At 37.9% G+C, this 486,226-nt stretch overlaps 3 protein-coding genes and 5 long non-coding RNA genes across 51 annotated transcripts; 6 read left to right on the plus strand and 2 right to left on the minus strand.

Moving 5' to 3' along the window:
• The first annotated feature begins 7,056 nt into the window (after nt 1-7,056).
• On the plus strand, nt 7,057-41,271 carry PNPLA8 (patatin like phospholipase domain containing 8). 2 transcript variants are annotated; one of them, XM_064422406.1, is made up of 10 exons: nt 7,064-7,244; nt 8,257-9,467; nt 10,389-10,538; nt 11,753-11,904; nt 12,653-12,747; nt 16,151-16,322; nt 21,027-21,084; nt 23,231-23,425; nt 38,379-38,574; nt 40,403-41,271. In XM_064422406.1, exons 2-10 carry the CDS (start codon nt 8,346-8,348, stop codon nt 40,675-40,677), a joined length of 2,415 nt encoding a protein of 804 aa, XP_064278476.1. In that variant the 5' UTR covers nt 7,064-7,244; nt 8,257-8,345; the 3' UTR covers nt 40,678-41,271. The 2 variants fall into 2 exon arrangements, with proteins under 2 accessions (XP_064278477.1, XP_064278476.1); XM_064422407.1 differs by lacking the exon at nt 10,389-10,538 and having other exon boundaries at nt 7,057-7,244.
• Nucleotides 19,530-30,802, minus strand: LOC135301899 (uncharacterized). The gene is made up of 3 exons (XR_010363637.1): nt 30,746-30,802; nt 19,695-19,812; nt 19,530-19,559 (listed from the first exon to the last, which is right to left on the minus strand). It is a non-coding gene; the product is annotated as an uncharacterized LOC135301899 (long non-coding RNA).
• Nucleotides 41,272-42,160: 889 nt separating the features above from the next.
• Nucleotides 42,161-57,857, minus strand: LOC135301898 (uncharacterized). The gene is made up of 2 exons (XR_010363636.1): nt 56,597-57,857; nt 42,161-53,218 (listed from the first exon to the last, which is right to left on the minus strand). It is a non-coding gene; the product is annotated as an uncharacterized LOC135301898 (long non-coding RNA).
• Nucleotides 57,858-58,303: 446 nt separating this feature from the next.
• NRCAM (neuronal cell adhesion molecule) lies at nt 58,304-200,466 on the plus strand. 39 transcript variants are annotated; one of them, XM_064422434.1, is made up of 34 exons: nt 58,304-58,445; nt 103,742-103,837; nt 122,325-122,436; nt 133,944-134,132; nt 136,493-136,510; nt 138,494-138,599; nt 140,044-140,240; nt 141,150-141,272; nt 141,658-141,828; nt 142,268-142,324; nt 144,300-144,411; nt 145,978-146,162; nt 147,636-147,767; nt 155,384-155,527; nt 156,576-156,687; nt 157,017-157,183; nt 157,267-157,414; nt 157,972-158,096; nt 159,389-159,418; nt 160,786-160,887; nt 163,647-163,844; nt 163,956-164,026; nt 164,672-164,897; nt 165,186-165,301; nt 168,823-169,027; nt 169,187-169,309; nt 170,345-170,521; nt 171,611-171,646; nt 179,041-179,106; nt 179,655-179,780; nt 180,823-180,975; nt 184,477-184,608; nt 187,674-187,752; nt 197,168-200,466. In XM_064422434.1, the coding sequence occupies exons 4-34, from the start codon at nt 134,042-134,044 to the stop codon at nt 197,403-197,405; spliced, it is 3,966 nt and encodes a 1,321-aa protein (XP_064278504.1). In that variant the 5' UTR covers nt 58,304-58,445; nt 103,742-103,837; nt 122,325-122,436; nt 133,944-134,041; the 3' UTR covers nt 197,406-200,466. The 39 variants fall into 39 exon arrangements, with proteins under 39 accessions (XP_064278504.1, XP_064278480.1, XP_064278479.1 ...); XM_064422410.1 differs by lacking the exon at nt 197,168-200,466 and adding an exon at nt 189,463-196,535 and having other exon boundaries at nt 58,304-58,493; XM_064422409.1 differs by lacking the exon at nt 197,168-200,466 and adding an exon at nt 189,463-196,535.
• LOC135301904 (uncharacterized) lies at nt 165,520-168,805 on the plus strand. The gene is made up of 3 exons (XR_010363644.1): nt 165,520-166,046; nt 166,191-166,346; nt 168,407-168,805. It is a non-coding gene; the product is annotated as an uncharacterized LOC135301904 (long non-coding RNA).
• Nucleotides 200,467-201,934: 1,468 nt separating the features above from the next.
• On the plus strand, nt 201,935-234,026 carry LOC135301902 (uncharacterized). 5 transcript variants are annotated; one of them, XR_010363641.1, is made up of 10 exons: nt 201,935-203,925; nt 210,830-210,999; nt 211,865-212,482; nt 213,674-216,302; nt 218,399-218,652; nt 219,181-219,313; nt 225,606-225,765; nt 226,810-227,182; nt 230,592-230,778; nt 232,230-234,026. It is a non-coding gene; the product is annotated as an uncharacterized LOC135301902 (long non-coding RNA). The 5 variants fall into 5 exon arrangements; XR_010363640.1 differs by lacking the exon at nt 232,230-234,026 and having other exon boundaries at nt 213,674-213,818; nt 216,114-216,302; nt 230,592-231,469; XR_010363638.1 differs by lacking the exon at nt 232,230-234,026 and having other exon boundaries at nt 230,592-231,469.
• An 836-nt stretch (nt 234,027-234,862) lies between these two features.
• On the plus strand, nt 234,863-444,061 carry CNTN1 (contactin 1). The gene is made up of 24 exons (XM_064422452.1): nt 234,863-235,072; nt 292,440-292,481; nt 368,491-368,623; nt 378,173-378,302; nt 380,914-381,086; nt 383,036-383,131; nt 384,003-384,209; nt 385,452-385,548; nt 385,704-385,885; nt 386,973-387,097; nt 389,107-389,224; nt 390,846-390,996; nt 391,467-391,594; nt 392,880-393,055; nt 404,423-404,543; nt 407,697-407,855; nt 411,068-411,217; nt 414,550-414,620; nt 417,707-417,941; nt 421,447-421,550; nt 427,360-427,546; nt 428,920-429,032; nt 430,061-430,217; nt 441,506-444,061. Exons 3-24 carry the CDS (start codon nt 368,509-368,511, stop codon nt 441,583-441,585), a joined length of 3,075 nt encoding a protein of 1,024 aa, XP_064278522.1. The 5' UTR covers nt 234,863-235,072; nt 292,440-292,481; nt 368,491-368,508; the 3' UTR covers nt 441,586-444,061.
• An 11,079-nt stretch (nt 444,062-455,140) lies between these two features.
• Nucleotides 455,141-463,540, plus strand: LOC135301903 (uncharacterized). Its single transcript, XR_010363643.1, has 3 exons — nt 455,141-457,292; nt 457,385-457,719; nt 460,714-463,540. It is a non-coding gene; the product is annotated as an uncharacterized LOC135301903 (long non-coding RNA).
• Nucleotides 463,541-486,226: the final 22,686 nt, after the last annotated feature.

The following is a 486,226-nucleotide window of genomic DNA, read 5'->3' on the forward strand; positions in this document are numbered from 1 at the left end:
TCCCAAATGAGTAAATTAATTGTGTATTTAAAGGAAGAGGGTACTACTTTAGTAAAATTAAAGGCTACATCAAATCAAATGCAGGTCTATACAGCCTTAGAATGTAAGACTGCAACACATCAAACTACACTTACTGTTAGGCAATATTTTGGAACAAGACCTTTCTAAATTGAGTGCATCCTCCAGCAGGAATTAGTCACAGGCATGAAAGCCAGAGGGGAAAAAAATGTCTATGAGCCCCCTGTGACTTGTAACTAGGCATGTCCCAGATACTCACCACAAAACAGTACCACTAACTACGTAGAGTACTACGCGCCTCTTTTTAATCCCCACGGAGATTACGTCTGAAACAATAACTTTTTAATCTGTTTTAGCAAGAACTTTATTATTTGTTGTTGCCAACCTCATTCTTTAGGTAAGTTTCTGATTTTACAGCTGTTACTGACAGCAGTGAATGAAGGTGCTACTGGGTCCAAAGCCTCGAACCAGTTTGCTTAATTCATGTTCTTATTATGGTGCTAGAATTATCTTCCACAATTTGTAAGCCATTCTCTAAGTAATGCTTTTTTCCTATTGCTGCTGTAAAATTTCATGCAACTTTAATAAAGTGTTTCCCCATAGAATACAGAGCTTTTACTCTTTCTTGTACAACTTCCATCAGGCTATTTTAAGACAGAAATAAATTGTTATAAATCAGTTACACAGGTTTCTGCCAAAAACTGTCTTTTTCATTTGCAGTATTCCAGACAGTCTGGGTTCTCTATTAGGATGTTAAATGGCCTGATAGCTCACCTGCCACCAGGGTTGTGGAAAACAACTGACAGAAAAGGAGCTTCACCAAGGCTGGTCAGAGCAAAGAAAAATGGAGAAGTAATGTGTAACTTTAGGAGAAGAACTATGATGAACTGGTTTGGATGAAGAATTACAAAACACTTTTTCCACAGATGAGAAGTTAAAAACAGAGCTTTTTATTAAAGAGAAAAATGCTAAGATGGTACCTAGTACAATACTGAAATGTCCAGATCAACCACATCAATAATTTAATTAAAAGACAATGTAAATAAAAATGACAGTCAGTCTCTCCAGCAATACTGAGTAAGCAGTTGCAAACACTATGGACAGTGAATCAACACCAGCACACCTAGAGATTCTGCATTTTGATCTCCTTCCATTTACACAAAAAACCCTTGGGTGACACTCATACAATCATACACTGAACCAGATGCTACAGTAACAAAATTCACATCTATCACTTATTGAGTGATGAAAGGTAACAGAATGCCTCTTATAATAATCACAGGACGCTGAAGAGGAATTTATAATATGACCTCTAACACAAGTTGATTTTTAAATTCTAAGTAATCAACTACATTATTCATATCTAGTTTATAATTATTATTGATTGGCACACTCTTGTTTTGGCAGATAGATTTATAGAATGCACAAAAGGGCAGAGACCATCAGCTATGAGCAATGTAGACACAAGAAATCAAGCACTGAGGAAGAAAGACAAGGTGGGTTTTCATGGGTTTGTTACAGTTCTAGTGCTGTGTATGCACCTCACGATTAGCTAGAAGAACAGACATTTCAGAGTGAGATTCAGAAATTTGGGGATTCTGACCCTTCTTTTTTGAAGGATGTATCTGGGAGAGGAAGGGGATAACAATCCAAAATATTCACTGGCTTTTAGGTGAACTGATTACATAATGTTTGGCACACTATAATATTCTTTGAAGAGAGTTGCCCCCTTAGCAAACATGTTACTTACAAATTATTGTCTAAGATTCAATGACAATAAGGAGCAAAGCAAGCCAATTACTTTGGGTAACTGAAGCAAAGCAAAGACACTAAGCAGCTGCAATCTAAGTCTTACATCATTTCCTCTTTGGATTTACAGAAGACAATTTCACAACGATGTGACTACCTGGCAAGGACAGTTTTTTTGGAAAGTTTGTCTTTTATTTGAGTTGCTTAACCCTTTCTAAAGCTCCTAGAATTTTTAGCTGTTTGACGAGATCAAAGTATTGAAGGGAAGTAACAGATAAAAAATATTAAAATAATGCAGAAAAATTCCACTTGATTATTTTCAGTGTTTGTGCCAAAAACCACATCCAAATGAAAGGTTGCAGAAAGATCCATCCTGTCACAAGCATGTGTTCAATTGTCTTAATTCTTTTTACTTTCAGAGTTTTCAGTGAATATTCATTCAAGTTGGAAATTAATTAAATAGTCTATCCCTGAAAACAATGAAATGTTTTCCCATTTTTGTCTGCCATCTAGTGTTAAGAGGCAGAATACTTGTGTTTGCAAAGCCTAAAATATTTGCTAGCACTACACAGCTTCTGTCCATGTCATATTATGCTGATGAAAATACAAAACGGTGTTTTCCCTGCATTATTATTAGCAGAATACTGCTCTACCAATATACGTTAACTTGTCACAGTGCCTTGAAATACTTTTAAAATTTGTTTGAGTCTCTTAGGTGATAGTTCTGTATTTTCAGAATAGCATCCATAATCAATATGACAAGTAAAAAGAAACTAATGCTATATATAAAAATGCTATTCATATAATAGCTTTTTATCAAACATACAGTGAGAATATATGCAAAACTATTTTCTCAGAATAAAAACTTCCACATTTCATAGATCAAGAGTGAGAATTGTAGACAAACAAATTTTGGAACCATTATTTCTGGTAAATATCAAACTGCCTCATAACCCATTATGACTTTCCCTCCAAGCAGCAGTCCAAGGCAAACATACAAATATGAATGTTAGAAATAATTAATGGCATTGGAAAGTACAGCATGCATATAAATGAACACAGCTAACTCACCTGAATTATTGCACCACAATACTTGGTTATAACATGACAAAAATCACGTACACCAAAGAGGTAAAAAGAACTCTCTTTCTTTAAAACAGGAAGGTTCACCACAACTGATGTGCAACTTGATTTACAAGATTTCATCCTACCCATAAAAACATGTAGTAACAGGTATTATGAGAAAATTATTTTAAAGCCTTTGATGTTTTGAATTTAGTAACAGAGAAAGAATAAATTAAAATCAAAATCAAACTATTCTCAGTGTTGTCCTAAACTGAAAACAATCACGTTTCATGGGACCACTCTGAAAGAGCTTGAGTGCTGGGTATGCAACCTAATAGAGATCAACAAAAACCCATCAATAATAATAACAACAGATTTCTCTCTTGATACTTCCCACGGAAACCACTGAAATGGAAGTATTTTTCAAATAGCTAATATACATCCTAATAAAATTTAAATATATCTCAAAATCATTTAAATGAGATTATATCGATATTAGGTGAAAACAACTACAGAGTTGGCCACTGTCTGACTACCATATGTGGATTTATCTCTCTTATCTAAAAAGTAGATATTTAGTCAAACACAATTAACTCATCTTTGACTACTAAGAGAGCTTATAAAAATAGTCTGTCTTTTAAACAAATTTGAGATAATTTCTTCTTAATGTCATGACTACAGTAAAGAGAGTACTAAATTGTGAAAATGTTTGAGAAGGTGCAGAATTTGTGCCTGGGAATAGATAAATTTATCTTTTCCTGTCCTGTGTTTTTCAGCTTTTGTATTGATTCATGGTTGTTTTGAGAAGCTGATGGATCATGCATCTCTGAACATGCCAGATCAGACAGGTCTGCCCATGCTCAGGGACAGCGATACAGCAAGAACATCCGGGTTTGTGACTGGACCAGAAATGTGAAATCTTGAATCTCTTCCTTAGCAAAGATGTGAATCAACACACCATTCATTGTACATATCCCAGTGGCGAGACAAATGTCTGAGCAGGCACAGGAGAGGATTTTACAATGAGATTATGGGATAAAGTGTGACTGTTTAGGAAGGAACCATGTTCAGCTAAAAGGGAACAGTTGCTTCCCACCTCAAATACCTTATTTGCCAGTCAAAAAGAGAGGCAGGATGTGCCCTGGCAGGATGAAGCTTATCCTGTCCAAACTTCCTTCTTAGTGAAGTTGTAGATCTTGTTTTGCCTTAGTTTTTGTTGCTGTAAGAAAGCAAGCTACCCTGCTTAAAGCCAGCTCAGACTGTGGCTTCAGATGGGTGACTGCTTCTTAAGTCATCTGATGAGATGCAACTCAGTTCAGCACACTGGCAAAGGCACTAGAGCCCTGGGGCTTACAGGAGAGCAAACACACCCAGGGAAGCTGCTTAAGCTGACACTGCTGCACATTCTAAAAGTGTCTGTACTGTGTTGCTCTCATAACAGTATTCAGGCTTTTACATGAAGTAACTCATACATCAAGAGGTAGTGAAAACTCCCTCCTTAGCTGCATCGGGCACTGAGGGCAGACCCCACTACTGTTTGAAATACTTGGTTTAAAAATTAATTTATAGCATATATAATGAACTCCTGTGAAAAATTAAAGAATAGTAAATAAATCTAGAAAACATGAGTATACCACCATTGGATAATGCAACCAGATTTGTATTAAGCTACAAATAAGGCAGGCAGACCATACCAGCAGAACAGCACAGAAGGCAGAAATTCTGAAAACGTTTAGTAGGGAACAGATGAACACCTGGGTATGAACTATCACTGTACTGTGCAAAAGGATCCCAATAATACATAGCTTGTGAGTTATTTGTGGCCACTGAGTACTCACCAAGGAAGTGACAAGACATGAGTGTAAAATTGTCATTGCATTGGGTTAATGTGACAAGGTTTTGGTGGGGAAGACTGGGGAGTGGGACTACAGGGGTGGCTTCTGCAAAAATCCATCCATAGGTGCCTCTGTGCTGGAAGGTGTCAATTCCAGCAGGCTCCAAGGTGAAACTGTCACTGGCCAAAGCTGGGCCCATTCACAATGGTGGTGGTGCTCCTGTGATAACATATTAAGAAAGGGTAAAAGCTTCTGCACAACAGCAGCTGGGAGAGAGGGGTGAGAATATGTGAGAGGAACAACTTTGAAAGCATTTGGGTCAGTGAAGGAGGGGAAGGAGGTGCTCCAGGTGCTGGAGCAGAGATTCCCCTGCATGTCCTGGCAGACCCCACACCAGAGCAGGCAGGTGCCAATGACCCCATGGGAAACCTGCACTGGATCAGGATCTTGGCAGGAGCTGTGGCCCCATGGAGACAGGAGTCCAGGCAGGAGCAGGTTTGCTGTCAGGACCTGTGCCCCTGCAGGAGACCCACTCTGAGCAGCCTGTTCCTGAAGGCCTGACGCTGAGGAAGGGAGCCTTGCTGGAGCAGTTTGTGAGAACTGCAGCCCATGGGAAAGACTAACACTGCAGAAACTTGTGGAAGACTGTCTCCTGTGGAAGGGACACTACACTGGAGCAGGGAAATGATTGAGAAGTCTTCTCACTGAAGAAGAACGGGTGGCATAGACAGTATATGTTGAACTGACTGTAGATCCCATTCCTCATCCCCCTGCTCTGCTGTATGGGGAGCAGGAAGAGAACTTGGGAGTGAAGTTGAGACTGGAAAGAAGGGAGGGGTGGGAGGAAAGTTTTAAGGCTTGATTTTATTTCTCATTACCTTATTCTGATTTGATTGGTAATAAATTCAACTAATTTCCATAAGCTTAGTCTGTTCTGCCCCCGATGGTAAATGGTGAGTGATCTCTCTCTGTTCTTATCTCAACTCACAAACCTGCTCTTCTATTTTTTCTCCCTGACCAGATGAGGAAGGGAGTGACAGAGTGACTTTGGTGGGCACCTGGTATCCAGAAAGGGATGTCCTGCTCTGGGAGATGTGGAGAATTTAACCTGTGCAATTTATAAAAAATACATGCTAAAAATTACAATATGTAAGGACTATAAATTTTCTTTTGAGGAATAAAATGCAAGGCAATAAAATCAATTTACTTCTTTATTTGTGAGGAAGAACAGTAGCAGACAATTGGGATCTGAAATCTGTGATGCAACCCTTCTAACCCTCATGGTAAAGCCTCCATTGTTCCACCTGGGCACACAGCGCATCCATCCTCTCCTGCCACCTGAAGTTTTGGCAACTTCATTAAAACTGTGTTTCAGACAGGAATCTCAAGGCCTGCTGCTGCTCTGAAGCCTGGCTGGGAAAGACCAAGGTGCCTCCTAACCCTGTCCAACCCATGAAAAACATGTCTGTCATTGTTCCCTAACCATTAAACAGGAGATAGGGGGGAGCATATTTCCAAGGCACCTGCACTGAGGAGCTACAAAGGCGGGGTAGGGACCCTTCTATTCCCAGGGACTCCCCAGGGTGCGGCATCAAGAGCCCAGCGCTGGCAGCAGCGTGGGGCACAACCCGCTCTGCTGTGCCCGACCTGAAAGCCAGACGTGTCCTGGGCTGCACCCAAAGCAGCACGAAGGGAGGGCATTCTGCCCCTCTACTCGGCTTTGCTGAGACCCCACCTGCATCCAGCTCTGGAGTCCTCAGCATAAGAAGGACATGGACCTCGTGGAGCAGGCCCACAGCGGGGCCATGAAGGGAACGGGAGCACCTCCCCTGAAGGATAGGCTGGGAAAGCGAGGGCTGCTCAGCACGGAGAAGGCTGTGTGGGCACCTCAAAGCTCCTTCCAGCGCCTGAAAGGGACCGACACAGGAGCCAGAGAGGACAGGACAGTGAGTAACGGGCACAAATTGAAAGACGGGAAATTTAGGTCAGACATTAGGAAGAAATTCTTCACTGTGAGGGTGGAAAAGCACCAGACCAAGCTGCTGGCCCAGGGATGTGGATGCCCTGACCCTGGCAGCGCCCACACCGCGGCTGGGTGGGGCTCTGAGCGGCCTGCTCAGGCGAGCGGCGGGCTCCGCACAGCCCCGCCGGCGCGCTCCAAGCGCCGCCCTCAGCAGCCCCGCCCTCCCGCGTGCCGCGCCGCACGTCGCCGCCCGACCCTGCGCAAGCGCAGGCGCAGCAGCCCCGCCCCGCCCCGGCCCTGACCTCGCGCTGCCCGGCCCCGCCCCGCCCCGCCCCGCCCCGCGAGCCGGTCGCGTCACTCGCGTCACTCCCCAGCTCCCCCTCCGCCCCCCCCTCCCCTCCGGCGGCGGCCCGTGGGGCGCTGGCGCGCGCCCCAGCTGTTTCCGGCGCGTGGGGCGGGCGCAGGCGCAGTGCCGCGCGCCGCGGGTGTTGTGCCGGGCCCCGCCGCCTCCCGCCCGCTCCGCCGGGGCGGCGCCGCTCGTGAGGGCGCGGCCCCTGCCTGGCGTTCGGCGGCGGCCCGGGGACCGGGGGGAGGCGGGAGCCGCTGTCCAGCAGGTACCGCCTCCAGCACGGGCCGCATCTCCGCCGTGTCGTGGGGCTGTGTGAGGGCGGGGGGAGCGCGATGAGCGCGTGCCGGGCACGCGGGGCTCGCTCGCGTAACGGGAGGTGGGCCGGGGACAGCGGGGCCGGGACTCGGTGCTTGTTTACGCCGCCACTCTCGGCAGCGTTTCGGGGAAATGGCGCAAGGCAGGAACAGCGGCCGCGCCTGCCCCCGCGGCCGGCGGCGCCCCCGTGCTTATATAGGCCGGCCCGGGCTGGGGCCCGCAGCCCGGCTGCGCGGCGGTCACCCGGCGGGACAGGCACGGAGGAGACTGTAAGTAACGACGGCGCTGCCGCCGGGCTTTCCCTCTGCTGTCACTGGGAAGTCGGCCTGCTCAGGAGCTGGCCTGCGTGCCTGCCTGGCAGCCCTTCTCGGCATTTGTCACTGGCGCTGGAGAAGCCTGGGCTTACTTTTTCGGCAAATAATGCATTTGCTCCTGCGATGTCAGCACAACTCTGGTGTGCTGTGTAAAACGCTCCACCAGTTGCACTTTTCTTTGCAGAGTAAGGATTATATCCTACCCTTGGCTCTTAGGATGGGCACGTTTTGTTGAACTTTGGTCAAAGTATTGGTGTCACTTCTGCCCTGTGAGGAATTCTGCTAAGGGGTGGTAATATAATGACGTTTGAAATGTTGTGTCTGCACAAGATAATTTGCTGAAGAAACAGCAATCAATTTTCTGTATGTCATTAAGTGCTTTTGAGAAGTGTCACGTATTGTTCAAGATGAGCTTAAACTGGCCTTTAGGGAGTAGCATGTTGAAATGTTGGGGTGAGCTACCTACCAAATGTCTTGAGCAGTGGATTTTCCCATGAGATTATTCGATTTGATTTGAATGTTTGTCTTTACTAAAAGGATACACAAGCTTCATCTGTTCTAAACAGCTCTGTGATTTTAATTTAACTTGTTTCTGGTTTGGGGTTTCCGTTGTTGGTTTTAATTTTGTTCTGGTTTTTTCTTTTTCAGACAACACTACATTACGGGATTTACTTATTGACATATTTTTTGGAATGAAGTAGAAAGCAACATAGAAAAGGTGCAATTATATATAAGTTATGACAGTTCATTTATCCTTAGATGCATATTTATTCTTTTTGATTAACCCAAAAAATCTTTGGTGGAAGCAGAGAAACAAATACCTGTGTTTCGGTAGACCTAAAGCCTGCTGGAGGATAAATCATGCTGCACACCTGAGAGTTTTTCATACAAGTGAGCCTTGGTGTAAGTGGGCCAGAAGCAGAACATTTTGGTATAACAAGTACATTTATAGCCATGAGTTTTTATACTACAGAGTTTCCAAACTTTTAACTTCTTCTTCTAAAGGACTTACAAAGGTGAGCATTCGCATGTCACGAATTAAGAATACTATAGAATCTGTTTCAAAGGCAGTGTCTGGCACTCACAGTGAGCTGGTGTCACGAATAGCTCGATTGAAGTCCCACTCAGGTACTTTGGGTAAAGCAAATAAAAGTAGTGCAGATGCAAATAACATCAGCACAAATCTAGAAAATGATAAACAAGTTACAGATGTCAGAACTCAGGACGATTGCAACAGCAGCCCAGCTGCAAAGAAATCCACTTGTGCAAGTGAAAACTTGGAGTCTGTGTTAGTAAGTTCAAGCGGCACTTGTCAAGATACTCCAGAAGTTTCAGCATCTACTAAAAGCCACCTTTTTCATGTAAGCTACTTTTCTACAAACTTTGGAGAGACTTACAACTTTGTAGCTGATCATATCAACTCTTACTTTAATAATTCTGTTATGGAACAAGGAAGAAAAAGGAATGCTTTATTACAGGACTCTGAAAGTGAAGAGAGGAATAAGCTTGATTCATCAGCAAATACTGTAACAAGCGAAGAAAAGAGAGTGAATTCAGCAGGTGCTTTAGCTCCTGAAGCAGAGATCTTGGGTAGTGAAAAGACAAATACTGTTCTCCCTGTTTCCACTAAAAAAAGTATTGCAGACTTTCTTTCATATCCCAGTAACAGCGTACAGGCATTTGTCGACAGCTATATTGGTGGGTTGGTTCCAAAGTTAAGATCAGATACAAAAGTTGTTTCACCAGAAAAGAGTAAACAGCAGGAACAAGAAGTGTCTGAGAAGAGTGATGCGGACAAAGCAAAAGAGGCCAAGACTGCAGAAGAGAGGGAAAAGCATCTGTCTCTTCAGAGAGAAAAGGCAAGTCTTCGTTTTTTGTTAATTTACGTATTATTTCTATGTGTATTTTGTACAAGTGTGTATATATGCTACACTAGTGTATATACCTGTATTTAAGCATAGACACACACACATTTACTTATGTAAATAAGTGTATACCCGTGTATATATTTGCATACAGATGTACACATACTTATACTTACATAGAAGTGTTTGTACTTCCATGTAAGTATATATGTGGTGTTCCTGCCCACAGCAGGGAGCTGGAACTAGATGATCTTTAAGGCCTCTTCCAGCCCAAATTGTTCTCTGATTCATTCTGTGCACTTTTATAAATGAGTACATATATATAACTATGTAGATTTTATATATTTGTATGCATAGTATATGTAAACTTACATATATATACATGTACTTAAAATTAGGTGTAGATACATCTGTGTTTAAGTATTAGATGTTTCATGCAGGTATAGATCTGTTTATGCAAGTTTATATATGAAGAGTGTATGTGTAGATATATACACACACCTCTGTGTGTGTGTGTGTGCTGTAGGTACATGTATTTAGTTCATATATGCCTAGAGTCCGTAATTACAGACAGATCTAAGTTGTAGTATTTTCTGTGGTTATAGTAATTTTACAGTTTATGGTTTGTTAGTGGCATTTGAATACCAGAGAGTTGCCCTGAAAGTCCATCTGAATACATATTGACCTGTTTGTTTGGTGTATTCTTGCTGTAAACTTTACTTTGTTTTCTACTAAATAAAGAATCAAAAGGTTTTTGTTGATGATTTAAGCAATGCTTTCTTAGAACCTTTAGGAGATCTCTAGTACAGCATGCTGTTCGTTGCTTCTGAGAAATCTTAAAATAACATTTTGAAATTAGTCTTGACAAATTTTACACGTTTCTCAGAGTAGTTTTGTGTTGTCTGTTTTATTTAGATCATTGCAAGAGTGAGTATTGATAACAGGACTCGAGCTTTAGTTCAAGCTCTGCGGAGATCCTCTGATCCAAGAGTCTGCATCAACAGGGTTGAAGAACTGACCTATCATCTTCTAGAATTTCCAGAGAGCAGAGGAGTTGCAATTAAGGTGCAAATAGTTTTTATGTGTACATAAAAATCAATCTGAGAAATTATTGCTATAGAACAACATAAATCCTCCTTCTGTGCTTTTCTGCACTAGTCATATTTCCTGTTTGCAAGGATTGTAGTTTGAGTGTCTCTTTTTATAACTTTATAGCTGGTTCAAGCAGATTCATATGCAGCTACTGTGAGTTTAGCTGAAGGTTCTTAAGACTGCAGTGTTTAATTTAGAAGCGTACGGCATGGTCATGTGGGTGGGTAGTATAGCTTTTTCCAGTGGTAGATAAAGGTCGTACACTGTGTCCCCTGTGGCAGTTGACAGATGGGAATGTGCTGTACAGTTGATCTGTAAATGCACAGTACTTTCTCTGCTTGTTTACATGCTTTCTTCGAAGAGAAGTGGCAAGAGAACCATCAAATAAGTTAATGTAATCTAGTCCTACTTGTTTTCTTCCCTGCATTGAGAGGGCAGGAGGTGGGTGGTAGGCTATTCTAGAAGTACTAGCTAAATCACAGCATTTGTCAACCTTGTGCCTTTTTCCACAAGATGTGAAAAACCTGTGACACGGATGGTAGAATTTCTGGAAGAAGTAGCCTTTGGGAATGGAGTGCAGGCCAGATGAATCATCTGGGCAGGGTACAGGTCAGGCATTCACATAAATATATGTGAATTACTTTATTATGAAAGAGTGTATTCACTAGTCCCATTTTGATTATAATGCTGTGTGTATCTTTGTGGTAATGTCCATTTAAAAAATACTCTGTGTGGGAAAGCATTTTAAATTTTGTTTTGGTATTAGTGTACTTAGAAGGCATTTCTTGTTTTGAAGCAATGCAGTACTTACTAAGCAAATGTGGGGTTTTGCCTGTACTTGGTGTGCCTCATACTGGAGTCTACACTTGGCTGACGTGATACTAAGTCAATAAAAGGAAAGTGGTAAATGTAACTTTCCTAGCTATTAAAAATATTTACATATCATCTTGTTTGTTTAATTCTGATAGGTAGTTACTATAGCACTGAGGTGTGTACAGCATAATATTGACATCCTTTCTTTCCCTGGTTAGAGAAAGACTTGGGTGAATACAGATTTGAAGACATTTTCTTCCAAGTTTGACTAGTATATTACTTCTGTACTTTAATGCCATGCTAGTAAATTTAAGAATATATTCTTTTGGTTTAAACATATGGTTAGAATTAAATATCCTTGTATTTATCAATAGGAAAAATTAATCCCATGCCTGTTGCGACTGAGACAGGCTAATGATGAAAGTCTTCAGGCTGCTGTTAGAGAAACTTTAGCTCTGATTGGCTACACAGACCCTGTGAAAGGCTGGGGAATTCGAATCCTCACCATTGATGGAGGAGGAACAAGGTAAAACTTCTGGGGTTTTACATACTTGTAACCTTTTTCATACTGTAACCTTTTTCGTACTGTAACTAGAAGTAAAATTTCAGTCTCTCTTTGATAGACAAATGCCCAAAGAGGCAATTTATGAGTTACATTTCTGTAACATTTGACTATCTAAGGGATGGGTATTGTTTTTCTATGCATTTCTGCTTGAATGGTGTTCGTTTTGGTGCTCATTTTGCCATACACAGTTATCTCTCTCTATCCCAACAGAGTTCACACTGCTGCACTCCAGATACTGTTTTGTGATGGAGAAACACAAATCTGATGGTCTCTAATTCATCTCTCCCATTATTTCAGATACATTGAATTGAGGCCAAGTAAACTCCATACTGGAAAATACTATGCCCCAAGGGGCATTATATAGCCTTGTGAAGACCAAAATTTAAGTGTAGTGGGAATACAACTAAAATCTATCCTTAGTCTACATCCACAGAAATTGATCACCCCCCAAGCCTTTGCTGTAAAACAATGTGGCTGTAGCTGTTGAATACTATTTTTGGTATGCTGGAGTATGTCGTTCATATTTAGTATTCATCATTCTATTTTAACTGTGTTCTGCTGCTCTTTTATTTCCTGAAATATTCAGGATTCTTACTGTTGCAGCTATTCAATTATAATTAGTTATAATGAAGCAAAGGTGGTTGAAAAATGATTAGAGCTATGTAAGATAAGACCACCATTGTATCTGAAGGGGAATTTTGTGTTTCAGGGGTTTAGTTGCACTTCAGACTCTACGGAAACTAGAAGAATTAACTGGAAAGCCGGTTCATCAACTTTTTGACTACATCTGTGGCGTAAGCACAGGTAATTATTAAGTCACAAGTTGGAGTTTTGCTATCAATGTAGTAAAAGAACATCTGAGAATAAATATAGATTTTGCAGTTTCTGACTTAGTCTAAGCTGGGAAAGTACAGTTGTGATTTCTAGAGTCTTTCTTTTTGCTTCTGAATAAGAACTTTGGGCAGTTCATGACAAACTTTTGGCTTTAAACTGATTTGTCATTTTTTTCAGTGTTTATGTGACATCTTCGATTTGCACATACAAACAGTTATCTTAGGTATTTATGGAGCTTTGCAGACTACTAAGATAATAGCTCTCAAGAACTGATGCTGAGTCAGTCGAGTTTCCTTTATTAGGTTAACAGCAATGTTTCATCTTTATTAATTGCCTGCCAGAAGGACAGAATGTGCCTGTAGCAAGATTTTGAATTATCTAAATTGGAGGAAGTGGTCAATGCTGTGGTGCCCTTCCTTTATATTGGTCTGTACAGGATGGAGAAATGGCTTGGCAGGTTCAGTAAAGCCAAATACAAAGCTTTCTGTCTGAGGTGGGCTGACAGCCTAGAAACCAGCTTTGCAGGAGATGACCTGGACTTGTTTGGAACAAGTTGGACATGAATCATCACTGCACTCTAGAGCAAAGAAAGCAGACCACATTGGCTTGCATGGATGAGAACGTACCCAACAATTGAAGTGTCTCTGTTTGGCCACAAAGGTCTTGTTATGGGCTCTTCTATAAACCCTTAATCTTTTGGATGTGTTTTTCTACTGGGTGCATCTGGCAGAGAGCCAGGGTGCTGGAGCTCTTGACATGTAAAGGAGAGAGTGCAAAAACTGGTTTATTTAGCCTTGAGAAGGCGAAGGGTGGGCCTGGCCTTTATCCTGGTTCAGCTAATGGGAAAATATAGAGAAGATGGATCTGGAATAATTTTGAAGGTGTACAGGGGTAGGACAAAAGCCAGCAGACAAGTTGGAGTATGGGAAGTTCTAATTAGGTACAGGATCATGTTTTTCTTGCAGGGGCGGTCAGACACTGGAAGGAGTTTCCTGTTCAGACTTTGTAATCTCTGTCCATGGAGATACTCAAAATTTGGCTGATCAAGTCCTGAGTAACCTATTCTAATTATACCTGTTGGAACAGGAGGTTGGACTAGATGATGTCTACAAGTTCCACCCAGACTTATTTACACTTGTGACTCAGTGATAAGTTACTCCTCCCTAGAAAGCAGGAAACTCCAAAGCATAAGTTTCTCCTTTAAAGTAATCTCCTTCAGAAATTGTTAGACCAGTAGCAGCACAAATATGTTTTCTAACATAGGAGGTATGCTGTAGTTTACTAGCTCAGTTTCCTGAAGGAACCCATATTCTTCAAATTTTTTGTCATACTTATTTTCAATCCGAAATTATATTAAACACAGATCACCCTGAGTGGAAGAAGTGTGTTTCAAGAGATTTGCTTAATAGACTCAAAATAGTGGAGGAGAGTGTTTAGGTCTTCTAGACAGAATTTGTTTGTAGCCACAATATAGTTCCCTGCTTTACATTTTTAATAGTCTTCCAAATAAATCCTTCATTAGTTACTTTAGCAGTTAAGTGGTTGTTTCTTTGGAAGATGGTTTCCCTAAAAAACACTTCTCCAGTGTTGTCTTCAATGAATATAGGTGTTTTTACCTTGAATAGAGAGGCCTCCTGTTCTTAATTTACTCCCACTACTGTCACTAAAACTAACTTGGTTTTTAATTCTTCCTCAAATTTTGGGACTTATGACTGCTAATAAGTACTTAGCAAATTCTTTCAATTTTTTTTTTACGCAATTAAGCTTTTGTCTGCAGTTGTCCAGTTTGCAATAATAAATGGAAAGACATGGCTGGATGAGGCTGTTCTTGTCTGCCAGCACTGCTGGCAGTTGTGTTTGTATTGACAGTACATATGCCAATAGTCTTGCCGTTGAATGAATTGTGCTTCACGAGAGTGATGGATTAAATGATAAGAAGGATGCCTCTTGTGCCCTGCACTTCTCTTTTCTGCTGCAGTTTTTGTATTTCTTACTACTTTTCAGCTGTTTTGCCTTCGAAGTTGGGAAATGCCCTTGCTGTGAATTCAGCATCACTGTCTTTGTAGTTATCTTCCCCATGCTTCTCTTCACTGGGGGTCAGAGAGTGTAAATGCAGGCAGTCACAGAGAAAGATCATTGCAATGATGCTGTAATAGGCTCTGCATACTTTGAATCTACTCACCAAAATAGCAAATGTATGATACTGTAGAACTGGTGCTGGAGGTTTAGAGGAAGAGAATGTGACAGAGGATTTGCATGACTCAGGAAAATGGTGTTTCTCTGCTGCTAGGTGTTAAGTATGCGTTGAATTCAGGCATCTGGTGATTTGGCAATTGAGATAGTTTCGCTTGATGAAACTTTGTGTCAAGTATGATGAAACTTTGTGTCAAGTAAGACCAGGTTGCCTTAAGTGTGTGTGCTGCCTTTTAAGAAATTGAGGCCATCAGTCCACGAATGCTCAGCTATCGCAGTTGGTGGGCGCTGTGAGTGAAAAAGGGCTGGGAAGTCTTGTTTCTTTTAAAGCTATCTGTAACTTCCTGCATGTAGCTTTTTTCTGCTCATGCATTGTACTTTTACTCTTTTTCAAAAATTGGCACCTTTTAAAATTAACTTTATTCAAGCCTATGGCATTTATTTCCAGATTGAAAAAGTCATGTGTCCTAATTATTTCTAATGTTTAATTACATGTTCTCACAGGCGCAACTAGATTTAAAGGTTTTGTGCGTCCCTTTTGATTTAATATATCTGAGAATTGTAGTAATGCATTAAGTGTATTTTTGTACAGTCCTTTTAATGGTATTTAGCAGCAATGCTTTTTTGAGTGCTATTATTTTGTTCCTACAAGGGTAGGTCATAATTTTTGTTAGGGACACACTAGATGGCAGCATGTATGAAACTAATTATAAATGGTTGCAACCAAATGTAATCCAAACTACTGGAATCTCCTTTATTTTTGAAGAATTTTCCAAGAATATTTCTCGACTTAAGAGCTTGCAGAGTAGCAAATATTGCTCCAAATAAATTTTTAGTACCTACAGCATAGATTTCTCTTGCTCATTTCTCTTTCCAAGTAAAGTAGTGGATTTCATTTGCTTTCTGCCATATGCTTGTTATAATCTGCAAAATGAAATAATACAATGTTTTAACTTCTCATATTTCTGCTTTTGAAAATAGACTTTTTCTACATGTATTGTCTTTTAAAGCATGGTTTGTGATCTCTGAGCAGGAATTTAGTGAAATAAATGTCAGTTGGTCTTGCTGTTTCAAGACAGATATTCTGTTAACCTATGAACTACATTAACTGGTAATCCATCTTTGTAATCTTACTCCAGGATATGTTTTTGTAATATTACAAAATATTTGTTTTTTTCAGGAGCTATATTAGCTTTTATGTTGGGGCTGTTCCATATCCCTCTGGATGATTGTGAAGAACTGTACCATAAGCTAGGATCAGATGTTTTCAAGCAGAATGTCATTGTTGGAACAGTCAAAATGGGCTGGAACCACGCCTTTTATGACAGTGATATATGGGAAAAAATGCTCAAGTAAGTAAAAGATAATCAGATGAAAAATAATTAGTGCAATGACTGAGTGCATTTGGTTTTGTTCTTGCTACACTGGTGTACAAATTCTTAAAACAACTAGAATGAGAGTATACGATAATCCTTTCTTTTGAAATAGCTGTTTTCATATTTACCAAGATACTGGAAGCTTTTAGTGTAATGATTTATGTTTCTGGGGAATAAAGTAAGCTTTACTGCACTGATTTCTGATTATATTCCTGTATGCTTGCCAGCTCTGCTAGATCTGACTCGTTACAGATTTGCTACAGATTTTACTAACCACCTGCTGTGCCCTTTTTAGTAAAGGAGATTGGTGAGAAATGAAATAATGTGCTGTAGTGGGGATTTTTAATGTTTGCTGCTATACTGGAGGGCTTTGTCCATTGCCACTTTCTTTGAAAGGGAAATGAGCTGTAAGGGTTGCAGTGAAAGATTATCTGCCGTGTTAGAGTTGCCTGTGAAGTGTATTCACTTGCCTTGAGGGCTATTCAGGAAAAGCCGCTAGAAATAATTATTATATTACAGGTTTTATTTCTTAGCTTTATTCATCTGTATTTATATTGATAGCTCAGTTGTTTATAATTTTTAGCAAACTAATGCCACAGCTTCCCAACCAGCATAAGTTGACCCTGCCACTGAAAGGACTGCCACTGAAAGAACTGACAGTGTAAAATGGTAAAAGGTTCCTTCTGATAAGTAATAACAAGTTCCTTTGAGAATGCAATTACTGTGTTTTATGAGATTAAAAGAGTTTTTATGACATAATAGTGGGAATACCAGTAATGTCTGAATTTTAAGCATCTTACTTCTTCGATGAAGTAGAGGGAGAGTGTCTAAGCACTTCTCTGTGCTCTTGCATATTTTTAGAAATAAATTTATCAAATTGATATCATTAGCTTTTCTTCTCAGGTATCTAAAGGTCTTTATTTAAAAATTGGATTTTTCTCTGTCTTCCCTCATTTCATTCCCCACCCAATTAAATGAAGTCTTGTGAAGATCACAATAACCTAATGTGAAAGTATTTTACATGGCTTTAATTAAAATACTACTGTTTTTCTGCAGCTACTTGTAGCATATGAAGGAGGTAAAAAAATCTACTCCTGTGCAATCGACAAAAGCAGGCAATTAATATATCATCCATAGAGTAAATTAAAAATTAAGTGTGCTGATCAAAAATGACTTCTTGGTCACCTGCAGTGTTGAAGGGACATGCTATGCCTGCACAGCATTTTGTTGCAGGGATTCCTAGAGGCTTCCCTGTGGTGTGGGGGCCTGGAGCTGAGAAGGGAATTGTAAGGTTATATAGTATATCTTTACAGCAATATTGAAGGTCAGGTTATTGTTATAGCATGGGGAAACTGCTGTATGCTTTGTTTTGAATTTAAAAGCATTACTTGTGCTCTGTTTTTGTAGTTTAAATGGTAACTTGTCAGCCTTGCTTGAAATAGAGACAATTCCCTGACAGCGTACAGACGTGTAATACATGTTTAGTCCTGCCACAACATCAGTGGTGGTATTTTCTGTCAGAAGGTATTCTTGCTGAAAATAATTAAGTTGATGTTTCATCAGTCTAACGTTCCGTGCATTTATGGGATATATTATAAATTGCATTTCAGAAAATGACAACTAATTTTGGTTAACTGACATTTCATTCAGAGTACTTCAGGAAATTGGTTTCATGTGTTCTATGTATGTCTGTTTTAACTCTCTTATGTAGCAATTTGAGGACTGGTTTTAATGATTTACGTTATGCAGAAGATTTTACTTACAACATGTCAGTATATGTAATGCTATATTGAATTGCATTTGTAAGAAACTGGCTTATAGTTCTGACTTCTCTGTTTTCTTTTGACTGTTGTTGACATATACAATTTTCTTCTTGCATGCTGTCTTAAGAAACTACTGGAGAAATTTGGTGAGCAGCTAGGGGTTTTCACAAGCTAGCTAAAATCTCACGTTGGGAATTTATAGTCTTGAGAAGCAATCAGTCACTGTATGAAGTGTAGGATAAAAATTACATGTTCTCTTTTGGTAGGAAAATGGATAAAGCGTGTGTTTGGGAATACAAGTAATAATACTTCAGTATTTGTTTTGAGAGTGAAATATAAATTGATGCTGCTCTGTAGTCACTAGATGGGTAACACATTCCATACATGGTATAAAAGTCTCTTCTGTAGGTTTGGTAAAGATGTCATAGTTTTCTGGTATTACTGTTGCTGTTGGAAGAGGGTGAAAGTTACAATTTTGCCTTTTGCATTGAGTGCTCTTTCTCCAGAATATTTGCATCACTGCTGTAGCCCATTATAATGTTTCCTCAAGCGTATAGTTGACAGTATGTTCTTCATAGCGTTATTGAAGTAAGTGTTGCAATATTAGTGACTCGAAGCAATGAAAGAGCAATGTTTGTGAAAGAGACTCGTTGTTTAAGTAGGTCATGTCTACAGGACATAGGTCACAGACAGACTCAAACAAAGTAGATAAATGGAAAAATAGGATGGCATAATAACCAATGAGTGGAAAAATGTAAAATGCTTACAGGATTTAAAGTAACTTTAATATCAGAAGTTATTTGGGTTGTCATGGACAGTTTAATGAAACATCTGTATGCTTGTGGTCAGACAAGATGATTCAGTGTGTGACAGTTAGGATTGAAAATACATAAAGTACTATAATGCCGTTACATTAATTCACAATACAGTTTCATTTAAAATATTATTTACAGTCCTGGCTTCCCCATTTTAGACAATATTGCTGTTGCAAGTTTGGGGGACAAGTAACCAGTGGCCTAAAGACAACACACATTAAGAGTCTTTATTATTAATAAAAGCAAGCAAGTTAAATTGGTAATTTGAGATAGTAAGGCATCTTGGGAATTACCTGTTTCTTCTTTTCTTTGATAACAGGGGACTATGCAATAAAATTAGAAGACTTTTTTTTAACACAATATGTGAATAAACTGTGGAATCACTTCTGCTGTTACTTCATAAAAGAAAATTAAACAGTGAGACAAATACATTTATTTAATATGCAATTACAGTATTAATGGTAGCAACAGAACTAAACTAAATGTGGAGGTGATACTAAGCTTTTCTCCTTACACTGTAATGTCTGAAGTTGCACAGTAGTTGAAAGGATTTCTTGTACCTACTCTGGAGTTATCAGTTTCTGCCCTTCATAAAAAGCAGGATGTGATGAGGTAGTTATTCAGTTTGATGGTTCCTATAATTAAACAGAGGATATTGCTTATGCATTTTTTTTAATCTTTGCATTCTGGGTTTGGGAAAAATACCTAATACAGACATTTCAGAAGTAGATAAAAGTGATGCAAATCAGTAGATGTCTTTGATATCTCACCTCTGTCAGTCCCATTTCTTTTTTTCCTACTTTGTGGTTCTGTGTGCCTTCATCTCCTTCTGTAATCAGTTAATGAGTGCAGATGTCACTCTTCCCCTTCTGGCTGGCAATTCTGAGACTAGAATCAAAGCAAAAACAAAACTGTGCTACAGGTACAAGAATTGTGTTAGCAGGAGTTTTCCATCATAGGACTGGAAGCTGTCTCCCTTTCTTCCTCCCTGTCAAGGACATGTATGCAGCCATCCTTCAAGCACAAATACCCACTTGAAGAGCAAATTGTCCTAATTGCACATACAGTCTACTGTCTGCATGGAGGACTGCTGCTATGGTAGCCTTTAAAGTTTCTTATGTCTTCTGACTGAGTAGGTCGATAAAGACGTTGTTTTCAACAGTGGAAGGGCTACTCTCTCCTGTCATGGGTGCAAGTGTAGATGGATGATCTTGTAATAACAGCACATGGAATATCTTTACTTTAAACGTGTGTCAGTATGGAAAACCATAATTGCAAAATAGGACAGATGCATCACCAGTGTTTGGGTGGGCTGTTTTCTTTGGGGGGAAGAAAGCTTGCTGATTTAAAGGAAAGCCTGTTTGGAATCATAATCAGTGACCACCTACTCTCTAGGAGTTTTATACCTTTATTGTGAGCAAATCGAATTTGAAGTAGATGATGAGGTGAATCACTGGCTGGTATGGTAGTTTGCTTCAGTCTCCTCTGCTGTGCAGAAGGGCTATCTTCTAGTTTACAATGGGAATACTGACCCTGATATGATCAGAAATTACATGCTTACCAGTAGTGTGATTTATGAAAACGTATTCATGTGACAAAATATTACCTCAGAAAGGAATAGTACGTGCATATTGGATTACTGTTATAGAAGACTACATGTAGATGTTTTAATTTTCTTCTAAATCATACAGAGTGCCATCTTTCTCTCTGTAGCTTTTGTTCTTTTTGTTCTTTTGTTCTCTGTAGCTTCTGTAACTACAGAAGAGTGATTTTTCATTACTGTACAACCATTTAATAAGGATGTTGATTTTTTGATTCCTAAATGTGGCAAAGCATTTTGTCTAACTATGTTGAGTTGACTAATTGTAATGATTTATGGTTAAGTTTGTTAACCGAGTAAAAAAGACCGCTTCAGACTTACTTCCAACAGACTAGAAGGTTTGAAGTGTCAGTCCATTGAAGTCAATTGTATAAATGGGATTGTTAAATTGAAATACAAACATTGCTTCTTTTAAAGGTCTCAGAAATAAGGATGATAAAAATGTACATCTTGTTCATGCTAAACTGATAGAGCATTTTCAAATTTTTCCACTTTTTTTTAGAGAAAAAATGGGCTCGAATCTTATGATTGAAACTGCAAGAAAGTCCAAATGTCCAAAGGTAAGTACAGTTTTCTAAGGTAAATATTAATTGTATATTTCACAAGTACTCTTAAGAGTTCTGAGTAAATTCTATACCTAGAAGAACATTGGATAGACAGCATGAATGTTGAAGTGCTCTTCAGGCTTTTATATGTAATAACCCATGCTTTTAAAGGATACAAATGAATTAGATTCTTAAATTTCATCAGCAGTTTCTGATATTTTTATTACTTCTAGTTGCAATATATTGCAGAGAACATGTAAGCATAGAAATACTGTGTCAACATTTTGGGGTTGTGCTAAGCTTGTTTTTTTCATGTTAGAATTCTAGTGGAGATACTGGAGATTGTATCCTGTCAGCTGTGGTCTGTGTTAACTGTGTTGCAAGGGGGCAGGGTTTCTTCTCACTTTGTTTGGGGTACCTGGTTTTCTCCATTCATATTCTTGGGCCCCAAGATCTCTCCTCTTCCTGTATGATAGAAAAGGCACTAAGTCATAGGAGGGGTGTTACATGCAGCAGCATGAGAGTGAAAGATGAGAAAGCATGGGTATTTTATTTTTGGTGAAGGATAGGGTGTGAAGAAAGAAGAGAAATATAATAGGATATATTTCAGAACAATCTGTAATTAACAGGTGTTTTGGTGTCCTAGCACTATATTCAATGCTTTGCTGTTAAATGGAAGATATTCACATTTTTCTAAACATAGAATCGTGTGCCTTACTGACTGCGTTCCTAGTCCGTGTCTAAAACAAGGACATGAAAAGGCTGGTGTGGTATGTTGCTTTCTGAGAGAGAAGCTATCCTGTGTTGACTTGAAAGTTATCTTTGAACTGGGATCTTTGGCTTCCTTCCATGTTCTTCAGTAATAAAATGTGAATATAAATAGAGCTGAAACTAGCTGTTCCCACTAATCTCTTTATAGTGCTGTCAGTGGTGGTACTCTTTACAAGGCACAGCAAAATCAAAATAAAACACACAGTTCTGTGCTCTGCTGCTGCTAAATTCATGACAAGATGGGTTTTTCCAGAAGGTGCCAAGCACTTTGCAACATAGACTGCATCATGGAGCATATATGAGTATTGCCAAAAATGAAAGCATCCTTTTAATAATTTCTATTACATTTTCTTTCTTGCTGCTTCTGGTAGTACTTAGAACTAAACCCTTCTTTTCAGAAAAACAGGAAACTTCCTCCACCAAATGATGGAGTGTGAATCAGGCAGTTTTGCTTTTGCATTGTAATGTAGTAGTTACACTTTGGTTTTCTATAAGGATGAATTTACAGTGAATAAAATTATTGAAATTAAGCAGCTGAAGAGTGAATATGCATACAGTGATATCACAGCATCAGCTGTGCTGTTGAGTAATATTTCATGAAAACACCCTACTCTATAAAACAGTAAACAAGATAGAATTGAGCACCCACTTGGCTGCTGAAGAGTGTTGTTCTGACAGTGCCAGCCAGGCTGGCTGCATCACCTCTAAAGGTCTTGCACTTTCTAACACTCATCCTTAACTACAAGTACTTCCTCCTTGTGATTAGATCTGTAAGATACATTCTTTTTGTTGTCATAGTTGGGGTTTTTCAATGGAAATACCATTTTGGCTTTTCACTTAGATGAACATATGTGATTTTTGTTACTGACATTTTAGTATCCTTACAAAAAAACTTTGAAAGACTTTGATTCTTTTGTAGGAGAGATTCTCACTACAATTCTTTAACTTTAGTTGCAATATAAAGTAATAATTTTCTTGGAGAAAGAAATTGATTGACAGTTCTGACATTCATATTTAATGGCAGTGCTGTATTGCTGTTTACAGACTTCTGAGAATGAAATACAATTTCAAAAGGATAAGTATTTTAAAATCATATAGTTGATACCTGCATTTTGTTTAAATATCATAGATATTTGTAGAAACAGAATAGCCAGTGGAAACAATTAGTTGCAGATTAAAAATAGCATTATCTTTAGAGATTTTTACTTTCACTTTTTAAAATTTAGCTAGACATTTAAAAAATATAAATAAATAATGAACCTAGTAAGATTCCAGAGGGGCATTAATGTATACATTGAATTTCATATGATGGAAGCTTTCATTCTCATATTATGGTTATCATCATATATATATATATAAAACACTAATTTTTTTCCTCCTCATTTATTAGGTAGCTGCAGTAAGCACCATTGTAAACAGAGGAACACCACTGAAAGCATTTGTGTTTAGAAACTACAACCACTTTCCTGGCGTTAAGTCCCATTATATTGGAGGCTGTCAGTATAAGCTGTGGCAAGCAATTAGAGCATCATCTGCTGCACCAGGTTACTTCCAGGAATATGTTTTGGGCAGTGATCTTCATCAGGTAAGTTGAAATCTTCTCCTTGAGTCAATAATTTCCAATTTTACAGAAAAAACATGGTCTGAATCTCTGAATCAAAACTAAGCAAATAAGTTGGTTGCACAAAGGTAATCTAGGACAGATGGGGTAAGAAAAGATATTTTTAGCTTCTATAGCCCTCACAGAACTAGAAAGGCTTAAAAATCTTAGTCTTCTCAATACAAACCTAAGCTCTTCTGCTATTGCTTTCTTCTCTGCCTGGGAAGAAACCTTATATGAGTTGTAAATTGCCTCTGACTTCCTGCTTGCAACTGGTATTTCGCTGAGCATTGTTTCACTGAATAGGTGGTGTAACTTAAAAATCTAACAATATTTAAAATGTGAAAAAAACAGATCATACACTTCAACATTCTTTTTATTAGTGCACAAACTCAGTTTATGGTCTACTTTTTAATTCTTTCCGTTGATAGCTTATTGAGCTTTACCCTGGTTCTGGGCTAGTAAGAAGAGTAAGAGATGCCACAGAAGTAAGATTAAACTCAGGACAACTGCAAAAGAAATTCCCTTGAGGATAAAGCAGTGTCTCCTATCATCACCGCATGCTATTTTATTATATTACAGCCTCTGTTGGTGACCCTGATAAGTAAAGAACAAAGCAGATTAATTTCTTTAGTGGTTTTTTAACCATGGGTTTTTAGTCCTCCAGTGCCCCATAGTATTCTGCAGTCCTTCAGGTTTTCAAAGAACACTTCTTGGAATGCATACTAATTTAAAACTATTTGTATTTATTTCAATGAATACCTGATGAAGATCTGTGGCAGAAAAGATTACAAAGAGAGACTGAATGAGAGACCTTCAACAAAGAGAGCACAGGATTGACACTTAAGTTTAATGGAAGCATCTGTTGCATTTCTGTTGTATTAATTCATATGATGGCATTAGCCTCAAATACTGGAAAAAAAGGAGCATATTTTGAGTAATAAGATGTACCTGGATCACCTGCAGAATTTCTGATGGTGTCCATTAGAAGACTATGTAATATCCTTAGCATTGTAATGTGCTTGAGTAGTATTGAAATTTAAGGCTAACAGGTAAATGAGTATGAGATGAAATAGAGAAAAATTCATTAGATTAAGAGGTAGTAGAAAACCCCCTGTGTGGGTACAAGCAAACAAACAGCTAGAATATTATCTGAATAAAGACAGCATATTTCCATATTTTGATTCAATATTTATAAGGTGTATAAATAATTCAGCTATCTAAAATCTGCATAGAAATTAAGGGTAAAGGGAAAAGGCTCAGGTTCAAGAGATTCTGAAGTTTCTTTCACTGTATTGTTTCTCATTTTTGTTTAGGATACTCTTCCTTCCTCCCTCCCTCCCTTACCTGACTGCCCCCCTTCTTCGTACAGTGTATCTTGTTATCCTCAAAACATTTTAATCAACTACTATCTGAAATAAGCAAATAAGTTTTCACAGGTTTTTAATACTAAAAGTGGAGTAACACATCAGATTCCAGGCCAAAGCACTGCTTGAAATCCTGAAATGTGTTCATCTTCCATCTGGACAAGCAAAACTGGGAAGGGAGCTGGTTTAGCCTTGGGAGTTGTTCCAAGCTGCTCCATAACTGATTGGATGGGTCAGTGTTAATCTATGTAAAGAAGTTTTCTTTCTGTTTTCATCTTTCCACCCCTTCTTTCCTTGAATTGAAAGTACTTGAAAATTGATCTATGCTTTTAAATGAAGGATAGCTGAATAAACAACATGATTTTATAACTTCTACACAGTGCTTTATGCAATTCTTCATCTTAACATAGTTTCTGAATTGCCAGGCTTCTGTGAAATGCAGTAAGGCTGGTACTTATTTCATCTATGTTCACTTTTAAGTCCAGTTTACCAGACTAGGGAATGTATAATTAGTGTTAATAGAGATCAAATTCAGTATTTTCAGACACACAGGACTGGAATAAAGTCTACCTTTTTTTTTTCCTTACTCATGAGTCTTTGCACAAAGCCCTTCCATCTGATCTTACAAACCCTGTTTCCCAAGTTCACCATTCTTCTGTATTTGATGTATCATAATTACTAGAAAATTCACTTTGTCAGCCATAAAGAAGTTTGTTGTAGTTGAATTAGATGCTAAATTTTTGGATTCAAGCTTTTTCATATAATCTGAAAAATCTCTTCTCCCCAGCCAGGAATGTTTAAACATTTGAATTCTTATAGAAACCACCTTTCCTGTCTGACATGCTTTTCTTTCCCCAGATTACATTTTTCTTACCACTTTTCTTACCACATCTCTTATTTCCATAATTACCTAGTTTGTATGGGGGTACTTGGATATCCAGGTACCAAGTTACATGGCAAATGCTCCATAACTGTCTGCATGCAGCTTTCTAGCAGAGATTATAGATCTCCTACACACTCTGGAACAACCTTGAATTGCCTTGTTTTAACTCTGGGGTAAGAGCCTCTGTGCATGCAGCAGACTGCTACTCTTATTTCCTGGGAGTTAATGGTACCTCATTGGAAAAGGCAAGATATTCAAGAGTTTTACTTCTACTGAAATACCCAACATGAATTAAAAGAAATACATATGCATAAATATATTTTAAAATAGAATCCTAAATGCAGTCATATTCCTTCTTAAAATAGCTGTCTTATCAATATGTTAATATTGGTAACTCTTTGTTCTTATAGTTCATCTCATAAATAGGGGAATAGTAGATTCTTGTTAAGCATCTTTATTCTGAAAATGCACTTCAAGTGTAATTTCAAGTTCCTTGGCCAGTAGTATATATGTAGTGTATATGGAAATTCTTGCTCTTTTCTGTGTGTACACTAAGAGATTGAACTGCTTTTGAACTACATGAATAAATGAAGCATAACATTGTTAGATGTTTTTGATAATACTGTGATTTTTGAAAAGTGCATCAGCACAGTGTGCATTAAGTGTAAATAATAATTTATGCCAAAGGCTTCAAAATTGCAGTCTAGTGTCAGAAAGATGGTGTTTTAAGAATTTTTTCATTGATTGGGTACTGCCATTAATCACCATAATCTGTTTTCTGAACATTAACTGTGCTAGTTTCTTACTAGTTTATATATAGCCTCCCTCTGAAGTGATATTTCTAAACAATTCCAAGAACAGAGTTATCTAAAATGTGTGTGAAAATTCAGAATACTAAGTGCAATATTTGTTTGCTAGCTTTGAAGTTTGTGACTCTTTAAGCATTATATAGAGACCAGGTTCCATATTAGCTTTCAGTTGTACATTTAAATCTGAATGAGAAACACTCTGGCAGTTCATCTGACTGAAGACTGTTCAAATGTGTGAAAATATGTATTTTGATAATGGAAATTTAGTAGATTTTTTTTAGAGTCATCCTGCATATTCATGTCTTATGTTATCAAGCTTTTGTTAGAATCAGAGTCTGTTCACAAACTGTATATAGTAGCTGAATGAGAGTTATGTGTAGGGTTGAGGTGAATTCTTAAAGTTCTTAGGTATGACTCCAGGTGTCTGTGGTGGAGATGTGGCTGAACGGAACTGTTGGCATGACTCGCTTTTCCGAAATTGTGGAGTTACACCTGCATGTGTATTTGTGTAGACACACATGCCCTTTCACTGGAAACATTTCACTTTGATTTCCTCTACTGGGCACTCTCAATGTAAAGCGTGTTATTTTTTAATAAGGTTATAAATCAGTTTTACAGTTTTTCTGATGTCATTGTTAAGAAAGAGGTTTCTAGGTGCCTGAACACTAATTTGTGCTGCAGGTGAGCTGATTACTTGGTTTGTTAAATTTCTGCAAAAAGCCATCAGTTGTTGCAAACAGCAATATTTACATTCAGGTCAATCGTGCCATGCTCTCTGGTTCCACTCTGTCAAGTAAGAAAAAGCAGTGCAGCTGTTGGTAGATGAGGGCGAGTAGGATTAATATTCTTTGTGGTTCAAAAGAGGAACACATTAACATTCAAAGGGATTTAATCCCTGTAACATGCTTCTCCAGGAGCCCTGCAAGTTAAGACAGACCAAGTCATGATGTTACATTATAGAAGCTGTATTGCCACATGTCAGTTCCTTTATTTTAAAATGTATTTTTGAAGTACTGAAGGCTCTTAACCTCTCCCCAGTCCTGCTACATCCAGCGACTTTTTTTCCCCTCTACTTCCCTCAGAGGGGTGTTACTTCTTGCATCTGTTTTTTCCCTGTACTGTGAAAAACATTTGAGGTACTCAATGTCACTTCAGTGGACAATAAAGTATGCTGAGGAAATTATTAATTAATTAAAAGAACAATTGAGAATGTAAGAAAATCATTATGCACACTTCATTTAATAGCTTTTACAGTAAAAACTAAATTCGTCCCAAAGGATTAATTCAAAGGGCATCAGGCATTGTGTATGTGATGGTGGTAAATTCAACAAAGCCACAGATTTTTCTCAAATAAAATACACCAAATTTAATACAAAGGACTTAAAAATCTTTTTCTTGACACCTTTCCACGAATCCATTGTTGTATTACAATGCCCTTTATTATAGTGCTGATGTTGATGTATAATATTGCTCCAATAAATGTGGGGTTTTTTGAGCAAGGTCAGATAGGGAAGCAGTTAAATTGGCACCTAGTCTGTTAGTGGAGTTTTGATAATGCAGGTGTAACAGGATGTGTGATGAGAATACAACCTAAAAATAAAAAATGTATGTTGTACAACAGTTGTAACTAAAATTTGAAGTCACACCTTCATTGGAAAAAGATCATTCATGGTTTCTACATATTTTTCAAACTTCCCCTTTCATTTTATAGGTAACAAATCTGTAAAGCTGATTCATCTTCATAGCTTGTTACAGGAGAGGCCTTCAAAAGTGATTTGCTTAGTGCATCCCACCCTAATTGGTTTTACATGGTAGCTTTTAAAATTAGATTCAAGGGTGCTTCCCAGGCTCTAAGAAGACATAGAATATAGGTCACATTGAAGTTCTTCTCATTCTTAGGATATGCCACGGTGATCAGTATGCGCCAGGGCTTGTGCAGGCTGCAGTTTAATAGGGGTATCTTGTTCTCACAATGATAGAATCAACTCTTTCTTTGTTTCTCTGTCTACTTTTTGCCATACATGTTTGCCTACAGCCCTCAAGGCAGTGTTGCTTACTGTTTAAGGAAAAGGGTATTTACTGGCACATGTAAGTTACATGGATATCTGCGTTTCTCTTTCTTATGGATTCCATAGGTTTGGATAACAGCTCTGAAGGTGGATGTGCACGGTGCAGTTAACAGCCTTTGTGAAATTGCTGTGGTTACTGTACCAGTATTATTTTGCAGAGCAGACTTCTTGAAAGATTCCCTGCAGGGGCTTGCTAAGTGACATATTATTGGCAGATGTGTTTAGTATAATGAAATTGAGAGTGTCTGTTGTTTAGGCATTTAACTTGGAAGCATTCTCAGGGCTTATTTAAAAGAAGAAACAAAACCTTGCTCTCAAATAAGCTGTAATAATTCAACTGGTTTTTTGCTTAGACATTTGAGTCCATGTATCTTCAGTGACACTGTTGACCAGCTAATATTGGCTATAGAACAAATCTTGTAAGATCAGAGGAGGCTGCATAGAGTGTAAGATTGTGAACAGAGTCCATTCAGTAATCTCTGTACAGACCGTGTAGGTTCTGCACTCATGTTCTGATGTTGCAGCCACTGCTTCCTAGATCAAAAAGAAAAATTTTTCAGTTCTTTATTCCCTATCGTTTTTATTTTCCTAGGTTGTGTATTTGTCAACACTGACTTAAATGGGGCCATATTTCCAAAGAAAATAGCTTTGTGATGTTCATTGCAAATAAAAGCCCAAGGATGTGGTGTGGTTATTGATATACTTTTGCCTCTTCCCTCAAGGAAAGCTTGATTTTGATATATAGTGGTCTGGTACTTAATGTGTCTGATGCTTATATAAAGACACTTATCTTTTTTTAAAATTTTCTTAGTCTAAATATGTGAATCTGTTTCTGTTTTTCAAAACAGACTCTGTTCTCTTGTTCATCCTAATGGTCTTCTGCTGTACCTGCTGCATTTTGAGTAATCTTTATTGCAACTGAACTATTCGGTGTGTTTTTTGCATAACACAAGACACATTTTGCAATGTTGAATCATATATTGGAGTCAAAATTAGCACTTCTAAATCAGAAACAAAATTCAGAGGTGTTAACTTGGTCAGACTGGAACATGGGTTGCCTGAACAGTATGATATGTTTCCTTTTTCAGAGGAAGATACAGCTTAGAATTACACTTGCCTTTATATGTTGCCTTGCAATTTATACCTTGGTGGTTTTAATCATTGTGTAATAGTTCCCTACTCAGAGCTTTTTCATGATGGTTCTGATACCAACTGTATTTTGTCATTTAGCCATATACTTCTTAATTTAGGGGACTTGTGAAAGTGCAGAACTTTTCCTTCAGTCCTTACTCGCCATCCACCTGCCTCCACTGTGGATACAGGTACTAGGTAGTTCATGTCCAAATCCTGAATCCTTCACAGCAATTATCTTCAATGAATTCACTTTATTTCATATATTTTGTCTATTTTAAGATTAAATCCTTTAGCTGCAAATACACCTCATTTCAGTTGCAGTGAAATGAAATGTAATATTTGAGTCAACATGTAAAGAATAAAATTACTTTTATTACTAAATTACTACAATTACTAAAATTGTCTTAAGAAATTTAGTTAGCTTGCATAATGCTATAAATAAAGGGATATAAATGGAAATCCAATTTTAGTTTGAAATTGCAGTGTGAAAGATAAAAAGAAATTAGTGGAGTCTGTAATACATTTAGATTTGAAAGTTGACTGTAGAGTTAGCTTTCAGCATTGATTGTTATTTGGTTTTGAACAGACGAAGGACCAACATGTTTTAAGTAGCATTTTTGAGTGATATATCCAATAATGAGCCACCTACATTCCCTATGGGGCACTACTAGTCTTTCTGTATTTTTCTCAATGCATTTTGAAGTTCGTGACATTTTACTGTTGTTTAATAAGCTAGCAGCTAAAATGTGGACCAGTTAATTGAGAAAACTAATACAATGTAATGTAATAGCAATAACATTGATCAAGTTACTGAGGTAAAAATGTATTGAGTCTAAATATTTCCATTGTTATCTTGGGAAATTAAATTTAAAGAATTTAGAAATTCTGAAAATTTATCATGGTCATATTTCATTAAGTTTAGGGTCTCTCCGTATCTGGGATTCCTTGCTCAGTTGTAGAGGTTTTATATTAATGTAATTGTTTTGTGCAGCTTTCTCCTTAGTCCAGTGTATTCTGCCATAGCAAATAGAGTATTTACATACCTCCTAAGTTGAATGTTGTCAGCAAGCACAAAACTTCTAGACTTGAGTATCCTGGAGTCATCTGAAAAGAGAAGGATTTTATTAAGACCCATGGGTTTAGGGGTTTTGTTGGTTTGTTTGGTTTTGGGGTTTTTAACTGTACTGTTAACTTAGCTGTGCTTCACAGGTATCAGAAGAAAACCCGAGTTTGAGTCTGTGTCTGAGGTCAGTGTAGGTTCAGCCATGGGCCCATTTTCTTTATTAGGTTACAAACTCTGATCTTTGCTTGTAATATTACAGCCAATTCATCATTTGGGAAACATGGTTAAAATACATACTGTTTATGTGATGTGTGCTGTTGTTAGCTGCAGAATTAATGTAATTAGATCTGTCATGCACAACTTATGCTTTTAATGAAATATCTGACAATATATTATATTGCCAAACAATTCATCCTTTCATGATGTCTACTAATATTTAGCAAATTTCCTCAGTACCCTGTAAGCATACATTTTCTGTATGTGACATAAACCCATAAATTCAGTGATGTCTTCAGAACAGCAGGTCATTTTCTGTGAATTAATGACTCCCTAGGATAAGTTAATAATTCAAGATAATCACCTAGAAGTCTGCCTCAGCCAGGCATTTGTTCTAATGAATGTAAAATATATTATCAAATGTTTTGCATATAAGACCAATAATATTGACAGTTCTTGGAAGCACTGATCATGACATTTGAGTGTATGCCAATTGTATTGTGGTGTTGCTAGATTTTAGGGGGAAAATGATAAATACTGTATAGGAAAACAGTTAAACTGAAAAGGAAGCTTTTCAGTAAATTTTCAAATGTTATTATATATATTTTTTTTTACTTTGTTGTGTGATCTCAGTATAAAGTCTCTGTGTAACTGGTGTGGCAGAAGTACAAATATAGCTAATGCACCTTCAGATTTTCTTTAAAAAAGAAAGAATGTAAAAGAATGCAGTAATGGAAATTTAATATTGGTGTAATTCAATAATATAAATACCAATGCATTTAATTTTCATATTCTGTACAAATGTTTTCTCTAGAATTTTTCCCAATGCCAGGTCAAGGGAAATCCCACTCCTTATGACAAGTAACTTAAGTGTTTCTTTTTCTAGTAACTTAAGCATTTATCTTTTTATTTAAAGATAAATCATAATTTTGAGACAGCATTTCAAAATAATGAGCACAAGGTGTTTATTTCAGGAATCTAAAGGAGCACTCTGGCTCTTCCTAAATAAGGGAATTGGTTCTTTCTGCAATTGTCAGAAATCTGGTGTGTAGGAGGATGGCATTTATACCTGTCACCAATTAGGGCCTCTGCTGGGAGTCAGCATAGTGCAGAATATATTATAATTGTATGTAGTTGACCCCAGTAGTCTGCTTCTTAGCATGATTATAAAGCAAAGGTGAATCTTCCTGAATAAATTGGATTAAATATTTGTATAAGGAGACAACTGTAGGTCATTGTATACTTTATAAAAAAAGACTGAAGTTATTTAAAAAAATTTCTCACTCAAACAGCAAAGTGGAACATACAGTTAGAATGAAGCGAAAACAAATTGCTCTTGGTCACTATACATTTCAGACAGAGATTTGTTAGAAATATTGACACCGCCATCCATTGCTTGTCAGCAAGAGGAAAACATTCTGCTTCTGTCCTGTTTCATGTTTATTAAACTTCATATATTTTGCTAAATAGTTTGTTAAGGAAAATAAAGATTGCCTGTCTTACTGGGAGCTCCTTTTCATGAGTTTCATCCTCAGTAATACTGTGATCGGTCTGACTGATTACTCCCAAGAAGAGAGCCATAATTCACGTATATTTCAAACATATTTGTATATATAACAGAACAACATAATCTTTGTATTGAAAAGGTTATGTTTGTGCTGAAGCTATAGGGGGCTCGTTTATTGTATAGTTAAATCTGAATGTGTAGATTTCTTTTTCACAAAGCACTTAACAAAAACTGTAACTTTTTAGCCCAGTGATGCTTTCCTGAGCAAGCCTTAAAGCTTAGGGTACAAGTACTGACATTTTCATATTGACAATGGGTGCCCAGAGCAGTGAGAGGTCTAGGCTGGGATATGAATCTTGAAGTTACCTGTATTGATAGACCTTACTACCTTAGGTTATTGAAAGAGTTCTCCCCTTTCTCATGCCTATCTTCTACTCTGAGGACATTTGCTGCTACATACATAAATGTATTGAGATGATTTTATAGAAGGATTTTGCCCATTACGCTGGGAAATAAAGTAAATGTTGTTAAAGTAGCTATTTTAGTTTTACTAAGTAACCCCTTATTACTATGCAGCAACTCCTCAAACTCTTAATTTGCAGCAGTTAGACTTATCCTGAAGCTACATGTTTGTGATATTTATGTTGACTTTAAGCATAAAATTTAAAAAATACTTTTCAGAAGTCCACTCAGAGTCTTAGCCTGTCTTGTCCTGTGATAGCTTTGTACTAATTCTGTCTCTGCTTTTTCACAAAGACAGTGAAAGTAAACAACAGAGCAAGTCTGTAAGAGTGAACTAAAATGCAAAGCATGTCTGCATAGGCAGTGAGGTGAAGTGGTTACTATGGAGCCAACAAACTCAGCTTCCAAATATCAGACTTGGCTTTCATACATTATATATCCTTCATTCAGTGCTGGATTATTTTATTCACAAAGTTTAGGATAATTTAAATGAAACTGTGCAGGCACAAGGTGTTATACAAAACAGTTACAAGGCTCAACTTGAGTCTGACAGAATTGGGAAACGCGATGAGAGCCTATGAATGTGGAGAATGTTCTTGTGAGAAACAACTGCTCTCCCATGGTGAAGTACAGTATGATTTTTGAATTTTAGTATCTTAATTTCAAATAATTATTTCCAAAGTATTGACTTAAATATATCACTAGTGACTTCATGCCCATTCACCATAATTATTTAAATACGACAACATTTTCAGAAAGTCCTGTGCTACCAGGCTCCCACGTGCTCTGGAACACTTCCTCGCAGACTTCCCAGTCCATTTTCCTTCTGATTGTTGAATTTGCACCCATCTGTTTCACAGTGTTTAACTTTGAAAGGCCTTTCTTTACCTCTAGAACTGTAAAAGCCGGACATCTCCATCAGAGGGGTTTTTTTTGAGCATTTGTTTACAAAAGGTGCATTTTTCCTGCTTTAAGTAATTGAAGATCTATAAGCCAAGTCACAAGGGAGCCTTGCCTGACCATTTTGCAACAATCAAAACACTGATAAAAAATACTGTCTACAGCTTTAGACTCCTTGTTACCTACCAGCAAGATCTAAAAATATGGTTACTGTTGTATTAAGGAATTTTTGTGAAAAAAATCTGTGTGAAAAAATTCATTGGCTTCATCTGGGAATAAGATATTTCATAAAACAGAACAACTGCATGTTTACCACCTGGAAAGCATTTGAAAAAAGACTGAAAATAATCTCCCTGTCCCTGAGTCCACTGCTTTGCTATGACTAGCAGTTTTGGGATTGTATTATTATTAAGTTCCATTTTAATATTCCATTTTAACTTGATTACTTCCACTATTTTTAATTTAGAAATATCTATTTTTTATTTAGAAATTTTTAAGAAGCCTTTTTATTTGCTGCTTGCCTGCCTGATGACTTTGGGAGAGTTATGCCCCCTTTTCTAGTATCTCCTTGCATTAGCATTCCTACTCCAGCACTTTGAGTTTGGTGTACTGCCAGCAAATTAAGTTGACTCAAGTATAGAATGGTTTTGCAAAGTTCAGCAGATGAAGCAGTGTCTGGCAGTTGCCACTGCACTGAGCGTAGCAGCAGAGAAGAGAAGGGATGACAGATGTGTGTTTGGGAAGTGAAAAAGAGTTTGCAATTGGATTGAGATCTAGCTAAATGAGAAGAGAGGGTGAAATGTAGGGAAGGCCAGATAATCCAAGAATGGGAGAACAGAAAGAAAAAGGGATCTGCCCTGGCTTTTTGCCTAACACTGAGTCCTGAGTCAAAGCTTGGGCCAATTCCACTTGTGGATGTAGGGCAACAGTTTCGTCATTTGTGGAGTTCCTGTAAGTTGCCCTTTCTGTTAAAGATTGCAAGGTGTGAATCATAGACTCATTTATGTTAGAAAAAACCTACAAAGTCCAGCCATTAACTTAATACTGCCCAGTCCACCACTAAACCACGTCACTAAGCACCACATCTGAATATCCTCTAAATACCTCCAGGGATGGTGACTCCACTACTTTCCTCTTCAGTGTGTTCTAATGTTTTTTGGTGAAGACATTTTTCTTAAATGTCCAACCAGAACCTCTTCTTGCACTACAAATTTTGCATTTTCCACAAGACTGAGACTGGACTGACAGAATTCAAATTCTAATGAGAATGGATTTTGAGATGTAATTTTGTTTTACAGCTAAAATTAGATACATCTGTGATTCATGCAGTATTTCTTTAAATAGAGTAGAACCTTAGGAAAACTGGAGGAGGAGAGGGCCTCAGGTGGTTATCTGGTCTAACCTCCTGCTCAAAACAGGCTAAACCTCAAAGCTGGGTTGGGTTGCTCAAGACTTAGTTTTGAAAATGGCCAAGGATGGAGATTCCACATCTGCTCCAGCTCTTGCTCTGTACTTTTTGAAAGAATCTGGCTGTTTCTACTTTAGATAGTGGAACCCTGTGATTAGCTTCCTCCTTGGCCTTCTCTATTCAATGGGGTAAGCAAACCTACTTCCATGCCTCTCGTCTCGTATGTTATGTGCTTCAGACCCCAAACCATCTTAGTGCTTCTTTACAGTATGTGTTCCAGTTCTTCAGTGTTTTTTAACTGGGTGTCCAAAGCTGTACAGTATATCTATCCGCAGTCTGGCCTTGTGCATTATTGAATAAAAGGGGATAATCATGTCTCTTGATCTATTGGTTTTGCTTTTAGACCCAGTGTATGTCAATAATGGTTAATTTATTGAATATTCTGTTCATATGGACCCTGTTGCACACAGGCAGTACCGTTCCATAGGGACATAGCTAACAGTGTAGAGGAAAGGACTGACACATTGAAGACATTCCAGCTGTCCAACAGGAACTGATAAACTTGATAGGAACCAAAAAGGTTTAGGGCTGCACATAAAGTTAGCAATGCTTTTTAGAATTTGATTTGTAGCTTGAAGTTATAGTATCAGTTAAAATATCACTTTATATCAACAAGATTTTTACACCATCGTATGTGGTATAAAGAATCTTATTTTGTTTTCATTATTTTGTTTTGAGATAAACAGGGATTGACATTGTATCTCTGCAGCCGTAGATCAAATAAATTTGCCTTGCTTACTTCTAGTTATTTAATTGAACAGAAGTTTAGAGTGGCAAGGATGCTCATGGAATCTAGCATGGATGAGGAAGCTTTTGTTAGTTACCAAGACATTCCATACTATTTGAGATCATTCAGTATTTATGTTTATTGCATTTTGTACTTTTATAAATATATTTTAAAAGCCCAATGCTTACAATAAATATTGTAATTAGTAAGTTATAAATAATTTAGATGAGTTTATATAGTATTTTATAGCTATAGAATAAATTCAATAGCATGAGAAAAAAAATGAAGACAGCAAATTTAGCAGTTCTCCAAAACAAGGATCAGTGAAGTTTCTTGTGATCTCAGTATCTTTTGTACAAAACTCCAGAGTCAATCATGTGAGAATTCTGTTCCTGTATCTCAAGGGCAAGCATGGAGAAGGATATGTCATGATTTCTTAAAATTAATTTAAAAATATTTATATCTAGCTTTCATATTTCTGTATTGCTAGTTCAGTAGGCATCTTGGGATGGGCTTTTTCTAGTTTTATGAAGTTGGAGGAATTAGTCAGAATCAGAAGGGTTAGTTTCTGTTCTTTAATGTTCAGAATGGAAAATTCTTTGTTGTTTACATTTTCTTTGAATGCACATAAATGAAATCATAACTAATTTAAAAAATGGTGAAAATAGTTTTTCACAAGAATTTCAGCTTTTTACACAATCATCTGTATGATTTCTGGAGCTGCAGATTTAAACAAATTACTGCAGTATTTCCTTCACTGAGTCCTTAATAGTACAGTTTAACTAATAGCATTATTTACTCCTTTAGTAGTTGATCATTGTAAGCAAAAGCAGTGCAATGAACATCACTTTTTTAACAGATAATATTATTTGAAGTATTGATTAGGATGTGATTAATATCGTCCATAATCTCTTTGGAGGAGAAGACACAAGTCAGTTGCCTTTCTTAGTCCTGCTTCTAACTTTCAAAAACTAACGTGTCTATTTCGTGTATAAATGCTAGAAGTTGTGTCTAAATTGAAAATCATTGGGAATTTACTGTTATTACAATAAACCTAAATTGGAGAATGTTTAAATATAGAAATCATTGCACAAAGCTGTTAATTATCATCACAAACAGATTTGGTATGTATATTTTATGTTCCTTTGATCTTTTATTTGTCAGTATTACAAACATATTGTAGTATTCTAGTATAATATACCCACAAACTTCTGATAACACTAATTTTCCCATGGTGTAGCATGTTTAATTATATTGACAGTATCAGTGGAAATTGTTTTGTAAGCATGTTTTAAATCTAGGGTTTAAAGAAAGAATTAAGCCTCACTCTAACAATTATTAAGATTTTAGATAAAGATTAATGGGGAATTATATAATGGACAAAAACGTCCTTGTATTTAGTTTTCTAGACTAAACATGAGCAAAGGCTGATGGGAACTGAAGAGACCATTCATGTTAGCAGTGTATTTAGTGTTTTGAGCAAGGCGGATGGTATCCAGAAAGGGTTCAAAGAGCTTTTTGTAGGTTGAAATGAAGAGTTAATTAAAAGAAAGCAAACTCAAAAAACCCAGTGATCCTGGTTTTACTGCTCTAGCACAGCTGTAGTTACAAGGAGTTTCTGTAAAATGTTTCTCCTCTCTAAAACCTTTTTTATTGTAAGGTATTCCTGGGTAGAGTTGCTTTTCCTTATTGTTCTAGTAATGTGATGGTCAGATATGGGATATAGCGAATTCAGGGAACTTTAGAATGTAGGGAGTGCTTGCATCATACCTATTATAGTAAATACTGTCTTTCTTTTATATTTTACTTGTTTGTATAGATTCTGAGTGGATACAGCTGTCTTCATCTCTGCTATTGGTAGTGTTCTCAACCTTAAGTTTTACCTTTATAACTGCTGGTTTTAAGGCATTCCCAGGGGAAAAAAAAAAGCTCTGTTCAATTCAAAGTCCAAGTTAATCTATTTCTTGGTTGGAGTGAAGGTCATTTTACTTTCAGGAAGTGCTGAATGTACTTCTTGAGATTCAGTGGATCCAAATCTCATTGTCTGAATGCTTCTCAGGCTTACTGTCATTCACACTGATTCTTATTAGTCTTGAAGTATTTTATCCCAGCCTTATCACCTACACTTTTAAGATGTTGCTAGCGAAAAATGTCTCTCCGCAGTTCCAGAGTAGCATTTGTTCCTGGTAGTATTGGGCTGAATTCTGATCTTCAGACAACTTCAAGAAGCCTCATATGCCCAGGGCTGTGCTAATTTAATTGACAGTTGCAGTTTCTTTTGTGACCGTATGTTATGTCTAGTACCAATATTTGTATTTCTTGTTAATTTACAGGATGGAGGTCTGCTCCTAAATAATCCTTCTGCGCTGGCAGTTCATGAGTGCAAGTGTCTCTGGCCCAATGTTCCATTGCAGTGCCTGATTTCACTGGGCACTGGCCGGTACGAAAGCGAGGTAAAGACCAATGTCACACACACCAGTCTGAAAGCCAAACTGACCAATGTTATCAACAGTGCAACTGATACAGAAGGTTGGTGTCTTAAGATACACTTGTACTGTGACTGTATTCAGTTTTATTTATGGCTCTTAGATCATAGTTCCAATTCAGAGAACAATCTTCAACCTTTTTTCTTTCCTCTTCTCTACCAGCCCCATGAAACTGAAGTGTGTCTCTTTGTAACCTACTGTGTATAGTTTTAGTACCAGTATTACAGGTTTTCTGGAGGATAAATATTTCTACTTGAACTTTAGGATAAAAGGCATATTCAGGAATTAATTTTAAAATAATATTTTCTTATATTTTGTTTGTTTTTCCCATAACACAGAAATGCCTAATAGTTAATATAGAGCATTTCTTTTCAACAGCTTCAGTAAATACACTTTTATACCTTTACTTTTCCCAGGATTGTACTGTATCTTCCAGTGCTGATGACTTCTATTGCTGTCAGGAAAAACCAAGCATCTGTTTTCTAAAATAAATTCTGTTCCTAGATGGAAGTGTACTGGAACTCTGTCACTAGCAGTTTACATCTGTTTTATTTTTGTAAACAGGAAATAGTGATACACAGACAATTTCACCTCCCATTACAAAGGAAAGTGATACTGCAAAAAGCCAGGGAACAAGAAATGGTCTTATGGTCTAGATCCCTTGCTGTATAGTCTCTGTCAGCTGACTGTCACTAGTAGGAAAAAACTAGGTTTTTGATTGCCCTTTGGTTTTTGCACAGCTCTGGAAAGGCAGTGGGAATTGTGGGAAGGAGATATGTGCTGTCTACTTTCTATCAAAAAGTTTCATTGCAGCTGAAAAATGGGGCAGGAAATTTGAAGGGAAAAGGAAGAAAGGAAAGTTCATTGTGGGACCAAAGGAAAAGAAACGGAAAGAAGAGAGTAGATTGGTGCAAATGGGAACTTGTTTTACAAAGGAAAGAAGGGAGGGTATTAAATAGGGCAAGAAAGACTGGATGTGGCGAGACAAGAACAGACACAGCTGAGTAATTTGCAGGAGGAGAGGCCAAGACAAGTCTATTTCAGATTTACAAGAATCTTTTGCTTTTATCTTATACCTGATATCTTTTTCACTTCAAACTTTTTATATGACAAGAGGTGTTTAAAAGAATGGAGGAACACATTAAGAAGACAAAGAAGATAGAATGAATGCTGAAGGAAGTGATAGAAATGGAATCTTAAGTGAGCCAAAAAAAAGATCTAAAGGGAGAAAGAAACAGGTTATAAAAAAGACCATATAAATGCATTACATAGTTTTTTTTATCTTACTAGTTAACTGAAGTAATATAATTTAACTTGAATATTTCAAATTAAATGCATGTTAAATTCAAACCTCAAATCTGTAGTAATATATTAAAAATTTATTAATAGTTGTAAACAAAATAAAGCTTTAGTCCTACATATTTTTACTTTGAGATTGCAGAAGAACATACCTGTTGTTTTCATAATACGTACTTCTGTTACTACCAAGTGTAACAAATCACAGGTATCCTGAAATGGGAATATGGAAGTTACATTCCTGCTCTTCAGGATATGCTCTTACTTGTTAAGGAATGGAATGTAATTAAAAATCTAGATAGCTACATAGCTTACTTAATTGTCATACCAGTGAAGTTGTCTTGGAATAAAAGATGAGTCTTTTCCAGAGTAAACAGAGTTACAGGGTCATTTATAAACCGCCTAATGAGAAAGGGGCTTTGATGAGGCAGTGGTGGAAAAATGTTTACTCAGCAAAGCAGCACATATTTACTCTTACTGTGTGATTCCAGAGCAGTTTTTGTTCAGATCACTTGCAGAACTGTTCGACTCTCTCATGTGAATTTAACTGTTTTCTTCATTTGTTTTCAATACAGAAGTTCACACCATGCTTGATGCACTGTTGCCTCCAGATACTTATTTCAGATTTAACCCTCTTATGAATGAAGACATACCTCTGGATGAAAGCCGTAAAGAGAAACTCAATCAGCTGCAGACGGATGGAATTCGTTATTTAGAACGAAATGAAGAAAAACTGAAAAAAGCTGCAAAAATATTAACACAAGAAAAATCAGCTTTGCAGAGGTTTCGGGACTGGATGAAATTAAAGGCTGACATGTATGAAGGCTTGCCGTTTCTTTCCAAATTGTGAATAAGTAATGCATGAAAGATAAATGTAAATCTTGTTCCAGAAAATCCATTTGGTACTGTAAAGGAAGAACGTTGATTCAGGGTAAATAACATCTTTGGAAAGCTATCAGAATTCTATCAGAATTCTGGTGAAAGCCATTCAGGGTGGCTGTTTTGTGCACACTCATTACAAGGTTTTATGGTGTTAATTATTTTTGGAACTTAATGAACCTTACTGTTGCTCTACCTTAATTTCTAAAGTCGGTAAAACTGAAAATTATGGAAACAATTGTGCAATGCATTTTTGGATGTATGTGCTATGATTGTGGCAGAAAACCTTTATTTATCAACTACCAGGCTTATTCAAAGTTAATTAAAAAACAATCCTCATTCACATTAGTGTAGGCAGTATACCTGTTAGGCTCTTATGTAGGCAGTGAATTTAATAGAAATGTAATATTCTTGCAAAAACTCTGCCTGTGTTAATTGCACTTTTACATCTGAAAGATAACATTTAAATTTGTTTTTTATTTTAGTGGATTTTGTACATAACAGTATTGAGTAAAATGTTTGGATGACTATAAATGGCCTATTAAATTATCAACATTAACTGGTATTTTTAGAACTTTCTGATTATTTTTTTTATGGTAGTAACTTCAGATTGATTAACTCATTATTTGAAAGTAATCCCAAGCCCCAAAACTTCACTTAAGCAGCTATTCCAGTTAAAGGATAAAGGAAAGAAAATATTGAAATAGTTCATATGAATGAGAAAGTTTCTTATGGAAACTTAAGTTTTGGGTGCCAGACTTGAAGTGTAATTCCAGTCAAGAAGAAAATTAGAAGTTGCAGCATCAAATTATATAAATTTCCTTTTGTCCTCCAACTTTCATATATGCATTCTCCTGAAATTATGTCAGGGCTGTGAAGTTAACTTTTAGGACATAGTCCAGTCCTATTGCCCGTTCCTTTGGGTGTGCTTCCTGCATATGCCATGAGGGATGCCGTGAGCTGTGACAACCCAGTGTCTCACACAGCATTCTCAGCAACAGGAAGGTACGTGGGAGCTCTTCAAAACAGTGCAGTGAAATTTGAGGTGGACACAGCTGCTGTCACGTGTTGACATGTACCTGTTAATAAGATTGTTTGCCAGGTGCCTGGGGGAATGTTTGTCTTATAGTAGACAGCTACAGTGCATGAGAATATTGACTGGATGAAATGTAAGCTCTATGCAGTAGCTAAAGCATCCAGTTTCACCAAAATCAATGCATTTGTCACTTTGCTGTTTGGAGCTAATCACCTGCCATTGCATTATCTACTAAAAATAACATTTATTATGATAGTCACCTTCTGTACTTATTTTAAAATATTGAAAGTGTTATTAGGCTTCAGTTTGGAAAGAACTATGAGGCAGACAGCTGAGATTCTTGGAGGTGCTACGTCGTATTCAGAATGTGAAAGAAAACATTTGATTGGGATGTTCTTTTTTCTTATTTAATTCGATATATTTTTAATTTTGACCTGTGTCATTTTACTCAGATATTCATCCTTTTCATCCCACGTTCTCTCCCTTATGTTTGCCACACAAGGCAGAGATTTATGATCACAATCCAGTCTCTCTTTTGCATTCCAGTTATTAAGAACTGAGTAGAAGAGTAATAAGATCAAATCTTTCCCATAGGTGTGAGATGATTTAAGCATATACAAAAGAAATGTCAACATTTTTCTGATAGAGCTACTTTTGTACAGAGTTAAACCGTGTTGCACCATAAGTCAAAACAAACAATATCAAGTAGTCTCATGGAATAACACACATTGCATACTTCTCTGGCAAAGAGCACAGTCCACAGCATCGTCCATGAGATATCAAAAGCATTATCCTGAATTCATAATTTTCCAATCACAGTTTTTTGGGGTAAGTATTATCTAAGGAAACAGGTACCTTTAGTGAACAAAAGTGATAACGTTTCCATTTATTTCTTTTATATAAATAAAACCTCATGTTCTGAGCATTTTATTTCAAATATAGGGTAAAATCTGGATTTGTGACGATACTGTTTTTGCTGGAAGCTGCTCTCATATCTTCATTCACCTCTTTTTCCCCTCCTCTTTATTGCTATAATAGTATTTTTCTTAAGTGTGGCTTTTAAAAGTATATATGGAATTTGGTTGAGCTATAGAGTAATTAATTCAGACTGTTTTAGGCCTCTGTGTACATAAATTCACAAGGTGCTTGTATTGAATGCCTTCAAATTAACTTGATCCTCGGTATTGCAAGTGGTGCACTGTCATCAGGCACTAATGAGTTTTTTCTCTGTAAACCATTTTGAAATGTGGAGATGCAATAGGTATTTCACTTGAGCTGTAATTAGTTTTTAGTTACTTCAAAAAAAAATCAGCAATCTCTCAGAAATCCTAAATAGTATGGATGTGTTCCTGCAGTATAAAGTAAAATTATTTTCAGGAAGTTTGAGGCATTGGCTGTGGAATGCTGCATGATACTTTAACAGCAGAAAATGGAATAAGAGCTGTAGTAGAATGAGATCTCGCTAAATTAGAAAACAGAATTTTAAATTAAAGGGGTTTATTGATAGGGAGCAGAGGAATTAGCACTGGGTCAAATACAAGCAGGTTTTAACTGATCTTTGTGATGGACTGAAGAACATGATAATTCTCTTCACAGATGAATCTAGGAGGGATCATGAGTATTTTGAACAATATGATTTCAGTGCAGCATGGATTTGAGAAGAGACTAGCATGAAAAAAGTGCCTCTGAAGAATAAAAATGTTAACAATGGGAAGAGGAATACTCTACTGCAGAACATCATGTTAAAGGAATCCTGCTTTGAAAAAGTATCCCTGGGAATGCTGTGGGGCTATTCAGTTAAAAAACTGAAATCGCTTCAGCAGTCACAGCTGCTAAAATAACTGTATCACTGCACCAGAGAATTCCCCAGACAGGAAAACGTGAGCAAACCTGAAAAAATTACATGAGTGTGAGTTTTGAATTTAGAATAATCACAAGAAGAGCGTAAGTAGATAAGCATTCTAGGTAACTTGTGCATTCAGAGACGACTGCAAGGTTTGTCCGACCAGATGAGTGTTACCATTTTTAAATGTGCCTGTATCCTGGAAATAAAATCAGGAACTATTGGTGTCCCTGCCCACAGCAATAGGGATGATCTTAAAGATGATCTTTAAGGTCTCTTCTAACCCAAGCCTTTCTATGGTTCTGTGATGAGTTTAGGCTTTAGTTGAGAAAGGGAAAATACCAAATTTGCAAAAGTGACAAAATGCCTTTGATTTTGAAAGGCAGAAAGAAAGAGTGCAGACTAGGATATGAAAAGGAATAGGCATAAAATAATCTCCTTTTATGCAAAGTCAGAAAGAGAAAAGACTCTTAGGTTTTCTTAGATGCCCTCTTAGGTCACCTCTTAGCTTCTAATTATCTGTGCAGAGGGAGATGTTAATTGAAGGAGCTTTCATTAACAAAGGAAGGAAAATAAAAGTTTTAAGTGTCCAAATGTGACCACGTTAAGATACTTCCTGTCAGTGTCCATTCCAGCAGTGAAATGAAGATACTGATTCTATTGCACAAGCTGCAGGCAGCCACAGTTGACTATAATTATAGTTTTGGTCAGTGCTATTAGAGAAAGATATATTCAGACTAAAACAGATGCAAAGAAGGGCTGCCAAAGGGAAGATTAGGAGAGTGTGGTTTGTTTCATCCAGCAAAACAAGGGCTCGATGGAGGGAACCTGCTGCTCTTTAAAAATACTTCAAGAAGGAAAAGATGATAGGCTAAGGGACAACACTTGCATAATACCAAAAGTGCTCAAACTTAGAAAGTAAATTTAACCTGAAAGTAAAAGGTGCTAAACCCATGAGGAGCAAGGTTACAGAATGGTTACATAGAATCAAAAGAGCAAAAGAAACTGATTTAATGTGAATTTTAGAAATCAACCTCCTGAAGGGGATTCTATAATGCATTGTGCCTACCAGATTCCATGGCCAACTGAATCCCTTTAACCTCTGTGGCAGGTGAGAGCTCATTAATCCCTCATATACAGCAGAATCCATAGGCTTGTGGAAATGTCTAACAGCTTCTTTTCTTTGGTTCTAATAGATAAGGATTATGTCTTGTCTTTGATCCATTACTTATATTTCATTTATTTTGCTTCTCTTGCTGAGCTGGTAAAGGGAGCTGATACAGGCTGAAGTAGTACAAGACAAATGAAAGGTGAAAGAAAAATTTGGTATGTGCTTACTATTTATTGGTCACATTAATTTTTCATCAGAGATTAAAGTACTCATATTCTGCTGGGTGAACAAATAGTGCTGGTTTTCTTCCATTACAAGATTGTTCTCAGAATGACACGTATTAAATACAAACATAGTCTGTTGCAGGGGAGGGTATGTTAAGGCCTCCTCTGAGCTTAAGGACTGCACCCCAGGCCAGCTGTGATACAAACCCTTAGACTTTTATGTTCAACTACATAAGGCAAGACAGAAAACCCAGTTGTTTGGGTTTTTTCACACTGTTGCTTAAACAGTGAGTCAAATTTTCAGACCTTGCAGAACTGTTTTGTTTGAAGGACAGTTTGCTGCTAGAAGTAAGATATATTCTTAGTGCAAACATATTCTTTTATGAAGAAAAATAAGCATGCCAAATGCCTCTTCCTCAAACTGCAGGAACAAGATAAGTAGGCTCTTTCCTTGCTCCAGCTGCATGTCACTGAGGTGTAAACTCAGGGAGGTGCTGCCCCCCAATTCCCCTGATCGCTGTTGAGCCTCCTCATTCCCCTACCTGCAGTTGTGTCTGCTCCTGGTACAGGACTTTTAATTCCCGTGTGCCACCTTGTCCAATACTTTACTGATGGCCTTCACTGTTTGCAGATACTTGTATTATTTAAATTGTTCTTTCTTCAAGATTAAACAAAAACAATTATTTATTTTAATAAAGCTGGCAGTTTTCAGTAAGGGGGAACCATTAGCAATTTTCAATATACTGTAAGATTCAAGAAGCAATGAAATCCTGTATTACTTAAATCCCTGGTAATGCATATTTAATTTATGGAAACAGTTCAGTTTTGCTTTTTATTTATGATTTCATTTTATTTATTAATTTCTTATATCAATATCAATAACAGCTATTGCCGTATATAGTTGCAATAGCATAAAAACTATACAGGAGCTTTTTGATATCTTTACCTTTCAGGAAGAAGCTGTAATATAACATTTTCACGTAAAACTACAGAGGCAAACTGGAACCTTTGAAGAGAGACAAACTAATACCTTTGAAGTGAAATGCTGAGTTCAGCAAAGTTATGCTGCTAGCACTTAAAATCTCTTTTTTTCTTTTTAAAGACCTTGGAAACTGAAAAGGGAACAGATTTTTGTTCTTACACCATTATTTTCTAATTGAATGATGTAATAATCATCACACTAATACCACAGGGAAATGGTCTTCTAGAATGTCTCAAAATTTGGATAGCAAATCCTCAAATGTAACTCCTTAAAAATCTGGCATGTGTCCAGGGTGTCATTTCAACAAAAGATGCTGTTCCATACTTCCTCACTGGCTGCTCTGTGGAAACCAGAAATATGGTCCTGTTGTTTTGTAAACCTCGTTTGATTGTATTTTCAGGCAAGAGAGTCAAGGAGTCAGAAACCTTGTAACAATGGGACAACAGGATCTATATTGCTAAGAAAAAAGAAACAGAAATGTTGGAATGTTTACAAGCTGAGTAGGGAATGTCTACATCATCCTACAAGGAAGGGTAGGTATTTCAGGTAGAGTTTAATATGAGGAGTCAAAGGGCAAAATCATTGACACTGCTAAATCTGACTTCATAGCATTAATTCATAGAATCTACTAAGACATAAGCATGCCATAACTTCTAAACCTGAGCACCGTGTCCATTCCAAGCAGGTCTCAACAATCTAGTTATGAATACATTAGTAAAAACAATAATAGTTCTATACAGAATAAGTTTTAAATAATTTGCACTAGATACGTCAGAAATCATTGGGAAGAACTGCAGATTAGTAAAGAAAGCTTAGATGAGATTGTCAGGAAGCAAGTGTGCTCTGGACAGCTGTTTATTGCGTGGGTTCATGTATATATATGGTTGTGTATATTGGAGATAGTAAAGAAAAAAACAAAATACTTCCAGCGTGACATTGTTCCTGTATCTTTTATGCCTGGTCTGTAGAGCGCATCTACTTCAGATAGAGAGAAATGGAAAGCTTTTCCTCATCCATTATGCAGGGCTTAGCATACTGCAGCCTCTCAGGTAAACACTACATGTTTTCAAACCAATACATTTACAGCATCATAATTCCACTTAAAAGAAACACTGTTAAAAAAAAAATAGATTGGTTTCCTGAACTGCATATATCCAGCACGTGTTAAATCATGACTGTGGGATTGCTGCTGCCTTCTGTCAGTATGAGGTTACTGGTGTGAGGTCCTGTCCCTGTGGCACACCCAGAAAGCAGCATCATTACCACACAGTTCTGGCTGCATGGAAGATTGATCATCCTGCAAATGGCCCTGCTGGCATAGGACACTGCAGCTGCTGGACATGGGCAGCAACTGGGCATTCAACATACTTCTCCTTCACACTGGAATTGGACCCACTTCATATTAGTGATCTTTCTGACCAATCAGGCCTTTAAAAAGTCAAAACACACAGAACAAGATAGTTCTCTTTCCATCTGTGGATAATGAGGAAGAGACTTAGTTCATTATTACCATCGAGGACACAATGCCTTTGCTTTCCTCCCTCACAATAGCTCCTTGTAAAGAAGAAGCTCTTGCAGCCAGGCCTCAGAAAACAATACTCCTGGTCAAAATAGCTCACAGTCAGCTCAAAGTCACTAAAAGCACTGGAAAGGACAAGTTCTCAGGTCCCCAAAATACTTGAAATGTCTGGTTTCCTGCTGGACTTAGAATGCCAAATCCTGAAGGCATTGTGAGAGTCTTAACAGTGTCAAGAGGCCCCTCTGCAGAGGTTCCAATGGTAAATTCCCCATTGCAAAAGCACTTCAGGGATGTGGAGTCTCCAGAAGAAATAAAATCCATCTGACAGCAAGTACCTTGTTCTAGTAACCTTTGCTATGGAGAGTATCCCTGACAGACCTGATATCAATTGCCCAGCTGACATACAAGGATGTTTGTGAAATAAGCAGCTATTCTTAGCAGGAAGATGGTGCCAAGCCTTCTCCTTTCTGCCTGGGACAGTTCCTCAAAAGAAGACTCCCATGCCAGCGTTCTGTCCCAGAGAAATCTACTGTACAAGAGACATAGTTTGCAAGCCAGATTCAGCGCTGGGCTGAGGGGTGTTAGATCAAGTTCTCAGATGTGTGTGGAAAGGAGTGTTTCCTGAACAAGCCAAAGGATCAGCACTGGTGCTGCTCTGCTACAAACCACTTGTATTACTTTGGTTGTCACCATGGGGTGACACAGGGATAGGCAGGCTGTTACTCCAAATTTATTTCTCTATTGTGTGAAAGGGCACTCTGCTGGTGATGTTGGTAAAACCTCATTGGTCCCAATATGTGCCTGTGCTGCCATGCTTTTCCAGAGAAGTGCTATCTGTGACTCTATGAAAGCACACCGCATGGAGGGGGTATGGAATATGTGCTGGCAGCCTCAAATCACTGCAGGGCACAAGGAGGTGTTCTGACCAGAACGGTGGAAGTCATGTTCCTTGGGGAACATGGATCCTCTGGACAAAAGCTGAGTCTTTCTCCAGAGCCTGGAAGCATTAGGGATGCAGCCAGAGGCATTCTAAGGGAAGATAATGAAGGAATATGAAACTGTACAAAACAGAGCCAAAGCCTGTTCAAAGTAGCAAAGAAAACTTCTAATTAGGTGCTCAGAAGTATGTACTTTTTTATGACAGTTTCTGGACAGCTTTTCTTCTCTAGTTACCTAAAAAGAAATGAGAATAAAGAGCTTCTTCAGAAGGTAAGTCACCTTGTCAGACTGTATTTGTAAAAGCCAACAAACTGAATCTCATAAACCCTTTCTCCACAACAGTAAACAAAGATTAGAAAATTATTGAATGCAGTTAATTTTGTAATCTGATGCAGACATGCTCAAATAGCTTTATAGAGACATAGCACTGCAGCCTTCCTTTTGCTTAAATTAAACAATAACTGCTCCAGCTAGCCTATATTTTAGCATTAACCTCTGCTCTGCAGTCACTGCTGTGGAGGTCAATGAATCAGATCACAGAAGGCTGAATGTCAGTGTTTTACATCTTCATCCAGGTACATGTGCTAGAGCTGTGCTTTCTCTCTAAGCATATGTCTATCATTACTAAAACAAGGTGTCATGGTAGATGGTGGCAAGTAGTCAGCTGTGCACTCAACTACATCTACCCTTCCTCATCACGGTGAAGATGTCTATCATTTAAAGTTTTACTCAGACAAGCCACCTTGCCTTATTCTCATCTTGCTTTCAAGGTCTGGAACAATAGCTGTTGTGAATCCAGCTCTGGGTTTACTCCCCTAGGGACAAATGGTATATAGCATTTCTGTAGGAGTTCTGACCCAAGTACTGTTTCAAGATGTTCCCTTTTTCTTTCCCAAAATAGATCAATTTTTTTCTATGTCATTGTTCCCCATTCTGAAGAACTCATATTTTTTTTGCTCTGCCCTGTGGAACTTGTCTGACTTCTGACACCCTTCTACTTCTAATGCTGTGATGTAAAGTACTGTCTTTAAAGATCACATACCTAATCTTGAAACCCAATGCTGATGTTGTAAACAATTGTAAATGGTTTATAGAACAACCTCTGTGCTCATCTTTTCCTCTGTTTATTTCTGGAAAAGAGTGGACTTGCCTAAGATAGCTCTCTTCATGTTAATTCTTGAATTTCTGCCATAGAATGTAAAATAATGTTACAGTGTTACAAGTATACTGCAAAAGTGTTACAGAAAAAAAAAACCCAATAGTTCAAAATGTCAATGTTACAGCATTTCTAAACCTTTGAGTCCAGCTCTAATGTTTCTTAGATCAACAGATGTTACAAGAAATAAGAAAATAATTATTACATAGCTACAGTGACAGAAGATCATACATAGATTTAAAAGTCACAGAATCAGTTCCCTAGGTCCTAAGGTTGGTTGACCCACATTGTCCCTTGCTACATGCATGAGAGCCAGTGCCAGCCTGCAGACCACTTTGCTCATCACCAGCTGGGACTTTCAGCACCAAGGAGCAACAAAACTGCAATGTTTTATGTTTTTAGGCTTGCTTCCCCTCTGCCTTTATTATTGAAGTAATCAGAGAATCATAGACTATCCTGAGTCAGAAAGGCCCCAGGAGAATCATTAAGTTCAACTCTGGGCCCTGCACAGGACAGCCCCAAGAGTCACACCATGTGCCTGAGAGTGTTGTCCAACTTGTCTTGCACTCTGTCAGGCTGGTGCTGTGACCACTTCCCTGGGGAGCCTGTTCCAGTGCCCAGACACCCTCTGTCTAATCGTTCATGCCATTCCCTTGGGTTCTATGGCTGATCACCAGAGAGGAGATCAGCACATGTCCCTCCTCTTCCCCTCATGATGAAGCAGTAGGTTGCTATGAGCAATAGGTTCCCTATTCCCCTCTAGACTGTTCCCCATCTCTGTTGCCCTTCTTTGGATGCTCTCTAACAATTTAATATATTCCTTGTATTGTGGTGCCCAAAAGTGCACACAGTGCCTGAGCTGAGGCTGCACCAGCACAGAGCAGAGTGGGACAATCCCCTCCCTCAACTGTTTGGCAATGAAAAAAAAAGAAAAAAAATCAGTTGGTATTAGTATGAGTAAACCAGGAAAATCTTTTTTCACCACTCTTGGTGAATGACACAATTATCACACAGTCTGTGCTCTGTGGTCACTTCAGCCATCTGATTTGAGACCATATAGCTGATAAGTACACTAATTTGCTTCTGAAAGTTTTCAAAATACTCAAAGGAACTCCTGAGCTGAGGAAACTGCTGGACTCCTGTAGCAGTCAGCATCACAGCAAGCAGGGAAACAGGTTCTGGCACTGGAAGAGGCGAGTGATAATTCTTTAAATGTGAGCCCTGCCTGAGCACTTTGGAAGGTGTAAGGGTATTTACAGAATGAAAGTCTGACAATCTTAGAACAAAAATTGGAAAAGGGGCTCACTTCCAGTGAGTGAACACCAGGGATCGTAATTACAGGGTGATGTGTATTTGAGTGACACACAGCACAGAAATGGTATATACCCAAACTTTGTGATAATTCTGTATGTGATAGTAGCTCTTCCATTAAAGTGTAAATAGTGAGACAGAGAAGAGTAATTTCCAGTGTTCTTAGAAACTGTGTAACTTTCCTCTAGTTTGTGAAAGGAAAATGATATGCTCTTGCCAGAAAAGAATGGAAAAATAACAAAGCTCAGGGTCTGTGTGGCAAAAGGCAGAGGGTTAGGGGGGATCAAGCAGAAGAGGACATAATAAAGCATTTGGTGCTGTACTGAGGAGTGCTATGCCAGTAAACCATGAACTGGAAATGATTAAACAAAATACAAAAACACAAGCAGAAGCCCATCTGCTAGAGACAAAATAGTAAAAGTAAATAGTTATACTTGCTTTTTATGTATCAATGCAATTTTCTGTTAGGAATGAGGAAATAAAAGAAAGGTATTCCTTCTGTTTATGTTGATGCTCCCACTGCACATGAAACAGACTTTTGCAAATTTGTTGTACAAGTCAATCTTAAAAGCATGTGGAAATTATGTCTACCAGTATGTTACCTGACAGCATTTGGAAAATCTCAGCATTTTAAAATCTTAAAATTCCTTTAATTTGTTAAATGTGTCATTACATTTCTTGTGATGCACAAATGCATTGGGTTTAATTAATTTCTTATGTTCCCCAATTACCATTTTCAGCCATATTTTTTCAGAGTAATTTAAAGTATTTAATTAATCTAAGGCAGATTTCTTGAACCCTTCTAAATTCCTAGTTCATACCTAGAGGCCCATACAACTAGACTATTCCCCTGGGATCTCAGCTCCTCTTCCTGGTTTCCAAAGGACTACTGGTTGGCTGTTCCAGTGATCATCAATCACATCTTCTAAACACCATTTTGTGCCTGAACTATGACAGACCCTAGGAATTATTAACTAATCTCAGCGCCATTGAAAGCTGAGAATACTCGCATACCACACAACAGTACTCACTGTGACTGAGGGCATGGGCTGCACAAGGATTGCTTTTCCTCTTTCCCTGGGTCTTTTGCCAGTGTGAATTGTACATTTTCCGAGTCAGAAATCAGGGGCTTTCTGTTGTATTTTGAACAACAATAAATAAAACCATGAAGAGTAAAACCTTTCATTTGAAATAATGTTAGTTTTCTGGACCTTTAAAAATACATTTTTATCCTGATATCGTGACTAATACAAGAAAATCTTGGAAATATGATTGATTATACAGAAAAAATAAAGCTGATTGTTCACTGTTGTCTGCTTCAGAAAGCTACAAGGACCATGACCTGACATCTCTCTGCTGCAGAGCCAGTCAATGTATCCAGAGATTTTCTCACTGCTAAAGAAATCCAAATATAAGCCATTAGGGCAATGGTGTGTTTGTAATTGAAAACTAATTTCATTCTCAGAAGGTACAGCACATTTAAAGAAAAGGTGTATCCTAAGCAAGCAGACTAAAGCCCTTTGGGTATTTTTGTAGTTCAAGACTAAAGACTAACTTCAAAAGGACTTAATTGATAGAATTTTTCACAAAGTTTTCCCTCTCCGTGTTCTCAGTTTCCCAGGCAAAGCCTTAGCTTTTTTCTAAGGCTTATACATGTGATCAAAATTTATATTCATGTATTGGAAAAAGGAGCAGCCCTTACTTTTTCACCAGCTTTGCACTTTTTCTCTGTTATCACAAAAGAGTTCAATACATGCTCAGTTTTTGAGTGTGTGTGAAAATCGTTAAGTTCTTTCACATCACAGATATGCACAATAAAGAAATGCATTAATCGTTGGTGGATAGGAATAAAGTTTCACTAAAGTAAAAGTTACAGCTCTAATAGTTATTATTAGGCATTTCCAGAATCTTGGCATTTCTTCCTAGATCATTTCTGTAATGGAAAAATCTCCACTGAAGACAAAGGTCCTGAACACTTTGCTGAAGGATGAAACAGGTTAAATCATAACATCAAGCTTGACTTTAGGCTCCTGCTTTTGAAAATGGGGCTGCTTAGTATTCCACACTTTAGAAGTCCTTTGGACAAACTGCCTGTGTCTGTCGGCTTTTGATCTTTGTGGAGTAGTTTTTCAAGAATCTTGAACCTTGAGTTATGCTTCTGAGAGATTTTTAACTGTCTCAGCCAACCTCTTCTAATGGAAAATGTGAAATCTAATTATACATACAAAAAGTGTTTGGTGTTTGCAGACAGTTTAATCCCACTACGTGTGAAGGACTTCCTTTATTTACATAGCAGATAAAACACTGGTCCTGTTGAAATTAACATCAAGTTTCCATTGACTTTAGCCATTTCACCATGTTGAGCACAGCTGTCAAAAATAGATGTAGTTTCTGTAATATGACAGAAAATTGGTATTAAATACAAATTTTATAATACTTTCTCTCTCAAGTTTCTGAAAAGTTCCAATTGTCCTTTATATCCCTTGAAATCACCTTTTGAATAAGGACAAATGTACTGTTGTCTGCATATATGGTATCTGCAAATGTTGTGAAAAGTTCATCTCTCCATTGTACCTGAAAATTTTGATCTCTTAAGCATTCTCAGAGCACATCCACCTGATCAAATAAACTTGACACAAAACCAAGCTGATGGTACTGTCTTCTGCAATTAGAATTGTTCAGGGTGTTTGACATATGTTTAACTCGTTTTCCCAGCCTTTGCTAACTAGCAGTTAAGAAATTGAGTACTCCTAAATAAAATGGTGTTTCCATCTCTCCTTCTGAAGGCATTCCACTTTCCATGGAATTATCACATACTCATATGCACAAGAGAGAATGCTCTAATCATTAGTCAAGGTACAACCTAGACACTCAAGCCACTGGGGACAACCGAGGCCACTTAAAAATCTAAAACAGCAACAAAAAAGACACGAAAAAAGAGCAGTGACATTCATTTAGACATAGGGTTAAAACTCAAGTTTCCCACTAAACAGTCAAAGATATCAATTACACTTTTCTTGCTTGTGTGAGATGTATTTTATGTGTGTAATCTTACCTTCTCTCAGTGTTTAACTATCCTGTAAGGGTGGATTGAAAATCTATCTTCACCCTCAGATGTTTTGTAAAGTTTGTGGCCTGAGAAGTTGAAACTCATTAAGTGAAAGAAACTTAGCTCAGTGTTCCTGCTTTCTTTATACGCACTCTAATGCTCAAGCTAATGAAAGATGGGGTAGGTGACAGCATCGACAGTTCCCCCTCTCCACCCACTTCTCAAATAACAGAATCATGTCCTTTCATTTTTCATTCAAGCTTCTAGTTCCTGAAAGAAGTTTTCACCCTGTGAATCCCTGGCAGTATTTGCCACCAGCTTTCAATAGCATGAGTCCTACATAGGCATGATTCAAACCATGGCATTTCCACGTGGCTGTCTCCAACTGGCTCTTGGCTTAGCCTGCTAGCCTTGGTTTCCAGGAGAGCTCTGATTTCTAGGTGACAGCTTATCGGTGCCTAGGTGACAGAATCACACACGGAAGTACCTAACTAGTCACAAATTGTCTGTTGAGAGACTAGCTCTGAAAACTTATTTTTCAGTTGTTGACAGCGCATCACAACACTTCTGTGCAATGTCTTTCCTGTACAATCCCTAGCTCTCAACATATTTTACATAAAGCATCCTCTGCCTGGTGCTCTGTGAAAGCTGATTTGTTACTGTTACCAAAAAGTGCAGCTTTTAACATTAGACATTATCAGTTAAGCTTTTGAGCTTGTCTTTGGTCTCTTTTCTGCTTAGAAATATTCTCATTTTATGCTGCTGTAGTAAATAAAGAGTTCTGAAGAGTATTAGTCCAGCAGTTAAGTGCATTTACTTTACTAATATAGTATAAAAAAACCATCCAAAATACATATGAAGTGCCCATAAACAAACTAGATTGAAATTAATCTCAAAAGTTGTTCAGTATTAGATTGTGGCCCCCAAAATCTACTGAATATGATTAATCTAAATTTTATTGACTTTCAATACATTCAGTGGAGTACATCTCACTCTTTCATTTTGTAAAGTACTTTGCAGGCTACACCATGCTCCATTCACCATTGTATGACCTCAAGACAAGTGAAACAGTGGGACAGTGGCATAACTCACGTTAAAATCACATGGAAGGCATTCAGCTGAGTGCATGCAGACTCTTACAATGTAGACATTTACAGCTAAATGAGACACCCGCTGGTCCTGTTACAGTCAACGGAGAGAAAGAGGCATTTCTAGGATGCAACTTGGCTTATTCTAATGTAGACATCTAAAATAGGTTAGATGAATCACTCACTAGAAGCGCCTATTTCTGGTTCCCTTTATGCTCAGTGGAGAGACTGACTAGCTCAGATGCAGACATTCCCATAGTAGACATCTAAAGTTAGGTGAGATGAACAACCAAAGATGTCTTTCCACATCTCTTTTAAATGTCTGCTTTAGGAAGAAAATGTCAAAGAATTATTTTCAGCTAACACTAGCCTGTGACAGCAGTTCTCTGGCCACAGAGAGAAACACAACTTTCCCAAGCATTGCTCTGGGAAAAGTCTGTGAGAAGATCAGAGAAAAGAATGAGAAACAATTCTTAGCTTAACTTGATACACCTGATATTGTGAACATGTGGAATGTGTTATGGAGATTTGTTTGCCAAATGGTGGCTTCTTAATTAGCTAATAGTAATAGTATTTAAATTGGAGGACCAATTAGGTCCACCTGTAGCAAACTAGGGTATAAAAGTATGGGTTTCTAGATAAAGATTACTGATCAGCTTTCTGTAAATACATGGAGTCTATGTAACTTATCACCCAGTGGGGGGCCCCTTACAATGACCCTAGCCTTTACCACAGTATCATTTCTCTGGGTATTTTATTTGTAACCTCTTCCTACAAACACTTTTCAAGCTCCAGATCACAACTGATACCCATTACAGTCAAGTTTTTGATTTTTTTCTTTGCCACAATACTGCAATTGTGAATCAATTTTGTATTTCAAATAAATGTGTTGTGTACCTGATCAGTACTCCCCTAAACAGAGACTACAAAAACTCCAGCAAATGAATATAGAAGAAAGCAGTAGATGATAGCTAATTAAACCAAGGTTGGTAATAAAGGAAAATGAGGACTAAGGCTATGCTTGGAACTGCCCATCCATGGATATAATTGCAGCAGACAAAGTGAGAAGAAAGGCTACAAAAAATAGTATGATGACTACAGAAAAGATGCAAGGCAGCAGAGAACTCTGAAAGCTAATATCCCTTCAGCCACAAAACTTCTGCTTGTCACAAAGGCTGTTGCTGTCTATGCCACCAAGCTCACCTGCTTCTTTTTGCTTGGTGTCACCATCCTACTGCCAGTATGGGTAGCAGTCACCCAGACAAGCAGAAGCCATCACCAGTAGCTCCTAGCTGTATAAACCTTTGAATTTACTTGTTTACGAAGAATTATGCCACAATTTGCTATTGAACGTGTATATCTGTTTATCTATGTAATATTAAAAAAATATAGATTTAAAATTCTGAGGGGAATCACAATGGTGTAATCATACCAGCTGCAACACTACAGCTTCACCCTACATCAGTAGAGCTGTTTATTATATCAGTGTAGAGTTGGTTTTTACACCCTCCCTGCCCCAGTAAAATCTCTTCATTTACATAGGTCTTGTGGTCAAATTTCCTCCAAGTTGTTTGCCACAGCCCACTGGTTTGTGCCTATAAAGAATCGTATGCTGGCCACCCAAATACTAACCAGATCTTTGATCCTACATTTCAAGAAAGGTAAACTTTCAACTCAGATCTTTCCCCTCAAGTGTCCTGCAGTTCTACAGTCAACCTCCTGAAGATTTGGCTCACCAATGGAATCCATCAGGGATACAAACAGACAGGTAACTTCTCAGTGTTCTCTCTGCATTTTATACCTACATTTTCACAAAGCCAGTAATGGCTGCACTCCTGATGGGAGACAATATCGTGGAAGACAAGTCAGGCAGTATCCTAGCATTTTAAAGCCATCTGTGTATACACTGATGCACATTAACTTAGCCTGTAGTGTTTTGTAGTTAAGTAAATCAGTTGGAAACATGGGAGATGTATAGCAAAAAAAAAAAAAAAAACAAACCAACAAAGGCAAACAGATGAAAGAACATTGGAAGACCTCTCTGTATATAAAATGGTTTTTCTTCACATTCATCTAATCTTCTTGCATATTCTGGTCTCAAACATTAATATCCTGGTTTCAGATTGATAGGAGTTTGAATATCTCCAGTCTGAAGCAGTAATGTCTGACTTATTGTTTAACCCTTGGATATTTATATTCATGTGCTATATCATTTACAGAATCTGTTATTTATCTCAAGTGTTGTTTTCAGAAGGTCAGATGTTCAGATTTAACTTGTCAGAGTTGTAATGTGGTTTCTGCAGAGATGCAGAGTAAGGGCTATTTGCTCATCTCAGGCATTGCATTTTGCACTATTAAATTATCACTGTAGAGTTCACCTTGAGAGCTGCTCCCTGAAATGTATAATGGTTAACAAAAGTTGCCACCTTGCAATGCACAAAAGGCTATTCCTACAGCGGCTGATCCAAAGGCAAATTCAGCAGCAGCAGTTAATCACATTTACTATGTTATAGTAGGATTAATTTTGAGCAATACTAAGCACAGCCCATGGAAGTCTCAAAGTTACATTAAAATAATTTCTGATGTCGTTCATTAAATGAACTGTCGTGAAAGGGAAGCAGAGCTCTGTGAGAGGTGTGCTCAGCAGAAAGGTTTAGTTGGAATAAGCCCCGTTCCCGACTCTTCTCCAAATGGTGTCACGCAAAGCTTCCCTTTCAGTGATCGCATCCAAGCGCCCGCCTTCCTGAACTTGTGAACTGCAAATTTAACGAGTTCAACAGGACAATTCTCGAGTGTAAAATAATATCCTTGTCTCCAGTTTGGGAACTCGCTGAAACCATCTATTTAGAGGGGCACTGCCTGGCTAAAATAATGCGGCTATTTAAAACACCGCCCTTGCCGGGGGGGGGGGGGGGGGGGGGGGGGGGGGGGGGCAGCTCCGGGGGTGCCGCGGGGAGCGCTCGGCTGTCCCCAGCCGGGGCAGGGCACAGGCGGCACCCGGGGGCCTGCGGAGCTGGGGAGGATCAGGGCCAGGTCGGTCCGGGAGCCCCTGAGCGGTGCTGCAATGGCGATTCCAGCCGGGTTTTAACCCAGGTGGCGGAGGCAGGGAGCGAAAGAGGGAGGCAGGAAGGGATGCCCAAGATGGACGCGCCCCGCGCCCCCTCAGGTGTGAGGGACCCGCGCCCCGCCCCGGCCCCGCCCCGGCCCCCGCGCCGCGCGCGCGCCCACCCCTGCGCGACTCGCGCAGACGCGCGCGCCCCCCCCGCCCCCCCCCCCCGCGGGAGCGCGCCTTCCCCGCGGCGCGGCGGGGGCGGGGGCGGCGGCGGCGGCGGCGGGGAGGGGAGGGGACAGCGCGGGAGCGCGCCTGCCGCGGCTCTTCTCGCCGGGCTGCCGAGCGGGCAGCAGCAGGAGCAGCGGCACCGAGAGCGCGAGTGGCCCCTGGACCCTCTTCTCCCCGGGCAGAGAGGGGCCGCACCTTCCCGTGAGTACCGACTGGCCGTCTCTGTCACCGCGCCGCGCATCACGCAGGGTGAGCTGCCGCGCCCGCCGTCGCGCCGGTGTCACATCCATCGCCCCGCACCGCCGGTGTCACATCCATCGCCCCGCACCGCCGGTGTCACATCTCCCCGCACCGCTAGTGTGACATCGCCCCGCACCGCCGCCTCGACGGCGAGGTGCCCGCCCCGGCACCCTGTCCCCCGTGGGTGCCGGGGCTCCTCCGAGGGGCGGGCGAGGAGGCGCGGGCTGAGCCCGGTGCCGCGGCGGCCCTGCGGGGCTTTGTTGCGGCGGCGGCCGGTGGCACCTCCCGGGCCGGGCCGGGCGGAGACGCTCCGCGGCTGCGGCGCGCCCACATCCCGGGCGGGCTCGGTCGCCATTTCGTGCGCTGCCCGGCGGGGGCGAGGGCCGGGCGTGTGCGGGGGAAGGAGCTGTCGGTGCTGAACTGCCGCCGTCCGCGTTTCGCCTCTTGCGCCTTTATTTATCACCCGTACTTTTCTTTTTTTCTTTCCCCGCTCCTCACAGTTGTGATTTTATTTAGATATAAAATAGCTACAGTGTGTCTGAATTGCGGGCTTTTCGTGTTTTCCCTATTTTGGCTTCTCGAAGGCGATTAATGCAGAATATCGTGGTGAAGTCTGTGCAGCGAGTGCACTTGTCTCTTTGGTTATAAACTAATAATTAACCAAACCCTCAGCTGTCGCTGAGGTCTTCAGCAGAGATGTGCTAGTTTTGAAGTCTGAAATGTGTTTAAACCAAGGCTTTGGAGTCTAAGTGTAAACAGTACCTGATTAATAATGCCAAGCTGTTTAAATATTTAAGATCATAGTGTGCTTCAACCCAGTTAATAAGGCTGTTCCATATTGACAAGTACTCTGTGAAAAGAATGCTGTTGCTTAGCTCTCTGTGTAGTTGGATAAAACAATGGAAAAATGTGATATATAGCTCTGCAATGAAACCTATGGATCATGACATGATGTTCTTTTATCCATAAAGGTCCAGCTTTTGTGTATTTATTCGAAACAACCTCCTACTGAGTGAAAAAGGCAGTATTAAACACCTGGGTTTCTTTTTTCTGATGTTCCCTGTCTTTGTGCATTTCTTTCTCTGTCTGATTTTGATTCTTAATTAAATATATTGTGGAAAAGGTAGATGAAACCTGAAAACTTTATTGTATCTAATAGGTGCACTATTAATAATTTCAACATCTCCCATAATTTAATGTAATGGATATGATAATTTATGGATAGTAGTTACATGGGTCTGTGCATAAAACAGGTCACTGTATGACATCAGAAAACATCTGGACTGTCTTTTGATTTTGAGAGCAGCTTATATGCCAAGAGGCCAGTCTTGCTGCTGTTCTTTGGCAAGAGATATCAGCTGGAGAGAGAAGGGTAGTTCAGTGTTACACAGCTCAAAGGACCTAGAAATCAGAAAACTGACTTGCAGGTGCAGCATCTTCTTAATAGTTGTCTAATCTGTTTGATGTTATCATTTGTGTGAACACACCTCAGGCATTTGTTTAGTTTTGAATAGAAATTGCAATGCAAGTGACCAGAGCTCCTAATGAGTGTGATGCCAAAGTCTGTGCAAGTTACTTATTTGAATTTCAAAGTACTTTGAAATTCTCTAGTGTGTCTAAAATTAGCTGTCAGACTATATCAATATAGAACTGGGAAAGTGTTACATTCTGAGAATATTTAATGTAAAGAAGCAAACCCAGAAGGCTGCTTGGTGGTGACAGAACCTGGGATCCATTGAATGAATTCACATTCTGGGCTGTGCAAAGGCAGTGTAGCCAAAGGCAAACTGTACAGTTGGGTGGTCACACTGGATGGTGGAGTAGTGTACAGTAGCTGGTGCTAAGGATGGAGCTAAAACCTGCTTCACAACTCACAGATAAATCCACAACTACTCGTAATAGTATCTTAGTTCTGTCATTGGCATTACTGGCCACAGTAGAATTATTCAAAAGTAACAATGTTCAAGGTGAACGAGATCACCAGAATCTGAGCCTCGGATACTGTTCCATATCTTCTTGGAGAAAGCATATTATTCATCATGTACACCACAGCTTGTTTGACAAAAAGGGCTGTAATAAAAAAAAAATTGGCTATTTTTAATGGTCTTTATTTTAAGAAAATGAAATAAATCCAGTGATGCATGCTGATACCTCCTGCTAGCTTGTTGTACTGTGGTGTTTCTCTTTGGTACTCAAAAAGGTGACAGCAGAAGCTTTAGTAACCAAGTTAGGAGTTTCTTGGGGTTAATAAGATGTCTCTCTAATTGTCAGATTTTATTATTTTGAGGATTAGAATTTCAAGTCAGGTAATGCATGTTGCCTGTTCTTCCTGCTTTGGCAAAATGACTTGCCATGGTATCTGGACATAAAAGATATGGAATACACTAAGGGTTTGGCATTTTTTGAGCATTTTGATTGAGCTCAAATAGCTCAATCAGCCTAAAATTTAAATCTGTTTTGCCTGCACCTGTGAAATTGCTGTTATTCTGTAGTTTTGTTCATCTGTCTCAAATCACCTTGAATCGTGATTACTTAACTTCCATTATATTGACATAGCTCAGTAAAATTGTGCTGTTCAGTTTTCACTGGACTTGGTAATTTTTTCACGTTTTATGAACAGAGTTGGTAAAATGGGAAGTCATACAGAGGAAAGTATATCTGTGTAATGAAAGTTGAGGGAATAATGTAGGAGGTATTGTGTTGGGCAATATGCAATGAATTTGATTTTGCCTTCCTGAGTGGGCTGATAGTATTTAAAAAATTCTGTTAATACTTTCTCTGCAGTGATAATTTGTTGCATTTTGAATTGGTAAGTGTGTGTATTGCCTGTTCAGTTCAGTATTAAGGACATTGCTACTGCTGCATTTGTGAATACTGTCTCATAAATGTGATATTAAGGGAATTTGTAGAGTTAATCTCTAATAATAAGATTAACATGATGCACCGTAAGTTTTGTCCTGCAGTTTGTTAGCCAGGAAGCGATAGTTGCAAGCTAGCTATCTTGCTTTCTTCTGAGCTACTGGAGGCTGGCTGAGCTTTCAGTTATTTACCTCAATAGAAAACTGAAAGGGAAAAAGTGAACAAAGGAGGTCTGTTTTGCCTGTCCCACTTGCTGGGCTGTTGTCTTTGCCCTTTTCAGTGAAGGAGGGGGTAGAGCTGGGTCAGAGTTGAAGAACACTGAAAAGGAATTCAAGTCTTATAGTGAAATGTGAATGATAGCTTAGTTTGAGTACCGAACACATTTGTTAGAATTGATGTTTTTCTGTCTGCGGGAGCTTTAACTGACAGATGGTGATGGACTGGCATATAGACTGCTAGAAGGTACAGCTAGATATGTGTTCAGATCCTGATTAGACACTCAGTAAACAAGTGCATTTCTGATGAGACTTTTAATACTGGAGATACTGATGCTAGACACTGCGTGACACACTAGACATTTGATTGTGTGAATTAAGGGCAGACCCCTGCAGCTGGCATACATTCAGGCTTACTTGTCTAGCCTAATTGCATTGCAAATACTCCTCTGGATTGATCTTTAGCTTCTCCCTTCTAGTAGATGTTGAATAAGTACAGAAATGTTCGTCTGGATCTTCTATTAACTGTTGTTAAGAAGCTTTCAATTTTTTTTTTTTGGGTTTGCTGTATGAATTGGGATGTATCTTAGCATTCATTTTGTGAATACACTGTTTTCCTACACTGTTTTGGTTTTGAAATGGCTCAATTCATAATGTGGCTACAGCTTTCCCCTTGTTAACTTTTTAGTATGGAAGCATAACATCTTGAATTATAAAATGTTTCTGTAAGAGCTCACAGTACCCCCATTCTCCTTTAAGCAACTAAACTTTATATAAAAAAAGCAGCATTTGATGCAGAGCATTTCAGATGCACAAAAATAGCCAACAGAGGAAAAAAAAGGCTAGTTCAAGTTATGAGGACGTGATAACTTTAAAAAACAGCCTCATTAGAAAGGAACTAGCTGTCTAAATTGTCAGTTACATCCGACAGAATTGGTACAGATGTTGTCTCTCTAAATTCTGTAAATACTCATGTAAGATTTCTGAATTTGGATGCATCCCAATGGGAATTGAGTTGCCCTTACACTTTGTCCGCATCACTAGGTACACACGGGTTTTAATTTCCTTGGGTTTAAAGTATGTAATTGTTACTGTTCAGCAGCTTGTTTGAGGAAAAAAACCCTGATCCATAACTTCCTGGTAGCATGAGTTAGTCTTTGGCCACTAATTAGGTTTTTCTGGACAGCCAACCAAAAAATTGCCATACCATTTTCCTTTAGACTGTTACCTAAGTGAGGATGTGACAGTGTTTATACATGAGTACAATTGACTTTTCCTGATCTGTGCCTCTGACTTCTAACTTTCTTTTCTCTGTGTTTTCAGTGCTGCTGTTTGTCCAGCATGATTCTGAGGGTTCATGTAAAGGACTGCCTTTACAATGTCACAGCAGTGTAGAGCTCTGTGTGTCTCTGTGTATTTGCAAAGGTGCTGTGTAATCAGTGAGCACAGGAGTCAGCCTTTCAGTACCAGCTCTGGAGTCAGGAAACAGTTCTGGCGCTGGAGGACAATTCCATGGAGTTAACTGACCAGAGCACAGGGGCTGGCCAAGGGGAGGCTTCCCTACTGAGTGTTGTAGCATGGGCAGGGTAGTAGAAATCAACAAAATTCAAAAGACAAGGAAAAATAAATCTTGAAAAGGACCACTTTTCAAGAGTTTTTAAGAGTTCAGTGGTGTTCATCAGTGGGCTTGTACACAAGTTTCTCTTTGTAACAAGATCAATGGTTCTCTTCACTGTTTCTCCATTTAGAAGGACTTAAAAGTAGAGTTTCCCACCCTTCTGTTCATCTTATCTCCAAGACAATCAGAATGCAGAAGGCACTTGATGTGCATTCCTTCTTAGAATTTTCAAGTGATAGCAGGAAGAGGAAAGCTTGGCCACAGCTCTTCTTTGGGTGTGATAAACAGGTTTAGTGACTTGGTTACTGCCACTTTGACTAAGCTGGAATCTGTGGATCCCTCCACCCAGCCCCACCACCACCTGTAGACTAGTGCTGTGGTCTCTGGACAAACTAAATATATAAAAGGAAGTTAAATCCTCTTTTATTGGTGCTCTTTTGAAATGGAAGTAATTTTTAAATTGTGAGATCAGCTGAATTTGGTATATTTTGTGAAATTTGTTACATGGCAACAAAAAAATCAAAACTCAGTTTTCCTGTTGGGTGAGATGAGATGTTGATAGGCTGCGCTACCATTTTACTGATTTTTCATCTCTTCTGATTAGGTAATTCCTACTGAAGCTCAGAAAAGCAAAATATATTCCTTTTTGTTTCCCATCCTTTCAGAACTGTCCAGGATTTGAGTAAGTTTGCAAGAGAGAACTCTTCATTAAAAGAGAAGAGAACAAAACTGGAGGTTTTGCTTGCAATGCCGAATACCTTGAAGCCTCTAGGCATTTTGAGTCTTGGAACTGTGAGTTTTGTGTTCTGGTCCAGCTGCTGTGAAGAGCTGTGTTCTCTCCACGGAGGAAGTATTTTACAATGGGAACAATCAGCCATTGGAATAATCTCCCAGGCAAGTGGTTGATTCCCCAACACTGGACACTTTTAAGATGCATCTGGACAGACTTTTGGGACGTCTTGTCTAGACTGTGCTTTTGCCAAGAAAAACTGAACCAGTGGTCCTTGAGATCCTGTGGATAGATAGAAGGCAGGAGACTAGAGATAGTGGTGAAAGTAATCTCACCCCTAAAGAGTTACAGCTGTGCCAATTATCAAGCATTAAGAACAAGCCTGCCCTTAATAGGCCACAGCTGGATCCAATTAAGAGGGGTATTGTAAAAGAGCAGGTTGGCTGGGTGAGATGGAGTTTGTTGGCTGTGCTGAGAAGAAGGAGTCAGTGCTGTGAGGGGCTGCGTGTGAGAAACCACTGAGACGGTATGGAACCTTGGCAATAGGACAGCAACAAGGTCCTTTTCCAACCTGGTGTTTCTGTGGTTCTGACCTGTGTTCTTGAGGCTCTTACAGACAATCCAGAATCTCCCAAGCTTCTTTCTAATGCAGGTGTCATTATTATTCCCTTGGCCTAGGTTTGGCTAGGGCATAGAGGCAGATAAGAATTATCACTATTGTTGCAACTCAGTCTGAGTAGTACTACAAGGGTGTTTGGGACAACTTTGGGCTTGTGAAGGAACTCATCCTTCATATTGGAGCTGTATGTAGCTTGTGTAGTACTTTAATTTGGTTTGCTTTTGCCTACTGTAGTGATGTCTTTATAGAAACTTCTATACAGTGCAGCTCTGACACTTGTAATGTGAAAATAATCTTTCAAATATCCCTGTTTTCCCTCAGAAGCATTTAATGTGTTGATGGACCTTGGAGTCTAGTAGACAATATTTCAATGTATTACAAAGTGTAACTTCTTTCCCAGACAACACCAAACTTATAATCTCAATATAAATTGAAAATTCAGATTTCTTGTTTTCTGCTTTTCTGTAGCTGGAGTTATATGTAAACTTGGTTCTAGACAGGGACAAAACGAGGAATATCTTAATTTATATGTGAGCTATTTCTGCATGATAAAGTTGAAATGTAGGCAGTTGACTAACTGGAAAGCAAGCCAGTCCAAGGTGACTAAAAGCTAAATATCTATTAGACCTTGTAGGTGATAGCTGTATAAAGTGCATTTTTAACTTAAAAAGGGATAAAAATGTTGGAACATAAGAGTGTGACCACCAGAGGGCAGACACAGTGTTTAATGACTCCAACCCAAAATCCTTAGATAGGAGTCTATGCCTATAAAAATGCGGTGAAATAATGACTGAATAAATAAAACACTAAAAAGGAACAAAATTTCATACACTGACAGAAATATAATACTGTTTAGTGTTTAAGATGAAAGTAAATATATCTGCTTAGGACTTACCTGGGGTTTTGTATTTCTACAGTGGAAGTCAAAATAGTTCATCAGATCTTGCAGTTGACCTGTAAGTAATGAGTTCTTTAACTTAACTCATTTGCCTTTATATTGAGTCCAGTAATTTTAATTTGAGCATGTTTTTCATTTGGAAATGAAAAGTAGACTCCTTTCTCAATAGTTTCTCTCTTGTAGTTAAAAGAATAAAGAATCTCTCTGAATTAAATTTCATGTTTTCCCAGATATACCCCAGGATTTGCATATGGCTTTATTTTATTAATAATATTTATGTCCTTTAAAGTGTGTAATTTTGCTCTTCAAAGTATTATGGAAAATATTTAATGTTATGGACCTTAAATACTTCAATAAAGTGGCCTTTTTCAGGAAAGCTGTAGTGTAGATTTTAGTGAAAACTGATGTCTAGTAATTTTTAATTAGCTTCCTTAATAGGAATGTAGGTGTTTAATTAAAGTGAGTTAATATTTTGGATTTTACTGCTCAGGCACTGTCTCAACTTACAGTGATGGTGTCTTTTCATTGAATTATTTTCCTCTAAAACCTAGACTGGTTTTGTGAAGAAAGAAAAGCCTTTAACCCATTGTTTTGAAGCCACAGTATTTTTTACAATCATGCCTTAAAAGACCTTTGGTTGCTCTCTGGGGGTCTCAACTCTACCAGTTATGCTGGTGCTTTTTACTACTAAAGTTTTGTGTAATTCACAACCTTCTCACCCTCTTGGCATTGAAGTACAGGAGTAGGTTTCTCATCACATCCAGAATTGACAGGATCAGACATTTGAAAGGGTATCATGGGAATAAATATGAATATACAAAACTTAATAAATCATTCACTTGAATAATTCACTAGCTTCCCCCCACCCCCCCAAGTCTAGAAACCTAGAAACACCTGAAAATGGAATGAGAGTTGCAGTTAATAATTGGTTGATTTTTGAACCTTTTAAAAAAAAAAAGGAAGACTAAAGTTATGAGATTTGATAGCTCTCTACAAGGGCTCAACTCTGTCCCTTAGACACAGTGACAGAAACACTATTTCTGAGAACATCTGCAGCATCTGTTGGATGTGAAGTGGCTTCCAGGGCTAATGCAAACATTCACATTAATAGGAAGATTAGTCTTTGTGTTTGTTGTGTTATACAGACACTTATGTGTGTTTTTTTTCCTGAGGTAAAGCTGTCCTAAAAGAGTCAAACATTCCTGTGAATTCCCCTGCCCACTTAGTTTAACTGAGATTATATTGCAAGACAGCCCAGCAGTTCCTATCCATACTCAAGACAGCAAGCTAAAATAAATAAATACTTTTATTATTATTATAGATGGGAAAGTTCAAATTGCAAACTAGTAGGTAGCTTCCTTGTTTGACTGTCAATAGGAAGACGTTTATTGAAACAGAAGAGAGAAGAGAAGAGAAAGTGCTGAAATCAGAAGAAAATGTGATGATAAAGTGAGGAGAAACAGAGCAAAGAGAAGAAACCTATTTAATTACATACTAATAGGTACTATGATTTCTTGTTTACCAAAACAAAACCTCAAACTGTAGTTTTAGTGAGTGATGCTCATAACTCTGAAGTATTGTCTGAATTAGTAAAGAACTAAGTTTGAAAAAAAAAAATTGTAAGATTCTTTTCATAAAGACTTTTCATCTGTTCCTTTACTTGCTGCTCACAAGTGGAAAAATGACCTTTCTGTGACAGTCTCTTGATGTATGCTCCAGTGGTTATTCTGCACACATCTGAGTTGTGACAGAACACTGGAATGAAAATTGCAAAATAGTACGAGAACATATTTTTCTGAAGATGCAGAATAATAATGATCCCTGAAGCTGAGTGCCTGGATTATCCTAGATATTAGAGGATGGAGTGAGACTTCTGTTTCTGAAAGTATATTTAAAAATAGGTGAATATTTGCTTTTATTAGTCAAAGATAAATATCTGTGGTCTTGGGAAATAATTTATAACTCACTATGGTGAGCTAGTGCAATACGTTAATTTTGGATCCTTTTCAAAAATAGAATTCAGATTAGTGGAATTAGGAAGTGTTTGATTATAATTTCAGTATTTCTCTCCAGTTTTAATATTAATTTATTTCTATAATTAACAGTGAAAGGTACTGAACTGATGGTCTTGAAATATGACTTGGAATTTAAACATTTTAGTACTTTTCAATATATATCCATTCAAATATTACTATGGGAAATAAAGGTAGTGATAATTTTTAACATTAAATATCATTGGAAAGAACAACCTATTCCTTTTTGGAGAGAACTGAAAATGTAACTCAACCTTAGTAATGTAATTCAATTTCTGAACACTAATCCTCTAACAAAGACTTGAGCAGAGCCCAAAATTAAACACTTGCAAGTCTATAAGTAGGACCCAGAAGAGCAACATTTTTTACTCCCTTTTCTTCTTTGTCCCTTCATTGCTTTTTCTACCATCCAGTGATAGATTTTTAAAGACCTGCTATTCAGGCCCAGACAAGTAATTAGTATGTAAATCTTACTTTGAGTGCAATTGAGGGTTAGTAGGCACAGAAGTGTAAAGTAAAACTTACAGTTGCCTTTTAAGAAGGCTTACATACTTTAATATAATCAAACGGTCAGACTTTGAAGTATCTTAAAACCTTTGGTGTCTAATGACTTCTGATTTTCATATAAAATTATTTTGCAGAGTTCTGTGTGTTCTTTGAGTCTGTGGCTATCTGTCCATACGTTACCAGTCCTAATGAGATTGTAATGTATGACTATACCCTCTAGACAGAATTGATGGGTACTATGCAGTACAGTTTTTTAACACTTAGGTTTTTCAACAGTATTAAAGCCTGCTCCACTAAATAGATTTATATTGGTGACTTTTGTTACTATTTTATTATGTCACTGTTCAGTACCACAGTTTAAAAATGGTATGTGAAAGGACACATGGTTAACATAAGTATTCCACTTGCAGAAGCACTTCATGTAGCATACCTTGCTCATGAAAAGTTTCCTTTGCTGTCAGCAAAACTGCATTTGAGGTGATTAATCTTATTGGTGATGTAGAAAGGAAAACTTAAAGTAGTTTAATTCTGAATAGTGCTTCAGTAGCTTCAGTACTGGAAAGCTAACAACTATACTGTAAAGAAAATGTAATATCCTGTAGATGGCTGAGGATAATGCCACTAATACTGAGCTTGGAGAACCAGCATGGCCAGATTATCCTCACTGACTTCAGCATGAATGGATGATACTCTGTTGTATTGAAGTTATTGATTAGGTACAAAGCTTGATGACAAAAGGTGATTAGTTTTGAAATTTCATTCATTTTTGTTATACTTTGAAGCAGAGGGTGTGTTTGGCTGGAGCTTCTTTTTACATCCAGCCAACTGTCCCAGGAACTGGTAGTGGTTTTAATGTTACACTGGCAAGTTGCAATCATTAGAAGTATCATCATACAGTAGTTTTAAATAAAGAGCTTTCCATTATGTGTACTTCTGTTGCTTCTCCAAGCTGTGATTTCTGCTAAGGTTATTTCTATTTATTTTTCAGGCTAAGTATTAACTGTGCTGTAAATGTAGAAGTGTTCTAAATTGACTTCTTGTGAGCAAACATAGGTAAGAGAGCAGGAGAGTAACTTTTTGTGCTGTGCTGTCTGATCTGAGGTTGGTATTCCTGAAGGGATTTGTGCCCATTCATGGTCAACAGTCCAGCTGACTTCCTTGACGTGTTACACTGCTGAGTGTTCGTCTGTAACTTACTCTGTGTATGCATGGGTTGTCCCTGTGTCTTTTTAAAAACTTCTAATAATTATCTGATCCCTTTACTGCCCTGGATAATTGAAATAAAAGTATGCTTGTAGGGAAGGAGATGGGGGTGGGAATGACACCTTCTGGGTGATGATTGTGCTGTGCGCATCAGCACCGGCTCCCAGCTGGTCCTAAGGCGTGACCTGTGCTTGAGGTTACTGCTGCTCATCACTGTCGATTCAAAGCAGTCATGGCTGATCTTTAAGGAATTGGAAAACTGTTGGAATTGCCCATGAGTGCATATGAAGAAATCAAACTAAGAGCAAACTTGTGTGTAATGGCTGGGTTTTTTGAGAAGGCAGAGTTGTGAAGCTGATCACGCTTGGACTGACTGAGAACCTCTAGTGTGAGTGCTAGGTGCAACCTTCACTTGGGAAATACTGTTCTGATCCTGTCTGGGTAGTAATTTAAAGTACTTGCAGGAACTTGCAGTGAATTCACTTCAGCTATTTCAGAAAAATGTGTGAGAAAAGACACATATTTTTCCATATGGTGTCGTTATTTTAAAATTCCATGAAAATGTCTCAGTGTTACTGGCTTTTTCTGGTCTGCCATGTATGTAAAATGAGAATAATGCCTCTAGGATTGATCTGAAGCTTGAATTACAGTTTTGATCATTTGCTATCATTTAGTTCAGTGCAACTTTGATAAAACAAGTATTTCTAGGTACTATGCCAGAAACCTAACTTTGGAAACAATTAGGGAAGACGCACAGATGCAGATGGAGTAGGTTTAATGTATTGACAAATTTTGTGAGATGACCGTAGTGTTACCTTGAAAAAGACAATGTAATCCCTTGTCTCCAAATAACTTTCTCAATATTGTTGCACAGTCAGACAGCTCTTTGTTTAAAGAACGAATGGGAAAGGTAACCAAATGGTTTCTGTCATAATGAGTAATGCTCTTTTGAGGGATCTAATCTCTTTGTTAGGGTCTAATGGTCCTTTATCACATGGGGGTGGAAATCTCTTCATCTGGATTAAATGAGACTCCACAAAACGTTTTCTGCTGATTAATCACGATCTGTTTCTTTTGGTTTACCATCAACTCTATTCCATTTTGTATTTCCTGGCTGTCTTGCATCTACACAGGAGATTGCCATGTAAATAAGGACAGTTTCAGCTGCCTCAGGGAGTCTCTGGAAATGTTGGATTCTTGACATCAGATGCTATTCATGCTTGCAAGCAGCTCCAGTTGGCCTGTGCACAGCTGGAGCTGCCTAGGGAAACTTCAGGGACTGTCCATTATTCCCAGCTGAAGAGGTCCTGTTTACCAGCTGCCTTGTTGTAAAGGGAGGTGAGAGTTTATTCAGTCATCATGCTGTGCAAATGCTACAAGGGACTGATTTGAGATATTTCAGTTGAATAGTTCCTGGTCCATGCTGGAGACTGGTGAGTAAGTGTGCTGGGTGTGCACACAGACACAGCCATGGTAACTGTATGGTGTTTTGAATTTGATTTTGTTTTCCTCCACAATTATAAATTCTGTATATCTTGTTACAATATAAAAGATACTGGTTTAGACCAAAATTTGGTAGTAAAATCAGGATAAAAGAAAGCTTGTAAAATGTGTATGCATTCTGGAAAAAATTTGTGGTATTGTGCAGTTTTCCTGGAAGCACAGTATGTCTTAAGTAGTTTCTGTGCTAGTGTTAATTGCTGATTTTCCAGCCATTGCCACTAACAGCATGTAATGTTATCAAACAGCCTGCTCGAGCTTCTGAAATGGGGTGTCTTTATCCTGATGACAGCAAGGTGTACAAATGTTAGTACTTCATCAAGACTGTATAGCAGTAGAGTTGGGCAAGGGGAAATTCCATCATGCCTCTGAGCTTTCAGGTGATGAAGGCTGGGAGGGTATTGCCACAAATGTATCCTTTTCCCTCAGGCATCTGCTTTTAGCAACTATCAGAGATGAGACTTTGGGATGCTTGCCACTCTGCTCAGTGTATGCATGGTAGGACATGCAGCACTTACATTTTAAAATTTGAAGAGACCGTCAGACTGAACTAAACCAGAGCAGGGCTTGGAACGCTGTTGGACTCTAGGATATTTTTCTGACAAATGTTACTGTAATAATTGAACTTATCTGTAAACAATGTGTTCATTGTGTGTTTATGCATAATAAATTGGAATCCTGTCTTCATAACTTCAACTCAGCTGTACCAGAATCTGAACTATTTGGTATAGGGTAGATCTGCCCAACAGAACTTTGTTTTTAGCATTTTGCATCTTGTTGAAAAATAAGAACTCTCTGAAGACCAATCCAATGAAAACCTTGTCTGTCTTTCCTTAAAATATTAAGGAATCATTAGGACATTGTATCTAACTTTAAATTAGTTTCCGTGCTAAACAGAGTGGGAGGCAAAGGTTTAAACCAGGTGACTTCCAGAAATTCTTTCCAACCTTAACTACTCTAATTATTCTGATGTCTTTTGTCCATTTCAGAACAAGTTTAGCTGTTGTTCTTCTGTGGACAAATGTTTCAGAGTAGTGGAAGAAACAACATTTTTTTTTTATCCCCGTTCCCCAGTGACTGGGTCACAGAGGAAGTGGAGGATCCTGGTTCTGTTGTGTTTGGTTTGTTGGTTGGTTGTTTTTTAGGTTTATTTATGTTTTGTTTGCGTTTTGGTTTTTTGTTTTGGGGTTGTTTTTTTTTTTTTTTTCCTGGGCTTCATGGGATCTCAGTCACTTCTGTGCTCTGGGTTCTGACTGCCAGGACCCAGAGCATGTTACATGAAAGTTTCCACCTGCCCTGAGCCCCTGTGCAGCAGGGAATGAAAGGCTGGCCGAGACTGTATGCCAGATTATACTCTCCAAGGAGCCTGTATTCTGTAATAAACCATCAGCAGCCCTGTTCAATCAGCCCTTCTCATGGGGAGCTTGAAGTTGGATCTCCCATCATTAAGTATGTGCTATAGCCACCTGGCTGAGGAAGAAGTCAGCAGAGTTATCACTGTTTTCTGCTTCTCAGGAGTTGTGATCCCTGCCACATCTGACTTTTGAAGTTCTTCAAGAGAACTCTTGTAGACTTCAGGTTCTTAATCACATCTACTTAGAGAGCTGTAGAGTGCTAAACCAAAGACAGGTTTAGTTTATCTACTCAGAATATGTGTTGTGTGCACAGCTGGGGGAGTGAAGTTGACTCTCTAGGAACTTCTAAGGCTCGCGTGGGACCTGTGCTGTGTACTTGGGTATCTGCCTATTCTGGGACTTTTTTATGCTACAAACTAAATTACTGTTCAAAATTTAAGTGGGTAAGGTGAATTAGCATAAGGTTTAGTATTAACTCCCTACCATAAAGTTATGTGTTTTATTAGTGGCAAAACTTTGTTTTATTATCCCATCCCATGGATATGCGTAATTCACCAAAGTGGAACATTAGATTCTAGTTTAATTTCCAAGGATGAGTGATGATAACTCTCTAATTTAATTTATATTTGTACTAAAATACTAAACTTCAGTTCATACAACTGTGCTGTTTATGTATACCACAAATGCTATAAAGACTATTCATAAAATAAGGAAAAAGCCCCAAACCAGGTCTACTACGTGAGTCCTGGTTTGGATGTTGCATTTGTGATTAGAAGACATTGATTTGATGTCACAAGTATTTTTAACAGGATTTACAAAATGCAAATAGCATTATGTAAGACAGATTACCTATGGCTTTAATACAGGATTGTTTTTAAGCCAGAGGCTACATTTTGCTGGGTTATGTATGTTTAAAACTGAGCACATTAGGATTAGGCTTGGCAGAATACCATTTTCCAAATCCTTGATATTTTCAGGTTAGATTACTTCAATTTTTTAATTTAAAATGTAAATTGAAAATCTGAATTTTGATTGGTTTTTTTAAGTAATTTCAAGGTGGATAGCTTCTTGAGTCAAGATTGTTGCAGTCTGATCTGTGTTGGTAAAATCAGAAATTTCTGTAGTCCATCATATCCCCATAAAACTTTTTTCTAAGTCAGAGGGCTACTTGATTCTAAAACCAGCAGAAAAGACCAAATACATTTCTTGCATAGCAGAACATATGTGGATAACATGTCACATTGCCAAGCAAGTCAGTCAAGTGTTGGCTTTGCAATGAGCCATGAGGAAAATCTTACAGGCACTTGAACTCCAAATAATTTCTCAAAGGCCTCATATGTACAGTATCACAAGTTCTTGACCTTTAGGTGAATGAAATTTCAGGAAACTTACGCAGCTGGTGTGGAACAACTCCATGTGACTCTGCATTGTTGTCATTGCTTTATGCTCTGAATGCCTGAAATATGGCCCTCCCTAACACACAGGCCAAGAAAGTCTCTTACAGTGGTAATGTTTCCTGCTGGAAAGCTAAATTGTTTGATGTACTCAGCAGCCAAGGCTCCCTATTAACAGACTTAACTGGAAGGATGCCTTTCTGTGCTCCCAGAGTAATTTCAGTTTTTCTGTTTCACGTAGCGTATGCCTGGTTTCATGCAAATATGTTGACATCTGGTTTGTTCACCAGATTTCTTCCAAACTTTTATTACCCTAGTGTTTTTCCCGGGGAAATATTTGGCAGCATGTCCTGCATTACAAGGTACATTTAATATATAGATGCCAAAGAAGAAAAAGTAGAAACTTAAGAGAGTAAAAAAATATTTTAGCACTTGTGAAGTGCTAGTATTGCACATAAATATGCAAGAAAAAGCCGTCAACCTGTACTTTGCCTGTAGATAGTTTATTCTTTCTATTTTAAATAATAAAAGTTCTTGTATTCTGTGACGTGTATTTATATATCTTAGTACAACTAGATTGTTTTCCAATTAGCTTAGTTGTAATTTCTGTGGAACTCTGTACTCTGAGCACCAAAATACAGCTCCCAAATGCCCCAGGCCATAAGAATTTAAGTGATAAATAATCAGAGCCTATCCTTTTAGAAGATAAATTCCTGTAGTATTCTCCATCTGCCATTTCTAGGGAGCATTCAGATAGATATTGATGTGCTCTTCAGTGGAGAATTATGATTATTTCTGAGACTGAAAAGTGGATTCTGAATTTTATGATGGTGATAATTTCTGATAAAAATTGGCTGGAAGGCACCTTAAGAAAAGCTCCTTTTAAGTGATTACCAACAATTTATGTTCACAGAGATAAAAATACAATGGAGCCTGAAGCTTGGTATTTCTTAAATACCAAGGAAGCAGCTGGAAAAGCCCATGGCTTCCTGCAAAGCTCAGCTTTCCCTGTCCCCCTCAGTTTTAAGTAGACAGGAATTAGTCCTGGAGATAATGTCCTCAGCTCTTAGGTGACAGCCTGGTCAAGGACATTCTGGTGTTTTGCATGTGTTTTAAACCTCTGCTCTTGAATAGGTCGGATTAGCTTTGGTTCTTGGATTTTACAGTATGAGGGGAATGGGTGTGAAACAGCTCTGTGATGGAACAGCAGTGATTGCTTCCTAGAGTGACAGTGCTGCAGGGAGAGATGGCCCCTTTCGCCTGTGCCTGTTGAGCTGCAGGGGTCGGGTTGTTTTTTTTCCTCCAGCAGATTCCTTGTTACCCTCTGTGCTGCCTTTTGGTCAAGCTGTGCAGTCTGCAGAGCACATGTGCCACAGGCAAGCCTAGGATGAAGCATGATGCAAAGGGGAGGTTTTATGTCCTCCTGTCAGAAACTATTTCCTTTTTTTTTTTTGGATTGATACAGGAAAGGGGTAAACATATACCTGTGTAATAGATACACCTTCAGAGTGACACCTGCTAGCCTCCACCATGTGGTAGCCTTACCCCATAAACTCATTTAAATGAAAAAGAGCTCTTTTCATGGGTACAAATGAGCCAGAAATTGCCAGGGAATTGTTAGGCAGTGAGTTAGCTGAGGCAAATACAGCACATGTCTAGCAAGTTCTCTACTATCACCATCTCACATTAGTACATAAACTGAGCTGTTTCCTCAGAAAGCAGGAGGGTGCTAGTCCACCTGGAGAGGTAGAACTGCTGGTCTGGCAGCTCTAGAAAGCTCAAGTTCTAATGCCGAGTCGGATCCTCCTGCGTGCTGGCTTTCCTTGAAGAGGCTGACATGGCACTTTACGAAAAGGACACTGGTTTGTTTTATGCTGGGGATGTGAGCAGGGTGATGATCTAGCCTTCTGTTTTGCAAAGCTGTATTAAGCCAGTGTGGCCCAGCCTATGTTACTGCTTGCTCAGCCTGTTCTAGGGATCCAAACAATTAGCTGTAGATAATATCACCTAATTCCACTATGAAATAAAACAGAATGGGTGGTCAAAAACCTCCTGACAAGAGCTGTTTTGCTTTGAATAATGCAAATTAAGCATCCTAGCCCAGTGAGCAGGGAGCTTTTTGCCTGTAGCCACAGGTCTTTGTTCCCATTTCTGACAGACTGCGTATCCATTCATCTCTCTGATTAAAAGAGCTACTGCCACAGTCAGTCAGAAATGGTAAGTGTGTGTCTAGCTGATGTTGGTCTCTCTTGCATTTAGGAAGTCTCTGCACAAGCACATTTAGCTGTCTTTATGTTTGGGCTTGTTAATGGTGACAAGTTAATATAAATTAATTTACAGATCAGTGCTTACTCGAGTCCCTTTGTCAGAGATGTGAGCAAAAATTGGTATCTCTACATAATAGAAGTGCTAAATGTATTGCAAGAAAGGGAATACTTAACAGAAAATACTTTTTTTTTTTTTCCTGGAATGTAGGATCTTTAATATGATCTCTTCCATAACCATTTTGAGAAAACAGAAGCTGGAGTCCATTAATTCATCATGGGTTTTGGTGAGTCTTAGTAAGAAAATATTTGTATCCTAAAGCCAGTTTTTTAGACCTCTATCTATTTAGAAAGCCATCTATTAAAATTATATGTGCTGTTTATAATTAGAGAGGTAACAATTTCTATACATGAGAAAAGAGGCAACTGGAAGATTGTTTTCAAAACTGTTTCCTAGTGTGGCTGTAGACTTTTTTTCTAAGATTTGGGGGGGGAGAAAAGGGGTATTTGGAGGAAAAAATAAACACCGGATGCAGGTGGAGCTGAATTATACCATAAATATCTGATATGTATATAAAATATACATTTAAAAAATGCTCTTCTGTTTCTGTGTTGTTTTCCCAGTTCTTGGTTGGTTTTTTTTTTTTCATCCCGTGATGAGCGTTGCACTGACTTTGGTCTAATCTTAAACTTAAATAATGAGCATAAATTCAGTGTTTCATCCTAGATATTTTTGACAAGGAATTCACAATTCATTATGTAGCTATTTTTTGTCTGATTTTTTTTTTTTTCTGTTTTATTGTCTTCTGTTTTACTGCAAGGCCCTTCTTCAATTAGTTGTAGCCAGTCTTTGTCCTTACAGTCACGAGGATTTTGGAACTCTTGAAGGCTCAGAGTTTGCTCCTTTTCCAGGTCATTTCTGAATACACTGAGCAGCATAAGCCTGAACATGGATCCCTGCAGGACTCAGGATAGCTTCCCTTCCCTCCAGCATGATTCCTAGCTAGAATTTTAAAGCTCCCCCTTTCAAAATAAGTAGAATCTGTAATGAAGGCTCCAAGCTTGTACTCCCACACTTAATGCCTGGTCTGCGTTTAGCAACCAGTGTTCAGTGGTACTGCTGTCAGAATTTCTCTGTCTACTGGTTGCTGTGGTTTTAACCTGCTTTGGTGTCCTAAAATTCAGGCTTATACTGTGGGACACCACTAACTCTAAGCTACTGGAACTTGGAATAGGGAACAGGGGGAACAGTGTGTAAAGGGAGGACACATTTTAAATCTGTTTTAGGCATTAGTTGATTGGAAATAGTTGGGAAGAAGTTCATAGCTGACTACAAATCAGTCCTTTTTTTCAAGGTGTAGTACTGTACTGTGTGTTAGGATTTTAAATTATTTTTAAATAAAGTAAATGAAAGTCTGATAATGGTTTTTTTCCATCTTCAACAGCAAAACATCAGTTCTGCTTTTGAAACAACCTTTTTATAAAACGGATATGGATACTTGGACTGAATTACAATTATTGTTTTAATTGCTTGTGGTATAAATGCAGAAATAAAACCATGTTACTTCTCTCTCCCAGAGATATAATAATTTAATGATAGTCACAATTTTGCATAATTTTCCATACAAACACTTGTCCCTCTTCAGTTGCAGATTCAATATATGAATTGACAACTGGTGACAGTTGAAGATGAGGTCATAATGAGTTCAATCCATTATCAAATGTTACCTTTGCATCATAAAAGCAGAACTAAAATGTATCACATTTGCAAAATGGCAAGTTGTCTGTGCCGTGATGGGGTATTGTTTTGGGTGTGGGAGCAGCTGCCAGGTTGCAAAACCAGGCTGTAGCGGTGGGGAAGGTGGCAGCAGAGCTTCTTGCCAGTGAGAGGGTGGTATGACTCAGTGCTCTCAATGAACGTGCTTGACTTCTGAGTGCATTTCCAGCCTTTTCTTGGTTCAGAATAGCTGTAACTTTGGGACAGTCTGATAACATTGCCTTTCTGTGTAGTCATGTTGAGAAAGCTGACTGATTCAGACTTCTTTTTAAATAGTTGCATGTGTAGTGGCTTTTCTGGTTTAGCAGTGCGTTGGTTGTTATGTGCTGAGTTGGACTAGCAGTAATTCCTTGCTATAATATACTCTTTTGCATGTGTATTTTTTTCTTATGATTCAAGTTTCCAGTAAATTGGAAATAGCCTTCTTTGTTCTGTATTTCTCCCCTCCTTTCACTAGTCAGTGTCAGTGTAAGGGTTTCATTGGGCAGGACACTAAGAAAGGACAGACAGTTGGAGGCGACAAGAAAATGAAACCTCAGAGTTCTCAAGGGATGATAAGTGACTGGTGGTGGCAAGATAGCAAAAGATTTCTTTAAAAGAGCTGTGTGGAAGAAGCAGAGAACTAAAAGTGTTTTCAGCTATATTGAGAGAAGAAACAGATGGCAGACTAGAAAACTAGGGGAAAAATGACAGGAAAACCACATGGAGAGGACTGTGTTGTCTTGATGGCAAAATTCAAATTGAGAACAAGAAAATAACTTTACATTGTAAAATCATAGGAGGCCATCAAATTTCTCAGGCAAAACTTGCTCTTAGTGGAGCCATGCTGGCTGTCACACATCACCCTCTTCTTTTCCATGTGCCTAAGCATAGTTTCCAAGAGTATTCACCCCACGATCCTGCCAGACACAGCAGTGAGATTGGCCTGTGTTTCTGTGGGCCTTCCTTTCTTCCCTCTTTTAAAAATGGGGGTTATATTTCCCTTTTCCAGTCAGTGGGAACCTCATGGGACTGCCATGACTTCTCAAACATGATGGTCATCTTAGCAAGTCCATCTGCTGGTTCCCTGAGAGCCTGAAGATGGATCTCATCAGATCCCTTGGCCTTGTGCCCCTTCAGGTGCCTTGGATGGACTCAAACCCCACAAACCCCATCTTCTCCCAATCTCCTTCACTCTCCCAGTCCCTGCCTTTGCCCTCTGTGATGTGGCTGATGTGCTTGCAGCAGTTGCCAGTGAAGATTGAGATCACTGAGTACCTCAGCCTTCTCCATATCCCAGGCAACCAGGTTTCCTTCTGGTGAGAGCCTGCATTTTCCATAATTTTCCTTTTATTGTGGATGTACCTGTAGAAGCTTTTTTGTTGCCCTGGACAGATGTAGTTCTATCTGGGCTTCAGTTTTCCTAACATGGTCCCTGGTTGCTTTCACTATTGCTCTGTATTCCTTGGAGGCTCCCCGTCTCTGCTTCCACCATCTGTAGACTTCCTTTTTGAGTGTGTGAGTGTGTCCAGGAGCTCCTTATTCATCCATGCAGACCTCCTGGTGATTTTGCCTTCTTTGTTGGGCATTATTGCTGAGCTGTGAGGAAGAGATCTTTGAATATTAACCAGCCTTCTTAGGCCCCTCTTCCCAACAGGGCTTTATCCCATGGTACTCTATGACGCAGATCCCTGAAGAGGTCAAAATCTGCTCTCCTGAAGTCCAGGGCAGTGAGCTTGCTGTGTGCATCCCTTGTTGCCCCAAGGATCTGGAAGTCAGGGTAATCTGAGGTGGCTGCTGTTGCCCCTGTGGCATCTTTTGCTCCCTGTGGCACTGTTGCTCTCAGGCTCATGTTTATGTACTTTGAAAGGGAATATATAGAGTCCGCATTGTCTCTAGGGCAGTGGCCTCATGTGTAAGAAGTTTACCCTCAGTCTTTTTCTTATCAAAGAAATATGCAATTAGAACACAACAGTAAGTCCTCCCATACTCTTTTTCCTGGGCTGCATTCATTAAATAAATAACAGGCTGTTGTAGCACCGTCTCTGTGATCACAGACACGTTGGTACAGAATTGAGCTGACAGATGAAGGCAGCACAAGGCACTACTGGAGAGGAGTCTGTCCCAGCTCTTTTTTTCCCAGAGTCCCTGAGGCAGTTCATCTCAGCACAGTAACCTATTTCAGTCTTGCTGGGCTGTGCTGCAAATTTCATTAAAATACAAGTAAAATTATATTTTAAAAAATTATAAGACAAGCTTGATTAGGAGATGAACTGTAAAATTCATATTACCCTTAAGTGTTATTTGATAATTATAATTTTTATTTGAATTTGAGAGCAATTATCTGTTCTAAATCTTGATTTCTAAAAAAAAGGGATTAAAAAATTGAATGTTTTAGTAGACATAAAAATCTTAATTTTCGTAGCTGATTTGTATCTGTTAGAGCCATAGCTTTTACTTTTCTGTTTTTAAAGTCAGACTGTGTGTAATATTCATCTTCTGAATTGACATGCCTTGGATACAGTTAGAAATAATGCTGAATCTTCAGTTGATCCTTGAGGTCAGTCTTACACCCTTGTAATGATAGTAAATTTTTCGGATTGACTGACTGAAATGGGCTTGTGTGTTCATTGAAATGGGTTCAATTATTCTACCCCTTGGCTTCTGAAAAAGCATAAATGCATAAGATGGGTGTGAAACTCCCGTGTTTATAAGGGATATGTTCTAGGAAGCATCTGTGAATGGAGGGGAACTCAGGCTGTCCTGCCTGGAGATGCAGAAGTTCAGGCCTGAGGAAATGGCACTTTGTTTTGGCTCTGCCCCACGAAAAACAGGCTTGTGACCTTCCCCCTCTATTTCTTTCTCACACATTGTGGGTTCTCACCTATGTCATGCATTACATCACAAATTCAGGTTAGACAAGACCTGTTTTGTCAGACTGAGCCCTCATTCACCATCTGGGAGGAGAGAGTGAGTCTGAAATGGGCAAAGAGCCACCCAGACTCCAGTGGGCAAACATTAAACACTACTCTTGTGTAGATCTAGTGGTTAACACTGTGAGGCTCCATTACTTTCCTGGTGAGATACCTACCTGTTTTCATGGATTTCCATGGACTGGATTATTCATTTTCAGCAAAGCTTGGAGTTCACAGAAGGGGAAGTTGATACTTATTTTGAGCTGATTTTAGTCATCCTCAGAGATTCCCTTGTATTTATCAGTTCCTCTTTCCATATACACTTGCCAGCACCAAGATTTTTATGTATGTTCCTAGGTGTTTGCATGTAAAGACACTTCCATTAATACTTCGTCTATTACCTGTCTTAATGCTTGTTCAGTTTGGCTGGAATAAAGAGGCCTGGCAATCATACTGTGATCTAGACCTGCCTGTGATCCACTACATTCTGGAATTCTAAGAAAACTTACTCATAGATTTATGAATGTGCATGTGCTAGAAGTCATGGTGTTATCCAGACACTGGGAATTTACTTACGATTAACTTCACCAAAACATTTATTTGTTTGCTACTGAAAACATTCGGTGTATGCTCTTATCGGTTTTGTTCTGGCTTGACCTTTAATACAGAAATCTACTATTCCCCAGTGCTGGTGATTTCAGAGTAGGAAAGCAGTTCAGTGACTCATGAACATGCTCCCAGAAGCATTTGTGGCTTATTATGTAAGGCTTCATTTTAGTGATACTCAATTTTGATATTTAATACTGTGTTTCAGAATAAACATAAATGGGTTTTTTTCAGCTTTTTGTTTGTTTTCGAGTCGGTTTTTTTTCCTTTCTTTTTGTTGTTTGTCTAATTAATCAGTAATCTAGGAAAAACATGAAGGTGTTTATCTAAAAAGTGCTAATCACTGGGAAGTAATTTTACTGCTCCTAGTATTATACCGGGAAAACCTGCTCTCTATCATTCTCAGTGTAAAACTAAATTATGTCTGTTCTTGTATGGTTAATTGCATAATGACCAAAGGTTACTACTCTCTGAAAATTCTGCATACCTTGGCATTTTTTGTTTGTGAGATCATAGCAGCTGCTCCTGGTGTGGATGAGTGTTAGCCTGGACAGTAGAGAGGCTGAGGTACCCACCTGAAGTGGAAGGCTGGATAAGCTTGGTCAGGGAGGCACAAAAAGTTCCCTCTCAGTGCCTGGCACTGGCCCTGCCTGGACTTGGGCTGTCTCCAAATAAGGCTTTTTTTGCTCTGCCATCCTCAGCAGGTGCCAGGAGTTTGGCTTAGGTTCAGTATTAGATCTAAGCCAGCCTTATGAATTCATGCATTAAAAGGGAAGCTGACAAGCTCTCTTGGAGTTCAGGGTGCTGGGTGTGTCTAAACTGATTCCAGTAAGCAGCCAGAGATCCCAGCATGAGGTTGAGAGACCTAGTCTGACTGCTCACAGCCTTCCCTCTCGAGCTTGGCAGGGTTTACTAGCCCGGGGCCAGCATGGAGAGCCTGAGTGTGCTGTTCCTCACACGGTATCTGAAGCTGGCTATATGCAAATGTTCATACAGAGCTGCTTTACAAGGCTGTGGTGTTGCTGAGCCACCTGTACCACACTGCCTCTGGTACTGTGAGCAGCAGCACAGACCTCAGAAGAGGCCAGCTCATCCCTGTCATCACCATGGGGGTCAGTGCTGGGTCCCACACTGCCCTGGAGGTGGAGGTTTGTAGCCCTGAGCTGTGTCAGGTGTAGCTGTGCTGTACAGTGTCTGTGGAGACCCATCGGCAGACATAAAGCCTTTGTTTGAGACAGTCTGAGGCTGTCTCAGTTTTAATGGTTAGCAGGAAAGTATGGATCACTTGTAACGAGTGGGGGTGGAGGATAACAACGAGTGCTAATAAAAGAGAAGTGTATCAAAAATGCATCTTCACTTGTGAGAGAGGGGAGTTTCTCTAGTGAAGGAGGAGAGGATGTGAATAGTAAGGTTATCCAGTTGTGAAACCTGGACTGTTTGTTGTGTTTCCTGTTGATAGAGGTTTGATAGAAATTATTCAGAGCTAAACTGTGTGGTCTCTCCTTCAAGAGAAATATCTTGGCACAGCCCTGTGTCCTAGGCAGCAATAAAAGGCACCTTCTGGACCTGCTGAGTGCCCTGAGGAGGAATATCTGCCGCCTCCTGTACCAGTGACTGTGTGCTGGAGCATGCAGTGACCCATGTACAGCGGAGGAGATGACACTGCCCTCGTACTGGCTTCATGTGGCTGAGATCAGTGCCCTGAGAACAGGAACAGGGTGGGTTATGTTCTGACAGGGAGGAGTGGGTGTTGAACCAGAAATGCAATGGTCTTAAGATAATTGTGGTTTCCAACAGGTTTGGATCCCAGATGATCCCTGCTATCCCATTGCCCAGCACCAACTCCAATAAAGAGATAATGTAGTGCTACTTCACTGGGCATATGGAGGGGGAAGTTCTTCCCCTCCTATGAAGTATTTACCTGAAATATAGGGCAGAGGTTTTTTCTCTGGTGTTCTTAGAATTAGAGTTTTAAATTTCAATCACATAGAATTGGTTAAACACTTGATTGCCTAAACAAAACAGGGAAAGAGAAAAATCCTATCTATTTTTTTCAGTTCACACCAAAGGGTAAGTTTGTCTAGACTTTCCCATTCTACATATCTTTAAGAGTAGGAGTTGCAATGTAATTTTTTGTTTGTTCCATGCTTTTTTTCATTTCTGTTATTTCATTATTGTTCATGCAATTACGTCTAAGAAACTATCAACTCCAATAAGGAAAGGGGTTTTAGATAGAGAAAAGTGATAAAATATGTATTTTAAAAGATTTGTAAAAGCTTTAAGGTATGCATTTGTAGTTGAAGGTTGAAGAGTGGAATATTTTTTATGCTATGAGAGGAAGGTGTGGTGTTTCAGGGTAACCTTCTTTGCCATACAAAAATGTAAAACTTTCATTTCACGTTTATTGAAGTATGGAAAGATAAGGAAAACAGAACTTGGGTGTCAGGCTCAACAGGGATTCTTAGGACCTCTTTTCATGTTTCCCTCCTGCTTAATCTCTCATAAATCAAGAGAAGTACCTTGTTATACTTTCATATAATGTCTTAGTTTTTAGTCATTATTAGTGTGCTTGATAAGCATTCTTATTTCTTCAGTAATTAATAATGAGTGTCTAAAAATGTTGGATTTTTTCCTCTGCTACATTTCATATGCTGCTTCTTAGGGAAAACTATATGGCTTCACTGCTTTTGGCCTATTTCAGTTGTCATCATTGCTCTGTAATTAATTCTAGGATGCAATGTTATCATTCATTTAAGTTTTTTCCTTTCTCTGTGAAGACAGGCAAAGATGCCTGTGTATCAGAACCACCTTTGTTGAAATAATCAATGAGGCTCAAGATGATTTATAGAAAACAGTGGGCGATCCCCCTTTGTTGGAGGGTCCTTTGTAATCCTAAGGATGGCACGTCAGCCTGGTATGGCAATGAGTGGGATCTAAAGAGCAAGGGTGCAGATGGGGTGATTCATGGAGTGCTGAAACAGGATGATTTCAAGTGAGGCTTTTCTATGTTCAATGGCAAAATGCAGAGAAATGTTTTCTAGGAGTACAAATGCTGTTTGGGAATATGTGAAATAGTCATTATTTTGCATTTCATTTAATGTAGTAAACCAGCCCGAGACAGTTCTTGAGTTTGTCTCTGCTTTCCCTCCCGTTGGTAAGTGCACTGCCTCATTAACTTCCTGGCCTAACAATAAAGACCTTGGAAAGACTTTTGTGTATCGCCAGACAGATGATGCAAGGCATAAATACAGCCTTGGGAACATCTTTAGTGTCTTTCTTAGTGAAACCTGAACATAAAGGTTGGTGTTTTTGACTGGCAGGATTTCAGTAGACTTGCATCACTGTTGGAGCCTAAGTAATTTTTTTTTCTTGCTGTACTCTTCAAAGTGATGTAATGGGGGAAAGAAAATTGCAGTATTTCACAAGGCAAGAAAGAAAATCATATCTGAGTGATGGTTTTGGCACTTCTTAGTGTGAAGGAGAGTGATGACAATAACCTCCAGTTCAGATAATAATTCCCAGTTATAATTACTTGTGAGAATGTGCTATATTAAGAATTCTATGCTTTCCTGACATAATTTTCAATTAACTTAATAGCTGTTAAATTTGACTGAATCTCTCTATGCCCTGCTTAACATGTCTTGCTTTGGAAGGCCTTGTTTTCCTCATTAGCTGTCTGTATCCTCTGTTATATTATTTCTGCCTTCAGCAGGATTGTAATTTAGTTTATTAGATGTTCTAGCATAGAGTGATACCTAGTCAATTGTCCAATGCTGTTTGACAAACTTAGCACTATTTCCCCAGATGACCTCTCAAGGAATTATGAAGCTGTGTTGCCTTCTAACAGTGGACTTATAAACTATTTTTCAAGTAGAGTGAAAAGAAGAATTTAGTCATGGTCTAAGAAAAAGCATACCCAGTTTCCTTTTTACACAAAATACTTGCACGGTTTTTACTGGAGAAGATACGTTGCTTTTTCTCCTTTTACATAAGATGAATTTACACTGGGTAGTACCAGTGTTATTCAGATGTCACTAGAAGATAATAACCCAGAGAAATGAAAAATGCAAGAAACGTGTCAGGCAATGTTTATTTTTTTAATTTGGAGGCTGTCTTCCTTTTAGAAGGAATTCTTGATGAAGAAGTTTTTGCTCAAGGGAGCATGATAATAAATACAGTATTCAGTTACACTGCTGAAGGTGCTCATCCTGTAGGAAAGCAAACTACTGTTGTCTGTTCTCATTTTTATGGAATGTAGAACATTCTGTGGAATATTCTATGGAATGTAGATACTCTATGGAGCGTCTGTGGAACTGTTTTTCAGTTGGGTTTTTTAAGTGTCATTTAAAAAATGTTTTGCGGTTTTAATTATTTAACATTTTTAAAGTCAGTGTCTTTATGTCAGCAGATAAACTGGGAAACTTAGTATTCTCTATTAGGGGGTTAAATGTTTTAAAATGGTGAAATAGATTGAAATTCTTGTTTTCTAGAGCACGTTGTTAGCCCTCACATTGCAAATTTCCTTTTGAGGCAGCAGTGCTGGTCGAGAAATTAGCAGCATTTATTTAAAATACAAATCTCCACCCACCATGCTTAAACTGTCAAATATTCAAGTGCCCTTTTTAAAGGCTTGTTGCATAATTGAAGCAGTCATATGCTTTTGTTTCTAATAATTGATCCATTTAACTTGTTAAATGAGTTCACACAGAATGTGCACAGCTGTCTGACTTGTATGGTTGTGCTGATCAGTGTGTGCTGAAGTGTTCCTTATGCTTAAAAATATTGTATTGTAGGTATGTGGTGGAGGTTTGCTTTTGTTAAAGTCAGCCACTTGGGAGTTCTTCGTTTGGTGAATCATGTAGGATGGTGCAGTGATTAGATGCCAAGTCACGATCCAGTGCTTTGAGCTAATTTTACTTCCAGTGTGCTGCTTTTGAATTAAAAGCTCTTCCTACTGGCGCTGTTACGTTTCAGGCAGGAAAGGAGCTGTCCTTTAGCTGCTCCTTGGAGTGGGGTTCCTGTCAAGGGGTGTGTGCCTTGCAGTGCAGGCTGCTGGCTCTAAGGATCCCAGCTGGTCTCCCACTTCTTCTAGGGGATGGCATGTATGTGTGTATAGGAGGATGCTTCTGCTTCTGCAGTCCTGAATACAGAGTAGGCTTCTAAGGATGTGGGAACACAGAACCAAAAGTCAAGTGTTGCTCTGAGCAGACCAAACATTCCTGAGCCATCTGAGTATGCTGTGTGCTGCACCAGATCTGGATGCAGCTTTTCTTCCAGTTGCTTTTAAAAGTGGTTGAGAACAACTTCCTAATTTAAACACTTGAAAGGAAATTATACCTGAGAAAACTGTTACACAATACTGAGCTAAAATTAGAGCTCTTCAAATCTGGAGATTGATTTTTGTTATGCATTCATTTCTGTTTTTGAGTCATTTTGGTTCATACATATGGGTACAGTTCTACCAAATTGCATGAAATAAATATAACTTTTAACAGTTGGTTATGTCTCACCCTTTATCATTAAGGGAGGAATTCTTAGTGCTATCTGGTTTTTAAGCTGTCTGACATTAGTGTTTGCTGCAAGCTAGTTTTGTTTGAAAAGCTTCAGCCAAAGTAATTCAGTCACTTCTGAAGATGATGACAGAGTAGAAGCTATTAAAATAAAAAAGCCACAATTTTTACTTAGAAACCTTTCCCTTCCTGTCATTGCTGTGACTAATTACTGGCTGAATTAAAGAACCTTTGATATTTCAGCTTGTCTGTTTTCAGTAGCAAAGCATAAGATGTAACAAATACTGTAACTATACTGAGTGCATCCCAGATCATACCTGGAGGTGTCTGACAAGGCTTTGTATTTATAGAAATAAGCTATTGGATCTGGCCAAGTTTGGGACTTGGCAAAAGAACCAGCTGCTTAAGGGGAAAGGAAATTTGCCCTTTGGTTTATAATATTGTTTGTCAGTAATTTTGAGGAATGACTAGCTGGTAATGTGGAAGAGCAAGGAGAAGTCAGCAGGAGGGTGAATGGTTAGGCCCAGACTCTGTGAGAAGTTGTGAAGCTGGGACTTGGAATTGCTAGGCAAGAAACAGATCTTTCCCTGTTAAGCAACTGGATTAAGGTGTCTGTCTTGACACTGGAAAGTGCTGCTTCCTCTAATGGCCTGGACACTTCCACACTGTGTGCTGTCTCCTTCAAGTCCTGTGTGGTAATCCTGTGTCTATGATCAAATCATATTTTGGAAGGTTCAGTTCAGTGTCTGATATAATACCAAGACTGCCAGGATCTTCTTTTTCATAGCATGGCCTTGGTTATGTATGTTGTGTGTCCTGAGGAGCATAAGACCATAAAAGAGCCAGCAGCTGCCTAGGAAGGTCTTGGAGCACTGTTGGCTAAAATAGAAATGATGCTGTCCACTGCCAGCAGCCCCCAAGTGAGGTGATAATTTGAAAAGCCAGCTGAGTGAACCAAACACTATGGATGGTCATGTAGAACAGTGCTTAAGCTCCTGCACAGATCTTTTTTGTACTCATGTGTTGTCATGTCATGATGAATGTGGCAGAGATTAGGCCTCTGAAGTTGGGGGATTGAAAGAAGCAGATGGACCTAAAGGACTGGAAGCTTGTTTTTGTGCATGTGTTGGAGGACGGAAAGGATGGGTGCAGTAGGTAAGAGTAACAGCTGGAAAGTGAGAATATACCAGGAAAAACCCAAAGGAAAAGCTGAAGCTTGGATAGCAGAGAGCATGAGATGAGGTCAAGGTGTAGCAGTGTAAGAAGAGGTGGGATACAGATGCACAAAAGGTTCCTCTAGGCTGAAGTGTGCTTTGTGAACAGTATTCATTGCACAGCTTCAAAGGTTGACTCCAAAATTTTGGGGTCATCCTTCTGTTGCTGTGTATTCCACTGCAAAAGCCTAAGTTGTCTCTTCCGCTGGTGGCGTTTTGCAAAGAAAAGTTTTCTTTTTTAAAATTTTTTTTCTCTTTAGATCACTTGTGTAGAGGTGAGAGTTTAGATCACTTGGAACAGATCTGAAGTTCCAGTTCTGCTTTTAAGCTATGTCATTATTTATAATGAGCAATAGGTAGAATTTATATTCCCAAAAATTTCTCTGAAGATCTACTATGAAAGATTTGCTGAGAGAAATAAAAAACCCTCCAAAATAAAGCACTCAATAGAAAGATTAGAATAAATTTGCGAATGTGGTTAAACTTTAGTCTCATAGTACATGTGCATTATAATCATTACATGATAAGGCATGCTGAAATTGGTGTAAATAATCATCTGCTTATATAAGGGGTAGGGCTGAAATTGTTGCTGGAAAATTTAATTATTGTTATGGTTATAGAGATCAGTATAAAGATAAACAGTACATGGTAGGATGAACTGTTATGAAATATACATGGAGTTGGATGGAGGGGAAGCACATGTAGAAAGAATCAACAGGCCACTCCCAAAGTGTTAAATATCAAAATTTTCTGGAGAAACATTTTGCAGAAGCTCCCCCATTTCCTAGGACTGAATTCCCAATTACTTGTAGCATGGATGAGTTGTCTATTTTCAGATACCCACTGATAGTCTTGTGGGTCTTTCTCCCACTTTCTTCTCCTGGAGTTCGTGCTTGCAGCGTGACTGAAGCCCCAGCTTCCAGGCTGGTGGCAGTGCTGTCATTGTGGTGCTGGCAGGTGATCTGTCAGCTCTTTTGCTGCCAGGCAGGGGGGGTTTGCAGCACACAAAGCTCCAGTTCCCACTGCCTGTTGGGAGAGCAGAGAACTTGGCAGCTTTAATCGTTTGCCAGCTCACAAAAATACGTTGGGTTTTCCAACCTTGTAGCTAAGATCAAAATAATTTCTAGTGGAAGTTTGGTTTTGTTAGTGTTCCTAGCCTCTCTACTTGGGGCAAAAGCAATTCCTAGGTATTGTAAGGAAAGAGATACGGAGTTTATTTTCTTCATTATCTTAGTTTTGCTTCTTATTGGAGGAGTCAGGTGGTTACTGTGGATTGCTCACCTTCTCAGCAGGTGGTGAAAATCAGTTTAATGCCCTGTGGTTTTGACAGATGTTACCAATATGTGTACTGGGTGCAAAAATGAAAACATCTTACTATCATTCTAGACTGTGTTGTTATCAGTTGTCACTCTAGTTCTGTTTCCAGTGTTCAGGCACCAATACCCAGGTGCCTGAACTAGCTTCCTAAATACAAATGAACTTTCCACGTTCCTCTGATGTATAAAAAGGGTAAGGACATATTCCACAGTGATTTCAGGGAATGAAGCAGAGCTTAGTTGAATGGGAGGCTGATTTAAACTGTCAGATACATTTAGCTGAAAGTGTAACATACCATTTATGCAGGTACATTACAGTGTTTGTTGAAAAAGGGGGCATAATTTGTGAAGGTTCTGGGCACTGCTGACACTTACTTGTAACATGACAATTTGAATTGAATTGGGAACTGGGGTCAGGAGGATTGGATTGGGGAGAGGGTGCAGAGTCCTGGTAGCTACAGAGTGAGAAGGAGACAAAAAGCAGAACCAGGTAAGTCTGGGAGGCCCTTACATAACACAATGAAGAAATCTCTTACTGTGATCTTGTTATCACCAAAGTTTTTTTGTGTTCTGAAGCTTGTGTGATTGCCATACTGGTGCATATCATCTGCTCTGTAGCCCTGAGTCATTTCAGCTCTCAATAGACAGCAGCCAACTTGACTGTGCCGTGTTAAGTAGTGATTTGCAGCTTGTAGAATTCTCTCTTACATTTAAATCTATATTAAAAAGATTTTTCTGAAGCTTTCATTTTCCAAATAAGTGAAGGTTCTTGTCCTTCACTTTATTTGTGGCCATATGAATTTTATTAGCTTCCATATTAACACAGAAGGGATGAGGGACTATCTCATTTCTTCTACTGACAGGTCCTGTTACTCTGCTGTTGGCCACCTAAGTTAATCAAGTTCAACATCATTTATCAGGTTACATGGAGGATTGTCATGCCTTTGTAAGGCTGGCAGAAAACTGAGCTCTTTTAACAGAACTGCCCTTAGCATGAGGCTTCAGTGGGTTTAGTTCTCGTTCAGTTTAAGTATAAAACCAGAACGACATTCTGAAATTATCAAAAGCCATTGTTATTTTATGAAGATTTTTGTTTTCAAAATAGGTTTTGATGTTGACTTAGTTTTATTTTTTTTTAAATCCAGATACCATCATTGAGTTGGTAGTGTTGTAATTGGCATGAAGATCCAATTCTTCAAATGTCCTCAGGAGCTGAGGAAGCTGAAACTTTTGCACTCCATGCTTTAAACCTGAATCTCTATCTCAAAAGAGTTCTTTAATGAATTTTTTATTTTGGTAAAATAGACATCTTGTCAGTGTTTAAAGTCAAAACAACATTAAATGTTAATAATGTCACAGCTTTAACTTGCTGTGTTTTAAAACTACCTTAGTGCTTCAAAGTCAGTTGGTAGCACTCAGTGTTAACCTCAATCAATATATGCCTGTAAATCCTTTTAAAGAACCTGCAGTGCCTATTTTTTCTTATACTCTTTGTTTGTTTGAGTTTTTTTTTTTCCTTTAGCCTGTTTGAATTCCAGTTCCCGTCTTGAATTTGGCTTTGTCAATAGTCTCACTTAGTCTCTTGCTGTTCACAGTGTTTGGAGAGTAAAAGCATGTTTTTGAAGCTGTTTGTTCCTTGTGGTCCTTGCCCAAGTATTTTATCTTTTCTGATAAGGGAGAGCTATACACATATACCACCACTGGCTGTTGTGATGGATTATCCTAGACAAACTATGACACTATGGCAACTGCAGAAAATAAAAACAATCTGATTTGCAATTGGAAAACAGTTCTACAGCAACAGCAAAATAAAATATACTTTTTATTTTATTTCCTGGTTTACTTAACATGTCTTCAAGTCTCCAGGTTTTCTATAATCATCCTTGAAGTATTTTTTTTATGTACATCCTAATAAACTTTACTGTCCTTTAAAGGAAAATGAAGTAGTAGCTAAAGTAATTAATATTAAATGGTTAATTTTAGGTTTAAGTATATTTTCAAATAAACCCCCCCAAAGCTTAGCAAGGTGAAAACAGTTATTTCTGTCTTTGTAGAAAAGAATTGCTAAAAGCTTATTTACCAAGTCAAGAGGCCTGCTTGAATAATCTCTTAAGATGAAAAATAAATGTTTTCAGTGTTTTGAGGCTAAATCACAATTTTTAATAGGCTATGTTTGCTAAGGTAATTCCAAATATGTTTTGCATAATTTCAGTAGGACTTGGGTTTATCATAAGTAGGCATTTCACCCATCACAGATCCTGAGCCAAAATATTCCTTGTTTAAAAATGAGGTAACATCTCTATCATCATGCTTTCAGGAAAGACTAATAATATATATTGACATCCACAGACCATAATAGCATAACTAAAACAATCAGTTTTATTTTATCTATTTACTGGTTTTTCCGGTAAATAGTGAAGTTAATACTTGAAGTGAAGAAATATTTAAAGTGAAGAAATACTTGAAGATTTCTGGGAAGAAGTGTGACTCATTGGAACTGGGGGTTTTCTTAATACGGAGAGGTGGTACTGAGAGAGAAGTGAACGAGGAGACCTTATGATGAGTGGATGTTCAGGCTTTAATGGGGTATTCACAGATCCCTTCTATACCACGATTTTTTTTGTGTGTCAAAACAGTGGCTAATATTAGTATACTGAATAAAACAGCATCAGTTTTAGTCATGGCCTTAGAAGTCCCTCAAAGACAAACCCCTTACTTTCTGAGTTCCCATTTGCTTACTGTGTATGTTGTAACTCATCACCATTTGAGGCATGAGGCTGTGTTTGTTTGGTGCATGTGCTGTCTTTACTTCTGGGGGAGAACACAGCATATTTACCTCAAGCACCTGCTGGAAGTGCATTGGTTTCCTGGGTATAGCAATTTGGAAAACAGAGTTGCAGGCTCTGGTGTAAGTAAAACCTGTCCTACGGATGGAGATTTCCACTGAATTTGTAAAACAGGTAGCTATTTTGCAATTCTATATATGGCATACAATTTGGTAAGCAAAACAGTGCTTTAAATGGATTATATTTAAATACAGAAATTATATGTAAATTATATTCCTCCTTCTACAATTGAAAAGTAAAATAATTTGATACCTTCAGACTTGCGTCATACACTTCTAATGAAAGGAGGAGATGGTGTTATTGCAGAGGGACTCCATGGCCTCAGGAGGTAATCTAACATAACTGTACCTGCTGGTGTCACAGCTGCTGGAGTTCCAGCTGTGCCATTCTCCCAACTGCTCCACTTCTGTCTGTGCAGCAGTTCTGGCTGCTACAAACCAGGTTTGCTGTACAAAAGGCAGTTTGTAAATAACTGAACTGGATGTTTGGCAACTCCAGCAGCCTCCTATGTGCAAAATTATTCCAAACACCTTTGCTATCCAAGCTGCTAATAAAGGAGAGGTACATCTGCTGCTCATGAGGTTGTTTGATAACTGCAAAACAGGCTTCTGCAAAGTTCAGCTTCTTGTAGAGATTTCTAGCTTTTTTTTTTTTAAATCCTGTAGGAAGTCATTTGACAAATGTGTGAAGCAAGGAAAAACCTATAAAGGGCACAGCTTCTTTGGGGTTTTTAAGCAGTGATAAAGCCAGTTTCTATATGTGTGTGAATATTTCATCTCTTACTGCAGAGAAGACAAAATCATGCAATGCATGCGCATCAAAACCTGGACCTGCTGTGAGTTTGGATATGTGGTAATTTGGCTGTAATAAATATGACATTAATTATTTTAATAAAAATTCCATATTCTAATATTTAATGATGGGTTTATTTCTACATGAAACCTACCCTTCTTTCTTGGTCTTTTGGATACTATATAAAATATGCTACTTTCTTCCTCCACTGCTGGTATCTGTATAGTGTATTTTCTTGCTGAAACTATCTTTTGAATGTGTGATTTTATTGCTTAATTCACCTCTGTTGCCATATAGTTTTACTGTCTTTAAAGGAAATACGAATAGTTCATTTTTTTTATTGCAGAGGTGAAAAAGCTATTATGCTTGTGTGGCTCCTGCTTAATGCTCCCACAGTGGCTACTATAAAAATGAAATATTTATTCTATTCATGCAACCCAAATTCAGCAGTTAGTTGCTACACTAAAGCATTTGACAACTTGCAGAATATTAATGACACAGATTCTTTGTAAAGATGTGAATGGCACATCTAGAGACAATACTTTGAAATCACAAGTATAATTACAAAGAAAAATTTCAAATGTCCTATTTCCATAAGTAATGCCAAATTATTCAAATGTATTTAAAATCAAATGTTGTTCTTACTGGACAAGGAATGGTTTCAAGCCTTTGAGTGTTTTTTTTTTTTATATCCAGGTCAATAGTTGAAATTCGTTCTACATCAGTAGTCATGAAAATTAATTTGCCTATCAGAAGACTGACAAAAAATCTTTTTAAAATTGAGACCTTGAAGTCTTAATTGTATAGTATGGAAGGGCTTTGCTGCAGTGAAAAACTTGCTATGTTTAAGAAGTTAAACCTGGAAGCAGTTTAGTGTGTGGTTTTAGGATAGATATGCATGTTTAGTCTCAGAAATAGAAACCAGGTTTAAAGTGAAAGTTTGTGAAAGATGAAGCCCAGAAATGCAGTTATGTTCAACTTTTCCCTTTTGAAAATGGTCAAATTTATCAAAATGGGGACATCCACACCGCAGCAACTGTTTCCAGTGTGGGTGTGCATGATCACGCAGGTATTGTGTGTAGCTGCTCAGTTTTTAACACCCCCTTCCCTTCCCTTCCCTTCCCTTCCCTTCCCTTCCCTTCCCTTCCCTTCCCTTCCCTTCCCTTCCCTTCCCTTCCCTTCCCTTCCCTTCCCTTCCCTTCCCTTCCCTTCCCTTCCCTTCCCTTCCCTTCCCTTCCCTTCCCTTCCCTTCCCTTCCCTTCCCTTCCCTTCCCTTCCCTTCCCTTCCCTTCCCTTCCCTTCCCTTCCCTTCCCTTCCCTTCCCTTCCCTTCCCTTCCCTTCCCTTCCCTTCCCTTCCCTTCCCTTCCCTTCCCTTCCCCAGCTGTGCATGGCAGTGGTGCCTTGAGAACTCTCCTCTGGGGCCAGCAGTGTGCCCTGGGAAGAGCTGGGACACAGCAAAACTGGCACAGAATCAGGAGGTCAAGAGGTGTCTCCATCTGTTCTTTTTATTAAGACTGCTTTAATGCTGAGTTTTGGTTTTTTTGAATGAAGATCTTGCATTTGGAACTTCCTGGAAGAATTATTATGGATTTTGTGCCTTTTCCAACAAACAGCCTTGACTGCAATACTTGCTGGAAGAGAGATTGGAGATAAAATGTACCTTTTTGCTAAGTAAATGCAAGCCCCCATGGTTTGTCTCTGAGGAAAATCCCTATTCATTGTGTTTTAGGATTTTTGGATAGTAAGGACAAAGGGGTAGAAAAGAGGTTTGTTGTTTTTTGGGGTTTATTTTACTTCAGTATGTTCCTCAGATGTGATCTGTGAGTAGGGGAGATTGCTTCAGAGGCACAGCTTGTTTAGAGACAGGGAAGACAAAGTGCTGAAGACTGAGTGAGCCACAGCCAGTGCTGCTCAGTGTAAGGAGAAAGCACTGCTACACACCACGTTCCTCTTGCTTATTTAAAAGCAAATTACAGCTGTCTGTGCCAGTGCTTTGGGGAGCCCAGTTCTTTTGTATGCTTGGCATGCTCTGTATGTACAGCCCTTAAGGAGTTTCAGGTGGCTAAACTTAGTTTCAAGATGTCAGTCAAGTTATTGACACGATTGAAGCAGACAGCTTCTAAATTCTATCAAAATGATACAGAGAAAAAATGGTAGATAGCTGGAGAGCATTCAAGTAAAGTTTAAGGCCCTGATAATTTGGATGTTTCTATGTGTGATGATAGATGAGGGTGGACAGAGAAATGTCAGCAGCTGAATGTGGCCTCCATTCCAGCCAGAGTCTCTTTGGGTGGTGCAGGCTCAGGTATAGCACATATAGCACGTGCAGGAATTCAAACATGTGCCTTACCAAGAAAAAGTAAACTCTTGGACACCTGAAGCATCCCAAAAAGATTTCTACATGCAAAGGAAACTCAATTTAATTACATTTTCCTTCCCTTGAGAACAGAGAAAATCTTGATTCTGTCTTGTTGGGATTTTTTTGTTTGTCTGTTTGAATGTTCTTTTGAATGATGCTTTTTGTTTTGTGTTCCTATTTGGTTGGTTTGGGATTTTTTACAGAATCAAGATTGTAACCTCACTGTGTAGTGAGATCATTTTCTGTCATCTTCTTCCTTTTATCTTCTTCCCTTTCTTTCACAGGCTTGATTCTGTTTAATTTTTTTTTTTTAATGTGTAGTTGATGCAAATTCATTTTGGCCATCCACTTGATGTCTTTAGTTTCAGTAACTTCTAGTTAGCTACAGGCACTGCAGCACCAGCAGATATGTTTTGTTCCTGAAGCTGCAATTGCTTTTCTAGCTGCTGATAAATCTCCTCATCCTGAGGTTGGGAAGTGCACATTTGTCTACACTTAGACTGTGTTTCTGTATTTTTAAGTGGCTTTAGGCATCCAGTAGTCAAGGACACTCATTGTGCCTAAAGGGGAAGGGCAAAGCATTTGTACCACTATGAAAAGGGATGGAGAACAGTAGTAGAGAAAATCTTAGTATAATTAAAGTTAATGCTGTGAATCTTATTATGGAACTTCCTCATTAAAAAGTAGCGTGAAAACATAAAGCCTGTGTACAATACTTAAATGGATGTGGTGGTAAAACAATAAAGTGAATGAACTTTGAGTTATTTGAAGAGGACTCTTCTTAGTCAGCTGTGCTGGAATTGCTTTGGGGACATCTCACACTCCTTGGCAACTTCTCTGTGTGATAAACAGCTTATGTGTCTTACGTATGTGAACAAAGGCTCTCCCTGAAAAGGATTAAGAGAAATGGGACCTGCGTGAGTCTGCATCCCCAGAGCATGTGAGAAGGGATTTTCTGTACTGGCAGATATTCTGCTTTGGTTGGTACAATGAACTTCAGGAAAATGTGGAAAGGAAACAAAAATCTAAGAATTGTGATCAGGACATACAGGCTACAATTATTTTGGAACAAAGAATAGTTATTCAGGTCTAGTTAAAAATTACTTAACCTGCTTTCCCTACCATTTGTTGGTGACTGGTAAGAAGTAACTGGCTATGTTCTTGTATAGAGCCTCCTGTTGTTTGTAGGAAAAAAAGGCAAAAGAAATAAACAATTACTGAAAGAGCAAAGCAATGGGTTTAATTAAAGTATGTCCATGAAATTTCAGTGGTAACAGCTTAAAACCAGTAGAAGTGGCTATGATGAAGATTTAAAGTAAATAAATAAATTGTATAATCCTTAGAGGATCCTACTCTTCACAATTCTTACTTTATAATATCCTAGACTTATTAGTTACGCCTTAAAATTCATCTCCCAGCCCAAGTACTTGGGTTGAATTTTTGGGATAAGGATACATGGGTGACAGTGAATAATCACCTTGCATATGTTGTTATCCCTGTGAAACTGTCTTTTTGAATGTCATCTCCATTTTAAAGTATTTTCAGACTCCACAATCATAAAGGTATCTTTCATAAAGAAACTCAAAATTTTTGCACACAAAATTATGATTGCTGAAAACTTTACTGGTAAATTGAAGGAAATTGAAGATGGAAAATGAACAATTAAAAAAATCGAGTTTGTGTATGCAAAAACATGGCAAAGAGAAGATGAATCTATCAAAACATGTACAAGGAACAAAGCTAAAGCAAGACTATGCATTTCTTTAAGTCTTATGGACTTTTGACTCTTGATTTTCAAACAAACAATAGTAGTAGTAATATGATCCAGCATGCCTAATCTGGGTCCTGTTATAATCATCAAGTTGAAGTACCATCTTTGTTGCATGGACAATAATGGTGTACGTTTCAATACTGAAGTCGGTACTCTAAAAATTATAATATTAACATGACTTCAGTAGTAATTGTTAGGCATACAAGAGGTTTAAAAACATTCAGTGTACAATGTAACAGGTAAAAGAAGCAGCCCATTTTATTATCATGCTGTGATTGTGAGCCTTCCATCTTCATTGCCCTAACCTAACTGCACGAGCAGCTTTTATTTTGTGTGTTCCTTTGCTCCATTCCTGAGTCATTGTGAGCCATGCTGCATTTCTAGAGTTACAGATCCCATATGTGGTTGCCCAGTCCAACCTCCCAGAGTCCAAAGCTTGTCTCTGGGGTTAAGCTGCACCTTGAGGTTAGCTCTTCAGCTGCTTGAAGGTCTCAGATGAGTGTTGCACTAACTGAATTTTGATGAGAATATGACTTTGACCTCAGCATAAATGATTTGTTTCTTTTCCTGGGTATTATTGTGTCTGGAAAAAGTTGGACATTTGGAAAGGCAAGCCAAAAATGTGTTCGATATTTCCTAGATGTATGGACAGTTCCTAGATATTTCTCTGAATCTTTTTTTATATTTTTCTAACAAGCAGGTCTCAAAGTAAGGAATTGTGTGCTGTATGTGCATGTCACAGTTTTTTCTGCTTAAACAGTTCAAGAGGGCAAAAAATGGTTTTGTTAATAAGTAAATTGTGCACTAAGTCATTCCTAGTGATTATATTAGCTTAAAGCTTCCTGAGGCTAAAATGGTACTAAGATTTAAAAGGGTAATATTATGATTACAAAAATGCCTATCTCAGTGAACATTTCCAGAGGCAGACATGATTATTTTTGTTAAAGAAAAAAAGTTATTGTGATTGAAAACCTTCTCCTAATAGAAATGTATTGGGAAGTAAGGGAACTATATCAAAGGCTTCTTTTTAAGTCTCCACCACAAAGAGCCTGTTTATTATGATAGCTGCTGTCCTAGCATTCAAGTGACAGATTTTGCTATGGGTTTTGAGCTGTCCATTAAATATAGCACCTCCATTTTTTGAATGTTTTGAGTAGCCCACAGAGTAGCTACTGTCTGAAAAATGGGAGTCACAGTGGGAAGCTGAAGGGGATGGGCTTCTGAAGCATTTAGTGTTTAATGGATCTACAGCTGTAGTGAAGCAGTGTGCAGAAATAATTCTGATTAGGCTTGGTCAGTCAGATGACAAAATGAGCCCTGACCCTCCATCATTCAGCTCTGAAATTCAGGGGACAATTTCTGCTTAAACCCAGTTAAACACAAAAACTCTGGTCAATCAGCTATATATGAGCTGATATAATATTCTGTCGAAGGCAGAGGGGAGCAAATAGTTAAGCTACTTCATTACTCAAATAGTTTTCTTCTGGGACTTCGATTTGGAAGGAATGATTGAAACCATGAAAATAGCCATTTTGAGAATTGAGCTTTTCCGAGAACTAAGTGTTACTAAGTAAAAATAACAGATTAATACTGTGCCACGTTTGTGGCATGGTAAGTAGCTTCTTATTTACAGTTTCATGTCTGCTGTTGTTTTTTGAATGTACAGGTGTAAATGTGCAGTTAAAGATTGGTAAGTGAATGGCAGAGGTTTTGCCTAAACACCATACTATTTGATGATAAATTTCCACATAAAAATAATGATCTGTAACGGTAATTAACCTCTGGTTTTTTTTTTTTATCCTTCTCAGCTAAGTCTTTGCAGCTCTAGAATCAAGACACATATGTGAAGTGATAGCTCATATTAGCATACTCAGGTTCTATTTTGCCAAGTTTAAGAGTTCAGGTGGATGCAGTCATTACTGAACCTCACTGGCAATCTGCTTTGAAGCTCATGCTTTTGTCAGGATAAACATTGTTCTAAGATGCCTTAAAAACAGAATAGGTTTCAAAAGGACCAGATGAAGTTATTGTTCTGAACTGGTTTTGGTGCTAATAGAGACTGACAGAATTCATCCTGCTAGCCATAATAAGAAGCAAAACCCTTAAAGTTAGAAATGTTTTAACTGGTCTTAAAACCCAAACAAACAAAAACCCCAAAAAACACTCCCCCTCAAACAAACAAACAAAAAAAAAGAAAAAGAAAGAAAAAAGACAAACAAAACCAAACCAAAAAAGAAATCAATCAATCAAGTAAAAAGCCTCGAACCAACCAAGCAACAACAAAAAAACAACAACAACAAAAAAAAAAACAACCCAAAAAAACCCACAAAAAAAACCAAACCCCACAAAAAACCAGAGGGAAACACCTGTATTTGTAACAGAAGAAAACAAAGTTTGTAAACAGGGTTTCTTTCTTAAGGAGTTGAGAAAAAATGTTAGTTTTCTGTACCAGTGTTACTTCAAGGTAGTTCCTTGGAAAGGAAGGGTGGTCCAGAGGCTCGTGTGGCGTATGAGATCAGTGTCTTTAGGCCTGTGGGCCAGCACATTTGACTCTTTAAAATGTTTTCCTTTATTTCTCAGTATATTTTTATATTCTTACACTGGGATTTCACCACTGAGTACAGATTGTAGTTTTTGCAGTGATCTGTCTCTTAGACACCCTGTTGCAGATAGAGGATTGTCCCACTGGCAAGTCATCAAGTAGAATAAATGTAAAGGAGAAATTAAACTATATCTCAAAGTAAATAGACAAGTCACAGGTAGCTGCTTGGAAGGAAATTGTGCATAATATAAGATCTGGAGAAAAGTCTTAATGTTAATTGCATTTTCTATGCACTACCTAAACAAAACACTAAAAAACCTATATATATTTTTTCTTGGTTTTTAAAAAAAAAATTAATTACTCTTAAAAAAACCAAACAAATGGAAAAATGCCCTAATAGTGCGGGCGTAATTTTATTAAAAGGTTCATGCAGCTAAGCAGATTTAGCTCTGCTTTTCTATAAATACAGGGAAATGTTTAACCCCTATTGTATGGCCACAAAGGCTGTGCTGATCACACAGAAGCTCGGGAGGGCCGAGGACAAAGCGAGGGCGGCTGGAAACGGCCCCTCTTGTGCGTGCCCCTGCACACAGAGCAGCGGCAGCAGGGCTTGGCACCAGAGTTTTGTCAAGCTTGCAACATGAAGGGGAGCAAGGTACAAATTCTTACCAGTTACTAAAAGGAAGAAAGGAAAAAGTAACCCGCCAGAAAAGGAAGAGGACCATGACAGCTGTATAGCTACGGGCACAAGGTAATGGCTGAGCTCCCTTCTCTAGCCTGGTACTCCCCACTCACTCAAATAGTTGAGATTTATGTGCCTTAGTGTTAGTTGGTTTGATTTATTGGAATGAAGTATCATGAAAAAATTCAGGTTATAACTTTGAACAGGAAAATAAACCTATGCTATGTAACTTACTGAAACATTTAACTTTGATTAATAGTCTAGGAAGTGACAGAATGAGGTTAGCATTTGTATCCATGGAGGAAGGGCGTGACTTTGCAAAATATTTAATATCAGAAGAAATCTGTATTTTGTTTTGATTAGTATAATATGGGTAAAATTTGGGCATTGTCCTTATGGATGCTAATATAATCTAGGCTGGACTACCCACTCTAGGAAGTGTCTTCATGAGGCTGTATCAGAAGTGAAAAAAAACCCAAAAAACCAAAACAACTGAAAGCTACATTTATTGTATTTCCAGTGTATTTTTTTTTTCCCATTATTACTTTGGCAGAGTGGGGGTTGGGCACACCCAGAAATAAGATAGATATGACAGCAAGATGGATCACTGCCCCCCTCAACCAACCAGGGTGGTTTCTCCTTTTCTAAGAGCTCTTCATTAATCCTTAGCTCTGAAAGAAGAAATTACACAAGGCTGAACAATGGAGCTCTGCAGTACTGGACTGCAGAAAACTGTGCTTAAATATGTTAAATATCACGAAGCAAATACTTTATATTAAAGAACTTTGCACAGTATTGTAAAGTAAACAGAAATTCAATTAAATATATGTGTATATAGATACATTATTTATTTTATGAGAAAGCTGCATATTGTCTCACCATTGCTTTTTAAGGTTGCATTACAAATATTAAAGTGTCTTGACATTTTAAGGACTGTTTTTGAGTACATTTAATGTAAAACCATTTAGCCAATCTGATTATGAAATAAAAAATGGATGTTTTGTATTTTGGATTTTTTACATTTGAACTTTTTTGCATAGTTACCTATTGGTATCTGTGTATTATTTCTTTTTCTAAACTTAGCTTCCCTGAAGTCTATAAACACTTTTACAATAAAAGCAACAATACTCTGTAAGTTGTAGTTATTTAATAAATATCTGAACAAATAAGTATACAGTAAGCATAATGTTAGGTGCAAAAAATTTAAAAGTGTGCTTTACATTTCCACAATATGCTAGGGACCAAGCAAATTAGAAGACCACAAATATATCTCATAAATTTTAAAACCTATTTCATCTAATCTATGGACTTTTTTTGGAACCATCATTTTTGCCCTCCTCCTTGATTTTTATTTCCTACTCATTTTCCCCCTTCTTTTAGTGCATCTTAGAAGTCTTGAAAAGATTACCCATGGTGTCAACAGAGCTGTGGTTTTCTGCTGTATATGAGGTCTTATATAAGTCATCCCTGGGTTTCAGAACATGCCTAACTTTTAAACAATGCCTTTGAGGCTACAGATGTTCTTAAATGGCAAAAACAAAAAGACAGGGACAAATACCTGCCATCAAGGTAGGCTGGTTGGCAAGGGCTGGGCTACATCTGCTTTTTAATGCATTAGAAAGTGAGTCTCTTGAAAAAGAAGGCTGGCCATAATCTGAATGTGGTTTGGGTGCTGTGGTGTTCCTGTAGCCCTGATAAGTAGCTGGTGTCTTTTAGTGCAGAGTACCTGGGATACTGGGAGCTGTGTTGCAGCCCACCAAAGTCATGAAGGCACAGGCTAATACTGCAAATCCTGGGGTCTGCTCCAGTGGGTCCCATGGAGGCAGGCAGAGGCTGCTAATGAGGATGCAGTGCCTGGCAGGTGAGAACTGCAGGGCTGTCAAGAGTGGAGAATCAAAACTTAAGGCAGTCTTACCCAAGCTGTTGTTTGGAAGGATTCTCCAGGCTGGAACACTCCCTAAAGCACACTCAGGTTTTGTCTTGGAGACGGCTGGGGGATGGAACCAGCAAGGAAGCAGCAAGAGTGGCGGGGTGGATGCAGCTGGTGTAATGGGAACTGTGTGATCACTGTCAGGCTGTGCTGTGGTCAGTTAGGAGCTGCACTCAAGTTCTGTGTTGGCTTTGGCTCATCCAGGTCCTGCTGGTTTGCAGGCAGTGTTTCCAGCTGAATATAGAGGCAGGGGGTTCAAAGTGGTTTGAGTGCCTGAATAAAGATTAAGGCAATTGAAGTGAATCTCCAAAGAGAATTTCACCCCAGTGAAATAAATTATGGATGTATGCCAAAACTCCTGATGTTACAAAGATAATGTATTGTTTCCAATGTTTTATTATGTAAGAGCAACAAGTTGTTTTGGAAGAGCCTGATAAAAAGCAATTTATGAGAAATGTTGCTTGTTACTGAAAGAAATAGCTACAAGAGAGTTCTAGTTGACAGTTAAGGTTTGGCCAACTTGCAGGCCAATCTAGCAATAAAAAGGCTTAAAAAATTATATGGATAAAATTGTATGACTAAATTATCAATTTGATGAGAAATTAAACTGATCTTCCTGTATCAGGATTGTAAGCTGAGATATTGCAATCTCTCCTGGTTTTCTTTACAAAACAGCGCCAATCTGCAGTTAAGACTAAACAAGGAACTTTAATTACTTTCTTAAAAATAAAATGTATATACTTCTGTGTACAGGACACAAAATAACAGGTGCTGCAGTGATGCTAATTTGTTGCTGTTTGCTGCAGTTCATCACCAGTTCACTGAAATAAGGACAGCATATTGTGGCAAGCATAGCTGACTTTGCAGATAAGCAACATGTAAAGCTAAAAGATGATAAGGGGAGTCCTCAAAGTTTTTGAAGCTCACTTTCAAAATTCCTGGTCCTACTTGAATCTTGCTTAGTTGAAATTCAACTCCTCCTGTGCACTACCATGGAAAGATAGGCAACTTGTCCTCAACAAAACATTAAATGTGTTTAAAATAGCTTATAGTAACAAAAAGTAAGAGATTAGAGGAACTGGCTGCAGAATTCTTGTCAAAAAATGAAGAAGGTAGCAGCTGAATTCAAAACAAGCCTCTCCTGCTGTCTTCTCTTTCTTTGTTTTGTACTTTTAAACTGGGGGAAGAGGGGAGTGGGAGATGTGAGTCCCACCCACTGGAATTTAGGATGTTCTCCTAGAAAGTAGGAGTTAAGGCAAATTTCTAATTTGTCTTAAGCCACAGCCCTCCTGTTCTGGGCAAGTGCTGTTTCTGACCAAACATTTTCATTTTGCATCCACTTCTTCCAGTGGATGTCTTTGGAATTTTGGGCACCCATAGCCCAAAGAGCACTGAAGTGTTTTTAGTCCTGAGGTACCCAGTGTGCCTTAAGCTGGGTTACTGATCACTGGAAAGAAGTAGTTGAGCTTCCTGATTGTCTTGCTCAAGCTTTGTGGAGCACTGACTGGTTATCACTAATGGTGCAGTGAACCTGGATAAACCATGGTTGCTCTAGGTTGATCTAAGTGGTTATTTTGGAGAGCTAACTGCAAAACACAACTTTGAAACCAAAGGAGCTGCTTTTCTTTCTAGTGCTTCTTTTTTTTTTTCCTTTGGCTCAACATATATTAATTAGTTACTATTAAAATACCATTTCATTTGACTTAACTGAATTTAGTATTGCAGCTTTATCAAGACATATATGAAGTATTTGTTGTAATTTAAGAGTGAATGTAATTATCTACCTCTATAAATATTTCAGGTTGCATGTTATTTTTTTCAGGCAAGGCAGTAACATAAAGACCTGTCATAGAGGAGATAAGAAAAGGAGGAAAAGAAAAAAGAGATACCAACTTTCTCAGAAGTTATTTGTACAAAGGTAAGATAATTTTCCCTCTAAATTTTATTTTCCCGTGCGAAGTGGAGAAAAAAAACCCTAACCTACTGGCATTGATTTTCTGTCTCTTAAGTTTCCAGGATAGTCATATAAATGTTACGCATTTACCTGCATTTTCATATTTGTTTGAGTTAACAGTCTGTGATTTATGTCAATTTTTTTTTTAATTTCAACTCAAATTTTAACTGAAGGGCATATCAAAATGTGTTAACTAGAAAAGCAGCTAAAAATATTTCATAGTTTCACATAATTGCAGGTAGTCTTAATCATCTCTGATGTTCTTTACTGGTGTCAGGGCAAGTCAACTAGTGAAACAGTCAGTCTGGAAAAATGGACTTCGAAGGAATGTGAAATATTGTACCAAAAAATTGAAAGTTTTTTTTCTTCTAGCATAGACCACAAATTTAGTGATTCTTATCCATGAACATTCTGAAATCTTTGCTCAAATGGTTTGATTTTTCCCAATCCCCTTTGAACTCCTCCCTGCTCTTGTGTTTGCTTTGTGTAACTCTCTCAGTGTAAGAAGAGATATAGCTTTACTTGAAATGAAGTGAATAGTAGCTGCTGAAGACTCATCAGTGGTTTAGTATCTGATTTTCTTTAAACTAAAAATCTGATTTGGGGATCTCGAGTGTGGTACAGTATGTAGTTCAGTAGAACAGAACTCTTATCTTTTACAGTATGTAGTTGTGGATGGTTGTAAAGCATTTTATCCCTCATTTATGTGGTCAAGCAGACAGAGCCCCTGAAAGCATCAGTAATACATTTAAAACAGAGAAGGGAGGAGATGGTCACTGAAGCATTTTGACTTCTGAATTACTTGCTGGCACTATTACTGAAAGTAACATTTACAGCATCTCGCCCTGCAATGAAGATACCTTGTTTGCTTGTTTGTTTTTTACCTCTTCTGAAATTGTTCTTGTGTTAGTCACTCAGGAGTTAAATGCTTCATTGGATAAAGAGAACTGTTACTGTAAGGTTTTTAAACTACACTGCTCTGGAAAAAAAAAAAAAGACCATTGAAGACTCTGAAAGGCTTTTTGGATGGTAAACAAGTTAAGGAAGCTCTGAAGTTCTTTGGCTTTGCTACTGGCTGCTCTCACTCACCAGGATCCTGGCACCCTATCACTGTGCCTTCGTTGCCTCCATTGCTCCAGTTCTCCTGTCAGGGAATGCCACCATACAATACATCCCCTGGGGCTAATTGGATGAGTGACAACCAGCCAGCTCCAAAGTGACAAGTGTTTGAATGCCTAATTGGGTCAGTGCACAGGTGCCTGTTCTTCATGAATGAGATGTTCTAGCTTTCCTCTGTGACGTTCTCTTGGTTCCTCTCATTTTTCCTACAGTTGTGAAACAAAATTGTCAATACTTTGATGTGAGAGAAAAGACTTTATCAAAGGAGAAGGATGATTTCCCATTGCCCTGCTTTGGTTAAACTAGCTTTACTGCTTGAGTACTGGCTGGAGGCGACACACAGAAATTCATTAAAGTGACAGAAGTTTGCTGATACAAATGGACATTTCAGTAGACAATAAGGTGAATGATTTGACTGGTAAAGGCCAATATATTTCCTTAATCTCTATGTTAGATGGTTCTCATACTGTTTTAGACCTATGGGCTTGGGTATCAGAAAAATCATGGGAGAGAAAAGAACTTATTTTGTTGTAGTTGCACAGTGAGGCTTTTCCTTAGTCAAACAACTTGCCTTCATGTAATGAGGTCAGACAGAGGTAACTGTTTTGTCTAATTGAAGGCTTGGTGTGTGTGTAGAAAATAGTGGACGTTTAAGCCCACAGTCTGTGTTATTTAGATGAATTTGCCTTCTTTTTGTCCCTTCCACAAAGAACCATAGGATACCTGATTAGAAAGGGTGTCTGGAAGTTGTCTTGTCCAACACCTGTCCTGATCAAGCAAAGCAGCTTGCTTCTTGGACAGCTGTTGAACAACCAGAGAGTAGAAAAGGGTTTTCTTTTGTTTAGGTGGAATTTCATCCATATTAGTTTGCGCCTATTGCCTTTTACCCTGTTGCTGGGCACCACTGAGAAGTGTTGTTTACTTGTGTTCCCCTCAGGTATTTATATGCATTGATAAGATCTCTTGCAGCCTTCTCCAGGCTGGAGTCTCAATGCTTTCAGGCTCACCATGTCACATGCTCCAATCCCTTAATCATCTTGGCAGTCCTACACTGGACTGCATTCTGGGATGTTTATGTTTGCTTGTATTGGGCAGCCCATGAGAGGGCACAGCCCTTCAGGCATGTCTCAGCAGTGCTGAGTGGAGCAGCATGATCTTGATCCTGACCTGCTGACAACATATTTTCTTAATTCAGTAAAAGATGCTTTTGGACTTCCCTGCTGCAAGGGTACCCTGCTGGCTTATGGTCTTGCTTGGAGCCCATGAGGACCCCCAGGTGTTTTTCTGCAAAGCCTCTTTCCAGCTGATCATCCCTCTTCCTGCTCTGCTGCTTGGGGTTATTCCTCCCTAGGTGCAGGACTTTGCATTTCCCTTTGTTGGACTTAATAAAATTCCTGTTGGTTTATGGCTGAGCTTTTCAAGGTTCCTCTGAGAGCAACCAGCTGCTCTGTGAGCTGTTCTTCCCAGTCGGTGTCATCAGGAAACTTGCTGAGAGCGCAGTCAGTCATCATCCAGGTCATTAATGAAGTAGTTCAATGGAACTGGCCCTAGTACTGATCCCTGGAGTACACCAGCAGACTTTTCTCTAGCTAGACTTCATGCTGATCACAACCCTTTGAGCCCAGCAGTTCAACCAGATTTCAGTCTTATCTCACTGTCCATTTCTGTAGTTTGTACTTTATCAGTTTGTCTATAGGGAATTTATGGGAGACCATGTCAAAAGCCTTGCAGAAGTCAATATAAACAACATCTGCTGCTCTCCTGTCACTCAGAGCCTGCCATTAGCAGGTTTGTTCCGCCCAGAGTGTCTCAGTCCCAGCAGGTGCTGCTGGCAGGGTGGCTCCAGGAAATCAGTGTCTCCCCAGTTGAAGGTTTGTTTAAAACAGAATTCTCACTTTAGCTTTGGCTTACTTGAATGTGTGTTTCTAAAATAATGCTTTTTCTTTGGTATATATTTAAAAGTGTGAAGAGTTATTTAAACATAGTCAAGTTCACACTCTGAGTGGTGTGAAGTCAGCTAGGTAGCTACTGTCAACACTGTTTATACAGCAACTGTTTATGTTCCTCACTGTCCTTACTAATAAAAATACCTGCTGATAGAAGTGGAAAATAAAGAGAAGAAAAGGCTTGACATGGCGTCTCACAGCTGTTTAAGATAAACAGACTAAAAAAAGGGTGCTTTTAATTGCAGGAGACAGAGGAATTGTTTATAATAACAAAAGTGCAATTTTTCAAGTTTACATTATTCCTCATAAAATCTTATTGTGGAAAATGCCCTCATTCTAACAAGGCCGGCATATTATCTAGTTAAATTTAAGAAACTTGATAGGAGAAATTGTCTGGAAAAGAGAAGCATATTTCAATAATCTGTAGTTTCTTAACATCAGCAAAGAAAGGATGAAGAGAGTTTCATATTCAAGAATCAAAATGTAAGCATTTTACATGACAGAAATTATCCCCAGAGATCAGTGACATTTTTAACAGATTGGAAAATGGAAGGGTCTAGAAAGAGAACCCTTCTGGTTTAATGTATGGAATTTATATATGTGAAAAAATATGTCACAGGGCTTTCATTTATTGTTAATAAGCTGAGATGTTTCATAAATGTGTTTACAGCTAAAAAGAGTTTAAACAGAAGTAGCTGTAACTCATGTAGGGATCACAGCCACTTTAGTTCTACTGAAGCCTGCACAAATGTAGTAAGTGTATGGTGTTCATACAAAACATCAGGTTTTGCCGAGCTTTTTTTCTCACTTCATAATCTCTGATTTCCTCATATATAGAGTAAATTAAGTGGACCTCTTTAATCACTTGTTCCTTTTTTAGGTGTCTTGCTATGTGTTTTTTTCAATATATTAAAGGAGTCTGTAAGTTGTGAGTTTCCTGAGTTTCTCAGCTACTGATGCATGCTCATTTTACAAGAACTTTAGGTGATGACTTCTGTGGGATAAAAGTGATACTCCTACATCACTGCAAATTTGAGTCTGTTCCTGTGGTAGCTGTGCATGCAACCACTTATGCCATAAAGAAACATTTTATAACTTTTTTTTTTACGTAATGTTAAAAGGGGAGGAATGGTAAAGAATATAAAAGAAACATTAAACCAGGTTTTATTCATTTGAAACTTTCTGGGTCACTAACAGCAGCAATTAAAAACGCTTTAAATGTTATGAAGTCCATGACATGCTTCTAAATATACAATCAAACATTATCTGAGTGCATCACTAGTTAGAACCAAAAGCAAGTTGCAAGTTTCCCAAGTTGACAGTACTCTCTGTAGCTGATTTTACTTGAATTACAGACAACTCCTAGGTTACATCTAGTTCTTGCTTAGTTAATGGTTCAATAGCTTGGGTGTATCTTTGTTTTATAAAGAAGCATGGAGGGAAAATAGAAGAGAGGTATTGAAACAGGAAAATTCATAAATCTGACCCAATTTATGTGCAGATACTCTATGACACAAAAGATGAGCTCACAAAATCATTCAGGAAAAGACCATTGGAAGGGATTACAGCAAAATGTAGAGGACAAAGGGTAACAGTTCAACATAGAGAGGGATAAATTCTTTTTAAATCACTGTTGGGTTTTAAATTACTATTTTTTATTACTGTCTATAGTAAATGAAGAAAAATATGCAGTTTCTCGTTTTTATCATAGTTATAAAAAAGTTAGAAAATATTGTCAGCATACATAATATTATGGGATAATCTGGATAGATTTATGCATCAGAAAAATGTAACGGATGTAATGAAGGCAAAAAATGTGCATTTTAATATCTGGAAGACTTCAGCCTTTGCTGAAGGCTGATTTTTTTGTGGAGTCTAAATGACCCTTTAATTATCTTCATATTCTTCTAGTGTTTTGCAGCAGGACTGTATTATGTCTAAAGGTGTATGAATATTTAAGTGACTGATACAATGTAGATCTCCATTTTAATTTTGTACTACTTCTATTAGGGAATTAATATTCTAAAAGTGTTAAGACAGGAAAATAATTTGTGTGTTGTTGATTCAGCTACGTGTTCATCTCTGCAACAAGATGTTCATGTTATCAGTGTTACAGACTGGTAGTACATGGAGAGGTAGCTGGAATGTGTGGATTTATTTCTAAAAATGTAATATGCTAGCAAATCTAGATCTGTGCTTTAGAAAGAATGAATAAGGCAAGTAGTGTGTTGTAACTAATTTCTCCCCTCTTAATTTCCCAATAAATTTCTATGTCAGCTAGTTCTCCTGTATCAGAATCATATAGTAGCACCAGGGGAAGGCACAGAATGGATAGAAAGTAATTTACTGCTGAAAATAATAGTAATTGCTCTACTGAATGGGCTTTAATCACAATTTGGCTGCAGTCTTCAAATTTTGAACTATGTTTTGTTGATCAGTCTCTAGGAAAAAATATCAGTCCCTTCACTGTGATCAGAATTGCTTATGATTTCAGAGCCTCAGTTTCTTCTGAGTAAACTGAAACAAACTTCTGAAACTTGCAGAATTGTTCAGAGTAGCCAGGTAGAAGGTGCATTTATTCTTTATGCCCCTCAGTGCTCCCAACAGGGCATTTGTGTGTACGTCACCCAGAATTAATTCCTCAGTGACCCCTATTGTCTTCAGAGGAGGATGAGGCGGGTGCCTGACCTCAGGAGAGTTTTCTATGAGGCTCTTTGCTTCTTCAGTAGAGGAATTTGGCCTCTTTGCAATTCAGAAGCTCAGCAGGGGCAGAGAAGCACCTCTAGTATCTCTGGCTTGTTTTTATGAACAGAGAGAGCACTGTTGGTGCACTCCAAATATGCATCACATGTGCTTCTGCAAGCAGGTCAGACCAAGCTTATAATAAAAATTTAGCTTCACTATGATTCTTAAGGCTTATTTTTGATTAAAACTGAAATAAATGCCATTAAAGTTAACCCTTCATGATGATGTATTCCAGCACCATTAGCAGGCCTGAGTATCTTGTATGTACAAGTCTTGATTTTTCTGAATTGAAAATGTAAAGAATATTCACTAAAATATTAATAATAAAATGTGTCATGAGTGATTAACAGCCTGTAGTCTAGCATAAACCTTTTTTTTATTTTTGTAGAGGACTTGTTTCCAAACAACAAACCCTAAATGGATAATTCATTCTATGCTAGGCATTATTGCATCTCAGTGGTACCTCAGTTTACATTTTCCTGACAGATAATAAAGTTTCCAGAACTGCATGAGTTATATAATTTACAGTATTGTGAAATTAAGTCAGCACTTTTAGGATTTTTGCCAAAGTTATTTGGCATTTTCTTTTAAAATAAATGTTTGTGGTTTAGCCTCCATATTTTCTGTCTTGTAAGAGAGTCTTTTTGCTTCACTATTGACTGTTATTTATTTTGAGAAGGGTTGAATATGAGGCTCTAAAATTGTTTCAGTTACAAAAAAAAAAAAAAAAACAACAAATTTTGTTAACTTCATGTTCCTCTTCACTGTATTTCTTTTGTTGTGTCATCATTTGAACCTTGCTGACCTGAAATGTATGGTGCATAGTCAATTTGGAGGACCTGCCAAGAATGGAAGAACTGTATAAAGGGGCTGAATAACTGCAGAAGTTTAAATTTCTAGGAAGACACATATTCAAACAGGAAACATTTTACTTGTATTGCCAATTAGTTAGACACTAATTATCTGACTATCCCAGTTCTCAAAAGTATTGTTCCAGTGGAATGTCAGATTCCACTGAGAATGGTGAGAGCTTCTACATCCTGTATCTAGGCTGTATTTAGCTCAGTAAATCTCATCCAGTCAAATATTGATTTTTATGACTGAAGGGCAACTCTGCTCTCCTCACTGACTGTGGAAAGATGAATTTCAGGCTGTTTTCCCAGGAGTTTCCAAGGCTGATCTACGCCTTGGAAATTTTGTTGGCAATTTACTGGGCAATTAAATTCCCAGGAAGTACTTCAAAGCAAATGGATCTTTGGCTGGCAGGAGTGGATGTTTTCCAGCCAAAGAAAAGAGAAAAATGTTGCAAGAAGATTTAAACCCTGTAGGTATATATTAAATAACCTACCACTAACTGTCAGGTCTTTCTACTAGCTCAGGTGTGTTCAGACAGGTTTCTCCAGCAGCTCTCAGGCCACACAGGTTTGGAAGACATTGAAACCTTCACATCTAGAACGGCAGACTGCAGAAGGATGATCTGCTTCCACCCATTAATGTCATTCAAACAGTTGTAAAAGTTGTGAAGTAGAACCATATATTGAATGATGGTGTGGAAGAGGATAAAGCAACCAGTCATCCAAACAGGATTAGTTGCCTTGGACTGCTTGCAGAGCCCTGAAGAATCTGACAGCTTCACTTCATGCAAATTAAATGGATTAAGTTTCCTACCATTTATTTTAACATTTTTTTTCCACTATACTTCTCCATGTCTCATTGATTCAGGTAGTAGAGTGTTTGCTGTTGAAAGAGTAGACAGTAGTTTGTGGGTTTTGGGTCTCTGGGATCCTTTCCAGAGCAATGAGGTGGTTCAGGAATGTGGAAAAATGATATATTAATGAATTATATTAGTTGATATTAAATGCTGGAAAAACACAAAATATTCATGCAGGCTGAAGATACTAAAGTGGTTGTGGGATTTAATGGGAACTATAAAAGAGTTATTTCTCTACATTAACATTTAAATCTTGTTTCTTTCCTTACACAGTTGCCACAAAACACTACCTGGTGTAAAATATGATTGGGATTCTCAACATTTTCACATGAATGCTGCTATCAGCTTTTAACTTAGTTTATAAATAAGGTTTTAATCTGAAGGTTTTGTAAAACAAATTTGCTCACTACAGAAGTATCCTTTGTTTAGGCAGTTGAAAATGAACACAAGTCAAGAAAAGCTGATGGAGCATTTTTTTGACTCCTTTTTGGAATTGATACAGGAAAGTGATGAATAGCTTATGCCTAAACTATAAGGAAACTGGATCCACACCTGTTATTTTTAAAACCAAAGTAGTTCTTCCAAGGTGTTTGATGCTTATTTGCTGGTATCAAAAGAAGTAAGTTATGAAGAGGATTTTGAGACTTGATTCTTCATACTGCTATTCCAAAAATTGTACAGATAACGTGTATGAAGTTGCAGAAGGATTTCTGATTGATGCATTTTATTGGTGCAACTGTTTCATTAAAGATCCAAGAAGAATTCTTAGTTTTATTCTACTCATAAGCACCTTCTAACACAGTTTATCTGTTCTTTAGCGAGTGGGACAAAGCACTCATAAGGACCAAGAACTGCTTATGTGTGAAGTTACCATCCTTGTCTGCTTGGTACAATCACTGCCTGTGACATGTTGTGTCTGGCAGTGGCTTCTCTGTGAAGCCTGTGAGATAAGGTTAGCACAGCACCTTTGATTTCAGGCACTCTGTTGCACCCTGCTTTCTTCTCACAGACCTCAGGAAAGCTGATTACTTGATCTGTACTCCTCTCCTAAATTTAAATCACATTCGTTCAGCCCACCTTCTGTTGTCTCCAGGAGGAATCCACTTTGTACCAGGTTATGTAGCTCCTTTGTTACTTGGGTTCATCCAGGTGATAACCTTATTGTTTTGGATACATTCATGTCTAATTGAACTTAGCAGCAGAATTCCTATTGACATTACTATGTTAGGATATAATTCATTACCATTGGGTATCTGTGGTGAGGTTGCATGCCTGGTGATATATGAAAACTGATAGAATTAGGTTCAGAATATTTAATTTACTTCTCTAGTTGATTTCTTGAAGCTGTTTTCATTTGTACTAGTCTACACCAGTAGGAAGATCCATGGAAAGATGACTATGCTTTATTCAGTGTAATTAGTTTGAAAGGAGAGTGGCCATGACAGCATATGGAAAGCTTTCTGTGACACATTATGCTCTGACTTTGCTTGAAGAGAATTCATTGTTTTCACAGAGACGGTATGGGGCTGTCTTTTGGATTTGTGCTGAACACAGTGATGGTAATACAGAGATGTTTTTGTTATTGTTGAGCAGGCCTTACACAGACCCAAGGCCTTTTCTGCTCCTTGTTCTCCTAGGAAATTGGGAGGAGATGCAGCCAGGACAGGTGACCAAAGGGGAGATTCCATATGATATCATGCTCAGTATATGTAGAGGGGGGAAGGAGGAGGAAGGGGGGTGGAATATTTGGAATGATGGTGTTTGTTTTCCCCAGTAACCATTACACATGATGGGGCCCTGCCCTCCTGGGGATGGCTGAACATTGCAGAGCAATGAATTAATTCCTTTTTGTGCTTTGCATGGGTTTTTGCTTTTCCTATTAAACTCTCTTATCCTGTGTACATGTGAGGATAGAAAACTGAAAGTTCTGGCCCTAAACTTGTTAGACAGAGGCAGGAAGAAGGACCTCAGCTTTCAACAGAACTGAGGTAAAATCTCACTGACCCTGTAATGTAGCTAGGGCACTATCATCAGAGGGGAAAAGTGCTTACAGTATCACTTGCTGGCATTCACTGGGGATCAGTATTGGAATAGTACAAAGTAGTAGGTGATTTCAGACTTCTAATTAAACATCAGGGATTGCACTCCCTCTGTTGCAAAAGGTGAAGTCTAATATTAGTGATATGAAAAATTCTCCAGGTATGCCTTTTTCTGCAACCCTTGTGAGTCTTTTGTGAAATAGAAAAACTATTACATTGCAAAAGCATCTGTGGAGCATCTACATTTTCAGGCTTTTATTAAATGGTTAATCTATATGGGATTTGTGGAATCCAAAGCAAAAACACTGTTAAATAATGCATGCTGAGGAAAACATAATCTCATGTATCCCACAGAGGCTTTTGGTTTTGTTTTGGGATTCATGAACTCTCATGGGCCTTCTAAAAATTAGCAGATCTGAGTACTGTAACAGCTCAATAATGTAATCAGTCTGGCATCAGGAACCCACTTTTGCAGAAGCTAAGTGTCTTTTGATATGTGATGTGGTCTGATAATGTTTTAAAGCTCTCTGGCTTCACCAGAGAGTAAATGACTGAGTATCAGCAGTTTGTAAAGCCTTTTAATACTGCTGAAAGAATAGATAATGACAGTGTACAGTTCTAGAACAAAACAATGACTGGGATATACAAAAGTTGATGGCCACTTGGATTCTAAAATAATTACAGTTCATGTGGTTTTGGCTTTTACAGCTTTTGAGTATAAATTCTCTTTCTTTTTGTTTAATTTCTATGACGTGTTATTCAGGAAACTCATGTCTGCAAGAAAACCATCAAATGTTTAGCCACAGAAAGCAAAAACAGTTCTTTGAAATCTGTCATCTAGTCATCTGTCTGTATATTCATTAGTTTTTGAAATGCAACCAAAGCAGACATGAATTAAAAATGATAAAATTGTTTTGAAAGATGATATATCCTTCTCATGTTAAAATTTATACTCGAGTTTTGTAAGGAAATTACTGACCTAATCTAGTGGTAAGATAACAGAAGAAATTGAATATTCTGCCTGGCAAAATACAAAAAAAAATTTGAATCCATTAATTACTCACAAAATGCTTTTGTTTTGTAATTCCTTTAAAGCAGATCATGACAGTGTAGAAAAAAGGATGGGGTGACTCTCTGGGAACAGTAGAAAGTCTCTTTTGTGTCCACCTACTGCAGTGCATTCTGTCAAGTGGCCAAAGGAAAGGCTCTACCTGCTGTCACTGCCAGTACCTCTGTACAAAAAATGTGCTTTCTTTCATGAGGGAAGGTTAACATGCTTTTCATTGCATTCTGTAGTCAGTAAGATGATGTGTAAATTAATTTTTAATTTCTGAGTACAGCACCTTTAAACCTACAACTAGCTTAGTAGAAAACCTCTTGCAAAAGTTCTTGTGCCCATTGACATCCTTCTATTATTGTTAGTAACGCATGTGGTACTTCTTTCATGTCTAAAGTACCTGCCTACCTTTAGAGAACAAAATAAATGGTGGTTTATTGCTATGAGATAGAGCTTCCTGATGCTGATAGACTGACTTAGCTACTGCTGTTTGTCTTGACAGAGCTAAACTGAGCTAAGTGCTTTTCCGCTCAGAAACATTTGTCCATTTCTCTACAGAGAAACCTCCAAAAAATAAAGGATTCCTACAGATTTGAAAAGATGACAGCTGGCATGTGTTCTCACTGACAATGCTGAAAGAGAGGGAGAAGCTTAAACAGAACCTGAAAAGTGTCAGTGGCCTGGGCAAAGTGAAGGCAGTGAACTGCTCCACCAGGGTGCTGCCTGAAAAGACCATGAAGCTTTGAGCACAAAAATAGCACTGGATTAATTTTTGAAAGAATGTCAGATTGGACTCTCATAGATGAATTAAATGTATTTTAAAAATCTCCTTTTTCAAATAACCTACAAAGTGGGATGCCTCCTGGCCAGCATTCATGTCAAAAGCAGTATTTTTCTTCTTTTACTGTATTGACAGTGTTTTGAAAGTCCTTTTTTTTTATTTTTTTTTTCTTCCTAAAACGATACCAACAGTTGAAATGAAATTAGTAGCCAGAACCTTCTGCAAATCTTCATTCTCTTACGAGCTTTTCTTTAACATGGCACACAGTTTTATTGATTATTTGACAAAAATAGATTTTAAATTCTGATATTAGCTCAGTGAGTTCTAATGGAGAATGTTGGGTTAGTTCTTCCTCTTTGTCACATTCCAGAATATTATATTAACCTAACAAATTTTTTGTCAATAATATGTCTTTGTTTGCACCCCTTTTTCCATAAATACCTTAAACATAATTTTTCATATTCCTTTTTAATAGCCGATTTGACTATTGGGTAACAATGATATAATTTGCGAACTAGTGTGCAAATAGAAAAGCTCTGTTGTGCCAGAAGCATTTAAGATTCAGTGAGCACAGAAATTGCAATCAGGGTGTTTTTTTTAAATAAGTGTACTCATCAGAGCAACAAATTCTCATTATGTTGAGAAATATAGCTCTAATTTGTGACAGGATGAACTAAATATTATTTTCATATGTGTACGTGTGCATATGTATACATATACACATGCATATATTATTACTTGTATAAGTATATAAAGTTAGTAACTTTATCACTTACACCATAATTTTATACAAAAATAGTATGGTTTGGCTTGGAAAGGACTATGGGCAGGGACATTTTACACTAAACCAGGTTGCTCAAAGCCCCATCCAGCCTCTCCCTGAACACTTAAGGGATGGCACATCCGCACTTTCTCTGGGCAACCTGTTCCAGTGCTTCACCATATTCACAGTAAAGAATATCTTCCTAAAATCCAGTATAAACCTCCCTTCTTCCAGTTTAAAGTCACTCCCCCTTGTCCTGTCAATACTCACCCTTATAGAGTCCCTTTCCAGTTTTCTTTTAGGCCCCTTTAGGGGAACTTGTGAGTCTCCCCAAAGCCTTCTCTTCTTCAGGTTGAGAAATCCCAATTCTCTCAGCCTGTCATCACAGGAGAGGTGCTCCAGCCCTCTGATCCTCTTTGTTACCATCCTCTGGATTTGTTCCAACAGGTACACACCTTTCTTGTGTTGGGGCCACCAGATCTGCATGTAGCACTCCAGGTGGGGTCTCATGAGGGCAGAGTAATAGGGGGGAATCACTTCCCTTGCCCTGCTGCCCACTCTGCTTTCCTGCAGCCCAGGACACTTTTGGCTTTCTGGGCTGCAAGTGCCCACTGCCAGGTCATGTTGAGCTTCTCAACACACCCAAGACCTCTTCAGGCCTGCTCTCAGTCCGTTCTCTGCCCAGCTGTACTCGTGCTTGGGATTTCCCTGTCCCAGGACCTTGCACTTGGCCTTGTGGAACTTCATGAGGTTTGCACAGACCTCTCCCTCAATGCTGTGAAGGTCCCTCTGGGTGTCAGCCCTTCCCTCCAGCATGTTGACCACACTACACAGCTTGGTGTCACCAGCAAACCTGCTGAGCTGCACTGGATGACAGTGTCTGTATCACTGACAAGATGTGACACAGTCCTGGTCCCAGCACTGACCCCTGAGGTACACCACTTGTCACTGGTCTCCACTGGGACATCGAGTCATTGACCACAACTCTCTGAATGTGGCCATCCAGCCAATTCCTTATCCACTGAGTGGTCCATCCATCAAATCAGTTTATCTCCAGTTTAGGGGCAAGGATGTTGTGCAGGACAGTGTCAAATTCTTCACACAAATCCAGGGACATGATGTCAGTTGCTCTTCCCTTATCCATTGATGCTGTCATCCTCTTGTTTGCTCTTAGTGAAACCATGTTGACTGACAGCAATCATCTCCTTACCATCCATGTGTCTTAGTATTCTTTCCTGGAGATTCTGCTCTCCATGATCTTGCCAAGCACTGAGGTGAGACTGACCAGCCTGTGATTCTCTGGGTTTTCCTTTGTTTCCTCTTCTAAAAATGAGGGTTATATCTCCTCCTTTCCAGTCAGGGAACTTAACTGGGCTGCCACAGCTTCTCAGATATGATTGAGTGTCTTAGTCATAATTTTCCTATCTTTAGAAATAAAAGCCTTCAGATACAAAATTTATGCTATTTATAAAATACATTCTGTTAAATATATGTGAAGGATGATACTATATTAGAATTATTTTGCAGGAAACTGCATACATTGGTGTATGGTAGTTGCCTAGACTTTCTTGAATTATTTTATTCCCGATAAACCAAATACAGTAATTTATTCAAGTACGATTTAAAAGGTTGGTGGATATAAAACTCAGTCAGAGAAATCCAATAAAGGCTTGACATTCCTTTTTGCATGACTTACGAAGTCTGCAGAATATATTGCTTCTCTTCAGAATTAAAAATTCACATATCTAGCAGCCTACACTAGGAGCAATGCTGCAACTCATTAGAAATACAAAGACATACTTTGAATCATAAAGATGGGGAAAATAAAATGTCAGTGTTTTTTAATAAAAATGTACAGTGAGATTTATGAATCCATCTGTCATCTTATGAAATGTGTCTGAGACATGGTGAGAGAAAAATCGGTACAGACTTTATGGGCTGCTCTGTGCTTGTGATACAGACATGTCACAGGAAGTGTGTGAGAGCAGGAGATCCAATTCTGTTCTCTTCTTCCCTGTGTGCTTTAGAAGAAATTCTGCAGAGGATCATACAATTCTGTGCATGTGAAGCAATATAAATAAAGTAGAACTCAGTCCAAGTTAGTGTTCTTTTTAACCAAATTGTTACAACTGAAATCGGTTTTCTACGAGGCAGAAATTTTAGTGCAGGATTTTTCATATTAGGAGTACTGTAGGATTGTTTGTGGCATCCAGCAGTTGAATATGTTTAAACCTGAAAGTTTTACAATCTGGAAGGAAATGGGATGCTATAGTGCAAAGCAGTCTAAAAAGAAAGCATGGCTGGGAATCCCAGACACATGGGGAAACTGTGTCCTTGCTAAAGGTCGTGAAAAAGAATGTCTGAATGAAAGTCATTCAGAATAATCAGCTGTTCAAAATACTGGATGGCTGATTAATCTGAATGAAAAAGCCAAGCATAAACAAAATTTGAAGACTGTGACAGAATTGTTTGGGAAAAGCAGTAAGTCTGCAATTCTGAGAAGTTCTTGCAAAGTAGGTGAAAAGAAAGCCTATTTGGGAGGCTGTCTTTGAGGAAAATATTTTAACTTTTATATACTTGGTAGTGATTTGAAAAATCAGTGAATGTTGCTGACTCACTGTTCATTGAGTCAAATGGATTAAGTCTAATACTTAGATAATAGGATACTAACTAAGATGTAACTAAGATACTAGGATCTTTATTTATTTTTTTAAATTAATAATACATATCTATTTTCAGATGTTTGACTCTACTTCAGAAGGAATTGTTCCTGGCTTTGCAGAGTGTTTCTTGCCAATGCTTAAGTAGGAAGGAACAGAGTCAGCATAGAGTGATGGGAATACTTCAGTATTGCATTCACCTCACATCCATGAAGACTTAGGCTGGAGATACAGTTTCGCATGCTGCTTTACCTTGTTTAATTTCAGGCTGTTATCCCAAAGAGGTAGTTCCTTTGAGGAAATCCCTGTCATGTCAAAACCTAATCTTTTCTTGCAGAGGTTTGCTGTCTCTTGGATCAATGAACTGATGTAGCTCACTTGGGATGCTACAATTCTTAAATGTGAGGGGAGAGGGCAGGAGTTGCAGTGAGGAGCAGAAAAGCTCAGGACCTCTTAATATCTTCTTGACAGCTACTTCTCTTAGATCAGAGCAAGTCTAGTGGGAAAATCCACCCTTACATAAAGTACCAACTTTTTCATTTAAGTAAAAAGAAATGCTGGAGAGAACGCTGAGATCTGTTCTTGCAAAAAGAAGGGAGTATAGCCAGTGAATGGATGGCCCTAATTCCATCCCTTCACACACACACACAAAGGTTCTATTTTAATTTGTGGAAATAACTTCCCTACATAATTCTGTGACTCCACCCAGCCACTCCACCCAGCCACCAAAGAAGAAAAGTCAGTGTTCAAAACTCTGTGAACCTTCCTGTTTTTCATACCCGGAGTTGTTTAGCGTACATGAAAGATTTAAGTACTGAAAAGTACTTTCTGATAAAGTACTTCATTGATCAAGAGATTACAGTGATTGCTGGCAAAAAAAGGGGAAACTACTTTTCTAACCTGGCCCTTAATGCTTTTATAGTTGCAAAACCAGTTGTATAGATGAATTCATTTACAGACCCAGCAGTCAAGTTCATTCAGGTTTAATTTTATTCATTTTCTGAACTCAGATTTTTGAACTGGGGGATTTTTTGGTGCAGGTGTCTTGACTCAAATACACTGAAGTGTTCATTTTGTTAAAACAATAGTTTAATACATTTCTGTCCATTTTAAATATTTGAGTCTTTCCTTCCTCTTTCTGTTTTCCCCATGACATTCAATATCTCTGCCAAACCAGCGTAATGACTTAGGGTAAACATCCTCTGATTAAATATGTGAGAAAACTTACGTGTGAAGTTCAGAGAGTCTTGGTCATGCCAGTCTTGATTTTATGGCTGGAAATACTGGTTTTTGACATTAAACAAAAGGTGTATCATACTTTTCCCAGCATATACTGATGTGAATACATCTTGCAGCATTGAAAATAGCCAAGATTGTCAGCTGCTGTGGAAAAAAAAAAAAGGAATGTGGTTTAATTAAGCAGAAATTTAGTATCTTACCTGGCAACTACCCAGCAGCAAGCATTATATGTGAAAATCCTTTTAATGTGTTGGACCCAGCCTTATGCTGGGAACTCACTATCAAGATTAAAGAAGAGTGAGAAAAGATCTTATTTCATCTTTACCTTCTCTATTATTTCATTGACAATGCTTCCAAGTGAGTCCTTTTTAAAGAAACCAGCTCCTATTAGAGAATGAGTTGTGAAGTTAAAAATGTGTCATGAGTATGAATGCAGAGATCCCTGTGATGTGCTGTGAAAACTTGTACACATTTTTAAAACAGTGATATGGGGTACAAAAAGCCTGGTTGCCTTTGTGTTCCATTCACATTTCAAATGTGAGAAAACCAAAACTCTTCATGATATGAATCTTAAAGAAGACATAGATTTTTTTCTTTTTTCTGTTATTCAGGTTTATAGGAAAAGTATTCATATGTCCTGCTGAAAATCTGTAAATATGTTGATGCCTGTTTTCTGCTTTTTTCCTCTGGGAAGAGGAATCTTGCAGTGGTTTCTTTGCTCATTGCTGTCTAGTGACTGCTGCACAGGCAGCCAGCGTGATATACCTCCTTTCATAAATTTGATCCAATTCTGTATAAAACTCAGTGCAAAACCCCAACAAGACAAAGAAAACCCCAACCAAACCCACGAATGTAGAAAACCTCAACACATTCCCCACACCCTCATCCTTGGAACTTTTTTATATATCTTGAATGAGATATTGTTTTCATGCATTTAGAGATGAAAGTTGATTTGCTGCCTTAAATTTGACTCTGACAGAAAGTGAAGCTTTTAATTTCAAGTTAAATGTTGCCTGGAAAATTTGGATGTAACTGAATTGTAGAATATAGTTATGAATTTAACTTGTTTAAGCTAGAAACTGGTGAACTACTTATCAAATGATTGCAGTGAAACAGCTTGAGTCGAGTTCCTGTAAGGAAAGAAGGAGGACTAGGAGAGGGGCTGCCTTAATTTTGCAGACTGGATTTGCCAGCCAGCCTTAGCTATTGTAACTGACTTCTGTGCAAGTGTATTATTGATTTATTATTTTATTATTCTGACTGTAAGAAAAGCCATGTCTCAAACCCTCTTCTTCAGTATGAGGTAGACTGTTCTTATTCAAGGTCTGATTAAGGTTTTTTCCCATGTTGGGCTTTATTTCCCATCACCCTTCCTTGTCATAGCTGGCTGCACTCAGCAGTGTGGAGAATAGCTTTTCTGTCAGTCTGGTGGTGCTGGCTAGCTTACAGTTTTGTGAAGGAGGGAAAGGCACCTCTTTTCTGTCTTCTGGAAGGAATGGTGCTTAGGAGAAATCAGGGCTAGGGAAGGAGGGATGCAGTCCATTCACAGCTGCTTGTCTAAGGAAGGTCTTGTCTTGATTTCTTGCTCCTTTTTAGAAGGAGGCCCTCCAGTTCTGTAGTGTGCTCGTATGGTGGCACCTTCTTAAACATCAGAAACCTACCTGGTGGGTAGAGCTGCCTTTTTCTTTGTGCAATGTCCATGTGGTCTGTGAAGCATTTCCCAGGAGCCCTACCTTAGGTTTCAACTTCTTCCCATAGAACATATGGAAAATTTGGTAAGACATCCCCATTTCCATATGTTTTGATTTCTAGAAGTACTGCTTTGAGATACATTATTCTTTTGAGCAAATCTGAATTGGGAATTGAAGCTGTGGAACCCTAGGGAATAATGCCTGAAGGGAAGTTAAAGGTGAGACTGCAAACAAGGCTGGTTTCAGAGATGTAAGAGTAGAAGATCAAAAATCACTTTCTTCCCTATGGTGCTGTAGTTTCTACATGTCCTTACAGACCCAATTAAAATAACATTTGATTAAAATGAATACAACAAAGCACAGTTTTTAATGGTACTATATCTCTGGATAAATTGAAAAACCACCAAAATTTAATTATATATTAAAGATTAAAGAGTACGTTCTGGTTTTAGTTATATTACAGTTTCTCTAGTGTATAAGCAGTAAGGCAATTTTATGTAAAATTTAAAATCCTGGGACAACACCTTCTCTCTCAGTTCAGATTAGCAAGTCTGAGTAATTTTGGCCTTTAATGTTGATTTATAGCAATTTTTCCTTCTTTACGTGCTGAAATCCAAAACAGTGTTATGTTAATATGGCTGTATTACCTTCAGGTGTTGCTTGAGAATTGAGTGAACAGTCCTTTGTATTTTCTTTGAAGGATCAATATTTCAAGATGTGTGAAGGAGAAGGGTCTGACTGACAAGCTGCCTTGATATACACTGTTATTCTGACTATGACTGGATTGACTGAAAATTGCCTCAAAGAGTAAGGTAATTTATAAAAACTATAAAGCGTAGCCAAGTGTTTGAAGTAATCAAAGTTAATGATCAGTGATTTATTTTCGCTTTTAAGGTGCCTTCACTGTTATAGTTTCTTGAGTTTTTCTTTCTGAAATGTTCGTATTTGATACTGCATTTGCATGAAAAAGGTGTATTAGATGTTACAACTCCAAAAAAGATTAGAGCTGGCAAAATTGAATGAAAAAGTTTTTAATAGTTGTGCTGTGATAAATTGTTCTTAGTGTACCTGGGTAATTGAAGAGAAATCAGATTTTCATTTTTTGTGTATGTCCAGAAATTGAGCAAATAACCTGGCTTAGGAAAAAAATGGTAATTTGGGAAGAAGATGTATACATAATTATAAACCAGTGCCTTTTCATGAAATAGGAATTCAATTCATTTCAGTACTACCTAGTTTCTCTGCCTAGACATACTGTCATAACAAGCAGGTATTACTTTGGAAACCTCATTGTGTAATACAAATATTATATATGTATATATGTAAATAAGCTCTTTTTATTTTTGAATCATTAAATGTACTCCTTCTCTATAGTGGATAAAATAATATGCATATCAGTTTACTGTTACCAATTTACAGTCGGCTTTCCAAGTTGTGTAGTGAAGTGCTTTTCAGTACTAATGACAGAATTTCAAGAATATTTTTTGTTGTTATTTTGGGATTTTGTATTGTGTTTTCCTTTTTCCTTCACCTTGAAGAATCTTTCTGTAATTCAATATTTGGTATTTCGTGGGAGGATATCATATATGTTTAGAATAGTATTCATATGAGGTAAAGAGTACTTCTAATGGAAAAAAGCTTTTTGTCATCCATCGGTGTGAAGAATATGATGGGCTTAATTTACACAGAAAAAAGTACTATTCTTGCCATGTGTGCTGTTTGCATTTGAGATTTTGAAGTAGAGGATAAATTAATTTTAAAAAGGTCAAAGAAAATACTAGTGAACACAGCAATAGGAAAAAAATTCCCTTTATCTCCTCAGTGGTAATGTGAATGTGAAATTCAAATGTAAGTTTTTTCATCAAAGTGTTTACTTACATAATAGATCTAAAGTCTTGGGTGAAATTTTTTTGTTTCATTAATTAATAGCATAGACATACAAAAAAAAAAAAAGAAAAAAAAAGGTTCCTAGTTAGGGAACAAACTGGATTAACTTCTTGATGAATAAATGAGCTTTTTTTACCCTTAAGGTTTAAATTAATGATTTTATAAAAAGGCATACTCAGGCTCTAGTTACTTGCTTTGTTCTATTCTGCTTGCTTAAATTGCACCTGAAATTACATTATTTCTGTTGTGTTAAATGCCTTCTCTGATTCCTTTAAATGAGAAATTGAAAATATTTTTAACATATAAAATGTATTTCAAATGAAAGAGCACCAACATGGAAATGTAGGTTAGCACATCCAATTTACGTTTCAGTTTTTTAATGATGTTTTAAAACTCTATTAAAGATTTAAGATTTATTGTGAGAATTAAGCCACTGGGTTTTATTTTTGATACATTAAACTAAAAAATACATTCATTTAAAAGCCATACTAATCCTTTAACATCATATTAGCAGAGAAATTGTTCACATTTACATAAATGTGAAATGCATAAAGATAGACATTAATTTATGTTTTTGAATAAATTCTCTTTTTCTTGGCCTTTGATAAAGAAGGTACAAGAAAATGGCTGGAGAACAGAAAGTTAGCAGAATCATCTGCAGTAAAGATGGAACACATCTTAATCAAACCAAGATTTAATTAAGCCAGATGAAGCCAGTCATAGATTTGATTGAATAACACTGGCAATGTTATTTAATCAAATCTATGATTTGAATGAAGGATGAATACTAAAAATATGAATTTTAGTAAACTGTATCTGTTACTTGAAGCCTTCCCACTGAAATAACATAACAACATGTGTCTATCCATTTGAACAGATGTGATTTAATAGTCAGTGTCAGTAAAACTGGCTAAAATCACATAGTTTCTTTTAAACAAGAAGAAAAATATAGTCATAAATCGAAAGCTTTCTGGATAAGAGTAGACTGTGGGGGTAAGTAATAACAGGTGCAATGCTGTTTCATCCAAAATGTCATCTGTGCTTCTGAAGTTTTGATCCAAGGTACTTGCCCTGCTCTGAACTGAAAAAGCTCATTTTTACAGAATAATAATATCACAGAATGGGTTAGGTTGGAAAAGACTTCTAACATCATCACATCCAGCCATTAATGCAGCACTGTCAGATCCACTACTAAACTATGTCACAAAGTGCCACGTGTACACGTCTTTTAAGTACCTCCAGGCATGGTGACTAAGCCCCTTCTCTGGGCAATCTGTTCCAGTGCTTGACTGCCCTTTCAGTGAAGAAATTGTTCTAATATCCAATCTAAATCTCCCCTGGCACTACTTGAGGCAATTTCCTCTTGTCCTATCTCATGTTACTTGGGCGAGGAGGCCAACCTCCACCTTGTTACAACCTCTTTTCATAAGGTTCCACTTTAGCCTGCTTTTGTCCTGGCTAAACACCTCAGCTCCTCCTCATCAGATCTGTGCTCCAGAGCCTTCACCAGCCTCATTGCCCTTCTCTGGAAAAGCTCCAGTCCCTCAATGTTTTGCTTGTAGTGAGGAGCCCAAAACTGAACATGGGATTCAAGGTACAGCTTCACCAGTGCTGAGTACAGGGGAAGGAGCAATCACTGCCTGCTCCTGCTGGCCGCACTACTGCTGATACACGCCAGGTGCCATTGGCCTCGGCCACCTGGGCACAGCTGGCTCATGTTCAGATGGCTGCTGTCCAAAAGTCCCAGATCCTTTTCCACCAGGCCACTTTCCAGCCACTCCTCCCCTAGCCTGTAGCACTGCCTGGGGTTGTTGTGACCCAAGGGCAGGACCTGGCGCTGGGCCTTGTTGAACCTCATGTGATTGGCCTGGGCCCTCAATCCAGCCTGTCCAGATCCCTCTGCAGGGCCTTCCTTGCTTCCTTCCTGCAGATCAACGCTCCCACCCAGCTTAGTGTTGCCTGCAAACTCACTGAGGGTGCACTTGATCCCCTTGTCCAGATCATTGATAAAGGTACTGAACAGGATGAGCCCCAATACTGAGCCCTGGGGAGCACCAGTGGTGACTGCCTGCCAGCTTACTGCCATTCACCACCACTCTCTGAGCCCAGCCATCCAGACAGGCTTTTATTCAGCAAACAGTATGCCCATCCAAGTCCTGGGAAGCCACTTTTTCCAGGATAATGCTATGGGAAACAGTATCAAAGGCTTGTCTAGTAGACAACATTCACAGCCTTTCTGTCATCCACTAAGTGGGTCACCTTGTCGTACAAGGAGCTCAGGTTGCTCAAGCAGGACCTGCTTTTCCTAAATCCCTGTTGGCTGGTCCTGAACCCCTGGTTGTCCTGTATGTAACACATGATGGCACTCAAGATGATCTGCTCCATGAACTAACAGTTCCAGACATTGGTGAGGTCCCCTCTCAGCTGTCCCTTCCCCAGGCTGAGCAGGCCCAGCTCCCTCAGCCTTGACATGTAAGAGAGATGCTCTAGCTCCTTAATCATCTTTGTCACCCTCTGTGGGATCTACTCCAGGAGCTCCCATGTCTCTCTTGTCCTGAGGAGCCTAGAACTGGACACAGCACTCCAGATGTGGCCTCACTAGGGCTGGATGAAGATTCAAGAAAAAAAAAAAGAAAAACAAAGGCAGTGGAGAAAAAAGAAAACTTGAATTCCAATCTTCCCTGCTTTATTTTATCTATAGAATTGAGGTGTCCAGCTGCAGCATGAAGGTGTTCTGATGGCAATGAAGTTAATCAGAACTTTGTGAGTTGTTATGAATTATTTGCGAATGAGGAGAAATTACAGTTGCTTTCTTAAAGATGTGGTAAAAATTACTTCAGAAAGTCTTGAAATAGGCAAATTGTTTCTAACCATTGTTAGGACACTATTCATCCCTGCACATATGATCCTCAGCAGCATTCCTGAGGGTAGTGACCTGGTTATGAAATGTACCACAAAACTGGTGATATCTGCAAACAAAGTATAAGTTGGTTCATATACTTAGGTCTCATATAATTCTGTTGGGAGCATGGCAGGTTGAATTAGTGCTATATAAAGCAGGCACAGACTTGATTTGCACAGCTATAGTATTGTGAAATTATCAACTGTTTTAGAAAGACTGGCAAGAATATTTCTATAGTGTTGAAGTGTTTGTATCACAATTCTCTGTTCATTACAGTTTTTAATGGTGGGCAGATTACAGGTGTAATTGTAACTTCTTTAACATAATTATTTAAAATTAAATGAGCAAACAGGCTAACTTTTACCTGTTAAATAGGTGTTGCACATAGGTGGCTGGTTCCTAATGCCCATCACTAAAAAATGTACCCAGGGCAGCTAGTTGGTACAGTTTGTTCCCTCTGTGCTGTTTACCCTCCTTTGTTCATGCACTTGTTAGGGTTTTATATTTGACAGAATGCCTTAGTCCTCCTTTTCTGGCAATGTCCCTGTTCTGAGTGACCTCCTCTTTAGCATAACTATTCCAGCATGTCATGCTAATATTAGTGGTTTCTGCTCTACTTCCCCAAGGGAGGAGTTGCCCTGTCTGTGAATCATATCCTAATCTTCTGCACAATATGGTTTTCTCAAGAATGTCTCCAGGACTGCAGGAATACTTCTGGACAGTCAGTGCTTTTGGGGTTAGCTGTAGGGATGCAAAGAAGGTAATTAATCAGTGTCATACAGAGTGTATTACCTTCTCCTTAGGTAGCTCTGAAACCCCTGCACTGAATTCTGATGGTTAGGAAAAAATTAGGAAAATAGAAAAAAAGTCCATTTCATCACATCTCCCAGGTAAAGAAATTAATTTTTCAGGGAGTATTTCAGCTGAGCATCCTCTTTGCATATTTACAAGGACCTGAACTGGCAGTCTTCACTAAGGGTATGGCTTCACTTACCACTTCACTATGGTATACCTGTCAAAGCAGGCTGATGATACATTGATATTTTTTCTTATAAGCACTGTTTTATTCTATTGCAAAACCTTTCAGAGGGAAAGAGATGGGCTACTTGAAAATGTTTGTCTTGTTGAAGTTTGTGCTGAATTATTTGTACTTAAAGAGCGATGAGATCATTTGCATGCTCTAAAAGTGTCAAAGCATGAAGAGCTATCCTAATGATACCATCATCTAGGTACCTGTTTTTACCATCCATGAGCTGTAAAAATGTGTTTTCTTAGTTTATTTTCTCTCACTCACTTTGAATTCTTTCTAACTTTCTGAGAATTTTAATGGTCAAGCAGAATTCTTTCCTCTTCTTGATCGCCATATTTAGTGATTTGCTCCAAGCCAAACTAGCTCTCTCTAAATCGATGCAAGTTACATTGTCGCTCACTCCTTTGTAAACTCATGGTCTTCAGCAGAATTGCAAAGTTAGACTCAACATCTCAACCAAGTCTTTGAAAGACAGTAAAGTATGTATATGTGCATAAGAGATGTTGTGTATTTGTTCAGGCTGTAATGACTCTAAAGGACTGCTGAAATTGATGTCACTATACCATTAGTTTTATGCTCGATTCCATCATTTTTATGTGAGGGGATTAAAAAGGTAAAAGAATATTAATCCAGTCACGTATTTAGGATACCTGAAAGGACCCAAGCAAGACTGAGACATCTGTTTAAATCTTCAGTACAAAAGTCCTGTTCAGATGCTGATTTGATTCTGGGGGCATCTAAACTTGCCAGGCTTACTAAGCTTACCTACCTATTTGAGAGTTATCCACAGCTTTGCTTGGCCATGTCTATAGTCATCCCAGCCAAAGCAGTTTATAATTAAGCTGAGCAGGATCTAAAAAGTAAATGCTGCTCTCTTTAAATCCTCAAAAGGGCCAAATCCAATATAGACCTTCAGGGAATATGTAAAAAGCACAGATTAGTCTTGCTTCAGTATTTTAAAAATCAACTCTTAGTGGCTGCTTTAAGGATTCAAGTCTGTGACGCATGACTGAATTTACAGGCTTACCTGTAGCCCTTAATTAGATATTTGACCTCTGTGATTAGTTGTTTGGGTTTTTTCCTCTGCATTTTTTGGTGCTCATAGGTTGTATTTCTTGAGCAGACAGTTGAAATAAGAGTGGAATTTTGAAGGAGCCCTGTCTCTGCTTTTTTTAGCTGTGTTCCAGTGTTCATATTGATCTACCAAAGAGATCCAGTTAGCAACTATGAAATTTTAGGCATGTTCTCATGGCAGATGTGTTGGTCATTTTCATGGTGGAGACAAGCAGGCAAATATGTGGATTTTTTTAATAGGACCAAGTCTTAGAAACTGAAACACTGTCTTAGAAAAAAGAAACACTGTTTTCTGATGATGTTTTATTATTTAAAGTAACATGACTAATTGGAAGAAAAATTGTGATATATCATATTAGGATGGAAAGCCTCTTTAGTCCTAGTAGATATTGAATAATACGTGTTAAAGATATATAATTTTATATCATTCAGCAAGTCTTGGTGTCATGGGCCTACCTGTGAGCTCCAGAGGTGCCAGTAGGGAAGATATCTGGTTCACAGGTTTTCATTTTTAATATATTCCTTAAGACTGGAAGAGAGTTGGTGTTCTGCCCAGATTCAGAATAGACAAGCAGATTGAGCAGAGTAAGTATAGCCTGATATAAATCACAGTGAACATATGGAAAAAGCTGATTGGGGGCTCAGCTGATAGGGAATTAAAGGCCTTGAGTAAAATTACTTTCCATAAAACTCTGAGTAGAATCAGAGCTTGTAAAACAAATGATTGACAAAAACTTCATTTTAATATTTTAATATCTGGTAAAATTACAAGTTTGATAAGATGATGGTGTCAGTGTAAAAGACTTTGAAAAGCATTTCACTTACTGCCACGTGAAACCAATCAATAAAAACATGAATTGAACTATGTAACAAAACAGACCAGACTTTGATGAATAACAAACCAGTTGGCAGGTCTTAATGTAGCATTGTCAGTAAAGAAGTTTCATGGACTAAGTGTCTTTCCCATAGTTGAAAAGAGAAGGTGACGGTAGAGAGACTGTAAATTGTGTCTGGATTGTGGAAAGGAGGGAGACCACCATGAATGCTTAAGTTCATTCTCAGAGGCAAAACAGTAATGCTGAGTGTAATGGGAGTTCAGGAGTGTAACCAGGCTGATGATTTTTTGCTGTATATAGAATTGCTGAGAACATTTAGAGTGTGGCACACAAGGCCATCTGCCTTTGTCAAAATAGCTTGAAAATGGTGAAGTGCATATAAACACCAAACCCTAATAAGTATCTGAACCATGTGAATTAGTCCTGAGGAGATCTTGTTGAATTCAAGAGTTCTGTGTAGTTTATTTTTCATCCAGTTCTCTTTAAATGGATGTCCCTATAACATTTACAATGTAGCTAAATCCAAAGCAATGGGCTTAGGCTTCATCAACAGGAGATCACAGAAGATGATTTAGTATTCCGTGATGACTTTAAAGGATAGATTTATAGTAGATAGTGAAAAATTAAAAACTTGGAGGAAAGCAGTGTGGTATTTTCCAGGGCTCTAAAAGATGAGGAATATTTCTAATGTGGTGTTGTCAAACCATGACAAACCTGTCCTGGATTGACAGGTGTGCTTTTAGAATGTTTTAAAAATTATTTCTTTTTACTGGCACCTCTATTCAGACACTCTAAAGCTATGTGTCCTGTGGTGAGTAGATTAAGACGTGCTATCTGAAAATTGACCCTAGCTTGGATAATTTACATCTAATAGGTAAGAGATGGAGAAAGCAAACCAGTTGGGACTGAATTGACTACAAGATTATTTAAGAGCAGAATTTTGAGTACTACTTGGGTCTGACAACACATACCTGGGTGTTTAGTCTATTATGTCATATTACCTCCATAAAAACTGTTAGAATTATTCTTGTTATATAGCATTATTGTTTCTAGTAGTGCTGTGTCTTTGCTGCTTAGGTAGTGTAATGGTAAGTGCATCTCTTCCTATTTGAAAGATTTAAATTAAATCGTTGTTTCTAATTAGAGGGTTTTTTTAATGTGGCCTATTATTGAAAATACTAGATAACCTAAAAAAGAAGTGTGAAATTTGAAACCATTTGTTCAAAAATATTTTAAATCATCTTATTAATACTTGCATAGATAGCATAGTTGTGTAAAACACATAAGGCCTGTATAGACCTTCCATTAAGTGATAAGGGTATTGCTGTTGTCCTCTAAAAAGCATTTTGTGCTTTTTGATTATAATCTTCAACACTTTTTTAAATATAAAAATCATTAAATACATTTATGCCATTTGAAATTGCTTTTCGTTTTTCTGTGGATATAAGACTGCTATGAAACAAATTTCCTTGAAAACTGTTTATTTTTCCTATATTCTAATTATATCTGTCTTTCACTGTGAGAAAAAAAAAAGAGGCATTAGACAAATGAGGCAGAGGAAGTTTTTTGCTAAGTAATAGTTTTTCTCTAATCTCCAGTGTCTAACGTGTACTGCATTAATTCAGTAATGTTTATATAGAAGATAATGCTTTTTTTCCTAATGTGTATGAAGTATTCCAGTTGTTCTGTCTTGCAATTTAATAACCCTTTCACATTTTTTACACTGACCTTGGTTTCTGTTCACATTTCTAAAGACCTTTTTGTCTTAAAAATAATGTAATTGAGTAGAAATGCATAATCAGTGGTGCATCAAATGTCTGTGAAATAATATTGAGTTTAGAAAATGCTGTCTAACTTTGCACTAGGTTGAATTTCAGTAAACACACTTCCTTACACTCTTACATCCTAAAAAAAAAAAATATTGCAGCAGCACTTACAAGGAAACTAAACTTGTTGTATGCTTCTGTTGAAGATAGCCAGAGGAAAAATGTGTCCTCTCTGTCATTTGGAGCCTCAATTGACTCAGCTGTTGTATTCATATTAAATTATGCCAGATTTAATCTTGAATATATTCAGCAAGAGCACCCAGTTGTGCTGACGAACCTAAAATAATTTGCAGTAATATTCTGTCGCAAACCCTTTGGGCCCATTGGCTCTCTGAGGTTGAAGTCCCATATTATATCCAAACATCCCAGCAGTAGATTCAATTGGTATCCAACTGGAACTTTGCAGTAGCAGAGGTAAACAATATGAGACAATTTCTCAAGAGTATTACTTTCCCAATCATTTTAATTGCCCCTGCCTGATTCATCAGTGCTTGTGTGTTCATTTGTACTTGTTCAAAGCAAATGCAATTTGATTTTACAATACTCTCAAATCATTGCAATACTCATTTTACATGTTGAAAGAACAAGACAATAAAGTGGATAATCAGGTTTTCAGGGTTTTGGAAGGAGAACTGAAATGTTGCACAGAGAAGTAACAATAGAAGTCAAGGTTCACTTGTGCGTGCAATACTTCAAAGAGTAAATCCCAGGTCATGGCACAGAGAGGGCACCTTGATAATTGCAGTGATACTGTAACGAGGAGACGACATATTAATCAGGAGAACAGTGGGTGAGAACCTATTTTAACTGAGAAGAGTAGACAGCTGTGGTTGCTGGAATAAAATCAGCTTTTCTGGAGAGCACTTCACTGCAGGAAACATGCTGGAGTGTTCTCAGGCACTCTTGACAGAAGCTCTACTCCTTCCCTTGCTCACTACAGCAGGAGTGTAGTAAACTGTATGTGCCAAAATGGGATAGGGAAAATACTTCTCACCTTTTCCAGATCAACCCCCAGCAATTTAGGGTGCTTATTTAAAATGTAGCAAAGGTCAGTTTGTTTTTCTAGGAAAGTCTGAGTATTTTTCCTTCTATGTCTGAAGCCCTTTCTGAGTATTTTAGGTTTGCATGCCACCTTGACTGCTTGTGCAGTTCGAGTTTATATAAATAATTATACGGAACTATGGTGTCCTCTCTTCTGATGTGTTTTGTAGTTTTTCTAATCTGCCATGATAAACAATTAGTCGTTACATTACAGTATGCATTCCTAGAGATAGTTTGGAATGTCAATAAGCAGCCTGCCCTGTCCCATGATGCCCCAGTCAGCAGTTCCCAGCAACTCCAAGTAGTACATGTCTAGAACTTTAACCTACTGGAATATTCTTATTTTGAAAGAAAAATCTGTTTTGCAGATAGTGACAGTAAGAATCAGGTTAGGACGGGAAATAGAGCTCCACATCTCAATTCTAGTTTCTAATTCCAGTCTCGCTCAGAGGACTGTACAAAGAGAAAGATAATTTACAGCAGCAATTAAGAGGCATAATTTCTTCTGTAGTCTGAAAATTGAGGGAAATTCTTACCATAGACTGGCTTAAGTAACTTCAAGAAGCACAAACAACTCTTAATTTAACATTCATAATGCAGCTGCTTATTTGCAGCTTTAACTCCTTGTGGATAGCTTTGTGTTTCATATCTGTAGCCAGAGCTGAGCAAGTGTTCTCTTCAAGGTGAATTAATGCTGGTCACTGTGAACTTTCTGATCCGTCTGGGAAGTACTTTCTCAGTGGATGTTCATTCACTGAGTGCATTGTGCAAGCACCGTTTGGATTTTTACAGCTGCATAGCTCTTTGTAGGTCACTGGTGATGCTCATGGGGCTTGCAGGCAGATAGTTTTCACTGCTCCAACATTTTCAGCTAGAGCTTGGTCCTGAACGCAGAAAATAAGAAGGGAACCAGAATCATTCTGCATGGCTAATGTGATCTCTCATGCTTGGCTGAGGGGGGAAATCTAACCCTTTTCAAAGAACTTAAGTTTCATTTCCGACAGTTTGTCACATATGAAAGGAGGAGAAGAGTGTTTGAGAATATGCTGACAGTTAATTATATTTTGATTTCAGGCTAGAAATGACAAAGCATTTTGATGTTACCTATTTTGAGTGGAATCAGATATCCAGAAATAGGAGCCTAGGTACAGTACACGATAGCACTTTCATGAAGTCTTGTGTATTCAGTCTACAAATGTCTTATTAGAAAGAGTTCCAAAGTGGGGAGAAACTGGAATACCTAACTCAAAGGTGAAGAAAGATTCCACAGTTTACTTAGTAAATTCATGGCTTGACGTGGTTTCATTGGAGTTGATGCCTAAAATGCCTCTTTCCAAGAATGGTGCAGGGTGCTTGAAGGAGAGACTAGGTGGGCATTCAGAGCTTTAATCCTCTAAATCTCTTTAGAGGACTGTTATCTTTAGTATATACTCTTTTTTTAACTAGATGGACTGATTGATGCTTTATCCTTCTTAGGAGAGGCATTTGTATTTCCATTCAGTAAGGTTGTAGGAGTTCTTCACTAGCTTCTTTAAGAAAGTGTTACGATCTAGATGAGCTAAGAACTTAAGAATTTCTTGGATTTCAGTAGAATACATGGTGTAACTCTTATCTTCAGATATAGTATTTAGACTGCTTGTATTTCATAATATTATTAAGATGCATGTGATCATTTAACTCTCCATTATATCTGCATATCGTTCTTTTGTTTTTTATTTATCAGGTTTCTTGTCTATACTTACATAACTACTGCAAGCTATCTAGTCTTACCAAGTTGAACTTCATTCTTCAAGTGTGATTTACTCAGTACAACCCAAAATCATGATGAAAAAGATGAGCATACCTACAAGCAAAATTTCCCTGGTCCTCTTTCTGTGCCAAATTATTTCTGCACTGGATGTACCTCTTGACTGTAAGTACTAACCTGATAAATAAGTGCAGAATAATGGAAGAATAATTAAATATTTTCTGTAGGAAGCTGAAGATTAGTCCAACATGGAGCTAAAAATAGTGTGTTTGGTTATTTAATCAGGACTTTATAAATATTTACACTGACTTACTAAATATTTTCAAAACCTGTGCATATAAAATGAGTTATATTGTTCAGCTGAGGAGGTGTAACACAGGATTCTCGCAGAATCCTACTTACACTTCAGTGTGCTTTTGTGTGATCAAACTGAAGAAGGCCAGAAAAGCCCTGCTAAATGCTAATTATTTGTGAAATTAAGATAATATTGATAATTTTCTAAGAATCCCAGGACAGTTCCTAGTGGCTGTAGGGAATCACTTACCTTCAGAGAAGAGGTTCACAGGAGCTGGTATGAGAGCTAGTAAAATATTCAAATACCTAAAATTCAGACACTCAAAGCATCTTTTTTTTTTTTATGCAAAAAGGTAAGTAAGACTCTTAGATGTCTTAAGTAGTGCCTGAAAACAGTTAAGAACTTAAAAACATGTTAGAAATGTGCTGGGCAGGGAACTCCAGCATTAACACATGAGGAAACTTCTGGAGGCGGGGAAATCCCACAATCTGAAGTTCTTGTCTGATATAAGACTCTGTTAGTGGGGAACCTTGAAGATAGCACTCCATGCTGAAGAGGAAGCAATGGTTGCTGCATTTTATATTCTCAATAACTAATTTTATTAAATCACTAGTGTTTCAGGTTGCTGTTTTCTTTCCAAGATGAACATGATCACATTTTCAGAATTCAGTGAACCATGTTGCACCTCTCAGTCACAATTCATCTGTTAAACTAATTTTCAGGGAAGAGAACATTAGGGCTGGGGTTTAATTGATTCATTAATACATCAGTAAATTTGCCTGTGATTCTAATCTGCATGGTTTTCTTTACCCCTGTGGTTTTGATACCTTCCTGCCTTCCAGAAGTGCATGTTTTTCTTTAATAATCATTGACATATGTTGCAAGTGCTTTGGTGGTTTTTTTTTTTCCCTTGCATTTTACAAGCCTATCAAACCAATGACCTGTATTTCTGTAACAAAATCAATATATCTGAATCACATCCAACTTGTTGTGTTGTAAATGCCCTTAGAGGAATAAGCTGTGGGTTAAGGAAGGCTTTGAAAGTTTGATGAATAAATGAAGGTGTTATTTTTGAAACTTATTTTTTCTCCTTAAACATCTTTGCAGGCTATAAACAGTCTTTTAAACCTATCTTGTAGTTTAGCAACTAATATAAATTCTGCACCTCTTTAATATTGTTGTCTTAAGAGCAAGATTTTGGGTTAAATTTAGCAGAAATGCATCAATAGATAAAAATGAATAGCCTTTCTGGATGTATCATTTTAATTCTGTACTGAGAATTTAATTCCCTTCTACTTCATGCTTAATAATTTTGTGAGGTCTGATAAAGTCACATACTTGAATTTTTAGCCAGAAATTACATCGAGAATGATGGTGTCTCTTTCATAAACAATGGTGAGAATGGTCTCTGGGAAAGCACCACAAGGGAAAGACTTAGATTTTTTTGTGGGTCTTCCCTGAATATCCACCACAGAGATCTGTTGGTGAGAACATACTTGATTGGTTGAAAATTTAGATTTCATCCAGGTTAGAAATTCCTATTCATACCAAGTTCACTTGGTCAGTATCTCCTCAAAGCAGGCCAGGAATGACTGAAAGTGTAGGGGACTCAGGGACATTTGACCTATTGATAAAGAGACATAATTTTTTGTTTATGCAAAACATTGGAATTAAGCAATAAAGATCTGACAGCTAAGATGAATTTTTTTGTTTAGTTATTTTTCAAACCAAAAAGAGTTGCAAGTCTATTGAGTAGAATTAGATGCTTTTGTTTTTAAAGAGTAATTTTAACCTGAGGCATTCTCTTTGCTTTTCCATGTGATCGTATGGGTGGATTGATTTTGACTGCAGCATGAGCGTAGTGCATTCCATTAATTCTGATTTGCTGCTGTCACCTCAATATTATTGTTTTATGTCCTTGCAAGGCCAAAATCACATAGCATGGTTGCCTTTAAAAAGTCAACACTTCAGGAAGGTTTCTCATGGCAAAAGCTTTAAGATAAATGTAGTAATATCTGACACAGTGGAAATTGTGGTTGGAATTTCAGGCATTGCTGCATGAGTTGCAGCGCTGAATGTTTTAAATGTTTTCTTTTTAATGGTGACCAATGTACTTGTCAGAGATACTTGTCTTCCCTCTCAAAATTGCTAACTTTCTCTTCACTAACAAATGTTTCTCTTTAATCTCCATTTGTCCATTCAACTGCTGATTCTGATGTGGGAATAAAAGCAAAACTTCTAGAAGACTGTAAGTTACTCTTCACTAAAAATAAGCTGTGTGCTGCTGAAAATTAATACAGATTGTGCTGCAAATTGAATTTGCAGTCCAAAAATGTGTGATTCTGACATCTTGTTGATAATTTGGTTTGCTGTATCTAGATGTTTTGTGCATGCAGTGTTCAGAAAATACTAATGTACATAAAACAACATTCTGATATTCTGAATAAATTAATTGTGTGATTTTTGATGGTGTGCTATTTTAACATTAAAGTCTTCACTCAATAGCAGCATGTGCAGTGTTTTATTACTACTTTCAGGAGTAAATATATTTGATAAAAAATTTATTGGAATATAGGTACTTTTGTACTATTTTACATATCTGATTTGACGTATTTTTATATCCACAGTGGGTATAGCTATTTAAGTAGACCTCATATTTTATGGGTTCTAACTTAGCTTTAGTTTTATGGTTAATTTAATCAGTTTGAAGTGCAGTCCATAACACAGGAGTGGAGATTGCAGGTCTTTGATGTGCATCAGATGGAATATCCTGTAGGCTGGGCAGTGTTTGTGTCATATCCTTTTTCAGAGTGAATCTGCTTTTCCCAAGTAAGCATCTGATATATAATGACCCTGAGAAATGCCTCTGAGAGGGAAAAGGATTGCCTTCAAGTACTCCTAAAGAAATACACACAAAGGCATCATGTAAAAATGTTGCCTTCCTCTGTCAAGGGTTCTCCCCTGTGCAGTGAGGAGCAGAACCCAGTTCTCTCTGGCCTTCTCTGTTCTGCTTGGCTGCTGTGTTTTGTTATGGTTCCATTTCTTTTCATTGCTGTTTCTTGCAGATAGAGTTTTACAGGCAGCTGCCTCTGTCTGTGCAAAGGAGTACTTAATGTGTAATGGTATCCTTAAGCAAGACTTAAATAAAAATCCCAGTTGTAGAATTTTAACTGTCTGGAGTGAGGCATGAGAACACAGCTAACTCTAATGATTGAAATATTTATTCCAGTGACTAGAAATTACCCCAAAGCACAGGCAAAGGGTATTGCTGGACAGCTGATTTACAGCACTTAGACAGGGATGTTCATGGCTGTATTATTAAACAGGTTTATTTAGGTGACACTTAAACTATAAACGAATAATGTTGAGGAAGACACCTTTCTCACTATCTTAATATCACAAACAGTGTTTTTTAATGCAAAAATGGGCATAGATAATGGTAATAGGTTATAAATTACCATAGGTAGACACCAACTACTTTGTCAGGTGAATCAATTTTGTTCTGTGCTACTTGTTTTATAGTACTTGAAAAATGACAGATGTTAAATGATTGCTTCTCCTGGGACACTTCACAAGACTATATTTTTAATGGATTTCTTAAGGGGTATTGGTGCCTTAATTTTCCTACATGTTTACTTTATTTGGAAGCTAAATACTGTTTTTGTCATTTTTAACAGTGTATTTTCTTACAACACATTTTTTACTCCTGAAAAGTAGTTCTTAAAAGCATGCTTTGTAGATTAATGCAATATCGTAAGCAAAATAAATGTGTGGAGAGGTTTCACCCACAGAGAATTTGGAAATACGCAAAATATTTAGAAACACAAAGCAATGTATATTTTTTCCTCCTGTGTGGTAAAAAAACATTTTGTGGAGGTTTATGTCTTGCGACTCCTGATTTCAGATTTGTTGGACTTAGAATTTTTGTCCTTTGGTTTTATGAAAATCTTTTGAAATCTGAGGTATAGAAATGATATTTTCATTAAATGTTTTGGCCAAGATCTTCATCCACTGTAAATCAGGATAGCTCAGTTGGAAGTTAGTATAGCTACACTGATTTACAAGGATAGAGAGTTTCAGCCTCCTGATACAAAGGATAATTTAATCCTACTCTTCTGTCAGTGATTTAGTTCCTAACTGCAGTTCTTCTTTCTCTGCTTACAAAAGTGTCTTGGTAATGCTTTGAAAATATTGTTGAAATCATCTCTCTTTGTTGTATTTCATAATGAAGTGTCACAACCTCCTACGATAACTCAGCAATCTCCAAAAGATTACATTGTTGACCCTCGAGAGAATATTGTAATACAGTGTGAAGCCAAAGGAAAGCCACCTCCTAGGTTAGTAGCATTTTTTAATTTTTTTTTTTGCTTTTATTGACCTAAGAGTATGGAAGAACTAGGAGAACATGGACTTTCTCAGCCCACAGTGTGAATTGTGTGATATCAGTGTGATAACTTCTTATTGGTGAGAACACCTGACATAAAGGTTTGTGGATGCAATGCTACCTATAGCTAGAGCAGCAAAGACTGTCACTCATCTCAAATTCAGGGGTTTGTTCCACTTTCTCCACCTCTCATTTGAATCCACATTACACTTTTTTGCATTCTTAATATTGTTGGTAATGGAAACCCCACATTCTGAAACTTCACCCGCAAAGCTGTAAGAAAGAAGTTCAGTTAGTTCATGATCCATGGTAGTCCTCCCAAAAACACTGCGTTGGGGTGCAGCACTGCTGCAGGTCCAGTCCTTCTCTCCCCCAACACAAGGTGCAAATATCATGTCCAGTCCTGCTGCAGAAGGTCAACGCGCAATTTGAGTCTGTTAGAATTTGAGCTTTTCTAGTGCCATTTACATTTATACTTTAGGAAGCATTCTAACCAGCATAAAAAGTGTTTGTGCTTAAGATTCTGAAGCTGAAATGTAACAAGTACAAAAACTGCTGTTCACGGTGTTTGAAGCTGGAAGCGCTCAGCACTTCATGGGTGTTAGTCAAGTTCTCTGTGACTATACTTCTGACCATAAACAGAGCATAAGTAAGAAAGTGGTGTTTATGGTCTAAGTTGTAAACTGTGAACCTCTGCTTCTTGACAATTTTTATGAGTTGTATGAGTCTTCATTTTTAAAGACTATTTTCAAAATATCTATTGTTTTGAGTAGTATTGGTATAAATTTACTAAGTCAAGTAAAGGCTCTCAGATTATATAATTTCTATTAGAGAATTATGTTTGCATTAGAATAGTGAAAAGGACTCAAACTCACCACAGTTTCTAATTCACTTGCATAACTTCAAAATCACCAAACCAATTAAAATAAATGGTCTCCTGCTGGGCCTGAGATGACACATTTCAGCCCTTAGCAAGTTTTAAAAGACAGGGTTATAAACACTTTCAACAATAGGTTTTATAATGGAAATGCTAATGCAGCTTTAGCAATATCAGTTCTTGCAGATGTTACTGCTTCATTTTGAGTAGAAAGAAAATCAGTTATTTTCCATGTATGATCAACCTCAGAAATTTTAATTTATTTTTTTTTAAGAATTAACTTTGAAATAGCTCTTGTAAATATGTTCAGCCAAATCTTTTATCTTGAAATACTGCCAGATTTCTTATAGCAAAATTTCTGTACTGCTTTATTAGTTAATTTAGTTTGGGAATGAGTCTTACTTATCTGCTAATGAAAAAATAATATGTATTTTTGTTATTTGCTTTTTCTTCTTTTTCTTCATACAGTCTACAAAAAGCAGCTAAAAATAAACTTTTCTTTTTGTTTTTATTGTTTTAGCTTCTCCTGGACACGCAATGGAACTCATTTTGATATAGATAAAGATGCACAGGTAACAATGAAACCAAATTCAGGGACTCTTGTCATAAATATTATGAATGGTGGGAAAGCAGAAGCATATGAGGGAGTTTACCAGTGTACAGCAAGGAATGAACGAGGAGCAGCCATTTCCAACAATATCATTATAAGGCCTTCTAGTAAGTAAAGCTCTTAATGTTCATAAAGTGTGAAACACTTTGGTTTTATTTGCTTATGAACTTTTTGCCTTTTTGTTTTCCTGTCTTAAAATTTCAGTCATCCAAATGACCATGCTAGAAGTTATTGCCTATTTTCTAATACTCAGGTATACTACTGTATTACAGGTTCTCTCAAGTGTTTTTTTACAAAAATTTTATTTTAATTTTTGAAATTTATTTTTAATTTAATTTTTTCTTGATACATCTGGATAACCTTATAATGTTTAAAACTGAATTGTATGTATGACACTAGCTGCTAGAATAAAATATTTAAATCTGTAAGGCTTTAGGGATAATTTGTTGACATGGGTGACATAATTGATGACCACAATTTTTTTTCTGTTCATGAAGTCTGTACTCCATAGTTTTTGTAATAGCTTTAAAGCATAACATATCTGAAGTATAAGGAATCTAACATTTTTTTACTAATGGTAGATTGTTTCTACAGCTTTTTATGAGCTTTATCTCAGTTTAGTTTCCAAGCTTCTCAGCTTAATATGTGCTGTTCTCACATCTTAAAGACACTGTATAATACTGCTTCAGAAATGTCTACCTGTTTTTCTATTTTAGCACATCACCTTTTTATTCAGTATAGTTAAAAATTTGCAAGATACTGTTATAAAACCTTTAGTGAGCAGACAAAATAATTTGAATCAGTTGATTATACTTTCAATAAATCATAGGTGTACTTTTCTTCCAAGAAAACATAAAGAAGAACAAAAATAAAAACTTAAGCAAACATGAAAGGACTTAACATTCTGATGGATGTAGTTATTTCATTTCTCTGGAGTACTTTGTGCATTTTCCCTTTAAATTTTCGAGTTTTTGCCAATCCAAATTTTGTGTGTGTGTCAAAACCACTTTCTGTAGGATCGCCTTTGTGGACGAAAGAAAAACTGGAACCAAATCATGTTCGCGAAGGTGATTCACTAGTACTGCACTGCAGACCTCCTGTTGGCTTGCCACCACCTATCATATTTTGGATGGATAATGGTGAGTTTGTTTCTTAAGCAGTTGACTTTTTGCAGTTTTTCTATGTAGTACATCATTGCTTACCAAAACCACAGATGGTGAAGTTTCCCTCTAAGGTAAAATCCAGTGAATTTCCATTTCTGTAGAACAGAGGAAACAAGCAGCCATACAGCCCAAAAGCATGAAGCCAAAAGCAGCTGGAGATCTTAACGTAAGTTGTAGATTAACCCACTGGGGAAGAATGGGTAGAAAAGGGATCTCATTAGGAAGCTTAGAAATGTCTGTACATGTACCAAAGCACAAACAAGTGTAATTGAATGAATTGAATGTAATGTGGAGTCTGCAGATCATAATAATAGAGTGTGTCAATTATATTTAACATAAATGTGTTCTTTCTTTCCCTTAGCTTTCCAAAGGCTGCCTCAAAGTGAAAGAGTTTCCCAAGGTCTAAATGGAGATCTTTATTTTTCTAATGTACAACCAGAAGACACTCGGGAGGACTATATCTGCTACGCAAGATTTAATCACACGCAAACTATACAGCAGAAACAACCCATATCTGTAAAGGTCCTTTCAAGTAGGTATTGCATCACCAATCAAATCACATACTTACACAGTATTTATCCAGAGTTCTCAAGTTACATGCTAAAGTAGTATTATGCTAGGGAATTTTGTCATTTAAATTTTGAATAAGAAATTACATTACTGTATAGACTTGAAGTGTAATTTCCAGTTTTCTTGATATATAATTGATTTTAAAAGCTATCATTTTTCACTTTATAAGGCTTTGTGTTTTGAAAAAATGTTTAAGAATTTATATATACAATGTTAAAAAAACCAGTTTTCAAATGTTTTTCCAGTGCAAGAATATGAAGTGATTATAATTATTGTAACTATTGAAGCAAATTAATCAATCACTTGATTAACTCACCGTGGCCATGTCATCACCTTTTGATTCCCAGAACTTTTATTTTTCCCTTTTTTATGCTTTCTTCATGATATTCTGTTTATTTCAGTGGATTCATTGAATGACACTATAGCTGCTAATTTGAGTGACACTGATATTTATGGTGGTGAGTTACCCTGGTCCCCACTGATACTCCTTGTTTTACAGTAGCATTTAGTTAACTAACTTCACCTCCATGGCTACTTAATCTTTTGCTTCTTTTTCAGTTTCTAATAAAGGTATCAATTAGTGCTGGTGATAATACATATTTTGCAAAGGGACTGCACAGTGTGATGCTTTGAAATATTTAATTTTTCAATACTCTTGTAACATACAGCTCATAGAAAATATAAACACTTCTAATAAGATCACTTTCACACTGGTGCAGATTTTAAAAACTACTCTATACTGTGTTGATTTTTAATATTTTTCTTCCAATTTACCTAGTAGTTTGATTATGTTCATTATCACTAGGACTATTCAATGTCATGTGCTGCATAATAAATAACAACAATTAAGCACCTAACAGATCCACTTCACATTTAATATCTTACTGAATGTACCAATAAATTCCTAGCGGTAGGATAAGTTTTGTTTGTTTGGTGTTTAAGCTGGTCTTTCCATTAATCTCTGTTGAATGGTCTTTTGTATGTTCTGAATTAAATCCTCCTGAACAGATGTATGTGTGTTTAAGAAGGCTGACTTTGGAGCACCACTGATTCTAGACTCTCCACTTGATATTGGGTGACATAGACAGAACTTTTATTCCAGATATTTATTCAATATTTTTGTCTTTTTCTTTGTGAAATGGGGCTTTGTGCATATTTGACCATAACTTATATTAATCTAAAATAAAACATGGGCACAGAATATTTTACTTCTCTACATAAAAATTACATCTTATTTAGGAGGGACAAACAAGAAATAAGTACCTGAACACAAAACAATGTATTAGCTACAATTAGTGAGGAGAGCACTGCTGGGTTCGCTCTCAGCTCAGAACCACCATGGGTAATTGTTCTGAACACTCACAGTCTGGCCAAGTGAGTCTGCAGCCCTTGGCAGTGCCAGCACTGGGTAGGTGAGTTGTTGCTGTGACTGCTGGCTGTGTTCTTGACTCTGGACTTCTCTGTTCTCCCACAACTTTGAGTTGATTGTGTACGGGTTATTAAGAAATTCACTGCACATACTGGATTAAGATGAAGTGTTGTATTTATGCTAATGTATCAGTCAATATTGTACCCTAACAAACTTTGACTTTATTATGTTTCTAATCCTATTTTTAAAAAAACAAAATGATTCACTGTAATGATTTTGACTCTTACAGCACTTCAAAGCCATTTAGTTCTATATATTAATATTGCTGCAAGAGAACATTAGACTATTCACAGAAAACACTCTATAATTACAGAAAACTCTTATTCTGAATTCCATGAAGGCATAGGAAATACCATATTCTTCAAAAGCCAACAGAGTATATCAGAAATGAGTCTTATATTTATAGCTGCCTGCTTACATGTTAATCAAGATTCTGTATTGCAAGACCTGGGAAAAGCTTAAATGAAATATATAGTAAGAGGAAAATACTAGGATTAATTTCTGATACAATGCCTCACATTGTCTAGAAAATATTAAAACACATTCCAAAACACCTTTCACTTACTTGGTTTATATTTCTGATTAAAAATAACTTTGCTTTATTTTTATTTTGATGGAAGGCCAGAAATTTTTAGTAACACTCAGTCTTGCACTGTACCTCACACCAGTGTCCTTACTCCCCGTTATAGTTCTGTTGAACAAAACAGCAGCTACTTAGGATTAAGACTGCACAGTTGCCTATGTAAAAGCTTTGTATCAGTTGTTCCTGTCTTTTAATAATAACATTTCTCTTCTATGTGTTCAAAATTGTGGCATTTAACAGATGTGTTACGTCTGTCCAAAAGCTAATGTGTTCAGCTTTGTAGTTGTGCTGCACAATGACTTTTAATCAAATGGCCAATGTGGAGCAAAATCTCTGTTCAAAATGTTAAAATGGGTGTATGCACTTGATTGATATCAGAATAAAATTTAGAAATTAATTGTTTTACTACCTCTTGTTCTAGCAAAGCCAGTTACAGAAAGGCAGCCAGTTCTTCTAACACCAACAGGTAGCACAAGTACCAAAGTGGAACTCAGAGGAAATGTGCTTTTGTTGGAGTGCATCGCAGCAGGATTGTGAGTCACTTTTGAGACTTTTTTTTCCTAAATAGAAACAGAGGGAAACATTTCAGAGATGCATAAAAACATGACCGCTGTATAAACGTACGCGTTTCAAAGAAGCAGAAGTGTAAGATGGAAAGAGCATTTTTAAAGAACTCCACCATTTACTTGGGCATCTGCAGACTGAAACTGGCTATGAATGTGTATGGCCTCTGCCTTCTCATATCCCCAAACCCTATGCACAGGATATGGGTTGTGCCATTGTTTTTAAAGGACACAGGCAAGAAATGCTATAGACTGATCTCAGGCATATATCCACAGATTTGCAGTCAGGAATAAAGCTTCTGTTGTTTTCCTAAGTTTACCGTCATTAGGTTCTCAAATTATATAAAAATAGATAAGAATTTGCTGTTCTAATCCAAGAAAATTGCTTATATGTGTTAATAATTACTTAGTGCTAGGTGGGAATTTTTAGAACAAATCTTCAGGTCCTTACTTCTAATTTCTCATTGTAATTGAGCTTAATTGGTACTTGTTTCTTCAATGCAATGCAAGTTTGCTTCTGCTGGTTATTGTGCAAAAAGAAAATTACTGAGAGCAATTTAACTTCATGAGTTATGTTGACCTTTAAATCAGTTTCATTCTCAGGAAGAAATCTGATAATAGATTGGTTATAGAATAGAAGCAGAAAACCTTTAGTACCTATTTCAAGAACTGTAAATATGTTTGCAGTGCTGTCATGTAATTAAAAAAACAAATAATCAGTGAGGGAATTGTTGTCTACAAAGGGCCAGATTCAGATTTTATTTGAAATAACTACTCTTAATCACTGACAGTATAATTAAAAGTCAGCTTTGCTAGGTGTCTTGTCATAAAATATGTGATATTAGACTACTAAGGGAACATTTGCTTAGAGCCATTACCATTTGAGAGAGGACATTGTATTCAGTAAGCAAAAAATGGCAATTTCTTGTCATTTTCAAAGTATATCTCCGTAACACAATTGTGTTCAAACACAATTGTGCTTGAGCAACTTTCAGCTTCAGTGGACAACATGGAGCATAGCCAAGATTTAGACTCAGTGCAGTGGCAAGTAGCTATACTTGGCTCAGCACTGACATTTTTTTCCTGATTTCTCACAATAAATGTTTCTATCTCCTTGCAGCTCTTTTGTGAATTTTATGATGTTCGTGAAGCATTAGGATATTGCTCACACAAAGGACAATTATAAACTTGTCATTTTATGGAAGCTACCTATAAAAGCACCATGAGCATCACTTTGATAATAGAAGCTTGTCTTCATTTATTAACCATCAGGTTTTTTAGGTTAATCAGCAGACAAATGTATTCTGTAATTATTAATCCTATGAACAGATGGCCATTGACAATGTTGGTGAGACTTGTCATTTCCTAGAAACAAATGCTGGCAGATATTTCATATTTGTTGGATGTGGCCCAGAATCTGGGTAGAGGCTCTTAAAATAATTATTTATAAAACATATATTAAAAATATTAACGTATTGAACTCTTCCCTTCCTTTTCTTCAGTCCTGAAATTTGATCTGTGCTTTTACTTCTCCAGACCCACACCAGTAATCCGCTGGATCAAGGAGGGTGGGGAACTGCCAGCCAACAGAACATTTTTTGAAAACTTTAAGAAAACTCTCAAGATTATAGATGTTTCAGAAGCTGACTCTGGGAACTACAAATGTATAGCAAGAAATACTTTAGGTTCAGTTCATCATGTCATTTCAGTAACTGTGAAAGGTAATACTAAAATTATCCTTAATGTAATGTTGTCAAGGGTCCAGAATGCAGGATGGAAGCAGGCTTTCTAGGATAAAGTCTAGCTAAAAGGATGATTGATAATGGTTAAAAATCACCCTGAGGAAACATTCAACTGTCTGAATTCTAACACTGGAAGGGCTTTGCTGTCTATAATATCTTTTCATTTTTTGATGTTCCTTTGGAAAGCATCAAGCTAAACTGGTATTTTACTGTGACAGTAGTAAGGCAATGCCTTAGTTTGCACAAGTACTACATTTATTTTAGATCCTTTGATTATCTATCATTAGACCACTTCTTTCTCTTGCTTCTCTATCTTCTTCCTTCTCTCTCTTCATCATTTCATCCTCATTTTCTCCATTTTTCTTCATTCATATAGCCCAGATTATTTATTTCCTCTGTTTTGCTATTGCCTTACAGTCTTGTTTTTCTTCCTTTTTCTCTTTTACTGATATTTCTGTTCCTATCTTCCTCATGTTTTTTACCCAAGATGATGCCTTATACTTCTAAAAACATTTACAACATGTTTGTCTAAATAGGAATTGTAAGTATGCTGTGAATACCATGAAACAAAAAACTGTAATGACAGTTAATTAGTCATTGAAATAATCAGCTGTATTGCTTACTTTGCATGCTAAATAGTCCCTTATTTTGTTGTAGATCAGCATCTTTTTATGATCACATTTAACTTCCTTTCTATGAACAGAAGTTTAATTTTCTGTTTGCATCTGTCCATCAATCCAAAATCTGAAAATTAATTGCAAGATGTGATAATATATGCTGTTTGTGGTTATTTATTGTAGAAAAGGATGGAGAAACGTGTGACTATCTTCTAGTAAGGACAGTGTTTCACCCATTTTGATCTCTTATATTTTTATCTGTCTCAGGTAAACATCTGACCCCACTGCAATTAGCCATTGAATTTAGTGAGACCAAGGATTTTGCCATTTTAAAATTTCACCCTTGATATGGAATCTTTTTTTTGTAATCAAACCTAAATTAATTCCTAACAGCCTAAGAGCATGGATATCTGTGAAATTAATCAGAATACCACTGTAGTGTCTGCAAATGCCATACACAGATAAATTTTGCTTTCTTCAGGAAAGGCAAATTAGATTCAAAGCAGGCAAACCTAAATAAAACAAAGATCCTCTTGTTGTTTATCTCAGAATTTTAATGCAGTGGGTGACCAGGGGGTCAGTTTGGCCAATGTATGATCTATCACTTAATTGAGTATCGCATACATACATATATATAGATATATAAATATCTATATTTATATATATATATATACACACACACACATATATATATACATATACAGTAACAGTATAGCTGTAAGTCTGTATCTAGACATAGCTTGTTTGAATTGTCTTCTGATTACCATGCCTGTGCCTTATGGTTTTCTGTACATAATTTTGGAAAGTAATTGCCTTTTTTCTTTTCTTAAACCAGCTGCTCCATACTGGATAACAGCACCCAGAAACTTGGTTTTGTCTCCTGGTGAAGATGGAACATTGATCTGCAGAGCTAATGGCAACCCAAAGCCTAGTATAAGCTGGTTAGCAAATGGTGTTCCCATAGCAAGTAAGATTCTTAATTACCTTACAGGAGCACGAGTAAGAAAATATGAGGAGTCTTGGGGTGGTTTTTGTCAAATAGATGTGAAGAGCCTGTATTTGTGTAGCTTTTGCCTGACAGGTAATGCTAAATCATAAAAGATGTCATAAAATACTGTGGTTCATAAAAGCTGAATGACAAAATGTGCCTCTAACGTGTTTGAGAGAACTAAAATGTGTAATCATGCTTCTGGTTCTTCTGTCTGGCATTCTGCTGGTAGCATCTTTGTGAATATTGGATGGTCCCTCTCACAGGGCCGTTGCTGGGATGTCATTGTTACCCCTGTGTTTCTGTGGCAGTCATATCTGCTAGGTCTCTCCTTTGCTGCCCCACTGCAACTCTAATGTTGCCTAGGAATCTTAAATGTGACATAAAGTGAAGTCCCCACCCGTGGATATACAGAGCACTTGCAGGATTTGCAGTACACTGCAGGATTTGCAGCTTAGTGTATGTTTGAGCCTTCCAGGCTTCAGCTCTAAGAAGCTGCAGCAGCAAAACTGTCTGAATGTGTCAGCAGCTACCTGGCAAAACAATTTGTGCCAAGTAGGTGTCAAAGAAAAAAGGAACCCCCTGAGGCAGTGGAACAGCTGTTTCTGTGTGCATAGGTAAGAAAAGCAGCCCTGAACTGGTGATTGAGCCACTTAATTGCTGCAGTGTTAGGACTGGCAGTGCTGTATGAGAGACACAAGGTAGCTGCTATACATAGTACAACTTGCCTTGGAAAGAGCTTGCTGGAGGACACTGCGGTGTGTTGTCAGCTGGGTTTGCACTGAGCATATCCTGTACTTAAAGTCACACTTGGTTCTTCTACCTTTATCCTTTCCCTTTCTCAAAACAATAATAAAAAGCCAGACAGTCTCACCTGTTGGCTTGTGAGAGGTAATGTGCTCTAAAATTCTGATCTCTTTAAAGTGTGACAGTGTCTCTTCTGTCACTTTTACAAGTTTAGGAGTTAAGTCTGTTGGCAATATGTAATTCACCCAGTGTGGGACATGGAGAAGGATTGTCTATGGCCAGGATCTAGGTAATAGCAAGAAGTAAACAAGAACCCTCATTAGATATATTTGAACACTATTTGGTATACAAAAGAGAGTAAACTTTTTTGTAGGGGAAAAAAAAGACAATGTATTGAAACAAATAGAAATATTTAGCAAACAGCCTGTTTCAGGAATTCTAATTAAATAGAATGTGACATCTACAACTTGAAATTTAAAATGAGAAGTTTCCATTGGTAAATAAGTTGTGTAAACTGACATTAATGACCTCATGAAACAATGGTAAGACAGGAAAACAGGAAAATATCAATGTAATTTTGTACAGTATATATTCATAAATAAATATAATGCATATGTTGTCATCAAAGTTTGGTACCTGTACTTCACTTTTCATTCTGGGTTTTTGGTGGTCTCATCTTCCTTTGTTGTTTTCTGTATACTCACCACTCACTTTTTGTTTATTTGTTTGGAGGGGGTTTTTACCCTGCAGTTCTTGTAGTTTAACTATTATTTCAGGCCTCCAGACTAGTAAAATCTTTTTCATCAGGCTATGACAGTCAGTTTTGCCTTGCTTTTCTTCCTTATCAAAATTGTAGGAATGAGCTGTTCAAATGACCCGCAAATACATTTTCCAGAAAAGCAGTGGTGTGTTCTGCTTTCTTTCACAGTAACAGTAAAACATTAAGAAACAGAGTTTCCAGAAGCAGCTCTGCAGGATGTCACCAAATTTCCTAAATACAAGGCAGCATATATTGGACTGGCCTTGAGGAATTGGTACACAAAGTCTTGTTGAGGGTATTCAGTAAAAATTAAAAGACTTTAATTAAATTACCCACTCGAACTTAGCATGGAAAAAAAAAAAGAAAAGAACACAGGAAATAAGCAAGTGGGTAGCTCAGCCTTATATTAAAGGTCACTTTCACTGCTGAGAAAAGCTGAAGTCTTATCCACATTAAATATTTAAGTGCAAGTTGATTGGATGCTCTAGTACACTGCATCTGTCAGGGCATTGATGAGAGGCATCATGATCACAGAAAATGCAGTTCTTAAGATTCTTGTGATTTTTTTATTATTCTGGGTTATCAAAGCTGTTCTGGAAATTACCAAGTACAGTGTGTCTTTTTGTTCACTTGTTACTAAATTATAGAATTGAGCTCCTCATCTTCCAACTGAATGATTAGGAAATCACTGTAAAAGGAAACTAAAGCAGCTGTTTCTGCTTCAGGGCAGTGCTGAGAGAGCTACACCCATGGCAGGATTTCAAAGAAAAAAAGCTACATTTGAATTTCAAAGCCCTGCTGTCATCATATATCCCACAATGTGCCTCTTGTGGCCTAGTAATCTGTTTGCAATACTTTAATTTTCTGGTGGAAAGCACAACTGGGAGATACTTAATTCTTCCGGTTTTGTTTTTCCATAATAGAGTCAGACAAGGAAGAGGGAATCTTGAAGAAAGAGCCATTCGTCCATATCTCAGTCAAAGACTGAGGTTTAAACATCTATAGGGAAAAGGCAAAAAAAAAAAAAAAAAGTAGTGTGTGTTAGCAACTGTAAAATAAACTTGCAATTGTGTGAATTTTGTTCAATACTCCAATAATCTCAGTAAAAAAAAAAATTAAGTAAGACTTTAGGTTTCCTTGAAATATTTCTAAAAAAAAAAAAAAAGCTGCTTTAGACATGTTGGAATGGTAAGGACCTAACCTCCTAATGTTTACTCACAGGAGTATGTTGAACTTACATGCCCAGTCCCACTAAGGTCAATTAGAATTACTTTGGCAAGTAGCAATTGACTCTGTGTTTCTTGTGCTTCAATTAACACTCAAGATCTGCATTATTTTTATCACTGCATAATCCATTGTGTCTTACTGCTTAGATATTCAGCATGGTTTTACAAAAGGGAAGCCATGCATAAAGTGTCTCAACTTTTAAGAAAGTAACAACCCAAATTAATTGGGAAGGGGAAGCGCTTTCATAATTGGACTTCAGAAAGGCATTGCAAATACTGTACAAAAGACTGATTTTTTGGTCCAGTGGTTTATGGTTCATGGTGAGCTATTATATATTAGATACAGACACTTAGATTTATACAAAGTAGCGCAAAGGTGCTGTTTATCTTCTTTCAACACATTCTTTTCTTCTTATATTACATTCCACATTGAACCTCTAGGTTTGAGTTAGTCTCTGTTAGTACTTACACTAAATTTAAGGGAGAAACATTAGCCCTTAGATTTCTTTCATGAAAGGCCTTGATACTCTATGGCTGAGAGATTCACCATCGATCATTTTCTTTGAGAGTACACACCACAAGCTGTTCACTGCAGCTGTGGGAGGGAGGGGAGAAATTTGCTGACCCTAATGCCCCCAGTACTTCAGTCTTGGAAAGAAGACTGCATGGGAAGGTGTTTATCCACTGCTTCTCTGTCATTGTGTTGGAATTTTGCATCTGGCCTAGGAACTTCAGCAGATTATCAGGTTTTTTTCAATTCTGCACAAAATAGTCGAGGATGATTATAGTTAGTGCAGGTAATGCTGTGACTTTGAAGACAACAGAACTGTCAGAATCAGAAACTCAGGAGGAAAAGCATTTCAGTGGTCACAGGAAAATAATATGCTGAGGAGCAAGCAAGATTGATAAGAAAATGAAAATTACATTCCTTTACCATTTCAGTTATCCATGGGGTTTTTTATCGAGATTTTTTTCCCTTCCAGTTTTAACTACTTCTGTTCAGAGAGCATGTAATTCTGTCTTTTTTTCAAGGAAAAAAGTAACATACTAGAAAAAGTAATTACTTAGGCTGTCAGAAGTTTATGAAACATTTAAATTAACAGAAGTTACTCACAGTGCTGATCTCTAACTACAATAAGAAGTATCTGATGGAGGCCCTGCCTTCTCTGTTTAGGAATATGCTGAACATAGCTAGAGTCAAGAAGCTGTATCATTGTACAATGTGATGAAAAAATTAGATTAAACCAGGTCTTTGTTCAGAAAGGACCAAAACACATTCATAAGCTGAGATTCCATGTTATTGGGAGCAAATGTTGGCTGTTAGATGGCACATGTTCACCTGTCTTTTTACAGCAGCCGAACTCCTATAGCAAATCCTTGTAATTCATTTTCCTGTTTGTAGAAGCTTATTTTAAGTTTTATGTAGGTTTTTGCTATTTTGCCTATCAGTGCCAAATTCAGATTTCTCTAGTATGTCAAAAGCATTTTCTCTTTCTCATGCTGCTATCATGTAATGTGACCAGAATATTCATACATACAAACAAGCAGTGCTTGAGTGGCCCTGCCATCACTCCTTTTCCTCAGAAAAAGATATTTAGATTTTTTTTTTTTTAATGGTAGACTGGTATATGGAAAGGGCTGAAGTACTGCATGCTATTTTTCCTTAGGTTTTACTAGCAGGTTTGACCTTCAGGAACCCCAGGTCCCAAAGACCAGGGAAAAGACTAGAATGAAATGTACCCTTGGTGGAAAAGAATTAGGTCAGGAGCAAACTGAAAATACCCAAGTGTGTGGCCCCTGGTGGGATGCAGCCACAAGTGCTGACTGAGCTGGCATATGTCATTGCAAGAACAGTCTCCATAATGTTTGCTTGATCATGGTAACTGGGAGAAGTGCCTAAAGATGGAGAGAAAGCAAATGCTACTTCTGTCTTCAATGAACCAGAAGGAGAAACCAGGGAACTACAGTCAGCTTTATCCCTATGAAGGTGATGGAGCAGCTAGTTCTGCAAACCATTTTGAGGCACATTAAGGACAAGAAAATTTCAGGACTATTTTCATGGCTTCACCAAGGGGTGACAACTTCATATGTTTCTATGATGAAATGATTGGCCAGATAGATGAGGGCAAGGGTAGTGGATAATGTCTGCCTGGACCACAGTGAGGCCTTAGGCACTGTCTCCCATTAGTTCCTCATGGACAAGCTGTTGATGTATAGGCTGGATAAACAGCAGAGAGGTGGATAGAAAAATGGCTGAATGGCCACACTCAGAGAGGGTGGTCAGTGGAACAAAGTCCTGCACCTGGGGAGGAACAGCCTTAGTGCCAGTACATGCTGGGCACCATCCAGATGGATAGTGCCATGGCAGAACTGGACTTGAGCATCCTGGTGGATGCCAAGTTGACCATGAGCCAGCAATGTGCCCTTATGGCAACAAGGCTAATGTTATCCTGGGCTACATGAGACAAAAGTGCCAGCAGGTAGAGGAAAGTGATCCTTCCCCCATCTGGACACAGTTCTGGATAACTGGATCCAAGTGGCCCTGCATGAGCAGGGGGTTGGACCAGATGACCTCCAAAAGTCCCCCTTCCAAGCTCAATGTTTCTGTGTCTGCGAGTGCAGCAGTGGGTGCTTCAGACCATTAAAGAAGCTGTATTCAACAGACAGTTAAATAGATGCCTGTCTTAACAGGGAGCTTTTGAATCAGTGCCCTTCAGCATGCAATTGGCTAGACCAATTAACAGAAAGCACCAGCTAACCTGACACTTGTGCCTTCTTTTCTCTTGGGACCCCAGCTTGAAGCCCTTTTCAGAAAATAAGCACCTCCTTTCCTTCAGATAGCTGAAAGGGGATATCTCCTTTTTTCCTTCACTACAGCAGTGGGAAGGGAGGGTGCTGTCCCTCATTCTATAATAATTTAGTGGTTAGATCATTCTTTTACAATGCAGTTCCTTCAGCCATAGAAGATTGAACTAATGGCTTCCATCTCTTAGGAGGGGCCCTACCATCATCCTGTAAGGGATTAGGTGTTGGAGTGTGTGTGAGGGGGCCAGTCTGTGCACCCATTCATGACCCACCGGAGTGCAGAAAGTGCTGCAGGATTCAGAGGGCATGAGTGGAGGGAAGAGCAGAGCCCAGGGCTGGAAGCAGCCATGCTTGGATGGCTGTGGGCAGTGTTCCTTCCTCGTGGGAGAGCAGTTGTGCCTGTCTTCTGTTTAGCTGTGATTTGTATGCAGAAACAGAGTGCTTCCCGCAGCTGACTGGTCTGCCTGCTGGGCTGCTCACCTGCTCCGGCTATTTTCAGCCCATGAATCTTTTAATGAAAATGGCATTTACGCAGAAAAGGAGGCAATGTGAAACACGGAACACAATAGGAAGTAAAGCAAAAGAGAGAAAAATATGTGGCAGAAGTCCAGAGAATAAACACTCAAAATCTCAGTAGTGCCTTTTATTTCCTTCCTGAAATTTTTGGATTTGTGATGTTGATTTGAACTCAGAGTGATGGAAGATGAGAAAAAATGGAAATGGAAATTGGTTCTTGAGGCAGCTGTTTGGAAATGGAGGTATTTACATGAAAAATGGCCTTAGATTTCATCCAAGCTGGAAATATCCTTAAGCAGAAGCACAGAACTGTGGTCCTCTTTATCTGGTTTCTTTTGTAGAGAATTCAGTAATACATGCTTTAAGAAAATGCAGGAGAAATGTCTCCATTTTCTTTACAGATGAGAACTAAGGTAGTGTCTGAATCAAAAGATTCATTTCTGTTCCATAAAACTGATGTTAATTTACTTGATTGATCTCTTTTTATGAATTCAAATAAGAATTTCCTTGTATGAGAATGTGTTCCACAAATATACTTTTTCAAGCTTCAGTAAAGGTGTAAGTTTTGATTATGCAGTCAAACTATGATGCATTTATTTCTGTATAAATACATCTATTTTCCATATTAGTAGGTTAGTAATTTTATTATTAATTTTCATTATTAATAATACTTGTATTTTCAATACAATAATAATATATCTGGTCTTATTTAGTATGTTCATAACATATTTAACTATAGATTTTGCATTTTTATGCAGTGTGATGTTACAAGCTAAGTTTTTTCTTCATTATACTTCTTTAATGCCATTCAGTTGTATCAGAACTGACAGCTATTATTCTTAATAAGTATTTTCTTAGAATTTTATTTTCATTTATGTCTTGGGTGCTTCTGTGATGCAGAAGCTGTTTGACAGCTCAGGCCACTCCAGAGCAGTTGAGGAAATGGCATTGTATAATTCTTACATAAGGGAAAGAGTGCCACCTACTGAAGTACTAACTCTGCTCTTGAGAAGATTGTTTCTTGACTTTGTTAGAAGGAATGCTTATTCTTTACTCTGAGATGATTTTCAACTGAGTGTGTCTATTTTTATATTTGGAAAATTATTTGTGGTATAACAATCAATTTGAAACTTTAAAGTCACAGAGGACTATTTCACTGCATCAGCATTTTCTTTGACAGAAATATTTCTGTAATTTTCTAAATATTGACTGTATTTGCCCAAATCTCATAATAGTGGTATTTTTCCTCTGTATTCTGTGCAAAATAAAATCTCAGCTTCACTTCCTTGGAAAACGAACAAATAAGGTCTCAAAAAATGGGAACCCTACCATCCTGAGTTAATACCTGTAGAATGAGAAGAACTTTTTAAACTGTATTAAAATCCACATTTTTCCTAGTGATTAGTCACCCAGGGGAAAAAAAACCCCAACTTTTAAGGGTATATTGGTCTTTCAGATTCTTCCTTCTTTTCAGAAGTATGAATCTTGTAGTCCAATAGCAGTTTGGGAAAAGCAGTAACTCTTTTTGTTTGCACCAACAGTTGCCCCAGAAGATCCTAGCAGAAAGGTGGATGGTGACACCATTATTTTCTCACACGTGCAAGAAAGGTCAAGTGCTGTCTATCAGTGCAATGCTTCTAATGAATACGGATACTTGCTAGCAAATGCGTTTGTGAATGTTCTGGGTAAGAAAAAGACTTAATTTTTTTCTGTTTTCTTGGGTATTCAGTTGTCTCCTGCTAACGCACGGACTCTGCTCAAGCCTTGCTTGAGGTCTTCGTTGGGAATTGATCTGTTTCCTGGCCCCTGTAAAGAGCAAGGGTATACATACCTTTGTTTTTTGCTAGGGTATTCCTGAATTTCACTTTCATTGTTCCAAAGTGATAAGGATAGATGTGAAAGCTGGGAAAACTTGGAAGAAATTTTATCTCTCTTGTTTTTTTTTTTGTTTGTTTGTGTAAGTCAGTCAAACAGAAGCCCAACAAAGAAGTCAGGAATTAGTATTGCTTAAGTTAGTACATTTCAATACAGTTTCATTGAGTCTGGATGTTTTGGATTAGTGGAATAGATGATCTCGAGGTTGCTGCTGCAAGGGGACCTGATTATGCATTTGTCTCTAAGGCTTCCCTGGCATATGTTTCTGATTACAATATGTTGTGGCCCCTCTAATTCTTCTCACTGAATTAAAAAAACCTAGTAGCAAAATCCTAGGCAGAATGGCCTCTAGTGACTCTCCTGCAGGAACTGCCAGATGCGTTGATTGACACTGTCATTTAAAAGAAAGAAAATGTAGATGTTACACCACAAATGCATCCTAGCTTCTTTCTGCCTGCAGGTTTGTTTGGAACTAGATAGTTCAGTCTGTACCCAGGAGATTATCTTCTTGAAGTATATACTGATTTAAATTTTCCAGTTGAAATCATAGCCTTTGGTGCCCATCACTATTACTTGTAAATAGGCAAGAAACAGTTGTTTTTCACAAGATAATTTCTTGTTAATTATTGTTGTTTTTCACAAGATAATTTCCCTGCATTAACTTTTCCTCAGGCTAGTACCAATAGAATGTATTTGAGCCCAGACTGAAATCCAAAATCATCCCAGGGAAAAATATTTTTATATAATTCTTTAGGCCATTTTTAATATCTTTGTATTTTGTATTTGTAACTATACATTTTACTGTGTATTTACTATTTGTAACTTTGTAACTATATGCAGATATCTTTGTCTTTTCAGCTGAGCCACCAAGAATTCTAACTCCTGCTAATAAACTGTATCAAGTCATTGCAGACAGTCCCGCATTGCTAGACTGTGCTTATTTTGGGTCACCTAAGCCTGAAATTGAATGGTAAGCTCTAGCTGTGCTTATGTTACAGAAGATGAGCCAGTTGTATCTATGGAAACAAACACTTGAAGCTTTAAAACTCTTCTTAATCTATTTACAATTTTTAAATTATGTTTTCAAAATAAACGCTGTTTACAATTTGCTAATACAATATTGCATGTACTTAATGGACCAGCAGTAAAGTTACACCTACAGAGTCAAGTTTAAATTTTTGTGAGTGCTTCTGTCTCTATTTTCCAACGTGGCAGTCCTAAGTTTGTATTTTTTTTGATAATAAAACCATACAGAATTTAAGTGTGGTTCTGGCTAATGGTATTACTTCTTATACAAAGGTTTAAGGGAGTGAAAGGTAGCATCTTGCGTGGAAATGAGTACGTTTTCCATGATAACGGAACCTTGGAAATTCCAGTGGCTCAGAAGAATAGTGCTGGTACATACACATGTGTAGCAAGGAATGAATTAGGAAAGATACAAAATGAGGTGCAGTTGGAAATTAAAGGTGAGAAATTAGTCATTCTTTCATCACTGATTAGTACAGAATTTCAGACTTTCTGGGTATCTAATTTTAATTTTAAATTTCAGATCCAACGATGATCATTAAACAGCCAGAATACAAAGTGATTCAGAGATATGGCCAGGTTTCTTTTGAGTGTATAATAAAACATGATTCTACCTTACTACCAACAGTTACATGGTTGAAGGACAATGATGAACTGCCAGATGATGAAAGGTAAGGACCACATAGTTTTCCTTTATTTTTAATTTTTTAGGTCCTTTTGTCTGCTCCTTTTCCTGATCTTTGAAACAAACATACTGACCTATTGACATATTTTCCAAAGAGGGCTGATAAACATCATGGCTATCCACTATTTGGTGACTAAAGGACCTACCTAGTGTGATGAAAATAGCAAGATAGAATTAAAAATAAAATGATAGGTAACCATTTATACAAACTGTGCACACTGACCTTATAGATTAAGTGTAAGGTAAAGATAATTGACTTAAGAAGCTAAAGAGATAATAGAAAACTATTTTGCTTTGCATCACAAATATTTAAAATTTGTTTTAATAATTTGTAAAGAAAAGCACATTAGAATAAGAGTCACTGTGGGAAGATGGTGAAGAGCAAATAAAAAAAAAAGATTATGTTGTCCCATGGCTTAACTTGGGTAAACATAGCTGTTTAGGTATGTTCAAGTATATGGGATTTGATAATGTTTTATGCAAGTTTCTTATAACAGTGCCAGTTATTGAAAAAATCAGCAGCTGAATTTATTGTATTTACAGGTTTCTAGTTGGTAAAGACAACTTGACCATTATGAATGTAACTGATAAAGATGATGGAACATACACTTGCATAGTTAATACTACTCTGGACAGTGTTTCAGCAAGTGCTGTGCTTACTGTTGTTGGTAAGAATATTCTCAAATTTCTACTGTTAAGTATGAAAGCAGCATTAGATTTAAAGTGAAAAGCACAAACATAGTTTTGGTTTTTAGGACAGGATAGTGTAAATGCCACCTAGGTGTCAGTGTGTTTCAGTTTTTAAAAAATGTAGTCTCACCTTACAGTTTGCATTTGAATCAGCTGCTTTCCAAATGACTGAGCAGCTACAGGGCAGATTCGTGCTGTATAGCTTTTTATTTTTGCCCCCTCTGAGCTACTACAGGAAATTAAATTTTGCAGGGTATTTGAACATAAAGATGGTAGAATCACAGAATGGTTTGGGTTGGAAGGTATCTTTAAGCTCATTTAGTTCTAACCCGCCTGCCTTGGGCAGGGACACCTTCCACACGACCTGCTGGGCAACCTGTTCCTGTGCCTCACCATAAAAATTGTCTTCCTAACACATAACATAAACCCAGCTTTAGCTAAAGCCATTCCCCCTTGTCTTACCACCACATGCCCTTGTGAAGTCCCTCTCCAGCTCTCTTGGAGTGAAGTCCCTCTCCAGCTCTCTTGGAGCCTGTGTAGGTGCTGAGGACTGCTCTAAGGGGTCCCCAGAGCCTTCTTTTCATTGGGCTGAATAGTCCCAACTCTCAGCCTGTCTTCATAGGAGAGGTGCTCCAGCTCTGTGGTCACCTTAGTGGCCCTCCTATGGACTTCTTCCAACAGGTCCATGTCTTTGTTGTGTTGGGAAAATGTTTTCTCAGGAATCTCTTCAACAACTAAATCATGCTTCAGAAAGACTGGGAATACTTGGTTGTATGACTTCTCATGGATTGTATTTTTAGTTTAGTTCTCTGTTAAGTTTTTATGATTGCAGATTCTTGCCAAATGTATTACTTTGCCCCTTCTCCAATTTCTCAGAAAGTTTTAAGTAGATGTCCTGAATGATTCTGCCATGAATTCAATCTGAGACTCAGAGCAAATATGCTTGTGTTTTAAAATTCTGCTGTGATCTTATGCCTATTCAGGAATTATCTAAGCCAAAAAACTAGTATTTATTTAGGCATTTTGTAAGATGGTTTACTTTATTTTCTTGATCTATCCTTATTTTAAAAAATGAATAGAGTAAAATATTCAAGAATACTTTTTTAGCTCCCCAGTGAGAAATTATAATGTGGTTTTTTTTAATTAACCATTTAATCTAAATAAGTTAACTTTTCTTTGTCTCTTAATATCTATAGTCTTTAACTACCTACAGGCTTCTGTTTCTTTGGCTACTAACTGATTAAATCCTTTATATTAATGTTCTTTTCAGCTGCTCCCCCAACACCAGCTATCATTTACGGTAAACTAAAAAAAGTTCTCTTTCTACATCATCAGGCAGATATATTGCTCATTTTCCTGTTGCCATTTTTTTGCCTATTTTTTCCCCTTTTCCTCTGTGTGTGTGTCTGTGTCTGTGTGGTTTCATCCCATTTTACCAACTACTTCATTACTGTAGCACAGAACTTTGGAATGTTACAGTACAGGCTGCTTTAGATTTAGGGAATAAGTGGTTTTCAGAGATAAATTACTTCTAATTAAGATTGGGTATAGGATGGCAATGTTTTTCTCATAGACCACACTGTAACACGAATTAGTTATATAATAAATGAAATATCTAAAATGTAAATCCAACTCTTTGGTGAAGGGTGATTCACTATTAAAGACTGCACCAACCAAATTATGTTGTATGTTAACATTGGTTTTACAGCCTTGCAATCCTGCTCTATTTTATTTCATAATTTATCTTAATTTTACTTCACTTTTAAGATGAATATGATCATATTGACCAGTTTGACTTATAATTGATTAAATCACCAAAATTTTAAAATTTAAATGAAAACTTAAAAAAAAAAATCTGTTATTCAGGCATAGTCTTATATTTGATGGTATAGAGCCTTTAATTTAGTAGAATGTTTTTGAATTTGGGGGTTCAAGTGCAATATAATAAACTAAAATATTTTTAAGTGTAAAGGTTTTAAGCACTTTTATGTAAATCCTGTCTGTGAAAATGCTTATGTATTCTTACATGAACCTACTTATTAGTTGTGTATTTTGTGTAGCAAATCATACAATAAATTACCTTCATGAATTTGGAACAAGCAATTATATCTTTATGCATTATAAGGATGTATAATAACAGCTTGCCTGGTATTTCTGAATCTTTTTAAAAGAACACCAAAAAATAAATAATTTAGTAACCTGCAATTAGTTTTTGTTTGAAGTATACTTGTTTTGAATTCACATAAAAATATTTGTAATGGTTCTGTAAAAGCTTCTTTGATATGAATGCTTCTTTATTTTCCATGTTGTATGAGGTATGTTTGTTACAATAGATAACCACCCATAATAATTCAAAGATAAACCGAACATGCATTTCATAATTCCTTGCATCTCATCACATTTTAATATCACATTGCACTCAGACATAGATAAAAAAAAATACCAATTCTTGTTAATGTATAGAAGTTTCCAGGTTACATCAGTTCTCCATTTTTGTCTGTTTTGTAATAATTGCATGCTATTAGTCTTTAAGTCATACTTACATAAGTGAGTAGACCTGCCCTGCTGTATTTGTGGAATTCTTTGATTGGAATGTAAGGATTTTTTTCAAATATTAAAGTACAGATTCTGGTGTGGTTACTTACTTTGTGTTCATTTGATTTACAGCTCGGCCAAATCCACCCTTTGACTTGGAATTGACAGGTCAGCTAGAAAGAAGCATTGATCTCTCATGGATACCAGGGGATGAAAACAACAGTCCCATTACAAGTATGTTTGATTGTATCTACTGCACTGTGTTGCAAGTGCTGTTCTAATTGTTCTCAAATTCCAAATATTTCAGGAATAAATTTTGTGTGCAGCGTGGGAAAATGGTAGATTAACTCTCTACCTCTCTAGTTGCCATTTATTTACATAACATACCCTTAATAACTACTGTACAGCCAAGCAGGAAGACTGGAAAAACTGGGCTTTTTTATTCACAAACTTGTGCTAGATAATATAGAAGTTATATATACTGATGTGAGGCCTGTCTGACAAAGTCCAATTTTATGAATATGTAGAGAGCAGACTTGTTGATTGCTTGTATGCTTCTGAAGGAGAGAGTTACTAACATCTTGCATTAACTCTTTTGTAATTATATGAATTTGAAATAGCATTAGTACTACCATCATTAGTGATTAACCATCTCTACTGGTGCAGAAGTTTATTCTTCATGAAAATATAAGGTAGATAGTTTTTCTGGTTTTTTTTCCTAGTCCAGACAGTTAAAAGAATAAACCAAATCCATTAAACTAAACAATTAAATATCTGTAAAATTTTTAGGCAGTAAATTTATCTTAAATGCTGTTATTCTTCCCAGTAAAACATAATGAAAAGTCTTATATTGAGCAGAAAGGATGGGGGGGTGGAATTTAGGAGCAAGGAACAAAGATATTTTGTTTTCCAAAAAATCATAGGATCAGAACGACTTTTTGGCATTACTCTTTCCCTATGAGCAACTTAATTCAGCTATTTCGTTATTGATGCAGGGTGATTTTAGATAACTGCCACAAATTGCTGAGTGCAGATATTATGTTTGGAACTAATTAGTTAGACTGACTTACTGGGTGTTGTTCTCCAGGATTTGATGCTGGGTTGTTCTCAACACTGAAAACAAACCATAAGGATCAGGTATCTGGAAAGGAATACTTGTTAAAAACAGAATTTCACAAGTTTCTGAAAACATCAAAGATCTTGACTGCATTTTAATGAAACACTAAGTGATTTTTCTGAAATTTTACAGTCTCAGGCATCTCTAATGTATATCAACTAGTAATATACCTTAAAATATAAAATATGGAAGATCAATGTAAATAGTTGAATATACATATTTTTTTATTAATAGTCTCATTTTTTTCCATGCCAGAAGACAGAAGTGTTGTCTTTCTGTAGGAATAAGATCACACTGTAGCAAAAGATTTAGTACTGGACAGTGTTGTCTCTTGTAGGTTTTTCTAGAACAAGATTCTGCATGCACTCGCATAGTGGAAACTGAACTCTTCTAACTAAATAATGCTGGGTTTAATTATAATACAATTTATATTGCTGCATGGTCTTCTTAGAGGCTGTAAAATAAGGCATTTGCTTCCTGAGTAAGCCTATTTCTTTTGCTGCTGCTATCACTTCAAAGTGCAGATGAAGACTCAAGGATTGCACTTCATTAGGAGTGTTCTGTTTGTACAACACGACTGACATGCTAGAATCTCTCTGAAAGCTCAGATAGTTTTTTCCCTTTGAAGTTGCCTATAAATTATTCTACTGGAGTTGCAGGCAGAAGGCTAGTGGCCAGGGAAGCAAAAAGCAGTAGTGAACACCTTTTTGGCATATAATATTCTCACCTTTTCAACAAGGCATTATCCAGGAGACATCACATCCCAAGACCTGTATCACTGAACACACAAAAGCAGCAGTAGCTCAGACAGTAATTTGGGGTCAATTCCCCCTCTTACTACTTAGGTCAGAATGAAATCTGCCAGCCTTAAGTACAGAAGGCTATGATTAGTACTACTTATCTCTTTTATATTTTTCTCCTCAAATTGTTGTGTATTTTTCTATGTGGTGCTGTAAGTATTCTAAGAGAAATTTTTAGATGCCACTCTGAATTTTTTTAGTAGTCTGAACAGAATCAATCTTGAGTCATATTCTGTCTCCACCCACACATGAGATAGAGGAAAATTCTTGTTACACAGCACACAAATATTTGATGCTCCAGGTTCTGTGGAATGTACTCAGACTGTACATTCTTCCATTTATTTATGGTGTCCTAAAAATTTCTCCTAAGTCTTTCAGAATTGATATCTCATATCTTACAGCAAGGTTTTTTGGCTGTTTCACATCTGTAAAAAAATATCCTTTTGTCTTTCATAATGAATATGATTTTTTTTTTTGAATTCTAGAAACCTATTTATCCCTGAGGTTATATGCTTTGTAGGGTCTTGACAGTAATCATAATGTTCACACAAAGTGCTCTCAAGAAATTTAGTGTCTGAATATACATTCCCTGATTTAATTTGAAGTTAATGAAAAGTACTCTCAAACACCTTCCTCAAGTGTAGATTCTTGACTTTAAACACATTTTCATTATTCCAGTTTCATTGGGGAAAATGGAATATACAACTAAGAACAATGTATTTGGCAGTGAAAATCCACTTCCTTGCTGTGATAGTTCAAGTGCTCCCATTAAATTAAAATCCAGTACCTGACAGAGAGCTCTTGTAAAAATGTGTTACCTGAGAGATGGCTGCATTAGTGACAGCAGCAAAGGATAAAATTAAGGGTTTATTTTTTATATTTCACCTTTACTTCTACTTTTGATATCCACATTGTAGATTTGTGTTAGATTTATGTATTTACATGTCAGGTTCCATGATTTTTGAAAGCACTGGCTGGAGCAATCCCTTCTGGCTAGCTCATTCAGAAATGCATATATTTGTCGGGGAAGCTGTTTTGAGTTTTGACATAAAGTTGGATGCAATTCCTGCTTGCAGGCTTTGTGATTGAGTATGAAGACGCGCTGCACGAACCAGGAGTGTGGCATTACCAGACGGAAGTCCCTGGCACTCAGACAACAGTGCAGCTGAAGTTGTCTCCCTATGTCAACTACTCCTTCCGTGTGATAGCTGTCAATAAGATTGGCAGAAGTCAGCCCAGTGAGCCATCTGAGCAGTACCTGACAAAATCTGCAAGTAAATAATTATTGCCACTTCCCAGTGATTGATTCCTGCTATGAATAGCATTGAGATTGCTTGGAATCACACAGCAGCCATTCTTGTTCACTGTAAATGTTTTGTTTTTAGGCCCTGATGAAAATCCTGCTAATGTGCAGGGGATAGGCTCAGAACCTGATAATTTGGTAATAACATGGGAGGTAAGATGGGTCTTTTTTCAAGGTTTCATTTGGTTTTGGGTTTGTAAGTAGCCTTTTTTTTGTTGTTGTTTTGAGAACCAATGATGAGAATACCGAATTGCCTGCTTACAATATTCTTGAAAAAGAGCTAAATTCATACATTTCCCCATCTTCATTTTCATTCAAAATTTTAAATAAGTTGAAGCGGGGATGCATATTTCCTTGCATGTTTTCTCAGGATAAGCCAATAATTAGGTAATACAGGATGTTTGCTGCCACTTTAGGAAAACTTCAAAATATAAATGGATGTTCATTTTGAGTCTAATTTTTAGAGTGAATTCTAATGTGGATGTTACTTCTACTGTCACCTTTTATGATAAACAAATATTGTGCACTTTCCCATGAGAAAACTTCTGTTGAAGTTTTAGTGACCAATATCACTCAATGTGCTTTTTTACCAAAAAGTGAAAACTGAAAAAAAAAAAGGACAACTGAAGTGACCTCTTGTAAAAGCTATATTACATATCTTTCAGCAGTGCTTCTCTGTTGCAGAATACAGTGGTAAATTTTTGGTGACATTCTATAAAAAGAATCAATGTATTTCTTTCTAAGTTGAGATTTTTCAGATGCTTCAGAATATTTTAAAAATATTTCTTTTCATTTCAGCCTTTAAAAGGTTTTCAGTCTAATGGACCAGGGCTTCAGTACAAAGTCAGCTGGCGCCAGAAAGATGTTGATGATGAATGGACATCTGTTATAGTTGCAAATGTATCTAAATATATTGTGTCTGGTACACCAACTTTTGTCCCATATGAAGTTAAAGTGCAAGCTTTAAATGACTTGGGGTATGCACCAGAGCCATCAGAGGTGATTGGACATTCAGGGGAAGACTGTAAGTTTTGTAGTTTGACTCAGTTATCCTAATTAAAAGGAACTAAACGTATAACCTGAATGGGTATTTAAAATACTGAAATATTGATAAGGGGGATAGTAGTTATTTTTTTTAATTAAAAGGAAGCAATTTGGAGATAGTAAAGGCTTCATACTACTCTGTAGTATCAATCCTGAAAGCATAGGAACATTTTAACCTGCTAAGTACAATGCAAAGTCTCATACTAAAAAACTATGTTTGTGTGGTTTCTAATTCTAACTAGGTGCTTGTTGCATCCTTTCCACACAGTGCCAATGGTTGCTCCAGGCAATGTGCAGGTTCATGTTATTAACAGCACATTAGCAAAGGTGCATTGGGACCCAGTTCCACTAAAAAGTGTCCGAGGACACCTTCAAGGGTACAAGGTAAGTACAGTCAAAAGCATTCTCTTCCTTGTTTATTAAAATAGATCAATCTTCCTGTATGAGATTGTATCCAGATTGTGTAACTGAAATGTAAGAGGACTCGTGCTTTTCAGTGAGCTCCCAAGTTCTGCTGACAAGAGCAACAGCTTTGATGCAATTCATACAGAGTTCAGCAATGCTCCAGCCTTGTAGCTTCCTGTGACATTGTCCTGAAGAAAAATGGCATGTGTTTGCAATCAAGCTTGCACATGTTAAACAGGTTAAAAAATGATAACAGATCGTTTTCCAAAGTAATCTGGAGGATGTGAAGAACTACTTTTGTAAGAATCTCTTCTAGGTCTGATGCTAATATTACTCATTTTCTGCTTCGATATGATTAATTGTGTTTTTAATTCAGAGTAATGGGCACTTACTAGCATATGCTGGGTTCTGTGTCTTTTTGGAGGCCAGGAAAAAGCTCAGTTTAAAAGCTCAAATTAAGGACATATGAAATGGCAGAAGATTCAGAGTGCCCATATAATGGAAGGAAGCTTATTGTAAGGTAGTGTGCTGCCTTTGGTCATAACTGAAAAGGCTGTGCTGGAGAAAAAAGACTGCAATTTAATAGAGAAGGGGAGACACAAGGACTTCAAGATTTGAAACTGGTATCCCTGGAGGATAGGGAAAAGTTGCTTCAGTGAGGGAACTACAACACCCTGCGTAACAATTGAAGAAAATCAAAGTAATTCTTTTTTTTTGCTCCTCTGTAAGTATTCTCATAAGTGCGTTCTAACAAAACGGATTACTTAGCCCAAACTAGAATAAGACTAATTTGAACTACTTCTTTTTAAGTGAAAGGAGGTAAAAGCCCAAACTAGAATAAGACTAATTTGAACTACTTCTTTTTAAGTGAAAGGAGGTAAAAGAAATATTGGAAAAATTAAAACAGTAGAGAGTATTTGGAGGAGAATAAATATGCACCATACTTATGAAATGGAGCAGTCAAAAATGTTGAAACTGAACTTCAGTGCTCTATAGCTGGTTAGCACATGAATGTGAATTTCTGGTATGTGAGTATCTCTTTCCTAACAGAAAATACCATGATCCAGAGAGACTTACACTAATTCTGTATGACATAGTGTGAATGTTTTTAGTTTGTGTGCTGCTTTGCCACACTAACACAATAAATTCAGCTGAGAAACAGGACTTCACTAGTCTCTTGAATGTTTATCTATTAGATGACAGCTTTACATCCATCTGATATTTCATGCAAAAATGGGCAATCAAAGGAAAATGTCTGTTATGCGAGAATTAAAGAGTTGGAATCTAGTAAAATTAGTGGTAGTTATTAATCAAGTTACAGCAACACTAAAGCTCTTAATCCAAATCAATTTTCTATTAAAGATCTATAACAATACCAAAACCAAAATCCATAGACACACTTCTGCTTATATATCAGGTGTTAATTTCAGCAGTGAATTGTTGTCATCCAAAGTTTAGATGGACTTTTCTTGTTTCCTCTGACTTTCAGTGTCTGAGGGTTGTCTTCTGTCCTGTAATCACTAATGGGATCACTTTCCTTTCCATGTGATCTAGGGGGTTAGTTATGTCATGACCATTTTTATTTAATTTCTTATGCTTTCTCTATATACAGTATAATTAATTTTTTTTCTGTGGAGTGGGTGGAGAGACACACAATTACACAATGCTACGCAAAACTGAAGGTCAAATAAGTTACTTGATAATGATAATTAAAACAAGCTCACAACCACAGGATTGACAGCAGACCAGACCACTGAGTAGTTTTGCTGTTCTGGCTAGGACAGATGTGACATTGATATATCGTTGAATAAGTTGCAGATGCAGCAAGAATACCTTAAATAATTTTTGCAAATACAGCTAAATCAAGCTAAAATAGATTCAAGGCTAGACAAGGCATGAGAAATCATAAGACCTGGTGGGTAGCTATTATTAAAAAGCTTTCTCTCAATACAAACTGAAAACTTTTCATGGATGAAGTAACCTCATCATTGACGTAGCTTTACAAAGCACACGATGAGCTCTTTGTAAAAGCAGAAGCAAAATCCTACTAGCACACTCAGGCTTTCCTAATTAATAAAATTCTTTCTGTCAGTAGCCCAATATACAGTGTTGCACTGGGGACAGATTTCTTAACAAAGAGAGAACTAAGAGAGTGACTAAAGAGTCACGTCTTGAAGGCAAAGCAGGAAGATGTGTAACTAAGCAGCAGTCTACAGCACATAATTCATATTTTGCTCTTGTATTAATCTAGCTATTACTCAATACACTGCAGTACTATAAAGCTTTTCAAACTTAGGAAGAAAGTATGGAAAATGTGGTGCACTGTATTTTATTACCGCTTCTGAGTTTCAGTACCAATAGTACCAACATTTCAAGTTTTGTTAGCTTGTAAATGATTTTCTACACTAGCTGATGAGAGCTATAGGATGACAGCTGGTGATATTGAAAAACATTAACTCAAACCATGTAAAACACAGTGGCATTTAAAAGTGATTGGAGTGAAATGGTATGTTGAAAACTGATCTAAGTGCAACATTGCTTTATAGCTATCTAGCTGGGCTTTGCAAGTCTTAACAGCCCCTTTTTTTGAATTCCTATGTGAAATCCAGGCTTCCTTAATTGAAGAGGGGTTTTACAGTTGGCCTGAATAGGAATAGATTTTTTATTAATTTAGATTTCGTAATGATTTTTAGCTTGTGATCATATGTGTATGAAAATGATGCTGTGAATACAAGATTGTCACCTTCAAATACAATTATGTATTTGAAGGTGACAATCTTAGAAGTAACACAAGTCTTTTGGAGGGGCAGCTGTTAATATCTTTCAAGTTACCATGGTAGAGAGACTGTGTAGTAAAGAGAGTGCAGGGAAAGCATCTCTGTGGCTCATATGTGGTTTCTTAGAAAGTCAGCTCAATGGACACCTGAATCAGCTTTCTCATCAGATCAAATTGTCACATAATTGGAGGAACAGTGTTCCCATCTCTGGGTGGAGATCATTCCAGTACTATAACCTTAGATTAATTTCAGAACTTGTGTGTTTTTCTAGCCAAATCAAATCTTTTGATTTCTTCCCCATTTATAGGTAACCTGACATCAAGGAATAAGATGGTCAGGGATGTGATCTAACAAGGAGGCAAAGTCCAAATCTGCTTTGGAAGGCCTGTAGACATGTTACTGAATGAATAGATAACTTCTGCCTCTCAGACTGGATAACAGGAGAACAATCACAGACCAATGTAGTTCCCAACCAGAACTTGTATCAGACTGGTTTTGAGCATTAGCAGAACTGGCAGGTGATAATCTGCACTCGATTGTGTAGACTGTTTATGGACAAGCTCTGTTTCTGGAGCAGGAAAGCTCTATGTTGTGTTTAACCTGAGCTTATTAAAATTGGAGTTATTTCTTCCTATAATTCATGGACACTTATGGAAGAGCTCAGAGTTTAGAAAATCAGAACATCTAAGCACTCACTATTTTTTTTTGTTTGTTTGTCTTTAGATTTACTACTGGAAAGTGCAGAGTCTGTCCAGAAGGAGTAGACGACATGTAGAAAAAAAGATCTTGACTTTCAGGGGAAACAAGACTTTTGGAATGTTACCAGGGCTGGAGCCCTATAGTTCCTACAAGCTGAATGTTAGAGTTGTTAATGGTAAAGGAGAAGGACCAGCAAGCCCAGACAAAGCATTTAAGACCCCTGAAGGAGGTATGAAATGAAAAACCTAGATATTAAACTTAAATGGGGTTAACTTGGACTTCATAAAATAATAATCTCTCTCAATACAGTAATATTCTTAAGAATTAATAATTAATGACCTGTTTTAAGTTAATCCACTTTGTACTTACTCTATGTTCTTTTTAAAAGTTCCTAGTTCACCTTCCTTTCTGAAGATTACTAACCCAACATTGGACTCTCTGACTCTGGAGTGGGGCTCACCCACCCATCCAAATGGTGTTTTGACATCATATACACTGAAGTTTCAGCCAAGTAAGTTCAATATTAATATATTTTGGGAGTTGTACTTCTGATCTTTCAAGTCCTTTCCAATGCAAGCCATTATTTGATTCTGTGATAAAACTCTAACTTGGACAATGTATCTACCAAATAATAATCCATTTATGAAGAAAAAATTATGTTAAATTTATAATGTACAAAAGATATGATTGCATTTTAAATGTCAAGTTTGAAAAAGACTAATATATTTTGATCATATAGATGACTGTACTTGGAAATCTTTTCTTGCTGTACTGCAAGGTTAACATTTTTATTACTTTCATTGCTTCAAACCATAATTCACAGACAAATGGAGGTGAGGTCCTACAGATAAGTGGCATCCAAGTTAGATGCAAGGTACTATTACTTACCATCTCTATATTCTATATAACTGCAGAAAAAATGTCATTAGAAGTAAATCAAAGTATGCCCAATTATATTTTCTGCTTTTCCCATTTTCACAGTATTATAATCTTAAAAAGAAAAAATTATAAATGTGCCATTTACTCATCTCAGAGCTATTAAATCACTTCTTTTGGATCCCAGTTGCTTACTTAGCCCAGAAATTTCTCAGCAGTGACACTGGAAAGGAAAGAGTTGCATATGCATGGAACAGATAAAGGAAATTTACCTTCTTCCACTTCCCAAATCCATCCCACTGTTCTTTGACATTAGGCACAAGTAGCTTCAGTGTTTTCTTTTCCTAAGCATACTGAATTTAGAGTTTCAGAATTTTTCCATGGTGAGGGAGGACTTTAACACTGTATAAATTCAGATGGTTTGAACTGAACTCATTTGCCTTGGATTTATGAGAATGAAATTTGATCTTAAAAAACTTGCTCGTGTTTCCTATCTGCCAGTTGGATTTTGGCACCTTTACACAAAGGTGACTTTCTTTTGAAAGTGTAGATGCAGCAGACAAGCAAAAAAATTACATACAAACCAAAAGCCTTTTAAAATACAATGACAGTGTATGCAAGCTTCCTAATTTTTTTTTCTTTTTTTTTTTTCTTTTTTTTATAACAACAGTCAACAACACACATGAATTGGGTCCCTTGATAGAGATAAGAATTCCTGCCAATGAGAGCAGCTTGATATTAAAAAATTTAAATTACAGCACCCGGTACAAGTTTTACTTTAACGCACAAACTTCAGTTGGATCAGGAAGTCAGATAACTGAGGAAGCAGTAACAATTATGGATGAAGGTAAGATATGTATGAATAAGGAAAGCCCTTTGAGTTTAAAAACCACTACAGATTGTATTAAACATCTGTATCTAAATGTAGCAATTGCTTCCTTCCACTAAGGAAATAGGGCCAAGTGATTTTTTTTTTTTTTTTGTAGAGTGTCATACACTAATAAAATATTCTAAATCTTTTTAAAGAAAATACATGTAAAGGCTTTCTGCTGTAGTGGGAACCCCCAAAGAGGTATAAAGCCTCTTCTTTTAATATCAACTCACAAGCTCTAAGACAGACATGGGCCTTTCTGAGCTTCAAGTTTCATGTAACTTTACATTTTTAGTGGTTATTGCCTATTCACCTATTCTGCATCATTGACCAGCTTTGGTCACAGAGAAAAATACTGGAATGATGCAGGTTTGTGATTAGAGGAGGTTATTTATTTTTTGTAGTATGTGACAGCTTCTGTGAAATCTAAATTGCTTTCGCAGAACTGGCAAAAAACTGTAAAACTGTTTAAATAAATTTGTCATCTATGGCCCCAAGTAACTGTATAGTATTTAAAAACCACCAAGTATATTGATAAATCCTGTCACTATTGATTTTTATATTTGTAGCCATTTTAGAGCTTTGTTAAAGTTGTTGTTTTAATTAAATACGGATGCTTAACAAAATAAGAATAATTTAAAGCCAACAGGAAATTTGAAACTTTTTTATAATTTTGATCATCTTAATATTAATAAGTCTATTTTGGTACCATGTTTTCACATGTTTTTGTGCTCATTAAAATGATGGTTTATTGGAATTGCCATAGATGAGTTGCTATTCAATGCAACTTCTCTGATAGGGTATTAAGTTTGCATATGAACTGCATTTAGTTTAAATCTTGCACCCTAACAAGCATGAGCCATAAAATTTTGTAAATGCATGTACAATCATTTTGTCTTGTAGTAGTCTGTCAGGGTTCAGCATAAATGGATTGTTTCTAATTTATTTGAATGAATACATTTTATCTAGTCTGCATGTTTTTTGTAGTCAAATTATATGTGTATGTTTCCTTTGGTGTTGTATCTAATTATGTAGTGTTCCTATTCTTGTTTTCCTCCATTAAAGCTGGTATTCTCCGTCCTGCTGTAGGTGCAGGCAAAGGTAAAATGAAACTGCATGATTTATTAATGTGTGGATTTACAATAGTGTTGCAAATGGGGAAATTGCAGTGGTAAGGACAGAAAATCTTGGACTACATATTTTTGTACAAAGTATAATCAGGGCTGGAAGAAAACAGTTGTGGAGGATTTTTGTTTGGGCTTGTTGGGGTTTCTTTTAAGGAATACAGAATGCTTATTAATACCTTTCATCTGTTTATTTTGCCACAGAGTTCCAGGGGAATTCATTAGCTTTGCTTCAGCAAAGTCTAATTATTTCTGAACATTTAAGAGATGTATGTCACTGTCATAAATATTCAGGATCCAGGTGCACCAGCACTGATTAGCTGGAGTAGAAAAAACAGCACTTTTGCGAAGGAGATTCATTTACTGCTTGTGCCATATGCAATTTTTTATTTTAAATAATATCTGCACTCTTGTTCTCACTGTGGATTACTGCTACCCACTTGAACACATTTACTTAATTTGCAAGCCAACTGTGCATAGGAGACAAATGACTGACAATACCCTATGTCTACTTCTCAGTTTGAGTATCAGATTGAATATACAGGCAAATGTCTTCCCACTGCTTTAGGTTCACAGATCTTGTGAGTGAGTACTTGAGGATATTTCAGTGAGTACAAGCTAGTATCATTCTTATTAATTAACTTTGGTAATATTCAGTTCTTTATGATTCAGTTTTGCACAGTTTTAATGAATTTTGATGCCTTCATTGTCAGAAGCAAAGGTTGTCGTGAGGTAGCTCAAACTCAGGAATGTCTCTCTGTACAGAGGTGTCATTGAATGACAAGTGTTATTAACACTAATGAACACCTCTGCTTCAGATTCTCAGACCATTACAAGTAAAAATCTGTATATGAAGGACCCAACGTTTTTAATAAACTTGGAAGAGACGGCATAAATTATTTTACATATAGTTTCTTTTCACTTGATTATCGGGTGTTGTGAATGATAGCCATAATAAAGATATTCATTCACTCAGTCTGGTATAAATCAGACAATATATAAATATATGTATGCCTGCATTTGGGCATACGTATATATATATGTATGTATATATTTATATGTATATATAAGTGTATTCTGATATCAGATATGTTTCTGGCAAGTGTGTGTAGTTGTGGAATTATTTTGATGTCAAGTATTTTTTTACTATTTTAGTCTAGTCATAGCTGAGAAGTCAGCACAGATTGGAACAATCAAACTGACTTTAGTCCTGGACATGCACAGCAGAAATGTAGATTAAGTTGTCATTATTTATAGCTGACTCTAAAAACTCATGCAAGGAAAAATGGATTCTCTGTGTGAAACTGAGGTCTAATTATAGCTGTATGTGGCTATCAGAAAGCATCTTATTTGTAAGATTAGCTGGAGCAGCTCACATTTCAGAGCTGTCATCTCAGGTTCTCTGAAAACTAAGCAGATGTCTTTGTTTGGTTCCATGTTGTTTATGGTTTCAAAGTTTTCACATATTCCTGTAGCATATAGCTCTTGCAATTACAAAGAAGACTTTGGACCTGCAAACAGCACGGAACTACAGCCATGACATCTGTTAGGACATCTGAGTTGCTGCAGGTCTGAGATGAATGTTCTCAGTGGTTGCTACAATACCATGTTAACTGCTTTGCCACTGATCAGGGACCACAAGTAACGAAAAGGAGGATCATATTGTCAGTATCGAGCACCAGATTAGTTGGTCTTATGAGTGGGTGGATTTGGAAGATAGAAGTGCTCAGCCCACTCAAAAAGTAGCTGTACCCAGCAGTGAACTTTCTATTTTCTATTAAGTGCAGGAGGGCCTATATGTCTATACAGTTCTTATTAATTTGGACCCAAAGCCAGAACAAATTTAGACCACAGCCATTTTGTGGTCTATCAAAAACATATCAGGTTTCTAATTTTGAAGGGCAGAACTTACCAGGAAAATGTAATTATCCTTTTTTCTTTTGATTTGAGCACACTGATCCTGGAATTTAAGTAGACAGTAGTTCCCAGATTCAGCCAGCCTAAAATGCTGAACTGAAATTTCAGCATTTGGTGTTTTCTACTGGATAGCTGCCTGTGAAGACCTGACCTTTGGCCCGTCATATACTTTAGACACATAGTCCTGGAGGACTTCAAATAATTTGAATCTTAGTGAGCTGTGCCACTTGGGACATATTTCACTTCTCACAGTAAAACTATAAATTAAAAGGCAGAGGGATATATTGCTGTGGTAAATCTAAGGATCTTAATAGATTCAATATTTTTTCTGTCACAAGCTTACATGAGTAAATCATTAGATGTTATTTACTGGATGAAAAAGCTATTATATTATAGTTGATAATCCTATTTGACTTGAACTGTCATTTTTTTCTTTCTAATACTGTGATGTTATGAATTACTTAAAATTGATCAAATTAATGGTACTACAAAGAAAAAAAGAAAGAATTTTTTGTAGCAACCTATATTCTAAATGTGTCTGAAAACGTCATATGTAAAATAGAATTTATTATACCTAATATTAGATATTAAGCATGCCCTGGTATTGCCATTTATATATTGGCATCTAACCACAGGCATGAGGTAACAGAGGTGTGAGAAAAAATGGGGGAATAACCCAATTACATGAATAAAATAATTATAATAGCACCTGCAAAGTGACTCAGGTGATCATAGGATCATGTTTTTTCTGTCCTTTTCCATTAGAAGTTTCAAATAACTGCCCTATAGAGGAAGGAAGAGAATTCCAATTTGACCAGTAGTAGAAATGAAAGTTGCTGGTTAAAATAAAGAGTCATAGGGATGCATGTTTTTTGTAAGCTGAAGTATAGGGAGTCATGGCATGGCATGTCAGCTTCATTCCACAAGCCTCCTCATTTCACTTTTTAGCTTCTTTTTGATTTAGTCAACATTTATATTTGAAAGCAAGGACTTCTAATCTGCATGCATGCTGACACTGGTAACTGGTAGTCTTGAAATAGAATTAAAGTAAGTTTGTGAGATCACAGTAGCCTTTAATGGTAGTTAGTGCCTCCTGTCACTGGTACTCGATCTGGTCTGTCTTCTTCATGTGAACTTCATATCTCAAGTACTAGTGACAAATAGTACTCCCTTTTGTTACAGGTGGGGTAAATAAGTAGTCTGTTCTCTGGGTTTGAAGCTATTCTTTTGGGATTTTAGGATGAAACACCAGTATGTAGCTCCTCACCGTAGGCTGGAAATCAGTTTCAGCAGAGTTTTTATCTCTGATCTCTTTGTAGATCATCTCAGTTTTCTTTGTTCTGTACAAAATGTAGTTCTTTAAATAAGTTTCTCTGCCCACCATCTGTTTCCCCTTTCTCTTGAATAATTTCACATAATGTCTCCATGTCTTTTGCTAACAATTTCAAGCTGCTTTTACAGTCAAGTTAAGTGTAGTATTTTTATATTGCTCCTTCAGCCACTCTCCCCCTGTGAACTTCTCCATTATGTATTTGTGTGATTCTTTCAGTACAGCCTGCTATGCAGAGCCACTCTTTTGTCCTCTTTTAAGTTCACTGGGAACAATGCTGATGCTTTGCATGCTAGACTAGAGAAAATGATTATTATCACTGTGCAAAAATTCCTGAAAATGCCTTTTGCTTTGTGGATGTCATGCTACATGCTCATCAGTGACATAATTTTTTGCATTTCTTCTTTGGCTTTGTATTTCTTACACTACAGAAGTGCTCTTGCAATTGACCTAAATAATCCCAGAAGTGACTGATGCCCATTTCTCACTGCCAGAAATGGAATTCACTCCTACTGTTACACTAAAGCTTGGATTTCATACTATGAATGTTAAAAAGGCAAAGGAAAATAAACCATTTTTCTGTGTCTGACAGGCTCTGGCAGAATATATTACCTTTGTCCTTCATTTTTTTCTTGTGTGGGTGTGGGTTTTTTCCTTTAAATTAACTTTTTTCTTAATATATGCCTTTTAACTTAATTGTCTATGATGTGTTGTTTTGTGGGGTTTTTTTTCCCCATTTGATATTAATCTTCAAATCTGTGCTTGGCACTCAGCCAATATTTTTTCCTGAATATCAGGTGAATTCCATGAAAATTCCTAAACTTCAGTCACTTTGGGGATTATTTGATTTATTGTTCTTCTGGACTAAATATTGAGAAAGAGTACTATTTCATGGTTAAAATACCTTCCAATGTCGTGTCCTGTCTTATTAAAATTTATTGATTCTGCAGCCTGGCTATAACTTCTTTTTAGGAACTGTGTTCCTGAAAGGCTGAAAAGTTAAATAAAACTCTACCAAAAGACTCCAGTAAAAAAACACTGGAATTAATTTGAAAATAGAAGACAATTTTGCTTTGAGCCTAGGCCTCTTTCTTGATTGGCAAATTATGTGATACTACAGGAATAAAACCATACTTGGAAATGCCAGCTGAATTTTGCATTGTATCGAGGCAGGAATGAAAAAGCTTAATTTTCCAGAGGTAGACGCATAAGAGTGAGTCTGTATAAAACCTGTAGCTTACCAACAGTCCATTCCCATGATTTTTGGAGTGATGCTTTTGCCAGCACTGCTGCACAGCGTGGGGCATGGTTACAGATGAGAGAGCGCAGTGCTCTGCTCTCCAGGACAAAGTTTCCTGCCCGCCCCTCTCCCCCCCTTTTTCCCAACTGGCGCTTGCACATGCTGGGAGCTTCTGCCAGCTGACAATTACACATTTGCCATTTGTGAACAGTGCTGGGAAACATATTGAAGAACTGAGAGGTTAATTATAATTAGAGGTGTGGTGATTGAGAAGACAAAGACTCTGGGTGGATTGACTACAAGCTTTAAATGTCTTAAGCAATTCACCTCCAGGCTTTTATCACCTCAGGATCCATCAGCCTTCTTTTGTCTTCTTGTGTGTGTAGTCATGTTGCAAATATGGCACATTTAACAGACTTAAGTAAAACTTGGCAGGCCTGATGGCAAATGAGATCAAGTAATAATACAAAAGAGGATAATTGCAAAAATAATAATTTTGCAAAGAAATAATGCTACTGAACAAATTTCCTGGTGCACCTTATTCAATAGTTAAAACCGACAGAATTTAAATCTGACCAAGTACTACATGTGGGTAAATCTGTACAGCTATTGGTAAGAATCAGATATGAGTACATTTGATAAAAATAAGCATAAATTAGTCACTTGAGAGAATTTAGAAGTAAGATAGCAAGGAAATTACAGTAACTTTCAGAGCAAACTTGATTGTTTGATCATATGAACACGTGATCAATCATATGAACAGAAAGACTTTTACCAGATACTTTAATGTAGCAGGCAACTCTTTAATGAGAGCAGAAACTGGAAATTGGAGATGGAAAAATACCCCACAAGATAAGATCAAGCAATTATTGATTTTGCTTAGTAATTCAGAAACTCTGTCTTCTGGGGTCTTTCACAGAAGATGAGACAGTTTCCTTCATCCCCTAGTGCTAAGGCATGAGAAGGGAGAAGTTAGGAGTAATGCTTTGGCATCTGTTTGCAGGAGTATAAAACAGATTTTTGCTAACAGTTTTTTCTGTCTTTAATATTGTGACAAAAACCAGTCGTACGTTTGAGCTGCTAATTGGACAACTTCCATGGAAGACCAAAATCCAGGACAATATGGCTTTGAGAAAATACAATTAAATGAAACAAAACAAAGTCATACTTCAAATACAAACCACTTGTTTTCTTGGCACAGCACAAATGCTGAGATTGTTATTGAAATAAACACCTGTTCCTATGTCTAAATCAGGAAGGGAGTTTATACATCCTGTCTGCAATCTCAGACTCTGCACCCTTCTAAATTTAGAGACTACTTTTCTTTCCTCTTGCTACCTCCACAAGTGGCACAGAGAAACAGAATCTAATCCCCTTGCATTACCATAGTGTATATCATTACATGCTAGATTTCCCATAGACAGCTCTGGCTTTGGTATTTCTTAGGGTGGTTGTTGTGACTTAGAAACCTAGATGGCTTGCAGTTTTTTGGTTGTTTTTTTTTTTTTAATCTAGTGTTTTCTCAATTATTTTGTTCAGGTAGTTTTAACAGATTTAGAAATTAATCTATTCTTTATTATTTAAATCCTATATTCCTTATTATTTTGGTTGGTGAAAGAAATTATATATAAGGACAACTTAGCTATAAAAACATCAGATGGGGGAGTAGTACAGATTGAATTGTTGAATGAGTACTACTGGAACAGAGTTAAGAAGAAATATCTAATGCAAATATGGGGATAAAAAATTATTTTGTAAAACATTGTAATAAGAATACATTATCAGAAGAACTGATGGAATTTGCCTAATTTAGGTATTTTTAAAAATACTCAGAAATTACAGTTTTCTAGACATGGTACTCATATTATTTCGTCTGTTCTAGGGGCCCAAGTAAGCCATTTTCTCTGTGCATATAACTTTGAACTTTTTCCAGCTGGCCAAATGGACAAAGCCAGCCTGTTAGAAGTAGAAAGTAATTTAAGTGGATAGGTAAATTCTGTGTAGTCTCTTCTGCCTTGATAACAGACTTTTGCTCAATTTATTTTCTTGTGTAGGTGAAGGCATTGGAATTCTGTCCTTTGTCTTTACTGAGACTAGATTTTTACCTCTTATGTTTCATGGTTCTTTGAGAAACATTTTTAATATTTGTAATAGAAAAGATATTTTTAGCAAGATAGAAAAGTCAGTGGCAAAGTGAAGCATTTTCAGTTAAAACTGATTTCATACCTCTGAGGAGCATCCTCTTTGTATCTGCCCTATTACAGCATTAGAACTATTAAAATCTATTTTTTCATTAGTCTTAGGCAAGCAGAGACACTGAGCTATATGTCCATTTGTACCAAGCATTACTGGAGCTAAGGTATGAAAAAAGAACAAAGGTCTGAGCAGAGAAGTGGCTAATTTCAGAATGCTGAAGCTCTTCTTTCCACAGATGTGGGCATTCTGCATGTCTGTGAGAAGTGCTGTTGTCTAACCAGAATGGCAGCAGTGAGACACAGTGCCTTACAATGGGCAGCTCCTTGCATTCCAGTCCTTTGCGTCCTTCACTCCAGAGTACTTTCACATTGGCTTTCCCATACCTCATATCTAGTTTTGCAGTGTCTAAAGGGGCCACGAATGCATAATATTAACAAAAGCTGATTTCAGGAATGTCCTGTGAAAGCAAAGCTGCCAGTACATACATCAGTTTGTTTTCAAATACATGTGTATTACTTAGCTGTTTCATATTTTAACTAGTAAACTATTTGAAACCTGCATGATCTTAGAATGTGCATGTGTTATTTGCTTAACAGGTAAGGTTTTACTGTATTAGTTAATTGCTACCTTTTGATGCAAAATGTTTTTACTCTTTATTTTTTCTTTCCTACTATCTCTGATGGTGAAGGATATTCAGAAATCCTTTTTGCAACTTCCCCAGTCATGCATACTGTCCGTCCAACATTCTATAAGGGTATTGTCTTCCTTTTTTATCACTATCCATGCAATAGAGCCAAAATCCTATAAGGGCTTGCACTTGGGGCATTTGCAGTCCATTCAGTGCCACATGCCATAAAGGGAGGTGCGTACCACCTTCATGCCTCCCTTCTGTCCTACCATTTCCCATTACCCTGACAATGTTCTCATCTCTTTCCAGCTGTCTGCATTTTACTTCCAGATGAATAGAAATAATGTTTTTCAGAATTTTGGCAGTTAGGTACTTTTTAAGTATTTGGCAGTTTTTGTGGTACAGAGCATGCTCAGTAAAGTACATAGACTTGACTTTATTTCTTAGTGTAGTAACTGCCTGAGATTAAATTTCAAAATACAGTACTTTACTGGTAAAATACAGTACAATACTGGAAATTACTTCACTAATTTCCAGTAATGGAACCAATGAAAAATGTGTTATACTTTCCCTCTATATGGTCTAAATTAACATAGTAACTTCTTTTAATATTTTTTTTAAATGTATGAAGTCACAACTGCATATTCTGCTTTGTTTTTCTGTTGTGTATTTAGTTCAACCACTTTATCCAAGGATCAGAAATGTTACAACAGCTGCTGCTGAGACCTATGCCAATATCAGTTGGGAGTATGAGGGACCAGATCATGCGAACTTTTATGTTGAATATGGTGTAGCAGGCAGTAAGAAGTCATTTAATTAAATTCTGCTAACGTTTTGAGATGTATTTTGAAAGATTTTTATAGTAAATGGGGTCTTAAATTGACCCAGTGTTAATGATAGCTCTTAAATGTCTTAAATTATTTTATAATTTGATCAGGAAGATCAAATAATTTTCATTTTAAAAAACATCAATGCTTAGCAGGTTTTTGATGAATAGATAAATATGAACCTTTGTTCCTTTGTATTATTTTATAAATTCTTTTGAACGTGAACTTCTGAAAACATAGTTTGCATGAAGTTGTTTATTGTGAAGTGATTACATGTGTAAAAATATGATTACTTGCATTAAAATAGGATACAAGGATTTTCCTAAATTATGCCCAATTCAGGAAAGAAAAAAGATTAAATAATATATTCTTTGTTAAATTAAACCTTAAAATAAGATATGAAACGATTTATGTGCTCTTATTGCCTAAAACCAGGTTTAAAACTTTGATAATACAGGTAATAATTAGAACAAAGCTAATAAAAGCAAGATACTTATTTTCAAATACCGCATCCTTCTAAAGTTATGACTAAAGGTGACTAATCTGAAAATTGGAATAGAAATGCATTTTTCTGGATATTGGCCAAAGAAATAGCTGAGACTGTCCTAGAAAAAAGATATAAGAGAGATTCAGACTTTGAAGTAGAGCTTCTTGACCAAAATAAATATGGACTGAAACTGCAAGTGTCATTTAATAAAATGACTAAAATCTATTTTAATGTATCTCATAATTACAACCTCAATAAGCATTTTAAAAATAAATTAAATTTGTATTCCTTTAGTACAATGGAACAAATGTTTAAAATAGTTTCATAATTACTGTACAATAAATTCTTCAATATGTTGCATGCAATTTATTACTCATAATTTTATATAATTATTTTTGAGAGAACAGCTATTTTTCTCAGATGATCCATAGTTTAGTCAAGTAACTGTCAGTAGTATTTTGTCTAGAACTTTCAGTAATACAGATAAAATTAAAATACCGATTTGTTGTTTTCCTAAAATTTTTATAGGCAAAGAAGATTGGAAAAAAGAAATTGTAAATGGTTCTCGAAGCTTCTTTGTCTTAAAGGGTTTAACACCAGGAACAGCATATAAAGTCCGGGTTGGTGCTGAGGGCCTGTCTGGTTTTAGGAGTGCAGAGGATGTGTTTGAGACAGGTCCAGGTGAGGCGTACTGTACCGTAGTACATTTCTGTATCCCAGCCAAAATCGTGTTAGACCAACTGCTGAAATGCCAAACTGCTTCTAGCCAAGAGATGTTGCAGCTAGAATCTTTGCATGTTCCTTTCATAGACCAATGTTAAATTATTTTATAAATGCCTAAATAATAATGCCAGTTTATTTGTGTTTGAATTATGAATGTTTCCATCCTTTCAAATCACTCTACTTGACTGATGTTTGTGCTAGGGGCAAGATATGCCCTGCCCACACTCCCATCTGTGTGCTGTGCACTGAAGATGACCTATTTCTAATATTTGTAATTAGTATAATTTCAGGGCTGTAATTAAATAATGTTGCTTTTTATAGAGCTAAAATATTTGCATAATCAGAAAGTGCAGATTCAATTTGTTGTCTCATGTAATCTATTTATATCAGTGTTAAGACATTCCTACTTGCAAATCTCTCTTTTCCTGCCATATAAAAGTTTTATATGGATTTTGATGTTACACATACATCCTGGGAATCAGTAAGGCTGTTTAAGTTCCTTATGTTCATACTGCAGTCCTATTTCTTTGTAAGCAAATCAGCAATGCCTGCCAATTACACTCAGGAAAAAGGTTCTATTGGAAGGTTCTTTGATGTTGTGCTGAATATTGTGTTGCCATCACATGCCATGCCATCATCATGTTCTTGGTCAGCTGTTATTATTTTTGTCTTTGCTAGCCACTTCTGCTCATTCCAAGCATTTTAGCCAGTGCATAGTTATACAGCAGTAGCCCCATCAACTCCAGAATGTTATGTTATAAGAAAGTAATTTAAATATGAAAATACACTTGAACATTATGTTATAACTATCAGACAACAACATTGGTAATGGGTATGCCGGTTTGAAAGTGAGCACTTTCTAAAATCATAATTTTTTTGCTTTGATTTGTTCCATTCCTGTTCACAGTTTATCATGTTGCAGGAAGGTTTGAAAACATGGTGCTGAATAGCAGTGCCAGGCAAATATGTACAGGCTGAACACAAAGCCAGGAACAGCTAGTGGTACAAAAGCCTACCTGTGAAATGTTATGCAAATACACATCTGAAGCCTAAAGTAGCAGTAAACAAGGATCAAGACTGTAATATAATTCAAAACAAGCTGCATGGAAACCTTTCCAAAAGCATAGTCCTGCATAAAAAGTACTGAGCCAGTAGATAAGGATTCCTGTACTTACCCAGTCGTGTTTACTCATGCCCCTGTGTAATTAAGGAAGAAGGGACTTTAGACACTCCTTTCTGCTTCTTGGTAATGGAAAGTTTCAATGTTCAGCATGAAATTATAAACAGCCTATTTCTTACAAAAAAATCTTATGTCACACTGTGTTCAACCTAGGTGAAAGCTTTTAAACACTGCAAAAAGGTGGAGTAGACAAAGAGGCAAACACTGGAATATGTCCGTATTAGGAATGAAACTTTGGTATTTCAAACATTAGGCTTTTCCCACATTTTTTCTTTGTCAAGCATTCCTACAGAGCATCTTCAAAGTGTGCAGGCTTATCCTTTTGGGCATTCCTGGTACAGTGCTCTTCATTGACTCCTGCATTAGTGGTTCACCAAGATGCAAGGTTTTTCTGCCTGAAGCAAATAATTTGCTTAGTGTAGGCAGGAAATGTGCATTTTTTAAAGATGCACAGAGATTTAGAAACCCTTTCCTACTGGAAATGCTGTAAGTTAATACAGGAAGCTGCATAAGTAAGTTTTCATCTTCCCATCTATCTTGCATATTTTTATGAATGAATTTTTTGGCTTGATTCTATTTCTTACTACATTTGAATGTGAACTGTGCTTTTGCATTTTGTTACAACATCTAATGTCCTATTATGGATGCAGATGCACAAAACTCAAAATAATTTAAACCTTAATAGGAAAACAAAGTTTTATTTTCATTTGTAGTTCAGAGGAAGATTCCTTTTGTGATTTTTTAATTGACACTTTTTAATATTTTTATATATATATATATATATATATATGTGTGTTTATGCATATTTATATGTGGCATAAAGAGTAGAAATATTTAGGTATATAAACTATATATGACATGTAGAGACTTTGATGCAAAAACAGTTTAAATTCTTGTGTGTATGAGAGTCACTTTCTAAAATATCAGAAAACATAAACAAGGACTGAGAAATCTTCTGATTTTCGCTCCACAATAACCAGGCACATTAACTCACTGAATTATTTAAATGAAAATCAAGTCATAGCTTTACCCAGAAAGACCAAAAATAAGCATTTAAAGAGAATTAATTTTATCATAGTACTTCTGAAGTGGAAGACACTGGTCTTCTGTATGGAATGGACTGGAGATACAGTATCCAGACATTGGAAGTACTTTCTACTTTCTGTAGAATCCCTAAGGATTGTGGGACCATGGACTGCTTTTCCAAGATACCTGTCTCACACTCCTTAACTAGAAGATGACACTGAGACATTGGCTTGAATTCTGTCAGTTGCGCAGCTCTTCACAGAGTTTCATACTCTTCGGTTTTGGGTGTGGAGAAGAAGTTGAAGAATGAATAACATAGGTTTGGATGGATGTTCATCTTCCTTCACTTCATATTTTTTTGTTTGGAGCATGTATCCCTAACTCCTCTCACTCTTCCCACTTTCTCCCAGCAGCTAATCCTAAATCAAGTTGCCTGTAGTGTGTTTCCAGCAGTAGAGCAGAAAATAAGCTTCACCAGAATAATCCTCCTACTGTGTTGGAGATGAGTAGATGCAGACCCTAGACCACATAGTTAATTCCTTTTCTTATTAGTGCTTGTAGTGTTTTCTTTGTAGTTTGCTTATTATTTACATTATCTTCCAGCTAGAGTCAGCATTTGGAGAGAAATAATGCCAAGGGAAGGCTTCCCACCTCACTAATGCTAAATCATGGCAATCATGATAAATTAATTGTAGAATGAGGTATGGGTTTGAGTAAAGAAAGAAAACCTGATGATTAATAAAGTTTTAAAGGATGCTTTATTGTTGATTTTTAGTTGAAATTTAATGTTAGGGCCCTTGAGTGATCTGTCTGTGTCCCCATTTCAGAATGATGGAAGTGCATTAGCTTATCAGTATTGGCTTTTAATTCATTTTGAGAATGCAATTGACATATTTGTGTGAACTATAATTGGCAACTTCATTTCAGGAGTTTAATTAATTCAAAATGGTTGAGAATAGTTTTGAGGTTTGTGGAAAGCAATGTAGTATGTGCATAGATTTTGCAGAGTAGTTGCTAAGCTTAAATGTTAGCAGACTTTTTATATACTGAAAACCAACTTCTGTGCATAGGTACTGGGAAATTTTCTAAATAATGGAAATACTCAGAAAATACAGAATCACTGTTTCTGTTAATGCTATCCATTTTTCACAGTGAATGTTATTCTTTAATGAACATTATATTGTCTATTATTTATCTGAATTAGCACAGCATTGAAATGCAGCAAAATGTAATTTTTCTTCTTTTATCCCTAGCAATGGCAAGCCGGCAGGTGGACATCGCTACTCAAGGATGGTTCATTGGTCTTATGTGTGCTGTTGCTCTTCTGATCTTGATTTTACTGATTGTATGCTTCATAAGGAGGAATAAGGGTGGCAAGTATCCAGGTATGCTCATCTGTTGGTAACCCATTAAGAGAGATCTCAGGCTTACCTGTTTAAGTAAAATTATATTTGCTGCTGCTTTACATTTACACTGTGTATATGGCAAATCAGTCTTATCATTTGGTGGGCTTGGCAGGAGCCATCTCCCTGTTGGTAGGAAACCTACATCTATTTCAGCATAGGAGAAGGACTTACTTCTCCGAGAGTCCTCAGTGCATGATCTCTCTAGAGAGGTTTGAGCTTTGTTTGGAACATCACCACAAGTGCACATTCCACTTTCTGAAGTCAAATGCAGATGGGTTTAATCCACTAACATGAATTGAGTTAGAATTTATTTGGTCAGAAAGTCCAAATCATAGCTACTGGTTACTTTAAGGTATAGGGAATACATGTCATAGGACAAATCTCTTCCTATGTTATATTGTTTCCAATTCCTTGAGTTCTTCCCAGAATCTGTGTCATCTTCAGCCTCTGTAGTTTTGCGGCTAAGTTTAAAGTTACCTTCCTTCAATTAGGCTGGGGTTTTTTCTATATTTTTTTCTTTCTAAGAGGAGATGTAAAATAAATGGTTTTTTATAGTATATCTAGGAGTGGCCAAGTATGTTTTATAATTTTTCATTAAAAATGGTAATTACACAATGTCTGCCTTCTATCAAAACATGCATCCCTCCTGGTGTGCATTACAAAAGGCATGTATGTATGTGTGTGGACATATAGGTATCATATATATCTTTCCTTAGTGTTATATTTCTTTCTATGGAGTAGCTCCATAGGCCAAAGCTCTCTTGAAAAGGATAGTGAGAAGCAGTTTGCACAGTACTGCCAGAAAGTACTGCCAACACGGCAGCTGCTGAGGTGTGAGTGACTATGAATGAACTTCAAGTGAGCATCCAAGGATAATCTGATTTTTCATTCTCTTATTCTAGCTGCAATAGAAAGTACAGTTGCTAATTTTCATGTAAAATCTTGATTTAATGAAAAAATTGTTTTCTCCTAAGGTTTGGGAATAAATATCTAGACTCTAGAATGCTTATTTAAAGTCAGCTCAAACTTCTTGAAGTTCATACTGTTAATTTGGGCATGAAAAAGATGGATGCATTTAGAAAAGTATAAAAGAAAAAGCCACTATGTTTTGTTTTCATCTGCTTATTTTGATCAGTGAACTTCTAAAAACTTAGTGTCAGGGAACACTAAGAACTTCAGGTCTTCATAGGGTAATCTGCTGGAATAGAATAGCAGATGATTTTTATGAGAGAATCACGTTATTAAATACTAGAATCCTATTCTACCCAATCTAACTGTTAGATTGTTTTACAGAGAGAGCAAAGATTTGTAGTGACAGCAAAAATTAGGTAAGAGAATTTTCTGTTCCAACTGCATATGCCTATGAATAAAACAGATTATTAAGGAATACATAATGTTACATAGAGTTTTATGACAGGCTGCAGACACCATCTTAGGGGGTTTTGCCTAATATTTGGATTTTTTTAGAGGAAATGAGATAACAGAGGATATAGAAAAAGTGATTCAGATGACTGAAACAAGTGAAGTGATGAAACTGAAAAGAGTAGGGAGGACATGGAGTGAACCACCATCTAGAGGAGGGTAAAACAGACATTTTAAATAAAAGTGTAGAGGGCAGTTGGATGCTAAGGTTGTCATTACTTTGTGGATCCTTGATATTGCTGCTTCTGCAGAATTATTAGTTGCAAGGTATACATTTTTTCATGCACAGATACTGATGCATATACAGACACGTATATAAAGGGGAACCTGTACTTTTTTTAAGATTTCCAGAATCAGTATGTACTGCTGTTTATAGCAGTGAATTTGTATTTCTTGGGCCATTGCAAATGTACTGTTCCACAGGTAGTGACAAATGGAAAGCACTAAGTTATAAAATCTATGAAAATTTAAGTTGTGAACTCTTTCATCATCATTTTTGTGTGTCATTTTGAGGTTGCCTGTAGTTTGTAGGAAGTAATCCATTACTTCAGTATGAAATTATAGCAGCCTGATATGTCTCAAGATGTTACGTGTTATTGCAATTATGGACTTAGTAAGTACTGTCAGGAATGATTAATATCCTCTTAAATAATGGCACACAAATCAGTGATGTACAAATAAAGTGTGGAAATTACCAGAGTAAAAGACAAGAGATTGTGTATTGGATTATATGACTGTATCTGCTAGACAAGGGAAAGATTTGAATAGATGCCAGAAAAACAGAAATGAAAAGGCAAAGGGAAGAACCATAAATAGAATTCTTACAGTCACTATATTGTTTTGTCCTGTCAGCAATGTTAACTTATAGGAATATATGTCATCTGAAAATATCTGACTCCTCAGGTGCTAGTGGGTTTCTGTGTCAATGTGCTACATTTACTATGTTACAGGGAGAAGTTATATGCCTAGATTTATTCCTACCAGGGAACAAGGATTAAACCTAAAACCAGAATGTGCAAGAAATACAATTGTGTAAAATTTAGGTTCCAGTGTATGTGACTTTGTGCTGGGTTTGATCACATTGTAGAAAAGAAGAAACAAACCATGCCTAGTATTTTGAGAATTATTAATAATGGAAAAAAAATCTTAAATTCTCTGGAGGCTAACTACATGAAATTAAAGCAGAAAATGTACAAACTGACAGTGAACAAAAGTGAATCAGATTCAGTTTTGTCAATCAGTATGAGAAGAATATCAAGAAGAAATAGAGAGCATTGTTAAAAAGAACTAAATAATTCAAATTTGATTAAGCAGTAACTCTATTAATAGTCTCAGTAAATAAGTTATTTTAGTAGGATTTTAAACAATTTTCTCTCTTTAATGCTAGAAAAAAAAGAAAAAGTTCTGCTAATACAAAATTACATACAGTCATACTTGAATGAAAATAAAACCCTATAACTAATTAACAGATCTTTTTCTTAAAAAAAAAAGTAATATCCTAAGGCCCCATTTAAAAAATAGTTTTTATTCAAAAGACAAATGCGATCAGTTTGAGAAATTAAGGTCTTAGACTTTCTCATCTTGCAGTTTCATTGTAAAAATTAATATTTCAAATATTTTAGTGAAGGAAAAGGAGGATGCACATGCTGATCCAGAAATACAACCTATGAAGGAAGATGATGGAACGTTTGGTGAATACAGGTGAGCAGCTTATGTGGTTTGTCATGTTCACTGTTCATGTCACACAGGTACTGTTTATAGTATGACACTTATTAATTGAAGACTAACTTTTTTTTCCATGTCAAAGATTTTGTATCCAGTGTTATTTAGAACTAAAAATAGCATTTCAACCACACCATTAAAAAAAATTATCCAAGCTTAGTATAAGCCATTTGCTAATGCAAGGTGAAAACCACATTCAAACGCAATTGTGTGTGTTCAAACACAATTGTATGTGTTCAAATGCCTGATGCAGTGTCCTTTCAGTTAGGGCACCATGTGAGCATTATAGGTTTTGAAAATAAGTTTCTAACTGAAGCCTAACAAAGACAATTTGGTGTTAATTTGACTGAAAAACAAATGCATTTAAAATACCTGCCAGTACTAACATCTAATCCAATAACAGAGGTGAAGAAGTGCCCTACAAAAAAAGAAAAACTCCCCTTCATGTATTTCAGTACAAGATATATGGCAAGCAGCTTCAAAGCATGCAACACAGCTCTTATTCCTGACACTCTTCCTTTATACTAGCCAAATCTGACATTACCAAAAGCATGCCTTGGCAAGAATATTAATACAACAACTATGAATATAGCTTATTAAATAAGCAATTTATTTGGTTTTTTATTAGTACAAAAATAATGTTTTTATTTTCTAAATAGGTCAATATGATTGTATTTTATGTGGCTATGAAATAGATTTTGTAGTGCATTCTTGTGTCCGAAGCAGTGTAGAAGTTCTTTATTATTGCAAACATTTGGCATTTACAAATGTATATAGAAAAAAGCAGATTTTTTCCCAGAAGAATCTACTTTGTTGCCATAGCTTCTTCACAGAAGGAAAAGGTACATATTGATCTGACGGGACTAGATGTACATTTCTGAATGCTAAGGAGCAGTTTCTGTTTATTCTTCTTTGATTAAAAACAATGTACTCCATTTTTAGGTTAATGAGTTCAGAGTAGTATTTTATTACATGTGTAAGTGCATATAAATTACCTAAATTCACCTGATAAAAAGGGAAGTATGAAGCAATCTTTGGAATAGAGTTTAAAAAGTACTATATAAGTTTTCCTGGGAAGCCTAGTTTGCATACTCCTTCATTGCTCTACTGGTTCTTGATACTTGGAAACTGACCTTTGTACAGAATTGTACAAATGATATGACCTCAATGCATGTTTTCTCAGGCCTGGAATAAGTATTCAAGCCTGCTTTCATGTGTGACCTATAGCAAGATTTGAATTTACATCTTCATATTTAAGTGGCTTGAGTTAATCTAAAGAATGACCTAGAACTTTATTAAATTATTTTATAATGCATTTATTCACTCATGTCTAGTGAATATGGGCAGATGCATGCCAAGCTTTCACACTTATTCACACGGGAGAGTTCATTCTATGTACCCTGCAAAAACTCCTTTTTAAAATGTATTTCTGTGTAATTAGTCTATATTGGGCTTTCCTCTTTTTTCCTTAGAGACAGGGCAGGAGCAGCAACCAGTCAGATTACAGAAGATACCTTGTCATCCTCTCTGCAGCCCAGCATCACTGCAGTCACTCAGTTCCCAGTTTGTCTGCCTCACATGATGCGGTGCTTCTTTGAGGAAAAAGGGTATAGGGTTTCCCTTGGGAAAAAATGTAATTTTTGAAAGATCTAGGAATTCGAGTGTTTTGAACTTTTTTCATCACTTCAGGTCCATGTCTGCTTGGACAGGAAAGAAACTGGACAAGGAAAGGAGAACAAAAGGTAGCTGTGCCAATTCTCCTGAAGCAAACCCTCTCTTTACCAAAGCAAAGTCTGTGAGATCTGACAGATCCAACTTCTTCAGAAGGTCAGGGGATCAATACTCCAGCACCAGATCAGAGACCTCCTACACCAGGAGGAGGGCTAGGCAGTCTTCAGAGCTTACAAGGGTTAGTTCTGTCTCTGCTTCCCTCTGCCGAGAGGAAAAGAGGTCAGACGGATGGAAGTACAGGCATGGCTCTAGACATCATGCTTCTGAGCAACACATAATGGGGTCGGAGGAGGGCTCAGATTCTCAGGCAGGACAGCCATCCCCTTTCCAGCAACCCCTCAGCTGCAACTCAATTGGTGGCTTACTGGGAAGGCAGCATTCTTCTCTCCAGCACTGGTGCAGCCAGACCCCAGACTGCAGCTCAGATTCAGAAGACACTCAGAGCTCCTGCCACAGGAAGGTAAGACCTTCTACTGCTACTCACTTCTCTGAATCTGAAAAGAATTCACTAATGAAATCTATAATCTTGCCTGAGCTGGCCACTGTCTTAAAGGATGCTTTGACAGCAGCCAGACAAAGCATAACATCTGTGGCACAGGCTAGGTCCCATTCAGTGAAGCATCCCAAGGTACCAATTGCAGAAGTTCCACTGGTTCCTTTAGAAGCATCCGGGAGCAGTTCCCAGATTTCTGAGTTTGATCATATGGACAGCTTAAAAGATCAAACAACTTCTGGGAAGGAGAAACCTGAGGCTGACAAGGCCTGGGAGGTTGAATCAGCCCCTGAAGACGGGGAGGTGGCATCTGAATCCCCTACAGAAGATCCAGAAGGACCAGATTCTCTACGTAAATTTGACATAGAGAATCAGAATTACCTTTTTGAACACATAAAGAAGGTGCTAATGCTAAAGTCTTCCAAATCTGAATGTGCCTCTGAAGAAGGCAAGGTAGATAATGCACTTCCTATCCATTCAGCTGTGGAAGATCTTGTCTGCAGGATTTGGGGAAATCCTGAAGCCAAGCATGAAGCCCCACCAGTCCTACATAAGCTCTATCCTTTTCCAGTGGATAAAGCTGCTTTGTGGGGGACCTTGCCTGAGGTAGACAGAGCATTGGTTACTGGTAATTGTGTACTGTCAGTGCCTGATAATACAGATGCTCTCCCTAAAGATCCTACTGACAGAAAGATTGAGGAAGCAATTAAAAGATCTTTCAAGCTAGCTGCAGCCCAGCTTGGAGTATCTATCTACTGCACTTATGCTTCTAAAGCTTTGCTAATATGGTTAGAGGAAGAACAAGCTAGATTCAAAAAGAAGTGGGTCCCATCTGGTGCCATGCAGAGAAAACGCAGGCTGTGTAAAATTGCAGCTAATTTTATCCATGATGCAGCTGAGGATTCTCTTAGACTCACTGTTAAAAATGTGGCATGCCTCACTGTAGCCTGGAGAGCTCTCTGGCTGCGTCCTTGGAGCTCATCACTAGATCTGAAATGTAAGCTGCTGTCTTTACCATACACAGGGGGCAAGCTGTTTGGTGAATCCTTAGTCCAGATCATGCAGGATGCCTCAGAACACAAGCACTCCTTACGTCAGATGAAAAAAAAGAGCTCTGTTGGAAGCTCTTCATGTTCTCACAAGTGTCTGAGCTCCTTGCGTTCTCCTCCAAAGTTCAAAGGAGGGAAGGGAAAGTATAAGGTCTCACATTCATTTCATGCCAAGTATGAAAAGACATCTCACTTTCAAAGAGATATCAGACCATCAAGAGGAACTTTCTAAGAACATAGACTTGCTTCCTAGTTTCACAGGAACTGAGAAGAGTGAAAGACATGGAAATGTTTCAATATTTCTGAACAAATAAACCCAGCGCTTAGAAAATTAGTTGTTCCCAAGTAAGATTTAAATTATGAAGTTACTTAAATCTTAATGACTAATTAAGATATTTTAGAGAAATCATAGCTCTCAAATCCCTTCTCTTTAGGGGAGGGTTTTTTACATTAGATTTCTAGTCTTTCTAGTGGTCTTTGGATGGTTTGGATTTGTTTGAAGTTTTGCACTCCTCAATTTCAACTGAGAGAATACTTTCTATGTGAGAGTTGGCTGGTCTGTAGGACCAGACAACATCAGATTTTTCTGCTATATTGATCTAATGAAAGAAATAATGCTTTAGGAAATGCAGGTGTTTTGGGAACTAAGGAATTACTATGGCTGCTATATTCCTGTGACTGGATGGATTCCTTCATTTTTACATATAAGGGAAAACAGTGCCTCTGTAGCAATCTGCTCTGCACCCTCAGTGGTTTTCTGAGTTGTAGAAGACTGAGACAGTAAATTGTGGACAGTCATTGTCTACACCAAGAACCTGCAAGCAACAGAAGAAGTACCACAGATGTGTGTTGAGATCAGCATAGGTGTAAATAAGCCTAAATTTCTCTTCTGGTCCATAAATGGAGAGAAATTAAGAAGTTATGACAGCTACAGACCTGTGAGTTCATGGGTAGGAAAACTGGAAGCAAGCAATTACAAGGGAAAGTTGGAAGTCCAGTGGTCTGCAGAATGTTCTTAGGAAGATGAAACAGGACAAGGCAAATACAGTAGTGGAATTGCTGCTGTGGTAACTCAGGATATTTGCACATTTTGGTGAATTATTTTGCCTCTTTTCTTCAATATTTTGACACACACTGTTTTATCTAGAAATTCTAGGATATGCTGTGAGTCACTTTGGCAGAGAGTTCTGGGATTGCTAGATAATATATTACTCTTTCTTCTTTTTCTGAGTTGATTAACAATTAAAATAAAGTTTGTAACTACAAGTGTAGGGTTTTTCTCTTGTAGTTACTTAACTTGCAGCTTAGGTGTGTTTCCATAGGGACCTAGTCATGATTTGTGCCTCAGGACTGTAATTCTAAGCTTGGTCCCTTCCAGGACAAGAGATTATCTCAGTGGAGATTATCTGAAGAGCTGAACAGTCCAACTGGATTTGGCAGTGGTCTTACTGTGTTCTAATTTACGCACATGTACTTTCTTTGACAATTCTTGTTTTAATTCTGGAATACTTGAGTGACTAACAACTTTCAGTACATTGCATTTTAAAGCCAGAGCTTCATCACCCAGTTTTTCCAGCTTCTGCCAGGACTGAAGATTGAGTATTACAGATATGCTAATGAAAAACTACTCAGAAGACTGATATAGTTGTGCTTAAATAAGAAATAGTAAAATGGCTTGAAGTCTGGATTGAATGTAATAATATTAGGACTCTCAGTCCTAATAATTTAGGAGTATCAGCGGAAACCTCTTAGGTGTGGGAACAGATTCTCCTGGAGTATGCAGAGAAGCCACAGAGGAAGGTATTTCTGTGGCTTTCCCTGATATTTAGCTTTTATTTAAACATTTCTGGGCTATTGACCTGAGGTCACAGAAAAAGGAATTTAGTGCCAACCGTTTTCATCTTCTGCATCCACTTTCTGTGTCTCATAGCCCAGAATGTTTTACCCACTTTGTTTCATGTTGCCTTTCACTTGACAGTTGTGCTGTAAGGAAAAGTAGTATATTGCTAACCATATATTGAGTCTTTTTGCATGTCTATGAATGTGGCAAAGTTTAGTTGGGAACTAGTTGCCTGCTGGACTGCAGAGGCATCATAAAAGTTTCTTCCCCATTCTGACTGGTTGCTGCATGTACCCATATCTAAGGAAGAAAAATTGAAAAGTTGAAAGAAGAAAGGAGATTTCAAGGTACATATTTCTTTCAATAACTGATAAGCTTGTGAAATGGAATTACTTTTTTAAAACAAATAAATTTGTATTTTGCACTTATGGTATTGTTACGTTCATACTTCTTATGTCTCTTAATAACTAACTTCAAGTTTGATATGTGTTTCATCAAACTAAGAAGAGAAACATTCATATAATAGCAGTCATTAATGATTAATATTTAAATCATGCTTTTAGAATATGCTTTAATAGTAAATGCTTTTCTTACTGAAGTGTATGTGGTACATATAAGTACTTATCAAAATGAATGATACATATAAGTCTTCTTTGTGAAATTTTCATCCCTAAAAAAATACTAGTATGGAATTTATTTTTACAGCAAAAAATAGTAAAAGTATGGCTACACTTAATTTCCATGGCTCTAAATAAAGCACTCTCACCTCATGTTTGGTTCCCTTCCAGTATTGTTTTCTGACTATTAATTAGATGTGCTGCATAAATGAAACTTTAAAAAAGCTTCTTCAATTTGCCACTGTAATTTTAGTCAACACAATTGACTCATTTTTTAATATTACAATATTACACTAGGTACATAATAAAAGTCAGCAAGCAAAACCACAAACAGAAACAAACTGATTTATCCTGATTGCATTTTGGAATAGTTTTATGAGCAGGTGTAAGCAAGGTTGGCAAACCTTGTGGGTACAAAATTTATGGCTTTACCATGTTTTTGCAATATAATATTATAAAAATTCTACAGCCTAAAGTGTTCTATAGCTCTTCCTAATGTAATTCAGCAGCTTTTGCAGTTTGCTTCTTGGCAACAAACAGATATTACATTCATTTTGCCAGACCACCAGAGCTCCTCCTCTTTTTTGAATCCCCAGGGTAGCAAAAGTGTTGTCCAAAACATTGATATGTTGACTTTTTTCTCCTTCTCCTATTTGGTTGGTTTTTTCATCTTTCCTCAATTCTTTCTTTTCCACACAAAACACTGTGTTAATTTAAGAGTCATAATCCAGTTTGATACAGAAAAAATGGTACCATGGCATATGTTATCTTTTCTGAACCAGGAGTGTAAAGCATCTTGGATAATCCCACTTGTTTTTCCACTACCAGAGTCATGGCAGAACCTCTCTCTAGACTTATATAGTGCAACAAGTGAAGGAATCCCCGGGTTTGATTTGATTTTTGGATTTGCTGTGACTGTGCTCTCACACCAGTGCCCACTTCCATGTACATACACTGCTGGGTAAATCTGCAGTTGTTTTTGCTTTTAATTATAGAGATTGTAGAATTCACATCCTGACTAAAATATAGAAAAATCTTATACTCAGTGCAACCCACTGTGTAAGTATTTCTTCATTGTTTGTCTTATGCATAAACTTTGTTTGCAGAAATATAAATAAGAAAACCAGAAGAGCAACACAAAGCAGAAGTTCTCATACTCAGATTTTTCTGAATTGTAATGGCAAATCGAACTTCTCATTGGATTAAAATGTTGGTGCATTTATACAGTAGAGGCATATTGTTTATATATGTATATTCCAACCTAGTGAATTACACTGGCTGGGGTCATACTTTAGAATATTTGCACAGAGATTCATGACCAATCAGAATATGATACAATTGCAATTTTCATTTCTTTTAATTTCTTTGTATTGTGGTGTAAAGAATTATGAAGTTATTCACCTGAAATTAAACAATAAACCGTATACCCAGTGCTCTTTCCTTAACAGTCTAACCCAGAAAGCAGATCTTCCCTGGGAGTAGGACTGGTTACAGTTTCAAAAGAAGGGCCTGGCCTTCATTTGATTTGTGCAGCCTGCTTTAATGACTGTTAATACCTTCTGATGGAGGCATTGGAGAAACTACAGTGTGTATGAGTATTAAATACTGGATTCCAACTTCAGCCTTCTAAATACGGGGTCCTTCCAAAATGAACTCTCTTCAGTAATGTCTCTGTGATCTGCTTGTGTTCGCAGTGTTACAAACATTTTCACTCTGCTGCTGGATTCTTGAAGTTTTGGAGTACGGTCTTTTAAATGTTACTGGCCTGTGTGTTTGCAGCACCAGTGAGCACAGATCAATGACTTTTATCCTCGTGCCTTATACACCACAATAAGTAAAACATCAAGCCTGATACAGTCACATTTGGAGGTTTTGCTTTTGTGTGCTTTGAGCATGAGGATTTTCTTGCACATAAATAAGAGAGATATTCCTACCACTTTTTTTCTGCTGTATATGCAGAATGATAAAATCTCTGATATGCTTTTTCTGTAAGTATATGCATATTAGAGTTGTCCTTCTTTTAGAATTTTTTAACTTAGTGTTTTCCAAAACAAACAAACCAAAAAAAGGTGATGAGGAGAAATGGCTTGATGGAAAATGGGTGTAATGGTTTTCTAGCAACAGTTTCCAAGAGAGCTTTTGTTGGCTAACTATATGATCTGATGTGGCCTTGTACATCCTATGATTTTATATATATATATATATATATATATATATATATATATATATGTATGTATATATATATATGTTTTCTCTGGGTGCTTAAAAGTATTAATTAGAAAAAAATTGCATTATTTTATAAGATATTAGGTTTTAGGAAATAGAGGGTTAAAATAATTTGCTGAGTATATATTCAGCCTAGTATTCTAGAAATTGCAAACTGTAATTTTGTTTCTTTAATATTTTATATATGTTTCTTTATATTTCTCATAAACTGTGAATCTAAATAAAAAGCCCAAACTACTTCCTTTTTTTGTACCCTATATGCAAATCAAGTCATATGTTCTGTTTAAGACAAAGTAAATAATTGCACCCAAAAGTGCAGCTGGCAATAGTGGATTTCAATTCAAAATGCTTTGGAGCTGCTGCTGAAATCCTCATCTTGACACTGAAGTGCAATGTAAAGGATTCTGAAAAGAGCCCAACTATATCTATTTCATGAAATACAAGCCTACCACAGTTGCCAGTTTATTTGAGGGTGTTGATGGTGCTGCAGCTTTTCCATGGACAAAGGAAAGACCACAGTACTTTGCTACAGACATCTCCTCTATTGGCCTTTCTTTCCTTTCGTTTTTGTGTTGTCCTCCAAATCACCATCATCATTGTCAGAGCATTATTGGTCATAGAGTAGGGTAGGGAGATGGATCTGATAAGAAATGAAAAGACTAAGCATGCTCTCAACTCCTCAATTCTAGCTACTGTAAGCTAAATTGTTGCTTTACCTGTAACACAGTAAATATTGTAGAAATTTTAAGAGCTACTTATTATTGATACAATACTGATCACTATCAGGATATGGACTTTGCTTTTCTTCTTAGGCTATTTTCATTTGTTTCTTCTGCACCCTTTTAATGGAATATGTAGGTCTCTTGAAAGGTAAGGTTGAAAATTGCAAGTCTGGCCTGCATTATGTAACAAATTATTTGAAATGCAGCACTTTTATTTTCTTTATACTAGTAAAGAAAATCAGTATATTTCATTTAACCAAATTCATTCTTCATTCATTTTCAAGGAGTCAAAGAAATTAAGAAGTTTAACAGACTAACTTCACAGCACATCATAAGCTTGTTCCTTTGGAGAACAAACAAATTATTTTTTTATAGCTTTACAACCCACTTCTTAATGCTTGCAGTTGCATCTACATGGCCTCCAAGCCAAGGGCCCAGGTCTTATCACTGAAAAGCCATGCACGATGGGGAAAAAAAAAGTAAAAGAAACCACAACTCCCCTTCCCTCCACTGAAGACATTCTCTGTTTAAACCATTCTTACACCATGTTTTCATATGAACTACATCATATTGATTTGTCTCTACAATGTGATGTGGGTTTACTAAAGGATTATAGGGCTGCACACATGCTTTTCATAAACTCTGCATGCATGGCTGCTCTTGTCTTAATAAACAATACATCCGTTAATCCCATGTTTGTTTGTTTGTGTCTCCAGCGATGCAGAGGACCATAAACCTCTAAAAAAAGGAAGCCGGACACCTTCAGACAGAACTGTGAAAAAAGAAGACAGTGATGATAGTTTAGTTGACTATGGAGAAGGTGTAAATGGTCAGTTCAATGAGGATGGCTCCTTTATTGGACAATATAGTGGTAAAAAAGAGAAAGAACCTGCAGAAGGAAATGAAAGCTCTGAGGCTCCTTCTCCTGTAAATGCCATGAATTCATTTGTGTAACCACAGAACTTGATCCCCTTGTATCTCCAGTTTGCTTAAAGCACTTGTACATCCTCCTTCTCATACTATGAACACACAGGTAATGGAGCTCCTCACCACCAGATGTTAACGCTATGAGAATATGCAGGTTAACACCAGTACACAGCATAATGACACAGTAAGTGGTATGTTACTATGAATCAAAAAAGAAAATTCAAATTTTGTTCAAAACTTGGGTATTTTTACTTTTTTTTTAAAGGAACTGACACAAACGGTAAAAACAGCTTGTAATTTTGTTTCCTGTTGAAAATACAGTATAATGCATGGAAAAAAGAACCCCTACACAACTCACAGATAATCTTGTGTACACTATAAAGACATGGTTTGACAATTTGTTATGCAGTCCTCAGCTGAATCCCTGGATATGAATTCCGTTCTCAATGTCAGAGTGTTATAGTAGTATTATATAGAACTTCAATGTCTTTGTGGACATTGTTGTGAAATTGGTGACTTAATGTCTAGCTATCATATGTCTTTTTGCAAGACAGTTAGGAACAGTATGTACAGTATATAAATGCTAAATGATTTAAGTATGACACTTGCATTTGCTGATGCTTAATGAGACCCTATTATCTGCTCTTTGCTCCTATTACTTTATAGCCTTTTTAATCTATCAAGTATTACAGCAGTACAGTGTTCTATTTTTACATCAAAACATACTGAATTGATTTTAGGGCATAAAAAATATGCATTGCGATGCATTTTGGAATTTGTACAGTCACTGAAAGAAAAACTTTAAAAATTAAGGAAAATATTCCAGAAAACACAGGGCAACATATACATTCAGTGCCTTCATACAATATGCATTCCGTAATGTGCTGTACTGCTAAATCAGTTGGTGCAGTAAACTGTGATTAGCAGACTACTGTCATTGCCAAATAAAGGAAAAATGTGAAGAAAAAGAAGTGTTATGAAAGTGTTGTGCTAAAAATGAAAAGTTTAAAATATTTTAAATTACATAAAGAAGAGTATGATTTTTTTTCCCTTTGAAAAAAGCTTCCTACACAGTTACAGCACAACATGTTTTCATGGCCTTAGAATACTTAAAACAAAAATGAAAGCAAACAAACAGAAAAAAAATCCCAAAATGCAACCAAAGCTAAATTATTTACTAACAAAGCAAGGTGTAAGCTCTTGTAAAATAAATCATTAAAAACCTAAACCAGCTGACTCCATCGGTGAGAGCACATTTCTCTCTGTGTCCCAGCCTGATCAGTGCGGCAGCTTTGTAATTATCTCCAGCCTGAAGCAGTGTGGGGGTTACCACTCAGAACCACAGCATTCCATCTGACAAGTGCTAATACGGTTTATTGGTAAAGGATTACCCTTATCTGTTAAAAAATTATTTTCTCGCATACTAAATCAAATGTTTACCTCCAAATATAAATTCTTATAACAACCTATGGTTGAAGGAATGCTCAGTTTCATTTGCCAATAAATTGGTTTTTCATAACTTGCATCAAGTTTAATTTTAAGTAAGCTTTTTATATGTAGATATTTTGTTGAATTTGTAAATACACTTAAAGCGTAGATGCTATATGCTTCTAGGTGTTTCAGACAAATAAACCAAGAAAGCTTATGTTGTACTGTGTAAGAAGTACTATAGCCAATGGTGTGCATGGTATTTTAAAGCATCTACTTAATTTTTCTTTTCTTTTTTTTTTTTTTTTGCTGTGAAAATAAAATAGTGATCTGCTCATTTACTGCAGATTCCAACTGAAACATTCAGAGCTTTTGCCAGTGCACTACATTAGCCCATAGGACACTTTGCAGCTTTCATGTATATATTGTAGGTAAAGCACAACTGAAGTAATCCCAAATGTAACCCAGCTGTAATAAGCTTCTTTCGCACCTTTGAGCTTTCCATTGGTCAGTTTTTTAATGGGAACTGAAATACAAAATGAATTATATGAACACTGATTACAAAGCACAAAGAGAACATTTCTTCACAGGATTTGCCAATGGTTTTGGTAAAAAAGAAATATCATTTTACTCTTATTTGATTGTAGATGCTGAATTATCTGTGCATGTGGGGGTAAACATACAGGCTCACTTCTGTAATAGTGCAACAGATTTTGTATTAAAAATAAATGTGGTTTTAAAATTTCACTGTTTGTTCTGTTTACACTAGCAGTAAAAATCACTTTGGATTAGTCCTGTAATTAAGAATTCAAAGTAGAAAAACAGCATGAAGGGGCTCTGAAAGAAGTTGTTCCCATTACTGCCACCAAATTATATACAGAAAGTCGCATACCTTCACATGCTACCATTTGAAAAAATGGCAAATTTGTCTGACCATTTCCCATTGAAATCTGTGATTTGCATTTTACTTCCATGGATGTTTTTATTTATTTATTTATTTAGTCACATTACTGCAAAGAAAAGAACTGAAATAGTCGTGTTCCATACCTGTAAGAGTGAATAAGAGAAAATAAGAATGTTGATTTGAAATTTAAGAGCCCTCAGATAGGATCCCAAATAAGGATTTTGTATCCTAAAGGAATTGTCTGACATACAAATTTATGGTTATCTGTTTTTAAATAGTGCATGAAGTGAGGAATTTTTAGTCATCATCTTTTACAGTACACAAAGTCCATTGCAATGCTCTTTTCATATATTTTCTATCCTATATATGAATGGAAACAGACTGGGTAGGAGGGCAGCTGTTCTGCATAGAAGACTGCAGGAGAGCCACGGATTCCAAGAGATGCGGGTGCTTGAGGAGATGTATCCAAAAGTTGATGTGTGGGCATGATGTTTGAAAGAGGGATCTTATCACTGAATCAGAAGCCATTCTGCCAGCCATCCCATATGTATTTGGAAACTCCTGTCTGTTTCAGCTCCTGGCATCTGCACAGACTCAGTTCTGGCACTTCTATCTTCAGATATCTTCACACTACCTTCAGATATCAGCTGCCTTGGTTTTTGTACAGGTACCTGTTGATTTTTGCAGCAATGTAAACTGTCTGGGAGATATGAAATACAGCTGTTTCTGTTTCAATTAAAGAATACTTCCTGAAAAGAGAGGTCTGAGTTCCCTAGGCTTAGTTGGGAAGAAGGATTTCATACAGTAACAATTTTTGGAGACACACACACATAATCTGTTCATGTTCCCCAAAGTGTACTAATACGTATAGTTGCTACATTTTTCTTTTACTGATATACTTTGCTTTTGATTTTATTCTCACTGAAGTGATTGTATAAATCCTGAGGGAATTAAAGAGGATACCCCAATGGTAATTTTTCTTGTAATCTATTCTCACATTGTTCCTAGGAAAATACAATTTTCCTCATGGTTCCACATAGCAGAAGCAAAGTGGCAAAAGATTTGTGAACCAAATTCTCTTTTTATGATGTCTGATCTATTTTAAAACAGAAACCCTAGGAATTAGATATGAAGAAATATTATCTACCATATAGAAATGTCTTCTTTTCTGAAAAGAATGAACTGGGGAGAAAATCAGGAAGAGAATGAGATTCCACTCATTTCTGAAAAGCAATTGTCCTTGGCTGTGTTTCTGTCCCACTCCTTCTCTTTTTTTCCCCTTCATCTACCTTAGGAAAGACCATTTTGGAGACTTGGCAGAAGCGGGAACTGGTTTTGTGGGAAGATGGAAATAACTGAATGTGCTACTTGTAGGAATCTACCCCCAAATTATGCCCCTAGAATGAAAGTAAATCCAGCTGGCCATCATGTTTTAATCTCTGAAGCGATCTCTGGCTGCTCTTTGTACATGAGAAGTGGAAACTTTAGATCAAGCTGTCAAGATAAATACATGTCAGCAGGACTATGACTGACAGTAGATGTGATCTGTTGTGACTGTAAGCAAGGAGAAAAATGGTGATCCCAGTGTTCTCATGAATTTTGGCAGCAAAAATAGAGACGGCATTCCTTACTGTGCTCACATGTAAATGAACTGATAAAAAAATGGTGATCATGTTTGATACCTGAAGGATGGATTCTTCATTTGGGGTTGGAGAAGTTTGTGCTATTGTGAATTTGGCAGCACTGGCTTTGTCCCTCCAGGAAAACTGCACAGGATAAATTTGAAGCCAGCTGGCAAGTAATAGGTTTGCACATGTTTAAATTGGAGAGAGGCAGGACAGGAGACAGCTCCTGTCACCTGGACCCAGCCAGCCTTTTGACCTGTTTTGTCTTGCCCTAAGGTGCTCAAAATAAAGAAGTTTAGAAGGTAGCTTTCCCTGCCAGCTGAAAAAAACCCCATGGCATCATGTCAGCAATCTAAGCCAGTGCGTAGATTTAATTCTGCCTGGCTTTCTGTCACATTTTGGATATAAGTGATGAAGAGGAAACATACCTGGTCCATGCTGTACAAATATGGGTTTCAGACTTGAGCTTTTAAAGAGGGAAAGTTTAGGTAGTCCAGTTCTGGTGCCAAACTTATTTAAAATTCCCAGGTCTTGCACTACATTGAGGAATGAACTACATTTACGTTGGACAGTAAACAGTACTTGATATGTATCTTCCAGAGGGTGCTGCTATATTTGCCATGTTTCCAAGACTTCAGAAGAGGGATGCTTTGTCTTTGAAACACAATATCTTACCTGAGAGAGGATAGCAGCCCATTCCACTGCCCTGTGTTTGCAAAGATCGAAAGGGCCTCAAGACTTCACAGGACTAAGGGAACAAGTGAAGTTTTCTAAATGGCAGTGTTCAGGATATATTTCAAGTAGATGTTCTGCAATATATGTACTGTAGTGAAAGAGAGTTATGGTCATGCTGGCATGGAAAGTTTGCCTTTTGGTGTGGCAAGAAGAGGTAGTGAAAATGGAAAGGTTGGGACAGAGAAAATGCAAGAAAAAAAGTATAATATGTGAGGTTTCTCAGAAAGAGTTGAGAAACAGCCAGTAGGATAGCTGGCCTGAGTGGTGAAAAGAGAAAAACAGACAAATGGCAGAGGCAGCGGGAGCCCTTGCTAGTGTGGAGCAGCACAGCCTGCTGGGTGCAGACCAGACTATCTGTTGATGACAAACAGTGTAAAATAGATCAATAGGACATCGTTCTCCTTCCAGAATTTTTAAATTATTATTTATTTTGTTATTTTTCCAAGAGACGTAGAAAGACTTAATCTTAAGACATCTTTAAGACAATCTTAAAAATGTCTGTCAAACAGTTGAGAATTGCCAGGAAGTTTGTAAGTTTGGCATAGGGGAAGTACTAACCAGCTGGACAATCAAACACACAAAGCAATTGCTTTAAATTCCTTACTTTTTGAAATATACTAAAACTGTCTCCTGGAAAGCACCCACTTTCTGCAGGTATAGGACAAGGCAATCTGAAGAGATACTTTTCCCTGTTCTTAGGAATTTGACTAGTGGTGTTCCAGTAATATGAGGAAAGTGGGCATTCTCCTAGCTGTTGAGATAAGGAAGATAAAAGGGAGCCATACAAACCTTTTGATAGATGAAGAACCTACACAACGAGGTCTCCAAACATGGAATACCAGAATTAATCTTTTTAAAGAGATTCTTCAAGAATAAAACTGAAAAGGGCGGGGAAAAAAAAAAGACAGCTAATTGCAACAGTTTCTGGACAAGTCAGAGGACAGATGAATGTAAAAGAATGCTGGCATGGACAGGAATAGTTTGATTTCCAGTAATGAGAGGAAAAATGGCCTTTGCTAGGCTATGTCATGGCCCGTAGGCACAAATACCACATGAAAAGCACAAGAAAACAGGTTACCCTGCCTACAAGTGAATACTATGGCTTTTATTTTCTAGCATTACAAACCACAATATTTTGGTGTAATTATATCACTTGAACAATTAGCCAGCGAGAACTATTTAGCTGAGAATGTTTTTCTTTTCTGTCCTTTTCTGTCCTTTTCACTACAGGTTCTTGGTTCCAAAGTTTTGCTTTAATAAGGAAACAGCCTGTGGAGTTCTACTACAATTAGATAATGACCATAAACTTTATCAAAAGGGAAACTCATATATATTTTTTTCAAAAATAAGCTGATTTGTCTTTTTTATAATGAGAGGTAGACGAGTCTTCAATCGCTAGCATTTAAGCAACAATTGGCCACTAGAGGGAAGTTACAATTGTTGGTTAGCAGAAGTTCACATTAAGTTAATGTGAACTTAAAGTTCACATTCCATGTTAATGCATAAAAAAGTGTGTGTGTATGTGTGTCCCTATCTATAGATATAAAAGTACTATAAAATAGTGGTTAAAAAGAATAATACACGAGTTCATAATAATTTATGCTTGTTCTGCATAACACATTATATCAGTTTATCTGTGCAACAATGACCTTATTCTAATTCAATCATTTGTTGTTATGATTTTAAATTGCAGGGACATTTAGGGCAGAATTGCTGTTTGAAAAGTAAACTGGCAAGAGCTATGGGTCAGGGATGCTTGGTCTGAAATTCAGCAGATAGCCATGTCCCAAAGGCTTTTCCGAGGCAGAATCAATCAGAAGCCAGATGAATGTCTTGTTAGGCTGTCAGTTCCCAGGTATGTGTCTGTAGGTATGTGTGCCTAGCAGCTGTACAATAATAAAGATTTTTAAAATGCTGTTGACCTGGTTGGTGTGTAGCCAACTAGCTCAGTTTTTGCAATTGATGTGAAGCCTACACTGCCACAATGGGTTTGGAAAAGGCGCTGCCTGGTGCTGCTGAACCCGTGCAACTGGAGGGGACAGGTTCCATGAGAAGCACAGGAGTGCAGCCTGGCTGGCAGTCTGTAGGGCAGCAGGTCATCTCACTGAGGTACCATACTTGATCTGCTTTTGAATTTGTCAAGATTGCCCTTAACCTCTTGTGTCAAAGAAGAAGAGCTTAAGGTCTTGCTGCAGGAGGATGGGAGCATCTCGTCAGGCAGCAGATTGCTCTCCGGCGGGAGCAGGGCCTGCTCCGCGCCCCCGGCTCTGCCAGCCTTTGGGCCGGCCCTGGGAGAGCGTGTCCAGGACGGTGACCACCATTAAGTGTTTTGATCAGGATGGGTAACACACGGCACATTTTCAGTGTCGCAGCCCCAGGAGTCCTGCTGCTCTGAAATGAGATAAAGAAATGCTGAATTGATTCACGTTGTCAGACAGCATCATCTTCAGAGGGACTCTGCCTGCGGGAACCAGCTCAGCACGTCAGGGCCCATTCGTGTGAGGAGGACAGAAGCTCTGCCCTCTGGCATTGGCATCGCAGCATCCTTGTGGTGGCAGTGAGGGGTGGAAGGGGGAGGCATCTGCAGGGTGTGCAGGGTGTGCATGGCTTTGTAGATGGAGACTTGTTGCTTGGATTGAGGCAGCAGAATAAAATAGAAAGCCTGAGGTGTTAAGAAAATAACAGAAGCCTTCAAAACACTACTATAGAAAAGTCATTGTATGTCTGCATCATACCAAACAAATAGGTGCATGCTGCTTTAGAGATGGAAATGCAGCCAGAGATTAATAATGAAGAAAATTTAGCAAGTTTTTTTTTTTGCTGGTGGTGAGAGCAGAGATGCTGAAAACTGGAACCCAGTACAGATGTTTTAGATGGAGCAGGCAGTCTCTACCCTGACAAAGCCACTGAAGCTGCTTTCATTTACACCAGCTGAGACTAGTGCTTGTGACATTTTAGGCAGGTCTTCAGGCAGAGTTTTGATTATAATGAATATTTTTTAGTGAGTAACTGTCTAATAGAGTGTCAGGGTCTCTCCACTAATGACAGTAGCCTCAGCCTCCAGGGGGGACATCACAGCCACTGCCAGTTTACGTGTTGGAGACAGTCATCTATCAGAACTGATCTGTTTTTTTCTAAATCACATTTTCTAAATTCAGCCTGCAACTGAAAAACATTCTACTAAAAATACAAAAAAAGCAAAATACTTAAATTATATACCTAATTTTGGTGAGATTATTATTCATCACTTGTTTACTAACAATTTGAAACAATAATGAAAATAATGTTACAGGCCCATTACAGAAGCTTAGTCTATGTTTTTATGAGGCTTGCTCTTAGGGCGTACATTTTAATTCTACACATAAAACCTTGGAGAAAATCACTGCAAAATCTTTTTTTTTTTAACTTGTAGATAAAAGTTTCTATTTTAATGGCTGGATTTTGTTGTTCCATGTGAAAAATACAAGAAACAGGATAAATTTCACTATCACTCATAAGCTTTTCTGCAGGTTTAGTTCTGGTTTTTGTTGTGTGTCAGGATTTTTTTTTTAATATGTCTAGCAGAATAGGTTTCAAGAGCAATTTGCATCAATTCATCACTGGTTGATGAGGTTTTCAGTAATATGTTCAGAGAAAGATTATTGTATACCATCATGTCTGTCAAAAAGCTGATGTGACAATCAGTGCAACCTAGTCCTGCATTTAGCAAGTCCTTCCCTGTAACTCAGATTTTAATGTCAAAGCAGCTTTCCATGTCAGACTTGAATTGGTATAAAAATACACAAATACTGAATTTGAAATATTCAGCTACTTCAAGTGACAAAATAAAAGCTAATGTAAGAAACACATGTATTGTTCTAGTTCTATACAGATGAAAACCAGTAAATTATGGGGGGTTTAGGGGGTTGATTTATATTGAAGATAACAGAAAGTTAAGCATATAGAAGCAGAAATTATAGCCTTGCTGAAAGTCTTGCCATTAGTTTATGTTCTGATCTCACATCAAGAGCTACAATTCCTCCACCCCACACACAGCCTTAAGGAGCCAGCTCTGATCTCAGGCAGGACTCTTACACAGGGCCAAATCCTACCACCATCACAGAGAGGAAGAGTTATGGGTGAGAAAAGTCACTTAAGGAAGGCTACTCCTTGAAGCCCATTTGATTTTCCACTCCTTCAAAGTGCTAGATGAAGGACTCACACAGTAACCAGGCATGCACTGGAAACAGTTCCTGCAAGCAGGGTGGCTGTGGCCACTTGGTTTAAATTTGTCTTAACAAACGTTTCATTATGTATTTTGAATTTCGCTTTATAAAGAACTGACACATATGGAGTTATTTATATGAAAAAAAAGGGAAAGGAATACAGAATAAACCAAGGTTTTGTGCACCTTTAATTCAGGCCAGCAAATACAAATAGACCAGTGTGTTACCACGTAGAAGATCAAAGACACATGAACATGCCCACCTGAGTTGGCAGGATCACCCCTTTCCTTACACAGGGCAGAGACTTGCACTGGCACAGAGATGAACATTTACCAAGGTTAGGAGAGACCAGTCTACCCAGTGTCATGAGGTTCCTCATTGTGGGAATGGCCCTGAGCCACTTTTGCACACTCAAAGAAAGTGTGCAGAAAGCATTATTTCCAAAGAATAAGGTAATGTGTTCCTCTGATAGCATGGGAAGAGCCTGCCTGGTCAGAGAAAAAGGGGAAACCAGCATCACCCTGTGTCCAGGTCTTTCTGAGCCAGTGTGATGCTGATGCTGTCAGTCCAGCTGTCTCCACAGCGAGCATCCCCTAGCCCTGCTGCAGGGCAAAAATGGAGACAGAGCAGGACTTGGAGCTACGTGCCCAAACCCCTCCTGAATTACTCTGCCTGGAGTTACTGATCACAATGAACTGTGCTAATGACAAAACAGGGTGTCATGGTTGCTGAGGAAGGGCATGCTTTGGTGTGGAGAGCCATGTGTCATTCTTGGGTTCTCTTTTGTCTTGTCATAGTGGTTGACTCCCAAGATAAGCTGTGACTTATGTAAAATCAAGTGGCTAGACACTATGCTTTTCTATTAATTCACATTGATAAGTGTAATAAGTGTTGATGCAGGAGCTGTGGATAGGACAGACAAACTTAAGTACTGAAAATACTGTGAATAGACCACCCATTAGTGCTCTTTGTTGACTTGTGATAAACAGGATATTTTTTACTGCATGTTACACTTGTAACACTGTTACACTGTACACTGTTATTCTTACCTTGCATGCTGATCAACAGAACACTTGGAACTACTCTGTTGACTTTTGGCTTTTTAGTTCTGATAGAGATACTTGAGACTCATATAAAGGAGCAGGAATTTAGACATCAGCATGGATTTCCTAAGCACATTACAATAGATCTCCACCTCCAAAAAACCCTTCAGAAATGGGTACACACGCACACACACCATTTTCCTGTACGAAACAAAAAAGCATTTGTCCTTACTCCCTGAGAGTAAGGACTCTCAGAGAGTAAATCCTGAGAAACCTTGTGTCATGCAAAATGAGTATATTCCTGAGATGCTGCAGGTGGGGGCTGTGAATCACAGTGCTGCTCAGGAGATTTGTAAGTATCTCCAGGTTTCATTGCTCCTAACAGCCCCAGGTAACAAACTAAAAATGCAGCAGTTCAACTCTTCTAAAACTGAATGTCTTTGGGTTTAACTCCAGCTGGCAACTAAGTACCACACAGCCGGTCTCTCCAAATGGTTTAGATAAACATGTTTGTTGAAAGGTTACTGGCCAGATTGAATAGCCCCAGGCAGCCTGCTTCAGTTTTGGCTTGGGTCCATGCACCACCCTTGCAAGAAAGGTTGTCAACTTCATTAATCTTTTCACTACCTTTTTTTTCACCTTCTAACATAATAATAAGCTGGAAACATGCCTCACCTTGAAGTGATGAAATTAAAGTATATACTGATTAAAATAAATTGCGCATACCTGAGCTGCATGTGGCCAAATGTTAGTGTGGTATTAAAATTACCAATTGCACCCCTACATTTTCAACAGGTATGCTCAAACCACATTCAGCAGATATACATATTTCTACTGAAATATACTTATAGCCAGGTATTTTCAGTCATAATTCTTAGAACACTCAAACCAGTGCTGAAGCCTCCCCTAGTTCCTAAGGTTCAGTGTGATTTGGAACATGTTAGCTTGCATCATTCTGCATTAAAGCAAACAACTGAAGTTAAACCCTAATGCAAACATGCATTTGGAGTATTGTTGACTCTGCACTGGCCTCAGTGGATTTATCTCCATTGTTAATTAGAAGCATCCCTGGTCCAGGCTCAGTTCTGGGGCCCCAACCAGCCCCACAGCACTGCTGTCAGCTCATTACCAGGCTGTCTTGAAGGGCTCTGCAAGTACTCTGTAGGGTCTCAGAGGTACCTGCTCCCAGCTGGCAATGGAGACAGGACTGTGTGAGGGCTGGCTCCCTTCAGGGCTGTCTCAGCAGGTTCCATATGCCAAACACTCAGGATGTACTACAGCCATGCTGCAGGAAGAATGTGATCCTGCACCACTACCACAGCTTTAGGCTTGGGAGGGTGAAGGAGGGTCAGGCTGAGCCTTAGTGGGGGCAGCTCATCCCCTGCAAAGTGGGGTCTACACAGGGTTGTCAAGACCAGGTCTGTGCTCCTTGGTCTTGTGGCTACCACCTCATCCTACACCTTCATCAATTTGAGAACATACACACAGCTGCACTTCTCTGGTGCTGAGACAAATGTGCCACCCTGAAAAGGGAGAGAGGGAAGGGATCCTTCAACTTTAAATAAAATACCCTAAAATTATCCAATCATATTTTCTGAGAAAATAAATAGTTGCTTTAGAAATTTCAGCTCTGCATGTGTACTTTTGCAAGCAGAGCAGTTCAGTTGCCTACCAGAAAGCAAAATCCCACTGAGTTCACTGCACTGTGAAATAAAATCCAAAGTGGCTAGTAGGGATAATATTCCACTCTTCTGTGAGGTTGAAGACTCTCCCCAACTAATGACACTATAGAGTAATTGATCTTGTGTGGCTGGTGTATTTTATTGCAGTGCTCAGCTTTTGCTCTGTGATCACAGATGAGTTTTATGACAGGTTAGTTTTCCAAGGCTTTCTTCTTTGCTCTCTCATATGGCATGATCTATTTCTTAAGATAATAGAAATAAATTAATTAAAATCCATAGTTTGTTTGAGACACAAGAAATCATCACCATTAAAGATGTCTATTTAAAGTGTGGTTTTAAAAATATTTTAGTTTTTAAGGACATGAAATAACAGCAAAAATGAGCAGGACAAAGTGCACAGATCAAAGAACATGCACATATGGTATGTGTGGCCAGCATATAAGATGTAGGTGTACTCAGTTTAAGGTACATTTTACATATATGCTGTTTCAAGCATTAAAACCCCAACAGAATTCAGGGGAAAATGCCAAAGAAGAGGGCATAGGAGGGGTGAGGATGGCAAGGAAATAGGTAAGCAACAGACCAGAGAAAAAAGGCAGAGATAAAAGCAGTGTAAGTGGCCAAAACAAGACTTTCCTGCCACAAATGTATTTATTTCTGCAGCTTTGAAAGAAATTAATCTCTAAGATCTTCACATTGGTTTTCTATGAATAGGCAAGAATAAATCCACCTAGAAACACTTTATTGCCACTATGACAAGAAGGAAGCATTAACCTTGAAACAAAAAGCAAGAGATGAATGGCTGACTGCCCAAGCCTAAAAGGAAACTGCTGGCCCATTGCTGCATGTACATTTGTGTGATGCTTTTAAAATGTTTTTTTTTTTTGAGGGAAAAGAACAATTTTAGACCCAAGTAATAGCCACTCTTCTACAAAATAGTAGTTAATAAGACATCCGTGGAGAATTGAGTTGATTTAAATACTTTATTCTAAAGGGTATTTAGCAATCATGTTCTCATTAAATGGATAATTAAATAAGTCACACTCTCCATTTAGAAATGCAGCTCATTGTTCATGGACCTAATATCTGGGTGCACAGTTTTTTCTCAGAATCCAGCCCCCTTTGGGAGCCTCACACTGCACTAAAACCTCAGAGCTGAGAAAACACTGCTTTGCGTTTTGGATAGTCAAGCCACTACTGGTACTACTACTGGACTACAGACATTTATGTTATCAGCTTCAAAATTAGTAACTTCCTGTGGGTAATAACCTTAAGGGTAAATTGAAACTTATGTGGTAGTGAAGTTAATGGAAATAAGAACAGATTTTCACTGTTCCTACCATATACTTTATCAGTGAGTTCAGTTTGCTGTTGTGCTTCCCTGACCACCATGTGCCCTTCTGGTAGTGAAAGAGAGCAGAGTTGCTCCTCAGTCCATGTCAAACTGCTCCCACTGAGTAGGACTGGACAGGTTTTCCTTTATGAAAATTAAAAACCGGGACTGTCAGAATTCAGTCAACATGGAAAAGGGATCTTTTTTAATTAAGCCTCTTTTTTACTATTCTCATGTCTGTGATTTTCCTCTGTGAGATCAGATCCATCACCAGAAGGAATCTGTTATGACTGTTATTATTTATGTTACAAAAACACAGTGAGGCTTTTAGAGATCCCAATATGTTAAGTGATACTAAAAATGTGATTGGGCCCTTTGTGTCCAATTTAAGTTGCTTTAAAAAAAACAACTTAGCTTTTGACTTTAAATTCATCTTTATTCTCTCACAAGACACACTGATAAGATATTTCTGTATTTTTCAAATTCTCTTAAATAGCGGCCAACTGTAAATCTCAGGTCCATGTCTTAAATCCTTCTGCTAAGAGTAAAAATGCACATTATGGACTGGGAGAGGAAATGGAGATGCAGCAGGACCCATGGGACTTGCCACTATCCACTTCTCTAAGATGTTATTTTGGATCAGTCCCTCACAGCAGAAGGAACCAGGTAAACTTTTTTCTTCCCCAAGAACTGAAAGGGTGTTGCTTAAGGGACAGATTCTTGTAAAAATATATTCACCTCCAGCTAAAAGCAGAAGTTAAGGTACACAAATGTATTCAGTAATACACTTTAGAGGTTCCTGAGCAAGCTGACATAGAATGTAGTTGTCACTGCAGGAACTGTGTGAGGGCTGGTGGAGAGGGGGAATGATGGGGGTTGGTGGGGGGAGCTTTTGGTGGTCAAAGGAAAGGCTCCTGTTTTCTTCTGCCACCATCCTCAGATCACTTCTTCTTCCCCAGACCCAGGGGGGGGCCTGTTGTAAGCATTCTATTCAATGTAAAAGCTGAAAGCTTTTCCCCTGGGTCTGGGGAAGAATAGAAATTCATTGCTGCAGATTTACTGCCTAATCTCAGGGGAATTTAATTTGTTAGTTTAGAAATGGGAGTGTCCCTTCAGTGTATTTCAATGATACAGCCGTAGCATTACCTTGGTGAAGGCTGGGTTTGATATGGATTTGTCCTGTGACTGCTCATAAGCTCTTGGCCCTAGACCTTACTTTGTACATCAATAAAATTTGGGAATCTGAATATTAGATTTAAAAGTAAGCAGATGATTTAGCAGTTCACCTTAGCAAACTAAAATATTACAGTCTGGACAATTAATGCAGAAAAACAGAAACAACAAATTCATTTACATTTTTAATAGGGACAGAAATTATGGAACTTACAGGTTGTAAATCTTTATAGAGTCTCCCTGTAGGTGCAATTAATTATCAATTTGGAACCAGAAAACTCAAAATATGGGCAAGTTCATTAAAACAGGAGGATAAATGGGGAACTGTGCAAAAAAACCATTTGTCTTTAAATCACAGATTCTGTAGGAAATCAAATCTCTGCCCTTGAAGAAAGATATCTCAGGCTGTTAAATCCTGGCATGGGTGATTTGAATCCGTTGTGTCAGAAGTATAGTGCTCCTGCTGGAAGAACTCCAGAAATGAGATTAGCAGTTGTTCAAGCAGGAAGTAATAAAAGCAATTCAGCCTCCTCTGGGGAAAGGTAACACCACAACAATGTGATTTTCTGGGATAATGCAACATTAGGCTGGTGAATGAGTTGATGTCATTGATAAAATGTAGACTGGAAACTGTGATTACTCCAGTGAAATAAGTTTCACTCTAAGACAAAGGGCATAAATCATGATATGTACCTGAAAAATAGCCTGACATTATGCCCAAGAAGATGAAATGGCTACAAACACACATGGGTATCACACAAAAAATTTCAAGATTATATTGATGGCAATAATCCATCACCCAGCATTTTAGTTATCAATTGTGAATGTCTAGATACCATCCAAAATCCAAAAATTGACAAAATAATACTTCATGTATCTTCTAGTTTTGCCCACACAACTGCAGAAAGAAAAGCTGAACCCTGACTCTTTGGAGCCCTTGGAGCCTGGTTCTGTTTTGAATTGACATGGCAAAGAGGTGAGGTCCCACATCCCTCTCCTGTGCTGGGTCCCCAGCTCTCAGTGGTGTGATTTCACAGGCTTGTACTGCAGTGAATGGCTGTAGGAGATGATGTGCAAGTCAGCACCACAGCCTGCAGCTGGAGATGTGCAAGTCAGCACCCTAGGCTGCAGCTGGAGAAAATACCTTTTCTCAGCCACTGAGAAAATGTATTATTTCAAACAAATGCATGGTATATTTTTTAATTATCATTCCTGAAAGAACACAGAACACAAGAAGCTGAGCCAGTAGGACAGGAAGATACAGACAAACTAAGACTAAAAGCACTGATGTCAATTTGGCAGCCTAAGGGGTACTAGAGGGATGATAATGAATAGGAACTGTTTTTTCAGGCACTGAATACAGCTACTGTGATTCAGATTTGGAAGCTGTGTAGAGGTCTGTAAAGAGTAGGAAAAAAACCCTTATTGAGACTCCAGCTCTGAGTAGATCCTATGTAACCCCAGGGGTCAGAGCTTGGTGCTATGATAACACATCTGACTGCTTAACTGGAATGTTTTCATAGCTATGTATAAAATGATTTCTGGGAAGACAGACCTGCAGCTGAGCCATTTATCATTGTTTATGGGCTGGCTGGGTACAGACCATGTCTCAGGAGCAAGGATGCTTCCTGTGGCTCTACCTTAAGTGTACATATCAGAGTAGACATCCTTTACTCCATGACTGGCACTCTTTCTCTGCATTGGAAACGAAACAAATCTGGACTCTGCAGTGCCAAGGGAGCCCTTAAATGCTCTTACTGGTACAAAATAGTCCCTTTCCAATTTCATGAGCTGTACATTACCAAGTGCAGAAAATGTATAGGCCTCGAAAAGACTCCCTTTCTACTGTAACAAAGACCACTTTCCTTTTCCAAGAGACAAAGAGACAGACAGAGATTTGACAGAACTACTAATATTTGGGAGACTAATATTTGACAGTCTATAAAATAAGAGGCAGAGGAGTGCAGCTACTGTCTGGAGCTGTTACTATGATTCAGACAAGGGTGAGACAAGATGAGACCCAAGTCTGAACAAAAGAGGCATAAAAACCGACATAGGATGGGATACCAAGAAAATATATAATGGTTGACGTGCTGATAGCAAAGAGAAATTGAGTTGGATGACACAATATTTCTTCTTCCATAAATGTTGTAAAATCTCTGTGCAGAGAAAGCAAAGAAAAATGTGGGCAGAGGGGCTTTTAGAGGCAGTCACAGACAGCTCACTTGGTAGAAATGCAGAGGTAAGGATGAAAAGGAGAGCTACACGGCTGAGAATTCTCTTTTGGAAAGGAGACATTAGATACCAGAATGGTAAGTAGACTTTAGTATTTCCATTCCATACATACACAATGAAAATTCTTTATGAGTTTATGTGATAAGACTGGCAAAACCCCATTTATTTCTGAATTATTCACTTAATAGAAGTTTCTGCATTTTGCCAGTATGAAAAAAGCAATGTAATTAAATGGGTGTATAAACTGAGTAGATATCATGGTCAAGCAGACATAACCTATTGCAGGAAATGCCATTGAACTTGCCCCATATAATTAACAAACAATCATCAGCTTGATCAGGCCCTGCAGAGATGTGCTTTCATTAGCCTGAGCTGGCTATTGATAGCTTCCTGCATTTCTATCACCCCCTGGAGCATGAGGCAGCACTTCACATGTGTCTGTATTCAGGACTGGTTGGTCAGACATGGGGAAAGACTGCTCGGGGCCAGCTGGGATAATGATTTTTAACAGCTGAACTACAGAATCCTAGGCAATTATATAAAGTTAATTCAGTTTGTAAATCCAATTAAGAATAAGTTTTAGCACCATGAAAAGCAAAGATTTTTACTGTAATTATAGAAATATGCTTATGCTAATTATTTTTCTTACCAGAATGCAAAACAGTGTTTGATGAGTATAGTTCAGTATTAGCAGCAGTTTATAAATATCACAGAAATTGTGCAGGTTTGAAAGCTTGCCTCTGGTTGAGAAATGAAGCAAGTCTAAGCAAGTTCCCACACAGAATCAGGAATTGTGTCAGGCTTTTGATTCAGTGGCATCAGAAGTTGCCGAAGGTCTGCAGCCAGCAAGATTCTCATAACCGAAGAAGCAGCTCCTTGTTTGATAATTTTATCAATAATTTATGTACACTGGCTCATTGCCACAAGTTTGAAAGTAAATGAGTGCAGCTTTTGTGGGAGTGCAGAGGTAGCTCCTAGTGACTGTGTGATTCCTGGGTTTTGGCGTTTATCTGATATACATGATCATGTGTTCTAATGAGCATGTTCATGTTATAAAAATGTGATAAAATAAGCCTTGAGTAGGTCACCTATTTAATAACTGTTTCTGTTATTGTATGTGATATTGCATATCTTTCAGGTTATCAACATGGCAACACAAAGAAAATAAATCTAAAACCTTTAAAATAATATAATTCAAAATTGCTATGAAACATCCCATTCCCCAAATTCTACAGGAGTAAATACAAATTTATCATCCAAATCCATAGACAATCTTGGCAATTTCAATTTACATATCTTTTTATTCAAGTGTAAGGATAAGGATTTCAAAAAGAGGGATGCTCCTGAAATAGGTTATATTTTATTATCAGGTAGAATGAGCAATATACACTGACACTGACCTGCCTTTCTTGAGGACCTCTCTACCTAGGTAGAAAAGATATAATAAATGAAGTACAGTTGTGAACTTTTCAGTGGTGTGACTACATGATAAATTAATTTAAAATACATAGAAAAGATCCAGGTACTCTCTCTGGCATTTAATTCCCCATCTTTATTAATCTGGGGAGATCTATGGCTCTTTCTGCCTTACTCAACATGGTCACAGTTGCCGCACTCAAGATACTAATCAGGTGGAAGACCCAGGAAGCCTTGGCTCCTCATCTTCACTGACTTTTTTTCTTCTTCTAGATGTCTTTTTATTATTGGCCTTTTCCACAGTCACTAAAAATTTTGTATAACATCCCATTATCTTCCAAGTGTTTTTCACTGTGTCTTCACAGCCTTGTCCCAGTACTTAACCTACAAGATTCAAACTGCTTCTATCCAAGAAAATAGAGAAAATGTTTGACAATACAGAAAAATGTTGCCAAGCACTTGGTAGCTGAAAACCTGTAAGGACTCAAAGGAGGGTTTGAGGAATGTGACACCTCTTGGGAGAATCATTGCATAGATTGCATGCTAATTCTGAAAACAGAAGTAGGCAAACCCGTGGGGTTTTTTGTTTTTATGGTTTGGGGTTTTTTTGGTGTGGTTTTTTTTGTTTGTTTGTTTGGTTGGTTGGTTGGTTTTTTGTTTGTTTGTTTGTTTGGTTTGGTTTGGGTTTTGTTTTTTTTTTTTAATGCAACTGTCTAAAATGGAATTTGAGGTCAGCAGAAGGAATTACTTTTCTCTTGAGTGTTTTCAGAGCTCATTGTTCCCTCCTGTGCCCAGGAAACACTTGGGAGTTTTGCCTCTGGGGCTCCTGGAGGGACAGAGTTGATGGACAGACTAACATCTGTGGGCTGTCTTCAATTTTGTAAGATTTGATGAAAATGGTGGTGGCATCTCAACCCTTCCAGATCTGACCAATTTCAGCCCTACTCTTCCTTCAGTGTGCTGCAGTAATTATCAGAGGATGAGAAACTCTCCACAGCCTGCCTCCCCTGGCAGCAAGGCTGCCAGCTTCAGACAAATGTTGGCTGTCTCCCAGTGTGGGGCTGTGAGCCCAGGCACCGATGAATGACCCTCTTCTGCCACATAGACACAGGACACGCATTCCTTTTGGAGGAAACTGCTGTGAGGTGAGCTGTTCAGCTGTCCTTGCATTTAGTATGCTAAAATAATGTCCTTGCGTTTTAAGGAGGATGTGTTATGGAGATAGTAGACTTGTTCAAGATAGGTTCAAAGAAGCCAGGAATTTGGGAACTCAAGGAAAGCAGGGATGTGTACCTCTCTCATCTGAAGTGAGTTGATAAAACCCCCAAAACTCACAGTTATTTCACTTTTCTACCTATTTACTGATAAAAACACTTTGCAGCTTCTTGACAAACATTGTGTTAATGAGAACAGTGTCTATGAGGCATAAGGAGTGCCCAAATAGTTCTGAAATATCTCCTTCCAAATTGTGGACAAAATTCCAAAATATTACTTCATTAATTTAAATCACACTGAACTCACAATAGAGATAACTGAGGGAGGGATAAATGTATGCAAAGAAAAATTTTCTTGGTTTGCATTTTCTAACCCTCTTTTCTCTAAATGGAATATGTATGTATATCAATATATGTTTGAAATATCAAACATACAGCCATCTGTAGCCATCAAATTACTCCCTTTTTTACTTTGGTTAACAGAGGGGGAAGTGCCAATTTTTTTAAATCCTGATGTAGAGCCTTACTCGTATTTGGATGGTACTTTGTGGTCATCCAATACTGTCAGTTCTGACTCTGGATCCTGGCATCCAAGGACTGCAGCTCTGCTTGCCACTGTGTCCTCCTCTGACTTTATTAAGTGTAAGGATAGGACTAGGTCAGCCTGCTGAGCTGAGGGAATACCTGGTTTTATGTGTCACTGGCATTTATGGTTTACTGGGATGGCAAAGAAGCTAATTTATGTAACACAGCCTGCACATTTCTATGGGCCCCAAGGGGAGATATTTGCTGCAAAGCACTGCCAAAAATACATGCTTAAAAATTAGTAGCTTTGGGGGATAAAAATTGAACTTGAGCAGCTATAAGGATGATTAGCTCCTTAAATCTCTTCTGTGAATCCCATTAAATTCAACTTCTACTGCCTGAAGAGCTTCTGTCCTCTCCCCCTGCCAGCTCCCTAGATAAAGGGAATATGTAATGCTGGACAAAATATTATGCTAACAGAAGGCTTCCTTTATAATTAAAAATGAAGAAACACTCACCAATTCCCAAATTACACGGGATTTAGCTCTATGTAGAGACACCATTTCTGACCATTTCTGACCAATTTTGCATTCCCTTTACTGACCTGTAAAGTAGTTCATTAATACTTGAAAGCTATTACCTTCCTAAACAACCTCAGAAGCAAGAAAGGAGAATATTTAGAACCACTGCATTTCCAGAGGGTGCTTTGTTGTTGTCTCTGTGTAGAAACAGCAAAAAGTAGAGCCTGAAATTATTCCCTTTTTTGGGCTTTAAGACATTGCAGTACTGTACAATGGTGCAGATGGTGAGAAAAAGGACCTGTTGCTGAGAATACCTTCTCCCTTTCACAGAAGTTTGAAGTCACTGTGACCCCATCATCCCTTCTATGTTTAGCTGAGCTATCTGGAACCTGGAATCTGGACTGCCTCTAAGATGCTCCCATGCACACTCAGCTTGTCCTTGCACACAACCTGAAATCTAAGATGCAGTTTCTCCCCATGTCATACAACCCTGAACACACAGTGTGTATCAACCCTCTGACCTCCCACTGGCACCTCTGGAGGCTTTCCACATTCATTTTGATAAAAAGAATAGACACCCAAGTGTTTAAGGCTCAGATTTTAAAAGGCACATAAATCCTTAGTGGTGCACATAAATAGCTGTGTGGAGTTCGGGCTGCATAGAAGATGACAAAAAGCTGGAACACAAAGCTGGTGAAAAGCACCTGGATAAGGGTCTTGTGGGGCTGAAAAATGAATCCTGGAAAAAAAAGTGCAAACTCATGTGAGGAAAGAAATCTCTGGTTTTAATGTGGGACAGACATTTTGAAAAAAACATTGTTTGAATGGTTATTAGTTGTATTGCTAATCTCTGGTATTTATTGGAAGCATTTCTCACAAATGCAGTTGCAAAACCATGCAGTTGTCTAGTTGCTCACTTCATGAGCATGTGGTCAAAATTCATTAGAATTTTAATCTTAACTGTGACCATTTTTTTCCCAGCCTTGGACCCAGTCTACTTCCCCAAGCCCTGTACTGGCACTGCATGAACCCCAGGAACACAAGCTGCTTGAGTGCCAGCCAAATCCTCATTAACCCGCTGACTATTCCAATCACATACTGACCAACATGTCTGAAAGGACCAAGGAAAATAAAGGTCAGGAGAGGGTGGTGGTGTCTGCTGGTGATGTAAACCTGTGTCCTCATAGTGGTGCTGCAATTTCATCACTGCATCTGATTCAAAAATACACCAACAGGTATGTGGAATCTTGGAGAATCTACAGTGTATTCTTGGGAGATAAGGGAACATTTTTTTAATATGAGGAGAGAGTCTGGGTTTGCCTCATGATATGTGTATGGATAATCCATTTCTTATGGAATTGGTCTCTTGCAGTGTAAGACACTGAAATAATCACCAAATGCCAGATGTGACAAAAAATGTAATCACCCTGGTTTTGACCCCATTTTTAATCTTGTGTTAGCTTTTTGTTTCATACACACAACTGAGCCCAAACAATAAAGATGTTTTATGCCATCGTGACAGAATGAGTGCATATTGTGCCTCCAAATCTCATAATTCCAATAAGGGATCTGATGAATAAATAAAAGTTAATGTAAGCTCTGTATTAAAAAGTTGCCTCCTTTTAAGTCTCTTTCTCTGACTTATTATCTCAATTATATCCTATGTTGCTACTGCAAAGCAAAGGCTCGATTATATTCACTAGTTTATAGTCCATCTGATGTAATATTTTAAAGAGATCCAAACCTCATTTGTATTTTCTCAGGTCATCAGTTTTATTTCCATGTGTAAAGCTTGGTGAAGTTTTGAAATAGCTCGACACAGCTTCCCTACCAGGAAAGCAGGAAAGGCTGCTGGAGGATGGTCTTTGTGGATAAAACCAACACTGAATTCCTCAGGTTTGATTTTGCACAGATGCTGGTACAAAACACAAGAGTTCAATTAATCTATCTGAAGGCAATTCTTTACAACTCTAAGCACTCCAGAGAGTGAATGAGTTCTTAATTTTACCATCAGACAGACGGTTGTCAAATTCCTTTACTATGTCTTGTACCAAATATAGAATATCTGCACTCATTACTACTGAAGAGCTCTCAGATGTGAGCATTGAGTGTGTTTGTAATTACCTACAGCCTGTCTTTGTTCTAAACTCATTTTTCCAATATTAAAGTAAGATGTTCTACAGCAGTTTATTGCTACAGTAATAAACTGCTGTAGAGTTGGTAATGTATGCAGGGACAAACAGAGCACTGCAACTGTACCTGTGCCATCCTTCCCGAGTTCAGCCTGAAGGATGGGCTATAGCAATTTTTTCTGAAACAAACCAGTAAAAATACTTAAACTATTTAAATGAAAATATTGTTGCCTATATTCTCAATTTCTAATTGCATTTCCTAGAGTGTTTTGACTTACTCATAGTACCAGGATGTTCACAGCATCTCTGTAAAGAAAGGATAAATACATAATCATGCATTTTGTCTTAAATGTCAAATCAGAAAATCTGTTTTAAAATCTCAATATTGAAGTGGGAAAGACAAACACTAAAAAGTTACAAAATGTTAAAATGAAACTTTTCTGCTCAAGCTTAATTTGCTTTTATAGTTTATTATATTTATTTTTTACAAAATAGGCATAGAATATTTTCTCCCCCAAGATGTTGTCTCAGTGAGCATATGCTAAACATTATGCAAAGTAGCACTGTGGATATACTGTGGAAATGGCTTGGCATTATTTAACAGGAAATGTTACTCATAGAGCTTCAACCAGTTGTGTCCACCCAATGCTGTTTCCCCTGCCCAGGCACTCCTTGTCTCTCCGGTAGCTCTAACTGATAGCTCTCCAATGTTCCTCTTTGACCTGTCCAGTCCAGTACCACCTTGTCAGCACATCAAACCTAGCAGGTATTGAGTCAGGCTGCTTCTAGCACAATACCAGGACCTCAAAGTGAGAAAAAGGGTGTCCTAAAGTTAGGCAAAAAAAAAAAAAAGCATTTTCAAGGAAAGTTTGGCTTGCTACAGGTAATTCTGAGCAAACACAGATTCCCTCTCTGTTCCTTATTCAACTCAAGCTTGTTGCAGAGCAGGGAGTATGAAGCATGTTTGTATGTGAGGATGACACATAGGAGCTCTGAGGTCAAAGCTGTACTAATAAATTAAACAGTCTTGGGGTACTGACACCCACCTGTCTGCACTCTTAAGTGATGGCACAGTTTTGCTCTGGAGCAACAAGCACTCTGACAAAGTTCACTGGCACCATTTGGAAACTAGCACAGCCAGGGACCTTTCCCAGCAGGCTGCAGCAATGAGGCCCCCCTGCTGTACAGAGAGAGATTATAATGATGCCATGGGCAATGTCAGGCCAGCTGGTCTCTGTACCAGACATGACACATTTAATTTTTTTGCCTGAATATATTTTGACTCAGTCATGCTTATTGTGCCCTGACACATTACACCTTTAACCTGTAAAACAGTGGCAGTTTTTACTCAATTGGGCAGTCATTTGCCTGAGTTTGACCAAAATTACAGAAGTAAGAGCAGAAAAACTACATCCTCATCTAATGACAAGACCATTTCCAAAGGATAAAATTCTAGGGTTTCCTGAAGAGAAACATCAGCATTTTAGGAATTTGTTAAAGACTGTATTTGGGTAGGGAAAACGACAAGCTGTATGTCTAAAAACATCCTAGTTTGGCAATAATAAAGGCAAGTTGAACAAAATTTCCTGATGCAAATATAAGGTGACATTGATAGTACAGTTGCTCCAATAATGACACCTGTAGGAAGTTCTTTAGCAATAGGAATGGCAAGGCTGTAGAGATTACATTTACTTTTGTTAGTTCTACTAGCACAGCAGCAGAGAGCTCATCAGCCTGAGGTGTTTTGAACCTGTGGTGTGGGGTGAGCAGCCCCTCTGCTCCCTCCAACACGCTGCTGGCTAGTAATTTATACCTGGAATAAATTAAAGCCTTAATTTTCAGCAACTTTACCTTCACTTTGGTCAGACAGTATACACTGTATTCCTTCTCCAGAATCTCTCTAAAAGGTCAGCTCACCAAGGGGGGGCCTTTGGAAAGCTGCAGGAATAGCATGTGGGCTGCCACATAAGGTGCACACAGCTGGTGCTCAGCAGCTGTGAGCTGAAAACCAGTATAGAGCTCCAAAGAGACTGCTGCCAGGCTGCTAGCTTGTTTTGTGTTTGGATTTTGTGTTTGGATTTTTTTTTTCTTTGCTACCTAACAGTCAATTTCTGGTTTTGATTTTTTGCTTTCTTGCTTTTTTATACATGGCTTTAAAATTCTTGTTTGCAATGGGATTGTTACTGGCAATTCCATCTTTTATGCTTTACTGCTGTCAGTTTTGTACACAGAAGGAGCCTTTCTGGCATGTGGCTGCAGCATTTTCTGGAGATGACTGGGTCTGTTGGAGAGTATCACCTAACAGCATGACAGTGTCACTGCTGATGCAGATTTTCAGATTCTGTTTGAAAAACAGAAACTGAATGGAAAAATAACACATGATCTCCCGTCACACATGACCCTGGGTGCTTTGGGGCCCGTTAGATGGTGTGTCAGTGCTCTCCACCACTGGCACTGCAGACTAAGGCCAGATTAGAAGGAGCCTGGCGACAGCCCAAGTGTTCATCTGCATCTGCTTCCATGGCAGTCCTTCCTTACCCACACAGGAACAATCTGCATCTTGCTTCAACCTAAGCCAAACACCAGGGGAATAAGCAGACACTTTTGCACTCCATTCTGATTTGCACTTAGTCTGTTCTCTGATCTTTTGTTTGTTTTGTATTCCTACTGTGTTACAGAATATCTCACAGCTATTTGGGTCTCTTGCTTGGAGCACCTGCTTCTCTTGAGGAGACAATTTAAATCATAGTAAGGGGATATATTGTTGCTCTCAGTGTTAACTCTTGAGAGCAATAACCCTGTGGCATTCTGGGATCCGCTAATTTACCCACCTGTGCATTTGGCTTTTTGTGTCTATATTGTTTATTTATAATGCAATTTCAGTGACTGCAGTCTGGAATATGTCAGTTATCTGGAGGTCATTGGAAAATAAGTAAATATGCACATTAAACATTGATGAATCATTTTTCCTATTGTATTTAAAATGCTAAGCTGGAAATTAGGATCTTGATCCAGCAAATTTCACCATGTAGGTAGTTTCATTAACCTCATCAGAAATGGGAAGCCTTTGTGTATAAGGGTCTTTTCAATCTTTGCATGAGGCAGCGAAAAGAAAGTCAATAAATTTCTCTAACAATGTCTGAATTTCAATGCTTAGCAGTTTAGGGAAACAAAACTGCTTTATCTATGATACATTTTAGTAAAGTAAAATTCAGTGTATTACTTTTTAAAAATGTGCTGACATTTAGGAAATACAGGCACATGCTGGCTGAGTAGTTAAAATGCAATAGTGTTGCACACCAAATTTACAAATACTACACAGTTCAAAAACCATTTGAACTTTTTTACAAGGTAGGGTATCTTTATTTTTACCCTTTTCAGGAAGATTATGGGGTTTTGCCTTGGAAAATCCATGGAAACTTGTTGGGGAGTCAAAATTTCATGGTAAAGAACAGGAAAGTATTGTAGCTATTACAAAAGCAGTGGAATTAACTAGTATCTATTTCTACAGACAGTCTTTTTTCATCTCAATATGAGTTCTAAGTAGCTATCTAAAAATATGTTTATAATGAAGCTCCAGGGACTGCTGCACAGCACCCTTTTATACAGAGAAAGGTTCTTCAACCTGCTATTTCAGTACTCTAATGCATCTGAGTAATATACTCTCAGAAATCTTACTCTCAGATCTTCTGGAGATCCCTAGTTATTCCATTAACTGAACTTATTCTGTGTTATATACAAACTATTTATTTCCTGTTAGACTTGATGGGGTTTTTCAAAATGGCAAAAAGAAATACAGTCCAATGCAGTATATGTATTCAGGGGTCTGTGTGTAGGGTGAATTTCTAGACGGTGATCTTTGTTCACCTTGATTGGCTTCTGTATTCTGAATCCTCAAGCAATAAAAAACAAAATTAAAAATTTATGCACTTGAGGAAACATTATCTCAAGTAGCCCCAGAGCTGAGAGTTTTCTTCTATTTTTTCTCCTGCAAGTGACTGGCTGAGAATGATTCCAGCACTGTGCAAGGTAATATTCAGAATGGAACCTGGTAACTAAAGGTTTCTGCTAAAGTAGGTACATATACTGCAACCATTCGTATGGGATCTGACTGTCTGAGGCAATTCCAGAACAGAACATTGTAGTAGAGAGAATTATACTGGGGGCAAATGCTGAAGAGGGAGAAGTTGAGAAGAAGAAAGAAGGGTGAGTTGGAACAGCCAGTAATCATGGAACCAGTCAGGATGCCTGACCTTCAAGGGAAGTTCTGGTAAAAACCTGTATATCTGGTAAGGTTTCAATGCTATATTGTTTAATTTAACTCAGTTGTTGAGTCCAGAGCAAAAGAAAACTATGTGTAGGAAGAAATTTGCTTTTGCAGAGGAAAGCAGGGTTAAATACTCAAACACTGAGGCTAAAGAGTGCATTCTATTTTTTTCTCAATTAAAAATAGTGTTTTACAGAAAATCCTAACATAGGAAAGGGAGACATTTTCAAGGAAAAAAATCTTAGGCTAGAAGTGACATGCTCCTTCCTTTTAGATTATTTTTTAATGATTGAAAATACAATAATCTGATAATGAATATGTAACTCTAGACATAGCATGAACCTAACTTTCACACTTCATCTGGAGTGCCCAAGGGAAGGAATATTATGCTTTTCAATCTACGCAGTCATTCTATTTAAAAATAAACACCATTACACAACAGTTTCAATCAACAAACTCTTAAGCTGTAAGATATTTGCCTTGATTTTACATATTAATTCTCTGCTTTTAACATAATTTACATGATACTTCCTTCTTGCAGAGTCAGTCATTTCAACTTCATAATTTCTACCTCCTAGTTTTATCTACAGTTGACTGTAGGAGTTAACTGAGAGGTTGAATGAGGTCTCCCTTCTCTTTCAAACAGCTGCTGGTCATCACAGCTGTTTTATCTAATTCTGCTAGGTCAATACTGTTGGACTCTGAATACAGACACACCAGATACATTTGTTCTTAGAGAATGAGGATATTTACCATGGAGAATTCTCCATCTGAGCTACACATCAAGTCTCCCTCTAGTCAAATGGAGAATAATAAGCATTTCTGTTCATCTCACCCTGAGATGGACATCTACAATAAATTAATTACATCCTAAAATTGCCTAGTTTCTCTGTTCACCATGAATGGAGATCAGTATGAGTTGTGTAGTTGTAGGCATTTATACAGTAGACACAGGATAATCCAGGCACTGCCTTGGTATTTCCAGCAGATTTCTGTTTTGAGATGGACAGGTTATGGTATGGCTGAGCAGGTTCCAGGCAAGGTAATAAATGAAGTAGCCACTGTTTGTGTTGCACTATCTTCTTACAGAAAGTAGCAGGTGTTTCCATCATCATTTAGTTAATGCAAAGTAATATGGGCAAAATAAACTTTTACAGCTTCAGAACACAATATTGCTATGGCGTGGATAACCTAAAATTGGTACTGAAGATACCCAGGAATTGGTTTTGCTACTGCCTGTGGCTCTTGAGACACAAAAACAGTCTAGTTGAGATTTAGACATCAATAAGACAATCAATCACAAGGCTGAAGGGGCTTTAAAGAGATCACCTGCTACAGACAATCTCCTGAGGCAAGGCCATCTTTAGCAAGATTATTTTTGTCTTTACAAAGCTCCCAAGTTGGAGACTTCAAACCATTAGTATTTAAGCTGATGCTTCCTAGTTGTAATTTATAGCCACTACTTTTTGTCTTCTCTGCTATGGGCTTGAACAACAGGTGAACCTCTTCTACCTTTTCCATAACAGACTGCTGTCACGTCACCAGCTAGTTCCCTGTTCTCTAAGCTACACAATCCCATTTTGTCTGATTTGCTCATACAACACAGTGACTCTTCTCAGTATGTCTCAGCTCTGTCCAACTGCTCCACATCCATTTGTTGTCACGTCCAAAAATAGATATGGTACTGGTATAAAATCTTGCCAGACCTGTGGTGGGTGGAAGGACTGGCTTACAAATTGTGTATGGTGCTGTTTCTAAGACCCAGTACAATGTGTGATTTTTCTTGCAGCACTATGACACTGTTTGTCTGCGCTTGGGAATCGTCTCAGATAACCATGGATCCTCTCCTACAGTGCACTGGTTTTCCTCAGATGGATTCTCCACATGTACACTCTACTTTGAAGTAACCTGTCCTCTGTCAGGCTAACTTACTGCCATCTTTGAATTTAGTAAGTGCTTCCCTGCCCCCATCCCCCGTCTCCATCTCTGATGGCCAATGTGGTTTGTCCAAAGATGCAAACACCAGGTGGGTATTGCAGGAGGAACCATCTAGGTGCTCACATAATTAACATGCTCCAGTGATGGAGGAGATAAAGGGTTTGCCATTTACTTTGGAGCTCATCAGCCTGCATATGTGTATAAAATGCTGCTGGAAATTGGGCCAGTTGGGTAAACTGGTCTCCAAAGGTTACAGGCAGTTTCTGTGTGGACTGCTACCTCTACACACACCCCAGCAGGGACTCCTGCAGGGTGTGTTCAGCCCAAAGACAGGAAACACTCCCTGTTGTATGCATGAATGAAAAGCACCAAGATCCAGCCAAACAGGGAGATAAAATCCTGAACTAGCTACATAGATGTTTTATGGCTTTTAATTGTGAATTCTAAAAGACCAAAGACTTTGAACCTGTATATTTCTAGCAGAACCAGCTTATATTATAACCCTTTAGAAATAAATGGTTGAGCAAATCTGAGACTAAGTGGACTGAGCAGCACCTGGAAGTTTAGAAAGCAAGTGGGTCTCACTGAAGTGCTTCACTCAGCAGGAGGGACCACAACCTGAGAGCACTATAATCCATGTAATAGATGGTAGAATTGTTATTTATGTGCTGCACTGGCAATATTTAGATGCTGTATTAGCAATAAATCTAATCACAGTCATCCACATAATCACTGTGTCCTACTTCTCTTGTCTGGCCAAGAGCCTTCTTTCCACTGTTCTGCCACTGTAACCCATATAGTATTGTCTATTGCCCCTCTCAACACTGCAGGTGCACTATGCCAAGGCAAGCCCTTGTCACATCTCTCAGATACCTTCCCGTTTTGTCTCTGAGTTACTGCTACTTACCCTGAGTGTTCTTTTCCAACTACTTTTGTAGGCAGGCAACAGCATTTTTTTAATCTAACTTGAGGACAGTTTTCTCAGTATTTATTATCAGAAACCTTAAAAAACTCCCAGTATTTAACATCATCTGCCTTTTATCTTTCCTGAATAGAGGTTAGGCTGCTGTGTGAGGAGGTTAGACCAGTCTGTTACAACTTGGTCTTGACATATCTGCAGAGCAGCAGACAGGCAAGTTAACAAAAGGACCTAAGTGCCACCTAACTGCCATTTCAGATATCTAAGGCTTGTATCATACAAACTTACAGCTTCTAATAACTTAAATTCCCTGGATGTTATGTTTTCTTGTAGGAAGTGTGTATTTTCCCAAATACAGTCTGCACCCCAGTAACACTTAGCTCCTAAATCCCAGCAGGATTAAGGGTGTCCAACTGGAACTTTGTGGAAAATAAATGAAGATTTAATGGGAGAGAAATGAAGAGGAAGAAATCACATCATTTATCCAGGATAGAGACCTTCAAGTTCCGGTTGGTGTTCAGAACAGTTTTCACATGTTCCATTAGAATGTCACTGGATGAAAAAAAACCAAAACAGATGGATAATAGGCTGAATTTAATTTTTTCTTTCCAAAGTACCCTTTAAACAGAGGAATTGTGTGCATTGCAATGTAACAATGCAGTTTGTTGTGATTAGTCACAAAAAGGTTAGGAACTAGAGAGGCATTAATTGTCAACTGTAATTGTTGGGGTTTTTTGTCCCCTGAAGTATTGGACCTGCTAAGCACAAATTGCACCAAACCACCAAGGAACTTGACTGGAGCCTTTTATTACCTCTCTCTTTATTTCTCTACTTTTGTGTCCTTTTAGAAGAAAAAATACCTTGCTTGAAAAAACATGAGTGAAAAAAGTATAATCTTTTGAAGTGGAAGTTTCTGGTCGAGTTTAAAGATTAGCCTTTTATTAGCAAATCTCAACTGCAGAGCAGCCAATTTGCATCAGTCCCATGAGAATTCTTTACATTAAGTTTTGTCATTTTTAGTTGAGAAGATTAAAGACTTTTGGAGCTCAAAAAGAAAAGATTTTATTAGATGAAAATTAGGACATAGTCCTTTTTATTATTTTCATCCAGATGAAAATTGTTCTAAATTAATTCGTACACAGGAACATGCATACAAGCCTGTATCTATCTCAATATCATCTCTATCTCTATCATTCATCTGTATCTTTACCTACATGCACGTGCAGTCAAGACAAGGTGACCGAACAGATTTCAGACATGAATGGAGGTTTCAGGGTTGTAGTCTTTTCATTAGCACTAGCAGGCATGTGACAGATTTCCACGTCCCTCACGATGTAGCTGTAGAGCTAAAGCATGCTTTTCAGCATCTACGTTGTCACATAAAAGCTCGCCATGGCATCCACACAATGCCTAATTATTGTATTTGCGGGGACCCTCGTGGCAGGAAGGAACGATCAATCTGACTCCACGTTCTCAGAAGTCTAATTTATTATTTTATGATACTATATTTTATTAAAGAATATTAAACTACACTATACTAGAGAATACAGAAAGGACACTTACAGAATGTTAAAAATAAATAATGAAATAATAATGAAAACTTTTCCAGAGTCCTGACACAGTTTGGCACTGGTTGACCAATGAGTCAAAATAATTCACAGCAGAAACCAGTGAAACAATCACCTGTGGGTAAACAACCTCCAAACACATTCCAAAAGCGCAAAACACAGGAGAAGCAAATGAGATAATTATTGTTTTCCTTTTTCTCTGAGGCTTCTCAGCTCCCCAGGAGAAAAATCCTGGGTGAAGGGATTTTTCAGGAAATGTGAATGTGACACCTAATCTTATCCGGACACAATGAAAGAAAAGCTGTAGTACAACTTTTGAGCATGATAAAGATGAGGTTAGCCTACCTAAGACAGGATATTAAGAAAACAGATACAGAAAAAGTGTAAGCAGGGCTGTTCTGCTAAATAAGAATTAAAATTAAGTGAAGATGATGGTAGTGTTTGGTTATGAATTTTTATGCTGTTCCAGTACATCATTTTGATACACCTTATCTCCTGTACTGGTGATCATCAGGCAAATGTAAACATCGGCAAGCAGTAAACTTGGCTGTGTCTTTACCACTGAGCTGGTATTTCAGTTGTTTTTTTTAGACATTTGAATGGCAAGATCTTCTCAGAGAAGTTTTGCAAGCACTTCAGCATTCCAGCCTTGACACAGACATGCCCATATTCCCCAGTAGAAGACAATGGCAGTAACAAAGAAGCCACTCACTACTAACCTCGATGGCAACTATCAGCAGAGATAACAGTGGACATGCAATTTTTAGCACTAGTCTTTCTCCCGTTTCCTCCCACAACCAGGCAGGGCTGTATCAGTTTCTGCATCTTGTCCTGTCAGGCAGATTTCAGATAAGATTTAGGAAAAGGAGGTTAAATCCCACATTGTTAATAAGCAATGACTAGCAGGCTAGTGCAAATACAAATGTACTAGAAGTCCAAGGCATCTGCCACACCTTAGGGGAAAGCATCTGGTATTAATGCTAAGCACATAATACACAGCTACCTTCTGTGACTCAGAGTCTTCCATTAGAAATGCTCCTTCTAGAAGGGCTTCTTAAAATATCATCAAAGAAGTGTTTAATACTGTTCAGAAAACTGGAGCATGCTGTAGCTTCTACAGATATGCTGAATCCTACTGCACAGAAATTCCTTCTCTTTGAAGTAAATGAATTCTTTCTTTTTATATGGCTGATGAATATTTTATTTTAAAAAGCAAATAAAAAGTGACATGGAAATATGCATTATATATTGCCCATACAAAATGATGCTGAAAGAACACAAAAATCCAGGGTCCAAAGTAAAGATTATGTTTGCATTGTTACTGAGGTTTGAATGAAGTGGCTTTCTTTGAAATAGGTGCATTTTCTTTTGAAAACCTTACACTGCAGCATGATTTCAACAGCAGAAAGTGCTTGAAAGAACTTATTAAGACAGGAGAACTAAGCTTCAAATCTTTCACAGTGTATGTGTTACTCTGCAAGCCACTTCAGTCATCGTTTTTATTTTCAGTGACAGTAGATGTGCTCTTTATTCTCCACTCAACCAGCTTGAAGTGCCAGTTTCAGCCCTGCCTTAGGTAATCTTATCTACCTTCTCCCTTTCCTGTAAAGAATATGGAGAATGTTTAGCATCTCTGATAAAAAAGGGTATCTAGTTACTGAGATACTTGCAATTTATTTAGTAATTTCCACATGTCATTTTGTATCTTAGATGCATATACTGCAATGAAGACACTAAAATCTTGTCATACCTGTATTTTTGGAAAAAAGGTTTTGAAGATGGGGACCTTGGAGAACATCAGGAAATGCACTCATGGTCACAATGAAAAAAGAGGAGGAATTTTTACTTAGCACTTTATTTAGCTGTAAATTATGCCTGAATCAGTTGATTGTTTCAGACATAGATATTACAGAGACACTGTATCACATATATTCACGTTGTATAGTGAACGAGACAGGAATTCTCAAAAGAAAACCCACTAAACACTTGTAAAACTCGAATGCATAAGATTAGGGTGAGAAAAAAGATTAGGGTGAGAAAACTAAGGTAACACAATACCTCTCACAGACTTGAAACAGCAGTAAGTACTAGTGCTCCTTTTCCATAATGTTTATGCAGATTTTCACATATACTTAAAGAAAATCAAATATCTTCCTTATATATGAAACTGTCAGTAAACTGCAGAATTTTGTGTTCATGAGATGATGGTCTATCACCTGGGCTAAATGAGTAACTGTGGGCATCAACAGTAATCAATAGAATCAAGATCACATGTGAGAAATGGCTGATACAGGGCCACACAAGCTACTTTCTAAAAATATTTGGTTTGCTTTTGTCCTTTGTTTTGCAGTGAAAACTCTGTGTCTGTGCATCTGGCTATATGCATCCACGGAATATGGACTGGACTGGTGAGAGATTGTACTTTTGACTCTGGAGAGAATCTGGGCAATTTCTGCTTCTCTGAAGTTGCACTTGAGTCACCTGTGCTGTGGTATTCTGGCAACTCAGCTCATAGAGAAAAGAATTTAAAGCAAAAGGTAAATAATTTCATTTGTGGGTAGATTCACAGGAAAGTTGAGATCTGCCTGCTGAGAGGAAAACCTAATTTTATATTCACCTAACCCATGACACAATGTGGCTGCTTCTCGAACTCCAGTGCAACTTACAGCAACCTAATGACCAAAGTTGGACTGGTATCCAGAGCATATGGCACCAGTCAGTGATCAACAGATTGTAAATATATTATCATCTCATCCTCTTAATTTCTCTCCTGCTCCAGTTCTTTGTCAGATATTAATATTTTTGTTTTTACAAAAAAACCTGTCTGAGCTCTAAGCCACTTTTTTTTCTTTTTTTTTTTTGCCAGACCTCAAGTTCTTAATCCCTTCTGAGGAGGGATATAGGGACACTATTCCCATTAAAAGAATGGTTGAAAAAGTTGTTTTTCATTACAAGTATCTAATTTTATCCTTTCGCATCCTCAAAAATGTCTGAATCATTTTCCAGAAGCATTTGATTCATGAAAGAGATCAAGCATAGGAAATAACAGCCTCAGTGATTAAACTTCAAGCTATTGAGAATAAACTCATATGGTACAGAATCTAATTTCAACCTTAAGTCTTGCCGTATGTTCTATTTTAAGGTCTATAATTAAAATTACCTTCCTGATGTGTTTCATTCACTGTGAAAAGCTTGGAATTCAACAAGAATAGTGTTCAGCTCATTTAAGTCTGACTCTAAAACTTCCTTTCATCTGAAAATATTTAATATCATGGGAAATATTTTGCAACATTTGGGAGCAATGAAATGGAACTTGCATGTGTCAATTTCATGGATGATGGGCTCGGATATAGCCAGAGTTCAAATTATCTCTGCAAATATACACGTGGAATTCAAATAACCATGGATTTTAAAATGGATTGTTAGCATTGTTAGAATTCCTTTAGCAGCATAAGCTGCAGCAAGATTCTTCAGAGGAATAGTCTTAATCTATTTTAAAGCATTACCTTCAACCAGGTAAGACTCCGTAGCCAAAGAGTTGAAGGGCAAATTAATTGTTTTTTGTAAAATTTGCAATAGGAACATGATATTAATTCTTTGCTTTTAGCAGTATTCCAAGGCAGCACTGGAGTATGGAGTAACATATGGTCATTTCTGTTTACAAGAAAAGCCATTTTTCAAATAAACAGCCATTAGCAAAAGAATAGAGGCTTCTAATCTCATTAATCCTCTAAAAGATTGCTGGGACTGGGCAGGGGTATATAAAGCTTATGCTGGCCTCTGTCTCCATTTTATTACAATAACAGAAAGCTGTTGTCCCTGTTTCATATTCCCTTCCCCCCCCTTCCTCCCATGGTGGATCCTGGGAGTATTGTAAAAAATATGAAGTGAGGTCAGTGGATGCTGTCTGTCCATAAGTACTGCAGGCTGAAGCTATGTCTATTACATCCTTATGTTTGGATCCCAAATGACTTTTGGCTCTTTATAGGGAGAAAATCATCCGTCACAGGAATCAAGTACCCAGGGATGTAGGTATGTATGTGAACTAAAATATACACTGATTGTAAGGAGAGTGTTATGGAATAATGAGCAGCTGACGATTACAAATGCACAGGGTGCTGAAAGCACTCTGTTTCTGCTTTTAGCATGTCTTCTGTTCTTGTTTTGCTTTACTGACTCTCTGACTCTAGCAAAGGACATCAAGAAAAGGGAGAGACAGAGATGTTCTGTGCAGTGCAGAGACACCCACTGGTATATTTAAGTAAAAAAAAATACCCTGCTTCAAAATGTGTGAGACAGCCATCTTAACTTCTGGCAGTGAAATCACAAACTGAAATTACTGAATATTAGGGAGGAAGATCCTTCAGAGAGTACTGTGTTAAATGCACAGTGGCAGAATATATATGTGCTGTACATCAGAGGGGACACACAACAGCACTTCTTCACCAACTCATCCTAGAGCTTTGTGTTTTACAGCTTCTAGCAGCAAATGCAGCCTGAGGCAATGAACAATGCCACTCAGAGCAGTTGTAAGACTGCTCTAAATCCTAGCAAGGGCTGAAACTGTTTTATAGTCCTCATCATAAGAAAGCAGTTAAGGTGTCTAAAGACTGACATTCATGTGAGGTCTGTGCCAGAGAATCAAAGCTCACTAATACTTCAAATGCCTTCTGTTTTGTGACTGTATACTGTGCCAATATGCATAATCTAACCTGTTTACCTTAATAGCCTGTTCTGTCTTTACTTCCCATTTTTTTCTGCATCTTGCAACCACCCTATTTTCTCTCAATTTTCTGGCATGTAATCTCTGTCCCTGCTGCTTTGAGAGCACATTAACAGTGACAGTTCTTCTCATCTTCTGAATGTTTGTGTACACATACAATGGCCAGTATTGGATTAAGACACAGGAATGAAAGACCCAAGTCTAAACCTCCAACTGTGGAATGATTAAATTAAAACCTACTGGGTTGAGGTTTTTTATGAACCATCTTTTTTATTCTTGAACAAGCTTCTGATCCATATGGTCATGAAAGCATGAGCTCACTGAACTTGACATAACCGTATTTGGTGCAATCAGCAAACAGTAAAGGCACAAAGTCAGTGCTACCTTGCATTTTAGAGTTCAGATCCTTTCAGACATGTGAGAACTACCCAAGATGACAGCTGTAAGTGAAGTAGTCCTCCCCTCCTTACTTCAAGTGTCGGGGGAAAAAAGGAACTGCAGGAACCTGATTTTTCATAAGGGGAAATGTATGTTTGGTGCTTTGGTGTTACTCCCACCATAATGACTGATCATGAAGAAACAAGGAGAGTCAGGGCCTTGGACCAGCTGAAGTTTTTCACTCTCAGGTTGTTACTGTCATGCAGGTGGTGCAAACCAGTCAAGTGCGATTTCTGCTGTGCCTGCTAGTAATTGTGCCTTATCTGTCACTCTCTGTAAATACAAAGTGTCATGGTTGCAGCCCCTGCTGCCATCAAAAATTGTGTTTCATATACAGGGTGAACTGATGTCTCAAAACTTTTTAGGATCCATGTTCCATCCCTCATGAGCCCTTCCTGCAGCAGTCATCACAAATTTGGCAGCTCATGACTCTTCAGTGGATCATGTCTCCACTTTTCTGGACCTGTTTGCTTTCTACAAGGGGGTATGCAGCAAGCCCCATATTTGTCTTTTTTATTTCCCCTCTGGGAGTTTTGATTTCTGCAACTTATATTGTGGAAAATACCACAAGACTTGGGCTCAAGGGACAAGTAGATGCTTTAAAAATAAATAGCTAGTCTTTGCAGTAATGAAAAATAATTAAGAAATATGGTCTTACAGAGAAGACACAAAGTTCAGAAAATAAATTGAGGCTGAAGACAAATCGTGTCATTTCAAAATCATTCTCCTGGTTTGTAAGGAGGGTATGGACTGAAAGTTTGAACCTGGCCTTGCCGAGCACATCCCTCGGGGGCCCCGAGCATCACGACTCTTGCCCAGCTGCATCCTTGCGGTCCATGCCGCCTCTTGTTTGACGCGGTCCGCGGATGCCGGCGCAGTTGAGAGCCAGCTCGGGGGCAGGGGCAGCAGCTCAACTCGGGCTTCACCCGCCCTTTGGGCATGTGCAGCGCGCACGCCTGTGCCGTGAGGCTGTGCCTGTATCAATCTGTGCCTGTGTCTGTGTGTCTCTGCCTGTATCAATCTGTGCCTGTGTCTGTGACTACGTGAGAGAGTCTCTGTGGGAGCAGCAGCCGGTGCCGCACACGCTCCCGGGAGCGGGGGTGCCGCTCCACCTGCAGCATGTGTCACGGGCACGGACGGAGGGATGCCGAGCCCCCTTCGCCCCCGGCCCTGCTCACCTCGGCCCCTCCCGCTCTGCAGAGGCCCCTTTCCTCCCGGCCAGCGCAGCCAGCGCTGCCGGCTGGTGAGCGGCCCCACGGCACTCCTCACCCCGCTCCCACCGCACAGCTTCCACCGCGGCTCGCCTCCCGCGCCTCGGGACAGCGCACACGAGCACACGAGCACCCGCTGCTCCCCCGCTCCCGCCGCTCCCCGCTCTGCCTCACGGCCCCGCTCCCGCGCGCTCCCGCTCGCTCGCGCGCGCACGAGTGACATCACCCCCGTCCAATCAGCCGCCGCCGCTCCCCGCGCCCCGCTCGGCCCCGCTCGGCCCCGGCGGCCCCGCGCGCGGCCGGGGCGGGGGCGCGCGGGCGGCTGTCAGCCCTGCCGAGCCGGGCAAGGACGCGCCGAGCCGAGCCGAGCCGAGCCGGCCGGCCAGGGCCGTCCGAGACGTGCCCGGTGCGCAGCGGAGGCGCGGCGTGACAGCCCGGCCGTGCGGCGGCACTGCGCAGGTAGGCAGGGCTGGCTCGGCGGCGGGCGCCCCCCGCCCGGGCAGCGCAGCGGGGTCCCGCTGGAGCGGCGCTGACAGAGCGGCGCGGCCACGGCACCGCCGGCCCTGGGCAGGGGGCGCCGCCCGGGTGGGCCCCTCAGCGGCGGGGAGTCACAACTTTGCCGGTGCGGCCGGGGGAACGCGGGAGCGGGGGCAGGTGCGGGGCGGCGGTGGAACCGCTCCTTTGCGGCGGCCCTTTCCCGGCACGGGGAGTGGGGCGGGCAGGGGAAAGCCGCCCCCTCCCAGGGCGCCTGCCCGCTGGGCACGGGATTACTCGGCACCCCGGGCTGCCGAAAGTGGGCCGCCTGCCCCGGGTAATCCCCCGGCGAGGGCTGTCCCCGCCGGTTGTGGGCTCGGGGGGATGCTGGCTGCCGAGGGACCGGGATGCTGCCGCAGGGGAAGCCTCGTGCGCGCTTTCCTCTCCCTTTCCCACGGCGCACGTATGGATTTTGGCAGCGTGTGTAAAAACGCGTCCGTACCGTGCTGTTCCAGCGCATCATTTCAGCACCACGGTCTGTGTGCCGGGGCAGCCGCAGCCTTGCGCCGCACGCTCATTTATCTGCGTTTTGGGTGTGTTTAGTGGTGACGAGCTAAAAAGGGTGTTGGTTTTTGGTTTGGGCTTTTGGGTTTTTTTCAGTAAAAATGATAGCGTTTCGCTCTGTTTTCTCCCTGTAAAATGCTAATAGTGCCTTTTTTATTAGTGCCGCGTTTCCGTAAATGCCCGTAACTCGGGGCGGCTGTAGTAACCTGCCGGTAGGGCAGAGATGCCATTGCCGAGCTCCGCTAAAGGCACCTGGAAGGGCTGAGCCTGCCCCCGGGTGCCGCGCCCGAGCTGCACCTCGGGGAGCGGCTTTTTAGGAATCGCAGCTGCTCTATGAAGCGCTGTTTAATTCTGCTTATGAAATCTACGGGAGATTATCTATGCAGTTAATCAACTATGCTCCATTTAGTAATGAAAGTGTGACCTCTGAGCTGAGAATGTTTTCGAGTGTTGTATTCTAGCATAGTCATAGTTATATAACAATATTATAGTACAGTTTTATTAAAGCACATTAAAAAGGGTTTGTTAGCGTTTTAAAAATAAGCCATTATGTAATTATTAGGCTGTACAGTTTAGGGGAAAATACGCCTTTAAAACGCAGCCACCTGTGCAGAGGTGGCCTGTATCAAAGAAGGTATTAACAAATATGTTACTTAATTTCACTCTTTTGTATAGAATTACTTGTAAACCACTGAAAATCGTGAGCACAGGCCTTGAAATTACATAAGACAGAGGAAAGCTTTCTGAAATAACTTGAAATTATAAAAAATCTCAGCTTTTTTTCATCTACCATTAGTAACTTCTAAATGCCCTTGTAGTGCAAATACTGTACAGATCTCTGTGAAAACATGATCTTTGGTCCATGTTCTTCTATAAATGATAATGCACCAAAATTTCTGTAATAAGAACTTACCTTAATATTTCTGAAAACTGTTGGTAGTGTGAATCTTTTGTTTGGTCGTTTGCATTCAAATATATGTTATTAGTTGCTTAGTTTTTCTCTTTAGCAATAGTTGACATTATAAAACAATAGATCTTTTCTATCTCTAAATTTTGCAAAAAGTAAAAATAACCTGAGCAAAACACTTGTGTCCTGGTCCATATTTGTATTATTCACAATGCTGTTCTAAACCAGCAAGAGATGTCCAGTTTCACTTTTAAGTGGTACTAGAAAGTAGTGTAACCTCAACACAACTTCATGGTAATGCAAGAACTTCATTTTATAGAATTTTAAACTGAGTGTCTGTCTTAAACACCTTTTGTAGAGAAATCTCACATTATTAAGGTTATGGAATAAAGAGGATTTAAGTGCTTTTTTGAGCATGTACTTCTGATACAGTCCTAATTACATGATCACATACTGGTTTTTTTTCCCCAAAGGAATCCTGTCTTTCACTGCATGGGATAGATTGAGCTGACTTAAGAGAATTCAGTATTTTTCATTGATCATTGTGTGAGCCCATGATTTATTTATTCAGTGTTACTCAGCTCTGCTTTGAAGACAGAAGTGATAACATCTGTGTGAGCTTTGCTGAAGTGCTTATCAGTATGTGATCAGTATGCCCTGCAAAGTACTAGTAGTTTATCAAACACTACCTAAGGTGAGACAGCACTTCTACAGGTGGTGAAGGAAGGTACAAAGAGGGTTAGGTGAAAAGCATTCACTCATTTTTGGTGTCCAGTTTGAAATTTCTACAATTCTTGTTTGCTCAAATTACATCTGCTACTGCTTTTTGTAACAGTCCTGACTGCCCCACATCTGTATCTGCAGAGTGAATGGGGAAAAAGAGGGATTTACTATTAATTACAAACTACAGAAGTTTTAGGTTAAATGGTTTGCTGCATGACAGTAAGGGGAATGAAGGAAACTACAATAGAGATAATGTTAGCCATTAAAGTCTTTGTGGCATATTGCACAGCCCCTATTCCTTTTAATTTCTGCAAGCTCAGTTCTTCAGTAGATAAAACAAGTTCTACCTGACTTAAGTTCTGTATCATCCTCAGTAGCAATGTAACTTTGAATAAGAAGCACGTGTCTACTTAAGTGTATTGTAAAAAACCAAAAACACTCAAGGGAAGTTAATTAGGGTTGCACAGACAACAGTTTGTCATTTTACACCTTTTGAGTGCTTGTTTTAGTAACCTTAATAATGTTCTTTTGTGTTGTTTGTGAAGTAAAATATACACACACGTCCCCTAAATGTCCTTAAAACCTAGAAAATTAAATTTTAGGGAATCAAAAAACAACAACAACAAAAAAAGAAGCCAACTACCAGCAAACCAAGAAAATGCAGAAAAAAAATCAATTATCCAAGTAAATTTATTATTATTTTACTCTATTGGACCTAAGTGGTTACAAAGAGAATCTGAAAAGTTTAATCCTTTGCAAAAACCTCCTGAACTTTTACCATCATGAGTGATATTATAGGAGTGTGGTCCCTTTCATGTACAGCAGTGGTAAAACATAATGGTGTCACTTGCAGTGCATTTACTGGGGTAGAGAAAAAGTGGTACAGGACTGAAGTCCTTTGTACTGTAGGCTTTAGAGTGTGTTGGTGGTGCATGAGGGCTCTTTTGCTCGCTCTTCTGCAAGCAGAGTCCTTTTCACTTCTTCATTTATATGTATTCTAATGTCAACTCCTTTATCATTCTGTAGCTGGTCTCAGTGTTTTAGGTATTCCTGGTCTTGACCATTCCAAATTTTGGTTTTGTATCTTACCCAGTTCTATCTCCTTGCTTTCTTCCTGCCAGCTTTCCTTCCATTTACTTTCCTTTATTCCTTGGAGCCTCCTCACCCTGATTTGCTATGTCAGCCCAATCTAGTCTCCTTTCTGCAGTCTCCAGTCACTTTTTCTGTGCTTTTAGCAGACATTGGTCTCAATTTTTATTCTTCTTCAGGGACTGTAAGGTGGCTTTTGTTCTTCTCCACTGAAACAACAGAGTACTTTTTTCTTAAAAGTTGGTTGGTCTTAGTTACTATTTTCAGAGATAAATGAAAGAGCATAGCATTAACTTGAAGCCTGTCTATGCTGATGGCTTCAAGCCATAGTCACAAACATTTTTTGAAGAAAAATTATTGTGGTTTTCCTTTTTAAAAATTGAAATCTCAAATGTTTCAGTATGACGTGTAAGGATATATTTTATATGCGCTGGCAGAAAGCAAGGCTACACAGGACACTTTGACAAAGTTGTAAGTAGTAGTAAACTATAGACATGCCGAGCAACCTCAATAGTCCTATTTATGCAGAGAAATCAGCAATTCTGACTGTAGCATATCCTGTGTTTTTGCTTAACTCAGCTAAGTTTTGCAAGGCTCTGTGCTGGCAAATAAAATAACGGATGATTTGGGTTTTGTTTGTATTCATACTAATTTCTTTCATTTTATCTCAAGGATTTCTTACAACCTCTTGAGACAAATACTTACAAAAAGATGATGTAAGCATCTTACTGAATTGAGATCTGGATAAAACTGGTAGAGTTACCACTGCAGCATAGTAGTTTTGTTTACATAAGTTAGTCTTTTGGATGTGGTAAAATAGTATTTGCAATAACTTAGTAGCTCTTGTGTCTGAAATAAGGGACATAGTTGAACTATGGTTAGCACTACAGACAGAATAATTAATGTAATAGAGTGCTTTAAAATGAAGAAATACAAATACACATATTTGACAAGTTCTTTGCTTTTATTTACGTAATGTTTTTATAATTGACATATAGTGGACAGATGATATGTTGGTCTCATGCAAATAAGTTAGCTTGGAGCACAGAGATTAGGATTTAGTCATGAGATAAGTGATCTTTTTATAGCTTTAATGGAAACATCCTATTTTACTATAGACAATTCAATTTTCTCCAGTTCAGCAGGAGTTGGACAGAAGCGTTACTATTAGTTATTCCTAGCCAAGTCAGTACTCACTTGTTAGACATGGACTTGAATTTACTGCTGCATTACATTTGCATGAAATTGGTTTTCTTTGCCATAAAATATGAGTAATGCACTTCAGCTTACTAGCTGCTAAATTTAATTTGTTTGTAAAAATCAAACAGAGATATTTATATGTTCAGTTGAGCATTGGAACAGGTTACTCAAAGAAATTGTGCACTTTCTCTCCTTGAAAGCTTTCAAGACTGAAAAATAAAGCCCCAAGTAACCTTACCAAACGTCTTATCTTTCAGCAGGATGTTGGGCTGCAAACCTCCTGACATCCCTAACAATATGAATTATCCTATGACATCCCTTTTTCTGACTTGTCTTACAGCATGAAATATCCTATGAGGTTATTCTGTAATTCTCAGGGAGTGGAGGGAGAAAGTCAATATAGTCTGAACAGTATTTTCTGAAAGGGAAAGGATAGCTGTGCCAACAGACAAAATACTCAATATGTGAATGAAATAATGTTACAGACTGAATTCCCCTTTACAGTTTATTATTGGTAATTGTATTTAAAGGCACTACTAGATTTGCTGTGGATTAGTTAGGCTAGATATTTTATTATAGGGCTGTTTTCAGGGAGATTATAGCAGGATTCAGTTAGCTTTGTCAGTTAACACTTACGTTGGAACAAGTTGTAGTTCTTCATCTTTAAGTTCATAAGAAAAAAGAATTTGGTTTATTAATACAACTGTTCTTTATGAAAATTATCTTTTTCATACAAAATCTCATACTCAAAATCTGAATGTCAATATTTAAAACAAACTCTGATGCTGCTAAGTGCAACAGGCTGTTCATGTTGTCTCAATGTTGTTCCTAGTTAGTGTTAATTGTTTAATCGTTCTGGCAAGGATTGGTGCTTACTGAATGGGGAGATACTAGGTGCCTTGTCTTAACCAGAAGGACAGGACAACAGAACAGTCACTGGTTTTAACACATCAGCTTCAGTAAAGATGAGAAATTTTGTGGGTTTTTTTTTTTTTAGTGCCTACATATAATTAAATTAATATGTGATGCAGTGATGAATATGTAACTTTTTGAAAGCTGTCTTGATTTTATGAACACCATAAATTAACCTTTCACATATAGTTTTGGTTTTCACTATGTCTTTTCTTGAGGTTTTCATGTTTAAGATTCATCAGAGCATAGGAGAAATAAGCCAGTTTTTATTCTGTGAGAAAAGAGAAGCAGTCATATACCTCAGATATTTCTTCATGAAGACTTCCTTCTAGATATCTGTATTTTCAACTAGAATGCTTTCTTTGAAAATTGGAATAAAGCTGACTTTGTTTTGATAAAGGCAATCAGTTGTCCTGCCAACTACTCACTGATAAGATCTTAAATAAAGCTAAAAATGCATTAGATGTGTCTATGTTGTAGAGCAAGACTGTATTTTCCTTTACCAAGGATTATTAGCAAACTTGTAAAAGTGCCTAGAAGGATAACATACCTGTTGATAAGGCTTGCTTTTTCTAGAAGTGTGAACTCCCTGCTGTTACTAGTAGTACTTTGGAGAAAGCATTGGATTTTTCCACTATGATCATTTTTGAGCAAAGCAAAAAGAAAATAATTAAGATAAATGAGAAAGAGCTGCTAGAAATAACACATTTTTTTGTTTTCTGAATGTCTTCTTCTGAAGATTAAGGTCATTTCTCTTTTGTGTATTGCCAGAAGCCCAGCTCCCCTTTCATCAGCAGTCTACAGTTTACTTCTTTTATAAAAATGAACTTTGGTATTGAATAGTTTCCACTTCATATTTTCATCATAAAGGAGCTTCCAGGGAGAGCAGCTGCTGTTGAAATAGATCTTGGGAAGCCAGGCATTCTGAAATGCTCCTTTTTTTGCCTTCTTGTTGTCACTTCCTGAACTGTCTTTGCTCTGTACTTTTATTATATCTTGTCCTTCTGACTTTTCCTGACCCTGAAATTTTTCAAAGATTTTTAACATGTTTTGAAGAAGTATCCAGTTTTGCCACTTAGACTAGGTGTAGCCATGAAAAATGCATAAACAAGCCATCCCAATGGCTGAATTAGTCTACAACTGAACTGTAATAGGTTGTTTTTGAAATACAGGTGAAAGTTCAGCACTTACTGCACTTAAAAATTATGTATGATTTTTGTTTTGATTGCTTTAATTTCTTTCTTGACAGAAGTACTCTGCAAGTATTTTAAAACAAGCAAATAAACCCAAACAAAGCCATTGAAGGATAATTATTGGAACAGTGCCAATGCTGACTTCCATTCTAAACATCTGGGGTGATACTTACACTTTGTTGTTTAAACATTTTCTGTTTCAGTTTTGCATTAGGCCATATTAGATGGATGCTTTGGCTCTCTTGGTTGTGGGTTCTTTACTTACTTGGGGATTCTTTTTAGTCAGTGTAGGAATAAAGGTTTATTGTTGGAGTTTTAAGGGAATGCTGAATAAGATCTTAATTTTGCCTCATCACAATAGTTCCTTGCCTATTTCATTTCTTGATGTAGAATGTTGCAAGCTTTATTAATGCATTTACTGAAAAATGAATGTATAGGGTAATTCCTATAACAACAAATTTACCTGATAATTCTTGTCTTTTTATAAAGAGATTATAAAAATGAATGAACCAATTTTTTTGTTCATTTATTATTAGGCTAGGTGATTCCAAAATATGATTTTGGGGCATACAGGAAAGTGGTATATGTGAGAAATAGGGTTAATTTGCACTTAACTGTGTAGGTGAAACACAGAAAAAGACAAATTTGATTAAACTAAGCATTTTATTGTTGTGAAAATGGGAGTTTACATATCTGCTGCTCAGAATGACAGAGATTGCAACAGAAACCTAAAGGCATAAAGAAAGTTTTGTAGTTAAAACAGCCTCAGGTTTGTAATAAAGCACAGCTGTTGCCACTTCCGCTCACATTCTTTTATAGAAACACATTCTGTGGGTTCTCTACAGACCAGCTGACCCAGTCTTAAATGTGACTGAACCATAAAACCTGTTTTGTCTCATTTCTATGAGATCTTATTTGAAGCATTCAAAAGATAAAAAGGTTCTTCTTTTTTTCTTTTTTCTTTTTTTTTTCTTATTTTTTTTTCCCAGAAGGTTTAATTCCAGTCAAATGTGATGTTTGTATCTGAAGTTACAGCATCTTCATATAATCCAGACTTTGCCTATGCATATATTGGAAGGAAGCACAGTGTAGCTGCATAGGATTTAATTTATTTTTTTTAACTAGGACAATTCTGAAAGAAATACACTTCAGTGCATTACCATATACTTACGTATGGCCTCAGTTTTATTTACATTCATGTAGGATTTTGTGACCTACTAAATATTTTTAGCTGATCTTATCCTTGGCAGTGTTGCTAACATAGTATTTAAACTGACGGTGATTAGATAAAGCCTGCAAATAGTCACTGAGGTTTTCCATGTGTGTGTTATGTATTTTTTGTTTTTAAAACACACCAACAAACCAGCCCCCCAAAACCCTACAAATATCAAGCACTCTACTATGGTGCAAGTGCCAAGAGAAGAAAGGAGAGTGTGGGAGGGATGTATGTGGTTTTTTGGCCACTGTCAAAGAAATTCTAGTATATCACATAGACCAATGAAAATAGGTCAGAATTTAGTATTCTGTGATTATTTAATACTACTAAAGCACCTACATATTTTATGTAACAGAATTAACCAGTTTTCAGATATTCTTTCCAGACAAGCTTGAAGGAAAACTGGATTAATATAAGGATAGTGAAGCATATAGAGCACCTTGCAATGCAATTTTTATTCCATCAGTTTAGCACCTCTCTCTCTAGACAGCATTGTTAAGGTTAGCGGGCTTCTAGGTAAAACAGTTTCCATACTTGCTGTAACTATCTAAACTAAAGCACTCCAAACATTTAGGATATTCTTGGCCTATTTTTCAAGGACTGTCATGTTTAATGAGGTATTAAACTCTTTTTTAAAAGTACTAAGTGCCTTTCAAAAAGGGTAAAACATTTATTGTGTGGGTACTGGCTAGATACTGTGCTATTTAATGGGGTGTGCAAGCAGCCAATGGGCAGTTATTTGGCATTTGTCTTGGATCCATTATAATCTAAGGTAATAAAATAATTAACAAGGAAATATGGTTATATGCGTAGCTGCTAAATTAAATTTTTGAAATTTTGGTGTACCAGCAAGAAAATTTCAGTTCTGCTTCCTAAAACATAGGCAATCATTCCAAAGAGTCCAGAACCTAACTCTTGCCCATTCTGGAGGAATCAGTTGTTAAATATGCATTTTCAGTATTTTTCTGCTTGTCAGTTGGTCTTCCTCATCTGAAAACTTTGTCAGAACACAAAATTCAGAGTTAAAAATAGGTGAATTTAAATGAGAGGATTATTTTGTTAGCTGTTAACATTAGTCCATTAACCTTTATCATACAGATGCAAGTTTGGGATTGGACTGAGCTCTCTGTTGAAGATGTCTACCATAGTGTAGAATACCAATATTTAGGTGTTGGGAGTAACTTCACAGAACACAGACGCTTGTGCTGCCTCTAAACAATCCTTCAGGATGTTGTTAAGAACTTATGTAATAAGTGTATTTATTTTTATTTTTAATCTGCAAGGTAATTTTATTGATACTGAATTCATTATTCTGGTTCTATGGGATCTTTACTGGGAGCTTGTTTAGTACATACGAAAAAATGCCAGTGTGTGCATTTAAGTGACATTTTAAAACTTACTCTTCCTGAAAAATAGCAAAATCTTCTGTTGCTGGATATATCAATTTGATACATTATTTGTACCCAAGCTTGTCTCCAATTCAAAGCTCATTAAAACTTGAAAACCAGACTTTCATCCTGGATTGTTCTTTCATCTTCCCTGGAAGTTCACTTGATGGCCTGAGAACTTCAGTAGATGTAATTCACATCTCAGGACAGGGAGTGATGAGAAGCTGGGTCAGAGGAGGCAGTAGCTAACAAGGGCAAACACACATTTCTTAATTTGCCTAGCTTGTTCTGTTCTTCAGTCTGAAGTTGTTTGCACGAGTTTAAAGTCACATCAACAATTTAAAACAAATAGTCTGATTTTGCCCTGCTCAAGATTAGAACTGCTCTTAAATTTGCTGACCATGTTTTCTCAGTGCAATAAAATATAAAAGCAGAAATATTTGTTGCAGACTTTAGAAATACTCTCTTACCTTTTACAGACATTTGCAAGTAGTGTTTCAGTTAATTTTTTAAACGTTTTTTAATTTTATTTTGTTAATTCTGACTGCAGAAGTGTATGAAAACATTACTGTGTCTCTTTTCTCTCTGTTGGTCTAGTGACAGTTGGCAGGTGCTGGCTCCCAGTGAGAGCTGTAAGTTGCACAGCTTGGTAATTGGCATTGAATTTGAGTGAGGAAATTGCCTCCTTCTCTTATGCTACAATACAGGCTTTCTAAGACAAGTTCTTTCTCTTTTCCTGAGAAAATCAGCCATTATTAAATTGTCTCAAAGAAAAAGGGCTTAGATGTGGGCAGCATGAGGAAGAAGTACTTGCTCTCTGAATGACTTGTGTCACTAAGAGCCAGCAGCTCAGTCTCACCTATATCTCTACAAACCAGTCTAAGAATGTTTGAAAATTGATGAGGGTGCTGATTGGAAAAAACTTCAGGGGTACTTTTGTGAAATGAGTGGCAAAAGATATTACTGTACAAGGAAGAAAAAAGTTGTCAGTCTGCAGTTATACAAAAAATGTCTCCTTTCCCTTTCATTAAAAACCAGATTTCTATGCTGTGCGTCTAAGAATATGATTCTTTACAATTTTATTTTTCTTTTCTTTAATTTTTTTGTTTGTTGGGTTTTTTTGTGTGTGTTGTTTTATTTTTTTTAATGGAGCAACAGCGAGTTGTTTTATGGGACATTACTGTTGAGAGATACTTAAAAGTGTATTTTGCTTTGAACAGTTATTGGAGATTGTGGCAGTGTGTATGGGTACAAATTGCAGTGTACTTAAAGCCAGAATTACACAATTCAGAGAAATCTGTCCTTCTGTGGGGCTAGTGGAGTCTCTTCACACATCGAATAGGACATCTGAGCTGATCATGTCTTGGAGTTTGTAGGACCTTTTCTTCATAATGGAAGTGTGAAAAACCCATTTATTTGAGTACATTTTCAGAGACATGTTGTATAAAGAACAGAATTACATGTTGACAAAATACTTTGTTCTGCGGGTGTTGTAATGCATGTCAGGGTATGCAGGAGATTAAGTCCTATCTCATTTAGAGCATCCTAACATGCTTGTAAATTCTCTTGTCCCTGATAAGGGAGTGAGTCAGAGAGAGACAGATTCCAGTGAAAATGTATTAGAACAACTTTTATCAATTAAGCTTTTACTGTGACTAGAGTAAGGCTATTATTAAAAGCAGACACTTGCAAAAGCAGATACATTTGCTTGTCTAATGCTGCTGTTCCCACCCCTGCAGGTGCACCCTGTCCCACACAGACCCTGTCACACATGCACCCTGTCACACAGACACACCCTGTCACACAGACAGACCCTGTCACACACACAGACCCTGTCACATACACACGCAGACCCTGTCACACAGACAGACCCTGTCACACAGACAGACCCTGTCACATACACACGCACCCTGTCACACACACAGACCCTGTCACACACACAGACCCTGTCACACACACAGACCCTGTCACATACACACGCACCGTCACACACGCACCCTGTCACACACACGCACCCTGTCACACACACAGACCCTGTCACATACACACGCACCCTGTCACACACACACAGACCCTGTCACACACACACAGACCCTGTCACACACACAGACCCTGTCACATACACACGCACCCTGTCACACACACACAGACCCTGTCACACACACACAGACCCTGTCACACACACACCCTGTCCCACACACCCTGTCACACACACCCCCTGTCTCACACACACCCCGTCTCACACACACAGACCCTGTCACACACACACACCCTGTCACATACACCCTGTCACACACACCCCGTCTCACACACACAGACCCTGTCACACAGATCCTGTCACACACGCTGTCACTCGCAGTGACCCGTGTGCAGCCCAGCCTGGCTATTGGCTCCCAGGGAGCTGCTCTGGTGTGGCAGTGGCCCTGGGCAGGTGCCACAGGGTCCCTCGCAGTCCCCAGCAGCATGGGCAGAGCCGGTGTCTCTGCGGGTGCGCAGCTGCCACGGGCTGGGACAGGACTGAGCTGCACAGCTGGCACAGCTGGCACTGACATGGCCTGGGGGCCTTGCACACCTGCCACAGGCTCTGGGTCTCATTTCATGTCTTGAGGAGGCAACAGGACAATAAATCTCCATAGCCTGTGAGTGTTTGCTAGACACCTTCTCAGCACACATGGTTCTCTTTCTAGTTAGCTCTTTTCTACTGACTCCATTTAGAGAAATTCCCAACAATGGGATTTTTATGCCAACGCAACCCTTGTACATCTGCTACTGAACTGAAAGACTGCAATAGGATGTCACTGACCTGTGAAACACTTTTCTCAATTTTCTTTCAATCTTCTTGTTATATTTGGAATTGAACTGTAATCAGTTTGAATTTTGAATTTCCATTTTGTATTCTAATTTACTTCTGTGGAGGTGTTGTTATTTATTCCACTGCGACCAAGTTTAATTCCATTTTCCAGTCGTTATAAAAATACTAACACAAAACGTGTTGCGTCAAATGCATTTCAGGACAATTTTATCCAACCTTTTAATGCAATTCCAACACAAATATGTTTATTATAGCTGAGTAAACTATTTCTGCAGAAGCAGGCACCTTTATTTTAAGATTGTTCTATCTAACTATACTGATCATGTCAGTATTTAGATTCCGTGTGTTTGTTGGCCAAGCATACACTCTGCATTTGTAATGAGGGCAAAATGGCACATCCCCAGCCATAAGGAAAAAGGAATGGCCACCTTCTGATCTGCATGGACCACATCTCTGTTTTCAGCACAGTCTGAGAGACTACATCAAGCATCCTTAATATTCTTCAGCTCGAATTTCAAATTGAATTTCTTGTGAGTGTTGGGAGGAGATATCAGGCTGGTTGAATTTATTATTATGTAAGTGAAGTATGTTATGTCCCTGCTTTTTGGTGTTCCTGGGTGCTTAGTATTTAATATATCCTTAGATATAGACTGAATCATAGTGTGGTGTTTTAATTTAATTTCTAGATTTTTAAATTACCTGAATATTTTATTTGAATCTGATATGTCCCTTTGAGCATATTGGCTGCAGAATGTTCACTTGATGGTTTCACTATATGGGGTTGTCAATTTAATGTGATGAATAGCTCAGTAATTCTGGAGTCATTCCATACTTCATAACTTTACAGTGAAGTGGGAATGCCATTAATTCATAAAACAAATCTAGTTCAGGTTCTTTTGGAATCACTAGAATGTATTTTTAAATGACATATTAATATCTCTTAATCTAGCATTAATTTTTTAAGAACCTGCAAGTAAACTAGGCAACTAGATTTAATGAAAATTAAATAAAAGCTGTATTCTCTCAGGGACATAATATTTGTGTCTTATTTTGGTTTTTTGGGGTTTTTTTGCTCTGAGTGATCATGTTGATGTAACTAAACAATTTGAATTTGTCACCACTGTTAATATGGACATGTTATGAATACTTTGGGAAGACCACACTGATCTCACAGCTACTGTCTGAACAGTGTAAATCTCAATGGTCCTTTAATAGCAAGTTCCCTTAAACTATATGCCAGTGTCATTTATCTCCTTTCAGCTGCCTCTGTGGCTTAGTTTAGCTCACAGACATGCAGAGTTTCAGCACATAATCCCCTAAAGACAGTGCTTGTATTTGTTATCTTTCTAGGCACACTGTATAGCTCCTGCGAACCCATTTGATACGGGTTTCTGGTGCTTGTATGAGTGATATCCCAAATAATGCCCTTATAGATGTTTGCATGGAGGATTGTGAGCATGCTGTTTTTGTTGATGTCCTGTATTTTAGACCAATTTTTCCCCCTTTTTTCCCCAGTACTTAAATCTAACAAAATATGTAAGCAGAGCAAAAAGTAGAACAAAGTTTGAATAATGATCATGGATACCAAGGAGGAGGAAATAGATTGAATTTCATTGTCTGATGACAGGAAGATCTATTTCAGTTTAAATTAATAAGTAATGCTGCAGGGGATTTTTGTTTTGTTTTGGGGTGGGATTTTTTGCATGGTGGTAGTTTTAGAATGCTTATTGTGTTTAATTTTGAGCAAGTTTTATGTTCAGTTTGGGGATTTTGCTAGCTGTTCAGACAAAAATAGTCTCTGTTGATGTATTCAGACAGATGGTGTCCCATACAGTATGTGCAAAGATGTTCTTTTCTCAGGGACTAAACTTCAGCTTTGACTGTTAAGAGTTTGGGATTATGTTCATTTTTCCTCTCGGATTCAGATGCTTATGTAGCCCCTGGAGAGAAGTCTTCTGGTTATCACTAGAGGCAGTAAATGAAATCTGTAAAATAGAAGAAGTAGGTCATGGTTTATCTTCTGGTTTTGGGTTTATCGCTAAGTAGAGCCATAGAAAAGTCAATGTACATTGAAACTTCAGGGCATCATTTTTTTATACTGATACTGTCATGAGGAGGAGTTTGACAGTTACTGATTAAGTATTTGCATGATTTGATTTCATGAGAAAAGAGATGATGATGTTTCAACTTGAATTTCTAGTCAAATAGAAGTGAAGGTTGCCTTTGACTTTTCTCCCACTATGTAGACTTGAAACTGATATCAGTTTATTTGTCTGTGAAGAATTTGCTTTTTATTAGAGATCACCTTTTTAATGACTTGGTAAATTCGAGGAAAAATATATTAGAAATCACTTAAGGAAGCTGTCACTTTTTACAGCTTATTACAGCTTAAGAGACCTCATTTAGAGATCTCTTACAGAGAGAAAAATCATCCCCAGACTGCTGAAATGATCCCCTGGTAGAGATTTTTTGTTTATTTTTTGATACAAATAAATGTGAGTGAGCCATCTGAACAACCAGCAGTCTAGAAGTCCTGAGGCACAAAACATGTCCCATTGAGTCAAAATGGATGCATTGTAGAGTTATTAAAATGTTTTACTTAAATTTTACATTCATTTTAAGTATTTGTATGGAAGATGTGAAAATGTTTTCAACCTTTGGGTTTTTTTAATAAATGGGAAGGTAATAGGTTTGTTGTTTCAGCTCCCTAGAAATATATTTGTGTCTTACTGAGAAACTAAATTCTGTTTACAGACTGTGTTTGTGAGTTCTTGCAGAATTTAGTAAGAAGTATTATAAAATTGTCTGGAAAAACATTAATAAAAACTAGTTGAGAAAAAGAAAAATTATAATGAGTTACTCCCATCTTGTCATAGTGATAGTTTAATGTTTCTCTTTAATTTACGAAGACAAAAGTGTAAGGAAAAGATGATCAGAGTAGTATTTTACAAATATGCTTTCACACACTAAATTTTTAGGTATACAAAAGATAGTAGTTATACATTTGCTCATTTTAGATAAATGTGAATATATATAATTAATGACTCCAAAGTTTAAGTCATTCTAGGTATTATAATTTAGAACTTTTAAGTATTTTGATTTGGCGTTCCCCACCTGCTAATGCAGGTAGCACTCACACATAAACGGATGTATTTTCAACAGATTATATTTTCATTGAGCAATGAGAGAATTTACTAATATGTACTAGGTTTACATGGCCAGGTTTTAGTAGTGGGGGGCCACAGAGGTGGTTCCTGTGAGAAGCTACTAGAAACTTCCTCTGTGTCTAACAGAGCCAGTGCCAGCTGGCTCCAAGTCAGACCCGCCACTGGCCATGACCAAGCCCATCAGCAACTCTTCATTTCCCATCTCTGATTTCACTGGTAATAAATTAAGCTGATTCCCCTAAGCTGAGCCTGTTTTTCATGTGATAGTAATTAGTGAATGATTGCTCCTTGATGTTTTCCCATGAGTCTTGCATTCTATTTCCTCACCTCTGTCCAGCTGAGGAGGGGACAGGGTCAACTCACCACATAAACTAACTTCAACCAGCTGATTTTCTGTCTAAGCATCCAAAGTGATCTTAGAATTGAAAGACAATAATGGAAGGGTGTTTGAGTTGGAAAAAAAAAATTGTGTTTGGTTCTTGTGGGAGATTTTTTTGGGTTTTGTTTTGGAGATTTGTTTGTTTTTATTTCATTGTGTTTTATTGTGATTTTTTTTTTTGTTGCGGTGTTTGTTTTTAAAAAGACTTCTGCACACTTCTTATCCTGTATTCCAGCAGAGATAGCAAGCACACCCAGATAACTTAACTTCTGTGTTCTGAACAATAAGACAGTGGGTTTGTATTCTTGTAGTTGGTTTTCTTTGTTTACATTTATTGGATATGTGTGTCTGAGTTACCACTTTATGCTTGTTATGAAAGTATTATTTTGTCATGCTTTTAAGCTAGAAGTTATTTCAGTTACTAGAATTCACATATTGCAGTATTAATGTACTGGTTACAGCAGATAAATGGACAGAAATTTGGTATTTTTATCAGACATAAATGGCAAGAGTTCAACATACACATGCTTCCTAATAAAACTCTGAGCATGTCAGTATGACAGCATGCTTTGCTTTGAGTTGACCTGCTGTTTTGAATAGTTGGGGAAAACGATCCCTCAATATCATTTGCTTTTTTTAAAAATCAATAATTAGATTATGGGGTAAAATCTCATGTTACTGACATTTTAATTTCCTCTTCAGTCTAAGAGTATTTATGATTTGTAGTTGTATGATTTCTGTTTCATAATATAAGCTGTTGATCTGCCTCAAAAAACGGAAAAGTGCAGACTCTGCAGTGATTGTTAAATGCTGTTCTCCCACAGACAACTGTCACAACTGGCTTTAAAATGTAGCCCTATTTTCTGGCCTTTCTTGTAGAGTATTTGATGAATCACTTTTTCCATGTTTTCTTCAGGAAACTTTTAACCTGAGTTTCAGCCTGTCTTTTAGATCTGGTAAGGCACCAGTAAATAGCTTGGACCTACCTCTTGCCCCATTGGTAATTCAGGCCATGGGAGGCTATGAGAAAGCTTTCAAGAGATGAGATGAAATCTGGGAGGTGTTTCAGGAGAGGGCACTCCAGGGGCTTTGTTCTTAAGGAAGATGCCTGTGGGATCTACATTTTGCTATAGGAGAGCATAGGGCATATTCCTGGGAAGCTGCTTTAATCTAACATTAAATGAAAGGTTTTCATCTTCAAAGTAAAGTTCTTTAATATTTGTGGAAGTATCAACTCTTTCAAATGCACCATAAAGCATGTCCTTACAAAAATGGTTGTGTTTTGGAGTTTTTTTAATATTCTATGTGAGCACAGTATGCTATGTGGTTCATTCCCGAGTTGTGATATGTAAATTTTATGCCTTGGCTCCTTCCAGCCATTCCCTCTGTATGCAGGCTGGCTGGCTGGACTGCAAGGGAAGAGGCATCCGAGCAGGGTGGCCAGGAGCCCCCATGGAGTGGGTGGCCAGGCTGCCAGAGAAACACCAACTACATCGGGAGGAAGGGCTGGACTCTGCTCATACATGATGCCAAGTGTTTCTTACATGGGATTGCTTCTATTCTTGCAAATTTGTTTTTCTTTCATTATGATGATCTCGTTCAGGTGAAATTAATCTTAACTTGTGTGCACCTATTTGCAGTTGTGGGGATTTGGAGGAAATTGACTGAAAGGGGATGCAAAGTTAGATACTCCAGGCCATGTGGATTTGCCTGACATTTCCCCTCTGGTCTCAGTGGGCTCAGCCTCTCTCAAGTTTAGAGTGTACACATCCTTGAATTTCCTGTGCTGTGAGCAACAGATAACCAGCACTGTTCCAATGGCAGCTTTCCAGTAGTACCATGAAAGAAAAAGTCCTTCAGGGTGAAAACTCTTCTCTAATGGTTGCCATGGAAACAGAGAACTGCATGATTATATGGATTAATATCTCAGCTATATGTAAATGTTCTGCAACCTTCTCTGCCTTATCATTTAGGAAAAGCATTGGTTCTCTAACCATTAGTGCTTTAAGCTCCATTATAGCTTAGTTTTGGGCCAAACCTTTAATGCAGAAAAATAGCTACCTATTTAAATAAATGGTTTGATGTTAGTCCTGCTGTCAGTTCATGAATTTAGTAGGCAGCATTGTTTTTCTGTTGTTGTTGCATAAGGTGCATTTTGTAATTTAATTTAATACAATCCATACTTCAAATACTCTACTAATATCCAGGGGATATCACTACATTTTTCCCCTGACATTTCCCCTGTGACATTCCACAAGAATGAGGAAATAAAAAAGATTGCTCAAGAATATTCAAGAGGATCTGTAAGACAGGAGTTACAGACAAATTGATCATAATTGCCTCAATATGCTGCTTGTTATTACTTGAGGCAAATTATTCCAGCACATTCTGGTCAGGTAGATGAGTCACTGTGCAGTGTTGGAATGTCAAATTATTCTATCCAAGAGAGAATTAATTTTTTCTTTAAATGTCATGTTAAACTTGAATTAATGTCTACTGGTTTATCTTTAATAAAAGTAACAACAAATCTGATTTTTAATTACACCAAATTTAATTTTTTAAAATGTTGCATAACTTCATGACCACTAGCAGCATAGTTACTGATATTTTCAATGTCTTCATTTCTGTGGAGGCACTAGCATGAAATATAACCTTCTAAAGGTAACTTTAGTCCGATCAATTTATGTGTGGAACAGGATTTTAACATTATATTTTTATTTCATTCTGATGGAGGAATTTTCACTTTGTTCAATAGCAGTATAAAGGTACTCTTATCCTGAAAGAAAAAAATACATAAAAAGATCATCTATATTCTTATTTGTCATATGTAAGTTTTGCTTTATAATTGGATTTATTTATTTAAGTGCTGTCTGGGTTTACACTGAAGATTGCAGTGTTTCCGTTGGCCATGCCAGCTCTTGGCCTGTGCACTCCTCTCCAAGAGCCTAGAGAGTGAGTTTTTGTGGTTTGGTGCATAAGTTGCAGCAAAAGTTGAAAGAAAATTACTTCGAGAATCATATCAAGATATTAGTTTCTTTTGCTTTGCTGGTAACTGCAAACATATCTTAAGTCCTGTTATACTTATTAGTTCTAATATTCTTCCTGGTTTTGGGTTTTACAGTGGAAAAACCAAAAGGACTGTCTGTTGTGTTTAAAGTGACAATTTTAATTAAAAATTAATTCTCTTGTAACGATGTGACTGTGGATGGAAGTTAATGATTACAGAGAAGGTAGTCTGGGCCAGACAACAAGCTCCTTTTTATCTTGAGAACAATACGTATGGCAATGGAGTGTACACAGAGCACAATGACTTCAGTGTGGGGGTCCAGATGTGTAGATATATCTCTAGATATCTCTATACATCTGGATATGAACTATAGATATATAGTTCTTAGTTGACAACATTCATTATTTGTAATGACATTGTAGTTAGTAATTCAAATGTTAACTGCTTTTTCATATGAGCTAAGAATTCATGTTGCCACTCATATGTGTGTATTCATATATGCATGTTGTATAAAAATTGCATGCTTATTGTTTCCAGATGCTGTAGAGCTTTAAGGCAAACTCAGCACTGTCAGCCAGAGCATCTCCATTTTCAAGTGTGGTGACTCTACTGAGGCAAGGTGGATGCCACACAGAGTCAGTGTCAATATGCTGAGACCTCATTGAGTTAACGTTCAAAATTTTAATGGGCTTTATAGGTAAAGAAGAACATCTTAAATTCCGTGTGGTTAGACTTGCTGCAAATCTGAAATCATGTGTGCAGCTCCTCTAATGAACACAAAAAGGTGAGCATTTGAATATTACCAATGAGATTAGACAAAAGTCTGAGACCAACGAAAAATATGAGTTTTTAAATGGAAGAAAAAGTAAGTTTCTCAAATGGTATCTAGACATTTAGACTCAATGCTCAGTTAGAATCACAAACTCTTAACTGCAGGATTTTTGGAATACTGGTTCTGTCTAATATGTGAATGTGTAGGAGTAATACTCAGTCTTCACACCTCTTGCTGGAAATACTCTTAGGAACACTTGCTTTGTAACTGTACTATGTTAACCAAGAGAGCTATGTTTAGCTGCTTTTCCTGCTAACTTGTTAGAAGGGTTTCTTGCTGGGACATGCAGAAACAATCCTGAACATAGTTCAGGAATTAATACAATTTCCCAAATAATTTCCCAGGAGAGAGTTTGTGTCTGCTGGGCTCTGTTGTATAAGGTTGCAGTAGTGTGGATATGGCAGTGGAACTCTATGTCAGGTAATATGGTTCAGAGCATCTTTAATTTCTAGAGCAGACACAGCTGTATAATACAGATTAACTTGAAGACCATACCAAATTTTAAAAAATTCCAAGTATTGTATGCATTGTCCAGATATTTAGCAGAAGTGACATATTTATGAAGGTCAAAATCTGATTGTCACTATTTTTTCCCATCCCTCAGAAGAGTATGTCTAATTTTCTCTTTTTTCAGTCTGAAAACTTCTATTGGTAACTAGGCTCTATATTATTCTACAGAAGGCTTTTCTTTGGGTTTGTTGGCTTATAAATGTGTATGTAATATAATGGGCCATCTGTGATTGCTTCAAGTTAATGGCTGAGACAGAGAAATATTTTCTCTAATTCCAGACAAAATGCCTGAGCCTGGGTGAGTGTGGATTCATCTGTGCCAACAACCTGCTAATCACATTTTTCTTTGGGAGTTTGTTCTGAAGCTGAAGAAAGTTGTAGTGACTCACTGTGGGTTGACAGATGACACTAGCAGTTAATCTTTCCCAAGGCAGATCTTCCTGTGAATAGGAGAACTTGTTTTCTGATTCAAGAGGAAGAAGTGGTTTTGAAAAAGAAAGTTTCTGAGTTGTACTTGGGTTTCTGACGTAATCACCTCTTTAATTACTGAGTGACACTGCTGAAGTGATTTAGAGGCTCACGACAAATAATGGAGTGTGGTATCAAAGCATGCAAAAACTCCAATCCATATCACACAAATGGTCATGCTGACAACTTGAGCTGAGTAGTAGAGTTCCAGCACCAGGGGAACTGCAGTGCATACAAGGAATCACTTCAAGAGTAGTCCTTCATGAAAAGAAGATGTGATAGTTGATTTAAGAGAGCCTATCCAAGGACGAACAGGGGAGCATAGTAGATCTAACTATATTGATTATGTCACTTTCAGTATTTAGATTCCATGTGTTTGTTGGCCAAGCATACACTCTGCATTTGTAATGAGGGCAAAATGGCACATCCCCAGCCATAAGGAAAAAGGAATGGCCACCTTCTGATCTGCATGGACCACATCTCTGTTTTCAGCACAGTCTGAGAGACTACATCAAGCATCCTTAATATTCTCCAGCTCGAGTGGAGTGTAATTCACTGAACACATGCTGGTTGTAAGATTTGTTTGTGGATAAAATAGGTTTGCTCTTAGGAGTTTAATTCCACTTCAATTTCTTGTTCTTCCCTCCATGCCCCTACTGCCCCTTCCCCCTTCCTCAGTTCTCTAATTCTGTAATTCATTTAGTTATTTCAAGGTCTGTTATTCATTCTGCTTACCATGTATGGCTCCTAGAGAACTACAGGTGATGATCCTTTTGATTTAGGAAATGGTCATCCTTGTTTTGGGGGAAAAAATCAATACAAACTCAGTCCCATGGAAATTCAGGACAATATAGGTGCATAACAACAGGTGTCTTTTCCACTGTCAGAAACATTACTGTTAGCAGTCATAAACCTGCATGACCTAAGTTTAAATTCACTTAATTGGGTTAATTGCTGAGGAGACAGTCTAGGAGAATGGGGCTCAACAATAGCTGCAAAATATGCCTGTGCTTCTGAAAAAATTCTTGAGCAATTAACCTATGTTTTCTTCCATGCTGCCACACTGATGTAACTGTCAACAATGTACCTAGATATTGTAAGTATGATGCAACTAAAATTTTGCACAGATCATGTAAATAGTTTTAGAAATGGTACCATAAAATTAAAACATTGGTTTGTTATGAAAGGATTTATTTTAGCTAAAGCAGGTTGGCACTGGTTTTGCCATGAACTAAAACTTCTGTTTTGTCTTAATTTCCAGCATAGTAACTGCAGTAACTGGGACAGAGCCACACAGAGGTCTTGGTGGCATACTCTAGTATTAAGGAAGAGACAAGTACTGTTAAGTCGTCAGAATTTTGCCTAAGAAAAATTAAGGGGAAGCTACAAATGAACATTTTCGGATAACAAGATTCCAGGCTTTGTTGTTAGTTCATGCAAGCCTCACCCACTAACAGACACCTCTCCATTGTGAATCTGTGGAGTGATTTTATTCTTTTTTCCCATTCAGTTTAGGGTGAATAATTCCCATATCCCATTAAACTGTTCACCTGTGTCGTTAATCGTAAAAATTAGATGTTCATTTGAAAGCAGTGTCAGCATACAAGTATCATAAAGTAGGTCACACTAACTTTTACACTTTTTTAAGATGAAATTATATTCTAAGGCAACGACCTTGAAGCATATATTTGAGCAAAAACTGCTCAGAAAGGCCGAATGTAACTGGTACTAAAGGAAAAAAAATGCATTTTTGGTCCTGGGGAAATTGTTCCAGCATGTAACATATATTTTCAGTGAAAGCACTATCATTTAAAACAGGTGAAAAACTAGGTGTGCTCATGGAGAACCCCTCAAGGTCCTTAAAATAAGCTGTTTGCTCACAACAGATAATGGATGAAGAATGAAAAAGGGTGGGAAATGCAAAGAGGACAAAAAACAAAGGCAGCAATGACAGATGTTCTTAGTGTATAAGTTCCTGTTAATTTCATCACCAATTGTACTGGATACCCTGGTTTATTGGTGAAGTGTCAATATTTCACTATTTTGTGAACTGGTTGATGTTTATTGTGCCTTCTGAATTGTGAAGAGGTGTCATAAAAAACCTTAGACTTGCCATGCATTAAATTTGTGTACCATTTATTGGTGTTCCTGCAGAGCTAAATGTCGTAGTAAAGTAGAACATTAGATTACCTAATTAAGTATTTCAGAGGGATATGTGCTAAAAATGAAACTTATAAGTGGCAGCAGTTTGCTTTTCTTAGTAGCTCTAAATGTGTAAAATATAGAAGACATCTTCAAGCCTATACTTGAATAGGATTTATTTTAGTAGTGTTACTTACAGTCTGCATCATCAGGGGGACTCTCAGTTATTTCTTTCAGAACTGGATCAGGCCCAATAATGACTGAACCACTTACAATCTCCCAACACTTTAATTGTCAATTATCTCATTTTTTATGTAGCCTTCAGTCTTTACTGGCAGGGGAGTAGTGGTTAATCCTTCCAGAGATAGGATTTTCCAGTGTGTTGCATGCAGCAGTCATGGCACAGCATGGCTCTCAGAGGACTCTGTGACATTTGTTTGCCAGCAGTAATAAAACTGTCCATTGTAGTTTTGCTGACAATCAGCAGCGTGATTATGGATTTATCTGGTACTGCAGAAATGTGTGGCACATTGACAGCTGCAAAAATGATTTCATTTTTGTTCCATACAAGAATACAGCTAAGTGCTTAGTAATAAAACAACATTTATAAAGTAAATATTATGATGACTTAATGCACCCACAAAAGTGTAATTCATGTTTCTTGGAAATGAATGATGAAGCAGGAATTCTATTACATGAGAAAAAACATTAGAAAATTATAAGATACAGGTAGATGAGTAAGACTAATGTTTTTCTTGATTGAATACAATTTGAAGTTTGCTAGTCCTGTGAAAATGTGGTTGTTTCCTTCTACTAAATAAAGCTTCATTAATTGCATTTAATACTCATTAATAAATCCATTAAATGAAAGAGCTTTAGGATTTCCTTAACAGAGAGGAAATACGATGTGTTGTGTGTTGAAATGTTGCTATTACTTTAATAGCAGTAATCCTAAAGTTATTGTGAAATGTAAGTAATTGAACCAGCACAGTTAAACAGATTGTGTGTACATGTACAGGAGTATGTTCATGTGAACATGTGAAATCATGAATTAGAAAAATTTGACCTTTTAGCTCCACAGAATCACAGAATATTCTAAGTTGGAAAGGGACCACAGGGATCATCGACTCCAGCTCTCTCTACAAGTGTGTGAAAGCCTGCATAACCGTATGAGAAGTCTCCAAATTAATTTATCAATCATATGAAATAATAAATGCTGATTTTATTAAGAAATTATATGAGTGCTTTGTTTAGTTCTTGCACATACATTCCAAAGCAAAAGAAATTTTTTCATTACTGTGAACGATCTGAAGGCATATAGCTCATACAAAAAATACTTTGTGGTCTAGCAAGAAGACCTTGCAGTGACTGACTTAAGCTCAATTTATTTGGTATATAAAAAGGAGTTTAGAGTTGACTTGATCCAAGATTGTGAGTACCTGCACTGGGAAGAGAAAGCTATTGTTAGAAAGCCCTTTAATATGACAAAATGCAGCAGCGCTGTAAAGCTTGAATTTGAAAATGCAAGAAACACCAGTAAAGTACAGTAAAATTTTTTATTTTTTTTAAGAGAAGGGTTATTTACTCTTAGATTAACCATAACCAAGACGGACTATTTCATAAAGCTGTGTGTTAGTGTTTTCAAAAGTTAGGAGACCTTGATGCGAGAATTACTGGTGATGGTTGATGGTATTCCTTATACATGCATATACGAAACTGTTACTGTGGCTATTTTGGTCATAGAGTCTTTTCCAGTGCATGTCCTAGTGGTCCTGACATTGCTCAGTTTTGCTGTTACAGAAAGCTAAAAGTATAATTTGTGGTTTAGTGTCCTTAAGTGTTAACAACATTGTGTGTCAGCAAGAATCCCTCTCTCTGGCATATATGGCTTTTCATAATATATTATGGGAGCTTATTGGCAAAGAAAATCACAGTAGTAGTATGTTGCTTTGTAGCTGAGACATACAGGCAAAAGAACTAAAACTAGATTTGTGGTGATGTTAGTCCAAACAGAAAACCAGTTTTGGAAAAACTAATTTCTCAGAAGGATGAAGTAAAACATTTAATGTAATCTATGTAATTAATTTAATCTATACTATATGAAAACAAACTTAATACCTAACAGCCTAGATTTTTTTAAGTGAAGTAGTTTCAAATCCATGATAATGTTGTCTTACTTTACAACATTTTCATTGTTTATTTATCATAAAGTGATGTGATCAGTTTATTTCCATATAAGAGTGCCACAAAGTGTAATAAATATTGGCAAAAGCTCCAATATCCTTAGATGATAGAGACTACAGAATATAGAGATGAAGAGTGAGATAGAGGTACAGCTCAGAAGTTGTATGGAGAGAGACTTTTCATCCAAGATTGTTCAGGAAACCACTTCATTAAAACAATTTCTCAAATTTCTTTCTATTGGCAATTTTTCAGTAGTTAAACAAACAGTGACAGAGTATGCAACATCCTCAGCATAGTACAATTTATGACACAGCAAATACCAGAATAAAAGTAGATTCTTTCAGAGTAGCCAGACAAAGCCTCTAACCCATATTATTTAGTATTGTTCTTGGTGTGATGTTACAAATAAAAATGAATTGTAGCAGCTCATAAGAAGTTTTCAAAATAGAATCAGGTGAATTAACACATTTCACCCAAGTTCTTGGAAGAACATTAGAGTGCTTTAGACTTCAACCACCTAATTCAGTAATCTAATGAGCAAGGAAAAGCCTTTATACTGTAAAAATTACTAAGCTACATGAATTCCAATCAAGTTACTCTTATGTTGCAGTTATGAATTTACTTGACTGATTAAAAATATCTTCTCCAGTGTTCATTTATCTCCTGCTTTCCATGCCTATTAAATATTTTCATATGCTTGATTGCTTGAGAGTTGCAGTCAAGTACCTTCAGATCTGTATTCCCTTTCCTTTTAGACATATCCTTGTTCATTAAATTTGATCTCTTGAGAATTACACTCCATAAACAAGTTGGAAACAAATTATGTTAACTCCTTGGAAATGTTGTGAAGTATTTTTACCCCATCTACTTGGGGAAGTGAGAAAAGATTACTTCCATAGTTATACACAGATTCCTTTCCATAATTAGTTCCCTTAGATGATTTTATCTTCCTCTCAAAGGCAGAAGGGTGTGTCAGCTGAGTCCCAAAAACAATTTTCTTTTAGGTAGGAGCTGAGAAAATCTGGACAGTGTCCACAGTATGGAGCCCTGGCTGCTTGTGGCAGCCCTACTCCTCTGCAGTTCTGTGCTCAGGCCTTGGGAAGTGTGGGGAAGTCTAGGATGTTTTCATGATCTCTCAGAATGCTTCCTTAAATAATTTGCTGATACCCATCTAACCCAACTGAGGCATCTAAAAGGTAGATATTTATGTCTAAGTTAATCAGTCAGGAGGAGTAGACATATTTCCATAATGATTCACTTCTCTGAACATGAAGTGAATGTAAGTGCCTCAGACACATGTATTTAAAAAAAAAAAACAAAAACAAAAAAAAAAAAAAAACCTTGAAACAAAAAAAAGAAAGACTAGGTCAGAAGAATTCAAACGTTTTCTTCACCATTCTGTTTTGAAAAAATCTCTGAAACTACCCAATATGGAGATGCCTAATAAAAACATGTGCATTACCCGAGTTTAGCCCAGGTTTGCCATCAAAGTGGGCTGGGTGATACTCTTCACTTCTCACTCACAATGGAAAGGAGAAGGACTATGCCAGTGTGTGATTCAGGACAAGAAACTGAATAGGAAACACCCTGTCTCTGGAAGAGGGGTTCTGAAGGAAATAAGTTGGTGAGAGGAGGTGATAAATGTGCTTAAATAGTCCAGTGCATTACTTAAGTAATTCAGCTTATTCAGACAGCTTATCAGACTGAAAGTATGCAGAAAGTCCTGTGGAGTGAAAGTTGTGCAATACTAAGTGAGGCCTGAAAGCAGGTATGCCTGGAAAGGTGAAAACACGCATTTGCTGATGTTTGGGTGCATCTGAAAGACCATTCAATAGTTGTGCCCATCTTGAAGGAACTTTTAGATGGATTTGGTTGTACTCTTAATTCTGAAGTAGAATGTAGTAGATGGAGCAAAAAATCATTGCTCCATTTTTTCCCATATCTCACTAAAAAAACCACAACCAAGCAACAAAGCACTTTATTTTTTTAAATTCCTGCTGCAGTATAATGAAATTTACAATAGTAATTGCATGAAAATTAAATACAAAGAGAACTCTGAACATTCAGGAACTATTAAATATGAATGTTCATTAAATGAAGAACAGATATTTGTATTGTGGGTATTTGCAAAAATGTTTCTGAAATGGTGTGCTGAAAGTAGACATGAATAGATTTCACATTTGTGCATACTGGTCTTGTATACCAGATATGTTTCATTATTAATAATTTGATGTAGGTTGTCTGTTTTATTTTTCCCCAAACAAAACTATGTTAATTATTTTGAAAATAATAAAATTCAATTCCTAGGGCACAAACAGGATGCGAAACAGGTCCAAGTATTAGATGCACACTCTTACACTTGCTTTATGTTTAAATATTTAAAACTGTTTCTATTCTGAATAATGAATCTGAGGCTAATTTTATAACAATGAGGCATAAAACCCAAAGATCATATCCTCAAATGTCTTCACTTTTTATTTGACACAAAACAATATGTTGGCAGACATATTTTTAGAAATTGCTGAGAGCATAAGGGACAGAAAAAGATCTCAGAAGAGATTATATTTCCCACTCCTTTTTGTATTATTATTAATGTTGGTCCTATTTTAGGGCAGCTTACTTATTTGATAATCATTCCAGAATATATGTGTAGCCTGATACTACTTTTTGATCAACTCTTAAGACTTTTAATCCAGATCAGCAGGTAGATGTGGCAAACCTGGGTTCAGCTTTCATCACACACAAGAACGATCTTAGCAGGTCAATTGTAGAGCTCTTTCTGTAGGCAGTGGTGTAACTATCTCATGTTCCACACTCCGAAGGCTGGAGGAGGAGAGCTCCACTGGGATTCTCTCTTCTGCTTCTGGATGTGTGAAGAACAGCTTTCACCAGACCACTGAAGTACTTTGACTTCTGAAATAAAGATTTAGAGCTACAGATGGTTATGCTTGCTTTGTAGGTGAGCATTGGAAATTAGTGAAGCAGCAGAGTGATTTAATATTTTGATACTGTGATGCCATAAATCAGTTTCTGCTGATATTTTAATTTCAAATTTTAAACTTATTTTCCAAATAAAAGCCAGTTTTAAAACTTTCTTCCTGAAATACTTAACCTCATAATGGTGTAAGTGTGCAGTCACAGTTTGCCTGTATAGATATTATTATAAAAGTAAAGTAAAAGTAAACCTTTCAAAGCAAGTTCATTATCATTCCCTGAATTCAGAACAATTAAGTAGTTTGAACTTTTTTTTTAGTATTAAGTCCCTGAATGAGAAACTCTAGTCTTTGAAGCCTGTGTTCAGCTAAATCCCGTGAAGTTTCCTACTTGCACATGCCTTTATGTCAGTTTTCCGCATTGAATCTTCTTTGATAATTGCTTCAGAATGAGAACAAAGATCCCACTATGTTCATGTTAGTCACATGTTTGTAAATGATGAGCTGCTGGTGCCAGTGATGGCTTTGTTCCATGTTGATTAGGCCGTGTGGCCATGCTGTGCAGCTTGTCCTGAGCGTGCTTGGGCGGTTCAGAGCAGCGCGGTGAACGGAGGCTCCAGCCGCACACCAACCTCGGGCACGGCGCTGCCTGTGGCTCCCTGTGCACAGAGCCTGCAGGAAAACACAGCTTTTCATCTTTAAGCTCGAGCGTGCTAAGTGTTTGGTTTTTAGCCTGCTTTGCATGGTGTTTCCAATCACCTTGCTGTGCTATTTCAGGACTATTCACCAAGTCAGTTTGGGAGATCTGGGCACTGGGAGTCTGGAATGTTCTTCCACCACAATCTGCAGCTTCACTGCTGTCCGTCTCTTCTCACTGCCTATCCTTCTCTGTTTTTTTGATCGAAGATTTCACTTAATGCAAAAGGACATATGACTAGTGGTGTTAGCAGTAAGAAGGACTTCCACTCTACCAGTCTTTCCTGGCTGGCTCTCTTTTACATTGTGTGGTTATTGAGGTTTAAAACATGATTTGACTAAGAAAGATGATTGGAATTTTTTCTGTGTGACCTGGTAAAACATTTCCTTACTGCTTTTCTGTGTTTATAAAAAGGCTGCTGTACTTGACTGAAGTTACCATTTTGGATGTACTCTTTTTTTTTCTTTTTTTTTTTAATTTCAAGTGTAAGGTGATCAGAGATCACCTACACGATGAATTCTTCTAGTCATTTATCACATAGCACAAAAGCTTTCATGAGAGATGTTGAAACTATTTATGGAGTGCTTTGAAATTGTACTGAGAATGCAGTAATGTAAGTACATCAGCATGCTTACATATTACAAAAAATACTGTGTGCATGAAAATGCTGCTTCATTAGAAATACTTTGTCAGCAAATTAACTGGCATTTATTTAGAGGAAAAAAATAAGAAGTAGCTATGAAACACTGAGTCTTTTCAGAGCTCTTGCAGTCTGCTTTTTATCTGGATGTTTTTATGTAATTTTATTAGCATGTAAATTGTAGTCTTACAACACTGATGATCCAGAGTTTCAGGACAATGAAGAGCCACTTTTAAAATAAACTCAGTTAATTCACAGAATTTCAAGTTCTTTGAAATTTCAGTTGAATTTTGATTGATATAGAGTAGTGTTTTGCTATGAAAAGTGAAAAGTTAAAGTGTTATTTTTGTGGAAGTATTTTTTCCTCATTGTGTTTTTTTGGGTTTTGCTCTTGAAATCTGAAATAAAATAAGTCAAATAGCAATGATCGAGGGTTTATTTGGCTAAGAAAGTAAATATTGTGTGCTATCTGTTAAAATTGTTCAAGAGTAGAAGTTTAAAAAAAATGCAATGCTGTAAAAACTTTCTTATAACAGAGTAATAAATTTTTCTTCATCAGCAGCTTCTTGTGTAGAATGAACAAAAGGCTCCCATTTTACCAAGATAAGTGTCAGTTACTTCAGATTAAATATTATGTACAAACGTACCTAATAAAGACTTAAAAACCTGTTAGCATTTCTGTTTACTAACAGAAGCTAAAACACTGTGCTAACAATTAGAGCATCTGGTTTTGCTCTTTTTGCTCATGAGCTGCTGTGATCTACTTTTGCTCATATAATAAAAACTAATGGTAGAATAATGTTCTCTCTGATATATGTTGCCTTTACTCAAAGAATTTATTAGCTAGCTTCAATTCAGTTTGTGCTCTGAAGGGATAATGTCATTACTTTATGTTCAATAAGGCTGTTGGGTTTTATATAGAACTAATTACTGTCTAAAACCCACCTAGTATAATTTTAAAATATGGTATCACCAAGAATGAAGTCATAATAAATTGAAAAATAAATGATTTAAAAAAAAATTAACCCTGGTTATATTTAGTATGTGCCTCAGGGTTTGGTAAGGGATATGAAAAGGACGCAAACTTTCCCACACTGTTTTCACTGTTTTTTTGAGTGGCATGCACAGTATGCACATTACTGGAAAAAATAATTTATATTTGTCATCTCTTCTGAAAGTGCGTGTTAAAACTTACCATTTAACTAATTAAACTTCCAGCTGGTGGTTAGGGAAACATACTCCATTGCTGTTTTTAAAGTATGACAGTTGCTGCAGAGATTGTGTGCTTAATCACATTGAGACATCCTTGTAATTAATCAATTGCTATGAAAATTAGTCAATTTTTAAAATATATGATCAATTGAATGAATTTTAAATATTAATAAATGAAGCAAACAAATTAATATTTTTTTAGTGGTACAAGGGCTTGGTACAATGATTTTTCTCTCCAGCAAATAGATTACGTACAACCAAATTTGTTAATACACATTTGCCCGCTCACATGCTGGCATGCAAAATAGCCTAGCCCATGAATTTAAGGAAACCATTAAGGGGAACTTCGGAATAAAATTGAGAAAATTAAATTCACTAATGGGAATGGAAGGCAGCATCTTTGTGGGATGATCAGCCCTGCATGTATGATTGCTTGCTAAGACAGGAGATGTGGGCGTGATGAGTCTGCTGCCCAGGCATTCCTGGTTACCCCTTGGCACTCTGGAGTACGCTGAATCTAGTCTTTAACTGTTGATGCAGAAAGCTAACAAATCCTTTTATGGATTTGATTAGATAAAGTCAGGCACTAACAATGGAATGTAGCATGGGGTTTATGGGGCAGGGCTGACACTTCAGTGACTTTTTTGGTCACTGAAGTTAAGGTCCTTAGTTGTGTTTCTGTGTGAATGGAACTGAGAGTGTGGAAAGGAAACTACACTCATGGGAAGAAGGGAAGGGCTCAGAATACTGAGACTACAGTATCTTTTTTGGGATCTTCCTTGAAGAGAGAGCAATTCCTTGAAGAAATTGTCTTGCTATCCAGTGTATTATGTAGAATACCATTCACCCATTGGTACTTGTTCTGTAGGCACTCAGTATTTTAAAATGTGAATTAAGTGTAACTGATGCCATTATGCTTGCTAAACATCTGAAGCTAGATGTGCAAAGCTGCCTTGACAGCTGTTCTGCAATATTGACTCCATTGCTGGTTTTGTAATTCTTTCTGTTTTCCTGCTTCTCGAAGTGTTTATTGTGCAGATCCAGCAAAGTGTTCATCATCTGTTCCCTCATTTTACCCCTTGGAGTGTGTGGAGTTTGGATGGAGCTGTGTTTCCCAAATTTTAAATACTAACAATGGAGTCTGCCTGAACTGTTTAGAGGGAGACAGCTACATCTACCTCCTACAGCTGGCATCTCATTTTGGCAATGGCCATTGTTGGAGATCAGTTTGTTTGCAGAATTTAGAGTTCTCTTGTTCTGACTGTGTCTTTCTGTGTCTGTATTTCCAGGTGGTCCTGCTGGCCCCTGTGTGTTGTGCCAGGGCCACTTTCCACTGCTGGTGCTCTGGTCTGCTATGAGTTTACTGGGTGCAGTCAGAAGGTCCTTGCTTTGTGTGTAGTCCACTGTCTTTCTGGGACTAGGTGTATTCACTTTTGTCTGGAAATTGTCCTGGGATTTGTCACAAAGACTTCTTTATCTGAGGCAGGTTAATAGCTGAATGACGTGTCCCCCATCTGAAGAGCTGCTCTGTGGGGTCTGGCTGCCTAGACCTGAGCTACATTTCTCCCCTATGTATGTTTGGATCAGTTTTTATTTTCCAGGTCATGCACCATCCACCAGCCAGTGTCCTGAGTAGTGTGCTTTCACAACTGGCTAACTGCTTCTCCCAAAAAAAGAGATGTAGGTTTTTTACTGCCTTGAAGGAATTGCAGTTGTACAGCTCCTTTATAACACTGCTTGACCTGCTGCCAGCTTCCCCTGCCACCTCTCCTTTCTCCACTCCCTATGAAGTGTCAACACTTGGGATGCTGGTAGAAGCCCTGTCTCAGAGCAGGAACAGGAATTGCACTTCCAGCTGTTTAACACATCTGTGGGATGTTGCCAGTTCCCGTTCAGCTGCACATTGTGAGTAATCTTACTGTTGCCACCTTTCCTATCTGCTGGGCTACTGTTAGTCCTGTGCCAGTTATTGTTTTGACCACTAGTTATGACTTGTGTTGCTATTCACAAACACTTCAGATTTTGTCACTTCCTTGGCTTATAATTGAATATTTAAAATCATACATTTATTTCTGAAACTAGAGAGACAACCTTTCAGAATTTTTTTATACCTGTTGTAGCTGATAAACTGTAACTGCATAAGGCTGTATATTCACCAGGACAATTTCTTCAGTGACCTAAACTCCTTTCTGTTCTGCAGTGTCATTTTAGTCCATTCACCTGCTTAAAGCTCCAAGATCTAGCTTCCCATGTCTGATAGTGCTGATTCCTGTATCTGATACTGATGCTTTTTAAAACTGTCAAGGTTGTTTTCTAGAACTGTAAAGCTGAGATAATTTTCTTTTGTCTGTAAAATAGTGATAAAGAGTGTAATTATTTATATCACAATCAAATAAAATAATGGGATTTAGTTGACTATAATTTTGGCATCAAATATTTTTTAATAATATTAGTTAATTAGCTAAAATAAACATCAGAAATTATTAGAAATCACTAAGAAGCAGAATTTTCTACTTATAAGTGGAAACCACTACTCAGTGAATTCTCTGCTTGTGCAGGCAGAAAGAATTTCTGCTCCAAAACCACTGAGAAAATAATGGCATTCTTTGTCTTGTGAAAAGCAATTCTCTTTATTCTTCTATAAATCTGCTCTGCCATCAATAGAGAAAGTCTGGCATCCTCCTTGGTTTAAGCTGGATCTTCTTGTCCTCTGGCTTATATTGGTGTTAGTACTTGGAAGCCGTCACAATGATCTGGATCATTAAACTGTGGCAGTTAAAAAGAAAAAATTGTTTAGAAAAAGTCCGTGGTGCTGGTGGCAACCAGTGACTCATCCAGACATTTAAGCAAATCTTCATCATCTGAAGGTGTGTGTCCAGTTAAACACTGTTCTGTGCTTTCTGTGCAGTCAGCACTGAGAAGGAGGTTCCCCCAAAGGAGAGCCCTTCCTCCAGATGTTCAACAGTACAAATACTAACTTGGATGATGAAGCAGACATCTTCTTCAGCTTTTTTAGGCAGCAGCATTTAGAGGAGAGCCTTGCTTTGTACTCAGACTGTTAGCCTTGAACTTTGCATGGTTTCAATACTTATCTTTCTTGAGTAATTCTTATTTTGATATTACAAATCTGTAACTTGTTCAACTGATCAGCGAGTGACAGAAAAAGGAAATTTGTTAGCAAGCTTTAAGAAATAATGTAGAGGTGAAGTTCTGCATATTGAGCTCTCGTTCTCCTCTACATTTTTGTAAAAGCAATGCCATTTTCTTTCATTGAACACAATCATCTACTAACTAAGCTAATTGAAATAAATATTTTATTAGTGACTACCTAGCTTTCATTACTAGATACTAATATATCATATTTTGAGAAAAAATTAATGAGGTGAGGTAGGCATTCTACTGTTTCAGTCCCCAAGTACACAATCAGAGTAATTTATACTATAATAATATAATAATATTAACAATTCATACACTGTATTGATATTACAAATAATAATTAATAATACAAAGTTTTTATAATTCATACATTGGTACTATTCCTGCATTCTTGTTCTGGAATCTTTGTATGGGTTATTATTTGTCAGCATATACTGCCCACCATAGAGAAAGTTATTATTTTATAGTTGAATAAGAACATATTTTGTCCAGATTTATTTGATACATAATACAAAATAACTTGTCTAAAGAAATCTGACAAGTTCAGGGAATGTGCAGGTAGCCAGAAAACAATTATTTTATTATTTGAATTCCTACCTGATTAATTGTTAAAGTTTTACTGTTTCTTACATTTACACTCAGAAATACAGTCATTTTACCTTAATGGCTTTTGACCATAAGTTATTAGTCCATTTTGTTCCTGTCATTATTCATAACTCCTAAAGACAATTTAAATGAGTGGTTGCATTTTGCAGCTATTTTGTGCAATAATAAATATTCATTTAGCAGTAAAGAGATGACATAGGCAGAATAAGATGTTTTAGTGTTGATAGCTGCCCTCAGAACTTTAAAGGCTTAACACACTGTTGTGAGTCAAGCACGGGGTACTTACTGCATCTTTATCTGCAAATCCAGGTAATAAACTGGTTAATTCTAATGTTACTTTATTCCTTAAACTTTTGATTTGCTTTAAGAAATAGGCAAAAGAACAGATCTAAATGAGACCTCTGCCTAATAATGGGCTGGTGCCCAAATCCTAATCCCCACTTTAGCAGGTTTCTAATACAGTGGATATCTTCTCTGACTGATAATTCCCCAGGTTCCTGCACTGACTTTGTTCCATCTTCAAACATTGCTATTTTTTGCAGCCAATACATACCTAATGCATGAATCACAGCCTGAAAGTGCCCGTCCCTCTCCACTCATGACATAATGAGCCCACACTGCATGGTGGCTTTTGTAACTTGGACCTCTCTGTGAAATGCTGTAATGAGATGGGATGAATCTTGATTTAAGTACTGCTTTACCTAAATCCTCTGAAGGGGTTAGTGTCCTGCATGTGTTCAAAGAAAGAACATCTCATGCTTTCATGTTAGAGCAAACCTATGGCAAAATCCAGTATGGTCTCAGCTGTTGGGATTTTTTTTTTTTGAAAGAAACAACCTTTTACAGTCAGAGGATGGGGTAGCTGTCTTTTTCTGGAGAGCACTAATTAAGAACTGGAAGACCTGACTTTCAGCCCAATGCAGCTGAGGTTTTTCTACCTCAGATGCATTCCTTACATGCTAAACTAAATTGTGGGAATGTGCATGTGGAGTGACTCCCAGTTTTGATGACATTACTGTGTCAAAAGTAGTCCTGTGAAAAGAATATGTAAGGTTCTGCTCTGTCTTCTCCAATTATGAGTGTATGCATTTATTGTCAGGGAATATGCAGCGCTGAAACATGGCAGCCCAAGTGAATTTCCATTTTCTCATGCATAGTTATCCAAATGTCCATTAGACAGGAAAGCTATTGCTTTTGCCTCACCTCTGCTTACCTCTGCTTCTTAAAACTAGGTCCAAGTAATTTTGGTCTGTTTCTGTACCCCTTAGTAATTTTTTTTTGCTGCCTTATGCAGCAAAAATATTTTCTCAGGAGCACAGGGACAGCATTACTCTCCAGTTATGTGTTTGAAGGTGCTAGTTCACAGCAGAGTCAAGGTCTTTTTGAGTAAGAAGAGAAACTGGGGAGTTTTACAGTTACTGAAAGTGTCAGAGAGGAAGGGACTTCCTCATGACAGTGTTGCTGTAGTGTTTCCTTATATAAAATGAGTAAGAAAGTTCACTGCCCATTTTACCATCCCTTAAGACAGAAGCAATTATCAGCTTCTGATCTTAAATAGATGAGAAAGTAAATGAGGAGGAAACAGTGTGGAATGGGTCTTTGTAGACTGTTGTCTTTTGTTAGTAATTTCTGAAAGATGTAGATGGCTGGAAGGAAAGGGATTGTTTACATGACCCATGTTCCAGTCTGTTGTGTGAATGAACTTGGATGACATTTTAAGTTCTTATTCAGGGAATGAAATCTCATTCTGATCACATGAAAATGCCAAATGGCATTTTCCTCAAGGTGCCTTTGTCTTACTTTACTTTTAGGTGAAAACAGGTCTCTCCACTCCACTGCATCTGCCCTTTCTGTTACTGTAAAATTGGCCAAGCCAGAGAGTTTCAGCCAAATGCAGCATCATCATGGGATGGTTCAAATGTGTCTCCATGACTAAGCTCCCACTGGGGATGGGAGGGGGGAGAAGGCCAGCAGGGCTCCAGGGGAGGTGTTCCACATCATCCCAGAAATCCTAGAAACATGTTAAGCATCCATCTTGATGCATGCAAAATGTAAATCTTCTACCTAGTAAACAGTTTTCACCTACCTATTGTGTAGTGTGTCTTGTAGTTTTCTGTTTTTCATGTGCAGAAAGGTTTACTGGCTCTCTATTGATGCTTTGACAGCTGCCCATGAATAATGTAAAAAGAGCATTTACTAAATATCCAAGCCCTTGGTTCAATACCTCTTCAGACCATTTAGGCAAGACAGAGCTAATATAAAGCTGATGTAAAGTTATGAAGATAAATGGCAAAAGAAAGGTAGTGCTTTTACCTTTTCCTGCTTATAAATGTAATGGAAGAGAACCTAATAGGAAACTACAAATCATACCACTACACATGATGATTAAAAATTACCACCTTTGAAGTTAATGCACAGTAAACAGGTGGAATCAAGTGACACAAATATCACTGAGGGAAAAAATAATGAGGGATAAATAATGACAAGTAATGCTGCCTTGACATTTATGATCATCAGGCCGAAGATCGGGAGGATGGATTTGTTGAAGAACTCTGCCATCAGTTAGCTAGTAATACCCTTGGATTGGAAAGCAGTTCCTGGGAATCAGGAAGCATTTGTCCACTTGAGGGGTTTTAAAGGCTTTATCAAATGGTCATTGTAATACAGAATGTGAACTTGGACCACAGTCCATTCACTTATGGTTGTCGTTTGTACAATGACAGAGCATCAGAATAGTTTGGAGAAACACCTTCTAGAAATGTGCAGGAGCAGACCAGTACCATGCCTCAAGGTAGGGAATCTGTCCTGGGGAACCACAAGTGAAGCATTATGTTCTCTCTCTGTCAGAGGAGCATTTTGGGGGACAGTTAACAGCTCTTGCTGGATGAGTTGTTTCAATATTTTTCTGATACCCATAGTAGTTCCAAGAGCTGTGAGGATGTGAAGTACAACTGAGCTATGGAGTTCACCACCTGCATCTGGCTGTTAGAGGGGTTGACAAATTCCTAAACAGTATTATACACCTTATTTCTGAGACTTTAAGAAGAACTGTGTATTTTCTGGGGTTTTATTTAATACATTTAAAAATAATGTGAACTCTTCAAGTTTCCCAAATTCTTTGCTATAGGTAGTGAGACTTCATTAATTCTTTTTTTTTAACTGCTGTAGCTACACAATATATATTGTTTTCAGTTCTGCTCTTGAAGTATGTCTTATGTGAGGCTGGCAACCTATGTTTTTTTCTTGTCAGATAATTTAAATTACTTCAGCAATTTTAGATATTAAAAACTTGCCTTCTAATAGAATTGTCACAGTAGTGTCCTGTTTTAAGATTTAGTTCTCAGGAGGGCTAGGCACTTAACTGTAAGTTTAAAATTCATTAAGACTACTGCTCAGGAAAAAAAATGTTAGTACTAATGTGTTAGGTGCAGTCACAGTAGGATAAGCTTCTTATTGTACATCACTCTGGTTTTCTGCAGGTGGAAGTTTAGAAATCTCACGTAATTTCTCCACTTTTATATTTTGTCACCTTAAGAAGGTTTTAATTACTTTTAGTATTTTGATTAATTTGCTGACTTTGGTTCATTCATGAGTCTTCAATAGATTGGGGCTGAGCCTCATTTTTTTTCATTTGAGTTGTCTTCAAGCTTTTGGGTGTTTGATACTTAAATTCAATAAAGAACTCCACCTGGTTGACAAGGACAGTAAGTTCACAGCTTCAGTGCATATATTTTTTGCAAAACTCTAGCTTAAATCCCTTTTCCAGGTTTTTTAGGCATTTGCTAGATCTCAGTAACAGGTGATTTTTTAAAAAAACATCAAGTTCCTATTGCTTATTTTTTGCATCTTTTGCCTTATGTAGACAAATTATGCTGATTTAACAATTTAAAAATCTACAGTAAAAACCCTGTCAGTGAAAGTTACTGAATAAGCACTAAATAAAGTCACTTCATTCACTACTAATAGTAAACATTAAGGGTAAGACTGCTTTTTTTAGTTCACCTTTTTGTTAAAATAGATAAAGGTTATTTTCATCTCTAGCATTTGTTGGCTGGTCACTGTGTTCCATGTCAAAGGGAGCCTTGAATAATCTCTTTGAAGGCAGTATTGAGGCAGAGAATTAGCATTCTCTCCAGCCAGACTCCACTGCACACAGGTTGGTTTCTCATTTGTCATGGCAGTGTTTTCATTAGGTCAGCTGAAACACTGACCCTTCTCTCCTTCAGAATGCAAAATGAGCAGGGAATACAGCAAAATGAAATTACAGAAATAAACGTTAGATAATGTATGTCAATTAACCATGAAAGCATTGACATTTAATCTTACACAAATTCTAGTAATATGCTTGAGTATACAAAAAGCAAACCCGCAGATGTTTGGTGATGGAGTTAGAATTTCTCTTATTTTTTTGTAGAAAACAAGGTTGAGTTCTCTATATGGGAGAGACTCTCTCTCAGCGAGACTAGACTAGGAAACTAGATGAGGAAGTGAAGAGATTTTTCACCTCTCTTGACTCTCTCCATCCCTCCAAAGTTGCTACCAACACTCAAATTTGGAAACAGGGTCAAATTTGGAAACAGGGAGGATTGACAGAAACTTGATAGGATCATGCAGAAAAGTAAATAATAAAGCTGTAGTAATTAGTGGCACAACAGTAGTTGAAACTTTCATTGCAAAAAACTGACTTGACTGATATTTTCTAAAAAACAGCAATGGTACAATTATGTGGGGGTTTTTTTGTAATTAAAAAAAACCCAGTAAAATATGGAGAAGGTTGCAAAAATGTGTCCCTCTTCTAATATTCTTACTTAGTCAATCTACACTTAAAGAGTTCAGTTAAAATATGTTGTTTCATTAATTTTATTAAGAGTATTTTGGTTTGAAAATAAATACTATACATGCAGGAAAAAACACACAGAAACATAATCTGAGTAACAGATGACTAAGGATAAAAGAAGAAATTAGCAGTATGTTCCAATTCACATACTAAGAATTCTCTTAAATTTAATTTGTCTTATTAGAAAACTGGTCCTTCCAATACTACCTGAGTTGTTATTTTAAATAAAAAAATCACTAGCTAGAAATTCAGTAAAATAACATTTTTCCATTTTTGTCAGAAAAAAATTCATCTTAGTAAAGTCTGTGCCTTGGACCTGTTCAAATAAAACCAGATCTCTACCATATGCTGGATTTTAATAGTTTAAATACTTCAGACTTCTAAATTACATAAATAGAGCAGGCAGTTGTCAGCCTTGAAAATAACTCTTATATTCAGCTGGTGGATAGGAAGATGTTTATTTTGGGTTGTACAATTCCATAATGGAGAAATGACTGTTTTGCAATCCTGTTCTTATATTGCTGATCAATTCTCTTTGCACGGTAAAGATACAGTTCTGATTCAGATTTACGATAGAATTTGATCAGTCTCTTCAAGACCAAAGAGAAAATTTTTCTACTTTACTATTTCATTCTTGGGAGTCAGCTGCATGGTTTAATATTCTTGCCCTTTATTTAGCCACAGATTTTGGTTTGGCATCAAAACCAAATAGATGCCCCAGAAGTGCAAGAGTCAGTGTCTGAGACTGGAAATACACCTGGCTGCAAAACCCTTGGCCATTGCTGCCAGCTACATCTGCCCCAGCTGTGACAGCAGCACTGGAAATGGGGGCCCAGAGCTGCCAGGGGGAACTCCAAACCATATCTTGTTCCCTGCCTCGTGAGAGAAACAATACTGGCAGAGATAGTCCATTTTATTTAGAAAAAGCTGCCTCAGGGAGCTGTAGAATCTGCTGGTGTGGCGCTGCTCTGGAGTAAAACTCAAGCATTGGCAAAGCTCTCTGTGTGCTTAAGTTGAAGTATTTGCTCACCTTATTTCTGCTCTCTGGGGAAGTAATCTGCTCCCTGTGTACAAAAGTGTGAAGAGTTCATAATTTTATAATAATAAGATATGTCTGATCCTATGTTTAAAATACAGTGTTTCTAAGATACCAGAGGCTTTGCATTTAAGAACAGTATATTTTAAAGCCTGCTGGCTTCCCCAGATCATTTCTCTCTCAGGGAAGAAGTGCCAGCCCTGGCCATGGGGGAAGCAGACTCCATCTGCAGCTGTTTTTGACACTGTTACCTACAGCTTGGTAATTCCTGCACTGGTTGCAAGCGAGTGAGTTGTCATCCAAGAAATGATTGCACTCTCCCTCAGTTACAAGGGAAAACCCCCTGAATGAAAGGCTCTTGCTATCTGGAAAAACAAAAATTTCTGGTCACTGTACCTTTTCATCAGAAATTACTAATTACACCTCCCTGAGGTCTGCAATGGACAGGTTATTGTGAAGAACTGTTGCACGACATTGATACTGAAGAGGATTTTTTTTTTTTCCCAAGCCAAGTCATTGAGCTTTATGCTTGCAGGTGTTGTCAAACAGTATGTTTGGCTGCAAGTCATGTTCCAGTCTCTGGCATTTGTGACTGCTAAGACCAGTAAACAATCAAATACTCCAGCCACATGGGGAAGATTGAAACAGGACTGAAAAAAAGGTGTGAGATATGAATTCCCAAGGAGCTTAAGGAATGCTTCACTTGTTTTTCTTCTGGCAGCCAATAACCAAATACTTCTTTTAAGACCTCATATAAAAAAATATCTTCTGTTTCTTATGTAGACTATAGAATTATCATGTGAATTCTGTGTGAAATGCAAACACTACAGCACTACATTCACAAGATTCATGCAGCTGTTTGGGCTGCTATGTATAATTTGACTAATTTTTCTTCTAATTTCTTATATTTCTCTTTTCATTTTTGTTTCATATGTTAAAGCCTTGTGAGATAGCATGGTGTCATTTATATTTGCAGTCTACATAGTTCAATTTTTTCTGGCCTGTTTTGAATCTTTGTGTGTGTTTATGTGTTAGTCTTATTCAAGGACCCAACACCTAGTTGCTTTCAAAGGAAGAGGATAGTTTACAGAAATGCACAACAACATGTTGATGTGCCCTTTTTTTGGTTGCTCATGCTTCCAACACATTCTCTAGTGAAGCACCCACTATAGGCCAAAGTTTCTGTATGGAAAATGTAGCCTGTCTTACAGTGAAAGTCCAGTAGATTTCGTTGTTATGTATGCATTCATTTGCAGTGACAACAAGGAGCTGAGCATTATTTTCATCATATAATTTCAAAGTATTTTATATCAATGGAGGAAAAATAAATCTTGTTCACATTTTCATTCCTGTAGGCTCTGGTGGAGTTGTGCTGTAAAGGAAGTGTCATACAACTGCCAGAAGCAGCCCTGAAATTCTGCCTATTGGTGTGTATAACACATATTTTGTCAGGGCTAATTTGAACAATTTTGTCAATAGCATGCTGTAAAAAAACTTGTGGTAGCTGAAGCACAGGATGACTGTAGGAGGGCTGGAGTACCACTTGCTTCTCTAAAGAGCAATCAGAAATAGTTGAGAAACCAAAGTATTTGACCCCACTTTGATGTGAAAAGGGAATGGAGAAAGATGGACGTTAATCCCTCAACTGTGATTCAGCATCCCTGTGTCTGTGTTTAGCATAATTTGGGACTTGGCACACTGTATGTTTCTCTCTCTGTTGCAGAGCTGGCTGGCTGCCAATGTCAGCAGAAGTCAGTGTAATCCTCCCACTGAGGAGGTGCCTGCAGTCTGGGGCAGTGGGTCCTGTACATCTTCTGCTGCCCCTCTTGGTGTCAGCAGCCCTTCTTCCTCTCTCCGTGCTAGAAAGGATTTAGAAAGGTGATAACTGCCCAGGGGCTTTATAAGCCATTCCTGCCATGTCCTAAGTTCATTTGTGTTAGTTCATTTACTACATAGTCAAGTTTTTATTGAATTTTTGAGCTTCTATGTGAATAAAAGTCTGTGTGTGAAGGGAGATACTGTGCTGTCAACATCTGCTGAAAGCTGGGATTTGTGATGTATGCCAGACTCCTGGGAGTTCTTCAACTGGAGATGGTTTGGAAAAGCAGCTGTTGAACAAAAAACAAAATGAAACTTCAGCATTTGTCAACTCTTGTCTGTCAGAATTCAGAGATGGATAGTGCATTATTATTTGGAACATTGAGAGTTCCTTTTAGCAATTAATATTGTTCTGTGCTGACTGTATTCTTGTTACTATTTATTCCCTGCATTCATAGGGTTTTTTTGCAAGGTAGTGTGTCGCCTAAAATAGGAAGCTTTTCTTCAGCAATCTGCAAACTGATGAAGCAGTCAAAGAAGATGTAGAGCAATCATTTTTGTTAAAAATACATTTTCAGTCTCTAGTGACAAGAATCTGTTTTTCCCTTTGCATTAAAAGATGTTACAAGGTGATAGAAGACATTACTGCTCCTTTAATAAAAATGCTGTTGAAAAGTACTGGTGAGGATCCTTCCTAAGATCTGCTTTTGCACTTGGCATTCAGGGGTGCTACACCAACCAGTTTATATCAAAGGCCTGCACAACACAAAACATGTAGCCAAACATACAACAAATTGATATGATCTGTAGAGCAGAAGTCACAGGCAGTTTTTACTAATTTTATATTGGCATTGTTTCTGCTTTGGAAACAAATAGCTTCTCATAATTTCTGGACAATATTTAGGGAAAGGTGCAGTATTAGTAACTGAGAAAAATAAAGTAGTTTCCTGTCCTTCAGTTGAAAGATACAGTAAAAGGTTCTTGTTGCCCATAGTAGAAATTCTTGCAAAGTAAATAGCAGAAGTAAAACAAAACGAAACAAAACCAAAAAACCACCACCACCACAAAAAAAATTTAAAAAAATAAAAAAAAAAAAAGGAAAGGGATGTTTTTCCAGTAGGTTTTCAGGGTGAAAAACAGAAAAAAATACTGAAACATTTGTAACCACAACTTATCTGCCTTACCTCCTGATTTTCTTTTCACTGAGCAAAAGTAGGTTTTCTTTTTTATTTAACTCAAATTCTGAGGATTCCAATTAAAATTCTTTGAGCAGAAACAGTTTTACATGTGTGTATTTGAACTGTGGGAAGAGTTAAAATGCAGACTCTTAGGCATCTCTTGGATGGCCAAGAAATTGCAATTAAAAGGCATGAGAAATAATTTAGCATGTATTGGGGAACTCTGTAAGAGCAGATTTTATAAATTCCTATAAAACACAGGAGACTTTATATGCAATTTTATGAAGCAAACCGGCAGCTAAACTAGTTAAATACTTCGCATTTAGAGCATCCAAAAAGACACTGCTGCAAAGCTTTATATTATTCCTCAGTGTTCATGGAAGCTTTCAGATGTTGGTTGGATCTGTCAAAAGTGCAGTACAATTCAGCTCCCATCTACAGTTATAATCTCAAGGGAGATTTTCAAGACAGTCTTTGGTATAAGCAGTGAGATGAAAGAGTAAAACAAATGTTATTGAGAGTAAAGCAACTTTAGAAGAATCTTCAGATATTTTCCTTTATCAATTCAAAATCACTCAGGATATGCATAAGAAATTCTCATTTGGGGTAGAACGAGTTCTGGATCAAGAAGCCAAAGGTGATGGCTTTAGTGAATAGTTGAGTTGAACTATACAAAAGCAGCTCTGTTTCACAGTTTTAGGCAGTCGACTGCCTGGAATATCTTGTCTTCTACTTGAGCTCTCCTAGTGTCAAACCAAAGCTAAGTTTGGCGTATTGGTTTTCTACCCAGGTAACAGGCTACTTAGCAGATTTCCTTATTTGAAAGTAAAACCATAATTTTGAAATATCTTTGGTTTTGAAAGATGAAATTTAAGGATGCTGAAGTTGCAGGGCCAGTGACAACAGGATTCTAACTGTAAGAGAGTGAGAGTTCATGAAATGTTGCTACTTTTTTTGGATGACATTGCATATAGAGAACTGAATTCCAGGTTTTGTGATATTCAGTTAAACTGAATGTAGTATTTTAGTTCCTTGCCATATTTTTTGCTGGTTTCCAGCTGTCCTAAAACCTTATTTATTCAAATAGATTTAACTGTGGAAAAAAAAACCAAAAAAAACCCAACCTAATAAAAGCTGTCCCAGTTTGATTGTGCCATACTTTTAGCAATGAATCTGTCACTGTGTCTATCTGAATTGTGGCAAGATTTTTCTCCTATTTGTTTTCTGCTAGACATGGCTTTCTCAACAGTTATTTATGTGAATTTCAGAAATGTAGTTTGCTTGCTACAGGACACCTTGTCCTACCAAACAATTTTCTGGTCAGGATTCTCTTGAAACCATACTGGATAGACATAGGACTTGGGCAATTATTTCCCTCCCTCATTCTCCAAGATATGAAAAACAAAAAGCACAGCAGCAATTAGATTTGAGAAAAAAACATGGTCTACTTAGTTTTATTGTTGAGGCTTTCTTAATAAAATTTTAACAAGCAAGAAAAGAATAAGTGATTGCACCACTCAGGAAAATGGAAACAAGCTTTCTTTGGGAGTTTTTAATAAAAAATATATAATTATGGTAAGTAGACTACGAAAGAAAACTAAAAGCATTTCTTAAATAACTAGTCCTAAAAATAAGTAAGCATAGAATGTTAACTATCTGTGCAGATCTTGTTTTTCCTGTAGCAGGAAATTCCTTAATATTTTGTAAACCATTTTGATCTTCCAGAAATCCCCATCCACATAAAGTCCTCATTATCTTAATTTGTGGCTTATCCTCTTCTATCCCTCCTCCACTTTCCTCCTAGTGCATGTGTAACATACAGGATAAATTCCCTTCAAAAAGCTTTCATTTACAGAATCAAAAAGTTGTTACATCCCAAAACTCATTCTCCAACTGGAAAACATTTCAAAATTTGTGCCTTTTTTTTTTCCCCATCATGTGAGTTATTTTTGAGAATTACAATGTAAACAAAGCATGAGAAATTAATTTCTTAGTAGTGAGAGATCTAAAATAGAATGGAGGAACCAGTTGCAATAAAAAATACTATATTGGAAAAGATATCTTCCAGCATATCAGTTGTGGAAAGCGGTCCCAGTGTGAATAATGTTTCATAACACACTGAAGAATTCCACTTAGTTTTTTGGGAAAAAAAGCATGTTTCACATGTTTCACAGTCCATTATTTGCTGGAACACAGGACATTTATAATGTTCTTTTCTAATGCTGTTTTTGGCTTTCAGCCTTCTAACTGGTTCTGTATAGCCAGATTCCATAAGCCATCCAGTCAGACCAGGCCAAGGCTTATGGGAGGCACGGAAGTTCACCAGGCATGGTTCAGCCAGTTGTGAGGCACAACTCAGCATTGACACAAGTTTGATAGGGGTGTAAACTGAGATAAGCTGGTCTTTTGGTAGTCTTTAAAGTCATATTATAACTTCCTTTAAAGATCTTTTGTTTTATATAATCTTTGATTTTGAATATTAGCCTTGATATATAAATATACATCTAATGTATGTATGCTCCTGAAAGGAAAAAAGCAAACAATATATCATTCTTGATTTTGCACATCATCTTTGGTTCATATGAACATATGCTCCCTGCTTTTAAGGTACCATGTTGGGGAGGGCAAGGTTCAAAGCACCATGTTTGAGAGAGCAAGAGTTTCCTAAGCAGTGGACATCTGTTCTTGAAGTACTTTTGTAACATGCAGCCATGAATGACCTTCTCTAAGTCTGTATTTTAAAGGGAAACCTAGGACAATGTGGACACAATTAGGATTGTACATTTATTACAGGGTGTTGTATCCAGTTTGATCAGTGGAAATTTTAACAGTGATTTCAGTCAGAGCAGAATTTGGCTATTATTTTTTGAAGTCTTATCAAAGCCCAGATGGAAGAAATTATTTATTTATTGGCAAAGGCTTTCTAGAAATAACTATAAAATTAAGAGAGAACCTTGTAGTATAAACATAGCATCACATAATGAAATCAACATTTATTTTTCCTAATTATTACTCTTTATGAGATATAAGCACTAGAAGACTTTTTGAAATAGAATATCTGTAGAAAAGGCTGGAATAGAAGCAAAGGATTTAGTTTTCTCTTTGTCAAGAAGAATCAGTAAGATCTAAGAGGTAGGAGGGAGATGGTGCAATGAAAGGAATTGCCTTAATGGTCTGCTGCAGAAGAGGAGATGCATTTACTCTGTCTGATGTTCTCCTAAGGTGGAGGTGAAGGATAGTCTGGGAGAGCTCCTTTCTTGGCAGATGCTGCAGGAGCCATTCTGTCCATGGTGATAGTGAGTAGCATCACTCTAAGGATGGGCCAGAACAGCAAATGTGTCCTCTATGAAATGGGGGCCACAGTCCACTGTTGACTTGTCTGTTTACTCTCCTTTCTTCTGACATAAAAGTAAGGGTTTTTTGGGATGTGTGTCCTTTTTTATCAGAAATTAATACTCAGTAGTGATTTATTGCTTGTTCCTTGTATTTGTTAATTCCCTTATCCTTACTAAGAGAAGAAGAGATGGAAAGCAAAGCAAAGGTAAATATTATTTTCTTAACCTGGTAAAGATCAGGGACTGTGAGCAAAGTAAAGGTTGTCAATGGCTGTCAACAAAACAGAGGAGACAGAGGGCAAAACCAGACTGGTAATTAATTGTGGTTAATTGGTATAATTCATTAGCTTGTTTCTGAAAGCAGTCACAGAATATGTCCCTTGTGAGGGATGAGGGCAAACTACAAGCTAAATAGTCTTTCATTGAAATTATTTGTAAGAATTTTCTTACTGTTTTAAATACATCGACTAGAAAATATCCACTTACTATCAGAATAGTAGACATTTTATGTGTACACACATAAAAAAGTTACTGCACTACTCTGTCTTCATTTCTTCCCACGTGTCATTTGCCTGACTCGGTTTCCTCTGACTATGAAATCTCAGGGGACTGAACACTGCACATTGAAATGGCTCAGGCTCTGCTGGATCCAAGTTTCATGACTCACTGGCAACTGCAGCAATGGAGTTTTAGCAGTCCATGAGTGGATAGGAGGAAATATCTCACCTCCTGTCATGTACTGGCAGAGCACACAGCAGCCACACAGTGTGACCCCATTTGCAGGCCCAGGAGAAGCATGACTGTTGGAGCTGTGTTTACTCTTCAAACAGCTGATCTGCATTTTCTGGATCATAGAAAAAACCCACAGGCTAGGTGGAAGCATCCCAGAGGCTGAGCTGTGTTGTGCAGTGGGATATGATACAGATAACAGCCCCAGTCTCTCTGGACTCTGTGATCTGACATAATATACATCATGTTAGTCAGGAGAGCTCTCCTAGTACTTTCCTAACAGTTCTAATCTTATTTTTTGCTTTGTGGGCCCATTTATATCCCTAAGATCCTACCTTAGTTTTCTTCCCTGTCAGTGATGTCATCCAAAATCCTATAATTCAGTGCATTATTTATCTTTGCCAATGGAGAAATCTGTTTTCTAGGAATTGTAGAAGTGGAAAACAGATGCAGAACTTCAGTAGTTACTCTCCCACGTTAACTGTCCTGTATTTAAGGTACAGCTTACATTGTTATCCTTCTCACTCTCCTCCAGTTTGGGAAATTGTAAGTGTGGCCATAAGCTCTGCGCAAAAAAGATAATGGGTGTTCCATCCACTTTTCCTTTCCACCTACCCTCACTCAAAAATTGTCTTCCTGTGAGGTAGTCGGGTGTAAAAGTGTATAGTTAGTTCTGTTTAGTTTGTATTGGGGCAAAGTCTCTTTAGCAGATACTTATGCAAGATCTTACATTTTTATTATGAAGCTAATTGTAAGTCCAAATCTATATACCATTACAGTAACGTACATGCTTGGATGTATTTATGGTATTGGTTCAGAAGGGAGATGACTCCCTGGTAGTGTAATACATTCTCTAATGGGTTCAAGAAGTCCTGTAAGGCTCTGATCTGGCTGCGTGCCTAATAGATAGGTTTGTAACTTTCAGCTTTTAAGCCCGCAGGCTGGCTTAATAGAAAAATTAGTAGATGGACTTTTAGGCATGATGTGGTAAACAGCATGAGCATTTTCTGCATCTAGAATGCCAGTTCTGCCAAACCATGAAATTATACATACTGATTTTACAGAGGAGACTTTAGTAACTGGGCACCAAGATAAAGTCATTAAAACATTCAACACAAAACATGAGCTGGCATTTCAGAAAATGGGCAGTAGGAAAGAAAATATATATTTACTACTGATGACAATTTTAGACTTAAAGGAAACATTTTTTTTTGTTTGTTTTTAACATCAAAAAATGCCTCTATGGAAAGCTGGTTTGATCAAGGAGCACATGATAGAAGCGAAATTATTTAAATTTTAATTCAGATTTAATCCAATCCAAGTGATCAGTATCTCACTAAAAGGAATATCTGACATTTAGAGATGGTAGTTCATGTGACAGGAATTGATGATATAGTTCATTTTTCAATGAAGTACTTTTACATAAAGTAATACTTTCATTAATTGATTAATTTCAGAAAAGTTATAAACAGGAGAAAATTTTTTGCTTGTTAGCCCAAGAGAAGCTGATTTTCCCTGGCTTATATAAAAAAACGTGAGGTTTACATCAGTGGAATGGCAGAAAAGCCCATGACATGCTAAGGGTTTAATCAGTATTTAGTTTTCCAGAGAAACATTTAATGAAAAACAAGGGCCTGCATATTGTTTAGCCTATTTTTAAGGAAATGAGACATAGATGACTGTACTGTGCACTCACTGGTGTTTCTCTGGTAACTTTTGTACCTGTTGTGTGATTTCTAATTCAAGCTTGAGAACAAAATAAGTGCAACCGACCCCGGGAAGGAGGAGTGTTACCTCACAGTTTCTTGCTGTGCTGGAAGCACACACACCTGCAGAACTGGCTGCACCTTGCTGAGTTCTTAAGCGAGATATATGGCATGTTGTGGGGGCACCTGGAGGGCGATTTACAGAGTGTGGACATCACTCGTAGGTGGCATGGGATAGTGGATCATTCTGAAGGGCAAGGGAAGGACCTGGAATTCCTACTGAGGCAAGGCAGACAGGGGAAGCTGCAGGATTCATGTATCTAAGGCTTCTTCAGTGGTCTGCTCATGCAGCAACTTATATTGCTCTATTTAAATACAAGCAAAGAAAATTTGCTAAGTATTTTCTGGTTTAGCATAGGGGAATTGTTAAGCAAGATGGAAGCACAAGCCGGATACAAAAGAGGATTTTGCTTGCTGGTACAGCTAGAAGTATATATTCTTGTGTCTTGTAGACAGGTACCTTTTCTTAATGAAAATGTCTTAACAGTATTTCATAAATAAAAATGTAGTTTTTTTAATGTATCATGCTTGTAGCAGCTCTGTTCATTGCCATGCACAAAAACCAAAAAACCTAATACCCAAATACTTAATTTCCTTTTTTTAGGTTGTTTTATTACATACCATTTAAGCACTAGTATGTTTATTCCTGAGGCTTGATACTTGTGGTAGTAGTATTTTGAATATCATATCTTATTTTCTCAGAGAAATATATTAGTACCTTAAGGACTGCGGAATTATTAGTGCTTTTGTTTTCTAATTTGAGTTCTTAGGCTAAGTTATTTAGTATCCTGCTACCTGACAGAAATTTTAAGGCAATTCTTCTCCAAATCCTACTAAAATTTTTTGCTTGTTCCCAAGAAGCTGATACTTTGTCCTTTCTCTTTTCATAAGTAGACCTAAATCCAGATCTCTTTTTAGTTCTTGGGCATGTATTCACCAGCCGAAAAGCCTGTAATGAAGAATTGGATCATTTATTTAATGGGTGTTCTGCATGACAGAAACAAGGGCAGATGCAGCTCCTTGCTCTTTCCAGTAAATCCAGGTCTGTGGAACATATTTGAAGTGGTGACGGTTTTATGTTCTTTGGAGTAGAAATTAATTACTCTTTTTAAACCAGAGGAATTAGGGTTTAGAAGTTAATGCAGGCTACCTCTGAAGCCCAGAAGTCAGGAATCAGAAAACTTAAATGATGTAGAACGTGTAATTTTCTGCAATATTTCATTCTATTGATTCCAGTGGTAATTAAATATGAACCTTTTGGCAGTTCCTGGAACATTTTAATCAAATTTTACAGTGATGGACTGAAGGTCTCAATGTCCAGAGGTGAACAGGGTTGTTAGCATAACTCAGCCCAAGCTGGTTGAATGAACTTTGCTAACATTATTCTTGAGGGTAAAAGATGATTTTCCTTTTGTGTACTAGGAGAAATACATTACAGGTCTTTGACAACCCTAAATTTGGAGGCTGTTGATAAATTGTTTGAGCTTGGTTCACTCTGACAAACCTTTTTAATTTTATGGTTTTGGTTTCAGCAAATGCTTCTATTGCAGCTATTTTTTTCAAACGGTCTCATTATCTTTCAGAGCAAATACAGTAGTGATACAATACATGAAAATGAGGGAGTCAGTAAACATGTGATTTTATTCCACTTCCCAATACATTTTGTGTGAAATAGGAAAGCACTTTTCAAATCTAGCCTTAACTGGGCTGGTAGTTGTTCTGGTGAAGTCTGTTCAATGGTGAAGAACATCCTTGGTATTAAATACTGGATATACCACCCTAAGCTGGGAATACTTACTGAAATACCTAATTCTTTATAGATGTACACTTATAATGACCTAGTGCACAGAGTGATCTCACTTGTGTGGCCACTACTGCTTCTATGTGAATGAAACTTGTTCACAGGAGGGATTTGGAGTAATTTGTGCTTGTGACCAATTACAGGTAAGAACTATATTGTGGTTTAACCCCTGCAGGCCACTAAGCACCAGCAGCCTGGTAGGATGGAGGTTAGAATCAGAAGAGTTAAAGTGAGAAAACTAGTGGGCTGAGATTAAAGCAGTTAATAGGCAAAGCAGAAACTGTGCATGAAAGCAAAGCAACACAAGGGATTAATTCACCACTTCCCAGGGTGTTCTGCCATCCTCAGGAAAGCAGAGCTCCATCACAGGTAATGGTGATTGGAGCAGACAAACACCATCCCTCCAAACATTCTCCTTCTCCTTCCCCCAGCTCTGTGTGCTGAGCATAACTCACATGGTCTGGGATATCCCTGGGGTCAGCTGGGGTCAGCTGTCCTGGCTGTGTCCCCTCCATGTGCACCCCCAGCTCCTCACTGGTGGGCTGGGGTGAGAGGTGGAAAAGGCCTTGACTCTGGGTAAACTCTGCTCAGCAATAGCTGAAATATGCCTGTGTTATCAGCACTGTTTTTGTCACAAATCCAAAACACATCTCCATACTTGCTACTGTGAAGAAAATTAACTATCCCAGCCATAATCAGCACATGCTGGAAACAGGGACACCTCACAAAATCTTATGCATCTAATGCTCAAAGTATAATGTATAAGCAAAATCTATGGCTGTCCAAACATGCTCATTGGATCACTGAAATCCAATAACTAATAATCTAGTTTTGTCTTTCAATGAACCGGCAATCTAAAGGTACATGAATGTCACCAAAGTCAGAGCTTGAAAATACCACTTAACAATAAACAGCACAAAGTGAATTTCTTTATGCTGAGGATAGAATAATATTTACTAAGTCCTGCAACATATTGATTACTGTTTAAATGTTCCCATATTTTTAGAAAAACTTATTTAATTGCCCAACTGTTAATAAATGGTATGTAGGTGGTGGTGGTAGCTATGATATAGAGGATTTTCTTGGTTTTCTGGTGTTTCTTCAGCATTAAAATAGTATAGAAATGAGGGGGCTTGCAGTTTAGAGTGATTCTAACTTGTTCCCAGCTAAGACATCTGGAATACTACATCTCACACACAGAGGATGTTACAAAGAAACTTTTAATGTTTTCTAGTGCTTTAGTATGTGGTAGAATGGTAACTTACATAAATGACTAAAGTTTACGTTACCACATGATTTCTGGAACAATACTAACAAAACAAGCTTGAAGATTCTCTAGAACAAAGGGTAGTTAATCAAAAGGAAGAAACTTTGTGTTGTTGTCAAAAAGCAAGTATCTTTGGTTTTGGGGTTTTTTTGTTTGTTTTGTTTTTTTTTAAACCTCATTTTGTATTTATAGGAACATAAATTCATACACTTAGTTTGCCACAGGCAGATCTTTATTGCTTTGCTAGAAGCCATTTCTGTCTTGCATAAAGAATGGCTTATGAAGGAGGTTTTGAACAGAATTTCATATATTCTCCAATGGGTAACATCATTGCCTTAAAGTGATTAGTTAGAGATTTCTTAATACATGGAGGGAATCTCCTGCCGTATTGTTTGGGATAGACAATATACTCTTCAAATGCAAATAGTTATATTATTTCAATAATACTTTAATATGTTGGAAATCCTCTTAGCAACACTACAGCTAAATTACTGGTAGAATGATAATATAAAATGAATGATTTGCTATTGAAAGTGGAGGCAGCATCCATGTGCTATTTGTATACGCTCAGTTTCTTAAGAAAGATTAAATAAGGTCCTGGTCCTGCATGATTACTTACGTGAATCAAGTTCCTGATATGTAAATTTTTTCAGGATAAGAGCCTTTGTAATTTCTCAGGCAGAAGCTGCATCTGTCTCTTTACTTTGTGATACACTTCCAGTATGAATGAACTTACAATACTCAATTTTAATTCCTTGTGAAAGCAGTGACTTAAGCTTCAGCCCTAAGTTAAAATCAGAATAAGCAGGGAGCAAGCATTGCAGAGGCTCTTAGCACACTGACAGTTGTTCTGTTTTGCACTGTCAAGTTGACTTGTTTATAGCCTGGTTTGCAATGAGCTCATCTGTAGAAGGGTGAGACCTTGGATCTCCACTGCTCACAGACCTAGTTGCCCCTGTTTGCAGACCTAAATAGCTAATGGAACAGGCTGCAGCCAGTAGAAGATGATGAGATGTTGCCGTGATTAACCATAGCAATTAAAAAAATTGCTTAATCTCATTGTAACTTGATGGTGGCAGCTGGAAGCGTGTTTTTTGATGCCTTTGGCAGCAGCACCTCTGAAGGCAGGTGCTCAGCCTGGGACTGCAAGGGACTGTGCCTCTGTTACAGGGACAGAGGAGTGCTGAGTGATATGAGGAGCTACGGTTTATCTTTAGCTATAGACTTAACTTTCTAATCAAAATACAGCTGTTATTTCAGTCCAGCTCCTTACAGTTATTGATGCAGTTAACATACAGATTTTTAGTATGTGTTCTATTCTCTGGTGTGCACTCACCCTTTCAGTATCCTTTTAGCCTGCAGCCTGATGGTGTCAATACTTCTCAAGGACAACTGGAGGGGCAGATGAGTGAGGTTATGGTGAATTACCCTGGTGCAAGGACAAGTGGCATGCTAATGGTGGGGGTCCCTTACTGCCTTCTCATAAATCCACTGAGAGACATTTTCACACATTTTTTAGCACAGTTGCCTTACTTGCACTTTGTAGGCACACAGTTTGTGGTAATTGGGAGTGGGGCTGTGGCCGAGCCTCATCCCCAATGGGCTACAGGTGAAAAGCAGGTGAACAGCATTGAAGGTAATGAGACATGGAGTGCTGACCAATCAGGACCTGACCAATCAGGAACTGACCAATCAGGACCTGACCAATCAGGGCCTGACCAATCAGGAACTGACCAATCAGGACCTGACCAATCAGGGCCTGACCAATCAGGAACTGACCAATCAGGATGGGTACAGAGGGCACACAGGTGCAAGGCATTAGCCATCAGGGGTATAAAAGGTTGGGCTGAAGAACAGGAAGGGTGATGCTTGTAGCCTTGTGATGTGAGGTGATGTTCCTGTGTCTGGGCAGACGCCTGAAGCCTTCTGATGAGGTATGGTGTAATTCTGTAGGGGAATGCTTAAAGCCTTCTGAGATTGTGTGGTGATTCTCTGTGTTGTGGTTATCTCAGCTGCAGCATGTGGGGTGGCATATGCTGCAATAGCACTTTCTTAATTGATTCCCAGTTCCACATCATAACTTTTCTTCTCTTTATTGCTGTTAAAACTGATTTTACCTGACTTATTCCTATATGCTGTGATTTATGTTTTCTGGCTCATACCTTTTGTGTTTTCCCATGTCAGTGCTGCACTACACTTTGGGGGTTTTTCTAAGGTTGTAGGTAATTCTGTGGTGTTTTTCCATGACACTACAGTTAATAGTTTATGAAGAACCTTTCTGAATATTGGGCTTCTGATAATTGGAGTGGTTTTTTATACCAGTATGTACCTTCCTGTGAACGTGCCTGTTTTTCAGCTAAGCCTGGCCTTCAGAATGTGAGATGGGTTAAGTCAATGTCTGAGCTTAAGGAAGACTGGTATGACTTCTACACAATAGTTCCAGAAAGACCTAAGCTACATAATCTTTTTTAAAGTTTTCAAGGTTTTTTTTGGTGAAGGTTTTCTTTTGGTTTTTTTTTGTTTGTTTTTTTTCTTTTTTTTTGTTTGTTTGTTTTTTTATGAAGGATCTGTAGGAAAGGCCAGATGTGTGGGATGGAGAGAAAAGATACTTAAAGTGATTAGGTGGAAATGCAGAGAAGGGCTTTATGGAAGGGTGGGAAACTATTGTTAGCAGCTTGACTAAAGCTGCTAGAGAAGTGTCTGAAGTTCTTACTGTTTTGAGTCAGAACTGAAATTTTTGTGCCGTTTATACCTTTAGAAATGCTTTGTCCAATGGCTTGTGCCAAGATCTTTTTTTTTAGCATAACAAACTAGCATATTGACTTTTTTCAGTTGAACCTTAATATCTCTAGGAAGGCAGCAACTTCGTGTATCTTTGAAACTTGGAATATCTAAGCTCCTGACATGTACAAAAAAAATGCATGTTTTTTCTTCATGCAGGATCTGTATACTGTATTCCCAGCCAGAAGCCATTCCTAAGTAGGTCATGTAGATACAAGTATTTTCCTCATGTAGACCAAGTAATTGTCTTTGAGCTCGGTAAAGTTGTTACTTTCCCTGTGTTTGTTGCCCATGGGTGATCTTTTACATGACATAATCCTCCTATAGTGTCATCCACAATGTATTCATATATGTGACAAGTACTACAAAAGGGCTTTTCTCTGAGTGGAGGTTAATTTATAATGGCCTTTTTTTACCATAGCTGTGCACAGCCAGTGCCTGGTGCTGAACTGATGGGTTCTTCTGATTAGCAAAGTATGAAAGTGGTGTTTTCAAGGTCTCTTTATGATTGCTTTGGCATTTATGGAGTTCAGCAGTAATCTTTATCCATCACTGCTATCTTGCTTAACAGTGTGATTAAGGCTGAAAAAGTAAAGATGTTCCAAAATTCTGTGTGTATTTCTATAAATTTTCATGGACAGAGATTCATGCAAATCACTTCATTATATTTTACAGCCCACTGTGAATGGAAAAAGTGGGGTAAAACTGAAAAAAAAGTATTCTGCCTTTCTCTTCATTGTTGTGAGCTAAAATTATCGAATCCTATTTTCATGATACCTGATGCAATATTGTGAATCCCTATGAAATGAATATGATTGCTTTCCCAGCAAATTCAGTGGCTTGATTCAGGTACCAGTAGATAGAAATACTTTGAATACAGTGCTGTTCCTCAAATATGAGAGAGGAATATGGTTTGATGGCTTCCAGAATTGTCTGTGATGCTTATTTAGTCACCAGGAGTGAATTTTGCTGGAGCATCTCCTTTTCTTGCTGTGCCTTGATATGTGGGCAGAGGAGCTGCTGAGCCGTGAGAACTAAATTTGCTGATTTCTTTAACCATTTTTTTTCTTCTTACATTACACAGCAGTCATAAGCTTTAGTCAAAATGTACATCTTTTAACAACAAGTGTCAAGTTTGGTGTACAATAAAGAAAATTATAGAAAGACTATTGTTTAGTAGTGTTAAGGAGTTTCACTGAGTATGCTAGTAAATATTTCTCATGCCCTTGCTTTAGAAAAATGTGATTAGCCTAGAGAACTCTCATAAGAAATTGGAATTCTTAAGATGCTTGCCTTTTCAGAAAACCATTTAGAACCTTGTTTCTAGATTTTTTGTTTTAATTTATTTTCAAACCCAGCTAATCAATTTTGAAGCAAGCATGTAAACCTTGCCATTTATAGCTGAAATAATGACAAAATATATTCTGAGCATTTACTCAAGAACTTGTTACTCCAAGAACTTCATACTCAAGATGTCTTTCTTGAAAACCACTTTTCAGAATTCAAAGACTTCTGACCATGCAAACATGTACTCATCAAGGAAGTGAATGGAGAATAAAACTTAGGCATCGCAAAGTGAGACTTTTAGTCTGTGGCTCCATAAGCATAGTTAAAATTACTAAAGTTAGTTTTATCCACATATTTTCAGGAGTAGTGTATAAGGAGGTAGAAATAATAAACATTTTCTAGATGGGAAATACCATGATATTCTGTCCATGTCAGCAGCAGGTTTATGCTGGGGTGTCTCAACATATACACTTACTGACCTATAAAAAGGGAGAAGGGATGAGCCTGAAAGTACAGTCATCATCTTCTCTCAGCACAGTGAAAAGTAGTACAGTAAGTCAGAGTACAAGAGAAACAGAGTACTAAGCATACCTTGACCAAGTTACCTACGGAGTAATACAGCTTTGGAGCCTGAGAGAAGTAGCAATTGGACTTTATATAGGTAAAATAATTCCATATATTACATACTTAAATCATTGAGCTTTTGGCTATGAACACAAATTAAAAATCCTATTTATATAATATGAATGAACTACAGTTACAAAAGGGAATATAGAGATAGGAGTGAGCTGAAAATCTTTTCCTTTTATGTAGCAAACTTCTGAAGTGACTTCTCTGTATTGTGCAATGGTTGGGATTGTAGTAGATCTTGGAAGCATTTGAAAGTTGCAAGTAGTACCACTGTAATGTAGATCCTACCTTGATCCACTGATCAAGATGTATATTGGATGTTACTCCCAAACTCCTCAGGGAGGCAACTGAGATTGGGAGGTAGCTTGACAGCATCTACAGCTGTGACTCAGAAAAGAGTTGGGACAAAGAAGTCATACCCAAAGTTGTCTACCTTTTTTTTTTTCTGGAAGGGCATGCCAAAATTTGATGGATGGAGACAAATATAAGGAGGTTCAGAAGAGATACCACAGAGGGAAGAATTGTGTTAGAGAGAGGAGTTTTGTGTTAATATGTGTCTGAGCAGGTATCTCAGTGTAATATACTTGAGGAGAGCGCTCTAGGATCAAGTGTTTCTGATCAGAAGTTAATAACTTGAAAAAGTAGCTAATCTTCACCCAAGCCAGTTTGTAAAGGAAGTCTGTAATAGCTTGTTGTGAAGTAATCAGGAAAAATAAAAACCACACAGGTTTACTGTGTTTCTAATTTTAGTAGAATGTTATGGGTATGTCCTATTTTTATATAAAAAAGTGACTAACTGGAAACCCACATATTTATAAATGCTGGAAATATTTGAGAGAAGCTGATGGTATGACAATGTCATGAAAATATGCATAATAAATTCTGACAACTGGTAACTGGAAAACTGAGGATTGAGCAAACAAGTGAACCCTGTTTTTATTCCTTTCTAGATACTGGCTGTGGATCTGCAGTGAAAGTCTACCTTATTAGAGGTTGGTGACTTTTATTTTTTTCAGGTCTTACATACCATTTTAAAGTAATCTGAGAGGCTGAACCTTGGTACCTTTGACTGATGTATTGACAAGCTCTTTTGTTGAACGCTTTTGTAAGACTGGACACAAGGGGTCTGTGTAATATAAGCAAATGACAGTAATTCTTCAAATTCATTGTGGTTTGGGGTATTTATGTGACATTCCTCCTTGCATTTGTTTCATATACTGCTTCAGTTAAGTGTAACTTGCCAAACAAATGGTGTAGATCAGACTTAAGTTTTTAGTCAGCCTTAGCTAACCTGTCTGACAAACAGCCCAAAAATCTTATTTTACTGTTTAATTCATTCTTAGAGTCAAATATTTCTCTGGATCATTTGTCCATTTTCAAAGTACTAAGACATGACTTCTAGTATATATGACAGTATGTGGAGTGTATGCTGGTTCATTAATGTGTGTTGTATAGTATGACATGACTGTTCAATGCTAATGAAATGGTAAACATTTTAGCAATTATTTCAGTTTTTGGACCTTGATTTATGATATACTTTCTGGAGAGAGCTAACTCATCTGTTAAGCTGCTTTTATTTATGTTTTATAAAACTGGTTTCTTCACTAACAAAGATGTAAGTGCAGCTTATTAATAGTTATTTGTGATTCCAGTTGTCCGATCGGAGTTCTGGAAGCTTGGCTATGCTTTTCTATTTGGATTATGAGTATGATATCATGCCTCACTGTATTAGTTCCCATCCTTACACAGCTGTGCTTAGGCCTTTAGTACTATTCACATAAAAATGAAACTTCTTATCAGCCAGATCTGTTGGAGCCATTAGCATTTCTCAAACTTGCAGCACATGCACACTACTGCAAGTAGATGTTACAGGGCTTCTGCCCTCTGTGCTTACAAGGACATCATTTTTTCTGTGGGACAGGTATTTGTGAGACAGATCTTTCATTCCTGAAACCTGCTCCCTGTTTCAGATGAGATCCATGAAATTGTTCACACACTCCTTTTGTGTTTGAGAGTTTATTGCTCTTGTTGCATTGTTTTTCACACTCAATTTTCCAAGTATTTGTTATACTTTTCTTACCAATGAGCCCATAACTGCCATGGCACATGCTGTTGCTCTCTTATTCAAGAACTGTTTGTTTTTTTCATGTATAAATGAGCTCATGATCCCAGGAGCAGCTGGATATACCTGATGCTTTTTGTCTTCATTCAAAATGGCCACAATCTCCTGCTGTTTCTAATTTATGTCATCAGTAAAGATGAATATTTCTTTTATTCTTTCCCTGAGAAAATGAAGAACAAAGATCCTTACAGAGGTGTAGAAGGTATAAGTGCAGGAGTGTGCACTTCCCTGTAGTGGGAGAGAGCATTGCTTAATCTCTGCTTGGAGAGGGCACCTGTCTGCAAGCTCATCAGGTAGTGCTGTGGATCTGTGCAGCTGTACTGAGATGCAGGTCAGGTGTAATGTAATTCAGTGCTTTTCCCCAGGGAAGGAAGCAGCTGGGAGTGAGCCACTGGTGTCCTGCACAGCTCTCTCCTGAGCTCCTGGAATGCAGAGAAGGGAGCAGGTCATGTGCTAAGCTCTGATCACCATCTTCAGACAGTGCCTGTCATGTAAAATGACAGAGGCTGGGGGTAGGGCAGTGCAGCTGAAATGGAACACTGCAGCCTCCCTATTACTCTGACCTTATGGGATTAGCCAGTGTTTGTAGGATCTGCCAGTCATTCATGTTTTGTTCAGGTCTGGGAGGGATGTTGAGCTGCCACACAGGAGCACTCTCTGGCAGAACTCAGTACTGAGGCCAAGGCTGCAGGAAGGTGGCACAAAGTGCCTGTTGTGTCCCTCTCTTGGTGTCTGACTCAGATGTGGTTCTATGATAAGACTAAGCACGATGGCTCTCGTGTATTTGAAGAGAAGGTTGAGAGGCCAGTATATAATTTTTCAGGTATTCAACATAAGTAATGCTGGTTTGTTAATTATTGCATAAGCTGTAGCATCTCATCTAGAAATCTCTTTGAGGTATGCTATGAGCTAATTAAATATCCAGACATTCAACACTTTGAAGCAGTGGAGTCTCTTCCTCATTACAATGCCTCTAAGCATGAAAGATTTGTCTAGTTATAATTGTTACTTCAGACTAAATACTTGTCAACAGTCTTGCTGAATTCCTTGTGGATATTTTTAATGACCAGAAACAGGTCCAATAAGGCTTTCCCTGAATATGCCTTCAAAGGCTAGATTCTGCTTATTATACATTAATTTCTAGAACCATGCATCTGCCTTTTATATTGGAGGCATTATTTTCAAATTATTGAAGTGTTAAGATGCTCTTGGTAAAGGCCTAAGCGAAGTATAAAGGCCAATCTGTTTTCCACATAGTAAATTGTTGTTCAAGAGGTTGTGCCAGCCAGTACAGAGTGCAATCGTTACTCTCAAGAGAGACTAATTACTCAACTGCCTTGGCTTCTGCTGCTCCACATTCTTATCCTTGTACTGTTGGAGTGGTCTGCTCCTCTTGTGGAGCAGACTGGCAGAAATGTAAATGTCTAGCTGTGTCTTGATAAAAGATCTTCACCTGTGTGCTGTTTCGGATATGCACCAGTTTTCCCAACAATGCAGGTAATTGTGCTTTTGAGATTTGTGTTTAAAAGTAAACCAACAGATTGTTTTTTTCAGTAGCAGTGTGCACAGCAGTATCTTACAAAACTCCTGCAGATTTGCAGAAATTGAGTTATTGATTGATACACTGATACATTGCAACAAGCCAGGTAATTTATTGTACCATTTTTCTGTTGAGAAAACTTTGTTTAGGATTATAATTTACTCAGGTATTTGACACACTAGCGACTGTAATAATATGAAGTATGTCCAGCTAAGATTGCCTGAATCAACTGTATTTGTTGAAGTTTGTCTTTGACTATTTTTCTTGTGAAATAGGCAGGACTGTGTGCCTTCAACATTTAATTTTTTAAAAGTTTGTATTTACTACATGCATACTTAAATGTAGTTTCTGCAGTTTCTTAACATGCCTATTTTTCCACCCTGCTTGGGTTTAAATTGTGACTGGTATGTTACTGAAAGGCACCTCCTGAGTGCTACTGCCACTGGTAGCAAAATCCTTTGACTCTGGCAGTACAGTACGGAAGCACACATCTAGCTCTTGCAAAGCAGCGAGTACAATCATTATTAGACCAACAGCAAATGCTGAGTGTCAGGCATGGATACTTATACCTGGGGGTGTCCAGACAGTTCTTTGCTACAGTGGATCACAAAATCCCATAGCCTTGGAGGAAACAGAGTAACTTATGTAACAGAGATAGTATACAAGTTCCCAAAATAACCCACAAGCCCTTCATTTGCAGAAGGAAATAGTTGCTCAGAAGAAGCTCTGTTTCTATAAATAACATAATTTGTTGTAGATTAGGAGCAGAATACTTGCAGATGCTCAAAACATCTCCTTTGTTCATATGTCAACACTGCTCTCCCTAGGCTGAGCTGGTGGGAGGAAGATTATCCAGATACTTGTCTAACCAACCTCTGGAATTTATGCTGGGGTCAAACACCACCTTCTATCCTTGAGGAAGGAAGCACCACCTCCTGTCCTTGAGAAAGGCAGCATCTGTGTCAGGCACTTAGATCACGGGTATGGTGAAATCTATTTGAATCAAGGCGAAACATTAATGCCCTTTTATGTGCTGCCAGTTTTCACAAGTAAATAAAAAGTGATTCATACGGATGAAAATAGAGTGTGCCAAATGGCCTTGCAGGATTCTGACACATTTGATATGTGACTTTTCACTTTGTATCAAGAACAGTGTGTGTTTTTCATTGTTAAGAGACAAAGACTGCAAAATAGTGCTTACTGGACCGTCCAATAATTATGCAAAGCAGTTCTTACTTGTAGATTTTAAGACCCAAGAGCAATAGATAATTGTGGACTACAGAAACTTTCCTCGATACAGATATTAATTTGAAATGCATGTGGTTTCTTTTTAAAGATGTCTCCATAAGATATTCCATTTGTTGATAGTTGAATTATTAAAAATGCTTAGTCACTAAAGCAAATGGAGAGATCACAGATTAATGTTTACATAACAGACTTTTTAAACAATAGGCTGCCAAAATCACTGCAGATAGTATGAAATCTGTTCTTGTCTGCTGGTATTTGTGGAACATACAATTTCATCTTGGCTCTCTTTTGAATAACCCAATGGGTAAAAGTTCTTTAGGTCCTGCCTGATGCAAGTTTGACAACTGAGACTAAATAGAAATTTTTCACTTGGCCTTAAATGTTCTTTTAAGGTGTTGATTCAAGGACTAAATGCAAAATACTAGTAATGACTTCACTAATATCATCTACTGTCCTAATTATACCAAATACAAAAGCAGAAATTGCTTATCCATTCTAAGAATGTTTATGTATTATATAATTTCTCCTGTTTATCACTTAAAGGATGATTTAAAGTGTACCTTCAGCTGGTTTCCAGGTCCTGGCTGTGTTTGCTTGAGAGCTTTTTGAGATATAGCTCTCCATTTTAAAGATAAGATTTCATGCTTATTCTTCAAAATAATACCATTCTAAAATTGAAAGAGAATAGCAGAAGCATAGTACTTTGTAACTGAGAGCTGGACAACAATCTGATCCTTACATGATTTATAAATGACTGAGTAGTGCATACCTGATTTTGCAGATGAGGTATAACAAATTGCTGACATCTGACCTGCTAATTCTGCATCATGGTAACTTAAACAGCAGTGCTCCTAATAGTTCCTTATTTCTTTTTAATGTCATCTGCATACACCTACGTGTCCATACACACAAATGCATACACACAAACTAGAGAGGTTGAAATGGGATTGTTCTTTCCTAGATGATACCTGTTTTAGTCACTCCTATGGATACATTAGGATGGGATATTTGATTGCTGCCACAGAATAAGCTTCAGAGAATCTCAATCTTCTTTGAAATATTTGATTAATACAGAGTGTATCCTGGCTATTGTTTTAACCTTTGAAAGTTTCTCCAAAACTTATCAGCATCTCCCTTGAAATGCAGAGCATTGAAAATGCCAAAACAACATAAAGATTTAAGCAATTTCTTCTGCAAATTAGATTATTACTCACTGTGGTACTGCTGAAGTAACACAGAAAATATAGTAGTTGAAATAATGGTGTGAAGAGTTCAGCTTTTGGGTGTGCATCAGATGTGGAGAGGAGAGAGACCATCTGCTGTCTACTCTGTGCTGTTCTGGTGAGAAGAGCTGCGTGGGGAGCTGATGGGAAAGCAGTGAGTCTGTTTTGGCAGCAGCCAGGTGGGCTCTTCTCCCAGGAGATGAGCTATAGGGTAGAGTAGATAATGGATCAGAAAAGTGGCTTCCACACCTGGAGGTGACACTGGTGTTGGGTGGATTGTCTGATGTTCTTGATAGACTTGAGTCTGCCATCACAGAGTCTGCATCACTGCAGAGTGCTTCTGGAGAGACAGTCGCATTTTTCATCTGAGTAGTGGCAAAGGAAATCTGCTTTGCCAAAAAAAAACTGATAGAGGTGATCTGTGCAGAAACAAGAGGGGTGGTGGTCTGCAGGGACTTCTTGTTCTTACAAGGGATAACTTTATTTTGAAAGTTGAGTTTGTTTCTAGAGCTCTGTCAAAAATAGGTATTCAAAGTATGAAATCATGCAAGGTGATGTATGTATGCTGCTGAGGTGTACAAACTTATCTAGATGGCCCAAGTGCTTCCTATCTTTATTTTTCTGGTGAGATTTTTTGTTTCCTTCTCTTCATTTCCATTTTACCCCATTTTTCTTAGCTCAGTTTTCTATTTCTGTTACTGTTTCAATTCTTCTGGAATAATTGCTTCCAGTGAAATCCAGTCCTCAACTATCTGACAAAAGAAAAAAGTTTTAGGCCACTAAACTCCCACCAGCTATTATTCTCTTCACTTTGTCTTGCCTAAAGAAGGCAAAGAAGACTGAAAGTAATGGTGTCTTTAACCCCATCTATCCCTCACAGATTCCTATTAGCCTGTTCATAACCATAGCAAAAAACTACCTAATGCAATAATCTGTGAGTAATTTTCTTCCATAAAAAATTACAGGTGTGGAGCACTGAAGGTGACAAATTCATCAGTTACCATCTCTCTACCAGGTCTGCCCAGGGATAAGCAAAAATGGCCCACACATTGCTTTATGGCCACAGACTTGATTGCATCTTGAAGATGTTCCTTCTTCTGTTGATGAAAATATTCCTCTAAACTAAAATGTTCTTCTATAGCCACAACATGCACTGGAGTTAATAAAGAATTTAAATTAAACAGTAATAGAAACCAAGAACAATGGTCTATGTTTCATTTCATGGTGGATAAGGAAAGTCAGCCTTATTTCTATTTGATTGATATTTTGAAGTTCAAACTCAGGTGAAAGCTGTGGCTCATGATTGAATTCTCACTCTTGCTTAAGCTGTTGAGCCCTTCTCACTGGTTTGGCTGCATGCATATCTTAGGTATGTTCCAGTTTGGGCTGTGTGGATGTGCATTTTTGTGCCTGCAACATGACTCTACAAAATGCCCATTATTGGCTTTTGCAGTGAAATTCAGTTGAGCAATACTGAGCCAACTGGTCACATTCTTGTGTGGAGTAGTCCTGGAAGAATGAAATTTATGGTGTTGATATTTCAGGCCTATTGTTTAGGAAGCTCAAGTATTAAATTAGGTGCTTCAGTAGACCACATGTGAGTTATTAGAGTACATTCCTGAGCTACATTAACTTGCTGTCAGTTACTTGCCTCCTGATAACCAATTCTTAGAAATTGTCTTGAAGATCATATTTAAGGTGGGAGATGCAACCTGTGCATTTCTCATCTCTCTTCCCCTTGTTTTATAGAAAATGAAAAACAGTACTTTTCAAAGTGAGTGATGTTTGTGCAGGCTGGGAATATGTCTGTGTGAATTTGGTGTTGGTTCTGCAAGCAGCATCTTTATCACAATCTCTGTTTTGACAGGAGGCTTTCATTTAGCTTTTTATAGTCATTTCATAAGAGGCATTTGCATGTAATAGCCAAACTGCATCTGGGAAATTATGACAGGAGCAATCAGACTGTGGATGTTTTTACAGGTGAAGCAATTAGCTGGTTGCCAGCAACACTGCCTGGCTTCACAGAGTAGGGCTGGGAAGAGGAACCTGGAAATTCCTCATGAGAAGTGCAGAAACCAGGAGGTGTCAGAGGGTTTTTTCAGAGGCTTTCTCTGAATGGAAACCACCTGAAGCAAACAAGGAGTGTTATTTGTCCAAAGTGCTCAAACCAACCTGGACTAGTTGTTTCACAGGGTTGTAACTAAGAAGAGAATGAACAGTCATGTAGGTTGTAAGAAGGAAATATTGAAGCAGCTCTGGGTCTTAAGGAGCAGAATTTCAGAGACTTGAGATTCTGGTGGAAGCCAGTCCACACTTGGACAGGCATGGAAAAGACAGCAGTAGGGTGGGCAAGATATAAATCCTCTTTGACCTTTACTTTCAATACAGAGTAAAACTAAAGCTTCTTCATATTCATTATCAAACTTAAGCAAGAAGTAGAAGCTGTGAAGACTCATGAGTGAGTAGCTAGCAGAACAGCTCTTGGAACTGGCTCGTGAATTGCCCCAGCTCCTTGCTCTGCCTGGTTTAGGCACAGCCCTGGGGCTGTGGTACCAACCACTGTCACTATGTATTCCAGCTGCTCAGCCTCAGAGATGTGCAAGGATCAGAGTATCTCATCACCCAGTTAGATTGGTTTCTATTTTGATGGGAACCTACAGCTTAAAAAAAATAGAATACAATTCAAATACTTCACTTACTTCACATATGGACATATTATATATATAAATTATAGTGTCCAGAGTACATATAAAATTAAAAATAAACATTTTAGGATATACTTTTAATGTATATTTAATGATATTATGACAGTCTTATGTTACATAACTGAAATTTAATAAGCTGATGAAATTTTCGTAGAGCTTGTGCTGCCAGCATTGCTAATGTAATGGAACTTTAATTTGGTATAACATTTTAGTATCTCCTAAGGAAATAAGGTTTGTGCAACCATTTTCTGCCTGTCAGTCCTCTACATCATGTTTTGACCTGCTATACCAGCTCCTGCTAATAGGAGGGACATTTTCTGCAAGCCTTGAAAAGAATTAAGTTCTTGCAAGTTTCATGGTGTCCATGGCTCAGTAAAGAGGAAAAAACCCAAATCGCTGCCCTCCTGAGTGGAAAGCTGTTACATATTTCTTTGGCAGCAATCAGCATGTACGTACTGTGGGCTCAGCGTAGCAGGTGGTGTCTCCTGCACAGAGGAGATGTCAGGAAGTACATGTGCTGGGAAAGAAACTGAAATTATTTTATTTAAGAAGCATGAGAGAAGTAGGACTTCAGTTTGTAGGAAATCTTGTTTCATTACATCTGCTGACCGCAGAACAAATGATTACTTTTTTTTTAATTTCACTGTTCATGTTTCAGTTTTCAAGTAAGTAATTAGCTGAATTCACCAACATGCAACATAAGATGCCTCAGAGATGAGAACAAGTGGAAAATTGAGTCTATGTACATTTATGCTTAATGCAGCTAAAGCTATTTTGCTTTATATTTTATCTTTATAATTATTAGCTGTGAACCTTTTTTTGGTGTTGTTCTCTGGCAGTAGTCTGAGATACAGCTCAGCTGTCTGAAGTACTGCTTCAGAAATACTTTTGTCTGGTCTTTCAACAAATTAATATTAATTCTCATTAAATGTCTCTCCAGAAGACCATTAAAAAAAAATAGACTTCTGTATGGAGTTGCAATTAATTTAAATACTTTACCAATGGTGTTATTTTGAGAGCTAGTAATTATGTTCTTATTTTTGCTAGTATCAATATATTTACTTTTACTGTACTGTGACAAAAGGATTTGAGTCTTATGAATAATTTTTAAAAACAAAGCACAACATTAGTTCAGAAGTTTTACTTTTATAAAAGCTAGAATGGCCTTTGGCATCAAGCCAGAAGGAAGAGAAGGAAATCAACTAATGCACCTTACCCAGGCTAAGTGAAGAAAAAACCTTTAAGTGCTGTAAAGTTTGTTAAATTTGACAGCTGACTGACAGTCAGATGTAGATTCCCAGAGTGGGGAGATGCGACTACCACTGACCTGCCCTTGTCTGCTTGTCTGCCTTGAGTCACCAGTGTGCCAGACAGCTCATCAGAGAGCTTGTGGTAAGACAAGGGACACAGAAAAACTAGTATTGCACCTAGAGGAGATCAGTCTTAATAAAAATAGGAATACTTTGAATGATATGTGCAGAAATAGTGCAAAGAAGGGGACCCAGGATCAAAACCAAAGGTAAATGATCTGTCAGCACAAAGGCTTAAAAGCATCTGGAAAAGGTTAGACAATACCTTCAAAAATATGAATAGGTAGAAATTTTACAGAAATGTTTTGATGCACAGGTGAACTATTTTGCAAAATAATTGCTTAGGACAGCTCATTTTGCAGATGAGAAACTTCCAGTGAAGGTGTGATTGGAGAACTATTAAATCAACAGAAGTTGACCATCTGCATATTAGATCAACAGAAGCTGACCATCTTTTTTATCTGTATATAAAGTTCCACCTATTTTTTCAAATAGTATTAATAAAGTGACATAATAATCAAATTATTTCAAGAGTATTTTAAAACTAATAAAAGGAAACCTGTTTTGCTAAATTATGTATTGATGTTATCAAGACAGTATATTATCTCTAAAGAGGTTAACAAAATTCCAAAGAACAGCCAAAGATTATTGATAGTTCTGATAGGTGCTAAGAGAAATAGATTTCTTTGTGTTTAGGGGCATAAGCTTAGAAAACGTTAAGGACAAAGGCATTCATTGAGGAAATGCAAACACTTTTCTCTTTAGGCTCCTAGCTCCTGTTCTTAGGATGTTGGAGTAGATCAAGCTAAACTTTGGATACCTGCGGCATTTATGCCATCTATGGTATCCTCTGAAATCCTGATCTTGGGACATATGCATACTTCAACAGTTCTTGCCTGTCAGACCTTTAATATAGAGGATCTCCTTTCCAGCCTTGATATGTTAGGAAATTGATGCACCTCAAGAGGAGGGGGAGGAGAAAAGGCACCAAAGTGGTGTTATCATCTCAAATTAGGACGTAGCTGGAGCATGGCATATAATGTCAACACACTCATAAAATAGGGAATATAGTTTGTTTTGTATGAGCCAGCCTAAGTAATGCAATGGTACATTCAAATGTTTAATATATTTGTGCCATCAGTGCAGATGTGGGAAGAACTGTTAGGTAAACTCATAGGGCAACAACCACATCAGGTACTGGGCTCTACCTGTCCTGGGAACAGGTCACCTGCTGCTGCTTGCAGATAGCTGAGTACATGGCATACACATAAACTTCATAGTCTAGGCTGTCAGCCTGTTTTTTTTTGTGAAGCATTTATGTCAAGTCTGGGAGCTGTACAGAAGTGCATATAATTAGTGAAATGTCCTTCACTGGTGGTGTGGGGTTTTTTTGCTTTACTTCCATTTGGTTTCTGGAGCCTCTAGGATTAACCTTCAGCCTGAATGAGTCAGGCAATCCACTTATGTTCCACTAGCAGTGCACTGTATTTTCAGCAACTCAAATATAATTTGTTTTAGTACAGTTAATGATATATGTAATCACATTTTCTGGTACTGAGCTATATTTAATAGAGTTGAAACATTATGCAACATGTAGACCTTAAAATGGCCTTTACATCTTCTCCTAGTTTCCTACCTCCTTGATATGATATCATTTTGTTCTGGTTGGTTTTTATGCTTTGGGTAGGACTGAGGGAGGTGGTATGATTTGAAATTAAAGGTTCTAAGTATGTAATGTTTGAAACCCATTGATGTTACTTTAGGAGCATCAATAATCTAAGTGTAAAGGTAGGTGTGAGGGCTAATTGAAGATGCGTGTTATATAGTGGGAAGTGGATAGATGGGAGATGGGTGTCTCCAAATACTGGACACTGGGGTAGAACCTACTGGTCACTAGCTACTCAGGGAGAAGAGAGGTATGAACCTGCACTTAAAATTAGTAGGCTACATTATAAAATTGTCTGGAATGTGGACAGAGCAGTTGAAATGTGATTTTATGTGGAACTTGTCATTGTGTTTCATTCCTAATTATGCTAAATCAATTTAGGAGAAATCTCTGTCTAGCATAGGGCAGGAGCCAAGAGGTGTAGGCAGGGGTTTTACTATCCGATATTGCTGATGAATTCACTGGACTCTATACATAAAATTAAAGTTTAAATATATAACCAGAGAATACAACTGGTCTGAAATAAGAGCAAAAGAAAAAAGTAAAAGGAGAGCACAATCAAATGTTGTAGAATTAAAAAGGCAGCAAGTTGTTTGTTATTCTCAAAAACTCCTGACAATTTATTCGGGTTCTTCAGAATTCATTCTGCTGCAGCTAAATGCAGATGAAATTTTATTACAGAAATTCAGATACTCTTCCTTGACCACTACTGTTTTCCTGGTTGGTGGAAAAAAAATAAAAGGAAGGTCTGTGCTTCTGAAAAGTCTTGTCTAAATTTAAGGCTGAACACTATGACTAGTGTTTTGTAAACGTTTAGTGTACTGAAGGTCTTTGGTCAAAAAAGTATGTATTTCCATAGGGGACTCTGAAGAGGTGCACCGCTTCTTTTAAGCAGATGCATAGGTAGCTTTTGGGAGTCTTAACATGCTGTGACAAGCTCACAGCCTTAGAGGCAGGCATTCTGCATCAAGTAAGATAAAAGGGGTTGGATCCCATCATAGAATCACAAAATGGTTTGTGGGGGGACTTTAAAGATCATGCAGTTCCAACTCCTATTTCTTCAGCAGGGGTACTTTCCACTAGAGCAAATTACTCAGAGCCTTGTATAATCTGACACTGAACACTTCCAGGGATGGGAAGTGTTTTCTCTGTCCAATTTCTCTGGGCAACCTGTGCCAGTGTCTCACACCTTCACAGTAAATTATTTCTTCCTAGTCTCCACTCTAAACCTATCCTCCTTCAATTAAAGACCATTCTCCCTTCTTCTGTCACTACATGCCCTTGTGAAAAGTCCCCTTGCTTTCTGGTAAGTACCTTTAGATGCTGGAAGGCACTATAAGGTCTCCTCAGTCTTCTCTTTTCCAGGCTTAACAGCCCCAACTCTTGCAGCCTGTCTTTGTAGGAGAGGTGCTCCAGCCCTGTAATCAATTTCATGGCCCACCTTTGGACTCCTTCCAACAGGTCCATGTCCTATTTGTGCTGGGGACCCCATAAGTGGACACAGTGCTCCAGATGGGGTCTTAAGAGAGCAGAGTAGAGGGGTGGAATCACCTCATGTGGCCTATCATGCCTGTTTTTGATGCAGCCCAGGATATGTTTCACTTTCTGGGCTGCAGGTATACATTACTGGGTTATATTGAGCTTTTTGTCCAAAAACATTCCTAAGTCTTTCTCCCCAGGGCCAGTCTTGATCTATTCTCCAGAAAGCTTGCAGTGGCTTGGCAGTTTGTTCATAACTACTGTGATCAGCTCCTACCCAGTCCAAATGTCACCAAGATGTTAAATAAAATCTGTTCCAGTATTTCTTTTTTTTTCTTCCATAAATTGCAACTCAACACCAGTTACCTACCCCAAGCCTTTGTTTCTGAAGGAGCTTTTGCAACTGCTTATTGGAGAATGTGAGTAAAAAAAAAAACATTTCAAAATCAGATGTGGAAGATCTCGTTCAGAGTTTGGCTTCAGGTCAGACACTTAAATCTAAAGTACCAGATATGGATCTTGTGATCCTCTGGCTCTCTGCTGTATGTTTGTTTTAAAAGTCCTTGGCTCCATTATGGATCTTTTTCTTCTAAATTAGTTTCTATATAACTTCTTCATTTTACTTGCTAGCCTCCTAGCAAAAAGCAGCTCCTTGGAAAATGTATAATAATGGTGTAATATTGAGGAAAATTCTGGCAGGATTTCATGGACTACTTTTATAATGTTTCTACTTGATTTTCCCATTATAGGCTTAACAAAGCCAAGATTATCTTAAGCATGTCAGTCCTGTTTAAATCCAGTTGCTTATTTTTATTATGAAAATCAACATTTTAAAGTGCTTTGCTGGATTGGGGCCCAGATGATTGTTACATCTTCCAAATTAAAGCTTCCTTGATCATCATAATAAGGGAATTATAGCAATAATTATTAATGAATAGTATTACTGTGTAAATTCCCCTGTGACTCTAACTGCATATAGGAATTAGAGCATTGATTCCAATAGTTTATAAATGTACCTTAGCAATCTTACTGCAATTTATTTACTTTCTTGCTTACTGATAATTATTTCTATTTCTGGTCAAAATGAATTCTTTGTGACTTGGAGGTGGACTGTTTGGATCACATGGGAGTAGATAATAAGTCTCAAATTCTCCCTGTTGAGGAAAGCAAGAAAGTCTAAGCAGTCTGAGTTGACTTTTAAAGTTAAAACTCTCTTTAAATCTAGGAAGAAAAGCAGCAGAGAAGTTAGGAACCTTCAAATGAATCTTGGTTCTAGGTCTTTGTGTCAGTGACAAGGAGAATTTGAGAATAAAAATGACTTTACATAGTAACAAAACCAAGGCTGGGTCTTTTTGACAAGCTGCTCCTACTTTTCAGTGAGCATTTCTCTACAGCTCGTTGAGGTGAACAGAGAAGTGGTAGCACTAACACACTCGATTTTTCTTGCTGGTTTATACATCATTGGGTCTTGACTCTCCATTGTGATAAGCATGCAGGGTGGAGTCTTCACTGCAAGTGTGCATTGTTGTCAGTAGCAGTTTTGAATGCTGAAGCAGTTCAGGGCAGGTCTCATTTTGCTGGCATGGAACAGTATTTAGGAGTCTTCTGTAACTTTTATTTTAATAAGCCTAGGATAATAGAAAGGAAGCTTCTGGATGTCAGCAGCCAGGAGAGCTCATATTTTCCTCATCCAGTTGGATGATGGGAAGCTGCTGCTCTTTCTCCTAGCAGCAGATTCTGATAAAGCCCAATGCTTGGGTGCCAAAGTTATGATCACAAGTCCTACACCTTGGTGGGGATGATTGATGTCCAAGAGAAGCTTAACACTATGGTGGAAGGAAAGCTGGAAAGGACATAGAGAATGTGACTGCCCGGAGTCACATGTTAAGTAAATGTAATCTGTTGTAGTACCACGCAGAGACAGAAGTGGGCAAGAAATTGAGAACCACAAAAGCTGGAGATGCAACTAGGTGTTAGTTGGGCTTTTGTTTGGTGTGTGGTGTTTTGTTGTTTAGGGTTTTTTCCCCTTAATGGCTGGAGTCTTAATCTTTAAAGGAAAACCTAGAAAAGTGAGCTGGTTTGGTAAGGAGGGCAAAGGCTATCACAGGGCAACGTTACAACTGCTTGTACTGCCCTACGTCTAGACGTGTTTTTGAGGAATTATTTTATGATGGACACTCTAGGTACTTGCCAGACACATTGCAGAACTACAGAGAGTTGTAGGAGACACATTTTTCTCTAGTTTATCTCTGATGGGTTTGTTGTCTGATCTTAATGTCATGACAACTAAAGTCTTGTAGGTTTCCTTTTAAAGCCACAGTGGTGTTCATTGATATCTCAGCTTATTTTTATGGAGATAGCAGATAAACATAACTAACATTTTGTGAGAAACATAACTAACATAATGAAACAAACATTTCCCACACTACAACAACCCTGCAGTCCTGTTGAAGTTTATAGAAACTGCCAGTAGTTCTAGGGCAAAATTGGAGCCTGTAGGTTAGAAAAAAATTTTTCAAACTTTGGCCACAGTTGGAATGTTTGGTATTTAAATGTCACTAATTTGTGCTCCATGTTTTGGGCAGCACATTTTGTTTTATATTAGGAAATAAGAGGAAGATACTGGTAAGAGACATCTATCAAATTAAGTGCTCCTATTACAAAAGATTACTAGCTTTTTAAGATATGATAACATATCAGTAGTATGGTAAGATCAAAACTGAATTCCTTAGAGGATTCCTGTCATTCATTGTCAGGTTATCTTAGAATATTACTCAGTCTGATAGGAACAAAATCTTTTCTATCAGAAAATGCACTGAAAACAAGGGGAAGAGGTGGAATATGGCTAATATCACTTTTAAGTTCAAGTCTAACTTAGTTTGCTCTTTAGAGGTCAGTGAATATATTTATATTTAATTCTCTAATGGATAAATTCTGTTATTTACTTTTAAAGTTGTATGCCTGCAGTTGTTTTATTTTGGATCATCCTCATGCTTGAAAGAAATGAATAAATTCTGTGAGAAATTGGGTGAAACTTCAGTATAATGAAATTTCTCAGAACAGGTGGGCTGTATCAGTGACATTTAGTTAAATCTTAAGTGCCAGATGGTATATTTGCAATTTATTTCAGGATCTGGACATAGATTCATTGTTTGTCAGTACCCATATACTGCTGTTATAAATAAAAGCTTTATATACAGAATGGAGTCCACCACTTTCTGTAAATCCTAAAAATTACAGGTCCCAAGTACTCAAGCTAACACAAAAGGATAGTATCTTTTGATATTCTTCAGAAATTAGTTTTCATGTAGGGTAGCTAGAAGACAGGCATATTTGTACTTTTTATTTATGTTGCTACTTTCCTTCATGGACCATTATGGAGGGTCACATTACATGTCCATTAAACTGTTCACTGCAGTTTCCTTTCCTTTGAAAAGTGCTTTGAAATGTGCATTTTTCTTCTGAAAATACAGTCTCTGTATGCCTGTTTATATGGTAAGTGAAAAATAACTAAAAAATTAACAGGCAACTTATGTCAACTCAGAGGCCCAAATAGTTACATTTCAATTATTTATCTCACTAGTCAGATGGGGAACTAAAAGATGGACAACTACAAAAAGGCAGTAATTTAACTGTTTTTGTTTGGTTTTTGGTTTTGTTTTTTTTTGGGGGGGGGGGGAGGGCAGGTGGGAGGTTGACTGCTTTTTAACTTCTGCATCTCATAAGGTATGGTTTTTAGTTATATGGTGATTCAACTCCTATGGAACATTTCCTGTATTTGTCAAGGAGCTGCTGTTAGTTTTTGCAGACCTCAGTAATTGAAAGAACATTTGGAAAATTTTCTTTAATTAATCTTCATAGGACCATCCACACTTCAATGCAGATGTGTGTCTCTGCAAACAACAGGAGAATGTTGCAGTTCTTCAGCCATCCCATCACTGGCCATATAAATAAAAATGTTTGGTCTTGGAACTATATCAGTAAAAAACACTGGCCAATGACTAGAAATACTTATTTTGCATTAAATTGCCTTTTTTTTAATCTCTGCAATGTTTAGCTTATGTGTGGATTAAAAAAATTGGTGAACATTCAAATGTGCACATGGGAGACCTCCCTTGAGTGTTTCACTTCCTCACCCTGAGGTAAGCAAGGGTGTTCTCCCAAGGCATCCCGGCCCTGTTTTCCTCATGGCTGTCTCCCACATGCATACAAAAGATATCTTTCTGATACTGTCATGATTTCTCATTTTGATGTTTGCTGCTAAAATCAGGTAAACTGCAATGCTACAGTCATTAGTCTAAAAAGTGTATTTCTTTCAGAAATAGGCCACACCAATTCAAAACTATCCTTTGTTTTTTTGCTTACTTACTGTTTACTCATTCAAAACCAATATTCCCACAGTATCCCATGGTAGCATTTCACTTTGGGACTAGAAATTGAGCTCGTACTTCCTCAAAGAAGGAATTGCCAATTGGGCATTTGGTTTTAGTAGCATTGCTTTAGCTTCTTCTAAAACAAGCAAAAGAGCTTGCGTACCCTGTGTAGTGGTTGTGACCCCTTATGTTTTGTAGTTCATATCATATGTGCTTCTCACAAAGTGCTGTCTACTATTCTTTTGTTTGTTCAGACAAAGTTTTAGACATTAGTCGCTTTATTCAGATTTCAGCATCACCCTATGGAAATAGCCTATTCTGTATGTGCTGGTGAAATCAGCTTTATGTTGGGGAGAAAAAAAACCTCATGTAAGACCCCAAAAAGTTTATGCAGTATGGGGAAGAGGAAGTAACAAGTCATGTAAACTGGTTGCATTGATATAGGTTAGAAAATAAGGCTTAAAGGAAAGAAAGTTTCTCATTCCCATTTTTTAAATAGAATTTATAATCCTGATCTGGCTTAATTTTGTGTTTTCCCCCAAAGGTGAAAATTTACATATTTAATTGATTTTCCACTAAGTTGTCACTGATAACAAAGTTTTCTGCCTCTATTAATTGCTAGGCTCTTCCCCCTGCAATCTGTGATGCATATTTAGAACTTCTCATTTCATATTGTCTCTTCATTTGCAGTTAGCAATTTCTCACAGTGTGTTTTTAAGGTGGAAGATTAAAAACACGATTGTTCCTGGATTTGGGAATGTATATTATTGCAGGGGAAGATCCTTCCTAGGAGAGCCAAAATGTCTGATTCAATTTTTATTTGGAAAAGCACAGCTGTTCCCAAGCAGAAAATAACTTTTTTTCTCTATTTGTATTTTTATGTTTATTTTCTCTCTGGTCAGACAGCGCTAATGCTGTGTGTTGTGTGATGGAACTGTTGATTCAGAGAACCATGAACAAATATAGATGAGAGTCAAAAGCCATGCTCTAGCAAAGAGGAGAAAGGGCTGGTGGTGAATAGCAGAGGATGATTGTCACTGACAATACAGGCTGTTGGTAGCACAGAGGTGGGAGGCTTTCTGCTTATTTTGTGTCACTTTTTGCTTCTTTACTGGCAAGCTACTGATCTAGATTGACCTGCACTTGAAAACACTTAGTGGTACTGAGAAGTATGTTTGACATGAGGATAAAGTTCTGGCCTCCCACTTCAGTTTTCCTGTGATTTTTATGCACCCAAATGCTATCTCATGTTAGGAATTAGGAATCACAGTGACATTTTTTCATTCAAAAGTGTAGTATGATATTCAAAATTAATAAAGAACAGAATAAAATGAAGCAAGCAAATAAAGTATTTCTAGTGGCTTGTTGTAGGAAATGGCAGGCTTATTTCCTCCATCATTGCAATGGCAAGGACAGCAGTCCACTCTGAAAAGTAGCTATGTAACATACTTTTTCTGAGTTTGCAGACTGAGTAGAAAACAGATAAAAATCCAATTGTGCAGATTACAAAGTGAGCAGGAGTAAATGCCTTCTGACTATTGTGTACTTTATCATGAGTATTCATTTGCAGAGAGAATATAAGTTGGTATTTTTGTGGTTTGGCATCTGAAACACTTTTTCAGGACATCAAATTCCTGTGGCCACAGGGTCTCTGAATTGGGAGCATGCTGTTCCCCACATTTCTGGAGTTGGCAGAGTGTGTTCAGCAGAGCACTCTGCTGCAGCAGACAGAGGCAGAGTGGGCACTGTCATGATTTCAGTCTCGCCCTTTTGACACGAGCTGTGCTCTGGGGAGGACCTCAGGCCTGTCCTGTTGCAATGGTCTTGTCCAGTGATCCACATCTACGGCTGCCCCGGCTGCCATCAGCCCAGCCCTAATCTGCTTGTTCAGGGGCCATGGACTTGTGCCTTTGAGGCAAGGTATGCCTGTGGCCCCTGGCTACCCATGCCCTGCCCTCATGCAGTGGCCCCCTCCCACCCAGCTCCAGCAAGATATTTGGATACAGCAGTTTGTCTCTTGTTTGTATGGTAAAATGCTTGTCATTAAAGCATTTCAGTCAGCTGGAAACATTCATTGGCTTGAGCTTCATGCTTAAAAAGAGCTGGCAGCCCTGAACTTGTTGCTATGCTCTGCACAGGCAGTGGCCCTGAATTTCTGCTCACAGTAATGGATACTTGGATTTTTCTGCTTTTCAGCAAAACACGTAATTCAGTTGATGCCTGTGGTGCACCCTGAATTTTTGTAGGTCTTTGGATGAGGATATGGGAAGGAGTCTGGCTTTAATGTCAGGCAGCGCAACACTGAATTGCTGCTGGGTCAATCATAGGCTTGCTTTGTCTATCCTGTGATGTAAATTGGTACTGTGATGACCAGTAAAGCAAATGAAGGGAGTTCTTAACTAATGATGGATAGAACAATCAATCCAGAGGTCAGGAACATCATAGAGGAAGCATGCACAGTAGAGTGCAAAACCAGCAGTATCAAAGATACAGGAAAAAAATTTATCAAACAGATTGTTTTCTAAGCTCAAAACATATGAAGAGGTTCAGTTGCTTTAAGGATTGGCCAGTTGGCCCAAGGACAAGGATGTGACCAAAAAAACACGTGAGGAGAAGATGTACAGAAGAGAATTTTCCCATCAGCATTACAGACAGTCTGTGGAAGCATATGCTGCAGCAAGTCATGCTGCACTTGATGCTAGCTTTGGGTCAGCAGTGATTTGAAGTAAATCGCTCTGTAAACATTCTAAACCTTTTGGAGGGACGTTTTGTGTGTTATCTTGGATACAACCTTTGTTGCTGTTTGAGTGCAATGGCCTAGGAGAACATGAAAGTAGTACTTTTTACAGCTCTGTATCTGTAACTGGCTGTTGGAGCTCTTGGGACATTTGGAGTGGCATTTTTCTCAGTATATATGGAATCTTTTACACTTGAAATATGGCTGATACATATAATAGTCTGTTGTACCAATAACTATGGTTGCTATGCTTTATTTTATTCTGATTTTGTTTTATAATATAACTATAAATAGTATGACTTTTTAAGCCTGTGCTATATTACGGAATACAGTATAGTATATGTAGTAGGGATGATCATATTGGCATGCAATTTATGTAATTGTATTAAATGTCATAATTGTTTTTGAATGATGCTTAAAGAAAGCATTTTCATATAATTAATATCGTTGAAGTCTTGGAACACTGACTTAAACAGTAAAGCAGAACAAGGAGCGTTTGGTTGTGGTACATGTTTAGGTATTGGTAACAATGCGGTCCACAGAAGATCAAAGTCACATTTTCAGCTTAAATGACTGAACTGGCTTGATTTTGTTCAGCCTCATATGACTTCTCTGTAGGAATTGGGGGCCAGCTCAAATTTTATGCCTGACTCCATAGGTTCTGAGATAGTTCTGCTTAAATTCCTATTGTTCTGTGACTTCTGGTACTTTCCATTATTGTAGTGCTGAAAAGTCAGAGTCATTAAACAGAGATCCCTTTGAACAAACACATCTGTCCCTCTCCCAGTAAGAATTACTCATAGTAGTTATGAGTGGAAGTATAACATAAAAGGCAAAGACAGATGGGGAATTGCAAAGAAACAGTGAAAGAAAATCATCCATTGAGGATAGTGGTCTCAGCTTTCCAGAGCAGCCTACATGCTGTCAATTTAATTTTCAATTACCATATCAAACAAGATTTAAGAAAGGATTTGAAGGAGGGCAATCCAGTAACTTTGCAGGTGTTGCAGAGTTCTTCCGAAGTGTCAAGTGTAGTGGGGGAAAGCACAGAATTCAACTGTGCTTCAAGAAGCACAAGTTCACTGAGAATTTAACAAGGACATAATGAAAAATAACTTGCAGACTAATTGTAAGTTGGCTGTTCAGTACCAAGTGAGAATAATAATGAGAGTAGTCCATGGAACCAATGTGAACTTGCTTTTATTTGACATACCAAAGAAAGAAGCGGAGGCAAGGAGAGAAATCACATACTTGGAGCAGGAGTGCTCCCATAAGGTGCTGTCATTATCCAGGCCAGAGGACAGTATTTTGGATTAACTTCTTTCTGAAATGATGAGAATCTGGACAAGGGTATTAATTAAGTCCATGTTAAAAGATTTTACATGAGCAATAATATGCAGAAAGATTTTGCAAGTCTGAATTTAATGATCTAAGGATGATTTGGGTTAGAGATAACATTCAGGCTGTACACAGTGATTCAGAAAGAATGTGGCAGAATAAGTTTGTGGGGGTGGGTAATAAAAACCCTGTTTTGTCTATGAGGAGCCTAAGCTGATGCCTGAATTTACAGTATCAGAAATACTGTCTGAGGTACCAATTTAAAAAGAATGAGGTAGTATTGAAGTAGAGGTACAGCATCTAAAGAGGAGATAGACACAGTTTCAACTACTATCAGTGAGATTGTACTAAAGTTGTAGGAGGAAAAAAGAACAGAAAATTCTCCAGGAGGCACAGAAGAAACAATGAAGTTGTTCCTTTGAATGGCATCCGAAGCAACAGACACCAGGATAAGCCTGTGCCAAGGTAGCCAAAACTTCAGAAGTAAAAACTCCTAAACATGAAAAACTGTCATGTTATAAAGAATGAAAATGAGCCCACTTCTTCAGGCCTGATAACTGCAAATGATAGAAATTTAAAGAGTTTAATTTGCATATTTTTAGTGCAAAAGGTAAAAGCCATCAAGAAAGGAAAAACATCAGGACTTGGAAGTGCTAGGTTAATAGTTGGACTTGATTATCTCAAGGATCTTTTCAGCCTAAATGTGTGCATGATTCGATAAATCAAGGCTGAGGTTACACTATAGTGAGAGAATAGCAAATGAAAAATAGAGGTGCATAAAACAGCAAAATTTGGAAAAAACTAATTATGGAAATGAAGAGTTGTAAGATGTTTGTAAGAAATGGCAGCATTTAATGGTTTTGTGGTCTCAGAATATACTCTGCTAAAAATGGGATCCTGTGATTGAGAGTACCTGACAGTCTACTCCATAGTATGTCTTAAAACCTTACATGCCATGAGTACTTTCCCATTCCAGACTGAAGAGAAAGTTTCCAATTCTGGAGTTTCTACTTTGAAAGGGTAATTTTCCAGGAGGGCTGTGTATTGTACCGGAACTGGTTTTCATGATAAAGGATAAATCTTTGTATTTTTTTCTTGTGGCTTTGTGACATCTATCTAGGCATAGTAAAAATGAGAATGTCTCATTTACATTAGAAGTGTGGAACAGGAAGAGTAAAGCAAGGAGAGCGGAGCATTTTCATTATCTCCTTTTCATCAGCAGCAAATCAAGGAATGCTAAAATTACAAGTAAATACACAGAGAAGGCAATCAGCATCGATTGTCATATTGTCACAGCTTTTGTCAGCATGGATTGTCAGGTATTTTTGGGATGCCTGTCTAACACAGTGAAATACCAAGTACTTCAGTGTAATGATATCTGTAACACTCCTATTTGTGTTTGCTGATGCCAGTAACTTCAAGAAAACAAAAGTTTGTCCAGTTTCTAGCCCTTAGCCTTCTAAATTGTAAAACCCTTCTTATCTTTGTTATTTTCCAAAGAAAATGTACCAGTTTCTATTGTTTGTGCTTCTTATGAAATTCTTTGATAGATGTAAGACTTTCTCCAGAGCTTCTAAGTCTTCCTTTGTGGAACCCACCATATTACATACAAATTTTAAAATACCAGACAAGTGTTGCTGACATTTTAACAACTTGTTTTCCACACAAAGAGTTAGTTAACTGATGTACTACAGTACCAATGACAATCACATGGAGACGTTTTCAAACTTTTGAATTCAATGAGTAATTTATCTCATAATAAAATGCAAAGAGTTGGTTTCCGAGTCAGTGATCAAAATTCCTATCTTGACAGAACTGTCCAATATGGCACTTGTGTTGTGACATTTACATATGAAATCAGGTTTAAGCAATTGCTCATTTTCTTTAAGGAATCCCAAACATAGCCTGAATAGGGAGAGTGATCATGTTCCCAAAATTACCATGTCTCCTTCCCTATGTCCAGGAAATATTCTTGTTAAATCACATGAAGGGGAGATAAGAATGAAATGTGTAAATTGAGTGGTCTACATGTTAGTGCCTACATGTGATTGACATGCTCTCAGTCTGATCCTGTTGGGCAGAAATCTAATCAAGAGTCCACAAACATAAGAATGATTCAACTTGCCCTTAAATAGACCACAAGAGCTGAACAGGTTCTGACACATTTCTGACAAAGAATGGGCGTCTTACTGTTGTGTAGGCATGTGCTGCTATCTGTCTGAATTTAGACATCTCTCTGGAGACTGCTCCCAACATAGCAAGAAGTGGAGATGTCCACTGTAATGGTAAATGCAGGATGAACTACTCTGCAGTGCCCACATGAGCATTCTTTTCCCAGTAAACTTCCCACTTAGAAGACCTGAACTCATGGGGATTGCATGACCTGGGCCATGAATCTCATTTTTGTGATGTTCATTCCCATTCTAATCTGATTAATTAAGGAGTCAGGTTGCACAACGTCACATTTTCTGATAGGACTTGTAACTTCTAGCTTAATGCTTGTCAGAGATTACTGTGACCCAGCACTCAGTATTGTAATGGGTGAAGAATTTGACAAACTAAACTTCTGATTTTGATGTATCCCAAGGTAGTGATTAACTGCTGTTATATTACAGCTGTGGTAGCTGTTAGGAAAGGATGTACCAGATGGACATACTGGAATTTCTTAGAGATATGTTTGCCAGCCCACGGAAATGTATGGGCATGCCTTAGCATAAGGGAAAGCAGTAGCTGCTGGATGTACTGAAAGGTGATTGCTTTGGTAAGAGACAAACAAAGGAAAACTTCTTCCTGAATTTCTGCTGAAAAAGCCTCTATTCATTCAAGTTTCCAGACTGTATGCCAAATCCTGCTTGCTCCAGACAATTTTCCATTAACTTACTTGGGAGGACTCTGAATGTGCACAATTGCAGGAGAGTTGATACTTTAGCCCAGATTCAGGTTTTCATCAATATGTGAGTGTCTCTGTTCCATCTGCAGTTCCATCAAGACTTTGTTTTGCCAGGAATAAATAATTCTCTTATTAACCTCTTGAATATATTTTAACAAACCTCAGTAAGGGTTCTTTATTTTAGTGATGTTGATGTATTTTAGTGATTAAGGAGAGAGCAGACCCAAACTGTCAAGGGTAAGGAATAATTCCATGGCTTTCAGGAAGCTACAGGTCTGTGTGATTCACACCACTGTTTAACACATTGTTGTTTGGCAACACCAGGCTAATCAAAGATCCTTGTTATTTTATTTTTAAACACCATTTTGGAATTTCACCTCAGTCATGACTTTGTTTTCCTTTTGTCCATCTTTTTCTTATGAAACAGTGGCTGTTGTGATTTTTTTCATGTATAGGAGGAGAAGCACTTGGCAGTCAGAGAAGACAGGTTTGATATACTGTTGATGAAGCTTGTTTAAATGAGAGGGGTGCAGGAAAAAGGAGTATGCTGAAAAGGCTGGAAGATGGTCACATCTGTGGGAAGAAGTAGAAACTATGGAACATATTTTAATTGATCTGGCAGATACCAATTATGTCCTTTCTGCTAGACAAAAATGATGTATCTATGCAGGTCTATGCAGATAGAATATAATATATGCACTCTCATAAAAAGATTCAAGTGAGAATGGACTTATTTAATGGTATAAACATGGTTCAGATGTGTATGGGGAAAATAATATGTCATAGGGTAGAACGCTTTTACATCTGCCCTGTGCTTTCAGAGGTTTACTGTGCTTTGAACATGCGGTTAGGCAAACATACTTGCTAGTCATGCTGCACAGTCAAAGGAGTCTGCAGAGAATACAGGCTTCAAATAAAAGGCTCAGATAACACAGCATTTTTTGGAGGTCAAAGAAATGCAGAGTCTAGATTAAACACTCTGCAGTATGTAAATGCCATGCCATGTATGTGGAGTTATGTTTGAGTGCTGCAGGGGGAAGCCTGTGTCTGCATCCTGTTTTGGATGGAATATTGTTTGTTGCAGCAGAGCAATTGCCCAGCCCCAATTGTTTTAGCGATGAGCTGATCGATACCCCATTACTGGATGTAACAGTTGCTGCAGGAAGTGCACAGAAAATTTTAATGCATGAATTATGCATGCTGTCCTCATTCTTTAGTCTCAGAGCATAGTGACAGAGATTGTAAAGATGACTGGGGTAGTTTCTTGCATAAAGTGACTGCAGTGAAATGCTTCATATTTTCATGCACACAAGCAGCATTGAGTGGGACGGCCTATTTAAGAAGATATAAATCCCTGAGCTTACAGCATAGAATGCTTGATTTGAAAGCATTGCAGCCATGCACAGAGCCAGTTTTCGTGCTGTCTAAACCTGCTTTCTGCTGAAGGTTGGCTGAGGGATGGTAACGGCTGTGCTCTGCTCTGAGGTCACAGTTTGAAGTGGGTTTTTTTGTTTTTCTTTTTTTTTTTCCCCTGTAATTTGCTTTCTGCCGCAGGAGAGGATCTGTGGAGTTTATTGGTTTAACCATCCTTGTATTTTTTCCAAGATGCAAACTTGGAATAGTTACTGTGAACAAAAGAACAAGAAGGAATTCACCATCTAAGGTAAAAAGGGATATTTTTTATTTGTGAATTTGAGGGCAGTAGAGGGAATATGCTGAGGAAGGATTATGATGATGCAGTGTGGTTACATTGAGTCAGATACCTGGGCTGGAATGCAGAGTCAGGATTCTCAGGTGGATATAACTGCAGAGATCCTGGTAGTCTGAATATTTTTAAATGGTTGTTTAAATGTTGCTGAGACCAAATACTGTGCTTGAATCGTGCAGTTTGTTCAAGAGTGTACATTTCTGATCAATTTTTGTCTGCTATAGATGACTGCGTTGTGGGGAGGGGCAGGACAGTCACTGAGGTGATCAATATAATAACATGATTTATTTCATTAGAGATCCTAACTGAATAATGATAGTGAAATTTCATTGACTTTTTTTCATCTTTCTGTGCATTTTCTGTAACATTTGCAAGGTATAGTAAAATGTGTGCCAGGAAAATGCATTCCAGAATCTATTGCTGGTCTGTCCTGTAAATAACGAAGATGGTAATACTGTTACATTTTGGATAAAAATTTGTGCTTTCATTCGGTGAATAGACAAGCTTGCCCTTTCTGTCCTTCAGAAAACTATGTACTTTCAGAAATTTTACATATAAGTACAGTTATTTCTAATTATGGATCTTGCTGGAAATTTAAAAAGTAGTTTACCTTTCTTTAATTTGACAATTTTGGATATATTCAAGAAAATTGTCTAACTAATATAGATGTACAGTAAAGATACCACCTTTTAAAAGAAAAATTACATTCTTTAAAATTGAAATTATTTATCACATTAAATGCTGAAAAATTCTAGATCATATTTTTTGCACTTGTAGATTTTCATATTTTGGAAAAAGGAGTACTAATGCTTTAGCTTTTGTGTTCAGTAACTTGAAGACATACCCATACTTTCAAAGAGATAAATTGTCAGAGAGTACTGAGAAACAGCTAGTTTAACAAACCTGAAAGCTGTTTCCTATGTGATCTCAAAAGACCGAGGTATTGCCAGTAAGCATTACAGGCATTCACAACAGGATGCTACCTTTCCTTGGGTAAATGCCTTTTTATTTTGAGTTTACATTGTAATTTTACATTTACATCTAATAACGTCTGATGGGCCAGTTTTGCATCCCTGAGTCCTTATGCCACATTTCCACAGACACACATATGGAGCCCTGTCTCAGTGAACAGTCTGCGTTCGCTTGTTAATTACCAAACCATCAGCTGGAAGCACGCTGTCCCAGACATCAGGCATTGTTAGTACCGCCCGACTGAACCCAAGCGATCATCGGGCTGAAGCGGCAGTTTTGAACCCTGGGAAGGCGTTCCTTGTGCGGGGCTGCCCTTTCGCCACGCTCCGTGCGGTGCCGTGCCGGGGCCCAGCGGTGCGGCCCGGCCCGGCCTGCGGCTGCTGAGTCACAGCGCGGCTGGGAGGGGCCCGCCGGCCTCCGGAGCGGCCACCGCTGCCCCAGCCAGCCTGGGGCAGGACAGCACACCCCGAGGGGAGAGAGAGGGGGTTAAAAATCCTGCCTGGCAAAGCCGGCATCTGGCGTGTGCTGCTTGCCAGCGTATTGCTAGGCGTGCGAGCAGGGCCGGAACGCGGCGGGGATGGCAGCGACAGCAGGGAGGAGCTCTCGTGGTACTAACGAGGAAGATGTGTATGATAGCTGGCTGCTCGCAAAGATGCTCGCCAGTCTTCATTTGCCATGGAGGATTTACTCTGTTTTCTCTGCTTCTGCCATGAAGTATTACCTGAAAGGCGTAATTTGAGCATTAAGCAGGCTTTCAACTGTGAAAACAGATGTAAAAATGAGAATAACAGCAGAAAAATACTTCCTCAATTCCTTTCATTCAGTTAATGAGGGAATACCCAACTTCAGTTTTCATGGAAACTAAGTAAATTAATGGAAATGTATTTCTGTGAGAATTTCACGTGTGTGCATTTAAGGGCTGCATATTCAAATACCGAATTGAGAACATATGTGAATTACTGAATATGGCTCAGCTGTTGTGGTGCTTTGCCATTCTATCGAGATGTGTCTGTGAATGAACATTGCTTCCATTCTTTAACTGTCATAAATAAAAAGCAGCACAGCCATAATCACAGTGACATGGATCTTATAACAACATTCTCTTTTTTTTTCACATTGAATGTGAGGTCCCTAAATTATCTGTTTAATGAGGAAACAGATATATTAATTGAAAGTAAAAAATTGGAAATGGGAATATTCTCTGAAAAATAATGGCTGGGTTTCCAATGCACTTGAGAGAGGTATCCAGGGCCCATTGAAATTGCCTGGGGACCACGATTGTTAGTCGCTTTGGTTGAGATTTTCAGAGGAGCATGCATAAATATTTTAGTCACTACAAAGCAAACAGCCTGAATAAAAAGAGAGGAAAGCAAAGGCAGCCCAGCAACTGTTTGCTGTTAATATAGGTAATTTGAGGAAGAACAGATTTGTGGTGGTGGTCTTGTTCTCGTCTACAATCTCCTCAGATAACTGCCTAATTATATAACTTAAAGTAACAATAAGTAATCCGTGGTGCTATACAGAGAAAAGGGTCAAGAAGGGACAATCTTGCAAGCATCTTATTAGTAAGGGATACTGTTAGGGAAAAAAAAAATCAGCTTAATATGGATGGAAGTGTCCATTAATAATGTGTTGGAATATTGTCTTTCTTGCTCTCATTATAAAGCCAAAGATGTGTTTATAGTACTTGGTTTTCTCAAATTGCAACTTTGCAAATTTTAACTGACTTACACTTAATTCTGGAAAATTGTCTTTTGATAAATACATTTACAATCAGAGAATTGATGCATGCTACCAAATCTTATTGATTTTGTTCTTGCTCTGGGCTGTAGAGCAGACCTGTTCAGTTAGTAACTGAAGGGGTGACTAGTAGAAAAATCAGGAGCTTTAAGAGCTGATGCTTAAGCATCATGTGAACTGGAATGAACACAGTTTAGTTCTCACTCCCTGTTGCAGTAAAGTAGCATTGTCATACTTCTGAGTTATGGCCTTGTGATACATAAAAGGAGAGTTTTCTTCTTCTGCTCAAAGAGAAAGCAGATGAGAAATTAATGCATATTAGTACGAAGAATTAATAACAGGAATTAATGCATATTAAGTTATCATGCAGTTGGTATTGTTCCAAAAGTAGCAAAATACTAAATTAGCTATAAAGAAATGTTTCAGCATGTATCTTTGAAAGCAGGAGCATGCTTCTAAATTATTCATAGCACATTGAAAAATGAGTTTTTCCTGCAATTCACTGTATCATATACTGATATTAGTAATTTATTTATTTTTATATTTCATCCTGTGGTTGAGAAGTAATCACTGAGAATAGGAGATTGCTTTTGAATGATTAAATAGGTCTTCAGACACTTAACAATTAGCAATTGCATAAAATAATTTAAAGTGCTTAACATATGGATACTTTACCGATGCTTATCGGCAGAACAATGGCTGTGTGTAATACCTGCTTGTTTGAGAAGTCTGTTCCCTAAGTACTAATTTTTCAGCAGTAACTGAGACTAGGCAAACTTTCCTTCTGTAAACATTTTCCGGTAGATAAAATTAAAGGGACGGCAGATTTGAGTTAAACTTCACTCACTGGAAGCACCAAAAACTCATTTGACTTAGCTGAGCAGAAGGAACCGAAACTTCTATATCTCATTTGTTGAAGACATTGTTCAGAGTACAGTAATATTTGAGTATATTAGAAAATTAGGTCTCTAGTCTCTTAGGAGAAAGTGGTAAGAGAAACCTGTGCCATAGGATTTCTACTGGTAGCATTTTTACTAAAAAAAAAAAGCTGGCACACTAAAGATTACTTTATAAAAATAATTACTCAGCTGCCTTTTGAGCTGGAGGCTATAAATTCATTGATTAATGTAGGTCAGTGAAATTACTTAGAATTTTTCAGCTGAGATTCTTGAGCTACATTGTATTTTTTATTTTAAAAATAGGTTTAGTATCTGAAATCTTGGTCTGATATGGGTACAGTAAAGCACAGAGGACTGGAGGAACAGTATAGCAGGAAATAAAATAGTTGTAGACAGCAAAATCTGTTCCTCAAGGTTTGATGTTGGAAGCTGGTATATTACATAACATAATAGCACCAAAATTTGCAGACCTTTCTGCATAGGGAGTTCAAACGCAGGCCGTTCTTCTGGGTGCTGGAATATGACTTAACCACAGTGTTTGTTCCTGTTCAGTCCAGTAACCAGTCTCCCTTCCTGACCCCTTCGAAGGCATGGGAGCGATGATCTTATTCATTAGATGTGAGGCTGTTCCCACTGCACCCTGTTACAGGATGAAATAGATTACCCTTGGGCTGTTTGTTTGCTTCTGTGTGGAGAAACCTAGCAGACTGTAAAAGCGTTATTGCTGCTCTTGACATCAGATAAATGCCACCAGTTTTGACATTTTTGTGTCACAAGACTTTATACTTGTTGTTACTGACCAGAAAATAGCATTAGAAATTAAATACAAAATTTCATTGGATTAATTGATGGAAATTAAAAACTGTGTTATTAATTGTACCTATATAGTTCTGGTAATGATGTTCACTATGATATCCCAGCAGACGCTTGAGGAGAGTTTAGGCCTATTTGCTCATAGGAAAACACTGACATCTGAAAAAACTTGTGTTTTTTTAGCTCATTGGATAGGCAAAATAATGAGCTTACGTGCTAGACACCATCATCAGAAAGTGCTTAGATATTCCAGGACCTTGTACCCAGCCTGTGACAGATTCTAGTTTATGCTCTGCAGGGAAGGTGGAGCTGTTTTATGGACCAAAATACATAGCCAATTACGGTAGGGCTGGAACCAGACTCTTCTTAATTTAAGTTTCTAGGTCTGGAAGACTGGGCCCCTTTGAAAATGCTGCTAGTGGTGCATGAGTGGGATTTCATAGCTGCAGGGAATGATTGCAGAGTGGTCACAAATTTGGCTAGTCTTTGTCTTCCTCCTGGGGCAGAGCATGCTGTTCCCTTGTGTTCTTTGATGAAAATATTTCAGGGACATCCTTAGGGAGAAGTCTCAGTCGGGAAACAGCCAAGGGCTGTGAGTTGGAAACTGGCAGACAGCTTTCTCTTGCCAAATAGGACAGAAGTATCAGAAGGATTTTTTCTTTTACTTTTTTTTTTTAACTTATTTTAGAAAACCTGTTTCTTAGAGTAACTTGAGTCCTTCCTGCTATATTCACATGTAGTTTAATGGATATTAAACCAGTAGAAGGTTCCATTGCTGCTGCTTCTGCAATCTCAGTATGATACAGAAGGAGGAAGTTTTAAAATGGAAAAGGGTAGCCATGCAAGGAAAAGTAAGACCTCCAGATTCCCTCACATCTCATCAGGGTGGTCTGTTTGGAGTGATTGGAAGATTATTTAGGTTGACCTAGGGTTTGAATCTCTCATAATGAGCAGTTTTATACAGTGATGCCTGTTTAGTCACAGCTTTTCCAACGTCTCATAATGATTTAGGACAGGATGTTCTCCAACCTAAATGATTCTATGAATCTAATACCACAAATGAGTACATTAATTACTGATAGCATTGATTGGTACCGATCAGGTATTTTGTTATGCAGAATTACATTTGTACAAATATTGATTTGTCCAGACAACACAATCATCTCCTCTATGATTGTTACATCTTGTGTGAATCAAAAACTTTGATTTCAAAACAAAGCTCAGTATGAATGGAAGAAATAGCATAAAAATGTAAGCTCCTCTGCTTCCCTGCACTGGGATTCATGGGGCTTAATATCAGCTGACAGTGGCAGCCCCAACACAACACAGTGCTGGTTTCCTACCACAGCTAAGGTTTCAGACAACTGCATTGTCCATGGAGGCTGTAAGCCAAGCCTAGGCGCTGCACCTGAACTTTGTATGAATTACATGTAGCTCAGGATCCTCGCACTGGCTACTGCTCCCAACACTGATCTTTTGATCAGTTGCTTCTGATCTCTTGCCTGCAGCAACATCATACTTTGGGAGTTATGCAGGGTTTTTATTTTTTTGTGGAAAGGAAGACAATTTGGGATGTTAACCTGCACAAATAAGTGCTTTTTTTATTTTAAGACATAAAGAAATCCCAAACTGGCTTTTTAAGGCATTACTACTTTGTGATTGTAATGTAGCATTGTATTGATCATCACTGTATTTATAGAACTAATTCTGCACTTTGTTTCATTATTGGTTTTATACTCTACTTGAAACAGTGGAAACTACTGGAAAATAGTTGAATAGTTCTACTACTATTCCAGGAAAAAATAATAGTTTTGCTGTTTGCTGGGTTCAAATGCTTTGTTTTTACCAGAATTGAACATTGCAGTGAAAATAGGAGTGTTCTGCCATTTATCTTTTGGAACTACTGACCTGATTTTTCCCTCCTTTCCTTGATTTGAAGCATCCCAGGGTTTGAAATGTATATCTGGGGATGGAAAGGGGGCATTTGTGCTGCTGGAGTTGGAGAAATGCTTGTTAGTTGCTAGTCTCCTTAGACGCAAAAGAATAAGGTGCTATACAAGCCAAAGGTGTGTGAGTTCCAGTAGTAGCAGGTGGGGTTTTTTTCCCTTTTATACCACCTTAACTAAAGGAGCACTTGATGCTTCCCAGCACGCTCTGTGTGCATGGAGTCCCTTTAATCTGCTGAGCCAGCCTGCTGCAGGCATTGAAATGTGCTCAGCAGAGCCAAGGTGCCAGGAGAAAAAGCAGTACCTCAGTTCCTGCTGAGTTCTCTCCTCCTTTCTTCCTCTTCCTCTCTCAACTCCTCATCCTAGAGCTAACTTCTCTTTCTTCTCTGCCTCCTCTGCTCCCCTTTTCCAGGGTTCTGGAAGTGAGAACACCTCAGACCCCAAAGCACCCCAAGCAGCAGTGCTGGGGCCAGGGCACATCATTCTCCCTTTTGATCCTGAAGCATAAGCTCTTCATCCTCTTACTAGGCAGCTTCAACACACGGGGAAAGTATGTTACCCACTCCTCTCTTCCTGTCCTCCTAGCCTGCATAGCTGCTCTGAAATCTACGGGCAGCTTTCCCATCGGAAAAGTTACACATTGCTAATTAATAATTTGACACCAGTGATGTATGATACTCTCCTGTGAAGAGAATGCTCTTCATGGTTTTAGTAGTAAGAAGCATGAAAAAATCCAGAAAGAGAAATTTATCATTCGGTCTATTTTTAGCATCCCAAGGGCTCCACATGTGCTGTATGAAATTGTAGTTTATTGATTAATCCACTAAATAGGCAAGAAGAGTTCTTATCCTGATGGCAGTGCACAAGCAGCTGCAAACCACAACACAGCTTCAGAATTGAGACAAGCTGCCATGTGTGGTGCTGGGGAGGTTCTGGGCAGTAGAGCTGTCCATATGCAGGTGATCACAGATTCTGGGATGCAGCCAAACTCCTCAGGACCTTCTGGGTTATGCCATGAGCCAAAACTACAGGCTAAAATCAGGAGGTTACTATTCCTGGTACTGGTGATAGTTTCTTCAGAGGATGCGTACCTTTTGTCACTTACTGATACATTTACAGAGCAGGGTCGTCTCTGTGATTTTGAGGTTAGCATTTTGGATTGTTTGTTTGTTTTTTAAAATGCCTTGTTTGCTATGATCTTATGGAGTATGTAATGAAAAATCCTTCTGGACATTGTATGTTCTATAAAATAAAGGCATGTTCACACATGGAGTCAGATGAAGTAAACCAGTCCAAACTGAAATAGACAGAGACACGTTGGGGTGTGAAAGTACTGCTTGCATATATATACACTGTGGGAGCTATAGTGAAGCTATATCTAGGATCACATAGTAAGAAGACAAACACTTTTCTCCTCTTCCCCCCAGCATCTCCTTTGAATCTCCATTTGGGGGACATTTAAAAATGAAACAGGCTACATTAATTTTCACCTGGAATCTAGTCATTAATGAGGTAACACTTTAAAGAAGGAGATGCCAAACAGTTGAGTACATGTGCCATCAAATATAGACCCTCTTACCTGTTCTGTTAGAAGGATCTGCCTGGCTACAGCAACCAGAAGTCCATTGGTAGCCTGGTAATAATCCAGACTATGAAGATTTTTTTTTAAATGGGCTTTTGTTGAGAAAAAAGAGAACCATTATTTTCCAGAGTCTGGTAAAGACCTTTGCCAAGGACTTTATCCAAGTAAGCATTTAGTAGTATTCAGAAAACTGGTAGTGTTGGCTTTTTTGCTGCCATTGTTCCTACAGAGCATCTTTACCTGTCTGAGACACCCAGGACTAGTGCGTCACGCAGGATGTTTTGGGTGAAAGTGGATACAGTTCAGATTTTTTGGGGAACATAATGCAAGACTGTGAGGAGGGCTGTACTGGAGCATCCTAGCATCCAAATCCAGCATCCTAGCTTGAACAGTCACTAACAACAAATGCTTCCCTTGCTTTACCTTCCAGCTTCCAGCCTTCAGCTACTCTGTGAATCCCTGATCCAGAGCCAGCTGGTGGTTGTTCAGTAGTCTCTGATTAACCTGTCCACCAGGAATTTGTTTAATCTCTTTTCAAACTGGTTTTTCTCTTCAAATGCTTGGAAAGGCATTCTCATGACACTTCTCTCTGCATTCATAATATGTTCTTGTTTTCAATCCATTGGGAGTTTAGAAAATTCTGTCAAAACTACCTCAAACAGGCAAAGTATGAAGATAAAAGATTTTAAAACCAGAAGTGTGTGCTTTCTCAGAGAAACTTCATTCTCTTAAGTACTACAGTGTGTCTTGGATGCTATAATGTGCTTCCTCTTTGTTCCCCACAGTGGAGGTGAGTGCTGTGACTTAGTACTTTTCAAGGTGACTCTAGGAGTTTTTCTCTTTTACTGTGTCTCTGCTGTGCCTGCAGAAATTTCACAGGTGACTTTGTTTTCCTAGTTCTGGCATGCATCTTGTCATGAATTATAGAATTTCTTATACTGTCAGCTATTTTTAATGGAGACTGGTGGAAAAGAAAAAGAGAAGTGAATATGTGCTGCTCATTTCTATATTTTCCATGTTTGTTTTCTCTATTAGCCTGAAAGAAGTATGGATAACTGAGCCCTATATAAATATTATTTTGCACTAACAATTTGATTATGAAATTCTGTTGAAAAGTGAAAGTTATGATGAGACTTAGGAAAAAATCTGACACCTTTCTTCAGGGGTGAAAGGAAACAATGCTATAATTTCCATTTGTAGTGGCATTCTCTGCTTAGCTTAATTTTTGTGCACATCCAAAATCTTTCACTTATATTAAATGAAATTTCAGCCACAACTTCTGATGAAAGAGGCACTTCAAATGATTCTCAGATCAAATGTGCAAATGGCAAAATGACACTGGTCACAAGAGGTTGCCAGTTGTGGAACATGACCCATTGCCTGCCCAGTGGTCTGATGCTGTGAACTGAGTCATTAGATGTAGGTACCTTGTAGCTGTGCTGGGCAATCCTTCCTCCTTCCTGAGGGAGGATTTGTCATGGGGAGTAAATACAAGGACTGGGCTCTGTTTTTGGTTGCAGTGAAGGACAAATTAAAATGCTAAGCTCTTGTTTTACTCAAGTTGATCAAATTTAATGTGAGAACAGCAATGCTTCATTCTTTCCATGTTTATTAAACTTTATTTGGAATAAAATGCTTGGGAAACTATTATAGTTTTTATTGCAAGCAGAACAGTACCTTTTGGAGCCTTCATTGGGAGTCTTATGACTACTGTAGCACAGATGACAGTTGTGTCCTTGATTTTAATTACTTTGTCCAGCACTGGAAGATGTCAGAACTCTTTCTGTGAATATTCTATACATCTTTGCCAGTATTTCTGCATGGAGCTCAGCTGGCACTGGTTACATATAACCCACTCGCTGTACCTTTCTGCAGTTATGTCTATGCTGGAACATATCAGATGGAGTATATAAACCAAAGTCTTAGGTGTCTATGTTCATGGAAGCCAAAAGAACAATAAATAAATAAAATCTGCATTTATTCATAATAATTTGCAAATAATGACTAAGTAAAAAATAATGGGAAGAAGTGATGTCTTTGGGGCAGCAGACTAAGGTGAGGGATTTCTAAGATGAATTGCATGTTTGAAAGTGATGGTTAAATTTCAGGGTGTGGTCATTTCAGTGATTTGATTCAATTCCTGTCCTCTCATTAACAAATGCTGAGTGGTTAGATTAAAAAAACTTCTACTTAGTCACTTAATTTTTTTTTAGCCACTAGACAAATAGCCAGTTTTGCAGGTGGCAAAGTCCGTTAGATGTGCTGTGGGGCCACACCCCCCAGGTGCCTGCTGGTGAGCACCTGTGACCCATGGCGTGCTCTGTCACTGAAGTGACTGACTCTGGGAATGCCATGAGGGTCTGGAATAGCCAGAGGACTGAATGATGATGAGGTAAATGCCTTCTTTATTATCAAACTATATGACATGCCTTGTGTATGGCTTTTGAGTGAATAAAACCAAAATTCATCTTCAAGTTGATCTAACATCAAAAGTGTAAATAGAAATTCTCAACGGCTGAGGTTGAGAGTGGTGTGGTGTAGAGTCACAGCCATTTTTAAAAGTGAATATCTTAAAAGCAAACTCTGTAAGAAAGTGCGAAGCAAATTGCTTCATCTAAAGCCTTACTTGTATTTCAGTAACTTTTTCTTACTGATTCAAATGTATTATAAAAGGTAAAAGCAACCTAAAAATAGAAATGAATTAATGTTTTTCTTTGACAGTTTAGAAACAGCTCAAATTAGATAACAGTTGGTAATTTTACAATTATTCACATTTTGATAGCCTGGGATAAACATAAGAGTAGTTTTTCCTGTTAATTTCTGTAGATAAATATTCTTAATATATACAGCATTTGTGCAATGTAGATGAGTCTACTTAAAATGCACTCAGTTGATTTTTATAAGTTATTTATGATGAGGCTGAGAAGTTAATGCTGAACATTTTTAAAGCTTTATACCATGAGAATCACAATTTTTGCTCTTTTAATTTCTTTTAATGTACAGTTAATAGAACTTGGGCTGATTTCATACTCAGCAAGCAATGCTCTTCTTTCTCTCCTTAGAAGGAGTGCAGGATGTGATTTATGCACTATGCTTAGGCATGGTCTTCTCCAACAATTCATTTTAAAGTGCTGTTTAGATTGTAAATTATCTGGATATAATTTTTAAAAAGTGAAGATGTTGAAATGAAAATTATGTAGTTTGTCTAAGGGGACCAGCAGTAAAACCACTGAAAAACTTTTGTCTTGTCCAAGAACTGCAAATATTGGGGGGTTTTTAGCCCAAAATTTGCTACTAATGAAGAATAGCTGTAAATAAGTTAATTAACAATTCCTATTCATGAGCCATGACTTAACTCCTTTGCTGTGGCCTATTATATCATCTAGATAAATTTTCTAATGTTATGTTAGGTTGTCCTGCATGCTTGCTGTAATTAAGATAAATTGCTTCCTTAGATGTTTCACCAGATTGACTGTGTCCATACACTTACATTGCACAACTATATTGAGAAAGCAACTCAAAATATTCAGCTGAAAGTAAAGGTGTTTATACCACTCTATTTTTTCTAATCAGCAGTTAATCTTAATTCTTCTAAATTCTGTAGGAATTTGTTTCTGAGATATTATTTCTCTCTATCTGCTCCTTATTAACATATGCCAGAAGCGTGTCCTGTTGCTGCCTGTGGGCTGTGCAGCCAGGATGTAGAAGGAGGAAAGACTTAAAGCATAAGTCCGTGTTGATCTGTAGCTTTGAAATGTACGAGAACATTTCTACACTCATTTGGTTGCTTCCTGGACTCATTCCCCCACAGTTCTCTACAAAAGGATCCAGAGGTGAAGCTTGCAGGTTTGCCTGAGTCTTCTTGTGACCCATCTGCCAGTTTTACTGCAGGAAGGCACAGGGTTCTTATGGTAAATCTTTCATTGTGATTATTTGAAGGAAGGTGGTATTACTTTTTATTATGACATGAATAATTTCCTTAGGCCTCTCAAACCTTTGATGCATGGCAAGCTGATCTTAAAGTGAACACCTCCATGTACTCACTCAAATAGGAGGTGAGGGTGGAGCTTGACACAGTGATCTGGAAAACTGCAGGTGCCTAAGAGCTTATGGTTATCAAAATTCAGAAATAAAATGCTACTGTACTCAAATTGTTCCTTGTTTACTTCAGAATTAATTTTTTGAACGTGGGGTTTTCTAGTGCTGAATTAATTTTATTTTAAAATGCAGGATTGTAGAATAAGGAAAGCATTCTGTTCTTTAATTTCTTTCAAAAAGATCTTGATTTTTAAGAACAGTTGTTGGCTCCTTCTTTGGGAGGTTGTTCCAGAATCCCCCTCCTTTGATGGGTATAGGTGTCATTCTATGGAAGGCCAATTAATTTTTCTAAAACTAATCCCATGATTAAATACTTTTCTGAGGAGTTATCTGTGAAGTCTGGTTTCTAGACGCCATCCCTGTTCTCATGTGTTTGTGCACATTAAGTTGCCTTGTATCATATGCCCAGGAGTGGAAATCTTGCTGATTCTCTTCTGTTTTTTTACCAATGCTATATATTAAATCAGAGACATAGAAAGAAAGCGTGCCTAGGCACCAAACCACGTGTTTCCTTCTGCCTTGTCTCTCACATGTAGCATCACTGCCCTCCGGCTTTGCTGTGCTGAGATGCAGCACCCACACGGTTCCAATGTGCTCCTAGAGATGATTGGTTTTAGTGCAGTTTAGTGCAGTTTAGTGCAGCATGGCAAGTTTTGTGATTAAGACTTTTTTAAAAGTCTTAATCACAAAAAATTCTATAGAATTTCTTGAGGACAGTGTGTGTTTAAAGATTTCAGTTAAGAGAAGTTGTAAGGAATCTTTTAGTCCTGCTTCGATTCCTGCAGACCAGAAGTAATTCTGCTGAAGTCCTTAACGTTATATCATGATGAAGCTAGCATCTCTTCTTGCTCTTGCATTTCATTCTTACTGCTCTTGGGGCTTGTGGAGTCATTCATTCTAAAGTACAAGCAGTGGCAAGTCTGGCTTTTGTTCATTGCTCTTTTAGTACAAGGTTGATGGGAGAGCATCTGGTGTTAGGTGTTATCCATGATAGTGAGAGATCAACAAAATGTCTTCAAGACAGTGGTGTCAACTGGAATATATTTCAGGTTTAATCTGAGTAGAAATCATTAAGCCACCTCATGGGACACAGATGGTCCAGGTTTTTTGATCCAGGTTCACTGCTGACTTCAGGCATATACCAATGAAGAGCTTTGTGTGAACCTACCTGATGTTATCAGGGCTCTAAAAACTCATCAAGCACATTTAGTGATGAGTGGGCAAAAATCCTTGCTGGTGGAGCCCACTCTGTGGTATTTTGCTTTGTCATAGTTCTGGAGTCCAGATCAGATGGCACCAGAAAGTGCCCTCTGACCTCTGAGCCAGAAAATAATTAAAACCCTATGGCCTAAAAATTCCTCTGGAGGCTGAACTCTAAGACAGTCTTAAAGTAGCTCCTGTCCCAGTCATTCAGAGCTGAGCAAATTAGGCCATCTTGTTTGTACTGAAATACTTTGGAAGATTTCTTTCCAACATTAATACAATGTGTTCTTTCCTGGTGTCCAGCTTATTCAAACACTACTGTAATTCAGTCATTAAACTCAAGAAAGTAATCCTTTGATTGGACTTGCTCAGTGAGGCTAACCAGTTTCTCATAAAAGTCCATATTTTGCTGCTCAGCCTTTTTCAGTATATAAATCAGTTCCAGATTTATATAGAGTGGAATCAGGTGTAGCTGGAGAGGCATAAAATGAGAGTGGGGCAGGAAACCTGACAACAGGAAACCTCTTTACTGTTTTTGTCAAGTTTCTGAATTTGCTCTTCATCCAAGTCCCTTGGCTCTGAGATGAGCAATCAAGAATATTTCTTAGGCTATCAGGTCTGCTGGTGTTAGCCAAACACAGCAGTAATGCAGTGTGCCATGGCTGCAGTGGAGAATATCATATTTGGTATGAGCCGATGAAGCCTGTAGAAGGCTAACAAAAAATAAATTTAATTCCTTTTCAGCTTTGAGCTACTTGTTATTAACATTTGCTTAGAATAAAAAGTTAATGAGAAGGTGGTCCAACTTGATTTTTTGAATCAGAGAAAGAAATAGCTGGACAAGAGGGACTTGAAAAAGTGTAACGGATAATAGGAACCAAGTCATAGTATACAGACGAATCTTAGTCTGGATTTCATTTTAAAATAATACCTCAGGGAAAAAAATGAATTTAATTTCAGTACTTCAGTGACATGCAATTCTCTTTAAATAATTTCATTTTAATATTGGTTCTAGCAACTGTAAATTGCAGTGGTCAGAAGGGCTTTTTCATGGTAACTTTTATGCCTTAAACATTAATAGAAGTACTCATTTATGACATTGAATCAAAATAAGATACTTATTAGATTTAAATAATAAATGGGTGATGAATCAGATCAGGGAATAAGTGTCACTTTTTTTATTTTACACCATCTAGATCTGTTATACTTCAGTGTGTGTATATACACAAGTTCTCACATGTGTAACACATGCTTGAGTCTTTTAAAGACTTTACCTTCATTTTCTTAGTTTTAAATGAAATGTTTTCTGATTTTAATGAAATGTGCTCAAATTTATTAGACTTTTTTAAAAGGAGCTCCAAAAGTGACACTGTTCTCATAAGATGTAAGAACACAATTATTTGGGGTTGAATTGTTTTGTTACACAAACTGGAGCAGTTTGCAGAAGTGTTTTTAACATCAGTGACATTCAGAGGTCATATTAAAAGAAAAACCTCTTTATTTTAAACCATCATTAAAATTTTTTTAAAGACCTCTAAGAGGATTTCTGTAGCAAGCTGTAGTGTAGAACAAGGTAACAGATTAATCTAGCATTGAAAGTGCTGCTTAAAAAATATCTCTGGACCTATAGGTAAATATTGTGATAAGCCAAGCCTAGGTTGCCCTCCCTACTCAAGCAGAGTCATAATTAAAAGAGACCCATGTGCAGAGAGGGTCACAAGCAGAGTATGAGAAAAGAAATAGGTAGGACGAGAGCAGAGAGAAGTTTAATTCAAAACAAATGAAAACATTAAGAGTACAGCTGCCAGCTACTTCATGCAGGAGAAGGATGAGAATAAAAAAGAGCTTCAGGCATTTGGAATCTCCTCCAACCATCTGTTTTCTATGAATATTAGTCAGTGCTCAGACATTAAGTATTTAGACCATTCCTACACCACACATCACAACCAGGCACAGCAGTATACCATGGGAAGCTGGTGGTGCATTGATGCCAGACCCTGGGTGTGTTCTGAGCACTTCAGGCTTTTGCAGGTCTGCCATACTTTAGACTACATCAGTTCCCTAGGCTGGAGTCCAGCTGGGGCTGCCTCTCCAGAATGCAGTCTTAAATGATTGTCTGCAAGTAGGTGTTTGGATGAGGGTGTTTTCCTCTCTGATCTCAAATTATAAAATGTATCAGTGTATTTTTCCCAAAATTGCATCCTGGATGGGTTAGGAATTGCTGTAAGAGTTATCTATACAGATGTTTGATATTAAAACTTTGTAGAATTTTAAAAAATTACATTGTCCAATTGTCCCTTCACAGTTGATCAAGGGAACCCAGTTGATGTAATCCTTTTGGATTTCAGAAAAGCTTTTGATACTGTCTCTCACAGGATCCTTCTGGAGAAAATGTCCAGCACCCAGCTGGATAAACTCATAATGTGGTAGGTGAGCAACTGGCTCATGGTTTGGATGCACAGGGTTACAGTGAATGGGGTGACATCAGGCTGGCAACTGTCATCAATGGCATTCCACAGGGCTCATTTTTAGGGCCAGTGCTCTTCAAAACCTTCATAAATAACTTGCATGTGCAAAAGTATATTAAATAGGGTTGCTGATGACACTAAATTGTGAGTAGCTGTTGATTCCCTCAGAGGCAGAGAGGCCCTGCAGAGGGACCTTGATGAATCAGAGGGCTAGACATTCAGCAGTTGTATGAAGTTTAACAATGACAGGTGCCAGATTCTGCTCCTGGGATGAGGCAAGCCTGGATTCACAGCCTGGGGAAGGAGATGCTGAGGAGAAACGCCACAGAAAGGGACCTGGGGGACACGGTCAAGGGAAACTTGAATTTGAGTCAGCAGTGCCCTGGCAGTCACGAGGGCCAAACCTGTCCTGGGGCATCAGACACAGCATCACCAGCCAGGCAAGGGAGAGGATTGTCCTGCAATGCTCTGCGCTGGGGCAGCCTCACCTTGAATACTTTGTCTAGTTTTGGGAGCCACAATATAATAAAAATATTAAGCAGTTAAGCATCCAGGGGAAAGCTACAAAGATGTTGAAGGGCCTTGAGGGGAAGCCCTGTGAGGAGTGACTGTGTGGTCATTTGGTCTGTTCAGCCTGCAGAAGAGAAGACTGAGGGGAGAGCTCAAGTCTGCAACTTCCTCATGAGGGGAAGAGGAGGGGCAGACACTGATCTCTGCTCTGTGGTGATGAGTGACAGGACTTGAGGGAATAGTCTGAAGCTGTGTCAGGAAAGGTTTAGGTTAAATATTAGGAAAAGATTCTTTACCCAGAGGGTAGTTGAGCACTGGAATAGGCTCTCCAGGGAAGTGGTCCCAGCACCAATCCCTGACACAGTGCAAAAAGCGTTTGGACAGTGCTCTCAGGCACATATTGTGACTCTTAAGGATGGCCTGTGCTGGACCACAAGTTGGATTTTTAGGAGATCCTTTCAAATCAGATTATTATATTATTCTAGTATTTTAAAATAATAAGTTAAAGATTAGTTTTTTGTTACACGTAAATCTGATATTGCTAAAAACACATAGTAAAGTATTAGATCAGTAAAATTATAAAATGGATCTAATGGAAGTGCTAAATATCAAATGGAAGCCTTCCAATAATGGGTGTCTTGAAGATAAATGTCAGTGGACTTGATTTGTCACCTTTGGACCTTTAGAGGTTAGAGAACTGCCCTGAGATGGTGTTTGTATTATTTGCAGCTTCAAGAAGCAAGAAACTTTTCTGGGCCTTAAAAGTCAGCTTCTCAAATCCTTAAGTAAACATGATTAAGCTTTCAAAAGTGCTGACAAGCTAAATCCATTCAACTGCAAATGGATGTGTAGATTCATGAGATTAAAATGCAAGTAATTTTTTGTTTAAAATACCATATTTAATTTTGTAACCTACCTTTGAGAATCCAGCTTTACTAAAGCAAGAACTACAAGTTATACCTGACACTGGATCACAAATGAGCTCTCCTGTTAGGGCAGTGCAGGCACTCCCACTTTGCTAGTGCCCAATCACAGAATCAGGTAGGCTGAAAAAGAGCTGAGATCATCCAGTGTAACCTGTGACCAAACACCACCGTGCCAACTTGACCATGCCACTGAGTGCCACGTCCAGTCTTTCCTTAAATAGTTAGAGAAATGGTGATTCCACCCGGTTCTTGCACAGTCCATTCCAATGTCAAATCACCCTTTCTGTGAGAGAACTTCTTCCTAATGTCCAACCTAAACCTGCCCTGGCACAGTTTAACACTAAGCCCTCTTCTACTGCTGGTTGGTTGGGAGAAGAGCCCAAACCCCACCTGTCTGCAGCCTCCCTTCAAGTAGTTGCAGAGAGCAATAAAGTCACCCCCAGCCTCCTGTTCTCCAGGCTAAACAACCCCAGCTCCCTCAGCTGCTCCTTGTAGGACACAAGCTCCAGACCCTTAACCCTTAACCTCCATTTCTCTTCTCTGGAAACACTTCACCCCCTCAATGCCTTTTCTGTAGTGAGGGGCCCAGAACTGGACACAGTGCTCAAGGTGTTGTGCTCATCCATGTGGAGTACAGGGGACAGTCACTGCCCTGGTCCTGCTGGCCATGCTATTTCTGTTGCAAGCCAGGATGCCATTGGCCTTCTTGGTCACCTGAGCACACATTGGCTCATGTTTAGCTGCTGTCAACCAGGACCTCCAGGCCCTTTTTCCTCAGAAACTTTCCAGCCACTCTGCCCCCAGCCTGTAGCACTGCCTGAGGTTGTTGTGACCCAAGTGCAGGACCTGGCACTTGATCTTTTTTAACCTCATGCCACTGGTCTCGGTCCATCAATCCAGCCTGTCCAGGTCCCTTTGCAGGGCCTTCCTATCCTCCAGCAAATCAACAATTTGACAATGGTAGATTCAATCCCCTCACCCATATCATCAAAAAAGATTATCCATGTTTCCATGCACTAATTAACTAATCTTCTTAGACAATCCTTCTTGACACAAATATTTCTTGCCTCTGGACTTTTTTCAAAGTGCAAATAAATTTGTGATTATGTGATAATTAGTGGACTGAAAAGCTTTTTTTTTCCCTTTTTTTTTTACAAAAATCTGAGTGGTACAATGACTGACTTCAAGTGGAATGATAGCTGTTGGGTTCATGTGGGCTTTCAGCAGAATAAATTACTTTCAGTGTCCTGAAAATCCATTTGATTTAGTTAGTGGCTTTGAAATGACCTGATTGAAGAGTGTTATTTTTCCCCCCTCCTCCTGAAACCAAAATAAGTCTTAGAAAATGGTTTTCCATAGACGGCTAATTTTTTTAGAAAAGAGTTTTTCATGGAGGCCTAATTTTTTTGTCAGTGTGTACCAAAGGTCTGTCCTTCATCTTTGTGTGGACTGTCGTACAAATCTCATGCATCCAGAGAGTTATTGCAGTTGCTTTACAGTACATGGCCCTATTTGAGACACCATGTGCAACCATCCTTATTCTGTGGTAATGGCTGGAATTCTGTAGTGAAGCTGTGATCCTGTTGTTCCCAGCTTGATTCTCCCTTTACCAGGGAGGTTGTGTAATCACAGGATAGAGTTCTTGAGAGGGGACCACATAGCCAGCATTTGGTCACGATGCTAGAAGTTTAAGCATATACACACACAAGTATGGATTGAGTTCAGTTTATTTTGTCGTCATAGTACAGAGTGAACAGGGAATACTACAAAAGTACTGCCTTGAAAGGAAATTCTGTGTTAGGTAGTCCTTTGAGTGTCACCATGATATTTTCTGAAAAATCCTTTGCCAGGATTTTCTGCTGAGAAGGCCCAGAAAAAAAAAAGTAAATAATAACTATCTGATGGCTGTGGAATGTGGTCAGGAGGTTGTTTACCAACAGGTGCATCTTTGATTGGTCTCATGTGGATTGTTTTTACTTAATGACCAATCCCAGTCCCGCTGTGTTGAGACTCTGGAGAGTCATGGGTTTTTATTATCCATTCTATTCCTTTCCTTTCTAGCTTTCTAATGGATCCTTTCTCTCTATTTTCTTATTGTAGTTTTAGTATAGCATTTTAATATAATATCATGATATAATAAATCAGCCTTTCTGACACATGGAGCCAAGATTCTCATCTCTTCCCTCGTCCTGGGGACCCTTGAACAAAGCCACATTTGAGTTTGCAGGGAAGAGATGTGTATTCCAGTGCAATTGTGGCTAAACTAAGAGGCCTGGTTATCCTGGCTTTTCTTGACACTGACATGTGAGTGTTCTATAGTGTATAAAGAGGTTTTATAGCATATTTATATATATATAATAGCACCTAACTTCTATACAGTACTTGAGCGAAGTCATTCATCTGGCTTATGCAGCAGTTTGCCATGACCAGCGAAGTAAAGTTGAAAAAGACGTGTCTGAAAAAGCTCATATTTTGTAATAGAAAAATGGAAGGAAATAAAAAAACCTACTGCCTATTTCTTTTGGATGCAAAGGGACATGTATGTAAGATTTACTGGTTTGTGTATAGAATACACACTATCAAAACAGTGTGGAAACAGGAATTATGTAAGATTCTAAAACAGTCTATCTATCCAGCCTAGTATTTTCTCTCTAAGACTTTGAAATAACATATAAAGAAGGAAAAGTATAAAATAAATGGAAAATTTTTCATAATGTACTGCTACAATATTCTGTCTATTCCCAGAAGTTTGTTACTTTGGAAATTCCCAAATCACAGTTGCCATCTTTGGGCTTAATTTTGTTTTAGAGATTTCTGTATTGCTTGATTGTGTAATTGCTTTTGAATTAATTAAAAGAAACTTGACATCCTTACATAATCAGTAGTGAGATCCAGAGTACACGTGCCTACTGTGGAGTGGGCTTTGATGGCAATCACCAGATTATCCTTTTTTTCCTGTAAAGGCATGGGCAATACACAAACTGAGTTTCTTCTGAGGAAATTGATGTGAAACTTGTGCTTCACATGCATCTTTATTTTAAATGAATACTCTCTTTGGGATACATTGCATGAGCAATCTGTTCCTCAAGAGGCTCTGCAAGCAGGATATATGCAGTTTGGGAATTCAAATTTATTGCCTAATGTATGCAATAGATAGAACTAAAAAGCTACCAAATACCACTCTCAAAAAGAAACTTCATGTTTCCTGATGTTCTGCAGTGGGCATCACCCATGTGGGGAAATAATAATTTATTATCTTCAGTGTTCTCGAGTTGCCATTTTCCAGGCCCTGTTTTTTATCCTTGGGGGTTTAAACCTTGGGGGTTTAAACCTTAAAAACCTAACAGTTCTAAACTGTTATATTTTTCTTATGAACTGCTGTACTGCTGTACTTTACCTTCTCAACAATAACACCACTTCCTGTAGATTTCTTACCTCATTAGCTGTAGGTCACATAGTGTTTTACACTTTCCTGTCCTTCTTCATGAATAAAGTGCAGCAGTGGCTGCACAGCTGGGCTGTGCTGAGCTCAGTCTGGCACCACAGGCAGCTGAGGGTACATGGCCAGGGTTCAGTTGTGCCACCACACCAGAGTTGGGCAGAAGTGGAACACCTGAAGTGCAGGTGGTGTGAGGTCCCTGGTGCTGGATCCTCCTCACTGCTCCTGGTGTCAGTGCAGTCAGTACCCTTCCGCCTACAGTGCTCTGGAGTGGAGGAGAATGAAAATCCCAGAACTGTCTGAAGCACCTAAGCTGGCAATGTCAGCATCTATAGGATGGCATCATTACATTTTCTGGTGAGATTTCTGTTTCTTTCCTAGTGACACCTAACCAGCTTTGAGGTTTTTTCACTGTTAACGAGCGACAAGCTTATTACCATGTTGGGTCCCTCAAAGAAATTTAGCAGAAATGGGAGGGATGATTTTTAATCTTCCCTGGTATATCACACTTAACAAATACTAGAATTTGTATGCAGTTTTGATTTTCCATTTCATTGAAGATTTAATTTTTGGAAGACTAATTTCTGCTTTCTCTCATACATAAATACCTTAATTTTTCTGCTATTTTTTCTCCACAGAGACCAATACCATTACATACTGTGTTCAATTCCTACTAATTAGCTTACTCTTACTAAACATGCAGCATTAATGATTGCAAAAGAATATAGCATATATAAGGAATATAAAAATGCTGTGGTTTTTTAGTCTGTGCACAAAGAATTATTACAGAGGAATACATTGTAGTAAGGAAATTTCAGTTGTGTCTTCACTACTAAACATATGTTGCAAAATAATATATTTTACTGCATTTTTATTAATTACAGTGGTAAATTTCTTAGACATAATACATATATATGAAAAATGGTCTATCAAACCAATTAGGATGCTTAACTATGAGTCTCAAGTTATTTATTCTGAGCCCACAAGCAATGCAGTAGGTTTTGAGAATCTTTTACAAACTGACAGTATTTTGTGGCCTAAGTTATGAAATACTGTTTAAAAAAAAAGAAAATATGTTTTAAATTATTAATTGTAACATTTTGTAATTAAAAGCATAAAACTTAAGTGGAAAGCAATAAAAACTAATTATTATCATTTATTTTACTTCCCCTACTTCCTTCTGGGGACATCAGAGCAGCTGTAATTACTGTATGCAAGCATTTATGCTTGCCAGGGAAGAGCTAAATACGTGTAATTGATAGCAACAGCTCAGTTTCTCAAGTGAGGAGAATGAGTGTTTGTGCTTACATCCAGTAATTGCAGCCAGTTTTCTTTTTGCAGTTTGCAGCAAGTGACCTTGCCATGGTTGCATTGGAAGATAGCTGTTCTCTTCATGAGCTGGTGGGGATGGAAAGCAGATAAATCCAAAAGAACATGAAGCCTATGGAAATTGAAGTGACCATTTTCTAAATGAGAATGCAGAAGCTAATGCCTCACTGCAGTCAGAATAATATCTCTCTATCTGTGCATGCTGAATTTCACTGAAATTGTAGCTTGTTGTCCATCAGAAAGATAGACACATAAAAGAATGTGAACTTGGATGTAGGCAGGGGATACCTGCATGTAATATACACGTTCTCTCCAGTTCCTCGGAATAGCAAGGCACTAATATGCATTCTCCTTGAAATTTTTTTTTTCCAGGTTGCAGATCAGCATGAATGCTCATACAGGTTTAGCTCCATTGATTTGAGAAAGAATATTGTTCTTGTCAAAATGATTGTTCAGCATTAGCCACATAGGCACCTGTGATAAGGGCATTTGGTAGATTGTATCAAATGTTTGGGTGGCCGTGCAGACACAGGAGTTTGGGTGGTTATTGTCAGAGCAGCACTCTTTGCAGTTTGTGCACATAGTCACTAAATCTTTTGTTTGCTGCTCCAGCGTGAGTTTATTCCAGTGGCAGCATATGTTTGTGTGAGGAGAGGCTGCTCCTATTCAGGAGCTTATCAAAGCTGAGGGGTTGCTTGAGTAGTAGAAGCTGAAGAAAAATACATGAGGTAGGATAATTTTTCCATGTGGATTACTATTCTTAAGTGATTATTCTGTATGGCTTCTCCTGGAAGGCTGTATGTCGCATCTGTTTATGTGTGTACAGTGTCAGGCTTCTTTCTCCATCAAAGCAAGTTCACTCGGTGTTTGCAGAGCTTATTTAAAGCTGCCCATTAGAATTAGCATACTTAACACTCCCTTTATGCTCAACGTGGGGTAACTGCATGACATAGTTAAGTTGAACTCAAAATTGTTCTCAGCTTGTAGTAAGCTTGGAAGGCTGCTGCTACTGCTAAGAGTCAGAAAATCTGAAGGCTTTTTAGTTTTTTCCACCCATATGAGATACCATTGGTTGTGAAACTACAGTCACCTGTATTTAGAACTCATCATATCTACAACTGGACCAGTAGTGCTTCTGAGAACTGGATTAGTATTTTTGGAGACTTACTAAAACGTGGGGGAGGTTGAGTGGTAATGGCTGATTTAGACGCTTTTTTTTTCGTATGTGTTGTTACTTTTTCTAATGTCCATCACTGGCTAATATCAAAACTTAATTTCATCTGCTATTTTACCATTTTACCTTCAGTAATTTGGAATCATGACCTCCTGGAATTCTTCACAGATAGCTTAGATCTTACTGCCTTGAAGAGTGTTGTATCTTCAGCACTCTTTTTCGTCTCAGTGTTGTTCCCCCTTTTGTCACCCTTATGGATGTGCTGCACAGCAAATCTGGCACCCTTGTTCCATTGTTAAAACCACCCCATTATGTCTACACTTTTTTCCCCATCTTTTCCACTTATTAATCTACAAAAAGGGATTCTTAAAGGAAATAGTATTTTCCAGGAAAGTACCTTGTTAGCTGTGGGTAGAGGCTGCATGTTGGTCTCCAGTGTCCTTTGCTTTGTGAACTTCTGGGTTTGCTTCCTTCATGGAGCCAGTCAGCAGAGGAGGATGCTTTAATACAACACCTATATAATTAGGCTGTTTTTTTCCTTCTTTCCAGATTTGCCAGTGGACTACAGTAAATAATCAGAAGGGCAAAAATACCACTTTTTTATAGCTATATCATTTTAAGTGAAAGGAAGCTTATATCATGGCTGAATTCCAAAGATAGATAACAGTAGATTCATACAGTTTGGTGGTTCCCAGCTTTAGCTGTTGGGATCCCTCTATTGCAAAAATCTGATGGTTTATGGTAGATTTATGGTAAGCATGTATCACGTTTTACCTGGCCAGTAAAATTAATGATGTGGTAGAACATGAAGATGCTAGCACACAATAAGAAAATTTTCAATTCTGTGTTGAGTAGACAGAAGATTCAGTACAATAGATTATATTCTAGAAGGCCTGCTATACCTACTTTAAAGGAAAACAAAACATGTTAGGGGTAAGATAATTGCAGCAGTATGGCTGCTAGCTATAAAATTATATATTCTTCCTTCACTTCTTCAGGTATTATTGAGGTTTGCTGAGTAATTTCAGCTTCTGGAGTAAACTGGAGAAATTGTAAAAATGAAAAGGAACTGAGACGAATGTGTTAACATGACAGTGTTTCAAAGTCCCAGTACTGCCACTTCCAAGCTGTGCAGCATGGTTAAATGCATGTTCAGCGGCTTCTTGTGGAAGCACCAGTGACATCCGGTGGTAGCATCCAGTTAGACAGCTCCCAATCTGCTGACTTGTATGCAAAGTTACCCAAAGATCTTTAATACTCAGCCATTTGAAGGTGGCAGTTTGGGATTGCTTTACATCCTGACCCAATTCATCTTATCTTCGTTTTATGCTCTTCATTTTGATAGAACAGGGTTTCTTTCACTGCTGCATTGACAGTGAGATTCAATTACTGTCTCCAGCTGGTGTTGCTTTTTTTGTTGCTCTGCAAGATATCCAAATTGTCATAGAACTGTGGAATCTGCTTGAGATTATGAACTGTATATTTTAGCAAAAGAGTCTAGGATCATTAAGATTGCATAGCTGACTTCCTGCAGTGCCTCTTAGGGATAAATTCATATTTATTTGTAGTGTCGGCTATAGAAGCTGAAACCATATATCCTTTTGCTTTATGTAGCAGAAATTGTAAATCTCAGCTGGCTAGAAACTGTTACTCCTATATTAAATTTCTCTTCAGGTTTTTAATAGGTTGTTCTCAATTTGGTCTCTTGATACTCAGCATTAGCATGAGACAAATGCAGTTAGGATGTTAATTGTCACACTTACTAGATGAAAATTTCACGGCAGTAACAACTGTCTGGCATTCACCTGCCCTCTAGATACATTATATCAATTAGAAGGAGTGACTAGTTTTTAAATGTATACATTCTCAAAAATAATTTCAGCAGTTCATGAGCTTGCTCTCTGTTGTTGGAGATGTAAATGACAGTAGTTAAAGGCTAGATTATTTTCTCAGTAACTCTAGTGTTGTTGGTTCTTTGTGATATCAGCAGAACTGGGAATATTGGATTGTAGTAGGGCTTTTCATGTAAAAAAAAAACCTGAAAGCTTCTCCAACAGAAATTATGGTGCCTTATTTGTATTTTCCCCTGAGACGCAATCTTCCGTGAAGAGGCCAGTTCTGCAAAGTGAGAAATCATGTATTTCTTTCCATTTTTCAGCTTCATTGTTTTGGGAATGTCATATTCTTTTCTGAGAGGGTCCATAACTGAGACTGTGTGGCGACAGACATGCTGTGTGTCAGAGAAGATAAAATTGGAAACCAGACCCTGTCACTAAATCAGAAATGGTTTCAAAACCATGCTCTTTATAAGCACTTTGACTCTTTGCATATTTGTTCCTAAAAGGAATAGAAGATACAGATCCTGTCATTTTTTAATATATCAGAATATTAGGAATCAGGTACCTGGCTCTTCTCACCTAACTTTATCCATCCAAGTGGGTTCATGAGCTAGGTGTATAGTCTGCTGTGCCACTCTTAGGAGGGGTCAAATGAAAGAAGACAATCAAGCAAGCACCCACTAAGACACTTAGATCTTTGGTAGGCTGAGCTGTTTTTGCAGTCAAATCTCTATTCTCCAGCTATAGACAGTATTTTAAATGACTCTGCTCTTAAGTTTGTAGTAGCAGGGCTTCAGGATGTGCTTCAGAGTGTTAGCCTTTGCTTCTAGATTATATAACTGTAAAAGATATGCATTTGAAAAATCACCCATTAAAATGTGATTTCCCAAGCATTAACTTGATTAGTTTGTTTTGATTTTTTTAAGAAGCATGTTTAAAATAATTAGCTGTTTTTAATTACATTTCCAAACCATGAATGCTTTTCTTGAATAGATATTTTAACATCATGCTGTTTTTCTTCACTGAGTCCATATGCCATGCAAATAGCTTCTGTAGAATATTACAGCTTCTGCAGCAAATCTTGGGGCATGTGCTGATTGTTTATAACACAATTATAGTGATAACCAGTGTCCTGTACATTTTCTAATGAAGCAAAATAGACATTCCCTGTTTATTCCTGTTAATTCCCTGACTAAGAGGACTTTAGGTCTCAACTCCACAAATTATGACCCTGTAGCAATGTGAGTTAAGTTTTTAAATTATTTATCAAACTGTTAGTGTTACTATCTCTGTCAGTGCTGTTAGACTAAATCTTCTTAGCAGTAACAATTTATTGGAAAGATCGTTGACAAAAAGAATCAAAGCAAAATATAACTTAAATGTCATTACTGGTAAAAGTGTCACTTTATCAACACTCAAGTCCACTCATATTCCCAATTCCAACATGGCAGAAAAGGATATTCCAGCACTAATCCTAGGGAAAAATCATCAGGGAGCAAGTTTTTAAAACATGTTTGTCTTCAAATATACTAATTTATGTTTATTACCTAATTATATTAGATGTATGACTGCATTACCAACCAGAGAACCAAAACACCTTTGGTTTAATGTCATTTAGTTTATATTTCTATAAACTAAAAAAAAAAAAAAAACAACAAAAAAACCAACATAACAAAGCAAGTTTTGTTAGGAAGTCTTACCAAGTTTTCATCTACTTAAAATGTTCCAGGTCTGAACAGGCTGGTGTATTGCAAGCATTAGTACTGTAATAGCTGAGAGAACAACTATTTTCCACACCAAGGACAAAAAAATCTTCTGTGTATTCAATGTAGAATTTCCTTGTCAGTCTTCCTTTTCAGTCTCATTTTTCTGTTCATTTAACAATTTTTTTGAACTTTAGCACATATCCTGGAGGCAGCTTCTCTGCAGTGCAAAGTCAAGCTGGCTTGACTTTATTAGCAGTAAATGGGTTTTGTCTCACTGGTACCAGGATAATGCTGTTGTCTACAAACAGAAGAGTAGTAGAAGAAAGATGCTGGGTTTCAAGGCACATGATGGAGATTAAGTGTTTTTTCATTCTTTAGGAAAATGGGTAGATTTTTTTCCCTCAAAAAAGTGATATAATTTTTTTTTTATTTGCATATAAATTTTAATTCTAAGGAGGAATTAAAACATAGACTTATCAGCAAAGATAACCTCTTTAAAATTGTTTTAACCTTTAATGTCTTAGGTCAGTTGAATGTATTCCTTACAAGTATCATTTATTATAGAATTTACTATGTATTTTCATTAATTGATGAAAATCTCACATTATGGCCAGGTACATGTAAGAATTAAATCAATCAATTACTTTAGAGTGACAAAGGACTTAACTCTGATAGGTGCTGAACATCTGTAACTACTACTGAGACTCACTGGAATGAAATGTCAAGTTATGGCGGTGCCTGGAATTTGCCATTTGGTGAAAATAAGGAGTTTAGCACCTCTCTGGTGGCTTAATCAGTATCAAGAAAAATTGTGTTTTATATTGCATTATAAAAAATCAGACTGCTTTCAGTAGTAGTGCAAATCCTACCAGAACTTTAGGAGAAGCCATGAGATCTGCACTTTGTCCCTTTACTTTTAAGCTTCTTCAGCAAGAACTAAAAGGGGTTTAATAGAGAGCCTATGCCACTTAAATAATGTTCTGTGCTCTATGTTCTTATAGTGTATGTTGCTTTTCTTTCACACAGACCCTTAAGGAAATTTCTGGTTTATAATAGTTAATTATTGAAATACCTATTGCTAGTCTTCAATCCCATTTCTCTCAAACGTTTGCAAATGTCTCTCCATAAAAGAGGTATTTGCTCAGCATTTACACTCTACTGAAATTACTGTTTGTACCAAAATTATTTACAGGAACACATGAAGGTACCATTGGGTACTGCCGAGAAATTACAGCAATGCAGTTACTGAAAATCAAAGTAATCAAAGAAGTGGACTCCATGCTCTGCTTCTGGAATTGGTCATCCTCCAGCTTTAATGAACAAAGCTGTATGCAAATCAATTTTTAGTAATGACTCAGTCTCCAAATTCAGTATAAATGATTATGTGTAAGGATCGCTGTAAAGTGCCAATTTTGTATAGCTGTGCCAATGATAATAAAATGCAATAAGTGTCCAAATGGGAATAGCTGTAAGATAATAAAGGTGAGACACTGAAGGATTGGAGGTACTTTCAGCTAGTTACATAGTGAAATTTGATACCATTTACAGTAAAACCTTAGTCTATACCATGTAAATGGGTAAGAGTCCCATCCTAGGAAGCTCCATTGCAATTTTCTGATGTTGCTGACTACAGTAGGTGAGATGCTTTGCCAATTGTCTTCTCTTCTTCAGAAGACAATAGAAGGGGATTATGGTGGAATTACCATCAGTGTTTCATCTGTTTTTAACCTATTCAGGACTTCTGTTTCTGGTACTGTCTAGCAGATTACATAATTTTTCCCTTCATGCTTGCAGCACATTTAAAAGCAAAATCTATTTGTGGAAAGCATTGCTCAGGTGGCCTGCAGGCCCACCAAATCACAGTAGATGGGCATGGGCAGACTTTTGCCATCACTGAACAACTCAGTGTTCTGGAAAGTGTCAACTTTGCTGGAAAGTTTGCCTTATTGTTGTAACCTTAAGATCCAGCAAAAACACTATCACCATCATGTCTGATGTACTTTGACAGCAAAGAAGTGAACTGCAGAGGCATTTGCAACTATTTCCACCGTGTCAAGAAGCAGGTTATACCACAACAGATGTTACAAGGCATTTTCTGTCCCCTCTTGGGGACAGAGATGCGCAGCCTCCTGGATTTTCTTCCTATAAAAAATGTCCTTTCATGATATGACCCTTCATTGACTCTGAATTGCTGCAGTCAGTTCCTGGCAGAACAGAGAGAACTGTCTCCTGGAAGTTAAGTATTTGAGGAGGGCACAGACCAGTCAGGGCTTGGCAGCTGTGACAGGGTAAGTCTGGTTACTTCACCCTGAGCTTGTAGGCTATGAAATATTTCTTCTCTCTGGCAGGGATCAGAACAAAATACATTTTAGGATCTAGCTTTCATCACTAGTTTCTCCTTATTTAGTTTGTGTTTGTTTTGGCATTTGTAATGCAGATGATCCTCCTGAACTGAATATTAACTTATTGCTGCAAAAACTATAGTTTAGTTTTGAGAAACAGTTTGTGGGTTTGTCTGAGTCTTTCCTTGTGCTGACAAAAGATACATTTATCCTAAGGCAATTTTTCTTTGGGGAGTGATGTGACTGTGTACACATCATTAAGTTGATAAGAGTCCAGATTTAATCCCGTGGTGGAATTTTATTTTAAATATTAGAGACAGACCTTTTTATTGTGCTTTTTTAAAATAAGCAGCTGCTTTTCTGTGACATTTGAAAAGGAAGCATGTGTGGGCAATCCTTCATTACATGCTCAATGACAAGGGAAAGTTAGAGGCTCAGGAGGAAACTAAAAGGCCATGTACCAGTTATCTATACAAAAATAGGTTTCTTTTTTTACTGCCTTACCACTAAATAAAAGTTCATGTTAATGTGGTTGCTTTCCTTGGAAAGCATGTCTTCAGGCCTGATTTGGTGTCAAGGGAGGAACATAATGGCAGTGGTGATACATAGGATGATAATACAAAGAGATACAGAACTGTGACTACTGAGTTTTTAGGTATTTTTGGAAATATAGGACCTGTATCAGGGTTTTGAAAGTGACATAACACTTGAAAGAAAAATTCAGCATGTGTGAAGATTTTTGTTCAGTCTAAGCCATATAGAATACTTCACTTTGGAAACAAGAAGAAGGAGGACCAATGAATGAATCTGCACCTGAATGAATGTCTCTGTGGATACATTTTTTTTCTTGAACTAAGTACTACAGCTGTTTCTAAGCAGTTTAAAATTATTTCTTAGGTACAAGTATTATTCTAATTCCTCAGTGTCTGGAAACCATAAGATTAGTTGGTAGATCAGTGTGTGCAGAATAATGACAAGCAGAACATCAGCTAAAAGAGGATAGACTTTTCTCAACACTATTGTTCTCCCTTACTTTTTTTAAATGTGTAAAAAAAAAAAGAATTCTGTGTGTTTCCATGAGTAAAGACAGAATTCTTTTAACAATGCTTTCATGGTCAAATACAATGATGGAATTTTTATAAGCAAGATTGGCATTAAACAAGCAAAACACAAATAATTTTGATTTATTATTTATTGTACATATGCATTTTCCTTTTTTATTTTATATGTACTTTTACAAGCAGTTCAACAGCAGGGAAGTCATCAAATGTCTTACCTACTAGCAGTAGACAACATAAGTTAATGGATATCTGCAAAATTAACTTTTGAATAAGTACCTTTGTGATAATTATCTTCACTTATTAAAGATTGTTAGTTCAAAACAGGCTGGTAAAGATGAAAGTGTTGCAGAAAACTAGAAAATAAAGTGTCCAAATTGGCTTTGTTTTGCTGTAACATTCTGAAACTGGGACAAACAAACTTGGCATTGGAGATTTGGAAGTAAGCAGTCTCCAGCTGCTTTCATGACATAGGAAACTTGCCACACAATTACAAAAGCATGCATAATGCTTCAGTGATCATCCTGGAGTTCTTCTCTGGCTCTACAAATGGAACTTGAATTTTGGCTGGTAATGAACATTAATAATCCTTTGGGTGCTTACAGAGAGCATGGGAAAGTTTTAAACTCTTAATTTAATTTTATTTCCTGCAGACACGCAGAGTATGCAAGTGTCTCATTGAGATGAAAGCTAGCCAGTTGTCTTCATCTTAAATTTAGTAGCTGTTTAAGCTGTTGGATACAATAAATTCAAGATGCCTTTCTGTAACTTCATAATGTCTGATACAAATTGTTTCATTCTATAAAAATTACCTATGCTGTGTCTCTCTCCCATTGTGTACTTTGTGTGCTTTCAGGAGCAGATGATGCAATTCTCAGGGCCCGGAAGAGCAGGCTGCTCGGCAGGGGATGGCACTGCATGAGCCAAGGCAGGGCCGTGTCCTCAATGACACCAGCACCATTTGTGCTGGCCACACACATCACCTTGTTACAGTCCCCATTTACATACTCAGCCTGCTGCACCAGCGTTCCCCACTCACCTTTCATACACACAGACACATGCAAATTGCAGATCCTTCCATTTTTTATGACTAAAACCATGCTCAGAAACATGCACTTGTATGTAGACATACACCTTGCTATTTATAACTGAGTAAGAAGAGCAGAGGAGATCCAGCAGATGGAAATCAGGAATCAGGCAAGAGTTTGGGTTGTCAATCTTAATTGTCAGTCTGGACTGAAGTCAACAAGGTCAGGTCTGGGCACAGGTGTCTGCAGCATTTCTCTGGCAAGAGCCCAAGTGCAGCAAAGCCCCCAGCCCAAGGGTCAGCCCATACATGAGTGGAGTCTTGGGGAGGCTTCTCACAGCCCGTTATGGGTTAGGGACCTATGTAGTGTGTCAAATAGGTGTGCAAAATACAAAGATACAGTTCAAGAACAGCAGCAGTTACTTCTGTCACGGGCATTCCCAGAATCTGTGGTAAGCATTTTTTTTAACATGGCATGGAATCAGGTGAGCTCTGTCTGTTTGAGCAATTTGCCCTACTCTTCTTAATGGCAGATTTGGCACAGTGAGATATGTTGAGTCTTCAAGCCTCCGGTCAATGTTTTATAAACGTAAATATTATCAGTCAAATGAGATTTAAGAGAGTATGTAGTTATAGTTTATTTTATATTAATACAATCTTTTACATTTTGATACACACTGATAAAACAGAATCTTGTATCATATCTGAAAAATGTGAATTTGAACAACTTTCCAGTTTGTACCAAACACTATGTGTACATTCCAGATATAAAAACAATAGATATTTTTTTTCCATGTAACCTGCAGACATATGGTAAGAACATAATGCTTTTAAGACCATTTTCAGTTTATTTATTTTTATTTAGAAACTTTGTTACTGTTTAGTTTACTGCTTAGTATACTTGTTTACTACCTAGATACTTAGTACTGTTCTGTACCAGCTCTTCTTTTTCATTCTAATAATTTCCTGCACAGCAGTTTTAGAGGCAGACAGAAGCAAACCTTCAGACATTATTTCCCCCATTTTGTGACAAGCGTCAGCCCTGTGTTTCTGTGCTAGAGAATAAGAATTCTGATACAACCTTGTCTTTTTACCTGAAATTGTTTTAGGGGAAGCTTCTGAAAAATGTTTTCAGATCTGATAGTGGGCAATTTTTTTTTCTTTTTCTAATAAAATGTTTTGAAAAAAGATGGTAGGTTTCTTTGTGGTAGAAAGCAAGGTACCAGACATGCCAGGAGCTGCAAACATTTAAAGTTCCCTGAGAACCTGCTTCTGTGTAATCTTGGTAACAAAAGGCACTCCCTCCTGAATGAAGCTGTCTGTGTATGAATCCACAAATCTGCTATTATTTACAGTTGGCTGCAAAGGCAGGAAGCTCAGTGGGATGCCAGGGGGTGAAGGCCAGGACACTGAGCAGGTGATGAGTATGTTGTCTGAGCTTCCTATCATCTGACCCTTGTGCAGACAGGCCACCAGTGGCACCACTCATTTCCCTTCCCAAAGGACTCATATTTTATGCCCATTCAAACATGAAGATGAGAGCTGGAACCAAATTGGTGATTATCAGTTATTCATTATTCATGTGATTATTCATTTTTTCATACAAATTAAATCAAATCAAACACTTTACACTGTGAATTACGAGACTAGCAATACCATGTGTACTGACATGCTTTCTGCAAACTCTGAAGGGAAGAAAAATGTAGGTATTATGTTAGGAGTACCACTCATTAAACAGTCTCTAAATTTGTTTGCTCTAAGCTTTTAGATGTGGTAAAATTGCATCTGTGAGCAAGATCTTTGTCATCTACCCTGGGTGTAATTGCTTACCCAGCTGAGGTACTGGAGGGCAATTCAGGAGTAAGCTTTAGAGTAGGAGGTGTCACATGCTGAGACTCACCATCAGGACCACGCAGCACCCAGCTTCATACTACAGTTGTATCCTTCTACTAAACCCGTGTTTATGGGATAACAGGAAACAACTCTCTAGTTTGGCACAAGGCAATGTAAAGCAAAGCTTGGGAAACCTTTGCAGGAAATGAACTGTATCTAATCCAGTTTGATGTAGTAGGCAGCATATTATTAAGCTAAATCACCATGTTTATTCCTTTTTTCTTTGCACCCTTGTCCCTGAGGCCAGTACCCTTCCCTCCTCTGGGCAAGCTGTGGAGTGTATTACAATTGGAGGGATGAGAAAGCCTTCCCTCTGTCTCCTCCCCTTCTCTCACCCATGCTGTCTCTCAAGTTTGTGCCAGTACTTACTGCTGAATAAGATGCAGCACTCTACTAAAGCCCAAAACAGTGAAATAATGACCGATAAAAACTTGCCAGGGGCAAAGTGTGTTTTGTTAAGATACCAGAAAAGATCCACAGGGGCCTGGTCATTGCATTTACTCCTGTTAAATGAAAAAGAAAGCAAGGAAAACAGCACAACTACTAGGAGGCTATCCTAGTTTTATTTTGAGACTGCTCATTTTTTCAGCATTGAATCCACTTTTCTTTTTCTCCCAGTTCTGTTGTTTTTTTCCTGTCATTTTTCTGTCATCTTCTGTCATGTTTCTTCTTCCTTGCTTTTCTTTTTGAGTGATTCTGGTCAGCTAAAATGGTAATTGGCTTCCTGACAGGCCAACTTAAGGATTTGCAATTTATTGTTGCCTGTCACCTGTTGAAAAAGGACAGGAGATTCCTTCTCTGCCGAGAGAGGAGTCCATTAGTGACACAGAAGCAGCAGCTGCATCACGGCAGGGATGCACAATAGTTACATACATCACTTACTCTTTATCTGCTATGAGACGTTTGGACAGATTGTTGCCTGTAATTCTCTTCCTAGGAAAAAAAGAGTCCATACAGTGCTTAAAATCATCTGCCTTCCATTTTAACTCTTGAAATGACATCTCTTATCCCGCAAAACCTGCCAGAAAAATTATTTAAATACAGGCAGAAAATTATACAGTTTAAACATACTTCTAGTACAGTGCTTCGCTGTTTCTATTTTTATGTTATATAACCTTATCCAGAAGGTGCACAGTGGTGAATCAGGTGGCTTCTCAGCACACTTTCAAAATCTGTGATTCACTTGGACTGACTTGTCTGAGAATTCAGATTATAGTCCAAAGCCATAAAGGTCTTATTCATGCAGAAAAAGCAGCAGCCAATGTATCCATAATTTCTTTCCTAATTCTCCACATGTTATATTGAAGCTAGAAACATTGCAAATATAAATGGTTGTGTTGTATTTCAGTTTTCATTAAAAGAAGGGAAAACTAATAAAAATGGTAAGATTCATAAGTGGATTACAGCCAAGAAATCTGAAGAATGCTGTGGTCACTTTTTAAGCCTCCTTTGTTATGTTTTGTGCACCATCACACTGAGCTTTGGCAGGATGCTCCCTATGGAGACAGGTTATATTCAATCTGCTAGCCTTCTTTAGTCATTGCCAAGGGCTGGTAGTGATGGGGTTTCAAACATCCTTTCCAGTGATGGAATTTTATACACCCTTTTTCTTTGCTTTTACTCCTTTCTGAAAAAATAACTTTCTGTCTGGGTAATGTGGTAACATTAGCAGTGCATGCGGTGCAGTGTGTTGAACTAATTGCCAATTAAATAATAGAGAAGGCCAAGATCTAACAGAGAATCATTGTGCACAGTTCATTAGCTGCATTTCACAGAACCGAAAGCATGCCACACAATTTTTAAAAACAGGTTTAAGGAATGAACAGTTTTTTCCTTAATACTGAATAGCTGCAGTGCAGAACAGAAAAGAAAGGCAAATAAGCAATTCCTGGCGTTTTCAGTTCCTCCCCCTCCCTGAGGTAGATATCTCTGCAATTCAGACATTTCTGTGGATTAGTTTATCATCTCCATGAGGTGAATGGCTTTAAAAAAGACATTAGGCGTATTGGCGATAATCAGTTTCTGAGTGCTGTGTGTAAATATTCTTCTCTGATGTTCAATTACAGTACAAAAGGAAATACTCAGTAAGATTGAGAAAAGCACTGCAGATACCTTTCAGGCAGACTTTAAAATATCTGAGTGGCTTCATAGAAAAATTATGAGAATAATGGAGGTGTTTGAAAGCATACCTTATCATAAGGGTTGAATACCATAGAGAACTTACAAGGACTCAGCTAATACCTACCAACTAACTAATACCTACAAGCAATAGTAAAGTGCTATAGGAGGAAGCTTTTGGTTAGTAAATAAAGGTACAAAAAGACTGGTTCTTGATGCCATTGGTTCCTGGCACAAGACAGAGGCAGACAAGAAATGAATGGATGTGCATGTGTTTATCTGAATGTGTTTGAAATCAGGCAAAAATGGCCAAAACCAGTTTATATTGAGTGTCATCACACAGCACATACAGGACAGCCAGGGTATCAGACCCAGCCAGCATGGGTTTAGGAAGAGTAGGTCGTGTTTGACCAACCTGATCTCCTTTTATGACCAGGTGCCCCGCTTGATGTTTGTGGGAAAGGCTGTGGATGTTGTGTACCTGGACTTCAGCAAGGCCTTTGACACTGCCTCCCACAGCACACTCCTGGAAAAGCTGGCAGCCCATGGCTTGGACAGGAGCACTGTGCTGGGTTCAGAGCTGGCTGGATGGCCCGGCCCAGAGAGGGCTGGTGAGCAGTGCTGCACCAGCTGGGGCCAGTCACAGTGGTGTCCCTCAGGGGTCTGTGCTGGGCCCAGTTCTGTTCAATATCTTTATTGATGACATGGATGAGGCTGTTGAGTCTTTCATTGGTAAATTTTCAGACAACACTAAGCTGGGAGCATGTTTTGATCTGTTGGAAGGGAGAAGGGCTTTGCAGAGAGACATGGAATGGTTGGATGGATGGATGGGCGGGCAGAGTCTAACAGGATGAAATAACCCAATATCATATCCACACCTTTTGTAATTGATGTAGCTATTATCAAGAAGTTCTTCTTTTACAATAATTCCTTTCTATGTTTTTGATCTCTTGATCACATCTTTGTTTGTAGCTTTCACAGCTGTAGTGTTCAGGAAAGAACTAGGTTGGAGTATTTTCAATTGTTAGGAGAAATAAAAGTTGCTGTTCACTAAAAAATCTACTTTGAACTTCACTGGAGCATGGCACTTTATTTTCTGGAATCACAGTGTCCTTTGCAGAAAACACTAAAAGGAGGTGGTAAAAAATGGTGTTGGGAACAGGGAACAAGGCTTGTCAGTCTGAAAGGATCCTACTCTGGGGAAACACCATGCCAGAACATCATCATCTGCCTTCTGTCTGCAGTTGAAGGTCTTGAGAGCTTCAGTGAGAGCTCCGAGGCAGCTCAGCTGCCTCAGTGCTGGTACTTTCTGCTCTGCAAAAAAGTGTTCAGTAGTTACTTAAGACCTCATGAGCTGGGAATGTCACTGTAAGCCTTGTTTAAATTTTACCATGCATCCCATCTAAATAATTCCAGAATCAAATTCCAGATTTTTGGTTTTGTTATGTCTTTCTCTAGAAGGTAGCAGTACCCTTTTGTCTCCCATATTTTCAAGCCATACTTATGTCTGTAACCAGGATATTCCCCAGTCATCTCCTTGATATGCCAAACAGGCATAAGGCATTTTCTACACTCCTTTTGTATGTATGTGTATCTTTTACATCTCTCCATGCTCTTTTTTAAGTCTCTTTAAATAAATATCACTCAGCATCACAATTATTGATAGTGTTCACATATGAGTCATGCTAGTTGCAAGAAAATTCACTTATTTCTAAAAAGCAAATTCACATGATAATTGTACTACTTAGTCATTTAATCCATAAGGGTCACACAGTTCTTTCAGCCACAGCATTGTCTGGAAACCTCAGTAAAATTGCTTGTCCACTAAATCCCTTAGATGCTTTTCAGAATTGCTGTTGTCCAGAGAGCACCCATTCTGGTTTATGACCTACAAATTATTCCTTTTGCAGTGAATGCCTTGGTTTTCTAAGCATGGAAGAACACTGTGGCTGCTTTGTACTTACTGTTAATTGTGGTTTTATTAAAAACCAGACTTTTTTCATTTGCAGTTATACCAGGAGTGAATTTACATTTCATTTGAAATGACAAGTATTACCAAGCTGAACAGCTCAAAAACCTCTCTTGTAATTTCTTTTTCCGTATCCTTTCTCTGGCACTATTACATGGGAAAGACCCAAGACTTCAGAGTTTTCTTGTATCTTGCAGTTGTGTGCCTGCCTGGCAGCACGAACATCAGTACAGTTCTGAAAGGGAAGACATCAAAAAGGAAATTTCCTGTGTCAAAGTGACCGTGAAACATAGCCTCAAAGAGATATACTGTAAAGTCTCTTGAATTCAAGGAAACTTTTACAATGCCTGCTGTAAGAGCTGTTAACAAGGGCTGTCAGACTTCCACCTTTTTCTGTTGGGAATTAGAAAGAGAAGATTAGAAAGAGATACACCACATAAGAAATGAAAAATTAAATGTGCAAAATCAGTAACAAAAAGTTGGTGATTCAAACACAAAAAAACTGTTTAGAACCATCTTCAAGGTACATATTGATTACAGAATTATTGAAAACATCTTCAAAATAGTTACAGATTTTAGTCAAATTGATTAAATTGTTTCACAGCAGCAGATGATCACTTTCAGATAACCGTCCTCAGAATTTATTTTAATTTATGATTATGTTTTATTTTAGCTGAATGGTTTCAGTAAAATTTATGAGACACTGGATGAGTCACTTTTGTTGGTTTTCCCAGCTTTTACAGAGACAGGGAACCGAGAGGCGTTTTAAAAGATTTTATTCCATTATCAGTCTTGATGAATGGTGAGACACAAGAGATGTAAAACAATGCCATTCCATCAGAAGGCAAGCTATTTCCTGGTTACAATACCTTATAAATGTTTTTCAGCCTATTAGCATTTGCCACACAATGCTGCTATTACTTCTAACACCAATCACCTATATTTTTCCCCACGTGGTCCTGTTGCAAGGCATCGTTCATAGTTCTAATTCTCTAAAATATCTAGTCTTTTTGTAAGGCAATATTATCAAACTTGTTGAAGCTTGTTTCTAGTTCAATCTCTCTCTCAACCATGTAATCTCTGTTCCATGGCCTTCCTAAGTCAGCACACCTTATCTCAGTGTTTGCATACAGATGTACAAGACTGAGTGATCTTTCTGTCAGGTTTTGAGAATTCTTTACAAATCTATTTCTCACATAATTGAATTTAAAACATAATGGAGTCCAAGAGCTCGTGATACTGGTCACTTAGGACTATCATCTGATCATTTCTGTCTGTATTCGATTCAGATGCATTTGGTGTTCATTGCAAGTTCACACTCTTTGCAAGATAAATCCAAATTGCCAACCACAAACACTTTTTTTAAAATATACTAATGATGTATTAGAATAAATAATCTTAGATATGCCACGAAGCATAAAATAGTAAAATTAACAGGAGCACTTAATGGAATAATCTTACACATTAGATGTTATAGGCACAGCACTATAATATGTTGTGAATACTAAACTTGTCCACTAGCAACTGTTTTCTTCAAGCTGTATGCTGGAAAGCAAACAGAGGAAAGTTGATGGTAAGCAAAGGAATTAAATTCTCCTTACTTTGTTTTTTCTCCTCAATCTAATTGCTTTTCTTCTGGTAAGACATGGAGACAAGTCTGAAGTCACATGATTTACTGAAGAATATAGCAAGGTGTCTTAAATAATCTCATCTGTAATCTTAGGTGTCAAATATGAGAGCAGAGATGAAGAGAATTTTTCTTTCTGTCTGTATCAAAAAAAATCTGGTTTTGACCACATTATAGTAGTCATAGACAAAGAGGAGTTTGCCCATGTAAACCAGGAAAAATCTCGCTTTTATTCAATTCTCCTGTACAAGAAATGGGTATATTATTTATATGTACATTATTTCTCAATTCTTTGGTACATACTCTATTAGGGGGTCTCTGCCTCCTGGAGTGAAGCTTGCTGCATGTCTTACAAAGCTCATCTTTTCACAATAACCTGATAACACTTTATTCCCATAGAACCCTAACCTTGGTCCCGGTTATTTCCTTTGTTCTACTGTGCTTCTACCTAAATCCTCAGTGCCAGTACGCCATACTGACAAAGGACTGTATGCTCCTGTCATTTTCACATTTCTGCTGAAGAGTCTAAAGAATGGCCTGCAAGAGTTTGAACTTGAAATCATGTGTTGGATCACAAATACTGAAATCTTAGCTCTTCAAAATTGCCTTTGCACTTCTGTGTTTGCTATCACAGGAAAAAAACAGATTACAGCATTAAAATAAATTACCAAAGCAAATAGCAATGTAAGAAGGCATATTTAAGATAATAATGTCAAATTTCAATGTCTTATAAAAGGGTTTTTCTGTTATGCCATCAGCACAGAAGCTATCTGTGCTGCGACCTGGAGCTACTCTGTAGCTACTCTCTTATAAGAAGAAAAGTGATATATAAAACTGTGATGCAAAATGCCTGGTTAGTTTAATTGTGTATATTAAATATTTTATAGTAATTTTCTCCACTAGAAGATTTTTTCATACTGTAATGGAAATGGTAAATTACTTTTTTTACCAAAAGAAGACAAATACCCCCAAAGGATGTTACAGAGCAAACATTGTACATTGTGCATTTAAAAGGTGATTTATTGGAATATTTTGAGAAATGGAAATACTAAATGGCTACATTTGTGTTACTATAATGATTCATTTGACAAATGCATTAGCAAACCACAGCATGTCGTATACTGCAGTTCTGGATCACTGCAAATAGCATCATCCTTCACATAGCCTTTTAAAATATTCTTACACATGCTGAACTATGTTCCCATATCTCCATCAGTATGAAAGCACAGAGATTCCGAAGAAGGTAGTGATGCTATTTAATTTCTGGTATTGGTTACTGTGAGCAACACTTTGTCTGTTCTCTTGTCATTTCAGCTGTACATCTGGGGGTTATTTTATCAATTTATTTTTTTTTACAAATAAATTGAACGTGAAAAGTACCTTACATGCCTCTCCATTTAAATTAGATCAATTAAGAAAAGTTGAGCACTTTGGGGAAGAGGTCAAGGAAAGACAAAGGCAGGCATGATAGAAAGTATGTGTAAAAGTTAATGGATTAAAGCATAATTTGTAGATCCACTAGCATATCACCAGAGATATTAGGATATATGCTGATTACTTTGCTTTTACTGGGTAGAACAATGTCTGAAGGAGATTGTATGCTTTTCTTTTTCTTAATGGGTAATGTTTCTTGCCCTTCAATTGTGGTATCAGACAATGAAAAATCAGAACACTAATATTGTGTGAGTACTTAACAGTACAGTTTGAATGATCAACCATGCTCGTTGAACAGTTTTGATCATATAAAAATCCCAAATAAACCTAAATAATTGGAAATTTTTTTAAAAAAATCTATTCTTTTATAGAGGTTGGAAATCAAGAATTAGGAAGTATTGTTCTTTGGCCAAAGAAGAAAACTTTAGGTCATAATAGGGAAAATGAATAAAATTTCAGTGCATGTTCACTGTGTAAGTTTTGAGCAAAGCCATGGTATGTTTGAACTCTCTTCCATACTGAAAACTGTAGTAAGCACAGAACCCTAACACTACTGCATACTTTTGCACGCTTTCAAGTCAGAGCTATTGTTGAAAACTGGTATGATTCCTATTTTGAAAGGATTATCTTTTTCAGAAATCATTTACTTCAGTTTTCATTATACCTGTTTTGTGAGAAGCTCCTGAACAGGGAAAGCCCCTGTATGGAGGCCATGTCAGAAATGCAGTAAATACAGATGAGCTGTGCAGGACCTGTAAGCAGTTGTTCAGCTGTGTCTGTGGGAACTCTGTTCCTTTGCATGGAAAAATATGGAGTTTCTGCGAGATGTGACAACCTGTCTTTGCAATCAGCACCTTTTGAGTCTTGGCTTATCACCATGCTGAATTTTGATGTCTTGGCTTATCACCATACTGAAATAGCATCTGAGAGAGAATACATTCCTATGCTGTGTTCAATAGAATAATTATCAACTAAACATTTTTAATATTTGACATTTGTTGATTGAAGTGGACTTCCTAGTGCATCTTTCATAACTAAAGAGAAATATCTGTTTTTGTGGCTGATGTGCCTAACCTGTATTTATTTACATACCAAAATATATCTTCTGACACCAAAACATGAAACTTGGGAGAAGATCCCTAAAATGAAGTTTTCTAGGCTTCATTCCTGCAAATTGGTGACTGCCTCTTATGATTTTCTTGTACGTTTTCATACTATATTTAAGTATTTGCAGACATGTAAATACTTAAATATTGCAAAAGATCAGGCTTTTGCTTCAGTTTTCATATATCTGTTTGGGTTTGGGGTTTTTGGTTTGGTTTTTTGTTTTTTTTTTTTTTTTTTTGTCTTAATATTCAAGTATAAAAAGCAAAGCAGAATGTTTTGCATGTATAAAATCAAACTATTCTCTTTTGGTTATATTTATAGACCTGTTATTGCTCAGAAGTGATCTTACAGAGTTCTCTGCATTCAGTCATTAAACTGATTAGTTATCATTTTTATAATATAATTATCATAGTTCATATACAGACATTGTTGCATTTCAGAGGTAAAACACTGGCATTTTCAAATTTGTTGCATTACAAAAATAAGCTTCATACTCTCATGAAGCTTATCTTTCACATCATTGTAGGAATTCAGCATCAGATGCATTTCAGTGAACTTTTTAGATATTTTTGAGGTGATTGCCAGATCTGGTTGCCTGGCCAAGATGAGCCTGCATCAGCTCCCTGTGCCTTGTGAGAACCTCCACTGATGCTCAGCAGCTCCCAGTGCTTGCACAACTCTGTGTGTGGCTGGCCACCTACAGCAGCAGAGTTGCCAACAGAAGCACCCCAAGAAACTCAGGCTGTCTGGCTGATCAGGAAAGCACACAGGCGTACACACCTGGGCCCCTCCCTGCTGTAGCTGCCCTTAGGTACCCACCCTGCCCAGGACCTGGCCCTCAATGCCCAGCTGTCCCCAGCTGCTGGCAGCAGCACCACTACCTGCTGCCAAGCCTCTTGCTATACCTGCTGGCTATTTTATGGCTGCTGGCAATGCCACACTGGCACTCACAGCCACACCAACATATCTAATCAGCTTCCACAGCTGCTGGCACCCTGGATACATGGATCCCTGCAGCCTGTGGCCCCTTGTCCAGTTGCCACCACTCAAACCTCTGACACATTCTGTTGCCTCTGGCTGCTGCCAGCACAGGGACCTGGACTCCTGGTCCCATGCCAGTGGTGGGCACCTGTGCATCTGTCCACACATGCACAAAGAATGGGGACCTGTCACCCAGAAGAGTCACAACCAGATCCTTTTGTCCCATTGCCTGTCCATTTTCCTGTCTGTTCTCTTCCTTGATCCACCTTGATTTAATCTAAGTGCGGTGATGAGATCAAGATTCTGAGTAGCTTTGGGAAAGTATGATTTCTTATGTCAGGTGTAGTGGTTTTCGCACAGGGATTTCCAAAGGCTGTTCTGATGGTGTATGTCCTCGTGTCCCTCCTTGTTGGCTGTTAGGAGAGATTTCTGTACATGCTGTGTGCCTCTGAGGCTCTACTGCCATTGATAGAGAACTCATGTATTAAAAGTATCAACTGACAACTAGGAGACAAGACACTAAGCTTCCAAAAGAATTAGTTTTATTCTTTTTTTTCTCCCCAAAAATCTGAAGACTACAAAAATGAGGCTTTAGTTGTAGGTCATGAAACCAATGGAATGAAACCATTACTTGTCTGCTAAAATCTTCAGAGCACAGCTAAGTCTACCTCATGATTATGTATCCTTGAAAAGTAGTCTTTAAAACACAGAGGATCTTTGAAATGGTGACCGCAGCTCAAACCTATAAAAAACACCAGTGGATCTCACCAACATCTGTTCCAAAATGTGTAAGCTTAAAACCAAAAGGCACAAGTAATATATTGTTCCAAAATCCACCAGAAAGTTCTAGTAAACATTGAATTGATTTTCCTTTTTTCTCCTTTTTGCAGCTGCTAGTCTGATTCAAACTGTTTATTCATAGGATGAAAGAGATGTTTTTAAGCATTCTCAACAGTTCCAAGTGATTGATGTAAATTTTAAAAAATGCTACTCTGATTTCAAGAGAGTTGCTAGGAAACATGCATTTTGAAGAAGAAATCTCCCACTGAGCTTGTCCTTGGCTGTATAATAAGAAGTATGTTATAGGGTGTCCTGAGTTGCAGATTATATGGATAAACTGTTAAATTTTTATGTATATAAATACATCTGCTGTGAACTGGAATATACATGATTCATTCCATTATCTCCATTTACTGATGAATAACAAGGGATTACTAAGTTCAAGAAAATGTGAAAATCAAATGAAATTGCCAAGAGCATGATAAAGATTTTTATACAGTAGTTTCATTTTTCTGAAACATAAGATGATTTTTTTCTTAGAAATTATCTCTTTAAGATTTAATTTCAATATAATGTTCTGATTAGTATTTTTTCTTTTATAAACTTTAACAAAATCTAAAGCTCAAGAAAAGAACATCAGTTATGCACTTAATTTTTCTTAAGAAGTCAATGTGTTTTGTCCCTTAAAGGTTATTGGCCTAAGTAACCTAAAAATCTCTGTTATCATGAAGGATTACCAGTTTTAGTAATGGATAGTTATTTGTGTTAGCGGCTGATGTTTTTTCTTGCTGATTTTAGAGACTTGGGTATGTTTGGTTACCTTGGAGTCAAATTTAAACTTCTTGGTCTTTAAGACACAAAGTGGAAGCTACTTGTACATATGGGAACAGAGTAGTACAATGTTCTGCGGGATGCTCAGGACTTGGAAGGAGGTTTATTGATTTTTGTTGCTGAAATATTTTACCAGGCAGTCTTTAAGCAGCAAAGCCCTTACCGCAAGCTTTCAGAAAAGTGAGTAATGCCTGTGAGTTATGATAGTAGTAGGCGATCTTTTTCTTATTTATTACCTTAGAAGAAAGAGCAACCAGTTGCTTGTAGAGCAAATAGCGTGGATAGGGACTTTCTGTCTCACCCTATGTTGCTGATGCAAGAATTAAAGACAGTGTTTAAGTACCACTAAGGAAGACTTCATGATCTGAAAGTATTTCAAACTATGTTTTTTCACCTGCCTAAAGAAAAGTAACTAAACTGTATTAATGATTAATAGTAAAAATGAGTTGTTGAGCTTACCACAAATTAGAAGATGCTTAATGTTCCTGAAAATATGTTTGTAATAGTATTACCACATGACCCTTTCTTACAGAGGTGTAGGTTAGCTGGGCTGTGACCATTCTAAGGCCCTTGTAGGGAAGAAAATTAATGTTGATTCATAATGAATCAGTGGATGCAAATAAAAAAAATAAGACATATTATTAGTTGTGTAAACTATGAGGACAAAATAATGAAAAGACAAACAGAGAGAAACAATGAAAATGGGAAGGATGATGCAGCCTGTGTTGGTGCATTCTTCCTTGAGTGCAGGAACCTTCATTGAATTCATTGAATTTCAGACAATTCTTCTCTATCTCTCCAACCTGCTGAGGCCTTTCTGAAGGGCTCACAGCACTCTGAGGATTGCATGAGGCTGACTTTTTTGAAGACTGGGGTGGCCTCTGCTTTCTTCCAGTCCTCAGGGACCTTTTCTGATCACCACAAGCTTTCAAAGATAGCAGCCTTGTTAGGGTGTCTCACTAGCAGGTGTTAGGGTGTTTCACTAGCAGCCTTGTTAGGGTGTCCATCAGCTCTCTTTGAGCATCCTTGTGTAACCAGTGTTCCCACTCCATTTAGCAATGGACCCACATTATATCCTTTGTTTTCCTTTTATTATTGGTGCAGTTGAAGAATCCCTTCTTGTCTTCCTCATCTTTGTCCAGATTTATTTCCAGATGGTATTAAGTTCCAGATGACCTCCAAGATACTGGTTCTTTGTATTTCCAAGTCAGTGTTTATTAAGCAAAACCACAGAGCTGGTTGAGTTATTCAGTAGTGATAGAATCACTTGCAAATTTAGCCTGTTAAAATATATTAATAAACTGATTCTGTGTTTGTTTGGTTTGGGGTGTTTTTTTTTTTTTTTAACTATTGGTTATTTGGCACCTATAAGTAGTTAAAAAACATTGAGTTATTGGAGGGGAAGAATTAGACTGCGTGTTGCTCCAACATGGTGCTTTTCTGTTATGTCATTGCATATTGTCCTTGAAATTGTAAATTCTGTTCAAGAAGAGTATCTTACTCATGGGCTATTTAGCTGGATTTCATTCATGTGAAAGGGAGAGTGTAGCTATATTCTTTATACAGGATGAAGTGGAAAATATTAGAAGCACGACTGTTGGTGATGGACTGTTTGGGCCAGTGGGCAGTATTGTGAGCAGTGGATTTGAGATTCCATTTCCACTTGAACAAATCTGTCAAAAACCAAAGATTTTAATTATAGAAACCATAAGGAAATGAAGTATGTTTACAAGCCTTTATGAAGGGAACTAAAGTCACTTTTGGACTCCTAAGTGAGAGGCAGCTAACACTTAAAATCTCTTGCACACGCAGTGCTGTAGGAGCAGGGTTGGTTTGGAACTTTGCTTGCAGCAATCCCAGACCACTGGAATGAGACAAATCTGTGCAGCGGCAAGGAACTTGACTGTCATCACTTTTCCAATAATAGAGAAAGCTATAAATGGTAGTGGCTAAAGTATTGGCTTCAGAAGTAAATTGGATTGTGTGTGGGAGATGGTTGAGAAGCCAGACTTGTGAGCAAGATTCAGTACCCTTTTTAATGGCACGTTTTTACCCAGATTGTCAGAACTTGTTCATTGATCACAAAATTAATTTGCCAAGGTCAAAATAAAAAAAAGGGACAAAAAGTTATACAATAAATAATATTCAATGTACATAATTGTTTTTTTTTTTAATTAAAATGTTTTGTGGTATTTCTACATACTGAGCAACTAACAAGATTTGTGAGAAGTTACTTATCATAGAAGAAAATGTCAACTCTGTTAAGAAAATAAAGATGAGGAGCAATTACATGCTTACAAAAATCACTGAAAGAGTCTGAAGTAAAAACAAATACAAAACACTGATTAGGCTGAAGTATTGTGTGACTCCTAAAAGACTTTGATTATAACTTGCCACTGTGTTAATTTGCGAGTGAATGATTGCAATTATATATATTCATTTTTTGAAAAAGGGTAGAGAGCCACATATTTCTTCTAGATCGTTGTATCTATTTACAGTCTAATCTGGACAGAATCTCTACCAATTCTAAAACTTGAATGTCTATAATTATCATAATATACCAGGAAATGAGGATCATAACAAGCATCTTGATTTACCTATTCTAGTTAAGTGTACCATGCCAGAGCTCCTAAACACTTTCTTCTACCCCCTTTCTTCCCCTTCAGCACTTGGGGCTCCTAACTGGAGCCTGGAGTGGATGTCAGGGGCTGATGCAGTAATCATGCTGCTCCCATACTGAAAGCCTTGACAAGCGAGGTTCAGGAAGGCTCTTCCATGGTAAATGTCGAGATTTACTGACAGAGGCAACTGGTGATTCTCATACACCTTTATCTACCTGTTTGTCCTTCACTTTCCCTCTCTGCCTTCTTTTCTACCAGCCCTTTTGGGTTGGTTTATTGCTTCCATCTTCCCACAGATCCTACATGTCCCACATGGCATTCCTTCCCTCTGCAGTGTTGAGATCTTTTCTGTCTCCCCTTCAACATCCCCTGCTGTTGCTCTGCTGTCCCTTGTCTATCCCTATCCCTTCTTGATTTCAAATCTGGTAGATTATGTACCTTGTTTCTGCTGCCTTTGATCTTGGAAATCTTTATTCAACTGACTTCAACTACCTTCTGTTTGTAATTTCGTTTTGTGTCTGCCCTATAAATGCTTTATGTCCTTGCAAAACAATGATGTCATTTGCATATTTGAATTTAGCAGGGAAGTGATGGAAAACACTGTCTGCTTCCATAGCTGTAAAAGAGGTGTCTTTTTTCTAAAATAAATGCCAAAGTGCACTGAAGATCTGAAGAAAGCTACACAGGATATGGCAGAAAATGTAGACATTTTCTTAAAGTGCATTTTGGGAGATAAAGAATCCTTACAATTGGATACTGTAGAGAGACAGGTTTATCCTTGTGTCCTGAGAGCACCTCTCATCCCAATGAAGCATCACGAGGCACTGCAAGCCTCCAGAAGCACTCTGGCAGGTCCCTGTGTTCAAAATTCAACATGCTTCTCATTCAGCATCCAATGCCCCAGTTTTTTCCACCTCCTTTGGGGATTGCACTCCAGACAGCTCACAAGGACTTCTTTTTTTTTTTTTGAATCTAGCAAAGGCACTGTAGTGGTGACTGGTTCTTTTGGGAAATGGTACAGTTGAAAGGGACCTAAATGTGTTAATGAACATTAGTTAGTAACTAAACATGGCATGGTTGCATTTAAATGCCTCCTCATTTTAATATATATTTTTAAAGTGCCTTACTTGTTTTCTGAAATTTTGGTGGTTTGTTTGGAAGAAGAAGGATAGTGTACTCTGCAGACTGAAGGACATATCTCTAGGCATGTAGTCACTCTGCTTTTTCAGAGGAGAAAAGTAACTCGGATGTTCATTGGTTCAGGAATGATTTTTAATTAGGCAGCAATATCCCTCTCACTCTGCAAAGAAAAAAGGTTGAGAGCTGTAGAGCAAAAGTAGATTGTGCTGCCTGAGCACTGCAGCCCACTGTGGCATCAGTGCTGCTACCTCAGATAGGCTGGGATGACTCCTTGGGCAGCTGGGGGTAACACAGCTCCACCACCTGACACACACAGCAATAACCTGTGTGCTGTCTCATCTCATAGCAGCCAGTTCTGCCAAAATTCAGCCGAGCGATGCGAAACAGCTTCTCACCCACAAGCTGAGATGAATCAGGAGGGACGGCTGTGCTATATATATACAGAACCCACTCAGCCGAAAAAAGTGAGAGGAGGGGAAGGATTTAAATCCTGGCAGGGTGGATATTTTTGTCTCTGAATAAAATGAAGTATTTATAGCATTTACTGACACAATTCTTATTTACTGCAATTGGAGCCATTGTTCAAACTGTTTTGGTTTTTTTTCTGAGCCAGCAAAAAGGGATTTTTGGGGAACTAGAGGACATTGTATCTTTCCAAAATCTACACCTAAATTCTGCTGGAGAGAGGGAGGAGGGATCTTCCATCTCTGACTATAATGTCAGAGAACACAGTGCTCTTAACAGTCTCCTCTATCAATACACTTGAACACAGTTATTATCATCATGAGCTGCTGTGTAATTACCGTTGTTCCCTAAAGAGTTCCTGTTTCTTCGCTATTTGATTATGTGCATTATTTCAGCATAACTATGCAATTTATTCATGTCATGTGGAAACAAATGTTTCAGGCAAGGCTGTGTCATATCACAAGGATGTCATCGTCTGGGCATGGCTGCTGGAAGTGTATACAAAGTCATTTCTTGATCAGACCTACCACTGTCTTCTAGATGAATCATACAAACACAATAGTTCATACATTGCTCAAGGTGGATGCCTGAAATAGTTGTGTATGTCCTTTGTGTGACAGAATCTGAAGAAACTTTAGTGCCAGCAGAAGTGGGAAGGTAAAAACATTTGGTAAATCTTTCTCCTTGGATCCAGCTACAGTAAGCATATGTGTTTGTTGCCAATCTATGAGCCTTTTTCTAGGGAATATTTCTAAATAAATCTCACTTCTGAGGAATCACTATTTAACTCTTGCCTGTCATTTGCTGAGCACAGTTTTCATGTAACAACCATAATTGTAGGGTCATATATCTTTTAACTTCTTATTAAGGATTTATTTGCTTAAAAAAGGGGAAAAATGTGACATGCAACAGCTCCTGTAATTTCTGACCAGAAGATTTTCTTGTGATATTTCTTGTAATTTTCTTGCATGATGAGTTTATCAAAACACTCTTGAAACTGTGTTCTAAGGAAAGTTCACTGTTTGAGGCATGTTCAAATGATCATCTTAGCATTATTCTGAGAAAGAGGGGACAAGTAAAAGACCCCAATGGCCAAGACACATTTCTAGCCACCTCTGGGGGAGACAGGAGACACATCCACTGCAGCAGGCACATCTGGCAGCAGCTCAGATGAAAGGCTGTCTGTAATAAGGACAGGATTTATCCTGACCATACTCAGGGAGTCCAGTGTATTTGTACTTGTGCTTTGTAATTTAAAATTGCCTCTTTCTTGGTGTAGGAGGTGGAAAATAGCACAGTTTCAAAACAAGATTTAAAACATCTGGATTTTGGAAATGAATAATTTATTAAAAATTTTGATGTGGAAAGGGCAAGTATCATGGTAAATAGTGGGTATCATTGTCAGAGTCATCAATTCCTGGAATGGGAGGCTGGAAAGCAGCATTGAGACTACACCTTGCTAAAAATGACAATGTAATATTAGAATCATAGAATCATTTATGTTGGAAAAGACCTCTTGAGATCATTGAGCCCAGCTGCTAACCCAGAGCTGCTCAAGTCTACCACTAAATAATGTCCCTCATCTACAAGTAGTCTTTTTTTAGCATGCACCATGTTGTGGTATGCATATTACTGAAGGGTGTTTAAGTATGCATAAGCATATTTTATAATGAAATAGTAACAAAAGGAATATACTGAGGGGACTGGATGATATCAGCATGTGCCTGAGATATAGTATTCTGTCCGTGATAAACTGGAAGCCTTGCTTTGTGTGAAGTTCTTAATGAGTGCTAGAGCAAAACCAGTCAAGAAGCAAGAACAAGGTGTGATAGATATAAAGGATGTATTTATATATTCGTGACAAGAAATCCATCAAAAAAGCCTAGAGAATTGCACACTGCAAACATGATGACGCATTTCTCTAAAGAAATAGATAATAGTCCCCAGCAAGAAAAAACTAGCAAAATATTCTGATTGGAAGTAGTAAAGAATGTTACAGAAGTGTCTGAAAAATAATTTATAAAATCTTAGAATATTCACAAGAAGCTGCATGCTGTTTTGGCTTGGTTTTAGTATATATACAGGCAGAGTTGCTCCCATATGGAAAAGAGAAACCATTGAAAACAACATTGCAAAAATGATTATATTCAGTATTTAGAAGGAAACTCATGAAAAATATAACCACTTTTGTTGTGGTTATTAATTGTATATTAAAAGCTTAAAATGGTGATATAGTAGACAAAATAAATCTGAAAGAGATGCATGGACTTTAGTTTCACTGTAGTCTTTTTTTACAGACTTTGAAGTCACAAATTGAAATGTAGTACTTATTGAGATGGACAATAGAATCCAGAAGAGAAGTGTAAAAAAACGATGTTCAGTTTCAGCATTTATCATATTATACTATCACCAGAACATCTGAGTACTCTGAAACAGAGTGCTCTCTGAATAATAGATATAATTAATTTGATCCAGAAATTCTGATGATGCATTTATTATTCAAAAGATTCTCTCCTATATTAACTCTTAAGTATTCAGTTTAGTCACATCATCTACCAGGCCAATTGCGACATTAGATAAAAGCTTATGTCAGAGTTATTGACTCTCTCTTCTTTTTCTGTAACAGACATTCTTAGTTCTCTGAATGATGGTACTGAAGTGCACCATTCCTTTTGAGATAATGGCTGAACAGAAGATAACCATTTGGTTTTTCATCTATCATCTTATTACACCCTGTTTTGTCTACTCCCTGGCAGCAGGTAAGATGATCTCCTGTGTTAATTCCTTAAAGTAATTGCTGTTAGTTCTATGTGTTTCAAGGACAATTAGAATGTTTTTGTGGCTTTAATTTATTTGTGCTGATACAACAGATTACTAAACGTGAACAATGAAGCTGGCAGGAAACATATTTATTAGAATGGCTGCCATAATAAAAAGTTTGAAAAAAGACAGATCGGGACTTTAAATTTGGTGTTGTCTAATTTGATATTTGAATAAAATCTTCCTCTAGGTTATAAAATGTATATCAATTGTCTGTTGTGCACAGATGATCAACATGTTTAGAATAACGAAAACCAAAATTATATATTATTGACACCATCTGAAATTCATAATTTTTCACATTATGCATCTGAAAGCCCGGTGTAGTGTAGTTTTTCTTAAGACAGTGGGGTAGTTCTGTATGTTCTGATTTCAATTTTTTATTTAAATTTATAATTTTCTTTTCATAAATAGAGGAATAGAGGTGGGGCCATAAATAATAAAGTGTTCTGAAGTCATATTTCTAGCATCTGCATTTAGAGAAATGTTTGCAATTGAAATTTTAGTTCCATTTTAAGAGATAGAGGGTGCTTTGTGAAAAGGCAAAATTCCAGTTATTCCAAACAACTCTGAGACTTGTAAAGCTTGTTTCAGATTTCCATGCCAATTTAAATGAGTGCTGGGTTTTAGTTGCTGGGATGAATTTTTCTGTTAGCATAAACACAGCATGCACAAAATATTGACCAATATTTGAAAAGTGCAAACATTGTGTACTAATGTTTTCGTTAATTTCAAGGTAGGCTTTAGATCCTTCCCTAATTTGATGGTCACAGACTTGTGTAATCTGGGATATCATTTCAGGCATTGCCTCGATTTCCCTACCATGAGACCATATTCCTTATTACTGAGTCAAAAAATCTGATATATGCTTGATGGAAGCTCATTGCCTTTAAGAAATCAGTCCAGAGCCTGCAGGAATGATTTCTGGTTTAGCAGGAACATTATTCTGTGTTTTTGAATGGTGTTCTTTAGTCCACATCTGGGTTTGATGAAGGATTTACTGATGCCTAATAAAAATCAATACTTTCACATATATTTACTGTGTATTTCAAGAGTTTTTTTCTTTGTTAAGATATGAGGCTTGCTGATAGCACCAAAATTGAAACTTTAAACTCACCCAATTCAATACTGGGCTTTTCCTGAAAGAATAAAATAATAATAAAGGAAAGACTGTGAAGTGCTATCAGTAATATTACACATATGATTTTGCTCTGGACCTGTTGGCATCAAACAAAACAATCAGCTGCAGTAGCCAAACAAGTGCTGGACACTGGTTGATAAAAGGGGTGAGTCAATCAAGGAGAACAAATGTTCAGGTAATTTCTTGACAGGCAGGATTGACTTATTAATGTTATTGTGTATTCTGCACATCACATTTGTGCCTGTTAGCGAAAATAAACCTTGGCACCAGAATGTAGCTGCTGGCAAGTTCTGAGAATGGCATTGGAAGGTCGCGTGCTGTGAGGGTAACAACTAAGTGACATAGGAAGACCAGAGTGGGCTATCATGACACTGTGTGCAGCATGAGTGCACACTGTCATAGCAAGGCTCATTTGATCTCTCACTGGACTGTTGTTCTTGGCACTCTTAGTTCCCACAAACAAGATAGGAGCCATTGGTGTGAAGGATTGTGAATCCAAGGCAGGTTCAAATAGTGCTGTTACTGTTCAAACACATTTCCTAACTTACCTCTTATGGTATGGAATAAATACTTGCTTGCATTTTTCATCACAAGCCAAAGTTAAGATCTGTGACCATCTCTAAAGGTATGGCACCGCCCTCCAATGTGGAAGATTCCTAGTTCTACATAATCAGAGGGTGTTTGTTTCTGCCAGTGTATTATGCAAGGCTGAGTAGCGCACGAGCTCTCTGCTCCTGGACCTGCTCTACTTTGCATAAATCATTAGATCATTAAATTCGCATAAATCATTAAATAACCTTTTGAGTGGAAAGAAAATCTGCTTCTGTCATCTAGGGTTTATGGCACCCATCTAGGTTGTATAAATCTGTTGTTGCAGTCTTTGCTCAGCCCCACCACTTGAATCTTGCTGGAGGGTTTCTTATTTCCAGTGGGTTTGAGAAATGCTGGCAGTCAGTCTTAATTGTCTTGAATGTATTTCTTGGCAATGAAAATTCCATTGTATCCAAAAAATATTTATCTGAAGTAACCAAGATGAAATATAACAGGTTGCTTTAAAGTGTTCTCAGTGTATTTAAAAATTGAAAGATACTGAAGTGAAAAAAGGAGCCCAAGTAGCGTGATCAAGTCAAGTTCTAGGAGGTCTTTCACACAGGATGTTATCAAGGGAAATGCTGGCAATGTCAACAGTAATGGAGGATGTGTAAACTGGGGACAGTTTTTGAGTAAAGATGATTTTCTCATTAAAATAGCAAGACAGTCCAAGTTCCAGAGTGAAGAGGCAAGGTAACTGGAAGCAGATATTGAAAGCAGAGTACTTAAGAAGTTGTATTAGCCCTTTTAGCAAAACACACTTTCTCTGGAAGTATATTTGTCTCCTCTTGCTTTCTGTGCTGCTGGATCCACAGTTCTAGGTGGTTCTATTCTGTAAATTGCCTTTGGCAAGCTCATCTGTGACTCTGTAGTCTAGGTTTTTGCAATTCATGCTTCCTAAACAGACCTACTATTATATTAACTGCTCTGGAGCCAGGAAGGTGATAGCTTGCAGATACATATTTTTGAGATGTCTCACCCTATGGGTGTCCCCAAGTTTAAAGATAATCAGCCAAAAAAACTGAATTAATGTATTTGACTGAGCATTGAGAGCCTTCAGACTGTAACAGCTAGAAGTATTTGGGAAACAGAGAGCTAGCAACCTGAAGGTGCACTGCCTTGAGATGTTCAGAATTGGGCCTGAAGTGATGACAGGTATTCTGAGATGCGAAAAGCTGAGGGTTTTATTTGTTTTAAAATTGATCTTTTTTTCACTGCGGGAAATTCTAAAAAAATTCCCCGAAGTGAAATATATATGTTTTTAGAATTTTAGACTTTGCTTTGGAGCAAATACCTTGATTTTTTAGCCAGTTCTGTTTTGTGGTAATTAAAGACAGAAATTGAGAACTCTTGCATTGACTGGACATTTCTTATCAGTGATGAATATGCACTTATTTAACTGAGGGGAAGCAAAAATTTTATGAATCAGTGTGACAGAGGTATAGGCAGAGATCATCGTCTGCAATGAGACAGGAGCAGTATTTATTTTCCAGGTAAATAAGTGCTTGAAATGTAGTCTTGCAGATATAAACTGGTGAAAAAGCCATAAATAATTCAGTCTTCCACTTACTGATAGAACAGTTGTTACAAGAGTTGCTTTTCAGAGTGCATTTTGAGTAGTGCAAGGCAAATGAAAGCAGCAAATCACACCTCAGGGAACATGTCAGTGATTGTCAGTCCACTGCCAAAAAAGTTATTTCATGCCTATTACTGGTAATGTTTGACTTTTCTCCACTTCCCTCTGACATTTCTCCAACACACTTCCAAGTTGCCTTTGACTCCCCTTTAGATTCCTGTTGCTAAGTCTGAATTTCAAACTTTTCTGTCATCCTCTACTTCCCATGTAAATCAGTGAACTCAAGTGTGTCCTCACTTGGGATACTAATCTATCACCAAAAGAATTAAGACTGTTCTTCAGCTACAGCTTGTTTTGTTCTTCCAAAAGATCAAAAGCTGCAAAAGACCCTGTATTTTATTGTGCTTAATGAATAGAAGATTACATTTGGCAATGAAAGGAATCAATAGTGAAAAATGTCCTTCTGACAATAAGTTTTTAGTAAAGTGTTCTACTTTTTACCTTGGGATTTGATAGTCCATAGCCAGACAGTATCTGAGTTTGGGTCATATCATGCCTCAGAAGGCAGATTGTCAGTCTAGTAGACTGTCCCGAATTGTGCAAAATGAGGCAATAGTCCAGGGGTAAAAATGTCAAAACCCTTCTGCTTTTTAAGCAACTAAATTTCCAAAAATCACTATGAACTGAAACTTCAGAGAAGGCTGGTAAAGCAAGAAAGCCAGTAAGATGTAGAGCCTCTCAGTGCAATACAAATATTTTGAGGAGTACATGGGAATGCTGTTAGACAGCATGCTGAATTTCTGAGTGTGTTGCTGATATTTCATATGCACCAGGAAGGCTTGTGTGGGGAGATTGAACAGAATAACTGCTGCACTTCAGCTTCATCCACAATTTGCTTGTCACTGGCTTTCCCATGGGATCAACATGTTAGGCTCTTCAGTCACTTCTTAACTTAATTTTTTAGGTGGTTCTTCCTTAAAAATCCAAATATTGAATAGGCAAATGGGAATATGTTTAAAATACAATTATTAGTATTGGATGGCATTCCTCTTGGCATTATGAGAAGACAAGAAAACTGTACTCTGTTAGGCACAAGTGGTGAAACTTGCTCTGTCAGGGGCTGGAGCTTTTCATACTTGAAACTTGTTCTAAAGGAGAAACTATGTCATTAACTATGGGGCTATTCAATGTCCTCACTGGCACATAGGAAATAGAAGCAATTTTCCTGCTCCTTTGAGTCCAGAAAAATAGAGGCAGCCTTCCCAAAGACATTATTAGTCTTTCATATAAAATGAAGTGGGAGTGCTGGAATGGTTACCTTTTCTGTTTGAGTGCTGACTGGCTCTTGGAAAATTATTTGCCTTTAGCATGTTGATGATGTACACTTACCTTCTCTTCTCCATCATGGTGATGCTACGTTATGAATTTTTTCCACATGAACACATTACTGCTTCAACACATAAGCTTCCCATGAATGCCAAGTACAAGTTTTCCCACATGATTTAGAGAAGTAAAAAAACAATCCCCCCAAACCTTAAATTATTCATGCTTGGACATTTTCCAGAACAGTAAGTTCAAAAAGGCATTTCTGAACTGGGGGCTAGAATCTACATTATTTAAAGCTTTTTATCACAACATACAGAATTATTCACATTTTCTAAAGAGAGATAATAATTTTCTTACAAAAAAAGAAGTGGATGAATATACTTAATGCCTGTTTACCTTGTCTGGCTTGTTGCTGCTTGGATCTTAGAAGACCATTTCATGCTACTGCTGAGTGTCTGACATTCATAAATAAATAATCATAATGTGTTTGGTGGTCACAGTGCTCACAGATGTGGAAGTGCCATTTTATGTTCCTGCATGCCTACTAGAGATACTTTGGCTCATTCTCAGACCATCTTGTTTTGAGCATGAGCTTCTCAGACACGGGTAGGTCCTCATTTCTCTGACATATTGAAAACAGTAGATCTACTTCTAATTATCAAAGGTGTCTGGTCTTGCAAGGCTAATGCAGAACCTGACAACTTAGTTAAACTGATAATGAATGACTGACTCCAAGGCTCTTATGTGCAGTATCCTTTAGCACTCAAGGTTAATCTAGCCATGCACCATGTCAACAGATCTTTGTCCCTCTCTTATGTTAAAATATGTAAGTGGATACAACACTTTCAGATAGATCAATACTCAGCCCAACGACTGTCTCAGGCAGGCACTTTTGGTAGTGTAAAGTGCCAGGGAAATAGATAGGTGGACAGGAAACAGAAAGAGAAGGAGAAGACTGATTAGAAAATGTCACTTGGAGAATGAGTGATACAACCACCTTCCAGAGGGAAAGATTCTTATATAGGATCCATAATCTCATCAGTTGAGGAAAGATTTTCTTGACGTTTGCACAGACTTTCTAATACGTTTTAGCAATATTGAAAGGTGTGAGTCTTGTTTTCAGAACTCCCTGGATAATGCCTCTAATAGTCAGGTGATAGCTTCTACTCCATTTTAAAATACAAATCACAAGAAATTTACCCAAAACATAGAGCACCATTTGAGAGGTCAGACAGTCCATCCTCTTGTCTAAAGCAGGACCCCAACATAGGAATTGTGCTCTTCACCACATCCTCTGTTTGACTAATATATCCATTTTCTTCTTCTTTCTCTATTGTCTTTTTCATGTAGGCACAACTTCAGTGAGCTGATGCTTTTCCTTGTACTCTTTGTCTTCCCTTTGTCACTCTCCAAATTTTGTCCCACAGTCTTGGTACTTCACTTAAAATGTGAACATTTCTTGCAGATTCTTGCAGATCTTTTCACAGCCCTCTCCTCTCCTGTCCTGTCCTCTCCTGTCCTGTCCTCTCCTGTCCTCTCCTGTCCTGTCTTGTCCTGTCCTCTCCTGTCCTGTCCTCTCCTGTCCTGTCCTCTCCTGTCCTGTCCTCTCCTGTCCTGTCCTCTCCTCTCCTGTCCTCTCCTGTCCTCTCCTCTCCTGTCCTGTCCTCTCCTGTCCTGTCCTCTCCTGTCCTGTCCTCTCCTGTCCTGTCCTCTCCTGTCCTGTCCTCTCCTGTCCTGTCCTCTCCTGTCCTCTCCTGTCCTCTCCTGTCCTCTCCTGTCCTCTCCTGTCCTCTCCTCTCCTGTCCTCTCCTCTCCTGTCCTCTCCTGTCCTCTCCTCTCCTGTCCTCTCCTGTCCTCTCCTGTCCTCTCCTGTCCTCTCCTGTCCTCTCCTGTCCTCTCCTGTCCTCTCCTCTCCTGTCCTCTCCTCTCCTGTCCTCTCCTGTCCTCTCCTGTCCTCTCCTCTCCTGTCCTCTCCTCTCCTGTCCTCTCCTCTCCTCTCCTCTCCTGTCCTCTCCTCTCCTCTCCTCTCCTGTCCTCTCCTCTCCTCTCCTCTCCTCTCCTCTCCTCTCCTCTCCTCTCCTCTCCTCTCCTCTCCTCTCCTCTCCTCTCCTCTCCTCTCCTCTCCTCTCCTCTCCTCTCCTCTCCTCTCCTCTCCTCTCCTCTCCTCTCCTCTCCTCTCCTCTCCTCTCCTCTCCTCTCCTCTCCTCTCCTCTCCTCTCCTCTCCTCTCCTCTCCTCTCCTCTCCTCTCCTCTCCTCTCCTCTCCTCTCCTCTCCTCTCCTCTCCTCTCCTCTCCTCTCCTCTCCTCTCCTCTCCTCTCCTCTCCTCTCCTCTCCTCTCCTCTCCTCTCCTCTCCTCTCCTCTCCTCTCCTCTCCTCTCCTCTCCTCTCCTCTCCTCTCCTCTCCTCTCCTCTCCTCTCCTCTCCTCTCCCCTCCCCTCCCCTCCCCTCCCCTCCCCTCCCCTCCCCTCCCCTCTCCTTTCATATCACTGGTCCATGTGTGGTCTTGGGGCTGAGAATAAAAGGTTTATTGTTTGCCATACCTGAAATTCAGTGTGCACATCTTATCCTGTGCAGACAGACACCTGAAACCAGATTCATAATAGATTGCAGCAGAAGTGCCTTTATAAAGCAAATTTGATAGGTGTGAGAAGCAGGCGTTCACTCAGTATAATTAATAGTTCTGGCAGCATTAAAAATGCATGCCATGAAATGCCTAAGTGCTCTGCAACATCATTTGAGTCCTGAGATGAAGAGTCAGCTGCATATGATATGGGTATTTGCTGCTGGAGACTGTTGTTATTCTGTACTCATATTTAAGAACTGCACAGAACATGCCATCAGGTTTCTGGCTTGGCCATTCCAGTGTCTGAGCAAGTATGTGAATCTTGCCTCTTCAGTCTGAAATTAGTTCTTCTTTTGGTCTAGTAATATGTATATTTTTATACTGTGTTGTGCTTTAAGATATGAAAGAAAGCAGACCATTGTTCAAAAGCTCTGCCTTTCTAGCCGCTCTTCTTTGCTTCTTTGAAAGAATTCTCTTTACATGAATTAGTTTTTAAAAATTAAGTTGTCTGACTATCTGTCTCACAGTGTAACAGTGTCTTCTGTACCTGCTCCTCTCCTCAAGGGAAATGGTGACTTTTTTACCATTTACCATTGATTTGAAGTCAAAAGGGAAGTTGCTTTTTATCTGCAAACAGTTGTCTTCTAGTACTGTAATCCAGTGTCCATCTATGAATAGGGAATTTAAAAACAGTAAAAAAGATATCTGCAGAAAGCATATTTTATGTATATGTGGTATTTTTACACTGGTATTGTTCACATTCCTTAGGTATATAGTGAGATTCTTCTTTTACAGGATTCCTAAAAACTGTCCAATTTAGTCTAAAATGTTCTAGGACCAAAAACAGGACTTTTAAGGGCATGAGCACAAAGTCATCATTTGATTTAAGAACATTCATCTTTTACACTGCCAGTTTATTTACTGATCTGAGAAGATTTTAATTGAAGACATTCCAATTAAATTTTTATAGACAGCGCCGATACTATGGTAAAATGTTGGAATTTTTCAGTCTTTAACCATTGCTTTTGAAAATCATTTCCATCCTTAACCATTGCTTTTGATTTAAATTATTCAGCCATTTCTGAAGATCTTATTAGTTAAAGCTGTGTTTGTTTTGTTTGTTTCCTTTGTATTACAAGAGTCTTGCAGTCATTTTGCAAGTCTCTGGAATCTCTAGGATTTGAAGCAAGGCTCTGAACTTGAATGGAAAGTGAACCTGTTAGGAATCATGTATTCCTTTGTTCTCCCATGAATTTGCTTACAAGCATCCATACTGTTATTTCAGTCTCAGTAGAGACCTGTGAAAATTAGGCAACTGTGTTGTCTCAAAATTTTATCTATATGGAGCATCCACTGCCTCCTCACAGAGTCATTCTGTACCTAGGATGCATATTTTCACAGGAAAAAAACCCTGTTACATCCTGGATTTACTGAGAAGAATTTTCTCAATGCATTCCACCTTTGCTCTTAGTCTTGCTTCTTAGACTCCAGAGAGCAACCTTGTGTGCTTGAAGGAGATTAAGGAGAAGAGAATGCAGCAGAGGTGGGCTGAGCCTACCAACTTTACAGCAGCGTCTACAAATGAAGGCTAAAGATTTAAAAAATACAGGTTGTGTTCAAACCTGTTTTACATTTATTCACCTTTAAGTGCTTGACTTCACAAATTGATATTATTTTCAGTGTAAGACCTTTTAAAAATTGTATTTTGAAGTGTAGAAGCTAATACATACCTCACCTTCAAAGGAAGGACAGGTGTGATCTGGAAACAATGCCGTTTTCAGCTTTGACACCCAACATAAGGAGTTTTCTAGTCTGATGTAGTAAAGATTCTTTCTAAATACATAAAACCATTGGAGATTATTAAGCTATAAGATCAGGAATAACCACGGGTAGTTGTTTTGGATGTGGACCTTTTTGATTAGAATTTGTTGGTCTCTGTGAAGTAAGTTTGTCTCGCTGTATTTCTAAGGGACATATCTTCAGTTCCTGATTATCTCCACTTCTGGCTTAAGCAGTGACAAATAATTAATTTCATCAGAGAAGGCACACAAGGTAGTATTAGAGGAACAAAGTGAGTTACTTTGGTTCTCAGAAGGCAGGAGTCAGTGAAGGACAGACAGCACTTTTGTTAGCTGCACTGCTCCAGTTTTGCTGAAGCACATGGAATTTAACTTTGGCTGACTCACTATTTTGCCTTCACATTTTGATTCTTGAATGCGTGATGCAAATTTGTCTTCAGTTTGACTGCTAGTTTAAAAGTGATTAATTTGAAGCTCTATTCTGTTTTCAGAGGAAGGAAACAAAGGTTATGGACCTGTTTTTGAGGAGCAACCTATTGATACCATTTATCCAGAAGAATCTTCAGATGGACAAGTTTCAATGAACTGCAGAGCTCGAGCAGTTCCTTTTCCTACTTACAGGTAACATTTCCTGTTTTGGTTTTCAAATCTTGCATATTTTATTCAGCAGCTATTTCAGATTGTTTTATTAAATGACTGACTTGAAAGTTTGGAGTGAAATCTTCAAGGCAGGAAAACATGCAGAGATACACAGTTTTTGAGTAAGACTCAACCTTGATTTGATTTGATGTGCCAAAATGTCTAACCACTATTAAAAACAGTATATTGTGTTAAATATTTTCAGGTTTTGAAAGAAATATTGATCCATATGTAAATTTTTTTTAAAGAGACCTTTAAAAATAATTTAGAGGCTATCTTTCCAGCTTAGGCTGAGATTGGCAGAGATTTGAGTCTTTGTTCTTTTTGATTCAGAATGGCTTTTTTATTCTGTTTTGCTTTGAAAAGAGAAATACTGATTGTTGAACCTGGATATTTTACATCCCATGTTGGTTTTGCATCCTCTGTGTTGCAGGGCAGTTATCAAGAATGTGTCAGCTATGCTACTGAAGACATGAAAATCTTCATTCTGAAAAAACCATTTCAGCTAGTTTTAATACAGATTCCCACATGATGTCTTTCACAATAATTATATTACTGTAGAAAGCAATGCTTTTTTGTGCATTCATATGAGTTTGTCAGCCATTACCTGCTCATAGTGTGAAGAGAAATGTACTTATGATTATTAAGAGTGTAACTAAATTACAACCTGATCATGGGAAGAAAACTGCTGTAATTGCACTAAAGACAGACACAATATCTTGCCAGCAAAAGAGAGCCATTTCAGTAAATTACCCTATGAGCTGCCCCCACTACTCACTTACGTGTGTTCCCAGACTGGTTTCTAGAACAGAAAAACCAATCAAGTCCACTGGCTATTATTACAATCTCTGTCAGTGTTGTGGTGAACTATGGTATTCCTCCATCAAAACAGCTTACTTCATCTTCATTGCCACTTTTAAAAATATGCTAACAGGTTGTTTGCTTGTACAGAACCACCGTTTGAATATGACATTTGGTTGCACTTACTTCCTCTTGCCATGCTTGGAAAGTGTGGAGAGATTACATATGTTAAGATTTGATACCATTTGCTGTAATTCCCCATCCCTTCCAGTTGGTCCAGAGACTCCCCCAGCTCTGTCTGCAAGACTGTAAACACACCATGATTACAGGTTCTAAATAAATTTTGACATTCTTCTTTATCTATTGCAGGCTCAGCAAAATCTGAACTAGCAAAAACACTCTCAAAGAATTGCATTGCACCTCCAGAACTTCTCTGTCTAGGAGCAGATCTGACAATTAGCGCTGATAGGTGATGAGATGATAATTGCAGTACAGAACAAGGCCACTTTTCTTATTTCCTGACACATTATTTTTAGTATACCTCAATATGTTATCTTCATCTCAGCCCTCTACCAGTTATTGAGTCAAAATTCTTCTATCTTGAAAGTAAATAAGTCCTTCCTGCCATTTTCATTGCAGAATGAGCTGTCCTCAGGACATTTATACCTAGATATTTCTGATTAGAGGATATATTTATTTTTTTCTAGCAATGACATATAGTATGTCTTACAGGACTGAAGTGATACCTCTAGAACTCTATAAGATCAAAATGCTATTTGCTGCATCTTTAAAATTCTTCTATTTCATAAGATTTTGGTTTGGTTTTGGTTGTTTTTGGGTTTTTTTCCTATGACAATAGCAAGTTCCACTTCCAAATGAGAACTCTTCATATTTTGGTACATCTTCAATAGTGAATGAACAGGTGGTGTGTGTATTATATTGTCAAATATTAATGCCTAACCTTACCTTATGAAAAAAGAAAATACTTATGCAGAAATAATTTTATGATCTTTAAATGTAATTATGTTGCATCTTTGCTATTTGTGCATAGAAACCCGGCAGTTCCTTTCTAAGGTACAAGGCTCCCTCTTGTGGACACTGTAATGGACACAAATATAAATCACGAGTACTGGTACCCACTCCGTGTTTTTTAACACTTCTTAAAATAAGTAGAAATTGGTCAGAACTGGGCCAGCAGTTTCTCGCCTAATCCCTCAAGTGAAATTTGCAGTAATTCAGTGAATTGGCCGTGGGGTTTTACCATAACTAAGGGAAGAGTGTCCAGCAATTTACTGAAGCAATAGTAGGTAGGTCTTTTATGAAGGATGCCACAGTTTTTGCACTGACTTTACTGGCACGTAATGTTTTATAAAACATTTTCATTACCTGCAGCAGGTTTTAAAAAGTATCTTATTACCCTATACTTTAAAAGTGCAGAGGGAATATATTTTTATCTAATCTAGCTTTAGATATTTATTTGAGATAAGTGTAAAATCCATGTGTTTGGTGACTGGCTAGCTCATTCACATCCAGCTCAAGCATCTCTTACTGCTTGGCCAGCAACTTTGTGTTAACAAACTATGTCATTTCTCTAAGAGGGAAGAACTGACACTGTTATGTTTAAAAGACCTCTGGAGTTCAAATCTGTTTCTCTTGCTGACAGAGAACTTAAAACTTGTATAGAAGTATATTAATAACTTCCAGCATAGTTTTTCAGAATTTTTCACATAATTTTTCTTACCAGGTTTGCTTTTTGGGGCCAATCTTACATCTTGTTTTTCTTTTTTAATAGGTGGAAACTCAACAACTGGGATATTGATTTAACAAAGGAGCGCTACAGTATGGTCGGAGGAAGACTTGTTATCAATAATCCAGAGAAATCAAGGGATGCTGGAAAATATGTCTGTGTAGTGTCAAATATCTTTGGAACTGTCAGAAGCAGTGAAGCCACTCTGAGTTTTGGATGTAAGCTGTTGTTTATGTCAGAATATAGAAAAATTATGGTTGGCTGTGAATGCCAATGTTTTGCACTTCAGTGTATTCTGCTAACGTGTGCTGTATCTGTACTGCTCTGTAAAAACAGTATCTTCAGTGCCTTAGTCTGCAAAGATTGACACAAAATAAATTTGTAAGCATTTTATATTCTTTAGCATTCAGCTGACATAACATAACAGCCTTTCCAGTGAGTTATTGTTAAATTATTAATTGAAGAGACTCATGGAGCCAGATCTGGAGATAATAATGTCCAGACTCCTTTAAAATCATGGTAGGACCTGAGGGGAAATAGTCACAGAAGAAAGACTTGAGTGGGGGCATATGGTGATGAGGTGCAGTGCAAGCACAACTGCAGGAGGAAGGTACAGCGCTTGCTAGTAAAGTATGCCCCAACTCCTAGGCTACAGTGAAAAAACCCTGCTGGGGGAAATTTCTGTCAACTTCTGACAGTCATGAGCTAGTCTTGAGAAGACATGTACATGTGCAGACCTGCATATCACCAAATACATGAATTGCAAAAAATTGATGTACTGCATGAAGAATAAGGCAAAATTTTATGGACTTAAGACAGCGTTTGGGATTTATGTTTTATTTTGACTTAAGCTGCCTTTTTCCAGATATTTTTTAAGATTAGAGGGCACAAAAATGAATCCAAAAAAAAGGGATCCAATCTAACTGGGGTCCATTCACAAAGCCCTAGGTGCCCTGACACTAAGGGTTTGGAGCCCCTCTTGTCTTTAACTAGCCTCCATAAGCAGAATTCATTCCTTACTGTAGAAGATGAGACATTTAGTGAAAAGTTCAGCTTTCTGATAATACTTGTGAGACTGTGGAACTACAAATATTAGGGAAAGTCAGAAGCTATAATTAGCTGATAGATCATATCATCGTTGATATAGTCTTAGGTATTTAGCCAATGTATCTTCTAGAAAAAAAAATTAAAGGCCAGATTGTTACTTTTTTTTAATGGAGAAAACATCAACATTCAATTTATGGGATATTTATTTATACCTAAAGCAGGCTTCAGTCCTGAATAATCAATAGGATAAAAAAAAAAAACAAACAAACAATAAACTTAATAGATTAAAAAAAAAATAGAACCAAAACAGTCTGAGGCAGTTTCTGCCTCCCAGCTCACTGGCTGCATGAGCTGAATGTTGATAGTATACTGAGAAATTATGCTGAACAGAACCCTAATATGCAGTGTTTCAATATATAAACTAAAATAGAGTAAAGAGGTAAGCATAGTGAAAAGATAACCGAAAACTAATAAATATCTGTTAAAAAAGCACCTGCTTTCATTCTTCTTTATGCTGTTCTATTTCTTCCTTTCTTCTTTTTAACGATCACCTATAAAAAACTTTTCTTTCTACAATCGCTGTTTCTAAAGAACTGAATAGAATTGAAACTAATATAGAAAATGTCTGACCTTTAGTGTGAGGTTTTTTCTTTTGCTTATGCATAAACTGAATGAAAAATGTCAACAACCATTTAGAAAAGTTCAAAAGTCTTGACCAGCTCTAATTTTGTTTTGCTGTCAAATTTACTGGAACTGTGGAACAAAACCCACATTCTCTCATATACTTCATCAATTAGTCCATCTGAGAATACTGTACATACTTTTTAGATCCGGTGCCTTAATACTCATTAAAAAGTTTTAAACTTAACTACTCTTAGAGATAAAGTCTGCATCACTTTTTTATTTCCCCCAGCATTTAAAATTTTGATGACAAAAATAACAAAAAAATAATTGGTAATGACAAATAAGCAAAACTTGCATTAGGGGTCAACTAGTTTCTATCTGCCATGTATTGGTGTATTTCTATAGTATTCGCTAGAGGTCAGAAAGTAATGCTAATAATAAAAAGTTACTGTGGTTAAAATCCCTATTTTTTTCCCCTTGCTTATTTAAAAAATAGATCTGGATCCCTTTCCACCAGAGGAACGTTATGAGGTTAAAGTGCGAGAAGGTGTTGGAGCAGTGCTTCTTTGTGAACCCCCTTATCACTACCCAGGTAATTCAGCTCAAAGTACTTAATTTTCAATGTCTGAAGAGTAAAAGATGAATTAATATTTATTTTTGCAAGTTTCCTTTATATTCACTGAAACAGTAACTTTTGTGCAGCTTGAGAATTACCAGTTAGGTTAGGTTTCTGTTTTGAATGTTTGTTGTTGACCATATGTTGACAGTTCATTCCATCTAGTAAAGTCACCTCAACTGCTATGGTCATGAGCTTCTGTTAAAATCATGGAACAGCAGAAGCATCCCAGAGGGTCAGAGATGAGCTTATTTATTCTGTGGAAGGGACTTTTTCTCATCATTAGCTACTGAAGAGCTCTGCAGGGAGTATACCCATAATCTCAAGCATCTGGAGTTCCATCATGAGGGATGAAATTGGCTGTTAGCATCTCTTCTATCTTGTAAAATGAAATAATGATTTAGTTTTCATGCTCAGGTTAAGCATTGTAAGGAACTGAAGAATGGAGACATATTTATAGTTAAAATATTCTAAGGTTTTGACCAAATCACAGGACTGGTGAACAGTTCCCAGCTTCTCAGTTGCATGAGGTCAAGACCCAGCTGCCTCTCTCATCCCATCCCATCCCACTCAGTTCCTGTGGGATGGGTGTGCCCAGGGCAAGGTGTGCACACTGCAGCCAGGTCCCAGTAACCTGTACTGACAGCAGCAGTGCCCCAGTGTTCACTGTAGACAGGAATGAGCTGGCTGCTGAGACATGCATAGATCTCTGTCACATAGCTGCCTCTCCAAAAAAAATATCTATACCTAGAAATTAGAATCAAGTGATTTATATGCAGGCAGTATTCTGTGGTTTAAATGGCTGATAGTGTTGGGTTTTAATATTGACTAAAATATTTTCCTCCAGATGACCTCAGTTATCGCTGGCTTCTAAATGAGTTCCCAGTGTTCATTGCTTTGGACAAACGACGATTTGTGTCACAGACTAATGGCAATCTCTACATTGCAAATGTGGAAGCATCAGATAAGGGCAATTATTCATGTTTTGTGTCCAGCCCTTCAATAACAAAGAGTGTATTCAGTAAATTTATTCCGCTTATTCCACAATCTGATCGTAAGTATTTATTGGAAATACTATGCATGGCATTTTAACTGTTTGTGTTGTAATTTTGCTAATTCATACCTACTTTGATTTCTGTAAGGAGAATTATATGGCAAGTTATAATGGCTGCTGCACAATGTTACTTGGTGTTTCAGATGCAGAGGTACAAATCATTCCCATTCACAGTGAAAATTTTGTAAAAGAAATCTCCATTGATTAATTCACAAATTTCCTTTCAAATCATTGAGAACAAGAGTTCTAAATTCCCAGAATCCCCATTTCTTTTATGTGATATGCCCCTGATCCCAAAATCTTCAGTATCTTTTCTGGTCTTGGCATTGATTCAAAGGAATATGTCTGAAAAGTAGAAACTTCAAGTAAATGTTGATGAACAGCTTCAGGATTTACTTATTTTCCCCCAGAAAATACCCCATGAAAGAGAAAAATTCTTTTATCCTGGTGAAATTTCCTATCCAACGGTGGCCTGAGAGCTTTGTGTCTCTTGGTCAATCTCCTAAGGCACCTCTGTGAATTTGTGTTACTGGATTATTTGCCACCATTTCTTCAGGAGAACTGCATGTTTTCTAAATAAGAACCAAATTCCCCTTTGCTACTTCAGACTCGGTCACTAGGTTCTCATAAACTTATCATCAATTTTTCAGTCAATTTTTTTCAGTGACTCTTTCATCTCTATTTTCCATATTAATGATTGAATTCATATAATTTCAAATTGGTGATCTTTGTCCAAATATTCCAGTATTCACACTGCCTTCTTCATCTAGAGCTGCAAGAGGGCTCCTACAGAGATTGCTAGTAGGGAAGATTTGGCATCCCTTTGCACTCATTAAACTGTAGATGTGCTTGCTCTAGCTCCTTCATACCCTTACTGAGATAAAATTGAGCTTAAATTCAAAATAATTTGAAATATTCTATCAAGTAAAAAACCTGTGAAAAAACAGGTTTTTGTCTACCCACACATAGAGTACATCACCATGCTTTAAATGCAATTAGAAATTCGGTAAAAAATGTTAGGATTAGTCATCCAGAGAAGGATAACTAGTTGCTGAGTAAAACAATTATGCCTTACTAGTAGAAGTTCGGTGCTTAGTCAGACTTTATGAACTGACAGGCTGTTGCAGTGTAAAGAAGAATTTTGTCTGGAATTTGAAGAAAAGTTTTATTGAACTGTGTAAATTTTAGTAGCTCTATAACTTTCTGGCATGCCTTTTCTTAGAATCTTTTTTTTCATATTAGGAGCAAAAGTATATCCTGCTGATATCAAGGTGAAGTTCAAGGACACGTACGCTCTCCTGGGACAAAACGTGACACTGGAGTGTTTTGCTCTTGGAAAGTAAGTGTGTTTTAATGGTATTGTATAGCACAAATTGCTTTCATATTTCAGGGAATGAAAATACATATTTCATGATCAAATGCTCTTTTTGTAGTCTGCAATTTAACCACCAGTTCTTGAACACGCTCATTTGTACTTTACTGTACCTTTTCAAGCCCGGTTCCTGAACTCAGATGGAGTAAATACCTTGAACCCTTGCCAGCCTCTGCTGAGATAAGCATGTCTGGTGCAGTTCTTAAGATCTTCAATATTCAGTATGAAGATGAAGGACTTTATGAGTGTGAAGCTGAAAACTATAAAGGAAAAGATAAACACCAAGCAAGAGTTTATGTACAAGGTAAGAAGATCAATTTTATTCTTGATGATCTGTGTTGCTTTTACTTAGGTTAGAAATGTCTGTGTTTTCACAGTTGATTTCTGTGTTTATTCCTACCATCATCCTCACACACTGCTGTTCAAGTTAATAGAGCAGCATCAAAATTCTTGCATTACATGCCAGGCATGATATTTATGTACTAATTGCCTGGTTAGATAGCTGGCATATATACTTTGACAGTTCTGTGTTATCTGTTATAAGTTTGTTAAGATTTCTTGTTTTCTTATTTTGTTTGTGTTTTCTGTCTTAGCTCTCTGTCTTATTAGCTGTGCACAGTTCTTTATTCCTCCACCCTCTGTCACTTCTCTTTATGCATTTGGTAAAATTAGGTAGCCAAAAATTGTATCTTACAATAGTGAAATCATCCCAAGTAACTTGGCTTCTTGTCTGAGGTTTATGCCACAAAACCATGACATGAAAAGGTCGCATGTAACATCTCAACCACCCTCAGAAGATTTATGTCTCTTTCATTGGCTGAACAGATGATCTTCTGAGTTAAGATCCTCAGTTAAGTGCTAGAACTTCAGAAGATCAAACTCAGAATTAGTGTGACAAGGTTATTACTGCATATAATAAGTAAAGCTAATAAATTGGTTTGTTTGCTTAGCAAAAGCAAATATGCAGGACTGTTTCAATATTAATTTCTTACATATACTGTTTGCACCAAGAGAATAATTTCTTGGAGATCCTTTCAGTACATACACAGTTTTGCCCAATTTTATGTCATATAACTTGTCATTTAACTATCATTTTCGTGGTGCTACTGAGTAATTTCCACACTGAATAATCTACAGATCGATATAAGTGGTGATATCTTATGTCTTTTGTCATTCAGGAACCATTATTTCAATTCCATGTTTTCTTTTCATAAAAAATAGTTTGAAGCTTTTCTGAATCTATGTTGCAGGCAAAAACTTGCTGAGTTGTCATCGTTACTTTGAGTTGCCTGTTTAAGTATCATGGAAAAAGCAGTGGAATTAATACAACATAATGCTAATTAAATATGTATGTGCTATATTTACAATGCATCATGTATTTTATTCTGCAGCTGCTCCTGAGTGGGTAGAACATATCAATGACACAGAAAGGGATATAGGCAGTGACCTGTACTGGCCTTGTGTAGCTACGGGCAAGCCTATTCCAACAATTAGGTGGCTGAAGAATGGAGCCTCGGTGAGTGTATTGCTGTAGGTAACACAGGTTTGAGTGGTTAGCTCATGAAAGCAGTTTTTTGAAGCATGTATTATTAAAAGGTTAAAGGAAAAATCGTTATAATGATCTAAATATTTCCTGATGTCACTTGCATGAGACATTAAAATCTATTTTTAGAAGTTTCATCTCAGTCTTCTCTTATTTCTTCAGGCTATTTAGTATTCAGCTTTGAATTATGAACTTAACTTTTGACCACATGTTTAGGAGGTAGATATCCCTTTTTCTCCAGGCCTTTTTAAGTAAATATTTTTCAATCTGGATAAAAAATGTCAGCTTTTCTTTAAAATTAATCCTTTTTATCAGATTAAACATGAATGTATCTTTAAAAACATAAGCAAAAATAGTCAGTGGAGATATAAAAATGAAGATTATTTTTTTAAGTATCACTGGTCTTTCTATATCCTGTATTTTTGCACATTTTTTCTAGACACAGAGTGTTGCAAATGTTTAGGTGATGTTTAAAAGAAGTTTAAAGAAGTACTGTTTGATAATTTAATTCTATTACATTGGGTATTTGGTTTAAACAAAGTAAATTTTCTCTCCTAGTATCCTGGAATCATGGAATGGTTTGTGTTGGAAGGTGCTTTAAAGATTGTTTAGTTCCAACCCCCTAACCATGGGCAGGGGCACCTTTCACTAGCCCTGGCTGCTCAGAACTCCATCCAGCCTGCCCTTGAATAATTCCAGGGCTGGGACATCCACAACTTCTCTGGGAAAAACCTATTCAGGCATTTCAACAGTGTATTCAAAGTCTAGTGTTTACACTACATGAAAAGCCATTAAAAAAGAGAATAGGAGGGCACAGTGCAGCTCTGCAGTCTGCTGAGCTGTAGTGACTCTTGGCAAACAAACAAAAAAGACAATGAGGCAGCTTGGGTTTTGACTGTATATCTTAAGAAAAATGTATGATGTTGGAGGCAGAGCAGGGGCATCACTATCTGCTATATGGAGGTGGCTTAAACCAGGAAAAACAATGTTTTTGTCTAGCTTTGAGAGTTATTGCAAACAAATAATTTTACAAGTGAGTTACTTGCTGGTCCCCACTGAACTTGGCTTTCATGAACAAAATCTGCAGGCTGGAATGCAGAACGCAGTGTGCAATTCTCCAGTAGTACATCAGAAGATTAGGCTGTGTGTTACTATGATGATAAGATGATTTCCAAATGGAAGATAGCAGAAATGTTAATTGCCTTGAAAATATAATTTGTTTCTAAATCAGATAACTTGTAATTAGGCCTTTCATTTAAAGCACAACAAAGATTCCTTGTATAAAATCTGATTAAAACATTTTCACATAAAATAGTCAGAAAATATGCTTCTTTTGATCTGTTCTCTTTTCAGCTAAGTACTGTTCTCTTAATCTTCCTTTGCCCCATGCACTCCAGTGCACTTAGATACAAGACTTAAAGCTTTCAGCTTCATTTTCTCAAGAAAACAGAACACATTAACATGATCTTTCAAAAACTGATTGACATCTACATTTACAAAACACTCCACCTTAACTACCTTATTTTGATTGACTGGTTTTTGCTTTTTACATTAAAACCAAGTAATAGAAGATAGTTTGTACTATCTCTCAGAGGAATCTTCTGAAAAACTCCTACCTCACTGGGACTTGCTTTTTCTTGTTGTAAAATGATGTAACAACAGAAAGCACTGATGAGTGAGCATGGCATAACAAAACTTACGTGCACAAAATTAATTTAATTCCTTGTTTCTTATTTCTGAATCACTAATGTGCATTGATATGATAACAGGGGACTGGAGAGTAAATTTCTTTACTGACACCCAACTGGGACTTTCCCAGAAACTTAACTGTTGAATGACAATGACTCTTTCTTTAGAAAAAGGTGAACCCAATGTTACTGAAAAAGGAGAAAGAAAAAAAAAAAGAATGTGGATGGGTCTGGATTCTTCAGCTTATGTAGTTTATTTTAATATCTTGTTATTTTATTGATTCTGTGTTTTAGTTCCGGAAAGGTGAACTAAGAATGCAAAGTCTGACCTTTGACGATGCCGGCATGTACCAGTGTATAGCAGAAAACATGCATGGAATTATTTATGCAAATGCTGAACTGAAGATTGTGGGTCAGTGGGATTATTTCTCTATTTACTATTTCAGGCTTGAGTAAGATAGCAGTTATATTTGCAAGTACTGTTTGGTAACAGATTCCTGTGAGGATGAAGCTAAGAACTCTCACTCAGTTTAGGTGAGATGGGGTTTATTTGAGCTCTCTAGCTGGTTTTTGACAAGAGCTTGAAGAATAAATTTACCAAGTTGTGGGGCATGCTTTCTGTTTGTATTTATAATGCTTGTTTCCTGGTGTTCTCCCTCAGAGGAACTGATAGTGCTGAAGTTATATGAAGTACAAAGTTGCAGCCTAAACATAATCTTGCAAAACTAGTTAAGAAGCATTTTCATTTTTGCTCACATATGATCAATCCTCTGTGAGGTAACATCTGCTTTTTAAGAAACCATGTTGTCACTTGGCCTTTGAAGCACTTCATTTTTGTTCTCCCCTTTGGTTTTGCTTTCTGCAGCCCTTACACTGAAGTCACAATGTTTGGTTTTGCCCACAAATAGCTGTGCCATTTGATGGCTGGATGTAGTTATGAGTCCGCTGTATTTTCCTGAGGAGCATCATGTTGAAAGCTTGACTCTTAGATCCAGAGTTCTCAGCCTTTAAAAAATTTCTATGTTTTTACTGATTTCATTAGAGCAGACACACTGTCTGTATGACATATTTTTCTAGATTTCCCTGTGATAGTTGCTGTTCTTTCCATCTCACACTTGCCTTCAGACTTTCCCAAGAGCTAAACTATTCTTGGTTTTCCCAACCCATTGTACAACAATGCTTCATTCTGCACTGTTCTCCCATTACTATCTACTCACTACCAGCTTGGTTTACACAAAATGAGCCTTTTTATATGTGCGTTTTCAAAATTCAGTATTGGTAATATGTGGATATTGGTCAAGGTTTTGCTCTGTGCTTCTGTAATTAAACAATAGCCTTATTTCCTCAGGCTGTGTGCACACTTGCTGGCATGATTAACTTGCTGGTATGCCAAGATGCAAAATAATTAAAAGCTGTTTTTTTTTTCTTTTATTTGGTTTCAAATAAAGGAAAAATTAATAAGCAAAGATCTAACCTCAGAGACATAAGTGTGGTGCTTATGACAGTCACATTTCAATGCTCTTGTACATCTTAGAACGCACCTATGGTCAGCTGGCCAAACAGAAAACCGCAAAGAGTAAAAAGGGCACAATTTTAGTTTGTAGAGAGGGTTAAAACCACTGAAAAGTAAACCTAAGTATTCTCTGGAATTATGATTGAGTGAGCAACTTGTTAAAGAAATTTATCTCCAGGAATCTGAATTTTATTAGGACTGATCAAAAGGCCTTTTGAAAGGGAGGAACTTTCAGTGGACTTTGATCTTGTTAGATTAAACTCAGATGAGAGTTCAGAAATCAATAGAAAGAAACCTCTAGTGTAAAACAGCACAGAACTACGTAAGGATTTTTCCAGTTTCTTGTAGATCACCATGTATTTCCAGTACATCTCTGTATCATTAATATTTTTCTCACTAGTCTGCATAATGAACATTTGTAAACAATTCAATAGTTCTGTCATTTATTGTATGTTGGAAAAAAATTCTACTTTGCAGTAAAATCACTAACATCAGTATTTGTGTTAATTTTTGCTTTCAGCTTCACCTCCTACTTTTGAACTGAACCCTATGAAGAAGAAAATCCTAGCAGCTAAAGGGGGGCGTGTAATCATTGAATGCAAGCCTAAAGCTGCTCCTAAGCCAAAATTCTCCTGGAGCAAAGGAACAGAATTGCTTGTAAATGGGAGTCGGTAAGTATTGACTGTCAGTGAACACTTTGAGCCTTAAAAATGTAACCTTATGTATCTGTCTGTCTATCCTGAAGGATGATTCTCCATTTTGCAGACATCAGGGACAGGAGATTGTGTTACTTCAGGAAAATAATATGCCAAAATGGTGCTGGCAGTACGGATTCAAAGAGCTAGCAGGGTATCCAACTTTACCCAGTCTGGGTTAAGAATTGAATTGTACCATAAAACTCTAAGAAAAATAGTTGAATGAGTACAAGTGAATAGAAGTACATTCTCTTGCTCCAGCAATCTGAGATATCTAATCATGCAACTGTCCCTTTAAATATTTCTTACTGTAGGTTTGTTTATAAAACCAGTAGTTAAATGTGAGCTTTCAAATGATGTTTGTAATTCGTTTTTTCACTTACTACAGTTCTACAGGAAGCACTGCTTTCTAATATAGAATTTAATTTCTCTGGCACTTTCCATAGCATACGTATCTGGGATGATGGGAGCCTGGAAATTATCAATGTCACAAAGCTGGATGAAGGTCGCTACACCTGTTTTGCAGAAAATAACCGAGGAAAAGCCAATAGCACTGGTGTTCTAGAAATGACAGGTAAGCCTCAGAATTGCCTTAGTTTGCTTTGGGCAGAATCCCTTAGTTCAAAATTACTAAGTTTTGTTCCAGCATTGCATTACTTTTTCAAGCTGTTCTATATCTTTCTAATTTAATTGCTCATTAACACTGAATTGATGCTTTTAAAGCATATTGCTCAGTTGAAACTGGGTATGTTTGCATCAGTTCTAACACTGAATCTCAATTTTCAGGGTTGATATTTCCAAAAGAGATTACTAAAAAAGATACATTAAATTGACCTATTTTAATGCATTCCCTTTATTTGGTAGCTTAGCACTCACGATAAGGTGTGATTCTGGGGCCATAACTCAGAGAAATGGGACTCCTGATGACCTTCCTTAGTGTTTTTTTGTTTTGTAGGTGGTTTGGTTTGGTTCGTTTATTAGTTTGTTTTGGTGTTGTGGTGGTGGTGGTATAAGCATGTTTGAGAGAGCATTGCTGTTAAAGAAATATGCATGAAAATTTTGAAATAAGAGCATATATCCATATGATTGCACTTCTAAATTACCTTCCTGTATCAGTATTTTTATTTACTGATTGAGTACTGATATCCTTATGTGTATTTTAAATCTGATGTCAAATAATTGAATAACTGTACACTACAGACAGGAAGGACAGCATTCTATAATATCTGTATTTATCAAGTACCACTGATAGTGGAAGAGTCATTTGTCAAATAAGTTTTTAATCTCTGTTCCAGAAATCATGCTGGATGTGACAGCTCAATGCTGATGTGCTTTCTTCCTTTTCTTGTATTGTTTTCTCTTTCTCACATGTAGCTATTTACACTATTTGTTATGCATCTATTATATTGTTTCTCAATAGATAAATTTAAAATTAAATTAAGATCACAATCCCTGCAATGCCTTAATTAAAATCTCACTCAGCCTGAGTAGAACTTTTCATTCATTAAAGAGACAAGTTTTAAAACATAGGAAATATATAATTGAAACAATAAATGCAACAGAAGTCATGTAAGATTCATCATGTGTCTTCTTTCTACTTGACACGTAGTCAATGAATAAAAATAGTTGCAATGTGATTCAGAGATTTAAACAGCTAAACAGAAGCCAGGTATTTTAGTTGTAAAATGCTTTCTTTGTTGTCTTCAGTTTGGTCCCTTGAAATGTAGTTGTATGAATAACATGTAAATTAGACTTTGAGGGAGTGATTTAATGTATGTTCAAACAGTTATGGAGCTGAGCTTATACTTTAATAAATATTTATTTATTAGAATTTTCCATGTTTGCCATTAACTTCACAGAAGCTACAAGAATTACTTTAGCTCCGTTGAATGTTGATGTCACCGTTGGAGAGAATGCTACCATGCAATGCATTGCATCCCATGATCCCACATTAGACCTGACATTTATCTGGTCTCTAAATGGCTTTGTAATAGATTTCGAGAAAGAACATGAACATTATGAACGGAATGTTATGGTAAGAGATTATAGAACCTTATTTAATACGTGAAAGCCTAGTTTCCTTTGTGGTGAATAGTTGTCTTTTCTGTGTTAGTTTGGGTCCAGTAGGCCAAGAACATAAAATAGAATTACAATTCAGACACCTTACAAACACATAGACACTTGCAGGCAGATACCTGAAATCCAATATCTAAAATGATGTAAGTATTTTGGTACCTCAGGTAAATCCCAGTCTGATTATTAGTGAAAATAGCTGGTAAGTAGATAGCCTGATTGTAAACAGGGTGTAAATTACCTCAAAAAAGTTTGCATATGCATTCATTTTTACTTACCCATGTTTTTATCATCAACATTTCTGGAATTTGGCACAAAACAGGGCCACATGGTGGGTAGGAGTCAAACAGTCTGTAAACACTGAGGGAGAACAGTTTATAAGAAGGCTAAACAAGTTAATACAAAGACACTCATTTTGGCATGTAGAACAATCATGGTTCCTTTGTATTTACATGTATGGTTATGTTTTTAGAGTCTACCAGGTTTATTTAAAATTGATATCTCTGTTAGAAATCCATTCTGTTATGCCTAATCACATGTTGATTTGCCTAATATTCAGCAACCTCCAAGTGGTTGCCTACTTGTGTAAATATTTATTCTGTTTTTCTGGATTTAAATGATAAAAAAATCCTCATATTTAGATACCTTTTTTTTTTGTGCTCCTGAGAGAAACTGTAGGTATGGATAGAAATAGTTGCTAATGGTAGTTGTAGTGTCTGGGAAAACCAGGGATCACATTTCGTTTCAACTCTGTTTAAAATGATGTCCCAGTGCCCCCTGAAGAGTCCTTCTCCTAGGCTGGCAATATTATCTGATTTTCCATGGACCAAGAGATCCTTTTTTTGCTTTCAGTATCTGTTTATCTCCATATGAAAATACGTTTAAAGTGTAACTGTTTTAGTCTGATTTGGAACAAAACGGCACTTTGAGGAGTCAAGAGTTGCCTCAACCTGCTCATTTGCTGAGTTGTAAGACATAGTTAAGAAGCCACACGCTCCCTTTCAGTGAGAGAACATGTCCTTGTCCAGCAAGCCAGTAGAAGTATGCTAAGATCAGCTGATAAACATTCAAACCCAAAGACATACACTCCTTTCTGCAATAAATCTCTGGAAAGGTTGTGTCCACACTCAGCAGCAGGGTAGTGAGTAGTCTGCAGTGTATTTTGTGTTGCCTCAGGAATTAATAAGTATGTAGTTATTCTCCAGTACACTGACATCTTTCAAAACATTTCCTGCAGGTGGCTATTAAGTCACACTTTTGATAGGTGTGTATTTACGCTCCAGTAGAGTAATTGATGCATAGGAATACCTTGGAAAAGCTTGAATTGCCTCCTAATTGTATTAGTTTGTCCTTAGATAAAGACTTGAATGAGTCTGAGTGTCAGACAAAATAAGAGCTTAAAGAGTAAAGCCCCAGTAAACTCACTCCTTGTAAAAGAGCAAATAAAATCAGTCTGTGTCAGATTTTACTTAGTTGATTGCTTTTAGCTACCTGACAGATGTCACACAAAGAAATTTGTTCCATAGAACAGAAAAGCAGACTGAAAATGTTGATGAATTGGTTATTTTGGTGTGGAAGGAAGGTAAAAATGGCTTTATCAGAAGAGTTTGTAGTGCAAGAGAAAGCACTCCATCTCTGGGTCATGTGTTGAACATGTTAAAAAATTTTATGTCACCGATACACAATTTTGGGGTTTCCTCTAATTAATAAAAATAGACGTAAACTGGATTTTTTTTTTTCTTTTAGGGGAAATTAATTCTGAAATTTAATCCTGCTTTTAAGTCACTTTCTTGCAAAGCATTTCAAGTTGACAAATATTGGACCAAATAAGGCCTTCAAAAATGTGTAATTCTCTTAGAAGATGGGCACTATTTAGTTCCCAGCTAACTCTTTCATCTTCCAGATAGCCAGTGGTCCTGGACTCCTGATCTCAAATTCTGATTATGACCACAGTATTTTAGACCCTTTATTGAAGTGCTTCATTTCAAAACCAAATTACCCTAACTTTTCTAGACTACCTTGGTCTCTACAAACTTTTTGTGGTCTGCAGAGGGAGAGAAGGAGGTGCTTCTCTTCATGTCGGTGTTGAATCTTGTGCTGGTATGTTTCCTTTTTCAACAGATATAGGGATGGATACTCTCAGAAGAAGATGAAGAACTCTTAATTCACTTAGACCTTTAAGTAGTTTAGATCTAAATATCAATTAATTTACTTCAGGATGCCCTGAATGATATCCTTCCTCCTGAAGGGTATTTCTTGGTTTGTTTTGATATGTCAAAACTGGTAGAAATTCTTTTAGCAGAAACATCTTCTTGTTTTGCATTTCTAAGCTTTTATTCTTGGCTTTCAAATGCAAAGCAAGTGCAGATAGTCTTTGTTACTCTTTCACGGGTACCTTGGTTTTTATCTGCGACAGAGGAGACAGTAGGATTGCATATGAAGTCTGCATTTGTAGGTGTTAGGTGGTTCAGTGCTTAAGTAATAACAAATGCAGAATTTAACAAATTCAGCAAATCCAATGCAATGGTTTATGTGCAGTTTCTGTATTTCTGTTCTATTCATTTGTTATTGTATTGTAGCATTAAGGGTTTTTCTTCTTCCTGTGCAAACAAAGGGATTTTCTCTTTTCTCCTGCATTTCCCTCTCCCTGGCAATTCTGGGCTGAAGTCACTGGGTGGCAGGTTTGCTCATCTCTTGGATGTACGGGGTGAGCTGGTTTACACTTGATAGCAGCATCCTGGGCTGCTGAGCTTCAAACGTGCTTACCAGCACTTCACAAACACAAAAGAAAAAGATGCTCCACTGTGAATATTAAGATTACTGGGTATATAAAGCATGTACATAATTCCTGTTCATGAAGGATCTTCATCTGTCCCTCTGATAATATCACTATTAATTTATGTGACTATGCAGATCAAGTTCCTGAAATTTGATAGAGCCACAGTATTTCAGTTCTCAAAATAATACTATTATTTTTGTCATATAGACATAATGAAATGCTAATTAAATTCAGGTAAACACCTGCATAATTATTCTTTTTTTAAATGCAAGCTTTAGTATCTCCATCAATGCTGAAGCCAAGCTAATTTGCATTAGACTAATACTAAAACTAGTTTCTCCAAAAGACGTTTGTCAGTTCTGTTTTCATTTCCTGTGACAGCAGTATGTAAAGGGGGGAAAAAAAGAAAAAAAAAATTGTTTCGCTTCCAAAGAGTCAAATGGAGTCTTCAGAAATCTCACTATTAAATACATTACTTTTAACTTTATATATGGTTGTTCCTCTGTTATTTGATTGAGGAATTAAACATTAACACATCTTTTCAAGTCCCAAAAAGATACAGCTCTTCAAGTAATCTGGAAAACTCTAATGTTTGTTATTTATAGATCTGCTTTTTGTCATATATTTTAAAGATTGAAAAGATTACTTTTAATATGTTTATATTAAAAAATACATGAAGTATCCACACAGGAATATACCTTTAAGTTAATTACAAAAAAAGAGTATTAAAAAATACTTTTGAGTCCTGCTAGTCCATTTCTGGATAGTCAGGAAAAGGAACTCCATAATTTAACTGGCTCAAGCCAGAAACTTGTAGACTTAAGAAGAGTTCAAGTTTAGGCTGAATTTGTATTAGTGGCATAATGACACATATACCTTTTAAAAGGCTTCCCATACCAACAATATTTCCATTTGCTACATTATTTATTAGTTGTCTTAATTGCTATCAGTGAAACTGAAACCCTGGTATTTTTATCACCATTTTATCTTTAATAAGTTAAATTGAATTGCTGTACAAGTGTTCAGGAAGTTGACCTTCTGGCAAATAGTTTTATTCTTTAAGTATTCAAAGAAAGAGTAAATGGTGATAGAAACATAAAGTAAAGCCAGGTGGTGAATTTTGTCATAGAGAGAGCTGACTTGCTACCTCCTCACATTTTCTCGTATAAAGGGGCATTTCCCAAGCTGATGTAACACACCTCATGAGTGTTCTACAGAGACACACTCATGAGAGCAGGAAGGAAAACCTGCTGAATCCACACTGACTCTGAAGTGTGAATTCTGGGTTTGCAGTTTTCTCTCCAGTGTTCGTAAGTGCAGGGACATGGCACAAAGGCAGACAGGTACATCCAGCATAGAACTTGCAGGACCCACAGCTCAGGCTCTATTCAGCTTTGAAGGAGCTTCTGAATCCACGGTGTCTGTGCATAACCACCTCTGTATCCCTGCAGCTATCTTGTGGTTAATCTGCAGTAGTGTAGACTTCTCTGAATACTGAAAAGCTCGCAAATATTATTCCTCTTACTTTATCTATCTTTAAGTACAGAAAGCTTTACAGTGTTCTAGGATGACACTCGTAATATTCTGGACATACACAGCCAGACAGGTACTTTTCACACTTAAATGCAACACAAATGGAAGACCCTGTTTATTTAATTGCTAAAGGCCAGATGCTGAAATTCACGCTGCAGATTTCCAAAAGTGGTGAGATTAATTCTAGATTGAAGACTCTGTTTGCCAAAACACTTTGTTTCTTCTCCAAAACTGATGGTTTTATGAACAACAAAGAACAAGTTGAACTATGAAAGTTGTATTAGAAGAGTACAGATTTACAGCTGCCTGTTTTTTATACATTATTTTAAATTTTTATACATTATTTTAAATTGTTGGCTGATATGACCAAGTTATTCTACTTCATGCTCCTGCTTCAGTTGATTGCTATGGAGACAGTTTTGTTGTATAAATCTATATTCCATCACAAACTGTTCTATGATTCTATGATTCCACTGTTACCTGCAGCAGAAAATATACAAGGATTTTAATTTCCATTTTTCTTTATTTCTTTCCCTGGTGATCCTCCTTGCAGAGTCTTTAGTCTTAGCTCCAGGTGGAGACCAGGAATTAATAGAAAGTTCAAAAGAACTGAATAATTGAAGAAAAATAGAATCATAGAACAGTTTAGGGTGGAAAAGACCTTTAAGAACACCAAGTCTAACTGTTAACCCAGCACTGTGAAGTCCACCTCTAAACCACTCTAAGTGCCACATCTACACATATAAATACCTCCAGGGTTGATAATTCAACCATTTCCCAGGCTAACCTGTTCCAACGCCTGACAACCTTTTCCAGTGAGAAATTTTCCCCTTGTTATTTGGGAGAAGAGATCAACCCCACCTCACTGCTTTAGGGAGTTGCAAAGAGTGATAAGGTCCCACCTCAGCCTCTGTTCCTGGCTGAACACCGTCAGCTGCTCCTCATCACGCCTGTGCTCCAGCCCCTTCACCAGCCTTTGTGGCCCTTCTCTGGACCTGCTCCAGCACCTCAATGTCTTTCTTGCTGTGAGGGACCCAAAACTGGACACAGTACTTGAAGTGCCTCCTCACCAATGCCAAGTACAGAGTGACAATCACTGCCCTGGTCCTGCTGGCCAGTTTTTCAGATACAAGCCAGGATGCCATTGACCTTCTTGGTCACCTGGGCACACACTGACTTATGTCCAGCTGCTGTCAACCAGCACCTCCAGGTCCTTTTCCACTGGGCCACTTTCCTGCCACTCTTCCATAATCCTGTGGCCCTGCCTGGGGTTTTTGTGACCCAAGTGTAGAACCTGCACCTGGCCTTGACCTCATACAATTGGCCTTGGCTCATTGATCCAGCCTGTCCAGATCCCTCTGCAGAGCCTTCCTGCCCTCCAGCAGATCAACACTCCTAACTTGGTGTCATCTGCAAACTCACTGGGCATGCACTTGATCCTCTCATTAAGATTGTCAGTAAAGATATTAAACAGGACTGGCCTCAGTACTGAGCCCTGGGGTACCCCACTGTGCCCAGCTGCCAGGTGGGTGTAGCTCCGCTGACCACCACTCTGGGTCCAGCCATCCAGACAGTTTTTTTCCCAGCAGTCCACTCATCCAAGCCATAGAAACCAATTTCTCCAGGATAATGCTGTGGCAAGCAGTATCGAAGGCTTTCCTAAAGTTCATCATCACAGCCTTTCCCTCACCCATTGAAGAGGTCACCTGGTTGTTGAAATCAAAATAGGAAAGCTCAGTTGCACACTGATTAGGAAGAAGAGGTTATTTTGTGGCTAGATAAAAGGTAGGAGAATAGAGACAGTGGTGAAGGTAATCTGGCCCCTAAGGAGTTACAGCTGCGCTAATTATCAAGGATTAAGAACAAGCCTGCTCTTAATAGGCCACAGCTGGATCCAGTTGAGGGGTATTATAAAAGAGCAGGTTGGCTGATCAAGAGGTGCGATGGCGTTTGTTGGCTGTGCTGAGAAGAAGGAGTCAGTGCTGTGAGGATCTGCTCATGAGAAATCTCTGAGAAGGTATGAAACCTCTGCACTAAGATGCCAACAGTTATTTATAGGCTAGAACGAAGCCAGAGTGGTAGTGAGCTCATTTAGTGCAGTTTTTGAATGTATTAAGGTGGCAGGTGGTTGTTGATGAAGCATGACCAACCAAATCAACTGCTTACTGTTTGTTTTTTTATGGAAAGGAGTTCCAGGACTGTCTCAAGGTACTGTCTCAATACCCTGTTTTCAGTGCCTTGATGTATTAGGGAGGTGCTTTAGACATGAGTGAGCTGAAAGTGACTCTAAGTATTACTCCAAAACTATCCAATTTTGGGTAGGTTTGGAGGAATATTTAGAGGCAATGGCCTAATAATAACCTAGTGAGCATGGAATGTGATGGATGGAGTCAGTGGTTAAGAGCAAGGAGGGGAAGAAAAGCAGAAGATATAATGCTGAGGAGAAAGCCAACAAGCAGTTTGCTCTGGCAGAATCCTTTGAGGGGACTTATTCTACTTACAGCACAAAGAATTGTGATTAGTTTAGAAGATCTGCCAACTTCTGTGCTAGAATTAAAAAACACATTGCAAAAGCAGTTGACTGTAACATTTATGTGCTTGTGAGACTTACCAGGCTACCAAAATTCATGTGCCATCTGTAGTTAGATAGCAGGACCTAAGAAAGCCAGGTGTGAACACTACTCAGAGAAATGTAGTTTGCAGTGTATTGTGAATTTTTGTCATCAGCCATAAAGCTGTGAGCCATGAGCATAAGTGAGCAAGTACCTAAGCTTTTTCTGCTGTTATAAGTGAAATAACAAGGCCCATTACCAAAGGGATGCTGGTACAAAGCACAGTGTCCTCAGGAATTTTCAGTGGTATGCTGAACGGAGAAGAATAAGAACACATTTGTTGGAAATACTTCCTGGTCCACATCTCAAGTGTAGAATTAACCCTGTATATCCTTTACATATAAATATAGCTCACTGAAAGAAAAGATTCTTTAGTGGGAATGACTGTCATTATTATCCTGCTGAGTTTTTTGTTTATCTGTAACTATGGCTTATAAAAAAACCCAAGGTTTCAGGTGAATAGGATTAAGACAGTAGTGTTTCACTGGAGATATTTTCCCTATGTCTCTGATGTCAATAGAAAGAAAACATCTATAGTCACATTCACATTAACTTACCTCAAAAGCTCTTGGATTGTCTGTTCTGGTTTTAGCAACCACTCAGCTAATTCTGTACTGGCAGGATCAAACCTGACACATGAGCTCATTTACATTTAATAATTCTAGGTACAGGTAGTAGAAAAAGATGTGTAACATTATTTCTAGCTTTGGACAAACTGATCTCATCACCAAGAATCCCATCTCCTCTGGATTACTTCTTATTGATTCTCTTACCATTTTACATCTGCTGTGTATTAAACAATGGTGAAGCTCAGATGTCTAATTTTAGAACCTGAATTTAAACAAAACATTCTGTCTCTGCTTACCAGGTTCTTCTACTTTTGCCAAGTTAACTTTCTTATTGCTTGTAAGTCTTATATTAACAGAAGTTCCTTTATTGTCTCTGAGGATCCAACAAAAGTGGATAAACACTATTTTCAATCAAAACACTAGATTCCTGTAAATGATATTTAATTGTACAGGGGCACATTCTGATGGCTTTTGGCAATTTAGTGCCCTGGCAAAGGTGATGGTCATAAAAAACAGGGACTCGCAGAAACAGGTCACAGAATGCTATTTTTGACATCACTATTAAGTCATAAATATAGGGCTTATATGATGCAAGTATTTGCTTGAAACTTGGTAAATACTGAGTGGTGAACCACAGATACCCTTGGAATATCCCTGAGTATTGCTATCACTATTTCCAGTCTGTGATTCAGTCTTCTCTAAGTTAAGGAAGGCATTTTTAAACGTAGCCAAGCTGAGGTTTTGGGATGAAAACATACAGTACGTTCATATCTAATTTGTGGACAGAATTCACTGATGCCTGTGCTCTTAATTTGCTTGGTAAGCTCTTCTTTTACCACCAAGAACTTAGGCTTCTTCTGAGGTATGGAAAGCTTCATTACCAACTGCATGAAGGCTTGCTACAGGGGAGCTTCTGAAGCAACAAGATACAACACCATATCTATGATTTTTTTATGATTTTTTAAAATTATGTTACATTTTTCCATCTGTTTTTCATCATTTAGGTTATAATACCAAGTTGCTGTAAGGGAAATTATTGTTAGGGCAAGTATATGGGCACATAATTATTAAATACAATAAATTATTTTAATTAAAGTGCTAACATAGAGATGATGAATGCTGGCCTCAGTAAGAATTTGCAATCATTTGCTATTGAAGTAATAATATTATGAGAATTCCAGTCTGTTTCTAAATCTTGTTGCTTTGCCCAGCATTTGCTTATTTGCAGATAAAAATGCAAGTAATTATCAGAGAATCACAGGCACTGTGGCTCTTTCTAGGATGACATTTAATGTTAATGAACCAATACATAGCAGTCAAGTAGGGAACTGTTTGTCTTTTTTATTAAAACCAAAACCAACAAGAGCAGAATAAAAAATTAAAAAAAAAAAAACACAAAAAAACCCCAAAAAACCACACCCCCCCAAAAAACAGCAGCCAAATGAAAAACAGGAACTGAAAAATCAGAGTTTGTTTTTTTACAGCTTCTTTGTTGTAATTTTTTGGAGGACAAAGGATCAGGTAGCTGTCTTCTTTTTTGCCATGGAGCTACCAACACTCTGACTGATTTCTCTCCCTGGAAGCTGTTGCCAGAATTGCTCAGCTCACTGTAGGGCTCATATGTGATTAGTCAGGTGCTCAGCCAGACAGTGTTCACTTATGCAGTAATTCCCGCTGATTTTCAAAGGATGCTGTCTGCCACAGCAGTCTTATTGGAGTTCACATGAATAAACTGGGGAGGCATGAGCACAGAAAGGACACTATTCCAGACTCTCCTCATCTCTGTAGGAGGCATGCATTTTGAAAAATCAAATTAAAAGCTGTGTTAACCTTGAGTGAAAAGTGTGAATATATATATATCCACATGGAAATAATTTAATAATAACTAAGAGAGAAAACATCTGGAATGTATCAGGAATACTGGATTGTTTACTGATCCAGCAGATCTGTTTAATCCTTGCTAGCAGCACTTGTGTCACTCAAAAAGAGAAAAGGCACGGTGTAACCTGCCTTTCTTGCTGACCCTGTAAGGCAATCAGCAGAAGTATTGCTAGCCAGAGTAGTCAAGCACTTTCTTTCATGTGTGCTTAATTCTTCTTTCATCCAATTATTTATTTACCACAGTAATTTCTTAAATATGTGAATTCTTATGTTGTACCTAAAAAAAATTTGATGCTAACAGATTTCAGTTTGTGCTGAAATTTTATGCCAGCAGAAATTGAAGCTGGCAACAAAAATCCTCACTGGAGTCTGGAAAGGAAAAGGGTAGTGTTATCTGGGTATTTTAATGTCCCCTAAATATAGACTATAAGCTCTCATTCTAGTTTCAGAACATTTGGAAAATATTTAATCTTCCTTTCTCCCCCCATCCTTTTCAATCAGGAAACTTAAACTGGATGGTATTGGCTTTATTTCATTTCTTCTGAATGTCTAAATGCAGACACACAGCCCATACTATTTGAGATTGTCTTGAAGGTCTTTTTTTCTTATCCAGCATCTGTGATGATGATAGCACTAGTTCTTACACCTGAATATTTTTGCATTTTTTTTTAATATATCCCATTTTGCATCTGAATTGCTATTATTCCTGCATGTAAAGGTTTATGGATTGCAGTGAGTTATCTCAGTGTTTGGGGTTTTTTTTTGGGGGGAAGGTGTTTTAGTCATATTTTTAAACAATTTTCAGTGAATTAGAAAATCTGAATGTTGGCACTGTTGATATAGTGTGGCATAAGTCCATATATTTTTTTTGTAGCTTTTTTACTCCCATGAAAGTTCAGATGTATTTTGGTGAGAACATTTGGGTTTTTAGAGAAATCCCTTTAAGTCTAGCACACGTATAACCCATTGATTTAGCCTAGTAATCTTTTTCTGGAATAAAATGCAGGATGAATAAGCAAAATATTTCAAGTGAGGTATTTTTTAACACTTAAGTCTTCACATAAAATGTGTTTTTCATTAAGAAATAGTTGTGGTGAACATAGTCTCTGTTCCACTCGTTGTTTTACAGGTGCATATCTGGTTGGTCAGAAATGTCATAGGACAAAAATACTGTATTCTGTTTGCCTCCCTGTACAGCCAAAGGTAGCCAGTGGCCCACACAGCCATCTGAAAACATGGCTGCATATTTCCCAATAGTCTGGCATTGATGAAGAGTGTTAAGGAAGGATTAGGGTCTGGGATGCTGAGTGTCTGAGCCTTGCTGAGAGATAAAATGCTTCCCTGGGTCCTGCTGTTTGCCAAGGGGCAGTGAGAGCTGAGCTGGGGGAAGAGCATGTCCAGCCTGACAGGGGCCTCAGCAGCAAGGGAGGGCAGAGGAGGAGAGGGCAGGTCTTGGAGCACCTTTGTTTAGGCCGTGCTTGTAGCCTCTCTGAGATAAAAACTCAGGTTTAAAATGGAAGAGACAAACAGCATCCTCCTTTGTTAGTAGGACTCCATGACGTGCTATCCTGCCAATGTGTTTAAAAAAAGCAAGTAATGGTGCAGAAAAGCCATGGGACTAGTTTATGAACAAATTCTTGACTCAATTTAGTTTTCAGATATGGGCTTCAATAAGTAAGAGGGAAATGTTGACTTGTTAATAATCATTTGCTAAAGTGTCTAGTTTTTTTGAGGAGCTGCAGCTCCTCAGAAACATGGGACACTTTCAACAACTGTCCTATAAATCAGATGTATGTTTGAGGGTGTATGTTGTATGTTTGAGATGTATGTTTGTTATATCCTCTAAGTAAGCACTTACTTTTTAGAAATAGCAACCACTGTAAGTCTGGTAGACAGGTATCACATAGCTGCCCAGGGATGTTTACCAGTTTCACTTAGTGTTGTTTTTGTGACAGATTAAATCCAATGGTGAGCTGCTGATTAAAAATGTCCAGCTGCGGCATGCAGGGAGGTACATGTGCACTGCTCAGACAATTGTGGACAACTCCTCAGCTTCAGCTGACCTTGTGGTAAGAGGTAAGCTTCTCCAGGTAATACAGAAATGTGGCTGGTTTTCACCTAGACAAGACACCAAGACAATAGTGTTTCTCGTTGTTTAGGATATATAATTTCTCATCAACATTTAATTTTTGTTAAATTAAAATGAGAAGTCCATAAATGAGCAAAGTCATAAAAGTCTATTCAGAGTACTGATTTGGTCGCAGACATTTAGAGGTTTTGCATGTGTTTTCCTGAAAAGAAATAAGGATTTTTTGAACATGGGTGTTTTCCTTATATGAAAGCAATTTTTATATAATTTAATTTGGTGTTCATTATTAAAAATGGATTTCAAGGATCATTTCAATGTATCTCCTGGGTACGTTTCTAAGTCACTTCTCATTTTTTAAAGCTGTATTGATTAAATTATTGTGTATAATACTAGGCCTACATTAAAAGGATTCTGAGTTTTCAAATTACAGAAACCAAGACATCTGAGGTTGAGTTTGTCTCTCAGTTTTTCTCTGATTCATGTCTGTTAAGTGTTACTGTAGTCTCAAAATGCTGTTCTTGTTCATACAGTATACATCCTACAAGATCTGTTACAATGTGAAGTTTTAATACCATGAATTAATATCCTTTGGGCATTTTGCTCTCTTTTATGACTGTGGGCATAACGCATTCTGAAGTGCTAATGCTCTGTTTTGCTGATAATTCAGAACTGATATAACTTGTACATTGAGTTGCCTTGCTGCTGTGTTTTCCCCCACATTGGAGTCACACCACAGAGCTGTGTAGCAGCTGAAGTATAGCTAGTGTCATGGTCCTGAACTTCTGTCATCTCAGGTTGTTGTGCAGTTGAATATTTCTGCATTTAATTTTTTGCTGGGTATTAACAGCCCATGAAATGTCAGCAGTTTTGGATAAAATGTCAAAGCAAATATGGTAAGTGATGAAACTACAGAATAGATCTACAAAGTAAAAGAGTAGGATCTGTTCACATGGCTTAGTATTACTTAAGTAATTCCTTTTAAAAATTAAAAGACAAGGTGCTTTATCAAGCTTCTGATTCCCATTCCAACCCAGTAATTAGAGTTTCTCAGAGACTATTTTGTAGAATAAATTAGCATTCATTTTGTTCTCAAAATTCAGATTTTAATGCAATGAACACAGTTCTGCTTACGGCTGCCATTTTTGTGAGCATAAGACTAGGCATCTTACTTATTTACCAAGAGTAAATATCTTATGAAATATTACAAATGTGGGATTGTAGTTTCACTGCATTGGTAAGGAAGAGGTAACAGCAGAGAATGAAGAGAGCTATGTTCCAGAGCATCTCATCAGTGGAGCGGTAAAGGATAGCCACTGTCACTGCAGTGCACATGAAGGTGTTTTATCTGTTCACAAAACAATTTAACAGTTCATATGTATTGTTCTATGTGATCTTGTTTAAATTGCTAGTGATGTTAGTCCACTGAAGACTCTGCAGCCCCTGCATGCACCTACAGACCTCCCTGGCCCTGTGTTGGCCTCACTGGGGCGGTTTTACAGATGTGCCTGCTTCCAGCTCTGGAATGGAGAATGCCTCCTGGATGTGCTTCAGGCCTGTGCTCTGGGTAGCTGCCTCTTGGATGGACTGCTTGGATATATGCAGCAGTTTGTCACCTGGATGCAGCCAGCTCACTGTCCCTGGTTCCACCATATCAGCACCTGGCTCTGCCCACTATACCTGGACCCAGTGGAACTGTGCCCCATCGCTAAAGCAACAACCAGCCTTGGGGTTCGTTGTGGGTCCAGTATCAGCTTTCCTATGGAGCTTTCTCCTTTGCCTAAGGCCCTTGATGTTTCCTGAGACATGCCATTTTCAGAAGCTGATGCTGAGGTGGGAAGCTGTAAGAGGTATCTTTTGAAGAAAGAAGGAGAGTTGTTGGGACTGATGAACCTTTCCATAGCTTCCAGCCTTTGGGCTTTTGAAGTGAACAGTCTTGCAGGAGACTGGGTCTCTCATCAAACCTTACCTGTGTGTGTCCTTAGGGCTGGGATAGGAAATAGGCATGTTATCAGGGTGGAGAGTTAACCAACAACCCTCATCTTAAAAATCAGCTCTTAACAATTTCTACTTCCTGCATCATTTGTGAAGAGTAAGAAGCCATTTCCACGTGCAGTGAGGTATTTAGTCCTTACCTTGAAAGGGATATCCAAGGAATGAAATTTCTTGCTTAAAGAATATATTCATTGAAACCAAGGAACAGGAACATATGCTAGTATATGCTTTTGTTTCAGGTAATTTCATTTGAGTCCTTTGGCACAGCTGTATGGAGAAAATAAATAACTCAAGAGACGCTGAAAATACGTTTGACACACTGTGTGTTTAGATCTGATATAGAAATCTCCTTCCATTCTTTTTTGCTGTTTTGTTTTGATTCCCTGTGGTTTCTCTGTAAATAGTGCAGAGAAATATATTATGGTATCACTGTTTTTTTTTTTAAATATTCTCTGGGACTTGTTCAATCAGGTTGTTGGATAATTATCTCAATCATGTTGGCATATTATTATCTCTGAATGTTGGAACAGAAAATACGTCTCAGTAGTCCTAATGCATTGTATCTGTTTTTATACAACAGTTAATATGTATCAGATAACTGTGTATCATATAAAACAGAAGCACAATAATAAAACCAGAGCTTTGTAGGAGCTTTGAACCTGATGAGGGGTTTGCCACTTTGGGGTAATATGAAGGCCAAGAAAAATGGGAAGAGATCTATAGAAATCTCTTTTATGGTATTTTTTTTCTCCAAAATAAGTCACAGGGTTTTCCACATAACTTGCAGTCAGGGCCTATATGGCACAAGCAGAACTGTGTGTTAAAGGTGGGCCCCCAATAAGGTCAGCATTAGGTGGAATTTGAGAGGGAAAATTTTTTGGGGTTTTTTCCTGAGTTCAGTTTTGTTTGGTAAAAAAAGTATCAACATTTTCAAAGTGTCATCTTTTCACTTAAGATTATCTCAATATTGATGAGGCAAGAATCATGGAAGTTTTATTTAGTAGTAATGAAATGCAAGAGCAGCAGTCCTCTGAATGAATCCATAGATTACTAAAGGTTGATGAACTTTAATACTTTCAGTGTATTTAATTTGTTAATTGTACTATTTTCTTTTTTTTTCTTTTTTTTTTTTTCTTTTTTTTTTCCAGGTCCTCCTGGCCCTCCTGGAGGTATTAGAGTAGAAGAAATTAGAGATACTGCTGTAGCACTTACCTGGAGTCGTGGAACAGACAATCATAGTCCTATTTCTAAATACACTATCCAGTCAAAAACCTTTCTATCTGAAGAGTGGAAAGATGCCAAAACAGGTAAGAGTAATGCCAGAAGAAATAAAGATAGTAAGTTTTAAAGTATGTTTGTTAGAAAGTTTGACTAATCAGAAAGTAATCACAGTAGAAGGAAACCAGGGAGGCAGTTGATGTCTCCTGCAGGTTTACTGTCCTGTCGGTGTCTTGTCAATTGTTTTGTTCCCATCATTTGGAGGGCCTGAACTGAATATCAAGAAATACAGAAAAGAACCAGCCAGAGTTGTTACCTGTTTTTTTGTCTCTTTCCTTGTTGCCTGAAACTTTCAACATCAACTTACTGGAATAATTAAAATTTATTTACAGGTTAATTTGGATGAAAAGCGGATGTTGTCGTTTCTGTATTTGTTATGGAGAAAGCTGGTTAAAATTGTCTGCTTTTTCCTGGGAGCACACTAAGTTCCAATTGCATTAAAACTGGCACCCCTAGAGAAAACATAGCTAAGATTATCTTTCTAACCACTGGATGTCATCATTGTGCCACAAAATTGCAGTTAAAGAGGAACCTACCTGAGCACAGGACATGCTACCTTTTTTTTTTTTTCAGGATTTAACATAAAAACATAAGTCTTCAAGTATTTTTAAGCTACTAGTACCTCTAAATGCTTTATGAAGGATAGCATTGTCACAAGCTATACAGAATTTTCCTATCAATATGTTTCATTATACCAGCCTTATAAATTACAACTTATGTGCTTTCCTATGGAATTAAGATATCACATACTCAGCATTTCTAAATACCAAGAACAGTAATAGTTTCAGTGATTGTCTTCCATTTAAATTTTCACTTGAAACTACAGACATGTAAGAAACAGACTGACATATTGAACTGAAAATCTGTTACATTTTTTTGGAGTGAAAAGTTAGAATATAGTAGGCCTTCTGCCTCAGATCATATTTTTCTTTCAGACTATGTAGTTCATATGAAGTTCACCTGGATATGATTGTCTCCATCAGCCTGCACTGATATTGGTGATAGGGCTTCCCCAGCCCCTTCTTATCTCTTGTATCTTGTTTAATGGCTTCTGTAAAATAGATTTCTTTGAACTTTAAAAAAAGTTAATGTAGAAATTAGAGCTGTTCAAATAGCTGATTAATTGTTTCGGTAAAAATACATGCAGGAAGGAGGATCCTTTTAGACTAGCCTCTTTTCTCAGAATAAGTTAATTTTATTTCTTATTCATTCTGCACTTTTCAATTAAAGAAAGTAAGGAAATGTGCAGAATGTCAGGTGGCAACTGATCCTGTTTTGTTTGTGCTGTGCATTACTGGAACTCGAAATGGAGGTCTAAGAGTTAACATAAGTGTTGGTTTCCAGTCTTCATTCTGTCTGACTCAGAGCAGAGCATTGAAACCACTCTTCCCACTTCTTGGGAAGATTCTCTACTTGCAATGTTATAGGCATGATGGGATGAACTTCTCTGCACCTCTGAAGTTCTCTGCTTCTCAGAATTATTTGAGACAGTCTTGGAGACATGTAAGACTTCAAGTCTTACCCTAAAGAATGCTGAGTGGGATTTACATCTTGGGTGGGATGGGGAGGAATCTAAATTGTTGAATTCCTTTTTAAAGGCACTAACACAAAATATATACATTATTAAGTTCTGAAAAGTTGAAAGTAACTATTCTGGTGTTTTCAAAATCATTACTTTTTCATTTGAACCATATTTATGAAATTTGTTAAATAGATGATTCCCTCAAAATAGATAAAATCATAGTAACCATCACTGGCATCACTGCAAGCTTTTACCTATTTGTTGAGCTGCTCCCATTTTGATTCAGTGTTAACTTTCAGATTAATGAAGCATGGTGAACAGTCCAAATTGATCTGTCACCAAATGTTTAGGCTATCAGTTAATGCTGCTAATTTTCAATGTATGAAACACGAAAATGTACTTTGGCATTGCCTTTTGGAAATATTGTTGTTATTACTACTGACATTATTCCCCCAACCAAATCATTCATCTCAGGTTTCATAATACTGAGTGTGTTTTGTGGAAGAAGTGTATTCTACTTCACAGCATGGAAATATGTATGAATGGATTATGTAATAAGTTGTTTACATTTATGTTGCCCTTTCCAGTTAAGGAGATCAGATTCTCATTGTGCCAAGTGTTCATAAATGTTCTGGGAATCTGTGGGACAGTAAAATTAAATCTAGAGATCAGACGTAGCCCAGAAAGGACATTTAAAGAATGTTTAATTTATAACACAACTTGGGTGACATGGAAGGTTTGTAATAGCTTTACTGACTAGACAGAAAAGTAGTTTGTGTAAGGATGAGGGAGGGTGGTGGTCAGGTAGAAAGAAAAATGGAAAGTGTGTTACTTTCTCCTTGGAGACCTTACTTTGGAATTAAATGTAACGATCATTAGGAAGAGGGAAGTAGTGTCACCATCTAGTGCTTACACTGTTGTTGCCTGTGTTTTTTGCAGGCATTGCATTTATATTTTCATTCCAAATCAGCTGTCTTTCCAGTGCAGAATATCTCAGTTCTCATCCTCCTCTGAACACAAGACTCTAATTTGACAAACAACTCTTGTTTGTATATAAATGAAAATCCTCTGTCTTTCCATAGCTGCAGACAGCTATGGAAACAACCCCTATTGTCTGTGAATTGCAGACAGTCATGAGTTACTCATTTTATTTATGATAAAGAAGCTAATCCTTAAGACAATTACAAGTCTTTTCACAGGAATTGCAAGAACATTTACATTTGTTGATCAGAACCAGATAGCAAGTTATAACATGCTCACTAATTAGGTGCACCAAATTAGGACATTTATAAACCCACTCTTCATCAATTGATTGAACCCTACATGTCTAGCCCTTGTCTGTCCATGTAATGAATTTTTATTTTACTGTTTCTGCATTATGAATTTCTCATTGCATTTGTCTGTAGGTAAAATGAAATTCTACAGCTACAATATATAATTAGTAAGGAACTACATAACTGCATGTACTAGTTCACACCCACTTAAAACTTACATGTCAATAAAGGTTTATCCAAGATAGTGTCATAGTTTCCAAATTCCCAGTCACTGCTGTGGGTACTCTTTGTAAAATGTGATATTCCTAATGTACAATGTCAAGTTTGCTTTAGTTTTCTATGTGTGGTTGCAGAATAGTGCAAGTTTTGTCACAATCAACCACACTGTTGCTGACCTAAGTATGAAAATGCTGTTTTCTAAAGCATTTAATCTTTTTTTTTTTAGACCCAGCAGATATTGAAGGAAATATGGAATCTGCTACAGTGATCGATTTAATTCCATGGATGGAATATGAATTCCGGATAATAGCAACAAACACTTTGGGGACAGGAGAGCCCAGCATGCCATCACCGAGGATTAGAACTGAAGGCGCTCGTACGTAAACAGAAAATGACAGGGTTTTTAAAATGTGTTTCGTAATTTTTACGTTTTTGTTCACCAATTTGGTAATTCTAGGTTTTACTTTAAAAAAAGCAGTTTATAAGATCCAGTGTGCAGAGAATATATTTTCAGCCACCCACTACTACAGATTGTAGTAAGCAAGTACCAAACTATGAAGATGTGCTAGCATCAAAGCAGACAGAAAAGAATGATATGACAAATTTGTCTTCATTGCTGAAATGGAATCATACTGCATCTTTCAGAGATCCCCCACTGTATCTGTCAGCCAGGCTGTGTGTGTATGAGTTTGGGAGTATGGTTCAGGACTTAGGGAAAAAACATGCATGTATTTAAGAAGGAAAATGTCCATTTGCCATTTGATTTGTATTCTAACTAAAGAATACATGACAGGCTATGTGTTCAACTGCATAGTGCCAGTTTTCTGCGATTGCAGGTTTGGTCTGGTGTCTTACGTCACATCATGTGACATTATCCAACACAATGTATTCTCTTATCAGTCTGGTTGCTCAGTGTTAATAGCTCAGAGCATATTTAAGGATATTCTTCAGGCTCAAGCACATCCTTTTTATAATGAATTCTTCAAAATGAGGACTTATGTGTTACTATTCCAGATAATACATTCTGGTTTGACAGTACAGAGGAGATAACAGCAGTGTCCTAGGGGGTAATGTGCCACTGCACAAAGACTGTGTCCAACAAAGCCTGTACGTCACAGAGTAGCACCCACTTGCAGTCAAGATTTCTTTACAATTGTTTCCCATAGCTTGAGTTTTGAAACTAAACATGAAAAACCAAAGTGTGGAAAACAGCTTTTGCAATTACACCTGCTAGGTCATAACTTTGATTAGATAGTATTTTCAAAGTAAAATGTATTTGCATTGTAAATTTCAAAACATTCATTAAAGGCGAATTTGGTCCATTACAATTTTGTTGCTTGGGGAGAAAGAAAAGAAATTGGTTAAATTATTTTGGATAAGGAAGGAAAAGCCTTGGAACTTTAATACTAAAGTAAAAAATAATCACTGCCTAGGAAATTGACTACTAGCATCATATGTTTAATGACTCAAGAGCTTCATTTGAAGGCCCAAGAATCTACAGGAGAAGTCTGGTGCATGATAGACATTTAAAAAATGTTAGAAAAGACATAGAGAAGGAGAGAAATAATGGGATACGGGTAGTGGGGAATGGGCAATAGGGGTGGTGTCCTGCATTTTGCAATGTGCTACATTCATGGCATTTTTGTAGTCTCCCCAAAAATGGCATATTTTCCAGCTTTGTAGTAGGATGTACCTCTTTTGCAAGAAGTGATATATTTAGTCTGTTGTCTGATTCCCCGGGCACAGCACCTTGCCCTGGCAGACTGAGTGACAGTTTTTGGCAAACCATGCAAAATGGTAGTATAGTCTTCTAAGGCATCAGTCAGCACTTCTTTCATGACAAAATAGGGTATAAATAATTTACAATTTACAGATTAACTTTTGCACCCAAGTGTGTTTTCTGCCAGGAGCTGGAATTTGTTATAAGCAGCAGTAGGATTTGGGTTGCACTGTCAATGTCAAGGGTACTACAGAAGCAGTATGCACAACTCTATGTACATTTTAATGTAATTCTGAAAAAGGTAAATAACAAACAAAAATCCATGTCTGCATTATTGTAGTTATTGTTAACATTTTCTGTGTTAAACAGTAACAAACAGTGCTGTGACTTTGTTGTACTATGTGGGTGTCAAATAATGTCTGTTACAGTTGTCAGCATCCTTTTCAATTTTGACTCTCTCAATTTTGAAGTCTCTCTATTTTTAATGAAACAGCTTGCTTCATCAATAACATTTCACAGTGATTTCTTGAAATTCAGTGGGTCGAGGTTTTATGTATTTTAGCTTCTGGGTGCATTAGAGTAATTGTCTAAGTATAGTTGTCTGAGTTAGTTACCTGGTCTTAAAAGAGAGAGAAACCTGGGCTTAATGGTTGAGAGAATGAGGATGATTCTTTTGAAAAGAATGACTTGTTAGACTTTAAACAGTCAGGTTTTTTCTGTTCTTTGGCAGCCTATCTTCTTTGACTACCTAATCATGCTAGCAACCTTCTGCTTCTAACATAGCTCTAAAGCTATATATTTATAATAGGTAGTGTGACTACAAGGTCAAGTAGCAAACTCCAGCTTTCTCTCAATTTGTCATATGTATGTTTAGTCTTGATCTCCACTAATTTGCTTTCAGAAAGGACAGAAATAAATAATACAAATCATGCACTGATTGCTGATTTAAATTTCAAATTTATTTTTACATACTTTTATCCTGTCTGAAAATATTAGTTCTACTCTGCTTTGTGTTCTTCTTCAGCTGACACTCAGAGAAGGCCTCAGCAAACGTCTTACTTACATAATGCTTGAGCACTATGACTTTCACTGAGTAGTGGAAAAACTGCCTGATCCTGTCAGAATTTTATTACACAAAGAACACATTAATATAGGTAGGGCATAGAGCTCATACATGCATATCTGAGGCAGAATTAATGCCCTGTAGATAAGTTGTGTGCTATGTTTTCAGTGGTACATTGTATGTCCATATTGAGTGACAGCAGATGAATACACAAACCTCACAGAGGATAGCAACAGAATCATTGCACTCAATTCGGAGTCTGAGAGAAATGACAATATAGGAATGATTTTATAATTAAGTCCTTGAAAGTATCCTGCTTTATTACCCAGCTGTGCACTAACAGATCATACTTCATTACACAGAATATCAGTGTAAAATACTGTGTAAAATCAGTGTAAAATTATAAAGTGCAATGCCAGTTTTGCTTAGGTACATCTACCCATCCTGAACACGACTATCAAGAAGACATGTACCACAAATATAAATACAGTTAGGCTGCCAGTGCCTCAAAGATAGACACATGTGTTTAACCTTACACACTGCAAGTGAACCCATTGAAGTAGGTGTAACTGATCACAGTGTACTGAGGTAATTACACGTGCAAGTCCACGGTGTTTGAGCCCTTGGCATACCAACATCTGAGAAAGCACAAGAACAATACACAGCGTGCTTCTGTTAAGACTTATGAGAAATTTTCCATTCCTGAATATTCAATTAAATATTTGTAGATAATACAAGGAGAAGGAAGAATGATTGCTAGCTATGGTTACAGCTGGCACATCTCCTGAAGCAGTAGCTATACATTACACTTGGCAGATGGCACACCATCATTACTTTAATTGTGTGTGCCACGTGTGCTCATTGGCCTTGCAGCTGTCTGCTGCATACTTTGTAGTAATTTTTCTTGTCTCTTCTGTTTCACTAGCACCTAATGTTGCTCCTTCTGATGTTGGAGGAGGGGGTGGAAGCAATCGAGAGCTGACAATAACATGGATGGTAAGTATTGCGCATGCAAGATGGCATGAAACCTGTACTATCTTATATCTGATCTTGCTCCTCCTGAAACCTGTGGATGCTTTGTCTCTGGGTCTTGTAAGAACAAAATTTGTATATAATATATAGTTTTTCAGACTTTTCTCATGAAAAAGTACATCAAAAGGAATGAGGAAGAGAGTACCTTAGGGGTTCGCATGTTGGACATTCCTAAAATATCGTCTAAAACATTCTAAAGTCAAGGGATTGAAACACATACTATGATTTTGCATCATTAAAAGCAGTCTTCATTCTGCTGTTGAAGCAATGGTTTTGAAAACTTACCTATACTGTGGCTATAGGTAAAGCAAGAAGGGAAAAGAAACACCAAGGTAAGAGGAAAGAAAATCGTAGTACAGGAGATAAGGATTTATAAACAAAGTTGCATAGGCAAAAGTAGCATGAAATAGAGAATTGAAATCTACTGCAGGGTATTTGGGAAGCTAGGGAGAAGAAATAAAAAAAAATATTGTTGAATTCATGTCAGAGCCTATCAGTAGCCAGGAAAAACTAAGTTACAGCAGCATTACCTCTGGCAAAGAAAGATGGTTGTGTTACGCTTGAGAAAATTACCAAGTTTGTTTTCTGTTGACCTCTCCGTTCACTGTTGTAGGGCTGTGAGATACATAAGCACATTTTGCCATTTGTCTTTTGGGGAATAATTGTTTCATTGTAGCAGCTGAATTGCCTCTAGGAAGAGTGCTTTTTCTTGGGGGAAGTAATGTAAGGATGTCAAAATTCCAATTGCTTGTATGTTGTATAGGGATTCTCCTTATGAATATGCACATTTTAATCCATATGCATATTTCCTTCTTTTTGTACTTAGGATTGATCAAATATCTGTGAAAGTTCTCAAGTATGACAGAAATAGCCAGCCACATCTTTGAGCCATCATATTTGTGCTTTCCTGTCTGGGGTATTTGAGGGGTTTTGTTTTTTTTTTTTCTTAACTGAGTGCAAAATATTTATTCAATCTTCCTAAGTATTTTGAAAGAAAATATTTATAAGTTTCTGAAAAAAGAGGTCCACAGTTCTGTTACAATATAGTTTGTGTCTTAGTTTCCCTAATAATAGGTTAGGAAGTGTCTTAATTGGCTTAATTCCGGTTTCTTTATTTTTGAAGAGCAAAAGAACACATGCAATGGGCAGATGCAGAAGACCTAGATTATTTTACTTCACAAGCTTTTCTTCTAAAAATTTTAACAAACTACAGAGCTGCTTCTGGCATTGTATGTGAAGACTGGTACTCGTGGCATTTCCAATACAGTGATAACTTGGCTATGACCAAACTAAAAAGGGAAAATATAACCAGGAGAATAGTGACTAATGCAAGACCAGAAGTACAAGACCAGTTTAGTATTTCTTGTAGACCCAGGCAGGTTTATATTCTCATTATTTGTCTTACCTAATGTTATACTTTTCACATCTGTTCTGGGTAGCTCCTTTAGTGAGATAAATTAAGCATGGCTTCAAGTATTTGTTTCCCAAGAATCTTCTATCCTATTGGTTTTTAAATAGAGACTGTAGACTCACAGAGTCTGACAGACAACAATATATCTATCTGTAAAGCTAAGATTAAAATATATATTGATTCCCCCAAATGTGCTGACATTTGCATATGCTACTCTGAATAGTCCTTAATTAAGAAGAGAAGAACAAAATGTATGGCAGGTTCACATGTTGCTGCCAACCTCTTTTCAGCTTCTTCTATGATTCATAAGCCCAGGTTGAATGAGACAGCCAGAGATGCAATCAAAGCTCTTCTAAAACTTGTTTTGAAAGAGGAACTGAGAAGGAGAGCTAGGAGTGGCATGCCTATTCTTCCTCATTTTTCCCCATTTATGTTTCCCTCTCCCATTTTCTTTTTCAAAGTTTTCAGTGGATTCTGCAAACTATTCAGCTACTTATTAGGTGCAGCCATTGGAAGGAAAGCTGCTTTCAAATTTCATATAAGACCTTTCAGAGTATAATTTTTATGTGCCATCCCTGGTTTCCAAAGTTTGCTCTGGCTGAAAATCATTCTGAGGCTAGGGCCTCATCCAGTCTGCATACTTTGGCATATGAGATCTAATTCTGGTTTATTTTAAACATTTAGTTACATTTAGTCATAGATTCAGAAGATCAGCTACATGGAAGTTTCATAAAACCTTGCTCAGAATATCTCCACACATGTTAGCTGAAGTGCTGCAGTAGAGGACAAACACCTAAGGAGAATAATTACTCTCTGTGTCACCTCTCCAAGATCTTTGCCTCAAGATAAGCTATTTCATCTCTGTAAGGTTTCCATTAGGGAAAAAGATGATGCAGAAAGCTTATTTTCAAAGGATGCTTCTGGTCAACCTCCTGATGCACAAATGAATGATGTTATTTTGGCTGGTTGGGTACAGTGAATACCTTGAATGCCTGTATTGAAAGTGGGAGTAATTTCATTAAAAGATTTGCCAGTTAGAAGCTAGGTAGTCTAAATCAGCATCTGGATCCCCTCCATCATCAGTGAAAAGTGGTAGGATAAGTCATTCTTTGGATGTGTCCATCTTTCTTTGTCAGCTGTGCCATTGCCTAGCTGACAGACTTTCAGTAAATTAATATAATTTGGGCCAGCCATATAGATTTTCTCTTCACTGTGATTCTTTTGCAGGAATACCTATCTCCACACATACATGGACCCCTATACTGGCATAATATGTCTGTGTTACATATCTGCTGTGCCTCGTTCCTTCGGTCTTTTTTTCTGCAGCCGCGTTATTACATAATTATTCTTGGTTTCTTTCTGTGGGAGATAACATGATGTGTGTTGCACTGAGTTCAGATGTTGGTCATCTGGGGAAAAAGTTATTAAAGTGTTTTCCTAGAAAATACACTAATACTGGTTATCTAACAGGGCCTATTTTAAAGGGGGTGGAAGCAAGCCATTGAAGGAAACCAGGATGAAATGGAGGTTTAGTTCAGTATTTTTACAATATACATATCAATGCTTTGTGCATTATTTTTATTTAATTCTAGATCTAGCTGTTTAGCAAAAATTAACATTTTATTTTTTGTCTCTACAGCCTTTGTCAAGAGAATACCACTATGGCAATAACTTTGGTTATATAGTGGCCTTCAAGCCATTTGGTGAGAAAGAATGGAGAAGAGTTACAGTTACTAACCCTGAAATTGGCCGATATGTCCACAAGGATGAATCAATGCCACCTTCAACTCAGTATCAAGTAAAAGTGAAAGCTTTTAACAACAAAGGGGATGGGCCGTTCAGCCTCACTGCTGTCATTTATTCAGCACAAGATGGTGAGTAAATGTTCCAAATGAGTTTTACACTGTGGGTCCAGATCAGCACTACCAACATCAGTAGAACCTTGTCCTTGGCACTGATTTGTACAGCAGGATACATCTTCAGCAGGGAAGTTGTGCATTGCTTGCACAAAACTCTTGTTCTGAGAGCCCAGCTTCCACTTTCTGCTTTCTCTGTAATGCAGAGCACTTGGCTGTACTTACTGGCAATAAGCAATACACAGCAGGATGCAAGATTCTTCACACAGCTTCTTAAAAGATTTAAGAATATTGAAAAAAAAATTCTCTTCACAGTGGTTGCCTAAAACATTTAGATCTTTATTCAGCAATGTCTCTGTGATCTTAATACATGTATTTGATGTATGCTTAATTTTCTTCTTCTTAACAGACCACACTAAAGCCTAGTATTTGAGGTCAGTATCAGAATTTAGCCCAAAATTGTGAAGGAATGATAGTTCAATTGTATCTAGTTACATTTCCAGCATGTTTAGAGTCTCATATAAATTATCCCTGTTATATATTTTATTCTGGTTTGCATGTTAGAGCTATCAAGTGAGCAATTTAATAGAAACCTCTTTCACATTCCATTAAAATATTTTTCTTAATTCTTACTGTAATTCTTACTGTTTCACATGCTGTGATCTTTAAGGCTGAAGTTTAAATGACATTTCCAAACTTAGAAGAAGAGAGAAAGTATTGGAAGAAAGTTTACTTTAAATCAGAAGAAATATATACAACATTTTTAATTGCGTTATCATCACTCAAGCCTGTTCTAAAAAAATGCAGTTTATTAATTTCTGCCAGAAACCCCAAAAACTGCTAGTATTTTTCTTTCCATAGAGCAAAATCTCCACAGTCAACAGATGTAGACCAAAGAGCCAAGAGGGAGGGATATGATAACAGGGCCACATTCTCACACTTCCGCTTCTGTGCTGTACTCTGTGTACTTTATGGGAGATTTATATTCATGGTTCCCATTAGCACTAATGGGAACTTCGCTCACAAATCGGCCACACACAGAGAAAAGACAGAAAAGTCCTCAACACCAAGCTGGCTGATGGAGATAATACTAATCTTTTTTCTCAGGAAAGCACACCTTAGCAAATATTCTTCAACAGCTGCTGCAACAACAGAGAGGGGATTTTTTTGCAATTGTAGAAGTGTGTTAGTAAATAGCTATGGTGTAAAGAAAGGAATATCAGTCAAATTACACTTAAGTATCATCCCTCCTCAGAGACTTTATCAACAACTGACTGATAAGCTCCCACGTGTTTATGTTAGGATTATCCATACCATGTCAGGAGTGGTAAGTGTGTTTGTATGGTCTCCAAGTTCAGGGAAATGGTAGAGCCTAGTAGCTCAAAAAGACAGAGGAAAAGCAAATGTGCAGTAGGGCCAGCTTCCAGATAAAGAGGTCACTTGAGTGGCTGCTGATGTTCTAACACACACTTTAGCAAAGTGCAGATACCTGATGAAAAACGTTTGTGGTTAAATGATTCCAGATGCAGACTGCAAAAGAAATAGAAGCTCAGTGAACCTACTCCTTTGATTTCAAGCACAAGAGTACAAACCTTACCTGTGAGTAGTGCTCACAGATCCTGTGCGAAGCTGTGACCCTGACTACTGCCTGTATCCTATCCAGGAACTTCAGGGCTGGTTAGAAGAAATTTTTCCAAGAGATGTAATGGAAGTTACTTTGAAGAGTATTGAGGAGAGAGTTGTCTCCTGGACATCTCCGGCATTAGCACATGAACAAAATCACTTCCATACCTTGTAGCATGCTTACTGGCTGCCAACCTGAACTTAGTATAGTTTTGCTTAGAAGATATTGTGTGATGACCAATATATTTTCAGTGAAAAGACTGTATTGTGATGAACACGTGATTTCTCTTTTTATCGGTAGAAATAATGAATTAGAAGGCTGGAGGAAAGCAACTGATGCCATCTTTCTGGCTCGGGAGAGGCTGCAAAATATTTATAGAACATAAATGACAAATAGGGATGTAAATTATTTGCAGCTCATAAGCAAACATGAGGAGATGAAATATTGTTAGAGTATTGTATCAGCAAAAGCCCTGGCAGCTGAAACTTTTCAGTATGAAATTTTTTTGAAAGTTCTCTAATTGATACAGTAGAGTCTGACAGTGGTTTGGGAATAGATGAGATGATCACAGCTATTCCACCTATACTTCTGTACCCATACAGATGTGTATAAATATCCATATATACGTAAGTATAGTGACAGCTTTTCCACTAAGTTGTGTATTCTATAATAGATCTGTGTTTCTCTAGTTGTAACTCTGGGCATTGTTATTCCCTTCAGTGACTAGGAAATTTCTGTGTTCCCAGAGAATAAGCCAAGTTCCATGTCTGACAACTGCTAGTCATATCTGCCATTGCTAGTAGTGAGTAATGATTGCTAGTAATGAGTGCACAGGCCTCTCGCTTATCTAAATTCCTGTCATTGTGAAAACAATTTTGCAATAATGTATAATTTTTTAATTAGACATTTGCATTATTAACAGCCATTGAAAGACAATTACAAAAGGTAACTTTGCATATAAGATTATTTTGTTACCTAGGATACTTTTCATGAGAGATGTTAGTGATTTTTTTCCTTAACAGTGGCTGTTTTGATGCATAGTTGACTGGATGCCCAGTTGGAAGATTAGGTATATGAAAGCTTTCCTCAGCTAGGGCTGCCATGCCTGTCTGTTGCAACTTGTTTCAAAAGGTTCACGACAGAGAACTGTTGTTAACTTGGAAAACTTTATCTTTTGCAGACATTGCTAAGTTTATGCCTTTCTTTATTCCTTACCTCATTTAAAATTCAAGCAGAGTGAAATGAAACTAGACTGTAATATTCTAAGCCCTGGATAAAGGTCAATCACATTATGATGGTCTGTACTCTGTTGTCTGCTGTTCAGAACTAAGAATACAAACAAAATCAACCTTATAATGTATGCCTTACTGAAAGGTGTTTTGGATTATTTCATACCTATGTTCAAGCTTATATGTGCTGCTGGACAGCTGTGTATCTAATATCTGCTCTCACAAAAAAAAATTGTATTATTAGGACTGAGCTTGTGTTAGTTACACAAGTATTTGTGTGTAACTAACTTTAAAAATCTTATGTATATAATATGTGAGCTGCTGTGCCATTTAGTAAAAGATCACTGGATGCTTCAAAGGCTTTATCAAAGACTGTTTTCAGTTTACACAAATTTCAGTATGAAATCTGTTGAAGCGTAAAAATATGTAGTCTGAGCCAACAGGATCATTGCTTTGTTTTTACAGCGTTATTTTCCTTACAGATCATCACTGGACTTGAAGTTTACTCAAGAAAAACCAGATTAAATACTAACACATCTCAGTGATGTCAGGAAAATTATATAAAATACTGAAAATAATATAAAATACTGAAGGCAGGAGAATCCCTGTGAACAAGTATAAGATTACCACAGGATTAGATTGAACGTTTAACATATGTTTCATCTTCCAGCTCCAACTGAAATACCTACAGATGTGAGTGTAAAGGTTTTGTCATCTTCTGAAATGTCTGTTTCTTGGCACCATGTTTCTGATAAATCTGTGGAGGGATATCAGGTGAGTTTAGTAGCGACACTGTCAATCTATTTATTAATTTACTGTCAGTAGTTAGGGCCAACAATAATTCCTACTCTGGCATTCCATCTTTTAGAGTTCACTTCTCTTTAGTTGGCATTTTGCGTCTTGAAAAACAAATGTCAAAACCAGTATAACAGAGACACTGCTATTGTGCAAGACAGTGATGTTTTCTTGAAGGTTTCTATTCTCTGCGTGAAAAAGAGCTTCATGTTCCATCAGGTCCATCTCAATGGTGAAAATTGTTCTTGTCCTTCTGCAGAGATAACAACAAGCACAGACTGGGTACAATGAGAAATGGCCGTGTAGTACTGTAGCAGGGAAAACTTAACATCATCCATGCCCAGTGGATGCTGGCAAACTCTGCAATGTACAGTCTGCTTACTTTGACTGCAACCCAAAATAGGGGTTTGGGTCTTTAGTTTGTTAGTGACTTACCTTGGGATTTAAGTTTTCAGCTACTTGAGGATACCCTCTATGTTCCAAAATTAGGTCATGCAAATGAGTAGCAATCTCATAGAATGTATTTTTAAAATTAAAATCTATTAATAAATAAGTAATACTTGGGGTTTTTTTCATTTCCTGGTCTCTGTTTCTGTCTCCATGAGATTTATGTAAAACTTTTGTCATACTGTAACAAGAATAATGTCCCATGTAAAGGTTGATTTTATACATTCGAAATGTAAAGTCTTAAAATTACAAAAAGAGGGCACTGGGGCTTGAAATTAAGACACTAATATCAGTGGTAACTCCTAATTTACTAAGGCAGCCCACTGGTTTGGTGTCTCATAGAGATTTTGCAGTTAGAATAGGATGGACAAATGGATGTTAATATTTGTGAACTGAGCCTGAACAGCCCTGTAGCAGCGTTGCACTGCCAGGCTGGACAGTCAGCCCAGAAGCTGAAGCCTTCACATGCAGAACACACACCTGGCAGGCACGCACCCGGGGACTTCGGGAGTGTGGAGAGTGCCAACTGGTGGAGAGTGGCAGGTGCTCTCTTTGGTGGATAGAACAGCAACAAGGAGTGCTGGTGGAGGCTGGGATTACAGTTGTGATGGATCATGAAGATGGATGTTCAGAGTTGTAGTAGGGAATAAGGTAGTAAAGCAGGAGGAGCAAAGATAAATGTGGAAAGAACATGGTAGGAGAACATGCCCATAGGCAACCCATGTTTGACCATTTTTTTAAATTTTACCTTATTTGAGATAAAGACATCTGAGTTGTGTCAGGGGACATCAGGGGAAGAAGGGAGGAGAGAGGATTTAGCAGGAAAGACCAGGATGAATGGAATAGTCAATAGAAAAAACAAAAAAAGAAAAAAAAATCAGAAATGTAGGGGCTCTTTGGGCTGAAAAGAGAATAACTGTTAGAAAGGTGGAATATCCTGGGAATGGACCATTTGCTACATGACTATGGATGTTTGGGGTGTGGCCTTGTTTTGATAGCTGTAGTGTAATTTACTCTACCTATTCCTGGAGAAATACACTTTCACAAATTCAGCGTGAACTGACTGGCTTGTACATGTACAATGAAGAGCTACATTAGAATATAAATGTCTTCTTTTTTTTCCCCTTCTTTTTCTAAGACAATCTTCTGATTATCAGGACTATGTAAAAGGTTCCATCTGGCTAGATGATAAACAGTCTGATAGTCCCAAATTACTGCCCCAAAATGCTCAATAAGGTGTTAATTCTGAGATATTTTTCCCCAGGGCAATCACTAGTCTCACTCTAGTAGAGGGGAAAGCAGCAAAAGGAAACTCCATGCTTCTTCACTGAGAATAAAGACTTGTGTTCCTGAAGATCAGAACCCCCATGAGTCCTGAAGGAGCCATAGGACAGGGCAAAAATAGAAAGGGGTTGTTCTGGAGGGTTAAGGCTGCAGATAACATTTGTGAAGTTGCACTAAAAGTTGCGGTGGAAGGAGCATTCAAAGTTCATTACAAAATTCTAGTAACTGTCTCTGGAAGGCTCTGTGTTTATTGGCATTGATTAATAGTTACCTTTAAATTACTGCTCAGGTGTAACACAGGTTAATAGAAACCATCATTCACCAGAGTACCTTCTCAGTTTCCTTTTGGTCTTTATTATTTCTTGAAAATTGCATAATTGACTTTTGAATGCTAGAATTTAAGAGGTGGGAGTGCCCTGAGCAAAGAACCTGAGGTATTTCACCTGTGACACAATGCTTCTCACACCAGGAGGAGTCAGATTTTCCTGACACTAATGCATACTGTCAGGATGACTGCCCCCATGGTGATGAGTGTGAGCTGATACATTTTGCCATTACAGAGGAGTATCCTCACCTCACACTTAAGAACAGATAAAGTATGAAAATTATCTCCATCCATATAGAGAATGTAAGATTGATGAGTTCTTACAATAGACTGCTTACAGCCACATCTCTGCAGTGCATGCAGCACTAGTGACACTATCTGTACTTCGTGTTGCTTCTGTGCAATAGGTGTAGGTTTATTTTATTAAACAAATTTATCACTACTCACCACCATTGTCTCCTCTAGACTGAAATATGCTACTAGCATTCTTTCTCAATACGAGTAAAGTATATTTTTGTGTCCTACATAGAACCTTCAAGAAAATGGAAGCTTTTTTTCACAACACTTACAGAAACAGTTTCAGTATATGAAAGTTTGAACAGAGGAGAAGACCATGAAACACAGGTTTTCCCCTGATTTTTAGCACAGAGGGCTGCACTAATTCATGATGGCTAAGGCATTCCTTCGCACAAATCACAATTGGCTGATTTCCCACAAAAACTTTAGAGCTTGGCTGAAATCCCCTTCTGTGTCCTCTGGGATGGATTACCCTAACACAGTAAATGCAGAGCACCAGGAATAAGAACGCTGTCTGGGGCTACCATATAAGCTCTTTAAAAGAGAGAGGAGCTACTCAGTAGAGTGGGGAAATGTGACCCCTTGAAGCAATGTGACATTTAATTCTAAAGGTAAGAAAGAAATTTCCAAATTATTTCAAGAAAGTTTAAAATTATTTAAAAATAAAGTGAGAAATATAGGAATAGTATAAAGAAGACAGTAGTTTTCTTAGCTCTTGGGGAATTGATTTATTTTATCTTTTCCATGAGTTGTTCCAATGATCCAAATATGTAAATATGGCTGTGTATTAGAGAAGAACTTTGTGTTCATGATATATAGCTCACACACTATAGGAGTAAAGTCTACAACATTGCAGCCAAGAACTATTGTATTTGGGATTTAAATTTTATTTAATCTTTAAATTTTATTACTTTTGTCTGAAACTTGCATTTTCATTCATTGTTCTCGCTTGACTTGTTTGATGTGCTATCTTACTCTTGTATTACACCATTAACCTCCCTGTAGTGCAAACGAACATTAAGATTGTTAGAACCTTTGCAAGGCAGAGGAATTGAAAGGCTTCCAGAATATGCCACATGATTAATAAAAGGTTCATATAAAATGTGTTTTCTATCTTTAGGTAAAGCTGTTACTTAATTAACATAATAGAAAGTACTTAAAAAAAATTATTATTTTTAGTATGATCTAATGGCCAGCTAAAATCAACAACAAAGATACTATTGGTCCTGTCATGGTTAATAAACTTTTGGCCACCTAGAACTTTGCAGACATTCTTTTGCTGCAGGCTAGAAACTTGTTTGAACTTAGAGATAGACATGACGTTCTCTAGCTCCTGATGTACACGCCCTCTCTCATCTGAGTCAGCCACTTACTGTTAACACCTCATGGTGTACAGCTGGTTGCATTCAACAAGACCTGCTTAACTACAGCAGTATGTTAATTGTAATCATATAAAAGAATCTCTGACTTGAAGATCACTATCAGACCTTCAGCTGAAACGACTGTCACAGTTTCAGATCCATGCCAGTTTGAAACCAGTCGTCTGGTGGAGGTTGCCACTCCACTGCTGAAGCCTGCAGAATGGACTGGGTGCAGTCCTCATTTTAGGGTAACGGTTGTTTACTTGGGACAATAGACACCTTTATAAGTATGAATTTTATGAGTGTGATTGCCTAAGTTACAATAAACCAATGTTTAGGAGGCTAGTGGATAATACTTTCCAAACAAAATGCAGGACATACATTTATAGAACTGAAGATTGTCTTTTTGTGCCTGCTGGAAATCAGGTGTGCATGCTGAGCTTAAAAAGCAAATCCAATTTGGTCTGCAGATACCGTGTGATTCTCCCTGCAGCAGGAAAGAGTGACAAAGGCCACTAATATGTCAGATTTATAATAATCAGAGTGAGTAACCTCTAACACCGGTGGGAATGACTGTGGCAAAAACCATTCACAAGAGACAAGCTCCAAGAGGTATTTAGTTGACAGTAATCTCTGGGTAGTGATACTGTTCTCATGTCCAAAGACATTTGAAGTAGGTGAAGAGAAATCCTCTGCTAAATCACCTGCATCTCTCTTTATTCAACCAGAGGATGTAGTCTAAGATAAAAGAAAGTAATATTTTTATTAAATATTGTAATTTAAATGTAAATGGGAGAAAATAAAGCCTCACCAAACAAGGGTTGTACCCACAACTTATAAGGAAGAGAAGTTGTGATATTAACACTTTGGCAGACCATCAGTTCTTCTAACCTGTTTCTTAAATGAAGTTTTGATGGACAACTAATGTCAGAAGAAGGTTAAAGCAGTTGCTATTTAAAAGACAAGATGACAGGATACCAATAATGTCTTACAAAGTAAGATTTTTCCTAGAGCCTGAATTTACCAACAGTATTAACATCTTCTTAAAAAATTTTAAACGCTCTCATGTAGCATACACAAAATTCATTATGAAGTCAGGCAGAAGCTGAGCAGAAATGCTGAGGGTGAAAACACTCAGAACCAAAATGCAATGGGCATGGCTTTCTGCTCTTTCAGGTTTGTGCAGTAATTTAGTCTTATGCAAATGGTTATAAACCAGACAAAACCCAGAGACTGATGCTGTTTCACTCTCATTTGCATCTCACAAGGCCATGCAGAATAGGACCCTGTGTATGTGAGGGACTGTATGGAATGACATCACTCCTTAGGAATTACACTGTTTTCACCTGGTGCTTTGTAATGCATAATGAATTAAAGTAGGATGAAACAAGTTCTTGGGGAAAAAATAAACCCTAATGGAATTTCTGTGTACTCTTAATTTGCTTTGGTTTTTAAGGTGTTACAAGCTTACAGTCATGTTTTTCACATATTTTAAGTATTTTCATGTACTTCTTCATCTACTTTGACAAATGTTAGCTTGTGCTATGAAACCTGATTGAGTTTAGCTGAAAAACTCTAGAAGATAGTTACGTACACCTCTCCAGACCCACACATGCAGTTAACTTTGCTTTTTTAGATAGAAGTACAAAAGGCCTAAATTTGTAAGACATTCAAAACAAAACTCACCAAAAACATTCTCAGAGTTTAGTCTCTACTAGTGTAAGAAAATAATACTAAAGTTCAGAGTAGAGTGCAAAAACAAAAGAGCAAGAAGAAAGTCTTGTTCTTTAAAGACATTATCCAGCTCCCAGGCTTCTAATGACTTAGCTGGGAACAAGCTAAACCACTGTAAGAAAAGTTTACTATAATAAAGTCTACATTTATTTCTGTTCCTTTATACCTATTCATAACTTGGTTGAAATCACAGCCTGTAGAAGGAATTCTATACTATTGCTGTTAGATTTCTTTTAGCTGGCTTATATCTGAATATATAGTTTAGAAATATATCAGTTTTTATAAAATTTCTTTATGATTAAATATGTTAAATTTAATCCTCCAATTGGCATGCTTACAGATTCGTTACTGGGCTGCTCATGACAAAGAAGCAGCTGCACAGCGGGTACAGGTGAGCAATCAAGAGTATTCAACCAAACTGGAAAACTTGAAGCCTAACACTCGCTACCATGTGGATGTGTCTGCCTTCAACAGTGCAGGCTACGGACCTCCCAGCAGCACCATTGATGTTGTTACGAGGAAAGCACGTAAGTAAATGGAGCATTGGCTCAAGTATGATCATGTTTGCAAACATGGCTTCTCATTAATATACCAGATGTTGTCTTCTCATGTGGTATTGCTTCTTAGTCTGAAATCTCTGCTAAAATTCTCCTTCCTCTCTTTTGTTGCCATATATAATGGCGATATCTTTCTAAAGGCAGTAAAGAGGCTAAACTTATAGGCTCCAAGGAGGGTCACCTGAAAGTTCAGATCAGGTTGCTCAGGGTTTTGTCCAGCTGGATCTTGAAAACCTAAAGGGGTAGAGACAGCACAACCTCTCTGAGAAATCTGTTCCAGTCACTGACTTATTCTGAGCATCTGGTCTGAGACTCTTAATCACTATTGTGCATCCTCCTTCCATGCCATACAAGAGCCTGGATGCTTTTTGATAAACCCCCTGCCAGGACAGGGCACTCCCCTCCAAAACTCCAGGGTGAAGTGTCCCAGATCCCCACCAGGTTGGTATCACTCTGAACTCACTCCAGATTACTAGTGTCTTTCAAGTATTGGAAATCCCAAAGCTGGCTAAATATTTTAAATGATGAGCAGTTGAGACCAGCTATTACTTAGGCATCTATACACTGCCTTTCTGTTTTGTCAGTAATTATTAAAATGTGACCAGCTGCCATTTCCATCAGAAGCACAGCAGCAGATTCAGGCAGCCTTGAGAAGTAGGTGATCTGAATCTCACCCTAGAATTAACATACCATAACAGGTTTTTGAATATTGCTCCTGACTCAATGAGGATACCTGGTGCTAGCATTGACTGAACAATGTAAGAAAAGCATCTTGTGTATTTAAAATGCAGTTATCTGGGCTAAAAATGCATACAGCTAATTTGAGGATCTCTGTCAGTAAATAGTGTATTGTGGTACTTGCACCAGCAGGGTTTATTAGTAAGAGTCCATTTTATAAGCCTACTGTATAAGTTATAATTAATGGTTTCTGCAGTGGCGTACTGTTATTTCTGCTGATCTGAGGTAAATGATGTACAAATGGCTGTAAAGAGTTGATTGAATATTTTATCTCAATGAATAAATATGACTTATGCCACATTTCTGGGAGGTTCTGACGGTAGTTGCATGCCAGCAAACACTGGTGGTCAGCAACACAATGAAGCGTAATGTTGGCCACTTCCATTCTGGCAACACAGAAACGCAGACCCACAATGCAGCCACTGCACAAAGCCATCCAAAATTGCCTGGCTGGAGCTGTAGAAGTTCATTCCAGGAAGGAGACTATCCCTTTCTCATATATAGCCTAATTTCCATTTTTACATTTTTACATGTCTTAATAAAAACATCACTGAACATTGATTAAATCTCATTTATGTGTACATTATACATATGTTGCTTTTCAGCTCCAAGCCAACGCCCAAGAATTATCAGTTCTGTAAGATCTGGTTCAAGGTACATCATCACCTGGGATCACGTGAAGGCAATGTCAAATGAGTCCGCTGTCGAAGGATACAAAGTAAGATATCTGAAAATATTTTTTATCTTTATATATGCTTTGTGTAGTGCACAGTAGCACTACAGTCACTGTATAGACAGTGTTGAATCTTTGTACGTAATCAGGCTAACACATACTTGAACACTGAAGAAGAAGATATCATGCTCAGCAATTGCAGCCATCCAGTAGGCCTAGGGCAAAGCCAGTGGACTTAGTCAATATGATGAGGAAATATTGGGGGACTCAAATTCATTTGGGTGGTAAATCATGTTGTGGGAAAGTTCATAGCAGTGACTGCAACAACCTCATTTCCCATAGGATCACATTTATTGTATTCTGGTTTAAAATAATGCATAGAAAAGTAACCACAGCAAGTGTATATACTGACTATAGGGCATATAGAAAAGGTCAGCTTTTAATTCCTGTCTAATGTTGCTACTTGCTTGGCAGTAAGAAAATTAGTATCATATTCTTCATTTGCAAATTTGATTGAGGAGTTGAACTCCTTCATGGGAATTTCTAATTTCTGTTTCACAGAGATTATTTCAGAAAGAAATGGGATATTTTCTAGAGGTCCCACAAGATATCTACCATCCTATTTGCAATAGTTTAGCATAATTGAGAGCTAATAATAAAATTCCTAATTGTCTCATTTATGAAAATGGTTATACATTTTGTGTCAGAAAAGCCAGCTGAGTTCTCATATTTTTATTTGATGGTCTCTGCCACCCTGCATTGATATTTTCCATCACTTAATTACTTATTTTGAGTGTAAGTGCTAAAATTATTTTTCAAAACATGGCATAATTTTGTAACAGAAAATGAGAAGACATCCTGTCTAAATTCACCTTGTGTAAACGTGGAAAAAAGTTGTATTAGCCACCAAGTTTATATATATATATGTGTGTGTGTGTGTGTGTGTATCTATATATATAGTGTTTCATATAAATAAAAACCCAATACTTTTTCATTGACACACTGTAGATACAGAAATGTATCTTCATGGAAATGTTACATTTCAATAACTGTATTTACCGTGACTTTCCTAGGTACTTTATAGGCCAGATGGACAGCATGAAGGCAAGTTGTTTTCTACTGGAAAGCACACGATAGAGGTCCCAGTCCCCAGTGATGGTGAATATGTTGTTGAGGTGCGAGCACACAGTGAAGGAGGAGATGGAGAAGTAGCCCAAATAAAAATTTCAGGTGAGCAGATAACTTCCCTTTTTCTTTGCCACGCTCCTTGGAAATTTTGGACTGAGTGTTTTCCTCTTGCATGCGATTGAGAGATGGGAACATCCAAAATTAGAAAGGTATCCCTTCAGGAGTGACTGCACTGAGAATAAGAGTATATCTTAAAACATTTTTGAGGACTCATAGGACACACACATGACACTTCTGTCACAGTCCAGCTCAATCCGAGAAGCACTGCCAATCTTCCAAATACCAGAGTGCTTTACTGGTGCCCCTGGTTAGGCTCCCACTTCTAGTAATGTCCCACAAGCATAACTACATGGTGCAGACCTCAGGATCTAGGTGTCAGCTTGCAATAACCCCATAGCCCTAGCACCTTTTACCTCCATCTCATTCCTCTGACAGCTGCTGCTAAAAGGAAAATAATAGAGAAAAGGAGTGGTCCACAGTGATGCACAGACTGCTTGCTGGGGAAGTTCCACTTCTCAGTGAAAAGAGGATCTGTAGCACAAAAATGATAAATAAGCAGTGAGAAACTCCACCTGCTGTAAATCACAGTGGTCTGGATGATTGGTAAAGAAGAGAAGGGACCGTGGCTTAGGATAATTCAAATTGGGCTCAATGTTGACTATAAACACTAGTTCAGACATGGTGTGCACATATCTCCTTCCTCTTAGTTTTTTATCTGTAGCAGTTCCTTGCTACTATTTGGTATGAAAAAGAACATACGAATAGACATCAAGGAATTGGATAGTGTCTTTGCAAGGTTATAATTCCATCACTTACATTGTATTCTTGTATTTTTAATTTAAAAAATTAACTAGGGGGATAGAAAGGATTAAATGTCAACAATATTATTGTCACAGAAGCAATGCAATGATTATTGTGGCTTTTTTAAAATAACAATGCTTATGTTGTATTTGTACTGTGAGGGAAGCTGCCCGTGCCTAAAGGAGTGGACCTCCCATTTGTAGATTTTCAATAATATATATGGCTTATATAATCTGGTGCGAGCTCATGATTATCACCATTTTTGTTTGTATTAAGTTTTTATTTTGTGTGTATTTTGTTCTAATGGACACCTGCACAGCTGACATTTTTTGCCTGTGTTTTTAGTCTGTGTTTTTCTGGCTTTGGTGTTTGAGCATTGTTTCCTTTTGTAGCTGTTGTTAGATTAAAGAGTCTTTTTGTGTCTAATACATGGTTTCCATTAAGAAATGTATCTATACTAGCCACGTGACTAATGAAATGTTTAAAACACTGTGTGCATTGCATCTCTCCTCAGTTACAGTCATCAGGTCTTAAATACTTTCATCAACTCTTTTCTTCACCTCTCCAGATTCTGATACTTCCTTTAAGACTGTAGATACTACACATGCACTGTGTTTGACTCAGCTGTCTGCAGAGATATTCTTGCCTCCCCACACTTAACTACTTCCAGCATTATTCATTAAAGGCTTTCATTAGCCATTTATTACCTTTCATGAGGCTATGAAATTATGTTCATCTTGTTTGTCCAATACCATCTCTAAATCCTTCCTGGAATCCTTACTTTGCAGGATACAGTATCTCATCATTTGCAGAGTACACCACAGTGTCGTGTCTCTTTTTAACTTTTTATTTGGCCTTTGGCTGTGGCAAAGCACAATTGGTTTGAATGGTTTAAGTTCCTGTGCTGTCTGAAGTTTTATGTTAATCTGTTGTTTCTATTTGCCATTTTGGTTCCATAGGTGCTTACTTCTGCTGCTTTTGATATAAATAAATGGATTGCATTCAGTCTACAGCTGTTCAGTGTGGAATCACAGTAGAAATTCAGAGCCTGTTCTTCAATAATTGTGGTTTTAAATCTGCTGGTGACTGAATTCTTAATCCATTTAGCATACATGTTAATTGTGTGTACCATGTTCTATGAGGCTATTTTGGGATAGTAAGTCAACTGCTTAAAAAAATCTGAAAAATATTGTTGTATTATACACCGGACCAATCACTTTTAACATATTTTATAAGCTGCAAAAATGTTTAGGCAACTGCTGTCTTCAGGACATGTCCTCATTGTCTTTGTATCAAACATGCATTAAAATGTGCCATTGGTGTGGTGCAAAGGGCCTTTGGGTCGCAGCTGCCAAATAAATTCCCAGACCAAATCGTGTGCAATGTCAAGCCCAAGCTGATCAGTCTTGCCAAGACTGTGACCTGTCCCAAGTATGCCTGTACAGAATTAGCACCACTGGGAGGGTTGGCACACTGCTAATGCTGGATGCTGCTTTGCAGAGTTTTGCATTGAACTGTCTTCCACACTGCAGACAAGTTCTCATCCATAAATTCTACCATACACTAGCTAGACAGACAGGGACTCTGCCTCTGGTGACCTAGACAGAGACAGAATTCCCTGGACTAAGTTTAGGAAAGTTTGAAAAAGAGAAAAAAGGCAAGTTAATCTCTTTGTAACACACAGTATACAGCCAATCAGGAAAGAATTTCAGGTTATTTCTAGGCTGCTTTTCCAAAAAGCAGAACAAAGTATAATTTTAACGCCTACACATGGCAAATTATGTCTGCTAATTTTTATTCTTAAGGAAATCTTCCAGTAATGCATTAGGGTTTAGAATAATTATCTCAAAATAATGATAGAGTAGTTAAATTTTTTTTAATTACATTTTTTCTCAGGGAATTGCAAAGAAGAGAAGATGTAATTTGATAGGAATGCGTATTTTGGTGCTTGACTGACCAAAATGGAAGTTACATATTTACATGGCGATGTAAACAATATCTAAAGCAAAACATAAGGCATCTTACCAAACTCAGAGGGGAGTATTGCCCTACATGACCTTTAGGCATCTGATTCCAGTGTTTGCAAACCTACCTAATTTTGTGCAGAAGTGAATGGGGAGAATTAAGCAGCTAGGGCAGAAGTTGGAACCTATGACCAGGAATGGCAGGATCTTAAACAAGGAGTGTCTACAACACCAGTGTGTCATCCAGGTGGGTGTTTCCCGGCTGTTCCCTGGGCATCAAATCCAAAGTAATCTACAAAATATGGCTGAGTTAGGTGTCTAAGCTCCCATTATAATCAGTTGCCATCTAGGGTGTAATTCAGAATGTTAAACAAAGCCTGTGGCATTTGAGATGCCCCAGTTTACCAGGGACATCCTGGGGCATCTCAAATGCTATGTCCAGGGGCACAATCTGACAGGCATGATGTGAAATATAGGGGACCTGAGGGTTTGGGACAAGTTTGGAAGGGAACTTCAAAGGGATGATTCCTTAAAGGGAAAATTCAGTGGTCCTTCCCTCCACCTGTTCAGGTGATAAACCTCCTTCAAGAAAAGTGGAAAAAACTGTTTCTTTAACAAGTGAAAATTTATAAGCATAAAAACTGAATAATATTAAACAATAAAACCTTTTGCTGTTTTGAAGAGAGGGCAAATTCATAAAGTCCTTCTGTAGTTCAGAGAGAGTGCTCTGTGGGTGTTTCTTGGCTCACTGGGTTTCTCTCAGTCCTCTGGTGCTGGAATGCAGCGTCCTGGGCCCTCAGTGGGCCACAAGTGGGAGCTCACAATGTTTTTTCTGGGTTTTCAGTCCAGAGCAGATTTGAACACTTCCAGGAAAAGAAAAAGCAACAGTCTGGGGAGCTTCTCTGCCTCAGCTAGCTAAAAACTACCTAAAAGCAAAGGAGAGCTCTCTCCTGCTCCCTGTCTGTGCCACAGACAGTGAATGCCAAGAGTGACCTGCAGCTCTTGTCTCTTTGTTTTTGAATACAGCCATGAAAAACTTCCACTGCTTTTCCTTCTTCCCCGCCTTTGCTCTCGGATCTATTTTTAAAGGCATAAAACTTCTTTCTGGGCTAAACAGATGAATGGGAATGTATTTCAGCATCATAAAGTCATCCCAGGACACAGGTGGAGGCCAGACAGGACACCAGCACACATCTTTTATCCTATATTTCAGGTTCAGGAGCACTAACTGGCCCTCAGGTCCTAACATAGGAATTAAAATTGTAGTATGTTTTAACTAACGTAATTACATTTGAAAGTCAAATGGAAAAGAAACTAGAAGTAGATTTTATTTCTATCTCAATTCCTTGTTCAAGGGAAAAACCTCCTTTTTGTTTTCTTCATCCTCTTCCATCTCCCAGAAAACCCAGTCACCTGCAAAAGGGGGAGGTAAATATCCTGCAGCCACTTTGCTCTCATGTAACCAGTCAGCTTCCAACACATTACACTATTATAGTTGAGAGTGATACAAACAAAATTTACCAAACAGTATCTAAAGCTATCTTTTGCATGCCTTTTTTGTTAGTGGACATTTTGAAATAAAAGTTCTTATCATAAAATAACTCTCAGTATATGTGCATTCCACATACAGCTATAATCAGTATAAAATACAGCTATGGTCTTTTGTATTTTATTGGCCAGTGCCTGTTGTAGAGTAAGGAGCTTGGGGATATTTTTAAGCCCATTATAGTAAATTAATGAGCTACACAATTCATTCTTGAGTTACCAAACCAGATGAAGTTTGGAATGACTTGTTTAACCAATGGAGTCTTTTTCAAGAGTTAATAATAGGCTTATCTGTTTCCTTTGAAATATAGTAAAGGCTGAGAATTTTTTTTGTCTCTTGCATGATTTTTGGACTGCAGTGCTTTGTCATATTACTAATATTAGTGTAATTAAAACAATCTTGCAATCAGTAGGAACTAAAACCATATGGTGCTTGGTTCTTTATTCTCTTCACTTGTGTAACTGCACTGGCCTCAGTGCAGTTGCTTTATGCCAGAGTACGAAAAAATAGAATCAAGCTCTCAAGTTTTAAAATTTCTTCCACTGTGGGAAAGAGGGGAGGGTTACTCTTCTTATTTGGATATATATTGGGGAAGAATGGGAAATATCATACACCTTCAGCTTCACATGTGAAATCAGGTTAATGTCTCAGTTTTAATAGTGGCATGGACAAAGAGTAATTTATGTATTGTATATGCTTATAGCAAGAGAACAAAATTACAGTTTCTCTGTGTTCAGTGCACACACACATATATATACACATATGAATTCCATTTGCCAGAGGCATATTTTAGGATCCTAAAATAGTATTTACTTTGAAGTACAACTCTTTCAAAGGAAAATCCATAAATTTTGCCTGTACTAATTTACACAGTCCTTTTAATTATTTATCCTTTAATTTTTTCAATTACTATTTGAAAGGGGACAAATGTTTGTTGCACACATTAGTGTCAAGAAGTCAGGTGATCATTCACTTCTAATGTGGTATAATCACAATCTTTTGATTGTGATATGAAAATGTCCATCTGTTGCAAAGATTGTTGTAGTAATTAGAGGAGGAGAACACAGGTAAAAATTGTAATACTGAAGAAAGCAGACTCTACCTAGCTGGGGCATGACAGTCCTTTGTTGCTCACCTTGGAACTTCTTATGCATCTGATACAAGAATATAGCAAAATCTTCTACTGAACTAAAAGTACATTTCTGAAAGAGCTCTTCTTTAAAAGAAGAGTAACTTTCAAAATGCATTTGCTGTTTCTCATGACTGAAAAATTAATACTCAGAATGCCCTATATCCTGATACATACATATGCTTAAATCAACATATTTTGTTCTCTGGTGTTTTTCTTGATTTTTCTTCATCATCACATCTCATTTCATCACAATTATAATTTATTGGTATTGCCTCCTTCCAAGCCTTAGTTTGATTGAATAAGGTGACAATTCCATGCTTTGCAACATACTCAGTGATAGAACAAATGTTATCTTGAAAAGCCATATTCTCATTAATTTCAATTTTTTCACTTTTTCTTGTATTCAAACTTAAAGGTTGGACAGATAGTGGAAATATTTTCATATCTAGTTATGTTTTCTTAGTCTGCATTATCTTGATAATCCCTGTTTCCTTTCTTCTTTTCTGCAGTGAATTTAATGCCCAATTTAAGATTTTTTTCTGCCTTGCTGAAGAGCAAGGTCAAATTGAAGCTGATCTGTCCTATTGGACTAATCTATCTTCTTTGTTGCTTCTCAGTCCATTATTTTCATTGTCTGCATATTTTTCGTGTTGCTCTCCAGGCCTAGGTGCTGCTTGTTCCCGCTGATTGCTCCTTGTGGTGCTGCAGTACTCAGGGAGCAGAGGGAGGGAGGTTGTGACACCATTTTGCACCTGAAGAGTTTCTGCTGTTTACCCATTGCACCCTGTGGCTTTTTAAATGTGGACTATTTGCAAGTCAAAAAGAGTAACACAGCTGGTATATAGTTGGGCTGAATTTATTTGTAAGAAAAATTCACACATCTCTATTTTCTTGAACAAGGAGGAGTAGAAATCACTAGACATACCAGCTGGCCAAAGAAGATCCTCTGCCTAGGTCACAGGATAATCTTCTCATACTATTATTTGTTGGCACACAACTTTAAGAGTGTATTTTATTTAAAAAAAATATTACCAGTGGTTTTCTACTTTACTCTCCATGCAAAAAAATCTGTAATGAATATTAGTATATGAGGGGAAAGAGGTATTTGAGAAATAACCTATGTTTACTGATAGCTAAATAATAACCCAATGAATGAAAATTTTCTGATTTTTCTTGGAGTCCAGGTCATCTTTTCATGTTGGCAGCCTAGGTCTGTGGCAGGGCTAGAGTCAATGAAAAAGAAGCCCCAGCTGCTGACAATGCCAAGGTTCCAGGTGCTATTGCCAGAACAAAACAAAATGTTTCCTTAACAGAATTTTCAAGTAGAAGAGGACAGATTAACACCATGGGGTGGAAAAATCACCCATACCATCAGCAGCAATTCAAATATGTTTTTCTTAGGATAGTTGAAGCTGTTCCCCAGGTGCACAGCAAACCTTAGCACAGCCCAAAGCATGGGCAAATGGACAGACAGCTTTGTTTCCATGCCATACATCTACTCTGCTTCAAAACCAGTAAATCACAGAGTTGTGAATCACTACATAGTGCCTTTCTTGAAAGGTTTATGGCACAGGCAAGAGGAAAATTTCCTCATGCACAAACAAAGGTTTCCTAGACAAGGGAAAGTTGGACTCTTGATTTAGTAATGATGCCAGTGATGCAAGATAAGTATATTATAATTAGTTCCATTATTTTCCATTCTCCGTGAGTAGGGATAACAGAATTTAAATCATGTCAGCTGATGCTGCCTATTTCTTTTGCAGTAGTCTTTCATGGAGACAGTATTTCCAGCTGGGAAAAGAGCAATTTCTTTTCAATATCCAGTTGAAAGAACAACAAACCCACCTCTTTCTTTTATGTGATTTAAAGAAATGATATTTCACCCCATTTCTGTTTTTCTGTTCTACCTGAGTAAATATGAAAACACTGAGAAAACAAATACAAATGAAGCCTAATAGTTGATAAAGAAACTAATGACTGGAACAGGCGAAAAATCCCTTCCTTTTTTTTCAGATGGCCTTTTTTTTTTCACACAGAAGTGGACAAACTTAGACTCAAGGAGAAACAGAATATGAGAAGGCTTTGCAATTAACCTTCTTGTAGTAAAAAGGAGTGCTAAAAACTGGATAACCCTAATGGAATATAGGTCCTTGGATCCTGGACCTAAAGGAGAATATTTTTTACAGGAGTTTCTTTCAGATAAAAAGAAATCTGTTTTGCAGAACAGTCACAAAGACAGACTGTTATGAATGAGTTTTTAGGTTTTTTGAAGAATCACCAGCAAAGGTATCACGAAAAGTAGATTTGATGTAAAAATGAAAATATGACAAAGTTTGTTGGTAAGGTTCACTCTTCTACTTATTAGATGAATAAACACATAGAGAAAAATCAAAATAAAATCTAAAATCAATCAGTCTAAAACTAAAATCAATCTAAAATTATCTATATGGAGGCAGGGAATGGAAAAAGGTATGGATGGGGAAGGGTAAAGATAAAAAGGAATAAGGGAGACTCTCCGGTTGTGTCAATATGTTTCAAGGGGACCCCTTTTACCAAACTTAGCCTTCAACTTGACCAGTGGTTTAGGCCTAGAGGTTTTAGCAGTACTTAACAGCACTTAATCAATAGCCTAACTTGAACAATTTAAGAAAAGGTTCTGTAGAATTTACCGTGTGCACATCAGTAACTCTCTCATAGGCCTGACTTAGGAATCCAGCATACTTGTGAATCTGAGAGCAGCATTCACAGTGCATTTGCTGTGGCATATTCACACTCACATGCACACAGACCTAAAGGAGTGTGTGAATAATTCCCACTGAGTTCAGTGAAGAGCTCGTGTTGAATGCATTGGCATCTTCTCCACAGGCAAAGGGTTGATCCTCAAGGAGTGGGATTATCAGCCCAGGCTGTGTCCTTGGCATTTATCAGCAGTCCCCTGAGCATAGCAAACTTGAGAGTTTGCTGGCTCTGAGAGGCCCCACTCAGAGGGAAGTTGCATCTTGCTGTGATCAGGAGAGATCTCAAAGGTCCTTTTTTTCACAATGAAAAGACACTGATGTTGAGAAAAGGTCCAAAAATATTTTATATAAAGATAAGTAACATTTAAAGAAAATAATTATGTAACAAATTGTCACAAAGGCTTAAGAAATATGTCAAAGTCAGAACTGTTTTAATTCCTGTTTCTTTTAGGCATTGATTTTATTTCTTTTGAGTATATTTGGAAGACTGTTGCATACTGTTCAAGATGTCAGTAAAATTTAGGATCTCCTTTCAGAAATGTGAAAGTTTCATCAGGATGTTATGTGATTGAGGTGGCGACAGAGAATTTAAAATAATAATAGAAAGCTGTGGATTAGTGGGACTTTACAAGGAGTTCCTGTGATACATACAGATCTTGCTGAAGGAAAAGCTATCCAGCAGTTTTTCTGTTCATTTACTCAGACAAATGGACAACCACTTATGTGAGAAAGGCTTCTGAGTACAGGAGACAGAAAAAAAGTTAGGTTAGCTTCATGCATCCCATTTGATGTTAAACTACATTCTAGGTACATGTTTTTCTAGATAGTTTAGACCTAAACTTAAAAATATCAGCTGAAGGAATTCTATACCAAACAGTAGTGAAGCCTGTGCAAGATTTCACTACTTTTGCTTGGGAAAAAAAACAAGCAACAACAATAAAAAAACCAAACAAACAAAAAAAAACCCCTACCAAAAACCAAACCAACCAACCAAACAAAAAGACCAAAAAAAAACCCCCAAAACAAACAAAAAAAAAAACCCAGCCAAATTTAAAGGCATGCGTTTTGTTTATTTAAAGAAATGAGGACTCTTGATAGTAAGTTCACACATGGTGCATTAGATTGGTAGTTGGGTTGTGTGATGCTGATTTGGTTTTGACAGTGATTTTGATGGCTTTAGTTTGCAATTGCATGCACACTGGATCCATAAAATGCTGGTTGAGAGGAGAGATCACACATTACAACAGTGTGGAGAGAAAGAATCTTTAGGCACTACATATATCCAGCTCATACCTGGCCAGACTTCAGAGGGAGCTTAATAATCCTTTTGTTTAAATTTACATCCACACGTTTATTTGTACACGTCCATTAAGTCTTTATCTGGCATTTCTATAGCTCTTAAAGGTTGCTAAAACTGACAGATCACAATTGCATTACTGCACAGAATTTTAATTCTTTTAATTCTTGTAGTCTGTTCTTCAGCAAAACTTTTCTTAACTTTCATTCATGATCCACAGGAGTGTACTGGATGTCATGCAATGGCAAATAGTGTTTCCAGTAAAGTATGGATCCTTACATGTAGGTCAGTAATCTAACAAGAAAGAAAAAGATGATCTGCCTAATGTGCATTTATCCTGCTAATGTTCTTTAATGTGCTCTCCAAGGATAGGACTTGCTTTATTTAAGAAAGATGGTAAATATATCTCTGCAACAGTGCCTAAACCTCAGAAGGAACCACTATAATGAGGTGAATTGCTAACTATTCTGGAACCAGTAAGCACATCTCAGAGGAAGATTTATTATTCCTTTTTCTCTGTAGAGCAGCAATATGCAAGCAGATGTTTCCTCATACTTGCACATCATTCAGCTTTACTCAGCAAATTTTTTGTCTTGTTTTTCTCCATTAGAAGCATTCAAAATATTGATTTGTGTATTTACAAGTGCATTATCCTGGTCTGACAAAAGCAGAATACATTTTCTGTGGATATTCTTAAACACAAAACCTATTTTTTTCCCCATATGGTTTCATTCATTAAGAACCTCTACTTTGATATTTAAGAATAAAAATGAACTATTAATGTGCCTCATAAATCACTAAAAAATAAGATGAATATACCCCTTTCACAGTTTATCATGCTGTGCTTGTTTTTAGGCCTGCTGAATGTCTGCTGCTCAGTTTGTGCATTACCTTCTCAGTATGGTTTTTCTTCATTTAACAATTTCTGGAGAGCTGTTCAGTGGGCCTGTTCCAGCAGTGCCTCAGGACCATCAGCACCAGCTGCAAGCACTTCTGTGCTAAGTGTTCAACAGCAGTGAGCTGGGTCCTGCACTGCCCATCTACCATCCTGATATAGACAAGCCCTCTCTGGGATGAAAGAATATCCAGTTCTCAGGCTCCTTTGGCCCATCTCCAAGACTGACAGCCAGGCACAATTTGGCTGGGTTATTTTCTCATATAGATGCTTCCTAACAGGGAGGTGGACCATTGCAACACAAACCTCTGAACAATAGCAATTCTCATTTCTGTTTGCTAGAGCGAGTCATGTAAAGTTTGTAAGCCATAGATTAATATTTTATGTCTTAAAATATTTGTTTAAGAAATGCCCTTATGACTTTAACAGACATAAATGCCACACTGCTAGAAGTCGGCCATCTGGACTTTGTAGTCTGGCAGGTAAACAAACGGACCAGGCTCTTTGACATCTCTCAGATTATTGCTGTTCATATGAGCATTAACATTTCCAAAGGTGTCTCTTTGCTTTGTCACATTTCAAAGACTCCATTAATTTTGTTTTCACATGCTTAAATATTTATTTTGACCTTTTGCCTCCTGGTATAATAACCTCCTGGCTTGTCAGACTGGCCAAATCAAAATACACTGATGTGTCCTGAATGGCCTTGTTTCTTGTATAAACATGCTGCATAAACATACAGCTCTTGCAGAACAAAAGAGTGAGTCCTCTGCCCTACTGTAGCAAGTCTCGTTGTCCATTTCAGATTATTCATACAGGTAGGGGCTGTGCTGAAATATGCCAGCTGGTTTCCAGCCTCCATACTCTGTGGACTTGAGGATCATTCCCCCACTGCAAAGTAGTGCTGAAGTAAGACTAGTGAGACCAATACTGTGTTGTTTTCTGTTCGATGCACAGGTGCCGCTGTTGGAGTACCAACTCTGCTCCTGGTCCTAGTGGTGCCTGCCCTGGGTGTTCTTGCCTGCTCGGGATTCTGAATGTAGCTGGATTCACCTTGTCCTCCACATAACACAAAGGACTCCCTTTGATGATGAGGACCACGATTCTTTTTGATTCCTGTGTCACCATCCTAAGCCAAATAAATTACACTTTAAAAAGAATTACCCTACCGATTTCCTATGAACTTTAAGAGGACTGAGGCATCCAGGAACTCCTTCATGAAGTAAATCAACTTTTGAACGGCTAAGAATTTTTAACTTGTTCCAATATGCCTTATAAAACACTTATGCTGATCTGTGACAGTTGCATGATTCGGTCCAATGGGGCAAGTTACAGTGTTAAAACCCAATAATATAGGCTGTACAGTGAAAGTAAAATCACCATACGTAGGTGCTTTAACTTGAATAACAAATTGTGAAATATAATAGAGATTGAAATGTTGATTGTATGTGATAAATGTAAGAGTACTACGTCTGTCTGTACTATCCTATATGTTTTGTGTACTGCATATTTTTGAATAGCCCCGTCATCATTTACTGGGATTACTGATTTTTAGAGAGACAGTCAAAGCAAAAACATTTAATTATTTAGAGCTATATTTCTTGAGATTATTGGATAGAATTTGAAGGAATTAAAACAAAAGTCAGTGATAAGGATGTTTTGTTTTAAATATGTTCAGAACACCCGAGACATGGATAACATGCTCAGCTTAAAGGAATTTACCTGTGCTTCACTGACCCGAGATTTATTATATTCTTTTCTTAAAAGAATTGTGTTGAAAAATTGTTATGGTAATTGTTGCTGGTTTTGGGAGTCAAATGTCAGCTTTCAGGGAAGCAGCGTAATGTATTGGTTTTGATTTAGTCTTATTCCTATTGTTATTATTATGGTAGCAATATAACACTTAGGAGTTTGGAAATGAAGTCCATGCTAAGAACAGCCAAGTGGACTGTGAAATGGTAGGAAACGTATGTTATTTTTTAAAGTGAAAAGATTTAAAATATAAAAAAAGGAAAGAAAAAGATATACAATAAATGGCAAAAGCAGAGTAGCACAGTAAAAAAAATATTATATTTACATTTTTATGCTGCAGACACCAGGTGTTACCTTCCTGTATTGAAGGCGTACATTTGGGGGAACTATATGCTTTTTCAAGAACTTGATATTATTCTGATGTTCATAGTGTTGTAAATAAGAGTTTTAAAGTTCTGAGACCATTTCTCTATTTGACAGAGTACTGGATGATCCAACTGTGTGTTAGTACGTGAAAGTCAGATCCCAACTGTTAGTCCAAGCTACATGTTTACTATGGCCTTTTCAAAATGGGAATCTATTAGAGATAGAGAATGTTTTTGTTCTGACTGTGTCTAGAGTGTTTCAGTGCTGGGTTTCTTTGTTGGTTTGTTTGGGGTTTTTTAAGTTGTTAAAGAAATGCACATTCCTTTCTTTTCCATGGTATGCTGGGAATTAGTTTGAGTGTGAATGATGAAGAAACACAGTGATGTTGAATCAGCTGGCTCAAGTAATAGTGCAATGTCTGATGCTTCAAGAATTATAAGCTTTGAATCATATTTTATTAGCACAACCTTGCTAGCTACTTAGAAATAGATTTTATCTTTTTAGAACTGATACTGTAGAGGTCCATAATAATATTTACATGAAGCAAGTATAGGTCTATTAATAATTTACACCCCTTTCTTTTATTTGTATAATTTTGTACTATATATTTACATGTAAAAGTGTAGAGTCTTCATTAATAAATATCAACAATATGGTTTTAGTTTAATTTTAACTATTTGTTACAAGATGAAAATTTTTTAAATAGGCAAAAGTGATACTCCCCTATAGAGGAATGTCAAAGTGTCAAACACTACTGAGTTTCATAAATTGTATAATTATTTGAAAGAGAAATTATCTGTCTTCATACATAAGAGACTTATATGCTGTAAGCCTTCTGTACAAAAAATGTGTTTTATTGTGCTTAATTTGATTTTGTTCTTTTGCAGTATGACTCATTTTTATATAATATACAACCACAAGTACATCTTTTGCCAAATGCATGATTGCCTTTTACTTTTCTAATACATGGTGTAAGAAGCAAAACTGTTTCATTTTTGCATGGAAATCACCTGGGAAGGAAAGCCACTTCTCTTTTTTTAAATCAGCAACAAGGATGAGGTAGGTGTCACATACTGGATAGGTGGAGATTTTTCTGTTTCACATAATTGTGTAAATTTGACTGGGACCTTCAGCTTCAAATTGTTGTCAAGAAAAACTAACTAATGTATCATCTGCTTTAAAATGCAAGGTTCTTAATTAAAGTTTATATAGATAGACATATTTGTTGTTTCCTTATATTTCAGGAAAATTGATATTGCTATTATTTGATACTGATGAATATTGAACTGGTTTTTTAGTTACTTTTTATCTTTTCTTTTCAAATGAGTAGAACAGGACTGTGCTTTGTCCTTTTTATGAATGAAAAGTAAATGACAAATAAATGTATTAATGTTACTCAAAGTATTATAACTGTCTTTTGAATTGGAGCTTTCTAATTTCATAACAGCAGTGTGGTCATTTGTATAGTAAAGGTGTGGAAAGAATGAATTCCTGTTTATCCCTGCCCTGCATTCCTGTGACTATTGCTGGAGTTTAAGAGCTTTTCTGCATGATTTGCTTTGATTATAGGTCACACAGGTAGAAAGACTTTCCTAAAATCAGTGAGAGAGCACCCAGAGAGCTTTTCAGCACTTTTGGAAGCAAGAGATAACTAAGGAGAGTATTTTTTCAGGTAACATTTGCTATTCCAGTAGATATATGTAATGATTTAACCCCAGCCAGCAACTGGGCCCCGCACAGCTGTTCTCTCACTGTCTGATCATGAGTAGGGAGAAAATCAGAACAGTAAAAGTGAGAAAGCTCATGGATTGAGATAAAGACAGTTGAATAGGAAAAGCAAAAGCCATGCAGAGATGCAAAGCAAAACGAAGGATTCATTCACCACTTTCCATGGGCAGGCAGGTGTTCAGCCGTCCCCAGGAAAACAGAGATACAGCATGGGTAGTGGTGACTGGGAAGACAAATGCCATCACTCTTCCCCACTCCCTTCATCTTCCCCCAGCTCTATATGCTGAGGATGGTGGTGCATGGTCTGGGATATCCCTTTGGTTATTTTGGGGTCAGCTGTCCCAGCTGTCCCTTCCTAACTCCTTCTGCACCCTTCTCCATTTCTTCCAGAGACGATCCACTTTGTCTTTTTAACATTTCTACCACCAATTCCTTTTGCTTTGCCATTAAAAAATTATTGTTTCCAAAAACAGAAGAAAGGAGAGAATGCACAAAAGTCCTCATGAATGGAAAATAAAAAATGGTGTTCACATCTCAAAGAGATGTGGCACTGTCTTTTCTTTTCTTGCCAGATTAACATGTTTGTCTTTTACCTCCATGCCAATTAACCAAGTCTAAAGAACATTATGAAAAGACACTTGAAAAGTACCTTTTTCACCTTAGTTGGCCTTAAGTCTGGTTTATTCTCTTGATGAATGAATGACACTGGAAGTAATGCCATTTTTTATTCTCCAAAACTCTTTAAAAGCCCATGATTTAGGTGGTAACTTCAACAGGCAACCCCTTGGGGAGCGCTGATGATTGGATTCTTCTGGTCTATATTTAAATAATCTAATCATGTCTTTAATACCTGATGCTTCTGGTCTTCTACTGTGTTATCACAGCCACCAACAGTCTGCTTCACAAAAAGGTATGACATGATTTCTTTCTCTCAAAGCAGGCAGCAGACATGACAGTATGTAGTATCATCTGCTGGCAAAAATAAAAACCAAACAGAGAATACAAAGATACTGAATGAGCATCATCCCCTCCTCATGGCTGTCATGGTGCAGCTATTTACTGATATCACCTCTGTCCTTCAGTTATTTGGTGCCTGCAGAAAGCATCACATAGAAAAGTGCTTCCATTGCACTGGGATAGTCCAGCTCCAGCCAAATTTAGATCCTTTTTTGTGGCATGCAACTCCAAGTGGACACATGCCTTAGGGGTGAATGGCAGGAGCAGTCATTGTCTGACTTTGTGCTGGTCTTAAATCCTTCAGGAATACCCAGATAGTGTGGCCCCAGGGCAGTGGAGAGCACACAGGCAAGAGCTGTTGTCCTCAGAGCACAGAACTTTTGTCCAGACATGGAAACAGCACCCTGGCCTCAGAAATTATACATCCAGCACAAGCCACTGAATTCTCCTCAGTGGGAGAAGAGAAGCAAATACCTTCCAGCATAAAGGTCCATATGATGTGAACAGGGAGGATTTCAACATCCAGTGAACCCTGGTGTGAAGGCACAGCAACTTGGATCCACACGCCAATAACTCTGCTAGCTGCACATTGAGCTTCATTTCTTGTTCTCACAGGAAGAAACACATTAAAAAAATACCAAATTCCCAGAGGCACTAAACTCAGGGAATTCATCCCATCCAGACAATTCCCTATGAACGGCTGCCCTGCAATCGCCTGCAGTGTGGTAGCGCTCATGGCACATGGTAGGTGAATGGGATTGGTGGAATCAAATGGTGTTTCCAAGCTGCTCAAATCTTGTACTACCTACACCATTCATGAGGCACTGTTCATGGCCAGCACTCCTCCCAGGACTGGTTTTCAGATGGCACAGCCCTGAGCCACACCAGAGCCCCTGGCAACCACTTAGCAGCAGAGGAGTCTGTGTCCCAGGGCTGGCACTACCAGCTGCAGGTTGGGTTTGTTAGTTTTCAGTTTAAAATCTTCATTTTTACTGTAGGTTCCACAAAAGCTTAATCCTTACTACTAATTTATCTCTATCTGCAATTTAAAAGGGAATGGAGACGTGCACAGGGCTTTAGGGAAAGAACCTCTGATGAGGGTTTTGCAGACCCACCTTTTGCACTTCAACATTAAACTGCTGTTATTTGTCTTATGAGTCTGTGATAAGCCAATAATATTCATGAACTCATATATTGTTTTCTCTGCCCAGAAGGTTTTTAGCTATAGATCCTAAGAAATAAGCATCTGTCAGATCTCTCTGACAGGACTGAAGCAGTTAATTATGGATCCTTATTTAACGGCACTCTTGACAGAATAATGCATATCAGACTCCCTGTGGATCTACCTGCAGCTCAAAGAGCTGCTGAAAATCAGCCAGTTCTCCACTGTGCTCCTCTGAGCCTCCTGTGACAGAGCAACAGAGCACCCAAGTACCCCTGCAGGTCTTTGATGTGTGTGCTGAAGCCAAGATGATGCCTCCTCCGGCATCAAATCACAAGACTCTTCAGCCAGCTTCAGTACCTGATCTATCCCTAGTAAAAAGCTCATGATGGAATGATACAAAAGGGTCTACAGAGGGTGAGTGTATATGTTTACAGAGGGTATGTGTATATGTGAGCCTTGTGCAAGTAGGTTAAAGCATGCACTGGGATTGTAACATAATCTGACAAAAATTAATACCTCAAGCAAAAAAAAAGCCCAAAACAATAGTGAGGAGCTCTGCAGTTTTTTGTGCAAGCTTTTATACAGACAGGTTAAACTTTGTGCTCCGAGAGCCAAGGAAGTGCACACAGAATGACTCCACTGGGTTCTGCTCAACAAAGGTTTCTCTCATCAACCTGCATCATGGACTTGTGTGATGCTGCAGAGGTGATGACTTAGACAGCAGTACAGGAGAAGAGTAAGGAAGTATAAGTAAGGAAGGAATCAATAATTCAAACACTCAAGACTGAGCCAAATGTGCTAATACAAATGACCTAGAAAATAGCAATAATTTTCATTGTTAGTAACTATGTGTTGGCATACAACAAGAGAACCTGCTTCTTTGGGGGTTGTTGATTCCAAGAGGTAGGAAAACAGGATTTTTTTAAATATAGAAACAGCATAATCACTGGCTTGGTCTTTTTCTAATCAGTACTGAGCAAGGTAGAAGCCTTCACTCTGTCAGGAACACAGGGCACAGGGGACATGAACTTAGTTAACACAATTTATTTCCCAACTTGGCATCTTCCAGGATGTCCTTACTGCAATTTGATAACCTGGTGGCTTCTGGCCAGTGCTCTCCCAGCACTCAGCCTTTCTGCAAAGATAAACAAAAATGGATATTTCCATAAACAAAATTTTTTCTTTTTCTTTGTCTTTGTCTTTTTCTTTTTCTTTTTTTTTTCTTTCTTTTTCCCCTTCCTTCCCTCCCTCCCTTTCCTTTCTCTCTCTCTAGGTGGAAGCACCTGGGTGGCTGGCTACCTCCTAGGGTTATAAAGGAAACTGAGGGAGACTGTGTGCCCCAAGGAAGGCTGCCAACATACATGTTTTGGGGTTTTATTTTTGCTTCAGGATCTTGAAATGCTGGAAAATTTAGATTATCAGTGAAATACTTGAACCTTACTATACCAAAAGTAAAATCCTGTAGGATGTCTGCTCAAGAGAAAATGAGTTTGTACCAACCTAACACAGAAAGGGCCCTCAGGGCAACTGAAAGGAAGGAAGGAAGTTACTACTATGGAGTACACTACTGGAGAAATAACAGACTGAAAAGTAAAAAAGATTCTTTCTAATGATAGTATTAGAAAAGCAAAGTCTTGTCAACAAGTATTAGCTTCTCAAAAATTAATGAACTAGAACCTACTGTGAGAATAATTGCATATAAACTACGATAATGTTGATGTTATGCCAAAAGCTGTGAAGTCTATTGAGAATTAGTACAGAATCAAACTCCAGGGAATTCAACTCCATTTCTGACCTTTAAAAATGCAGGTAAACACAGGATGAAAAAATCTCATGAGAAAGAACAATGGGAGATCTCACGTCTAAGTAGATACTTTTCTAAAAGACAAATATATATATATGTAATCATTCTTTTAAGCTTTTCCCTTTTCATGTTTATTTGTAGAAAGTGGTGGTGTCTTTTCTGATTTCCGTATTTCTGATTTACTAAATAATAGTTTTTCACTGGCCTAGTGTTCTCTGATGACTTCTTAGGATAAATATGAAAAAAAAAATTACATCTTGCAGCTCTTCATCAGTAGATACTGACAGGACCTGTAAGTTAATTGTGTATCCAAACTACTGAAAGAACTGTGTACAGGGATTAAATAGTAGCTATACTGCATACATCATCACCTTGCTTCTCTCTGGTAGAACTGCAAGCAAAATCTAGATAAGTCAAATGTACACTTCATTAAGGACACGTGAAAAAGCATTATGTGTTTTTTTGACAATACCCATTTAAAATTTGATTATTTTTCACTTCCTTTGGCTCATACCAGGAAACCTCCATTATTTTTCCTTTGCAAAGTATGTGCTCAACCAGAAGTAAAAAGTAACTCACTTATTAAAAAAAAGGAAAATAAGGAAAATATGTACAAAGATGATGTTAAAAAAATCCTTCAATTATGGATGCTAATGTTTCTGTCCATTAAGCATCAAAAAGTAATTTTCTGTAATGGATATATTAAAATTAACTCTCATTACAAGCTGATGACTGCCAGATGTTAATAAACTATTTCTAAATGCTTATCATTAGGTATAATAACAGCTAACCTCACAAAGTGTTTTGTGCTTATGTGCCTGTAAAACACAGCACAAAGAGCAATGGCTATATTCTCTTTAAACAATAAAGCGTGATCATAGAATGGCTTGAGCTGGAAGTGACCTTAAAGATCATCTAGCTCCAACCCCCCTTCATGAGCAGAGACACTTTCCACTAGACTGGGAAAGTGGAAAGTAAAGTAAAGTAAACAGTTGATTTCTACCAGTCAATAAGAGGACAAACCTTCATTTTGGCCCAGGGTAGCATAAGAGCTGTCATGGGAGCCTTTCCCTCACATTTTGTAACCAGTGTTCCACCTACAGGTAGATTAATTTCTTGGCTAAGCCTCCATCCACTATTTATTTAGTAAATGTCTGTGTGCTGGATCAACTGTCAAAAAAATCAACCTTTATAATGATTGAGCTGAAGGGGAAAACTGTTAAGTAGTACATTTTTTACTCTATTTGTCACATTATCAATTTTAAAAAAACCTTCCTAGAAGGGCAACACAGACCTGATCCTGTCTGAAGACATTTGTGGCAGTTGCTGACTATAATGACAGCAGACTGGGACTGAGATTGCTTGTGGAGAATGCATACAGCAGAGGTATATAAGAATTGTTTTCCACTCTAAAATATTTATTTTCTAAATGTTGTGCTGTTTTTATGAATCCCCTTTTTTTTTGTTTGTCATTGCAATGTCCCAATCTGTGCACCACAAGCCCTTTCTGGATAACTTCAAAAGTCACGAGGGAGTTCCTAAATTTTCATTTTTGCCCTGCTGCATTCCTTGACAACATGGAGGCAAAGGAGAAACCTTGAACCTAACCTCTCTCCTGTAATCTCTATCGGGGGAGTTTATTTTTCAAAGTCTGGTCTATTTAACTTTGCAATGAACTCAGTAAAGCTAGCTTTCGTTCCAGCTTGATTGAATCAACCCAAGAGCCAGGGAAGTTGTGATCCCAGCTGACATCTTGCAGAGCCTCACCTGCAGGGCTGGGGAAGCCTTTGCCCTCCTGGCCACAGCTGAGATTTGTTGTGTAATTCTTCTGTACCTCCCTGGATACACTTCTGTAGGAAGGGAGAAGCTATGACTGCAAAACAGGGAAGAAAACAAGACTGAAGCATTAAGTTGCCATTGTTACTGGGAGAGAATGGGGTTTGTTTGGCATTTGTCCGGGGAATGACAGGCAAAGCTTTCCTGGGAAAGGTCATCTTCCCCCATTCTGGGGACTCTTCCTTGTGGGCCACAGCAGCCATCATGCTCACTCCGTTGGCTGTGCCTGTAAATGGGACAAAAAGAGAGCTCTGTGTTTTCAGCAGAGGGAGAAATAACCACTAGGGCCTGCTTTTTCCTCCACTGAAGCTGCTACCCCCACAACATATGCACTAGAGACAGCTCTGCACATCCACAAGTACACTGACCTCAGGGAATAGCTTTCATCAGCTTGAAATCTCCTTACCTCGGTAACTCAGTGCCTTTCAGTTGTGCTCAGAGATCTTCGATTTTCTCATGTATGGTTAATGAAATTTAGCAGCTACACATTCTTATGGAAACCATTAAAGTATCTATGGAAAATCTAATTTTCTATATCATTTTGATTGGTTTGCAATATCTTAAAAGAGCTAAAAGAGTAAGTGAGCATTTAGCTGGAATAATTTCTTAGACCAACTAAATTAATTTCAGTGCTGCATTTTCTGTTTACTTCTTTCCTCCGTGTAAAATCTCTCTCCTTGTTCTTTCTTTGGATCAAGTACAACTAGCTGAGCTTAGAAGGTATGCTAAAGACCTGAACAACATGACTGACTTGTTTAAATCCAGTCCTCAAAGTCTAAAATCATCATTCTTCTATTTGGGGCTGTTCAGGTTTCCAGGTCCTTCTAGAAGGATGGGCAAGAGCCTCTGAGCAACAGCTCTGGCCAGTGAATGCCAAGATGCCTCACACACCACCCTCAGGCAATAGCTGGAAATGGGAGGAATGCATGATTTTTCTTGTCACTGCATTGGTCAGTGTCCCCCCAGTCTGGTACAAGGGCAAATATGTTTGGTGAATTCTTTTTTTTTTAATTGCTGTGAGTTTCAGATCACATCTCCAGCTCTCCAGTGGACTCAGCAGGGTGCTGACCATTGCTGTTGTTGTGAGGACTTGCAGTAGTGATGAGCATCAGCTTTCACCCTTGGAAAGTCAGCAGCACTAGGGGAAAGGGAAAGGGAAGGCAATGGATGTTCACAGCAAAGAGGAGACAGTGAGTCAAGAGACACAGCTTTCAGGCACTGCTGGGCTGCTGTGGGCAGGCTGACACTGCCCAGACATGGCTGCTCCCCTTCCAGGTGGCACAGAGGGTGCATTGCCCTGGCCCAGGCTAAAGCCTCTGTCCTTTCCCTCTGTCCTTCCTAAAATGTCTCCTATACTGAGATTATCTGCTACCTAACTGTATATGCAGGGGTTGAGATGGATGGGAAATGGCCTTCCCAGCTGAGAAAGGACTTCTAGCAGCAAAAGTCCTTGCAAAAAGGCAGTGCTTTCTCCAGTCAAAATTACTTGATTTCCTCCAGCTAGGCAAGCACATCCTCTGCACCTCCACACAAGGTTCCATGAGCTGAAAGCCAGCTTTTCCAGCTGTGACACAGTGGGGACCCAGGAGTTCGAGATTGAATAAGGCCTCAACGTGGCTCATTAATTTGTAGGGTAATGTCAGCAAACCCTGTTTATGCCTACTGAGAGAAATCAGACACTTACCAACTAAAGGAACAGCTAAGCAATGCTTTTTTGAAGATAGCAGTGGCGCCTAACTGGTGGGATCAGGCACCTACATACCTTTGAGGTACTTGGCCAAGGAGATTAAGTGACTTGCCCACGGTCACGCAGGAAATCTATTGCAGAGCCAAGAACTGATCCAACTTTCAAATTGCTTAACCACAAGATTATCATTCTTCCATGTATTAAATTATTAATTCTGATGCTTGTCAGGAAGCCTGAGGCATAGGACGGGTGCTTATTAATTGGAGCCAGACACATAAACATGCACATTGATTTATGTATTCATATATTTAAAACTGGATGAAAGAACTATCTGGTATCTCATTTTGGATCTCTCTTTAGTCGCTCACCTCCTGGTTTACATAGAGTTGAGGATGCACTGGAAAACAACCAGTTTCCTCCCATATACGGAGCACTTGCTTATGGGCCTATACATGCCACAGGATTCATTGGAAGTCGGGGAGTTTGTCTTTACTGTGTATCATCCATGTATCATCCCAGTTTGTCTTTCAGATTTAGACATTGCTGTCACACATTCCTGGCCAGGGGTTGTTTCTCCATTAAGCCAATATGGCAACAGTCTATTTTCTCTGGTCTGGGTTTAGTTCAAGTGCTTGTAATACCTGCAGTTCTTTCACTATTTTTTATTCCCTTAAGAAACTAAAATAGAAAATATCCAGGAAAGATGGAGAACAGTAACACTGACAAGGCTTATGCACTGAACTGGGATGTCTGCATGGAGAAATAAGTCTCCCTCTCCTCCTTCTGAGTCAGGGGATGAGGGTAACACCTCTGGGGGTGACTCAGAGAGGAGCCTTGGATATAGGCTCTGACTTGCCCGCTGGGGGAGACACTCTGTCTGCACTGACTATCAAGGGAGGCCAGGGAGGCAAGGCTGGCAAATGCAGGCATTTAGGCATTCAAATATATATGCTTTTAATACATTCCTCACACCCTGCACACCTCCTACTTATGTTTGAGGTACAGTGCTGAGGACTGTGGAAATACAGGATTTCCATTAGGTGTTGTACTCTGAGCTGATACACAGATAGAGGGGGATAAGCCAGCACGATTAAACTTACCTATAATTATGTTCTTGTGAACAGCTAGAGATATGTTTCAGTTCTGGTTTCAAGAAAAAGAGGACAATCAAGGCCTTTGTAGCATCTGACCAGAGCTTCCCCCATTGACTCCCAGCAAGAGAGCAGAACACCAGCCACATGCTGGGCAGGGAAGGGTGGTAGCAGTGGGAGTATTCCTGAGGCAGAAGGTTTTAAGAAAAGCAAAGCTCAGGTGTGTGAGATCAGAGCTGAACTTACATCTTAAGACTGCAGGGACTGTAAACCTCTGCCAGCAGCAGTTCACTGTGTCACAGTCCACTCCAAAGCACATCCTAACAAGCAGCCAGGAGTTGTATGTGGTCTCTAAGAAACATCACTCACTCATCTTAAAATATCCAGAGGCAACATATTTTGGGGTTAAGTTGTATTTTCATCAGATTATAATAATCAGATAAGTAGGTTTGGTAAACCAGGTTGGTGGCTTTTAACTTGTGTAACTTGGTAAAGAGCTACTTATCTGGGTATTTGTCACTAGTGTTTTACCATGGTAGAGGAGCACTTCACCATGGCTTTCAACCTGCAACAGTTCAGTAATGCAAGGAATTAGAATTATTATTCCTCATAGATAAGGGCCTGAAAGACTTAAATAAAAGTATGGGAATTATTTGTAAAAGATGAGATTGTATATTGTTTTCCCTTACACAGGAGGATAAGAAGAAGTACTTCCTATATACACATAGCATAGAATATCTCTTCCTTGTGCAGCTGGACAACAAAATGCAACAGGCTCGTGCTTCAGCATCTGGGCTATTTGAATAACACTGTGTGCTTTAGCATGGCAAACACAAACATGATATGCAGAAGAAATGAGTAATCAGTAGATACAGTGACAAGTAGTATCAAATAGTGACTGAGGAAAATTCATTTAATCAGCTTTCGCATTCAAAGCCAGTGTAATCTTGCCTTTTTTGTGTCTGTCTGTCTTATTGGAGTTTATATTAAATACAGCCACAATCAGACAATAATTCTCTTGGTCTCAGTGGAATTTACTGGATGCTTGATCCTTCTGAAATTTAAGCTACTTACACAGCACCCTAGCTTTTGGTTTCTCTCCTAGATGTATCTTCCCCTGTCTGTTCTGTGTTACTGGTAGGTATTTGCAGATATCAGGTCTGCATATAGATACCAAATTTTGATTTTGGGTGTCTGTTCAGACATTTTTGGGTGCTAGCTAAGTACTCTACAACCATCACTTTTGCAGAAGTTTCTAAGGGAGATCTTTTGAAAAGTGAGAAGTGAAAGGGCTTAGATTTGGGAACTTTTTCAAAGGTGAGCAGCACAGCTGTCAGAGAAAAACCTGGAGATTAGTTTGGGGAAAAAAAATGTTCCTAAGAGCCAGGATGGAGAGAAGCACTAGGTTGTGGCACTGGTCTAGGATTTAGCAGTAAAACTGAGACAGGAAGAAGTTAAAGTAATGGAAAAGCAGAAAATGGCTGTCAGAAAAGGGCATGGTCAAAGCTTTTCTTTTTGGAGAAATTTTAACATTTTTCAGAACAAAATACACCTCCCTTCTAATTGATAATGACATAATTGTATTCTGGAAGATCCTTATCTTTAACCAATTCATCAACCAGTGTGGCCTGTAAGGAGTCCATGGCTCAGCCAAGCAATTTTACCAAGGCCCGTAGACACTGATGAAAACAAACCTGGCATTCCCACTACCCTCAGGCTGGTCAGACATAATCCAGGTTTGAGCTGAGAGCTTTCCTCACAGCTGCCTCTAAGTATGAGCACAGTGCCAGGCTAATAGTCCTGTAGTGCTTGCCTGTGCCTTCATGTCAGGTCTGTGTGGACAGCAGAGGTCACACTTGCCTGCCCACTGGGTGGCCAAACCTTTCATGTCCTGATGCTGTGATGGCTCCTCTCAGAAAAGGCATTCCCAGTCCTCAATGACTTCAGACTTGTTTCTAAACAGTCTTCCCATTTCCTGATCTACTTGAGAAAAATCCTTTGGGTTTTCTATGTGCAAGTGTGGTTTTTTCTTTCCTTCCTCTATTTCTTGTGCTTTTCCCTATGAGCACCAGCTCTCTGTGTTTATCCTTACTTGGCAGCTGCCCAAAATTCTGCCATCAAAACACATCTGTAGATTAAGTGGTGAGTTTTCTAAAGGAATGTAAACAGCCAAAAAATTGTTATGGGTTTTGCCCACAGAATCCATGCATCTTTGATTGTTAGTACTTGCTTTATTTTATTTAATTTGTTGTTGGAAATGTCTTGGGTTAGTTTTTGCCATATAACTCTTGGGAGCCCCACAGAAAGAGTATGACAATGTAAGAGGCAGTTTTGGGTTATTCCAGGCAAAACTTCAGGGCTGCTGAGAAAGTCCAAAAGGCAGCAAACAGGTCAAGGCAGGTTGATCTCTGCTTTTGCCTTCATTATATGTGCCTACAAAAGTGTCACAGCAGATTCAGGCATGTGGATCCACTAAGAAATCTTGTGGTTTCTTCCACGTGGATTTCCATAAATGTGGGACAATCCACCCTTGCTAGTACATTGGTATTACTGACAGAGAGAACAGGTTGCCTACCCAAAGAGTGACAGAGAAAGGAAAGAAATGCTGAACCCCTGCTGGTGGTGGCTACTACAAAAGGATGGGAGGCAGGGAGGGAAGGCAGGGAGGGAAGCAGAGGACACTGTAGGGACTTCAGCCACAATCTTCTCCATGTTGCAGAGGAGTCATTTGTTCAGCTGCAGCTGACACAGGTTCATTCAGATTCCAGAAATACTCAAAGACAAGTGTAAAATCTCCTTCTTTGATCATTCAGCTGTAAAAGATGCTGTGAAGGCTGTACACTGTGGCACCGTAGCATGACTAAACCTTTGCAATGGACTTGTGCCACAGGCTGTCCACACTCAATCATACACTCATTGGATCTACAGCTGTAAATTATGTGGTCACTGAGGCTGGAGAAGTGGCTGAAGGCCATTCACAATGTGCCACTGGTTTCAAAAAACGATTCATTAATCACAGGAGTGTGAATCCCAGGCTGGACTTTGATGCCATGACAGCCCCCTAGCAGGCCCATGCTGAGTCCCTTCCACATAAGCAGAATAATCCACCCACCAGCTGTGGCCAGCTGCCTTCATGTGCTCCCTGCAGCATATATTTGCTTGGCTAATTGAAAATTATTTTTACATGAGAATCAAATGAGAAGCATATCTGTGGGAAGCTGCTCTCTTCCATCTTAATAATGCTGCTGGTAGTGCTCAGATAACTGATGACTGTGGAGCATGGGATAGCATGTGCCTTTCTTCAGAGACACTTAAGGTGGGACAGGGAATATTTGCCCACAGAAAACACTTGATTAGAAAACTATGGTAAGAATCTTGCTCTCCTTTAGCTGCAGCCATACCCTTCTAGGAAAAGAGCCAAATTCTTAAATTTCTGTTGACAAGCTGAGGAAATTCAGATGTGTAACTGAGTGCTTTGGGTAATATAATGAAATACAAGAGAAGTGGGGAAAAGACCACTTCAGAACATGCATGAAGGTCAAATTTTTGCCACCCCTTTCTCTGCTATGTGTTTCCTGTTTCTGACTGGATGCATAGCTTTGGAACATGAAAAAAAGCAGAGACATTTGAGGCTTGTTCTCACTGCTGTGCTATAGGTCTTTCTTCTCCACCTGACATGAAATAATGATGTGCTATAAATATGTTTGTTTCCAACCAGTTGTTGACATAAAACTGGATTATTTTTCTTTTGCTGGTGCCTAAGGGCAAGACAGAGATTGCAACACATGAAGCAGACAGCTACAACAGGCAGAAAGAGATATCTGACTGGAAAATCTAGACCACCTAAGTAAGACACAGATTTTCTACTCAAGGAAAGATTTCTGCCTTAAAATCTTAATCCAGGAAGCAGGGATCAGGACAGAGCAACCATCAGGGTATGGTAGACATAGATGTACACCTGAATTTCTGCCACTGTTTTGCCCTGAAACACCTACTTCAGGGCTGTGTTCTATTCCTCTGTCCATGGAATGTGGAGGCCTTCAGGTTCATGACAGGGTTAATGGCCTCCTATGGGAGCAAAAGTGCTGAGGTTGATGGTGGTATCAGCTTCTTCCTCAGATAGGATCTGATCTGCAACCTCTCTTGGAAAGAGTATCTGGATAATCTCTGTCTCCTAAGGGATTATAATGCCTCTTTTTAACCACTAGGCAGCAAAACATCCTCAAGAGGAGGCACAGGGAAGGGACGAGATCCCCTGCTCCTGTCAGATCCCAAACCCTGCTGACAGGAACATAAGGCTCATGGACCAGGAAAATAGCAAGTGATAAGGAGCCTGATCCCAAAGGTTGGGTCCCATGGTGAGCTGGGCATGAAACTGCTGTCCCTTAGTCACCCCCCAACCAAGGGGCAGGCAGTGGGACTCCTCTCAGGAATCTCCTTCCATCCCCAGGGAGTGGGCAGGCACCCAGATGGCTCCTCTGTGCAGGAGCTGCACACAAAGGAACTGGCAGCAAGAGCTCACCTCTCCTGGCCCTCAGCTCGAAATGGTAATGAGACAGAGGAAAGAGCCACTCTTCATATATGGCCAGTGCCAAGCCTATATCCTACTAGAACAAGGAGCTCCCAAAGAGAGACCTGGTGCTCTCCTCCACACCCAGCCAAACCCAGATTATTGAGAAATTTTCCATGTAACTAGAGAGCACCTGCACAGCTGCAGAGCTGCACAATCCCTCCTGAGACGTGGATTCACCCAGACTGGGTCCGATAGGCCAGACAAGGACAGAGGTGAGTCTGATAAATGGGGGGGTCATAAGGTGTGTTTGTCCCTCAGGAAAACCAAAGCTGTCCCAGGATGATTTCTGAAAAGTTTCTGGTCTCTGATTGCAGATGGGCTGGCAGAAACCTTTTAAGGAAGGGTAATGTAGCTTATGTGGAATTTGTGTGGTCATGCACCATCCTACCATCCTGGTTTTCTCCTCACTGAGGCAGATAGGAGAAGCAAGTGCACAGTGATATACCTAGGTAGCAGAAGAAACATTTTTCAGAATATCATCTGCTGCAGGGCCAGCATGGGTGCTTTTGGATGTGGAGGCTGGAGGTTGGTGGTGCTTCCTGAACCTCCTTTGTATGCTTGAGAAGAGTGCTGGCCATCAGGGTGTCCTGAGCATCCCAGTGCTGTCACAGGCCACTGTACCACTTCACTGATGCTGTTTCCTGAATACAGCATTTAGGCTGCAAAATATATCAGAACTATGCTTTTCCCTTCCAGCACTTTTCTGTGTCAATTCAGAGCTCTCTCAGCTGGTTGGTGTGTGCACCTAATGCCTTAAAGAGGAAGGGAGACCAATTAAGTGACAATCTGCACAGGAAGATGTCAAACAGGACACAGGACTTGTAAAGAGTTCTGCCTCCTCCTGTAGCACATCCAATGGTTAAAATAAAAAATTTGGCATAGTGGATTTGAGGATTAGTTTAAACAGTAATGACAATCTAACAACTTCCCTTCCTGGGGTCAGATGTCTGTAAATAGAAATAATCAGAAATAATCACTAGTTTAAATAATCTGCACCTGCATGTCACATTCAGGTTCAGATTTGGCTTTGATATCCTTTGAACTTAAGGGTCACTAATTATCCCTTTTAAAAAAATCTGTAAGACTTCTATCACAAATTATATCGAGTTCCATACAGACTAAAACACTTAAGTTCATATATTCACTTCAGGAGTACCATTGCCTTACTCTTGCTTTCCTGGGTTGGTAGGGTTGGACCCACAGGCACTACAGCAATGCAATTTATTCAGGTAAATGGAGACCTTCAGACTTATTTATGTGGATCATCCATATTGCAAGGCTTTAAAAATATTTTCAGCACTAGGTTTAGTTTCCAATTGGTCATATGAAAAAAATGTGGCATTTGCTAGTTTTTCTAAGCCATTTCTCATTTCTTTATTGTGGTTTCAGGATCTGTGTATAATATGACATTTTTTACTGTGATTTATGGCTTCAGGTGAACAATATGCTGTATGTGGTGTTAATTGCAGTGGATGGAATCCAGAGGCATTAAAATGCTCATCTTCCTTCTGTGCTAATGAGCTTTGATTTCTAACCTGTCAGCAGGGATTACATATTAGAGCATCATGTTTATGGCTCTCCACAGCAGCTCAAGTGTCAACACTGTCATCCAAGCACCCTCCATTTCCTCCTCCCCAGACTAGTTTTGACAAAAGTGAAAAATTGATTTGTGCTGAGACTTGGCTAGGCAGTGTCTGAATGCCATAAGGGTATAATGGAAATAAATACAGGAAAGAGTTCTAAAAGAACTGGTCAGTCTGGGGAAAAAATACACCTTTTAATGATACTCCATTCCAGAGAATAAGATATTAAGTATTTTCTTTGAAGTGGATGGCATCATTCTGTCTATAGGTTTGAGCAGGTAGTAAGAAATACAAATCTCCTAACAGCTAATAATAGGACTGAAGGAATTTCGTTCTCTGAATTGATGGTTGTCAAACAATCTCCCTACTTAGGCTTCCTATTTCTCAAACAGGGCTAAATGCTTCCTACTTCTCTCAGGTAAGAATAAGTTAATTTGTTATTATCCACAGAAGAGACATACTAGATAAGCCCATGTAGTGTCTTCCAGAAGAAGCCTGGATTGCCTTCTCAGTTAGTTAAAAAAAATTTTAAAAATAGCTTTGACTTTTTCTGATCAATTTTGGCATTACCCTCACACAAGTCTATCTGATATTTGGCAGTATTTCTATCAAACGTTTCCATCAAACTTGAAAACAATATATATATATATTCTCTGAAAAGAAACGGAAAACCTAAATTAGTATGTCAGTGTGCTAAGACTTCAAAAATTAAGACAGGATATGTTTTACCATTTAAATAAAGAAAATGTAATAAGTGTAAATTCATCTGTCAAGTGTTTCTTATGACATGCACTTGATATCATCAGATGCTATATGTTCTGGTGCACATTGAGCTAGAAAAACAGGAATAAAAAATATTAATGATCAAGGCAGCTGCATCAGTGTTTCATCTGGTTCCTTATAGCATAGCTGATATAAAACTTTAGGATGGTTTTCTTTTTCTTTTTCTTTTTTTTAATTATCTGGTTAATCCGGTAAGTCTTTCCCATTTTTTGAAAGCCTGAATATTTGTGTTTCCCTACATTTTCATTTTTTTAATTCACTAGCTACAACGCTGTACTGACATAGGTCTTTTTATTTAATTGCCATGTTTGTTTTGAATTAAAACCAACCTGTCTGCACTTAATAATGCAAACAATTAAATATTCTCAGCAAGATTCTCACTGTGCCAGCTGAGCGTCCTCAGAAGATTTTTTTTTAAACTGCTTTATATGTTGCTTTTAATTACATTCCTTTCCCAAGCGATTATATCCTCATATAAGCTCCATTCCTGCAAGCTATCCTGGCACAGAAACAGAGAGTTAAAGACAGAAGAGTACTGGTAAGGACTGCTGGGGAAAGAAGGCCTTTTGGTCAAAGCTGAGGGATTGCTGTCTTACAGGAGCACTGTAAGCCTTGCAAATGCTTCTCCCTGGTAAAAAAGCCAAAGGAAAATCAAGTAGTTTTGGAAGACAAGGAAGCAGTAGGCTCTAGTTTAGTTACCCACCTAGACAACCTCCAGGAGGACCAGGAGATACAAAGTGCAGGAAGAGTCTTCCTTTTGGGAAAGAGGGTTCCTGATGCTGGGCCCCCTGATGTTCTTTTTTTGTTCTTTTTTTTTTTTTTTTTTTTTTTGAATCACAGGGTTTTAGCTCAGCTCTTGCTTGAGGAGAGAGCTGTGAAGGAGAGGCATGGTGACCCCAGGGGAGACCTTGCAGAGAGGAGCTGTGATGTCCATGAAGAGCCAGCACACACCACTGGCTGCAAGGCTATGACTTGGAAAGAAAACAAGCCTGGCAGGGAAAAGTCCATGCTGATCACCTAGATTTTTCCTTAGAGGGAATAAAACTTCTGTAACCAGGTCCTACTCTATGCCAGGACCAAGTGTTATGAGTATTTGAGGACCTGTTTCAGCAGAAGGAAATAGCTCAGGAGTTCTGGCCCCAGTGCAGGCCTTGATCTCTCTGTGTTTTAGAAACACCAGCTGGCTCTAATGGTTTGATGAACAAAAAAACCTTCCAGGTTACAAGATTCAGGAGAGACACAGCTGACGTATAGCTGACAAAACTGTAGCTGACAGCTGGCAAAACGGACTAATTACCAGCTAATACAGACGATGAACTTCTGATATCCTACTGGCTGGAGCCAAGAAACCAAAGATGGACAGCTCCAAAACTTTAGAGCTAGGTGGGACTGCCCCAATTTACTCATCATCCACAGTCATGCATAAACCGAGTCAATTCAGCCTGTTTGCTGCAGTAGTCTTCATTTCTCAAGTGCAAACTGAAGATCGAAACTCCCTTTGTAACAAAATTGTATCTTCATATTAGAAACAGTCTTAATTTTAGCTACTCCTTGTTATATTTTCTAAAATAAAAATGGTTATTGTTAGCTCTGTTTGCTGTATAGGAAGCATGGCAGGTCCAAGCATGATGATACTTAAAAAAAATGAGGTTTATGATTTCAGATCTTTTCTTTAGCAATCAGAACTATGCAGCAATATGTGCTGGAGAGTTGTTCACCTTTTAATGCAAGCTGCAATTCTGACATGACTGCATGATTCTGGGAGGCCAGGCAAAGGCAGTTGACTATTGAGATCTTATTTTTAAAACAATATACTATATAGAAACGTTCTCATTCATTCCTGTCTTCCAGTTGGAGTTTCTACTTATTCAGCTAGACCTTTGTAACTGAAAGAGTTAATTTCATATTCTGTACAAATGCAGGGTGAAATCAGGATGAGCCTTGAATTAGGGAAGCATGATTAGCTCCCTCATACTGATGACCCTTAAGTCCTTAATGTAGTTATTGATTTCCAAAATACAATCACCCTTCTGTAACAGTGACCTACATTCTTATGTCAAGGTTAATGACATTATGTTAACCATATTCAAGTGTGTGCGGTTCAAAGGAACACAGCTTATCAAGCAATCCAGATTGCTCCCAAATGTCACCTCTTTATTTAAAGCTAGCAGTCATCATTGAGTTTTTGTAATATTTTTAAAGCAAAGCTTCCTCATAAGCACTAATGGTCTTGGCTGAAAGTGGATGTGAGAGAACCCAAGGAAGAAAATTATGCAAATTTTAATTCTGTCTTTCTTAAATTCCTCCTTTGACTTTGAGCAGATGAAAAATAGTTTTACCAGGTGAGATGGTGTTGCCTTTATGGAAATAATTCTTGGAGGATTTCCTTGCATAATTTGTCCACCTCTTCATCAAATTTTTCAAGGAGTAGAGCCAGTGTTGTGATGGCTGTCTCAGGTTTAGTGTCTAGAAGGTAAAAAAGAAACCAAAATGAGCTGGGTTTTCTCCCCACTCAGTGGTTCAGTGAAGAGGCAGATGCTTTTGGTTTCTTCAAGGACTCAGTTCCTCTGCTAGAGGAAAGATTAGCAAATGTGCAGAGCTGCTGTATAGTATCAGAAATGGGGAAACAAATTTATTTTCTGCTAGTTGCTTCCCAAGAGAAAGAAAAGCTGTAGCAGATGAATCTAAATGTGGGTTCTCTGTGCAATCCAGCTCTGAAAGCTGAGGCAACTGCACTTCTTTATCAAAAGGTATAGGAGAGTTCAGGTCCCCATTCTGTGAGGGCCAAGGCAATGTTTCTAATAAAAGCTTTTTCTGGAGGAGTGAACACCAATAAGCAGTAGAAGAGACTTGTCCTTATCACAATTATTTTTATGGAAGGAATGTAAAGTCTGGTTTTCCCATAGTGTCACTGTAATATGAGCAAAAGAATGCCTTGCTATTTCTTTGTTACAATATACTAATGCATTTTTAAAAGAAGAATTTTATGAGTTCACATGGATGAAGAGCATAGCTGTTTGTGTGTCTATACCATGCAATAGTTGATTATATGTACCTACAAAAAAAGCATGGTTTCTATCTGGCTTCTACATTCCTTTTACCCTTTTACCCCATTGCTATTAGTTGTATGTGCTGTATGCAGCAATAAGAGGAGAAAAACAGACGAGTTGTTGCACCCAGCAGGTTTGTGATGCTGTGAACTCAAAAATGAAAATAACAGAAGTGTAGTGATATTGCACAGAAGAAGCAAAATCCTGAAAAAATAAGCCCATGACAAACAATTCAAAGGCTGTGTTTAGTTTCTGTGCTGAATCATGTATTTACCACACATTAATGCACAAAGAGTCAAAACAGGGAAAAGCAGGTCCCCCTGCATCCACTTGTATATGAATTATTTTTTGTGCTGAATATAGATGTCCTTTAGCCACATTAAAAAATGGGATGGAAGAGCTTATGTTTATAGCCTTTGGACTGTGCAGCAGTCAAGATTTATAATTTTCTTCATTTGACTATGATTCCCAGACTGAAAAAGTTTTCCCTTTTAAATAATTCAGCTTCTCTTCCTGTGACTGCAACAGAAGCCTGCTTTTATACCTACCAACACTTATGTGTACAGCACAGTATGCAAAAGAGTGCCCAAATTAAAAGATTTATTAAAATTTTTTGCTATGAGAAACTTATAATGCTGTGAGCACATTTTCTTTGTTGCAAATGTCCTTCCATGACTTTATTTTGAAGACACTTTTTGCCCAACAGAAATCGTCCATAAAGCTACAAAACAGACACTCACTGGCACTCAGCTTCTGCTTATCTGGTGTTGTTCAGAGTGAAAACAAACACATCCCGGGAGGGACTCCAGGACAGGCCACCTGGCAGTGCAGGTGCAGGGAGTCACATACTGCTTTGTGGAAGGGCTGGCTTGCCCTCAGGGAGCCCCAGGAGTGCACCCTGGGGTGGGTGCTCACAACTCCCCTGGCAGTGCCCTGTCCCTCTATCCCCTCTTGGGGAAATGTGCTGCTCAGGGGTCCTGCCTGGAGAGCAGTTGCAATTTCTGAATAGAAGTGGCCAAAGACAGACAGGAGCACTTTCCAAGAATCTGTTGGAGAACCATGGCAGCTCATGGGACAGTTCAAGTATTATGTCTTTTTGCTGCAAATAAACTTCTCACATTTTTTAGGGTAAAAGAAGGCAACTCCTATCCCAACTTCTACTGCCGTCTCCTTTTCGAAGGAGCCAGTCCTGCAAAACTTCTCCAGCAGGCAGAAGTGCTGCAAGGGCCCTGTGAGTGAGAACAACTCTGTGGGATGGGGATCAGTAGGAGACTGTGATGGGGATGTAGCAGCAGCAAGTTTCAGAGTAGTCCAGTGGCACTAGTGTTGCAGGGCTGGTTAGCAGGTGAGGAAGAGCAGCAGAGCATTGGTTTGGTGGTGGCAGATGGCTGAGTTGAACTGAGGCCGTGAAGAACATGAAGAAGAAGCCATGGAGAACAACATATTTAGAGATAGAGCTGATTGTGTGCATCTTGTGTCTAGAAACAGAGATGTGAATGCTTTAGCCAAATGTAGTAACACACCTCATATGTTTCATACGCTTTGAGAAAGAGACTCTAATTCTCTAAGAATAGGCACTGAACTGTGAGTGGTACATAAACATATCTAACTGCTGCATCACTGAGCTGAAAGAAGCATTTCAGGACCACTGCCAGTACAGGTTGGAACAACATTTCACCTAGTGACACTTATTCAGATTTTTCAATTTGATTGTTAAATTATTATTCTTTCCCAAAAAAACCAACTAACCAACCAAACAAACAAACAAAAAAAACCCCCTATTTACTTAAATCTTTCTTTCTAAACCTAGTTTTTTTTCCCACACAAGGAATATCACTTGTTCTTCATCCCTAATTTGGCTTTGTTTTCTACATTTAAGCAGCATGAGGGAAAATTTCAGTGTTTCTGAAATAAGGTTCTCTAGAAAATGAGCCTGACACATTTGCTGCCTGACACTGCCTGGCATACATTCAGCTGCAAGGATACAAAAGGTTTTATCCTAGTGCTAGTAAAGTAGATCTCAATCCTTTGTCTCACTGAGCAGACAGTGAGATTTGTCTTCATGAAGTTATTGGGAAAATATGGGGAACACATTTTAACACATCTCTGACAAGACCACTAATCCTGATGTTAATTGAATATTTTTTCCAGGATGTATTTTCAATGTTGTTTTTCTCTGCTTGTCCAATTTGTATATTCCTGAGAGCGGGGGGATGACAGGAATTAATGCATGTTTGCATTAACCTGAACTTTATTCTCACTTAATTAACTATGATTAATGTCAGGAGGCAAAGGAGCAGCATCAAGCTATTTTCAACAGCTCTGTACTGACGAGTTCAGGAAACAAAAAAAACCAAAACCCAACAACCAAGTAGTGCCATTTCAATGTTGGTTACAAAAAAACTCAGCCGAAAGATGAATTGTTTTAAAGGCAAGGTTTGTTCTTCAGCCTCAGACAACATCCTGGTAAACTGAGAGTGACTATAACCTTTGAAACCTCACTTAAGCAGCATTAATCAAAAATACAAGCATTACCCTCAAAATTAAAACCAAAGGAAAAAATATTTCCCAGAATTACTTAGTAATCATGAATCTGTGTGAACTGTACTTGAGTAATATGTTCTCAGTGATTTTAGAGAAACAAGAAGAGCTCATTTTTTTATTGGTACTATTCCTTAATAATCTCACAAGCTGAATATACAATTTTTATCCAGTGCCAAAAATAAATCACAGGTAGCTTAGGACACCAGCTAAGTCTCACAAAGGAGACCAAACAGCTGTAGGCTAGTGGGAAAAGCAGCAGATATGGCAGGCCTGGCATTTGAACTGAGTTACTAGAAACATCTAAGCTCTCTAAGAGCTATTTTTCACATCATTGCAAGGGGTAAAAAAGAAAGATACTAAAATCAAGATGGATATTGTAAATTTCCTGAGTTCTTCATTGGGAAACGTGGGACTTGGCAACAGCACGGTGAGCTCCTAGTGGCTGCCTGTGCTAGATAATGATCTAAACTGAAGAAATAAAGTAAATGGAGTGACTTGAAAATAGACAGAAAACTGATTAATTATTTTCTCCAGTGGATGTGACTGTGCAATATTTCTAAAGGTTCAGGGCAAACTACATCTGTTATTCTTTTGCTAGAAGAGAGTGTTCTTCTTCTTGATGTTCTTATGGTCTGGGACCTCCGTGAAGGATCTCTTACTCCCTTATTCCTCACATACAGGGATGAGGGAAGAATTGAGTAAGATTTTGAAAGCTGCAAGCCTTTGAATGGAAGCAGCACAAGGCAACAGCTGGGTGGGACTTCTACTTTTGGCTGTTTCCCACAGGAGTTTGTTTTCGTATGTGCTCCTGTCTCCCTTCTGTGGCAGGGAGAAGATATTAGCTCATGGTTCCTCACTAGCAAAGGAGGAATAGAAAAAAATGACCCAAAATGTAGCAGCCACAGATGAAAACTGGAAAGAAGAACTGGGCATGTTGAAGAGTGGAACAAAGATGGTCAGGGAACGGTATAGAGGAAGGCAAAACAATTAGAGGAAAAGAAGCAAATACTAAGATCCTTGAGAAAATGGAAGAGGAATGGGAAAAGTTTGGATGAGTAAAGGAAAGCAGAAATTTGTAGGTATGATTTCCTGGATCTGTGTTTCTAGACTGTGTTTAAGATTGTAGATTTATTTTTTTTTTTACATTGAAAATATTTGCTCTTGGTTTTTTGTTACTTGTTTTCTTCTTTTTTTACCTTGACTTTTTAAGACAGTGTAGGTGGCCTTTCTGTGCACTGAGAACTGGCTATTCAAAACCAACTTTTTGTTTATGGAGAAGACATTTTTACAAACACATTATCGTGTGGTATTTTCACTCTAACATGGAATGGGGAGCAAAAGAATGGACAAACTAATCAGGAAGGCTGATCTTTTCCAGACAGTGAAACCAGCAGTTTGTGCTCTCCTTTTGTCCTCATTTGCCCAAATTCTTTCCCATACAATAGGAAATTATTTTGCTGAAGAATCCATGCTGTAACAGTAATCTTGCTGTGAGTAGATCCTTCGAGGAATTTTCTTGTTTACCCAAGGAATGAGAGTTCTAGTTTTAGAAAAGCTTTCCCTGGCCTATTCATTTCAAATGAAATTTTATGCAAGGAAAGAAAACCTTTTTCCTTTCAGTTGAAGCGATAGGAAATGGCTGAAGGAATAAAATTGTCATGAGTGACCACTTTCTGATGTCACTCTTCTCAGGCATTCAGCAGAGCAATCATTTTAGGGAGAAACAATTTGCAAGTAGCACTGTGTTTTCACTGGACTACAGCCCTGCCACTTGTAATCTCTAGGTATGGTCTTTGGTTAGGAAGTCTACTGCCCTTGGTGGGTTTCAGTGGAGTCCAGCAGGCTACTTACGTAGGCTTTCAGAGCATTCCAATCTTACCCACATAATTATAATGTGCTTTGTCTTCTGGCCAGCCTGGGGAGAGGAGCTGGTATGAGTCATGTGGATTAAGAACTTGATATTTCATAATAACATTGGTGGTTCCAAACAAATTTCTCTCTTTCCCTCTTCCTCTCTTTCTCCCTTTGAATACACTGTCAACCAGTCTTTCTTTTCCTGAAGTGAAGAAGATAAAGCAGTCTGTCATCCCCCTCTCAGTCCCCAGTATGGGTGTGGGAAGCATTGCACAACATTGTAGTAGAGTGAAAAGGTCTCATCTAAGCATCTAAGCAAAGTGACGTGACTTTGTGCAATGCTAAATGCAACAGAAGAAAATTGTATTGCTTACTCAGCATTTTTTTAACTATTTGGAAAATTATATCCTTGTTCAAATTATTTCTAATTTAATAGCAGGAATCATCTTATAAAATTTTAAACCCACATTCCAAATAATTATGCTGCTGCAAATATGTCTTTCTTCCTCTAATAAAAAATCCTAAATGAAATATTGTGCATGCAAGAGTCAAAAATAACAAAATAGGAAATTTAAATTCATCTTTGGCAAACAAATAGAGATATTAACATCAGCAATTTTCATCTGCAGAGCAAATCTTTGTCCTCAAGGTTTTCACAGCTTCATTTTTCTTTCCAAAGTAAAGCAAAATGTGTTCTCAAGAAACCAGACAGTCAGACACATGTCACAGAAGCCAGGCTAGATTTAATTCCGGACTAATAAAAATTGTCAAAAATAACATGTAGTGCTAGCATTACATGTTTTAATGTGTCTGCATCTAAGCTCATTCAAAACATGACATACCAAATGTGACAAAACTACTAAGACTTCTTTTCCATCTTCTATACATATTTTGGTATGTGATCCATACTGATCCATACACTTCCTCTGGGATCCCTGGGGTATTTCTTTTAGTCCATTTCTTGGCAGAACCTGACATGAGGCTTCCCAAGACAGTTATTATGAAGGATAGGAACAACATTTGTGGACAGGTGTTGAGTGGACCACTGGCTGAAAGCGCAGATACCTAAACAAGAAAGATGGAACTACATGTTAGTGACTGGGCAAAGCAATCTTCAATCTTTTGATCTTTTGATCCAGCATACTCTTTTTGGTTTGTTTTTTTTGAACCCTGTGGTAATGAAATTTAGAATTTATTTTTTTTTGTGCCTGTTTATCTCAAAGTGCCCACAACTTCATCCAAAACCTAACTCAGAGTATTCCTGGGCTATGATAGATGTGGATAAGGCCCAACACATTTTCTTCCCAGCTAACAGTTTTATAATATAAACAATGCTTTGAGTAACATTTGTTAATTATGAATGCAATTAGTCTCTAGATGCTTGTGTAGATATGTTGTATTTACAAATATAATTTCTGTCACGGGTACTTCTGTAGTTTGTTTCACATGTGCTGTGTTTCAGCTATGTCTGGGTGCTTATTGAAGCCTGAATTAGGCTACACGTGGTTTGCCTCTCAATTAAAACATGTTAAGGTGTAATACAAAGAATACTATGGCAGATTGGCCATTCTGACTTGATAATATTTTACTGTGTTCCCACTGTCATTGTTCTGCTCCAAGCCTATGAAAGCAGCTTGCTTGTGAATCACAAACGATGTTCTGTTTACAGAGGGGGAGATAAAAAAAGACATCATTGCAGAAGCCTCAGGAATAAAGATTGTAGAAAGAATTTCATTTTTGCATAATAATAATGGTTTGTTGTAGCCATTCATGTTTGTTTCTAAAGACACATAAGTAATTTTTCACATTCTTTTTCAGAAAATGTTCCTCATAGCAGTAGATTGATGAGCACAACTTTGTTCCAAAAATCTTGACTCCATAACATGGGAAATTGTTGAGAAGCCATGAATTATCATTACCAAAGTCTTTCTTTGTCAACCACGTGCAAATACAGGAAATGTGCTTTTTACCATTTATAAATGGCCAGATCCTCAAAGAGACTAAATTGCCTTAAAATTAGGGCCTCTGCTGCAGAATCCAAAATCCTCTAGTGCCTGTGTTACTTCTGTGGTGTATGGGGAAGATCAGACTCCCCAAAAAGGACTTTGAGATAACCAGCAGAGCTGTTTGGGATGCTGTAGGACAAACATCTGTTAATTGTTCATCTGCTAAAAGATAAAGTAACTTGTCTGCAGATCTGTTCTGGAGAAAATTTTTTGGAGCAAATACAATCAGTGGTGGAACAAAAAGTGAAGAAAACTTCCATGGGCCAGTACAACACAGCATTAGAAGAGCTCTCACATTTTCCTACCTAAGTCTCTGCTGTCCTTGCAGGACAGTCAGTATCTCCATTAGAAGCTTCTGGAGTGGGAAAAACTGTATCTAGCACAAAATAAGCTGTTTCTGCTCAGGAATCAATCAATCAATCAGCAGGAAAATACCTAATACACAGATAAAAGAATTGCTGTGCATTGAAATGTATCTTAAATCTGGCATTTACTGCTGCCACTAGCACAACCTGGTTGGCCTTTGCAGCCATTAACACTCTGTTCCAGGGAGACACCATGCATTATTATTCTTCCTCCCTTTCTAGTTACTGCTTTAGAGTGATAGGAAAATTAAAATCTCATACAAATTTCTCCTAAAAACTTGCAGTTTTATAGCTGGGCTTCTTAAAGAGTGCCCTCACTCCCATTTGTTGGCTGCCCTAAGACACAGAGAGGATCTCTCTACTGAAGCTGAAAAACAAGGTCAGAGAAATCCCATCCTTGCTGGAACAAAAAGAGGGATTCATTATATCTTGTGTTGCTGAAATAATTCACTCAAATAACTGCATTTTATTGAAACAATCTTGGGAAAAGCTAAAAATCCAAGGCACCCAAAAAGCTCTAATGCCTACAGGGGTATGAAGGGGTTTGGCATGGCAGCTTTGCAATTGTGTTTGTAAACCCACACTAAATATTTGGGTGCTGCTTTCTGTTGCATTGTCATCTCAGCAGGGGCCTTTCACAATTTCATCTAGAGCAAGGGAAACCTCAGTCCTACATCAGTGGAAACAGCTGCTCTTACTCATATTCATACGAGGAGATAAGGTGTTTGTATGTTGTGTTTCATGGGCCTTAGTTGTGCTGGAAGTACAATGGGGAGCTGGCCAGGTGATCCCATGAAAGGAGTGAGAAGTTATAAACTCCTGGGGATTTGTGATTAGTGAAATCCTACTGAAATACAAGGCATGGGCCAAATGCCAGGCATAATAGATGCACTGTTATTGACAGGGCTTATCTTAGATGTATAACCCAGATATTGAAGATTTTTTTCAATTCTGATTTCTGGGTTTTTTTGCAGCTCAGATTTCCTGACATGGAAATCAGTCATGTGGCTTCAATGTGAGTGAATGCAAGTTCTAGTCCTTTGGACTGTATGATTCTGTTTGCTTCTGCTTCATTGTCTACTCTGCAAAGCTCCTCAATACTTCTTTGTTTCTACTTCTGACTGTGCTTTATGAAATTTGCCTGCCATATAAAAATGTGGCTTTTTTCTGGACCTCATCCAAAGGCCACTGAAATCAGCAGGTTCGCAAAAGGTTCAGAGCCAGCTATCCCTGACATTAATTCCATCCATGTTCTTTTCATGTAGCATGTTTTGCTTTTATAGTGCTTTTCTCTTCCACCAATACTAAAACGAGACCTCCATCACAATGCAGTCTATTTAATATTCATATTTTGATTTTCCTTTTAATAAGTAACAGTTTTTCATAGCATTCCTTATCTTCCTGGGATGGTATGTGAATCCAGTGGGTCTTATGATAAATTGCCAAGCATAAATGGAACTTTAGTTCTCAATGTCACTGACTAATGTTTTTCTGCTTAAATAAATATTACTGTGAAATGATTTACTAAGTCTATACTAAAATAGATGAGAAATGCCTTTCTGATAGCAATAAAAAAGTAGTCAATCCATTCTCTTGGATGTGGGGAATGAGCATTCAGAGTGAATATACAAGAATGATGAATTCATCCTCATCATTAGACTTCATTGTTTTGAAACAGAATTGTAAAAACTTTGATTTAACTTCATTAAATGAGTAAAGTGAATTCTCCCATGCAAGATTTTCCCCTTGGCTTTAATCTTTTCATCTAAACCTAAGAACATAATCTGCTCCATGTCTCATTTGGGATTGCTGCTGAAGTTCCCTATTCATCATTGCACTCTTCAGCTCCCACCTGTTACAAGCCATCATTCAAAAAATTCTGCACTTAATATATTAAACAAGTGGACTCTACTTCCTTCTTCTCCATTCAAAGGGAAGAGGCAAAGCAAACCCTTCTCCTGAACAGCCCTTCAGGGCTCTCCATATTTCCAGTATTTTACAAGAGCTTCAAATTTTACGGGACACAATGGGACAAAGAAAGAATAGTCACAAGACCAGGCAGATACCGAGGGGGATGCCAGTACCACAGTGCACTGGCACTGGAGCAAGATCAGTGCCAGCAACAGCTGTGACCATCAGAGGACATCCAAAACAGCCTCACTGTGCCCAGAGATTTGAGACCTCCCCACCCTGAACCTGGGTTTTCCTGTAGATCCTTGGGCTCCCACTAAAGTTTTCCCATTTGAAGCAACAACCAGTTCAAGTTGTGGCATTTTAAAAACACTTCTATCTTTTTTTTATGCACACAAGTCTACAAACCCCCAAACATTTTCATCTGCCTTCTAGCCTTTAATTATACTAACTGCCAATAGGTTCTATTACTTGTCCAAAAAAAATGCTGCCTGTTGTGTAATTTCTTAACTGTGATTTATGAAGCATATTTGTGTAACATTAGGTCATGTTTGTCAGAGTTTAACTTCTTATTTGGCAACTACACCATTAATTAGCAATATTGCTGATAACCTCCATTTTATATAACCAGCAAGCTCTTTTTCTGTATGAGCTGGCAGTGGAAAACAAGAAAAGGATTTTTGCATGGTGCCATAAGTCTGGGTAAGGATGACCAGAGAAATACACACAACATTCTATGAGATTACTGTCTGTTAAACATTCTTTTTTTTTTTTTTTGACAGGCATTATTTTCTTAGATGTTCATATTGAGATTTGGTTTCTTTTCAACATTACAGTACACTCTTTTTCATTTCTTTTTTGAATGCTCTCTGAGTTTGCAGTGAGGCCAGTAGCATTTTCCTGAGGTTGCACATTTCCTTTTGCAATACCCCATTTTTAGCTTCTCACAAGTCTTCCAAACTTCCTCTGTATGGAATGCAATTTTCCATCTAACTTCCATCTAACTTATTTTATTTTTCCAGAGAATATGTCTGAATATTTGGGAAAGCTAGAACAGTAGTGCCAGTGTTTTGGGGATAAAGAATATACTTCTACCTGTCTCAGAACTTCACATCTTCTTTTATTGTAAATGTAGTTTATTTAAGATTTAGTGTTATGATATAAAGTTTCACAAAAGGATAAACCTTATACTAGAAGCTTATCTTTTATTGTCACTATGAAAATTCAGTTTTGGTCAAGAGACAGCCCTTTGAAATACCACGTTTCTCTGGAGAAGCTAAAAACATCTCTGTAGAAAGTGGTTGTGATTCACCAGTGAAAGCCTCCAGAGATGTGACTTCTCCCTGCCGAGGCTTCCAGAGCACATCCAAGGACTGTGAGCCCTGAGCAGGCATATGCTGTTCATCTTGACATTGATCATTCTGCACTGCACTTACAAACCTGGAACATGGGAAAAACACTACATCCACTTCTCAAAGGAGCTTTGTGATACCAGGTTAAAAATTACAATAAAGCACACCCATGCTGCAATGAAAGGTACTGTAAAGAGCTCTTGAGGATATGAATAACCCTACATTCACAGCACAGCTTCATGGAGAAGAAAGACAGCTTGGGCTGTTATTGTGGCTTAACTCCAGACAGTTTGCTCACCCTCACACACCCTCAGTGGAATCAGGAGGAGGATTGGAAAAATAAAGCCTGTGGGATTAGATAAAAAGAGTTTAATAATTGAAATAAAATGCAATAATGATGATAATAATAATATTGAAAAGGAAGAGAACAAAAAGAGAGAGAGAAATAAAACCCAAGCGAAACAAGTGATGTGTAACAGTCCAGTTACTCACCACTCAATGAACAATGCTCAGCCTGTCCCCAAGCAGTGATCAGGGCTTCCTAGACAGATCCCCCCAGCTTATGTATTTGGCGTGATGTTCTATGGCATGGCCTACCCCTTTGGCCAGATCAGATCAGCTGTCCTGGTCATGCCCCCTCCCAGCTTCTTGTGTGATTCCTCCCTAGCAGAGCATGGGAAACTGGAAACTCCTTGACTCAGGGTAAGCACTGCTTCATAATAATTAAAATATAACTGTGTTATCAACATTATTCTTATAATGAATCCAAAAAACACAGCACTGTACTAGCTACTAGAAAGAAAAATTACTCTATCCCAGATGAAACCTGGACAGCCTTGCACTGAACAATGGAAGGAAAATAACATTGTGTTATTACTCATTAATTGAGTATAGTCAGGGTTTTGCATTAAGAAAGAACTCAAGGAAAGGACAAAACCAACATGAACACGTGATGAAAGATGGTGTCCATGGACATGTACACTGCCTTGCTGTTTCAAAGTTCCTGGTCATCATTCGTTTTCTAACTCCTTAATTCTTAATAATGGTCTTTAACCTGCTCTCTGTTACCTATCTCACAGCTAACAGATTAAGAGAATGTCTTTGTAGATAAAGTGCTGACCTGGGACCTGGGAAGAGTAGTCTCCTTTTTTGAATTCCACCACATGTTTGTGGGTGTTTATAGCAGAAACCAAATCTACAAAATAAGTATAATTTTTAAAAATATATAAATTTATACTTATAAATAGGCAGTTTATTTGCCTGTTGTCTATCGCATCTATTTGATGTTCATTTCAAAACCTTTTGGGGAGTTCTTGACTCTTATTCAGTATTTGTCAGTCTCAGCTGAGGCCTTTAGCTGTCGTTTAAGAGTAACTTCATGAGCTCTGTTCAAAGCTCACTGAAAGGTAAGAAAGCTTTCACAGAGAATACAGGGGTGTTCATGATGGCTGTGGGAATTTCTCTACAAGCAAACCCCAAGCACTGCAAAAGCTCTGCTCAAAAAACATAAGAAGGTAAGAAATTAATCTTTTTATCCTGAGATGTAGTGAGAGGTTCAAAGTTAATTAGGTGTGCAGTCATCAGTGGATTGACTACATGTACTAAGAGGCAAAATACACTAAGGACATTTGCAAGGGACTGCCAGGTTTGGCTGCAAGCACCTGGGAACCTGCACTCTCTGGTGTCAGAGGCAGACAGGGAATCAAGTGGGACGTGGCAGGATGTGCAAGTGGCACTAGATGCCTGTATTCAGGAAGCTTGATTTGTTCTGTGCTTCTAAGATAGGACTGCAAGCATTAGTTAAGGATCCTTCTGTGCATTGCTGATGCACTGATGTTGAGTCTGCTGTGGCTTTTTGATGTAATAGGAAGCAGAGTCTTAAAAGTTTGCCCAAGAATGTAACTCTTTGTACTGGAATACAAGGTTTTGCTAGTGAAAAACCATTGCAGTCCCAGAGATAAAATAGTTGCATTAATATTGTAGACCTAAACCAAGAAAAAGTTTCTCCTGGTTTTTGTCCCCCCAGTTTATCAATTCTAGCTGTGAAAATTACAGCAAAAAGCAGAAAGAGAGGAGTGTGAACAAGGCAATAACAGTTATGCAGAGATTCATTTAGAGTCTGACTTTAAGCAAAATTCCCCAGTAGCTTCTGAGCTTGTGCTAAGAAATCAGACTTCTGACAGATATACCAGAAATACTTTCTTGCAGCCCAGCTGTACTTAGGAGAATGCTTTGTTCCCAAAAGCAATGGTATTAAATCATGGAGCCAGGAGAAGATGTGTTTTGATTAGGCACACAGCCTTCCTCTGACAGCTTTGAAGACCTGCAGTCTAGCAGATGGCAACCCAACAAGCAGATTTGTGTTTGTCTTAGGTTGCCTGATAAATTTTGTGCCCTTGGTTTTGACTGTGTGAGATTTTCATGAACCATTATTTATTTTCTTTGTATTGGGTTTTTGCCTACTTCCTTTTACAAACTGTTCTTTATTTCTCCTCAGGTTCACTGCTTGTTTGTGCAAGGAGCATGGTCAGGAAGCCACTATTAGTGTCACTTCAGGCAGAGGTGGAGCAGGCAGTGTCTGGGCTCACAGGCACACAGTTGTGCCGTAGCACTGCCAAAGTGGGGGCACTGTCACCACCGTGCAGAGCTGAGCTCTTGGGTCAGCCTCCTGCAGCCTCAGCACTCACACTGCGCCCTGCTCTGCTTGCATGACTTCAGCAGGCATTTCAGTGTGCTCTGGTGGCAGTGCTTGTACTCTCAGAATGATGGGGAATTGCCTGGTGGTGGTGGATTCTGTGTGTGGATAGTGTTCTCTGTGTTTTGTTCTGGGCATGGTCAGGTTTTCTTAAATTTTCTTTGAACATTTGGGTTAACACAGGAGAATGCCATCCTTGTCTCTCACTCTTTTTTTGAGTGACTAATACACATGTTTAAGATTCAGTTGGTAGCCTTTGGTTGATTCCTGCAAATGGTACTGAGGATGCAAGTGGTGTCACCCTCTTTAAAAAAAGAGTAGGAAAGCCTTTTCAAAACATTGAGGGTGACATTTCCAAAATATACCCATAACAAAGAAAGCTGATAGATGCAAATCTTCTCCATGATCTAGAATATAAGGAAAAAAAAGGAAGTTCAGCAAAGAGGAATCAAATTCCAAGTAAATAATGTAATTATTTTGATTGCAAAAGTGTTGTTTTATTATGATTTTATTGTAAACGTGAATTAAAAAAATTTGAAACAGGAGGACATTTTCAGGAGGTATACTGTACAGAAAGGAGAATGATTCATAGGAAGGGAGAACCAGATAAACAGCAAGTGTAAGGGTATCTGTCACATGCACTAGACAAACATTCCCTTGCACAGCAGTCCCAGCAGCACTGTGAGTTACAGGAGAAAGAAGAAGTAGATGGTATCTTACCTTCAAATTTTAGTTTACAGCTCAGCACTGATGACAGGAATTCTCTTTGTTTAAATGGATGAGCCAATAAAAATATATGTCCTCTGTTATTCACAGACTATCTATTGCAGCAGCTAGATAGTGTAATTTATTGATAAGAAGAAAAAGTCTCTGATGGGAAAAATTCCTCTGTCGCTTCTTTTGGGAAAGAGCAGCAGGAGGCCATCACTGGTTAAGCAAAGGTACAGTTCTGTTGACTTCAGCACAAGCTTGCTCATGCCTCTCTGTCAGACCATTTTTGTTGTGACATGATGGTGCTGAGACACCTCTCATCAGCTATTCTGAGCATTTCTCATTGTAATCCTTCACATATACCTCCTCCTTCTGCACACCCATTTTGCTTTATGTAAGCAGTTTTTGTTGGAGCAAAGGGGGCAGAAAGGAGGAGATATGGCAGCACAGAGCAGCACGTCTTGCATCTTTTGGGATACAACCTTGTCAGGAGACAGTGGGGAGGTGTGCCATGCCAGGAGACCCACTGGAGCAATTACATTTTTAGGAGAAATTATGCTTCCATACATCCACAGTATGAAGTGGGGCCGTAAAGGTTTCCCTTTGTCTGATCCTTGGGGCTTCCTAGCCTGTCTGCTGCCTCCCAGGCACAGCTGATTTTCACTTGCACACCTCTACAAAGGGCATGCTGAGGAAGCCTCCCTGAGCCTGTGAAGGCTTCTGATAAGGACAGCACAAAGGGCTCTTTTTCCATGCACCTCCATCCAAAAGACAGGAGCAAGTCATGCTGGTATTTCTGAATACTTTACTGAAATATTTTCTTAATTCTTCCAGAAATCAAGAAGCCCAGACTTGCTCCCAACAAAACCAATGGCTAATCCCTATGAAAATAAAGTGAAACAAGCAATCCCTAAATAGGTGTCCATTTTTATTTCTGAAAGGAAAGGTGCAAACTGCCTTTGACAGTTTTTCAACTAAAACTAATACTCACTTCAACTTATGTCTGAATGATTTAAAATGCAGCAACATCCCTTTGCTCTATTGTAGTCAGACATTCAAGATCCCAGCAAAATATTTATTTTGGATAGTCTCTATATCCAATTCCTCTTTTTATCAATAGAACAATATTTACAGAGGTCAGGCTGCCAACTTTGCCAGACAGACGCCCTTTGCATTCAAGAGAAAACATGACTCATCGTAGGATCAGGATTTCAGCTGCAAATTAAAACTTTTCTTTGATAGGTTGAAAGACACAAGTCAATAAAGGAAAATTCTTGATAGCTGGAAAGGAATGTCTTCTTTGAGACTGCCAATATTCAGTTCTGATCACTAATATCTTAATTGATGGATGAGATTTTTTTTTCTTTATCTAATTATATCCCAGAGGCAATGTTTAAAAAAAATTGGAAGATAGCAATAAACAACTGTGCTGTATGACAATGTGGGCTTCTTTTTGTTACCTCTTTGTGACCATGGATGTCTTATATTGCATTTGTACAGCACACAGGACAAAAGTGCTTGCTCTGACCCAAATCTGTGATTCTCTAGAAATTGCATATAATTAATATTAAGCACAGTAAAGAAAATAGCAACAATGAAAAAGTCAGAGATAAACTTACAGACTTGTGGCTTGTTGGTTTTCAGTGCTCCATCCTATCACATGTGTGAAAATAGACTTACTCTAGTAGCCACAGTGTGTGACACAGTAGCAAAAATAACCTTTATGCTGGATGAAAAAGACCAAAAAGTTTAGTGAACCTTGTTTTTCAGAGCTGTTACTCATAGTCTTTACTGCAGATATCCCACAAAGTTATTTCTTGACGCTCATTGGAAATACGTAATATATTTTTCATCATGTACCCTTTTAATGATGATTAAATATCACAACCCTACCTTTCAGCTAATTGTAATGGTTTTGTTATTCTTGGTTTTGCTCGACTATGATTTCAAACTAATGATCATTAGTAGCAATAACAGTCCTCTACCCTTTTATCATGCCTCACATCTGTGGGACTCTGTGTTAAGCATTACTACGTGCATTACACCAATACTTACCCTGAGTCACAGAGGTTAATTAACTTAATAAAAATCCTAAGGCACGTCAGAGGCAGAATCAGGAATAAGGAAAGTCAACCCTGAGCTCTGATCCCTCTGGCCTTGAGAATGTGACAGTTGTTACTAAAGGGTTAGACAGACTGCAAAATGCTATTAATCTCTAAAAGCTGGACTTTAGGAACAGATTATTTGTGTGGGATGGCAAGGAGGGAATCACTTTGTTGCTAGAATAAAGCTGAAAGTGGGACTAATGGAAAGAGAAGCTCCTACTTGTCTGAATCACACTGCTTGAAGGCACTGGGTATTGCAGACAGCTGGTGCTATTTGTCAGGCTGTCACCTTCACAAAACCAGCCTGAAGACTGATGTACGGAAATTCAGTTCCCAAAGAGTACAAAATCAGATTTCAATGTCATTTTGCTAACCTCACTGAAGGTCCTCAACTGAGAACCTGGGAATAGGGGAGCTCTTACTATGCAGGCTGCCAAAAGATCATGTTCATCTAACTTTTGCCTCAGAGAAGAAGATTGCCACTTTTGGACCCTGTCCTAGTCAGCAGTGAATCACTGCTTACTCAAACACAAAGCTGGATAAATTTTTATGTTGTAGAGAGCAAGAAACTTGGAAACTTTTAAGTCTAACCACTACAGAAAAAAAGGTATTTTCTGTGTATCTCCTGTTCCCAACCACCATGCTGCTTTATTTTAATATGAGAACGTTTCACAGAAGCTGTTAATGCTGCTTCAGATTCTCGTGGGATGGAGACTGGAATCAGTGAATTTAAAGTGGCATTTTATGCTGATGGCATATTAATATGTATGATATAGGAAGGACTTCAGCTTTTACTACAGTTTGAATCACCACTAATTTTGGAAAATTTTCTGGCCGTAAAATGAGATGTAATAAATTTCAAACCCTGCCTCTGCATGTACCAGATAACACACTTGCCATCTAAGTTTTCCCATTTAAGGTGAAATTCTAAGTTGTCTTAAACCTCAGTTTATGTTTCTACTTAAAAGAGAAAATGGTAGCAAAATATAAAATTAATAGAACATCTTGCTGTGCCTTGATTAATTTTAAAACATAACCAAAGGCTAAATGCAGCTTTTCTCATTTCTCATTTAACTCTTAGAAGTTAATATCAGACCCTTGCACTACATTGTATGTTATTGATCTGAATCTTTGGTGATACAAGCAGAAACTGATGTATCCATAATACAGCTCCAGCATGAAGGGTGGAAACATTCTAAAATACATCTGAGTGGGCCGAACAGGACAATATTAATAGGTACGGAGAAAAAGCATGTTCATCCCATCTAAAAATGCACCTGATTTGGACCTGTTTATTTCCTGTTGATGTCACTGAAGCATCCTGCTGCTCAGCATTTCTAAAACTCAGGCTTCTTTTCTGAAAACCTTTATAGGTTAAAAAAAAATAGCGATGAGGTAATACAGCAGGGAGGAGCTGTATTAGCACAAAACACCCCATAACAAGACTATCAGGCTGTACATGTCAATCCTCAGTGCAGCAGTAGGTAGTCATTAGAAAGTTGCATTACTACACCAGAATTAACATTCATGAATCCATGATGATAGGCAGTTGAGGAAAAATGTAGATTTGACTTGTCCAAATATGCTTTAATGATGTAATCTCTGATCTTTCAGGTCTGAGTCTCTCAAAAAAGAGGAGTAGATTTTGTTGGTCAAACTCAAAATATTTTTTAAATGTTTTCAAGCATCAGAAAGTTATTTCTCTCTTTCTTTTTCATTTCTGGGCTCATTATGACAGAAACTATTAAACCATGCAGTTGAAAATTTCTAATTCAGCACTCTTGACATTTCCAGAAACAGAAGACATCCACTTCTTTTGAGAACATTATTCCAGGAGATGTTCAGCTAAGCTGCACTCCCTGAAGTGCTAAAATAAACAGCCACAACATCTTTACTGTGGCTTTACCTGTACGGACTGTTTCTTAGTTTGGTCTCTAAGAAAAGATCTGGCATTGGCCTTATCTGCATGTATGCATGCCTGTTTGAGTATCCTCTTTAATTATGTTTAAAATCCTCATTTCTTTCAACCACATCTTGCAAATGCATAGGAGACAGAAAGATCCTAGAAGTTAAATAAAACCTGGCAAACTGCTAGAGGAGAAAGCCTTTCCCCTGGTCTTCCCACCAAAGGACACAACCACCTAAACCCCACTGTCACTGAACAGCAGAAAAACCAGACACCCTCCATAACTCTTGGGAAAACCATGTTCATCTGTTCTGCCAATCTTCTGCCAATCTTCTGTCAGCCTGGGGATGCCTTCCCCGCCAAGAACATCGGGAGTCTTTACTCTGACAGCTCCCAGGCAGCACAGTTAAAGGCCCACTGTGGCCCTCTGCCTGGCTTGGGAATGACAGAGGGAAGGGAACAGAAAGCATGGAGGCATTAATAATGGAGGCTGAGCTGAGCTCCCTGCAGTTCCTTTAGTGCTGTCCCTTGCAGGTGCTACGCAAAATACTGTAAAAAGTCACCATCTGTCAGAGGAGATCATGGTTTCCAGCCGTGCTGAGAGCAGAGGGACCTGTGTGAAATAACAGCAGTTCTTACACACCTATAAGGAAAAAAATCACAAACTGTAGCTAGTTCTCTCTACTTTTAGTGAGGGTGGCAAACAAGACATTCTGATAGAAAGAATAATGCTCAAGATGTGTTTTTAGAACGCCTAGTCAAGGTGGTCTTCCACATAAAACAAGTACAATAAATCCTATTTATAAGTTAAATAAAATACAAATGATTGAGATAATTTAAGTCTACTTGTGGAATAAGAATTGTATGGATTTTAATTCAGACTCATTAATAAGTAATTTCTGAAAGCATAACTTCAGGAAAACAGGACTCAGAAGAAAAATAAGGCTAAACAGATCAAGAGCTGGAAAAACTACAAAATCCAAACTCATTCTTTCTCCTTGCTCATAATACTGGCTTCTGTATTATGCTGACATTTCTAAAGACTAACTAGTATAAATCATTACTGCATATTATTTCTACTGTCAAATGCAATCATGAAACTTCAATGTTGTAAGTGTATCATGGAAAAAGTAAAATATATCTAGGAATCATGTTTGCTAGTGCACTAGAATACTTAATTATATGAGAAAATATTTATTTTTTAGCACTGCATTATTTGTGTTAACACAAATTAAGCTGAATCTCAAAGTGACTGACCTTGGGGTCAATTAAACATTTGGAGTATCACAGCTTTCATATTTGAGGAACACCAACAGAGTAAAGTGCTCCTTGGCTATTTCTGTTTAACTTATTTTGTGGATGGAGGCAACAGGCATGGGATTTAATAGGGTATTCTACACTGCATAAATTACAGTATGTGCAACACACAAATAGAACATACAGAAAAATCAGAAGCATATTCTTATATGCTTATCTTATGGCCCACATCAACAATAAGATATTAATTTTTCATTTAATTTCCTTTTTTATCCCTATTGTTTCCATATTTCTAAGCTATTCTTTTCCTTTTTTTTTTTTTTTTTTGCTGTATCATGTAAGAGTTTACCACTGAAACAGTGCATGGATTCCCATATTCCCATACACTGATTACCATTGGCTTCTTTCATTTTTGACTTTTTGACTGGTATTCTTTGACTAACTAATAGCTTTTTCCAATCTGTGTAATTTTAAAATGCATAATTTAATCAAAATTCTCTGCACACACTTCCTAGGCTGTTCACCTGCTTTAGACTAAGACCAGCCACGTTCTGGTGGCAATGATATTTAACTTTAATTTCAAAGGCTTAAATTCAGGTATTATTTAAATAAAAGTTCTGAAAATCCTGCTACAAAATTCCCACATTTATTTATTTTTAGTTTGTTATATTTCACTCTGAACTTTCCATATATGTTTTTGGTTTTTTTTACTTGTCTCCCTTACCAGTTGATGTGTAAGTTAATACTACAAATATGCATAGGTAAAGGCAGTTTCCTAAAGGCTGTGCAATGTGACACTGGAAAGAAACATGCAAAAGGGCAGAAATACCCTAAACAATTTCCCTTACTCTGAACAGCTGTCAAAGCCTTCTCTGAGACATGCTGAGTTGGAAACTGAGGTTCTGCTTCTATTCCAGTTTGTGGTACCTCATTTTACTAATACTGGGGTGACTGTTTTTCCATCTCAGGTGTTTATGTCATTTTGCTTTGTGAAAAGGAAGCCCTAGGAACAGCCACTGGGTGTTTGCTGGTTGATCAAGTACTGCAAGGGCAAGAGGACTTAACCCTTCTCAGGAGGGACTGTAATCAGCAATGAGGTGATCCCTTTCCAATCCAATTTGGGCTCTGTCATCTCATAAGATGAGTGAGTGGCTCTTCTCAGTGACAGCCACTGATGAGACTTCATAATGTGAAAAATTATCCTCTTACATTTTTTTCCCCCTGATTTAATGGGTGCTAAAATAGAAAGCTTTTTGTATCTGCATACCCTTAGGGAGCAGCTCTGTGTGGAAAAGAGATGTCTGCAGCAAGTAAGTGCATCGTGGACTGGCTCTGCAGGGACAAATTCAAAACCTGTGACGTCTGCAGGTTGCAACAGTTGGATTGGGAAAGGGAAATGAGGTAGAAATGCCCAAGGCAAGGCTCTGATGTTCCCTTACATTTATATCCACGGCTAGCAGCTTGTCCTGGGGCTGCAGCCAGCCCCATGGTGTGCAGGGCAGGGCAGGAGGGCTGGGCAGGGGTGGGCAGCCAGCACAGCCTGGCTGGGGGAGAGTGGTGCAGACCTGACAGGTATGAGGTGTTAGCACACACACTCACACACACCCACACACACCCACACACACAAACACACACACACACCTGCCTTCTCTCAGCCTGGGTCTCACCTCTCCTTGCTCCTTCTCTCTTGCCATTTTAAGTACTAGCAAGTAGCTTATGTTTAACACTGAACAAGGGCGGGGGGTGCGAAAAGATAGAGGGGAATAAAGAAAAAGAAGTCTCAATGCTCAGACAAGTGTATTGATATAGGTCAAATGCATAGTTTTCTCTACCTGGGCTTCCAGTTTAGGAGATGGCTTTGCCTTGCTCATAGTCTGCTAAAGAGAAATAGAAGTTCCAGTTTCCTGTTCTGACACATATTTCCAGTTTATGCGAATAATTCTGACCCAGAATTTAATTATCTACCTCCTCACCCACAAAATAAGTATAGGAGCCATTTCCTCCTTCAAATTTGTTTACTATTAAAATGTTCTGCTAAAAAGGACTATGGAAAAAACACATTGAAGTGTTCATATCAACCTTTGACTTTGTACCAAGGACTTTAGTGGAAATGTAGTACTGAAATAAAAAAACCCTGTTCAGCTGCTGGAGGTGTCCAAAGTTGATAGCATAGTTAATTTCTATCAGGTAAGTTCCTAAAAGGCTGAGCAGGCATGCTTAGGAGCATTTGGCTTTTATAGTACTGGGCAGATTGACTCTTAGATCACACACAATCTCACTGCTCCTTGAATTCCTCTCTCTGCAAGGTTCACACCTCAAGGGTGTGACTGCAGAGCACACCTCCCAGGTCAAGCACATCCTGGAAGGTGCTTCTATCCACCTGTTGCGTTGGAAGGTGCCTATTTCAATCCTGACTGCCCTAAGGTGCCCTAGTGAGGCATCTTTGTTAGCTGCAGGTGTTGTATAGGGACTTGAGTTGACTGCTGTGAATTCTGCTGGACAGCATTAGCAGTAAGGGAAGAGAAAAGTGAAAAGCTGTTTCAGGACTTGCTCGTGCCCATGTAGTGGATGAAAGAGGCAGGTCAAAAATCTAGACCTCCCACTCACTGGTTTTTAAGAGTTGTTCTCATTTTCCTAGTGGCCAGAACAGATAGTTGATTTATTTGATGTCATACCTAGTTACACAAGCATAGAGATCACACAGTGTCCTTGTGCCGGTGAATAACATAGATTACAAATATTTTCTGGATGTAATCTTCTTTGCTGAATGTGTGCAGCTTAATTGAATTTTCTTTCCTTAACTGATGAATGCAAATACTTGTCAGGTTTCAGCAAAAATCTGTACACTCTCAGATTTGGACACTTCCTCAAACACTTTTACTGTGCTCAATGATAAACTGTAGTACAGAAAAATTATTTGCTGACTTAAAAATTGTAAACCTTCTGAGGTGATTCTTTTCAATAAAACATTAGTAATATTGTCTAACTTTATGTTTACAATCTTTTTTTTTCAATGTGCAGTGACAAAACTTCTTTGCAGATGTCTGATGATAACAGATTTTAATAGCAAATGCTCAGATCTAAGCTCTTATCTCAGAGTGAAGTTGCTGAGTTTTCCCAGGTCTAGATTAGTTACAGCATTTTACTAGTGTAACTGGAAAAAGAACCTTTTTGTGAAATCCCATGGATGAATAAAAGGCCAAATTTTTCATGAAAATGAGGGGGGAAATACAAAAATACATATTTTATTCCCAAATATGGGAGTTGAAAGTTTACAGGATTTTTCCCTTTGACCTCAGTGGAGCCTGGAGCCTTACAGTTATCTTCAGTATTTCAGAGCAGTAATTCTTACTTTCTTCTAATATTTTCATCAGAAGACTTGGAAACAACTGTTTAATTCATCCTTTAAGATGTAGATCCTCTTAGGATGAGAAAAGAACTATGGGCAGATATGACCCTCTATTTATAATAGAAATAGCTCTTCCTCCTGGCTCTGATGATCAGGAGCAGCTGGATTTCTGTGCTGGTAAAGAATTCCATTCCAGGGCAGTTACCCCCACCAAAATCCTCCCTCAAGTTGTTGTCTGTGCATGTGTATGTGTAGGTACCTGTGAGTAAGGAAGCAAATGCTTTCTTATCTCAAATTACTTTTTCTGCCTTACCAAGCAGAGCAAAAATGAATGTGTTAGAAGTTGTTGAAGACATGGATTGACCCGGAGACAAGGCTCTGCACATTTATTTTATCCATGACCAGGTTCAGTCCCAGTGTTGTGCTATCACAGCTGTCCCCAGTGTTCAGGAGAGCACTGCTGTTCCTATGCCCCTCAGCCTCTCTCCATCTCCCTAAATCTGCATTTCCCTCTTTGACCACCTCAGTGAACCCATTACTGGAGTGGCTGTATGAAACTTGGAGCTGTAGGTACTGAGACCTTGGAGAAAAAAAAAAAAAATTATGATTATGTTGTCTCTTTAAGAATATTTTAGGACAGTATGAAGATTGTGTTTTTCGTTTCCTGATTATATCAGAACTAATAGGACTAATTGCAGGAATCATCCTTTGTAAGCAGATTGGTAACATTTGCATGTATTTATCCACGTGTGTCTATTTCTATTGAAGTCTGGTATGCAGACAGCTGTTACCTTTAAATGAGTTTAGTATATTTGTCTGTATTACAGCTTCCTGCACTGGAAAATTGCTTCTGCTATAAACCCAGTTGCCTGTGCTTATATCTGTGCTGACATCATGGCAAAGAAAGATCATTTCTTAGTCCACCACAAGCAAAGAAAATGTTAGCTGCCTGGAACTGTTTTGCCAGTGCACTGACATTATATCAATGCCCAAAGTGGGCCAGAAAGGACAGAGTTGGTTTTTTGAAGTATGCTTACTATAGGAATCCCAAACATTGTTTAATTAATCACCTAATCTAAAGGAAGCCAAAAGGCTCCAAGGCTCAAACCTGGCTACCTCCTTCCTACAACTGCATTTATGCTGGTGAATAAAATGTGCCAGGGACTCCAGCAGGATTTACAGCCTTGCCCTTAAGCCTGCACCTCCCAAAGAGGGCAGCCACCTCAAACTATCTCTTGGCACTTGTTC

The sequence above is a fragment of the Passer domesticus genome, chromosome 5, assembly GCF_036417665.1.
Source record: "Passer domesticus isolate bPasDom1 chromosome 5, bPasDom1.hap1, whole genome shotgun sequence".
Lineage (NCBI taxonomy): Eukaryota > Metazoa > Chordata > Aves > Passeriformes > Passeridae > Passer > Passer domesticus.

Coding starts and splice junctions, on each gene's coding strand:
- NRCAM (XM_064422410.1), top strand. CDS start 134,042: ATGATGAAAAAGATGAGCATACCTACAAGCAAAATTTCCCTGGTCCTC. Junction 138,600..140,043: donor AAAGGAAAGCCACCTCCTAG/GTTAGTAGCATT, acceptor TTATTGTTTTAG/CTTCTCCTGGACACGCAATG. Junction 184,609..187,673: donor TAAGGGTGGCAAGTATCCAG/GTATGCTCATCT, acceptor CAAATATTTTAG/TGAAGGAAAAGGAGGATGCA.
- CNTN1 (XM_064422452.1), top strand. CDS start 368,509: ATGATGGTACTGAAGTGCACCATTCCTTTTGAGATAATGGCTGAACAG. Junction 384,210..385,451: donor GCTTATTCCACAATCTGATC/GTAAGTATTTAT, acceptor TTTTCATATTAG/GAGCAAAAGTATATCCTGCT. Junction 417,942..421,446: donor CATTTATTCAGCACAAGATG/GTGAGTAAATGT, acceptor TTCATCTTCCAG/CTCCAACTGAAATACCTACA.
- PNPLA8 (XM_064422406.1), top strand. CDS start 8,346: ATGACAGTTCATTTATCCTTAGATGCATATTTATTCTTTTTGATTAAC. Junction 11,905..12,652: donor ATTGATGGAGGAGGAACAAG/GTAAAACTTCTG, acceptor TTTGTGTTTCAG/GGGTTTAGTTGCACTTCAGA. Junction 12,748..16,150: donor CATCTGTGGCGTAAGCACAG/GTAATTATTAAG, acceptor TGTTTTTTTCAG/GAGCTATATTAGCTTTTATG.